The sequence below is a fragment of the Rhinatrema bivittatum genome, chromosome 11 (assembly GCF_901001135.1).
Source record: "Rhinatrema bivittatum chromosome 11, aRhiBiv1.1, whole genome shotgun sequence".
Lineage (NCBI taxonomy): Eukaryota > Metazoa > Chordata > Amphibia > Gymnophiona > Rhinatrematidae > Rhinatrema > Rhinatrema bivittatum.
In genome coordinates this window covers 83,015,485-83,461,991 of record NC_042625.1, presented here as the reverse complement: position 1 = coordinate 83,461,991, position 446,507 = coordinate 83,015,485, and the positions used below count along the sequence as shown (strand labels likewise).

The 446,507-nt window shown below is 46.1% G+C and overlaps 5 protein-coding genes and 1 long non-coding RNA gene across 10 annotated transcripts; 3 read left to right on the top strand and 3 right to left on the bottom strand.

Annotated features, from left to right (window-relative positions):
* Window positions 1-31,958: 31,958 nt before the first annotated feature.
* On the bottom strand, window positions 31,959-224,348 carry NKAIN1 (sodium/potassium transporting ATPase interacting 1). Its single transcript, XM_029620108.1, has 7 exons — window positions 223,937-224,348; window positions 74,782-74,919; window positions 69,526-69,606; window positions 54,616-54,813; window positions 53,751-53,811; window positions 51,142-51,223; window positions 31,959-32,486 (listed from the first exon to the last, which is right to left on the bottom strand). Exons 1-7 carry the CDS (start codon window positions 223,988-223,990, stop codon window positions 32,477-32,479), a joined length of 624 nt encoding a protein of 207 aa, XP_029475968.1. The 5' UTR covers window positions 223,991-224,348; the 3' UTR covers window positions 31,959-32,476.
* Window positions 224,349-224,642: 294 nt separating this feature from the next.
* Window positions 224,643-233,067, top strand: LOC115100528. 2 transcript variants are annotated; one of them, XR_003859130.1, is made up of 4 exons: window positions 224,643-224,760; window positions 226,010-226,120; window positions 231,878-231,997; window positions 232,921-233,067. It is a non-coding gene; the product is annotated as an uncharacterized LOC115100528 (long non-coding RNA). The 2 variants fall into 2 exon arrangements; XR_003859129.1 differs by lacking the exon at window positions 224,643-224,760 and adding an exon at window positions 225,228-225,319.
* An 11,101-nt stretch (window positions 233,068-244,168) lies between these two features.
* On the bottom strand, window positions 244,169-268,741 carry SNRNP40 (small nuclear ribonucleoprotein U5 subunit 40). The gene is made up of 10 exons (XM_029571184.1): window positions 268,487-268,741; window positions 265,261-265,390; window positions 264,643-264,736; window positions 262,841-263,006; window positions 261,473-261,595; window positions 260,987-261,107; window positions 249,847-249,929; window positions 249,381-249,442; window positions 245,949-246,052; window positions 244,169-244,560 (listed from the first exon to the last, which is right to left on the bottom strand). The coding sequence occupies exons 1-10, from the start codon at window positions 268,589-268,591 to the stop codon at window positions 244,511-244,513; spliced, it is 1,038 nt and encodes a 345-aa protein (XP_029427044.1). The 5' UTR covers window positions 268,592-268,741; the 3' UTR covers window positions 244,169-244,510.
* Window positions 268,742-268,959: 218 nt separating this feature from the next.
* Window positions 268,960-284,861, top strand: ZCCHC17 (zinc finger CCHC-type containing 17). 4 transcript variants are annotated; one of them, XM_029571743.1, is made up of 8 exons: window positions 268,960-269,074; window positions 270,105-270,263; window positions 276,160-276,217; window positions 277,228-277,328; window positions 279,694-279,785; window positions 280,956-281,056; window positions 282,347-282,456; window positions 283,486-283,803. In XM_029571743.1, the coding sequence occupies exons 2-8, from the start codon at window positions 270,186-270,188 to the stop codon at window positions 283,654-283,656; spliced, it is 711 nt and encodes a 236-aa protein (XP_029427603.1). In that variant the 5' UTR covers window positions 268,960-269,074; window positions 270,105-270,185; the 3' UTR covers window positions 283,657-283,803. The 4 variants fall into 4 exon arrangements, with proteins under 4 accessions (XP_029427603.1, XP_029427600.1, XP_029427602.1 ...); XM_029571740.1 differs by lacking the exon at window positions 279,694-279,785 and having other exon boundaries at window positions 283,486-284,861; XM_029571742.1 differs by lacking the exons at window positions 268,960-269,074; window positions 279,694-279,785 and adding an exon at window positions 269,103-269,185 and having other exon boundaries at window positions 283,486-284,861.
* Window positions 284,862-296,591: 11,730 nt separating this feature from the next.
* FABP3 (fatty acid binding protein 3) lies at window positions 296,592-306,463 on the bottom strand. The gene is made up of 4 exons (XM_029571715.1): window positions 306,310-306,463; window positions 298,738-298,910; window positions 297,862-297,963; window positions 296,592-297,038 (listed from the first exon to the last, which is right to left on the bottom strand). Exons 1-4 carry the CDS (start codon window positions 306,377-306,379, stop codon window positions 296,985-296,987), a joined length of 399 nt encoding a protein of 132 aa, XP_029427575.1. The 5' UTR covers window positions 306,380-306,463; the 3' UTR covers window positions 296,592-296,984.
* A 111,526-nt stretch (window positions 306,464-417,989) lies between these two features.
* Window positions 417,990-445,770, top strand: SERINC2 (serine incorporator 2). Its single transcript, XM_029571373.1, has 10 exons — window positions 417,990-418,375; window positions 426,955-427,116; window positions 428,987-429,165; window positions 430,071-430,150; window positions 432,890-433,027; window positions 433,789-433,958; window positions 434,742-434,832; window positions 435,478-435,616; window positions 437,201-437,413; window positions 443,834-445,770. Exons 1-10 carry the CDS (start codon window positions 418,337-418,339, stop codon window positions 443,970-443,972), a joined length of 1,350 nt encoding a protein of 449 aa, XP_029427233.1. The 5' UTR covers window positions 417,990-418,336; the 3' UTR covers window positions 443,973-445,770.
* Window positions 445,771-446,507: the final 737 nt, after the last annotated feature.

The following is a 446,507-nucleotide window of genomic DNA, read 5'->3' as shown; positions in this document are numbered from 1 at the left end:
TACTGGGTCAGACCAAGGGTCCATCAAGCCCCGCATCCTGTTTCCAACAGTGGCCAATCCAGGCCACAAGAACCTGGCAAGTACCCAAAAACTAAGTCTATTCCATGTAACCATTGCTAATGGCAGTGGCTATTCTCTAAGTGAACTTAATAGCAGGTAATGGACTTCTCCTCCAAGAACTTATCCAATCCTTTTTTAAACACAGCTATACTAACTGCACTAACCACATCCTCTGGCAACAAATTCCAGAGTTTAATTGTGCGTTGAGTAAAAAAGAACTTTCTCCGATTAGTTTTAAATGTGCCCCATGCTAACTTCATGGAGTAGATAATTTTCCACCGATTCTAATCTACGTGCTAATATAGACTGTTCCCGCATTATAATAGCATTAGAGTCGGTTATTCCTTTCATATCTTTTTTCATCTCCATTATGGCTTGGTTTTGTTCTTCTGTTTTCATATTTTTCTCAAGAGAGGCAATTTTCTGGGAGTTTTCTTCGACCCTATAGGCCTGTTCATTGTGTCCAGCGGCAAGCCCCACAATTAGGTCCCATAGGGACTCCAGCATTATAACAGCTGTTTTTTTAATTTCAAAGGGCTTCAAAAAGGTTTTAGCTACCTCCACTCCTTCGGAACTTGATGTTAAAACTGTTCCTCCTACTGCTCCTCTCTCTTCTATCACGGCGGAGGCACCATCAAACCTCTCCCGTTCCCCAAATACGCCGAGCAGCCCATCTTCCTGGGTCTGACCTGGGGACTCCTTCCCCTGTAGCACCAGCTGGTCGACGGCATCAGGGTGAAATGCTTCCGGCTGCAACCGCGGCTCTGGACGCCGGAGAGAGCGGCATGAAGACGCGGCAGCAGCCATCTTCCCAAGGCTTGAGGAGAGAGAAGGAAGAAAGGTGAGGCATAGAGGTCGAAGCCGTCTGAGACCGACGGACGCACCACTTTAATCATAGCACCAAAAGTATAAACATTTTTCCACAGACATTCTTATCTGAACTTCTAAGAAATCCGTGGGGGAAAAAAAGAAAATAAGCAGTAATTTTAAATTATTACAAAAAATTTTTTCAAACTATAACTTGATCGCCATGTGATTTGCAGGTAACATAACATGACTGCACAATTCACACAACAGGATTTTCAGGGGCTAAAGGTTCCAAAAACCTTTGCAGCTGTAATGGATCAAAGAATATGTATTTTGAATTTTGGTGCCTTATAATACACCTACTAGGATATCTAAGATTACAACTAGCTCCTCTGGATAACACTTCAGGTCGCATAGATAAAAAATGTTTCCGTCTTTCTTGAGTTGGTCTTGAGATGTCCGAATATATCCACACTTTACTACCATAAAACAGCTCTAAACGGTTTCGCAAAAATCTTCTCATTATAAATTCTCTGTCTGCAACGAGTGCACATGAGACAAAAAGTGTCATTCTATCTAATATTTCTGTTTCAGTAGACATTTCTAGTATTTGAGTCAGATTTAAATCTTTTTTCACTTCCTGATCTTCTTCCTTTTTTTCTCTCTTTAGATGGCAAATAGTAGATTTTTTAGAGTACCGGTAGGCCTTCTTCTGGTATCTTTAGTATTTTTAACAAATAAGTCTTAAACATCTCGTATGCAGAGATCTCTCTCACATAAGGAAAGTTGAGAATTTTTTTCAATAACTAGAAATTTCTGATTTGACTCAGCCATTACTCTCGTTAGATTTAATATTGCATTTTCCAAGCTTTTATAGCATGCCACAAAGTGTCCATGTTAATAACTTTGGGTCTTTCCATTGGAGTTAAAGTATCTAACAAGATTTCCTTCCCTTTAGCTTCCCTTCCTGGTGTGCTCCCCCTCACAATCTCCTCGATGGTTTCCAATTCCCCCCTCCTCCCAGCATCTAGGTGAGTCTCCCTTCAATATGCCAATACTTGGGTTAGAGGAAAGTCCAGTCATAACTTTAATTCTTCGGGAGCTCACCTCTATTAACGCTGTATCCGGAGGGATAGGAGACGGGGGGGGGTCGATGGTGCACCAGGGCTCAGGGTGATCTCATCAGCCAACAACGCCGCGGCCCACTCTGCTTCGGCAGTTGTAGCGGCTGCTTCCTCCAGTTTCGTTCCTGCTGCGGCGGCAAAAAGAGCCTCAATCCTCATCTGCTGACTTTCAGATACCAGCGAAGAAGAAGCTGCCTCTCTCAACTTGGCTTTTCTTTTAGAATGTGGTATTTTCCACAAGTAAGGATAGATTTACAAGAAAACTTGGAGAGAGCGTTTTTGCCTGCCTGTTCACACAGCGGCCATCTTGCTTTTTCACCTTTTAAACAGGCCAAAGTGTGATGGGAACAAGAGCGAGCAACAAATATTTATTTATAAATTAAATTTATACATCGTAATTAACTAAAATGCTCATTGCAATTTACAATACATAAAATAAAAATCATACAAATATTGCAATGTACTATAACATCAAAAACAATACTCCAAAAATTGAGCCCCATGACTTCAAAAATTGCCTCCACACTGGTAATAGTAATTCCAGAGTGTTTTCAGCTGTTCTGGGGTCTTGCACCCCTTCCCCCCCTCCATTTCACTGTATTCTGGAACTTGTAGTTCTGTGTTTTAGTAGGAAAAATCCAAGCAGTTAGAAAACTAGGGGCCTGAATTTCTTACAAAGTTATGCATGAGCACTTAAGGAGATGAAAATTCTTGGTGAAGTAACCCCGAAGACTGGCTCATTTTACCCAAGTTGTGCATGCTGGGTGGTGCATTTAATATTACATGCAAGCCCAGGATACAAGAAAACAATTTTACTGGAAATGCATTGAATAAATTACAGTCATACTCAAAATTGTACAGATATTTATCAGAGGGTTTTATGCCAGTGCTCAATTGATTTCCTTATCTGATTTCTATCTAAAATGGCTTTTGCTCTCAATGGACAGGATTTCATGGGGAGAAAGAAGTCCAATAAAGTGGAGGCATGGAGGGCACATGCATGCACGGACAGGAGAATCCCACTGTGGCACTCCTTTGGCTAAAAACCTGGGGTCTGAAGGCCCCTTGGGCAGAGGGAAGGCTGGTCATGTGCGCAGGGGTAAATCTCAGCAGAGTAAGTCCAGATGTATACAAAATAACGAAGGTAAAATGGGAGCCTGTAAAAGAAAAAGAAAGAAAAAACAAATCTAACAGTGGAAATAGTTTTCAAGTATTGGCAACTCTGTTCCGGGATAGCCTGAGAGCAGTGAACTGCCCCAGTTCATTTTAGGGAAATGTGCTGGCTCATAGGACCTTGCCTGATTTCCCCCTCCTTAATCTCCTGCCCAGCACAGGAGTCTTGATGGATGGGAGGATGGGAGCTGTTGTGGCTTGCAAAAAAAAAAAGAGGTAATATGCCTGGAAGAGAGGTTTTATTTATTTGTTTAATCAATTTAATACAATGCCCACTTGACAAACAGACCCTCTAGGCTAGACAGAGTGCAATACCAACAGCAAAACAGGAAAAACAAACGTTAAGCCAGCAAAGAAATGAAACAAAAAATGTCTGGCAACCAGACAAGCACCCTGAGGTCCCTACTCAGATAACTCGGAAGTAGACAGGTAAGTGTACATGGGACAGGCAGGCCCTCTGGAGAGCGGGGGGGGGGGGGGGGGGGGGGGGGGGGGGGGGGGGGGGGGGGGGGGGGGGGGGGGGGGGGGTCCTGTCCGGCTTCATCAATTTTATCTCCCCCCCCTTTCCTGTTTCTCCTGTGCTCCCCTGGCCACACCCTCCTTCTCTCTGGTGGGAGGAAGCCCCCCTTTGCAGCCCGTTCAACTTTCTGTTCTGGTTCCTCCCCCCCCCCCCCCCCCCCCCGCCTCCTATCTGCAGTCCTGTCTTTCTTTATTTTCTCCTGTCCCCCCCCCCTTGCATAGTATTTCCGGGAAGGTAGGCCATGGTCATCCACCAGATTCCCCCCTTCCACAGCTTTAAGCCCCCCTCCCCCCTAATTTTATTATATTTATTTGTTTCATTTTGTTTTCTCTTCTATCCCCCAGTTCAGCACCCTCCCTCCCCCACCCCCATTGTTTGGCTATCTCATTCCCTCCCCCATTTTTGTTTTGTTTCATCCTCCTTTTCCTCTCCTGGGGCAGGCGGTGTTGGGAGTTGAAAAGAGGAAAGGATGGGATGGGATTATTAACCTGTTTTCCTGTTCACACAGCGTGTGTCTGCCTTCCCTCTCCCCCAGTCCTTCTGGGGCGCAGCAAGCACCTCTAAATCCCGCTCCGGTTAGCAAAAGAGCGAAGAAGCAGCAGCAGACCCCCCCCCCCCCCCCCCCCAAAGCACTGGAGAACGTTGCAGCTGCCCCGGAGGGAGGCTGCCGAGTCCAAAAAAAAACCAAAAAACCGCAAGCCCAGGCCCCCGCCGAGAAACAAGACTTGGAAAGCGAGGGCCAAGCTTCACGCGCCCCCTCATCAGCTACGTGGGCTGCTACGTGCCAAAGGCATCGCCTGATTCCCGGCTCGCTTGAAGGCGTGGCCCCCCCTACGATCACATCCCCCGCCGCAGCAGGTTCCCGCAGCAACGACCACCGCGGGGTGCGTGACACCGTCCCATAATGGGCTGAGCTTCCTCAGGGGAGCAGGGGATGGCGGCAGCAGCGGCGGCCCACGGCACGGACAGAGTAATCTCGCTGCTCGTGGGGGGGGTGTGTGTCACTGCAGAGTGACAGCCGGGTCCTCCCACATAATTCTGCAGCAGCAGGTGGCCAGAGTCCACCACATCAAATCAGCGGCGCCAGAGCCAGCTCTGCACACAGGTCAAGGACAGAACCGCGAGTGCACTAATCTAAATGTGGGCCAGGTTAATGCGCAGGTTCCCCAAGGACAAGTTATTTGCTCACCGCAACTGCCACCTAACTTAAACAACAGAGGCAATGAGGTATGGCTGGGGTCGCAATGGGTGGCACCAGATATGTTTGCCATCAGGAAGGGCTATCTATGAGAGCCTTGCCGGGTAAGGAAGGACCCTAGCTAGGCCGCACCCTCACCCCCGGCCCGCCGGGGGCACCCATGTAGGTTCCACAGCGTGGGAAGGGCTCAACAGAGAAAACGACTGGAGGGGCTTCCTGCCTGGCAGCATCATAAGGTGAGGCAGACTTGGGCGTCTGCCTCACCTTATGATGCTGCCAGGCAGGAAGCCTGTTGCCGTGGCAGCGGGGGCATCGGAGAAACAGATGGGGCTCGCAGGGCATGAGCCCGCAGCTGGATCCTCAGCTACAGTGACCACGCCAGGCAATGTCCCGGCTCTTAATGCGGCACGTTATATATGTACGGGGGCGCTCGCTCACCGCGCATATTTCAGAAGCTGTAAAAGTTAACATTTGTCATAATGAGAATGTTGACGTGTTTGACTTGCTTAGGAGGGATGGGGAAAGAGCAGAACCGAAATGACATGAGTCTTGCAAGCTGGCAGCTAAAGGCAAACCTATCAAAGCAAGGACCTTAGCAAATGAGTCGGCTGCCTTTAGAATCCTTTCAAGCATAATTGGGGAAAATCATCTGGAGTAATGCTGTGCCCGGTTCAAATACCAAGATGAGATCTGTGGTACGCACCGCACATAGGGGTAGATTTTCAAAAACGGCACGTACTTTTGTTGGCGCTCCAGGCGCCAACAAAAGTACGCAGGATTTTAGTAGATACGCGCGTAGCCGCGCGTATCCGCTAAAATCCTGGATCGGCGCACGCAAGGCTACCGATTTCGTGTAGCCGGCGCGCGCCGAGCCGCGCAGCCTACCTCCATTCCCTCCAAGGCCGCTCCGAAATTGGAGCGGCCTCGGAGGGAATTCGCTAACGCCCTCCCCTCACCTTCCCCTCCCTTCCTCTACCTAACCCACCCCCCCCTGCCCTGTCTAAACCCCCCCCCCTACCTTTGTTGGGGGATTTACGCCTCCTAGAGGGAGAAGTAAATCCCCACGTGCCAGCGGGCCGCTGGCGCGCCTAGACATAACCTGGGGGCGGTTCCGGAGGGCGCGGCCACGCCCCCGGACCGCCCCGGGCCGAAACCATGCCCCCGGGCCCGCCCCTGAAACGCCGCATCCCGCCCTGAAAACGGCGCACCGCTTGGCCCCGCCCCCAACACGCCCCCCCCTCGGAAAACCCCGGGACTTACGCGAGTCCCGGGGCTCTGCGCGCACCGGTGCGCCTATTGAACATAGGCGCATCGGCGAGCAGGGCTCTTAAAATCCGCCCCATATGGTGGTACTGCTAGTTTGGTGAATTTTATACCGTACTGCTTAGCCTGTAATTGCTTCCTGTGCTTTAAAGCTTCAAAACCCAATAAAAAACAAACAAACCGGAAACACAGGCTTGGGCTTAAAAAGCAATTAGGTTAATAATACTAATGGCCGCATATGTTGACTGTCAAATAGGGAAAAGATTTCAAAGAAATTTATTACCCATTGTATCAGTTTCCTAATAAACAGTTTGATTTTCTTGGACTGGGTATTCATTTTCCAGCGATCTAGTCATATGATCAGAAATGCATCATGATCATGAAGTTTCAGAGAGCTAAGCCTGCAACTGTTGAATTATAAACATCTGAAAGGCAGTATTTCTGGCATGTGATCAACATGCTCTACTCAAAATACGCGTTCCCCCCTGGCTAACAGCTGGATAATATTTGGCAGCTGAGCTCAATAGCTTTTTATAGCTTTCAAGTATCCATGACCAGAGCTGGGACTAGCATTGATGTTTTACCGCTAGGGGGATAAATAAAGGCTGTATAGGAGTGTTTATTAAATGAAGAATTTTGTTTCATTGGTCTTGAGTAATGGGGGAAGGGAGGGAGAGAGAAGGATAATATTCTTATAACTCAGAGTGCCAAGTCCCTGTGTCAGTCAGGGAAGCTTTTCCCCTCATAGGCAAATGGAGAAAAGAAACCGTGCATCTAGAAAAGGGCAATCATTAGGAGTTTCTGTCTGTGCCACATGAAGGACATTTGTTTCAAATATGGTTCATTCAATGCCTACCCTTGATTTTGGTGTGACTGTTGGCTTGCCCTCGCTGTGGCAGGATCACACGATGAAGCTAGGTCATTAGGGACTGTTCTGGTTTAGCGGTGTTTGGGTGGATTCCTGGGTACTGTGGCAAATGACCACGCCCACAGGGAGGAGCCCTGTGGGGAGCCACAGTACTGGGCTAGGCTCGGGACGCACAAAACACAGAGTTAGATCTTTTATTGTACAGCTGATGTAAACCACCAGAGGTGGCAGTAGTGAGGTGATCCAGAGGTAGCAGTCCAGGGACCCTCGGCAGAGGGAACCCGTCTCATCAAGTTGGTATAGGGAGATCCAGGTGTAGGCTTCCCAGCACGGCAGAGCTGTGGGTGAGACAGACTGAGAATGAGATTACTCACTAGATGGTAGCTGTAAGGTTGGCGATTCCACTAGGCTGAAGTAGATGGTTACAGGCACCGATGCAGGGAGAGCAGGCCCTCGAGGAGCGAGTATCTGATCCCAGTAAGGCACCTGAAAGGAAAGCAGAGGGCCCCCGAGGAGTGGGTACCCAGGTTAGAGAATACCCCGAAGGGCAGAGAGAGCTTCCAGCGGCAGCAGGAAGTGGCAGAGTACCGTAGACCGGACAAATCAATCCTTGCTAACTCAATGAGCTAGCAAACAAGCGTAGGCTAAATACCCGGATGGCGTGACGTCACTTGAGGGGAACGCCCCCGAGGTTCGCGCCATAGCTGGAATAAAGACGTGGGTAGCGCGGGCGCGTGCACCCTAGGAGGCCCTTCGGAGGAACATGGCGGGAGGCAACGCCATAGCTGTTCCGGGGACGCCGGAAAGGGCGGCTTGCAGCCGCGGCGGTAGCCATTTTCCCAAGGTAAGCGGGAGGAGCAGAGAACAAGGTGAGGCATACGGGGCGAAGCCGCCTGAGACCGACGGACGCAACAGGGACGGGCTGAATTTATCCTGACCTTCTCCCTCTGCATGTAATGACTTGCAGAACTACTATTCTGAACCAGGAATACTCTTTACTAATGCAAGGGAAAAGCTTGACTGAAAGTCCCTTCCAAGTGTGCATTGGGAGGGGGCAGGAGGACAAAACCAAACTATTTTACATGGCCTAGGCTAGAGTCAGCGGATATCCCTTACTTTGTAACCTGAAAGGCTGTGAAAGTTGCTGCAGTCAGTAGCACAGTCACATCTGGTCTGTTGCATCATCATTTATCTCCGGTACTCACTGAGAAGGTAACTTTCAAAAGGACTTACGTGTGTAAAAGTAACATTTTCAAAAGCCGATTTACGTGCAAAGTGCACTTACATCTGTAAAACCTATTGACTATTCAATAGCATAGATTGAAGACATTTTCAAAATCCCACTTAGGCATATAAACTGCATTTACGCATGTAAAGCCCAGTTTTAAGCACGTAAATCCTTTTGAAAATGATCCCCTTAATTGAAAGCTCTGTCGGACAGGGACTTATTATACCTGAAAATGGATCGCCATTATACAGCACTGCGTGTGTCCATTGGCGCTATAAAATAAGTGTTATTATTATAATGATCTGAATGAGAATTGCTTTTCTCAAATGTGACTAAAAGTACACACAGTTTCTGTCACGGGCGGGATTACAGCCACATGAAAAAGAGACGTTCCAGTGGCTGTGATTGGGAAAGGGAATTAGTGTGCGTGCTACACACAGGATTTCCCAAACGTGTATGTGTGCTATTTTGCTCCTCCCCCCTGTTGTACACAACGTCCAGGCTATGGAAAACCTGCCCCTCCGTCTGTTTTGTAAGCTCACAAACACGACGTGAGCAGTTCCGTGCTCTTTGGTAGGGTCACGGTGGAACCCAGCTTTTGTCTTGCGGTGAGCTTTTCCCAAAATCCAGGTAGATATCAGTGTGTTCCAGGGGAGCGAGGTCTCCTGGCATAGGAGTCAGTTCAAAGCTTTGGATGTATCCATTTTTCCTACGCATTCTTTCCCAGGGTTCAGAAAAGAGTTTTACCTTTTTAAGACTCACGAAACTGCGGCGTTTTCATTTAGAACCGATGGGTTTATTACTCATGGGGTTTTCCGACATTTTCTCACTTCATAAGAAGAAAAGCGCAATCCCATCAATTAGGTGTGATTTATTACTGTATGAAATCATGTTTATTGTCCTATATTTATTCTCTAATAAAAGTATTTAAATGAAAAAAAAAAAAACGTATCGGAAAGGCCATTTGTCTTCAGATTATAAGTGACTGAATAGCAAGTTGCACCGAGTACAGATCAGTGGAAACTCTTCCGAGTGGTGTGGAGTGATAAGCAATGTGCCTGAAGGGTCAGTGCCTATTTGGTGTGTGGAGATGAGGGAAGGCACCAGCCTATACTGGACAAGCTGCGTTACTGACCGTATACCTCGGAAGAAGCTTATCTCCAGGCCTGAGGCCCACAAAGGTTTCCTAAGCCGTCCAGGCCAAGGCCATCTGGGCAAGAGTGGGAGCAGCACAGACGACTGAGGGCAAGAGAATACAGAGGATACAGACTGCGTGAGTCAGTCTTTTTTGCTATCACATACTTAAAAGAACTTGGGACTTTGGGGGCTATTGTGGGCAACAAACTAAGGGGCCGATGCAATGCGTGCGCTCAGCCGAGCGCACTGTTTAACCCTCAGTTGTACGCGGGTTGTGTAGGCGCATCCACAGCCCCTTATGCTATAAGGGGATTAGCGCCTCTACAACCCGCGTCCAATGAGCTGGGAAACTAATAGCGCTCATCGCATGCACCTGCATGTGAAAGAGGCTATTAGTTATTCCCGCCAAATGCAAAAAAAAAAAAAAAAAAAGTGCATCCAATATGCACATTTTTGCGCTCAGAAATTAACGCCTGCCCAGAGCAGGCATTCATTTCTAAGCACCCCAAAACGTTGTACAGAAAAGGAGAAAATACTGCTTTTTTTCTGTACATCCTATGACTTAATGTCTTGGCGATACTAAGTTGCAGGAATGAAAGATTAAAACATTTTTTTTTTTTAAAGTACCAGTGGTCTGGTTCGGGAAATGGATGCTCAGTTAAACAGCGTCCATTTTCCGAGCCCTTGGCTGTGCGCTGATTAGGAAAACGGACGCCGATAAATTCCGCATCCATTTTCTAAACCGGTGGAGAGCTGAGGACAGCTGTCAAGGAGGCGCTAGGGGTGCACAATCGAGGAGGCGCTAGGGGTGCACAATCGAGGAGGTGCTAGGGGTGCACAATCGACCCTAGCGCCTCCTTGATAGCACGACCCCCTAATTAAAATATTGCATGGCACCCCCAGGAGAGGTGCTTGGGGGTGCGTTAGGAAAGCAGGTGCTGAACACTCAGCGCCTGCTTTCAGCGTATTTTTTTTTTTGCATCGGCCCCAATGTGTGAGTATTCAAAACTCAGGCTGTAGTCACTAAGGCTGGACAAGTATTGGCATTTGTTGAGGAACTGAATTAGTTTCCAATTCCTGTGTTAAGTTAGATTAACTTAACACAGACGCTGCATTCAATACGACTTCATATTCAAAGTTTAAAGCACACAACTCTTAATTGAAACTTTTTTTTTTTTTTACTTTGAGATTGAGCAGGTCCAGTCCAGTGGCACTGCTACACGGAAAACCTAGATTCAATCCTAGGCTAGGTTTTCTGTTCCCCGGGCTGGCTAGGTTTGAGGATGCTGCGATGGGAGCATTCACAACTGCTGTGGGGAGGGAATCCCAGTCATCGCACAAGAGCGACTCCTGGTGGCCAGATGTAGACTCCATGATTGCAGTGTTACGGAAGAAGCTTTGGTATGCGGACCCTGGCTGAATACTGCAACCCTAAACAGCACTGGTACGACTGCACCATGTTTCCAAGAGGACACTGGGTAACCTGCAAGGAGCTGTGGTCATAATCCTAAACAGCAGAGATGTAGCTGCCTCGGGCTTCCAGGGAGGCTGGGATAACTTGCACAGAGTGACCCTGGATGAAACCTAAACATGAATGAGTATGGGGAGGCCAAATGTTTTGGACAACAGCCTCACTAATTTTGGTGGTTATATGGTTTATTACAAAACTTGATTAAGACGACATGAAAGGGGAAAAAGGTGTTAGAGTAAGTATTAGTCTTATAAGAATCAAAGAGGAAGAAGACAAGGCCTAAAATGGGCCCAGCCAAACTACTCGCAGACAATTACGCCTGCTGTTTCATGCGGCCAGCGCTGCCTTGAAAATGTATGCTCATAGCTTTAAAATAAAAAGCTGTGCAGGTAAACGAAAATCCCCACAGGCCCCACTGCCCGGAGTGCCTCTCCCAAATACAGGTTACCATGCATGCAACCAGGTCTTATAAGCACACTGTCAGGTGGGAGGGATCTATAAAAGGACAGCTCTGCCAGTAAAGCAGCCCTTTCCTTGCAAAAATGCTTTTTAAAACTGCGCTCGCTGGCGTTTATAAGCAAATGCTAGAAATCTAAAAAAAAAAAAAGTTGGAAAATTATAATGTACGGTACTAAACGAAGACAGAGACCTACTTGTAAGAGGCATCTTAGAAACCTGCTGTGGAAAAAAAAGACAACCAACAGAATACTGTGATATCAGGGGTACAAAATATATCGAAATGACAGAGCAGATGGAAGCACTGGTGAGGTTGGCAGCATAAGTTAAGGATGGCATAGAGTTATGTAGGATGCAAAGTTCTGCAGGAAATCAAACGGCTCTCTGGAATCTCTATGGACGGAAATTCCATGCGTGATGGGGGAAGAGCAAAGCTGTGAGGTCACCTGACCTGGGTGATGAAACAGACTGTGGAGCGCGAACAGAGATTAGACAAGCTCCTAAAATGGGCAACACAGTAATAAGGGGAGATTCCTGCCACCCGTGTATCGACTGGGTGAATGTCTCATCAGGACGTACTAAGGAGGTGCCTTCACTGAGTGCACCATGGAGCAGCCAGTCCTGGAACTGACCAGAGGGGCAGCCACCTTAGATCTGTTCTCAGTGGAATGCAGGACCTGGCGCAAGGGGGTAACAGCTAGCGGAGCTGCTTTGCAACAGTGGGGTGAATTTTCAAAATGTTACGCGCGTATACACACGTAAGTAAACTCTACTCACGATTTCCAGATTCTATAAAGCTCCAAAATACACACACATTTCCTCTTTCGCATGCACATATTTCCATTAATAAGGGGTGGTCTAGGAATGTTGCAGGGCATGTTAAAAAAAACACGCATGCAGATTTTCTAATTTATTTGCATAATTTTACACCTGATTATCTGGCGTAAATGATATTAAATGTGTTTATTGTGTATACTGACTGGGTGGGAGGACTGGGTGAACTGGTGAAATGACTGCTAAAACTGGTAATTTTCTTGACACATACATGTTATAAAATAGACTATTTTCACACATAAAATATACACATGCATAGTTTTAAAATAGGTAGAAAAAGTATGTGCATTCAATGCATTGATATGTTTTATGTATTCGTGCGTAAGCCTAGGTACGTGAATATGATGTGGGTGTATTTTTATAGAAAGAGATTGGGTGTATTTTTATAGAAAGTATATATATCATATGTGTAAGTTACATAATACTAGCATAGATCTGCTCACAGCCATACATGTGCACATTTGCCACTGCATGCATTTGTTTGAAAGTTATCCTCCGTGAGCATAACATAATCAAATTTGATATTATGACTGAAGGGAGATTAATAAATAAAACTACAGTAATAGCATTTAACTTAAAAAAGGTAGACTACAATAAGATGAAGAAATTAGATATAAGACAATTAAAATGAGCAGCTGTAAGGTAGATTGTTTAAAAATACTGTCTTTGATGCCCAGATAAAATGTATTCCATAAGTTAAAAAAAAAAAGGTCGAATGAAAACAGAACGACTGCCAACATGGTTATATGCTGCCGTGAAAAAGACTATTAAAGCCAGAAAGGCAACCTTTAAAAAATGGAAACAGGTCCTAACGAGGACAATTGGAGAGAGCCTGCCTAAGCACTGGATAATTAGATGTAAATCATTAATAAGTCATGCTCCGAGAGATTTTAAGAAGAAACTTGTCAAAAATGCAAAATCTAATAATAAAATCTTTTTCAAGTACATCAAAAGCAAGAAGCTCGCAAGGGATTTCGTCAAAATATGGGGGTGGACAGTTTTCAAGAAGTTGTATCTGGGTAACTAACAGTTGAAAATTGCACCCCACCCCCCCCATAGGTAATAGTAATTATGCTGTGAAACCGTAGTTACCTTTACTTGTTTCATAAAGGGGTGGAGCTGGGGCTGGACGGAGCCAGCAAACAATCTCAGGGATTTCATTTAAAAAGTTTCCTCTCCACCCGCCACATGCTTTCTGGTGCAAAGTCCACAGGCATGGAAGTACCACGTTGCCCACTGGCCCCAAATTTTCAAAGGAAAATTCTGAGGGCGTTCCCTGTGAAAGTTTGCTTGTAAGTGCACAGCTGGAATTAAGCTGAATAATTGGATTTAAAAAGATTTGGACTAGTTTCTGGAGGACAGGTCCATTAACAACTATTAGGTAGACCTGGGGATTGTTACTTCTGGGAATGCATGATAGGAAATGGATCTCTCCAAGTGTGTATGTGTGTGAGACAGAGGGAGCATATTTTGTTTGTGTCTGTGTGTGTGTACCCCCAGATCATGAGAATCTCAGGGTGACAGGTATGGAGAGTGGGGGATTTTTAAAATCCTTATTAGTTTTAATTACTGGGTGTTATTTGATGTCTGCTGTTTTGAAATACTTTATTGATGTTTAGGAAGTTTAAAAAAATGTGTACAGGAGCTTCTAATTATTGAATATTCTATTCATCAGCTATTTTGAAATGTATATTTTTTTAGTATGGTTTTACTATTCTGAATGATCTAAATTTCTTGATTGTATTGTTTTGAGGAATAATGATTTCCTGCTTTTCCATTGTTGCACTGCATACAGAATCTGGCTTGTGGTTTCCAGTTCAGTTTTTGTCTGCATGTGTGCATGTGAGTGAGAGATAGAGAGAAAGATAGAGGAAGCATGTGTGTGTGTGTGTATGTGTGTGTGTGAGAGAGAGAGATGGAGGTCTATTTGTGAGAGAGACACAGAGGAAGTGTGTGTGTGAGAAAAGTACAGAGAAAGTGTGTGTGTGTTTCTCTTTCACACACAAGCTCTGTCTCTCACCAAGCATGTATGTATGTGATGAGAGAGAAGGAGCATATTGTATGTGGTGTGTGTGTGTGCTCCCAGTCTGCAACAATTTTAGGATGACAGATATGGAGAGCAGGAGATTTTTAAAATCCTTATTAGTTTTAATTATTGGGTGTTATTTAATGTGTCTTCTGTTTTGAAATATTTTATTGATGTTTAGGAAATTTTACAATTATATAATGGGGGTGGTGGTGCCCAATACTCTAGGTACGCCTCTGCCCCGTCACAGTCTCTGTGTGACCTTATGCAAGTTAGAAGACAAGTTTCAAAGCCATTTACCTCAATTGGCCTGGTTGAGATTGTCCAGGAAGACGTGGACTTCTGTAGTGCAGCAGCTTTAGTCAGGTCATTCTCAGGGCTGCATTTACATTAGGGAAGTAAATGGTCCCCATACCTTTGCATTTTCAAATATATGTGCACTATTTTCTCCCCAGTCGCCCCTCCCCCCCCCCCCCTCCAGTAACAGAAGGTGCAAAATATAGACACCTTTGTACCTGCTTACCCAAGTAGTTTCCCTCTGAAAGGGAACAAAGCAGGCCGATACAGTACAGTGTGCTCCGGCACTGTTAACCCGCGTTTGGACGTGCGTTTTCAACGCGCTAGCTTTACCCTTTATTAAGTAAGGGGTAATAGCGCATCGAAAATGCACATCCAACCCCGAAACTAATAGCGCCCGCAACATGCAAATGCATGTTGATGAGCCTATTAGTTATTCCCACGCAATACAGAAAGCAAAATGTGCAGCCAAGTCGCACATTTTATTTTCAGAAATTAACGCCTATCCAAAGGCAGGCGTTCATTTCTCTCAGCACCGGGAAAGTGTACAGAAAAGCAGTAAAAACTACTTTTCTGTACACCCTCCGACTTAATATCATGGCGATATTAAGTTGGAGGTCCCAAAAGTTAAAAATAATCAAAAATAAAAAAAAAATAAAAATTTAAAATCTGCCCGCGGCTTGAAAACCGGACGCTCAATTTTGCCGGCGTCCGGTTTCTGAACCCGTGGCTGTCAGCAGGTTTGAGAACCGACGCCGGCAAAATTGAGCGTCGACTGTCAAACTCGCTGACAGCCGCCGCTCCTGTCCAAAAAGAGGCGCTAGGGACGCGCTAGTGTCCCTAGCACCTCTTTTTACTGCAGGCCCTAATTTGAATACATTTTTTTTTTTTGAATCACGCGCACAGGAGAGCGCACAGCACAGTGCATCTTCAGGTGCCTCAGTACATCTGATCTGTAACTGTGAGCTTCTGAATCTAAAGCAACAAGGGGATCCTGCGCACAGGGAAGGTGCAGCATGAGTAGCGCTATTTCTATGATAAAAAAAAACAAAAAACAAAGAGCTCACTTAAGAAGGCCCCCAGGTGTTTTTGGGCCCTGCTAGGAGGTAACAGATTATTAAACTGAAAAACATTAAACAAGTCGAAAACAGACCAAATGGGGCGTTTTCCTATGGAAAGCACAAAGCAGTAACTGGAACAATATCATTACTGCACCACTTACCTTCATAAACGGGACCTTAGTGCTGTAAAATATTACAAAGGTAAGGCTCATTCGATGGAAGCAGCTGTTGTGTTTGTCAGGTTTATTGTGCGGTATTTGTGGCTATAAAAGCCACGACAATCCCCACCCCCACCCTCACTCCTCCCCAGGGTATAATTGATGGCTTTTGAGGAATACTGCTCACTGCAAGGTGCAATTTAAGAGTTTAGAATATATTATATCTCCAGAGGGAGCCATCCAAAGTGAAGCGATTCAAAAAATATTGTAGAGGAGTGAGTTAAGAGCCGCACTGGAGCACTTATTAAAACGGAGGCGAATTTAAATACAATTTGCCTAAGATCTGATGAGAATAAAAGACAGGAGGCCTCAATTTGCACAAATTCTCTTTTTGGCCTCCTCAGGGCAAACAGTGGGAAATGTTCAGGTTTGACTGAATGGCAACGCCTTGGTTAAGGAAATATTCATGAGACACTTGTAAGTCAACATATTTGTCACAGCGTGGAGCAAGGTATAAGTGCACAAGCGGAGGTGCCATGATAAAAACGCTCCATTAATATCCCGACAGGCTGACACCCCATTCTCTTTTTGCCCCAGTGCATCCAGGGACTTGTAGTGCCTGCCTTTCAGAGAGAAGTTGGAACTACAAGTCCATAGAGGCAATAGGGCAAAACCAGAAATGGAGCAACCCACCCGGGTTGACCTGCATTAGAAGGCAATTCTACCACTCACAGACAGCTCCACAAACGCCTGACTATATCTTCTCCTGCCCGAGGCTGGTATAAGTCCGGGTCAGAGTGCTGTTGCATGGTTGTGCCCCATTACTCACTGACAGGCCAATACAATAAAGTGCGGCCGCGGTTAACCTGCTTCTAACCCCCGGTTACCCTGCTTCTAACCCGCGTTAGCCCAACCTGCGATTCACTATCCCCTTTAACCCATCCTTACCGCCTCTTTAACTCAACGGTTAACCCTTTCTGCCCACGGCATGTATATGAGATGTAAACGATTGGATTAGCTATTCCCTCCCATACAGTAACGCGCGCCCCGATTATCGCTTTTTAAACCTGCACTTTTCCTGCGCGTTTAACCTGCTAACTTACCGCCTACCCTTACCCCTGCATTAGAGGCAGGGGTAAGGATATGCGGCAAACTTTCCCCCAGCCTCCGCTCACCTGCCCTGGCCGCGTCCATGGGTGCCAGTCTCCGGGGCAGCCCCAGTCCTCTCAAATTGACGGGCCAATCCCCCCGGGCTCTCCGGAGCTGCAACCCAGCTCTGCCCCAGTCTTGCAAAAAAAAAGTTTCCTTTCTTCTTGCCGGCGGGCACATTCTTCGAGGCGGCAGGGAGCCAGCGGGCGCGCAATCTTCGAGGCGGCGGGAGCCGGCGGGCGCGCATTCACCGAGGCGGAGGGAGCCGGCGGCGAAAGCGGCCTCCAACAGCCCCCGCCGGCGGTGAATGAATGCATGCCTGTGCAATTCAGGCGCTCAAGGCGTGACATTACGAACGCCGACGTCGCAAACATCGTGACGTCACGCCTTGAGCGCCCGACTTGCACAGGCATGCATTCATTCACCGCTGGCGGGGGCTGTTGGAGGCCGCTTTCGCCGCTGGCTCGGCTCCCACCGCCTCAAAGAATGCGCGCCCGCCAGCTCCCGCCGCCTCGAAGAATGCGCGCCCGCCGGCTCCCGCCACCTCAAAGAATGCTCGCCCGCCAGCTCCCTCCGCCTCGGTAAATACATGCCCGCCGGCTCCCGCTGCCTAGAAGAATGAGCGCCCGCCAGCTCCCTCCGCCTCGGTAAATACACGCCCGCCGGCTCCCGCCGCCTCGAAGATTGCGCGCCCGCCGGCTCCCACCACCTCGGTAAATACACGCCCGCCGGCTCCCACCACCTAGAAGAATGCGCGCCTGCCGGCTCCCACCGCCTCGAAGAATGCGCGCCCGCCGGCTCCCACCACTTCGGTAAATACACGCCCGCCGGCTCCCACCACCTAGAAGAATGCGCGCCCGCCGGCTCCCACCACTTCGGTAAATACACGCCCGCCGGCTCCCACCACCTAGAAGAATGCGCGCCCGCCGGCTCCCACCGCCTCGAAGAATGCGCGCCCGCCGGCTCCCACCACTTCGGTAAAGTGGCAGCAAAAATACCCAGGCTTTGCACCTGCTATTTTGTGCAGGCAGCCAAGAAAGGACAAAATAGCACTCTAACTTTTGAAAATGCCAAGAAGGCACGCTTTTGTAGGCCCCTGACCTAAACCCGCCCAGGGGAACACATTTTTTCTCCCCTGTAACTAAAAGTATGTGCGCTGCGAACGCCCATGTGTACTTTTAGCAGGCTGGAGAGCAGTTTTCAGACAGGGCAATCTAGGCACATTAATGCATTTTAACGTAGCTTGATTGCTTTCAAACTTGTCCTCTATCTCTTGTTCAGAGGCCCGGATGTAGGTGCAGCAAAATGTGCACTGAAAACGGGCGCTAGTATTGAGTGCTCGTTGTCTTAACGTGTGCACAGCCACAGCCCCTGGGTGCCCGATGCAATATTCAAATGAGGCAGCGTTAAAAAGAATGTGCTAAAGGAGAATTGTGCATTCCTGGCACTCAATGGTTTATTGCATCGGGCACCCAATTGCAACAGCTGCTCAATACGAGTGTCCGTTTTCATTCTGCTTCTTTTCTTGTTATAATTCACTTCAGCCACCTCAGCAAAATATTAGGCGCCCCTTCGATATGGACGTTTAAATTGTGCGACCATAAGAAAAGTGGGTTCTTTTAATCAAGTGAAAATATGCATTAATTTTTCTCCATGGCAAGCGGTAAATTAAATTGTCATAACGATAACGAGGAGGAGGACACGCTTACTGCAACACAGAGAGTCTGTTTTTTAAAATGTTTTTCATGGCCCTTGACTGCAAGTTGACTTTACTCCACCTTCGAGGCTGGAGTTAAATTTCTGCATTAAAAAGTGTGGGATGGGTGCCCAGCGTTTTCCTGCAGAGGGGAGAAATAGCTAATGCCCTCATTTACATGGAATTTATATCTGACGGGCGCCATCGGGTGCGCATTGGTTAGGGCTCGCGTTTTTGGACGCGCTAATCTCCTTACTGCATCGGGCGCTAGTCTACCAACGTCCAAAACGTGCGCCCAGTCACTCGTAAACCCGTGCACTAGGCTGGATGCACTTAATTGCATTGGCCCTAATGTAGGCAATTGCTCCCGGTGCCAAATTTTGATTGGTGCCATAGCTTCACCGCCGCTGCCATGGCATCAACCTGGTCTATGACAGCGGCACCGACCCCCGAAGCAGCAGCAGCAACTCCAAAATAAATATTCAGCATGGGGGCCTCCTGCAGCTGCCACACGCCGACTGGCACTGCTATGACCCTGCTCCCTCGCATGGATTTCCATGGCATCAGGAAGGGGCATGATGGCTGCAGGAGGCCTCACGCTGAATTTTTATTTTGGAGTTGTTGCTACTGCGGAGTCAGGGCTACCACCATCCCCCATTTACAGGACAAATGATGGGGCAGCTCGGAGGTGAGAGGGAATGGCTGGAATAGGGAGGGAGGATCCGGGCAGGACCAATTCAGTGGGTGGGGGGAAGTAGGGGAATAGTCAATTCCCCCCCACCATACTCTCTTATCATTTTTGGGTGGAAGGGGGAGTCCCCCTCCATATGGCGCCCATGGTCTTAACAAAGAGATTGATTGGGCTCTGTGTCGAGTCTAATGTGAATGCTTATATATACGTTTGTTTGCAGACAGGTGGCAGTTGTATTCTATGGCGATTTCATCTCGCAGTTTAATGGCATGTTGAGGGATGCTGAATGTTGGTTTAAACTGGCTGATAACTTTTCCAAATGGGCGGGCAGTGTTTGTCTATTTAATTTTCATCAGCGGCAGCGACTTTGTAGAGCTGGCGGCCATTTTAAATGCCCTTTGAGGTGGCGATTTTGCAGCAACTCTACATCGTTGTTCAATAATGTTTTGAGGGATGCTGAATGTTGATTTTGATTGGTTGAAAACTTTCCCTGAGGGGCAGGTATATCTATTTAATTTCTGTCAGCAGCGCCTTTTCTGTAGAGCTGGCGGCCGTTTTTAATGCTCTTTGAGGCAGTGTTGGTAATTTGCTGCTTGTATTGAGTTTAGTTAGATTGGTTTTCTGTTTGGTGGGTTGCATTTTTGTTTTATAAGTGAGCTATGATTTTTCTTTTATTTTCTAGGTAACTCAGTTCCCTGATACAGGCGTTCTTATGCCAAAACATGGGCCCATGTCGGTGGTCAGGTTTTCTGCATTAAACACAGCGGTTTACATGATCTTGGTGTCCTACAGCTAAATATTTTCAATTTTTATGTTTTCTATATCATTAGTAGATGAATTAGGTTTGTACAGTGACCAACAGATGAATGAAAACAGTGAGCATCTTATTTCTGACACCGTTTGCAGCCAATTGCACGACAAGAGATGGTAGACTGCACTTTGGTGCTTTCAAATGATCTGATGCTGTGTTCGATTAGATATTGATAAGAAACGCTGATTATGTGCTTTTATACATGTAAAAGATGGAAGGTAAGATATTTTGAACCTGATTTTTTTGTGGTGATTATTATTGAGGTTCTTGCTTGTTTTGTTTTTTTGATTACCCATAATTTAAATCCATTCCTGCTCTTTCAGCTGGCCTAGTCACAATCATCATCAGATTCGTTATCATCTAGTGCTGTCTTTGATACAATGGTTGACAACACTGGTGTGCCAGTTTTCTCTGTGCTCAACTTTCCTCTTTATTTTGCCTAAGTTTCCACATCTTGACCATTGTACACCATCATCATCACCCCGCACTGCTCTACTCTCTCTCTTTTGCCCTCTATCATGCACCAATCAAACTCCAAGAAGCAGGTGACCAAGATTTCATAAAGCAACTATTCATGCAGAAACATGCCTTACTTTCTCAGTGATGGACTGACCCCTTATTTCTGCACTACAACATGCCATTGTTGATTGGCTGCATTGTTGCCATAGAGACCCAGCTGGGGGGGGGGGTGGGTGAGTGAAGGGGGTTGGTCCCTTGGCTCTTTTAGTCACTTCCTTACATCAATAAGGCTGGATAATGCAGCACCATGCAGGGATCATCCCCAGGGTTCTATGCCACCAGCTGCTGCTAGTAAACCAGATTATTTCATTCACAAGGACTGAGCGAGTGTGATTCCATGCCTGGCCTGTCAAGAGAGGAGGCATTAAAAAAAAAAAAAAAAAAAAAAAGGAGTCAAAGAGCAGGGATGGAAAAAACCCAAAACGCACATTTCCAAGAAAATATTTGCCCAATCAATCATGCCAAGCTTCTGAGTCACTAATGAGGACACTTTGGTGGGACTACTACTCTTTTTACTGTTAAAATATAATATTTTGTATGGAAGGGTTTACTCAAGGTGCATTTTCAAAAGAGTGCCCTACCTGCAAAGGTGCGCACGTATGGGGGTTGTTGCTGGCTGTGGTTATTTTATTATTGTCTTACATTTGTTTTATGCATTTATGCATGGTTCTTTTGTAACCCGCTTATGGTTAATACACAATGCGAGCTAGAAATGCTTTTTAATTAAATGTAATCAAAATTAAATGACTTTTAAGCCCACAGCAAACAAGTTGATATTCAAAGCACAATTTACCCGCGTTGCACTGTGCGTGAATGTGCTGTGTATGCGCATACCTTGCCGTGTTTCAAAACAATGACATTTTAAGTTAGGTGCTTTTAGTGACCCTGTCCTATGGAGATGTAGGCCCTGTGCTTAATTTTTGTTCACCCCTCCCACGTTCACAGAATTCAGATCAATGCTGGAACAGAAAGATGCAGAACAGCACAAAGTAGCACTGGTTTCTTCTGTCCTTGGGGCCTCTGCCCCTAACCTTAGAAATCCCATTCAGTAGTATCAGGATACATTTCTCAGACAAGGGGGCCGATGAAAAAAAAAAACCCCAAACCGTGCTTTCCTAACGTGTTCCCAGGCACCTCTCCTGAGGGGTCGTGCTGTCAGGAGGTGCTAGGGTCGATTGTGTGCCCCTAGTGTCTCCTTGACAGCTACCACCAGTTAAGAAAATGGGCGCTGAATTCATCAGCGTCCGCTTCCCTAATCGGCGCACAGCTCGGGTTCAGAAAACGGATGCTGGTTAACTGAGCGTCCATGTCCCAAACCTGACTACCGGCATTTAAAAAAATTTTTTTTTTAGTCTTTCATTCTTCCGACTTAATATCGCCACGATATTAAGTCAGAGGATGTACAGAAAAGCAGTATTTTCTGCTTTTCTGTACAACTTTTCGGGGTGCTCAGAAATTAACGCCTGCTCCGGGCAGACGTTAATTTCTGAGCGCAAAAATGTGTTTATTGGACGCACATTTTTTTTACTGCATGTGGAGTGAATAACTAATAGCCTCATTCACATGCATTGTTGGACTGGTGTTGGACGTGCGTTGTGGAGGCTCTAATTCTCTTATAGCATAAGGGGCTGTGGACGCACCTACACAACTCACATCCAACTGCAGGTTAAACAGTGCGCTCGGCTGAGCCCACTGTATTGCATCGGCCCCAAGAGGAGGTGAAAAAAATTGTGCTACCTGAAGGGACATTATTACATTTTGTTAACCTTTAGGAATCACTGGGCATTATAATAGATTCATTTAGGAATCACTGGGCATTATAATAGATTCATTTAATCTCCAGGTTGTAAATTAATTTTGAAATGTCTAAAACATGCTTCCTGCATTCTAGTGCTAGAAGGGTTTGAAGTGGATCGTTAGTAACCCAGAAAACCGCATTAAATACCTTAGTTTGATCAGGTGCTGTGGGTATATAGCGTAAATATTTAAAAAATGGAAGATATTAGAAATTGAGGGACTCAGAGCAATGGCAAATATTTCCTTTCTACCTGTTTGCTAAGGTTAGGTACAAAAAAAAAGGGAGCGATCCTCCCCAAATTATTTTACCAGCCTGAGCAGAGAGCAGCTCCCTATTAAAGTAAACCTTCCCATAGAAAGGCGATTAATCTGTCAGCTGCAAGCTTGGTGCCAAGTTTAAATTGTTGGTTTCTACGTCAGTTTGTTGAAAACTGCTCTGTCCTCACATGCAGCATCTGGTTTTGTTTTGGCCTTTTTTTTTTTTTCTTCAATTTTTTGATAAATTGTATTTGCTGTTCCATGTAAAGCTTAAGAAAACATCAGTATTGCTTAATTTACTTAACCCAGTGCAGAATCGATTTGGAACTCCACACGCGACACTCAAGAGGCTGCGCTGCTCTGCATTTGGAAATCCAGGCAAGAGATGAGGGGGTTTGGAGAGAGAAATAGGAAAAAAACAAAACAACCCAAGTCACACCTTAGCCAGTACCGCAGGTGAAGGCTGAGAGTGCCGGACGTGTAAGGAACCCCGCCTGCCGCAAGCCGTGAGTCCCGAGCCTCCATGTGCCACTCTGTCAGCCCCGCACCGGGCAGGACTGGGCCTGGCACTGCTGAAATGCTGTTTGCTGCTTGCTCCACAGCCCCGTTTGCCCCCTCTTACAAGGAGAGAAGAATTTCCCAGTTAAGGATCGTTTTTCCGGAGATCTGGGGCTTGGGGTGTGCAGGGAGCTCTTGTTCCCTTGCCGGTGGCACTGACCAGCTCGGCTCCTCCTGTCTGACACAGAGCTCTTTGGGTCACCCCCAAGTCACAAGGGGAAACAGGCCTTAGGCAAACAAGAAGTACCAACCACTTTTTTAATAAATTTAAGATGTACAAAACTCAAGACATTACAAAAAAAAAAAAAAAAATTTGCACACAATTTTTAGATGAAAATGTTCCCACTTTTATAATACAGAATAGAAAACAAAATTCACATTTACAAAGACAATCTTATCTTTAAAAAAATCAGGGGTTTCAAGAGCACTGGTGGCTAACCTGTCATTAAAAAGAGGGAAGGGAAAATATTCTTTCCCCAGTGGATTTCCTTCCATCAGCTTCATAAGCAGGGATTCCCTTCTCCCAAAACATCTCATCACCTGCACAGTGAACCTGCTTGACTGCCACTCAGTGCTGTTCACCTGACTCCGGGTGCTGGTGCAGTCAGGCCCAAACTCCTGCATTCCTAGTCCCGGCTCCGCGGCTTTGCGCGGCTTCCCCCCTTTTTCTCCCCGACTCCAGGCTGTGCCGTTGCCCCCCCTCCCCCTCTGCACCGCTAACACTAGCCATCCCCTTTCTCACCCCACTTGTGCAGTGCCTTTCATCAGAAACAAGCAAGAAATGGCATCCGTACACCGGGAACGTGTTGGACCCCACTGCGAGTTTAAATCAATGCTGCAAATCTGTCTGCATGAGAAATGTAAATTCCAGTAACAACCCGAATGGTACCAGCTAGCGGTGTGCATGAGAACGTTTTTAGTTTCGGCGTTGGAGGTACGGGAGGTCTGTTTCGGGGGGGGGGGGGGTGGTGTTTGCATTTTAATGCAGATTAGAATGCAAACCAAAACAAAATTAAAATTTGGAGGAGCTTGGAGGGGGGGGGGGGGTAGAGGTGTTCTGTCATTTTAGATTAGAAACACACAAAACGAATTCAGATATCATCAGTGTTTTTTCCATGTACCGGATGTTTGGATGGAAAGAAGGCTCCAATTTCATGAGAACTGGGCCCAGCCTGTACCCTCCTCATTCTCCAAAGCACAGACCCCGTCTTCTCACCACCATCCCTGGTCTGATCAGGGAACTGTTCATCTTCACCCTGAATTTTGTGAACCAGTAAAGTCTGATCGGGTTAGAGGACTCCCAAAAAGGACCTAGATCCTTGAAAACAGCCATGTCGGATCCCACTTTTCTGTATCGAACCCCCCATACCGGTTTTATTCTTGCCCCTCTGCTCTCCACTTATGCTGCCTTGCTTTGGTTCCAAAATACAATGGGGAGGATCAAAACCCAAGACTGGACCATGACAAGGAGCCAGGCTGGAAGCACCACATGGCCAGCCCTTATCTTACAAGTCCCATTCCTTTAATCCATTTCGCATGCAGGCGATGAAAACGAAGGTGGATTGGCACTTGCGGGTGGTCCGATTATCCAAGATCTGTTGGGCTATGAAATGTTTCTACAAAGTCTTTGAAGGCATCTGTGCGAATGGCAGCACCACAGTTGGGTTCAGCTTGGCTGGAGACATTCCAGGGAACCAAGCCCCGTCCTTTCCTGGCCATAAAGAAATTCCAGAATAATTTCCCCTTATGTAAAGGTCACGTTCAGTTAATTTGGGGGGGGGGAGGAAGAGGGCCCATAGAGAGACCTCTCCATTGTGGTCCCTGGGATCCTCTCAGCACTGTCTTTTAAGAGGGCTCTCTTCCCAGCCCTATCATTCGAGGATAAGACGTGCATGCTTTGGTTTCATGCGTATGTCAGACGAGCAGAGAGCCCAGAGGAAAGTCTGAGACCCTACCACATGTCTGCATGGGCAGTTCTGCTTTTCCTGGAGGAAACTGCAAGAAGTCCAGAGATGCCATGGGATCCAACTCGGCCTCTCCCATATGGGAGTCTCTTCCAGTTATTTTGTTTGTTTGGTGAGGCAATTTCCTTCTGCTGCTTTGGGCTTCCAGCTCAATCAGAGCTGTTCTCCGTTGGGCAACAGCACCATGAGCCCTCATTTGCAACTTCCTGGGGGGGGGGGGGTGTTATATTTTCTCCACCTCCTGGCAACTCAGCCCAGCCATTTGCAGCAAGATTCTTTGGCACATATGCTTCATTTATATGCACGAACGTCTGCTAACTCATAGCCTGTAATTCCCCAATAATGCCACCTTACGAGGGAAGAATACCTGCAATCATCCTCCCATCTTATTAATTCACACTGCTTATTGCTCATAAAATCATAGCCTCTCTGCTTTGGGAAAGATACTGAAAAATGCAAAACAGCATAAAATAACTTAATATTCTATCTTATAATTAGATACAGTTCATGTTAATTACTGTAGGTAATGATGTTTAATATTGGACCAGTGTAAAACGATGCAGCACTGGGGCTGGCCCAGTGGCTTGGGCCATAGCACCGTGGCATGGGGGAGTCCGATTCTGATCCCTTACCCGGCAGCAGCGGGCTTAGGCCCAGGGAGGGGAGGAAAGATGGTACCGCGACAGCAGTAATCCCTGTTGGCCAACAAGAGGCGCAGAGAGCAAGCCCTGGAGCCAGTAAAGGATACCAGTGCCACCCCGACAATGCCATCTGTGGCCTGGGAGCAGCAGAAGCTGCAAGGGAAGAAAACCACAACACAAAAAAGCTAATGGAATGCAAAAGCTTTCAGGACCGTTTATGCCTAATGCGGCCTTCCTTTGGCCCTGCAGTCACAACTGAAGGAGGGACCCACGTGGGCTGCAGAAGTTCATGCCCTCAAACATTTATTTTTTTTTTATTGGCGCAAAAATAGCGTCAGAACCTACAAAGAGTCCACTTTTCTCTAGGAAGAAATATGCCTACTAGATCTCTGCATTACTTAAATGTCAAAACCTGCACCATCCTCATGGAACACACTCTCGCCTCACGATGACCTCATCGTCAACTGGCTCATCTTACAACAGCCCAACAGCGAAAAGCAGGGATGATCTCTTAATGCAGAAAGCAACGAAGGCGAGATGAGACCAGCAGTGTATAGTAAGGGAAAATATTTATTTAATTACAAGATCATAAAACCCTTGCCCGACTTGTAATTAGTCCCTTGATCTTGTAATTAAATAAATATTGTCCCTTACTCTGCACTGTTGATCTCACCTCGCTTCCGTTGCTTTCATCTTACAACACACCTTCTTCTTATCAGAAGGCCCCTCCTCCCCCACCCCAAAAATACATTTTGTACAACAAACCCTCTTTATAATGGAAAAAGTGGAGCATATTCAGTTCATCGATTGGAAGGGAAAATCCCCCTGAAACTGAAGGGGGTAAGGGGGAGAGGGAGGGAGCATTGCATTTTGGCAGCATGGTTTTATTATTGTTTTCAAACTAAGTCTTGAATTGACAGCGCTATGGCGAGGCAGAAAGAGCTCCAGCCTCCACTCAGGCCCGGACGACCATGCCCTCTGTGAACATTATGGAGAGATGCATCAGTTTTGCACACAAGGCTCCAGCTTTGTGCACACAAGAGAAAGTAATTGCTTTTAAATGGGAATAGGCTTGCTTACAAAAATCCTGGAACAATAACAACAGGCACTAACTCTAACACTCTTCCATGATTAGGTATTTTGGTGGAAGGGGGGGGAAAGCCCATTGTTACCAGCAATACCTCTCTCCCCCCCCCCCCCCCCACCATGGGCTGTGTTTGTGCAAACACTATGGGACCGATGTAAGAAGACCCGTGGTGAAATCGGCGCTAGTTGCGCGTATTTCTTTAGCGTCTGTGGCAAAAGCAGGTGCCTCCAGGGGATGTGATAAAGGACGCATATACAAGTGAGATGTACGCAGAAGTAAAATATGCATGAAAACACACACAAATACATGCCGTCACAGCCCCTGTGTAATAGACTGAGCAGAAACCCGCGCTGATACCTGCATTATTGTGACGACCCACAACTCACAAGGCGAAAGCCTTCCCCTTTCATAAAACAGCGAAGAAGGGAGTGGGACTGAAGGTGGGAAGAGCAATGTCTAGCCCCTTTCATGTTCCGTCTCTGATCGCGTGGCAGCTGTACCGGCTGATGCCAGTAAGCATGGGAAATGCAGCAGAGATTTCTTCAGCCAACCCACAAAATGTGCCCTAGCATCTGGAAAAAGTAGAAGGTAATCCTCGATTATGCCAGAGCTCCACAGACGCACCACCACACCAATGCCCGCAATGAAGTAAAACCGGCTTCCAGGGGGCCTGCCCTGACCCAGCTGCTAAAAAACCCCACACTAACCGGTGTGCGGACCTCTGCATAGCCCATGAATAGTTAATTTCCTCCTCTGCATGCTATTTGCATGCACTCGTGCAAAACCAGCCTCGGGTTTTTAAGCAGGTTTATATGTGCGTTTTCCCCCACGCGGAACACGTTATCTCATATACGCGTAAGACTAGTGCGGGAAAAATGTGGACATAAACCCATGCAAGCACCCACGGCAGCTCTAGTATTACCTTAGCCCCCCTCCACCAGTTGAATGCAGGGCAGGAAGACAGCGCCGACTGCTCTTACAATGGCGCTGTCAGTCCTTTAAGCCTTCTGGTCATGCCAAGGATATTCAAGGTCGAGTCACCATTAGCTTCGATGGTGAAATTCAGGTCACACCTTTATCTCCCTGTGCCTCAGTTTTAATCCCAGCTCTGACACTGACTCTGACCCTTGTCAAGTCACGTCATCTCCCCCCCCCCCCCCCCAGTGCCTCTGGTTAATCCTGGGCTGGTCACTCTCTGAGCCTGTAAATGACTAATAGCAATAACATGGTCCATCTCTTCTTTAGGAATGTGTGTCTGCCAGATCATCCCCCAGAGGTGGCTGCTGCATGTATCATTCTGAAATATAAGACTTTAAAAATGTGTTAGGATCTAATTAGGGCAATGTGGGGTGCATAAATATATTCCTGCAGCAGTTGACCCTTCCCATGCTGGTGCAATCTTACAGAAGTGTTGAAAAAAATGACCAAGGACATGCAAATAGTAATGGTTCAATTACAAAAGGAAAGAACAGATTACAGGTAACGAAACATGCGACTCCTTCGTTTTTGGTTGGTGCTTTTGTGTATGGTGGCAGTTTTGCAGGGGCTGCTCATTTCCTGAACAGCAAAGGGTGACTTTTTTTGTTCACAAGCACTGGTCTCTCCCTCTTACACCCTGTGTAGCCCCTCGAGGAGAAGTCTGCAAGTGCTCTCCAGCTCTGTCCCTAATCAAGCATTCCTCTTGCACTGCACATCTCTGCAGGCGTCATCATTTGTAAATTTGTCTCTAGGGTGCAACTTAAAAAAATGTTTTAATAGTCCACCCCAAACAAACTAAAAAAAACTAGTCAGGTCTAAAACGAGTTACGCTGCTTTTCGACGCATGGCTGTGACTATCACGGGTTTGGGGGTGCTGACCATGCTAACATTTCTTCTGCTACCCAGTCTCCCCTTAACATCTCCTCTAAACTGCGGTGGGAATTTCTGGCCCTAACACTCTCAGCCACATCTGAAGAAGGACGGAGAAGCTCAGGTATTACAACGGAGTTCCCCCCCCATCCACCACCAGCCAGTCTGGTTTTCAAGAACTGATCGTGCATAGGTCAGCATTGCATGTCATGGAGGCAGTGACTAAGCACTGTGGGTATCCTGAAAACCAGAGCGTCTAGGGGGATAACTCCAGGACTGGCTTGAGCAGACACTGCAAGGCTGCCCAAAAATCTGCCCTGGGGGACTCCACAGCCAGTGGCGTTTTCAGGACATCCAGAATGAATATGCATGAGATAGATTAGCAGCCACTGGATGGCCAATGTGTGCAAATGTATCTCATGCACGTGTAAAGCTTCAGCGCCTGTGCAGAAAGAATGTGGAAACTTCCATGGGGGTGGGAGTCGTTCTTTTTGAGTGGAAAGGTCCGTGCTCCTCAGGGCGAGTCTGATCCCGACTGCTCTGAGCGTGACTGCACGAGCAGAGCGCTGTGCTCCCCAGGGAAGGGAAGAGGTCCAGGAAGGGCTCTACCCAGCCTGAGAAACTGTATTTTGGTGTAACTCTGCAAACTATGCACAGCCTCTCAGTAAGAGAAGTCCATGCAGGGGGGGTGGACTTCCAAAACAAAACTTAAAAGTTTATGGATGGCAAAAAAAACGGTACAGGATGTACCATAAATACAATAAACGGTTTGCGGTTACACAGTCCAAAAATCAGCAAAAGAGCAGAAAACTGGAAGCTGAGCCAGGGGACTTACATGGGGGGGTTCACTGAGGAGACCCTGACTAGCTGTGGGGGACCCCCAGGACAGGTACGGGGAGCCCTCCAGGATCAACGCAGTAACTTGTAAAGTAGTCGCTTTGCTGTCTGGCCAGTAACTTTCCAGAGACCATTAAGGCAGGGCGATATTAACGTCAGGAAGTTTTGCATCAGCTCTGCAGACAGCTCGGCGAATGTTTTGGCTACGTACGACACAAGATCTCACTTGATTCTGCCACAGCACGGGGCCTGCGTGAGAAACATCTGGCTCCCATTATCTCCTCCGCCGCATGCGAGGAAAGCCCGAGCACAGCTTTGATTTCCTGGTGGGGTTGGTTTTTTTTTTTTTAACTAGAAGTTTCTTGCAGAGACGTTTCAAGAGAAGAGCAGCAGACTTTCTGTATCCCTCATCTCATGGAGGCCCTGGCATCAGCAATCGAGGTCAGCACAGCAGTTTCTCAGCCACCGTTAGCTTCCCTGATGGATGCAGCCTGCTTCAGCCTCCCCTGTTTCATTTTTATTTTTTTTTTCCAGGGAGACACAAGTTTTACTTTCGGCCGTGCCGATTCAGACCGCAGGGCTTTCTGGGACTTGCTCTCCTGTTTTCGGGCCCCCGCTGCGGTACTGCTAAACCCGCCTTCGTTCCCATCCTGCTGGTGGTAAGACTTTTTAAAGCCAGGATTTGTGTGAAACGAAATCGCCTTTTCCTAGCCAGAATAGGACACAGGGCTACAAGCAAGGATCCAGCCCGGGACAAGGCGAGAAAAGTCTACGGAAGCGTACGGGGGCAGACTTACAGTGATCTGGGCCTGCGGGCAGTAGGGGTCCTTGGCCCCTCACCACCCATCCTATGGTTCGGAATAGCTGATGTTTCTTTCCAAAATGTCGGACTGGGGTGGGATGGGAGACAGTCAAGAAGCCTAAAAGGTTCGGTGAGGGGGACTGCACAGTGCAGCTAAAGCGTGTGAGCCCGACATGCATAAGCTCCTTCCGGGCAGATGTCAGATGGTTAAAAGAGAGGGAAGTGTTAATCTCTTATTAATATGCACAGAATAAGGCAAATTGCAGGAAGAGTGGGAAAAATGTTTGGATTGTCTGCTGGGAGAGAGGGGGTTTAATCACTGCTTTTTTCCCCCAGGAGAAAATACAGGACTCCAACCACTATTCAAAATCTAGACCTGCCGCACACACTGTGCCCATATTATATGCCTGCCTGCCCCCTGCAGAGGTTACATCTGCCACACACACGGGCCGGCGCGTCCCAATAGGCAAACTAGGCGGTCGCCCAGGGTGCCAGCCATTAGGGGGCGGCAAAGAGCAGCCAAGTGAGGGCTGCAAGCGGAACCCCTCCCACTTACATGCGAGAGAAGCAGAGTCTCGGCAGGACACAAGCAGTACCTGTTTGTGTGTGTGTGAGTGAGAGGGACTGTGTGTGTATGAGAGAGCAATGGTGTTAGTGAGAGAGCCCGCGTAAGGGTGCGTGTGTGAATGACAAAGAACCTAAGCGTGTGTGTGTCTGAGTGAATGAGGTCGGAGTTGGAACCAGGGCCTGGACCGGGAGGGGGGGGGGGGGGTGGGGCAAGCTTCGCCTGGGGTGCCTATTACCCTGCACACACACACACCTTGCAAAAGTTGCTCAACTAATGTCCATTTACCACACACCCCTGCGGCACACTCCCTGCACAGGTCACATACCTGCTGCGCATACCCAGGTGATATCTGTGCTGAGGGAACAGCTTGGACATTTAAGCTTTTCTTCATGAAATCCTAAGCCAGACTCCTACCGCACCCCTGCAGCAGTGACCAGAGTCTAAGCGCCAACTGTATTTTCACCACAAGGTTGGGAGAGTGTTTATCTCCTTCCACCATGACAGCGCTGACACTACAGCCCAGGAGAAGCAAAGGTTGTCAATGGTCAAAGCCTCAGTCCGAACCAACACCCCACCCCCATCCTGAGCCAGATTTGTGATTTGAAAGTAAAGCTGCAGGGAGAGGATTTTTTCCCTCTCCTGGCATTCACTTAGCACTGAACGTGGCAAAAGCCCTCACATCTCACACTGCAGCCCCCTCTTCCCACCCGCCCACCCCCACGTATACGTCCTGCCATCTCCACCACTGAGGCTTTGCTGGGTGACCTCTCATTTCCTTCTGCTTTCCACACTTTTGAACTCTATCCTTCAAATCGTCCCCCTGATAAACCATCCCTGCACCTCACAAAGGGAACCTACAGGAGTCTGTGTCTAATAAGGCAGCTGCATGGACTTAGAAGAGGCAGGAGACACAAACCTACCTTATTTTTTCTTCAACCATTTACCTTTTTTTTTTTTTTTTTTTAATCTGGATTCTGACTAGTCTTGCCATGCACCAACCCTAAATCGGTACTTTGGCACTTCTGCCTAACCCTCCCCCGCCCATCCCCAATATCCCTCTTCCCCAACCCCACTACTTCTAGCATACAGGACTGTTGGCAACAACAGTGCACAGACAACTTTTAAGCTGTACTAAAATATAAAATCATAAGGTAATATAAACTGAACAAAGTCCTTTCCAGACTGGATTGCTTCAGCAGGCTGGCCCGTCCCATGACTACAGTAGCACAGGGTGCAATTCGCACATGGACCAGCAGGTGGAGGTGTTGCACTTCTCTAGCAAAAAGGGTTCTCTCGTTTTCTTCTGCGCGATCTCTCCAGCCAGGGCCCGAAAACTGCGAGGACAGTCCCTTCGCTGGACAAAAAAAAACGAAAGAAGCGGGAAAGGAAAAAATAAAAAGAAGCAGGGGTGCTTCTGGGCCATCCTCCGGCTGCCTCCATCTCCGCAAGGAGCCTGCGCCCGCTGTCGGTTATTTGGCTAAGAGTTCAGGGGTGTTCACCACTTCCAGCTGGGGCCTCGTGTCACCAAGCGGCTTCATCCGCAGAGCCGAGGTTCGGAGCCCAGGGGGCTTATCCAGACCTAAATGGGCGAGACAAAAAGGCAATAATTCAAATTGTTGCCTCTGTTTTATAGAAACCTGGGGTGGCCAACTCCGGTCCTCGAGAGCCACAAACTGGCAAGGTTTTCAGGATATCCACAATGCATAAGCATGAGATAGATTTGCAGGACCGGAGTTGGCCACAATTATATTGTTATAAGCAGGCTATAAGAATTTTAAATAAAATAACATCAATCAATCATTGTTCTGTCCTGAAAAGTGCAGGGCCTGAGGTTTTGGGCAGAGTGAGAGGAGCTGTTCTCTTCCTGAACAGAAATGCAGGTGTAACTTGCACGTTTCCTGCTTTTTATAGCATGCATGCATGTATGTGACGTGCAGGACTTTGTGCAGGGCAAGAGAAGAGCAAAGAGAGGTGGGGGGGGAGGGAGGGGGCAGAAATGGAGGTTCAGGGCTGATGAAATAAAGCCCATGGTTTCTCATATCCTAAATATTCTCCACATGAGCAGCTGGACCCTGGTAACAAACATGGGCCTAGCCTAACAAGCTCCTTGCATGATTTTTAAGTCCCTTTGTATTCCCCTCCCCATGCACCTGTATAAAAGAGAAGGCCGGAGCCTGGAACCAGATAACAGATCTGGGACTGCGGGCCGCATGTTCCCGGATTCCGGGAGGCGTCCCCAGATGAAGCTACGTGACTGAAATGAGTAGAAATACCAATCCCAGCAGGCTTGAAGGCAGGAGGCGGGAAAAAGAAACAGGATTGGCTGAAAGTGTCCTTGATGGTGGAGCATTAAGTTAGAGAGAAAAAAAAAACTGGTTTGGTTAAAAGAACACCAAAGGTCCACCAAGTCCATCCCTTCCTCTCACTCTATGGCAGCTGTGTGCTCTCATTTGAATATACTAGAACAAGCGTGGGCAAACATTTTGTCCTGAGGGCCACACTGGGGGCCAATGGTTGTTCAGTGGGCAGAGGGTTCCCCTACGGAGCTTGATAGGGGGCCGGTGGCATCTTCCCACCTTGGTACTAGGCCACACATGAGGTATGCGGTCCCCCTGCTTAACCTCCAATGGTAGGATCTCATTCTGGTTTTTTTTTGCAGTTTGTCCCTGCCCCCCACAACCTCCACTCCTGCTACCCCAGTGCAAGGACCTTGCTTATAACCTCCACCCATGCAAACCCTTCCACCGCTGGACTTCACTCCCTGTTCCATTCACACTCACAGTTTTCAGTTTGCCTTCAGAGGTCAGACTGGAGTAGACTCCAAAGCTCAGCTGATAATGCACACTAAATCCCTCATGAGCTACTCCTGCAATAACTAATCCAGGAGTAAAACCATTGCCCTGAGTGGGCCTAGCTTTAGGAAGACGTGGAATATCAAATGGTTAAATACACGCGTGAGGATTACTGTGGAATGCGCTCTCAGAATCTGGAGTAATTATGCATTAGAGGCCCCGGGGACCACAATAGAACTGGCACAAAAACAATGAGCTCCTGGACCTCATCAGTATTGAGACAGGCACTTATGGTATTGTATTACCCTCCTGAATTTTTAAAATACAAACACTGAAGTCGTATTAAACAGAAAATTTTAGACTCTTCCTCTCAAAGGAAGCAAGCATTGTTAATAAAATACCCCTCTTCATTCCGTACCCTCCCACACCAGCCCTGGGCAAACTTGTTCCGGTCCACTGCAGCGAGATGGGTCCTGGCTTGCGGTAGCAAGAGCGGGTCACGCGTGCCTGGAAGTGCAAAGGGCTTCAGTCTGCTCAAGTATCACAAGATGGCATCTCTTGTGCCATCGTAACTATCACTCGGAGGAACTTATAATTTATGCTAAAAGCACTTTTCATAAGGTTTCCCCACCTGTGCCCTTCCCTCAGCTCCAGTGCAACATTGTAACACACGATTACCTCCGACTGCAATGGAGCATTCCATTACACCGTTATTCCCACTCCTGGCTGCAGTGGAGAATTCCATTACACGATTATCCGGGCTGCAGTGAAACACTGTTGCATATACTTACATTCCCTCCTCCGGCTGGCAGTGGAACATTCCCTTATGTCTCCCTCCCTCCCCCCACCCCAATAGTCTCAAAAAACTTACATCTAAGCCTGGTGAGACGTTAGTTGGGATTAATATCACCTTGATTCATTTCTTTGTTTTGCTTTAACATATTTACATTTTTGGTGGCCAATCCTGGAAATCACCTCTACACCCGCATGGTATACGATGTCCTCTCTTGCTGAATGGTCAAATGAAAGGATTATGCAGAGGAGCAGACGGCCCCAACCAGCAGGAGGCAACACTCTTGGAGAAGGGCGAACATTAGATGCATGCTTCAATAAATTGGTTAGTCCATAAGGTGGCACCTGACTCCTGTCATTTTTATTTCTCATTGGTGGATGCCTACAACTTTGTTAAAAGAAAATAATAACAACAACTGGGGAAACAGACTACTCCACTTTAGTGCAATGCAAGAGTCCGCTGGCACTCCCATGCATGACAGCACAACCGCGTGTGTAAAATACGAGAAGGTAGTGACCTGCTGGCAGCGCTCTACAACAGCAAAGCTCTGCGTGAGAGCTGCCGGCAGGGAATCTGCCGGGTGCCTGACACCGCAGACACCTGGTCTGAGCCACGGGCAAGCAGCCCACCCTTGGCGACCTGTACACACTCACCCTAGACCCCCCCCCCCCCCCTCACCCCAAATTTAAAAGAGACCAGGCAGGGGAAAGAAAACAAGATTACTCTCATCTCCATAATTTCCTAGAACTACTTCAGTTTGAAACAGCTCACACTCTGGGCTTTAATTCAATTAGATTTAATTGGTAGCTACATAAGCAGGATTCATTTCACAAGCTATTAAGGTGCCACTGCAAGGCTCTCCCCGGCTTCAGTGCGCCTTAATGCTCCGCTGGGACTGGGTTTTCCCCACCTTGCGCACCTGAGAGCCAATTACGTGCCCCCGAGAGCTTGAGCGCGGGACGAGCTGGCAACAAGCGGGGTCTCTACCGGGGAGGCATCACGCCAAAGACGGAAGAAAATTGTCCACGAGAAGAGAAACCAGAGAGTATGGGAAGCGGTAGGTTACGTACGGGGCTATTTCTGACACACGGCTTTGCTAGGAGCGCGTGAAGCCAATAATCTCAGACCTCCTTTCGAAGGAAGGAAGCCAAGGCGCTAGTGCACTGACACCAGATGCTAATGAAAGGAGCTTAGCTCTCCCACCGTCTCAACCGCCAGAAAGCGAGGAGCAGCAGCTCCCTTTTCCACCAGGGCTTAATGCAGCGCGTGGCCCGCTCCATGGTTTCCTGCCAGTTTTCCGAGGCAGGGACCACCGGGGATGGACCATATTGCCCCACCTGTACCCGCTGCGCCATACCTATGCTTTCCTGTGAAGGCTGAGCAATGGCGACCAGGTTTAGGAGCACCTGAAACATGTGACCCCCATAATGGCTTTACTTACCTCTTTTGTTTTTAAACTGTACTTGACCTGCCCAGTGAAAAAGACAGGACGGGCTTGTGTTGCTTGGCGTACGTGCCTCCCTACCCATCCATAATAGTCTGACTGCATGCCAGAATAGTAGCCAGGATTTATGTCACATTTTTCCATAAATTAAGTGCAGTTTGTGTGTTTACATGATTTATCAAACACCTCATTAGCACACAAGCCTGATACACTTTCCATTCACAATACTTCAGATTAAACTACAATTCAGATGATGGATGAGCAGAAAAGGTTCTGAGAGAGAGAGGCAGGTAGGCACGCACAACGCATACATTATTGGAATTAAGGGGAGAAAAAGCTGACCAAGCCAGAAGCCTCTGGCAACCAAAGCAGCAACGAGCCTGCAACCACAGAGATGCAGTGACCCAGGTTGTGAGCAACCTGTCCCTTTCAAGACCTTCAAACTCAGAGAGATACAGTGACCCGGGGGTCTAACCAGCCTGTCCCGCCCCCAGGACTACAACTACAGACATAGTGACCCAGGTTCTGACCAGCCTGTCCCTGCCAGGCCTGCAACCAATTCCCCCAGCTAGCTGGGTCTGAGGATGCTATGAAGGCCTAGGGGGAAAGTCAGTCAAGGATCTTGCATGGCCATCCTAATAGCTAGAAATCCTAGTGGAAATGCAGGAGAGCCAGGTCTGTCTGTCAGGCTACACAGGGAAACTTAGGGGGTCAGATGTTTGGGAAACGGCCACGCTAGTATTTATAGCTATTGAGAACATTATAAAGCTTTCTGATTAGACTCGGGAAGGGAGTGGTGGTGGGTGTGAACTAAGTGGGGAATTGGCAGGCTCATCTGCCCAAGAGGCTGGTGTACAAATGAGAGATGACAAAAACTGCCCTCTGTAAGGGGCGATACCTTACAAACAGCTATGCTCTGTGGCTGGCAGCTGGAGTATATTCTTTCACGGCAAACAGGAATAACCGGGCAGACAGGACGGGCTGGCTGATCTTTTATCTGCTACCATCTACTGTGTTATCGTGGCTCGATGGTGACATCTACTGACCGGACTCAGGATGCACACGTACAAGGCTGTGCAGAGTCTGCGTCCCCCATGCCAAGGAACGTTACTGCAAGGGCTGGGCTAGGTAGGGTGAAGGTTATAAAATAAGGGGGGATGGGGGGGGGGTGAAGAAACTCCGGCTAGCCGTGAATGAAGGTTTATGGCACTGCCGCAGCCCGACCGATTGAGCTGGAAGCCCAAAAGAGCAGCAGAAAAATTGCAGGGCCCCCCAAAAAACTCCAAAGATTAAAAAAACCCAACAACAATAAGAGTGAACCTAAAACATTCAGTATGAAAGAAATGGAAGATATGAGTAAAGAAACTGAGAAGTAAATGTTTTAACGATAGTAAGAAATCACCTCGTAAACATCCTGGCTAGATAATGAAAAGGGTATTTTGTAACTCAGGCTACTGAGAAATTCCAGGGTATAATACCGAAGACATGAAGGTTATTACTGTCTCCAACCCCAAGGAAAGGAAAGGAAATGTGAGCCCTGGGACAAGATAAGGAAAGGAGAAAACAGGGATCACACCGAGGGGATTAAACCGCTACCATCAGAGGTCGCCGTCTCCACTGAAGGGAAAGGAACAGACGCAGCCAAGTTCAAGGGGACGCAGCTATCCGGGCAGGTAGGGTCCAGCCAACGTTTCTCGAGGGGTGGGTGAAGGCAGCAGGAAGGGTCACGCTGGAGAGCGAAAGGCTGAGGGTGTGAGCGGCGGAGAGGATGGGCTGCAGGGGAGAATGAGGAGAATGGGTGGGAATGGGGGTCACAGGAACAGGTTAAGTCCAATTCGAAGGAGCGTAGATGGGCAGTTTCCTTCTCTGTATTTTTAAGTCATAATCCACAACTGATCATGATTCGTCTACCTTTCCCTAAGGCCAAGGCAGGACAAGGCAAATTTATGGTAACTCTGGTCTCTGTTTCTTCTGGTGGAATTTCCTGGCCCTCCTGCAGCGTCTTCCCCCCCTCTGAACAGCGATAAATTGGATGTACAAGGCACAGGGGTCTGTGGAAGCTCCGTAAACACAGAGCCCTTTAGGAGGATCTTCAAACCTGGGCCAGGTATCTAATCTTCCATGATCCTGTTGCGTGGGGCAGCAAAGTTGACTAGTAAGGAGAAATATGATAGCCACCGGTGGCTCCTTTAGAGCTGGGGGTCGTGGGGTCCAGAGCAAGGGTTTCAGTCATCAGACCCCCTGTGAAAGATCAGCAGCAGCGTGGTTTTTAACCTCTAAAGTCAGTTATTCTGGGTTAAGCTGTTAAGATTTCGGTTTTCTTTTCGCCTCCTCCAATCTGTCTGGGAATTGCAAAGGTAGAATAAAAAATAATTACTGGTCTGCGGCTTTGCCGGCACCTTCAGGTGAGGCAGAGATGGAAACAATTAAAGCTTTGGAATGGGTCCTGGATTTGGCTGAACATAAAACTGTGGGGTTGGTTTTTTTTTTGTTTTTAAAGGACATTCATTCATGTTCCTTTCCTGGAAACATCTGAACTGAAATCCAGTGGCCCAGGTATCCCCAAGAGAAGCCCTGTTACTGCACGATAATCCTATTTCTCCAGCAGCTCCTGCTATTCTAGAAGTCGTGCTGTTTCCTGAGAAGTTTTGTCCATTAACACCCTGACTGAAGTGAAGACAGACTACTGCCTTGGCCAGACCACTGCATTTTATAAATGTTTGTGGATGTCTTTATTAGCTGGAGACCTAATGCAGATGTTTAATGACAAACTGGCAGAAAGTAGTCTCTCCAGATTGCAGCACAAATCCATCCTGGTTCTAATTTATACACAAGGGAAGGGAAGAGACACTGCAGCCTGGTGTCCGGTCTCTTCCCTTAGATAGATCTGTAGATTTAAGAACATGAATACTTTAGAAACGATTCAAGCTTTGACTTTGCCTGGTTTCCAGCAATGTTACATGCATGGAGCCGGGGGGCACAGCAGACCACGTCTGTCGCTGGGATAATGCCAGTAAGTAGGCCTGGCACATGTCTGATGGAAGGCGAGAGAAATGCCCTTGCCCCTCTCCCCAGTCTGTGTGTCAGAGATGTCACAAAGGGGCATCACGGGTTTTCTGGCCAGCATTAGGCTGACGCAGGGTGGCAAGGAGGAGAGAAAAGCTCCAGAAGGAGCCGCCCAAGAGAAGGCTGCAGAGTCAGAAGTCCATAGGAAAAGAAAATATGAACTATCCCTTCTAAAATCATCATACAGCCTATATGCGGTTACCCTTGGTGCTTCTTATGTCTTTCCTAAAATAGCAGCACCATAGAAAACAGATTTATATTTTTGTTGAAAAAGCAGTATTTGAGCTTTGCTAACATGCACAGCCTGCATTAAACCGGTTTCAGGAGCTTCTGTTTAGGTCTTGACTCTACATCTCCACTATCTGTTTTATTATCTGTAGATTATTTCCTTCTGCTGAGGAGATGGACTTAACTCTCTGACTTGTTACTGTACTTTGCTTTTATAAGTGACCAGTAACTAGGCTCCTTACTTTTTGAGTGATGAGTGGTTGTAGGTCGTAAACCTTTAAAACACTGACCCCAGAGTAGTATAGAAACAAAGAGACATAAAAATGTGATGGCAGAAAGAGATTCGATCGACCTATCTAGTCTGCCCAACTAATTTAGCTTTACAATTCCCATCCCTTCCTCAGAGATCCCCTAGCCCATGTTTTCCTGAATTCAGATACTGGTTTTGTCTCCCCCACCCCCCAAAAGGAGGCTTTTCCCATGCATCCACCTCCCTCTCTGTAAAGAAACACTTCCTAAGATTACTCCTGAGCCTGTCCCCTTTCATTCTCATTCCATGACCCCCTCAATTCTAGAACCTCCTGTCCATTGAAAGAGGCTCCCCTCAGGTGCATGGAAACCTTGGAGATATTTGAATGTCTCCTCTCCCTTGCCTTTCCTCTAGGGTGTACATATTTAGATCTTTACGTCTGTCCTCTTATGCTTTAGAACAATGATCACTGATCATTTTATTAGGCACCCACTGAACTGACTCCAACCAGTTTATATCCTTTTGAAGGTGAAGTTCCCAGAACTGCACACAGTATCCCAAGTGAGGTTTCACAGGGACCCATACGGGGCAGTATCACCTCCCTTGTTCTGCTGACCATTCCTCTCTCCCTAAGCAGCCAAGCACCTTTCTGGCTTTTGCTTCACTTTATCTACCTGTTTACCCACCTTAAGATCCTGCTCTTCTTTTGTGCTTAGATGAATTTCACCCCCAATATTGTATCTCTTCCTTGGGCTTTTTCCTAAATGTATAACTCTGCATTATTTAGTATTAAACATTAGCTGCATTACCCTAGATCATTCCTCAAGCTTCGCTAGATTCCTCCTATTTTCCGCACCTTCCTGGCTGTCTACCCTGTTTCAAATTTTAGTATCATCAACAAAAATACAAACTTTTCCTGCAATGTCACGCACGAAAATGTTGAAAAGACCCACTCAAGCACCGATCCCTGAGGCACATCACTAGTAATGCCCCCTTCTCCTTGGAGTAAACTCCATTTACCACTATCGTCTGTCACCTCACACTCAACCAGTTTCTAACCCAGTCAGTTACTCTAGGGCCCATACCAAGGGTACTCAGTTTATTTATAAGTCGCCTATGTGGAACCGTGTCAAGGGCCTTACTGAAATCCAAGTACACCATGTCTAGCACTCTCCTTTGATCCAACTCTCAGGTCACCCAATCAAAGAAACTGCTCAAATTAGTCTGACAAGATCTCCCTCTGGTAAAAGCAATCCCCAAAATTGCACCATCCTCTGTCTGAGCAGCCATTCCATTAATTTGCTCACCACAGAGGTCAGATTAACTGATCTGCAGTTCCCAGCCTCCTTTTTACTTCCACCTTTATGACCAAGAACCACACCCACCTGTCTGCAGGCTTCCGGAACTACTCCTGATTCTAAAGGGGCACTGGAAAGGTCAGCTAGGTCAGCTACTTCTCTCCCCTTAGTACCCGCAGGTGTATCCCATCTCTTTTAAGTTTAGTTAGCTTCTCACACACACACTTTTCTGAAAATTGATTTGAGGATCACTTCGCTTCCAATCTTGTTTGTTTTATGTGGTCCTGCTCCAGGCCCTCCCACACTGAACGCGGCATGGGCATTCTGTTCCTTAATGTTTGTGGGGTATTTCGGGGTCCTGAAGAAACGGAAGCGTTCTTCGCTTCCTGGGCTCTTGCAGACCTCTTACTGTGGGAATTCCCACCCCCCAACCCCAAAAAAAAAAAAGAATTGCCAGCAGTCAGGCTAGGAAAACGGATGCTCGTAAAATTGGGCGTGCGTTTTCCTACCCCGCGCACAGCCACGTCTCCTGGGCACCCCCATGCTGAGGATGCACTAGGGACACACAGTTTCCCCTAGCGCCTCCTTTTTAACGCAGAGGCTCATTTGCCTATTGCATCGCGTGCCCAGGCGAGGAGGATGAGTGCGCGTTAGGAAAGCGGACGCTCAATCGTGCGCGCCCGTTTTTTCGCACGCCGATATTGCATCAGCCTTTGTGATTGTGAGCCCTTTGGGGACAGGGAAACGCCTACAATACCCGAATGTGATCCACTTTGAAGGGCCTGAAAAAGCAGCAAATAAATAAGGGACTTGCATGGTCCCAAAAACACAAATCCTGCCACATCTTTTTTTTTTTGTTGGGCCAATTAAAGTTATTGCAGTCTACAGAGACTCCATGGCACATAAATATCCTCTACAGCTGGATCATCCTGCTCCAAAGAAAAACCTTCTGAAAAGCAGAAAAAAATCATCTCTTTTATTTCTCAATGGCTTGACTTTTCAGGAAGATATCTGTCCGTCAAAATTCCTGTCAATGTGCAAAAAAAAAAACCAAAAAACCAGCCATGTTCAGGCCCAGCTCAGGGGACCATTTAGCTCCATCCTAAGGAGATTCAACTCCGCCAGCATGTGGGTTTTGGGGTTTTTTTTATATAACTTCTGAATTCTGAGGAACAGAGGCCATAGGCTGAGGAAGCCTTGCACCTACCTCGTTCAGCCTTGTTTTGATTGCGGATTGCTATCAATACTACTCATAAATCGATCATCACACTCTGTCCTTATCCGATAATCCTCCACTAACACTGAGCGTGCGCACACACACCCGCACACACCCACGCGCACACACCCACACACGTGCACACACCCACACCCACACCCACGTGCACACACCCACGCGCACACACCCACACACCCACGTGCACACCCCCACGCGCACACCCCCACACACGTGCACACACCCACGTGCACACACCCACACACGTGCACACACCCACACCCACGTGCACACACCCACGCGCACACACCCACGCGCACACAGCCCCTTTAGGAAGAGGATTCTATAATCCGACCAACCCTCACAGTAAAACAGTCCAGCTTCAAATCTAATTAGCTTTTTCTTTCATTATGAACAAAGAGGACAATTTTCAAAGCCTTTTATGCGAGTTAAAAGTGTTTGAGTTATGTTCATCAGTCGTCTGGAAATTGTCCCTCCTCAACATGGCCGTTCCACAATGCATGCACTTTAGCCTTCACCGAGGCGTCCCGGGAGTGTGTTTAGGTTGGGGGGGGGGGCGGGGGGAGGAATCGCACACACGCAGGTGTGGTTTTCAAATCTTTGCACATACTTTTCCAGCAAAAAAGCTACCCGCAGAAAAAATATCAGGAGCAAGCGACCGCACGTATGTGGTACCCATGGTGAGTTTCACAGCTGCTTCCTCTCTGAGAACTGGTGCAAATCCACCAGCAAAATGTGTGTACAGACTTTGCACCGATACAGTTTGGAAAACTCTTCCCTTAAAGCACTGTGATTTCCAAAGGATGTTTCTGGAAAACAAACAAAGGTAAGTCTGGTTTTTGCTTCCATGAAACACATTTGTTTCTGGAAGTTTATAGGTAAAAGAAAACCCCAATAAAAATACAGATGCTGTGGCTCCCTATGTGCCCTGAGAGAGCACTGTGCACTGAAAGCCTTGTGTTACAAGCTCACCTTCTGCATACAGAGCAGGTGTTGCTGGCTCACTGATGAGCTGTACGAGCACAGAGATGCCCTTGATCAGACTCTGGTTTGATGCAGAGTGACAGCCTGCAGGGGTGGTGAGAGCAGGGAGTCACTCTGCTGAACGGATAACTTGCCTCTTTGCTCAGACCAGATAACACGCCATTGATTGGAAGAATCAGTTCCTACCTGTGCATCCAGCTCATTAATAATCCCCTCTAGAGACAGCAGGGCTGCCTTAGTCAACACAAGCAACCCTGACTCTATCAGAAAGCACTTGACCAAGATTTCGCTCAACAAAAATGCTTCTTTGTCCTGCCAATGGTGCGAATATGGTTATGTGATGCAGTATAGGAAACCCTCATATGAGTCTCAAGTCAGGAGAGGGGGACATGAAGGCAGACCTGGTCTACTAGGTTTTGGAGAGGCATAGCCTCCTCTAGCTTTGTCTTATACTAGCACCTATGCTCACCGCTGCTGTCCTGCCCACCAGCTGACCAGTCCAATGAGAGAAGCTGGTAGAGCCTAAGTCATCCTTCATCTCAGGTAACCACCCAGCTCACTCTACCCAAAAGCCAGCCCTGCTGCCAGGTGCTGGGCCATGACCATTGGGGGATCCCATCTTGCCCAGCAGCCCAGCTAAACAGCAGGCCTTGTGGCTACTAGGGGAATGAAGAAGCTGGCTAAAAAGAGACCCACTATTCATGTTAGGAAGAGGCCCCATGGTCACCAGAGAATCCCATCCCAGCCAACGGCCCAACTGAAGGAAGCCTATGGCCATCTGGGGATCCCATCCCATTTGGAGGCACAACTGCAAGAGGACTCATGGCTGCTAAAGAGGAAGCGCGCACGCTTCTGTGTGTGTGTGTGTGTGTGTGTATGGGTGCGCGTGTGCATTTACCTAGGAAGGAGCCAGCCTGTGTGTGTGTGTGTGTGTGTGCCTGAGGGAAGCCAGTCTGTGTGAGTGTGTGTGTAGTATGTAAGCATGTCTGCCTGAGAAAGGGAGCCAGCGTATGTGTGCATGTGTGCACGTGTTTGAGAGAGAGAGTGTGCTAGGGTGTTTGTGTGTGTGTGTGTGCTTGAGAGAGAGGGATCCAGCGCGTGCGTGTGTTTATGGAAGTATGTTTGCCTGAGAGAAAGGGAGCATGTATTCAGTTTGCTCAAGACTTTTTGAGGATCAAGCCCACACCCAACATGTGTTACCATAGGCCTAATATTACCTTGTATTAAATTTAACTTTGTGATTTTATGTACGGTATGTTATATTGTAAGCCATTTTGATTACATATAGTAATAAAAAAAGGCATATACAATATTTTAAATAAATAAATAATACCATATAGGTTCCAAGTATCTTTTTGGCTTTTTTTTGCAAGGTTTTCTGGTCGACCTCATAGCAGTGCATGAAAATACAATATGCATGCTGTTGTGATATTTTTAGCTCAAAAGACTGTACTTTTGAGTGTCCTTTTTCACATAAAATCTTTTATTACAAACACATAATTTTAAATTACATAGAGCTGGCCATGGTGTACGGAGGGCTGGACACAAAGCTCTACGGTTCACTTAGGGTGGCTTAATACCCTTGCACTGGCCCTGATTGGAAAAAGAATACTAATTAAAAGCTAATTAAAAAAAAACCAAACAGAATGAGGAGGAGGCAGCCCAAAAGCTAGCACCGGTCCTCTTTCACCTTATTCCTCTCCAGCCCTCTCCCCTGCTCCCTCTGCCTCAATCAACAATCTGATTCCTGGCAGGTTTCTGTGTCGCGCCTTCCTCTGGAAGGGGCTGGACCAACTCTTTCTTCCTCTCTCCAACCCATTTCAGGTTTTGTCTATCAGCACTAGACTCATCTGGATTTTCTCAAAGCACAGGATCACACATTTTTTTCCTCCTGCTCCTTCAAGGCTTCTAGGTCGGTTGAAACCAGGGCCGGGATCTGGCACCAGTAGCTTCTGCTATGAGTTTTATCCCGTGTCACACACCCCCCCCCCCCAGTTAACTTTAGTCCGGTCATTAAGGTGACAGTCTTGGGCCAGGGGCCACACACTAGGGGCTCCTTTCAGAACCCTGCAACCACGAGCCCTAAATCTGACCACTAGGTGTCGCCATTGCAATGATAACTGGGGGCTATGAACACTATCTACGAGTTTTATCCCATGTCACCCCTCCCCCCCCCCCCAAAGTTAACTTTAGTCCGGTCATTAAGGTGACAGTCTTGGGCCAGGGGCCACACACTAGGGGCTCCTTTCAGAACCCTGCAACCACGAGCCCTAAATCTGACCACTAGGTGTCGCCATTGCAATGATAACCGGGATACTCTCTCCCCGGGTGCTATGAACACTATCTCCGCAAGATGCCCAGGTCCAGCCAGCCCAGGTAGCAAAAGACAAGCTGGGAGTGAAATGCCAGCTTTTCGATGGAGTGCACGACACCACCACTAAGGCAGCAGGCTAGCCCAGTACGGTATATTTTACTGTATCTTTATTTCTCTTAAAAATAAAGGGGGCAACTTAAAATGTGGTGCTGGCCGGCTTGTACCTACGGATTTTACATCTGCTTTATAAGAGCTACTAAGTTGGCCTTGCAAAGCAGGCTGGGGACTTCAAAATGAAATCCCCACAACGTTGTCTGCTGGCTTCGTCCTTTCCCTGCCCCTTTGCGGCAGGCATTCAAAAAACAGTGGGGATGCAGGAAGACCACTTTAAAGCTATGAATTCAACCCGGACAGCCGCAGAGCTACCCCGATAAAATAATGTGCCAACTGTCCTCAAAGAGCATCTCCTCCCTGTCCTCACTGCACGCTCCCCCCACTGGGCAGGTGAACGGACTTCACCAGTGAGGTGCCAACGCAGGATCGGAGGTGGTTGGATTTGGTTGCAGGCTGCTAGAATGGAGTCCGAGCTGCAAATTTCATGGGTTTTGGCTTTCGTGCCAGACCCTCGTCATTAGTTTCCAGTAAAACGAACCCATCCACTGTGTGCACATCCACAAAACCACTCGACCTTATGTTCTGGTCCATCCTGCATGTCCAGACTTCTGGATCAGAGCTTAACTACTTTTAACTTGATAACACTAATTGTCATAATTCTTTATTTTTTTCCATAATAAAATTTTAAATGAGAGGTTGGTGATTGTTTTTTAATTCAGCGTTTCTGCCTGCTCCCTTGATCTGCCGGGTCTTGTTTATATAGTAAGTAAGGTAATTATCGGAGATTCCCATTTACACTGGGGATAGGATAATTCTCCATCCACAAAACTGCGTCGGGAACTCTCCATTTTACCTACAGTGTTAATTTAAGATAATTAATTGCTTTTGAGATTAGTTTTAGCAAACTGAAATTGCACTATTAAAAGCACTGGCTCGCTTCCGCCTGCGGAAAGGACGCTGTGATTGAGCTGCACTTGGGACAAAGTTCCCCGCAGGGCGAACGCTGAAAACGGAAACACGGGGAAGGCGTGCGGCGAGGGCATTCACGTCATCTTTTGCGACACTGCTCGCGCTGCGCCCGTGGTGGGGGAAAAAAACCCACCAGGCTCGCGTCTTAGGTTGAGAAAGGGCACGGACCGCAGGGCTTTCTCTCTCCCCCGTATGCCCCTCAGATTTACGGGCGTGCTGGTGACAGGGGCGCCTTCTCCAAACCAGACAGCAGAAGATTTCTTACTGTTCAATAAAGGATTCTGTTCTTTGCTGTGGCTTCTGCACCCAGAAGGAATGTAAATCAACAGGGCCCTCTCCGACTAAAATGGCAAGGAACAAGTCATCAGGGGGCCGAGGCTGAGAACAGGAGACGCGTTTGTGAAAGGTGGGAGCAGGGCTCTATGAGTATAGCTGAATCTGTCTGCACAAAAGTGACAGAGTGATGCGACAGGTCGCAGAGGAAAGCCCTCTATAATTATTTTTGGATCCTACTGCAAACAAAGAGTCAGAATATGATAAGCACATTTTCTTTGCAAGCCGTCTGTCTAAGCACTTTGTGGCGGGATTGAGAGATAGACAAATGGAAATTTGGTCCTGGGGGGGTCCACAGACAGGTCTGTTTCCTCGGGATACCTTCAATGGATGTGCAGGTCAGTTGTCAGATTTATGTTACCCTGTCAGCTAGTCCCGATGAGGATCTGGATGCCAGTAGATTTTTGCCCTGGAGACATGGACCCAAGGGCTCCAAAAGGAAAGACTTTAGCAGGCATAAATCTATTTCCTAAGTGGACTTTTGCCTCGGCTTGGAGGAATTGTCAATCTGACGAGGCAACGGCCGGTGCAATTCAGGGCGGTAGTGAAGAGCATCGGCAGAACCATGGCAGGGCCCTGCCAAAGAGGGGACACATCCGCAAAAGAGTTGCGGGGTTACCATGTTGGAAAAGCAAAGAGGGGACAGAATTCTCGCCCGATGGGTCAGACTGGAGTAAAGGCAGGCGCTGACTCTCTCTCTAACTCCTGTCTGCTTTCTTACCTCGCACAGGATACACACATCTCATGAGATGACAAGGTTCACTCCCATTCCATCTCTGGAAAACTAATTAGCCATTTATGACGACAGGAATTAACAAGGCCTGAGGAAGGTTAAACTCTTAGAAATAAGAATGGTTCATGTAAACAGTCCTACAACAATTGGACTATTTAAGAAAAGTTTCTCTCTTAGGCAGGGAGCAAGGATACTGGCTGAGGCAGATCTGTGGCAGGGCCTTTGTGTAATCTTGGAAGCTCCTGCACAACATTATCTCTGGATAATTCTTATGCTGAGTCAATAAACGGTATGCTAGCCAGGAAAACTGTTGTCTGGGCCACTGGTGGGTCTTGAACGGGGAGCTGATCAGCTGGGAGGCTGGTGCTTTGGCCTCTGAGCTACTGGAGAGCAATGATGAATGTAAACTGATACAAATGAGGAGGCTTTACACTGAGCCTGCTGGCAGAAGCAGTAGTCCCGCCCCTGAGGAACCAGACTTGTCCTGAGCATTAGAAAAAGCGATTGCTGGGAACAAGGAATTTGTTCCCAGGAACTTGAGGGTGGTTGAGCCTGAACACAGAAAAGTCAGTGATCCCTCAAGTTGTAATTGGAGTTGACCTGCTTGGGAATAGCTTTTTCTATATGTGTATTACTTAAGAGTAGAACTAAAGATACCTTGAACAGCAATTAGATTTGTGAGTGGTTATAACCTACGCTCAAGGAGAGCTGACATCTAAGCTGAATCCTTGTGGTGAACCAGAACCTGTACACTTAGTATTATGCCTGTGTTTAAATAAAGTCAAGCTTGAAACCCAAAAGGGATTGCATTCTAATATCTTTGTTCACAATGGACCCAAAAGTGGGAGTATGCACAGTATAAACAGGGAGAGAATTGTTTCATGTGATGTCCTGCTAGATTGAAGGTAAAAGGCTTGAGATTAGATGACAGAGTATATCCACTTCTGCATTACCTGGAGTTGGGGGAGGGAGGTAGCAGGATGACCAAGGAGGGATTCTGGATATTATAGTGCAAAATACTACTGTAGCTGATTTTTTTTAAACCTGTTTTTCCCAGGCAACACATGGCTTACCCAGCCTGTACAGATATGAGTAACAAACTTGTTTTCCAGCTGCAAGCCACCCACCACCCCATCTCTTCCTCCTACATGCATGGAACTGTTTATCTGCTATGAGTTTTGTACATCATGTTTCATTTACATATGCAGCGATCCAGCAGGCCAGGTAGGGGGGAACTCCCACAAGATTGAACAGTAAAGATTTCATATTATGTTTGCTCACAGGCTGTCAGGCATGAGATTGGGTGCACCCACATAATTTTTAGGGTACAGAAGTGGGTACAGGGGGTATGCCCAAAAGGAGTTAGCTTTTTTTTTGGGGGGGGGGGGGGTAGCAAGAATGTACCCTAGAAGATTTGTGAAGTGGAGATGTGTGTCCCGCAGAAGTCTGTGGGGAGCAGGTAGATCCCAAAAGGACATGAGTGGGTCCAGAGTCTCTCCAAGAGAACCTGGAGGGAAGATGCACTGCATGAAAGAAGTTTTTGAGGAAACAGCATGTCCCAGAAAACATTCTATAACCATGTCCAAAAGATTTCTAGGGGTCAGAGCTGTTTGCAAAAGAACTTGAGGAAAGGGGGGGGGGTGTGCCCGAGGGTATTGTGAGGGAGGAAGTTAACATCCAAAAATAACCTGAGGCAGGGAGCGGTAAATGGGCGGCAAGAGTGCGTGGGCAAAATCCTTTAGGCGAGAGGAAAGATCTTCGGGCACCAAGAAAAGGTCTAAAAGAAAGGGGCAAAAACAATAACAGAATCAAAGAAGGCACGGGGTAAGCAGAGAGGACCCCGGTCTTGGTTTTACTCCTGCCTGCATGCACGGACTTGTAACTCTGATTGTTCCATTTATTCCACTAAGCAAATCAGAACTCCAAATCCATGCATGCACTGGGGCAAAACCTGGACTGGATCAGCCTGTAAACCCTGGCAACAAGACTCTACGACAGGAAGCACTGGGTATGTGGCCTTCAAAGCAGAGGGAGGCTACACTGGGCCACCATCTTATTTATATCTGGAATAAACCTTAATTAAAAAACTGGAGAAAAGTGCACAATACAGTACTTAGCCCGACTCTAATTTCCTTCCCTGTGGTTTTCTGACAATAATACATTGCTAGACCGGCAAACATCTCATTTATTTAGTGCTTCCCCTGAGCCCTGTTAATTCATTTAAGCATTAGTGACTTCCAGTGAGGAAGTGTAATCATGATGAGCACATGTTATCACACTATCCCTAAGTCAGAGAAAAATCCAAGGCTCCTAATCACCTAACAGCGTCTCCGGCAAGACTCCCAGAGAGGACAATCTTAAAATGACTTCTGTGGATAAAAATCATTTTGGCAGTCGCCTGTCTGAATGTTGCCCTCTCTCAATGCAGTTAAGAGCCTGCAGGCAGGGATTAAGCAGGCTGCGGGGAGGCGCTCTCGGGGGTGTGCGCAGGAAGGGAAGGGGAAAGGTGCACGAGGCAATGGGCATTTCCAAGTCTTCGCCTGCACTTTTATACCCTCGGAAAGAAAAAGGCAAGGGCAAATGGTCGGGGCTACTCTGTACCCGGGGCAAATACCAGAGCCAGATTCGGTGCCTGCCTTCCCCTTTGAGAACTGGTGCAAAGCCCGTGGCCAAAAGGTACCCGTGGATTTTGTCTCCAAGTAGACTTGAGGACAGTTCGAAAACCACCTTCGGGATGACCAGTTAGATACTAATAATGAAGTCATCCTGTTTGTGAAAACACTCTGTTACAGCATTTCCTGTTGCCCCCACATATATGTGGCTGTGGTGTCTTTAGAAAATGTTAAGCAGGCAAATTTCAAAGGCAGGTATGTGGATAAAAACCTCCCACTATTTTACATGGCTGGAATGCCAGTTTTCGGAAACTATGCCCCCATACCCCTCCCCAAAGCACCTAAAAATACACACTCTGTTCCATAATGCACACATTTTCAGTCACATTTAAGGGAAGCATTCCCGAAGCGGCAGAGGGAGTGGGGAGAAGGGAAGTGGTAGAGATTCAGGAGGAGAATTTGGGGCAGAATAGGAAAATAACCCCTCCCCCCTCTTGCAGTGTCATAGAAATTTTACCTACATATAAAGCAGGTGCAGAGTCCCCCCCCCCCCCCCCCGAGGGAAAGCATTGCTGAGGCCAGTGAAGAAAGGAGGAGATCTCGCTTGAAACAAGCAAAAAATTCCACCCAGCACGAGGCGCAGTGCCATCTATTCTCACGCATACGCACAGTCACGACGACGAAGGCTTCCCACGTGCCACACACCCCTGCATTCTGTAACTGACCATCTGGCATGCTGTAGAAATTCATTCAGTCTGAGAAAAGCTACCAAAATTAGGCATGCAGGGTGGTAAGCAGCTTGCTGATGTGCTCCGTAAACAGGTGTGTGTAGGAGATCTTACACAACTTTTTTCACTAATGTGTGCAGTACTAATAATTTGGTGCCCCTTCACACTGATATCTAGCTCCTGGCTTGCCCGCTCCTTAATCTAGGCATTGGTACTTTGATTCGGGCTCATTGTCGTCTGCAGCTGAAGGTCCTCTCAAGGGGAACGCAGTGATCCATGCCTTCTAAACATGGCTTTTCACATGCATGATAGCACACATGCTAGCTCTCCCTCTCTACTCACGTGTACAAAGGCTGCAACTGTAGGTGAGACGTCTTCTGTGGGGCTTGGTAGCCATATGAATCAAAACCTCCAATGAAGTCAACTGGGAGAGAGAGAGCAAGAAATATCATCAGAAGCCTGAATGGAATGAAGCCGCACAGAGACCCAGAGTTTGCTGCTTTGCGCTGCCTAGCAGGAGACCTGGGCAAGAGATGGGTTAAATAATTATAAAATTGCTGTTAATGCAGGACACGAGTGAGGAGTAGGGGGTGTGCCGCAAACATTTATTTTTTTCATTTAATTTCATTTCATTCACCTGTCACTCCTGCCTGGCCGGTCCTGTTTTTCAGAATGGTGCTAGCCCACCCGAGGCAGGCACCATTGTGAATTTTTACTGTACATGAAAATGGCACCGGCTAACCAAGAAGCTATTTTCTTGGTTACACCAAAAATTCACAATGGTACTTGCCTCAGGTCAGCTGACACCATCTTAAAAATACAGGACCAGCGGGGCAGGAGTGACTGTGAATTGCTCTTGCCCCTGAGGACCCACAGATGGAGGGTAAAGGGGTGGTGGGAGGAAGATGGGAGCTGGCCAGAAGCATAGGACCTTTTTTTTTGGCAGAAGCCTGGGGCTCCAACTTACTTATTTTGAAAATGAAACATATGAGAAGGGACAAAATTTCATTCATTTTTTGTCTTTCATTTCATTTTCAAAATAAACTGAAATGAATGCACATCTCTAATAGGGCGTCGAGCACACCTGCTCAGATACTAGCCATCTGGCATAAAGGTCTTGCAAGACCTCCGTTGTTTGCCCTTCTCTCCTCAGGATAAGCGTGGCATGAGCAATATTTCAGCAGATAGCTGTAAAGCCAGGGGTTTAACTTGCCAGCCAGGTACAACCCAATTATGAAGCATTTTCTTCCATCTTGTGCATATAGGGGAAATACAAACTTTACAAAAATTGGACCTGGGCTTAATGCAGGGCAAGCCACTTTTAATCTAAACTGCACTGGGGTTGAGGAAAATGCATTTTGGATAATCCAAGCCCCATCTTTCCTCTCCCCTTCCTGCATCTCCGGTTACCTTACCCACCCTTTTGTATAAATCCTGGTACATGCCATTCAGGTGCCTCCAGGGAGATCACTACACATGGGTAACGTCACAAGTGTGACTTTTCATCCATCACTATCCACGGCCATATTATAAAGAGAACCCATACCCCATGTTACATTAGCATCCTGGAAATCGGAAAGCGCTTCCAGCCATTTCTCTGGACCTCCTCTAGCTTAATATTCTGCATCCTGTCAAGCATTTCCAAGGCTAATAGGATATTCCAGTAAAAGATGCATTTCAATTTCAATTACAGCAACATTAATAGTAGCAACTGTATTGAATGCCTGAGTTTATTTGAATGTCACGTGCTGTCTGGAATGCAAACCAAGCACAGACAGACAGACCAGGGCACAAATAAATCGAGGTACAGATGCCACTTGAAGGAAGCCTAGCCACATGGGCTGTGCACCTCTACAGGACACCTCCTGGTGAAATATTCCTGGATTTATTCCGATTCATAACCACCGGGTAGGTGTGTGGAAGGAGTTTACAGAAATCTTTAAACGCTATCTACCCAAAAACTAAATACACATCAGAACAAATAACGGGGAATCGTGGTGGTTTTATTCTAGCTGAATTAGGTTAAAATCGTATGGCGATACTGCTGGTTTTAAGGGGAGGTACTTCTTATGGAGTGTCCCTGAAAATAGCAGTTCACAGCTTTCTTGGACAAATGTCCGGAGAAAGTGATAGTCCAAGTAAAACAGCCTGTCTAAACCAGGAGATGACATTTAAATGTGAGACTGGCAGTAAGAACGTCAGGCAGCCTAAACTCAATTTACTGCAGGGCGGAAGGACGCTGCCGCTGACCAGGGTGCTGAAATCCAGCCACGGCCCCCGACACCAACTCGCCGGCTACAAAGGCAGGCACGGCGCTCAGCGTCTCGGAAAACTAATTCCAGCAGATTGTTAGAAATGTTAATTATAATGAACCACGCTTCGCTCATTAGTTTAATCTCACAATGCCATATATTAGCTAAGCAGTGAAGCAGGACCAATAAACTCTATGGTACACAACATTTGCATCAATGTAAACTCAATAAAGCTATAGCAATGTTTGCATAGTAATACCACATTAATGAACATTGTTAAATTGGTGCCACTGATATACGGTATCTCCTCTTAGATATTTGAAACCCCCTCTCCCTCTCCACACACAAATGCCTGCAGTTAACTGGATCTTCAGGAAGTCAGTTTGCCTAATGTAAGGAATTTATTATGGTAAAAAAAAAGAGTATTATCGTCACCAAAGACATGAGATGACTAAAGCAATTAAATATTCTCTCGGCCTAGCGTTATGAAAGTTACACATTTATATCATTAGAGGAAATGCTTGTATTAACTAAGCTTCTGTTATAACCCAGGTCTGGGATGCAGCTCCTCAATCACATTTACCCCCTTATAAGCTCCAACAGCACTGGTGCAGCCCATGCTATGAGCAACATAGCCTATGTAACCCTTTACCCCTGGTCATCCCACAGGACTGCCACGGTATGGACTCTGTGACTTACAACTGTCTTCTTCCTCCAGAAAGACTTTGCTGACATAGCAGGCATAGACAAATCCAAACAGCTTTAAAAAGAGAGAGAGAGAGAAGAAAATAATAACATCATTTGAAAATTATGGACAGAGAATGCAAACAAAACAAAAAAAGTTGCATATAATCCCAAGTCTGGGCATAAAAGTGACAAAGCAACATGTGAATTCATTTTTGTTCTCTGATCCCAAGCCTCCTGGAATCCTACAGTAAATTATTTGCTACCAAACACCTATTTTTAATTTTTGGACAAGGCCATTTCCTCCTGCTCCTTTGGGCTTCCAGCTCAATCAGAACAAGGTCTGGGATTTGGTGTCACGAGACTTCATTTGCAACTCTCCAGGGATTCCCCCCTCCCCCATTATTTATAGCATAAGAAGAACTGCTTGTTATAACCAGGTCTAGGATGCAGCCCTGCCTCCTTCCACCGATGATCCATGACTGTGGCTCTAGTGCTCCCCGGACAAAATGCAGCCTCACACTCACACTTCCCTGGCCCAACTCACCTAAGTCCAGTCACTGCAGCAATAATCCACAATTAGGGGGAAAGCATCAGGACTCCTTCTGGAACCCTGAAATCACAGGCCCTAAATCCGACCACTAGGTGTCACCAATGCACAATGACTAAGATTACCTGCCCCCATGGGGCTCGGGATGTTCTCATGTACTTTCCCTATGGACACTGCCATGGGTACACAGTTTCTGCACCTGCTATTTAGGTGGGTAAAAAATCCTCTATGGAAAATAGTGCACCCAGGTTAAAAAATACACAGAGGGGTCACAGTTATGTTGGGTAATGCCATGATCATGGAGTGATCTTGCGCTTTTCCTACACTTACAGCAAGGAATATCTGGAGGGCACTGCTGACCACTTCAATGTACTGGTAATCCAGCAAGCAACCAGTCACTGTGATCACATGATGGTCCTCCAGAGCCAGGTTAGAGTTCATTACTGGGGTCACCAAGCAGCCGGGCCCGTTCTCCATCCACCATGAACGGTGCAGCGAGGTGTTAAAGGTCATAACGAAGTCACGTTCCTGTGAAGGAAGTAAAAAAAATGAGAAAATCACAGTTAGAGGTTAGACAGGACGCCAACCTCTGGTTTAATGTGTAGAAATAGCTGTCAGACAGTTTTGAGACCCACAGCTTTACCTCCAGGAAACGGTGCTCCCCAAGGGATGGGCAGTTGTCCTAGATTGGGCAGGACATTGCCACAATTTCTTTTTTTTTTTTTTTTTTAAATATGACCAATTTCTATGCATCATCTTGCAAACATTATTTGTCCAGGTGGGTTCACATCAGTGTAGCCTTGTAACATCTTCCTCATTCCTGCCACATTTCAAAAATTGTTCCATTATGGGCCAGAATGAGCTTCTCTGAGGACATAAAGTACCCATGGGACTGCAAGCTCATTCTTGAAGGGAAACTTTTCATGGAATTTCTCTTTGAAAATCTTGTCACACAAAACATGGGTACAAAGTTACATATGGGGATTTAAAAATGTAATCTCCATGCACGCTCTGCCTCCCCTGATCTGTCTCCACCCACTGTTTTGTGCTGGTAAAAATATAAACATAAATCAAATAAATAAATAGATTCACATTGTTCACAGTGCAAATACTTTTACCTGCACAAAGTGGACCTAGTTTAAGACACAACACCCACACTCCCTAAATCAATTATACTTTGAACGGACAGACACGTTTAAAGTCCAGGTGATAGTGTCTGAAGCAGGCTATTGCCATATTTACTTGCAGCAACGTTGCTAGAGTTATTTGAGATTAGCCTGGACATACTATGGTGATGTTAGAGAAGGGCAAGACAGAGAGGCCGCCAGGAGACTTGAGCAAGAGTCGTCATGCAGCCTGGCCAGTCTCTAGAAGCTAAAACACGAATCAAGCCAAGTTATTTAGCACAGGAAAAAAACCCCACACAACTGTAATCAGAAACAAAGTAAATCAATCCTTTTCTAACCTATGAGCCTGATTCTCAAAAGCATTTATGCGTGTAAAACTGGGTTTTAGGAATGTAAATGCACTTTACCCATGTAAAGTTGCTACAACGTATGCCATTGAATTATCCATAGGTTTTACCTGCACTTAATGGGGGTAAATGGCTTTTGAAAATTGCTAAGATAGTTTGTTACATTTACCTGCACAGCTCCTTTGAAAATTCCCCTGTTTCTGTCAAGATATATTTATCCGCGCTCTGCTTATCCTTTTTTTTTTTCTGTTTTCCATCTTGGCGCCTCCGCTCATTCCTTCTCCTCTTTCCCAACTTCTCTCGTCTTTCTGCCCTCCTTGCATTTGCCTTCTTCAGTCCCTGTTCTTTTTCCTTTTCTAGCCCAATAAAGGTCTGAACTGGGTCCTCGTGTTATTCTGAAGACCCCCCTGGAAAGCAGCCGAGCAGGGAGACGAGTGAGGGGCCAGGGTCCTGTTTCTTCTGGCCACTTGTGCGCCACCGCTTGACGCTTTGAGGAGAAAGCCGGCGCTAGAAATGCTAAGGAAAAAACTTCTCTTCAGCAGGCACTGGGCAAGGCCCCCGAAGTGCAGAAAGCAGGCGGCAACAGGCATCCCCCGCCCCGCATGAAATGAAAATGCACGAGGTCGGAATTCAAAGGCTTTCTCCGGGTAACTCTTTAGAGAGTTTACAGGGCAAAAACTGAGACGCGAAAATTCCACCCCCCCTGCTGCCTGGCTAAAGAGTTTCCTGGACAAGATTAATCAGGTTAAAACGAAGCAGTAGTGGGGTCGTTGCCGGGATATTCAGTGCTACTCGGACAAAGTCTGGTCGGAAACAAATCCTTCTCTAAGGTTAGCGGATCGCTCATTCAGGGATTGTTTAACTGAATATCCGGGGAAAGCTGTCCGGGTAACAAAACCCAGGAAATCTTCCTGCTCAAAGGCCTCGGCGTGCCCTCCGACCCCCCCCCCCCCCCCCCGGGCACTGCTGTCTGTAGGAGCCACAGGCTCTACCTCGCACACTCAATCCGACTGCTCCACATTAAGCACGGGGTCGCAGGTGACACGGGGAGAGCAATTTTCAAAGCCATTTCCTCAGGCGGGGGGATGGACGGACGGACCTTGACCTGGGGAAATGGCTTTCTGAAACTTGCCCACCCAATGCATGCAGGGAAAAGCACAGACACAGTTTGACCGGCAGTAAGGGGGGGCGGGGGAGGTATTCCTGGGGGCAGGGTTAGGCTGGGGTTTGAACTACACCTGGAAAATCCAAGCGCACGTGTGCATCTTTAGTCGGGAAAAGTACCCACACAGAAAAAGTCCAAAAAGCACGAGTAGAGAGTGCAGGTACTTCATCCTTCAGTAGTTTTGAAAGTGAAAGCACAAGCCCGCTTTTACTTTGAAAATCAGTGCAAATCACGTGGGTGAAAAATATCAGCGGACTTTGCAGATAAGCAGGCAGCTTGAAAAGTTGCCTTCTGAGGGGTAAATTTATTAAAAGTTGCTTGTGTTAAAAGACCCATGCACGTGAGTAACTGGGTTCAGCGTGAGCAACTCTTGTTTTAAAACTGGCAAATTACGCACACGTATGCACAGGCGTGCAACAGAACGAGAGAAAAAAAGGGGCGGAGCAGGGGCAATCCAGGGCGGAGCCAACATTGCCACATATAAATCCCTATTTCTGCGCAGGTCGGGCTGTTACCTGCATATATTTAATTCTTCTCTTTATCAGGTGTAAGTCAGAATAAAACTCTTTATAGCCAAAAACTGACAGGATGAGAGGTCTGGGTAAACTGGGCGAGTGCAAGTTGAAGAACCAGAGGGGTCTCTATGAACTAGAGATAGACTGGGCAAACTGGTCATTTCCTTCACCCACGCATGTTTTAAAATCTGCTCGCTTGTGCGCGTAAAAGCCAAGTCCCAAGGAAACCTATGATAATAACGTTTCCTTGTGTAATTGCTTAAAATTAGGAGCACACATATGCGCTCTAGGCTTATTTTAAATAGTATGCATGCATCTGCACAGACGATTTAAAATTCCAGTGAATATAACATAGTAACTTAATAATGACAGCAGAAAAGGTCCAAGTGGCCCATCCAGTCAGCCCAGCAAGCTTCTTACGGTAGCATCTTCCACTCCATGCAGTTACCCCCAAGTCTTATAATAAGGGTAGTAATATCTGCAATCAATCAAAAATCAATTACCTGTCAAACCCATAGATTTCTGCCAGCAACATTTTTACTGGGTGAGGAGCCTTCTTGATAATTCAGACAATGCTGCTTGATGTTCTTTGCTTTGGGACTTGGCCATAGAAGCCAGCCTGTCCTTTTTCCCTTATGTCTGCGTGTCAGTACCGAAGACCGTAAAAGTCAGGGCCCATGTAGGTTATTGTCTGTATCCAGTTCCCCTTTCCCCTACCGTCAAAGCAGGGAACGACGTTGCAGGTGTTAAAATCATCAAGGTTACTGATTGAGGGTAGTAATCCCTATGCCTTCTGTTAAGGGTGGTAATTGCCGCTCCGTGCAGGTTACCCCCATGCACCCTCTTCTCGAGTCTTTAGGGATCCACAGTATTTATCCCATGCCCCTTTGAATTTGTTGACTGTTTTCATCTTCACCACCTCCTCCGGAAGGGCATCCCAAGCACCCATCACTCTCTCTGTGAAGAAATATTTCCTGACGTTGGTTCTGAGTCGTCCCCCCCTGGAGTTTCATCTCTGACCCCTAATTCTACTGTTTCCTATCTGACAGAAAAGGTTAGAAGATCGTGCATCATGAGGACCTCTCGAATATCTGAAGGTCTGTATCCTATCTCCCCCAGCACTTGTTCTCTTCCTGGGTATGGGGGCGCGCACGTGTGCTCGTTTTAAAGTTACCGTCCCTGTGCATCACACGAGGGCCGACTCCATGCCTCAGGCCGCAGTGCCGGAGACCAACGGGGCATGCGGCAGATGCAAAGCAATGCTCGAGGGGAGAAGGCTGCTGTTATCATGGGAGCTATGCAGCGGCCAGGTAGGAGACATCAGTGAGACTTCCTAGTGCCACCTGGGCCTGCCGTCTTTTTTTTTTTTTTTTTTTGGGGGGGGGTGGGGTGGACGGGACTATAAAAACTGAGGCAAGTGGAGGGAAACCCCCTTTCCATCAATCAGCCACCGGGATGCAATCTGCAGCTTCCTCCGACAGGCGGCTGCTGCCCGAGATACAGCACAAGCAGAAAGGACTGAACATCATGAGATCATATTTAAAAGGTTGCGGTGTGCATTATTAGTTCTCATTAGGTGCACGCTCTGGAAAAATTAGCATACACCACAGCGAGTAGAGATTTCTTTGGATGTTGACATTCCCTGCCTCTGTGGCATGAAACCATTAGCGGGGAGGAAAAGAAGAAGAGAATCTAATTACCGACTGCTCTTTTGTTGCACCGAGTTTGCCCCGCGGACAAGGGGGAGCCGTGCTGATTTGGCTGCCACGCGCTTTTCGGTTGCTCGGGAGCCCGACGGCGAGCTGCCGCTCGGATTAAATCCGCGGCTCCAGGCCTCGCCACCCCCGCTATCAGGCCTGCCCAGGCGGCCGGCCGGCAGGATTAGTGCTCCGTTTTATCTCCCTCCCTCGCTTGACGTCTCGGAGCCCGTGCCTGAGTGGAGGGAGGCGGCAAGAGATCAAAACCTGCCCTACACCCTGGGGTAAAGGGGCTTAAAAGAAAAGGGAACACGCAGGAACATGGGCTCTGGGTGGGGTGCGCTTCTCTGATTAAACAATGCCCGCTGGTTTTAATTAGCCCTTCAGGTCCAGCTTCTGTTTCCCGGGCCCCAGCGACATCAGGAGGGTTATAGGTCAGCGTTCCGTGTTGCCTATCAATAAAACAGTGGTAGGGGGAAAACGGGCAGGCAGACGGAGCTGAGGGCAGGGGAGGGATTCAGGTGCCCTGTCCCTGGGCCCTTAGGGAATTTCATCTCTGAACGGGTGGGGCATTAACCCATGCCCTGCTGTCAGACGAGAGGACGGGAACTTTGCCCCTGAAGCATCGCACTTTGATGGCCACCCTCCAGAATACGTCCGGGTGCATGAGAGGCGTCATTATTAAGAAATAAAGACGCAGGGCTGCACTTGTACAAAATACTGATGTAACCACATCTTCAGGTAATAGCGAAGTCATTCTTGTTCTCTTGGGGCCAAAGGCTAGCTTGAACTCTTTCACACAGTCTCCTTCCCCAGGTTCTGGTTCTTTTAATGACCGGGGGGAGGGGTGGGAGGGCTCCTCCAGGGCCCCAGCTGGCAGGGGTGACGCCTATTTCTTCTTTTCCCTGGGAGAGGTAAACTTTGTTTGCCACTGTGGATGTAGAAGGTGCCAAGAACAGCACTGGAGACTCTGGGCGAGGGTCCAAAATTAAACTTTACTGAAGGCGATTTCTGAACCGTGCATGACACGGCTCACGTCACTTATTTTCACCCAGATGGCCGCTACAGTTCTTACTCTCTGTGTTCGTGCACGGGCCTCTGTATCTTTCCCAGGGCAAGGGACACCCTCGCCATCCGGGGTTTGGATAAATGACGATCCCAACTGGGCAGGGGTATCCTGGTTTGGCTGGAACCCCCCCCCCCAAGTCTGGAGAGAAAAAAATTGGAGTAATGCGGTCTCTTCACAGAGTCCCTGATTTCTCTCTTCCAGGGATGAAAGCTCCACGTGGGGGTCCTCGGTTGTACAGTAAACTCGATACTCATTCCGCTCACAGTTCATGATCTCCTTTACTTTCTCGAATCCCGCGATGGGGGAGGGGATCCACTTGGAACGCGCAGCTCTAGATGTCCCTCCGGAGGGCCAGGAAGAGGGGGGCAGCAAAACTCTTCCTCCTAGTTCTTCTGTCTTTTTCACCACCATACCTCACCTCTGGTCCTCCAGGAGATTGCGGAGGGGCCAGGTCTTCCCTGTCCTGGGCCCCCCCCCAGGTAGAGCTTTCCCCGTGACCTCCCTCTGGGCTCCTCCTGTTCCTGCTTCCAGGTCCTGCTCCGAGTTCCGGTCCCAGTTTGAAGGTCCACTCGCTCCCAGCCAGGTCCCGGGACTTTAAAAATGGCACAGTCTGCCTGGAGGACGGCCCCGATGTGACATCAGCCCGGGTTTCACCCGCTGCACTGCACGGTGCTGCAACTGGGCTGCCAGGAACCGATCCGCTCTCAAACTAACATCACCGGCCTGGCGCACGAACCCTCCAGCTCACCGCTGAAGACCTGTGGGCACCCCTGGCATTCTTAATTCTTTGCCCCTAAAGATGCAAAAGGCATGGCAAAATTCCTGTGCGCATTTATACTGCATGCAATGTTTTTAAATTACACTTAAATTGGTTGGTAGAACGCGTTATTCACGCACAGAATTCTTCAGCTTTCCCAAACATTTTTTCAAGGTCTACAGATTTCTAGGAATTCGGGATTCATTTCCCAGTAGAATCATCCCTTCTGGAAGAAAGAATTAATTTCCACATAAATTAACTACAATGAGGCCCATATTTAGTGCCGTCTGTCCAGCTAAGTTGAAAATATGCCACTGCCCTGAGCGCCCCTCGAGATAGCTAAATAAACGTTTTTCTGGGTAAAATGTTACCTGGCTAGCACAGGGGTGGGGTGCTCTGGGGCGGAGCCAGCAGCCCCGCTGAGTTAGCCCGATAAACGTATCCAGCCGACGTTGATATATATAGCGGGGATATTCAGTGGCACGGGTGCTGCTTTAGAAAAAAACTTGCGTCTTTGGGGGTCTTAGCACTTCTTGCTTAGAACTGTCAATACTTAAAAGACTCGGAAGAGCTGGAAGACAAACCTGCAACAGACGATGTCAGGATTCCCAGAAATTCTGGATTCCAACGCTAGAGCTTAAAATAATTCTCTCTACTCCCTCCAGCCCAGCATCCTCTTAACAGGCACCGATACAGGGGGTGCATTTTAAGAGGATGCTGGGCCCTGAAAAAGATCCCCACCCAGACCATGCCTCCCATACTGCGCTTCTCGTCAATCAGGCACCGAAGGATCCTTAGCAGGAGAACACCAGAGATCAAAACAGGACCTGCGGTAGCGCAGCAGGCAAGCAGGCTGGACCTGGAGGTTTTTGTCTGCCATTAGCCTGGCTGCCCGCGCCCCGCACGCTCACAATGATGGTCGAGGTTGCGTCTCTGTGCACGGGAGCGGGATGCGTACACCGGACGCAGGGCCAGAGAGAACCTTTCCCGAGCAAAGCCGGGCAGCCGAAACAAGTGAAGTTCTGAGTGACCACGGTGCAACTGTACTGGGAGCTTTAGGGACCAAATATTCCTCTCATGCCCCAAAGCCAGCTGCGAGTGAGCAGGATGGAACTGTACCCTCCACGAGCAGTCTTTTAATAAAACCTACTAATTGATTCCCAGTGGCTGGCCAAATCTGGCATTAACATTTCCCCTCGGCAAGAGAATTCAGTGCAGTGAATGCGAGCAGGGGGTTTATTATTGATGGCCATTACAGCGGGACCACAGGCCAGGCGGCTGGAATTCATTTGATTTTACTTAACTTAAGGCATTGATTTTTTATTTTTTTTTTAAGTCCCAGGTTTCTGGTGCAGGAGGGAACTGAAGAGGGGGATGAATGACTGATAGCTGATGGGACTCTCACGTCTTCTGGCTCAGAAGATGGAGGGGCTATTAAGAGACCAGAGTTAGAACTGTGCGAGCTAGGAGGAGAAATAAAAAGGTCAATGAACAAGTTGAAGGTGAAACCTTTTTATTGGGCGAACTTAATACATTTGTGATTAGCTTTCGAGGGCGACTTGGATGGAACCCCCGGGGTTATAGAGCACATCGCCGAATTCCCTCTCCTAGAAATGGCGCGAGAAATTTAAAGGCATGCCGCCTAATCCTGGCCTTCTCCGAGAGTTTCGGATCCCTCTTATGCCCCGAGGTTCATTCTTCTTGCAGGGAGTTTTCTACAGATCTCTAGGAATTTAACCAAATAGTATAATTATTATAGCTGGCAGAACAAAAATCTCTCCAGTTTGATGAAATTAAAATAATGTATCCTTAAGGTTTTATCTATTAAACATAATTGATTAGGTATTACATATGCACAGCAATTGCTTCAGTAATTCAAGACAGTCATGTTTAGAGATGATATATAAATCCAAAATAAACAAAATATCCAGTTATTTCACAGTGTCTGAGATGGCACAACAGATCAATGGACTAGAACCTTGCAGAGATTTGTTAGTTCACAATATTACAGGCTATCTAACCCCTGATTAATTGAGAGTAACAGCAGATCTAAGCTATATTAAGAAGAAGTTAAAGTCTGTTTCTTACCATGCTGATAAGCAATGAGCAGTATCTGTGTGCTGGTCAGCCATGCAGGAGGTCCATGGCTCAATGCAAGAATCCCAGCTCAGTGTCCACAGGCAGAGAGGCAGGCAGGCTCTGGGATGGAAGGCATCAGCTGTTGGTGATGGCATGGCATTGCAAATGGCGGGCTGGCTGGCTCCTGTGTCTGCTCTGGCTTATCTAGTAGCCAAATTGGCACAGTCAACGCATATGGATGAGGGCCAAGCAAGGCTTTTTGATGGAAGAGACTCTCTTTTTTTTTTTTATACAAGTGAAGAGTTTGTCTTTGCATAGATGACTGTATAGTCTCAAGAATGTTTTAGAGACCCGCAGTACACCCAGGCCAGTGTCCAACCTCTTTGCTTCAGGCACCTTACGACAGTTTACTGCAGCATAGGCAGGTCTTGTAAGAAGGCACGGAGCAGTAGTATCTCAGAATACCCCAGAGTCTTCCATCTACAGAGAGAACAGGCTCCTTTAAGACCTGGCCTGAGAACTGTGTCCTGAACTGTGCCTATACTCTCCAGGGAGAATTATAATGGGCGTTCAATTTTCTTAGTGCATGTGTGTGTGTGTGTGTGTGTGTGTGTGTAGAGGGAAAATTGCCTTTACCACTCAGAATTTCACATCGCCTCCCGACGGGACATCTCTCAAAGGAGGAGGATCCATAATCCTCCCAGGAGCTCATGGCTTCATCAGAAGCCCGGCGGGTTTTTTTGTTCTTTTTTCCTGCCGTGCTTCCAGGAGATTGTCTCGACTTCAGTTGCTTCCCGCTCTGGCTCCTCTCAGAACACTGAACCCAAATGTAGCATAACCTTAGGGCATTACCGCTATGGACTTAAAATACGGGAGCTCAAAGCAGGTGGCTGAAGAGCAACATAAATACATTTCTAATTATTTCCCTGTTCAGTTACATTAAAAATTATTAAAAAAAAAAATAATAATAATAGTCTGCATCACCCTCCCCCCCCCTCTCCTAAGGAAACCAACTGTCAGATAGCGGTATCACGACTTTTGTTCTGACTGTATGAAAATCTTAGGGATAAAATAGGAGACTGGAGCTCTAATGATGTGACTGGCTCAGAGATCACTCAGTGGCCATCCCTGATTTGGTTGGCAGCGACATAATCCAGAGGGGCAAGTGATCAGTTGCGATAGGGATAAGCTAAGCAGTCAGCGGGTTAACTCTCTGCAGAATAGGCAGAGTTAAAAAAAAACAAACCAGTAATCAAGGGCTAGGCCCGCCCAGCGGTTCAGCACTATGCAGAGGGACCTGGGTTCATTTCTCAGGCCTGGCCGGGGATGCTGCCAAGGCAGCACTCACAGCCTCTCATGGGGGGCGGGGGGGAGACTCGGCCATCACTCGGTGGTGACACCTAGTGCCTGCACTAGCCAACTGCGCCACATCTTGGAGCCCCTGGCTGAGGAACGTCGCTGCGAATGGGAAAAATCTCTGTGTAGCCGCGAATGAAAGCTCATGGCACTGTAGCCTAACAGACCCCGGATCCAACTGAGTTGGAAGCCCAGAAAAGCAGTAAAAAAAAAAAAATGTTAGACAAAAAAAAAATCACAACTTATTAGTTCAGCTCTGTGTATTCTGAGATGGGGATAAATCAGGTGATCACTTTACTGTCACAACTAACATTTTTATTTTTATTTGTTATATTTTTCCCCAGGGGATCTTAATGAATACAATTTTTAACTGAGGTCCAAGATGGCCACCGAGTGTGTCATCACGCACGATGCACTAGTAAAAGCATGAGCTGGAATGCAAGCACTTTTATTTATATAGGATGAAAGCCAAGGCAGAGGAACAAACCACTGACCAGCGTTACTGGGGAACTTCCTTTGTTTTGTGTCAATGCAAAACAAAAATGCTTAGTACATCTGGACCTATGAGGTCATCGGCTTTCCGGCAGTCTGTTCCCTTATCACAGTACAAGAGCTCGGCCTAAAGTGCCATTTTCCAACTCAGTTACAAGTTTCAGGCAATCCTGGCCTTGCTTTTGGCTATGGATCAAACGCTGTTGCAACGGTAGTCATATCTGCCACAAAACAACACAATAAACACTCATTTAAGCATTCGGGTTCTAAGAACATCAAGAAATTCAGGGCAAAATGTTGGCTGAACATAGCCCTTGGACTATCAGTCAGCATGGCGGTAGACCAAGGATGCATTTAATAGGGAAAGGAGTGAGGGAACCATTAAGCTCTGAAGTGTTTAATAATAAATGCGGGGCATTAAAGCACAGCCGCAGTGGCAGGAAATCTGGAGGTCCGGCCTCATGCTTGGCTATAAAGTTGCAACTTGAAATGCCAGAGGATCGACATATCCAGTGCCCTGTGATTAATGGGCAGCTTAGATTTCCCAGTTAATCAGTCTCATTAATCTTGTGATTCTGCACTTCAAATATGAATCCATCTTCACAAGCCACCACCTCACTGTCTTCCACTTGCACTCCTCATTCCCCACTCCTAACATCTTCCGCCCGTCCCCTTCAAGTGCTGATAGATCATTTAAGCAACAGGAGTGAAAGCTGGCAATGCCATACATCTCCGTCTGGCTGGGTAAATGAAGCTTGCGTTCCACTGGCTGGTCTCACTGTTTGTCCCAAAATGCACACAATCCTTCACGTTTAAAGGACAGCCTCACTTGTCAAGTGCAGGGATGCAGGGCAGGAGAGTGCGGCTCCGAAGGGCCGGGACCCGCCCCCCCCCCGGTGAAGTCCTTCCTCCAAACGACAGAAGTCACTTTGTGACATGAGACTGCCGGGGTTGCTCTGTCGCTCCCAGCTCGGTTTCTGCTCAGCCCCTTTCGTTTGCCTGGCTCTAGGGCTCAGGAACGGGGGGGGAATCTAAATTCAGATCCTCTGTCGGTCAAGGCTGGCCAGGCCTGAGCGCACTACAGACGTGGCGCGCTCAGGCCCGGGGGGCCCGGTGAGGGAGGGGACATGGCTGGTCGGCACTGTGGCAGCCTCTGCCCTCCAAGAAGTGACGATGAGGGTGGATTCCTGGAGAAGGCCTCCTCCAGCGCTTGGACTGGCAAGGGATTCCGTAGATCCATTCAGACGAGCCAACTGGGGGTAAGAGATCCAGCTGCTCCTCTTAGGAAATAGAGATATTCTCTTCTCCACCCCAAACCAAAGATTATTTGCCCCCTCACTTACTGCAGTGAAGTCCATTGGAGATGAAGACATTCTCCTATTGTAGCAACAATAATTTAGCTTTATGCAATGTCTTTCATCCAAATAGGATCCTAAGATGCTTAATAATTTAATATTTCTGAGAGATGCATACAGGCAGATTTGGGGTAGAAAGTCCGGCTACTCATTTTGGTGCCCGCTCTGTGCAACTTAATAATCAAGGGTAAAGCTGCAAAGACTCCAGGAGGTATAAACCGTCCAGCGCACATAAGCACACAGGCAGCTACTGCAGCAGACAAACACTCAAGGGTCCTTTGGGAGTTTAACCACATGAATATTTGTGAGATATTTGTCCCCTGTGCTTGACCTGAGAGAAATGACTGCTTTCAAAATTTCCCACCCGGTGTGGGTGCAAATTTAAATGCATAGATGGACTGTGCAGGTAAACTTACGCCTGCACGGGAAGAGGCATTCTAGGGGCGGTCGGGGGTTTGCATGCTTATTTTTCATTTTCAAAAGGGATGCACAGAAGTTCTGCACCTGGACAAATGGCAGGGGTAAGTCTGCAGGGGGACTTTTTCCCAGTTCAGTTTTCAAAACGGAAACGTTTTGTTCTCTGTTAAGCCTGCGGGTAAAAAGTCCCCGCACAGCCTTTCCCGGAGCCAGTCTTAAAATTGAACCCCTTTGTGCTGAATTTGCTATTGGCGTGACCCAAACACGAAGCTGGGATTAGAAGTGAAGGCACCAGGCCAGGGGAGGGCACGGTGAATCCTAGCTCAGGTCTTCTGCTCCCCAAACTGGCTGAAAGTGGGGGATGCTGCAGAGGCTGCACTCGGAGCCCCTCTGGAGAGAGGGAGACATAGCCCTCACGCAACGGCGACACACGGTGGTCGGACTTAGGTTCACGATTCCAGAGTTCCAAGAAGGATCCTTGGTGCATGGTCCTTGGCCAAGGGCCATCGCTACAATGACTTGGGGGGTAGGGAGAGTTGTGAGGGGATAGGAAATAAAATCACTGGACAGCTGTGAATGAAGGATAATGGCACTGGATCCCAAAGGAGCAGGCGTAACCTGTCCAAGTCCACAAAGTAAACAAAAACTGGTGCACAGGCTGATCCAGTCCTGGTTTTACCTTATTCCCTGCATGGACTTTTCTCAGGAAAATCAATAGGGACATCAGAGCTACAAGTCCATGCGGGACTGGATCAATCCATCCTGAAAATCTGGAGCCAGTCTTCTCCCAATGTTCATATCCTGCTAAGGTTTCTATTTCTTTCTCTGTGAAGGCATCACAGTGTTATAAAGAAAAGAAAACTAAACTGCAGAGTGTGAGTGTGTGTGTGTGTGTGTGTGTGTTACTGAGGGACAATTAATGCTCCCAGGGGTTATATGAAGATGACTTGACAAATCCACCACATGCCCCTACAAACATTTTCTACTGATTCTACACAACCGGATGCAACACTGTAGAAATTACAGAGCTGTACTGAAATGCTACTGGGGTATTCAAACCAATTCAGAGAATCTGTAGAGACTGTTGTTCAGTTTCCACTCTAAATGTCTAGGGTTTAGGCAATAAATACCCAGGACTGGTAGAGTCCCCCTTTTAAAACTTGCTATCAATCAATTAAAGCTCCTCCAAGTCTCATTGCATCTCTTTAGCAAAACAACCAGCCGTAGCTCCAAGGAGCTAAAGCAATGGAGTTGCTGAGTAGACGGCTAGGGGACCTGCCTTTTTCCCCAACCCTAGTGGTTCCTGATGTGAGGGAGCAAGAAAGCGTTGCCTGGCAACAGGGTCCTTCCAGCTCCGACAAATGCTTGAGCTGGGGGGGATCGAGATTATTAAGAGCTAGCAAGTGACAACCAGCTTTGCCTTGGTGAACTCAGTTGTATGTACAGCTGTCACCGTAAACCGGAACAGACCGTGTACTCTTTCCATGAAATATGCATTACAAAAGAATGGCTGCAGACAGTCTGACTGATGTATGGGGCACCATATACAACCCAAACCATATGTGTGCTATTAAGGTTAATTTTACGTAAACATCTGCAGGTGACTGGGAGTGAAGGGAAGAGAGTGACAGGAAAGAGGATATTGCGAAGGATGTCGCCTCGCCCTCAACGGGCCCCATAGAGTTCAGAGGACCAGTGATAAGCAAATCAGACATTTGGCTGACTCTGAGGGAAATGCTACAGGAGCTATATTCTGACAGCTCACCCTGAAAACAAGCTTCTGCATCCACTGTGAAATGTGACACAGCAGAGATTGGCAGGTAATGGCACACCTCCCCCCCACCCCAGTTGTCTCTGCCTACACCACCGTGCCTGAAGATTAACTCCCAGCTGTCGGCTGCAAAAGCTCGGACCATCTGCACCACTCGAGCTCTAGCCATGACCATCCTTTGTCCCTCCCCTTCCCCCACAACCTACAGCCATCGTTTTTAAGTAAGCTCCTGAAATGCCACCAATATTTAAAACCTGCACTAAATATAACTCCATTAAAAAAAATTCACCAAAACTAAAATAAATAGTGAATTATTTTATACGGCGCAAGGGAAATCGCTGGAGGACAGACTGAAGCAACAGCTTATGCGCCGCCGTAAGATTTTAGTTTTGCTTTCCACAGCTATTAGCAGAAACCAGTTTTATCTCTGGATATTTAATGGAGTAGCTCGTCTCAGGGCTTTGATGGCCTCCCGAGTATCGAGTCTGTGTTAATGGCCTAACCCAAGCAAGCACTCCCAGGTGACATAAAATTGGAGACCATAAAACAAAGGATTCATTTGTACGCCTGATTAAGTGCTTCTTTATTTAGTCAAGGGTCATCAAAACTAGACCACGCTAATGTCTTCCACCATGGTTTGCTTCAGTTTTGCCTCATAACCAAAGCATATCTGACATATCTCGCGTCTGTATTTTTATGAACTATTTTACATTGCTAATTTCTCAAGAAACTGGCCATTCCAAAAGGTCACCTGAGTCTCATGGTTTGGGTGAAATTTGTCACCCAGGCAGCAAATCTCACCATTTTCAATGAACGTCTTGCTGAACTTTGTCTGAAATTTGACTTTGGGCCAAATTTTTAGCCACGAAAACTCAAAAAAAGTTTCCCCAAGGATTGATTAAGAGAGGCCATCAGGCAGCGTCACAGAACAACAAGTGATGCATTGCTGCTGCTTTTCGGCCGTCACATGCCAATGCTGCACAGCAGCTGCAGACGTGCAGTTAATGGGCTTGGCCCCAGGGCGCCATTAAATGCCAGCTGATGGATAGGTCCCAAGAGGCCCAGCCCGTGCTGCCATTACACAGCTCATTACCTGAGACAGGTGTCCGACTTCCAGGTAAAAGCAGATGATGAATGCGTTCCAGCCAACCCAGAGCATCAACCACACGGCGTACTGCAGGAGAAAACACAGAGCAAAAAACTCAAGAGATGTGCAAAGACAAGAAAACTGGACTGAGAACTGCATGGGACTTTCTTCTCCACTATGTTACAAACAAAAACAAAAAAAAAAATGGGGGAGAAGCAAGGGATCCTATGCAGATCGTGATACCTTCTGAAAAGGGGAGAAATGTGGTTTCAGAAGCTCCTATACATCCTCATCTTTGGGTAAATTCTTAATGCTGGGCCGATAAAGGTTTCACGATCTGCACAGTCTCTGTTGTCCCTTCTCAGTGGATCATGCAGGCTTAAAGAGCAGCATCGTGCTGCACAAACTTGCCGCCTGGCTCCCATGTCGTATGGAACAGGCTCACCCAGTCCCGCCTTTGCCCCAGTGCACAAATGGATTTGTAAGGGACAATCAGAACTACAAGTCCATCCTCATTTGTTTCACGCTTTTCCAACTGAGGAATTCAAAGCGTGTTAGAGGAGTTGAGGGATTACATTTTAAGTCTTACATGTGCAGATAAAGGCCATGAGCCTATTATCAAGCAGATTGTTGTACACAGGTACAGAGCTGTAGTAGCACAGCAGTAACAATTATACACATTTTCAGTTTTTCCAATGGGTGGTTTTTGGTTTTTTTTTTAGGGAGCTGGGAGGGGGGGGGGGGGGGTGGTGGTAAATTCCATGCATGTAATGGGGCCCAAAACTCAGGATGGGATCAGCCTGTTCCTTACAATATGGAATCAATCACAAATAATACCCCAAACAACACAACAAGTGTATTCCAGTCACCTAAATTGTATACAACTCTAAAATTGTGGTTCAACTGGTCTGTATTGACTTGACACAATAGCATAGCCATCAAATTTTGTAGGCCCCTTACTCATAGAGTATGTGATCCACAACAGATTCTGGTGTGGTATAAGGTCACCTTAATTTATTTAAACAACTTTTATGCATTTTTTTAATTTTTATAAACTCAATAAAATTAATGTCCCAAAAATGCTGATGAACTCCAGATTTATAGCGCCAACTTTGGCTCCTAATCTGCTATATTTCAAATCGTAAGACGCAAAGGTAAAGTCACGAATGATTTCAGCGAGAATACTCATCCATTAGGGATTAGGACATTTAATGGATGAGTATTCTCGCTGAAATCATTCGTGACTTTACCTTTGCGTCTTACAATTTGAAATATAGCAGATTAGGAGCCAAAGTTGGCGCTATAATCTGGAGTTCATCAGCATTTTTGGGACATTAATTTTATTGAGTTTATAAAAATTTAAAAAATGCATAAAAGTTGTTTAAATAAATTAAGGTGACCCTATACCACACCAGAATCTGTTGTGGATCACAGACTCTATGAGTAAGGGGCCTACAAAATTTGATGGCTATGCTATTGTGTTAAGTCAATACAGACCAGTTGAACCACAATTTTAGAGTTGTTCCTTACAATATGGAACCAGCTGACAACTCTAGGTGCTACATAGGTGCTCCTTAACTGTCCTGGCCAGACAGAAGCAGTTTATAGCAGAGAAAAAGAGCAAATTGATCCTCAATAAAACTGCTGCGTGCCTCCCATTTCCCACTACATTAAAGATGCATACAGTGGGACCCCTCCACAGCAGAGGAAAGGTCGCTCTCGTCTTCATTGTCCCCTCACCCACAAAGGTTCACCTAGTATTACCACCCTCCTAGAACCATGTTCAGTAAAAAAAAAAAATATGGAAAGGTGGGAATTTAGTACATATTTCAGTAATGTTCTGGTGGAAAGCTTACTATACTCATCGTCTACTATGAAATTTGAGTCTGTAGAAGAGTTGAGCATTTCTGCAATATGTCTACTAGGCAGTAACTGAGACTCTGCACCACCTCTGGCATGCAGGGACTCTCTAGGAGAGTTTTCCTTTACATCATTAAAACCAGTTGAGCAAAAAAAAAACCAAAAAAACAAACCCCTCACTATTATCCATATCCAACACTCAAAGCATAAAGTTGGCAAGACAAACTGATTTTACCTTAATGGGATCATACGTTATAAACGATCCATTTTATTAGGTTTACAGAATTGTACTTTGTAGATGCTGGAAGTCGTCCAAACATAGGCCCGGTGGAACAGTTAAGGCTTTCACTGAGGAAATCACATTTCACAAACTAAGTAGCTTACACAGAATGAGAGCTTCAGCCATGAGCCTTTTATTTCCTGGAAGCTTTGACCATTCAGCCAGGTGCGAAGCAGCCCTTGTGCCTCAAACCTAGCAGGCCCTCACCCCTCAACTATGAGGGCTTAACTTAAGGCCGGGTTTTAAAAGGCCTGCACACGTAAAACCCGGGGTTTACACACAAGTGCCAGCCCCCTTCAAAGGGGAGGGGGAGGCGGGGTCTGGGCGGGCCAGGACAGCGTACAATGGTGCCGCCGGCAGCCGGCTGGTGCGCACAACTTACGTCAGCTCCGGCCTCGAAGTAAGTTGCGAAACAAAAAAATAAAAAGACAGATCGGTGGAGTTTAGGGGGTGAGGAAGAGGGAGGGAGTTTAGGTAGGGGGGTAGGGAAGTTCCCTCCCTGTCCGCTCCTTAATTGGAGTGGACTGGGAGGGAACTGGGGAAGGCCCAATTGTGGTGCCACGTGGAAATTGCAAAAGCTCACCTCCCCTTGCGCGCGCCGCCCAACACCCTCGGATTGTAAAACCTGGCGCACATGTGCACGCGGCCACCCGATTTTATAACATGTGCGTGCAAACATGGACGTGCGCGCTTCTTTTAAAATCTACCTCCTAGACCTTGGATCACTACAGCACCAACATCTTCCTTCCTCACCCACCCCTGCCTTCAGTGGACCTGAGAAAAGGCAGAGAGACACCGCCGCCAGAAGAAAAGCAGCAGGAGCCATTCAGGGAGGCTGCAGCAGCAGCTGCTCTACCAGAGGTCAAAGGCAGCACAGAGCTAAGCCGCAGAGCAGAGGAGGTAACCCATGGGCGGTCAGTTCCTCACTTCAGACCGAGCAGATCCCCTCAGGAAACAGCAGCACCAAGGGGACTGGCACAGACCCACAGCACCTTCTCACATCCAGGCTACTGGTCCTGATGTGGCTCAGGGCAGCAGCGACTGCCTGAAAGCTGTCAGGTGTCCCACAGGAAACAAATCGGGGGCTTTGGTTTAATTCCCAGTGAACAACAGTTCACCAAACCATCATCATAATTTTGGCACTAATTTAGCATAAGAACATAGGGACTGCCATGCTGGGTCAGAGCAAAGTCCACCGAGCCCAGCATCTGTCTCAGACAAGGCCCTGGTCCAGGTCACTGATAGCCGGCACATCCCAAAGTAGATTTCTTTCTTATGACTCGCTCCCTGAGATGGCAGTGACTTTCTCTAGTTTTCCTGGCTAATAACTTGTTTTGGGCTTTCCCAGATTCCACTACAGCTTGACGGTGCGCTGAGTGAAAACCTTCTTCCTACGGTCTGTTATGAATCTGCTGGTCGATAGTTTCACGGACTGTCCCCTTGTTTTAGCATTATTTAAGAGGGGGTAAATATAACCATCCGCTATTTACCCGTTCCACCCCATTCATGATTTTAGAAACGTCTCTTTCCCAAGCTGAAGAGCCCCGATCCCTGCAGCCTCTCATCCTAGGGGAGCCATCCCATCCCCTTTATCGTTTTTGGCACCCTCCTCTGCACCTCTACTAGTCCCGCTTATGGCTTTTTTTGAGACGAAACAACCAGAACTGCACGCAATAGTCCGCACCCTGGATTGATTCCGAGACAACGCGATATCCTCCTTTTTTGAGACTCCATTCCTTTTTGGATCATTCCTTTTTTGACTGCCGCCACGATACTAAGCGGAAGATTTCAACGTGTTGCCTACAAAAGGTCCTTTTTCCTGGGTGGTTCCACCCAGAACCCAGCGCTGTGTGCCGGAGGCTGGGAATATTTTTTCTTTATGTCCATCACTGCACTTTTCCACATGAAATTTTATCTGCCATTCGGATGCCCAATTGGCATGATGGCTCGCAGACCTTTACATAACGGTTGCACACATAGGACTGTGAAAGATCATTAAGCAGTGCTCCAGTGTCAGAGGATCTTTAGTGCTTTTCATTAAGCAGCAGCAAAGGTCTTGTACTCAGATGCTGGAGCGCTGCCGGTGCGTCAGTAAATACCAATAATTTCATTTAAGGGGACTGTGGCATCCGGTGACATAGTGTGTATGGGGGGGGGGGGGGGAGGGTATACAGCGAGGGCTGCAAGCAACACTGGTACTCAAAATATCCACGCTGAATATTCAAGCAGATGTAGATGATAACTGGGATCGAAGGACAAGGCTAATTTCCGTAGCTTGGTTACCCTGAAGGCCAGATGAGTTTGCCGTCCTCAAGGACCCGGGTTGAGAAACCCAAGGCATAGCAGAGAGCCTGTAAAATGGGGGATGGGAAGGGAAATGGGACGAGCTTAGGATGGCCCACGATGCCATGGGTAGCCTAGGCACATGCAAGCAGAGAGGAGGCTAGGCCTCAAATGGCTCAGGGTCGACCTGCAGGATCTGAGGGGGACGCTTCAGATTGGACCAACTTAACACATTCTGGACTGGCTTTCGAGCGCCACACTCCCTTCATCAGGTCAGGGCAGAACGAGCTCGTAAATGGCAGGTTGCACGGTGGTGGTGGTGGGAGTGGCGTTTGCTTTATAAGCTGTAAAGTAAAAGAACGAGGGAGGAGTGCTTGATGTGGGAAAGCTAAGAAACAAACAGCTGAATTCGCAGCAGGGCTGCCTCTGGTAACAGCTGAAGGGAACGCGTGCTATGACCAGCTCTGCCCGTGCTGCAGCCTTGAAAAGCTGATCCAGTCCAAGTTGTTCCGCCACCCCCTCCCCCGCGGTTACCCACCCTCTAAGTTCTCCGTACAACGTTGGGCAAGTCACCTTATTTCTCTACATCTCTGCTCTGAACCAAGCTCTGACCTATACCTGGGCGATGACAACAATAGAATCGCTGCAGTCATAGAGCGGCTTGGAGTCCTGTTTGCGTAGGTGGCATTAGCAGACGTTCACACACACACACACACACAGTGTTACTCACACAGCTGTGGGTATTGATGGATTTCTCCTCTGTAAGGTCATCCTGGTAAGTGCAGCCCTAGACTGGAAGCAAGATGTTTGCAGGAAGAGAACACATTTTCTTTACCTACCATGATGAGGTACCGTGATCTGTACTGGATGGTTCCAAAGATGCCCAGGATGACAGCCATTATGTGCAAAAAGTTGGCCAGAATGGGTGCCCACTGATAGCCCAAGAAATCAAAGATCTGCCTCTCCAGGGCTGCTATCTGGAAACGAATAAAAAAAAGGGACAAAGTAGAGAATTATTTATTCAACAGCCGCTCACAGGACATTAGGGTAAAAGCGTACGAAGTAATTAATGATAAATCCCACGGACAATTAGTTACAATAGACTAAAATGTCTGCATGATTCATTGGCTGGAAAGCAGCAGATACATCACACCGGGAAGGGACTTAATGGAAACAATCTCCAAAGGAATTGAGCTTTGCAGAATGTTATCGGGGGAGAGAGATGGTCACTGCAGGGGCAACCTCCACCTTCTGGCAAATCCATTGGGTATTTAGGTTTAGAGAAAAGTCACACACTCACAGTGCTGCAGCACAAAATCTCTGGTTTATTCTGTGCAAGTTTTATCTCCCGGGAGACCCGTGCTGGCTATAATTAGATTCTCCCTATGGCAGGGAAGGTCTACGGAGGATGTTCTGGGTCAGGAGTTGCTGCCCCCATGTTCTCTTCATTATTTACTCTCCTACCATTGCTTACCTTCCTCACAAAGTGCCCTCCAGCCTCTTGAGAGAAGACAGGTATGCTGAATAGGGAGCTCCTATTGGGACATTACCTTATGAGCTAAGAACATAAGAAATTGCCATGCTGGGTCAGACCAAGGGTCAATCAAGCCCAGCATCCTGTTTCCAACAGAGGCCAAACCAGGCCACAAGAACCTGGCAATTACCCAAACATTAAGAAGATCCCATGCTACTGATGCAATTACGGTAATAGCAGTGGCTATTCCCTAAGTAAACTTGATTAATAGCAGTTAATGAACTTCTCCTCCAAGAACTTATCCAAACCTTTTTTGAACCCAGCTACACTAACTGCACTAACCACATCCTCTGGCAACAAATTCCAGAGCTTTATTGTGGATTGAAAAAATAATTTTCTCCGATTACTCTTAAATGTGCTACTTACTAACTTCATTGAGTGCCCCCTAGTCCTTCTATTATTCGAAAGTGTAAATAACCGATTCACATCTACTCATTCAAGACCTCTCATGATCTTAAAGACCTCTATCATATCCCCCCCTCAGCTGAACAGCCCTAACCTCTTCAGCCTTTCCTCATAGGGGAGCTGTTCCATCCCCTTTATCATTTGGTTGCCCTTCTCTGTACCTTCTCCATCGCAACTATATCTTTTTTGAGGTGCGGGACCAGAATTGTACACAGTATTCCAGGTGCGGTCTCACCATGGAGCGATACAGAGGCATTATGACATTTTCTGTTTTATTATCCATTCCTTTCCTAATATTTCCTAATATTGTTTGCTTTTTTGACTGCCGCAGCACACTGAGCCAACGATTTTAAAGTATTATCCACTATGATGCCTAGATCTTTTTCATGGGTGGTAGTTCCTAATATGGAACCTAATATCGTGTAACTACAGCAAGGGTTATTTGTCCCTATATGCAACACCTTGCACTTGTCCACATTAAATTTCATCTGCCATTTGGATGTCCAATCTTCCAGTTTTGCAAGGTCCTCCTGTAATGTATCACAATCCGCTTGTGATTTAACTACTCTGAATAATTTTTATCATCCGCAAATTTGATAACCTCACTCGTCATATTCCTTTCCAGATCATTTTTATATATATTGAAAAGCACTGGTCCAAATACAGATTCCTGAGGCACTCCACTGTTTACCCTTTTCCACTGAGAAAATTGACCATTTAATCCTACTCTCTGTTTCCTGTCTTTTAAGCAGTTTGTAATCCACGAAAGGCCATCACCTCCTATCCCATGAATTTTTAGTTTTCTTAGAAGCCTCTCATGAGGGAATTTGTCAAACGCCTTCTGAAAATCCAAATACACTACATCTACCGGTTCACCTTTATCCACATGTTTATTAACCCCTTCAAAAAAATGAAGCAGATTTGTTAGGCAAGACTTCTCTTGGGTAAATCCATGTTGACTGTGTTCCATTAAACCATGTCTTTCTATATGCTCTACGATTTTGATCTTGAGAATAGTTTCCACTATTTTTCCCGGCACTGAAGTCAGGCTCACTGGTCTATAGTTACCCGGATCGCCCCTGGTGCCTTTTTTAAATATTGGGTTTACATTGGCCACCCTCCAGGCTTCAGGTACAATGGATGATTTTAATGATAGGTTACAAATTTTAACTAATAGATCAGAAATTTCATTTTTTAGTTCCTTCAGTACCCTAGGATGCATACCATCCGATCCAGGTGATTTGCCACTCTTTAGTTTGTCAATCTGGCCTACTATATCTTCCAGGTTCACACTGATTTTGTTCAGTTCGTCTGATTCATCACCCCTGAAAACCACCTCAGGAACTGGTATCTCCCCAACATCCTCATTAGTAAACACGGAAGCAAAGAATTCATTTAGTCTTTCTGCAATGGCCTTATCTTACCTAAGAGCCCCTTTAACCCCTCGGTCATCTAATGGTCCAATCGACTCCCTCACAGAGTTTCTTGCTTATGATGTATTTAAAAAAGTTTTTATTATGAGTTTTTGCCTCTATGGCCAACTTCATTTCGAATTCTCTCTTCGCCTGTCTTATCAATGTTTTACACTTAACTTGGCAATGCTTATGTTTTATCCTATTTTCTTCAGATAGATCCTTCTTCCAATTTTTGAAGGATGTTTTTTTTTAGCTAAAATAGCCTCCTTCACTTCACCTTTTAACCATGATGGTAATCGTTTTGCCATCCTTCCACCTTTCTTAATGTGTGGAATACATATGAACTGCGCCTCTAGGATTGTATTTTTCAGCAATGTCCATGCCTGTTGAACACTTTTAACCTTTGCAGCTGCACCTTTCAGTTTTTTTCTAACTATTTTCCTCATTTTATCAAAGTTTCCCTTTTGAAAGTTTAGTGTTAGAGCTGCAGATTTATTTATTGTCCCCCTTCCAGTTATTAGTTTAAATTTGATCATGTTATGATCACTGTTGCCAAGTGGCCCCACCTCCATTACCTCTCTCACCAAATCCTGCGTTCCACTAAGAATTAAATCTAAAATAGCTCCCTCTCTTGTTGGTTCCTGAACCAACTGCTCCATGAACAACATCCCATTTTCTGACAGTAACATCATGGTCTGTCAGATCTTCTGTAACTCTATTCGTGGTCTCCTTCAGATGGAGACCACAAATAAAACTATGGAAGACCCTACCGACAGCTCCTGGGATGGAAAGGTAGCACCTTGCTCATGGCCACACAGTAAGGGGTGGAACCCGGGTCTTTACAAATCTAAGCACCAGACAAAACATGTTGAGCCTAGTGACTACTTTTTTTTTTCTATTTCCATCCAATTTTCTACCTTCTTCTGATGGTTCTATGAAACAAGACATTCTATTGGCTCTAAGCTGCAAGCCTCCTCTGAAGGTAAACTCTGCAGTTTCTGGAAAATCATGTGTACAAATGCTTGTAATCTAACAAACTCATTGACCTAGAATTGGACAAAGGCATTGATGTGATGGCAGTAGCTAAATCATGGGTCAGTGATAATCAGAAATGAGAAGTGAACATAGAATATACTTTTCATAAAGAACAGGATAGGTAAAAGAAAAAATTAAAGGGGGAGGAGTAGCTTTATACATTAGGGACAAAATAAAATCCATTGAGATACCAGGTGGGAAAGAAGCAGCTGAATTGCTAAGAAAACCTAATGGGTCTAATATTTATGTAGGTGTAATTTATAGGCCACCATCACAAGGGAAAAACGGTAGATGCAGTCACAGTAGAAGTCATCAAAAGGAGAGCATGCAAAGGTAAGGTGCAAGGACCTAAATCCACTAGATGTATCTCGGAGTATGCCAGTTGCTGAATCAACTACAAGACGGGGGTGTTATTGTTTGTGAGGTTTTGGGTGGAACCTTGGACACTGTGGCAGATGACCATGCCCACGGGGGGAAGTCCCGTGAGGGCCACAGGTCAGGCTCAGCTTTGGGACACACAACACAGAGTTATATCTTTTATTAGACAGAGTTGAGAAGCCACCAGAGGTGGTGGTAGTGAGTAGAGATGAAGCCCGGCTGGGCTTAGGGTTCCTCAGGATACTGAACAGCGATTCCCTCTATGGCTGTGCTGTAGTGGAGAAAACTGATAAAGTGAGTACAGTGGAGCATACACAGGGTTCTGGTATAGAGCCTCGTTGGTATAGTTACTCACACAGCGGTTTCTCCCGGAAGGTGACACAGAAGCTGGAATAGAGGCAGGCCCTCGAGGAGCGAGTACCTGGTTCCAGGGAACAGCTCTGAGGAAATAAAGTTGGTAACTCACTGATGATGTAGGCAGCGGTTTCTTCCAAGCAGAAGCGATAAGTTCAGGCAGCGAGTCAGGGAACATGGCCCCTCGAGGAGCGAGTACTGGTTCCTGATAGCGACCTGCAAGAAATGAGAGAGGCCCCCGAGGAGCGGGTACCCCGTTCGGATAAAGTCCAAAAGTTGGAGAGGCAGAGTAGCTAGGTACAGAGATCGAATCCCATCCGTAAGAAGTTCCCTTGCTAACGCGATTAGCTAGCAAAAAGTGTAGGCTTTTGTATCCGGGATGCGTGACATCATCACAGGGGGACGCCCCTGAGGTTCGCGCCAAAGAGAGAATAAGAAGCAGGGCCACGCAGCACACGCGCCCTATGGTACCTGGACAACATGGCGGGATGCAGCGCCCAAGCCAGACCGGGGACGCCGGAGGGACGACAAGCAGACGCTGCGGCAGCCAGACGTCCATCAACCGCGGTCGGAGTCGCAAAAAAGGTAAGGTGGGTGGAATGGAGACGTCGGGCAGCGACAGTCGTAACAGGGGGTACAGCAGAATCCTTACAAGCACAACTACAATTTTACATGGGGTAATCCCGTTGTTTACCCATGTAAAAGCATCTGAACATTGGATCTCATCAATTCTATAGCACTTCTAGATAGACCCAGCATTGTATACCTACATGTAAGAGAGAGTCCCTGGCTCTATGGAACTTACAATCTAGTCAAGACGCACAGACAAGATAAATAAGAGGTTTCAGGAAACGCGTTTATTACATAAACATGGGTAAAAACAAGGCTGTGATCAGGAAGCTCCGGGGCATAAGAAGGAAAAGCAACCTCAAGAAGGTGGGTTCTCGGTAGACCTTGAATACGGACAAAAACTTCTGTTCTAAGAACTTTCCATGGGAGGGGGACAGAAATTCAGTGTGGTTTCTGCCCAGAGAAGTGCTTTATGTTTCAGTGTGCTGGATATTCTTGCTTAAGAGACATCGTCAGCTGGTGCCAAGAGTGTCCTTCAGAAAGGAGGATGCTGAAAGGTGAATAGTTAAATCCCATTAGTAAAAGATTTTGTGTAATTACAGAGCATTACTGGCAGGACAGCGGGAAAAGGGAAGAGGGAATGATCCCAGACTACAAAAAACAGCAGAACTTCTAAGACTTGGAGATTTCATTCAAGATGTGCCACTTAACCTCTGTGCCGCTCACCTGTAGGGGATTGACTAACCCATTTTTATCTTCTTTTAATATACTCCCATCTCAAACCATTCTGAGAATGGTAAGACTGGTTTCATCATCATCATCATCATCAAGAAGTACTATATTCAATACGACGGTTGGCAACTATAGTGCACCTATAAATAAAGAGACTGCCTTGAGAAAGCAGTTTTATTTTAATAGACACATGGAACAGGACTATATCTCTGACAAGAAATGGGGGAGGGGGGAGTCTGTTACAGATAGGAGTAGTCACCATTATTATGTACAATATTTGGGTTACAAAGACACAACGTTGGACTTAGCATTGCAAGGAACTTGTTGGTTTCTAACAGCACATCAAGGGCAGAGAAAGGCATCTTGAGTGTCTCATTCTTGTAAGGCTTTTCTGCAGCTCTTTTCTTCAAGTCTGTACATGCTAACTAAAGTAAAGAATACAGCACCTCCAGCAGACAGAGGCAGAGATTTCCTGAGCCTAGTGGCATCCTTTCTACCCACGGTTGTTTGGCAGGACACTGGGTGCATGCTCTACCGAAATCTAGCCATCACGACATGACTAACATTCCTACCCTTCCAAGTGATAGCAAGATGCTTCAAAGTAAAGACTGGCCTGCCTCTTCTTGTCTTATTTTGAAATCCCCTTTCTTTTTTGTCCTAATGCAATTTATTTCTTCTATTTTTACACTTTTTTTTGGAATAGATTCCCTGCAACATTATGGCCACCTCAGCCTTGTGTCCCCCTTCAGTTGGTTGTCCTGTAACCACTTCTACATTTATTCTTCTGAGTCAACCTATTCACATCTTCTTTATGCCAATGATACCCAGCGCATTTTCCTTCCCCCCCACTTATTCCTTTTATCATCTCCCTAATCTACTCTATCCTCTCAATTATTTTTCATTGCACTTTCTACCATCAATTTAAAACTTAAATTCAAGACGACTAAACTCTTCCACTTTTCTCACCTTGCTTTCCTCAGTCTGGTTGCCCTTCCTTCCTTTAACCACAGCTGCCTCTTCTTCTCCCATTCCATAGCCCAGGCTTAATCTTAGGCCACTCTCTTCTCTTTTCTACTTGGCGTTTCTTATACTGAGGCTTATCACATCCGCCTTCTCATTCATCAGCTCTGTCCTTTTCTCATCTCTCAGGTTACTGGGATCCTTATCCATTTTCTAGCCCTTTCCCATCTTGACTACTTTAACTCTCCTATCTCTCTTATCTCCATCCTTTGTAACTCATTCTGAACTTCACCATTTGTCTCCTCTTATCTACGCCTTTCATTTCTTCTATCTCTTCCTTTTCATTTAGTGTTGGATGGAAACTCAGACTAACTTTTGCTGCTTATCATCACACTGCTCCCTTCTGTATGGAATGTCCCATTTCCCCTTATATTGATTTTATTTAATTCCTTCTCTTTGATAACTAGGGACCTTCATTTTCAGTTTTTATTTTATTTGGCCTGGGAATTTATCAGTTTGCTATAACAAGAACAAAAAACAAAAAAAAGATATTTACCTGGAAAAATGAGTCTTTTTTTTGACTGATTTTTCCTGTTTTTGTCGTAATACACACTGATAAATTCCCAGGACAAACAACATAAAAGCTGAAAACGAAGATCCTTGTCGACAATCCGCCTTTATAAGATCAGCCTCAAGGTGCTAAATATTCAAACATTTCAAATTCAACATTAATAAAAACATGCAACCCACATGACAATCACATAAATAAAACATACTTTCTCGCTCTCTTTGCTCATGGTCTAAGGACCAGATTGAAGGGGAAAACCTCTTGCAAGCCCATTTTCTTGTATAATTTTTTCAGACCAAAAGGAATATGGTAGATGCAACACAACTGTTTCTTCCTCCATTGGTTATCATTTGGAGAAAATTGTGCAAGTTTATGTATGTGTCTATCTTTCATTCCCCATTTACCCATTATCAGCTCAGTGGTTTGACAGAGACATGGGGCAGGGCTTTTGGGGATCCCCTGGGGTCATTATGCAGTCCCTCTTGTTTGGACAAAGTTTTGATAAAGGAAAATTTTTGGTGAGAGATGACTTCAGTTACTTTGTTGGGGCAGCAAATTTCCCACTTTCAGTATTTTCAGCTAAGATATTTCACAACAGCTCATGAGAAGGTTTCACACTTTACTCGCCCACAAAAGGGTTTTGAGAGAACGCTGTTTGGAAAAGGGGGATTTCAGGGGTCAATCTCCCGCTTGTATAGATCCACTCAAGTAGAGGCACCAGGCTCTGAGCATACCTATATCAACAGAAGGGAAGACATATTGGGTCCTCAGGATGATGAAGACTTTTAGCCTGAGTTGGTTAGCACCCAAGTACAGATTGTGTTAAGATGCTAAACGATCCTTAATAATATGAGCAGGTGGGATATTTCTAGTTCTCCTTAGTGCTGGAGAAATTGTGACTCTGTGGGTTCCTTCATCCATCTATTTTGTAATAGCCGCTTGGAATGACATTGTTAAACATTAAGTGGAATGTAAGTATTTTAAATAAATAAAATAAAATCAATAAAATAAAAAATATCCTCTGATCCAAGTCTTTGGGAAGGATGTGCATTGTAGTATTTCCAGACTTGTTAAGGTGGATATTGTATTCACTATTTCTAGTTCTTTATTAAGGGAGGGCTTCTGAGATACCCGCCCTAAGAAACTTTGTAGCTTAATTCAAAATCTGTTTCTAGCGGCAGGAAGAGTTTTGGCTGGGCAGGGAGAGAGATCATCCCCTCCCACCAAACTAGAATGGGTGCAAAAGGTTTGGGAAAGAGCGAGTATGGAAAAGATGGGAACTGTGAGATAAGCCGGGTAGGTTTATCGAGGTTTGGGTTCCATTTTTGTCTTGTGATGGTTTATAGTTTTTTCCCTTCTTTCTTTTGTGGACTTGCTTCCAGGGTTTGCAGTCTGGATTGCTTGTACACTTTTCTGCTATTGCTGTGTCATTCTTGTATTTTCTCATTATTTTTATTCTGCATGTGTCGACTCCAAGGGTGAGGTGGGATTTTTTTTTTTTTAATCTTATTGGGAAAGTGATCTTATTATATTCTGGTTTTGCTATTTTTTTTATACCAGATATTGTATGCTGTTGTATTTTGGCATGCTTTTATGATGTTTGTATTCCTGTATATTTTTAATCTCAGTTTCCTCCCACTGTGAGGAGGACTGATCTGATTCTGAATTATTCAGGGTTTCTGCTAAACATTTGTTCAGTTTTCTGGCTAGCTTGGAGCTGGTCAGCACAGCAGGATTTTCAAATCCTGCCATTTGTTTGGATAAATCCAAATTTAGCCGGACAAATGGGACTGAATATTGACTTCCTAATGTATACCAGAGGTCTAGATTTAGTTTGAATAGTTGAATATTCAAATGTGTAATGCAATGCGTTGATTTTGGTCTGATAGGTTATTTTCAGATAGTGGCAGTCTTCTCTGATGTGTTGTACTGGTCATAGCTGGGATACATCCTTATGCTAGCTGTCCTCGGGCCACTTGACTCTTGCTGCTGAAGACCAGTAAAGTGACCCTATTCTCAAATAAAATCAGTTAAAACAACCTGGCTAGACTCTCACATCCTTCTTCCAAAAATCTAAAGAAAGCATGTTACCTCACTGGGCCAGATACTTTAGTAAAACTAGATTTTAGCTAAGAAAACAAACAGAAGCATTGCTCTATTTCTATTTTACATTTTTCCAGCAAGGTGAATTAATGCTCGGAGGCACATTTTCCTGTCTTTGGCATACCCTCTCTCCCCCTCACTGTGCAAAATTTAGAATTAGATTTCAGCCAGCACTGTGAACGTAACTGAGTTTTACAGCAAAGCTCTCACAAGAGCTTCAGAGTAGTACGTTTTCTCCTTCGGTCCCCATATCACATATGGCATGATAATCTTAATTCAGATTCACAGGCACAGGCTTACAGAACAATGTCTTTTATCTCCACAAATTTCTCACTCTTCTGCTTCCTCTTAAAGAATGCAGCATGAATACATTTTCACTGTAATTTATCATGATAACTTTAAAACAAGTCTGTGTGCGCTCACGTACACTGGAATTTTGAATCGTCCAGGCAAGTGTGCGTATGCTATTTAATATAAGCCTATTGCACATGTGCGCTCCTAATTTTAAGCGGTTATGTGAAGAAACGTTATTAGCATATCTTTCCTTAGGACGTCGGCTTTTATATGTGCAAGAGAGCACATTTTAAAATGTGCACAAGGAGGAAATAACCAGTCTGACCATCAGTCCACCGGTTACCAGTTTGCCCAATCTATTTCTAGGTCATCAAGACCCCTCCAAGTCTTCAGCCTGCACGCCCTCCCCCCCCCCCCCCATTTACCCAGACCCCTCACTCAGTCAATTTTGGGCTATAACAAGTATTTTTTTCAGACTTACTGCTGATAAAGATCAGAAGTAAATATGCGTAGGTAACAGCCTGACGCACGTTGCATTTGCCAGATTTAAAATTGGGATTTATGCATGCAAATATTGGTCCCATCCGGTCATACCAGCTCCCTCTACAGAGGCTCAGTCAGCAGCCGCAGCAGCAGGAGAAAGAGGGTTGAAAGTCATCAGTAACCCCAGACTACACTAACTTATGCACTCTCGGGCCGATACGTTTGGACGCGTGTTTGACGCGCTAGCTTTACCCCTTATTCAGTAAGGGTTAATAGCACGCCGAAAACACGCGTCCAACCCCCCCAAAACTAATAGCGCCCACAGCATGCAAATGCATGTTGATGGCCAAGCCACACATTTTACTTTCAGAAACTAGCGCCTACCCAAAGGTAGGCGTTAATTTCTCTCGGCACCGGGAAAATGCACAGAAAAGCAGTAAAAACTGCTTTTCTGTCACCCTCCGACTTAATATCATGGCGATATTAAGTTGGAGGTCCCAAAAGTTACAAATAGTTAAAAATTTAAAAAAAATAAATTTAAATGGGCTCGCGGGTTGAAAGCCGGACGCTCAATTTTGCCAGCATCCAGTTTCCGAACCCGTGGGCTGTCAGCGGGTTTGAGAACAGACGCCGGCAAAATTGAGCGTCGGCTGTCAAACTCACTGACAGCCACCACTCCTGTCCAAAAAGAGGCGCTAGGGACGCGCTAGTGTCCCTAGCGCCTCTTTTTACCGCGGGCCCTAATTTAAATAAATTAATTTACTGAATCGCGCGCACAGGAGAGTGGCCTGTGCACGCGCCGGGAGAGCGGGCGCTCGTCCGCTCTCCCGCGATTTTTACTGTATCGGCCTGAACGTTATAAAATGATCCCCATAAAGGCAATCACAAAAAGAAAACATCCTGGGCTTCACGAGCCTTTTCTCTGTGCAGTAACTGTGACTTTATGAAGTAAGCAGAAAGGAGCTGGGAGTCAGGGAGCTGTCACTGTCAGGTAACCTTAAAAAAGCCTCATTCCTGTCCATTGACATCATCAGTGGGGACACCGTATTAACCCGCACGGGCCTTGAATTATCACAGAAAACAAAGGTAGCGAGTGCCTTGCAGCGGGCTGAGGTTCCTGGAACTCCATTTAATGAAGGGCCGAGCAATGCCACCTAATACATTTCTCTCCAACTCTACAATCTGATCCAGGGTCACTGATCGCCGACTCTAATTTTGTTGTGAAGCAGAATTTGATCTCTTATCCAGCTTACTGATGGCGGAGTGCTTCTCCTGTGTGCTTTTATTCATCATCAGAAGTCAAGGCAGACCCTGTCAACACATACAAATATCACAAGCTCCCGGCCTTTGGCCTCTGCTCAAGCAATGACGCTGGTTTCCCACCTTTTTCCCTTCCCTGCCGCTGTCACCTTGAGACCTTCAGCCTTTTACCTGCGCCCAGCCATTGTAAGTAATTCTTTATGAAATAAAGTCAATCTTTTATTTCAGAGGCAGGCAATAAGAGATACAGTGAATGAAAACTCAGGAGAAAAAGCCAGACATGTCTAGAAGGGAAAACCTCCCATAATTTTTATCTAAGCGATGAAGAGAATAAAGGAAGATAAATAAAAGCTTGGCATGCTGTAGGCATGGAAGTAGAGAGAGAGAAAGGGGCGGGGGGAGGTCAAAAGACTAGAAAGGTTAGATTAGGAAGTAGGGCCAGCCTTGGGAGGGGGGAGAGGTACAAATCAAGGCAACTGGCCTGGAGCCCATGCTTTGGGTGGGGGCACCGGCAAAAAAGAAGGGATGTCCTTAGCCGTGGGGACCCACGTCTCGGAAGAGGCAGTGACGTTAGCCTCCAGTGTCATCAGCCAGTGCCATGCCTTACCCCTTCCCCGCCATGGCCATTGGCCAAGAAGAGGTGGCCATCAGTTGGCGCCATGCAATGGCTCCCTGGTGCCTTCTGCCCTGTTTCGACCCACTAGAGTCTCCAGTTCCTGAAGCAAACTCTCAACAGGCAGAGGATTCGAGGGGGGGGGGGGTCGGTGTTATCGGGCCCTCACGGGCCATGAGCGAGGAAGCACTGAGAGGTGAATTTTACAAGCCTGGCGCGCACATCAACCGGGGGGGGTGGGGGGGGTGCATGATCAAGTCGGGCTTACACGCGCCAACCCTGTTTTAAAAAGCGCCCAGATATGCGCGTAGAACCCGCTGCGCCCACATCTGAAAAGTTTCCAAAAAGGGGCGGGGCGTTGGCGTGGTCTGCGCCGGGCATGGGTGTTTCGGGGCTGACCAAGAAATGTGCATAAAAATACTTATGCGCCCGGGGCACACTGAGGTCCCTGCGTGTAACTTTACTTCTGCTATGGAGGATGAGCTAAATAATAAAATAAAATGATCAGGCCATTTCTGAGGGGTTTAAAGGTTCTGGGGTAACTGGGGAGAGCACATGCTATCAAACCGGCGAGCGAACCGACGAAAGAACTGGTGAAACGGGCAATGGCGTGGGAGCTCGCCCCTTTTAAAATCCCCCGGGCTTACGTGGTAGAAGTGGGATTTGTGCGCCCACGTGAGCGTTCACTTAAAATTCGGCACACGTGTGTGCGTGCACCAGTTTGGAAGCTGCCATCTGAGAATACTTGCCAGGGTCAGGCAGCAAGAGGAGTGCCTTGGAGGGGATGGGGGATGGGGGATGGGGGGGGATTAAGATTGCTTTATGGGACCTGGGAGGAGAGTGCACGTCTCATGTGAAGTACAGAGCGACAGCGGGCCAATATCAGATGGCTGGGATAAGCTTCCTCTACCCACCGCTATTCAATCTCAAGGGGACACCCCCCCCCACACACACACACACCTCACACCTCCTCCTCTCCCCCCACCCCGGTCAGCCCAGGAAGGAAGGGATGAGCAAGGGAAGGAAAAGTAGTGAGTGATTCTCGGTAGCACAGAAAAAGCAGGTTTAGCGGACTCTGTAGAGATGGGGGAAATCTATCAAAGCAAAAATATACTTTTTTTTTTTTTTTTTTAAATTTCTCGTGAAGTTCTTCCTATGCCTCTCACTCTTTAGCCCTGCGTGCGTTACCCACCAGTGCCAGATTAAGACATAAACTATAACAGTTCCAGTTTATGAGCTTCTCAAGATGGGGGGGGGGGGGGGTTCCTCTAGTAAGAAGAAAAAACTCCTCCATTTCAGACTTCAGCATTAATGGGAATGTGATATGCAAAGAGACAGACTGCAGCTTGTAATGCTTGCATCAAGTGAGCTGGGTGGTGTAACTGCTTTGGCATTGCTGCAGACATAATATCTACTAATTAAGAAATATAGACAAAAATGTTAATTTCAAACTATTTTATAGTGCAAACAGGCATATTGCAAGACATGTTTTACTTCATTCTATTTTTCCAACTTCGCCTTTGTATACAGTACATGCAAATATAAAGCTTTCTATTTATATAGTCAACATCCTCTCTGTGAAAATAATAAATTATTTGTTTTTAAAGATATCTCTTACACTTGACCTAGTTTAGGGCCTTAAGATGTCAAAATCTTGCCCTAGTCACTGCTGTCCACTAGGGATGTGCAGGAGAAAAAAAAATCGCTTTCGTTTTCGGTTCATTTTCAGGAGATTTTTTTTCTCATAAATTTCGGTTCGTGGATTGTTCGATTCGTTTCATTCATGAGAAAAAAAGTGAATCAAGCAATAATCCCCCCCCCCCCCCCCCCCACCAAACAAACCCAAAGTCTGAAAATTGCAAACGAGACCTCCTGGGGCCTCCCGCCCTCCCGTAAAAATGCCGGACCAGGATTTCCCCGGCCCCCACTTACCCAGTTGGGCAGGGATCCGTTGAGGTTGAAGCCTCGGCCTTGCGTAGGCCAAGGGAGCCATAAGTTGCTGCAACCTCGGCCTATGCAAGGCCAATGCCTCAGCCAAACTCAGGTCTGAAGCATGGGCCTTGACAAAGTCCGGAGCCCAGACTCGGGCCCGACACCTCAACCCAGCCCAGACCCAGGCCGATTGCCACGAGCCAACCTGGAGGCTGGGTCCCGGACCCCAGACTGACACCCTGATGCTGGGGCCTGGGCTCAGACCCAGGTCAAATGTTGCAACCCAACCCGGAGGCCAGGTCCCAATGCCTGGGCTTCGGCCAGCCTGGACCCAGGCCTGACGCAGCAACCCAGACCAGAGGCCAGGTCCAATGCTGGGTCCTATGCTGGGGCCTCAGCCGGGATCCAGACCCGATGTTGGGGCCTAAACTGGCCTAGGCCGAGGCCCAGGCCCCGGGTCAGGTTGCAGCATTGGGCCTGGGTCTGGCCCAGCCTTGCCATTGGATAACCCAATAGATGAAATAAGACCTTTATCAAGTATTAGCTGAGGCCCCAGCATTGGGCTGGGCCTAGACCGAGACCCCAGCGTGGCACTCGGGCCTAGGCCACTGCCCCTTCTTTGGGCCTTGGCTTATGCCATAGGCGAAGCCCTGGCCTCCAGTCTAGGCTTAGCCTCGATGAATCTTGTTTTCAAACAAATTCAACAAATATGGTTCGTTTCAGTCAGGGGACCCTGATTCGTTTCAGCCCCCCCCCCCCCCTCCCCGAATGAAATGAATTTGCCTTATTCGTCGTGTTTCTGAATTCATTTTTAAACGAATGCACATCCCTGCTGTCCACTAATTTGCTCGGTAGAACAACCTACTTTCTACTGCATTGCATTTCGGTTGCCTACTGAACCCCGGTCTGTAACATTTATCAACGCGTTTCCAACACAGTTACAAAACCAATCACTGGGAATTTAGCAGACAGAATGAAGTCCATGCACTGCTCATACACATCCCCCTCCCCCCACCTGCCCCACCTTTCTTCTGTTGGCAGGAACAGAAAATTGATATCAATTTGAAAATGAATTAAAAGCATATATCAAAAAGTTATAAAATATTAAAGAAAAGAGGTGCCAACTCTGATTAGAGGGAAACTAGAAGCAAGGTAATCACCAGGTAAGGCAATAAGATATATTCCACTAAAACACAAACTGATTCCAGCACCTGGGAACCTTTTTAACTTGTTTCAATTGGGTATAATGTAGCCATATACAAGGCAGAAAGCAGAACCTCCAAGTGGCTCAGTTCTAGGAGGGTGGATTTTAGGTAAGTCTTGGATTTCTGACAACCTCACCTTGATGTGTGTCGGTACCTGCAGCACTGATTACAAATGCTAGAAGCAGAGACTACAAACCCCACAATGCATCAGGATGTAAGCTCAGAAAACCCAGACTGGCCAAAAGTTTCCGTACGTGAACTGGGTTACTTGACAGCTCTGAGAACCTCAGCAGTAGCAATGTTTTGGAGTTTTTGGGTTGTTTTTTCTTCCAGAAGAAATTTTCTGAGGATGATTTTCCAGGCATGTTCTCACAGTGCTTTTCTAAAGCATTTGAGAAAGCCCGGGGAAGCACAGCGCCGGCAATTAATGAAGATAATCGCGCGAAGATCAATGTGGGTCTTAAGTCTTAATTAAATGGGTCTTGCGCAGGTCGTTCAGCCCAAAAGTTCTCCTTGGAGCAAATTCAGATCAATTAGCCCTTGTTAGACAGGAGAAGCCCTGTTAATTGAAGTGCTTTTGACCGCAGTGATTTTCTTTTAATGAAAATTAAAAAAAAAAAAAAAAAAAAAAAAGAGTTGAATCTGAGCAGAAGACTCTCTCAGTGGGGTCCAGGAAAGATGTGGGAGGTTTGCCACGGGTGGGACAGCTCATGTGTCTGGGGTTGGGTGTCCAGTCCTATCGGCACTCAGCCGATCAGATCACTGGCATCTTCCAGCAAGTTCATATCAGCTAGGGGTAAACATGGAAACATTTTTTTTATTATGTTTTATGTTGGTTTTTTTCGGTTTATTTTAGCGTGTGCTAAATGGTTGTAGTGTGCAACTAAAATGATTTAGCGCGCTCTGACAACAGAAACAAAACCTTTTTTATTGTTTTGTTTTTTAGCGGTGTTTCAGCTGGGAAACATCACAAAACAAAAACGGAACAGACTGTTATTTCCCTGCATACATTTTGGAAATACTGCACAGTAGACCATGGGTACCGCTTGCTTTCATATGATTAAACTGAAATCCTACAGCCTGACTACTTAAGAACACAAGAATTGCCCTGTCGGGGTCAGAGCAAAGGTCCCTGGAGCCCAGCATCCTGTCTCCCACAGAGGCCAATCTGGTCACGAGCCTCCATCAGATCCCAAAGAGTAGATCCATAACTTGTGGCTCCTTCCAGGGATAAGCAGAGGCTTCCTAAGTTTACCTGACTAACAGGGACCTTCATTTTCTTTTTTCTTTTTCCTGGGAATTTCAATGTTAGAACAAAAAAGAAATCAGTAGGAGAAAAAAATTACTTTTCCACTGATTTTTCTCCTGCATGTTATATCCACTGACATCTTTTGTTACAACATTGAAATTCCCAGGCAAAATAAAATCAAAACTGAAAGTGAGGTCTCTACTGACTAATAATGGTTTATGGACTTTTCCTCCTGGAATTTGTCCAATCTCATTTTAAATCCAGCTATGCTAGATGCCTTGACCGCGTCCCCTAGCAATAAATTCCACAGCTTGGTTGTGCGCTGAATGAAAAATACTTTCTCCAGTTTGTTTTAAATCTGCTACCTGTTAGCTTCATGGAGTGTCCCTAGTGCTGGTACTATTTGAAAGGGTAAATAACTGTTCCCTGTTTACCTGTTCTGCGCCCCAGCCCTCTATCTCAGCCCTTCTCGGTTTTCTCTTCTTCAAGCTGAAGACGAGCCCTAACCACTACGGGGCGGATTTTCAGAGCCCTGCTCGCGTAAATCCGCCCAAAACCGGGCGGATTTACGCGAGCAGGGCCCTGCGCGCCGGGAAGCCTATTTTACATAGGCCTCCCGGCGCGCGCAGAGCCCCGGGACTCGCGTAAGTCCCGGGGTTCTCGGAGGGGGGCGTGTCGGGGGCGGGCCCGGTCGTCGCGGCGTTCCGGGGGCGTGTCGGCAGCGTTTTGGGGGCGGGTACGGGGGCGTGGCTACGGCCCGGGGGCGTGGCCGCGCCCTCCGTACCCGCCCCCAGGTCGCGGCCCGGCGCGCAGCAGGCCCGCTGGCACGCGGGGATTTACGTCTCCCTCCGGGAGGCGTAAATCCCCCGACAAAGGTAAGGGGGGGGGGTGTAGACAGGGCCGGGGGGGGGGGTTAGGTAGGGGAAGGGAGGGTAAGGTGAGGGGAGGGCAAAGGAAAGTTCCCTCCGAGGCCGCTCCGATTTCGGAGCGGCCTTGGAGGGAACGGGGGGAGGCAGCGCGGCTCGGCGCGCGCAGGCTATACAAAATCGATAGCCTTGCGCGCGCCGATCCAGGATTTTAGTGGATACGCGCGGCTCCGCGCGTATCTACTAAAATCCAGCGTACTTTTGCTTGAGTCTGATGCGCAAGCAAAAGTAGGCTGATCGCGCTTCTTTTAAAATCTACCCCTACGTGCACAAATTTACCCGCACACAGGCAGGACCAGTTTTTCAAAAACCCCTCTCTTGTGGGTAAATCGCTGCTTTATTGCAGAAATGGCTTTGAAATTACCCTCTAATTTTCAGTGAATAGTCCAGTTTCCAAAACGCTCTACAGGTTGCTAATACACTTAAAGGTAGGTTTTAAAAAGTCCGCGCGCGCATCCACGTGCGTGCGGTTCCCGGCGTGCGCAGATGGACGCGATCATTTTATAACACTCGCGTGTCGGTGCGCGCATGTTATAAAAATAGGTTCCCTTGCGCGCATGCTCGCCGGATTTTAAAAATCTGCGCGCGCCGGTCGGCACTCGCGCGCACGGCGGGGGATTTTCTAAACCAATGCACGGCAACGCAAGTAGGGCCTTCCCTAGTTCCTTTCACCTCTACCTAACCTTCCTAGCTTTTCCCCTCTCCTCCCCGACCCCTAATCCCCCCCTTTTAGTTAGTTTTTTGTTTTAATACTTACTTCAAACTTCTGAGTTGAAGTAACCTCCACGCGCCGGCCGGCTCCCGGCGCGCGCTTCCCCGGGACAGTGGCTGACTCTGTCCCGACCCGCCAAGACCCCGCCCCTTTTGAGAGGCCCAGGACTTCAGCGCATACACCCCTCCCCTCCCCCCCCCCCCTGTTTTTCTGCAGATGGCCCTTTTAAAATCGGGCCTTACATAAGCATTATCCCTGGAATATCAGTTTTTAGATTTAGAAGCCCTCCCCCAAGGGATACAAAGCAGGATATGACAAATCAGTCATCAACACTGTAATAATTTACTTCAAAAATGTAACAGACACCACATTCAAAGTAAGAAAAAAGTGCATTAAAAAAATCATTGCAAAATGCAAATAGGGGTTCATGGAACACACAAATTGCTAAAAAATAAATAAATAAATAAAAATCCTCTTAATAAATGAAATAAATGTGATTCCCAATTTTGCCCTGTTTGTCTTTTTTAGACTGTAAGTTCTAAAGCAGGGACTGTCTCTTATGTGTTTTTGTACGGTGCCCTGTACATCAAGTAGAGCTACATGCGACATCATAAACCATGATGGCAAGATAGATGAAGTTCATCAGGAAATCACATAAACACACATGGTCTTAATGTAGATTCGGAAACTGACTACTGGAACACAGAGTCTGATCTAATCTTGCCATCCCCAGGATTTTGTATGTTTTTCAAAAAGTAATAAAAAATATTTAAACATAATCTTGGTATCCTACAGATTATGTAGTTAACAAAGGTGGCCTCTAACAGCCATTCTTTGACACATAACTGATATAACCACTGTTAGAAAGCTATCAATTTAGGATCCTGTGGGATGGAATTCCATGAAGAAGGACCTGCACATGAAAATGTCCTTCTACTTTTCACTAGATTTGCCTTATCTTATATTTCAATTGAATTGAAAGTTGGGATGAACCCAATATTGCACTAATTCCAATATGCAGTGCTAGTTTACTCAGGACTTCATAATTCTTGAATTCTAATCTATGGGCAATTGGAAGTCAATGAAAGGCTTGAAGGATAGGTGAAATATGATCGTAAGTGCAAGCCCCTGAAATGAGATGAAATATGGTATTATGGACTACTTGGGAGTCTTCTCAACAGAATTTTGGAAAGGCAGATGTAGAGAGAATTACATTAGTCAAGGCACGAAGTATTTAGCACATGGACTATCTAAAAAGGGTGAATTTTTAGTCAGTTGCTTAGCAGTAAGATAGTCACATTATAGCTGGCTAGATTTAAGTGACTTTTGAACGTTTACCTAAACTTAGCCAGCTATAAGATGCTAAAGTTACACTTGCTCTTTGTGCTCTCAGAATTAGTCAACTAAAAACTTTGCTGGCTAGCAATGAGACTTCTAGTTAGCCAGCTAAATGTATCCCCCTCTCCCTGCCCCAAACACAGCCTTGGTAACTCCTGCTTACAAAACATTTAAATATAGCCAGGTAGTAAAACTAGGCAATTATCACTTAGCTGTGCTATGGGGGAAAATGTTTAGTCAGATGTAGCTAACTCCCTAGTTAGTGTCTAGATCCTAGGTACAAGGTGTACAAAGAGAGGTGTATATGCACACAATACATGTATCTATGATGTTAATAGCAAACATGTCCTGTTTATGTGCATACTTACGGCACTTCCACTTGCTCTTAACACATGGTTGAGGTGTCTTCGAAAAGAGTACAAAGCTTTAATTTTGTCCAAAAACAAACAGTTTTTAGAGGCAAACAGCGACACCCAAGGAACAACAAAAAAGAAAAGATAAAAATGACCAACAAGTGGTGCTTTTCGGTTCCCCTGTCATGTGGTCAACATGGGGCCAGGGAATCCCTTACCCAGGTCTAGGAGCAGAAAGCAGAGGGAATGCGAGGTCAGGGATCCTGGAAGGTGAGCAGAGTCAGCGCGGGCCGGAAGATGTCCTCAGACTCAATTCTGCAAAACGGCCCAGATTTATTCCCCATTAACCTATTTTGGGGGTTACTTTAAAAATCAGGCTCATCTGCCACATTCAGGGATCATATTTTCCATCTCTGGCCTAGGCACCTCCGTGGGATACAGACAATTGTCTAGGATGCACAGCATAACTCATTTGGTCTGTTCTGTAAGCGATTTTAACGTTTTTGAAGCCAGTGACCATCACATGCCAAACCCCTGGTGCTAAGCTAAACCGACGGGAGAAACTGAAGAGACTTTTAAAGAACCTGCAGGATGACCAACTCCCATCAACTTTACATTCCCTTTGCTATAATTGTGCATGAGCAATTAACAGCCCTTTATCAACAAACAAGACTTTTTAATAGTCTCTCCAGTACCCGGGAAGGAAGCCTGCAGAGAGGAGTGCTCTGCTGATCAATCCTTTCACAGTTCAGTGGGAACTAGAAGAAGGCCACTTTACACAATCTCTCTATACAGTAAACATAGCTGCTAATGAACACTGAGTCACGTGGCCTTGGAGGCTAACAGATGGAAGGTACTGCCCAATTGATTGAAGGAAGTGAGGTTTTTTCTTTTTTTTTTGGGGGGGGGGGGGGGGAGGGATTTCGTGCTGTGTAATAAACAAATCTTAAAATAATAATAATAAAAAAAAAATTGAGAAAAAGGAACCTTGTCTTAACAGCAAGAAGAAACTCTGATTTGCAGGCTCTTACACTTCTTGCAAAGTAAAATATTTCCAAAATGTGGAAGTGTTTTCTCCTTTTGCAGGTGGGCGAATAGCGGTAATGAAAATGTCCTGATTTTACAGGAAAATTTGCCAGTGTTTACAAGTCACACCTGCCTGCCTTCCATCTGGAATATTTACACAGGGCTTTGTTCTGGGCCAGCAGTTCCCCTCCTTTCAACTCCAGCTCAATCACAACCGGCTTCTCCTAGATAGAGCTAGGGTGCCGGGAACCTTCATTTGCAAATATCTCGAGTTTTCTATTTTTAAGCTGTCTCCGCCTTCCATCCAGCTCAGATTCCTGACCTACATCGAAATCTCCCCGCGAGACTTTCTGGCCAAGCTCTTCCATGAGATGCAATGAAGAAGACCAGGTGTCGGGAGCGGAGTTGATAAACAGATGGCAATGTTGGATGCAGCCTCGCCTACACCAACAATTTGGAAATTCTCTTTAACCCCCACCCCTATCCGTGCTACTCCACGCTCAAAACTATTAACCTGATTTTACATGCAGATTGGTTTTCCCCGTACCAGGCAAGCCTTTATTTAAAGTTAACAAATCAAGCACTCAGATGCTAAGGAATTTACAACCTGCTGGATACCAGAAACGTGTTATATAAGGAAGGATCCATTTCCCCTAAGGCCCTGCTGGATGTGGACCGCTGACTGGGGCGGCCAGCAAACTCCTTTTAAAGGAACACTGCATTTCAGTGTCTACCTCATTCTGGACACACAGGATCTGCTGACACCTGAAAAGAAAAGGTTTCTCCCTTGACATCTGCAGAGCCAAATTTAAAACAAGGGAATAATTCACACCCCCCCCCCCCCCCCCAGACCCCCTGTAGGATGGATGTTTTACTGCATAAATTGCAGACTGTGAAAATTGCAGGTTGTGAGCACAGGCAGCAAGGCTGGCAGAGTCCTAATGCGGGAATGTAGGGCACCTTGGCTAAGGGATAAATCCAGGCACTTGCAGCACAGAATTAATCTTGCAGATTTTCCCCAAGGTGCGTTATTTGTATTCCGGTTTGGTACTTTGCAGAACAGAGTCTGAAGGTCTTACAGTGGGACAGGTTAAAGGTCAACAACATACTGCACAAGGCAACCAGTGGGATGCAAGATGCAGACAAAGAGAAGCTGCAAGACATACTTGCACTCAAATCTCCAAATGTCATAATTTTTAGGCCCAGAGGATGGGGCTGAGTAAGGAGACAGGAGACAGAGTACGAAGACCCCCCAATGTCTCCCGTGACTCATGCAGGGTCTTTCAATCTCTCATTTAATCGTTCATTGAAACTCTCTACACGACACTCTCCCCAGTCTAATCGTTCGAGAGGGAAAGGGATATCCTAGTAGAACAACAAACTTAATTTCTTTTAAGCAAGATAAAATGTATTAAAGTGGGCACAGGCCCAAATTTAGATGCAGACAGCATAGGCAACTGCCTAAGGCAGCAAATAGCCAGCCAGAAGAGGAGCCTGTCTGAAAGGGCCACTGTCCTCCGCTCCCTTCTAGTTCTTGTTCTGCCTATGGGTCACAAATCCAGCCCTGGATGGGCTTTAAAAATCCAAGAACACACCCCCCCCCCCCCCCCCCCCCCCCCGAGAAAAATTCAAAGTAATACAAGGAGCACAATAAAGAATGCAAAAGAACCAGCCAAAAAAACAGGGTTTATTTGTGAAAAATTAGTCATATCACAGACTCATCTGTCCATGCTCTACATTTCTTCCTCTCTCTGCCTCGTGTTTGTAGGATATGAAGCTCAGATGCCAATTGCCCCTCTGAATCTTTGCTCTCAACCTTAAATCATTGCAAGTTTTACAAAACTGCCTGCCTCCTTGCATTGGCTGCCAGTCCACCTGTGTGTACGTTTTAAAATTTTGGTCTTAATATTTAAAGTTTTAAAAAAAGGTGGTCCCTCTTATTTGACCAGTTTGCTGCCTTGTTACAAGCCCTCCCGACCTCCGCATTCATTGGCTAAATCCTTGCTGGTTGTGCTGTCCGTCAAAGTTGCTCATTCAATGGAAACTAGGTGATGGGCATTTTTTTGTGTTGGTCAAACCTTATGGAATTCCCTGCCAGTTACCCTGTGGGGAGAGGAAGACATTACCAAGTTCCACAAATGTCTGAAGGCTCTTGAGGAACTTAATGTCTTATTAAGCTCTTGTTACTCTGCTCCCTTTTTAGTTTAAGTTTTATTTTGGGACTTGTATGAAGATTTTTATTATTGTTTGTATGAAGATGTTTTATTGTTTGTTTGATGATGTACTGTTTAATGATGTATGAAGATTTTTATTATTGTTCATATGAAAATGTTTTATTATTGTTTGAACTTCACCTAGCAGGTTATCTTTGCTTATAGACAAAGCATAAATACTTGTAATAAATAAATAATAATGATTGCTCACACCCGACCCCCCCCCCCCCCCCCCCCAGGGCTACTCACAATCTGTTGACCTTATGCATTTTCTCTCCCAATGTCCTGGGCCTTCCCCCCCAGTTTCCTCCACACTCCAGCTTTTGCTGGGATTCCCTTCGTCTCAGGGCACTCCTTCATCTTCCCTAAGGGGATGGTATCACCTCTTCTCCACTTCCTAGCCTCAGGCCTCACTTCCTTCTGGGAGGATCCTCTGGCCCACCAGTCCACAGGCTGGCTACTCCAGGCTTCCTACATCCTGGAGGTCCCTCTCTATTCAAGCTCTAACCCAGAAAGGGCCACTCCTGCAAGTTTGCTTCAGAATTTCTACCTTCCTGGGACACGTACTAATTAATCAAAACCTCCCATAAACTTAAGGGAACATTACATCACGCAAAATACTAACCATGATCCAGTATCACACCAAGTGCCATCCAGTAGTCACTGTGCAATAGTGCAGTTACAACATTACTACATACAAACAAGATCCTGAGAGATGGTTGCCTTTCTCGCTGTTCTGGTTTGGTAGAATCTCAACGATAAAGATGAACATTTTACCACAGGTACTTTTCTTATTTGAGATGTTGCCTATTAAGTTGACCCCTTCCTTTATATCTGATCTCAAGTCACATAGATCTGCCTTTGTATGGAAGAAAAAAAGAGCTAGAATAGCAGGCAAAGTTATGAAGAGGCTACAAGAAAAGGGAGGCCTTGGACTTCCTGACTTTGGAGCTTACCGTTGGGCAATTCATCTAAAATGTGTTTTAATGTTATGCAAAGCCCTGGATGAAAGGCACTGGGTTTATCTTGGAAAGAGCACCACCTCCTTTCAAGTTCTTTTGGGATGACATACACAAAGCAGAAACGTTTATTGGGAGGATCATCTCTTCCTATCTGGGATTTTCCAGTCCTGGAATTCTTTACCCTCACGTGGAAGAATATCTACCCGTTTATCTCCATTAACGCCCTTATGGGATAACAGCTATTTCCCTCAACCCATGAATAGATCCCATTTCTCTTGGCTCTGTGAGGAGGAATAAGTCGTACAGGTCAATTATTCCACAGGGGGAAATTTCCTTCTCACCGGCAATTGGAAGAGAAATTAGAGGGCTACACAATCCCAGTTTTTAGTTATCTGCAGTTACAGGGGACCCTCTGGTCTGACAATGGCATATCTGCCTTTAGTCGTTGTTTAAGGCCTTTCAAGGAGCTATTCCTTAGGAAGGTTAAGAACAAAGGATTCATTTAAAAAATGTATCGGTTAATACTCGAAGAGGGGTAATAGCGCGTCAAAAATGCGCGGCCAATCCTCCCCCCCCCCCTAAACTAATAACACCCACAACATGCAAATGCATGTTGACGGCTCTATTAGTTATTCCCGCACGATACAGAAAGTAAAATGTGCAGCCAAGCCGCACATTTTACTTTCAGAAATTAGCGCCTGCCAAAGGTAGGCGTTAATTTCTGCCGGTGTCAGAGAAGTGTACAAAAAAGCAGAAAAAAATGCTTTTCTGTGCATCCTCCGACTTAATATCATGGCGATATTAAGTCAGAGGCCCCAAAAATAAAAAAAAATAAATTTTAAATTGGCCAGCGGCCCGCAGGCTGGAAGACGGACGCTCAATTATGCTGGCGTCTGTTTTCCGAACCCGTAGCTGTCAGCGGGTTTGAGAACAGACGCCGGCAAAATTGAGCGTTGGCTGTCAAACTCGCTGACAGCCACCGCTCCTGTCCAAAAAGAGGCGCTAGGGGCGCACTAGTGTCCCTAGTGCCTCTTTTTACCGCGGGCCCTAATTTGCATAGGCCACCCTCCTGAATCGCGCGCCCAGGAGAGTGGCCTGTGTGCGCGCCGGGACAGCGGGCGCTCGCTGGCTCTCCCACGCATTTTTCTGTATCGGCCAGTTTGCAAGTTAGATTGAAGCAGGTCTTTCCTCCCTAATTATATCTGACCGGACCAGTTTTATAAAATGGGAGCTCTTCCAAAGTGAAGGAGCCTGTTCAGATTGAATAGGAAACACTGACTGTATACAAACCGTATTTTGCCTTTGATATATCTATCAATTTCTACCTAAAAAGTAAATGCAAGTCCTCGGGAATAGCAGCCTGGTGTGTGGAGTGCATTATTGCAACACTTGTGCTCATCATCAACAAGGAATCTATCTCAGCATGGACACGACTCACATGCCCTCTGCCTCTGTAACCTGGACAGGGGGTGGCCACATTAGCTCTCGTCTTTGCTAGCTGCCTAACGCATTCCCAGTGAGCCCGACAGGTGCCTAACCTGAACGCGCTCCATTAGGTCAGGGTTTTGTAGCGTTATATCTACGGTAGTTTGCAGCTGTTCAAAAACTAAGTGCTCATCCATTGTACTATAAATTAGGAAGCCAAAACCTATTGATTGCAGGTCAGGCATCACCTTAGGGTGCTGGGAGAAGGCGGCCAGCTGAGTGCCTTCCTTCCGTTCAAAGGCCATGCTGTTGGCCAGGAGTAAGGCGGAAGGGAGAAGGACCAAATAACCAGGACAAGCCATCTTCCCTCCCCAAAGCCTCGGTGAGGCTGTCATGGCTACATCAGTATGCGTTATGCAAGGCTAACCTGTGCTTCTGTGCACATGCTTCTCTGCTTAATTGGCCAATTACTAGGGATGAATCCGTATGAGCCTCACGTCCGCACTGTTCTATTTGAAAACAAACAAAGAAAAGATAGGAGTGACCTTAGTGCTTTCCCCTCCACTGGCGCTGCTGAGCATCTGCCAGAACTGGGCGAGGAGGGCGCTCAGCCAAACCCGTGCTCTCCCCTCCTCACACACAGCTTTGTTATCCTTGGAAACCTGTAGCAGCTCCAATGACTTGCACCGTCAGGGAGCCTCTCATCCCCCCCCCCCCCCCCTCCCACTCACCCTGCCTTTTTGCTAAGGTGCTGGGTGCAGCGGCCGAATGTACACAGAGCGGAAGCTTTTAAATGAAAACCACCTCGAAAGGAACAGCCAGCAGCCCTGGGCATCTTTGCACTTTCCATATTTGTTGTTGAAAGCTTTCACCGACTTGGATTTGCATTGGATTTAAATATGAAATTTGAACTGCGAAGCAGTGTAGGATGAATCCTGAATTTGGGAGGGGGAGGGGGGGGGGTGAGTAGGGGTGCAGCTTTCACTTTTTTCTCTTTGCCTAAGGACAGAGGAAGAGCACACTCAGGCCTGGGTGTGTCAGGAAGGCACACTGGGTCTGTGCCTAGGGCAGCAAACACTCCCGGGCAGCAGACATCTCACTAAGCAGAAAATAATCCTCTTTTTCCTCCTCCACCCTCTCTCTCTCCCCTCCCAGACACCCTGAACAGAACAGGAGGGGTAAGCCTGGAACAGATAAAACAGGGCTAACCCAGACCCTCCCCTCCTGTTATTCAGGGATAGGAGGGGAGGGTGAGCCTAGAGCAGACAGAGAAAACGGGGATCATTTTAGGGATGCTAAGAGGGGGAGGGGGGCATGGGCTGAAACATAAGGTCCTGCTGAAACGCAGTAGATTAACTGAATTATGTTGCAGGAGAGAGTGCTAAAGCAATTGGTCGTTGGTCCCAAAAATGAGAGACCAGGTCTCCAACCTTAGGAGAGCTGATCATCTTACTTACAAGGCTGGAAGTTAGTTGTAAAACAGTCCTGAAGACTGGAAGGTGGCCAACATGATCCGGGAAACTATAGACCAGTGAGCCCAATATCAGTGCTGGAAAAAATGGTAAAAGCCATTCTTAAAACCAAAATCACTCGCCATATAGATAGACATGGCTTAATGGAGAAGAGTCAACAGGGTTTAAGCAAGGGGAACTCTTGTCTTACAACATTTTAGAATTTTTTGAAGATGTAAATAAAATTGTGGTAAAAGTGAATGGGTTGATATAGTGTGTTTGGATTTTCAGAAGGCATTTGACAAAGTCCCCCATGAGATGATACTCGGGGAAATTACAAAGTCATGGGATAGGCAGCGCAGCTCTATTGCTGGGTTGGTAACTGGTTAAAAGGCAGGAAACAGGGTAGGACTAAACGGAGAAAGGTCGTTAATGGCGTACCACAGGGATTGGTGCTAGGACCTGGGTTTAAACATATCCATAAAGGATCTGGAAAAGGGAATGACAAGTGAGGTGATCAGATTTGCAGATGATACAAAATTATTCAAAATTGTTAAAACAGCAATGGATTATGAGGAACTGCAGAAGGACCATGTGAGACTGGAGACCGGGCAACCGAATGGCAGATGAAATTTAATGTGGAAAAGTGCAAAGCGATGCACATAAGGAAAAATAAGCCCCAGGTACACAATGCTGAGTTATGTGTTGGAAATCAGTACCCAGGAAAAGGACCTTGGAGTTTGTGTGGACCATAGGTTGAAATCCTCTGCTCTGTGTGCATCGGTGGTCGAAAAAAGCAAATAGAATGTTAGGAATGATGCAAACAGGAATGGAGAACAAACCAGAAATGATCATATTGCCTCTGTGTCGAACCATGGTGCGACCGCACCTTGAGTACTGTGTGCACTTCTGGTAGCCCCCATCTCAAGGAGGACATAGCAGCAGGACCGGTGCTTCCATTAGGCAAACTAGGCCGTTACCTACAGCGCCAAAACCCTACCAGTATGAAGCTCAAAGTGATGCTGTGCTAGAGCCAGTGCTGGCAAAGAAGGGAGTGCTGAGCTGGAGCTACCGCTGAGGATAGGAGGAAGCGCGGTGCTGGAGATAAGTTGGGGGAGGGGCTGCATGACCAAAGGTTCGCCTGGGTGCAAGGCTCTTTCACCAGCCCTGCACAGCAGAACTAGAAAAGGTGCAGAAGGGGGCAACAAAAATGATAAAGGGGCTGGAACATTTTTCCTATGAAGAAAGGTCATGCAGGCTAGGGCTCTCCAGCTTGGAAAAGGGACATGACAGAAGTTTATAAAATCATGAGTGGGATGGAACGGGTAACCAAAGGATGGTTATTTACCCTTTCAAATAATACTAAAACCAGGGGACAATCCATGAAACTAAGAAGCTATGGAATCTGTTGCCAGAGGATGTGGTCAGGTCTAAAAGAGGTTTAGATACATTTCCTGGAGGAAAACTCCATAGCCCATTGATAGCGATTGCCATCCCTGGGAGCGAGTAACAGGAATAGGTCTACTTTATGGGATCTGTCAGGTACTTGTGATCTGGATCGGCCACACGGCTCGACGGACCTTGGCCTGACCCAGCCTGGCAACTCTTATGTTCTTAAGATAATGTTTTTTTATCTTCAGAGCCAGCAATAATAAAACTGAACAAATCCCGCACAGCACGCAGCCTGCCCAGAGCTTCAGTCAAAAGAAAAGGAAATAAAAATTGCAGACCCCAGTAATGAGAGAGAAAGGCAAGAAGGGGAGAAAATTATAAATATACAAAATAAGAAATGTACCAGATCTTCAACAATCAACACCATGTGTAATAAATCATCCAAAAGGATTGGGCAGGTGCAGGGGAAACCCCTTCACGGTTAAGGAGGGGAAGAATCAGATTCCTTCAAACCAGGACAAGATCGGAAGGAATAAAATATCACTCCAGATGTTCAGCGTCAGATAAAGCACAGCTAAGGCCCTTGCAGACATGTGGCCAGGTACAGTGAAGAGCAGGAAAAGCCCCTCCATTAATCGAATCAGCTCTCTGAGAAAGGAACCCCACCAGGGTACGTCTGCACCTCCAGGGTCAGAAAAAACCCAACAACTTTTCTTCTGCTGCTTAAAGTATGGTTTTAAGATTAATTCTTTATGGGCTTGAAAAGCAAATTCAACTGCCAGAGTAGCTCTGGAAGGTGGTAATATAGGAAGGCTCCCAGATAAGATTAGAAAGATCAAAACTAGGAGCCTTCTGATATTTTTAACGCCTCCATCAAATAGCAATGAAAGAGATCACAAGGGGTAATAGGTTCCAGTTTAGGGAAGGTAATACATCTCATGCTCTTATACCTAATTCTGTTTTCCAGAGTCCTAGATTGCCTCCTCAGGGCTGAGTTACCTTTCTTTCAAAAATCAGACATTTTTAGTTTTGTCTCTCACTTTCCCAAGCAGATAACGTGGAATTAAATGAGTTAATTTCTGGTCCCAAGGTGTTTAGGTCAGCCACCAAAATATCCTTCGAGCAAGAAACTGCTATGCAACGAGCCTGAAGAGAAATCTCCTTAGGGAGCTACCTATCCCCTACAGATGTAGGCACAGTCATAGATGGCAAAGAACCAGTGGTGATTTCTCTGCAAGGTCACCAAACTGGAACCTTTTTAAACTCGCTTCGTTCTCCCTACTGGGGAAAAAGTGGAAGATGGAGGTCACCAGTGGAGCTGATTCAGTACTTTTTTTTTTTTTTTTTTTTTTTAATTACAGCTGCAAAGAACTATCAACCAAAGACAGTAAAGAAACAAAACAACAGGATCAAACTTGCCGCTGTCCCTTGAGGAGGAAGACTTCATCAACTTAAATCAGCAGAAACCTCCCGATGGCGAATGCCAGTCATCAGCATTAGCCCCTCTGCCAACCCTCTGAGATCCCCCACAGCGAACTGGAAGGCACCGCAAGGCCTCTTCCTGGTGCTTTTAGGACCCCATCCTGGCTGCAGCTTGCTGGTCGATTTCCTCAGCTGCTGCAAGAAAGACATCAGAGGGCAGGAAGCAGCAATGTCTGGGATTCAGGACTCAGGGGCACCAGGCAGTTCTACTGTCATCAAAGCAGCCAGCAGGGCTTCACTGCCTCGATTGCAGAGAGTACAACTATTCATCAAGCCACCTCAGAGGTAAGTCGGCGTTTTACCCTTCTGCTTCCCCATAGATAACTCCAAAGGGTAAAAAAGAAAACAGGACAATTTGAAGCAACCGGCAAGCATCCAGAGTGGCACCGCCATCTTGCTGTCCCCTCTCAGTCTAACCAGATATAGTCCTTAATAATTTTCCTGTTGGTACTTTCGTGCCTGTCCCAGCGATAAAACCAGAATGCATAAATTCATAATGTAAATCTATGGAAACCACAGATCTATGTTGTGAAAAGCCGCCTTGCAATATACCTCCACCTTCAAATCATAGTTCGGTGCCGTTTATAATAAAATCCATTCATAAAAAAATACATAAACAAAATCAAAACAATGTCATCCCACAAACTATAGTCCCAATAAAGTAACTGCTTAAATGTCTCCTTAAAACTCAGGGCCTTTACCCTTTTCCTAAAATTCTTTACATCTTTCTCTTCCCTCATCTCAGCTGGCAAAGCTTTCCAAGGATTGGGACCAACACAAGAAAAAGCTCTCAATCTCGTTTGTTGCAATCTGTTAATCCCTTGCTGCAGGCAGTGCCAAAAAATTGGATTCAGATGAGCGAGGCATGCAAACTGGAGCCTATTTTTTTTTTAACTTATTAGCTAAGGAGCGTGCACCTTCGGAGTAAAGCTATTTTGAGTCTTATTACCCAAATTTTAAACTCGGTATGCCACTTAATTGGCAGCCGACGTAGGCTGCACAAGAGTGGAGTTAACGTGATCAACAGGCCTAGCCCCAAATAACAGTCTGGCAGCTTCCTGCAGCACCAACAGCTGTTGCTGTTCCACTGAACCGCTATAAACATCTGGGAGGTTTTCTCCTTTTAATAAAGAGGGTTTGAGGGATTTGCTCGCCCTTTCATCAGTTGCATTCCCCTCCCTGCAGATGTTTAATGCAGTGATTTATTTTTACATTTTGGAAACTTGGCATCAGCTCCGCTCAGCTCTCCCCCATTTTTGATCCGCTCATTGTGGGAATGTGTAACTGCTCTCTTTGTTGTCTTTAGGTTGGGTTTTTTTTTGTATTTTACCAGCTCTTCCCCCCCACCCACTGCTTTATGGTCCTGAAATCCCAGTGCAGGATCTGAAATTGTAATCATCTTACCCTACTTGTTCTGTCCCAGACGGATCTGGATGGTTTAAGAATTATTTAAAATGCACTGCTTTCTCTCTGTGAACTCTGAGTCCCACTATCAATCCAGGGTTATGGGAAAGGCTCATGATTCAGTGAAATAAAAAAAAAAAAAGATTTTAAATAAATAAATAGCTCCTCAGTAGAGGAGTCAGGCAGTGGCTATTTCTTCTAAGGGATTGGGAAACCCTGCGTGTGAGCCGCCCAGGGATAGGGAAGATACCCCCCCTGAAGCGGTGGTGACCTGCTGGGAGGAGGGGACTCCACTGTTAGTGTCTGTTCCTTTTTGGGGAACAACACTTTTGTTAGAAGATCCAGGAGGAAGGATTTTGGTTGCCCCTTCCTTCCTGCTAGAAGCAAGAGAAAAGTGAGTCCTGCACAGATTGAAAAAAAAAAAACCTGTAAAGAACATATTTATGGTGCTGAGAACCAGTATTGTGCCATTTTTCAACTATCTGAAATGGTAAAGATTTATTTGGACACTAACACAGTGGCTCCTCTGACGTTTTGGCTCACAGCACACAAGAGTATCAGAGAGTTAGTCATCCTGCACTGGGAATGGAGAGGGCTCCCTTCTTCCTCCAGTCCAGCAAATCCACACCTTGAGAAGTAAAGGAGGTACAAGAGCTCCGTCAGGGTTCCTGCCCCAAAGAGCATAAATAGCTTTATGGCCTGGCCCGCAGACCGGGCTGGGAGTACATTTCCTTCATGTTTTTGCACACATGCCATCACCTCAGAGAGAAAAGGCAAGAAAGATAGAGAGGAACAAAAGCAAAAAGGAAAAAACGTAGCACATCCCCAGAGGAAAAACAAATATCAGAGAGGGTGCCTTCAGGACAATAAAAATTCACGAAGATGCCAGACAGACACATTTGCTAGGCTTGTTCATTTTCCATCAGCATCACCACCACCTGTTTCTCACATGAGAAACAGGTGGTGGTGATGCTGATGGACCATCTGGCTCCCTTTTTTAAGCACTGGATGACCCAGCCGCACCCGTGGACTTGCAGTGGGGAAGCAGAGGTCCATGCATCCCATGCAGGCAGGACTAATCGAGCTGTCTTGCAAAACGGGTCCCATTTGGCAATCCTGCCAGGGGGAAAGGAAAGGGGAAGGCAGCACACAGCTCCTATTTATCATCAGATTTGTTAACATCCTTGCAGTGTCCCAGCCATGCACAGCCAAAAGATTGAGGACAGGTAATATCATCGTCGTCTTCTTGGGTGCTCCAAAACACTTTAAGCCAAATGACTGAATCCCCCGAGTCCTGCGGTTGAATAGCCCCTGCTTGGCAAGCTTTCTCCAGCAGGAATCCAAGAGGCCCGGCTTCATTTTACGTAATCTGGCCGGCATAACGAGCAAGCCACACACAGTTCTATACTGCCCTTCAAAATGCTCAGTAACATGGGAAAGAAAGTCCAACCACTTCCCCAAACCTCTAGCCCGGTCAAAAAGGAGCTGCTGCTTCAGCTTTCCATCGCTCAATGCAATGAAACAGCTCAACCGTAATTCTCCATCTCAAATCAGAATAGCATTGTATCCTACCTGCTATGCCTAGAGGGAAGTTAATCAGGTGGGGTCAAGGGCTGAAATGGTGTTTGAGTGGGGTGGTTTGTTGGGTTTTTTTTTTTTTTTTTTAACAGATACCCACAGAATGCCAGAGATAAAACCAGTGCTAGAAGGGGAAATCATCAACCTTGTATCATCTCTTCGGCTTCTCCAAGGCCAACATCAAATTCTGAGTGTGCACATCCCTAGCCCAAGCAATGGTTGTTGGAGCCCCACTGTTCAATTTAGAAAGGTGGTGGGATGGTGGGAAGGGAGGACATGCTGAAAAAAAAGATGGTTCCAGCTGGAACTCATTTCAGAGGACCTACTTCCGGGGGAACCAAGAAGAGCAGCTTGGAGAGCAATCTGCTGGTTAAATTTACATTTGCTGTGTGGGATGAGCGATGCACATCTCTTTCCCCTCTACCAATTTTCCTCCAGGTGTACACAACTTGAGGTAAAGGGAGTCAAATAGGGTCCCTTATTTAACATTCACCCAAAGCTTTAACAGACGAGGCGGAGGAGATTAGTTTTAGTGGAATGATCTTCTGAAGAGTTGCTTCCAGTATGTACACAAGATTTAGTTAAAAATGGAACCTGTGGCTTGGTTTTTCCCCTGTGATAGTGTCCTAGTATCGGAGTGGAGGACTATCCTAGTGGTTAGAGCAGCAGGTCCTGCTGATGCTTCTTGTGACCTCGGGTACAGGTCACTTTTATCCTCTATTGCCTCAGGTAAAAAACTTAGGGGGTCATTTACTAGGCCGTGGTATTTTACCGCAGGAGGGAAAATACCGCAGGCCACGGAAAAACATTGTGGAAGCGTTCCCGGGCAATCCCCTCCCCCCCCCCCCATGTTAAAATACAGTGGTGGCTTCCCTGTGGTATATTTTCTCGTGAAAAATATAGCAGGGAAAGGAAAAAAACCCTCTTTGTCTGGGTCCACCACCTTCTTAAAGGGCCACTATGGCTCTAATGATCTGCCCCCCCCCCCCCCCCCAATTTGTAGAACTGCCCTCGGGGGGGCCTGGTTAGATCCCACCCACTCCCCCACTGCCTGCAGAGGTGGCCCAGCAGGAAAAGTATTAAAATAAAAATACAATTTAGAGTCACATGGCTATGCCCCACCTCCTTTCCAAACCCCTCCCCTGTCCGATATTTCACTCCCCCATCCAAACCTCCAGCCTCAGGTATCCTTGGTAGCCTAGTGGGGTTCCTTGAAGTCTAGTGGGACCTGGAGCACCCCCTAGGCTCTGGGCCAGCTGTCGCCATTTTCCGAATTGGTACCGGTCAGGAAAATGGTAGTGGCTGGCCCAGAGAATGGGGGTGCTCTGGGCCCTACTAGACTACCAGGACCCCATTAGGCTAAAAAGGATCGCCTGAAAGGGGGAGGGGGACTAGGGTGGGTAGGAGTCAGCAGAGCTATTGGTACGGGAGGGGGCTGGATGCTTCTGGAACTGGAAATTACTTCATTTTTTTTTTTTTTTTTAAAGGGAAAGGTTGGCAAGGGGATATGGGGCATCACCGTGCAATGGTAAATTTATTTAATTTTTAACTTTTTTCCCCTGCTGGGCTGCCTTAACAGGCAGCATGGGGTTGGTGGTAGGCGAGGGGCTAGCTAGACCCCTATGGGGGAATTTTACACATTGGGAGGCCGGGTCACTAAGGCCATCGTGGCCCTTTATGCTGGGAGCTTCGGGTCATGTGTTAATGTCCTGATGCTCCTGGAAAAAGTTAGCTACAGCTCCTGAGTTCTGGAAGATAACGCAGCTTGCAATTTTTCAGGCAAGCCACATTACTCTAATTTCATGCAAATCAGTATGCATGAGCTGCTTTGTACATGCATGCAAAGTGGCTCATTTAGATAAGCGCAGTTTTTGAGGGAAAATATTGCGCAAGATTGTCACATTAAATGCTGTCTTTCACGTGCTAAACGCTTGTCACGGCTTAGTAAATATACCCCTTAGACTGTAGGCCTTTTGGAGAGAGGGAAAATACCTACAGTACCTGAATGTAGCTCACCTTGAGGTAACGATGAAAAAGCGCGAGCTAAAGAAATAGTAATAATACCATGAAAGGACTGAACCTCACATGATCTCAGTCTCACAAATTTACTGCTAGCTCTCTCCTCAATAAGGCCATTGTGCCACAGAGAGCTTCCCTATAGTGCTCAGAGGCTGTAATATGTATGGGCAACATATCAAGGTGTGCTGGAAAGCTCTTTTCAATCAGGCCAGTGGTGCCCAGTGCAACTGGCAGGAATAACTGGCTTGACTATTTTAGAGGATAAAATAGTGCATTTGATAGGTTAGTTCAGTTGGATGCTTAAAAATAAAAGTCAACTAAATAAAAAAAAATGATAAATGATACCTTTTATTGGACTAACAATGCAGTTTTGCGAAGCCTTCCAGACCGTCACTCCTTTTGGGTCCAAGGTACTGCAGAGGAAACCTGGGCCGGTGTTGAGGAGAGCACGGCCCAATCTTTCATTGCACTCACACTAAGGAGAACCTTTATAACCCGATCTTTAGATTGTACCCAGTGCTTTCTGTTCTCTCATGTTAGAGGGGTCACAATGGCACACATCTGGGGGCAGTGCGCTCTTGACATTCCCTTTGTGGGAATGACAATTAACGGATTCATTTGTGAAGTATCCAGCAAAAAGTGTGGATTATGTTATTTATTTACTGATTTGAGTATTTAAATGTAATAGTTGCCTGATTTTGGAGAAAGTCTAAGCGGCCTACACAATAAAAGCATAATTAACAATCTGAGTCACAGGACCATACAATACAAACCACACACACACACACACACAAATCAGAGGTTAACCACCATAAAAAAACAAAACCCAGAGAGGTCATCATAAAACTCAGTTCTGCCAGAAATCATTTGAAACCTTCATTAGCAAAGTGGCCTTATAAACACAGGTCATCCTCATCTCCAGGAGGGGTGCTAGGTAAAGAAGGCTCTAGTCCGTGCACAGGCACGTTTTGCTTCAGATGGAGCAGGCAGGGTTAACCAAAACATCCTAGGATGAGCAGAGAGCCCCTGCTAGGGCTTTTATATAACTTAGCTTATCTCGTAAAAAATTGTGGGCCTGAGCCATAAATCACTTTGTGAACCACTGACAGAGTCTTGAAAGAGACCCCAGAGGCTACAGGCAGCCAAGGGGTTTCCTCCGAGGCAGGTGTCACGGAGTCGAGGACCTTCTTCTCCATGCCTGCAAAATTAAAGCATGAACAATCCTGGTCAAATACCGTCTAGACAAACACATGGCAGGAAGTGCAAACCATGCAAAAATGACACTTTGACAAGGAGACTGACGTGGGATTGCACGGATGTCACTTCCAGAATCTTTTCACCTGATTTGGCCTGTAACTAATGTCCAAAGGTAAAGACAGGTGCAGCATAATTCATTGAGGACTTCCTAGCCTACAACAGCTCCATCTTTTGTGGACTCAGGGATAGTTTGTTCCTAGCCATCCATTTCTGAACCATCACATGACGATTGGCGAACTGCAACAATTTCTCTGTACCCTTAGACCTCCGTGAACAAAAAAAAAATAAAAATCTGAATATTTTGCGCATAGAGCAGACACTTTAGGTCTAATGTGCTAATTAAGAACCCCGATGGCTGGACATAGGCTCCTTACTGCAGTAAGGAGCGGAGGGAGCCCTGGCCAAGTCCTCTAGTTAGATCCCATCGCTCTTGAGATGTCATCACCTAGTTGAACTCGGAGCCCTGGGACTCAGAGTCCTCATGGGGGATATAAGAGGGTGGTTAATAATAGAAAAAGATAGTGCTTAGTCTCCCACTTGCTTGTGTCTCCCATTGAATATGAACCCCATAGTGACAAGCGTCATGCTCTGTTCATGTAGCACATTATATCGTTTTTGTCTATTGACCTCATTTTCCATGTATTTACATTTATATTCATTTGGACATATTCACGTGCACCCACATGGCAGCACCACTACTTTATCCATGTTGTCTACGGTAAGCAACAGCCCTCATTCACGCAGCTTAATTAATACTTAGACAAATGCTGTCCAGCCAGTTTTTGCCAGCGAGCCTGCTTTGCTGCAAGTGGTCAATTAAAAGCCCAGCCTTTTATGTGAGCCCCGCTGCAAAATACAAGAGCTTACGCATTGTGTGGGGGGAAAAAAAAAAGGTCTTCTGTTGCTTTTTGTGATTCTAAAGTCCTAAGGGGGTTTTGTTTTTAAACAGTCTGACCGGCTGCAAATGGCAGGGGGTCCCGGCACAGAGGCAAGCAGCTCTCTCGCTCACTCATCTTCTGGGCCACCTGACCCCAAGCTGCTCCGGCTCAGATTCAGCAGCCATCTGTCCCCAGAAGAAGAAGGAGAAAAAAACCCAAAAACCCCAGCTCTTGTTGAGAGCCACTCAAGTGTCTTCCGACTGTGGTAGGCAATGGTTTGGGGGTCTCAGCAGTCATTTCCGTGGCTACTGCAGCCCAATATTCCAGACCTGCTTCATGTGGTTTCCCCTCCCTCGCTTCTCCTAACTCATCTACAAGTGCCTTCACTCTTCAGCTCCTCACTACCTCTCTTCCTGACTTCCGTTCATCGGGCAAGCCAAGCTACTGGCATGGGTGCCCTTCTCCTTGATCTCCAGCTCCAGATTCGGCGCTTTCCACCTTGCCGTGTCAGATGCTCCAGACAGTTTTCCCAAGCCGCATGTTCCCTTCCTTGGCTTTGAAATGTTAAACCCTGATTCTTCCAGATCTTAGCTACCTTGGTTTTAACCACACTCACGGTAACAAATGCATTTTTTGTTTTTAAAGTTTCTCATTAGTCACCCGTGTGCCTTGACTAGATCGTATGCTGCGAGGAGCAGGGATGACAGTGCTGTGCGCATCTAGTAGCACCATAGAAATAAACAGTCATGCCAGGGGCAGCAAGGGGTCGAATCTGCAGCGCTGGATCTACAGGGCCAGGGGATTTTGGAGTGGAGCCAAAAGGGCCTCAATCACCAAGAATCCTGTGGAAAATAATAATTGAAGCAAAATTAGGGCGACCCATCCCCAAAGATTCCCAGTTTGATCAGCATTAGGTAGGTGAGGGTTGTATCTAAGAAGCCCTAACCTGCCCTTCCTTTGCTGGTCCAACAGCCCATGATGTCCTCTTGCCTATTCTTGTTCCTGCGTCTCTTCCTTGCCGGTTCCTGCTGCACTCCTGGTCCTCGGCTACTCTTCCGGTCCTGGTCTTCAGCCTCCAGCCCCATTCCTGGATCTCACTGTGCTTCAGGGCAGAAGTATGCTCGCCCCCAGATGCCCGGCCTCTCCAAGGTATGCCCCCTTGCCCAGGCACTGTACTTCCTCTCTGTCCTGTGTCAGGGAACTGCAGCACCTCACAATCCGCGCCTTTACAAGAAAGCAACTTAATCACAGTACTTCTGTTAAATCAAAGTACGCACACAGAATATCAGGTACAGGACCTTATTGTACGTACAATAATTATAATCAAGTCCTCCCTAGCACTTTCTTTCTAGGGTCAAACACATTCAGGGCACACAAGGAACACACATCAATACAGTCCCACTAAGTATAGTGCACGTACATTGACTACAGACAGTATCACACATGCCCCGCTATCCTCTCCTTCTCAGAATGTGCAAACCAGGGGCTTATTATATACACAATAACTATAATCATCTGGTTTCTTTAAAACCCAAGTGTACACACAAAGGATATCGGGAGCCTGTAATTATACACCACGTTTATCGCCACTTGTTCAGAGGCAGAGCAAAGCCCATTGAGTAAAGTGGCCACTGGCGTGAATGAAAGCAGACGACACTGCGTTCTCTACGGAGAAAGCGATTTCAGAGACTCTCGAGTCTTCAGAATGTGCAAAGCCCGGGATAGTGAGTCCGGAGGGCCCTGGTGCAACTCCTTCTCTGCCAAGCTCTGCGCGACCCTGAAAGTCGCACAACCTCCCCTGTGTTTAAACTCTCAGTCTGCCGCCTCTTCAGCCAAAGACACCACAACCAGATCACCTTGTACCGCCACGGAATCTGGATCACTTGCAAAGCTCCATGTGGGTTTCTAGATACATAACATGATCATTTATTTCAGGCTCTGTAGTCATTATATGACTTTTTAAAATCGATAGCACTGATATAAAAAATGTATCAAGCAGCACAATTCTGTACCATACATGGCAGATTAGAAATGCACAAGTTAAAAAAAAAGAAAGTTAAAATCCAATTCAATGATCTCATGCACAATCCGCATACCTTGAATCAGTTTGTGAACTATTTTTTTGTTAAATGAAGCGGCTCTCTGCTGCAATATCCCCAGATTCACTGCAAAAAAAGCCCAACAAAAAACCCAGCAATATTTGTCCTGGACTCTTGCAGAACTGAGCCAGTCGGAAATCCACCTGCTTTGATTTTGCTTCAAATGTAAAGAAATGTGCACTTTCCTCATGTAGCTAGGTCAAGATCCATCCTAAAATACAAAACAAGTCTCCAATCTTCCCCCTACAAAAGTTGGTAGACCTTATGAAAAAGCAGCATAAACCAAAGAGGGAACCCTCAACAAAACTGACTTTCCAACTCTTTTATAGCTTTTTTTTCACCTTCAGGCAACCTCCTAATTTTTAAGCCCTTCCCCTTGACTGAGAGACCGGAGCTGCAGCTCGCTCCGGAACCAGTACATGCATCCTCTAACGCAACCAACAGATATCACTGTGGCACTAGGGCTGGAGCTTCCTCCTTTGTTGATGGCAAAGGGGGTGGGAAGGCCAGGGTCTCTGAATGCTGGGGAGGAAAACATAGGTTCGGGACTCAACCCTAGGGTCTCCCACAGAGCAGCAAGCAGCACTGCCACTGAGCCAACCCTTTAAAAAAAAAAATTTTTTTCAGTCGCTTTCCCGAGATAGACTTGAAGTGCATCGATCATCCCTTGCTGATGGCTGACTTCCAAGCAGTCAGAAAAATCCATAGGCAATTTCCCCCGATGGCGCACACAGCGGGCGTGTGGCTTTCATGTCATCGGTGACATGGATGAGACCATATGACGGTGCTACTGTGGTATAATTCACATAGCAAATGCCTTAATTCCTGTAAGAGCAGAACATCTTCTCGGCACAGTGCAGCACGACCCATGTGCAACACATCGTCGCGTCGTTGATTAACCCAGGTTTGTTCTTTGGGTTGCGTGATGGGGCTATAGGGTTGCGTGATGGGGCTATAGGCTATACCTGCTTGAAGTGATCTGAACATTTTGCAGAAACTTATCCCTGCTCATTTCCCATACATTCAAGCGCTGTACAAATGTATATAAAAGTCTGAATAACAATCTACCCGCCGTCCATATTCCCAGGCACTGAGTGCAAGCAAACTAAGATGAGCCTGTAAATTAATAGCCCCCTGATGGGTCATTATCTTTCAACTGGATTATTTCATTTCATACACCATATGCCTTTGGCCCACCAGGGATTGGCTTTCATTTAACAGCATTTGAATAGATTTTCACACAGTAAATCCTGGAGGCTCTTCCCTCCCCTCCCCCCCCCCCCGAAGAACCTGGTCTGCAGACTCTGCAAATGATGCCTCAGCAAAAAATAAAGGAAGCAGCTGCGAGCAGGAGAAACGGGAGCTCAGGACCCAGAGGGCGGTGCGTTGCTGAGAAATGAATCTCAGCGTGTGTCCCTTGCCTAACCCTCTCTGAAACAAGGCAGTTAAAGCCGTAGCCAAAGAAAACCTTTGGGCGTCCTACTAAGTCTCCCCTTTGGATACTGGGGAAAGCTGAGCTCTCCCGGCTGCTCGTGCTCCCCTTCCACACCCTCCACCCCGCGGCCTCTGACCAAAAGAAGACTCAGCCATCTGAAGTGTCATCCCAAGCAACTATTCCGTGCAATGCAAGGCGAGACAGGAGACCCTCAAGTACCAAGAGATGCAATCAGAGAGCAAGAAAACGTGACACAGAACTAGGCCCACACCGGCCTGATTAAAAAGAGCTTCCAGGCATGTATGTATTACACCCTATGTGCGCCAGAAGGAAGCTCTCTTTGCACAGTGCGAGTATTAAATAGAGCACTAGCAGTAAAATTTGAGAGAGACAGAGAGCTTGTGATACATTACAGGAGGACCTTGCAAGACTGGAAGATTGAGCATCCAAATGGCAGATGAAATTTAATGTGGACAAGGTGTTGCACCTAGGGAAAAATAACCCTTGCTGTAGTTACATGATATTAGGTTCCATATTAGGAGCTACCACCCAGGAAAAAGATCTAGGCATTATAGTGGATAATACTTTAAAATCGTCAGCTCGGTGTGCTGCAGCAGTCAAAAAAGCAAACAATGTTAGGAATTGTTAGGAAGGGAATGGTTAATAAAACGGAAAATGTCATAATGCCTCTGTATCGCTCCATGGTGAGACCGCACCTAGAATACTGTGTACAATTCTGGTCGCCGCATCTCAATAAAGATATAGTTGCGATGGAGAAGGTACAGAGAAGGCAACCAAAATGATAAAGGGGATGGAACAGCTCCCCTATGAGGAACAGATGAAGAGGTTAGGGCTGTTCAGCTTGGAGAAGAGACGGCTGAGGGGCGATATGATAGAGGTCTTTAAGATCATGAGAGGAACGAGTAGATGTGAATTGGTTATTTACACTTTAGAATAATAGAAGGCTTGGAGAAGAGGGGGGATATGATAGAGGTCTTTAAGATCAACAGACCAACAGAGATACTCTCAAAGGCACCCTGAAATTTCCCCCTACTAAAGCTTCACGCCTCTCGATGACCAAAGACAGAGCTTTTTCGATAGCTGGCCCATCTATCTGGAATAGCATCCCTTCAAGTCTCAGAGTGGAGCCTTGCCTGTTAACTTTTAGAAAAAGACTTAAAACCTGGCTCTTTCACCAAGCCTTCACCGACCCACCAGACAATCACTAGTTGTCCTTCACGCTTACCCGTTATGATGATTATACTCACGAATGGACTCTGACTCTCCCAGGTTAAAGCACCATTAAGCTTTAAACCCGTACACCCTATGGCATCACTTCATATTTATTTCCTGCCTTATCTTCTTTCCAGCTTGTTGCAAGCTTCCAAGTTCTTTTCCCTGTTGATTGTAACTTTGACTCATTCCTACTTACTGTTTATCTTTCGTTTACTTGAATAGTTACCCAAGTTTTTGGTTTTTTTTTGCAATTGAATGTTTTTATTGTGATGCAATAAAACAATACAGAAAAAACATACAGTGAGTGGTACCATTATTGTATAAACGAAAAACACATATAATAGGCAAACAAACTAGTTACCACTGTCATCAAAGACAAACCTGTGTCCCCATTACAACATACATAACTATAGACATGATAATCACCTATTATATATAGGGACATGCATCACCTTTACATAATAATCCCCAAAACCTCCCCAAACCCCTTCCCCAGCTCAGATAGACAAAAATCACATGGCAAAAATGGTAAAATAGTTCAGCAATAACTAGGCTACAAAGGTTATCCTCGTTATATACAAGTATCACATGTCAGGTATAAGATTCTGTATCATTTGCCAGCAGATGACATTTAACTAACATGGCGCTGATACTCCCAGTCCCCCTCGTGTTTTCCAGGTTTCGTATGGTTCCCACACCGTGTGAAAGGCTCGGACCTTTTTGTTTTTACATGCAGTAATTTTGCTCAATCTATATATTAAAGAGACTTTGGCTTGTACCTCAGACAACTTAGGAATAGTGGAGGATCCCCAATATTTAGCTATAGTTACCCCAGTTTTTTATTCTTGTTAATTGTAAACCGATCCGATATGGTTATTTACTATGAAGGTCGGTATATAAAACTGTTAAATAAATAAAATAAATAAATAAATCATGAGAGATCTTGAACAGGTAGATGTGAAGTGGTTATTTACACTTTCGGATAATAGAAGGACTAGGGGGCACTCCGTGAAGTTAACAAGTAGCACATTTAAGACTAATCAGAGAAAATTCTTTTTCACTCAACGCACAATAAAGCTCTGGAATTTGTTGCCAGAGGATGTGGTTTGTGCAGTTAGTGTAGCTGGGTTAAAAAACGGTTTGGATAAGTTCTTGGAGAAGTCCATTAACTGCTATTAATCAAGTTTACTTAGGGAATAGCCACTGCTATTAATTGCATCAGTGGCATGGGATCTTCTTAGTGTTTGGGTAATTGCCAGGTTCTTGTGGCCTGGATTGGCCTCTGTTGGAAACAGGATGCTGGGCTTGATGGACCCTTGGTCTGACCCAGCATGGCAATTTCTTATGGCTTAGGAGTGAGGTTCATTGCTGTCATAGTTTGTGCAAAACAAGGCAAGTAACAAAATAATTTTATTATTGCAAGAAGCCGTATAATCCATACGGCATTCGAGTCCTAATCCTGCTGTCACTACTTAAAGATTCCGGGTGTGAATTTGATTTGTCCCTCCCGATGCAGCCTTTGGGCGAGGGGGACTCGAATGCCGTATGAATTATACTATTTTGAACATTTGGAGCTTCTTGCAATAATAAAAGAATTTTGTTACTTACGTTATCAGTACTTACTGAAAGGACGGATAGTCTTTCTCTGGGCAACCCCATTTAGAGACACCACCTTCTTTGACTGCCTGAACATGCCACAAGCAACTGGCACATGCACTAACGACACAAGATGGTTTATCTTAGAGTTAAGTAGTAATGACCTAAGGCCTCATAGCAAGGATTGGTGGATGGACTCAGAGAGGAACCTACGGAGGGGGCAAGTTGACGGTTCTTCCTGTGGGCATGAGGACATGGGGTAAGGAATGAATGCAGGAGGCAAGCTGATGGTCCTTAGTAAGGAATGCTAGGAGAGGGCTGGTTAATGGATAGCTCTCTGTATGCTGAGTATGCAGGCTGGAGAATGTTTGGGGGTGGGAGTTGGTTGATAATCATTTTGTTCACACATCAAGCATCTCCCACATTTTGGATATGTAGTGCAACGGTTTATATTACTCTTTCGATCTCCTTATTCTTGGGTCCATGATTATACCACCTCTAAAATATGCCTCTACTTTCTGTAAAATATTCTTTTAAAAAGATCTACTGTATGAAAAATAATTTTTTGCATGCTATTTTGACAAACATATTATACTGAGAAACTTCCAAAAATGTTAAAATTTTGGAGAAGTCCAAACTGCTTCAAAAGTTCCCCCTACCGAGTCCTGGAAACAAAAACCTGCTCCTGAAATTAAAAAAAAAAAAAAAAAAAAAAGAGTGATCAACGCACTGGCCACACCCTCAGCTCCCACCGCCAATCCCTTCTCATGCTCCTCTCAGAATCTGGTGAAAAACCAAGGGCGTGGACTAAACCGTGCCCTAGGTACTCACCTGCCAGAGACCTCGCTCAGGAAGGTCCATGCCAGCTCTCTCTCGTCTCAGGCTGAGCAGACAGCAGCACTCTAAAAGCAGGGCTCCCCAAACCTGTCCCGGGGATCCCCTCTGCCAGTCGGGCTTTCAGAATATCCACTATGAATATGCATGAGAAATTTGCATACACTGAGTCCCCATGATGTGCTGATGTATCTCATGCATTCGTTGTTCCCAGGGGCGTGGCCAGGTCACGGGAGGAAAGTAATGCACGCAAGATTGCACTTCCAAAGGGCTGCTCGCTATTTTCCTTTCCGAAAAGCACCCACAGAAAGAAAAAAAAAAAAAGCAGATGAAAACGTAATTTGTACCTGTGGCGATTTTTACAGCACTGGAGGATTTTTCCTTTGAACGCTGCTGCAAAATTTGTGGGTAAAAAGTCGCCGCAGACACTGCAGCAGTGCACGCAGTTTCAAATATTACCCCTTGAAGATTAAAACTTTTTTTTTTGAATATATTTTTAGCTAATTTCATAAAAAGCAGAGGTCAGGTTTATAAAGGGTTTGGGCCCAATGTTATTCCCCATTGAAAATTCTGAAATCAGTTTCACTGATCAAACCCCCCCTCCCCCCAGTGAAATCTGCCCTTCACCACCATCCCCCCTCCCCCCTGATTTTTTTTAATTCACACGAGAATGCAGAAGAAAAATCTCGTTCAGCTTCTGCCTATCTTCTTTAGGGTTTTCTGCAAGAAATGGACTTGACTGAAGATTTATCAGAGTATTTTCTTAGCATGGCAATTTTTTTTTTTTATTATTATTATTCTAGGACATGCGACATCTATTCCCCTTGCAATGTGATGACTATAGCATTGGCTCGGCTGCTGTTGGGTTACCTCTTCTCTTCCTTCCAGAGCTGTTGTGACAGGGTAGGCCAGGCCAGACTGCTATAAGTCCCTCCATCTTAATGCTCACCTTCCCTCCCCCCCACCACCCCCAAGAGGACAACCAAACTCTCTCCATTGCTACGATTTGCTGAGTTGGCACGTAGAAAGAAATTGATGTCTCCTGTGCTTCCCAGGTCACTTGCTTATCGCTCTGATATCTGTGTGTACCCTGCAGAGTCAGCAAAGGCTTACCCTGTTTCAGTTATCCGCTTCCTTCATTAACATATCCTCCAGGGGCTCAGCGCTAAGGATTTTAGGCATTTTGCTGGCGACTCAGAGCGATTACATGGATTCTCAAGTGGGGAGGAGACCGGCAAAGAGCAGAATGAAAGGGCGAAAAGCACTGGAGACCGCCACAGGAATTCAGATAGACTTATTTCAAGTCGTGATGCCTGGTGCACAATCGTGATGAAGGCAGCCAACTCCAGGGCAAACAGCCTAGCAAGCGTGGGTCAACAGAACTTCCACGGGGGATCTGATCCATTTTCTGCACAGACTTGTTGGCATCCCCCTTCCTGATGCATTCTGCTACTTGGCAGTGACAATGCCAAATGGAAGAGGCCAGGTCTACAAATCCCAGAGTGTACTGGGACAGAACTTTAAAAAAAAACAAAAAAACCCCAAACAAATCAAGACTGATCAAATGTCTGTCTCCAGAAAATGAATCACAATATATCTCCGTTTCCAAATGGGAACTGTTTCTACCCAATAAAGATGTGCATTTGTTACATTCGTTTAGGCAGTACCCGCGTACTTCATGACTTTATATTTCATGGGTAAGAACGTACAGTATGTGCATAACTCGTTATTAAAACTCCATCATACTATCCATTTTTGTGTGAACTATATAGTAGGCGAGGTACGCGTGTACTGTTGAAATGAATGCACATCCCTGCTACCCAAGTATAACTGAGCCTGTATCTCAGAGAATCTATGGTAGCATCTCAACAAATCTACTGTCCACATTGTCAAGTTCATGGGATGATATCTCACCAAGTTCCACAGTACCAGAAAATTCAGCTGAGGCATTCCTTCTCCTCATTCAAAGCCATTTAGCTGCATAACTCACAAGTTATTAATCTAAATGGCAGGATTTAAATAATCCCCTTGTTTATCCAGCTGTGGAGCTTGGCGAGATCTCATCCCATGAACCTGGTGATGTGGACAGTAGATTTGTTGAGATGCTACCACAGCTTCTCTGAGATACAGGCTCAGCTATTCTTGGGTAGTAGGGATGTGCATTTGTTTCGATGGTACACATGTGCCTCATCCACTTATAGTATACATGAAAAAATGGATAGTATGCGTGTATTTTTAATAACGAGTTATGCGCATGCTATACGTTTTTACCCATGTAATATAAAGTCGTGAGATACGTGGGTACCACTGAAACGAATGTAACAAATACACATCTTTATTGGGTGGTAACAGTTCCCATTTGGAAATGGGAATATATTATGATTCATTTTCTGGAGACAGACATTTGATCAGTCCTGGTTAGGTTTTTTTTTTAAGTTTTGTCCCAGTATACTCTGGGATTTGCCATGCCACCATTTTTAGTTGATCTGTGAATCTGGAAGGTGGGGGCTGGGGGAACAGGTGGCAGGGCTTCAAAAGCAGCCTCCTTCCTGAGGTGTATTTTGGTCAACAACTGCCCTAAGCGGGGCCGTCTGTTTTCTCCCCTAGTGATGGGATAAGAAGACTGGTGCTTGCTATGGGATCTTTATGCAGTAGCTTTCTCCCAGTAACACTATTGTTAATGCAAATTTAATTTTGTGCATACTCACAAAACAACGCATCTGTCTCTCCTGGAGCGATGAGGTCTCCGTTTCTCCACTGCAACTATTTTCATTCATCAGATGCTGGAGGGTGGGACTTTATAAGCAGGTGGTGGTCTAGGGGAGGGCCACTATCTCTCTATAGTGACTTCACAGGTTGGGGCCTGTTACAACGAAGCTTAACTTCACTGCAGACTGCAGGAGACAGGTCAGCCTGGTCACGAAAAGGGAGGGCTCTTAATTCCGAAAGCGGTGACGGGGGGACGGGGGGGGGGGGACGACACAGAAATAATTAGAAGCCAGGCAAGTTCCTCTTCATTGGTAATATTCTCCGGTTTCAGTCTGGCTTTCCCCGGTGGCTCAAGCCCTTCCACACCCCCATTCCCACCTGTTCTCGGGTTTTCTTTTTGCATTAGGCCACCGCTGCTAGCAAATCAATCCATCAATCCTCCTCTCCCCCGCCTCGGTCAGCAGCAGTGGTACAGAATTAGTGCAACCTATTAGTACTCACTCAGTGTGAACAGCAGATGCAAGCAAAGGTTGCAAGCGCACGCCACGAGCGCCGTACTGACCACCGAAAAAACAAAGCTACTCTTGGCATGACCGCGACCTAGGAACACCGTAAGTCATCACTTTTGATTCCTTTTTTTTTTTTTTAAACAGTACTTTTTCTCCCGCTGGCAGCGCTCTCTCTGCCTTGCTGTCTGGCCCAAGGATGGATGGTGCCTGAGTTGAAAGCAAACCCATGGGCCAATGTTTTCATGGGGGGGAAAAAAAAAAAAAAAAAGATTCACCCCAATAATACACTGTGGGAGGATGGGGGCGGAGGTGGCTTCCCTCGCCACAGCCATCGGGCCCTTGCCAGACAAGGACAGACCCAACCATCCCTGGAGAACGGGAACATCCGCAGGACCCATAAACAATATTTAAACAAAAAAGCTTAACAGAACAGAGCCCCCCTCCCATCATCACCATCGCCCTCACCCTTTTTGTTTAAGCCGCTGGGTTTATGTGCCAGAGCGGGGGAGAGAACCAGAGGCCGCAGAGATCCCAAAAAGGTTATCTCGGCCCCCCCCCCCCTCCCCACCTTAGCTGAAAAAACAAACCCAAGGTTCCCCAAGCCGCGGGCAGAGAGCGTTTGACCTCGGCTGGAGTCCTCGCAATCAGCCCAGCTCTGGGGCAGGTGCCTCGCTCGCTCGCTCGACGTGTGCATGACCATCGATTGGTTTTTCTTATTTAATCTCTCCAGCTTGATTTATTGACATGGGAGGTAATGTAATTACTTGCGGTACTATACGGTTTATGGATCTTTAAGCTGGGCCTCCGTGAAGGGAACATCCTAAATCATAGCCTTATTGCAGGTGGTAACCCAGCAAGGGCCGAGGCTCCGGGCAACGTTTGTGGCCGCGTTGAAGGCTGGTGGGAATCGGCGGTACCTCCTCCACTTCTACTGCCCGTACGGACTCAGACATAAAACCTTCAACACCTAACCCGCGACATTCAAACACAGCCGACCAGGTTTCAAAGTTATCCGCCGACGTACACCCGAACAACTCTATCCCAGGATATTCAGCGAGACATTTCTCTCACTGAATATCCCCGCTATTAATTTAGCCGGATAAGTAATCCATTTTCTGATTTTTCTCAATATTGGCCTAAAAGTGTCCACGCACAAGGAGCCCCAGCCCCTTTTTGATCTTCCGGGGGAATCCACAAACCACTAGACCCTTGGTGACGTGGAGAGCTGGGCCCACCCCCCTCACCGCAGAGGCGGCAGCCAGAGCTGCTGACGTTTCCATGCAGGCGTGCGGAAAGCCCGGGGGAGCAAGATCTGCACGGAGGTCCATGGGTCCAGTATATCACCACCCTAACACAATACCACTTATTTTATATGGGATCAGCCAGAAAAATGTATCCCCAAGCAAGACTCCCAAATAGCATAATCTATAACCCAGAAAACCCAGCCAAGCAGTCCATTTGATAAAGACCATCGACTGCCACACTTCAATTGCAAGGAACCTGTATGGGTTTTGGGAGCAGAAGGATCAGAGAAGTAATTTTCCCGTTTAAGTGCTCAGCATGTGGTTAAGAGCAGCCATCGACCACTGCAACGCGTTCACGTGGTCAGCGGATGAGCGACCCAGCTCTTAACAAGTCAAGTCTACCCACGCTGGGCTCTCCTAGTAGCTCTGCGGTTCTGCTGTGCACAGCGAATCAGGGGCTTTGGTTCAGTTTCTGGGTGTGGCTTGTACGCCGAGAGGAGGTGTTCCTGGACCGGGGGAGGGGGGGTGCATGTTTATGTTTGGGGTGAATTTTCATATCTGTGCAGGTTATTTTCAATGAAAAGTGGGTGCAGCTATCTGCAGGTGCTTTGTACCCCAGGGCACGATTCAAAGTGAAAACTATACATGTACTTCTGCCTTGAAAAGTGGTGCAAAGTCTGCAGGTTAAAAGACTGTCTCAAAACAGACAGACAGTTTGAAAATTGAGCCCAAAATTGGAAAACCCCCCCCCCCCAAAACTTTAGTACACAGGCTCTACTATATTCTGCACCTCAGACAACCCGGGTAGGATTTACTAAGAACAGTGAATATAACATTGCTCCTCCTCCCCTTTAAAGAACCTTATGTGTATTAGACACTACCATTTGGTAGCCAAACCTTCTACCTTAGAGGGGGTAGTGTGGATATTTACGTATTGCATTGGAGAGTGCATACAAACTAGACCTGGTAGAAGGCATGGCATATAACCAAATTATTATTAGAACTCAGAGGGGGAACAGCGCCTGTAACAGAGAATTTTCCAGACACAACTCCTATTATTACTAACAGACCACAGGAGTTTCACATATTCTATTAATTTGTAGCTGAAGAGAGAGACTGCACGCCCACAACTAAAAACAGAGTCTGCCTCTCTCTCCAGGCCTCCCAATTAGTTATTAAACAAAGAACAACCAAGAAAATCTCTTCTAGACAAAAAGGAAGAAAGCCACAAGGGAAATGCAGTTGATTTACACAGTCCTACTTCATGGAAAGCCAAGGGTGTGCTATGAATGCGATATCAGAAGGGCAGACCTTGCCCTTCACGGCCCCATATGGCCTTCTCCTGGCCCTTATGGCTCTTGATGGAAGAATTAGCTGAGAATCAAAATGCAAATAGGAAAAAGAGTGCTTGGTGGCAGCAGCACTGCCTATGAGTCAAGACAACGTCAACCATCCAGAAAGCTGCCAATCCTGCTGGTCAATTAGCATTAGTAAGTGAGGGATGTTAATAAAATTAAGGGACAGGACACACACACTTAAATATCCTGGAAAGCTGCCCAGAATCAATTACTGGACAGGCTGGGAGCCCTGCAACTTGCTTTCTCTTTGCCATCTTCTTGCTTAAATATTTAGTAGGGATGAGAGAGCTGCCGGGCGGCTAGTACAGTTAAGCTAGATAATGAGAACCTCACGCAGGGTAGATCCAACTGGTTGATACCTTCTTTGCATCCTGTGTGCATGGGATATTTGGGAGTGGGGTGGCTGACAGGGGACTCATTAAGGTGCTTGCCCCGAGGGGGGGGGGGGGGTTACCTCATTCATATGTCCTGGCTGATTATTAAATAGACAAGTGGGGAACGCATACAGAGGCTTCCTAACCCAGCCTTGTAGACATGAGTGATGTGGTTCCTATATACAGTATACAGAGTACAGGCTGTGCTTCACTGTAGTTTTTCCCATTTGCTCCAATCATGGGAGAAGGGGAGGGAGAGCAAGCGGCTTGGAAATTACCTTTGTGTGGGTGTGTGTATGTATCTGTGGACTTACGAGAGGATTTATGGGAGGCATTTAGAGAGGCTGTGGACTGTTGGCAAGAGCTCCATTTCAAAAGCTATCCCCCAACTACCAAAGCATGGCCCAGAGCAAAACCAAAGCAGTACCCCAATTACCAGCAAACATTAGAAAACAGGCAAGGAAGAGTGAATGTTATACACAGACACATGAGCGGCGAGTTTGTATTGTTCAGAAAGTGTCTTATACGTGTTTCTGTTTGTTAAAATTCGAATTCCTGCTCCATCAGAAAAGCTCTGGTGGGTTATAATAAATAAAACTTTAAAAATGTAAATACCGTATAAAAAAAACACATCAAAATACCATCCATAAAAAAAAACAAAACAAAAACCAACCCTCTCCATACAAAAACATTTTGTAAGCTGCAGAAACATCCATAAAATGTACATCAGGCTAAAGATGAGAAATAAGTAAAGCATTCACCCAAAAGATTGAGTATAAAACCAGGCCTTTACCTTCCCCCCCGCCCCCGAAAATCGGCCACGCCTGCCATAATTCAAGGGGGGGGGGGGGTCCATTCCAAATTAGAGGCCTGGAATGAGAGCAAGCCCTTTGCCTAGCAGAAGCCCGGCAGGTATAAATCTGCTATGCCTGTGTGTGTGTGTGTGGGGGGGGGGGGGGCACGGGTGGTGTTATGTGGGTGTATGGGTAGGAGCGCCTGCACGCACGGAGGGGATAGGAGTATGCTGCGTATTTTGAGGAGGGTGTGCCAGCCTTCACCAGCCGCTTCAGTTTCCCCCCACCTCAGTCCGTCCCTGGCTGCCAGTGTTGCTCTGGACCAAAACTGCTGGAGGGGGCTGGAGGGGGCTGGAGAGGGGCCACAAACATTCCACAGTCTCTACCTGCTTCCCATTGTAAAGCAACTAGGGATTCATCCTCTAAAGACACCGACTCTCAGACTTCTCTGAAATATCCCCCATTTTCTTCCAGAGCCAAATTTTGGTGACTTTGTTTCCTGTCTGGAGCACTAAATTACCCTGGACGGACAAACCACACAGATCATGTCCACATAATTCTTTCCAACACTCCTTATGTTGCAAAGCCTAAGAAGGAATGGATTTAAATTCTGATTTTGTGTGGGGGCTGCAGGTTTACACAGGATGTGCAGCAGGAACCAGCGGGGGACACAGTGGGAAAACACAGGGTGCTAGGGGATGTTATCAACAGGGAATATTTTAAAGACTCCTATTCACAGTATTTGGAGCCATTCCAGGATTTTTTGTTTTTTTTACTTTGAGATTAATAAATTCAGGCTCGTAGGGGGCCTGTGACTCTCTGAAGAGAGCCGGTTAGCTCCCTTTCTCTATAGGACCTCTGCTGGGATGTGAATTCTGGCTCTCATCAGGAATCATTTTACCAGGTGAACAGCCTGCACACTACAGCTGGGGGACTCTGCTAGGGCAATGGGTGGTTCACCAAGCTGTTTAAGAGAGCCGGCTGCTGTTTCATCTGCGACTTGAGATTTATCTGAGGCTGCATCCTCGTTTTATTTATATATTTATATATTATGCTGAATACTAAGTTGTAAGTTGCACTGAGTGTTAATTTGGGAAGGTGTCTGATGACTAAAATGATGAGATGATGATGATGCAACGCGGCTCCTAAGTAACAGAACTAACGTGCCACGTATAGTAACATAACGTAGGGACTCTTAGTTCCCATAACACAACGAGCTCTCTACTCTCAGGCAAAGGGAAGCTGGGTAATACAGCGGAAAGTGCTAGGCACGGGTCATATGGAAGACATGGGTTTCATTGCCGGGCCTCTACTTTCACGCCCTGGGCCAGCTGGGGCTGGGTGTGCGGTGGAAGTAGCATTCACAACCCCCAGAGTGTGGGGGAGGAGGGGAGAGGTTCTCAACGACCCAGCTGGTTATCAATGAATGTTCATGGCGCTGTTGCTCAATAAGAGGCCATTTCCAGTGGAGCTGAAAAGTCCAAAAAGAGCGAAAGGAATGTGCTGGGCCAACAACAGAATTAAAGAAAAAAAAAAGGTTTCACCCTCTGAGACTCTTTCATCCCCCAGAGTTGCGATTTACTGCATCCACGCCATCACGCCTTCACCTCCGTAAGTTAAGTCCAATATGACATCCCTTCCACCAAGAGTTTGTGCTGCCCCACTAATTCATGACATTTTCAGGGTGACTGGAAGAGAAAAAGGGTTTTATATATGGAGAGTGGTGAATTTTCCATCTGTCATTTTGAAATTTTGTATGAGCTCTTACTTATTGGATGTTATTCTATGCATCAGCTTGTTGGAAATATTCTTTTTATTAGTATGGTTTTACTAACATAATTGATTTACAATATATTCCTCTATTGAATTGTTTGATGAATGATTTATGAGGACTGGTGATGTTGGTTTCTCCATTGCTGCATTGCATACAGAATCTGGCTTGTTGCAGTTTCCAGTTCAGTTTCTGTTTATGCTTTTAGGTCTCTTCATTCTGTACTTGGTGAAGGTAAGTCTGTGTTCTGCATATTTAACTGAGGTGGGGCTAGCTTGTAGTTTCTCTCTAGGGATTTATAGCAGCCTGGTTTGTTCTGTTTATTGGTGTTTTAAGGCCTGGTGTAATATTTGCAGTGTTGCCTTTTCAGAGATAGGGTTGTTCCTGTTTGAGTGCCGTCTTACTATGGGAAGTTTACTATATCATTATTGTCATTTAGTTATTCAAGACTTTCAGAGTGCCAAACCCACACCCAATACGTGTTACAACAGACCTAATACCATATGGGTTTACTAGGTGACACCACAGCAATGCATGCATTTCTGTACAACAAAATGGTGCCCACCACAGGGTCAGCCAGCACCATTGTTACATCCTGGTTGGTGGATGACTCTTGCCCAGTTTTGACATTGAGGTTCGGGGGGGGGGGGGGGGGGGGGTGAGTCAATTTTAAATCGCCGGAGGGAGCACAGCAATTTTTGGTGGGGAAGGGGGCCTGCAACAGAGTGTAAGACTGACAGTTTCTACTTATGTCTTGGCCACTGAGAAAAAGAACGCTCTGCGTTAAAAAAGAACAAGGCGACAGCAAGATAATTGTTCTCACAGGGCAGCAAAAAATGCTAGCGCTGGCCCAAAACTTATGCCCGATGCAACAAGGCGATCTGTGCGCAGAAAATGTGTGTCCCTAAAACGGGAGTCCTGCTTAGCACCCTTACATGGCAATCCCCTGAAAATGGGGGCATTAAGCAGTACTCCCCGATGTCAGCGCACCTTTCTTACGGCTGGAAACTTAACTCCTGGGTCAGAGCTGGAGTCTCCAGTGCTACTGCGCTGGCACTAAAACTCTTTACAAAAGGAAGGGGGGGAGGGAAGTGAAAAAAAAAAAAAGTCTGGAACACTTATCCGGATATGTGCCTGCGCACCTCACCGACTTTATAGTACACGGGTAAAATGGATACCATGTGTGTATTTTTAATATCGGGTTATGCGCATACTAGCCATTTTTACCCGTGAACTGTAAAGTCGGCGAGGTACGCGGCTACCGCCAAAACGGATGTAACAAACGCACATCCCTACTAATTTATCCGGCTATCTAGCACGGTTCTCCACTGGGCACGTGGCAGCTGCCGGTCAGGGACGCCTCCTCCTACTTTCCTGAGTTAAAACGTGCATTCGGCCTGTGCCAAACACACATTTTACACAAAACATGCTTTTTTTTTTTTTTTTAACTCCCGATGCATTTGCATAGCATTAGCTTACTGCATTGGGAGTTTTGAAAAAAAAAAAAATTAACCTGGGCATTAAAAATGTGCACTGAAAACCAGCACGCATTTTCTTAAGGCCCAGGTTACCGCATTGGCCTGTGTGTGTGTGTGTGTGTATAACAAACAGCCCACAATTTATGCTCTTTAAGAAGACCGATATAATTTCATGGGTGCACCACATTTCTATCCTCAGCCAACGACGAGTTTATCTGGCACGGAGTGTATCTGCAAAGACCATCAGAATGAAGATGCAGAATGTTCCACCTTCCTTATTTAACATCTCGTATCCCCCTGTATGGCTGCGCGCCAGGACAGCTTAACCTGCTTTCGAGATCCTTGAGCCGTAAGATATAAAGCAACGGCCTATCATTTCCACTTCATCTTCCTTCATTTCGCCTGGAAATAGAGACAAAAAAGGCAGAGAGCAGCCCATCTGACAGGTTTAAAGGATGCTGTCGACGCCGTGCTCGATTAGAAATATACTTGAGGAGGCACACGATGGACAGAGGCAAGACTTCAGCCTGCAAAGCAGGCAGTGAGGCCTTGAATTTTACAAATTCTTGAACCTATTCCTCCATGGTCCCGCTGGGGTGTAGCCATGTTTGAGGGTGGCACAGTGACATCACCCCTACCCAGGGGTAATTAATTATGCCATGGGGCAGTGCTCCTCCACCCCAGTCCTCACGGCTCCCAGACAGGATAACCTCCATTGGACATAGGTGGTCAACTTGTATATTTTTGATGATGTTGAAAACCAGGCCTGTTTGTGGAAGGGGGGGGGGGGGGGGGTGTGGACTGAGGATGAGTGGCAACCACCGCCGTGGAGGGCATGTGCCCGAGGTCATTTTCAAAACAGCCATCAACGTCTTAGAGGGGACTGCAGCAGAGCAGGGTTTAAGATTATGGCGCCCCTAGGCAGAGGTTCAAAGATGGAAGGCTTTTCGCCCCCGCCCCCCCCCTCAAATCAGACGGTAGCTTGAGGAGTCCTAGTTTTCTGGGCGCCTTTAGAACTCGGAGCCCTAGGCTCGTGCCTCTGCCCAGATCTGGCTCTGCATTGCAGGGCAGCTGCTTAAAACAGTTTCAGCCACAACAACTTGAAAGTACAATTCCTGGAGGGCCGGAGCAGGCCTGGTAGGTTCGGCATTCTTTAAATAAAACATCCTTCTTCCTCCACCCCCCCTCCCCCCCAGTGAATACTGGACATACTTTTGCTGTCGCTGTTGCCACAGCTATGACTGCCTGGTACCAAGCCGGCTATCTTGAGCCATCGAAAGCCTCCCTCGTGGCAGAACTCAGCCAGCAGACCACAATCGCTCGCCAAGTAAAGCAGAGCACAACAGAGACCACAGACAGCCCCAATCCTCGTTGCTGATTGCAAGGCAACAGAGGCAGGAGGGAAGGGTAGGAAGAAAACACTAAGCCGGATAAGAAACCCCCCCCATCATCTCCTGGGAAAATAAACTAATAGCCAAAGGTAGTATCTGACGTATTTTAGATGTGTGCACAAAATACAGAAGATCAAGCTAAAATACAGAACTAGCCATTCTGAGGCAAGGAATTTTTTTCAATTACATTTAAAATATGGACTGTATACATAATTTACCAATTTTAATATCTAACTGGGAAAAAAAATGTTTTCTCTCTTTATCCTCCAAGTTTTTTCTTCACACGGTCTCTCCTCTGCTTTCATCTTCTCTCTTTTCCTGGTACTCTCTCTTCTTCTACCACCCAACATCCACTTTCATCCATTTTTTTTCTCTTCATCCAACATCTGTTGTTCTCTTCTCTCACTTCTCTCCAGCCATCCTTTCCTCGCTCCATCAACATTTCTCTACCTCCTTTCCCTTCATCTTCCACTTTTCAACCCCTCCTGATCGTTCACCCTCCACTGTGAGGGCCAGGAAAATTCAGCCGCAGTCGGTTAAAACAAAAAAAAAAAAGTGTCCGTGTAAATATTCTCATGTTAGTAAAAAAAAAAAAACCATGGCGAGCGACGGCGCCTGTCTCCAGGCTCAAGCTCCGCGAGGCTGCTGTACCTGAGGACTGCGATTCGGCGCGTGAAAGGAAGGATCTCAGCGCAGCAAGTCCAGCTGTGCACAAAATGGTGACGCTACAAGAGGCGGAAGTAAGAGGAATTAGGCTGCCAGTATAAAGAAAAAAAAAAAAAGGTTTTCCTGAGTTGCAACCCTCCATGATTGTGTCTGTGTTATGAGTGGGGTGCATGTGTATATTCTGAGAGAGGTGTGCCATCTTTTGCCGGCTCCTTCCATTTGTTTTTATTTACCCCCGTGTTTGTCTGCTTGTGTTGCCCTTGGTCAAGCTGCTGGCAGGAAAGATGGGGGGGAGGGGGAAGGGCTTGTGGAATGGTCTCCCACATTCTGCAGCCTGGACCTGCTTCCCGTAATAAAGCAATGGTGATTTCCTTGGAAGGGCTCATTCCCTGAATATACTGAACCCATGCTCCCGGCTTCCAAATTTGTCTGAGATATTTTCCATTCTTTCCCAACAATGAAAACGTGGTGCCTTTCGGTCCCTTCTTTGGAGAGTTATTTTGCCCCCAGACGGATACACAATTCCTCCCCACATTCCAGATAGTGAAAAAGCATAAAGCTGCCGGACCTTTTCCTGCACGTGACTGCTCTATGAAAAAGCTTGGATCACTAAAGTTACAAATCCCCTTTTGTACACCATGGGACACCGAACACTGAAAAGAGTACAAAAGGTCAGCGTGTGTTCTTCCAGAATCTGAGGTAGCAAGACAAAGAGGCACTGTGGACTGAGCTCAGCTAATTATCTCTGGACACTGCCTCCAGAATAAAACGCATCTTTATTTTTTAATTCCACTCTTCCCCCAGCAGCAGTGACCATGCCTTTGCAAGATTTAAAAAAAAAAAAAAAAAAAAAAAGTGATTATAAACCATTTAATTGAGCAGATAAGAGCTAGCCATACATAGCCCCTCCCTTTGCCCCACCTACACCCAATTGTTCACCCTGGCATTTACCACAGCAAGGCAATTCTTTCATAGGCCAATGCAGAAAGCCAAGCGGTAGGGAACTGTGCTCTGAATTTCAGTGCACAGTCTTAACGCACTAGCTACATTTGTTATTTAATTGCCAAGGAATAAGTTAATGTCATGCTAATGCATGGGGAGTGAATACCTGTGCATACTGAGTTACAACGTGCACTCTGCACAGGCTGAGCACACATTTAAATTCGGTGGGAAGGGAGTGTAGGGTCTCAGAAAAACATGGCTGCAGCTGAGCCGTGGAAGGGTGGGCGAGCGACAAAGCAGGGTCTCTGACCCCTCCCCACCCCCCTTTTCCCAAAATAAGAGGCCAGGTAGTGGTACCAGAGACTAGGGTATCAACGCGATGGTTCCGACCAACTCTCAGACCTATCACATAAGAAATTGCCATACTGGGTGAGACCAAGGGTCCATTAAGCCCAGCATCCTGTTTACAACAGAAGCCAATCCAGGCTACAAGTACCTGGTAAGTACCCAAACACTAAGAAGATCCCATGCTACTGATGCAATTAATAGCAGTGGCTATTTTCTACGTCAACTTGATTAATAGCAGGTAATAGACTTCTCCTCCAAGAACTTATCGAAAACTTGTTTAAACCCAGCTAACTGAACTAACCATACCCCCTAGCAACAAATTCCAGAATTTAATTGTGCACTGAGTGAAAAAATATTTTCTCCGATTAGTTTTAAATGTGCTACATGCTAACTTCATGGAGTTCCCCCTAGTCATTATATTATCTGAAAGAGTAAATAACCGATTCACATTTACCCATTCTAGACCTCTCATGATCTTAAAGACCTCTATCATATCCCCCCCTCAGTCGTCTCTTCTCCAAGCTGAACAGTCCTACCTCTTTAGTATTTCCTCATAGGGGAGCAATTCCATCCCCTTTATCATTTTGGTCATCCTTCTCTGTACCTTCTCCATCGCAACTACGTATATCTTTGAGATGCGGCGACCAGAATTGTACACAATATTCAAGGTGCGGTCTCACCATGGAGCGATACAGAGGCATTATGACATCCTCCATTTTATTAACCATTCCCTTCCTAATAATTCCTAACATTCTGTTTGCTTTCTTGACTGCCACAGCACACTGAGCTGACAATTTCAAAGTATTATCCACTATGATGCCTAGATCTCTTTCCAGGGCAGTAGCTCCTAATTCAGAACGCAACCGTGTAACTACAGCAAGGGTTATTTTTCCCTATGTGCATCACCTTGCACTTATCCACATTAAATTTAATCTGCCATTTGAAGCCCAATCTTCCAGTTTTGCAAGGTCTTCCTGCAATTCATCACAACCCACTTGAGATTTAACTACTCTGCATAATTTAATGTCATCCAAAAATTTGATCATCTCACTCGTCGATACTTAGTCAGTTAAGTCTGAAAAGGTCTTTTCAGACTGTTCTGGGTATTTAAGATAGTGGGATAATTTAAAAAAAAAATTGCTACTTCTCTGGATATGTTTGAATTTGTCTATGTAGCGATAAAATCATCACTTAGCCAAATAAGTTGTAATATAGCCATATAATTGTACACAAATGATATAACTGTGTTTTTGTATGTCCAATTTTAAAGGGATATACTAGTAGATTTTACTTGAATTATTTGGATGCATTTATCCACCATGTCTGCATGTACACGTGTAAGTCAGGGGATTTTCTAATATGTGCATGACAATGAAATAACCAGTTTTACCAATTAGTCTACCAGTTCACCCAGTTCATCTACAGCTCATGGAGACCCATAGAATCATATAAATAAACAGAGAAATGACAGCAGAAAAGGACCAATGGTCTACCCAGTCAGCTCTATACAAGTCATTGTCCATTACCTCTTGCTGTTAGAGCAGAGAGCACCCCATACACGCACAAAATATAATGAAGCAGTTAAGGTGGCACAGAGTGGACCAAAGGAAACATTTCTAAATGCTTCCTCCTGGCAGGCAGCACAAAACAGGAAGGGGAAGGAGGCTGGACTGGACAAGGTGCACGGGCAGAACATGTACGCTGGGTTAGAAATGTGACTTAAGCGCGTTGAGATGGAGCGCGCAAGGCTTTCATTTCAGTCATAAATCGAGAGAAGTACAGAGCCGTTTCCGGTTCCTCTGAGCCTGGGGCGGGGACAGCATCTAGCAAGAAAACCCAGCACAGAAACAGCCGGCTTGCTATGGTGACCGGCACTAAGAAAAACCCAGGTTAGGCCAAGCGCAACCCTCTGCACAGGGGGGGATTGCTCAGTGCCCACGTCTGCACGGGATTTCCACGGGAGGGCACCAAGCAGGATGCACAGTTTTACCGGCACATTTTGTGCATGAAACTCCTTCCTGCATCGGCAGTAAATGTTTCCATGCACAAATTGTGCATTCAAGTGCCGGTAAAACTGTGAGTTCAGCTGAATGCACTTTATTGCATTGGCCTGTCTGCTAATCAGGAAGACACACGGCTCTTCTACACAGAACAGCCCTGTTTTCGTCTTTCATAGGGTCATATAAGAGAGAAGGTTACAAAATCATTTCCCCCTCCCTAATTTCAGATTTCCTGGGAAGATGGGGGGGAAGGGAAGGCCTTGTTTGCTCCCACAGCTTTCCACTATTCACTTCCAGGCAGTGCCTGGATGGGGAGCTCAGGGTGAGGGACTGCTGTCTAGACATCCAGCCTGGGTCCCGCTGAGAGAGGTAGGTCTCGCTCTTCCACTGGCTGGCTTGCCAGGCTGGAGCTGTCGTCATAGCAACAGCATCCCTGATCAGGCAGACTGCTTGCAGGATGGGAAGGGAAGCAATTCTCAGATTTGCTAATTCTCTGCAGACCCAGGAGTCCCGTTTGATGGGCGAATCGAAAGCCATCTGAGGTCAGGCAAGCACACATCGGGGTCGTGAAACGCCAGGGCTGACCCATGGCAGGAACTATGGGCACTTTGTGCTGGGATGACTTTCTGGCCTAAATAAGCCTCATGGTTTCCTTGCTGAGCTGCAAAGGATGTGGACCCTTAACCCCTACGACAGGACACAAAAATCTATAGTACTCATTAGGAGAAGAGTGAGGGGGATGGTGAGCTGTTTGGAAGCGGAAGGCTTAATGTGAAGCTCCGGGCATCTGTTTTTGGGGTTTTTTTCATTTATTTATTTTTGAATGCTCGCATAGGCGCTGGACTCAGGTTGGAGAGATATATTAAACACATTAAAAACAAAACAGAAGCTGGTGGCACCTTACCAACTAACAGATTTATTATGGCATGAGCTTTCAAGGACAGGAGTGCACTTTGTCAGATGCATTAAAAGCCCAGGGCGCTGTAATCAAAGCAAGACATGGAGCTGTTTGCATGGCTTGTGGCCACTCTACAAGACTGAGCTCTTGAAGGGCCTGAGTCAAGGATGGACGCGGTCTCATCCCGCTCCTACTTAAAACCAGCTCAAGCACTACTTGCCCCTCCATCCAGAGGCATTGACTAAGTAATGGGAAACAGAGGACTACGTTTCCTCTGTCGTGTCCAGTTGCCCTAACAAGTGCAATGGTCCACATTTTCAGAGACGCGTCTAACTGCAACATTACGTGTATGTTTTTACGCAGGCTTAAACGTAATCGATTTTTAAACAGAAGTGGGTAAATGCATGCATCAGCATTTACATGAAGTAAAATAGGGGCATACAGTTAGGTGTATTAGCAATATGCCCTCTATATGGGTACCTTCTGAAACGATAAGGTATGTGTGTGTGCATCTACTGCACATCCTTGGAACACCTCTATTTTACACGGCTGTTTGTGCACATTATAAAAGTCCACATATACTTTCAGTTGGCTGAAAATCCCCTTACCTGCCTATGGCTTACTTATGCACGTTAACACTATTTTACTTTTCGCTCACGTAAAAGGCGACAGAGTCTTTGAAAATGTACCACTCCTCTGTGTCCAACCCATTGCTGAATGTACTCCAAGGTGGTAAATCAGTATATGGTTACCCTTTGGCTGGATTCTGCTGTCCCTGGCTGCTGGGGGTGTAGTCCTGGAACCCCTCTGTGAGTAGACAGTCACCCCTTGCAGAGAGACTGGGCTGTCTCTTCTCAGCCAAGCCCACAGGCAGGTGTGACTCTGCTGTAACAGAAAAGTCTTCTCCTTTGAGGTGCTAATTGGGTTGGCTCACATCTTCTAATCAAGATGGAGATATTCTAACACCTCTTATCCCCACACAAGGACAAACTTTTTCACACTGCCCCATCTGGCCAAGTGGATTTCTCTTACAGCATGAGCCCAAGGCAGGGTCCCCCGCCTGCAAAGACAACTTTCCCTCAGATTCAGGAACATTTACTGGCTTGACAATGTGTTCATGTGTTGCCAAAATACTACATGAAGAGGTCAAAAAATAAAAGACAACAGCAGTACCTTAAGATTACAAAGTACAGGACACTGCCATGATTCTGATAATGTTCAGTAATTGTCGCTGGTCGCTCCTGTTTCCCCCTAGGAATATGCAGAGTCCTTCCGGGTCACTCTCCCTGCTCAGCTTGGACCAGTTAGCTGAAGCACAAGCAAAGACAGGAACATAGCTACGCAAACCCAAAATATCACTAGGCCCGAAAGTAACGCCTTCCGACTCTATGAAGGATATGGAATTTCCATAAGGATTCTTTCCCTGGGCAGAGAAAGGGAAAAAGTCCCTTTTGAGTAGAGTCCTCTGTGTCTGATCATTATAGCTTTAAATGTCTTGCATTCCTCATCTGGCCTTGAAAATATCCCCCTTCCCTCTCCACCTTCTTTGCAGGAGGGTCCTTCTGGTCTTTAGTTTCTGACCTGTATCACCAGTACACAAATCCTTCCTGAACTGGATAACCTAGGAAACAGGGGGATTCTTGCAGCGATTGACATCCTAACAAGTGTAGGGAGGCGATTAAGGTGCATAGGAGGAGGAGGAGGACCGTCACAGCCCCTGCTGTACCTCTTCTCTGGTGGGGCAGTAAAAGTGCGTGCGCGTGTGAAGGACGCTTGCACGGCTGCTGAATTCTAAATGTAGACAATTGCAAAGTGATGCACATCGAGAGAAAAGAATCCTAACTATAGGTCAGACAACGCTGGGTCCCGTGTGAAGAGGTCACCATCCAAGAAAAGGGTCTCGGAGTCATGGCACATAATACATTCAAATTCTCAATTTGGTAGGTGGTGGCAGTTATATTTGGGGGAAAAAAAAAAAAAAGCAAATAGAAGCTTAGGAATTGTTCAGAAAAGAATGAATAAAACTGAAAATATCACGATGCCACTGTATGGATCCATGGAGTGAACGCTTTTGAAAAAGGTTCAGAGAAGGGCAACAAAAATGATAAAAGGGATGGAACTGCTCCCGCTAAACAGGTTGGGGATTCTTCAGCTGGAAAAGAGATGACGAAGGGGGAAATAATAAGAACCTAAGAACTGCCATACAAGGCCCATCAGGTCCAGTATCCAGTTTCCAGTAGTGGCCAATCCACATCACAAGTATCTGCCAAGATCCAAAATAGTAAACAGATCCCATGCTGCTATCGTGCAGTGACAAGTAGCGGCTTTCCCCAAGTCTGCTTGGTTTCTCCTCCACAAGCTTGTCCAAAACCTTTTTTTTTAAACCCAGCTATTCCAACTGCCTTTACCATATCCTCTGGCAATGAATTCAGAAATTAATTGTGTGTTGAATGAAAAAAAATCTTCTAAGATTTGTTTTGAATGTGCTACTAACATCATGGAGTGTTCCTTAGTTTTTGTAATTTTTCAAAGCGTAAATAACCAATTTACATTTACCTGTTCTTTTCCACTCATGATTCTATAGATCTCAATCCTATCCCCCCTCAGCCTTCTTTTCTCCAAGCTGAAGAGCCCTAATCTTCAGCCTTTCCTCGTAGGGGAATCATTCCATCCTCTCATAGGGGAATTCTTTCATCCCTGTACCTTTGCTAATACAAATCATGAGTGGTGCGGAACAGATAAATAAGGAACAAACAGTACTAAGATTAGGGGACACTTCATGAAAGCAGCAGCAGCAGCAGCAGATTTACAACAAATCAGAGAAAGTGCTTTTTCACTCAAACGCACAATCTGTAGAATTTGCTTCCAGAAGATGTGGTAAAGGCATTTTGTACAGCAGCGTTTAAAAAGGGTTTGGACAAGATCCTTAAAAGAAAAATCTATAAACAATTTTGAGCCAAGCCCACTTGGGGAAAACCATTGCTTACCCCTGGTAGTGAGCCACAAAGAATAGATTTACTCTTTTGGCTCTACCTACAGTTCCTGAACACAATCTGCTTTGATGTTATCTGATAGGCGGGATATAAATCAAAATTAAAATAGTGCAGACTTCCCAAGTGCCATGGACTGGCCACCCTCAGAGACAGGATGCTGGGCTCAATGGCCCTTCTAGATGACCCAACACGGTGCATCTCGTGTTCGTTTGCTGCCCGTTCTGAGGTGGGGGCAGCGTGGGTGTGTGAGCGAAGCTTTGCGCGGCTGCTGCCCGTGTGGATGGCCCGTTGCATCCCAATGCCAGTTGCTTCCAGTTGGCCGCTACGTCTGATAAAGTAAAGTCTTAAGAAAGGGATAAAAACGCGTTTTCTGAAGGCTTCTCCTGTTGGCATGCTCCCTCACCTCCTCCCCCAGCAGAGCAGCAACCTTGCAGCACAACGGACGGGGGCACAGCTGCTCCGGTTAATAAAAGCGAACGACGACCGCCCGGAGGCATGCACTCCCCGGGGCAGCCGCAGCTGCCTTCTCTCCCGCACCACTAGATTTATGGCGCCAACTTCTCGGGCTCCGTTTTACTGCCTTTATCGTCCCCCCGACAAATAAAAGCAAAATCCACAACCCTAATGCAAAGCAGACGGCATGACGCCAGCAGATAAAAAAAATGGGACAATCCTGTAACACCCCCCCCCCATCAGACCTGCTCAGCACCTCCATCCATCAAAGCACAACGCAGGCCGTCCGTCCGTCATGGCCGCATCCTCTTCTTGCTTTAATAAAACCGAAAGGTATGATCCCTGGTGGAGCCGTTTCCAGCCCTGCCCTACTGCAATACAGATGTGTAGCTCAACTTGTAGGGCTGACAGCTCTTTAATGACCAATATAATTTTGTCTGGGATGGGCTTCGAGCAGCTGCTCCCAGGGGTGGCCTGCAAGGCCTCCACTACAGGTGCAAAGCTGGCCTTAGTGGGTGGACAGCCTCCGCCCCTCCCCTGCTAGACTGACCGACCTGCAAAGCCTCATTGGGACAGCTTTCTGGAACACATGTGGAGGAGCACAAGCAAATGTGTCTTAAAGCGACACTGAAGGCATTTGGCTGGCCAAATCGTTTTTCCAAGGCCGCCCCCCCCCCTCCCCCGACTGAGACAGCAGCCCAGACATAGCCATCCACTTCCATCTTGCTCCCCAATGCTAAAACGCTCCTCCAGGTGCAGATTTTCCACTTACTTACTTATTTAGAATTTTTATATACCGACATTCTCGATACACATATCAAATCAGGTCGGTTTCCATAGAACAAGACAGTCGCTGTTAAGGCGTTACATAGAACAAAGATTTTTAGAACATGAGAACGTAAATATTAAACACTTCCAGCCCTCCCCCATACTGAGACGCTCCCCCCACCCCTGACAAACTCTCCCCCAATATGGAAAAACACTCCCCTCAAGCACCGCTCCCTGCTGTTTCCAAAGCCAGATTTAGGCAATGGGCAACACAGAGGGGGGTCATGTCCAGGACACCAAATTCTGAAGGCAATCAAGAAGTGGGACACCCCCTGCCACTCTGACTTCCAGGGGCAAAAACCCCTTCCCCCCATCCCCAGTCCCTTACCTACAGGAGCCCTGACTGCTTCCACCCCTCTCTACTGAGCCTCTCTCTCACACCAGAATTGTCTGCTTTTGCCCACCTCCCCTCCCCCACACTGAGACCCTTGCCCAGGCGTTTGGATTCTCCCCCTCTCCCCCCCAGCACAGTCTAATGATATAAAGCTCTCTCTGTTATAAAGAGGGCACTTTTTCACCTCTGAAGCCATGCAGTACAGTGCTGTTCACTCACGCCTTGGCATTTCACTTCAGCCAGTTTGAATCATGAAAAAGTGGCAACAATAAGGCTTCAGTTACGGGTTTCACCTCGTTTTCTGCTGCGGGGCACAAGAGCATCTTTTTTCAGAACTGAGGACTGGCATTGCCTATTCCGAGTACTGCCAACAGCTCTGGACATTCTGCAGAACCCTACTGGATCTCTACTAAGAAGAATATACTCTCAGTGTAGATAGAGGAGACGTATCCAAGCTCTGCCAGGTGGGCTGCTGTGCTGGTTGCGTCCTGTTTCTATAAAAGGGGGAAACATCTACAGAAGCTGTGGAATGTTAGTTCATAAGATCGTAAGAACATAAAACTTGCTATACTGGCTCAGACTGAGGGCCCATCAAGACCAGTATCCTTATTTCCAATAGTGGCCAATCTAGGTCACAAGTACTTGGCCAAGATACCAAACAGATCCCATGCTGCTACCGTGCAGTGAGAAGAAGTGGTGGCTATTCCCCAAGTCTACTTGGTTAATAACAGTTTATAGACTTCTCCAGGAACTTGTCCAAACCTTTAACTGCCTTAATCACATCCTCCGGCAATGAATTCCACAGCTCAATTCTGTACTGAGTGGAAAATAATTTTCTGTGATTTGTTTCATGTGTGCTACTTGCTAAAGTCAGAGACAGCCCTCTAGTCTTTGTATTTTTTGAAAGAGTAAATAACTGACTCACATCTACCCGTTCTAGACCTCTCATGATTTTAAAGACCTCTATCATATCCCCCCTCAGCCGTCTCTTCTCCAAGCTGAAGAGCCCTAACCTCTTCAGCCTTTCCTCATAGGGGAGCTGTTCCATTCCCTTTATCATTTTGGTCGCCCTTCTCTGTACCTTCTCCAGTGCATCTATATCTTTTTCGCGATATACGTTTCCAAGGTAAAGGACTTTGTGTTTTACAATTCTTTTTTGGAAACAGTAGAGTTTTGTCTTCAGTTCGTATTTTCTTTTAGTGAAGGAAGTTCCCCATCTCTCTTTCCTTCTATTTTTGTTAGAGGAGAAAGCTGAAAGTTCTCACCTACAGATATCCATCAAGCAAGAGGATGGGCGTGGATGCCCATCAATTTCCTGGGAGGAGGGAGGAGAAGCGTGGCATCCCAGCAGTGATGATATATAATCGTTCGGATATTCAAGAAGGAGGAGCAGAGAGATACCCCATCAGTTCCACAGGGGCCGAATATCATCAGAGAGGAGTGAAGTTAAATTTCAAGACCATCCGATTCAAGGCATGGACGGCGGGGAAAGTAGTTGGGTCTAAACAGCACCACTATGATCACCAGTTAGAGGAAGCTTCACAGCTGCCCCAGACCGAGAGGGAAAAGTCTAGCTGGGACCATTAAGTAAAAGAGCAAGCACTGGAATCTCAGGTTTATCCAGTTTAAAGGTCTGCAATCAATGGATCTTCTACAGGAACTCATACTGAATTATTTACCTGCCAGTAAATTAAGTAAAGTAATGTTGGAACCTTTTTCTAGGACCCCCCCCCCCCCTCCGAGATGATTATTACTTTATTTGAAATGGATTTCAGTAACCGCCAAGAGTCTTGGAAAATAACCCCCCAGGGAATTATGGAAAATCTTAGGACTCTTGAACAACAAGAAGAAAGAAATGAGGTACAGGCCCCAGGATCTTCGACCGGGTGCCTTTGGATGCCTCATTGGAGGACCTCGGCCCAGTGGTTACATTTACGGAGAGCACATTACCATAGGTTTGCTCTAAGAATTATTATTCTGTACATTTTTGACACCCTGTAAGCCAGACTGGCTTATAGCTCTCTCGGGCCACAATTAAACAGCCCTGTCTTCAGGAGGGTTTAAAAAATAAAAAGAAGGCAAACTAAGGGAGACTGGTAAGAAGTGGATGATCTCAGGCAGCTGTAGCAGCTTCCACTGACAGGAGACATACTTGAAATGGAGAGGCAAGAGTTAAATGTGTGCTCTGAATTCCAAAGCTCTCTTGTCAGGAAGCCTTGGCTATCTTGCTGCATCTCACCAGTAGATATGGGCCTCAAAATGAACTCAGAATCTGCCCTAGTAGGGAACAGCATCTAAAGATCACAGTACTATTGTAAATCAGTAAAGTCTCATATTTCTTCCTTTCATGTGGATTGCACTCATGCAAGTTTTAAGATGTCGGATTAATGGCATCAGAGACTCAAGATTTCCAGGTACCGCACAGGCCAACTGCAGTGCAAGCTTCTCTCCCACGTTTCCCAATCAGTGAACTTTAATCCTGCTCCCAGCCAGGGCTGCCCCAAGTCCTGGTAGTGTCCTGTGCGGCTGGAGGAGGGCTGCTCCGCCCTGGAAATCCGAAAGGTAACAAGGAAATCCCTGAGCACAGCGACTCCCTATGGGGCTGCACAGTCCTGAGGCCAGCGCTGTTCTGCTCAGAACGGACCATCTTTTAGGTTAAGAGACTAGTTCATTTCCCATCTCCAATTCCAGCCCATAGAAGCCAACTTTTCAGTATGACTGGGAGTGCTAAACTCAATGAAAGTTACCCCTCTCTGGACACAATGAAGGCGATTGAGCGTCCCCAACATTGATCAATCACCCAGATAACTAGCATCTATTTCCTGGACTTCTTTACTGGGACCAGTAGGGATTAAATTGTGATAGCCCAAATCTGACCCATCACTCTGTGGCTCAGGACTAGTCTATCAAGGTACTGCATTCCATACTGGCTGCGCCCTACAGCCTTCGGACACCAACGACCATTTACACGCTCGTGGGACTCGCGCAGGCCAATTCAAGAAACGGAGAAACAAGCAGAGTTCTCCACAAGTGAAAAAAAACCAAAACAAAACACCGTCGTCATGTTTTGTTCCGTTAAACACAACTCAGGAACTCAACAGGTTACCTGTCACAGGCAGAGTAATCAGAGACGCAAATCAGCACAATTTCCAAAGTAGTTTCAGTAAAATATTGCCATAACCCTACTTGCACTGAGGAATAAGTAGCGAGCCTGCATGTTCCCTCTCTCGCATGTGATGGCAGGATCAGTAAAGTGTGCACACCCTAAGCCACACCGGCATGGGCAAATCTGCGCAGGGCCAGCCAGTGCAAGGGTCTGAGGCACCCTTGGTGACCTTTCAGTCCTGAACCCTCGTCCCTGCACACCTATCAGCGGCAGCTCCAGCACAGCATCCATCTCTCTCTTGCCTCACTACTCTCCTCTCACCCTCTTCCGCTGCCCCCCCCCCCCCCCCGGGTCCAGTACTTATTTATTCCCTTCTCCAACCTCTCTTCCCTTCTTCCCCGTGCCAGCATCCTCTTCACACTCTGCTCAGCACAGCATTACCCTTTTGCAGCGCCCACTGCCCAGCATCATCTCCACTCTTCACCTGACCAGAATCCTCATTCTCTCTCCACTCATCCCACCTCATCTACCCGGCATCCATTCCCTTCTTTCTTGAAGTGGCATGACTTAAAAGTGGGTAGATGCCCCCCCCCCCCCCCCCCCAAAACTTTAGCTGTCCTGAGTGACTGCCTAAGTTCACTTAATGGAAGAACGGGCCCCGATTCTGTGATCAGAGGCAGCATGGCAAACGAGGACAATAAGAAATATAGCACAGAGAGAGATATGTTTTACAGCTTTTCCGACTAACCCTGCTCTATCCTACTTTCTGTCTCTCTCTTTTGTATGTACCTAGCATGAATATTATGATTAATACCGAAAGCAGCGGGGGGGAAAGCAGGTTGTCCGTGGCAATCTAACCATCCTGGATGTGGTGTGCAGAGGCACTGGGCTGCTCCCACTGACTTTGTCTTCCCTACAGATCAAAGACGGGATTTGATCAACGGGATACCGCTAGCTACAATGTGCTGATTGAAATGCTGACCTACAATTCCCTGGTTGGGGGAAAACTATGGACAGTAAGTTCTTTTCTTCCATCTGATGATGCTTTCACTCAAACATTTGGACTCGTGCTTTCATCTTTGAATTAACCCCTGGCTTGCTTTCTGGAACGGTGTCGGTTGAAAGTGTACATTAAAGTGCAGAGCGCAAAAAACAAAACCCCATACCCTCAGACTGGGAAATCTCGAGTATTTTGATAATTTTTTTTTCTTGATCTGTTTAACAAAACAAAACTTCAACCAAATGAAACAAACAAAAAAAAACAAACAAACATTTCAAGAGCAATTAAATGGTGACAGGAGGGTGGCCATTTTAGTTTCTCACAGCCCCATAATGCACTGCAGGTGGCATCACACCACTCAGAAGGGAAGGAGGTGCACACAGCGGGAGTGCAGACACAATTACTGGGAAGAGACAAGAGGCATTCTCTGCCCAGGAAGGAAATAGTCTGCCTAGCTGAGCAATACTGTGGCACTGCCCAAGATTATGCTATCAGTATTTTCCAAGACTCCATGTCCTCATGAAATGTTAATCCAGTCCTGTATTTTGCTGTTTGTTCGTTTTTTTCTTTTTACTCTGGCACAATCAGAACTGGATCCTAATCTTCTGATGACACGGAATTTAGGTGAAAGGTAATGAGTTTGGTAGCTATCAGAAGCCCCTGACTGACCAACCAACTGAACAAATGTTACGAGTGATAGCTGAACCTTGTTTTACCTTCCTGAGGGGCAGATGCAAAAAAGTGAGCATTAAAACCGTGCTGAAATTCAGCGCAATAAGATATTACGCTAATATATCGAGAGATAAAAAATGCACACAAACTGGAAAATGTATGCAAAAAGAAGGCTTAGCCACAGCAAAACATGATTCGTGCGCATAACTCATATTTTATGCACAGAATACACCGGTTATGCGCACAAATCATGTTTTCCGCTTATTAAGCTTGAGTTATATGCCCCCCCCCCAAAAAAAATGTTTTTTCAGCTCGGAAGGCATTTTGTGCACGCATAAATCATATTTAATGTGTGGAAAACACCCTTTGTATGCTCAAAGCATATTTTCTGCGCATAAAATATTGACTACATGTCCTGGCCTTGGAACTTCAGTTTCTGCCCAGAGACTAACATTAGGCCTGGAAGCTTTAGAAGTAAAATTTCCAGCGCTAAGAAAACATGAGGTAAGCCAGCGGCTTCATCAGCATGGAGTTTCCATGCGAGGCTGCTAACGTAAACACGCATCGTTGCACGCACATTTTTTTAGTGAGCAGAACTCCTTGCTGCGTTGGCAGTAAAGTTTATGTACAAAAAACGTGTAGACCACTCCGGGTTAAACTGTGCATGCCGCCGAACGCACCTTACTGCATCAGCCTTTCAAAAAGGGATCAAAACAGAGCTGGCCATAACGGCTGGGATTCCCAAACCCATGCAAGATATCCCAGGAATTTATTCATTTACTTATATTATTTTGTATACTGATATTCTGGACTCAAATCATAACTCAGAAGCAAAAGCATCTTCTCTGAACGCTAGACAGAGTGCTGCGCTTCCTGCAGAGGCCCATTTTTAATGGCATTGTGAATTTTTTCACCCAGACTGAAAATCCTCTGTTATGTAACCAGAGTTTCCAGTGGCTGTACCCTGAATTGATGCTTTATCATAATTAGGAGTTTCCATCGACTGTTTCATGAGTCAGCATTTCTGAGGGCAATCAATTTGCGGAAAGTGAAATGGAAGGCGGCAGCAGGACGCGAGAGAGGGGCTGTGGAGATGCTGTCACACCCAGCGTCCCTCACCGTCACCTGTGTACCATACAGGAGCCCACGGGCAATGCCCGTGTTGGGTCTCTCACTGATGTGACACGAGACCAGAATTTTTCCTTCATATTTTGGGTAAAAATGCATCTGGGTAGCAATATATAGTGGGCGGGGTTTGGCTGTTTAACAGCTGCTCTGAACTTGAATGGCATAGGCAGCCTTCCCAACCTGGGGCTTTGCCTTTAGGATTCAGCGTTTAATATCGGACAAGCTGCAATTTCCTTTTCAGCACAGGAAGCACAACACGCTCTTCATTCGCTGAGCTGTCTCTCGGCGCACACGCCAGCTCTGAAAGAATGCGCTGTGCGTGTGCCTTCTCTCTGCATGGATATCCGGAGGGTCTCTGTGTACTCACTGCACTGTGTGTGCACTTTCTTTCTGCAAAAGATTTGTCTCCAGGGGGGACTCTCAGTGTGCACGGTCTCTCTGTATGGATGTCTCTGAGGAGTCTCAATATACCACTGCGTCATGGGTGCTGTCTCTCTACGGATAGGCCTCCAAGTGTTTCTTTTTCCTCATTGTGTGTGCTCTCTTTTAAATTAAAGTTTCTCTCCCCCCCCCCCTTCAATAGGACATTATTGCTTTAACAAAATAAAGACCATAGGAAAAGCCCCCAAAAATCTTTCTAAGTTTTAATTTCCTTGACTGTCCATGACCGCTCTGATCCAGAGGCAGGGTTATCAGTATATCATTAGACGAGGTAGCACGCAAGGATCAATCTATTCCCTCACCCACTTGTTTTTGGGGGAGGGAATAGTCTGAAGCCTGCAGGGCCGTCAGCCATAGGCTCGGCCCAGCCGATCAAGTCTTGTGCGCTCCCTCCTGCAGCCGAGACAGGAAGGGGCCAGGAGACTGATGAGACGGGACAATTCAACCCAAGTTTGTGAGATGAACGTCTCCGATCACGTGGAGCAAAAAGATGGAGCCTTGATGGATAAAACTGGGAACAGCTCGCACTTACCACTGCCCAACCATGGATATGAATCACTGAGGCATGAGAGGCGCATTCTTGTGACTGGACAGAAAAATACAGTAAATTGCATAAGAAAATGAGGAAGGGTCTGCCTTTAAAACCGATTCTGAAGACAGGCAACGCTGGGTCCCGACATTTACAGTCCGGGGTACTGATAAGCTAACATTTGGATTAAAGCGTCTATGGCCAAGTCCAAAAGCAAAAAACATTAAAGCAGCATTGTCTGAATTATCAGGAAGGCTGCTCACCAAGTAAAAATGTTGTACTAATTTATCATGGGTTTGACAGTTGCTTGGTCTTGCTTGTAAGTATTATTACCCTTAACAGAAGGCATGGGGGTAACCTGCACGGAGCAGCAGCAGACTGGACGTTAAAATAAAAATAAAATAAAATACATTTTTTTTAAGAAATTTGCCCGTGGGTTAGAAAACGGACTCTCAACTTTGCCGGCGTCCGTTTTCCGAACCCGTGGCTGTCAGCGGGTTAGACAACCGATGCCGGTAAAATTAAGCCTTGGCTGTCAGACCCGCTGACAGCTACCGCTTCCGCCAATAAGGAGGCATTAGGGATGCGCTGGTGGCCCTAGCGCCTCCTTATTAGCACGGGCCCCAATTTAAATAAAGAGTCGCGCGCCCAGGAAAGGTGCCTGGGCGCGCGGACGATCGCCTCGGAGAGCCGGCTCTCCCGCGGACTTTATTGAATGGGCCTGACTGTAAAGGGGTTTAGCGTGTCAAACGCACGGCCAAACCCCCTGGAAACCGGGATTCTGAAAGTAAAATGCGCGGCTGGGTGCACATTGGGAGAGCGGGCGCGTAACACGGAGTGCCCGTTCTCCCGCGATCCTTACTGAATTGGCCTGTGTAGACAAAGAAGGCTGCAGATCAGGGTTGCCAGCTGTCGACACATTTTCTGACAGGCAGTTTAAAAAAAAATGATTAAAAATAATGACATGCCCATAATTTAATGCATTAGAAAGATCAGGAGATACGGGGCTTGTGTCCGGTGCCCTGGGCTCAGGCTTTGCCGATGCAGTATTCGTGAGTTGGGAAATGCGTCCTGGTGCCCAGAGGGCTGAATCTCAGCACAGGGAGTCCAGCGCAGGTCAAACCCCCAGGGGCCGCCTGCCAGTGAATTTTCAAAAGGAAACTCCCCTTTCCCCCAGGCAAAGGTAAAAAGTGAAACCCTCGCACTAAAGGGGGAGGAGGGCAGTATTGAAACCGGGGTTTTACCGGGCTAAACACGGGTTTACCCGCAGCAAATCTTTCAGTAAAATGCTTGTCAGTAAAATTAAAAATAATGTTCGAGAGTTGGGCAATCCTGCTGGAGGAAGAGAGAGACAAAGAGGAAGAGAGAGACAAGGACAGAATGTGGGAGGAAAGTTAGAGACAACGAGAAGCCCGAAGAGAGCGAGGACAAAGAGAAAGGGAGAGAAGGGCGAGTTTAAAAGAGACAGAAGGCAAAAAGAAGGAGCAAGAAAGGGAAAGAGGTTACAGTAAAAGACAAAACATAAATCAAAGGGAGAAAAAAATAAGAAATGGCAGAGGAGAAAGGAAGAGAGAAAACAGCCACTAGAAAAGAAAGATAAAATGGGATAAAGGGCAGTGAAGAGAGCAGAATAGAAAAGCTGCGGGCGCTGACACAGAAGAGACAAAGGAAGCGAGGCAGCTGGAAAGAGGGAGCAGAGGGGAGATCCTGGGCGGGAGAGCGCGAGGCGGCGCGCGCGGGCCGGGGCCGGACGCCCTCGTGCATCACAGGGAAAGTGCAATCCGATTCGGGTGGACGAAAAGCCGCCGTCGGGGAGATAATTGCTTTTGCCTCACCGAAAACCCCTCCCCCCCCCTTCCTCGCGCCGCTCTGATTATTACATTTCCTGCCGTATTCGTGCCCCCGTCAGGGCTCCTCATTAGTGAAACCTCCCGAGGTCAGCGTGATTGACGGTTTCCCAGGGAAACCAGAGGCGCGGAGGCTTTCCAGGGCTCGGCGCGCCCAGGCTGCAGGTGGGAGGAGAGGGCTAGGGAAATGGACAGCCCCGGCCCTGTTTTCAAATGGGTGGCAGAAAAAAAGAAAAAGAAGACTAGAAAGGTTTTTCTTCTATCACTGCGAGCGCCACAAAGTTAAATGGGGGAGGGGCCGCTATGTACCAAACTGCATTAGCACTGGGCATTGACATGGGGAGGTTCCCGCGTTATTCCAGATACATTTAAACCAGCGGGCGTTCAGCAGCCCAGGGACATGGCTATAACCGGAGCGCACTGTACTGTATCGGCCCGGATATGTAGGATGCTGGTGAACCCTACATATATGCGTGCATGTTATAAAATAGCCTGGCTGTGCACACGGGTCTGCACACGAATCCACTTCTATCATGTAAGTAGGGGATTTTAAAAGGGACACGCCCTTGCATTTCCCAGTTTTACCAGTTCATTCTCAGTTTACAGATAGGTCCTCTGCCCCCCAGTTACCCCAGACCTTCCAAAATGTTGGTTTTTTTTTTTCATTTTTACTTGCACAGCATCCATAGCAGAAATAAAGTTACGCAGCAGGGGGGCCTTAGCACGCGCTGGATCGTGTAAGTATTTACGTGCAAATTTCTGGTTAAAGTCCCGAAGCGCCCATGCTCCATCCAAGCCACACCCACCCCTCGCCCCTTTTTGAGAAGGTCCAAGATGGGCACGCAGCGGCATTTACGTGCGTATCCAGACGGCTTTGAAAATCCGCTCGGTGCGCGTGTGCCCGACGTAGTCGCGCATCCCCTAATTTTGGCACACGCCGGGCTTTTAAAATTCACCGTTTAGCGCATAGAACACGATTTATGCGCTGAATTTATGAAAGCATGGTTTCCCACAAATCAGGAGAGCAATGCCGCATGGCAAAAAAGGATTCACCAGCATCCTACATGTCATAAGGAAGCCGATAACTGATCTGGACTCTTCTGGGCCAAGACTAATGTGAAAAGGTGCACGCAGGAGGGCCTCCCAGATACTCCCCCCCCCAACTCCCCATGGGTGGAATGCAATTTTTTTTGGATCTGGCAGTATGTTCCTGCTCCTTTGTGCTTCCAGCTCAGTTGGAACGGGGCCGGGATCTCATATCAGGAGCCTTCATAAGCAGCTACGCGGGGATGCTTTATATCCCTCCCAACTTCCTTTAGTTCTGGCCGAGGATTGTCACTGCAAGGACTTGAGTTATTCCCCAGGGCCCTTTCGGGAACCCTACAAGCCTGAATCCTAATTTTGGCTATTAGGTGTTGTCACTGCCTGACGACCAACTCTCTCTCTTTCCCCTCCAGGGCTATGAGTGCAGCCTCTGCTGTATCCCAAAACCCCACCAACACTGGAAGACGTGGCCTGGGAATCGAACCTAGCTCCCTCCTCCAGCCCAGAATATGATTATTGATTTTATTTGCTGAATGCAAATAACGTTTAGCGAAAACATTTTCCGAGACCTTAATTTGGGTGACTGAGCCCAAATGTTCCTATTAATATCAGTATCACTGCCGTTAGGTAAACTAATGCTAAAGTGACTTCTGTTGCAGAAAGTGGAGGGATTAGAATTCACATCCCAGGACATCCTTTAGGTAGTAGCATATACTCCAATGGCTAGATCACCCTTCTCGGCACTGCAAAATAAAATGGCAAGAAGGGTTTACCGACGGATTACAATCACTTTCCTCACCCAGATGCACAGGCAGGCAGGCTAGGAAACCTGGAAAGAAAACTCAGGGGACAAACCCTCTAATTTCTAGGGTACAGTGCACCACTGAAGAATGAACAGCCACGGAAATAAATATATGTAATTAGTCAAGCAATTCAATTACATACAGAGGAACAAAGGTGTATAATTAAACAACAACAACAAAAGTAAATAAATAAAAACTTCAAACTCAATCGGAAAGGAAATTAGCAGCCTGAGCAGTTAAGTCCAGGAATTAAAATCTTGTTTCAAAAGAGCCACACCTGTAAAAAGCAGTAGAATAATTTATAGGTGCAGCAGCGCTGCCTGCAGGAGAAACGTTCAGTAGGATGAGTAACGGAGGTACTGCGACCGGGGCACCTTGTCAGGTACCGTGGGAACCTCTTCCTTCCTAAATCACCATCTGTCTCACCAGCGCTTCCCAAACGTGTGCTGGCGATAAGGCAGCTAAGGTTAGCAGTTGCCTTCAGGTTTTCAGGGACAGGGTGAGCCAGGCCTGGGGTCCCCCAATGACCCTTGTGAGAGCCCCGGTCCCCCCCTGTAAAGAGGTCCCTTCAGTTTTTGATTCTTGATAATGGTCCAGTATAAATGCCAGCAACATGTCACGCAGCACGGGCAGCCAATGCTGCAGCAGGCCCTCCGGTTCCTCCCATTAGCCCATGGCTTTTCCAGGGTAGCCATACACCTTCCAGGGGGTACTTACTTCTTTTATTCTCCCCCGTTAAAGACAGAAAATGTTAACCAGTTTCTCTGATGCCAACACCGGCTTAAAAGTTTCCCTTTCCAAAGAATTCAATGGATGAGGACGGTGGAAGGCCATGGGTGACTTGGTAATGGATCCCAGAGCTCAGGGGGGCTATTGGGAGGCAGGACCGAACCTAAGCCATATCCTAGGCACTGCCTTCCTGCGGCTGAACTAAACCTCAGGCTGCAGCTCCACCTTCCCTTCACCCCGGGCAGGCACAAGCAGGAGCGGAGTTTGTTGGAAGGTGGTCAATCGCATGCAGGACAGTGAAAGGGGAACATCTGGACAGACCCTGCCACCTGGTAGCTCAGTAAATCTGAAACAGTGGCGTAGCCATGGGGGGAGGGGGGGGCACCTCCAGAGTCTGTGCTCAGGCCCCCAACCTCCACCTCTTACCCCCTTCTCCACTGCATTTCCTAATGGGGCAGGAACAAACCAAAATAAAATAACAAACAACCACGCACGGAAAATACCAGCGATTTACCCATCTGCAGCCTCACCGGTGCTTCCCTAAAAACTGCTTCTCCAAGCCGGGAGCAGGACCCCTTGCGATCAAGCGTTCGGGGGTGTCCCGTGCTCTCCAGAGCCCGTCTCCTGCCACTGATGAAAAATGATAGATGCTGCTGCTGCTTGGGGGGATTACAGCGCGCGTGCACACACCCACACCCCAGATTGATTTTTCCAGAGAGAAGCCGTAAGCGGACCAGCGACAAGCAGAGCAGACAACTAAACAAATGATGGAGACTCGGGGCCATTTCTCCTTGGAGTCCCCTTACTCCCGAGCCCTGTTTTCATTTTTAGTCTCTCAGCCAAAGGGGTTACACAGCCCGCTACTGACAAGGAACCAGGGCACGCCCCATCTAACAATCTGCCACACACACACACACACTTGCACTGTCACCCCCCTCCCCTCTTCTCACACACACAGGTATACACACAGGTCTCATCCAGACACAGTGAGTCCTGCTCTCGCACACAGAAGCTGCTTTCATGCACACATGCAGCCCCGCTCTCATACGCACTACACATACTGCTCCCACCCTGCTCTCACTCGCACATGTGTACACACTCAGCCCTGCTCACTTATGCAGGTCACACGCATGAGACTACAAACCAACACAGATGAAGCAGAAGAAATTACACATCTTGCTGAGTTTTATTCCAGCATGAACTGCCGTCATCTGTAAGCACAGGTGTCGGAATGGGGTGGGCCACAGGGGCCATAATCTGGCCCTTCCTGCATAACAGCAGTGGGAGATCCAGGGCAGAGTTGGGCTGGCAGGAGGAGGAGGAGAGCAGCAGTGGAGGCGGGCTGCATCCTCCAACCTCTGCACCCAACTGCTGCTTTGGACCGCACGGGCTTCTGTAGAGCTGTGCGATTCAAAGTCCAGCCAGGTGGTGATGGTGACATCACTTTGGCGCCATGCTCCAGGCGGACAGTGCCATTTTTAAAGGACCGAAACACAGGCAGGAGAGAGTGGACTTCTCTCCTGCTCTTTACCAGGCAGGACCCGGGACGGGGGTAAGCGAGAACTTCCTGCCCCTGGCACATTTAAACAGAGGGGTCCAGTCAGGCCTGGATTAGTTTTTTTTTTGGGCTGGGAGTGGGCGTCAAAGGGACCCAGGAAGGTCTGGTCCCAAGGTTCACGTTTTACTGGGCAGGAGGGGGTTTCCAGGGCTGTGGAAGGCCCTTCTTTAGTTTTTCCAAATTGCCACAAATACAAAAATACCTGAAAATTTTGGGGCATTTTCATAGGAGGCCATTTTTGGTTCGTTCCATTCAGAACGAACTGAAAAATGGCCTCGATCACTGCATTTTTTGGGAAGGCCCGAGAAGGCAGAATGTCTTCCCCAAGAGCTGACCCTGTTTGGGAGGTAATGTGGAATCTGAGCTTTGTTTTATGCTTTTGGATTTAACTGCTGTTTGGTGCAATATCGACTAGTGTCCTCTTCGAGATTTTATTTTCCTGCCACTCATTTGCAATAAATACTTCTATTTTGAACAGCAGTTTGGAATGGATTGTGGGGGGTTTTTTTGTGCGACTGAACTGGTGTGCAGAAGAGCCCCAGAGAGAACAAAATCCTAAGGACTTCGAAAAGAAATGTGTTTTCCCACCGGCAAGAAAACCGGGAGGTCATGGGGGTCTTGCATGGTCCATGACCCTCCTCCATGTGTCCTCGTTCCCAAGATCTGAGGGGGGGGTTTACATATACTTTAGGTGTTTCAGGGTGTGGCCTTCCCCCAAGATACAGCTTTGGGCCGTTTATGCTTCATTAATGCTTGGGATGGTCTGTGTTCAGGCTTACGCCCGTTAATCAGGATTGGGACATAACATTTTCTTAGATTTGTAACAGCAGAAATAGCTGCATGAGTGCTTTCATCTCCTTCTGCTTTCCCTGGCGTTAGATTAATAAAGCAGCAGCTTGCTGGTCTAGTTTTGCTTTTGCTTTTTAACTGCAATAGTAACAGTGCAGCCGCGGTGCGCGAATCTAACACCGGAGAAGAGAGTGGGAGGTGAGAGACAATACGGTCATTAGCTGAGGATTAATGGTGCTCCGCCATCCTGAGGGGCACCTTAAGCCGTGTCCCTACCTAGGCTTGGCAGGCGGGTGGGGAGGGGGGGGGGGGGGAGAGAGGACGGTTTTGTGTTTCTGGAAAGCCATCCATTTATCACAGCGTGATGAAGCTGTGCGCGGCGTAGAGAACAGGTATACAAACAGCCTGTCGGGGCCATTAACCCGACCGCTAGAATGAAGTAATAACCGTCGGGCTTTTGGGTGAAGCGGTGACGTTGCGACTCTGGGGAAGAAGGGCAGAGCGCCTTTGGGTGCCGTCTCCCTCCCCCACCCCCGAACACCGCCATTAACAAAGTCAGATGGGATATGCTGCCTCCTGCTGGAAGCCCCTCAACCACCTAGGAGAGAGGTCACTTGGCTCCCAGCTTAAAGTACTCCACAGGGCCCCAGAGGTAAAAAAGCAAAACAAAAGAAAACTTGGGTCCATTTCCCTACTGCTGCGCTGACCGCAGAGTCCCGGCTTGCGGGCTGATTTGCGTCTGTCCCGCTCTTATTTCCAGTTTGAGGTCTTGCCTGCCCTTCGCACCTCTCATTAATACAAGGGTGAAGGCGTTCGCTCTGCCGGAGTCCATTAAAGCAGCTCCCAGTACTTGAAAGCCAGAGAGGTGGGAGGGGCGCAACATTTCCCCCATTGCTTTACTTTTCCCGTGCATTTCTAAAAATCACTTCCTAAAATTCATTAGTAACAATCAATGGATGCCAATGCAATATTAGGCAAGCATGGAAAATTCAACCTTTTTTCTTTGTTTGTTTTTTTCTTTCAGTATAGTATTTAAATCACATTAATCGCCCTTATTGATTTTCCCCCAAGCAAAGATTTCAATTCAGTGACTTGAAAAACCCTGAAATTCAATTTAAAAAAATAATGCGTTCGTTTTGTGGTTGGTTTGTTTACTAAACATATACGTCAAAACAACATGCCAAATCAGATCACACATCTATTTGCAGCATCAGGAAAATTTGCATAGTAATATTTTCTGAGGAAAAGGCACATGCAAATTTATGCAAATGAAAAAAACAAATTTGCATTGGAAAAATTTGCAATTTTAGCATTTTCTGGAAAACCCACATTTTTCTTGAGAACACCACTCATCTTCTACCCCAAAAGTAGCAATATGTATGATTCCTGAGTATAACCATGTAGCGTATTGAGATCTGGACAGCACAATATTTTATCTCAAGCATGTTTTTGGTTGGGGAATGGGGGAGAGGGGGGTTGGGAAACACAGCAACCTCCACTCCTGGCCCCCCCTCCCCCGCCCCAAGCTTCCTAGTTGCAGATGCTGTGTGGGTCTTTCTGCCGTCATTCATTTCGTTTCAGTTTGTGCACACGAATATTTTTAGCGTGCACTGAATGAAATATGCACGAACGCCACAGATTATGTGCATGCGCGGTAAAACCATGCACAGGGGGAAAAAAAGCATTTAGTAAAATGAGTTTTTATGCTCACTAATAAAAACTGAATGCATACAAAACAAACATAAAAACAAAGACCACCAGCAAATACCCTAAGGTGGGGGAAAAAAGTTAACCAGACCCGGGCCCCGGTGGCACACCCCGTTCCGCTGCCCAGGTTTCATTCACACGGACGAGTTCAGAAACAGCCGGACATAGATCTGTGCAAGACAAGCTTATGCCATTATGCCCTCACGTCTAGGGCACAGGTTCATTATCCAGCAGCCAGGAAGCTCCCTTCCCTCGTCTCTTGCATGAAGCGGGACACCACCGTCCCTGCTCAGTGGCCGACAGATCCTGCAACCCAGCTCTGCTCGATTACAGAACATGGCCCAAGGGAACAAGAACGCTTGTATCAAACACCTTTATTACTACAAAAAAGACAGCCCCCCCCCCCCACCTCAAGGATCGCTGTCTAAACAGGCAAAGGCACAAATATATCCTGGGGGGGGGGGGGGGGGAGATCATTTCGTTTTGTTAAATTTGGACATGGCCACTGCTTGCTGCTCCTTTGGATCTATAGCTCAATCCGAATCTGCCTCTGTGGATGATCCTATGACTACCTATGGCTGTTGCCCTTAATTTTTATATTCCTACCTCTGCCCAGACATCACAGTGACCGTTCTCAAGCAATGGCCAAGCTACAACTCCCTCCAGAACTCAGCTAGTGTAGATAACTAGGTGTCGCTGTCACACAACGTTTGAGACGCCCTTCCCCTAGGGTCTCCGGACACCACCTCCACAGCAAATCCCTAGTATTTTTAATCAAACTTCTCTTTTTGTAGGATGCCCCAGTTCTAGGACCCAGGTGCCAAAGCTCTCTCACTACATCATTTCCGAGCTGGCTCAATCCCATCCCCCCCACCTCCAATCTGTCCGGGTGACTTCGGGCTTTAGCTCACATCGTCGGCTGAAGGTAAAGTCTCCTAGGAGACTTTCCCTTCCGTGCACTCCTTGCACCGACAAGGCCCAGTGCCATCTTCCCACCCACCCAAGAGCCCCAGTGCCTCGGCTCTGAGATGTACACTCTCCCCAGCCAGGACAGAAGGATGAAAGATGTCCCCCGCCTCCCATCCCCACGGCAGAGTACGGAGCTCCCGGATCCCATTCATCACTCTCCAAGGCATGGCTTCTCCCCTCAGGCTCCTCCCCTGCTGGCACAGAATCCTCCCTTTCAGTTTCCACTTTAAAATATAACAGAGAGGGAAAAGAGGAGGAAAAAAAAATTCTCTAGTTTCTGGTGGCCATTGCTGCAATATTAATCATCAGCGACAGAGCTCCTATGGAGGATTATGAAAAATAATTTATCTTTAAGTGTCGGGATTGCTGAGCCTTTTCTGGCTGAAAAAAATTCCTGCAATTACGCATCATATACCCGTATTTCCTTGTTAAATCAGCTAAATTCTTTATTACAACGTTCATTAAAAAAATACATTACATTCCCTAAATTACCATTCACCTCACACTCATTCCTCTAAACAATACATAATAAATACATGCTAAAACTTCCCATAAACCTCATATATATATAAAAAGTGCATTAAATACTGTTATTTTAATACAATTTTACTCAATGATACAATTTGCAACTTGTTCTTCACATAATATTCTCCCAATGTACTTTCTCCCCTTTGCTTAATATTCTTTCAGTTGTTCTCCCTCTTTCATTTATAGTCCCCGACAGGAAGCTCCTGTTTCACCCTTCGGTTTCTTCAGGGGATTGACCTTATGATCATTCTTCAGACCGGCATCACATGGAGAACGTTCAACAATTCTGTCTCGCCAATCACCTTATTCATAAAATCGTTTGTTGCCAATCCTGTTATATTCAAAAATACCTTAAATATAACTCAACCCTTTATCGTAAATAATTCCAATATTACCTCCACCATATATCAATTTAAATTAACATATAACACTCCCTACAATAATACACTCCACATGTTATCAAACTCTCAAATAATTTAAGCCTTTAAGAAAACACAAATCTCCTAGTCACCTTTTTCTCATCACCACACTCACCTTCCTTGGTGAGGTATTGGCCAGAGTTCTGCCCAATACCTCTACGTCATCTTTCTTGCTTAGTTGAAAGCTCTCTCTCTCTGTTGTCCTGGCAAATCTTTGAAAATACGCAAGTACGTTCTAGCAACCCTTTATCTGAATAGGCTATACTGCGCCTTTCCTTCCAGGCGTGCTGTTCAGATCTTCTCCCTCGCCCCCTCTGCTCTCTTAGCACCTGTCCTCTCTCAGGACATCTGAGCAGTGTGAGAGAGGAACACAGAGCGGTTTGGCTTCTGCCTTCATCCTTAGAGAGATAAGACTGAAATTATAGGACTCTGCTCCTGTCTCACCCCTGTACTGGAACACTAGAGGAGTTCCCATGTACCCCTGAAACCTCCTATCCCTTAACACTAAAAGTTCCTATGTCCCTGTAACCACTTGGGCTCTGTTCTCTCTCACACACACAACCCCCCCCCCCCCCTCTCTATACTGTAATACTAGAGGAGTTCTCCTGGGTCTCTCCAGGACAAGAGTTGCATGCTCTTGACATAAGCCAAGGCTCAATAGAGGCAGATGGTCTGCAGACTCAGCCAAGCTTGGATTGAAGGTAGCACAGTTAGAGGATGCTGCCAGCAGCTGCAACACTTTATTATTTCCTTTGTGAGCAAAGGTAAGGTAATGAGTCTGCTTAGCCAAAAGTTCAGAAGACGACGACCAGTAATGGACAGTAAAGAAGAAAATACAGCACACGACCAAGTGTTCATTTCACTCACTCCCACCCAGAGGCAGAGAAGCGGCCATCATGGCCAGAAACGACAGAAGAGAAGAGATGGTCCCCGATACAGCTTTCTGCTACAGCAGGTGAAGGATCAACTCTCAAGTGCTGCTCCCAGTATCCAAGTCCATCCAAGTGGCTCCAGCTGAAAAAGGAACAGCATCCAGAGCTCCTGCTTTCCCAGGTCAGTCACCACTAATCCTAGATCTCTACTTCTACACTGCTCCACATGGATTGTTGGGTTTAATCAGAAAAAAAAGGATAGAATCAGGAGTATGCTACACATTCCCAGGACCGAAGGGACAGAGGTTACCTTCTAACCTAGCAATGTTTCAGGGTGGCACCTGCCCCCGCGTTCCCCCGCCCTCCAGTATCTCCATAGGCTCAAATCTGAATCCTGTTCTGCCTTAGGAGGTTATTTACTAAAAGCTTTCTCCCATTTCTTCACACCCAGGCATTCTCTGAGCTTCTCCCAAGCTTTCTTGGTTCAGTTACTGCTTTTGTCTCCACTCGCTGCCCTGGGAGGCCGTTCCACTTATCCAACGCCCTTTTCGGTTACTTCTGGGTCTACCGCCATTGGAGCTTCATGCTGTGGCCTCTTCTAGATTAGAGCATTCTTAATGCTGAAAAAAGTTTGCCTCTAGTGCATTATTTATATGTCAGAAGTATATAAAAGGTTATCAATAAAATTAATGTACCCAGAGCGTTGAGCTTGTAATGTTTGGTTATGTGCAAAGACATCGAGTTAGAGGCACTTCACTAGTTTGAAGATTTTTGCTACCCTGATGCAGACCCTGATGCAGGGGGCATCCTCATCATGTCACCTCGTTGCTACAATCTACTCACGGCCTAATGACCCAAACCACAGCCATTTCGGGGTTTCAGGATATCCCTGACAAATATGCATAAGATGAATTTGCTTGTAATGGATCTCCAGTGCATGCAGATTTGTCTCATGCACATTCATCGTGCATATCCTGAAAACCCGACTGACTGGAGTCACCAGAACCGGTCTGGGAAGCTCTGCTTTAAGCCCCCCCAGAGAAAGAGAGGCAGACAAAGAAAGCTACACTCAAGCGCCATGGAAAGGTTACGATGTTCAGTTTGTTTCCTCATAAACAGATGTAACCTGAGGTGCATTTACGAGTCCGTTTCCATGGCTGTGCTTAACCTCAGCAGGCAGATCAAAACAAGAGTAGCACATGTACAGCACCTTTCTGCGTCCAGGTCTTTGGAGGACAATCACAACGGGTGTACAGTAGCCCCCCAAGAACAGTAAACCCTGGATGTCTCACAGCCGTTATTTCTCTAACCTGCATACAGAGCCAACTCACATTCCTCAACATGAGACTTAAAGTAACACAGCAGATGACAATGGAATCCATCCAGTTGTCTTCCTCTCAGATTTTTTTTTAAACTATTTTGGGTAAATGAGCATATGAAGTCCCATACAAACCTACACCTGCACCCCCCCCCCCCAAACAATGCTTTTTTCTGTTTTTATCTGCCCTCTCAACCTTATTCCCACCACGCCAAGCATGCTCATTGCTGGTCAAGCCATGAAGGTTGAAACCAGCCTTCTTGGAAGCCACCCCGTCTCTCTACATGACCATGTTCTCAACCCACCACAGAAATTCCCAGGAACTGATGAAGGCAGAGTATAATTAGGAACCTTCGTTTCAGTTTTCCTGGGAATTTCAATGTTGTAATAAAAAACATTAACACATTATGACATTGAAATTCCCAGAAAAAATAAAACAAACACTGAAAAAGAAGGTACCCAAGTATATTCTAAAGCTTATATTGTGTTATAATTTTGCAGATTATACATATCATCCCGTACTGGACCTTTGGATTAAGTAAGACAAAAACAGTTGGGAAGATATGGATAAACCCTTGCAGAAGGGAAGATCACGAATAAATAAAAGACAGAAAGAAAGAAAGAGTTTCTTCGCAGGTGTAGTCTATGGCATCCAAGAATGGAGTGCAGATTTTACAGAATAGCAGCTGCAAATTTAAAGCTGCTCTCCAACTTAGGAATTCAAGAGCAATCCAATTCACCGTGACGTGGTTTTCCTGCCGACGCGCTGCAGGCGCAGTATGTGCTGCACAGGAACATATGAAATTGCCATGCTGGGTCAGAACAAGGGGCCATCAAGCCCAGCATCCTGTTTCCAATGCAGGCCACAGCCTGAAGACTCACTTTATTTCTCCCTTTCACAGATTGTTCAAGCTCTCTGTATTCTGCTCGTTCAGGGTTTTAAGACCAGGCTTCCGTGCTAGAACCAATTGGAAATGTGTCTCTCTGGTGACAAAGGTCAAGTTGTTAAAAGCAAACCTTCAGGTTAGCCTTGTGTGTGACTTTAAGCACGAATCCGCTCAGGTTGCCGCAGAGAGAAAACTGAATTCATAGCCCAGCATGTGTCCCCCTAAATTAATGACAGACAAGGGGATAATTATTAATCAAGAATGTCGAATTGTCTGATCAGCTCCATAAGCAGCATACGCCGGAGTTTAGGAGTCTCAGTGCACCAGCTATGTGAAGAAACCATTTTACACAGTAAACTCAGTGGTTACCGCCTACAGGGGAAGGACATAGGTTTATGGAGCCTTTCACCTGTAGGTTACCCAACCACTCAGTTACAGCAGATAAAAGACCAAAAGGCCCATCCAATCTACCCAGCAGCAATTTTATTTGATGCACTACCTCCAATATAAGCAAATCCGTGCACATTCATTAGGGATATCCTGTAAACCCAACTGAGGACCAGTTTCAGCACCACTGGCTTAAGAAGGGGCAAGCACAGTGCAAAAGATGCCAGAGTTCTGGCTTTCCTCTGGAATATTAGGCCCTGCACTGCCAGAGTTTAGATGATCATCTGCTAGAATTGTTAGAGACATTCCTGAATGGTTGCCACAACAAAACTGTCAGCCGTTACTGGTACATTGATGGCATCTTCGTGGCCCGAACAGGAGGAGAAGAAAACTGTCAGCAATTGTACATCCCACGGGGAAGAGTGGCGTAGGAGCGAGCCCTTGTTGCTGTGGCACAGCCGACGCAGCCTCATAGGCGAAATCTACGAGGCCTATGCACAGCGGGCGAACGCGCCTTGAAGCAGGACAGGCTGGAGCTTCGCCTACCTTCAGCCACCTCCCCGCAGGTTGAGCCCTTGGGTTCTGGCAAACTTAGGTGAGTCCCAAGAACAATAAGAGCTCAAGGGCACGCTGAGGTCAGGACAGGCAGCAGGCTGGAGAGACCGGAAATAGGCTAAGGGACGGGGCAGGCGACAGACAAGCGTAGACAGGGTACAAAGCAAGAGGTCAGCTCCAAAGCAAGAGGTCAGTACAAGGAGATCAGGCCAAAGATGGACAAAGACACACACGAGGCACTGGATGCAACAGCTGGGCAGGACAAGACTGGGCAACAGGAAAGCAGGAACACCACGCACTCCTCTAGGCAGGCGAGCCATTACTGAGGAATCTGAAGGAGTCTTAAGTAGGGGTCGCCGGTGATGTGAACATAGGGCGCCGTGGTTGCCTTCCCATCACGGGCCCTTTAAGATCAGTGAGGTCAGGCGCACACATACCTAGAGGAATCTGGGTGGCAGTCAGGCGGCATGTGAGCCACGCTGAGCGACTTTAGAAGTCCGAAGCAGTGGCCCAGCTGTGGGAGGCCTCAGGCGGCATCAGGAGGTGAGTGAGGCGGCTCACAGGGCCATCCCATGAGCCACCAATTGTAACACAAATTGGCACGCTCTATGGAAAAAAGTTCACTTATTCTTTTTTTTTAGACACTACAGTCTCAATCAACAACGGACACCTACCAACATCTGTCTACAGAAAACTGACAGGCAGATGCAGCCACCTTCACAGTTCCAGTTTCCATCCTTCACACACAGCCAAGCTGCACGACATCACCATATTTACTCCCGTCCACACGTTTAAAGCTCAGAGTGAATCCTTGAAACAAAATGGCTATCATTCCATAATCATCTCCAAGAAAACTGCATCCTCACTCAAAACCCCCAGAGAAAACCTAATACGCCATAAGGAAAGAAGAACCATGGAGCAGTTGCCACGTGCAACAGCATACAAATTAAAAACGGAAGGAAAATCATAAGACCTACAACCACCTAACCTAAAGGAGCGAGCTCCAAATACAACAAAAATGGCACAAAATCCTACAAGACTTAACGATGCAATGCGCGCCAGCAAATATTACAGGATCCTGCAGCTACCCGTAGGGGGAAGATGTTTAGAATGAAAGGTTCCCATTCCTGTTTCTGGATGAACGTTGTGAATATGATCCCAGTGCAGCAAATGGAGGAGGAAGCCATTTTGGTGAAAAACGCCAAAAACGAAGAACAACAATCTTCACAGACATAACAGGAGAGATCACAGAGAAAGATGGAATGATGGCCCGGCAGGTGAATGCTTCTCAAAGGAAGATCTTTCCCCTAATGACCTCACAATCGGGACACTTCAAGGGAAATTTTAGGAGCACACGAGAATGGGAAAACATCTGGAGAGCCAGTGCCTTTCCGTTTACCGCAGTGGAGAGAGTCCAGCTGCTAGTGACAGATAATGAGAAAGCTTTCCACTGGCAAGCACTGGAGAGCTTTATCGCAGGAGGATGGCCCAGCAAGGCTGAGGAATAATTTTATCTGTTTGATGCCGCAATTTCATTAAATGACGTGGAAATAACAGTTCAGTCCAGAAAGTGTTACTATACTAGAGGGCTGAGCAAGCGTGTTTGACAGAGTCTGCGTTATGTGCACTAGCAAGCATTAGGCATTCCAGGCCATGTGTAATTCCAGTGGGCAGGGGTAGAATTCACATCTGGTTAAAAAATGAATAATAACGGAATCTTATATGGCAACTCCAAAAGGGTGGTACAAATCAAGAGCTTCCTAATATCCCGGTTCTACATATATTGGGAATCCACAAATAAATATTAAAGTGTGATTTCCACTTAGTATGAAATATCAGCTTATAGGGATAAGTTCTCAAGACTACTCAGCTGCTTTTTACATGAGTAAAAACTGAAAGCCAACTCCTATGAGTGAGCCCTGTGCAGGGAAGACCAGGCCTGAAATGGCCCTGCCAGCAGAGATGGCGGAAAACACTGAAGGAATTTTGGGCATGGAGGGCAGAGGTGGGTAAAGGGTTAAGAGGGCAGGTAAAAAGGCAAGACAGGGGATGGGTGGAGGAGGGAATTGGTATTGGGTTGTCTATGGGGAATTTATATGCTCTTCTACCCAAAGCAGAATCTCAATTGGGCAGGCCAAATTGGTCTTTATATGCCCTCATCTCCTATGTTACTATGCAAGTGGATTTTCAGCCACCTGAAACTGTTCGCACAAAGCACTTTGTCATGTAAAGGAGATGTTCCGAGACTGTGTATTAGATGTAGGCATGGGCCTTACGTTTTCAACTGGTATGGGCATAAATGCATGGCATTACAGCTCCCAACATGACATCCATTTTACTTTGCCTAAATTGTAAGCATCTACATTTACCAACCCAACCATCTGCCTTTCAGTCTCGCCGTACGTGAATACGCCTTGATCTGTGTGAACATGCCAACACACACATCTCTCTGCCAGTCAGGCATCTTAATGTACACTTCCACCATCATTTCTTGGGTCAAGTATGTTGCGTTCGTGCCTCTTCTCGCCCCTCGCTCCACCCTCTCTACCTTGGGAGCGACTCCCTTTGGCTCCGATGGACAGCTGCAGCCGCGGCTTCTCTCTGCCTCTTGGTCCCAGTGTCCCCAGGCTGGCTTGACGCTACGGATCCGCCTTGTTCCTGATGACGTAAGAGCACGCGCTCCAGACTTTGTACCAGCAAGGGCGCGAACCTCGGGGGCGTCCCCCCCCCCAGAGTGACGGCATCTATTTGCACTTTAAAAGGTCTTTGTTTGCTAATCTCTAACAAGTTAGCAAGGAACTCCAACAGGACTTGCTTCGGCAGTCCACGATACTTGCAACAACGATCCGAGTCAGCGAGGGGAAGCCTTCCCCACTGCTCGGCCTTTTCAAACTTACCAGGAGTACCCACTCCATGAGGGCTCCGCTCTCTGTTCTTGGTTTCAGATTGCCAAGACGGGATCCGGTACTCGCTCGAGGGCCTACGTCCCTGAATACTCAGAAGACTCCTCATTGCCTGGAGGCGATCGCGGACGTGAACACAGTGAGTTGTATTGTACATAGGAATCGGTACTCGCTCCACGAAGGCCTACATTCCTATAGCTCTGAAGACTCCCTTCCATCCAAGATGTTATCGCAGGTACGGAGATCGTGAGTTACATTGGCAAGATTGCAGATAGGAAACGGTACTCGCTCCACGAGGGCCCATGTTCCTAGAATCTTTTACAGACTCTCTTCTACTCCAGAAGCCATTTCTTATACAGCTATTGTGAGTTCTTATTACAGACTGTTAGTGGGAACCAGTGCTTGCCTACGGCTCCTGTTCCTGCATGTACTGAAGACTCTCTGTGGCATAGAGACCATTGCAAACATCTACTATTGTGAGTGTACCATCTTATATCCAGTATACCCTGTCTACTCACTACTTCTAGTCTCTCTACAACTCAGCAACCCAGAGATTATATTCTAGTATTAGAAGGACTTCAGCCCTGCCGGACACATCGACTCACTACTGCCACCAATGATGGTCCAGCTTCCAGCCTAATAAAGAACTATTGTGTTTATTTCATATTCTAGCCTAGCCGGTGGTTCCTCTCAGGATCTCCTCCTGGGGGCGCTGTCATCTGCCATCGGCCCAGGGATTCACCATTTCCTCCTAGTGGTCATTCTTTACACTATTGTCACTCTGTGGGAGCCAACCACTACCGACCACTACCACCGCTTATGGAAGTATTATATAGACAGCTACTTCTCTTCTATGGGACTTGCCAGCAGCTTATATATATACAGATTGCTACTCCGTAGCGGAAGCATGATAGATTGCTATCTCAGTAGCGAAGTACAATATATCTATTGTTAGCTCCTCTCCTCAAAAGAGTATCATTGTACAGATTGCCAACTCCTCTTCCTTGGATAGTTGATCCATAACACATTGCTACCTCCTTTCCTTATAGGAGCATCTAACAGCAGTTCACTAACAGATCTACAGATAGCTAACTCCTCCCCTCTGGAGGAGCAGATCATGACAGATTGCTACTCCTCCCCCTTTCAGGAGAAAAGCAGAACATATTGCTAACTCCACCCTCCTGGCGGGGTGAGCGATAACAGATTGCTAACGCCTCCCCTCTGGAGGAGGAGGGCGTAACAAAGTAGAAGCAGTTTACAAAAGGGCAGAGGATAGGCCCTTCAATACTTATGCGATCGCCAGGAGAGGCCTATTAAAAACGCTCCTCAGCCACATAAAAGGAAGGAACAGTATCTCTCAGCACTCTTCTGGAAACAGAGACTCCATTGTTGAGGATTTCTAAGTAAAACCTTATATGTTACCTAATAAAAGTGGGTGCCTTCCCCCCGGGAGGGAACAATCACTGGTATCAACCATAACGGCAAGGGAGCTACACACCCACAGCTTTCTCTGGACCTTGTATCTGCACACCCTACATCTGGCCAGTAGGTGGAGGTTGAGCTGGGACCGGGACTGGGACTCTCTCCTTCCATCCCGAGGCTGTGAACAGTGGTGATTTTATGCAAGATCATGCCGGGGTCACCGACCCAAGGAACATGTCCACAGTCTCACACCATGCTTGGCCTGGTCTTTCCCCCACATCACATCTGTAGACTTACAGTTACTCCTTTTCTTTGACAACTGGAACTATAAATCTATGCATGCAATGGATGAGGGTGGGGTGGAGGAGGTACAAACAGGGCAAGCTCAGTTCTTCCAGCTGACCTAAAAGCGGCCAGCGATCACCGGCTTCTGCCAGGATTCATCTGCAGGCAAATTCCCAGGCTAGATTTCTGCCCCTGGTTCTCCAGTGCAGGCATCTGAAAGTCAGGAACTAATTCTGCAGCCCTCCCCCCTCCTTCCACCCAAGACCCTGACGGTCATCTCAAATACAATTTTTAATATAATACTAAGGCAGGGAGAAAAAAAAAATCTAATTTACCGTCACCTTCGGAATCGATTCTCCCAGGAAAGAGGTACGGATTAGCATTAACCTTATCGCCATGGAAACATCAAATGCCACTCCTTCCACAAATAAAGGCCCTTCACAAAAAAAAAAAAATGGTGGTGGTGGGGGGGGGGGGGGGGGGGGGGGGGGGGAACGGACGGGACTCCGTCCTGAACAAGATTATAAAAGTCTGCCTAGCAACAACACGCTGAATTGTGTGTCAGTGAAAAGGCATTGAGAGCTGTGTAGTGGAAACAATCCCCAAATCAGCCCCTGGTAACCAGGGCCTTAATTGGAATAGTAAATCCCAGGTCTAAGCTAAGTTTTCTTTTTTCAAATATTCTGTCTGTTCTGGTCAGAAGGCAATAAAGTGCATTAAAGGGAGAATCAATAGAGACAGCCGTGGCTTTCCTTTCGCTCAGACTCTCTTTGCAATTTGCAAAGTCAAATTCGGCCTATAAATAACACGGAGAGCGGAGACGGGCCTATTCAGAGCTCACTCAAGGCTGACTGGCCGCTCTCTGCTGCCGGCGAATGCGCCGAACTGCTCCACTGTTCCCAAGGCTCCTGTGGGTCCTGCTGATAGGAAAAAAATATTTTTAAAAAAAGGCAAATCAATCCATCAGGGACACAAGAAAGCAGGTCCATGAATGAAGCCAAAAAAAAAAACGAGAGAGGAAGGGAGACCACCAAGAAACGGGTAAACAGATGTTTTCAGCCAGCTGTTTTAGGTTTTGCTCCATACGTTCTCGGTGGCATCACAACATGCATGGCCTTCGTTATCCGTATTTAGATAACACTGGGGGACAGAGGGCGCTCTCGCTGTCACCGGCGTCTGGGATGGAGAAATCACGCCGCTCGCGCCGTCTCGTCAGCTGCCCTCTGCTGTCACAGGGGGGCCTTCTGCGTCTTGAAAGGCTTTGGCACCAGATGCCGCGCAGTAGGACCAGCGCTGCAAGCCTCCCCCCATGCTACCCTGTCAGGTCTTCCCCAACTCTGCTCCAGAGGGGCCGCCTCTAGGAGTGAAGGCCTACTCAGCCTCCTTCCCTGTGTAACTCTCTGGCCTCTCTGCTGAGACCGCCAAGAGTGGTGCCAATCAGTGCCAAAAATGCGATTAGGGGATTTGGATGCAGACCCGAATTCACTGGGGACTGAACAGATACAGGCAAATCATGCCACACAGGGCCTCCAAACTGCTGGCAATGGCTTTCGGTCAGTACGGACCTGAGCAGGATTTGTACTGGTCAGCTAGAGGTGAAAGGTGACACTGTAATCCAGTGTCAGTCCTTCCTTGTGCCGTCCAATTCTCTCCCCCTCTTCCCCATATCCCCCTGCTGTTTTGGGAAACATCTGAAATTTTACACAACATTCAAGGGGTTTTTGCAAAGTCCACTAGATGTCTTTTCCTCACGCTTTAGAATGATTATATATTAACTGGTGCAGTGCCCTAAGAGTTAGGATTTCTAGGTGACAACCACAGACCAACATGAACAGAAAACACCAAAGTCAAGTCCTTCCCCGCCCAAGCTGCCCCACCCCCAAAGAGATGTGGGGGTGAGGTATGAGAGTGGAGCCCCCCCCCCGATGCCAGCTGCTGCTGTAACTCTCAGGAAATCCTGCTCTCTATCCAACAGGAAAGATGCGCTGCCGAGATTGGGTCAGTCAGGGACAGAACTCTGGTTCGGTCCGAGATATGAACCAGCTGGACTGGGCTCCTCCAAGCCTCCTCTTCGATGCCAAGGGACTGATTGTTTTGCTTGTATCTTCACCAACGGTGGCACCTCTGGGCTTCACTCTGGGGTATTCTGTGCCAGGGGACCCCCTGGCTAACTGGGCACATTTTATTTCACGGCAAGATTTTACTTTGATTTTTTTTTGTTTTACGTTTCGGTCTACATACACTGCAGTACCTTCCAGGTCCCCTGGCATTTACCATGCCCACATCTTAGGGTTGCTGCCAGGCTGGGCCGGCCTCCTCCAGCCCCCATATTCTGTGGGAGCACAGTTGCTGATAGTAAGTACATTTCTTATAGTCTGTAAAAACTCGACTCCCCACCCCCGTGATATATCCATACAAATAATTTCATGTCAGTAAAAAGACCATGAGTGACAGGGCCAGTGTCTCTGCTGCTGTAGGCTCAGGTCTGAATCTCAGCAAAATAAGTCCTTTTAAGGTGGGGACAGATTAACTCACCAATCTTGCAGATGGTACAGGAATTTATTCACAAACCTTTTGCATGGGATAAGAGAGGCCAGGGGTGCAGAATTACTTCCTGACCTTCAGATACCTGTAGTGGAGAACTAAGTCAGAAATCTAGAGAGGCTCCAAAAAGCAGTGATGCAGTAAAGGAGAGATCCCGTCAGCTCCCGCTGCCATGCATTAAAAGCATTTTAGTAAGCAGAAACGCTTTGGTTATAGGATTCTCCATCCTAAAAAAAACATACAGTTGAGGGGGGACTCTTGGGTAAATCTAAGATGCACTTCCAGAAGTGAAAAAACGGCAGTCACTTGCTCCTGCAAGGAGAGGATGGAGGGACGCAGATAGATAGTCCTGCCCTCCCCTACTCTACCCCAAAATGAGCCCAAGCACCTTTCTAGTTACCCTGGGCCACAATTCAGCATAAGAGTCTGATACAAGAACTCAAGGCTGCTCAGTCTGCCTCCCATATAAGCCAAAATGGCACGCCTATAAAAATCCTGCTCCATTAAAATGCAATCTAAAAGTCAAAATGCCCATTTAGCAATTATGTTTTTAACATCATTTGCATATGCATTTCAGCAAGGTGCATATGGAAGGCTTCAGTGCGCTGGGTAACTGCAGAGGACATGTGAGTAATGTTTTCCACCATCAAGGAAATGTTTGCTAATTAACTCTGAAGTCTGGAAGATCTGATTTTTTTTTTTTTTTTTTAAGGGATTTAGATGTCTCCAGAGATATGAAGTAATGCCAAAGGATGTCATCTTTAAACTGAGCTTCATGAACAACTGGTAATTACAGGTCTCCCGGGGAGCATTTCCAGCCAGTGCCAGGGGTCATGTGCATGTCACCGGGAAGGGGGGCTGTGTCCCCCGAGCACTTTACCAGAAGAGGACAGAGAGGGGGGGGGACCCCGTGCAGCCACCTCTGGGTTAGAAACCAGGCCGCCTCCGCTCCTGCTTTGGGGGCTGTTCTTTTTCTGCAATTACCTTGGCAAATATAAGGTTAATTACCAACATAATTCATTTGTTTTCTTTCAAACTGAAAAGCAGGCTGAAGTTTTGAAGAACTAGCATTCAAATTATAGGAGGACTGAATCTCTGTCATCACTGGAAGATCGACAATTATTTCTTATCTGATTGGCTATACTGGCATTTGCTGTTTGTTTTTCCTTTCTAGCTTGGATCCTTTATGGTGGACTTAGTACAAGAAACTGCACACCAATCTTTGTAATTCTTTTTTTGCTACTGTATCTTCTATTCAAACTTATACATATATTCATTTAAATTGAAATTGAAAAAAAAAAAAAGAAACCAGGTAGCAGCTGCTTATTATATTGTAAGCCCTCTGGGGATAGGGAAATACTCACAGTACCTGAATGTAATCCGCTTTGATGTACACTATGAAGTTCCGAAAAGAGGAATATAAAAATCTAAATAAATATTCCCCAAGAGATATGCCATGCACAAAATATTACACGAATGGCAGCCTGGCTAGGGTTCTCAAAACTAAGGTGATGAATCCACTTTGCCCCCTTTACGAAGCGTATCACATCTGGATGGGCTGCCACCAACTTGCCTCTCAGGCTTCCTCAAAGCATGATATCGATGAAGACTGGACTTTCAGTGTATTTACTGCCAGGCCTTTGACCAGTCCCTCCTGTAGGACCTGCAGGATCTCTGGGGCTTCCGCCTTCCTCGGATCTAGGCTTCTAGCTTTGCACCATCTTTCAAATACCTTCCAGATGATTCGCCCATATGTTAATGACATGGTTTTCCTTCTGGCCTTGAGCAATGTGGTGATTACTTGACTCGAGTAACCCTTTTGTCTGAATCTTCTCCTTTCAATACCCAGGCCATAAACAAGAACTTATATGGGCTCTCCATGACTACCGGTCCCCTGTCTGAAAGTGCTGGGACTGCCCTGACGTTGATGGGCTCTGCCAGCTTTCTTCTTACTAGGTCCTCATACCAGGGCCTCCTTGGCCAGTCTGGTGCCACCAGGGTCACTAGGCCTGGGTGTCGTGCTATTTTTCTGATCACCCTGCCTAAACATTGGCCAGGGCAGAAACACATATAGCAACTTGTTCTCTGGCCACCTTTGTGCGAGGGCATCTCTGCCCCTGGAGCCTACTTCCTTCCGATGACTGAAGAACTTTTTCACCTTGGCATTTTTTTCGTGCCCATCAAGTCCCGGTGGGCTTCCCCCACTACCTCCCATTCTCCTGGAGCTAGCGTCCGGCGGCTGAGAAAGTTGTCTTTTCCTGCTGTATGGGCTGTTAAATTCTCCAGGAATTCCACTTTAGCCATTGCCATCACTAGGGCTGTCTCCTTTGCTAGGGCCTCGCTTTTCGTTCCCCCTTGCTTGTTCACGTAGGCCGCTGCTGTTGCATTGTCTGAGTGCACCTGCACTGCCTTGCCTCGCAGCTATGACCGGAAGTGCTCTCAGCTGCAACTAATTCGTGGCATATACTGTTTCCTGCAAGACCAGGGTCCCCTAAGCCAACTCTCCCTGACAATGTGCTCCCCACATCTATTGTCCTTTCAGGTCACTCCCCCCTTCCTTCGTGGTCTTTTTGGCAACTGCTGATATGGCTGCATCCACTTTAGGGAGGTTCAAGAACCCATCCCTTTCTTGCTGGTCTACCAGATATAATTTCTGCATAATTTCTGCGTATGCATAATTTCTGCATACGCAGACGATGTACAGATTCTAATCCCCATCACCGAATCTCTCCAAAAAACTCTGGATTTCTGGAACACATGTCAACAAGCCATCAATAACTTACTCACAAGCCTAAATCTTATCCTCAATCAAAACAAAACAGAATACCTACTCATTTCTCAAGATGGAACCTACTCACTTCCCAGCACCAACTTATCCACCCAAATAACTTTGTCACCACAAGTCAGAAATCTAGGAGTTATACTTGATCACCAAATGAATTACAGAGCGCTCATCAATAACATAGTAAAGGACGGATTCTTCAAATTACAAGTCTTAAAAAGACTCAGACCACTACTCCATTTTCAAGATTTCCGATTGGTTCTACAAGCGATCATACTCACGAAAATAGATTACTGCAACTCTCTTCTAGTAGGCCTACCAGCAAACGCCTTAAGACCATTACAGATGTTGCAAAACGCTTCGGCAAGGATCCTAACCAAGACCAACAAAAGAGACCACATCTCACCCATTTTAAAAAGCCTACACTGGCTGCCCGTCAATTTCAGAATACGCTTCAAAGTGCTCTCATCAATACACAAAGCACTACACAACCTAGCCCCACTCATGCTCAAAACCCCTCTCCAACTCCACACCTCTACTAGACCAGTGAGACATGCCTACCGAAACAATCTCCAGATACCACCAATGAAATCAGCTTTAAGCAAAAGAGCATTCTCCACAGCTGGTCCTAAACTCTGGAATACGCTCCCGCCGGAACTCAAATCAGTGCAATGCCCCATTATTTTCAAAAAAAGACTTAAAACTTGGCTCTTCCACCAAGCTTTTCCATAACATCAGACAGCACAAGCTTCTCTGCCAAGGTCCCCCTTTAAATCATTTTTAATCAAACCATAAGAGAACTATATAAGAACATCAGTTGTTGTCAACAACATATAAGAGAACTATACAAGATCTAGACAAGTTCAATTCTAAAAACTCTTTGAACTCCTATTCAATACCCCATAGAACAACACAAAGAATTCCATAGAACATCACAAAGAATTCCCCAAAGAATTCTTCAACTTTAACTCCTTGGCAGCCCAAAAGTACAAAATGCAATTCCCAACCTCCTGACAGTCTTAAAAGCTATACACAACCCCACACAGAAGTTATCTGCCTCTGCCTATATTAGGCTATGTATATTGTATTTCTTTGTTTAACCCCATATATTCATTTCCAAGTTATTCTTCCTGTTCTCTGTAAGACATTTGCTTGTCACTGTTATTGTTCAAAATGTAAACCGAATTGATCAGTAATTCTGTTATTGGAAAGTCGGTATAGAAAAGTTCTAAATAAATAAATAAATAGTCCTATTACTCCTGAGCCTGGACTCCAGGATTTCCCACTCTGCTGAGTGGCTCAGGAAGGCTTTAGCTGGCCCCTTTATTCCTATAAGGATCGGGTTTCCCTTCATTCTGACCTCCCTGGTGTGCTCCTCCTTTAGGCTCAATACCTGTGATACTCTCGCTATCACCCAGGAAAGATCTAGGCGTATAGTGGATAATACATTGAAATCGTTGGCTCAGTGGGCTGTGGCCAGTGGCGGAGCCAGAAATATCTATTTTGGGGGGGGGCCCAAGGTTAACATTGGTGGGCCATACAGCTCTAGGCCCTACTAGTTGTGCTCTTATCGATAAATAATGCCTTAGAGTGCATCTGACAATGAATTTCTAAGTAGTTTTATCATGAGTGATGCTTTAAAATATTGTAATTCTATTTCAAGCACTTACCAGCATTAAAAATGCCTTATTAATCACATTCATTTATTTTAGATTTATTGCAGTTTCTAAATACACATCATGTAAAAAGTAAACAAGGAACACTTAACAGAAACACCAGATCCAATCATGTAATAAAACAAATATCAAAGTATTCTTTTATGAATCCTCTTTCCAAAAATGCAGAGAATACCATAACTACAATAAAAATCATAAGAATTTAAGATTTGGAACAGATGCAGAACAGGACTAGGACATGCAAAAAAAACAAAACAAAAACATTCTAGAACCTTGCCTCAAAACAGCAGCAACCTTCTCTACAAAAAGGCAGCAAGGCAAACACTACACCAAGCCCTAGAACACTAATACACTACCTAGTGGGCAAACAGAAAGCCAAACTGCTATAAATCCCTACAGAGAAACTACACGCTAGCCAAAATACTGCAGCTCTGTCACACGTGTGCAACACAGACAGACCCCTACCCAATACAAAATAAGGGATTACAAATTAGAAACAAACATGCAGACAAAACGGAAATGAAAAGCCTGAGAAACCAGACTCTGTGAACACCGGAATACTGAAGAAACAGCAAAATGCAAATATATAAGGAATGTATTATCAAAGATGGAATATTTCAATCACTGAAAGTCAAAATATATATATATTTTTAACTTTGTTGTCTGATCTTATTTTCTAATCGGTTGGTCCGAGTCTTTGCTCCCCTTGTCTGTCTTTTCCTAATTCCTTTTTCAGGGTCTCTTTTATTCTTTGTTTCTTCTCTCTCCTCTTGGCTTCTTTCCTTCCTCTTTCATAAACACACACAAAGCTTTCTCATATTCGCTCTCTCACATACATGCTTTCTGTCACACAGTTGTTTCCCTCTCTTGCATGCTCTCTCTCAAACATACACATGCTTCCTCACACACACAGGGTCTCGCTCCCAAATGCTCTCTCTCTCAAACATACATGTTCTTGCTCTCACACACACAGGATCTCACACCCATATGCTCTCTCTCCCTCACACACACACCTTCTCCACTCCCACATGTTGTCTCTCATACACACACACACACACACACACACACAAACACCCCTCCTCAGGCAGGCTCCTATTCCCACCTCTCCCTCCAGGCAGCCTCCCATTTCATACCCCCAACCCAACCACAGCAGGCTCCCATTCACACATACACCCGTCAGGCTCCCATTCACATACCCCTCCTTCCCCCACAGGCAGGTTTCCATTCACACAAACACACAACCAGGGAGTCTCCCCATTGGGAGCATAAGGGGAAGCCCGTGTGCCGGCCCCTGAGCTATTCAAAAAATCTTGCGGCTAGCACTTCCTCTATGCTGATCTCATGCATTGCGAGATCAGCATACAGCACGCACAAGCCACAAGAATTTTGAATTTTGTAGCATCTGCACAAGTGGTGGAGTAGGCGAACGGGCTCTCTCCTGGCTGCATTCTCTTCTCAGCTGCCGGTGGGGATGAGGGTCCACCGGCAGCCTCTTGGGCCTCTTCTTTCTTTGACTGCTGGTGGGACAGGATCCGCCGGTGGCCTCCCAAACCTTTTTTTCTCCCTCCAGACTCTGGAAAGGGTGGAAGCTGCTAGCAGCCTCATGGGCCGCCTCCTCTTTTTGGCAACTGCTCTGCTGGCTGTGCATGTCTGGCAGCGCCGGGCCTGCTCACAGGGCCCTGTGACAGGGCCTCTCTTCTCAGGCCGCCGGGCAACACAAAGTGGGTGGGCCATTGCCCAGCCATGGCTATGCCACTGGCTATGGCGGTCAAAGAAGCAAACAGAATGTTAGGAATTATTAAGAAGGAAATGGCAAATAAAACGCTGCATGTCATAATGCCTCTGTATCGCTCCATGGTAAGACTGCACCTTGAATACTGTGTGCAAGTCTGGTCACTGCATCTCAAAAAACATAGTTGCACTGGAGAAAGTGCGAAGAAGGGCAACCAACATAATGGGATGGAACAGCTCCCCTATGAGGAAAAGCTAAAGGAGTTAGGTTTGATCAATTTGGAGAAGAGACGACAGAGGGGGGATATGATAAGTCTACAAAATCATGAAAGGACTTGAACAGGTTAATGTAAATCGGTTCTTTACTCTCTCAGATAATAGAAGGACTGGGGGCACCCCAGAAAGTTAGCAAGTAGCACATTTAAAACAAATCGAATAAATTTCTTTCACTCAGCGCACACTTAAGCTCTGGAATTCATTCCCGGAGGATGTGGTTACAGCAGTTAGTGTAACTGGATTGGATAAGTTCCTAGAGGATAAATCCATAAACTGCTATTACGGTAATTAATAAGCAATAGTAGCTTGCATCTATCTAATGTCTGGTTGCTTGCCAGGTACTTGTGGCTTGGATTGGCCACTGTTGGAAACAGGTAACTGGGCTTGATGGACCCTTGGTCTGACCCAGTATGGCATTTTCTTATGTATCCAGCTCCTTGGCCCTAAACAGCGAACCACTGAGTCTTTTGGCTCCCTTCCTCCTGCAATGAAGCCTCCCGTAGGGAGTTCTCTCTCTGGCCTCCATCCTCCCCATGAGGCCTGGGCTTTCTCCCCTAGGCGAGGTCCCTGCCTGTTCTTCATCTAATACACCTGGTGCACTGCCAGAGTGAAGTCAATGGAAAATTACCCCTCTTCCCACCTGCTGCAGGGACCCCGGCCTTCTGCCGCTGCTTCAGCGGGCCTGCGCCTCCCTCTGACGCAGCCGAGGAATTCCGCGAGTGTCCCGACGCCAGCTCGAACAATGGCGGGCGGGATGCGCGAGACACGGCGTGCTCTTCATTGCCGGTGGCCCCCACCTCCCTCCTCCTCCTCCGCGGCTTGTTTCTCTCCATTGCAGTAGTGACGGAAGGAGCCGGTGATGCTCGGCGCGCGCATCTGGCTCCGCAGCTCGCACGCTTCCTCCCTTTGTCCGTGAGGGGGAATGCGCTTCGGGCCGGGCTGCTCTCTCCCCCTCCCCTTTTTTTTTTTTCTACTTATGTCGCACAGGGAAGGTCAGAGTACCTCGACGACTGGCTGCCTCGGAGAGGTAAAAGCAGACCGAAGGAAGCTGTCATCCTGCAGGTGCTCCCCCACCCAGCCTAGGCTGCAAAGGAAAATAGACCTTTAGGCAGGCCGATGCCCTGGAGCCCTCTCCCCGCTGCTCGACCAGCCCCTCACCGTCTGCTGGAGGCAGAGACTGACAGTTCCCCGGCTGGGCCAGCTTATATACTGCTGACATCACAGGAAGAAGCCATGCACTCTGCCCCCGTCGCCCGGTTAGAGGGAGAATCCCGCAAGTCTGGCACGACAATCAAGAAATGGTGAATTTTACAGCTGGCGCTGCCATTTGATGCAACTCTACTCCAACGGGCTGATCCAGTTCTAGTTTGGACCACTCCGTCTTGTAGCTCCGACTCCTCTAGGAAAGGCAGGAATCTACCAGTCAGAGTCACACTAGGGGGAAAAGCCCTAACTGGATCGTGTCAGGGTTGACCTAGACCTGGGGGTGACCCTATCTACAGCGTAACTCTCCATTTATTTAAAAAAAAAAAAAAAAAAATTTAAATTGTGTAGTTGAAAAAAGGTCGCCACAAATCTTGTTGCCTCCCTCTGCTGCATGGATGATACTTGCCCCAGCCGTGCACACAGCAGAGTTAGCCCAGACAGTGACAGCATCCAGGGAGCCGGCAGACTGGTTTTACATTGGTCTTTTTCAGAGCTTAGTCTCCAGCGATACATAATTCTGGGTCCAAGTTCTTGAGGCTGCTCACCATTTCTTCCCAAGTAAGGACCATCCTCGTTTATTTGTTCCATGTAGCTGTAATTTAAGTTTGGGTTGGTTTTTTTTTTTTTTGGGGGGGGGGGGGGGGAGCAGCTTCCTCTGGATCATCAGTTGGGGATGGCCACCAAGCAGCTGATGGACACTTAGGTCTTCTTTTGACTTAATCAGTTGTGTAACAATGACTGCATTGCCATAAATAAACTATACTGACGTGTCCACCATACAGGACACGTGAAGAAGGGGGCTCGGGGGCTCTTGGGAGAGTTTTTGCATTGTTCTCGTGGAAGGTCTCTCAGCCTGCAAGGAATTCCCTGGTCTCCTGGATCACTAGAGCTTCCATTAGAAGGATCTAGGTCTGTCTTGGGTTCCAACGCCCAATGCCTTCACGGCTTTTAAAAAAAAACCCAAAACAAAACCACATGGAAGCCATTTTCAAAGCCATTTAACTGGGTACAAACTGATAACTGCCTCCCGTCTGGAGGGGTTCGCGCCGCTCGTCTTTATAGCCACCTTAAGAAAGGACGCTCCTGGAGGCATGTTCAGCTCAGGGTGGGGAAGGGTGAGGGGAGTAAAGAACAAGTGCAGAACGACAGCTTCAGGTCTGCAGGAGTAACCCCCTGCCCCTCTCCTCCACCCGCAGTAAGAGGAGACGCAAACAAAAAAACGAAAAAATGCCTCCACGGTTTCCTTTTCAAAAAAATTGCTATCGGGTCTTTGGAATTACGTCATCACATCGCTAATTTCTCAGCACTGGAAAGATCGCAAGCGGAAAATATTAACCAAAGCAAAAGATGAGATTGGTAAGGAATCTCCCAAAGAAAGAAACAAAAAAAAAACACAGAACTGGAAAAGCTAACTTTAACCTTTTTGAATATTATAAAATCAGGCTTGAGTCTGGCTCTTCCCATCCCAAGAAGCCACTAATATCCCCACCCTCGTGCTGTCAGCACGGCCATGGAGCTTCAAGAGATACAGGATGGCCGTCCCTCGTGGCTTCCATCGAAAACCCACCCTAACTCTGCGCATTAATAGACATGGAAAAGGAACTAAACAAATACCGTTTACATTTCATTAAGTGTTTTGAGTGCTAGAGGTTGATTAACCAGAGCATGAAGCATCCTTCATAACTGCTGCCTTGCAGCCGGCCATAAATAATCAGCTCTAACCCAGGAAGATCCATTTCATTTCCCAGAAACTATAAATCAAGAGTGACTTCTGCAATGTGTGGGAAGAACAAATTGGTAATAGCAGATGGATATCGCTAAAAGGATCTTGAAGGCAAAGATTATGAGCTGTGTTGTACTGGAGTCTGTTTGCAACAGGCTTATCTGAGCACGGACGATAAGGGAGAGACTTAAGAGTAAGAATGCATCGGAGGGCGGAGCGCAAGCCGGGCAGGGAGAGTCAGAGATGCCAGGGGACCCTTTTGTCTCTGTAAGCCCACAACTGGAAATTACGTGCCCCCCGTCCCCGTTCATCAATTTATGGCTGGGGGTGCCCTTGGGTTAAGGCTTGAGTTGAAAGTTGAAAGCAAACCATGGCCATGATAGGTAGACCAGCAGCAGATCATTATAATCACTTTTTTTTTCCCCAGTATACTTGGGTCCACTGGCTGTCTTATGGACATTTCCATTCAGATTGATAAAAACTTGATACTAGAGAACCGGACATCATGGTAAAGAAGAAAAAAAAATCACAAGAATGATATTGCTAATACAAGGGGGCCCTCTGGGAATGCCTGCTAAGGAGCGTGGCCTAGTAACAAAAGGAATTACCATCTTTGCTCCCCGCTGGAGGCTGCTGCAGGAGTTTATTCCTATATAAAAAAAGAGTCGGGGTGGATTTTGTTTTTGTGGAGCTTTTCCTTTCATTTCCCTTAAGTTTGCATAGCACAGGCTCAAAGCATTGGCTGAAGAAGCTTGGTCAGTTAAGAGATCCATGTCCAACTCACAGCCGTTTACTCATTGCGTGATTTTTGTTGGGAAGACGTTTCATCCATGCTTCCTATCCCCGAGAGGGGTGAAGCGTTGAGTTTGGTTTTCAGTCAGAACAGTTTCCCCTCAGTCCAAGAGACTCGGTTTCCCATCTGGCAAAGAGCCGGGAGGACAAAGCACTATGCCTGTGCTCCCTTAGAGCAAACGTGCGGCGGAGGTGCCCATAAAAAAGGAACAGGCGAGATCCCAGGTATTTCAAGGGAGTTGCTGAGGGGATAAGAGGAACCTGTCCAGTTTGCCCAGGGCAGCTTCACAGTCCATCCAAGAAGAAAGAAGTTAAGGGGCCACAGATTCACTGCTGTCAGTTGCTTTTATGGATATTATCAGAGAAACTTGTACCAAGCCATGGTATCACTGCTGAACAACTACGTCATCGTAGGGTCCGGCCTCTTTAGTGGCAATGAGAAGGATCAGAGAATACGTAACGCTCTAGCCTCTCTCCACAACTCATTCCAACAGAGGACCTGCATCAGGATTTTGCGACAGTGAGTCCGGGACTTAAGCCCTGGTACTGGGTGAGAGCCCCCTCCTCTCTCGGCACAGGCCTGAGAGGAGGATACAGAGCCAAGTAGCTATTCTGGACTACAAATAGAGAGACAGAAGATCATCAGGCACCAAGAGGTGCAATCGGAGAGCACAAGGCAAAAAAAGATACAGAAATTGTCTCCGTTGCACTGGTGGCCATCAGCTCGATTACAAAGAACCTCCAGGCGCACATGGATGCGTTGCCTGTACATACTACACCGTATGAGGAAGGACGTGCTCTTTGGCACAATGCAAAAAAAAAAAAAAAGCACCAGCAGTAAATGTGAGAGACTGAGATTGTGCCCAACATATCCTGGCTTGCGAGTGAGGTTCATTCTTGCCATGGCATGTGTCAAACTAACCCACTGGAGACACACTGAACTCCCAAGAGAGAGGCTTGGAGGGTAGGAGCCTCACTACTTAAAATTCACCAGCTCCCTGGGCCCAGCGCCTTGTCACAGATATCCTTTATCTGGAAAAGGGAGATGTGACAAGTAAACAGAGAATGAATCCCTGTATCTCACGGATACAAGGGGGAAGGGAGAGGCACCAACCTAAGGAAGGACTTCTCCACAGCTCAGCAAACATGTGAGGTTCACTGGCCACAGGACACTGCCAAAGCAGACTTGGAAAAGCGCAGAAATGTTTATAGAAGGTAGGTCAATCACAGCCTATTTAACAGAACAGTCAGGGACATCAATACATCCTTCAACCATGACTTAGGGGAAAGTAGGAAGGTCCAATGGGCATCCAGCAGTCAACCTTTCTCATGCTTCCTGACAAACAATTATAGAAAAGGGGTCAATGTTTGACCGTCTACAGGCACAATAACTCTCCCCCCCCAAAAAAAAATGGAAATTCACCAAATTTGGCATGCAGAAAGACAATGTAAATACTTCAGATGAGTCTGAAAACCAAAAACATTAGGTTCAGTGTTTTCAGAGAGTAGAATCCCCTCAAAAATATAAATACTCATTGCTTTCAGTGGGAAAGTATTAGAAGCTGTTTAAACTGTTAAAATGCTGACCCCCTTCCTACTCCTACATCCTACCAGTTCTTTGGCCCATAGCAACAGCGACACGGAATAGCAAACAGCTGATACCTGCTATTAATTAAGTTGACTTAGATAATAACCACTGCTATTAGTAGCAACGGTAACATGGAATAGACTTAGTTTTTGGGTACTTGCCAGGTTCTTGTGGCCTGGATTGGCCACTGTGCCAGGCTTGATGGACCCTTGGTCTGACCCAGTATGGCATGTTCTTATGATAAAAGGTAGCACCCAAAGGTGCTTTCAAAGTCACCCCATGCCCTGCCAAACCCCCACCACCCTCTACACTCATCCCAATCCTAAACACTCACACACATCTGCCACACTGTCCCTCCCCTCCACACACACTGCCTTGACACTCGCACTCCACCCGCCATACACCCCCACCCCCCCTTAGTCCCTCCATGGATATATAAACACTCCCCCCACCAGACACACACCCCAGCCTCCCTCCACATATTCCTGCACCTCAACTGATAAGGCACATCCCTATGTCTCCCTCATACATCCACATCTTACATCCCCTTCACCACAGTTTACAAGTCTATGCTAGAAAGCATTCCTGAAGCCATGCCATGACAGAATACTGGACTGGGTCAACTCTGGTATAGTGCTGCACATAAGGAGACGGTCCTTACAAATAATAAATAGAAAAAAAAAAAAAAAAAAGACTGCATAACGTAACCACAAAAAGCTTATACTAATAGTACAAAATCCAGAATCTTATCCACAGCAATTTTGAATTAAGTACACACAGCAACACTCACGTTAACATAACTCAAACACAAAGACAACCATTCACACTATATTTCATGGAACTCTACGTGGAAGCCCATCATTTAGAAAAATCCCATATTTTTAAAATGTTCTTGTAATGAAGAGGGAAATAAATAAATAAATAAATAAGTAAGTAAGTAAGTAAGTAAGGTAACCCATGCTTGGATATAATTCAATGCACAAAAATGACACCTGAACATTCAATACACATCTACTCCAACATCAAATTTTGCCAAAAAGAAGAAAGGAGGCGGGTCAAATCGTAACCAAAATTTAAAAATGGAAAAGTTAACCATCAGTGCCACCACACTGACAAATTAGAAATAGGCAATCAAAATTTTGAGGATCGCAATAGCAGCAACGGTCCGTCAAAGGAGGGATGAGCATGGGGGTCACAGCTTAATAGTGGAAAGGACGCTGTCCTAAAAGGGAAATGACATATGGCATAAAAGAAGCTTGAAAAGGAAGGATCCTCTCTCTGCTTACATCTAGGACAAGAGCCTGACGCAGCTATACCAGACTTATGTGCTTTTACGGTATCAACAGAACTATGGCGTTGAAGTTTGAGAAACATTTCTTGAGATTGAGCATCCAATGAGCATTTCTTAACATGGTCAAAGCAATGACCAATATCCAATGCAGATACTTCCATCCCTAAAGATGGAGTCCGTCAAGGAACCGCGGGTAATTTTTAATAAACAAAGTTTATACCAACTGGATAATCCATTCTTTTTTTCTTCCCACAGAGCGAAGATTAGCAGCCAAAGACTCAAGATGAAACAAATCACCAGATTCTTTTAGCAAACCCATAACAATGTCTGGCTTGAAGATAAACAAAAAAAAAAAGAGATTGTGGAAAATGATATTGATCTTGAAATTGTTGAAATGAAAGAAGAGTTTGTGTTTCTGAGCAATAAAAAAAAAAGAAATATCCAAAATGCCTCTGGTGTGCCAATCTTTAAAAAATACCACTAGGAATTCCGGGAACAAAAAATAGATTTCTGGACAAACGTTTAATATCTTCTTCTAAGATGATCCCAAACCATTTATGTGGCACTGACATTCCAGTCAAGACAGACAGGCAAGTTACACAGACAGAAAACAAGTAAGAGGACTGTAGTTAAAACAGCAAGTTCCCGACATGGGAAGAATTGAACCAGGTGGGTTGTGAGAGGGATTATTTGAGGAAAGGTGACTAATTGAGTAAAGCTGCAAAGAATAAAGCCTCAGGCTCTGAAGCCTCTATGGGGCTGATGCAATAAAACATGAGCCAAAAAATGTGGGCTAAAATTACGGCACACGTTTTCTTGACTCGCACAAAAGAAAAAAAAAAAGAGTTAACTCTCGATGCAGTAAGGTGAATACATTGGGAGTTTAAAGACAGACATATAAAGCACATGCATACAAAAATATACACAGAGTGCATCCAATATGATTCGTGCATTTAAGTCATGTTTTACTGTATGTACTGAAACCATGGAGGCTGAAGACCCGGGGCACCATCGTTCAGCCAGACCCAGTCAAGCAGGGGCGAGTTAAGCCGGCTTTTATCTATCCCCGAGGGCTCCTCCTCCCAGCAGCTTCCGCCAAGTCCAGGGCACTGCTCACTCCACCCCAAGCCTGATGCTAGGAACCAGCGACACGGGAGGGCGTGCGCCTTTATGCACATGGAATAAAGCTCACTCTAATGACAAATGGCCCCACCTCTTGTCTCTATGGCCCCTCTTCTTCTGTCCTGTCTGGAGTCAGTGGATCAAGAGGCCTCTGGGACGCGGGTGTGCGGCAGAGGGAACAGTGGTGTTCTCCGACCACAAAGAGGCCAAAACACCAAGCTGACAGACACCCACCTCCAAACTCTCACAGTTAGACCACCACATACAGGATCGGAGGCCTGGAGATGCCCAAACTGGTAAATAAGAAACTCCCTCTCATTCCCATTAAGCAAACAGCGCCTAGATATCTCGGGGATAAATGGGACCTGGTTTTAGGATGCCCAACAGGTTTCACCCTCCAACATCCACCCAGGCTAGGGAAGCGAGGAGGGGTGCAGAATCCTCCACTTCCCCAGATATCAGAATTCTTGTTAGCCAAGCTTGAGGGTCTCACAGTCCACCAAGAGCCTTGCAACGCCACATCTGCATGAGAGCTCCTCGAGCTAATCCCATAGGTGCCTTCAGCCGTATTCATGTGTTAGGTGTATGGCCATGATACAGGCAGAGGTTTGGGAGGAGGATGGCGTGGTCGCTCGGGGGCAGCAACAGGTTGGGGAAACAGCCGGGAGTACAAAGTGAGGCCAAGCTCTGGCTGGTTCCAAACAAAAAGGCTTTGTTTACGGGCAGAACCAAAAAGTACAGCATAAAAGGAGGCTTACCCCAACAGACGATCAAATGTGATGCAATTCTGGCATAGGCCGGCCTCCTGCCTTCTCCCCAGGGCCTCACCTGCCTTCCTATGCCAGGCTGAAGGGATCCTCCCTGGGCCCAGAATCCCTTGCTGGGTTGGGATTTAAGGAGGACCGGACAGGTGGCTGTGGCCGGTCCCTTAAGGTGGTCTGAGGGAGTTTCTTTCATGCTCCCCCCCCCCCCTCAGCTCAGGCTTACGAGACTGAGCGCTTGCCCGGCCTCCACTCAAGCACCTCAAATGAGATCTGCTCTCCAGGCCAACGGTCGGACAACAATGATAAAGCAAAAGATTAAACATCCAGTCAAATCAGGGAGCAGGCTGGCTCGCCCACTATTGCTTTTCCCATTCCATTTTCATAAGTGCCTGTGCCTCTGCGACGAGGCCATCGCTCGGGTGGATGGGGAGCGAGGTCCAACGTTTGCCACGGTGGTGGAAACTGAAAGACGGCAGATGGGTGCGTGACCCTGGCTAGGGTTACCGGAAAGATCCGGAGAGTTGGATTTCCTCTTCCCCTAGAGGCAGGTCAGTTAGAGGGCAGGGAGCTCTGGGTACACATACAGATGAATTTTCTAAGCAGTTACCTGCATAAATGTTACATTATCGTAGCAATTTTCAAAAGCCAGTTACTCAAGTAAAGCCCAGTTTTACGCATGTAAATGCTTTTTTTTTTTTTTTTTTTTTTTTAAATCAGGCCCGTAGCGCTTTGCGGGGTGCAAGTTTTCTCCTGTGAAGGATGGGGTTCACATGGGCACGTTCTTATGTTCACTATTCAAAGCCATTTAGATGGATAATTCACGAGTTATCAGTTAGGCTCATGGACTAGAATTATTATTTTTTTTGTCTTGCACTTGACACTGTAACTCCAAGTTATCCATTTCAATGTTTAGCTTTGAATACTGACCCTCCTGCTGTTTACAAAACGCATGTGCTAAAACACTTTAATGCGTGCTATCTGTAAACAGTGCGAGTTAAAAATGAAAAATGTACCACAACAGAAGAATATTTTATGTCCCTCGTGGGCATCTCTGCTTTTCAGTGCCGCGGTCACGCCGGGAACCCTCTTTTCTTTGAAGGAATTTCTTCACCTTAATGGAGTAGGACGTCTCCGATATTGGGTGGGTGCACGCTCCTACGCACTGTTACCGTGAATAAGGATAGGGCAAGGTCACGGCCGCTTATTGCTACATATCGCGCCAAATTCCTCTTTTCACACTGCAGTCAGAACTGTCAACTATCTACTTTTTTTTGGTTCGATGCCAACTTTAGTTAAAAAAAAAAAAAGAACCTCTAGCAAAATCCACACCAACCTCTAGCTTTTTAGAACATTTAACCTTTGATTTCAGGCTCTGACTCTCTTTTCTTTTTCTTTTTTTTTTGGCTGTAGCCAGTGTCAGAATTGTGACTTGATCCCACAGCGCACAAAATCATCAATTACTTTCGGTCAAATGTACTCTCTGCCCCCAACACAATGAGAACAGCAGGACCAAAAAGTCACAGACTTCACCGGATGGCCCTGGAGACTCGAGAAGGTCCAGTACTGCGGCCATAAAACAAAAATTTTAGCCAACACTCATGACCCTGGCCCTAGGGTTAGCAGAAAATGGAAGAGCAAGCCAGGAGATGCCTGCAGTTCATGAAGCCTGCCAAAAAACGTACCCCTCCCTATTGCTCCCCCCTCAGAAATACAAGAGCAAATGTGCCACATGCCATGCAGCATGCGCCATGCACACGCAGAGAGTCTACGTCATACGCATGCATCAGGTACACTGCATTACCTGTGGGGGGACCCTTGTATTTCTGTCTTGGTGGTGGTGACCTGTGATCTACTGACAAATTTGCAGAAACACCCTGGATTACTCCAGCCTTGTAATGAAGTGCTAATCAGATAGGCTTATGGATGGACTAGAATTTTTATTTTATTTTTTTTTTATCTTGCACTTGACACTATTACTGAAACCCTGAGGGATCCTCAGTTATTGAGGCCCACAGCACATACTGCTGTGATCCTGACACCATGACACTGAAAAACGGGTCAGAGCTACACACATAAGAGATCTGCAGATCTACACTAAGTAGCGCCTTCCATTCCTGGATTAGGCTACTACTTCTACAGAGCTAAAAGGCTGCAGGAATCTTAAGTCACTGTGGATAGCTCACCAAAACCCTCAGACTTAACATGGCCACCCTCCTTATGTAGCACTGAGCTACACAGTGGCGACCACTAGGGGTGTGCATTCGTTTCTAACGTATTGGTAATCCACAACGTATAGGGCCATATTCGTTGTATTCGTGGGGAAGCGAAACGTATCATGATTCCCCACGAATACAACAAATCTTTGCCGAATTATTCGGCCATCTAAAGGAGCGAATTTAAACAAACCCCCACCCTCCTGACTCCCCCCAAGACATACCAAAACTCCCTGGTGGTCCAGCAGGGGTCCGGAAGCGACCTCCTGCACTCGGGCTGTCGGCTGCCAGTAATCAAAATGGCGCCGATAGCCTTTGCCCTTACTATGTCACAGGGGCTACCGGTGCCATTGGTCGGCCCCTGTCACATGGTAGAAGAAATGGATGGCGCTATTGCTCCTATCATGTGACAGGGGCCGACCAATGGCACCGGTAGCCCCTGTGACATAGTAAGGTCAAAAGCTATCGGCGCCATTTTGAATACCGGCAGCCAAGGGCATAAGTGCAGGAGATGGCTCCCGGACCCCCCCCGCTGGACCACCAGAGAGTTTTGGTAAGTCTTGGGGGGGTTAGGAGGGTGGGGGGTTGTAGTTAATTCAATTTTAGCCGGGAAACGAATATGAATGAACGCATTAACGTATCGGGGGGCCCCCCTTGCCGAATGCATCGTATCTGCTCCCCCCGACGAGTACAAATTCCGAATACAACGTATGGCGTCCCCTCTGCACATCCCTAGCAACCAGCAAACAAACTTCACCACCCTGGTCATACTTGACCAACCTTCACCTGGCACCTGTAGGTGGTTTTGTGCAGGGAGATGAAGCATGTGCCATGCAGCACATGGACCTTTTGTTAATATCAGAGACCAACATGAACCACTGTCCCCACCAACCTGAAGTTGCGGACAACACTCTTCTGGATTTCTCTAGTTCAAATGGTACCGCACAAAGCGAAAAGCTTTGACGCCTTTGTGTTGGCAACTCAAATCATAGTTACAGCGTGCCTGGTGAGAGCGTTTGCAGTAGCTTTAATTACTAAAATCAAAAGAGGTATCGGGGCCTGCCCTAGGAGAATCAGGCCACAGCACACTGTTTGGGCCTCCTGGCCCATATGGAAGCAGCGTGCGCCATCTCAAGGAAGGGAGAGTGGGAGGGAAAGGAGGGAAAGGAAGTGCCTCAGGCGGCTGACAGGGTGGCACCAAGTCTCGCCATGGAAGAGGCCACCTTTAGCTCTCCTGGCAGGCGAGGACACACACTGGCTAGACATGCCATCAGAGGTCGAGGGGGGGGGGGGGGGGGGGAGGAGAGTACAAAATAGGAGGGAAAGATGAAAGCCGAAAAAAAATATATCAAAAGGCACCCAAGAACACCCAGACAGGGACAACCAACAAATCTGCACATTTACACAGAAAAAAACCCCCAAACTAATGATTTTTATAGCTCTACTGGCCTTATGCAGCACTGTACAATGGTGATAAGTATTCAGGTAGGTAAGAACCTTCCCCAAAGAGCTTACAATCTAAGCAGGTATCTGTTAATGTGACCTCTCAAATACCACAGATCCAATGCCATTTCAATTGATTTTTTTTTTTATATATATACAGATTATTCTCTATAATCCTGTACACAGTATACACCCAAGGTCTTAAAATGTTTTCCAAGAGTAAACGCTTATATTAGGTAGCTACCTTTTGATAATGCCAGAACTACGTCACTTATCATTCCGTTTTATGTAATAATCAATACATCTATTACAAGAACCTCTCTCTATAATGTGGATAGAGCAGGTGCTGTTAAGTAAGACCAGGAACTGTTATAAAAATGTCACCAAAGAGAATTCAATTCAAGGATTAATGTGTTTTGAACCCAATGCTTCTGCGCTCACTTTCTGTAAGCTCCAACAGGCACTCAGAAGAAAAATGTTACGTTACAGACGTTTGGGAGAACCTGAGAAGCCGGCCTGGCTGCAAACAAGGTCCCCTCAAGTTTCTGAAAGGCTACGCGCGCAAAAATGTTTTGGGCAACTTTTTATGAGCAATGTTCATAAGTAATAAGTAATGTTCATAATAACTCAAGTAGGCGTGGACCTAAGCACGCCAAAAAGGCAGGCACTGTGCCTTGTGGCTAATAGGGCGCACGTTGCAAACTCCGCACTGACTTTTGAGTCCCTTGGGGGGAGCAATTTTTAAAGCAGGTCAATTTATCCGGGGCAACGGCTTTGTAAACTGTCCTTCCAATGCCCCCCTGCTCCCCTTTTCCAAGTCTCCATTCCTGCTCAATCCGCTCGCCACAGCATCAAGGGATCGTGGAGGAGTGCCGCAGCAAATTTAAGGGGCATGAACATGTTCTGCGTGAGCTTTCATTCTCCGGGGCATGGATCGGATGCATTATCTCCCTCTTCAGTAGGGACACGTGGAAAATGAATGAGCTCGCTACCCAGCTCCACAGTTGGCTAGCTTGGGAGGCCCACGCAGCCTCCAGCCTTCTTCTGGCCGCCTACGAGGTTTATGGTAAGCTGTTACCCTGTTCGGTTCCGCAGCAATGAAAACCAATTCCTTCCCAATCTCCCCCCATACCTCAGATAGGGTGATCAGTTTAGAATTGCTGGATTTATGCTTTTCCCTATCGATAATAAATCATTTTACAAGGATATTACTGGACAGTGTTAATGAAGGGTTCCCTCTGCTAACAGGTCTAAACCTGTTGTGCGGCTGCTAAGGTAATTTCCAGCTCGTATTTGTTCTGTTTCACAGCTATAATGAAAAATTCAAATGTTGCACTTGGGCACTGCAGAGAGAAAATGGATTTCAACACACAGGATGTGTTCTTTCTGCCTCTGAATGTATCAGGTCGCTTTCACTCTCAGGTTTAGCCTCTGCAGTCACTGTATTTTTTTTTTTTTTAACAAATGATTTACTGTAACTGAAATCTAATAATACTGCAAGCCACCCTGAGCATCATTTGGAAAGGCAGGCTGAATATCCAAAAAAAATTATTATTATTTAGAGCCCAGAGTCTGAAAGGGTAAGAGCTGCAGGGCACAGCAAGGAGCAGAGAGACAAGACAACTGTCTCCGTCGCAGAGCATCCTCCCCGGGCGGCAGACGTTCCTCCTAGCAAGCCTCATCCTCACTTAGTTTAGCAACAGTGGGCTCACTTGTTTGCCTCCCCCGGTCTGGTTCTCGTGACAACAGGCCCTCATTACACCAGTCCCCCCCCCTGAGCTCTCCCCCCCCTCTCCACCTTGCCAGCGGTCAGAACTTGCAAAACGCCACCTCGTTACTGCTTCTGAACGCAGGGGCCCGGCAATTTATAACGATGTCTTGGGACCCGCCGTCAGGTGTCCAAGTGGAAGCGGCGGCTCGGCCCCATCGATCTTCGCCAGCTCGTTTATTAAAAAGGAGCGAACGGTGGGGGGCAGGGATCGACGCACAGAAGAGTACTGCGGATTCCTGGATGCACAAGGACGGAGGATTAAGACTCTGGACTTGATAACATTTACTGAAAATACGCAAATGAACACAATTAATCTTGGCCATCCGTGCACATGAATGGCTCCCAGTGATGAGATTTCCTGTGCCTTCGGGACCTCCGTGGTCTGTACGGGCTTCCTCTTACTCAGGGCTTGCAGTTCTCTCATGCTGTGTATTTGTCTCATTAGTGAAGTGGACATGGTTTGCCTCTGACAAACTCTGGCCATCCTGCGGAAAGCACCAGGTTTTCCTTTTTTTTTTTTTTTCCTTTCACCTGGCAGTGTCCCCCCTGCTGAAATTGGAATGAGGGCTAGGACCCACCACCACCATGAACCTTCACTTGTAATTATATCCCCTCCCAGCTCGCTTTAATCCGGTCATTGCAGGGCCGGCCCTGGATCGGTGACGGTGGAGCAGGGCTCCTTATAGCAACCCTGGCATCAGGGGGGGGCCCTCGAACCAGCCACTAGCTGTCGCCCTTAGGCAGAAAGCGCCAGATTCTGAAGGATGATGGGATGGGCCGCTTGCTCGCTGCAGGAGAAGTCATCCGTCATGCGAGCCAGAGGTCACAATTCTCCTCTGGGACACAGTGCTTTTTCTGAGTGGGTCGAAGAGAAATTGCTGATGGGGAAAAGAAATATCCCAGGGCTTCTGTGCAAGGAAGAGGAGAGCACATCTTACATTAATAAAGGAATCCAGCACTTCAAGATACACCAAGACCTTTACTACAGCAGCACCAACCTTGTCACTATAAGGCGAGCCTTGGCTTTTTCTGTTTGGTGATACAGTTACTTGTCGTCCCTTTTTTGGGCTTGATCTGGCCTCCTTTTCACTTTGCTGTTCAGTACTGTTCCACTGAAAGGGCTTCCTGTCCTGACAGAGTTAATTTGATTCCTTGGATGGCTCCCTACTTAGCAGGCGTATTGTCCCATGGGATACACAGTCATTCCTTCCTGGCATGAAGACAAAACATATAGAGAGGAACCTTTATTTTACTGGCGTTTCACAGTACTTCTCAGCAGACAGCTGGTCATTGATTTACATGCGAAGAGAGAATTTGAAATGAAGTTGGCCATAGAGGCAAAAATTTGAAATGAAGTTGGCTATAGAGGCAAAAACTCATAATAAAAACTTTTTTAAATATATCCACAGCAAGAAACCTGTGAGGGAGTCGGTTGGACCATTAGATGACCGAGGGGTTAAAGGGGCTCTTAGGGAAGATAAGGCCATTGCAGAAAGACTAAATGAATTCTTTGCTTCCGTGTTTACTAGTGAGGATGTTGGGGAGATACCAGTTCCGGAGTTGGTTTTCAGGGGTGATGAGTCAGACGAACTGAACGAAATCACTGTCAACCTGGAAGATGTAGTAGGCCAGATTGACAAACTAAAGAGTAGCAAGTCACCTGGACCGGATGGTATGCATCCCAGGGTACTAAAGGAACTCAAAAATGAAATTTCTGACCTATTAGTTAAAATTTGTAACCTATCATTAAAATCATCCATTGTACCTGAAGACTGGAGGGTGGCCAATGTAACCCCAATATTTAAAAAAGGCTCCAGGGGTGATCTGGGTAACTATAGACCAGTGAGCCTAACTTCAGTGCCGGGAAAAATAGTGGAAACTATCCTCAAGATCAAAATTGTAGAGCATATAGAAAGACATGATTTAATGGGACACAGTCAACATGGATTTACCCAAGGGAAGTCTTGCCTAACAAACCTGCTTCATTTTTTTGAAGGGGTTAATAAACATGTGGATAAAGGTGAACCGGTAGATGTAGTGTATTTGGATTTTCAGAAGGCGTTTGACAAAGTCCCTCATGAGAGGCTTCTATGAAAACTAAAAAGTCATGGGATAGGAGGCGATGTCCTTTCGTGGATTACAAACTGGTTAAAAGACAGGAAACAGAGAGTAGGACTAAATGGTCAATTTTCTCAGTGGAAAAGGGTAAACAGTGGAGTGCCTCAGGGATCTGTACTTGGACCGGTGCTTTTCAATATATATATCAATGATCTGGAAAGGAATACGATGAGTGATGTTATCAAATTTGCAGATGATACAAAATTATTCAGAGTAGTTAAATCACAAGCAGACTGTGATACATTACAGGAGGACCTTGCAAGACTGGAAGATTGGGCATCCAAATGGCAGATGAAATTTAATGTGGACAAGTGCAAGGTGTTGCATATAGGGAAAAATAACCCTAGCTGTAGTTACACGATGTTAGGTTCCATATTAGGAGCTACCACCCAAGAAAGAGATCTAGGCGTCATAGTAGATAATACATTGAAATAGTCAGCTCAGTGTGCTGCAGCAGTCAAAAAAGCAAATAAAATGTTAGGAATTATTAGGAAGGGAATGGTTAATAAAACGGAAAATGTCATAATGCCTCTATATCGCTCCATGGTGAGACCACACCTTGAATACTGTGTACAATTCTGGTCGCCGTATCTCAAAAAAGATATAGTTGCAATGGAGAAGGTACAGAGAAGGGCAACCAAAATGATAAAGGGGATGGAACAGCTCCCCTATGAGGAAAGGCTGAAGAGGTTAGGGCTGTTCAGCTTGGAGAAGAGACGGCTGAGGGGGGATATCATAGAGGTCTTTAAGATCATGAGAGGTCTTGAACGAGTAGATGTGACTCGGTTATTTACACTTTCGAATAATAGAAGGACTAGGGGGCATTCCATGAAGTTAGCAAGTAGCACATTTAAGACTAATCGGAGAAAATTCTTTTTCACTCAACGCACAATAAATCTCTGGAATTTGTTGCCAGAGGATGTGGTTAGTGGTTAGTGTAGCTGGGTTCAAAAAAGGTTTGGATAAGTTCTTGGAAGAGAAGTCCATTAACTGCTATTAATCAAGTTTACTTAGGGAATAGTCACTGCTATTAATTGCATCAGTAGCATGGGATCTTCTAGGTGTTTGGGTAATTGCCAGGTTCTTGTGGCCTGGTTTGGCCTCTGTTGGAAACAGGATGCTGGGCTTGATGGACCCTTGGTCTGACCCAGCATGGCAATTTCTTATGTTCTTATGTTCTTATGTTCTTATGTTCTTATGCTAAGTTTGCTGTCTCCACTGATATGCCAGTGCCCCCTCTCTGGGCGCTCGACATCCAGAGATGCCTCCCACGGTGCCGTCTCTGAGAAATCCAGGGCCAGTGGGAGGCACTAGGTGGCCCGCCTAGAGCACCAGAGCTTCGCTTCCGGAGCCTGTGGCAGCGCTGAAAGCACCGGCCACGCTACCAGGACCCCCTCCTATCCGTGCTGGCAGGAGCTGGCAAAAGTGCTGCCTGCCACCTCCTCAGCACCCCCTGGGTGCTAGGACTGGGAGAGGGAGGTGGATGGAGGAGAGACAGAGGAAGTGTTCTTGGGGCTGGAGAGGGGAGGGTGGCTGAAGTTTTGCCTAGGGTGCTTATTACCCTTGGCACCAGCCCTGGGAAGCTCTGGGGCACCGAGATGGAGACAGGACATCACTTGTTTCATTGCCCTTTATAATTAACTTTTGCCAAAACAAGGCACTATGCTCTTACTGGTCAATAGAGCGGAGGTGTTTTTTTATTATTTGGACTTGGTGCCTGTCTTATTGGTGTGTGACTTTTTTGGATATTTAATGTATTATGTATTTATTTAGCTGGAACTTTCAAAGCGTTGCAGAATCTAAGGAGTTGTGATAAATCTAGTTAATGACATTTTAAAATAAATAGGTAAGCAAATAGGACAGTGGACCTAAACTTAGGCACCTAAGTGCAGCTGAAAATTCTCCTAACTTTAATATATAAAATTGAGGTACCTAGGTCACCTGTCCAGCTTTCCTTGAATATCAACCCCCCAAGCATGCGGATAATGTTAACTTTTATATATCGCCTTTTGGCCAAAAGACCAATCAAAGCAGTGTATAGTCCTTTTAAAACATGTAGCTGTCCCATCAATAATTTTACATATAGGCACCTAAGTTAGGCATCTAAGTGCCTATCTTACTTCCCACACCCAGGTTTTAGTTGGCTCGTGACAAAAGAGATGCCTAACTGTAGGTGTTCAGCGGAGCAGAGGAGGCATTTTCATTCAGGAAGATCTAGGAGATTAACTCCTTAAATTAGGCACCTACGTCTTTTGAATATCAGCCTCTAAGAGACCTAAAACAGAAAATAAGGAATTTTTTGCACTTTGCAGAAAATGTAATATAAAAGATCTCTGGCAAGATGCAAGTCTGCAGGGAAAAGTCACAGACAGGAAATTTGCTTCCTCAAAAGTTCTGCAGCAGGGTTCCACAGCAGAGACACGAACAGGCTCGACGGCCTCCAGAGGCGCTCCACCAAGCTGCATCCCTACCACCCTATATCCCACCTGCCTACCCGGAGCTGCCAAGGTCATCGCCTGCTCGGCTGACACTCAGAATGAGGAGCAGGAGTGGCCTAGTGCATAGAGCAATGGGCTGGGAACCAGGGTGCAAATCCCAGTTCTCACTGGACAAGCCAGTTTAAAACGCCTGTTACCTCAGCTACTCCCTTAACTTGTAAGTTCTTTGGGGCAGGGACTCATCACCAGCACTGGGTACATCCAACAGTGCTATAAAAATAAGAACTAGTATTATTATTAGAACATAAGGAAAGAGCTCACAGGCAAATGCTCTGATACCGCAGATTTAAAAAAAAAAAAATGGGACAAAAAACATCTAGTCAAGGGGGGAAAAAATCAAAACACATCCATGGGCCTTCTTTAGCTAGAAAGAGCCCCATTATCATTAAGGGAATGCAATACGTAGATTCTCCCCCGAACAGCAGCATGCGTCCGAGTGACGCCAATGCCCACTGCGGGTGGAGGGACGGGCTTTCTGTGCGTGTGCGTTTGTGCTCTACCGACACGTCTCATCCTACAGCTCATTCCGGCTTCACATCTGGGAAATGTATTCTCTCTTACTCCTGCTGTGGTTATTGGGTTAGGAGCGAAGTGCTGGAAAGGGATAATAATCACAGTTAAAGAGCTGTCTGCACCGGGAAAACCCATCGGACTTCGGGAAATCAATAAACCCTGCTGAACAGATACAAAAACCTTTTGTGTGGAATAATGAAACGCTGTCAGACGACTTTTCTAATGTGATACCTACACGAAATGCACATTTATTTAAAAAAGCACATTCTGTATAGTATCATAGGAGCTATGGGCTAAAGGGTTTTTCCTATTTTGTGTTTATGGGGAAAAAAAACGCTCAGGTCATTGAGCCCATTGGTTACCAGATAAGGAACTTTTGACCCTCCAAGTCTGCCCAGTTGACTCTCCCTGTGTCACGACATGGCTCGATCTCTGGTCAGCTACCTTCCCCTTAAGCTTACCATCGGCTTCTAGCTGTCCCAAGTAAGTTTCAATTCTGCCACAGTTTTGGTTACTATCAACTCTTCTGGTAGGCGATTCCAAGGGGAGCCTAAGGTTCCTGGTCACCAGCTCTCCAGTGGTGAAGGCTGGCAAGTGATTCGTTGGATGTACAGGGTGACTGGGTCACAGGGGTAGGAGGGCTCATAACCAAATAAAGCTGCAAACGGTGGCAGCGGTGCCCTCCCACTCCCCACCCATGCCCTGCTCGCACTGCACTGCCAACAGAAGGCTGCATTATTTGTACAGCGTGAGAAAGATCAAAGGGCAGAAAGGGAGAGCAAGAGAACAGGAAGGAAAGCCTTTTTCTCCTGCTTTTCCCCTTGAATTGAGCCATTTCATGCAGGGTGCTACCCAGGAACAACGCAACACCCGCAATTTTAAGTCCCCGTGGATGTCAATCCAAGTTGCAAGAATCTTCCTATTTCAACGGCAGGAATATTAGCGCTAGTCTATTATATTTTATTTCATAAAAAGGAGTACCATGCATCTGCAAACCTATGCAAAAAGCATAACCTTACTATAGCATCATCCATGCCAAAAATAGAGTGAACTTTTTATAGCAAATCCTTTGCTAAAATAATCAAATTGTCCCGTCCTTCCAATGACAGGTAATTCTCTCACTTCTGGGGTACCCCAGGACGGTGAGAAAACACAACAGCATTTGGAGGAGACAGACAGACCTATTGTGTTTCTTACCACTCCAGGCTGAAGGTGACCAAGCGGCTCCATGTCAAAAGAATATATGGAGCCAGTCTTGGCTGTACCGCCTTGCATGCATGGAGTGATTTCTTTACAAAAGCAGGACTAAAAAAACTCCAGACACGCAATGGGGTAAAGTCAGGATATGGCAGCACTCGGTCACCTTAATCGTGATGCCAAAGATAAAAGCTTCATGAAACGAGAACATGCCAGACTGTCCCTACCCAATCCCAATCCACAGTCATCCTGCCCTATAATACCAGAATATTAGATATTGGCATAAATTGGTGTTTGCCAAGGCAATGCTATGACTTCCATAGAAATCCCCACCTACAAACACCTTCCCAACATAACACCCCCGACAAGTCTGTTCTCTGATCACCCTGCAGCTGAGAATACTTGTGATATTTCAAAGCAAATCCTCAATGTACAAATTATGATCAACAGTCCTTGAACGCTACCAGCTGAAATCCTGTCCCCCAGAGTAAACTGTTGGCAGTGTGTCACAGCAGCCAAAGCTGGTATTAACACAAACTTAATGGCCACCAGCCTGCTCGTTCTAAAGTGACTGAGTGGGAGTGGGTGTGGATGGGGGGGGGGGGGGGAATTATCATATTTGCCATGTTGTTTGTACTTTAGTAAAAGTAAACAGACGAACCAGTCTGACTGTGGTGATAGGAAAATGAAATGGGGAGACTTCTGAAGGCTTGCATAGGGAACCATCTTGAAACCGGTGGGTTGCGGGATCTGTGATAAAATGGTTTTACCAGAGGGAGATTGGGTGACCAGAGAATTAAGGATCTCAACATGCATATTCTAGAGAAGAGAAATAGTGGATATATGATAGAAACATAGAAATGACGGCAGAAAAGGACCAAATGGTTCATCCTGCCTGCCCAGAAAGCTTTTTAAAGGTAGTAACGGCCACTCCCATGTTTCTCTTAAGGGTAGGAACTGACGCTCTGTGCAGTCATTCCCAAGCTGTATGGTATCCATAATAATTGCAGCTAGCAACCTTTTTTTTTTTTTACTGGGTGATGATCTTTCTTGAAAATTCAGACAGGGTTGCTTGATGTGCTTTGCTTGTGGACCTGGCTATAGAACCAGTCCTGTCTTTTTCACTTGTCTGCATATCAATATCCCAGACCATAGAAGTCAGAGCCCTCTTGGTTGTTTTCTGTGTCCTATTCCCCCTTTCCCCTGCTGCCGAAGTGGGGAGCAATGTTACAATTGCAATAGAATCATCGAGGCATATTGGTTAAGGGTAGTGATGATCTCCGTGCTTTCTGTTAAAGGTAGTAACTGCCGCACAGCAAGTTACCCCCCTGTACGCTTATCTCATTTCTGTCCTCTAGTCTTTAGAGATCCACAGTGTTTATCCCATGCTCCTTTGAATTCTTTGACTGTTCTAGTCTTCTCCACCTCCTCCGGTAGGGTATTCCAGGCGTCCACCACCCTCGCTGTGAAGAAATATTTCCTGATGTTTGTTCAATTCATGACCCCTAGTTCGAACCTTTTCCATTGGAAAGAAAACATTAGAAGTCATACATCATTAAAACCTTGCTGAAGGTCTGTATCATATTACCCCTGCACCTCCTCTCTTCCAGGATATAAATATTTATATCCTTCAGCTTCTCCTCATAGGTCTTCTGATACAGACCCCACACCATTTTGTGGTCACTCTTCTCTGGACCACCTCCATTCTATCTCTATCCTTTTTGAGATAAGGACTCCAGAACCAAGGACCTGTAACAAGGGCATTATCACTTTTTTTTTTTTTTTTACTGGTTATTCATCTCGATGCATCCCAGTAGTCTTCTAGCTTTAGCTTCACCATCTTTAGATCTCCAGACACTATTACCCCAAGATCCCTCTCTTGGTCCGTGCACATCAGTCTTTCACACACCCCCCCCCCCCCATCACATACAGTTCTTTTGGATTACCACACCCCGAATTCATGACTACACTTTTTGGCACTGAATCCTAGCTGCTAAATCTTCGACCACTCTTCAAGCTTTCTTAAATCTCTTTTCATTCACTCTACTCCTTCAGGCATGTTTACTCTGTTGCAGATTTTAGCATCATCCACAAATAGATAAACTTTACCTTCTATCCCTTCCATAATGTCGCTCAAAATGATATTAAACAGAACTGGTCTCAATATCGATCCCTGTGGCAGTCCACTTAACATAGTTTTCTCTTCAGAGCAGGTTCCATTTCCATCACACGCTGTCTTCTATCCATCAACCATTTTGTAATCCACGCCACCTTGGCGCTCACTCCCAAGCTTCTCATTTTATTCACAAGCCTTCTATGTGGGACCAAATCAAAAGCTTTTCTGAAATCCAAGTAGATAATATCGAGTGCTCTTCCTCGATCCAATTATCTAGTCACCCAATCAAAAAAAATCAACCAGATTTGTCTGACAGGACCTTCCCCTAGTGAATCCATGCTGCCTTGGGTCCAGCAACCAACCTGAATGTAGATAGTTCTCTATCCTTTCCTTCAGTAGAGTCTCCATTAAATTTTCCAACCATCAAGGTAAGGCTAACTGGCCTGTAGTTTCCAGCCTCCTCTCTGCTACCACTCTTGTAAGCGGGACCACCACTGCTCTTCTCCAATCCTGCGGCATCACTCCCGTTTCCAGGAACCTATTCGTCAGGTCCATCAGCAGACCAACCAGCACGTCTCTGAGCTCCCTCAGTATTCTGGGATGTACCTCAACTGGCCCCATGACCTCTTTCAGTTTTTCCTAGCTCTTCCCATACATTCTCTTCTGTAAACAGAGTTTCGTCTACTCCATCCCCCATCTATGAGTTATTATGTGTGTTTTAGTGGATCCTTGGGTGCTGTGGAGATGACCACGCCCACGGGGAGGAGCCCCGTGAGCAGCCACAGTACTGGGCTAGACTCTATACACAAAACACCGGAATTGAACTCTTATTATACAGCTTGAAGTAGCCACCAGGTGGCAGTGGTGAGTTGTAGTCTCAAGGACCTCGGCAGAGGGAGCCCTTCTCTCCCGGATTACGTCAGGAGGTTCCGCAGCAAGGAGTACTGTGGATGAGACAGATGAGAGATATTAGAGTACTCACTCGGTGTTAGCTGTTATGGATGCGATTCCACCAGATAGTTAGCAGTAGGTACAGGCACTGAGGCAGAGAGAGCAGGCCCTCGAGGAGCGAGTACCTGTTCCCTGAATGGCACCTGAAAATAGAACAGAGGGCCACTGAGGAGTGGGTACCCAAGTTAATAGTAAACCCCAAAGAGCAAAAGGAAAGCTTCCCGCAGGCAGCAGAGAAGCGGCAGAGTAGCGCAGACAGGAACAGTTTGTGTCCATTCGAGCCTATTCGAGCCTTTGCCAACTCAATGAGCTAGCAATCTTGAGAAGTAGATTATACCCGGAGTGGCGTGATGTCAGATGAGGGAACGCCCTTGAGGTTCGCGCCACTGGGCGTACTTAGACGTGGGTTACACGCGCACCCTTGCAGGTACCTGGGAGGAGCAATGGCGTACGGCTGCACCATAGCCGTACTGGGGACGCCAGAGAAGTCAGTTTGACGACTCTGCGGTAGCCATCTTGCCCAGGTAAGCGGGAGGAGCCGAGATAGAGGTGCAACAAGCAGGGCGAAGCCGAAGACCGACAGACGCAACACTACGGTCTTGTTAATAACCAATGTCCTCCTCCAGGGTCTTTTTTAGGGAAGATATAACTCTGATATATCTGAAAAATGTTTTGTCTCCTTGCTTTACCTCTTTGGCCATCCTTTCTTCTGCTTGACCTTTTGCTTTCCTGATTTCTTTCTTCATCTCCCTCAGTTTCACCAGATAGTCTTCTCAGAGTTCCTTTTTTTGGGATCCTTTGTACTTCATGAATGCTGTTTTTTGCCTTTATTTTTTCAGCCACCTCCTTAGAGAACCAGATCGGTTTCTTATTCCTCTTACTCCTTTCCTAGCACATAGATTTGTTGCCTAACAGCTCCTTTTAATTTGGCCCACTGTTGTTCCACATCACCCATCACACCATCTTCCTCCAGGAATGTCCCCATTTTGACAAGGTCTGTATTTTTGAAATTTAAAACTCGGGTCTTCATGTGACTTCTTTGTATCCTATTCACATAATCAAACCACACCATCTGATGATCACTGGCGCTCAGGTGAGCCCCTATCCAAACATTAGAGACATTACCACCATTAGTGAGTACCAGATCAAGTATCACTCCCTCCCTGGTGGGTTTCATTACCATTTGTTTGAGCAGAGCGCCTTGAAGGCCATCCACTATCTCTCTACGTCTCGTAGATTTCGCAGAAGGGATATTCCAGTCCAGTCAGCAGATTAAAATCTCCAACTAGCAACACTACACCCTTCTTTCCTACCTTTTGAATGTCTTAAATGAGTTCTCTTGTACAGTTCATCTGTTTGAGTCAGTGGCCTGTGCATCACACCAGTAGTAATGGAAGCATCTTCTTCCGTTTTTTAGAATGGTCCACAATGCTTCTTCTCTACCCCACATCCCGTTTTTGACATAAAGAACTCCTCCTCCCCCTTTTCTGTCCTCTCTGTCCTTCCTTAGCAAGTTATAGCCCAGTATGGCTATATCCCAATCTTGAGAATTTGTGACCCATGTCGCTGTAACAGCAACAAATGTCCAAGTCCGCCTCCACCATTAGGGCCTGCAGGTCTGGGGTTTTGCTGCCTAGACTATGAGCTTTGTAGTCATAGCTTTCCAGTTGCTTTTCTTCTCTTTTTGAACTCATTGATTTTGTTACTCTCTCTTCCCACTTCCTGTATTTCTTGGGGGTGACCTGCCAATTTCGCTGGCCATCTCCTGCCACCCCTGCTCCCTAGTTTAAGTGCCTAATAATCTAGGATTTGAATTTCTCGCTTATCCTCCTCTTTCCTGCCATTGGCAAACATAGGCCATCCCTACCATACAATCTTTTACTGCTGCATACATGGCCCCAGCCTCCAATGTATCCAAATTCACATTCCTTACACCAGGCATTGAAGTTACCTATATGGCATGACCTTTCCTTTCCATGAACAGGTAACACTTCTGAAAAGGTAATAGTCATTGCCCAGTGTCTAATCTTTGTTCCATAGATTTGGAAATCTTTCTGTACTTTGTGGACACAGTTTCTAGCGAGCTCATTGGTCCCCAGATGGATGATAACATTGATATTAGAATTCTTACTTTCTTCTATAATTGCCTTTGTTGCGTCCGTTGGTCTCAGACGGCTTCGACCTTTGTGCCTCACCTTTCTCTCTGCTCTCTCCGCTAGCCTTGGGAAGATGACTACCGCCGTGTCTGCATGCCGCTCTCTCTGGCGTCCTCAGAACGGCAATGGCAAAGCCTCACGCCATGTTTCTCCTGAAGGCCTCCTAGGGTGCGCGTGCACACGCCACCCACGTCTTTATCCACGTCATGGCGGGAACCTCAGGGGCATCTCCCTCGAGTGACGTCACGCCATCCGGGTATATAACTTGTACTTGTTTGCTAGCTCATTCAGTTAGCAAGGATTGGACTCGTCCGGTCTAAGCTACTCTACCGCTTCCTTGCTGCCGCTGGAAGCTCTCTCTGCCCTTCGGGGTATTTCTCTAACTTGGGTACCCGCTCCTCGGGGTCCCTTTGCTTTCTTTCAGGTGCCTATCTGGGATCAGGTACTCGCTCCTCGAGGGCCTGCTCTCCCTGACTCGGTGCCTGTAATCCAACTACTTCTGCCTGCTGGGATCTCCACCTACACAGCTACCAACTTGGTGAGTAATCTAACATTGTCAGCCTGTCTCATCTACAGCTCTGCTGCACGGGGAACCTGCATCCGGATCTCCCTATACTATCTCTGTGAGACGGGTCTCCTCTGCCGAGGGCCCCTGGACTGCTACCTCTGGATCACCTCACTACTGCCACCTCTGGTGGTATAGCTCAGCTGTATAATAAAAGACAAATCTCCGTGTTTGCGTGCCTCGAGTCTAGCCCAGTACTGTGGTTCCTCACGGTGCTCCTCCCTCTGGGCGTGGTCATCTCCACAGTACCCAAGAATCCACTCAAACACCTCAAAACCATAACAGCCTTGACCACCTCGTTTGCATTTCTGTTAGCTGAGGATCCTGAAAGGCATTTAACTGCTGTGTCCCCATCAAAATGGGTCCTCAGACTGGTTCCTCTGATGATTGAATCTCCCAGCAGATGCAGCTTCCTTTTATGACATTTGATCCTGCTGAAGGGTTTCTGGGCACATTGGGTGACTACTACTCTTTCAGATATCAGTATCAGATACCTGTTACTTGGACTTCTTCATTTTCCAATGCAGAAAACGCATTATGTACGGGTAACAGCGAGGAAGAGTGGCTGTCTCTTCATCACAGGCCTTATTCTGCCAGAGCCCACTGTAATCCAGATATTCCTGGGATTCTGAATCCTGGATGTCTGACTTCTCTGTGGGAATGGGGGCAGATACTCAGGATGCTTCGCAGATAGGCAAACTGGGTGTCTCACAGGTCACTGTACACCATTTGTATGTGGGATTGTGACTCCTCCGTGGGAGCTGGGAGAGATATTCTGGATGCTGCAAGGAAGGAGAGGATATTTGAATCCTGTATAATATCTCTTTCGGGTGCATTAGCTCCTTATTCATGGCAGACAGCTGAAGGCAAATTAGACAACTCCTAAATCTCCAAAAGATAGGTCTTGGGACATAAGCACTACAATTGTTGCTCTGAATAAAGGACATTTTGTAATAGTGACTAATAAGCTAGTTGACAGATTAGTACTTCAGGCCTATATTATTCAATTATCCTAGGTCTTTGGGAGAAAGCTTTAAGAAGGAAACTCTAGGGGTGGGAAGGACTAAACAGCACAAATAAGCACAATATATTGTTGTAAATGCAGAATAAAGTTATATTAAATAGACGGTTAAAACTCAGCTAAAACAGGAACCAGGTTAGCTGTGTGGGATCCAGGTTTGCTTTGCTTACAATAGTACTTGGCTTGATTACCTAGTAGACGTTCTGGGTGTGGTATAATCAGTTGCAGCAGAAGGTAGAGTCCTATGACCTTCCCTTTAAATCACACAGGGATTTAAAAGTAATAACTAGCAAAACAGTACCACAACACACCAGACAGAGTAAGAACCTGCAAAAAGAAGATTACTATCTATTGGAGAATTTTTTTTTTGTAAGATTCTTCAGTCCCACACAAGACAGAAGCAGAACAGGAGAATTAAGGAATATCTATTGGAAGACAATAACCCCGCCCACCAAAATAACAGAGTTTAAACAGCACAAACAAGCACAATATGTAGGGATAAATGCAGAGTAAAATTATATTAAATAGACGGTTAAAGCTCAGCTAAAACAGGAACCAGGTGAGTTGTGCGGGATCCAGGAAGCAGGTTAGGTTTGCGGACAACAGACAGACATTCAGTACCTGGAAGGTATCAATGATGCAGAGGAGATCAATGAAAGGGGAGGTCTAGGGCCGGCCGGAACCACTGTTAAAGGGAAATCGATGGGGTAGGAGCGACTGGGGATTCCTCCTCCTCCCCCGCGTTCTCTGCTCAAGAAACCCATGGAAGGGATAAGTGGAGGCTGGGGAGGCCCCGTTTTCTTTGCAGGGGCCGAGGACCAGAGTGGCCCAGGCAGGCCCTGGCTCCACGTTATTGGCCCGAAGGGGTGGGGGCCGGATTTAGTCATAGGCAACATAGGCACGTGCCTTGGGTGCCAAATTCTGAAGGTGGCCAAAACCCTGGATCCCCCCTGCCGCTCTGATTTGCGAGGGGAGGAGGAGGAGGAGGGAACCGCTCACCCCACGTCCTCTGCCTATGGGTACCATCACCTTCAATCCAGCCTTGGAGGGGGCGCAGAAGGACGCAGGGAGGCCTCAGGAACTGAGGAAGCATTGGGGCGGCACAGAGGCCCTTTTGTTACATTTTGTATTTATTTTAATAACCAACTGAAAATGTTTGGATAAGTCTATATTGGGTCGTTCTATTTAGAACAAACCAAAAATAGATTTTTCTGGTTATTCTCTCAAAAAGAAAAAACGCACATCCCTGACAATCACAGAGAATTCTCAGTTGCAGGCTGACGAGGTGGCAGAAACACCCCACAGCAGGATGGGGTTAAGTTTTTAAGCGTGCCCTACTGGAACAATTTAAACGCAGCAGTCACTGTCGGAGCTCCCTAAATGAATGGCATAAGTGGTTAATACGAAATGCCGAAATTCTAGCAGAAATGCATGCAGCCGCGGAGCTGGGTCCATCTGTCAGGCTGCGACCACACAGCTCTGCAGCTGTGGTCTGTCTGTCTGGCAGGCTGCAAGTAAAGTAATATCCAGCAGAAACTCAAGCACTCACGTAAATCGGGTCTCTCTGGCAGGCTACACAGCAGACTCAGGAGGCCAGATATTCACGTGTCAGCCAGGCCAGTAATGCTAGCTATTTAAATTACTGCAACTCCTTTGTGGGAAGGGAGGGGTGCTGGGTGTGAAATCTTGTGCGCTCTTCTGCCCAAGATGGTACAGTACAAGTCAGGAAGATGATAAACACTATCCTGGATAAGGAGCGATCTATCCTTGCAATGTGGACAGGAATAACTTGACAGTCTGGATGGGTCAGGCTGAGTCTTTTTTTGCTGTCATCTACTATGAAAACTGCATCCAAAACTTAAGGCAACGAAGTTAGAGAAAAACTTCCTTTTTGCTTTTCTAGGCGTATCAGGACATGTTTGCACCAGCCTTTTCATAGTCCACCGTGAAGGATTTCCCCTTTTCCTTGTATGCAACCACATCAACCACATTAGCCTTGTTTAATATGTAAAGCCTTGTTTAATATGTTTCTTGTAAAGCCAAGGGCACTGTTTCCCGTCCCGAGGCATTTTTGCTGTTACCTGTAAACCGGATTGATTTGTTTCCTAACAGGAAATTCGGTATATAAAAATTCTAAATAAATCAAAATAAATCAAAAGTTCTCTATGCTGCAGTCAGCTCGACTAGATCTTTGCTGCTTTGCAATCGGTTTCCCCTTTCTTCTGCCCATCCAGCTTTTTTGTTTGCATGCAGGTGCAGACTGGATCCTGGCCGCACTGAAAGACTGTGGGAATGCTTTCCTTACAAGCAGTTAAAAAACAAACCCACCCACATATGGAGTAACTTGGTTCCAAACCTAAGGCAAAGTCCAAAAAATATGTACAAGAACCCCCCCCCCCCCCCACCCATGCACAAACCCCCCACTTTCCCAGTATCTTCTCCAGCATTTGAAAGAAAACCTAATACCTATACAAGGGTGGTCAACTCCGGTCCTGAAAAGCCACAAATAGGCCAGAGTTTCAGGATTTCCATAGCGAATATGCACGAGAAACATTTGCATACAATGGAGGCAGAGCGTGCAGATCTCTTTCATGAATATTTATTGTGGGTAGCCCGAAAACCAGACCTGTTGGCGGCTCTTGAGGACCGGAGTTGGCCGCCCCTGACTCTACGGAGTACGTAGCATGTAGCGTTTTGGGACTCCGGGTACATCCTGTGGCGGATTCCGTACTACGTTTCTTTAACTGAACCGAACACCAAAGTATTCTGCAGCGTAACCGCGGATATCACGGTGCTGTCCCTCCGATGGCGGGGTAAATCCACATTCTGTCTCTCAACATGGCCAACAATCTATTGGCACATGAGACCAGCACCTTCTAAATTCCTGTTACTAATTCTGTTCCCTCCCCCTCCCCCACCTTTCCTCCCAGAGGGTACATTTCAATTGTTTCTGCTCTGTGCACAAACTGTTTATCGATTCCTTACTCACACACAGGCTCCACTCTGTAAATACTAAGGAGGATGTCATTCCCCCTACCAGCCACTTCTTTCAGCTGAGAATACAGCAGACAAACCTATCTGTCAAATAATTGGGAAAATGTATCAGAGCGTATCTTTTGCAAGCCGAGGCATAAATCCCTAAATTCTCCTGCTGAAAATGGGTCATGCTAATTTGAGTGTATGCAGCAACATCTCAAATGCCTTTCAGACGGGAGGGCGGGAGGAGGGTTCACAGATTGGGGGCCAAACCTGCGAGTGCCCTCTCAAAATGAATAGGATCCGCTTTGAACCATTTTATCTGGAAATAGCAGGAGAACAAGATAAAGGAACGACCTGGTGGGGGGATAGCTCAGTACTTCTCCTCCTTCCTGCTCAGCTGACGGATACTTTCTTTTTACCTGCTGTTCTCGTGCAACCTTCCACATTAAGGGTGGAAGACGCTCTGCAAATTAGCCAGATCAGATGATGCCATGTTCGGCTCCGAACACTACAAAGATCCCTTGGCTTCTGATGCTAACGGAAGCAGGCTGACAGAAGAGGCACGTGATTCTGCTTGCCACCGTTCCCAAGTTATGATCAGGGTGTCAAGGAAACCCAAACAAGGAATCGCAACTTCCAAGAACAGCAGGGCAGAAATAACAGGCTTCCCAAGAACTAACCCGTCAGAAGGTCCATCTCTTAAGGGAAGCCATGGTGGCGTGGCAGCGTGGCCTTGTGGTCAGAGCACTGGACTATGAACAGGACAGGTCCTGGGGCACGAGGTCCAAGACTCTTCCCACCCCCGCCAAATCACTGAAGAATGAGACCTGGGTCTTAATCTGGCTTCCCCCGCCTCCAAATCTACATGGTTTTCATTTTGATTTCCTATAAGCCATAAAACTTCCACAAAAAAAAAAAAGGTTGTATACATGCGTTATAGTTAGATTTGTTTTTGAGAGTGGGTTAGAGAATTTCAGATCTTCAGAGGCTACAAAAGCCAGTTGTTTCTTCAGGATATCCATCATGAATATTAATGAACTTAATTTGCATGCAATGACGTTAGTTATTGGTTAATCAAGATGCAGTATGTAAGCTATCCAGAAACTCATGTCCATCCGTGGCACTCTGTGACCAGTGTGTGGCATCTTTGCTCTAGCATATTTATTGTTTATGATTACAAGTACGACTGGCCTGGGAACTAAAGTTTGCAAGTTATCTGAAGAACGGACACAGTACAGGCAGTGTCACTGCAAGCTTCCCACAAACAGTTTTAGCCCAGTACTTGCCCCATATCGTTTTCATTAATCAATCTGGAGCGAAATGATGTATCTGCCCCCGGGTCATCTCGGGACCATCTCCAAGGGAAGGCAAGAGGGCAATTCAGTTTCCATTGTCTACTCATCCCTTGACCTTGCTGCCAAGACTGCCTACGCTTGGGACGGTTTTCGGCCAGTACTCACCTGAGACTACCAGCTTATTCCACATTGGCCAGTGAAAGTGTTTCAAATGGCAGCACATTTTGTTTTGTGCATTTTTCTTCACTGTCCTGATGGGAAGAGGCTCAGCTGGGTCCCCCAAGGTGCATGGCGAGAACACTGCATGCCCAGAATCACACATAGATTTAATAGTCAAAGAGAGCACTGGAAAATATGTCCTAGGACACCTGAATCGTCCGACTCCTAGTCTCACCACTAGCCCACTCCTATCCCCATTTACTCTGCTGGGTTTTTGGCTCGGCAGTTTCCTGGTGTTTCTTTAGACTTTCAGCTCAAATCAGAATTGGCTTCTAATGGGCTCCATTACAGCCCCATGAGCCTTCATGTGTAACTACCTAAGGTCCCCCCCCCAACCCATTTGTACATCCCTCTCCCAATTCTGCTCAGCCATTGTGGTGATGGCCTTCAGCCAGGGGCCGCAAACTGTGGCTCCCTCTGGGACCCGGCTCATGCAGACTCTATGCCTGGCCACTAGGTGTCACTGTTGTGTACTGGCCCAGATTCCTGAGAGCTATGAATGCTGCCTCTGCAGCCCTGCCCAATCCGGGGAGCAAAGGCTGGGCCTGGGAGAAAATCGAGCCAATCGAGCCAGGTCTTCTGCATGGCAGCGTGCCGTGCACCACCTGCCACTGAGCCTTTCACTCCGCGGTTTATAAAAAAAAAAAACGGAGATGATGGTTTACCCTAATCTTCAGTAAATACCAAACTGAAAGGTTATATTTTATTTCACTGTTCCCCCAAAAGAAAGATAAACGGCGTGCAGCACGTCACCTGTTTGACAAAGCGAGGCTCTCTCACTTTCTGTCCTTGCATAGCCGTGTTGGCAATGTTTTCTGCTACATTTGAGAATGCCAGCGTCAATACAATTCGTCTTGGAGGGTACGGCTGGATGGAAGCGCGACGCACAATACAGCAAGCCAAAACGCAGGAAGGAGACTGGGAGGGGCAGGGGAAAAGGAACGCGACTGTTTAAACAGATTCTGACAGCTCAAACTAGCACTGCGACAAGGGAACAGATCTCACTGTCAGCCAGAAGACCGACTGGCATGCCCGTCAGAGAGGCATCGCACCGGGTTCCTGCCGGCAGCCAGCTCTTTATTCACTACCTCCCGTCCAGGCACAGCAGCAGCTGGATGATCTTGGCCCTCTGCAGCCAGCAGAAGGTCGTGCGCAAGGCATTCCTTAATGGAATGGTACCCAGATTTCCTCTTCGGCAGGGGCTCCCCAAAACAGCTGCGTTGTCAGAATATCTGCAATAAATAGGCCTCAGATAAATCTGCAAGCACTAATTTACCTTGTGCATATCCTGAAAACCCAAATGGATGTGGAGGGTCCCCAGGACAGGGCTGGGAAGCCGCTGATCTCTGGGACCCACTCAAGACCAGGGAATCGGGTCACAACTCCGGGACTGTTTCATGAGACACGCTCAGTCCGTCCTCAGAACTCCCATTCCAGTGAATTCTGGGACTTGGACTCCTGTTTTTGAAGCAGAAGGCGCCAGCATACACAAGAGAAAAACCTACAGTTAAAGCCCCATGCAAACATCTCAGTAAGGAGGGCTACGAATTGAATACTGAAGTGCAGGGCTGAGCTGTAGCTCAAGGCATAGGAAGCTACTGGGACATGGGAGAACTTCTCTTGTGTTACAGTATAGGGGTGAGGGTGGGGCAAACAGCATCCAGGGAGTTCAAGGGACACGGAGAACGTCTGTGCGTGCGCACACACACACAGTACTTAAATTTATGCACAGTAACTATACAGATATGAGACAGATTACAGATGAGGTACATTGGTATAAATGCTGCTTGCTATAGATAGGAAATGCCAAAAGGTGTGAGATATATTGGGTTTCAGATAGATAGAAAAAGCAGCCCAAATGTTGAGCAAACCTTGGTCCTAAGAAAAGGAAAAGTTCCACTATGGAGCCTAGAAGGAAGGCCTGATGGAAGGGCCAAGCTTTTTCACCGTACAGGAATAACCAGGAGAATGGAGGGAACAGAACTCAGGAGGTCACAGGGATACAAAGAAATCCCTGGGTGAGCGGGGAGCAGAGCTCAAGCAGAGTCGACCCTAAGAGGGCATGGAGTCCCTTTCCTGGCACGACCCCTTCTTCCTACTGACAGGAGGAGATCAGGGCTTCTGCCCTGCACCTAACAACTTCAATCTGAGGCCTGGAAAACACAGGCCCTGCGACTCTCTACGGGGCCTCTGTCCAGGCAGACTTCAGACTGAAGCCGACAGAGGGGGCGACAGATGCAGTAAGAATTGCTGCTCCCCTTCTGCTGCTAGGAGATGGGGGAAGGTGAAGTAATTCACCCCATTCTCACTTTGCTTCCAGCTGAAAGAGAACAGCTGCTGCCTGCAGCCAGTCTGGGTCAGGAAGAACCACTGCGGCCTGGAGTTGCTCCCTGCCTCATAGAAGAGAGGCTAGAGGAAGCGGGGGCGGGGCGAGAGAGAGAGAGAAAAAAAAACAGAAAAAAGAAAAAAAAAAACTGCAAATAGACATAAAAATCCAAAAATGACAAAACCCAAAAAACAGAAAAAAAAGGTAGAGAGGAAAAAAAACAAAAAAACCCCCAAAGTTTATAAGGAAAAATACATTTTTAGTCCTGGCTCCTGAAATTTGTGGCTGGCATTTAAATTCTGTAGATACTTTATCACCCCTGAAGCAAGTCTGGTCTGAGAAGTTCCTGCTTGCGATGTGTCTACGTCCCTGCCACCGTAGGTCGAATTCAGTACCTTCATGACCCCTTCAACAGTATTCATGCCCCACTCTGCCCCTGTAACTGGGACAGGGGTGGATGCACTCGCTTCCATAATAAATACATTTAGTTTATGAATTTCTCATTCTGATATCACTAACTTCAGACCCCAAACCCCTCTATTCAGGGCAAAAATCCCTGTTCCAACAGCAGGGTTCCAAAAAGCCAGAATCTTAGCAATAGAAGCTTAATTTCCATCCCCTCTCCCCTGCATGGCCTCTCGCCTCCCTTCATGCAGGTGCATTCTTCAGCCCCCTGTCCCAATAGTCTCCAGCTTCCTCTCCCATGTGTGGCCCAGGGCTGCAGCCACCTCTTGGATATCAGAAGCCAAGATGCAGCTCGCTCCAGAGCAACATCCAGTGCTTCTCCTTCCCCCAACCACCAGGTGTCGCTACAGCGGCAGAACACAGACACGCAGAGCACTAACCCTTTGGAAGAGTATCATCAGGCTCTTCCCTGCACTGCAAAGTTTACATTTTTCTTTTAATGAAGGAAAACATGGTGAAATCCCCCCCGCCATTGCTGGAAAGCTCCATTTCGAGGAAGACAGCATTCTCCACAGAGATACCTCCCAGACAGGCAATTTCGCTCCTTTTTAATTACTTCTTGTGATTGAGTTTTCTCCTGAACTGCAGAGCGTTGCTCATTCTGTTGCTGGCAATTAGAACCAGCCACGATAGCTCCTGTGTGAAAAGAGCTTGCAAAGGAAGCCGGCTCTCTCTAGGAATGGATATTGTTCGTGAACTAAAGGTGCTGGGGTGGCGAGCGGAAGGACCCGCCGAGACTGGCCTGATACGCCAGAGATCGCGGAGAACTGGTAAAAATGGGGAGCAGAGCTGTCTGCCCGAGTAACTTAGCGGCCTGAATACATCCCCCTCTCTAAATGCCACCTAAAAGGCATGCATGGTCTTCCATAGCCGGACTGGAAGGCGGAGTTCCCAGGATGAGGAAAGCCACACTCCTGGATGGTATTTTCAAATCTATGCACATTATTTTCCACTGAAATTTCATCCAGATGCAGAGTCCATGGCTCCCTTCAAGCCGTGGATGATTTCCCATGCATGTACAGTACTTCCCTTCTGAAAATGAATTACAAAGTGCCTGAATCAGACTTTGTACCAAGGATATGAAGTCATTATCTACAGGAAAGTCTTCCTTGTGCATTTTATAACAAATAATTGCACCTGTGTGGTTATGTCGGAAGACCCAGAAGCAATGACGGTGCCTAACACAGGCAAAAATGAACCAGTCAAGATCAAGGATGGGGAATCTCTGCTGTGGCAGAAATCCCGGACCGGACCAAGCCAAACCGGAGTCATTGAGGAGGATGCTGGCCGAAACAGATAAAGCCCAAGCTCTCGGCTCTGCTGTTTCTGAGGAGAGCGGTCAAAAAGCAGCTTCTCATTCTACAACAAACTTTATCCAGGTTGGCCAAACATTTTACGGATGGGAAGCAATGCTAAATTCCATAGCTCCAGATAAAATCCAGTCTGAGGTCAGAAAGGAGCCCTGGGGGGGGTTCAGGAATCCAGAGTCAAACTGGTTCACAGGATTCTAAGTCACGCTCAGCTGCATCTCCACCAGGTCCGGGACATAAATAATGGCGTGTTTTATACAACTCGACACAGCATCAGACACTGCTGGAAACCAAGTTCTGGCCCATTCGTCTTCCTATGGTTAATTGGAGCTGATACTTTATCAAATTGGTCAGATCATGTTATTGCATTTTTTTTTTTTATTTTAATTGAGTGATAATTGTTTTCTGCAAGGGAGTTTGAGGAGCGAAGAGTTCATGAATAAATGAAAAGCTAAGGAAACGGGCCAAGCCCGTCTCATTGATCCCTTTTGCCTTGTGCTTTCCGGCAGCACACAGCAGAGAGACACTTGAGGAAATGTAAGACAATGGACACAATCCTTCCTTTATCATCCCCTGCACTCCCTCCCGTCCAGTTCTCCTCGAGGAACCACTGGGAATGGTCTCACTCCCTCCTGGCTCTTATCAGGGAATCATTACGAGTGGCTCTCTTCTTGCTCCCCCCTGTCCAGCACTCATCTCCTAAACACGGTCAGGGGTAAAGTATATGCGGGGACCTAAGCATGAATATCCTAGAGGAAAGGTGAGATATGAGTCTGTCATTGAAATACCTGCAAGGTATCAACGCACAGGAGGTGGATCTCTTTCATCAGAAAAGAGGGGGTCACGGGATGAGGGTGAAAGGGTGGTGGCTGCATGGAGCAATCCCCAGGTAGATGGTGGAGTCCAGGGCAGTGTCTGAATTCAAGCCAGCATGGGATAGACACAGGGGATTTCTAAGAGCGTGGTAGGGGTCGTAAAGCTGAGCCTTGGGCGATCGGTCAGACTAGGTAGGCCTTATATGATCTCTTTCTGCTGTCACGTTTCTATGTTATTGGGGAGCTATTATGAACGGCCTCACTCCTTCCCTTTCAGCTATCAACCAGGAGTCAACATGTAGTGTCTCTTTCCTCATGCCCTCCAGTCCAGGTGACCTTTCCACCCCCATCCATTTCTCATCAGGGAACCATTAGGCATGGACTCTCCCTTCCCATCGTCTTTGATATTCCTAACTTTCAGCTCTGCCGAGGCTCCTCAATCCTGCCCTGCAGCACCCCTTGCTGGGGAAGGGCCAAATCCTCTTGAGGGTCCTGCAGCCGCCTCGGAAATCTCCTACCCCCGAAACTTCACCCAGCCTGAGAGGAGGAGAGAGAGAGAGAGAAATCACATTGGGGGGGGGGGGCGGGGAGCGGCTAGGCGTTTGATAGCAAGGCCACTGCTCACGCCTTAATGCCATTTGTCAGCCTGAAACACCATTTCCATGGCAACCATGCAAATGTGCAGAGCATTCTGGAATCATTAGGCGAAGGAGCCGAGCGGTACAGAAACAAGGAATGCCACACATTTACACGCCTGTTAGGGAAAGCCTTGGGTTCTGAGCACTGGCGAATGCATCTGATTGTAGGACTGAAAACCCACAAACAAAACCGTGCTGGAAGCAGATTTCCTTCCTCGGACATCCACGTAAAAAAGGCAGGAATCCCCGAAAGCTGGGCCTAGAATTTCCCTGCCCCAGGTTACAAGTTAATAGAAGCCAGAGTTGGGTATCGTGGCAGCAGAAGACGCCCCCACCCCCCCACTAACCCCGTGCAAGGGGACAGGTTTTGGGAAGGGGCTGTCACACCTCACCCCAGCCAACCCAACGGACCGACCCAATCCTGGCTTTCCCCCATGGTTCGCATGGAGTTGTAGTTTCTGATTAAAACCTCAGGAACTACAACTCCATCCCTGCCGTGGGGCAAAAAAAAAAAAAAAAACCAGGACTGGCTCGACCTGTTCAATGGGCCAGGGGCGAGAGGCAAACCCTAGTTTTTGGCGTTCCTGAACAGTTAAGGCTGGTCAGGGCCCTGCAGAAATGGATCTTGGGGCCGGATGTTCTAACTGCTCTCCCCCCTAGACACTAAATGGGAGGAAACCTTTAGGACGCAGAGCTTTGAGAGATGACGGTACCACACAAAGGGGGGGAAAAAAAAAAACAATTCAATAAGGATTGGTGGATCAAACGAACGATGCTGCAAAGCCAACCAGGTCCAGTGCACATTCTGTTGGATGCAATATTTTCATCAGACACGGAGATCTGGTGCTTCAGCAGAGAGGTCCTCAGTCCTGCGATCTTGAATCTTCCCTTGTACAATTCATAGTGCAAAGCTGTAATCGCGATACGGTGCTTCTGTTAGCGCCCAGTTGAAGATGGGAGAATGCTGCCCGCTTCCCCCGGCTCCTCCGGAAGGGCCTGGTGTCGACCGCTCAGAGGAGCGCACTGTACACAGAATAAGGAGGACCTGGCAGCTTTGGGAGGCCGGGCAGCCAAATACTCTGTGCATTGTGTCCCAGATCTGCAGGTGGGGGAAATTGCCACAACCCTGGCACTGGATTGCCACCTTCCGATCGGTGACAGAGTGTTTCAGGAAATATACAGTGGCCTAGGTGGTAAGAGAAGGGACATATTGATTCCTTTTTTAAAGAAAAACAAACAACCCCCCCCCCCCCCCACACAGCCAAATTCACACAAATGTTCCTCTTGACATCTTATCTAGGACTCCCCATATGCTCTGGACAAGCTGGTCCAATTCTTGTTTTACCACAATGCTTTTCTTTGGCAAACCAGGACTGGATTAGCCTTTTCTAAAAACTAAAACATTGCTTCTCCTGGGGAAAATGAACAATTTTCTTTGCAGGAGGTAGACCAACGGCCATCATTACATTCCCCAAATAGCTTTTCACTCATGACAAGATGGTGTGCGTGTGTGCTGCTGGCAGGACCTTCTTACTGTGTAAGAGCGTCCCTGGGCTCGTGTCTAGTTTGCCCAAACCATTCACCTGATCCTCCTCGCTATCCCCGCACATGCAGCAGTGTTCTTTTAGAGTAAGAGGTACTGCCAGCAGCACATCACGGTGCTTCTGGACAGACTGACTGACAAAGTGCATGATCGCACAACTATCAAAAAGTGGGACTTCTAACCCGATGTGTCCCAAATTGTGCAAGAAGCTATCCTCTAAACAGGACACTGGGACATAAAGGGTTAAAACTTGTATTAATAACTGAGACATGAGAGAAGTGCAACAGCTTGATGACCTTACTGATTGGTTAGTGCAAAGTGGCATTGTCTATTCTGGAGAGCTCATTGTAACATTATGGAAATGACTGGGAGGGGGGAAAATCCCTCAATGGGAAATGAACCCTGCTTTTACTGGGACCATACAGCTCCAAAATGCAAAACGTACAAGAAAAATAATTTAAATTGCAATAAGACAGTCAAGGATGTAGCTATTTACTGGGCAGCTGAAGGAACAAGGCTGAAAACCCAACAGTGGGTCTTATTGGTTGTATAGGTGCACGCTGATTAATCAGTAAGAATGTTAGCTTCCCTGGTTCTGTTCGCCTTCGTAATTACATGACTCCTCTCCCCCCCCCCCCTCGTCCCCCACTCACCACCACCCAGAGAGTCAACGTGGCATTCAGGGCTCAATCAAGAAAGCTGTCACTTTGCCTCCAGCAAACGTGTTCTCAGTTTCAGAAAAACTGGTCCTTTCACAAGCTGGCTCGGAAACCATGGCCCGGACAAAAGACTTGCTTTGGCTAGCAGGTGGCCTCCTTTCCCCCAGTCCTGGGGCTTCGGCCACAATTAGATTCTGAGCCCTTGCTGGGGAAAAGGCAGACGAAATTCCTTGGAATGGCTGGCAACAGTCAACTATCAATGCATCGCACAAGAGGGATGGAGGCGGATCCGGGGCAAAAAAAGTGTAATTATAATAAACTGGGTGGAGAGGCCTTCAAACACTAATTAGGCGCAGGAGGAGGAGGGAGGGAGGGTGACAGAGCCAGCTCTTGGGAAGTGGACCCGACAGCTGTAGTGCACAATGAGCCTCAAAAAGGGCGCTGGAGGAGAAGTTAAAAACCTGCTCTCCAAAGGCTGTGCAGCCTTGACATCAGATCAGTGCCATCTGTTTAGAGATGCCAGGGTATCTCCAGGTACTGGGCACACAGGGTCTGTGCCACCATTCTGACAGTGTCCCCAATCTTTGGGGTACTGCTAGGGTAGGCAAATCGCTTTGACAGCATGTTGGCAGGTGTTCCCTGTGCCCTCCACTCCAACATGAGCCTCCCCCTAACCCTCTTGCTGGCGGCAGCAGCGCTTCTTACGTGCGTCTGCTTCAGCCCGAACGTGCAGGGGGCCCTCTAGCCTCACTGGACCCACCAGTGAGGATCCCTGCCAGAGGGGGGGGATAGTAGGGTCCTACGGCCTCAAGCCCCCCGATCTTAAATACCTAGTGATGCCTCTGCAGGGTGAATTTCACAAGAGGAAAAAAAAAAAAAAACCAAGGGAGGGGGGTGGGGGAACTGAAGCAATGGAATGTCGTTTTCAGATAACGCCGAGGACAGCTCAACGATTAAACATTAAAGCCAGGCTACAATTTAAACAAGTGTTACAAATTCCAACAGAGTCACATAGAACAATATCAACAACAAGCACAAATCTGCAGACCACACCAACAACTAATGACGTCAAACAAATACATTAACAATAGCCCTTTACTGCCCATATCTCTTCCATTAGGTTTATTCAAAGTTTCCCTGAACCAAGTATGTTTTCAGCTTGTGCCTAAATGTAAATGAATCCTCCGATAACCATATACCCAGAGACTCTGTCTGGTCCTAACCAGCTGTAATCTGCTTCACCCAAGATTAAACTAGTGAAGCTCCCCGGGAAGAATGAAATGACAGCATTGAGGGGGGCCACTGTAATCGTTCCTTCAACTACCCCGTGCCCAGACTGATCAGGGGTCTAAAACGCTAGAGAAAAGAAGCTTACAGAGTGTGCCCCGTTCTCCACTGGCAGCCAGTGAAGTTCCACTAACAGAGGAGTCATTCTCTGCCTAGGACCATCCAGACTCCTCTGGTCTGCACCAGCTCTAGACTAGGTGCCCACTGCCTAGGAAGGCTGATCAGCAGTGCACTGTAATAGTATAACTCTCAAGTTACGAATACATTAAGGATAAAATGCATCCTGACCCAAGCCAGCCTCAACAGATTGCCCCACTGTGACTAAGGACCCGACACCCTGCCTCTTGTCAGAGAACAAGTCCAGAGATGCCATGGGGCAAAGCCAGAACTGGATCAGCCTATAAAGGCTGATAAGGGTCCAGAGGTGACCCTACCTAAGGAACCATTAGGATGCCTAATCCACTTTAACCGAGGAGTGTGTGCAAGGTATAACCATGCAGGTGAAACCCCTCCCTCCCAAGGGAGAGAAGGTAAAGAGCATGCTACCATTTAAGTGAACTGCAGCAAAGCAAAAAAAGAGGTGTTGCGTCCGTCACTGCTCAATGCCCTCACTCCGCCCTCTTTACCTCTGTGGCAACTCCCTCCAGGTTTGATGGATGGTTAGCTGCCGCGGTGTCTTCTTGCCGTCTCCCTCCGGCGTTCCCGGACCGGCACGACGCTGCGAATCCGCCATGTTCCTGATGACGTAGGGCGCGCGCGTGCTCCGATTGATGTACCAGCAAGGGTGCAAACTTCGGGGGCATCCCCCTGAGATGACATCATCCGCTTCCAATATAAAAGGTCTCAGAGTTTGCTAACACATCGAGTTAGCAAGGGTTACTCTACCTAAGCAACTCTGCCTCCTCAGACTTACCAGGGGTACCCGTTCCTCGGGGGCCTCGCTCTCTTTTCTTTATTTCAGATTGCCGATAGGAACTGGTACTCGCTCCTCGAGGGCCCATGTTCCTGAACACTCTGAAGATTCTCTACTGCCTGGAAGCTATCGCAGATACCGATATTTGTGAGTTACCACCACTCTCTCAGAGCTTTCCCTGGAACCAGGTACTCGCTCCTCGAGGGCCTAACCCTTTCCAGCTACTGAGCTTCCTAAAGACCTTATGTGAGTTTTGTCATCTAGTTCTGGCTATGAACACAGCATACCCTGTCTTCTCACTATCTATAGTTTCTCTACAGCTCAGCAACCCTGGGATCGCTATTCCAGTACCTGAGGGACTTCTGCCCTGCAGGGCATATCTGCTCATTACTGCCACCTCTGGTGGTTCTACTAACCTGTCTAATAAAAGAATTATCTGTGTCTGTCTCCATACCCAAGCCTAGCCGGTGGTCCCTCTCAGGGGGCGCAATCATCTGCCATCGGCCCAAGGAGCCACCTATCTACATTCCTCTATTTATTTATTTATTTAGTGATTTTTTTTTTTATATACCGCGGCACGTTAATAACATCACCTCGGTTTACAATAAAAAATAACATTAGCAACATGCTTTACAGACAATATGAAATAGTGCGAACGTATTATATATCAATTAAGAACAATCATAGTAACAGAGAACGATAAAACTAATGATAATAATATTCCAATGTTCAATGTCATTTTAGTAGTAGATGGGAGGTAAGAAGTCGTAAAGTAAAGTTTAGCAGCGGGATAAAATAAATAGTCGAGTGATAAAATAAAATAAACTCTACAGCTGAGTGTACTCTCCAAGCACTCTGCTGGTAACAGATTGCTTACTACTTCCTCTACAGGAGTTGAACATATCAGATTGCTACTCCTCTTTCAACAGGGGCAGATTCATTACAGATTGCTAACTCCTCCCTTCTTGAGGAGTAGATCATACAGTTTGCTAACTCCTCCCTCCACAGGAGCCAAAACTTAACAGATTGCTAACTCCTCCTTCCTCAGGAGTCGAAGCATAACAAGATTGCTAACTCCTCCTCCCTCAGGAGTCGAAATCTAACAAGAGGACAATGCAGCTATGTAACATGAGTCGCTAGCCCAAGAAACCCAGATTGAGATTGAAAAGGTTGCCAAACCTCTTACTGTGAAGGTGCTTAAATGACCATTGAATAGATGAGTCAGAGACTCAGGTAGGGGATTTGTATGTCACAGCCCCCTGGACTATTGTTGGTAACCTGCAGTGAAATATCACTTTAAATCATACAGAACTATGACTGGAAAAGTGCTACACTGGACAATTCTGAATGAGAGAGGGATTTATGAGAAAAATGTACTAAAGAACAGTCCTAGGAAGCAAACAGATTTTCACCCTGATTAGCAAGGAAAGTCAGACCCTTGGGTATCCATTTCTCAGATAACAGAAAAAAAAAAAGCCAGGCAGGATGGAAGGGTGTGCACACATTCTCTTCCTATGATCCTACCTGGAACTTGGCCTGTTGGCTGAAGGAAGGTGACCCATCCAGGCTGGGTAACAGGAATGACTGGCCATGAGCTTAGCGGAGCTAAAAATCACTAAACGCTGAGACTGTAGAGGGCCTGAATCACTGAATGCTAAACAAGCCATGTGCCTAGTTGAGCTGTAAACTCAAGCTAAGAAAAGCCCTCCTACCAAGGGAGAGGAACCAAAGGACAGCAGCAGATCTGGAGGTGGAGCAGTCCCCCAGGAGGAAGGGGACCCCAGTGGCAGATCGAGTGGTTCCCCCAGGAGGGCATGGCCTCCAGAGACAGACCGGGAGGCAGAGTCAGGTCCCCAGGACAGCGTGGACGCCAGGTTGGCACGGACCTTTCAGCGGAGCAGAAGCAGCACCAAGGAAATGGCAGCAGTTTAGATACAACGGATGCCCCAGGCCAATACTGCCCACCAGCCCAGTTGCATCTTTTCACATGGGTAAGACTTGGGGGGAAAAAAAAGGGGGAGAGGGGAGAGGATAATAATAATACTTGACTGAATGGGAACTCAAGAGGTCCCTTCTATTCCATATGGTGGTATACTGAGGGGGCCAACAACCCCAACTTGCTAAATATTAAATGTTCTTGCTACCTTGTAGAAATGTATACAGTTGTGTGGGCTGAAACTATTAACCACGAGTAGATAAGTGTGATGCTTGACATCCTATTAGCGATGTACATAGTCATGTAGAAATGTATATACTTATATAGTCTAATAAACCTGTATATATTTGTACCTACTGCCAGCCTTGTTCAGAGTCCCATTTATTTTCCTGGGGTGAAGAGAGGGAAATCCCACCCATTAACATCTTCTTCCCCAGGTAGAGGCACCAAGTGCCAAGGACATGAGGCCCTACGAAGTCTGCCTTGGGGGGAGGGGGGAGGTAAGCGGTCAAGGGGGCGTTACACAGGCAACCTGGCAGTTTGGTTCCACCCAGAGACTGAGCACCAGAGCCATCTTTTCAGTCTCGTGGTTAGAGCAGTGGGCTCCGAACGAGGGAGAGCAGGGTTCAAACCCCACTACCACTCCTTGTGACCTTGGGTGAGCTACTTCACCCTCTATCAGGTACAAACTTAAGATTGTGAGCTCCCTGGAGACAGGGAAACCACTACAGTACCTGAATGTAATTTTTATGTAAAAAAAATAAATCAGACATGGCAACATCTTCAGGCCCAGAACCCCCCCCTCCCCTCCCCCCAGGGCTTTCCTCTCACATCGGTGTGACCCAGTAGGAAGCTGATGAATGCCTACAAGTCCTGTCATCGCCATGGAAACTGCAGCGTTTCACCAGAGGAAGGATGGGGGTTGGGGGGGGGGGGGGGGACTTTCAAGGTTGCTTAACATCACAGCCAGACAAGACACCTGAAAGCAGAGGTTCAACCAGGGCTTTTTTTTTTTTTTTGGCAGGGGGTACTGAGTACCCAGCAGCTTTTACCTCCCTCCTATTTGATTTGCCCAGTGGTTCTTAAAAAAAAAAAAATCCAACCATCATGCGAGTGCTGGCATCTTTTCTTCCAGAAAGAAAACACTGGTTTCCACCAGGGCAAAGCATGTGCACGAAGCAAACTAACATGAAAAGCCAAGGGAAATTATCTTTTTTTTTTTAAAGAAAAATAATGGTCCAGTTTGAGGAGGAAGCATGTTCCTTGAAGCCTCAAGTTCACCCCTAGCAGCTCTGCAAGGCCCCATGGGGCTTCAGTAAGAACATAAGAGGTTGCCGTACTGGGTCAGACCAAGGGTCCCATCAAGCCCAGCATCCTGTTTCCAACAGTGGCCAATCCAGGCTACAAGTACTTGGCAATTACCCAAACACTAAGTCTATCCCATGCTACTGATGCCAGTAATAGCAGTGGCTATTTTCTAAGTCAACTTAATTAATAGCAGGGCATCTGCAGCTCAGCAGAGGGTTTGGAAGCAGAGCAGAGCACGGCACATGGAAGGAGCCATCAAAATTTCCCCAAATCCGTTCTCTCCCTTTTCATGGTAGGTATAGCAATAGAGTTTTACAGCAAAAAAAAAAAGAACATTTTGGAAGCCACCCAGCTCCCATCAGGCTGCTTTTACAGGTTGTGGCGCTGTACAGTCACAGAGCAAACACCATAAAGAGAACAGCAGAATGAAAAGCATGGTCGACAAACCACTCAACCCTTCAACAAAGTCCCTGCTACTTCCCAGCAGAGACGGTGCAGAAACACATGACCCTAAGTGCGCCCCGAACTAAAAAGGTCACTGATTGGCTCCTTTATCTATCAGATGCTTTTGGTGGTGCAGTAAGCACAGGTAGTAGGGGCAAGGCATAACATTCTTATCTAGAGATCAGAATCTGGCTCTGGACTCAGCTGAGGATTTCTTTGCAAATCACAGCCAAGCACAGGCAGCACATGTTAACACAGCACAGGAGAACATGAGTCGGCACACGAGGGAAGGGCTGAAAGTTTATTTCAGAGTGGCAACTCTTCGAGCATCAAGGCACTGCAAAGAGCGCACTGCTTACTAGCACCGGCCGAGGACGCATGCCACGCCTGTACGCGGCACACATGCAAGGAAACCCTGAACCCATGACACACAGGCAGTGAACATAAGCAAGGAACAGACAGAACTTCAAACTAAAATCAACAGCTACCACCCACTGAAGTACGTAGAAGTTGGCACTGCAAAAACTGGCTTAAAAGAATCTAGGAGCTGCATTTCTCAGATACCCACAAAGGGAGGAGCAAACAGATAGTGGTTAGGGATCAAAGCCTTTGACGATTGGCGCTACTGCCTGCTCATTTCAAACCTGGCCTAATTCGACCCCTTTGTGTCTCTGTCACAGTGTCCAATCTATGCACACACATTTTGTGGTTCCCCTTGATCAAACCCAGTCTCTGGGGCTGAGGAGTAGGTGTGTGTGTGTGTGTGTACGCACAAGATGGCTGATAATTAGTCATTATCAATTACTGGCTCTTTGTGCAGGATTGCAGCCTGTATATTCCTTGCATGTGTTTGCTATTTTGTGTGTCTCACAAACATAGCACGTGTGTGTGTATAAATATACATATATATATATATGCAGTATGGCAGCTCATTCCTGTGTATTTCACGTAAATCTTTTTGTTATTGTGTGTGTTTGTGCATTATCTCCGTTATTAATGGCTGAGTGTATAGGATGTACATTTTTCTGTGTGAAAACACACGCAGTGCATCAGTTATTACCAGCTAATTGTAATGGCTGGAATCCTGCATAATTTATGTAGATGTTTTTACTTGCGTGTTTCTCAGTGTTTGTGTGTACAGCATCTAATTACTTGGCCACCAGGTCTGGAGGTGCATATTTTGCTGGGTTTCTGTACAGCGTGTCCTTACTGGCATATTTGACAGGCTGAGGACCTTCACTTCGGTTGTGTTCTTTTTCATTTTTTTTCAGCATAGGGGGTCTTCGTGCCAGATCTCTAAGTGCCTCTAGGTCATGTTTACAAATTCTCTCTCGCCCTTCCCCACCCCACCTCCAACACTTCCTGCATCTTTCAGAGTGAATATTTTCCAGTGAATAAGCGACCCTAGCTCCATCCTCCTTTTGATGCAGCCCTGGGATGCTCTCTCCATGCTGGGATGGGGAGAAGAATGGGGGAGGGGGGGGGGGAGACAGGGCCTCACAAATCCTTCAGGAGCAGAGTAGCAGCCCTAGTGGAAGAGCGGCAGAGCCGAGAATATGGGAAGCCATGGTTCAAATCCCAGCCACGCTCCTTGTAAGGTTGGGCCTTCTCCTCAGGTACCAGCTGAGATTATAAACCCCCCCTGGGGACAGTGTAATACCTGCACGGTACCTGAATGTAACTCACCTTGAACTGCCAGTGAAAGCGCCTGAGCTCAAGCCAAACACATAAAATAAATCCCACTTCTGAATTCCTTTGTCTTCCCAAAAGCAGAAACGAGAGTGGTGTCTGAATGAGATTAGACATCTTCCTTCAAGCGTCTCACACCAGGCTTACTGCCAGAACAAAGCCCGATTACAGACCTTCAAAGGCAGCGCTGCAGACAGAGAGCAACCAGAGCGCCTCGGAACCGGATCTTCCCGACAGGGTGGCTGCGGAGCCTGGCCCCTGCGAAGCTTTCTGGAGCCCTCGCCCATATGTCCGGTTCACATCAAGGACCGAACCCTCATTCTGCTGACTAACTCCAGGACCTGGCTCAGGCCAGCATTGTTCCCAGCACTACCACTGACGGCCATGGGTCATCGACTCACTAGAACAGGGTCAATATCAACGTGAAAGCTTCAGTCCTGTTCCCTGGCCTAATCACAGTACACCACTGTTGCCATTAAGATAGTCAGCGAACATTGGCACACTGGCCATGAAATCCTTGGCTCCTCTCCCCCTGTGTTTTAATGCACCGATGGCAGAATTATTGTGCAATGATTTCTATACATTCGTCTGGAATAAATGCCTTTAAAAAGGTGCCAACTGTTTTACTGCCAAGCGCCAAGTGTCCCTTCGGCTCATTCTCTTTACATAAACTGCCAGCGGTAGACTGGCGCAGAAGGGAGCGAGTTTTGGAGCAGAAGGCATTTGTTCAGTTTTCACGCCATGTGAATCGGAGTTGGGTACGTCTAGAACTCAAAACAGCAGAGCATGAGGGGCTGACCCTGAGCTGTACGGCCAAGCACCAGGCCAAAAGCCACATTTCTCAAAATCCTTCACTATGCACCCTTCCCTGATTCACTGTGCTTAGAAATGCCCTGGGACAACCCCAGCTCCGCCCACCCACTAAGATAGTCTTTCAAAATTAATAAAAATGCAAATTAACCTTAAAAACAAATCATAATGTACAATATCAGACCTAGATGAAATTTCAATAGAGGTGGAGTGCATTATGAGGTCATCAAGCCTGATTCAAGTTGTGTTGCCATTGGTTGGTGCCTCATGACATCTTGCATTAGAGGAGGTTGGCGCAGGATCATGTGATGCTGGCCAACAAATCACAACCCTGAATTTTTCTGAACTCTCTTACGTCTATAGACACCAGTTTTATTGCTGTTATTTAAATGTATTCCTTTTATTTTATTTAACACTTTTTTTTTTTTATTATTATTATTATTTTTTTTTTATACCGACCTTCATAGTAATAACCATATCGGATTTTAAATGTATTATTTGGACTATTTATACTATTATTGTTGAAATTGTCATTCCTTGCTTGAAGCACAGTCTGTGATCAAACCAGTTATAAATTTAAATAAATAAAACATAGCAACAGCAGAGATAAGTGAATTTCCTTAATAATTCTGAGTGTCTTTTCTGCTTGTAGAAAATGCTTGTCCCTGCTGCAGAGCTCATACTGTCTGCCTAAAATATATTTCACATTTAGGGTCGGTTGTACTAAAGGATTCCCTCCCCCTCCCATGTTGTGCCTATATAGATAGAAAGCACTTGACTCTTATTGGTGCTAAATGAAAATACAGCTCACAACTGGGCTAAATATCAAACATTACCGATAAACATTTATTAAAAGTGTTCTTCGGTCAGCACATAACAGTTATGGAAAAGCACTTGTTTTGTAACGAATATATTTGGCAGACATAATTACCTGCGAAAGGGTCAACAGGGGGGAGAGTGACCGACCGGCCAGTGTTACTGGGTGACAAGAAGGAAGCGCGTTATATTGCCGGGGGGGGGGGGGAGGGGGGAGGGCGAGAAGGCCATCGTGTCCTCTCCGGTTCTTTTACCCCTTTGGGTGTTCCCAGCACCCCGTTAGTGACACCTGCTCTTACCTTGCTGCCGAGACCGATGCTAAGCAATAGGCAGCGTGCACGGAAGTCTCGCGCTCCAGCATCTGAATAACCCACCCTGAGGTTTGCACTGTCCCAATGCCCCGCGGCAAGCGGGGGCAAAGGCTCTCAGAAAGTAGGAGCTGACCCCCAACTTCGCGTTATCAGTTAGGACAAGGATCAAATGACAATTGCCCCTGCTGTTTCCCCTCCCTCACAACCCTACCCCAGACACCGGGTTATTTTTCCGCCGGTAGATTTGGAGCAAATCAAAGGTGAGGCAAAAAAAAAAAAAAAAAGCCACAAGAAAAGAAAAAAAAAAAGGCGATAGAGGCATCTGCTCCTTTGTCTTTGGAAGACCGGGAAGGGAAGTTTGATGGGAGCGATCCTCGGACAGACGATGCAACTCCGCCCCAGCCCAGAGCTCCGCAGCGGGCCGGGACAGACCCGGACGGACGACCCCCCCGGAAAGAGCACAGCAACAGCGCTACTCACCAGCTGCAGGCAGCAGAAGCCCACCAGGGTGCATCTGCCGTTGCACCTCCCCATGGCGCCCCGACCTCCTCCTTCTCCTCCGCCGTGCTCTTGCTTCACTGGGGTGCCAGGTACCCCCCACCGATCGTCGAGGGCGGGGGGCAGGGCAGGAGCGAGCTCCGACCCCCCTGCCCCGGCTCCTGCGCCTCCGCCCTTTCAAGCCCCTGCCGATTGCAGTCCTGCTCCGATCCCCTGCCCCCCCCGGCTGGCTGTCAGAGCCCCGGCGCGCCCCGCATGCTGCCGGCTGAGCAGAGCAGGGGAAGCGGCATGTCTCCGGGGCTCGGAGCCGGGGGGCTGCGCGGAGCGCACGCTGCAGCCACAGCCGGCCGCCGGGAGGGGGGAGCGCTGGAGATGGGCTCCTCCCCTGCACACCCTCCCGCGAAAGGGGAAAGAGGCGGCGCAAGTCCCTCAACTCCACCTGGTGGGCGGGGTTAGGAGCCCCGCCCTCCTCCTCCAGCCGAACCCCCGCGCGCCTCCGGGGAAACTTCCCCGCCCCCATCGCAGGGATCCTTAGGGATTCTGTCGCCTCCGTCCCGGGGATCCTTAGTGGGGTGGGGGAGGGTTACTTCCCCCCCCCGCATATCGTGGGTCCTTGGATGAAGGGAAGAGCGGGGGGTGGGGAGGTGCAGAGAGTGCTCCCCCCATCTCCTGGGTCTCAGAAGCACTCCTCCTCTCTTGGGTTCCCTATCTGCGGGGGCGTATGTTCTCCTCTCTCTCCCCCGGTCATCATATGTTGTGACCTTGCAGTGGGGGCAGCACTGTCCACAGCTGCACATCTGGTCCAGGTGAGTTACCCCGCGGGAGCGGCTCCCACCTTTGCCACGTTCTTCCTCCCAGACGATCAACCCGGCCTGAGGCACCTGTTCCCTCTCCCTGCTGCTTAGCCGGGGGGGGGAGTACAGACTTAGTGCCGCCTCCTGGCACGCTCAGGCACTGCCCCCCCCCCCCTCCTTCCCACTCAGCATCAAAGGCAAACACGGACTTTTGTTAATCTGAATTTCTCCCTCCTAGCAACTAACATTTTTCTATCATAAAACACGGAGAATCCCTCGCAGGCTGAGTCAGCAGAAACCTTGACAAATTAGCGCCTGTCTGCATCCAAAAGCCTGCCCTTTTCCTTCCAAAGTTCACAAAATATTGCAGCAAACTTTAAGGGGTGACGTAGCCTTTAATCACGCCTTTTGGGAGGGGGAGGGGGCTTGCTTAAAACGAGATGGGGGCGTCTTCTCTCCCGCCTCCCCTGCGCCTTCTTGTCTTTCTCGCCCGGTGTTCAGCTCTAAGCGGGGTTCTCCAGGGCGTGCAATCGTTGGAATAAGGAGGGGGGGAAAGCCTGCTGGAAATACAGTAAGACTGGAGGGGGGGAAAACTGTTTTGATAAAGCAGCTTGTTTGAAAAGAGATGTAAATGTAATTGTTTTCTCTGGTAACAGAGTTAGGCGCTTTGTATGCTTTTCTTCAGGGAAATCGCTGGGTCTGGCAGCAGCAGCTAGTGGGAAATAAAAATGTAGCTCAGACAATGAAATGGAAAAACAGGGATAAAGCCAGAACCAAGGACACCAAAATCCCATCAGTGTTGTATCCAGACTCCGATTCATGTCCTACTTAATCGAATCGGCAGTTGATGCAGCAGGGAATTTACTTTTTAAGAGTGCTAGGACATTTTTTTTTCCCTGAAAGGGATCAGAAACGGATTTATCCTGGGTTGCAGAGTTAGTTTTTGAAAGCTGATGTCCCTTTTTTTTTTTTTTTTTTTTAAAGCCAGATGTGGGCAGTTTGGGAACTGAGGTGAAGTGAGGCCCCCCTTGTCTGGACTGGTCTAGCAGCACTCAGGGAAAGGACATTATGACTAAATTTCTCCATTGAAGAACACAATTACTGGCCTTCTGGATAGACCTAGATTAATGGGGCAGAGGCCTCATGGATTTAGCAAAGAAATCTCCTCTTACAAATCAGTTAGAATTTTTTTGGGGGACTTAAATGTGTGAATCAGGGTGTCTGATACCTTTTGAAAATCCAAATAGTGTGTATTTGACAGGTCTTTATGAAAGGCTCATCAAGAAGTTACAGAGTCATGGGATAGGAGACAATGTCCTCTTGCAGACTGGTAGCAGGCCAAAAGATAGGAGACAGAGAGTAGGACTGAATGGTAAGTAATGGACTGTCTCAGGGATTTGTACTGGGACGGTGCTTTTTTAATATATTCATGAATGATCTGGAAAAGCGAGTGATCAAATTTGCCGATGACACAAAATTACTCAAAGTAGTTAAATCACAAGGCAATTGTGAAGAATTGCAAGAGGATCTTGAGACGCTGGGGAATTAGACATCTAAATGTCAAATGAAATTTAATATGGACAAATTCACAGTGATGCTTGTAAGGGAAGAATAATCCAGATTATAATTACACAATACCGGCTTTTGTATTAGGTGTCACCATCTAATTCAAAAGCAGGTATTGTATAATTAAAGTCCGTAGAACTGGGGGGGGGGGGAGGTGTCACAAAATTAAACTCCAGGGGGGACGACTCAGAACCAAGGAAATATTTCTTCACAGAGAGGGTGCTGAATGCCTGGAATGCCCTGCCGGAAGAGGTGGTGAAGACAAAACCAGTAAATGAATTCAAAAGGGCATGGGATAAACACTGCAGATCCCTAGAGGCTAGAGATTGCACGTGAAGGAAAGTGTGCATGGGGATAACTTGCACAGGGGCCGATTCAGTATGGTGCGCTCAGCCGAGCGCACCGTTAGCCCCGTTTGGCCGTGCGTTTTTGCCATGCTATTTTTACCCCTTATACGGTAAGGGGTAATAGCACGTGGAAAATGCGTGGCCAAACACCCCCCCCCCCCCTGAAACTAATAGCGCCCGCAACATGCAAATGCATGTTGATGAGCCTATTAGTTATTCCCGCGTGATACAGAAAGTAAAATGTGCAGCGAAGCACGCACTATTACCCCTTACTGTATAAGGGGTAATAGTGCGTGGAAAACGTGCGTCCAAACGGGGGCTAATGATGCGCTCGGTCTGAGCGCACTTTACTGCATCGGCCGAATGTTACGTATTATAAGGAAAGGAACAATAAAACAGAAGCTAAAATGCCTCTGTACTGATCCATAATGCGACCACATCTTGAGTAATGCATGCAGTTCTGGTTGCCCCATCTCAACAAAGATACAGTGGAACTAGAAAAGGTACAGAGAAGGGTGAGCAAACTGCTCTAGGGGACGGTCTGGCTCCCCTATGAGGAAAGGCTCAAGAGGTTGGCTAAGGGGAGATATGACAGAGGTCTATGAAATCATGAGTGGGGTGGATCAGGTAAATAGGAACCTGTAATTGTACCCATTCTGGGATGAAAGGTCCATCTGCTAACACCTCCTCCCAACACCTTTGGCGATTCACTTGCAATTTCAGCTACCGTTAACCTCTCCTTGACCTCAGGCCCGGATGTAGGGTAGGCAACTGCCTAGAAAGGTGGCAAATATCCAGGCCCCGAGTGGAACCTGCTTCAGATTGCTGTAGGGCCATGCGTCAGCACAGCTTCAAAGCCGTGCTGGACTGGCATCCTGCCTGTGGTCACCAAAATCTTAAATCCAGCCCTGCTTGACCTATGTTATATTGAGTGTATATATTTTGCTGTAATAGATACTGTAAGAAAGATGCTGAGCAATTCTTTGGATGCTAGAAGTAAAAATTTAATAGAAATAAAGGTTTTATTGCTAAGACCAAAACACCTGCACTCTTATCATTATCAATTAAAAAAAAATAATTAAATTAAAATTTGTCTGATTACATTGAAAAGACATGAAATTGGGAGCCAACCTCTGACCACGTGATAAGCAATTTTGCATTCTATTGAGCCACGTTATATTGGGTCTAGACAGTGTATTTTATTTTCTGTTCATGCTACAAGAAACTGAGCTTTATTTTCAAACTGGAGGCCATTCAATATTTTGTCTTCCCAGACCTGAAAGATGGATCCCCCGATGACATGTGCTGCTAGTGGGAAATCTTACCTGCACATTGCTCTTCCTACCTCTGCCCTCCGGCCAGTCCTGTTTTCTGGATATCCACAGTAAAGAGGCAGGAGACATTTTGTCTAAACTTGGGTCCATAAAGCATGCGCATGTAGCTCATGCATATTCATTGTGGATATCCTGAAACCCTGACCTAGCTCTGGGGGGAAGGGAGGGGGGATCCGGACAGGTCTGGGAAGCCCTGCTTTTAAGGAGTTTTTCTAATTAGAAGGAAAGCATAGGTGAAAGTTATTACTATTACAGAAGTTGTCAATGAACATTAATAGCATGCAATGTGATTCTTCCTAAATGCAATAGTAATTTTCACCAATTCTTCTTCTATTTTGAAAATTAGGTGAGAATAATATTTTTACCCTGCGTATGTGGAAATGTTGATTATTTCTTCAGTTAATCCTCCCTTGCCAGGCCTCGTCCCTCAGTCTTTCCCACTCTGCTCTCAGGAGACAGATCATTAGGACGGCGCCTGCTTTCTTCCATGTAGTCCCACTCAAACCAAGTGCTGCAGGGTCTCTTGCGATCAAGAGGATGGGATGCAGTTCCTTTTTTAGATCTGCCCCTGCTTGGGCCAGCCTGGTGGTTCAAGAGGAGCGTGCTGAACACTGCCGTGCAGAAGACAGGGTTGTGATTCTCAAATGGGACTCTCCTTCCCCAGGCCAGCCAGGGCCAGGGATGCTGCTAAGGCAGCTTTCACTGCCCCATGAAGGGAGGGAGTCTCTCAACCATTGCTCAACGGCGACACCTAGTGGCCAGACTCTGGGTGCACACTAGGCAGGATCTGGAGAGAGCCGCCATTGCTACCCTTGGCTCAAATCTGTTGCCGCAATGGATCGGGCTGAGGGCGATATAAAAAAAAATTCAGTGGTGAATAAGTGACTGGTTCCAGTTGAGCTGAAAGCTCAAATAAACAGAAGGAAACAACTGACCACAGCGATCAATTAAATGCAGCCTATGAGTGGAGCTGAAGAGACTAGCAGGTAGATCTGGGTTTTAAAAAAAAAACCCCAAAGAAATATATTTTAATTTACCACTTCCCATGCTCCCTCTGCCACCTGAAACACTCCCTGATTAAGTGGAAATTCTGAATAATGCATGATGAGTAAATGAAAAAAAAAGAAAGAAAGAAAAATGAGTGCTGCTCCATTTAATTTTGCACTAAAGTTGATGGACTCGATTTTAAAGAGTAAAACACCAGCCTAGATATTTAGTTAGGAATGAAATAGCCGCGGTTTGAGGGCCTGGGCTCCGCTCGCGCCTCCTACGCACGAGATTGCACAATGGCGTGTGCAAGAGACACCGGGCACTGTTGGATACCTTTTCAGGGGTTAGCGGGCTTCTTCCACACGCGAACCTGCGCATCACCGGTGAATCTGGAAAGGGAAAACAGAATCCAGTTTGAGAGGATCTGGTTTGACATTTGTCCGTCTGTCTGCGAGATGAGTCTTGTTCACTGTAGCAGCGGTTGTTCTGACAAAATTCCAAAATGCATGGAAAAAATGTTTGGGCTTGGATCTACGGTAACAGACACCAAGGGGACGGGCAGGAGAGGGAGGCAGTTTTTGAAACTCCCTGCCCAAGTTGCAAGATCGACCTCCTTTTCAAAAGGGAAGTTCATGCATTCTTTCCCTTTGAAAAGTGGCCCCCAGGTATGAAGGGCTCCAGAACCTTACAGCTGCTTTCCATGTGGGTGAAAGATCGGTGGGAAACACCGTGCCACGTTTTCCTCCTCCCCATCTAAACCCAACCCCTGGAAATGCCTCCTCGCAGTCCGGACAAGGTGAACGCATGCCTGTGAAGCCACACAGACTTTTAGCAGGACTGGGGGAGGGGTGGGGGGCGAGTTTAAGCCAGGCAGGTTTGTCCAGGTAAATCACTGTTTTCCCAGGTAAAGGGCTTTGAAAATTGCCCTGAACGTGGAGCTGAATTAGCATCACTTGTGCTAATCCAACTCCCTTTTTTTTTTTTTTTTAAAGCGTATGGAAGGGGGAGGGGGGTCCCATAAAGGTCTCTCTTTACAGTAGCAGGTCTCAGGGTGAGGTCAGAGTAGAGCAGGAGTAGTAGACGAGGTCTGACGCTCCCCAGTGGGAGGTGTCCTGTGGCCTCGTGGTTCTGGGTTCTGCAAGCCTCTCTCTTTTCAAAAGCAAGGTTCTTCAGGTCTCACCCCGCCAAGGACCAAACTCTCTCCTTGGGTGTGGCACAATGAGTGGTCTTAGAATAGCCAGAGGACAGATTCAGGCTGGACTCTGGCACAAACCTTGCATAAACGTATTGGTGGGGATATCTTGAGAGAGATACTGGAGGTTCAGTCTCTCTAAGGGAAGAAACTACCAGCCCTGCCTGTTCTGGGAAGGTAGTTAGGGCTCAAGGAAGGGGTAGCCCAGGTCTGCAGGACTCGGGCGGTCTTGTCTTGAGGTCCAAAAGCAGTTTCTGAGATTCTGGGAGGGGGGGGTGTGAAGCTCAATGCACCTCATTCTGTATAAGAAGAGATTTGTTTTCAGAGGTCGGAGAAAGAGCAGTTTGCCTGACAGGGGAAAGGTCCCAAGAGTTGGTGTCTGAAACAAGGAATCCGCCAGAGACCACCCTGTTTTTGTCTATTGGAGGGGAGAGAGATTGCTGTGTGGGAGGGAGAGTGTGCCAGGCTAAGAGTATTTACCAGCCAGGGTGTTGCAACCGTCGCGGCCCCATGGCTTCACTCCGCCTACCTTTCTTTTTCTGCGACTTCCTCCTGCTCCCTGTGGACGTCTGGCTGCCGCGGTGTCTGCCCGCCGTCCTCTCCGGTGTCCCCAGACCGGCTTGGGCGCTGCCTCCCGCCATGCTCCTCAGGTACCTTAGGGTGCGCGCGCCGTGCGGCCCTCATTCTTATTTCCTCATTGGCGCGTTCCTCAGGGGCGTCCCCCTTGTGATGACGTCACGCTGCCCGGATATTTAAGCCTGTTGTTTATTGCTAGCGTTGAGTTAGCAAGGGATTTCCTACGGATGGGATTTGCTCTCCATACCCAGCTACTCTGCCATCCAACTTCTATTGGACTCTTTCTGCTAACGGGGTACCCGCTCCTCGGGGGCCTCTCTGCTTCTTTCAGGGCGTTATCAGGAACAGGTACTCGCTCCTCGAGGGCCCATGTTCCCTGACCCGCTGCCTGCATCTATCTCTTCTTCTACTTGGAAGAATTCGCTACAGACACCATCAGTGAGTACAACTACCATCTACTCCTCAGAGCTGTCTCCCTGGAACCAGGTACTCGCTCCTCGAGGGCCTGCCTCCATTCCAGCACCAGTGCCATCTTCTACGGAGAACTGCTGCGTGAGTACTTTGCCAACAAGTCTCTGTGCCTAGGGATCTGGTACTCTCTCCTCGAGGGCCAGCTCTCCTTATCTCGGGGCTTCTCCATACTGGGGACTGTGAATATCTCAGTGTACTCATTTTCTCAGTTCTCTCCATTACAGCACTGCTACCGGAGAAGCCGCTGTTCCAGCGCCCTGAGGAACCCTAGCCCAGCCGGGCTCCATCTTCTGCTCACTACCGCCACCTCTGGTGGCTTCATAAACTGTCTAATAAAAGATATAATCTGTGTTTGTGTGTCCGGAGCTGAGCCTGACCTGTGGCTCCTCACGGGACCTCCCCCCTTGGGCGTGGTCAGCTGCCACAGTGTCCAAGGGTCCACCCAAACCTTATAAAACATAACACAGGGTGTGCAACCTTGTTATTGACTAAGGCTGTGATTTAATGGACTTTTATTTTTCAGTACTGATTGTGCACTAAACCATAGTCTCCCAACTGTGATATGTTTCCTTCCATCGAGTTCACCAATCCAGGATTTTATTACTGAACAACTAAAACTGGTGGTGAGTGTTTTCTTACTGGACTGTTTGCAGAGGAGGTCCAGGAAGAAAAGTCCTGGTGCGGGGTGATCCCTGGAGCATGGGTACTGCTCCAGCCCATGACCTTCCACGTGAGCCCCCGTGTGCAAGGAGAAGTTGGGGCAAGCGCTACAGGTATGTAAATAATGGATTTCCTTTTTTTTTTCAGGTAAATCACCTGTGATCACCAGTAATAATGTATGACTATGTCTGTGACTTTTAAAAATTCACATTATGTTATAGATTATCTGGGAAATTATACACTGACTTCTTTGGGCTATTTTGTTGTTTTTTTATTACTATAATTATTATATAAAGTAATATAAACAATACTTAAAACTAAATCTCAAGGCAGCAAAAATCCTGCTTAGAGAGGAAGTTTTGGCACATTTCAATATTTTATTGTATTATCTAATACTGCCCGGCTGCACTCGCATAAGTCACAGGACTGTTGTTGACCTTCACTCAAGGTTTAAAAGCAATCAGTCATTTTTTTGCCAAAGTTATCATGGCCCCCCCCAGAGAATTGGATAGATTGAATCACTGATATATTGCTTTTAGCTCTGGTTGAAAAGCACTGAAAATCCATTGGCTGGGTCTAGAAATACTTTCATAGGGAAGGCTCTGCTCAGCCAGGTTAGAAACCCACGTTTGCTCTGTGGCTTTGCTTCTAGGGGCGTGCTAGCTTCTGGTCTTAGAGTGACACCTAGTGGAGGATGAAAGAGTAGCAGTTGGAAGTAGCTCTAGGGCAGGGGCAGCTAACGTGACCAGTGCAGAAAATGGCTGCAAGTTTTCAGGACAGCCGTAAGGAATGCTGGATCCATCTGCCCGCAGCAGCTCTAGTTCATGTTTAATTTGCATCCGGCTTGCATTCTGCTTTCAGCCAGAGCGATACCCATCCTGGTGGATATCCAAAGTGACAATGGAAAAGAATGAGCCACAGAAACACAAAACATGATGACAGATAAGGAGTTCAAGATGCCATCCAATCTGTCCAGCTTACTTCCTGGTGCAATGTCACAGGCCACAACTGATCTCTGGTTTTCCTTTCCCTGCAGGCCTCCACGTGATGGCACCTCGATGAGAGCCAGAATGGAGGGAGAACATTCATGATGGCACCCCACTGAGAGCTGCAAGGAAAGTCATTTTGTGTTTTGTAGTGCTGGTTCTGTGGGGTTTTTTTTAATGTTCATTTTGAAGTGGAAGGTGGCATAAAAATATTTTAAATAAATAACAAGTATAGAGGCCAGGCCTGAAAGCTTTCTGATGGGGGTGGGGAGGGAAGAAGGAATGCTGTACATGATGGTTCCCTGAGGAGAGCTGAAAGGAAAAATTAGAAACAGAATATGACAGCAGATAAAGATGAAGAGGTGCCCTCTAGCGGGCATAATTGTATTCCTGGTGCAGTGCCATAGACTCTGCATGGGCTCTGGCTCTCCCCTCTGTCACTTCTCCCCAGCTAAGGGTCCTATGTGCCTATCCCAGGCTTTCCAGAATTCGGTTACTGTTTTTGCTTCCAGCACCTCCCCTGGGAGGCCGTTCCATTCATCCACCACCCTTTCCTAATATTTGTTACTACTGAGTCTACTCCCCTTGAGCCTCAAAGGAAGGGGGCAGGAGGCCATCCAAGCAAGGATGGACAGAAGGAAACAAACACTCATATCACCCGAACTGCCTTTAACAGGAACAGAGAGACCTTTATTTCTCACCAGGGAGAAAGACAGATATTTGGGCACCTTTCATCGCAGCAGACGGTTCTGGCTAGTCATTCGGGCAGCAGTGCTGCTAGACTCTTTTTATTTATCTCCATCCTGGGTGACAACTTTTGGTTAGCCTTGGCACACAGAGAGCCTGGAGGGGTCTGGTACACTTATGGCATCGTGCCAGCCGCACAGGGAGCAAACCCATAAATGGAGCATGTGGGAAAGTGGGGGGAGCCCCCCACCACGTGAATGCCACGCAGCCGGAGAACAGACCCAAACCCAAGAAGGGAAAAGCAACAACAACAATAAGAAGAATAAAGCCCCCGCCTCCTGCATTCCCTTTCATCTGATCTGTTTGGTGTTGCAGACAAAGGAAGATGCCTCTGAGCAGGGGAATAACAGAGAAGGTACAAAGAGATCGTGGCTTAAGGCTGGAGATGGCAGGGTGCGCTCCTGAACCCCTTTTGTCTTTGAGATCAGAGGCTACGCCTGCTCTTACTGATAATGCAGAGGCTGCAAAGGGAGACAGGAGCAGGAGGCTGAGGCAATAGGGTGCGCTCAGCAGAACGCAGTTTCACCCCTGGTTGCAAATGTATTTTATGAGCGTAAACTTTACTGCTGATGCAGGAAGTAGTTTTACTCCCATAAAATGTGAGTGTAAAACTGTGCGTCCCACTTAGTGCCCTCGCATGGAACTCCCATGCAAATGAAGGCATTAAGCATTCCCTCCCCCAAATCGGAGACCTGCACCTGCTTAACTCGCATTTTCTTAGCACTGGAAAGGTTACTCCTGGGCTGAGGTGGAGTAAAGTTCCCAGTGCTGGTTAAGCCTGTGCTAGGGGTAGGCTGCAGGAAGGAGTGACAGCAGCCCTCTGTCTCACTCTGCCCAGAAATCTCGCCTGCTCTGCTGCAGCCTGTACCAGCTAAACCCCTGTTTAAAAAAGAAAAGTTTCACTTCCTGACTTGAGCAGGACACGTTGTCTGTGCTTCTTGTTTTAAGCATCGACCTGATCTCTTGTCTGTAGGGTGAACGTGAGAGGAAAAACTCCCCCACCCCAGCCCAGATGACGGCAGCCATGTGCCCTGGGATGGTGGCCTCCACCCCCTCTGAGAACTCCATCACAGGGGTCCTCGCTGCCCCTCTGTTACCCTCACTCTGGCCTCCTCCATCTACGACCAGACCTGGGCGTAAAGTGCCAGACATGTTTAAAATGTGCATTCAGCCTGTGCTGAGCGCATGTTTTTACTTCCGATGTATTAGTACAACTTTAGCTTACTGCATGGGTAATTAAATACAAAATTTAACATTCAGCTTTCTGCATCAGCATCTAGGAGTCCAACTTCCAAGCATGGGAGCTGTATCTAGGCACTTTAGCACACAGGTCAAGTCAGCATATGAAACACCCCCCCAATGCCTGATCCCCACTCCTCTCCTTTTCCACCCCTTCCACTCTGATCCCTGCTCCTCTTTCCCTCTCTCCCACAACCCGGACGGTAGGAGGAGAGCTGAACTCTTTCTGGCTTTTCATCCACTGCTGCCCCTGCCTACATTTTGGTCATTTTTTCCCCTTTGGCTTTGTGAACTGGGCCACTGCCCCTCTCACCCACTCCTAATTAAAGCCTGCTAAATGTGTCTAGCGACACAAAGATGGTTTGACCATAGGACTGGGCAATGTTTATGGAGTTTAATTTTATCTTTTGTGATGATGTTAATGTATGAGTGGTGAATATTTTATGTTTAGGAGTGATGATTCTGTATTTTATTGCATGTAATTTATTTATAAATATGTTGAGGCATTGTACATTATTGCACGTATGTATAGTAACAATTAATAAGAGCAATTATTATCATCATGTGGGACAAACCCTTTAGTAGCTCAGGCTGTAGGTGCAGGCAGGGATAGGTCCCTCTTCCTTCCAGATAAAAGCTTTCCTAGCTAAGATTCAACTTGCATCAGACTGTAGGCTTTCTAACTGACAGGGTCTTAATTCATATTTTCTTCCTCTACTGAAAGCAAAGATGGACCCTCCCTCTCTCTGCACTGTAGGTTTAATCAATTCATTTATGTACATGACAGGGTTGGTGAACATGCAGCACCACCCAGGATAACTAACAAATTGTCTGTTTAATGCGAGAACGGCTGAATAACTATAGGAGGCATTGTGCTTATCAACATAGCATCATCTGACTGAGTGCCACTTCTGTTCAACCCCGTGAGCAAAACCACAAACACACCCTGAAGAATCCTTAGTCCTCTTTCTAACGGAGATGAAGCTTCCATTCTGGCCCTCTGCCGCTACACTGGCCCCAGTACCGAGCTGGAGGGGAGCAGTAGCGACCTCTAGTGGCCGGAGAGGGGAACTTCTGTCACACACTGACTGATCATTGATCTTGATTGCTCTCCTCACCCCACTGCCCGTGGAGCAGGAATAGCTCAGGCATTAAGGCGGGAGCTGCAGCCTGATCAAGACTTGCAGTCCAAAATTCTCTCATCAGTGAAGGCAGGGCTACCAATACCCAAATGTTTGAGATGGGGAAGGTGAGTGTAAGACACAGGTTCAGGCCTGACTCAATGAGTCCAGTGGCTTGGCAATACTGGCAAATGACCCCCTACTTTGGCACTGCACCCAGTGGAGCTGAATGGCAGAGCTGCACCTCTGCAGCAACTAGCTTCCGCCCCAGCCGTGAGAAACATTTTGTATGCTCAGTCTTGATTCCTGCTCCTGCCTCTCACCCTGCAGCGCTGCCACGTGATCCAGATCCCTGAAGGCAGACTCTGGAATGAGGGGCTGGCCCAACTATGAGGACACTGCATGGCACATGGAAGATTCCAGAGGGAAGAGCGCGGGGCTCTCTGTCACTTTCGGGAATCGGTGATGCAGTCCAAGTCCTGGAATCAAGACGATTCATAAACGTGACAAGTGTGAGCGTAAATTAAACGCTGCATTGGCAGCAGAAAACTCTCTACTAGGCTGGCTTTCCTTCCCCAGGCTGCAGGGACCACCTGAGCCCAGCACATTTGCCTAGGGTTGGAGAGAGTGGAGGCTTGAGCGCTCCCAGCGCATTTCCTGGCTTGCACGCTGGTGGAGGGGGCTTGACTAGTGCCACTCACTTCAGGTTTGAGGGTCTCTTCTGGCATGGCAAGTGAGGGGTGTGAATGCAGTGGGATTTGGGCACCTCCGTTGTGCCCTCTCCTCCATTGAAGCCCATGCCAGGTGATGTCAGAGACAGATTGCATGAGGGTGCTGGCAAGTTCCCTCTCGTCAGGGATTGGCTGAACCAGTCCTGGTTTTCCTCCCACTGCCTCTACGGAGTTGTAGTCCTACTGTTAAGGCAACTGGAACCTGCTCATAATGGCAAGGAGCTTATTGGCAGCCTTAGCACAGGCTTCTCCCTCTGTCGTACTTTGTTTTCTCTTCTCTTCTTTTTTTTGGCCAGACAGTACCAGTTTTTCTACTGTTTCCTCATGCAAGCTCCCCCAGAGTGGCAGACAAGCCAGGGCTTTTCCCTTCACTTTTGTCTGTTTGCCTGCACAAGAAGACTTGGAAAACGCACAATTCTTAGTTCAGAGCTTCCAAACGTGGAGGGCAGGACCTCAATTGGGGGATCACAAAACCTTCATTTGGAGGTCACAAGTGCCATACAGGGCAGCTCTCCTTTAGTACCAGCACCATTAGAGAAGGGGGAGGGGGGGGGGAACATCAGAGAAGGGGATGCTGAGGGGTGAGAGGGGATAGGATGAACAGAAGGTGATATGAAAAGCACTGGGGCTAGGGAGGTGAGGAGCAGAGATTGAGAAAGGGGCTCTGCTGGGGAGAGAGGAAGTGCTCTGACAGTGTTGGAGGTTGAGAGAGGGGAGCAGCTGGAGTGTGGGGAATATGACTGTTGAAGGGGACCCTGCCTTTGCTAATTCATTTTTGTTGTCCTTCTGGGGTCTGGTGAACTTTTAAAAGGTTGGGGAACCCTTTGCTTCCCCCTCACTCTCCTCCAGATGCTGGGGGGGGGGATGTGGTTAGTGACTGACAATATCTGCTGCAAAGGTTAGAAGGGATAATTGGGACAGACAGGAAATAACCAGGAGCTGGCCTGGAGCAGAGCAGGAAGCCAGCAGAGGGCTTCAGCAGTGTGTCATGCCTCCACCGGGGATTACTTAAAAATCTAGACAGCGCTTGGCAGTCATTAAGCAGGCCCTGCACACCAATATTGATTCATGCTCCAGGTCTACCACGAGACTTATTAGTAATATTGGTGACACACAGTCCTCTGTTCACAGCCAGGCAGAATCTATGGGCTGGAAGAAGACGACTGCAGCTGCCCTTCCTGGGCAGAATTTTGCTTTGCTGACCGTGCTCCCGGCAGGATTTATAATCACAGACAGACATCCACTACATGAAGGCAAGGGAACCCTGTGCTTTATCCCTCTACCTCCCCTTTGTATGTAAGAAAGCACAAGCATGAAGAAGCCGACGCTCCCACCGTTCCCTAGCACCTGCAGCTTACAGCCAGGAATTCAGAAACACATTTTCTGCCACAACTTAGCCAAGCTGTAAAGTCAGGTTTTTCCCGTGGGTCACAGCTAGGCAAGTGAGTAACAAAAGCAGGTTCTGGCTTGTTCAAAGGAGCCAGGGAGTCCCTGCAGAGAGACAGTTTCCAGTCCCCCAAAAAACTGCTTTAGTTACAGCTAGGCTATAAAGCCAGGCCAAACCCCAAATCAGCACCTGTTATAGCCGGATATTTTCAAGATACGATAATCTACGCTTAAGAAAAGTGAGCAGGAAGAACAGCATGGGGAGGGAGAAAAGCTGGGAAACTATGAGCCCTAATGCTGGTAGTCTAGGCCAGTGGCACTCACCCAATAGCAATAGCCCTACCCATGAAAAGGCGGCAGATCACCACCAGTGCAAAATCACATGGAGAAAATACAACAAATAAGGCTGATAAACCTCTAGTAAAGTACCTCATCTCAGTCACGTACACACAGAACACAGACCTGCCTTCACCAAATATAGAATAAAAGAGCACAGATTACAAATGTGCAAAACAACAAAAATATATTTCCTCTTACACTAAGCAAAGAAAGAAGAAATGCATATTCTCAAAACTGACATAGTATGGCCCTTGTACCCAGGCACCCCTCACACATCTCCCGACTACTCAGTCATCCTTGCACATGCTCATATCCCTATCCAACATTCGACACCCCCCCCCCCCACACACACACACACCCTCTTCTGTGCTCCCTCTCACCCTTGCTCAACTCTTCCTGCCCTTCCCTACCCAGAATACCTCTGACCACCTCTTTTCTACCGTTCCTGCTCAGCATCCCACACTCCCTGCTCCCCTCTCCTCCAGCCCCACCCCAACCTCCTTCCCCCCCCCCCACCCCTTCCTATCCCATAGATTCCTGACTCCCTATCGCCCCACACCTTCCTACCCAGTACATTTCCCCCTCCTCATGGCTCCCCGCCAGCAGAAAAGACTTCAGTCCATTCCATAGTCTCCCTTCCTCTATCAGCAGCAGATGAGGGCAAGAAGCATTGAGATGAGAAGATGAGGCAGCAGCAACGGATCTACAGCGCACGCACCTTTCTCCCTTATGCTCCTGCTTTCACATCCAGGCCTCACTGCCAGGCCAGGCAGAGGAAGATAAAGTTGGTGTCCTGCCAGGTCCATATGAACAGGAGTTGGTGATATCACGCTCTGATCTGGGTGAAGGAGGGAAGAACCTCACACTGGGCAGGAAGAGAAGAAAGCAAGAGCAGCTTCCTGTCATATTCAATAAAAGAGAAGTCAGCCAACTCCTGCCCAGCCTGATGACAAAAGATCACAGTCTTCTGCTGACTTTGCGACACACATTAGCGTATCCTGACACAGCTGTTGAGAACCACTGGTCCAGGCCAGGAATGCTGTGCTCAAGGGCTCAATCAAAAAAACAAAAATCCTGCTTTCTGTGGTTCCTCCTATTAGTATCGTTGTGACACAAAGCAGGAGGAACCACCGAAAGCAGCATCGTGCAAAAAATGAATCTTGGGAAAACGAATTCTGGGAGCCCAATATACACACACACAATATATGTGGTGCAGGCTGGTAGTGTGAGAAAATGGATGCCCTAACCTGCACCGACAGCCACGGCTCCTGGGTGCCTACAGCCGCTGGCGAGACCTCATTTGGAATATTGTGTACAATTTTGGAAACTACACCTTCAAAGGGATATAAATCGGATGGAGTCAGTCCAGAGGGTGGCTACTAAAATATGAACAGCCTTCATTTCTCACCCGCTGATGATTGGGCTGGTTACTGAAAAAGCATTTGACAGGGTCCAGTTTTTTTTTTTTCCCACCTTGCAGAAAATGGGATTTCATGGCAATATATTAGATTCCTTTCCTGCTCTTTATGCTAATCCTCCTGCTCGTGTTTTGGTTAATGTGTGTCTTTCGGAAACCATTTGTTCTTCAACCTGGCACCCGACAGCGTTGCCCATTGGCACGTTTTCTTTTTGGGTTCTCTTAAACCTTTGGCAGCATTTACTGAAAATGACCCTACTTTAGAGGACATACAAACTGGGGCAAGACCGGTTAAAACTGCGTTGTTTGCAGATGATATTTTGGTATTACGCTCCAATACTAAAACTCTTTACCTGTTGCTCTTGAAACGTTTGGTTTATATGGTTCCTTTTCTGATTTCAGGCTTAACTTACTTATGCCTGAGGGCTTAGATGGAGCAGGGAATTTGGCCCCAAAGTGGGATTTTTTCCACCTAGATGGGCAAGTGATCAGATTAAGTATCTAGGAGTGTGGATATCTTTGGGTTCCTTCTCTTTTGTACACAATGAATATTAAGCCACTGTGGAGTTTTTTTTGGCCATTGTCCTTCTGGGGAAGGGCCGCATTGGTTAAGATGATCTTAATAAATAAAACAATTTGGAAAATAAATAGCTTACCTACTGCGCTTCATTCTTCGGATCTTGCTGGACTTAGCTGAATGTGCTCTCAATATTTAAGGAACGGTATGAAACGGAGGTTGCAACTGCAACATTTAATGCTTGATATTGGTGGGTGGGCTACATTTCCTAACTTTAGATATGGCAGCCTTGCTTGGTTCAGTGTGACTGCGTGCTGGGTACAAACAGATTTCTAGGTATGAAGGTGGAGAAGTAGATGTTTGATTCTTTATATCCCTTTGAAGTATATATTCCATGTGGACAGAGGCCAGCTGCATGCTGCAGCTGCATTTCACCTTCTGGTCATGTCGTTGAGGGCTGCCCCAACGTTTTTGAGGCAAATTACTGGAGTTTCGACGTGAGAACCTCATTTTTAGCAATATTGAGGACTCAGTCATTCCCCATCAGCTTCATTATATGCTAAATTCCTTAGCACAGAATCCCTTCTAATTTCTCTCACGGACTCCGACAAAGGACAATCATACTTACAAGCACTTCTCAATATCTAATCTGCATTTGACACAGTTAATCACTCCATCCTCCTAAACCGCCTCACTGACATAGGCATCTCAGGAACCGTCCTCAGATGGTTTGAGTCCTTCCTGAGCAATAGATTCTATAAGGTCAGAATAAGCAATAAAGAATCCCCCCCCCCCCCCAATCAGCTCAACCTTTGGCATCCCGCAGGGCTCTTCCCTCTCCCCTCCTCAATATCTCTCTCTTACCCCTTTGCCATCTCCTCACAAACCTAAAACTAACCCATTTTATATATGCCGCAGACATTCAGATACTTAACCCCATAACAGAATCCTTCCCCAAATCCCTCAAATTCTGGGGCAAATGCCCCCACGCCAACAACCTCCTCCTCACCAGTCTTAACCTCATCCTCAACACGGCCAAGACCAAACTCCTTCTCATCTCCCCGGACCACAACAACCTTCCCCCTCCCCAACCCATCACCCACCACAGCCGCACAAGTGAGAGACCTCGACCTTGTACTCGACAACCAACTGAACTTAAAATTCGTTAACACAACAAAAGACTGCTTCTACAAACTCCAAATACTAAAAAATAAAAAAAACCTTAGACCCCCTCCTCCACTTCTACGATTTCCACACAGTCCTCCAAGCTACCCTTTTCTCTAAAATTGACTACTGCAACTCCCTTCTTCTAGGCCTCCCCGCAACCACCATCAAACCCTTACAGATGCTCCAAAATGCGGCAGCCAGAATCCTTACCAACTCCATCCGAAAAGACCACATCACGCCCATCCTCAAGAATCTCCTTTGGCTCCCTGTCAGCTTCAGAATCCTTCATAAGTCACTCGCTATTATTCATAAAACCATCCACAATCAGCACTTCCTGGATTTAATAAACCCTCTACGCCTACACACCTCAAAAAGACAGATTAGAGCTGCTTATAAAGGAACCCTCCACTCGTCTATTAGGGAACGTGCCTTCTCCTCAGCCGGGCCATCTCTTTGGAACACCTTGCCCCCAGATCTAAGCCAGGAACACTGCCCCTTGACCTTTTAAAAAAACCCCAAAACTAAAGACCTGGTTGTTCAAACAAGCCTTTCCTTAACCCTCCCCCCACCCTTAACCCTTCCACATCCCCCCTCCCCCTGCCTCTCTAGACTATTCCTTCCTATCTTTATGTTAATACAGGATCCCCCCCTATCTTCGTCCCCAACTGCGCAGCAGATATTTATGCTATACATTCATCTAAACTGCATCTATGTACAATATATTTGTTATACAATGTTAACTGTCTCCTCCTACCCTATATTAGATGTGCTACATATTTGTCATCTTATTATTATATCTATCATATTTCATTCAACTGTTCCTCTTACCATGGTTTACCCCATATATTATATATCTTATATAGTGTCTCTCATATATATCATTAAGCATTTTCTCATATATATATTATGCAACTGTTCCCCTCCCCTTTTCTCTTCCAGTAACCCCCTCCAGTACCCTCCTAGCTACGATTAATGTTAAAGCTCTCTCTACCCTTGTTGGATGTAAACCGATATGATATCCATCATGAATGTCTGCATAGAAAAGGTTTAAATAAAGGCTTGTGGCAGTGATTAGAGACAATGATAGCAAATGCTGTGGTCATGGATTCTTTTGATAATTTACTGAAAAGGATTTTTTCATGCATTGGCAAATGAGGCATTAATTCTGCTGTTTCTTCATCTCCTTTGCTTGTTATCTCAGGGAAATCTGAGCCATTTATCTGGCTGTTTAAAAAAGAAAATGTTTCATTTCCTCATCTTTACAAGTGGCTGAATTCACTTTTAAATCCCTCTACTCTACTTGGGCTAGAACAGAGATTGTCAAACTCCCTTTACAGTTGAACATTTAGGAGCCTCAGTCCTGTTTACTCAAACCATTACTGTCAATGTTGATTTATGGGAAATGCAATTTCAAATTTCTCAGAGTTATTATATCCCTCACGCTAGCGAAGCAGATAACACATTTAAGCCACTTGTCAGTAAATGTTATTTCACTGTTTATGGGAATGTCTGCAAATTCAGCTATTTCTGAAGGTAGTTATTCCTTATATGACAATGAGCAGATGTAAATCTGTACTCAACAAGCTGGATAAATATATCTTAATTGGGAGATCTCAAACGTCTGTTGGCTAAAGCTTAACTGCTGGCCACGAAATGTATATTAACTGGTTAATTAAAAAAAAAGAAAGAGTCTCCTCCGATCCGTTCGGACTGGACAGCATGCATGATGAAGATGGTTTATGTGGAATTTCAAATTGCTCTCTCCACATCATCAAAATGTGGCTGGCTTTCATCAGATTTGGTCTCCTTTCATTGACAAACTTCAAGCAGACTTGCAAAATTTGTTGAGCCTCCTTGGGCTCTATTGTAACGCGCAACAGGTTTTGGGTGCAGAGGACTGCTCTCCTGATTTGATCAGATAATTAGGGTAGCTGAGGCATAGTTGTTGGGTATATAATTGTAAATATTTTGGCATGGTTTTCTCCATCGTTGCAGATTAAGCCAATAAAAAAAATTTAACCCCAAAATGGTCAGTCTTTGCTATAAAGTATACATGAGGCAGACTTAAAGATCTAAACATGGAGATATTTAAATCTCTCCAAGCAATAAATATAGAAGATGTGATCCTCTTAGACAAGTGGTCATGGGCTGAGAGTGAAATGAGTAGATGCTGGAATAATCTAAGGATACATTTCTTTATAACAGCCTCACTGGAGAGGTGGTAGAGAACTCAAGAAAGCATGGGACAAGCACAGAGGATCTCTGAAGAAGAGAGAGAGACTATAAACCTGAGCAGGAGATGGGGATGTTCTATAGTTTTAGATACACAGATCACAAAGCACCATGCTTCATGGGGAAGATTAAGAATAACTGGAATATACAAGTCTCTCTCCTTGATACCAAAGTGCAGAAATTAAGCCATCATGGAACAATTCTTGCCCAATTAGTTCTAGCACTTTTACTACTGTAAGAGTGGGTGGGGCATACGTAGGCCCCAGTGTTCCCAACTGATGCACCGCAAAAAATACAGTCTTCACCCATTCTTGGACAAACTTTCCATGTATTTCTCATAGCAAAAAATAAATAAAGGGAAAGAGAAAAAAAAAACTTCAGTTGAAAAGAAAAGCAAACCAGTTATAGAAATTAAAAATGTTTTGTTCTTTTGTTTTGTTTTTATACAAATTCAAAATACATGAGCTCATGACTGAACAGCCAGACAAGCAGCTTTCCACACCTACCCACAGGGACTAAAAATCAATATTACATAAACGGCATCTGGCAAGCTTCCAGAACAGAAGGCTCCCTTTCCATGGTCCGATGAAGTTCAGGTTCTCAGCCGTCAATGGCAGCGTAGCCTGGCTCCACAACTGGGCACTGGCTGCTCCTTTTCTTTAAGAAGCACTCTGAACCACTTTCTCCCTGTCGACTGGGGTCTGCAGGCCAAAGCTTCCAGCTTGATCGTGAGGCTGCCGCTTCTTACTGTATCTCCCCCATGTACAACCGTTTGTCGCTAGATGCTGAGAGAACTGGGAGAGCAAAGTAAAAGGTCATCCTTAGAGAGTTGCTTGCTGGTAAAACTGCTGTCACTAACAGTGGATCTGCACAGGAAATGTTCAAGAAAATCAAAATGAGAACTAGAAACTTTATAATAAACTGGTATCCATTCTGGGTCATTAATAAGGCTTTTTAGGCAACAGATCTCAATCTAACACAGGAATCCACTGGCATCTTTTTAAATATGAAAATGCAAGTACTGGTTCAATTTTCTGTACTGTTTGCAAAAGTCTGGTCTAGAAAAAAACCCGACAGAGGCCCCCCTGAGGCTCCCAAGCACAGAGAGACCAAGCTTAATGTTAGAGTAACCTCCTTTCCCTACTGGATTTAGTGTTTACCAAAAGGTTTATGAGCTGGAACCCAGAGTCCTCAGGGTACCCAGAGAAAGCACAGCTTCCCCGTAGTGCGCCTCAGCCCAGCACCAGAGGGAACACACCTCTAAAGGAGGACAGCGTGGTTCACTCCCCACCGTCCATCAGCTCATGAACGGAAACTCTCGTCCATGAGGAATTCAACCAATGCCAAACTCATTTCCCTATAGCTCCCCACAGGACTGAGATAGTCAAAGGTTCTGAGGCCCAGATTTAGTCTCAGAGTAAGGTCATGGGATAGCATTTGCCACCCAACTGTGGAGCGTAGTACAAGACAGAAAGAAAGCCTCCGACAGAGTGGGAAGCTCCGGGCCAGAGCCTCTTACAACCACTGCTCTGTTTAAGAGAAGGATTATTGGTGCCCGAGATGGCTACAGTTCCTGGGATGTAGGCAAGTCTTCTAGACGCTCCCCACCACACTTTGCAAAGTCTGCAGGGTTTAAATGTGGCATCGCCACGTAGTGAACATTTAACTGTGGCTCAATGTTAAAAAGATTCAAACTGAAAACATAGTATCCACAATAAACTACACCAAAAAAGTTGCAATTACTACCAGTAGTCAAATGTCAGATGTGCTCGAGTTCCACCCTGCCACGGCCTTTACTTCCCACAGGAGTGCAGCGGCATTCTGATACAGTAATGGTTCCCAAACCTGTCTTGGAAGACCTCAGCCAGTTGGGTTTTCAGGATATTCACCATGAATACGCATTAGGTAGGTGTACAGGCAATGGAGACAATGCATGGGCTCCATGTAGGATTTGATCTACTTTGGGTAGATGCACAGAACATCCCTGCTGGGGCAGACTGGATGGGCCTTTCTGGTCCTTTACTATATTTACATATTCACTGCGGATGTCCTGAAAACCAGACTGGACAGGCCACATTTGGGACTCACGAAGAGAATACTCTTGGTTTGGTCTTTAAATTAAAAAAAGCCAAGTTCATCAGCATGGACCGTGAATTGTGATCCAGGATGCAGGGGGACTTACTGATTGGTTCGTCGGGATGGAAAGACACTTCATTGACCGAGCCAGCGTGTCCTGGGAGCTTGTAGAGAATTTTCCTGGACGTTGTGTCCCACACGTATACAAACCTGTAAAACAAAGGATTTTTATCCTTAATAATTTTTCTTGGTACATTTTATTTAGGTAACTTTAACTTCATCGTGTAGCTTTTCATCCCACCAGGACTGACCTTGGGGGGTTACAGGGCCTGGGATGAATTAGCTGTGGTGGGGCCCCAGAATGTTGGACGTGCATTATTATTATTCTGCCCCCTCCCCCAAGCCGACAGGAAACCACAGTGCCGGGGCTACCTCGGTGGCACGGATCCCCCCAAAATTCAGAGCAATTGCTCTTATTCATATCCCCCCCACCCAAGGGCAGCCTTGAGCCCCCCCTTATGCCAAGGGTACCCGATTCGCTTTCCCCAGTAACCATTATTCACCCAGATATCCTCAATTTTTAGCTACTGATGGGATTTCCACCATCTCTTTAAACTTAACTTTTTCAAACTAAACTGTTCCATCTTCCTTCCCCCTCCCCATGTTTGCAACCTTCAACTGTTCACAGCCCTCACATTGCTAAATCTTTTTCCTTCCTGTTCTGTTCACTCTATTTCTATTCTATCAAATCCCAATTTGTGTTCCTTTTAACTCGTCTCTTACAGAATTTCAGTCCAGGCCTTAAGGTTTTAAATGTACTTTTTGTGTCAGATTTAGGACAAAAGTGCAATATAAGTGAATGAAATAAATTAAACCTAGCTGACCTTTAAACTGAGGGAGAGCTGTAGTAACTTGAACTCCCTGATCTATTAGATGCTTGCATTGGATTAGGAGGGAGCAGCAGCTCAGTAGAGTCGGATCAAAAGGTCCAATGCAAACTACTTTGTAAAAGAAGAGTCCCATTCCCCAAATCAGTTCCCCGATAGACCCGTGGAGGGGAAAAGCTTTAAGCAGCTTCACAAACCCGTCAATCTGGTGCACCGCTCAAGTGTCATAATCTCCCCCCTTCTCATCAAGCTACATTTAAAATCCGCAGAGACTGTGAAATAAGGGAAGTAAGTTTCTCTCTGTGAAACAGGCGCCTCACAGGAGATTTGCCCTGCTTTCCCGTCATCCTCTTGGTCCTCCTTCAATCCCCTTCTGTACCTCTTGCGCCCAGGGGGGTAAACTTGTGCAAGGTACCTGTCCCAAAGGAGGAGGTCCCAGAGCCTAACTCTGCCCCATGCAGGCACTGGAGGAATTCTGCAGATAGCCCTGACCATGGAGCAGCAGGCATCAACTCCTGTCCCACACAAACCTCCAGTGGCTTCAGCTGAAGCAGCCCCTGACCATACCCGGGATGGCCACCTCGCCCGCTTACAGCAGCTAATCTGCTGGCAGAACAGGCTGGCTCGATGACCATGTGATGTAGCCCCCCCGAGCCAGAACATGCTGCATCCAGCCTCTCCCCCTCTCAGTTCTGACAAACACCACCGTGCGTCAGATGCGGCACATAATGGGAGCTTCTTCCTGCCCTCCTGCAACACCGACCTAATTAAAGAAAACTTGCCACCGAGCCCACTGAGAAAACTCTAAACTGTTTCCTGCTGCAGGCCGGCACAGCCTCCACAACCACTCTGACCAGCAGCTGACTGCCTGCACGAGGACTGTGCTTTTCACTAACCTTTTTATTATTTTAAACTTTACATAAAAGCAGCCAACAGCAAAGGAAGAGAGGGAAAAACAGCCCAATATATACAAAGTACAGGAGGAGAACCCATGGAATTAGAACTGGAGGTGGGGGCTAAGAGGGTTATTCACAGCCCAAAAACAGGCAAAGATCCTCACGGAAGCCCCTCCCTGACTGTAAGACTAAGGCTCAGCTGAGGGTGTCACCAGCCACCCCATGAGCAGGTCCACTGAGGGAGGGTACTCAGACTAATCACTTCGGGAGTCAGCCCAAGCCAGAAAATTCCCACTTCACCCAGCCGAAAACCAGGACTCAGTCACAGAACAGGATGCTCATCTACTGCCTGCTGGAGACAGCAAAGGCAGCGGTGGCAAACGCCAATCCTCAAGAGCCACAAACAGGCTTGGTGTTCAGAATATCCATAATGAATATGCTTGAGAGAGACTTACATACAATGGAGGCAGTACAAGCAAATCTCTCATGAATATTCATTGTGGATATCCTGAAAACAAGCCTGTTTGCGGCTCTTGAGGACTGGACTTGGCCAACACTACCATAAGGGGTAATAGCAAACCTTTTGGTCTCTGTCTCCATCTGCTGGCTGGGGAGTAAAACTCATGTGTCTGGACAAAGAGGAAGGAGATTTTATTTATGAACATTTGGTATTCTGCTTTTCGTCAGGTTTGGTCTGAAAATGGATTACAGAAATTAAGACTTAAACAGGTAAGAACATGCCATACTGGGTCAGACCAAGGGTCCATCAAGCCCAGCATCCTGTTTCCAAAGTGGCCAATCCAGGTCATAAGAACCTGGCAAGTACCCAAAAACTAAGTCTATTCCATGTAACCATTGCTAGTAATAGCAGTGGCTATTTTCTAAGTCAACTTGATTAAGAGCAGGTAATGGACTTCTCCTCCAAGAACTTATCCGATCCTTTTTTAAACCCAGCTACACTAACTGCACTGACCACATCCTCTGGCAACAAATTCCAGAGTTTAATTGTGCGTTGAGTGAAAAAGAACTTTCTCCGATTAGTTTTAAATGTGCCCCACGCTAACTTCATGGATTACCCCCTAGTCCTATCGCCACCTACATGTCAGATGTAGTTAATACTGAGTGCCAATATGCCTAATGAGCCGGCTGGGGAAAGGACGGCTGAATAGCCATGCCTTGGCTTTTATCTGTTACAAAAGGAAAGCGGGGACATCCCTGTCTGGTTCCCCTTCCCAAGGGGTAGGGTCTAAGAAACCAAACCTTTTACCCTTGCCTCCAGGCTATTGGACAGCAAGTTCATCCAATCTGTGAACCCTGGATCGAATTTCATTTGTTTGTTTTAAAATATTTCTTAACCACTTTCCTTACCCCCATACAGTCATGATCATAGCCTCAATATAAAAACATGTGAATATTTAAAACCAACATACCCAAATAGATTTCATGCTGTGATTTATGTTAAGTACAGTAAGCAAGAAGTTCTACTCCGCTGACCAAGTATTCGTGCGTATTACTCCTCTGTGGGATGACACCTGCTTGATCCGAGTGCACCACAGCCTGCACCACTTTATCACAATCGGTTACCTCTAACTTGGTTAGGTACAAGCTGGGGACGTAGAGACCAAAGACACAAGTGCCCTGTGCCAATCCCCTCTGCTGCCCCGAGGGTGAAAGGCCCTGTATCCCTGGGTCAGACCCCCGAACCATTAACCCCCCCAATCTCAAAACTAAAAAAAAAAAAAAAATCATTCTTACCTGTCTGCTGATCCTGCAACTATTTTACTCCCATCTGGCGACCAGGAGCATCTCATAAGATTCTGCGAACAAGGGAGATTTGGATGTTATTTTCTTTTGTTTCTATTTGACCCGAGATGAAATCATTATGCAAGAACTTAAATCTTGTATCGTTGTAATGGTTCTCCCCAGAAATATAAACCAGCGATTACACCTTGTGCTGTTCAGTCTGAAACCTAAATGCCTCGTTATCCCCTACACAGTAGATACTAAATGTAGACAACAAGTATAATTTACAGCCAATTACAGCTGCACCTAACAAAGAAAATCTTGTTATTTAGGCTGTAATTGGAATTCTCCTTTGCACATTCATCTTTGTCCTTATTAAAATCCTTCCAACAGAAAACAATTTACGGACTTAAATTAAGTGAAGCCAACACTGTTACATGCTGTAAGAAGAAGAGCAGCTTAACGATATCCAACTCACCTTCTCAAAATTATGCAGGTTGCCTACGAATATCTTCACACATCTCTCTTTAGGGGCAAAGGGCCGGACATCCCACACACGAACTGCAAAGGAAACGGATCCCTCAGTAATTAAAGAGCTCCCAAAAGGGTGGTGGACTAGCATCCACTCCTCTGGTCACATCTGGTGGTCTTCCAAATAAAAGCACTGGAGAGAAAGCTGAAGAGGCTGCAGCTTAGCTAAGCTACAGGAGATCTCCAGGTAAAAAATGGAGAGTATGCGCATAACTCGTTATTAAAAATGGAGAAATTACTACTTTACCTGATCATTTCCTTTTCTCTAATGAGGGCAGGCCAATCCCCACCAGTGGTTTATGCACCTCTACCAGCAGATGGAGCTGGAGTAAAAGCTGATGTCACGGATATATAGCTCTTTCCCCAACATCAGTCCGCCAGTATTTTATGGAAAAGCCAAACTGCAGACAAACTGATTATACATGACAGTGATTATTAACAATCAACAACTCAGGCTTCCAAACCAATGGGAACACTGAGCTCACACAAAAGTAACAACACTCACTAAGCTAAAGGGCTAGATATGCCACTTACCAGTCTTCAATGAACAGCAGGAACACTTTGCAACGTCCTTCCCGAAAAAGCAAACCAAAGTTAAACATTGGCAGCCAAGGGCAGGTCGGGGACTGGCCTGCCCTCAGAGGAAAAAAAATTAATAAGGTAAGTAGCAATTTATCCTTCCTATGCATTCAGGCAGGCCAAGTCCCACCAGTGGGATGTACCAAAGCTACACCTGAAGAGGGCGGGAAGCTGCCAGTGGTCCAGTCAACACTGCCTGCACGAACACAGCGTCCTCCCTAACCCGAACATCCAAGCGGTAATGCTTGGAAAAGGTGTGCAAAGATGACCATGTTAGCCCTCTGCAATCTAGAAGTTCCATCCACAATACTGCCCGAGCCCTCGTGGAATGCAGTCTAATCTGTTTCAGCAAAGGATTCTCAGCAGCCACCTAGGTGGCCATAAAGACTTCCTTAACTCAACGGGCTATAGTTGCCTGTGTAGCTGATGCCCTGTTTACCACCACCATGGAGCACAAACAGGTGATCAGACTTCCGGACAGATTTAGTAATCTCCAAGTACTGCAGCAAATGCCGCTTGACGTCCAAGGAACGCATCTTACTCTCTAGATTGCACTCCCTTGGGATAACCAGCTCTGTACTGTCCTGGTTCTCTTCATATCTCACTAACGTCACCCAAGTCCATATCGATTCTTATACCTCCTCCGTGATTTCAAGGCTCGCTCTGCTCTCTGCCATCCTATTTAATGTCTACTTAACACCTTTATGCCACACCTTTGCTGGCCTTGTAGTTCAGTATAAGATCTATGCTGATATCCAATTCTTTTTCCCTCTGAAACATGGGCCCTTACAGCATTATTCCTTACCCACCATCTTACAACCATCCAAAAATGGCTTCACTGCAATTAGCTCTTGACATCTCTAAAACAGAAATCATTGTCCTATCACACCCAACAATTTCTCTCTCCATCACTATTTCCCAAACTGTATATAACTTGGGAGTCACCATTAACCCCTCTCTCTAGACGCAACCATATAAGAACCATTACCGACTCATCTTTTCACAAACTTCGCCTATGTCACCTCAAGCCCCTTCATGAACACCGATTTCTGTCTGTCCTTCAAGCTTTATTGTTCTCCAGTATACAGACTACACTACTGTAACTCTCAACAGGTTTATGGTTTATTTGGTTTTTATAAACCGTCACACCAGTAATAAAACCATCACAACGGTGTACAATTGGTAAGAAACAGAAATACAAATAGTAATAGCTTAATATCTACTAAAATAGAAGTATCTTAAATGGGCCTAAAATAGCTCTAAAACATTAATAAAGATACAAATATTAAATAAATAAGGTAAAATGAAATTAAAATAATATAATTCAGAGTTTGGAACTTGCTGAGTAGATTAGCGTGACTCCGCACAGGCGCACGTAAATAGCCATGTCTTGAGATCGCTTTTGAACTTCTTTATGTCTGTTTGTTTGCAATCGTAAATGAGTTGGCAAGGTATTCCAAAGCTTGGGGCCTGCGATGGAGATTGCCCTCTCACGAACCTCACCAAGTCTTGCTGATTTAATTGTTGGAATTGAAAGGAGACCCTTTTTACTAGAGCGAATGTCTCTTTGTGGTATATGTAGCCGTACGGCACGGTTTAGCCATTCTGTTTTATTTCCATGTATTATTTTGTGGAGGATACACGCTACTTTGTATTGCACCCGAAAAATTATGGGCAGCCGGTGTAATGAAATTAAGATGGGAGTGACAGGATCACATTTTTTTGTTCCAGATAATACTCTTGCTGCCGCATCCTGTAAAACTTGCAACGGTCTTATGGTGCTGAGAGGAACACCAAGCAATAATGCATTGCAATAATCTATGTTCGAAAAAATCAAGGATTGGAGAACTGTTCTGAACTCTTTTACATCCAGAAGGGGTTTCAGTTTTCTCAGAGTGAGAAGCTCCTATTATACTCTATAAGTCCATTGCAAATTATACAAAACGCAGCAGCAAGACTTCTAACTGGCACCCCCATCCATGAACATATTACTCCAGTCCTAAAAACATTACACTGGCTCCCAATTTCATAGCCATATACAATCCAAACTCGCCATGCTCATACACTCAACTATTCACAACCTACACTCCCCCTGGATTTCCTTGGTTCTAAAAATCCATACTCTCTCCCGGTCCCTCAGGTCGGCAAACCTAATATTAGATGTCCCTTCTCCCAGCGGTGGATTCATGATGTCGGACCGGCCCAGGACACATCACGTGGTCTGCCATGCGCGGCCGTGACAGAACCGCACTCGGCAGACCACATGACTGGAGCGATCGGCCCACAGGGGGATGCCTGATCCCCCGATAGGCCAATCCGTCCCTGCCTTCTCCTAAGCTTGCCCACCTTGACGAAACCAGAGAGCATACTCTCTTTTCTGCTGGTCCTCGCCTATGGAACAGCCTACCAAAGGAAGTAAGAAGCCTCCGGGAAAGAGTATTCTTTAAAAAAACAAAACAAAACAAAAAAAAACCCAAAACACTAAAAACCTACCTCTTCAAAAAAGCATTTCCAATCCTAAGCGATAATACATAATCCCCGGCACCACTCTCCTTCAGCAAGTCTACTGTAACCTATTAGCCTATGAAACTCAGTTCTTGATGGAATAAAACCTAGGTTTTTACTATGTCTGTTATCTGATATGCAACGCTCTACATTTTATAGAATTATGTAATGTAGTATTATATTTTAATTATGTATGTTCACAATGTACCCTGCCCTGAACCTAGGAAGGGTGGGTAATAAATGCTTTTAAATAAAATAAATAAAAGACGATACTCATTTTCTTCTCTGTCCGAGGTGGGCAGGGAAATGGGCTGATTCAAATGAAACTCCAAAAACGAAGGCACAGACTGAAGCTCCAGCACTCCCGGAATCATATGCAGAAAAGGCTCATGGCAAGAATGGGTTTCTGAACTGCAGGCCCTATGTGCCGAACAGATTGCCACCAGAAAAAAAAATATGTCTTCAAGGTAAGCAGCCACAAGGAAAGACCATGCAGCGGCCAAAAGGTTGGACCTACTAAGAATTCCAGGACCAGAGTAAGATCCCACACAAAGGCACCAGAAGCCGCAAAGGAGAATCAAGATACTCAACTCCCTTTAAGAACTGGGACACATCGGAATGGGAAGACAAAATCCCACCATTAACTTGCCACCTTATAACAACAAGCGAGGGCTGCAACTTGAACCTTCGAGGGGTTAAGGGCCAAGCCTTTACATAATCCATCCTGTAAGAATTCCAAAATTAAGGGAATATCCACCTTGAGAGGTTGATAACCTCACTCAGAACACCAGATCTCAGAAAAACTCTCCAAACCCTAACATAGGCCAGAGAAGTAGAAAATTTACTGGCCCCGCCTGCAACTGCTGGAGACAGACAAATACTGAAGGGATGCAGGGTAGGCTCTGTCCTGATATAGGATACCCTTTCAGTTTTGGTCTGTCCCCATCTGCTGGACAGGAGGCTCAACCCACGGTCTGGACTGATCTGGGTACGAACAGGGAAAGTGGAGACTATGGCAGGCAAGCAACCACACTTCAAAAATCAAGCCCTTTCAATGACCAAACCATAAGACTAAACCGACCAAGATTGTTGTGGAGAATGGGTGCCTGCCCACAAACAGATCCTTCCAAGGTGTTAGCCTGAGGGGAATTCCATCAGCAGTCTCTGCAGATCGGCATACCACAGCCTCCGGGCGGAGAGATGTGAGTGGAGAAGCAGAAGCCGAGGAGGAAGACCTGTAGAAAGAATCTTCACTAAAACAGTTCCTCTTTTTTTTTTTTTTTTTTTCAATTTGAAGTAAAAACTTATCTGAGCTCAGCCCTCCCTGGCTGACAGCAGGAACAGTTCCCAGCTACGGGGGGGAGGGGGGTGAAAGTCTTCACCGCTGAGCCTCTCTCGGCCTGCAACCTCTAATTTTTATTTTTTTTTAAGTCTACGCCAGCCAAGGCTAACGGACTGAAGGCGGGACCAAACGGTGTTATATATAATAGTCTCATCTTCTAGTTTTCTTCCTCCCATCTGCTAGAGACAGATGTTGAGGCAGGACTATATATCCATGGCGTCAGCTTCTTACTCCATCTGCAGGCAGAGGTGCATAACCCACTGGTGGGGACTGGCCTGCCTGAATGCAGAGGAAACACGCATAGTATATGGTTTTTACCCATATACTAGAGAGTCTACGAGATATGTGGGTACTGCAGAAACAGATGTAACTAATGCACATCCCTAATATTTATGGCCTTAAGTTTTTCTCAGAGCTTGGGTAACATTCATGTCACATCACTTAGCAGCAAATGGAAAGCTTAATGTTGTGGCCGACCCCATATTGAGCTGTTCATTAACTGGGGAAACTTACACATGGAAAGAGCAGGGTTTGATTGTGTCATGGAACAACTTGCCTATCGATGTATGGAAGATTTGGCATCTGACAAGGATTTCACTCCCCCCTCCTCCCAAACTGTGCTCGTTCAAGGCTGGAACATGTTTTGCTGGGTCAGAGTTGATCTGCTAGGGTGGTCTTGACTAGATGAGGAGGAGGAGTGCTCATCTAAGATCAGGCAGCTCTTTGGGTGAGTGTGGAATGCCCACAAAATGCCTTTGCTCCATTTAACTGGAAGCTAAAAAGGTATCTCTGTACAATGACACAGAATGTTTCACATTTGCAAGAGGAAGGAAGAATTTCTTCCAAAATAATGGGAATGACACTCTTCAAATGGTTCGGTAAACACTTAAGGCAGTTCTAAGAGGCAATATAAATTTTACGCTGAAAAAAAAAAATCCAGATCAGCAGAAGCCAATAAAATAAGTCAATAACAACTTTAAAAATGTCATATCATCCATTCAGCATCAGGTTATAGATTTCAGTTTGGGAACTAATCAGAAAATTAGTGATTTTAGTAAGAAACTAGAGGAAGAATAACTGAGATTTGACAATATTACAGCAGGGGGGGGGGGTTTACATTACTTTATGAATGTGTATTTTTTAATTTTTACATTCTGACTATATTGGAGAATAATCATTCTCAACAGCATACAACAAAACAAACAAATGCACAGCAAAAATACAAAGTAAAATCAGCAAATCTAAGTTATGCCCATAATACACATAGTTAATCTTATTTTTGTTTGATGGTTTTTAATTTTAGTGTTCATCTTTGCATTTTGTTTGTGTTTTGTAAGCCACCTCAATGATTTGGAGCATGCAGTATAGAAATAAGTTTTAAATAAATATTAACTTTCAAGGAAATACCGGGTCAGCTCAAAAGGTCCATCAAGCCCCACACCCTGTCTCCAACAGAGGCCAATCCAGGTCATGAGTACCTGGCAGGATTCCCAGAGAAAAGATCCAAGCTTTCTTGCTCATTAACAGAGGTAAAACAGTGGCTTTCCCAAGTCTACTTGGCTAATGGTTTATGACCTTTTTCAACCCAGCTATGCTAACTGCTTTCACCACATCCTCTGGCAACATATTCCACAGTTTGTGTGCTGGGTGAAAAAAATACACAAACTGCTAATAGGACATTTAGTACCATAGAAATCTAAAGAGAATTCGTCTTTCGTTATTCTCTAGTACAGTGGTTTTAAATCCCAGAGACAACTAAGGCTAATATGTTGATTAAGAAAACAGAAACTGCAATAACATGGTTGTGCCAACTTTGGAAAACAAGATGTGGGTAGCTCTGCCCCTTTTCTTAGTGGGAAATACGGATTTTAAGCCAGGAATGAATAATCCTATATTCTCTGAATGGTATAAAACCAGTATTTGAAGAGTTAATGATCAACTTGGAAGATGCAAACATAGTTCCATTTGCCCATCACAGGAATGTTTTCAAACTCCACACTCTGATCTGTTTATTTGCAGATCAAACATTATGTACATGCATTGGTTTGCCGAGATCAACATTTTTCAAAAAGGCCTGCTGGACAGCATGTAAACATTTATAAGAAGCAAAGGCAACAGTCTAAGAATCAGGCAGGTAGAACTGCTCCATAATAGACTGAAACCTTCTTGTTATGTCATGTGCTAAATAGCCAGGTGCTTTAAACACTCCCTTGGCACAGAACGATATTAAGTTGTTGTTGTTGATTCAGACTGGAGAAATGTCACTTAATATTAAGGTTGATAGGAATGCAAGTTAAAATCATTTATGACAGCATTATTGATTAAGTGCAGAGGTATACGATGGGATGGCTGCAGTCAGATGTATTAAATGTAAAGCACCTTAATTCAGAACTTCACTAAATCTGAGAAAAATCAAGGGTTTTTGCCAAGAAGTGTTTTCCATAGCATAGAGCTGTTTGACATTGCTAGGAAGTATTAAAAAGGGAAAGAACTTGGCAGGAATGTTTGAAATTTTACATTCCTAGTCTTCTTGTCTGCTAGAAGAGCCAATTTGGTTAAATGGATCGAGTTACATCCTCCGAAGAGTTCACACAGCATATCACTTAGTCTTAATTTTATGGACATGGACTGGATTGATTCATGCTCTACCAAGGAAACGAAACAGGACTATTGGTGCGGCGGTGGGGGGGGGGGGGGGGGGGAATTTGTTGACAGGTTGGGAAAATAAGTTAAACACGTGAAGCTGATTTCCATTCCACTAGGACTGAGCAGCATGGGATTATATTGGAAAGGGGAAAAGTTTCTTGTTTGCTTCGGTTACATTTTATATTTCTGTGCATTATATTGAAAACTGTTTGGCTACAGATTAAGTAAATCCTTATGTGGCTGGGATGGCATCAGGCTGGAAGAGTCAATCGTATGATGCCATAATTCATCATACTATATGGATTGTGGAATGGTTGTAATGACTGTCAAAGTCAATAAAAAAACACATTAAAAAAAAAAAAAAAGAACGAATGGAAAACAATACAGGCTTGTAGGGACAGAAAAAAAAAATAGAACCACATTTTTTTGGGGTTTGTTTTTTTTTTTAAGTGGTTAAATAAAAATGGACAAGAGTGACATATCTGAATTTTAAGAAGACATTTGACAAAGTCCTTCATGAAAGGCTCATCAGGAAATTAAAGTCATGGGAACCAGGATTGGTAACTGGCATCAAGATAGGAAATGGGATGGGACTGAATTATCATCATTTCTCTCACTAGAGAAAGGTAAATAGTAGAGTGCCCTAGGGATTTATACTGGGACTGGTGCTTTTTAATATATTTATATAAATGATCTAAAAAAAAAATGGAGTGATGAGTGAAGTTATCAAGTTTGCAGATGATACTAAATTATTCAAAGTTGTTAAATCAAAACCTGATTGAGGAATTGCAAGAGGATAGCGCTTCTAAATGTCAGATGAATTTTAATGTAGACAAGTGCAAAGTGATGCATACAAGGGAACATAACCTAAACTATAGTTACACAATGCTGGGTTCTGTATTAGGTGTCGCCACCCAGGAAAAGGATCTTAGAGTCACTGTTGACAATAATTTGAAATCCTCGACTCAGTGTGCAGCAGCAGTCAAAAAAAGCAAACAATGTTAGGTACTAAGGAAAGAAAGGTAAAATAAAAGGAGAAATTACTACTTACTTGATAATTTTGTTTTCCTTATTCCCAGATGGACTCAGGAATTGTCATGCTGGGTCAGACCAAGGGTCCATCAAGCCCAGCATCCTGTTTCCAACAGTGACCAAACCAGGCCACAAGAACCAGGCAAGTACCCAAACAGCAAGAAGATCCCATGCTACTGATGCAATTAATAGCAGTGGCTATTCCCTAACTAAACTTGATTAATAGCCGTTAATGGACTTCCAAGAACTTATCCAAACCTTTAAAACCATCTTCACTAACTGCACTAACCACATCCTCTGGCAGCAAATTCCAGAGCTTTGTTGAGTGAAAAAGAATTTTCTCTGATTAGTCTTAAAATGTGCAGACAGAGACTGAGCAAGATAACGCCACAGTCTATATTTACCCCTGCAAGGGCACCAGCCTGCCAGTATTCTCTTCAAAGCAACTGGACAGACTAGCAAAAGACTTGATTAAATACAGTCAACCATTACAGTACTTAAGAAACACTGAACTCAAGCAATGAATGAACGTACCCCAATCTAGGGACTGGATGAACACTTGCCAGTAATCCCCTGGAACACGTAGCCCCACAGGAGGACCACAGACACAATCATTTGGTAGCCGAGGGTGGGAAGCCGAGTCCATCTGTCTACACTAAGGAAAATGAAATTCAGGCAAGTAATTTCTCCTTTTCTCACGTGCAGACAGACTGACTCAGGACCAGTGGGATGTACCAAAGCTACTCCTGAATAGGGTGGGAGGCTGCCCACGGTCCGGTCAACACTGCATGTACAAGGCTGCATCTTCCCGGGCCTGCACTTCCAGACGGTAAAACCCGGAAAAAGTGTGTAAGGAGGACCACGTCACAGCTCAAAGAATATCGATGAGACAAAAAAAAACCTAACCTCTGCCCATGACACTGCTTGAGCCTTAGAATGAGCCTTCAGCTGAGTAGGCAACGGCTTTTCAGCCTCCACATACGCAGCAGTGATTACCTCCTTAATCCAGCGAGCAATCGTAGTCTGCAAAGCTGATTCGCCCTACTTCCTTCCACCATGAAGGACAAACAGGCGATCCAACCTTTTGGAAAGGTTCAGAAACCTCCAGATCCCGCACGACATGTCTCACGACATCCAAGGGATGCAAGAGGCAAAACTCAGCCATAGCTCTGACCCCACCTAATAACAGCAAGGAAGTGGACCGATTTAAGTGAAACTTAGGTAAGAACGAGCGAACCGTATGCAGCTGTAATGCACAAACTGTGTGCCAAAATCTGGGCACAGCACGATGAAGTAAAACATGCGCGCACAAGACTCGCACTCAAAAGGAGTGAAAAACGCGTGCGCAGAGCCGACGCACTGCACGCACCTATGTTCCTGTAGAAGGCAGTGGAGCACACAGACGCACACGAATACACTGCTAAGGCCTACCACATGGTGCACAGGAAAAAGCCTAGCTGCGGGGCATAGCCCATCAGGGCTGCTCTACCTGCCAGGATGCCCAGTTCCCCTAACCCCTGGGGGTGGGAACGAACGTCGGTACGGCGTGCCGAGCCTGGAGACAGGAAGAAGTACTCGACACTCTGTCTCTTAACAAAATTCTTTTATTTTTTTTTAAACTTCCCCGAGTTCAGCTCTTACTGGCAGATTACGGAGAGGGTCTCCGGCTGCTGGGGGGGGGGGGGGGGGAGGGCATCTGCCGTCACCGCCGCGCTCAGCCTCCTGCACCAGCTGCCTTTAAGCCGTATAACCAGCTAAGTCCCTAAGTCCACGCTGGATTAAACCAGCAGCCGGACCAAGGCCCACATCTGAGGGACCACGGAAATCACCTCAGGAATTCTCAACTGGGGGAGGGACCATTTGGTATCACCACAGGAAAGCAGGGCTTTACTTTTCCATATAAAATTCTCCTTCTAAAATCTGAAGCAATCCCCAGCAGGGAAATGCACGTCCACCATCTGCTGGAAACAGAGAATACTGGCAGGCTGGGGTCACTGCAGGGTTATATATACTGTGACCTCAATTTACTCCGTCTCCATCTGCTGGCAGGGGAGCATAACCTACTGGTCCTGAGTCCATCTGTCTACACGTTAGGAAACAGAAGCTATAGTGCCTCTGCATCAATCCATGGAGTGGCTGCACCTTGAGTACTGTGTGCAGTGCAGTTCTGGTCAACCCCCCCCACCCAGTGGAACTAGAAAAGGTGCAGGGAAGGGTGACCAAAATAATAAAGGGGATGGAGTGGCTCCCATATGGGGAAAGGCTACCCAGGTTAGGGCTCTTCTGCCTGAAGAGATGGCAGAGAGGAGGTGAGGTGGCTATAAAACCATGACTGTAGTGGAACAGGTAAATAAGGATCAACTATTTATCCTTTCCTATACTACTAGGAGACACTCCATGAAACTAACAGATAGCACTTTCAAAACAGATTGCAGAAAGTATTTTTTCCCACTCTGCACACAGTTAAACTGAGGAATTTGTTGCCAGTAGCATAGCTGGGTTTAAAAAGGCTCAACAAGTTCCTGGAGGAAGAGTCCATAAGCCATTATTAGCCATGTAGATTTGGGAAAGCCACTGCTTATATCCCTGGTTATGAGCAAGGAGGTTTGGCTCCATTCTTTGGGATTCTGCTGGGTTCTTGCAGCCTGGATCGGTCACTATTGGAAGCAGGATGCTGGGCTTGGACCTTTGGTTCTGTCCCAGTGTGGCATTTCTTAAGTTCTTACAAGTGCAATATTAACATGAGTTACAATGTAGAAATCTGGGATTAAAAACAAAACAAAAAAAAGCTTAAGACGATTCAGTCTATCTACAAGAATCCAAGCCACCAAGCATCAGTACATCCATCACAATACCAGTCATCTCTATAAGATGCAGTCCTTAAAAACCATATGACAGAATAAGTACGTCGGTCTGGCTGCTTTTTACGGAGTATCTACTGCTGGACCAGTTTTGTTTCTCAGGACGGGAAGTGTCACCTTACCCGAATTATCCATAGAGTTAGACAGCAAGTAGGAGCCCTCAGAGCTCAAGCTCAAGCCAGTTATGGAGTCCGCATGGCCTCGCATGGTGTACATCAGCTTGTTCTGCCGGAGATCCCACACCTTCAAATAAAACCACAGTCCCCAATTTTATTTTATCCATGTCCTAGATAAACCTTCATATTTAAAAACAGAGCTCCCGTGACGTTATAAAGTAAATGGACATTTTCAACACTATACATTGTTTGTCAAACTTAAAATAAAAAGCCAGAATCCAATTAACAAAAGCTTCCTCACTTCCCACCCAACTACAAGATTTTTACTTTCAGATCTAGTTATACTGTAAATCATATGTCCAACAATTTATTCTGATAGCATGCAATTATAGGGAACTGTCCAGAAGCAATGACATATCTGCGTAACCAGCTTTCTATTTCAAAAGCAATCAAGACAAAACGTTACCTGGGACTAGAAAACCTTGTACGTACCTTGATATCGTTGTCAATACCTCCAGAAATAATCTGGTCACTGGTGTCGTTGAATGTGACAGCTAACACCTGGTAAGTGTTCTGGAAGGTCTGTATAGCAGCTTTCTTGCGGATGTCCCACAGCTGAAAGGCACAAGCACAAAGAACACAGCACATGACGGCGTGTCAGCCACTTCTCCAATCCCAAACTTGCCACCCACACAACAGCACCTTTCTATGCACTGATCTCGTCTGTGCTTAAGTCATAAAAGCACACCTAACAGCTAGCAGTACTGGTTCCAGTTTGTAAGCTTCTGTATCTGAATTATATAGTGTCACATGTCCACCTGGAACTCCCAAATAGTTGTCACAATAACACTTGCTGGCACTGCAAGCAGAGAGCAGTTTTAATATCCAAAATTCACTATGGAAACTTGTCATACAGATACCAACACCAAGATCCAAGTGTACATTATAAGGCTAGGAATAACCTATTTGACAGCTTTCACTCAGTAAAGCACATGTTCTTAGTTTCTTTTGCTCTGGGTAGACAGAGTATAAAGACATGATTTCCAGCAGTAAGCTCAGTCATCAACTAAAACTAACAGAACAGCCAAAAACAGAAACCAAGTTAAATTCTCTCATTTGCTCCTCAAATTATCTGCAGGAATGTATTTATTTTAGTGGATTATTTAATGCTAAGCTTGGCTTTCATTAATATTTCTTTAAAATCTTTCATATACCACTTCTACAATGGAAGATAAATTTAAACAAAGTGCAAATAAAAACAAAACAGAGCAAACCTCCTGATAAGAACTGTTAGGACTCAGACCTTTGTAACCTCTTCAAATGCGAACGAGCATAAGTATGTTGAAGTTTTTCTTAAATTCCTTAATGTTTGTTAATTGCTTGAGGGAACCAGGGATGGGATAAGAGACATTCAAAATCCCATCTCTCATATGACTCACTAACACCCAAAAGCCAGCATATTCTAGTACAAAAGATCATGACAACAGGATAAAACGGAGTAATCGCAGGAAGATCATACAGCTACACAGGAAGTCGTGGACGTATGGAACAGCCTCTCAGTGGATGGAAGGGTACGGCTACCTCAAGACCCATCTTGCCACAAGTTTTTTGCTTAATGGCATAAAAAATGAAATACTTTTGTTATTTTTTTGTCCTGGAAGGTACTGGAAGGAAGTAAAAAAAAGTAACAGAATTCAAGAAATCCTGGGCTAAGCAGAAGACCCTCAGTAAAGCCTGACATTGGGTAGGGTCTGAAGTTCAACTGAATTAAAAAAAAAAAAATGGGCCTCGAGTTCCTTGCATACTATTTTTTCTAGGTTGAGGTTTCTAAAACTCGTTACACAGCCACTAGTCACCGACCTTCACTGTCCCATCGTCGCTACCCGTACACACGAGCTGGGGGCCTCTTCTGGCTGGGTAACAGGAATTAACAAACGACGTGTGGCCTTTTAGCCTTTTCACTCTTTCCCCTGTCTCGCTGTCCCACACTGCCACAGTTTTGTCCGTGGAGGCTGAAAAAAGCATGCTGGAAAATAAGTGAATAAGCGTGTCAGGACTGTGCAAGGGAAAATAAAAACAAGCACTTCATTCTAATGCTGCAAGGCTAAACTCTTGGGAAAGGAGGGGGACCCCTCTATGCAGTAATAGCTCCATCCCATAATCTAGCAAATATTTCATTAGGCCCTCATTGGTCACCACATTTTATTTTTCAACAAGGTGTAATCATTGTCTCTCAATATTCATCACAGCAGCACTAAATTACAGAAATCCCCAATGACCAAAACAATGGTTGAATATTACATATATACACCTGAAAGCCTTAATTACTGCTAGCGACATTTTAATTGGGGGATGAGCCTCCTAGAAAATTCAGACAATACTGCTGGACATGCTTTGCAAATGGACTTGGCCACAGAAGCAGTTCTGTGGTTGTCATCTGAATGCAATTCCCCTTTTCCCTCTGCACCATTGAAGCGGGGAGTGATTATAGTGTGTAGAGCTTGATAATGTAATTGTGAATTGCTTGTTTTTGTTATGATACTATAACAGAGCTCCGATATGGGCAGCATATAAGAACCTGTAACTAAATAAACAGAAATGGTCATGTATCACAATCTAATTTCATAAACCCCTATAACTCCTTTCTAACCTCCGTGGCTTATACATTCCACCATCATTTCTCAGCTCCCCACAGGTCCTATGTAATAAACGTCTTCCCCAAAAACACAAATTGGAAGTTCCTTTGGTACAACTGGCCCCATTCTGGCTGTTAAGATTTATTATAAATTATAAAGGTTGCCCATACCCTACTCACATGTTTGCTGCCATTCAGCTCATCTCTTCTACTAGCGGACCAGATTTAAACATAAATATCCCTCTGAACTAATCTTCCAAAATCTGTCCCACCCTTATTTATTTATAGGTTCTTACATACCACCCATATCAGAGCTCCATGCTGGGGGGTTTACAGTATCCTAACAAAAATAAGCAATTCATGTTTATATTATCAAACTCTACATGCTATAATTGCTCTCCACGTCGATAGCAGGGGGGGAAAAAGGGGAATTGGATTCAGATGACAACCACCACGGACCCTGACTTTAATGGTCTGGGGTATGGATATGCAGACAAAAGGGATAAAGCACAGGACTGCTTCTACGGCCAAGTCCATAAGCAAAGCATGTCAAGCAGCTCTATCTGAATCTTCAAGAAAGCTCATCATCCAGTAAAAATGCTGCTATCTGTAATTAATTTTTTTTTTAATATATGTTATCATAAGGCTTGGGTATAACTGCATGGAGTGAAAGTTACTACCCTTAAGAGAAACATGGGAGTAACCTGCAGAGTGGCAGTTACCTTAAAAAATCAATAAATAAATAATAGGCAAAAAGCTACAGAAGTCCAAGCCTGGGACTTGATAACTAGTTCTTAAATTCTCAATGCTGCTTGTGGCTACTACTTTTGCTGACAGGTTTTTTTTTTTGTTTTTTTTCACACATAAAAAAAAAAATAAACCCAGAAAAGCAGAGACCTGCAGAGCTGTCAGTTCATGGTAATTTGCAGCCAGTTTCGTCTAGTGAGAAGACTGTCCCTAAATGTTGACCAAAAAACGGCTTTAGTTTTCAAGTGGGTCGCAAACCAACATTTTGGTACATATTCACCTGCCATCTGTATTGTAATGGAGTTCCATAACTGCACCGCTGTGCCCCTTAAGGGTAGCATAGTTCTCACAGTCGCCATACACATTCCACAACACTGGAATAGAGAAGAAAGCAATACATCAGCAGCTATTACACAGTAAAAAAATAAAGACACCTCAATATAGCCTCTCCACTTACCAACTAAGGGAAGGGTGAGGGGTACGAAGCCACAATCACTGCTGACATGCATGAAATTAATGTACCCCCAATAAAAATGACACGTGTCCTTTAATTAAGAGTGTGTGCAGACTAATCTGTTTAAAAAAAACATAGGATGTAGTCAGCTGGCCACAATCCCCTGGTAAGATAATGGTAATTCCTTAACAAGCTTTAGAAACTCTCCTTTTTAAAGCAAGTCTCTGCCCAAGTAGCCCCACCTCTTACATCAACCCCTAAAATTTTCAAAAGGGGCATTTGAAAAGCACTTTGTGACTTCAAAACCATTAGATTTTAGTGCTTCTCCTGTTCCAAGCTGTCCTCTGTCTGCCTCTACCCTCTGGCAATCTTCCTACAATCTGACAGGTGGAAGGAGCACTGAATTAGTTTAGACATGGCATCTCCTGACAGTGCTGAACTTACATATTAGTCTATCAAATCCTGCAGATGCTAAGGCTGCTCCGTTTGGGTGAAATTTGCAACAGTAAACTTCCCCTTCATGCCCAGAGAGCAGCATTATTGGCGCTTGCAAGCTGGAAGTTCTAGGAGGGCCCTTAAACACAAAACAGGAAAAGAAGATCATGATGGATGCAAAAGAATAAAACTGTTTCCTAATGGTCAAATTTCTTGAGAACATTATTCAATTTTATAAAAGCTATGTAGAATATCAAAACACACTTTGGTTCTGTAGAAAGGCAACAAAGTTCTTAAATAACCATACATGAAGTGTAGAATAATCATAAGACCAGATGGTATGCTGGGTTAGACCAATGGTCCATTAAGCCCATCATCCTGTCTCTTGACAGTGGCCAATCTGGGTCACTTATATGAATCTGGCAGATCTTAATGGGAAGATCCCTTTCCCCTGATGTTCACTCCCAGACTAGTAGGAGGCAAACCCCATGCCTGCCTGGCTAATAAGCATTAATAGCACTGATCTCCAGAACTTTTTTTTTTAACCCAGCTTTGCTATTAACTTTGACCACATCCTCATTACAAAGTTTAATTGTGCATTGACTGAAAGAATACTTTCTTAAATTTTGTTTTAAAATGTGATACAAGTCAGTTTCATGGAATGTCCCCTAGTTCTGCTACCCGTTAGTTTCATGGTATGTCCCCTTAAGAACTCTACTAGGGGACATGAGATGAAATTAACTGGTAGCAAATTTAAAACAGTTTAAGAAAGTATTTCTTCAGTCAATGCACAATTAAGCTGCGGAATTTGTTGCTGGAGTATATGGTCCAAGTTAATAGCACATAAAACTTAAATACCAGTGTACATTCTTAACAGCTTTCACACCAAGTACAGTTTGCACACAGAACAGGAGTGCGCCAGGTCAACTGTGCACAGGAAACACTCTCCTCCTACCAGTTCAGAACAAACTATAAAGTTATGAAGGGCCTACATTTGTGAAATTTGAATGTGCTTCAAAATAGGCTACATCTTAGGCAAAGCACCCCACTGCATAACTATTTCTTTACTGAAGTTTGGGTTACAAAATTACTTGATCCACCACACTGCTTTCCCTAGATTTTCACGACATAACATATGGGCTGATATAGTACAGTGCGCTCTGGTGGAGCACACTGTTAGCCCGCATTTGGATGCGCGTTTGACGCGCTAGCTTTACCCCTTATACAGTAAGGGGTAATAACGTGTCGAAAACGCACATCCAACACCCCCCCCCCCCCCCGAAACTAATAGCACCCGCAACATGCAAATGCATGTTGATGGCCCTATTAGTTATTCCCGCACGATACAGAAAGTAAATGCCTGCCCAAAGGCTGGCATTAATTTCTGCCAGCACCGGGGAAGTGTACAGAAAAGCAGAAAAAACTGCTTTTCTGTACACCCTCGGACTTAACGCTATGTTACTATGAGGCCGATTCAGTAAAAGTTGCAGGCGAGCGCCCAGGCCACTCTCCTGTGCGCACGATTCAGGGGGGAAGAATATGCTAATGAGGGCCTGTGGTAAAAAGAGGCACCGCATCTCAAAACAGATATAGTTGCAATGGAGAAGGTACAGAGAAGGGCAACCAAAATGATAAAGGGGATGGAACAGCTTCCCTATGAGGAAAGGCTGAAGAGATTAGGGCTGTTCAGCTTGGAGAAGAGACAGCTGAGGGGGGATATTATAGAGGTCTTTAAGATCATGAGAGGTCTTGAACGAGTAGATGAGAATCGGTTATTTTCACTTTCGGATAATAGAATGACTAGGGGGCATTCCATGAAGTTAGCAAGTAGCACATTTAAGACTAATCGGAGAAAATTCTTTTTCACTCAACGCACAATAAAGCTCTGGAATTTGTTGCCAGAGGATGTGGTTAGTGCAGTTAGTGTAGCTGGGTTCAAAAAAGGTTTGGATAAGTTCTTGGAAGAGAAGTCCATTAATGGCTATTAATCAATTTTACTTAGGGAATAGCCACTACTATTAATTGCATCAGTAGCATGGGATCTTCTTAGTATTTGGGTAATTGCCAGGTTCTTGTGGCCTGGTTTTGGCCTCTGTTGGAAACAGGATGCTGGGCTTGATGGACCCTTGGTCTGACCCAGCATGGCAATTTATGTTCTTATGGACCCTAGCGCGTCCCTAGCTCCTTCTTTTTGAAAGGAGCGGTGGCTGTCAGTGGGTTTGACAGCTGACGCTCAATTTTGCCAGTCGGTTCTCAGACCCGCTGACAGCTACGGGTTCAAAAAACAAATTAAAAAAAAAATTTAAAATCGGCCAGCATCCCGCGGGTCGGAAGACAGACGCTCAATTATGCCGTGTCCGTTTTCCGAACCCGTAGCTGTCAGCGGGTCCGAGAACAGACACCGGCAAAATTGAGCGTCGGCTGTCAAACCTGCTGACAGCCGCTGCTCCTGTCAAAAAGGAGGAGCTAGGGACACACTAGTGTCCCTAGTGCCTCTTTCTACCACAGGCCCTCATTAGCATATTCTTTCCCCCTGAATCATGCGAACAGGAGAGTGGCCTGGGCGCTCGCCTGCAACTTTTACTGAATCGGCCTGATAGTAACATAGCAATAATGGCAGATAAATACCAAAATGGCCCATCCAGTCTGCCCAGCAACACTGTTGCTAACTGAACAGTCAACTAAGATAAGACTGAATGACCTAAAACAAAAAAATGAAAAATAGGTTCATAGACTCCAAAGGCTCCCAAATGAACTAGAAGACTGACTGCCCGTGCAGTTTCCTCTCTGCAAAGTGGCTACCTCGCTCCAGGAAATAAGGAATAGCAAAAGTCAGTCCCGGCTCTTCAAAACCTGGAGCCAAATAGTGACACTTCAGACCACCAATGATTCAAGGGAACCCCCAAACTCAGCATCTTTCCTCCCGTCTTCCTGCCTAAAGAAGCCCCTGCCCATCCGACACTCGGAGCTTGCAACTTACCGGAGCCTCCCAGTGAAACGGGTCTGTGCAGTGTGAGAAGTTGCGGAGAAAGGGGGTTTCATTATTATTACTTCTAGGTGGCTGTCTGTGAAATTCTTTAAGCGGTGTTGCCTACAGGTCCCTTACACCTCTGGGAGCAGGCGCATCATAACTTTACGGCATGCCCCAGGCACATCCCTCACCCCTACTGCATCAGCCCCATATCCCTTCCTTGTGCCCTGCACCAGACCGGGATCCCCTCCTCTCCCCTCTCACCGCCTGCAGCAGCGCCTGCTGACTCGCCGCCAGCAACTCATGTCGGGCTTTCTTGGTCGGCACCAGCACCAGCTCCTGCCCCTTCCTCTTGTTCTGCTCGATCATGGCTGACAAGCCCCACTCCTACCGCAGGCTTCCTTCCCTTCGGCACCTGCGAGCAGGCCGCGACGTACGCGCCTGTGACCTCAGCGGAACCCGCCAGCACGCGGGCTGTCTCTCTGACAACGGACGGAATTACGTCAGCGGAAGCCGCCCATGTTTCACGCCTCTCTTTGGCACGTGTAAAGTTTCCGACCCTCGGATTGGTTGCTGAAGTAGTTCAATCCGATTGAAAATTGTTTTTATTTTTTTTAGACATGCTCATTACAATAGCTCCTATGCTGATTTGCTATTGCTGTATAGGCTGTTATGATTGGTTGGTACATGCGATACACCTATTGGTTCGTTTTATTGATGCTGCTATGATTGGCTAGTGTAGATGCTGCATGAATTAGGTGCTGTTTGTAGCGTTGTTCTGATTGGCTGCTGTAGTTGTCGCCCGGTCGTGCCTGGGTGCTGCGGTGGCTCTGGGAAGCTGTTGCTTTCAGGGTGAGTGTTAGTTTGCAATTGCTACCGGTTGTTGAAGGTCTAGCAGTAATTCAGGAGCTTTCCGTTTAAGAAATGTTGTCTTCTTGAATATTGCACAGCACTTCGGAATTGGTTATATGAGAAATTCTTTAAGCACTTACTGGTCGATATTCACCGTCACTTAGTCGGTTAAGATGCGATTTAGCCGGCTAAGTGGCATTGTGTTCATATGAAGCCACGCTATGGTCGCCGCTTAGCTGAGTGTTTATCTGGCTAAACAGATAGCTGGATAAGTGAGGGGAACGGGGCATTTCCGGATGAAGCTTCTTATCCGGCTACCTTGGCTGGATACATACTGATTTTTCAGCCTTATCCAGCTGAGTTAGCTGATCAGGTATTTGTCTGTCCTATACTTAGTAGGATAAACTGATAGTTGAGATATTCAGCGGTAGGACCATGCCACTGACTATGTTGGCCAAATTAGCCAGATAAACTTATCCAGCTAACTTGCTTGTCTTGTTATTTTCTCATGTTATGTTTTTTTGGGGGTTTTTTGTTTTTTTTTTTTTTTTTACTATATCTCCATGCTGCACGCATGGAGATATAGTAAAAAAAAAACCCCCAAAAAAATGCACCGGAATTGCATCAGCTTTTCTAAGTTGACCGGGGTGGGGTGGCAACCCTAGCTGCGGTGCTAGAAAATAGGAGGACTAGAACCCTTCGCTTCCCAATGAAGTTTGGAAGGAGTGAACCTTTTGGTAGGACAGAGTAGAAGAATGATCATGTTTAACTTTCTTATAGACTATATTGAAGGCATTGGTCAGATTAAGTCACTGCCTTGGATATGACGAGCTGTTTCTGGGCAAAGTTGGACATGATTTTACTGTTCATTTACTTGAGTAGAGGATTCAAGTCTACAGATCCCTTACTGAAGAATTTTTCAGGCTGTCAGCATTCCAGAGGCTACATGGTGTCATTAAGTTGTTCATTAAGGATACAATTCATTAATAAAGAATTGTTTAGTAAGTATGCAACTCTTACTTTATTCCAGAAAAATGCTTTATACAATAGAGAATACTATTTAGCGAGCAGATAAATTACTCAAGGATTGAATGGGCTGACTGTCTCTGCAATGGATCCAGTTATGAGTTATGGCAGATCGGACAGTGTGGAGGGATTACCAGCACTCTATGACATCTTCAAAGGAGAGGTAAAAAAAAAAAGAGTAAAACTGGTATTTTGGTAGCACTGTTCACTTATAGCTTTTGTGGGTGTTTGGATTAAGTATAGTCATCTATCTAGGATGGTAGAGAATCAGTAAGGAAGGAAAAAAACTACTTGTTTGGCAACTTGTATCTGGCTGGGCAGTTGGGATATAAGAACATGCCATACTGGGTCAGACCAAGGGTCCATCAAGCCCAGCATCCTGTTTCCAACAGTGCCCAATCCAGGCCATAAGAACCTGGCAAGTACCCAAAAACTAAGGATATATCCTGGTAGTATAGGAATAACTGGGAAGCCTGGATGAAGCAATAGGCCTTTTTCTGCATCATCTACTGTGTTGTAGGTCTGCCTTGTTTCTTTCTTTCTTTGTTTGGTTTTATTTATTTGTTTTTCTATACCAATGTTCAATTAGACATATCACACCGGTTTACAGAGTAACAGAGGATTCTATAAGAATTAGGCTTCTTATTTTACATTTTAACTTCGTAACATATGTAACAATATAACTTGTGGAGTAAAAATAGGCAGCAATATAAATTATAATAGGGATATAATAAGACATATCACACCGACATATGGGGAAACAGAGGATTCTATAAGAATTAGGTTTCTTATTTTACATTGTAGTTTAGTAACATCTGTAACAACAAACTTATGTGAGAAGATGGGCATCGATATAGATTATAATAAGAGAGGAACAACTTTGATTTAACTGTGTAACAATTGTTGAGTAGTAAATCGTAGGATACAGGAGATGTATAAACCAGGATAACATAATGTGGGATAGTCAATTGAGGTTGAAGGTTTTTCGGGAGATGTGGTGAGTGATATGGTTGGAACTGAAACAGGATCAACATTGATTTAAATGTGGAACAATAGATGAGTAGAATAGGGTTATTGATTTCAATGAGTAATGTTGGTGGACTGGTAAGGTGTTGATTATGCAGATGGGAGAGGAGGATTCATCTTAGTGTTATTGGCGGTGGGCATTAGGTGGTTGTTGGGTAGACTTTTTTAAGGATTGAGTTGTGGGGTCCAGCCTGATTTGTGGTGGTAAGCTGTTCCAGAGCGATGGTCCTGCTACCGTTAATGAGCGGTCCCTTGTTGAGGTTAGGTGAGCCATTTTTGGTGAGGGAATTGGAATGAGACCAGTGTTAGTGGAGCGGAGTGTTCTTTGGGTGATATGAACATGCAGGGCAGAGCTCAGCCAGTCGAACTTTTCTTTGTATAGGGCTTTGTGGATGAGCGTTAGGACTTTGTATTGTATTCTGTGTGGGATAGGAAGCCAATGAAGGTTTTTGAGAATTGGTGAGATGTAATCGGATCTTTTGGTGTTTGAGAGTGATCTTGCTGCTGCATTTTGAAGTAATTGCAGTGGTCTAAGGGAATTGGATGGAAGGCCCAGGAGGCGGGCATTGCAATAGTCGAGTTTGGAAAATAGTAGTGCTTGGAAGACTGCTCTGTAGTCTTGGGTGTGTAGAGAAGTGGTTTGACTTTTTTGAGAATTTGAAGTTTGAAGAATCCACCTTTTATTATTAAATTGATTATTATCAAGGGCTCTGCTCACATTGTTAAAGAAAATGTCAAGATTTGGTTTTTTTCTTTTTTTTTATCTTTTTCTTTTTTTGTGTGAGATGTTACACTGATCTCATGTTGATTGTTGTTAATTCTTGTTTTTTTGTCAAGATACTTAACCATCTCTCCCTTAGTGGTTGTGTTCATGATTGTTCGTGGAAGTTAAGCTCATTGGTCTACAGTTACCTGGTTCTGTTTCTTATAAAGAGAGAACCACATGAACTCTATGATCAAGTTTCAGCCAGAAAGGAGAGACAGTAGGTGCTATTGTGGCAGCTCCTGCTGCCCATAAATAACAGTACTGAAGGGTTGTCGGAGAGAAGACATCCCTTCTGCCCTACAGGCTGATGAGGGTACCCTGTGCCACCTGGGGAGGGAGTTAGAAAATGGGAAAAACAATATAAGTGGTTCTTTCTGTTTTGAAGTTTGAGCAAGTTAATTTTTATGTGAACAGTGTACCAGCATGTAAGCACAAAGCCTCCAACTTGGGGGACCTATGCTCCACTCTTGTCTGACTTTTTTCTTTTGAGACCTGGATCTTGTGCTCCGCTGATACAGCTCTCACAAGCTTCCTCACAAAGACCAAGGTGATGGTCCTAAGAGGAGGATGTATTTATTTCAGCTTGATAAACCTCTTTATCAGAAAACATCTGAGTGGTTACAATTAAAAGACTTTGGTCATAAAATTGAAGACCCATTCAGATCCCATCCAACCCAACCTTGTCCTAAAAAATCATAAGTCAAATAAAATAAAATCCATAAAAACCCCTTTCTCCTAGAAACTCTTCAAATGACCCTTTCTGCAGCCTGTATACCCATTTAACCCTAAGCAGCAAAGGTATCTATAACGTTGGCCTCAGTGTTTGGCTAAAGCCTGGTCAAAGAGCCAAGATTTAATCTGTTTCCTGTAATGCAAGTAGGAGGTTTGCAGTCAGGTATCAAGAGGGGAGTGAGTTCCAAAGACTAGAACCAGACTAACCAAAAGCAATTTTATGAGTAGTTTCTAAATCTGAGAAGGAGGGGGTTCTTGAAGTAAAGCATATCGGGAAGAATTTGTTTATTTGTTGGAATAGTAGTAGTAGACAGCAAATCCTGAAGACATAACGGACCAAACTGTTTTCAGCATTTATTTACAAATTGAAGGATCTTAAATTTTGCTCAAGAAGCAACCAGAAGCCAGGATAGTCCTCTCAGCAAAGGAGAAACATGATCCCTAGCTCGAGCATCTGCTAAAATTCAGCATGCAGAAGTAGCATTTGGCACAACAGTCTTTGAGGCAGGCCATAATAAACAGAATTTTATTTATTTATTTATTTAACGTGTTTTGTATACCTTCGTTCGGTTTCGCCATCAGGAATAGTTTACAGTAGTAGAGACATAATATTGTTTACAAACATCATTGCAGCAAACTGTCATATGGAAATATCGTTTGGGGTTTAAAGGTTAGGTAAATACAAATAAAATTATTATTACATATTAACAATCTTATGTAGCAGCAGAGTTACTACATACATTAATGTTGATATATACATATAATAAAAATTGTTGTTACATATAGACTAGGGAGGCTAGGGGTAATAAGTGAGGTCAGTTGCACATTATCTTAAGTGTTCACATGGTGGGCGTTATTTAATTGTTAGAGGGATGGAGCGTTTTTCTTGGTGTTGGGTTGTGTGGTTGATTGGTGGTCTGGTTGATTGAGTGAGTTTGAATAGGCTCTGGTGAAAAGCCAGGTTTTCAGGTCTTTTTTGAAAGTTTTGATATCTGGTTGATTTCTTATTTCGATTGGTATTGAGTTCCATAGAGTGGGGCTGGCAATGGATATGGCTCTCTCACGTGTTGAGTTCAGTTGTGTGGTTCTGGCGTGAGGAATTTTGAGGAGGCCTTTGTTTATTGAGCGTAGGTTCCTTTTAGGAGCGTGGATTACGATGAATCTGCTTAACCAGTTGTTTTGCTGTCCTTGGATTATTTTATGCAGGATTGTAAGTACTTTGTATTCTATACGGTATTTTATTGCAGTATTTTATTTATTTTATTTTATTGCAGTAGTTAAGTTTGCTTGTAACTACTGCATGAATGGCTGTCGCCAGTTTCCTCTTAGAAAGATATTGGCATAAATGTCTTGTTACAGTCACTAATGTGACTAGCAGGAAGTGCATGTAGGATACAGTAGAGACCAACCAGTGATAATATAATATTTATTATACCCTAGTATATAAACAAAGCACAAAATTAGGACCTACAGTAAGCCAGCTCCATACAGAAATGTCTTCCTATGCCTGGCTGCCAAAATAAAAAGGAGTTCCCTTTCAGTCAAGACACTCTGTTCCCCACTTTGGCCAGAAATAATGGAAACAGGAATGCCGATGTCCGATCAGTAGTTTGCTGTTGCTGCTATTACTGTTTGTTGTTTTTCACACACACAGATTATTGTAGCCCTTTCTTTCACGGGCTGCGCTATGTCCCAGGTTGGAATGAATACAAATACAGCCTGGTCTCCTGTACATTACAAAAAGCGGCTTGTGTCACAGATTAAACCCGTGGCTCCATGGAGAACTTATCATCTAATAGAATCCCAAGGTTGCTTACCACCTTTTTTGGAAACCATTCTACCCCTTTAATCATTAAATGGCTAATCCACTCTCAGTCTAACCTGCTAACCCATAACATCAATCCATAACATTTTTTGGATTGAGCTTCAAGCTGTGACTTTTCAGCCAGCTATCTACTTTTACTAGACAAGCATTCAGCCAGCCTGGTCTGACAACAAAAACTTAGAGTTGAATGTCATCGGCACAGAGATTCGATATATCAGTAAGTGGAATTATGTAGAGACTGAAAAGACTTATTGACAAAATAGAACCTTGTGGTACACCAGATTAGAAGTGAAACTATAAGAAAATAACTAAATATTTATTCAATTAATGAGAAATTCCAATATCATAAAGAATGATGGAAAAAAGTAAAAAGAAATGTAAAATGAGATTCCTGAAAGAAGCTCTTCAGTATCGACCTACAGGGGAAAAAAAGATCCAGACAGACCTAGGAAAAGATGGCGAATCAGTGATTTATAATGAAGCTGGAGCAGGACTGTGCCTAACCTGAGATAGTGGAGGAGCAGGGTAATATTTCATAACATAAACATTTCAGGATTACTGTGTTTGGGCTATAAAGAGGATTTCAGGATTTGTATGTTTGAGGATTGAAGGGGATGTCGGGGTTTGTTTGCTGGGAGCCAGGGAGAAGCTGCTTGGTCAGGACTTTAGCGATCAAGAGGCCTGCTGCTGCTTGATAGCTGTAATGACTGTCGCTTCTTACAGGCTCCAAAAGCAAAAGGGCAAGCTTGGATTTCCACACAGGCCTACCAGGACCGTGCCTAAGGCAACACCGTTCCAGGGGTGGCATAATTCCAAGGGTCCTAAAATGCTGCAACAGATCTGTCTCGCGGCACTCCCGTTACCTGTCTCCTTGATGCTAGAGTTGCGTATCCCATTGAGGAAAGCAGAGTTTGACAATGCTAGTGGTCAGAACAGGGCCCTGGAGGTTTTTGGCAGCGTCGGACCACCCACTGCCACCTCTGCTGTTTTTACTGTGCTTCTAAGGCTGCAGTACAAAGACCAGACCACAGGGTGGTAACATGGGCTTGCACAACAGGCCATGTTTGACTTTTTAAAAATTAATTAATTGAGCTGTTTCTTTTTTTTGTTTAATTTTATTAAAATCAAGGATAGTCATTTTTATGATACATACAGTTATTTGCTTTCTTAATTACTTAGTTTTACTAGCTGTGTTTTAGGTGGTTATAGATGATATCTTTTTTTTATGCTGTTTTGGATGTTTGATATAATATGTTTTTGAGCAATTTACACAGGAAGCATGTAAGCAATAAAACCAATGTAATGTTTCCTAGGAAATGTCCAGGTATGGCAAAACCCCAGATTGTTCTGTAGAATTTATTTTGTTTGCTTAAAATATTTGATTACTCGCTTTCTCATTTTTTCCTACCAAAACAGTAAAGTAAATTGAATTAAAACAATAAATATAACACAAGCAATACAAGAGATGCACAAAACATAAGAATCTAAGAGAAATAAACATAGCACAGGCTACATACAATACATGCAATACTCCGCAACAGATGGATGAGGATCTATCACTTGGAACATATAAACTGCGCATGAATCCCCTGCAGAAAATAATGTGGAACCAGATCTGTGGAGAAAAGAGTTAGCAAAGGGAATGGACAGACTCTTCACACCTAAAACAGAAAATAGGTTTTCTAACCACACTGAATTTTTTTTTCCCAGGTGGCTAGCATCACGGAGTATGGGGCATTTATCAAAATTCCAGGCTGCAGGAAGCAAGGTCTGTTGCTATGAATTGGTAATGGTCTTACCGGTTTTGTTTGATTAAAGATGCCGTTGTCTTGGGGGTCGGTCCTCTAGACTGCCAAACAGCCCTGGATCCTCTTCTCAGCTCAGGCTGGCTGGGTCCTATCTTGGTGCCCCGCATTCCTTCCAGCTGTGGGCAGGGGAGGGGAAGGGACCCCAAGTGAGCAGCCAGGGGCAGGGCTGCTGCCGTCCCAGCCAGAGGAGGCCTCGTTGGCTTTCCTTTCACGTATGGAGGAGACACGGGCAGGATGTGCCAAGGTGAGCTCTGGGGCAAGGAGGTGAAAGATGCTTTGATTGGGAAGATTAAAAAATGCACATCATATCCGTTCAGCTAACCCACCGTTCTCAGGTTCAAACAGCAAAAGAGGACACTGCCAGAAGACACAAGTGATTCATAGATTACGTCACAATGGTTCTGCAAAGGGGGTTTTGAGGTGTTAGAGTGTTAAGAAGTTGACAGAGAATTTTGTCTGGTAGTGAGTTAAAAACCCCCAAGTCTTCTCTGTCATTGCTGACATGTTTGATCATTTTAACCTTAAGAGGGTAATTTTCAAAATATTTTACCCAGGCAACTGTGTATTACCTCGGGTAAAAGCAGGAGCTGGAACTTGCCTTCCCTGGCCAGGGGTAAAAGCACCCATGCCGTTTCTCAGCGCGGGCACTGTTACCCACTCCAGAAAGGGGGGAGAGGCAGAGCCGGCAGACGGAGCATGTGATCTGTGGCGCAGACTTTGCAGCCACTGCAAAGCAAAGTCTGCAAGCACCTAAAGTGCCTGTGGTGCCGGCCCCACATTTTCAAAGGCACAAGCTCCCCACGGGTTTAAAAATGTGTTCTGAATTTCTTTAGTGTCCTGGTTTGTAAGATCTTGGGTTATAAAGCTGAATGTGCCACTGAAGTTTCCTTCCTCTTCTCCTAGCATAAGATATTGAGTCATCCTTTTTTCCCCCTCGAGCCCTGGCTGATGCATTTCTTATTTTGTTCAGGCCTTGTCCATAGAACTCATATGTCGTCCTGTCGGGTGGAAAATCCTTCCGAAATAGTAGATATCGGAGAAAAGGTTTGGGTGAAAGTTACTGGCATAGAGGTAAGGTTTTAGGTTTCATGTGAAATATTATTTTTCCCTTTTCTTATTATTAACACCCCTGACTGGGCTGATTTTTATTCACCCACTTTCTGAAGGAAAACAAGGCTTGTGAGATCGCTATGTCTGCAGGTGTTTCTGTGTGTCTTCCTGACATGTCCATATGTCAGGAAGGTACATGAAGATTCTGACAGGTGTGTTTTTGTTTTTTTCCAAATCCATACATATGTGTGTCTCCAGGACCACTTTTATCTATGGGCAAAAGCGTCGACTGCCTTGGGCCCTGCATAACAGGAGCCCATAAGTAAAAGTGGCCCTGCTGCTGCTCTCCCTGATTTCCAGAGCTCCTTCCTTCCTCTGTGCCTTGGACAATTGCTTTTAACCCACCTGCTCCTCCATGTGGCTCCTCTCCTTTTAATTTGCTGAGCACCTGTTTGAACTGCGAGGTGCTCCGTAGATACAGAGCATCACACGGTTCAAACAGCTGATCAGAGGAAATCTGCACCTGAAGATACACAGTTAGCCATTGTGAGGACTTTCAGGGAAGGGAGGTTGAGAAATTGGAGATTTCATAGGGAGAGAGCAGGTATTTGAGAGAGGGAGAGCAGAGGTTTGGAGACGGGGTCATTGAGGAGGGGAGATAACGTTTGGGTGGTCAGCGTTAGATTGGCTGGGAATCTGAGTGGGCAGTGAGATGGGGGAGGGAAAATGTAGAAAAGTAAAAGGGGATCCATCCACAGAAGTTTGCCCAGTGCCCCCAAAATGGTTAAAGTGGCCATGCACAGACCGTGGGGGTCCCGTTAAGTAGGCTTCTTTAGTTCTGGTTTTCTCTGTATTTGTCACTCCGTGTTATTTCTCTTTTTTTTCCCATTTTCCACTTAGCTCTGAAACCTGTTGTCCAGGCTGAAGTATTTTCATTAACCGTCTTGTATTTGGAGTATGTGTGTTCTGGTTTGTTTTTTTTCCCCCCCAATTCATAGTTTTTCAAAATTAGTTCCTGCTGGGGGTTTATTTGGGGGGGGGGGGGGAGGTTCCCTATTATTAACCCTCTCCTCTTCATACTGTTTCGTCAGAAGGCCACACACTGCAGGCCTCTACAGAACCTGCTCCCGTGTACCCAAGGCTGGCCTCCTGGCGTTCCGGCTGTGCGGTGGCTTAGATTCCTGCCCCAAGGGCTAGGAGCCTGGTTTCCACAGTATGCTCAGGTAGCCCAAAGAGCAGAGCTGAACTCTGGACTCAAACCTGCATTTTCTGCCGAGCAGCGTTCAGCAGTGTCCCTGAGCTGGTGAGCTTCCCTTTTAGCCTTCACTCTGCCAGGGAAGCAAACCTGAGGTATTTAATCAGACTGGCATTGCTGTTCTTTTAAAACCAGGGTGAGGAAAACACCTAATAAAGATATTTTCTGTGATGTGATGTACTGAGGTACTAAGACTGAGACAGGCGATCCTGCAGATGAGAGCGTCATCTGATCGGGGACCTAAAGGCGTATATCTCAGGAAGTAACTGATCTAACACCAGCAGAAACCCTCTCCCTTGTGCCGAGCTGAATGGCTTGCATTTGCTGCACTAGTGAAGTGGCTCAGAGCTATGGTAATCGTATCAGGAGTCGTCCTGCAGAGAAGAGTCTGTTCCGTGCTTCATTCCCACTGGCAATGTGTAAATAAGATAGGGAAAGTGAGACATGCAAAAAAGATTGTATGTTTAAAAAAAAACCAAAAAACTGAGCTGGGGCCCATTCATTTGTTCCAGGGCTCTGCCTATTTTCTCTTTAGAGAAAGGGGAAGGGGCAAGAAAACCTGTCCATACTCGGCTGTGCTTTAAAATTCTCCTGCTAGTTGTCAGGTTGATTTTAGCGGTTTCTCAATTTTCAGTGTTGAGGAAGGGTCACAGATTTGCTGAGAAGTGTCCTTTTGTAAAACAGGGGAGACTGGGAAAGTGTGAGAGCAAACTGAGAGAATGTCCATCTCCCGGAAAGGGGAAGCCCTGACCTGCCGTCTGTCCCTTCTAATGGTGCTGTCTGCCACGCTACATGGAGTCAGTCACAGTCTGCCGTTTTATTACTGCTTAATTACAGCTGGGCAAACGGAGAGCAGAGATTAGAACCCACAGGCTCCTAGTGGAGGAATAGCCTAGCGGTTAGAGCAGTGGACTATGAATCAGGAGACCAGGGTTCGAGTCCTGCTGTCGCTCCTTGTGACCTTGGGCAAGTCACTTTACCCTCCATTACCTCAGGTACAAACTTAGATTGTGAGCCCTCTGGGGCCAGGGAAATCCCTACAGTACCTGAATGTAAACTATCCGTATATAAAAATAAATAAATACATCCAGCTGCTGTGATTCCATTTTGGTTTGTTTTTATCCCCTTTAGACCAAGGATGGGAAGGTCAAAGTGTCACTTTCCATGAAGGCTGTGAATCAGGGAACTGGGAAGGACCTGGACCCCAACAATGTGATTCTTGAGTAGGTGGATCCGCTCGGCGCAGCCATGGAGCCTAATTCCCATTTTCTTTCCACGTGGGAGGTGGTAAACTGGCTGAGGAAGAGTCCCACCAGGGTGGCTGTCCTTTTGGCAGAAGCCTGGGCGTGTGGCATGCTTAACGCGCGCTTTAAAAGCTCTCTGCATGGTTCTGTTTGAGGGAAAAGAGAAGAGGTGGTGAGGAAAATGCTCGCCAGACCACTCGGCAGGGTTTGAGGTCCGGAGTCCCTAAAACAAGGGTGGGCCAGCATCGGCCCTTCTGCAGCTGCTTTCCGGCCCACCTACCTGCCCCAGATTCTGCGTTATATCCCACCCACGGTGGGAGAAGAAGATAAGGGCCAGCAGGGTGGGAGCCAGTAACATGGGCCCTGCCCATCCCTGATCTAAAAAGCAACTCATTTCGAGTTTGCTTTTAGTTTGGGTTCTAGCTTTACAGAAGTTTTGTTTTCACTTTTTGCGTCAAGGAAATCTGGGGGAAATTAGATTCAGATGGTTAGTTCTGATTGGTTTTGGGGGTCGGGGAGAGAACAGAACCTGATACCTCCTTGGCACAGATTGCAACGTCCACCGTGGAGTTAAACATAGTCCAAGCCGATTAACAATTCCATTGATTATCCCGCAGTTCGAAGAGATGAATGTTGGGGTGGATTTCCCTGCACTGTTAGTACTTTCGCTGCTTCAGAGGCTCATTCCTCTCGCCAGCCTCCCAGGGATCATTGATTCTGAACCCTCACTATGCCCGACCCCAGCTCTCCTGGATAGTGCTACTCATAATGAATTGGGCTATTCCCAGGATTTGTTTAGGTTATTGGTCAGCAGGAGGCAGAGTGAGGACTTGGTTTTCATTTGCTAGTTTTCATTAAGTTTACGAACCCTTGGAGTTTTTTGTGTCCAAAGGAAGAGATGTTTTACTATTTCTGGCCCTTGTGGAAGCTACTGGATAGTATTGGTCATGTAAACAAGTAGCCAGCGTGCAGAACTAAGAAACCTGGAGACCCAGATTCCAATCTTGCCTGCATCACTCATATTGAATCCTTGGCCTGGCCTCTGAGCTCTCTAGAGTGGGAAGCTTGCACTCCTGTGAGCGTTCCTGTGTACCTTAACACTATTACAGCGTCCCTGACTAAGAGAAACACTTCTTGCCCCTATCTCAGTCAGGACCAGCGCAAGAAACGCCAGTTCCAGGATTACAGCAAGCAGAAGATTACCCTGGAGGCCGTCCTGAACACCGTCTGCAAGAAATGCGGCTGCAAAGGTACAGTAAGGGTTCCTCTGCCCCCACCCCTCTCTCTCACTCTGGGCGGTTTATCCAGCACAGACTGGACAAGGTGAAAGGGCAGATTACTGCAGCCTGGGCTACCACCAGCTGGGAGAATTATCTGATCAGCAAGTGCAGTTTATTAGCAGATGGTTACTGTGGGAAGGGGCCATGAACTTTACTACATAAATATATTTTTTTCCGGGTTTTGTTTTACCCGTGAGGTGGAAGCCTCTGCCAGTTATGGGCTGAAATAAACTGCGGTGGCCCCCACCACAGTACACAATCAGAGATGTGAAAATGCTTCAGACTAAACCAGTGAAAGCCACCTTTGTGGAGAAGCTTGTGAGACCGAGCCAGTGTTGGGTGGGATTACAGGAACAAGCTTTTTATTAGCATGCATAATTATTTTAAAAATCATATATTTTGGACTTTGAGACATTTTATGACCAATGATTAGAATGTTATACTCAAGAAATGACATCAGACACATGATTATATGTGACTTTAATATCAGCTTATATCCAGTTTGTGAGGAGAATCGATTTGGATAGATTCAGTGGATTTTCTCCTCTGAGGTCTGTTTAGTATGACCAAAAGAGCCTGACATAACCAGTATAAACCATCCCCTTTTCTAGTCCCCATTGAGATGCCTTGGGTACTAAGAAGAATAAAATTACTTAAATTTGATTTGTCAGTCACTTTTTCACTAAAACAGTCCAGGGCTGTGTACAGAATATAAAACCGTTCTGACGCTTGGCCATGTCCTGCCCACAGCCCTGTAGCTGTTCCCTTATAAATCAAGATAAAAAAAAAAGGCTTAAAGGGTGGCAGGAAGTGCAAATCTGGGAAACAGTTCCCTATTACAGGGTAACTAACTTTTGTATTTAAACATTATTTCTTGCAAAAAGAAAACCTTTATACCCACTGGGGAGCCATATGTCAGGTTGACGGAGCTGGTTTATAGTGTTTTTTGTAAGAGGTGAACAGTACCCGCTGAAGATTGCATCACGTTCTTAATGCACAGTGTTTCCCAAATCTGATCCTTGAGAACCCCCCCAGACATCGTGTGTTCAGGCTGGCCACACTAGTCTGGGAAGTCTGCACGTAACATCCGTGCAACCTTGGAATTCCCAGCTTTAAATCCCCCGAAAGGTCAATTCAGGTCTCGAGTGTAGCAGTAATTCAGTCGTAATGTTTTATTATGGTGCGAAATTTGCTGCCGATGCTAGAAAACCGCACATAACGCAGCATGGGGAATTTTTCTTCTGGTTCTCTGATTTATAGGTCACTTTGCCAAGGAATGTTTTATGCAGCCAGGAGGAACAAAATACAGTTTGGTTCCAGAGGAAGAGGAGGAAACACAGCCAGAAGATCTGGCAAAGAAAAGAAAAAAGGTAAGGGGGGGAGGTCTTTTGGTGAATAGCAGCTCCCAACTTAAGATGACCTGCAGTCTGGGCTTGGCAGAGAGAGTGGGAAAGGTCTTGTGGTGTGGTCGTGCCAGTAGTGACCGGTCCGGTGTGGAATTCCTTTGAGGCTGTGTGAAAATAATTGGTTGGAGCCACGTTGGTCTCTAGAGAAGAGGCCTGTATGACCTTGAAGGCTAAACATACAATGATGGTCTATACACTATTTTCCACATTTAGGGAAAATGTTAGCAAAATGTCCCAGTCCTCAGTACTGAGCTTCAGAAGAAATAATTCTCCGTTTCACATTGCTCCCGGATTGCTTGCCCAGGTTATGAAGCCAGACTCTGGACCCAGAACTGCATGGCTTCGGGAAAGTAATTACATTCAGACAGCAGCTTCTTCTCAAAATGAAAGCAACCGTGTGTTAGCGTAACCACGTCCCTGTCCCCCAGGACCTGCCCCCGTTCAGAAAAAGCAGCTCCATTTAGCTCGGGCTTGAGGCTGGCGGGGCCAGGAGCATCTCGAGGGCCTGATCTTGGAATGGGAACTGGGAGGCAGCATCCAACGTACCCCCTTTCCTTGAGAAGATAGTGTTGATTTGTACAGGGAACTCTCTTTCCATCCCTTGCTTCTCAAAAAATCTTTTCATTATGGATCGTCTACAGTCGCACATATTTGGACCTTCTCTACCAACATGTGCTGTAGCTCTTCATGCACATGCTAACAAGTCATTTGTGAGGGGGGGGGGGGGGAAGCTTTTACTGACCTCCTCCCGTAGTCATTTTGTGCAATTTCAAAAGCTAGACTTGGCAAGAGGTAGCCGACTTGTTCAGACCTTTCTGCCTTGTAGGACTACGGGACTCCCTCTTTAATTTTGCTGGGGGAAAGAACTATTTTCATACAGATGCCCCATTTCCTTTAACAGATACAGTATATTTGCATATGGCTCTAGGGCTTTAAAAAAAATTGTGACCTTTTATAAGGGATTTATTTCTTTTTCTTTCTGCCATTGAAAAGGAGAAGAAGAAGAAGAGGAAGAAATCCAAAGGGAAAGACACATCCTCCGAAGCAGAGGAGGTGGAGAGCTCAGACTCCGAAAGCAAGGCAAGCCACTCTGCAGCCACACACAGGAAGCACTCCTCAAAACCCAAGAAAAAGAAGCACAAGAAATCCAGACCCAAGGAGTGAAGTACAGGGGGGAGCAGAGAACCAGCACTTGCCAGCAAGGAGGAAGTGGGAGCGTCTTCTGCACGGCCACCTGCCTGTGCAATTCCTTCCTTCAGCTCGGGCTGGCATTATTCCTTCAGCTTAGGGTGTGATTTCCCCCCCCCCCCCCCTCCACCTTGGCAATCAAATCCCCTGCTAGCTTTCCTTCACCTCAGTTTTTAAGGGAAGCAGGCCCATGCAAACCTTTTTAATAAATACCCTCCCCCTCATTAAATAAGCAGCAATTAGAACTTCTTAAAGTCAAACAGAAGGCTACCGCAGAGGTGGTCCACTCTGATCCTCACAAGCCCCAAAGGCTTGGTTTTCAGGATAGCCAGAATGAAAATGCATTCAATAGTTGCATGCACGGCATCCATTGTATGCACATCTATCTCATGCATATTCTGAAAACCAGGCCTGTTTGTGGTTTTGGAGGACAGGAGTTGACCAACTTGGCTAGGAAACTCTGATTTTTAAGTGCCACAAGCTATTCACGTTTTCAGACTGTCCACACTGAGTGTGCATGAAATGTAGTGCATGTCATGAATCTTCATGGTGGAGATCCTGAAAATGGGATTGGCTTGTGGCAGGTGAGGACTAGCGTTGCCCACCCCTGCTTCCTCAGAAAGTAGGACTGCTTCCTCAATTTTTCTGGAAGAGAAGTGTGCCTTGACAAGATTCTTGCACGACCTTTTAATACATTTCCCTTATTTTTATTTTCCTAGCGTGTAGCAGAGGACTCAGGACCAATGGGTATAGTGTACTCCTGATAGCAGTTGGAGATGGATCAGATTTCAATCTGACGTCAGCCCCTAGTACATATACCCCTGCAGGAAGTGCAGCTCTTCAGTATTTTCCGTCTCCATTGCAGTTAGGGACTATCTGCACGCTCTCGTAGCATTTGAACCAAATTCATAGAAGAAAACCCAAAATTAAAGGAGAAACCTACCTGAAGACGAGCCCCCGCTCTCCTGCGGTGATACCCTCGGGTCCCTCCCCCAGTTGAGATTGCCGAGGTGATTTCCGTGGTCCCTTGAAGGTGAGTCTCGGTCTGGCGGCCGAATTGCGGCGAGGACCTAGCCCCCGATCCTAGCGGGTACACCAAAACCTCAAGCGCGGCGGTGAAGGTATTTGCCCTCTCCCCCCGCAGCCGGAGACCACCCGGGACGAAACCGGGAAACACTGAAGACAAGGTAAGGTAAAAATCTTCTGTTTGAATCCGGTCTCCGAGGATCAAGGAGGAGCACAGGTCACTGATCGAGACCAGTGCCACTGGGTTGATCCGCCCTAACAGGGCCAGGCCCCGGCTATTTTCCAAGGGTCTACCCACGTGGAGGCGCTCCAAGGAGGTCGCCATATTGCCCGCGTGCTCGCCATCGCCATCTTGGCCCTATTTGCCGCGCCACCCGCCGTTCGACCCAAGCGCATAAAGTCGAACTAGGCGCACAAAACACTTGTGCACGTAGACTTACGCACACATAAAACCTTGCGCGCATAAGTTGCACGCACAAAGCCGGGTGCATATCTACAGCTAGGCGCACATCTCAAGCGCGCAAGAGCTTACGAGTCGACAGATATGGCACCCCCAGAAACTGGGATAAAAGCTCAAGGCCTCTGCCCAGCATGCCACAACAGAGCCGCACAAAGCGAGGAGGCAGACGCCCTGTGCACACACTGTGAGGAGGCCCTGGGAGATCCAGGTCAGGACCAGACCCACTCAGGACTAGCTCCTCAGGGGGTACCCCGGACCTAGCAGGTCCCAGTGGGACATCCTCACAGACGGGGGACCCCCAGGGAACCAGCGCCTCTCAGCTTGGACCCAGCGTCGATCTCATGGGTGGAGTTATTCAAGGGGATTCACGCCTTTGTTAAAATGCAAACTGAACCTCTGGCTGATCAGCCACATGCTCCGCCGGAGGACCCTCATGCCCCAGGACCTTCGAGGCATAGGCACAGGCACAGGCTCCCACTTCCCAGAAGCCCCACCTATGGGGACACGGATATTTCCGAGGAGGGGGAGCTCCCCTCGGGGACAGCCGCACCGAACCATGAGATGCTTCTTCACAAAAGATGAGCTCACGGACCTAGTCTCCCACTGTCTAACGGAGCTTGCTATCCCGGGCCCAGGCACCTCGGGGGAACCTAGAACGAACCCCCTGCTGGAGGGCTTTCACCAGACTTCTCGCCATTTTCCTCTCTTACAGGCGGCACAACAGCTAATTGACCTGGAATGGAATGCTCTGGAGTCCACATTCAAAGGGGCACGAGCCTTGGCAGCCTTGTACCCCCTGGACCCAGCGACCAAAGAGCTTCTGGCATGCCCTAGAGTGGATGCCATAGTCTGCACGGTCGCTAAGCGCACTACTATTCCAGTGGAGGGAGGAGCGGCGCTCAAGGATACACATGACCGGCGCCTGGAATCCATCCTCAAAACAGTCATTTGACGTTGCAGCCATGTCCCTACAAATTGCGGCCTGCTGCACCGTGGTGATGCGTGCTTGCTTATCACAAACCAGGAACAACACCCCGGTAGAAGACATGGAACCAGCAGTATCATTCCTCACTGACGCTGCCTCTGATCTAGTGCGCACAGCAGCTAGAGGAGTGTCATCCGCAGTGGCAGTCAGGAGACAACTCTGGCTTCAAAGTTGGTTGGCCGACGCATCTTCCAAGACGTGCCTCACAAGGATGCCCTTGAAAGGATCCCTCCTGTTCGGCAGCGAACTAGAGAAACTGGCCAACAAATGGGGCGACTCTCCATTACCGTGCCTGCCGGAAGACAAGACGAAGAGAAACCAGCACCCTTCCCCAGGTTCTCCAGGGGCAGAAGTTCACAGCACTTCAACCCTTACAGGAGCAACTTTCAAGCGCCCCACTCTACGGGCAGGAACCAGTCCTTTCGGAACAATCTCAACAAAAGGGGAGCCAGCTCGGGTACAGGCCCCAGCCACACCCCACAATGAGATTCAGCCGACCCATCCAAGGGAGGAAGCCATAGGGGGCAGACTAGCCCTATTCTACCGCAGATGGGTCGAACTTCAGACAAGTGGGTCCTAGCCATCATTCGGGAGGGGGTACTACCTGGATTTCCTACAAACCCCTCTGGACAAGTTTGTGGAGTCTCCCTGCCACGATCCCCTCAAGAGGGCGGCTGTGGAAGCTACACTGTCCAGACATCTGGCCCTCAAGGCCATAACCCCGGTGCCTCCACAAGAAATAAATATTGGACATTATTCCATTTACTTTATCGTACCCAAGAAAGAGGGTACATTCAGGCCCATCCTGGACTTCAAGTCTGTCAACCGCCACCTAAGGATTCCCTGCTTCCGCATGGAAACCCTACGATCTGTTATACGTGCAATACAACCAGGAGAGTTCCTCACATCCCTGGATCTTTCGGAAGCCTACCTACACATCCCAATTCATCAGGAACACCAGTGCTACCTACACTTCAAGGTCCTGAATCGTCACTATCAGTTCTGGGCACTACCCTTTGGGTTAGCCACAGCACCCTGGACGTTCACCAAGGTAATAGTAGTGGTGGCGGCAACACTGAGGAAGGAAGGAATCCTCGTTCACCCTTACCTGGATGATTGCCTGATCATGGCAAAGTCACCGAAGGAAAGCCACCAAGCAACCAGCAGAGTCATAACGCTACTGGAAAGCCTAGGATGGGTCGTCAACACAAACAAAAGCTCCCTACAGCCCTCACAGTTGCTGGAATACGTAGGAGTCCGACACCAAGGAAGACTAGGTCAGTGTGACCCCCCCCACAAGGAGATCAAAACTGTGAAACCGTTTGCAGACCTTACTGAATGATCCTCATCCCACAGCATGGGATTACCTGCAAGTCCTCGGGCTGATGGCATCCACACTGGAAGTTGTGCCATGGGCACGAGCTCACATGAGGCCCCTACAGTGCTCACTTCTATCACGGTGGAGCCCATGGTCCCAGAACTACACCGTACACCTATCACTCCCAGGCAGAGTCTGGACCCAGCTACAGTGGTGGCTGCAGACCAGCCGCATGAGCCGGGGATCAAGATTATCCTCCCCAACCTGGACCCTGCTCACCACAGATGCAAGTCTACGCGGATGGGGAGCACACTGCGAGGAGTTAACCGCACAAGAGCAGTGGAACGCAAAAGAGGCAGGATGGAACATCAACCGCCTAGAAGCGCGGGCACTCAGACTAGCCTGCCTGCGGTTCACCCACAGACTTCGAGACAAAGCAGTCAGAGTGATGTTGGACAACACCATGACAGTGGCCTACATCAACCGACAGGGTGGAACCAGAAGCCAACAGGTGTCCCTAGAAATAGACCTCCTGATGGTGTGGGCGGAGGCAAACCTCCAGGAGATCGCCGCCGTCCATATCGCCGGGAAAGACAACATCACGGCAGACTTCCTCAGCAGGGAAAGTCTAGACCCAGGAGAAGGGAAGCTGTCGTCCACAGCCTTCAAGATGATAGTGAATCGGTGGGGGACACCAGACATGGACCTTCTGGCAAACAGATCCAACGCTCAAGTATCCAGATACTTCAGCCGCAGGCGGGAAGCGCAGTCCCAAGGGATCGATGCCCTGATACAGACCTGGCCACCGGGACCCTGCTATACGCCTTCCCGCCATGGCCCTTATTGGGCACAATCATTCACAAGATACAACGCCACAGGGGACTAGTTCTCCTGGTGGCGCCGGATTGGCCAAGAAGACCCTGGTACGCAGACATGAGAAGATTACTGGCAGGGAACCCACTAACCCTGCCTCCACACAGGGACCTGCTACAACAAGGTCCGATCCTCCACGAGGACCCAGCTCAATTCTCGCTTACAGTCTGGCCATTGAGAGGGCCCACCTGAGAGAGCGGATACGCGGGAGCAGTAATAGACACTCTCCTCCGAGCATGCAAGTTTTCCACATCGCTAACGTACATAAGGATCTGGAGAGTTTTTGAGGCCTGGTGCGAAGTTCACAACATTAAACCACACTCCTCTAAAGTTCCCGGGATCCTGGAATTCTTACAGAATGGACTGCAGAAGGGTCTGTCCCTCAACTCCGTCAAGGTACAGATGGCCGCATTGTCATGCTACGGCTCCAGGAGCGAGGGCGACAGCATAGCCTCTCACCCAGACGTATCACGCTTCCTGAAAGGAGTCAAACACATTCGTCCACCACTAAAGTGGCCGGTACCTCTGTGGAACCTCAATCTCGTCTTGGAGTTCCTAGCGGGAACCGCCTTCAGACCCCTCCGAAGCCTGTCTCTCCACCTGTTAGCCTTAAAGACTGTGTTCTTGCTGGCCATGTGCTCGTCCTGCCATGAGCCGTTCCTCAGACTCACCCCAGGGTCCATCCAACTACGCACGGTGCCCTCCTTCCTCCCCAAAGTGGTCTCACACTTCCACCTTAACCAAACCATCTCATTACCAACGACGGATGGCCTGAAGAATTCGGATGAAGCCCGTAGTCTACGCCACCTCAACATCGGCAGACTCCTATCCAGATACCTGGAAATGTCTAAACCCGTACAAAAAACGGACCGCCTCTTCGTCCTTCACAGCAGAAAGAGACAAGGGGAAGCAGCCTCGCGAGCAACCATTGCCCGCTGGATCAAGGAAGTTGTCAAGACTGCCTATGTAGAAGCTGGCAAACCACCACCTCTACAGGTCAAGGCCCATTCTACCAGAGCCCAGGCAGTATCCTGGGCAGAAACTAGAATGCTGTCACCTGCCGAGATCTGCAGGGCAGCAACATGGTCCTCCATCCATACCTTCTCCAGATTCTACCGTCTGGATGTTCAGGCTCAAGAGGACAGGGCATTTGCAAGGGCAATACTAAGTGGGTCATGGGCAGCCTCCCACCCGGTTCGGGAGTAGCTTTTATACATCCCATTGGTCCTGAGGCCACCTGCTACATGCTAGGAAATGGAGAAATTACTTACCTGATAATTTCGTTTTCCTTAGTGTAGACAGATGGACTCAGCATCCCACCCTTGGCTGCTGTTACGCTTGGAATTTCAAATGATTCAAGGGTAAGCCATGTTTGCATTCACCTAAGGCATCCACCCTGCCGGGTGTCGACACTTTCCGGTTGAGTACACTGGCGGTCTCCAGCTATAGTCAATCAACCAGTTCAAGTTAATCAAGTTTAACGTTTTAACCAAGTTATTCAAGTTAACCCTATTAAGTTAATCAGTCAGTCAGTCACACATATATCCACAATGCTTTTCGAGGAGAATATTGAAGAGCTGCACTTCCTGCAGGGGTATATGTGCTAGGGGCTGACGTCAGATTGAAATCTGATCAGTCTCCAACTGCTAAAAGGAGTACACTATACCCATTGGTCCTGAGTCCATCTGTCTACACTAAGGAAAACGAAATTATCAGGTAAATAATTTCTCCAATTTCCCCCACCTACCTCAGCCCAGCCACTGTAGTGATGGTCTTTGGCCACAAGCTAACAGCTCCTTCTAGAATCTGGCAATCATGGGGACCCCCACACATGTGGCCACTGCTTATGGCTGAGACTTCCTCTACAGTAACCCACAAAGAGCAAGGTCCATGCCTGGGAATCAAACTCCTCTCCTTCCTCTGACAATGTACAGGGTTGGCCCAAGAAACACTCTTGTAGAGAACTGCATGGTGAAAGCTTTGATGCACTTGAAATATGATTTAAAAAATATCAGAAAATGGGTTTTGGGCTATTACATTCTGTTGTCACTTCCATTTAATCTCCTTACAATCCCTCTTCCACATGTCAGTTTACTGCACAGAAAATAACACAAAGCTTATCAGAGCTTTAGCTGTCATCATTGGACAATACCTTGTATTTTCTGTTGGTATTCCAATAAAACACAGCTGGAGATTTATATTCGGTGTAGTTGCTGAAGGAATGCTTTAACCTATAATTTGAGCAGCCTCCACCTCTATATATTTTAAAAACAATGACCCATGAAGAGGTTAGTGGCCTGGAAGGTTTGCCCTCAGATGCAGTTTTTCATCCTGCTCTGTGTGCAGCTCATTTTCTGCTTGTTTCAGCTCGACGCTGCTTGCAGATGTAGGCTTTACACAGCTGTTATCAGGTATAAGAATGGAAATGTATTGGAAGGGACCATTTGTATTATTAGTTGGTACAGAGGTTCTTAAACCTGTCCTCGAGGACCTGCAAGCCAGTCAAGTTTTCAGGATATCCACAATGAATATGCATGAGAATTTGCATGCCATGGAGGCAATACATATTCATTATGGAGATCCTGAAAACCTGACTGGCTGGGGCTCATCCAGGACAGATGTCAGAACCACTCATTTAGTAGAGAAGATCATGGAGCAAAGCACAAACCTGTTTTTAACTTGGATTGTCCTTAGTGCAAAGAATTTTCTTGGGTAAAAGTTGTTTTTTTTTATTCATTCTGTATATCTTGGAGGTAGCTCAAAGTTTTATTTATACAGATATCCAGTCTCATTGTAAAGTTACTTTCAAAATTAGTTCGATGGTGTGGTTTGTCTAGTGATAATACTTAAATGCTGCTACAGTGACAAGTGAAAACTCAAATTGCACACAATTTGAAGGCATGTCAAAAATTGTGATGTAGATTCACTCATGTGGCTTGTTAACTAATGGCTGACTAAATTCAAGCTGTAAACACAGATCCTGAATTCCAATCATAATCTTCTGCCTAGGGCTTAAAATTAAAGTTATTATCAAAAATGAAGGTGCAGTTAAGTTTTTACTATTTTTCTAGTGTCACACTAGGCTTTAAGGAGCAGGAAAGGCAAAAAACACAAGCCTCAATCTTCCTGCCCTATCTGGAATCTGCCCTGCAGTATACATGGTTGGACTGGGCACAGTAGGGGATACCCAGGAAGAGCATCAGCTAAGTACACTCCAAGTACTGCTGCCCAACCAATCCAGGATGGTGAAGCTGATGCAGCTCCTGCCTGGAAGAACAGAACTGTAATTATTGGGCTATGTCACTTCTGGCTCCTTCCCCTCCCAAATACTAGTTCATAAAATAAAAAAGTGTTAATCACTTTACTGCAAAAAGTACTTTTTGGGCATCTGTATACTATACTAATGGTACAGTGCAACCCTTTTAAAGCTTAAGTGTTTGGTGTGACTTGGTGTTTGGTTTGTTGTTTTGAGTTAAACCTTTGAAATTCAGAGGTTAATTGCTGGTTTAATCCTAAAACTGAATGCCCAAACAAAGGCACAGCTGTAAAACTGCTGCTGCTGCAAAAAAAGCCTGATCTATCTATGGCAACTTCAGGCATGTAATCGAGTGCATTGTTGACGACAATCCATAATATAACTGGCTTGGTAGTGTGTCCGTCGGTGCTCACGCATGTTCCCCAGCCCACCGATGGTGCAGGTGGCTCCCTGGCCACCTTGGAGGATCAAACACGCCGTACATCGGCCATGTCACAACACCAGTTACAAGAGGTACGCCTGGGGGAATTCAGCGCTACTGCCGAATGCAGATTTTGCACAGAATTCCTCCTTCCCGCAGATTTCCTCCCTCAGCGGAAGACTATTCAAAACGGGAAGGGCAGCCATAGTGGGACAAGGCGAAAATGGAAGGCCCCCCCCCCCCCCCGTGTGCTGCGAACTGCCCGCCGGGCCTTCATCTTTGCTGCAAACAGCGTGCTGGGCCTTCATCTTTGCCGCAAACAGAGCAGGTCCCACGGCATGCAGGTGAGAGAATGTCGGGGGAATGCCAGTGAGAGAGAATGTGTGTGTGTGTGAGGGAGGTGACAGAGCATGGTTGGTAAGAGAGGGTGGGAAGGGTGTGAGAGCATGGGAGGTAAGAGAGGGTGGGTGGGGGGATGCTTGAGTGTGGGTCTCAGAGAGAAGAAGCCTATATGAGAGGAGGGGGATGCTGGTGAGAGATAGGTGAGGGGGTGTGGGGGGGAGTGCGAGAGACAGCTTGGTAAATTGCTAAAGCCAGGGCTGGCAAAGTTTAATGTGCCTCCACGTTCCTTTTCAGCTACTGCTTCCATACAAGAGCGTATGTGCCAATAAAAAGGCTCACCGCCTGGGCGTAGAATGGGTACAGTTGCTAGTAGCACCATAACTGGATGATGGTTTTCCCTTTATCAAAATTATATAGAAGAGCATTTGAGTGGGGGGCAGTGGATACTCTACTGGTTTGTGATAGCATCAGAGACTAGGGGCTGCATTGGAGCAGACATTCTGCTTTGCTATTCTAGTGCCCCAAGGACCCACACTGTACTGCATCTCTGGCTTTAGGTCTGTATCCCCAGGCCCAAGGAATATCCTTGCCTCTCCCACTTGTGACTGCAGCCCTAGCCCATCTTGGCCATAACTTTTTACTGACAGCTCAGGTTTAAATGTGATGAGTCCATGCAGGGCCCAGGCGAGGCTGTCTGCTTGCTTGCTTGCAGGCCTGCAGTCAGTTATATACGACTACTACTTCCAAACCAGCTTTGCAGCAATAAAATAGAAGTAGTAATAGATCATCAGAATATTTCTAACATCAAACTGCATCGGGATAAACATGCAGTAACCTAATCCCCCTCCACCCCCGTTTGTTAACTTCTGATATTGGCCATCTTCCTGTGGTTGCATACTTGACTTGTGACTCTCACCCAGATGAGCATTCAGCTAGCCCTTTTGTACATTTCTATTATTAGAATCTAACTAGGGCACAAGTACATGGAAGACAAAGTCAGCCTCTTCTGATTGACAGCACCAGTGGTAAATAAGTTATGGGAAGGTGAAAATAGTGTGCCAAGTGCATGCACAGCTTTCTACAAAGTAATTCATATATTTGCATATCCCACAAAGTGAGCCAGATGACTTCCTGAAGATGGTACAGTTGAAAGAGAGCCAAGATGGCCACGTGAAGATGCATGGCCCTGTGATGACTCCTTGAATCTCTTATCCTAAGGTTCTATTGGGGGGGGGGGGGGGGGGGGGGGGGGGGGAACAAGAGGAGAGTACATTTGTGCCCCCCCAAGGCCTCCATGCTAGTAATGGGCCCCCTGGACAAGTTTGTTCTTACTTGGAGATGTTAACATGATCAACATTGCCTGAAAAGGATTCCAACCCCACCAAAGGTTCACCAAACTCCTCCCTTAGGTAGTAACTTTCAAAGTGATGCACATGCACACCACTTTTATAATGTGTGCACATAAATGCGTGCTATAGTCTGCTACCTGCGTGCATAAGTAGGGGGGGAGGATTTTAGTAGCTGCGTCTGCTCATTTCCCAGTTCACCCTACTAAGATGACTTCCTAAACCCCCCCCTAATTAGCCCTCCTTTTACTCTAACTACCTCTTAAAAAAAAAAATCTACTTGCCTATAGCAGAAGGTATGCAGTTGTGGGATCCCAGCACATGTTAGTGTGTGTAGCTGCAGGCCCAGCCCACCCCACCCTTTTTTCAAGCAAACCTTTGTCTGCAGGCCAGGAGAAACTTGAATGGCTGCAGGTCTTTTAAAATCCACAGGGCATGAGTCACACGTCTCCTAGTTTTGCCATGGGCAACCCTTTTAAAAGTCTACCTGCTAGTAGGCAGAGCCCCTGGTGGGCCCTATGCCTTTAAAACATTGGGAGCTGTGATGAAGTAGCTGTGCTACACAGCAGTGTCTGTGGCTTTGAGACAGAGGCACAAGGAGAATACCACCTAGCAATCATGACTGGGGTTGATGGGACTTAGACACAATTTCCTGCTCCTAAACTACCTAAGATTTGTTTTGGCAGAACTGTCAAATGTAAGACAACATGGGAAGCCTTCCCAAACTCTTCCCATGTATGTGGCAGTAACTGCATTAGTACAGAGCAGACGCACACCATAATTCTGCTTAGAGATTAAGGATTTAGAATTGAAGAATACTGTACTTCAGCAGTTAAAGCCTTTGAAAAAGAAATAAGAACAGTTCTAACTTTCCTAGGAAAATAGCAATATCGCCTTGAGAAAGGTTTTGAAAACTCATGAGACTGGCATCCATTGCTAACGCTTATGCACCATCTATGAGTCTCTTAAAAAAAAAAAAAAAAAAGGAACCCCCTGTTATTGAGAGCTGGGGGCCCCCTTTTGGTTGGACTTCATGTCATTAGAAGGCAAGAGTTCCTTCATGGCAGGCACACCATGAAGAGAAGGGGTCTATTGAAGTTGTGTTGCTCTCTGGTTTCATGGCCATTAGATTCACATAGTGTGGGTTCTTAGAAAGTAGAATACTGAATATAAGAGAATAAGGATTTGTTGCTTGTTGTTTCTCTAGTGTTAGTCTGTACAAGATTGAAACTACCAACAAAGTTCCATAAATAGAAAAAAAACCACAAGTGTTTTACATAAATGGGAAGTCTGTACTTTGCATTTGTCCTCTGACCACTACATGCACAGATCAAAACTAATATAGAAGCCAGTTTGTGTAGGTTGTGTCTAAGGCCTGTGGCCTGGAAGTTTTTATGGGAACCTCTCCCACAGCACTGATGACTGCCAGGTTACCAACTTAAAAGGTTCTAGCCCTAGTGGGAGATTATGGAGGTTGCTACATTAAGATTAGAACTGGTGTACAAAAAAAAAAAAAAAAAAAAGCTGCCACTGTCATCTCACACCATTAAAACAACCCCTTTAGGGAAGTTATGGTCATGAAAGCTTTGGTTATTAACATTCATTCTCCAGTCAATACCTTGTAAAGCAATAGAGCAAGAAGTCAAGCAAAGCTATTGGCCAGGTACAATCCCAGGAGTCCTGGAAGTAGATCAAGGTTATTTATTGGAGCATAATGTGCCAAGTTTCTAAGGGCATTAACCTTCTCTGGACAAAATAAAAATCCAGGGGTTACCTAACCTATAGAATCTATTCTGTACAGTGAAGGCAGCCAATGTTTTACTAAGTTTGTAGAGGGTGATGTATTTTAGCCTACACTAAAGAGACTTAAAATCTCATTGAGGCTAGTGACTTGGTCCTTGCCAAGAGCATGGCTTATGAGAATGACTTAACTGGTCTGACTTGATTACCCAGTTGATTTTTTTTTCAGCCTATAAGGTTTAGGGATCTAGTATGTTGATAGCTTAACTCACACTTGCTGGTAACAAAATAGGGCAGCTACCAGCATGAACACTTGAGCTGTTCCATGCCTGATAATGCTAAGCATTTGGATTGTGTCCCAATTGGAACCACCACTATCCAGTCCTAGTATTGCTTCTGCACACAACTGCTGATGTCTGTGCTTGATACAACTATCATGTGTCTCAGTCACTGAATCAAGCTCATGAAGGAATCCCAGTTGTCAGTTCTGGGTCCTCTCCCTATTGTTCTAGCACTCATGTAAACAGGGGTAGCCATTCACTGTCAGATTTGAACTGTAGACAAATCTGATGTTAGAGGCTCAGAAGGACTGTGTCCAGCTCCACTGAGATTTAGAGAACTAATTTGAAGGCTTTATGGTCAGAGCAAGCCAGGCTGGGATGTCAGAGTAGCACTTCTACTCTTAGTACTAGGGAAAAAGTGTGTACTGTTAACTGCATTAGACAACCAAGAGCCATTAACAGTATTAGAAATAATGGTCAGAGAGTAAGGTCCTCTGCTTAGTTTGAGACATTTGGAGATAACAGATACAGAGGCTGTAATGGCTGGAAGAATGAGAGGGCTTGTATTGGACAATAGATAACATGTTTGGTTAGTGCCCTATGTTGCATCCGTTGTTTGTGCAGAGCTGGCCGGAGTTCTTAATCAGTTTCATGCTTAGCCAGCAGAGGACTGAAGCAGGGTTGGGGGCCTTAATGATTTAGTTTTTGCTTTCATGTGATGCATGCATGGCAAGCTAAAATATTCTTAGTTTGGGTATATTTTAAATATGCATGTGACCTTTGACAGATCTGAAAGGGTTAATGGTCCTCCATTTTCAGACAGTATACACATTTATAAATTTAAGATTTAAAACCAGAGAGAATTTTCTGCTGACAATAACTTTTATTAAGTTTGTGGTTAATGACAAAGGAACTCCAATGAATAAGTGGGAGTTCTCTGGAGTGCAAATATTCACAAGGTCAGTAACACCATTACTGGTACAGTTTGTAAGAAGGTTGGGTAGCATTATTTCTAACCCTAGATCCAAGTCATTGTGTACATGCTTCCAGTCTATACCAGGAAAAGGAGTGGCCATAGCAGAGTTACTCACATTATGACCAAACAAGTCCAAAGTTAGGAAGGATTACTGAACAGACACCAGGACAGAGAAAGATTTGGATGCATTCAGGCAGGATTGCCTTAGCTATCAGTTCCATGGTATCTTAACTCATTAATGAGGCTGGACAGTGCTGGATGAGTTGAGCAGGACTGCGGTCTATGTGGCCTTTTCGTAAGTACGTGTGCTGACAACGTCACCCATGGTCAAAGTCTGAAATGGTACAAGAAAAAAAAAAGAAGTTACATGCACAGAGAATTTGTAGAGAGCAATCTTAAAAATCAAACTGCAATGAGGTATTACAGGAATAGTTTTAATAGCATTTTGGGGGGCAGGCAAGGGAAGTATTTCATATTCTCTTGTGGGCAGAGTATATGGCAGTCAAAAACCCATGGATCAAGAAAAAAAAAAACTGGCTTTGAGGGATGAGCAGACTCCTTTGGGAACAGTTATGTCAAACATTCCTAGTTGATGACAGGCTGCCATTTCTGCTGTTCAGACTACTCTATCCTGCATTTACCTCCAATGAGCTTCTTCAGGGGTGGCCAGTTTGAGATGTATTGTGGATATCCTGAAGACCCTGAGCTAGCCACAGGAGCTGATTGGCCTAGCGGGAGAATCTGTTATCCCCCAGTGGGCAGATTGCTCCAGTCATGTGGTCTGCTGTGTGCTGGGCAGTGAATACCCAGGCTGGTCTGACGTTGTGAGGCCACTGCTGGCTAGCCACCACAAGTGTGTACAAGCCTGTAAGATGTCAATGTTTTATATAGTTTGTGTGTAGGCTCCCCCCCCCCCCAATAAAAACTTAAGACATACATAGTTCTACTATTGTTGCCCTACAGCCTTATTCCAAGTATCCTTAGTGACCTCTTGCCTCATTCTTATGAGGCCTGAATTTGTATATTCCCCATCATGTATAAGGCATTTAAATAGGGTTACAAGACAAGTTGTCTTATCTTGCCAGCTAGTAAGGCATGGAACAAGTGTTTTACGCCTCATCTGCTGCATGATCCACACATTGAGCACCAGCCCTTACCAGAATAAGTTTGCCATCTTCGATTTCTCTCACCAGTGATGTCTCGTTGTCATCCCATTTCTGAATGTGGTTGAGCTTCTTCCCATCCAGAGTCACAATGGACTGTGAAGAGATCAGAATTAGGGACTTAGCGAGTGTTACCTTGGCATAAAATGTGCCACATGGTGGCTTTAGTTCGTTCTATTCAGAGAGATGTGGCCTTTGGCACAGACTAAAGTTATACCATATTTGGGGGCTGCATTCTTTTGAGCCCCAGAATATTTGGCTTGAATGCCTGCACTGGTCTCCTGGGGCATATAGAAGTGTGGGGCTGATCTATGGATGCAAGATGGCTGTTGTAGGGCCTCGTTATTCCTGGCAGTTCATCATAAGAAAATGCCATACTGGGTCAGACCAAGGGTCCATCAAGCCCAGCATCCTGTTTCCAACAGTGGCCAATCTGAATTGATAAGTGTTTTGTCAACACTAAGTTTTACCCTTTGTGTGGTCTTAAAGCAGTTTATAGTTTCTAAATACAAAGAAATCATATTCATTGCTAAAATGTTTTAGTTCATGTGTTATATTTAATTTCTGTTACCAAACAGATTCCAGCAAATTAAAAGTTGAGGAAGAATATTGTTTATAGAGCATACAAAGTTTCACAATTCCAGGATTGTTTTGCTTGCTACTTTGAGCTTTTCCCCCTGTCAGCCTTAGGGTCTGCCATCTAACTTTTTTTGTTTCAGCATTCCATGAAGGCTATCCTGGGGGTTTTTTTTTAGTTTTGTAAGTTCCTTGGTAAGAGAAAAAAAAAATTACCATATAAATGAAGGAATCAAGCCTTGCAGTGTATGGCATAGATACCTTTTCTAGTCTTACTGGTGGTAAGCACTTTACCTTGACTTTTCTGTCATCAGCAGTTGTCTCAGCAAACTCCTCTCCCAATTTAAAGCTGATCTCTGTGTTCTTAAAGGTGCTCTGAGTTTTCATGGTTATTGTATCCCCCTCCATGCTGATAGTGGTGGTAGGTTTGGTCAGGTTAGCCACCTGCCTCACTGTAAAACTGACACCTGTAAGGAAAGAACCTGTATGTAAACTGCTTTACAGTGGTACAAAAAAGCAGAATATAAATACAGAACACTGTGGTGTAACTTTAACCTCAACATTAGAGTTCAAACTCAATTGGTGGGTCCCAGCCTTAAAGACTTGAGATAACAGATCCTCACTGGCTTTGTCCACCAAGCGCATTGAGTGACCCTTAACCCCCACCCCCTAGGATTGTATTATACTGCTTTCCATGGTTACTTGGCTAGTGGCACAGACCAGTCAGAGCAGGGGTCCCCAAGCTATGGCCTAAGGGCCAGATGAGGCCCCTGGCAGCAACAGCTCTATTCAGCAGCACTGGCAGGAGCGCATTCTGCCATTACTGCTAGCTCAGAGAGGCAAGGGCAGGGCATGCCAGTGCAAGGCCACCATGGATTGTGGCATTTGTGCTGCCTAGACAGGAGAGAGGCTGAAGTGCAGCCATGGGTTCTGCAGAAAAAGCCAGATAAGGATGATGGTCCCTGGTATGCCCCAACTATCATCTCTTCAGATTTGGCAAGGCATGGACTTATCCCCCACTCCCCAGGATGCAGAAGTCAAAGCTCATACCAAAGCCAAAATGTTTTGCCTGGAGAGGCTTGTTTACCTATGCCAAAAGGTCTGGCATGTAGTCTGCATGCAAATGAGTACCAGCCATGAATATTCCAGGTCACCCTCCCTGCCCCACAGTGGAAGGGGAAGAGACAGCAAGGTTGCTAGAAGTGTGACAGGTTTGCCAGCTTAGAGAAGCCTAGAATTGTAGGCCTCTACTACCCTTATACTATCAGGAATCATGCCTTACTGCTTTTCAGAGTACTAAAACAACATGTGCCCCCTCCCCCCCCCCAAAAAAAAGCAGCTCAAGAGGGGGCTCTTTCCTCCCATTCCCCTGGCCCAGCAAAATCCAAAAGGACCTATGTTCTCCATGAGCCTCCTCATAGAAAGGTGTTGGGACCCCTTGAGTTAGCACTGACCACCACCATTGTCATGGCTGAACACAAAGGATCAAAAACCTGAAAAGCAGGAATGCTTCCGTTGTATGGCAGCCATGAGCTGTACGATCATAGAGAAAGATTAAACAGCCTTATAACATCCTGCAGAATAAGGCGAGTGGAGAGAACCAAAGCCTGCTGATGTATCAACAGCAGGAGCCCAAGCCTGGCTCAACACCAGATGTTTTAACTTTCTTAAAAATGTAATTCAATGTTAGAATGTCTTGGCTCTTATCTTTCCTCCACTATTCTCACTTGCAATACCTAGAAAATATGCTATTTTTATTTATTATTATCAGACACTTGGTTTACATTCAGGTACTGTTAGGTATTTCCTTATCCTCCTCCTCTTATTAGAAGGATAGAAGATTAACATCATTCTATACCTGTATTACACAGCTTTTACTAGCATGCTTGGGAGTTTTGCAGGCTGTGTTATCTTGTTGCACACATAAGTCATCCAAAGGCTGTTACCAAGGAAGGCCCGAGTAACAGATCTGTGGTCTAAAGTTTTGTCCAACATCTTACAGTACACTCAAAAGGGGCCTGAGAACTAAACCTGTCCTTTATCCCTCCCTGCAGTGTAAGATTAGGCTACATGCCCAGAATCTCTCCCCATATGGTGAGGGGCACTAGGAACAAACTTTTTGCCATGAGGAATGAGACATTATGTGCACTGACAAGCGTTTGCTTGTATGCAACTGTATTATGGCCAGAGGAAGTAAAGTGACCAATTGACTCCAGGTCATTAGTGACAGCTGTACTGGCACAGTGACCCTCCAGGAATTCTAGTGGACTGGTTGAGGACAACTGTTGCCACCACCCCTCCCCCAGTGCATATTGTCCTTCATTCTATGGGGAGCTGTGCCACATTCCATGCAGAAGACAGCTTTAACCACCCCCCCCCCCCCCCAAAAAAAAAAAACAAAAAAAAAACAAACTACACATTACAGCACCATCAGCCTTCATGCACAGCCTGGAGGTTTTGCCACATTCCCAAACACTTACCCAAGGGCTGGTGCTAAAACACTTTTGCTAACCTGTGCTGACCCCTCCCCCCAGCAATTTATATTTTAACTGACACCCTCCACCCCAGGGAAGGGTATTAGGTACCCTAGACAAGGGTTACAGCCTTGCACACCACCCCCTGCCCTCTATAGCAGAATTATGTACGAAGCATTCATGATTTCAGGAGAAGACTGCCAAACAGCCAATATCAAAAGCTTGCATGCATTTGGCCTAATATTCCAGAGCAGCAGAAGCTTGAAGTTCTACCCAATATTCTCCTGCTCTCCATACCTGGGATCATTTGATTTCCAGTCATGGGATTGGGAGCTGTAGGACCAGACTGCCCGCTCATATGCATGAGAGAGCCTGTATGTGACACGGGCTCCCACACAGCGGCATGATGTCTACCATAGCCCTATTGGCTTTCCTGTGTTGGGCCCATGGGGAGAGAGAGTTGTGTGCAGCTTAAGGTTGCCTTAGTCTTGTTTTCAGCTGCTGATAGGTTGGGCTCTCCCAGCAGCCTGTGGCTCTCCTGCTGCTCCCCCCCTCCTCGTGTGCCACTCCATGCATGGTATGTATACCCAGTTGTACAAGGCCTGCCTCCCCCCCCAAAAAAAAGTGGCTAACATGAGTTTTTAAATCTGGTAAATGGATGCTGCTGGTACAACGACTCCTGCCCCAGACTGAGGCTGTGAGTGCCACCTCCACAGCATCCCTAACTGGGGAAAGGAGCAGAAGCCCAGCACTGGGAATCTGAATGCCACATGATAGTGCTTCTCACCTCTTCCAAGTCACACAGATTGTCCCAAGAGTCAGAAGTTCACTGCTGGGGGGAGGGAATGCATTAGAAGCTGCAGAATTCAGTGGCCCCCCATGTCCATTTTCTGATGAGCACAAGTCAAGAAGCCCAGACTAGAAGAGGGTATTTCTTGCAAATACGAGTCATACTACATCAAAGTTGCACCATTTGCTTGGTTAGCACATTGCTAAATGTCACAAATGGAGTGGAGCTGCAGTTTACACCGCAATGTTTTTAGATGATTCAGGTGGCTGGCGAGATTCTTCCTTTTCACACTGATTTCTATAATGCTTCCCACTTTAAGTCCTGCCTACCCTAATTGACTGGAAATCTGCTGGGCTTCTTAGAGCCCCCACACTGATGCATGGAAAGTACGATTACAGCACAGACAGCTGAAGACCAGTGCTGTTATATTTATATTTTTCTGCCTCACTTCCCAGCCCCCCCCCCCCCCATTTAGAGCTGGTGGGCAGTGTGTGTGTGAGGGGGGGGGGGTGATGCGAAGGCACCACAAAGGCATTTCCAGTCTCCTTTTAAAGCCAGGCAGCTATTATAGCCAGGGCCGGTGGAACCGCTATGCCAGCTAGGCCTTGTGGGGGGGAGGAGCTGCTTGTGATCCAGCGTGATCAGGGTGGCGGGCACCTAATCCCCTTGCACCAGCCCCGATTATGGCTAGTGGTCAGTAGGAGCCCAGACCCCGTACATCTGGTACACTTGTCACCCCTCCCCCTATTGTGCAATGGGTGGAAACCTCAAGCCTACTGCTTGCTCTCCCCAGCCCCTGTCAGCCTGATGAGCTTGGTCTGTAAGTGAACCCCGGACTAACGAGGACGCAGCCCAAGAGATTGTGGTTAATCTCACGCCTTCTGTTTTATTTAAGAGCTTTTATATACCGATAACTGTTTGCACCTCGTATTGGTTTACAAGAAACAGTGATTATGTATCTTAACAATGTTTACATAGAATTGGTAGAATATATCCTTAAATTTAGCAGGTTTGCTTCCCATTTGTGCCCTCCCCACAGGGGAAGGACAGTAGGACTTTTGGGGGTCCTGTCTCAAGTCCAATACTAGATAACAAAAGTGGAGTAGAATTGGGCGTTTTACACCATTGCTTTGTCAATGAAAATACTGCAGTAATTCCAAGGGGGGTTATAGGGAGATCTTGTGTTTTGCCACTGAATCACCAAATTTGAGTCATAATAACCAAGAAACATACAGGCCAGTGTGCCGACACCCAAATGCACTATCACAGCTCAGTGGGGGGGGGGGGGGGAACCAAACCAGACAGCTTGCCCGGATACATTACCAAGTGCCTGGTTAAATAAAAGAGCAGACAGGACAATACAAGCTACAGCTCATAAGCCAGGAGGTAGGGATCAGCCAAGGAGAGTCCAGAAGTCAGAAAGACCCAGACCCTTGAGGGTCAGTTGGAGAAAGACATTGACCGCTTGGCATACAGACATGGCAGTTCTTCCCCAAAGAAACTAAGAGGAACAAAATCTGCAACATGGAAGGACCCTCCCCCCAGTAATGGGGAGAGGGAAAGACCCTCCACATGATTATAACTATTTGTCAGCTGGAAAGTATAAGACAGGGGGACCAAAAAAAACCCCAGAAAGCAGAGAACCCCCTGGTGAGTCTTGAAGCAAAGCAGCAGCCCTGCTATTGAGAAGGGAGAAGATTAGGTGTGGTCAAGAGACCAGGGCAGGAGACACCCCCCCCCCCCCCCTGCTCAGGTGCAGAGAGAGTCCTAGAGGGCGAGGGGCAAGAGCAAATCCAGATAGCCCAGCAAGTCTCCTTCCTGGACCACCTGTCCACTCTGCCAGTATCCAAGCCTCCCCCTGTCCACATTCTCCAGACAGCATCTGCTTCAGAGATGTAACAGAGGGATATCGCCTGAAGCTGGGGTCCGGGGTAAGTATGTTACCCATAAGTATTAATAAATTAAGCAGGCTAAGGTTTATGGCATGTGTGATGCAACCCAGGGTACAGAAACTTCAGGGAAGACTGGTGCTTAGTGGCCAAGATGTTAGAAACAGCAATTGTGTTTAAGTGCTATAGCCTGCTAGAGTATTTGAGAAGAATAGACTGTCTTTTCCTGACTTAGGATCATGAAGTAAGGTAGGAGGGCAACTGGAAATGTCCTGTAGCAGACAGGTCCCTGCACCCCTAAACTTGCTTATGAGGAGGGGGGGGGGGGGGGAAGACAGGTAATCAAAACTGGATAAGCTCCCTTCTGTATTTCTAAGTCTCCAAGTGGTATACAGGAGATCAGGCCTGACAGTTTCTGAACCTAATATTGACCAGCAATTTTGTTTTATAAGGCCATTACGTTGGACTTCATACGCTAGAGTTAACTGGCCTCCCCAAGTACTGCAGCCTGGCAGCACTAGAGCCCAAGGCGCCAAACTCAGGACCTGCTTTATTATTTTTTTTTTGCTACTATACAATCAGTGCCAAGGCATTTGTCGTTTACTAGCTGCCAGGACATTTCCTGAGTCTGCAACCATGCACAGATAAGCACCAAGGATCTGGCTGGGAAACTGGCTCTTCAGCCTCCTCTTCCTAGAAGAGAGAGTCTGGATCCTCACCGCCTCTGGTTCTTAATGGCCAGAAGAGTGGCCCAGAAGGTGCAGCACGTGCTGTAATGATTAAGCGTGTGCACCAGGACAGAGCGTCCTTATGGGCTGCCCCCAGCTCAAGGTCAGACGCCGTACCCTTCCTAGGCAGCTGTATTTTTCCAGGACTTCAGAAGAGTGCTTGTTCCCAGTGAGCAAGCCGTATCTAATCTTTTTGCAGAAGTGGGGCCCCTAACTAGCACTTGTTCCAGGACAAAAGTCATCTATGCTCTAGTGAAATTCTAGACGCGTTTCTATCATTTTTTTTGTTGATCCACTAGCCACACATGTCAGAGTCATGTTTTCTCAGCCAATTCCCACTGAAAACAGCCCAGCCTACTTCAGAGAATGTTATAGCCAATTCTTTTTATAATAGAAAAAAAAAGTCAACTGCATTAGAATTAGGTCACTACTTCACACATTTCTACAGTTCTGGGTTGGTCCCTGCTCCATAGATCATACAGACTAGAGAAACAAACTTCATTTAGCTTAAAAAAAGCTAAAGTTGCAATGGAGACGGTACAAAGAAGGGCAACCAAAATGATAAAGGGGATGGGACAGCTTCTGTAGGAGGAAAGACTAAAGAGGTTTAAGACTGTTCAGCTTGGAGAAGGGATGGGCACACTGGGCCTTTACCGTCACTGCAAACGGAGCGTGTCCCACAGCACAGGGGGACCTTCCCTTTTCACTGCCCACGGAGCATTTGCCACGGGACATGTTCAGTTCGTGGGATGCCAGGGTCTCCTCTACTATTTTCTGCAGAACTCCCCCCGGAGTATAAGATGTTCATTGCAAACTTTGAAGCACCATTTATTGTTTTTCTATACTGACGTTCATTTGCACATCACATCAGATGTGCAAATGTTAAACATGTTCGATGTAAAGCACCACCACAGGCATTCATGTTACACTGTGAACCGATGTGATATCATTGATGAATGTCGGTATATAAAACTTTTAAACAACAACAATAATAATAATCAGATTACAGAGAAATAAATAGAAGCATAAGAAGTTACTGCCAGTTAGGTAGCCCCTTAAAACAAGTTATGATATATATATAAATATATTAGATAGTAGGTTTAGGATTTACCCCCCCCCCCTCCCATTATACGGGAGAGCAGGATGTTAAACTGTTGTTTGGTTTTTTTTTACGTGTTGCCAATGTAGTAGCTACTCGTGTTTTCCCCTTAATAGAAAAGGCAGCAACACGATGCAGGTCTTAGGAAGGGCGCTTTTCGGTCGCCAGAGTTCTGTGCATCGTGACGAGGAGCCAGGCTCCCCATCACTAATCCAGTTTGGGGGGGGGGGGGGGCACACATCTGGGATATTAGGAATGCCCTGGGTGGAGCAAGCTGTGCCTAGCGCTTCGATGGAGCGTCAGCATCCTCCCCACGCGGCGGGGCCCTGGAACCTGCATAACCTTGGAAAGCCACGTAACTCGCTGTAGCGCTATGCCAGCTAAGGAATTAGTACGAGATTTTTACACCTCATCACTGAAAGAGACAAAAAAAGCGTTCATGGCAACGGGAGACTTGCTTTCTACACCTGGAAGTTGCCAATAGTGTGGGGGAAAAAAAAAAAAAAAAAAGTCTTCGGTCGTTTTGGGAGGCTCATCAGCTTCAATAGCTAAACAAGTCACACTAGTAATGCTGCTATGCGTTTGTTCCCCCACCCCCCTCCGTTGCCAGTTTTAATTAAATCCAGCACATCTTTGTAGAAAAGCCAGTATAGTTATGTCTAGAAGAGGATAGGAGGTCAGTTCCTCTGCTACATGATAGTAACTAGTTTTCAATAAGGCCCTGCTTTTGTAGAAAGTTTCTCGTCTATACTAGTTCTTATAGTTTTGTTCGTGATAATCCCTAGGTCCTCCGATTCTTTTACAGCTGCCCCCTAACCCCTGAAAGCTAACAATTGAGTCTTTTCCCTCTGAGGCACTTTAACGCGGAATACACTTTGTCACTCACCAATTTTCTTCATGTAGCCATCAAAGTTATTGCTGTCTACCAGTTTCCAGGTGCCTAGGAAAGCCTCCATGGTGGGTGTCTGTCCGGCCGTGCGCGTTACAGAAGGCAGAGAGGAGGAGGGAGACTGATCTGCCCAGCCGGGGCGGTCCCTTTAAATAGCCCTGCGGGTCACGTGACGGAAAAGCAGCCGGGCTCCAGAAATGCCTCGGGCACAGCTGAATGGTCCCGCTGGCTTCAGGCTGAGGCTGCAGGAGCTTTGGTGTTTATGGTGTGTGTGGGTTGGGTTTTTGTGTGTTTGTTTTCACTGCAGAGTTCTGGTAATTGTATTGGGCCCTGGAGAAATCCGGATTCTTTGTTTGCTGAGTGTGTCTGACTGACCTTTCCATGCACCAAGGTGCATAATTATCTAAAGATGGTGTACAACTGTGACAGGTCTCAGGAAAAAAAAAAATCTCATCTCTGTGGTCTTAAAAGCGCCTGCACACCTGCATCTTGGGGTAGGCCTTGTGCCGGCCCACACAGGACACAAAACTTTTTTTTTTTCTTTATGGCGAGCATCCAGGCGTCTGTGCAGCATGTGTGCTGTCAAGGCAATTTAAGATCCTGCTGGCTCTGTGAGCCTCGATTCACTAAACATACTGAATTTGACCCTTAATCTCCCTGAGTCTAGTTGTTTTTTTTTTTTGTGGGTTTTTTTTTTGGCATGGTAGTGCCTCCTGTCTCCTCTCCTTCAATTGGAACCAAGGCAGGGAACCTTCATTCACAACTATGTAGGTATTCGAATTTTCCCCTGTTATAATAAACTCTTCTGCCCTCATTTGGGCATTGCAGCAACATTGCTGAGGCTTGGTGCCATGGATTAGGGTTCTGTTTGGGCTGTCAGTCTGGCCAGCCTTAAGGATAACCATGATTTTCCCCTGCCCTTCCTCTTTCCTCCCCCCCCCCGGCAGTCAAGTTGGGTCTTTCACAATTCACACCCCTAGCCAAGCCAGGGTGTGAATTGTGAAAGACCCAACTTGAGGATCAAATTGGGGATCCTGTACATGGGGAGTACCCAGCACTGCCCGCTGATCCAGTTCCTCAGTCTCCATTTTGATCCTGCCTCTGTCACAGACTTTCTGTATGACCCTACTGGCTCAATATGTGTGAGTATTTTTAATAAAAACAACCCGGCATTGTCATCCTTCTGTAAACTGGGGGAGGAAGGAGTATGGGGAGATTATTGATTGTATATTTAACTTACATCCTTTTATTGAGCACTCAGGGCAAGTTACAATCAGGGATAGTAAGTATTGTACCTGTCCTCAGAGGGCTCACAGTCAAGTGCCTGATTCATCAAGGTATTTTCCCATAGACCCAGAATGGGAGAAAAGCCTTAGAGGGCCCTTGCAATACAGTGCACTCAGCTGTATAACCCGCAGTTGGACGAGGGTTGAATCGGCGCTAACTAATCCCCTCTACAACGGGCGTCCAACACGGAGTGAAACTAATAGCGCTCATCACATGCAAATGCATGTGAATAAGCCTATTATTTATTTATTTATTTATTTATTTATTTAACATCTCTTTTATACCGATATCCGTTCGCACATCGCATCGGTTCACAATGAACAAAAACTTTTGGGCGGTGCCCTTACATATAACAGATAACTTAGTGAAATAGGAATAATATAATAAACTTTTGGGAGGAGCCCTTACATATAAAACATCAATGGGTAGATGCAATGAAATCGAACTGCAGGAAAAATATGTGTGTCTAGGCGTTAATTGCCGAGCCCTCCTTAAACTAGTGTTGCGCTGGAGGTGGACCCTTGGGCCGAGGTGGGGTTGATGCAACCTGTAGGTAGGGACTTACAGGTCCCCACCATCGGCAGGAAGAGTGGGCTGATGAATGAGGGTTGAATAGGCGCTAACTAATCCCCTTATGCAATAAGGGGATTGGCGCCTCTACAACGTGCGTCCAACGCGGAGTGAAACTATAAGCGCTCATCACTTGCAAATGCATGTGAATGAGCCTATTAGCTATTTACTCCCTATGCAAGAAAAAAGTGTGTCTAGGACGCACATTTTTGCCATCAGAAATAAACGCCTGCTCAGAGCGGGCATTAATTGCTGAGCACTCCTTAAACTAGCGTTGTGCCGGAGGTGGAACATTGGGCCGAGGTGGGGTTGACGCAGCCCATAGGTAGGGACCTACAGGTCCCAACCGTAGGCAGGTGGCGTGGGCTAATGAACAGAGGCCGCTGGAGCGTCACCACTACCAGACCTCATTCCCCACGGGTTGAGCCTTTGGGTCTGGAGATAGGCAATAGCGTAGTCAGGTGAAGCAGAGTCAAAGTCCGTGTAAGCAATCCAAGGGATGGAACGAAGGCAGGAACGAGGAGACAGGAACCGTGAACAACGGGGAGCAGGAACGCAGAGACAAATCTCTAGGAGGCAACGAGTTCTCGACCAGCGAGGGGACTTGTTGCAAAGGCAAAGCTAGGGAGCGGAGCCTGCGCTTAAAGACTGTAGCTCCGTTGACATCAACATCAGGGGCCGTGGCTAGGCTCCCGCCGCGGTCCCTACTTAAGCAACACTGAAGCGTGCTCGCCTAGGGAGGGGCGAGGCACCGAGAGGAAGCGTCTCTCAGAGCTGACGGCCCACTGCCGCCAGCGAGGAGGAACCAGGGGCTGGAGACACTGTAGCAAGGTGAGGGGGGGGGGGGGGGGGGGGGGCGTGCCGCGGGTCTGCCGCGGACAGCACGCGTAACTAGTACAGAAAAGCAGAAAAAACTGCTTTTCTGCACTGCCTCTCCTAACCGGCGGATGCTCTCGGGCTCCCGTTAATAACGTGTCCCTTAATTTAAATATTACATGGCACCCCAGGAGGGGTGCCTGGGGGCGCATTAGGAAAGCACCCGCTTTCTGGGCATAAATATTGCATCGGCCCCTTAGTGAATCAGGCAGTAAGTTTGCATCTGAGGTAATGGAGGGTGACCTGGCTTGCTCAAGGTCGCAAGGATTTGATCCCTGGCTTTCTGGGGTTCTCAGGCTTCTGCTCTAACCCCTACGCTAGGGAAGAATGAGAGAGAGAGAGGGTAAGGAGTAAAGCAGAGAACATGTATCATTATTCTTGTAATTACATATTTTGCTTGTACAAGTTTTTATTGTTCATCACCTCAAGTGTCATAAACGAAACCAAGAGGGAGCAGTAGAGCAAGACGGGGATGGAGGAATGAGAAGGTGAGAGGGATGGAACAGAGGCTCAGGATGGGTTGTGGAGGGAGGAGGGAAGAGGGAGAGAGGATGGATTATGGGCCTGAGGGCTTGCATGATGTTACACGGCTGGGTATTTAACAAACAAATGTGTTACACATCGGTTCCTTTAATGCTTTCTGCTGCGCAGCAGCTCCGAGAGGAACACATTGGGTTGGTAGCAGAACCCCTCAGCAGACCAGAAGAGGAGTTGTTGTCGGGCTGCGGGTCTGCACTTTCCACTGCCTTGCTTGCTTTAATGCTCGCCTCCATGAGAAATGTTGTACTAGGCGTGCACAGCCACCTGTTAGCCTTGTACCTCTTACAAGGAAATTACAGTAGTTAACACCTTGTTCTTCTGAATTTCTAATCAGCTCCTTGCAGTTCAAGCACTAGCTGAGCTGACGGGCTGGGTAAAGCCTTGAGCTTTGTGCTCCGTTAGCTGTGGGACAAAGAATGAGCAGGCAAGATGTCCATCCACATAATACAGACAAATTCTAAATTCTCAAATAAATCATGCAGTCCTCTCACAGCGCAACATCTGGTCACACTCCTCAGTTCAATATGGCTTCAGGCCTCTGAGACCTCAATACATAGAGAATGGTCTGGTCAAATGAGTGAATGAAGAGAGCATGTGCCCTGGGTAAATTAAGCATAATCGCATACATTTTAGAAATCCATTTTAAGTAGCTTGACAGGTGCACTGGGAAGGATCCCATTGGAGGTGAAGAGTAAAAGAATATTGGTTGCCCCAGGTAGGCTCAACACATTTTTTTTTTTTTAATTGAAAATCAAGTTCTTGTGAGCTGTAGTGCTTGCATAACATTTTGGCTTGACAAGACTGGAAACCAAAGGCCTCCGTGGCAGAGGATGGGCAGTGGTGATGAAAGCTTCTTCGATACTAGCCTGCTAAGGGACTGCCTCTAAGGATCATCATTTCGCATCCATCATGCCACCTTAGGTGCTGGGCATTTTTTCACCAACTGTTGACGTTGGTATTGCTGGAACAGCCAATTATGAGTAATTGGATGGGTCCTACCTCTAAGGGCAAGAGAATACGACAGTCTTTCTGGAAATTCAGTCTTGGCTTCACCTGCTGACACTGCCAACAAAGGTCCCAAATCTCCCCAAATTATGATGGAGGTTTTGATTGTCATCTAAGTCTCAAGTAATCAAGTAGCAGGTTGAAGACTAAAATCCGAGAGCATGACGCAAGAAAACATGCCATTCACCAAGCAGTTCAGAAGGTGGCATGGACCAATTCATATACTGATATGAATTTGCATGCAAATCTCTCATGCACAATTTATCACTGATAGCCTGAAAACATGACTAGATCCCACGGGGCAGTAACATCATCATGACCACGGTCCTCTTTTTCCCCCAGTACTGGCTTAGTGCTTTAAGTAAATTAACATGGCAGCCATGACACGCTCCATGGACAAATGTGTTCATAATTTATCACTTTTTGGGTGGCAGGTCCCGTTCTCTGAAGGGGTAATGCAGTCTGCCCCTTTAGCTGGAAAGGATGACCCCCATGCTTTGCCCTTTTCCTCCAGAGGTAAAAAAAAAATCACTTGCAACGTCCCTGTTCATATATTTGTACATTGTAATTAAAAAAATAAAGAGAGAGATAAATGGGAGAAGTTTTAAAAGTAAATAGTCCCACCTTAGACAGTCTTTCAGGTTCTGAAACCCCTTCTATTCGATTGATTAGCTCTGCTGTCCTTTTTCCAACACTTAATGCTGATCCCTCGTGGTCTCTCTTTACCCGTAGATACAGAATGGAAGAAAAGTCTTCACCACTTAGACCCTTAAACATTGCTTTTGAGGACTGGATGTCCAAAATTGACCAACCATCTCCACACAAGTCCCGAGGAAAGCCTTATAAAGTGACCCTCCCTCCTCCTCCTTTTTCTCTCTGGTGCCAAATCCAGCTTCACCGGCAACTGGCTCAGCTGCGCCTGCTTCCATTTTGCCACCAACAAGATGGCATCTGCAAGTTGCTACTGGTCTGATGTCTCCTCTTGGTGCAGTGTGGGTGGCCAGAGGGGTGGGCTTCATTTGTTGTACTCTCCCTCTAGCATCTCCTCCCTCCTTCAGTGAATGGGCCTGGCAGATTTTGAGTAGGCAGAGCCCACTCCAGTATGACCCCGTCTAAGCCCCTTGCCAGAATGCATCAATATGACTAGCTCGGCGCCTGGAGTAAAGGAGGCATCATCTGTAGTTGGTAAGAAAGAGGGCAACTGGCTCCATGGCTGCTGGTTAGGCAGCCCCAGTCCTGTTTTTACCACATGGTTCACGTGGAATTGCAGTCCAGCTTTTCTTAGGTAAATAAGAATTACGAGGACATGCACGTGGTGGAGGTAAAACCAGGCCAGGATTAGCCTGACCAGCAGCCACAGACCCAGACGGTAGCCCTAATACCAGCTGACTTCCTGAACACTGGGGCAGTGTTGTTGACTTTTATTTGTTAGAACTCTTTGGGGATGAGAGTTTAAACACAAAGGGGCAGATTTTCAAAGCCTTACGCGCGTAGGGGGGTTACGAGCACTGGGCCTATTTTCATAAGGGCCAGCGGCGCGTGTAAAGCCCCGGGATGCGCGTAGGTCCTGGGGCTTTTGTGAATGGGCGGGCAGGGGGTGGGACGGGAGGCATGGCCGAGGACTCCGGCACAGCAGCCCTTTGCCACTGTGCCGGGGGATCGCGCACCGGCACTTGGCAGGCATAACTTCCACAACAAAGGTACGAGGGTTTGTTTTTTTTTGGGCTGGGGGTGGGACAGGGAGGGGAAGGTGGGGGGGGGGAAAGGAAAGTTCCTTCTGAGGCTGCTCCAATTTCAGAGCAGCCTCAGAATGGGGAAAGCCAGCTGGTCTCCCCGAGGGCTCGACCTGTGCAAGGTGCACTAGTGTGCACCCCCTTACGCGCGCAGACCCCTGATTTTATAACATGCGCGCAGCTGCACGCGCACGATATAAAATCAGGTGTACAATTGTGCACATTAGGTTGCATATGTTTTAAAATCTGCCCCAAAGTCTGTTCTCGGAGTTGTCTGACCACAGCATTGGGTTGCGTATGCAGAAGTTGCTTGCTTGTGGGTATGAGGCTTGTTGTCCTTCCTCCTCCATCCAATTAACACTTGTGCTCCTGCTGAGCCATGAATCATAGCCCATCTGCTTCCAGCAGCTATGACAAGCAGAAGAGGATTTACATCTCCATCAAAAATGCACAGCGCGGCATCCGGAGAAAGAAAAGTGCACTTGCAACTTGGCCCTAGGCCAGCAGTATGCAGGGAGATTCAAAGGAAGGCCAGAAAGGACAATGGGAAACAGGAGGACACCAGAAGGTAGGACACAAGGGCAAGGAAAAGGATATGTAGAGAAGGATGAAAGGACATGGGTAGGGATTCCCATGGGAGTGGTGGGAGCAGGAACAACTTGGGAAAATAAAGATACAGCGAATGTAAGGAAAAAGGATACTCGGGAAGTTAAAAACATGGGGCGTGGGTAAAGGAAAGGTTGCAGGGAGTAAGAACAAATTGAGAAGGATGCAAAAGAGTTACTGACATGGAAGGAAGCAAGGGGTTATGGACATGGAAGAAGGAAGGATATGATAAGGTTAAAGACATGGGGCAAGGCAAAGGTAGGATGCAAGGGGTTAAAGACACAGGGGAGCGGGAACGTAGGACGTGATGAGGTTAAGGACATGAAGAAGGTAGGATGCAAGGGGTTAAAGAACCAGGGGAGAGGGAAGGTAGGATGTGATGAGGTTAAGGACATGAAGAAGGTAGGATGCAAGGGGTTAAATACACAGGGGAGAGGGAAGATAGGATGTGATGAGATTAAGGACATGAAGAAGGTAGGATGCAAAGGGGTTAAAGATGGGAGAGGGAAGGTAGGATGTGATGAGGTTAAGGGCATGAAGAAGGTAGGATGCAAGGGGTTAAAGAACCAGGGGAGAGGGAAGGTAGGATGTTATGAGGTTAAGGACATGAAGAAGGTAGGTTGCAAGGGGTTAAAGACACAGGGGAGAGGGAAGGTAGGATGTGATGAGGTTAAGGGCATGAAGAAGGTAAGATGCAAGGGGTTAAAGACACAGGGGCGAGGGAAGGTAGGGTGTGATGAGGTTAAGGGCATGAAGAAGGTAGGATGCAAGGGGTTAAAGGGATAGGGGACAGGGAAGGTAGGATGTGATGAGGTTAAGGGCATGAAGAAGGTAGGATGCAAGGGGTTAAAGACACAGGGGAGAGGGAAGGTAGGCTGTGATGAAGTTAAGGGCATGAAGAAGGTAGGATGCAAGGGGTTAAAGGGACAGGGGAGAGGGAAGGTAGGATGTGATGAGGTTAAGGACATGGCAAAGAGGAAAGTGAAATGCAAGTGAGTGGAAGAATGGGAGAAAAGGAAAGATTAGAGGGGAGGTTAGGGTTATAGGAGAAAAGACAGAAAGGATACAGGGACTAGAGGGGCAGCAGCACTCGTTTTCCAGGCACCAGCTTTACAACAGTTCAAGCATTGGTGGTCCCTGATGCTGCCGTTAGTACTCCCCATTTCAATAATATTTTCATTTTCTTCTTTATCTGATTTAATTTTTTTTAGCAAGCAGCTGAAACCACCGGACCACTGTTCTAGCTGGGGCTCTGATGAATGAAACAGCGGCGACTGCAAAAGGGAAGTTAGAAGCCCAAACACTGTGCTAGCGCGTGAGTATGTGGTGGTTTCACTGGGGTAATCGTTGTGACATCTGACATTGACCGAGGGGGCTGCTGCAGCAGATCTGTCCGGCAAGCATGCAGCTAGTACAATTCAAGTGGCTGCTTGCTAATAAACTTTCTTCTTGATTTAATGACTTTTCAGAGGCTTTTGCTTTTCCCTATTGATGAGTTTCTGTTCTATCGGTTTCCAATGTCCCATTCTGCATGCAGGAGAGATGAATATTTGAGCGTTATACAACGTTCCATAATTGTTCATTCTGGCAGCATACCAATGCAGTGGATAGGCTGTCACCTTAAACCATCCTATGGTGCTCTCTGCATTTGAGATGATTTGAACTGATTTATATTTTGTGTAATTTTAGTTAATAATATGTTTTAATTAACTTCAATCATGGTTTATGTTTAATTGTATTTGTTGCACTGAACTCTTGATATATATATATTACCAATTGTGCGCGCCGAGTGACGAACAGCCATCTGCCTCTAACATCTTGTCTCAAGCTGCCGGTTTTCCAGTCTCCAACGGCTTCCCAATCCCAACAGTTTTATATCAGGGTAAATATAGGGATCTTGGTAGCGTGAAGCATCACCAAGGCCTTCGGCCACCATCTTGTTTAGTAACTATTAATCGGTTACCTAGTGTTCCTAATTCTCCTCCGCCCTCATCTCATTTTACTATTTGATTAATGCTCAAGCAATTAAAAAGAAAATTCATTTAGTTGCTGATTTGATTTGTGAAGTTAAACCCAAATTTTTTTCTTGTATCACTGGATCATGGCTTCTCTCTTCTGATTACATTTTGCTTAACACTGTGTCTGCTTCTGGTTATACAGCCATCTCCCAGCCTTGGAAAAAAGGTAAGGGAGGTCTTTTAATCTTCTTCCAAGACGTCGTATGAAGACCTTGGTGGTGACTCTCCTTGTGAGTGTATGGTTCTTTAAGAACCTAAGAAATTGCCATGCTGGGTCAGACCAAGGGTCCATCAAGCCCAGCATCCTGTTTCCAACAGAGGCCAAAACCAGGCCACAAGAACCTGGCAATTACCCAAACACTAAGAAGATCCCATGCTACTGATGCAATTAATAACAGTGGCTATTCCCTAAGGAAACTTGATTAATAGCAGTTAATGGACTTCTCCTGCAAGAACTTATCCAAACCTTTTTTGAACCCAGCTACACTAACTGCACTAACCAGTGGAAGAAGGAAGCCAGCTAGATACTGAAACGAATGAGGCTGAAAAAGTCGCAACTTTATTGGTGAAATAGTTCAGAAAATCATTACTGTGCAATCCGCTGGACAAGGCTATAGACTTGGGTGATTACCCCACGGTAATATTAGTAAGAGATTTGGCTGTATTAAATAGCTTTTTAGAATTATAGCCGGCCTCATCTATCCCTTTGGAATAAAAGGCACATTGTGAATCCTGAATTAGCAGTTACTGTAAGCGTTCAAGATGGAGTGAAAGTGTGATGGAGAGGCATTGGAATGACATTTTTGCCAGCTTTGCACAGCACACCACAATTGAGTTTTAATGCTGTTGGGGGTTACTTATAAAAATTTGAAGGTTCATTTACCTGAAGTGCAATAATCTCAATTGCATGGACCAATCTTTTCTTTCTTTCTGCAGTCATTTACTATGTGACTTTGTGTGGGGTTTTTTATTTTCTCTTTGTCTGCCTGACATTGACTCACTTGGCCAACAAGAGCTTCCTAGGGTGACTTACCCTCACTTTAGGAATATGAACCCTGGCAGTTTCTGTTTAGGATTTCTGGCTTTTTAGGAGATTAAAAAAAAAAAGTTATGTGACACTGCAACCCATAAAGACTAAAGCAATGGCCACACAGCTCAGCAAGGTCAACAGCACATGGGGATGGAAAATGAATTAAAGCAACTGGAGGATCAGTGGTTGCCTGGGATCAACCCAGTGGTCATGGTGACATGTTCCAGTGTTTGTCGTCTTTCTATGAAATGACTCCTCTCAGCCCCGCAGGTCAGGGTGGTATAGCACTGACATGAAACACGTCACTCACCATAGTACAATGACGTCATTCTCAAACCAAGACTTTCTAGGATGATTTGGTTGGGTGCAGGCTTTTTTTGTTTTGTTTCATTTTAAATACTCTGCACCCTTGTTTTAGAATGTCTGAAAAGCCGTCATTACGTGTACCCTTCATTTACGCTGATTCAGGATCCTCGTTTCAGCCATGATGAGTTTAGATTGTCTACCCTCGTGTAGCTAATTCTACTCATATGATTACATGTACAAATGGCTCCTGCTGGAATGGTTTGAGGTAATTAGCTTTACCATTATCACTTCCTACACCTGGAATTTTGATTCAACAATTCTTCTATAGGAAGTTCTGTTCATTCGTAAGCCGTCCCTCCTGACGCAGCCTATGCGAAACAATGGGACACCCATTGTTGAATAAATGTTTGCTATGTAACGTGCACACTGTGAAGGCATTTATTATTTATTTAAAACATCCACTGCGTTGCTATTTTACCATCCTATATCTTTAATTAAATAACCAAAGGACAAGTGTGTTGCAATCTCGTGTGCTTGCTCATCGTTCCACAATGTGTGTGTGTGTGTGGCTTTACTCCTTCTACAACCCCTACGAGCTTTGAAAGCTGCAGCATCCCTGGCCCCAGCCAACGTGGAGAGCAGAACACCTGAGCCCTGTATATCAGTGCCCAGCGCTGCGACTGAGAGTGAGACACACACCCACCCATCATAGTTTTTTTGTTTCTTTTTTTTTTTTTTGGAACATATTGGCATCCCCCAGACTTTTCTGGTTCATTTCTCAAGCTTTCAGCCTGTGTGCACTTCTGCATAAATCGGATTTATGTATGTATCATACAAGAATGGGGTGGAAACCCAGGAGCTATAAGCAATGCACGGTTATAAAAAGGTTCCTGAACAGCCTTCACGTCTGAAACACCTATAAGGCATACTGAAACATAACCAATCAAAAAAACACAACCGTGATTGCTACAGCAATAGTTAAGCTGTTTATTAAAATCTTTTAAATTATCTAGACAGCACAGATTTAATCATGGACATATAAATGTCAAATATTTCTTGCATGTATATCTATATATATGTATTTTGTGAATGCAAAAAGTTCAAGGCAGCAAAATGGCTTAAAAGCAAAATGTCAAAAAAGCACAAGTGCAGAATTAAATGTCAACATGCCCCCGTTTCACTGTCGTAGGCACCTGTTTCAAGCGGCTCTAACATTCAGAGATATATTTAGCCACACACGTCTACCAGAGGTGGCATTCTAAGATGAACTGGCCATCTCACCTTTGCCTCCTTTCTCTGTTACGCCTCCTCTACCCACTGTAACTGAAAAAGAAAAAAAGACGACCCATAGTCATTTATTTATTTTTTTATAAAACCACCCAGGACTGGAGCTGGGAGAGGAGGCGGAGAGGGGGGTTTGGGAGGAAGGGAGTAGGAAGTCCCTGCTGCTGGAGACTGGTGGAGAGTGGATGGGTGGGTGAGAGGGGACCAGAATGCCACGGTGGTGCCTCTTTGAAACAGCATTGGGGCGTGGCCTAAAAGCAAGCGGCAACAGGCTCCTGTTCGGCCTAGTTCTTTGATGCCTAAATACAGGCCTGACAGCCTCACTCCACGGCCTTGATCTTTCAGTTGTGAAAACATTTCAGGAACTTTTTCTTTTTTTTACTCACACTAAGCTTTAGAGCTGGGCATTTACATAAGGGAAAAAGCACAGGGCTGTTTCTAAGGGTCAAGTCCATAAGCAAAGCACGTCAAGCAGCACTGTCCAAGAAAGGTCATCACCAGTAAAAAGGTTGCTAGCAGAAAGTTTTATAGGTTACCATAAGGCTTGGGGATAACTGCACAGAGCGACTGTTACTGCCCTTAAAAGAAACTGAAAAAATTAACTAGCTTGATGTGGTAACAAGTGGTACGGACAAATTTAATTAAAAACCAATCTTTATTCTACTATGGTCAAAATTTGGAACAATATTTTTTATATATAGAGACAGAAACCTCAGAACTGGTAAACCTTGTTATTTCATACAATGTTTTTTTTAAAAACCAGTAGGTTCAATCACAGGTTTCTTGTTGTCTCTTTTTTTATATTTTTTTAAAAAGATTTCTGATTTGTAACAAGGTTTACCAGTTCTGAGGTTTCTGTCTCTATATATAAAAAATATTGTTCCAAATTTTGACCATAGTAGAATAAAGATTGGTTTTTAATTAAATTTGTCCGTACCACTTGTTACCACATCAAGCTAGTTAATTTTCTCAGTTGCTTTAATAGAGACTAGCTGGTTCCAAATAACTGCCCTTAAAAGAAACAGGGGAGTGGCCTGAACAGAGTGGCATTTACTACCTTGGGAAGCTTGGTGAGCAGTCTGGATCATTTGGTCTTTTTCTGCTATCATAAGAACATAAGAAAATGCCATACTGGGTCAGACCAAGGGACCAGCAAGTCCAGCATTTTGTTTCCAACAGTGGCCAATCCAAGCCATAAGAACCTGGCAAGTACCCAAAAACTAAGTAGATCCCACGCTACTGTTGCTAGTAATAGCAGTGGCTATTTTCTAAGTCAACTTAATTAATAGCAGGTAATGGACTTCTTGTCCAAGAACTTATCTAAACCTTTTTTAAACCCAGCTACACTAACTGCCCTAACCACATCCTCTGGCAACAAATTCCAGAGCTTAATTGTGCGCCGAGTGAAAAATATTTTTCTTTGATTAGTTTTAAATGTGCCACTTGCTAACTTCTTGGAGTGCCCTCTAGTCATTACTATGTTATTTTTTAAATTTTGTTTCCATTTTTTGGGTTTCTTTTATGATTTATTTAGTTTAATTTCAGTTACTTGGAACAAAATAAATGGGCCCCTCTTCCCTTCCGAAAGACCCCCACAGCACCTATAAAATTCAAAGCCTCCCCCAGCCTCCCAAAATGCCTTTTACCCCTTCATTGGACTTTTAAAGTCCAAACTGGGGCAAGAGATCCTCAGTCGCTTCTGCCCTGCTGGGTATTTCAAAAGGGTGGCAGTCCTGAGGTTGGCACCACTATTTGTTGTACGTCCATACAAGAAAATGGAGCTGGCCTCCGGTCCAGCCAACAACGTTTTAAAATAACAAAGCAGCAAGGTAGGAGGGACTGGGGATTCTTCCTGCCCCATTTAGACTTTAAAGGCCAATGATGGGATAACAGCCATTCGATGTAGGGGCAAGCCCAGGGGGCTTAGAATTTCTTACATTTTTACAGCAGGGGCAAGGATTGACAGGGGTCCCAGGAGAGGGCTGGTGGCTGCCCAGTGAGGAAAACAAAACCAAAAACAAATTAAATTCTGTTCATTTTTCTTCATTTTGTTTTCCAAATGAAATGAAACGAACTGGAATTAAAATGTCCTGTTTCGTTTCAAACAAAAAGCCAATGTCGTTGCAGTATTTCTTCACTGGCACGATCGCAGGAGCTTTAGTTCTCAAAAGTTAGTCACAGAGGTATTGATTTGGAGCAATAAAAAAGGGATCACCTACGACTTATTCGCTGACCATCTTATTTCTACATAATCAAATGGACTAACATTTCAACCACAATCCCTTACTGTGAATCTGAATTTCTTAGCGCCTGGTTGTGTGGTCGTCCTAGGCTGGTTAGGCAGAATTCCTTCCCCGACAGCCTGATGCAATTCATTTCTCTTGACTTAGCAGCAAGATGAGGTGCCAAACGCCATCTGGAAAAGTGAGACACTAAAAGTCCAGGGCACTTGGGGGCGAGCCAGAAACAGATCTATTGAAGAGATTCATATCTTAGGCTTTCTGTGGCAAGGAAGAGCTTGCTTTCCTCAGCCTGTGGCACTATAGATCATGAATGCAGCAGTAAGGCGCTTTTAACAGGTAAGACTCCTCTTATTTTTATTGAAGAGGGCTCCTCACAAAGAATTGAGGTAGGAAGAGGACATTCGTTTTCATGTATTCAGAATGTTTTACTGTCTCCCTTTCTAAAACACCCCCTCCCCCCCAAAAAGATACCCAAACAAACACAACATAGCAATATCAATTTCTAGACAAATGTTATTACTCTGTTCCAACGGAATTCATTTTCTTTAGCTTGCAAGGCTGACTTATGCATACCAGAATTTGAATCTGGAAAATCTAAATTTGCACCAGTGTTAAAGGCTGATCCCTAGATAATAGAGATATTGCTGGTAATCTGTGAGACACTGTGAAACTAGAATAGCCTGGCTTGAATTTTTTCATGGCACAAGCCACAATAACGTTGTTAGTCAAGTCTGGTTAAAGAGCACAGTGCATTGCATCATCATCATTAATATGTCCAAAGCATGCTCAATGAGCCAAGCATCATAGAAGATGCAAGTCAGAAAGATGCGTAGACCCAGGGGTGGATTTACCAGTAGGTAGAGTAGGCAAATGGCAATGGAGAGCTGCCTTGCCGTGCGAGTTTCTTATGTTACGTCATCGCTCATAGCCGTGCACCATCTTGTGGGGAGCAGGGAAGGGGAACACGATGAAAAGTGCTCATCCCCATCACCGTGCCTCTCTGTTCCCATGCATAAAATGGTGGCCTTTTCAGTGGGTGGATTTGGCTGAAATTTGGTAGGGGCCATCACTTACTGAGGCTCCAGCTTGCCAACCAAATTTCATTCAGCTACAGCGATCGCCCTCAGACCGAGGCGGCAGGAGACTGAGCCATGCTTGAATTTGCAGGAGTGGAAACAGAGCGTTGTACCAGGTTAGGGTGGCCAACTTTCAACCACCAGTTTTCCAAACCGGTGGCGATGCAGTGTTAGATCTTTGCCGACAGGGTTTTTGCACCTGCATTTTTATTGACACTTTTCACCACTGGAGAAAGAAACAGAGAATGTAACAGGAGATAAGACCCCCACCCCCCTCCAGTTGGACCAGTTTACTCCCTGCTACCGTGCCACGGACTCAGTTGATCTCTGGCTTTCCTCTCTCTTCTTTGCAATTAATGATTTTCTGTACTTGCCCCATGCTTTCTTGAGCTGTTATTGTTTTTACCTCTACCATTTCCCTTAGGAGATTGCTCTATGCGTCCACCCAAGTCCATGCTTGGGAGGATGGGGGAATTGCCCTAACAGGAGCAACTGCCAAGGGCCATGCACTTTGGAGCATCCCCTGAGGTCACGGTAGCCTCACTCCCAGTGCTACAATTTCCTGTCAGGTTGGAGTCGGGGGCCCTGTAGATCAGCATTCCAGGGCCTCGGCGTGGTTGATTTGTCCCAGGGCCAGCAGTGTCCTAAGGTCATCCCCGCATTCCCCACCCTTTCTACGAAGAAATATTTCCTGATGTTACTCCCGTGTCTACGACCTTAGAGCCTCATATCATCACTGCTAGCTATAGAATTTATTTATGCCACAAAACATTTGCTTTTAGCAGCCCAGTTGCAAAACTACTGTTCTGGAAAATATTTTAAGCCTCTGATTAAATTGTGGGCTGAAGTTCATGGATGCAACATGTGATGAATATAGAGACACATACTGTTTTGTAGACTTGCAGGGGAAGATTGGCAATGTCCTGGTTTTAGCTTAATATCCAAACGTTTTAGCCCTCCCTCTTTTTTTTCTGTATTGTACCCCAAAAAAAATCAGTACAGCCTGGAAAAAACAAATCAGGAACATTGGCAACTCTAGCTACGAGTCTGCACTTTTGCATCTTGTTAAAAACCTGACGAGGAGAGAGAGATAGAGGCAATATGATAGAAGGATGCAAGTTTCTCTCACTATCTTACAGGAATAGATAATACACAAGGAGAGAGCCTTTTACAATGGAAAAGTTCAAGGAGAAAAGCTCATGACTTGAGGGAATAGTCTCAGGAGGAAATATTTCTTAACGAAGGAGAGTATTTCAGCAAAAACTGTTTCAGAGTTCAAGAAGGCAAGGGATAAATACAGACATTCCTTATTAGTGGGGAACTGAAAATGGAGGTCAAGCGGGCTCCACGCTACAGTGGCAGGATGGAAAAATAGAATATGACAGGAGACAGAGGCCTACGGATCTAACTTATATAACTACAGAGTACTATCTGAGGGACGAAGAACACTTTGATACCTTACAGATGAGGAAAAGCACCAGAGGCTGCCTCCTGCTGATTACCAGGAGATTTCTGGTTAGAGGATCTGTCCTCTGCTTTCCCAGCAATCTCCAACATTACCTCTGTTGGAAAGGACGTCTCCCGTGGGAAACCCCCTCTGCCTCTGATCAGCTTTAGCACGGATCTGTAGAGCTGCAGTGCTTTACTTCATAGAGTGAGCACTGTCCTAAATGGGGAGAGCAAATCTTTAAAAAAAAACGAGCTCAATTCATTGTTCGAACGGTTTTGCTCAATGTCACCAAACTCTCAAGTGAAGATGAAGAGGCTTGTGCTAAACATTCTCTGGCCACGTTCTGGGCTTGGTGCTGTTGGAAGGGTTGAGCTCTTCTGATTATGTTGGGGCCAGGCTGTCATGGTTTTCCACTCCCGGCGCAGTACGATCTGCTTGTTGTGAGTGCCCCTGACCCGGTGAGGCATTCCTCATTACTGCTCCAAGGTGTAGCAGCCTATTACAGTAATGGTGCTGCCCATGCGTTAGGTGGCTACTTATTGACTTCTGTTGCTGATGGTGCAGGACCAGTGCCCTGAGCTGAAGTTCTGACAGGGCTGGACTATAATTGGATGAAGCTCCACAGGGTTGGGGTTTGTTTTTTTTTTTTTAATTTTCCTGGATCATCACAAGCCATGAAGTCCGTGAAGACGACAGACTTTTTTTCAGAACCCAAATCCACGCTATTGTTTGTGAGGCTGGAAAATGACACGCTGCATCCCCTTTAGAGAATCACATCCTCCTAATAGGCTTCAGATGGTTCAGATAAGTTCAGGAAGCTTTAGGACCATGTGCCGCGCCCCCTAGCCAAAGCTAGCCTAACAGGAATTCAAAGAAAAGCTCGCTCGCTCCTGCATCGCTCCTAGGTTGTAGGATGCTCTTCCTAGGAATATTTAATTACTGTGCTTATAGGCATTTGATATTCCACCTTTCACCAAGAATCCCAGTCTAAAACAGGACTACGGTAAATGAAAGGTGGAAATTTAGTGGGCATTTACACTGGCTTTTTAATACTTTCATCTTAGCACAAATTTGTTATAGGCAAATAATAAATATTTTAATAAATGGTGTATTGTATTAGCTCTCCGAGTTTTGATGGTTGCGATTTTCAATTGTTTTCTTCCGGTTTGACATTCCGGAGTCTTAGTATCGATCAATGGTGGGAGGTTGGAGAAGATTTGATGAAAGATTGGTAAATTTGTACTCACTCAAATGAAGATGCAATGCGCTATTTTAGCTCGAAAGCGGAGTTTATTTGTTGGATTAGTGTGGCTTTCATGATCATCATTTTGTGATGTTTGTGTGCTATTTATGTGTTTCATGTTTGGTAAATTTTGTTTGTAGTTTAGTGGTTTAAACTTTTGTAGTTTACGATATGGGGTTGCAGTCTGCCTTGAACATTTTAATGGTATCGCAAGATTTGTGACTGAAGGACAACGTTCTCTGCATGAAACCAGACATCTTCCTCCTCTAACTTCAGTCCTATTCTCCACCAACCAGAGTAATGACCCTTTTTTTCCTCTCCCTCCACATCCCCTGCCGCTCATCTCTTCCCCATTCCCAGCGAGCAGGTTGGATAGTGGCCGTCTTTCCCTCCTTTACCGGGCCGGAGTTGCACCACGTCCTCGGCAGATGCAGGGTCACAGCAGCACACGCTGCCAGCTCCAAAGGAATGGCATTTTTAAAGCTTACCCCATGTGCACTGCCGCTCCCTGCCCCCTCACCCAGTCTTTCCATCTCTTGCAGTTTAAGATCTTTCCTTAATCCATGATCCCATGCCAGAGGCTCTTTTTGTAATCAATATACTCTGGCCCTGGTGGTATAAATTACCCCCAACAGTGTGGGGGAGGGGTGCATGGTTCTCCTCTTGCAGCGGTTCCCAGATCTTGCAAGGTGAGGACCCTTAGTTTAATCTTATGCCACTAGGTGATACCCTTCATTACTCAAGCATTCATGATTGTCTTATTTAATTTGTATTTTTCTGGAGGGGTGGAATCAGTTTCTGTTTCACACTGCATACATTTTGAGAGTTCATGTTCTATTTACACCATCCAGAGGGAAAAGCAGGCCTATGGAGGAAGTCTCAGAAAACATAATCAAAAGACGGGGGAAAAATGAACAGGATCAGAGAAAAATGAGCCTGCATTTGCAGGGTCACCTGCTCATCCGACCTTCTTCTGTATACCAACGATTGCCAGGTGGCTTCAGAGTTTCAGGACAGGATGGTCCCATCCTGGATTTATGCCACTGCATGCAGGGACTTGTAGTCTTGCCTTTTTTTTTTTTTTTAAGGATTGCAATAATCGGTGTCAGAACTACAAAATCCCTGCATACGAAGAGGGTAAAACCAGGACTGGATCAACGTGTCCCGAAAATATGGAATCGGCTGACAACTCTGGGCAAACTGGAAGGGTGGAAAGGACTGAATGTGAGGGGAAAACTTTCCCGATGGACAAGCACACAACCAAAGTCACCGCACCAGCGGACACGGTTAAGACGCTGCAAAATTGACTCCAAAAGCTTCAGTCATTTTTTTTTTTTTTCACAGAAAATGAGTGCAACTGCAAACACTATGTGAGTATTTTACAGTATTATTGCAAACAAGAAAACATGTAGATGTTTTATGCTCACACATATTTTTACAATTACAGATTTCTATATCGACATTAAAGCCATTGAGCCTTAGAGGCAAAGGAATGGTAAACCCAGTAATCTTCTAACACCTGTTTTCTTCCTTTGTAACATTTTGGTCATTGGACAAGTTGCAAATTCTGTACACTATTATTATTTATATAAATATATACACACATATATATAAAAAAACATAATTGCAGAGAAACAGCCACGTTTGTGGATACAATTCATACAGTGCCATCTGACTCCTTCACAATTCAAACCCTCATGCCTGGTTCAGGACAAGCTCCAGTTCAGGCTCCTCGTTCCCTGGGACAACCTGCACTTTTATTTCATTTATATATTTATTTATTTAGCTAGCCCAGCTGACAGGCTCCTGGGTTTTGTATTCCTCCTTTCATAGTAGGTCGAGTCAGATGGTTCTTGTAGTGACCTGGCAACAAGGCTCCTGTCCTGGCCACCAACAACGTACAAACTTCAGTTTCTGCCCAGGGAGGAGAAGTGAGGGTCGCACGGCGAGAGATGCATGTGAGTCGTGCTGCAGTCTGCTTATCTGACCGCTCCACGCATTAATCATAGCTCACACTATCAATGACAATTTTAAACTGATTGGGTGCCATCTTCACTCTACCATTAGTGGTCTTGTCCTGAGCTGCTGGGGACAGATAAGCTACACGTTTCCATATTTTATTTTTTTTTAAATAAGTGCTTCCTTTTTTACCTAACTTTCCAATAGAAATGGTGGTATAGGAAACACATACGTTAACGTTTCCTCCTAATAACCTTGTGTCTAGCAGGGACGACCTGAGGACTCGGGGGGGGGGGGGGGGGGGTTTGTTTGATTTTTTCGGATCCACGGACCTGCCCATAGCTTCCTTTAGTTCTGGGTGCAACGTCGCCTTGCACTGTGGGAACGCTCGTCCCAGATCCCTTGAGTAAAGCCGGATTCTCGAAGCCCCTGAATTGCACAGGGAAGCTAAAATCCTAGGATCTAGCTCATCTGCCCTCGGTAAGCCAAAGGCATCGGCCTGGTGCTATGAAACCACTGCCCTGCCATGCAGGCGGAGACTTCGCATGTCTGCACCGTTGCCAGCAGCCAGTGCTGCGGCTTGCCCGTCGAGCAGCGGTACGGGACTCCTCCTTGCCCACCAACGCCATAGTGATTCCGCCAGACTAGGCCCGATCCCTCCCATCTTGGGCATCTTGAATTCACTGCGTGCAAACAAGGCCCCCTGCACATGAGATTAACACCACAATCACAGATGTGGTCTTAACAAGCAATGACACGAAGATTCCTTTAAAACTGCTACAAAACAGACTTCTATTCTGAGCAAAAATAAGGCAAAAAAAACCCCCAAACCATAAAGAGCCTGCAAGTCAGGTTTGCTTGCTTGGCACTGACACTTAAAGAGTTACACTATTTCACGAGGAAAAGTGTCACAAACTTGGATATTCCCCCTGGAGTGTGTGTTATTGCATTTATAAACTTTCCGGGCATTGAAATAAACAGTTACAAGTTAAAAAAAAAAAAAAGATGCTTTTTGCCAATTTTTTTTTTAAACTGTACATTCAGTCATCCCAGTGAGGAGAGAGAGTCCAATGGGATGTTAGCAAGCACCGTTAAGCCTGCTGGTCACTAGTGCTTAATAAGCATTGTGTTAACCGATTAATAGCTTTTGAAGCACGGTCAGATGACTCTGACAAATCACAAAGCTTGATTTTTCTTGGTCATTTTATAAGCGTTACAAATGTGCAAATCAGATGTGGAGAGGGCTGGTGCAGGGGTGGTGTGAAGCCGGTCCTGGAGGCCCGCAAACCAGTCTGGCTTTTGGGATATCCGGCGTGAACGTTCTGTGCAGACATTGGGTGGTCCAAGCACCAGGTTACCCTGCATACCACTAGTGATCCTGAAAGCCACACCAGTTCGTGGCCTCCGAAGCTTGGGACCAGGGTGCCAACTGGCTCCATTATTTTTCCCTGAGCGGCAGGTCCTGCCCTGGCTTTTCCCCTCCCATCCCTACTGCATGCACGGAGATTGTGGCCCTGGCTCTTCCCAATAAGAACTGTAAGTCTATGCGCGTATCAGAGCTGCCTAGTGATCCGCTTCCTGCAGGGAAGATCTTTGGCCAGCCCCTGGGTTTTGAACTTCCTTTGTGGTACTAGAAGTACCGCGTCTTCAAAATGAAAATCAGCATTACAGCATATTTATAAAAAAAAAAACCAAACCCCAAAACCCTGCATCCTAAGAAAGCGTCTGCCAGGACGACCTCTAAAAACTGGGTCGCACGACAGCTGCACAGCAGCCAGAATTTGATACTAAAAAGTCAGGAATCGGGAACTCCTGGCCATTACCCTAAACTGTCACACAGAGCTTTGAGCACTATGCAGGGAAAAGGCCCGACCTCTGCAGTTTCCCCAGCCACATATACAGCTGAACATCTGGAAAGCCATATATTGGTATTCAGCCCCTGGCATTTTGGCAAGCATGGGGATGTAAATGAGATAGGACAGCGTTCATATCTCAGTCCCCCTCAGATTTGGGTTTTTTTTTCCCTGCCCCTCTCTTTTTCACAGAATAGAGGCCACAGCGTGTCGAAAGAGCGAGGACCAGCTTCAGCTTTCCTTTGGCTGTTCTGTGGTCCCTGCTGCTCAGAGCATCTTTTAACAGCCAAAGCTTTATGCCACGATTCTATTTTTCGAGTATTTGGCTAAATTATGCAGCAAACTGCATTCTTATTTTGTGCATGAACAAAAACGATATCTTTGTAGACTCGGAACTATGGAGGAGTAGCCAAGTGGCTAGAGCAATGGGCCAGGAAGCAGGGAAACCAGGGTTCAAATCCCCATTTCTCCCACTTTATCTTCCGCTGCCTCGGGTACTCACTTACAGTGTAAGCTCTTTGGGGAAGGGACTTCTTGTACCTGAACTCTATCATATGCTGGAAGCCACCTTGAGCATCATTTGGACAGGTCAGCACAAAAGCTGATTAAATTACCCGTCCTTCTATAAATAGTGCATAAGGCGTGCTCTCCTCCTCTCCCTCGCTATTCATTTCTGCACTAATTCTAGAATCGCAGTTGTAAACGCTGCTAACCAGACACAGGGCAGGTGCATACTCAGAGGCCCCCTCGTCCCGGAAAGGCAGAAGTAAGATTAAGGAAAGCGCATGGACCAGACCAAGGTTGCACGGTGAAAGGAGAGTTGACGAGAATCAGACCGGAGGGTGTTTGCAGCTCTCAACTGTGATCCTATCTTCACTGCTAGCCCCTAATGATAAGAATAAGAAAAGTCCTTTATTTTCCTTTCAAAACCTGTTGGGAATTCTATGGCAATAATTTAACAAGCTGGGGGCTCGTGGGGATGTGCAGTGCCTGAGAACGCGCCAAACCAGCGTTTGGCGCATTCAAGGCTCAAATATACATTACATACCTTGTGCTATAATTAGGATCATTTTGCATAATTACTGAGACTTTTTCCATGTCTCAAAGGAGATATGGCTCTTCCCAGTGCATGCTGTTACTTCTTCGTGACCTTTCTGAAAGTATTTTTATTTTTTGATCATAATTGGCCAGGCTAAAAGCCTCAATGGTGTTGGGTAGGCTTTAGTAATTTATGTACATCCAAAATGGGGAACAGAGCAAAATGCCTGGTAATTTAAGATTCTCCCTAAATACGCTGTCTTTTTAACCCTTTTGCACGGGGGGGGGGGGGGGTTCTTACCCAGAATGCCATAGCACCCTATTAGAATTCAAATTCGCCACATCAGAACCAAAGTTTGCATTAGGCAGCGAAGACAGGGGCCTAGGAGGTGACTGCGCCATGCACAGTATTCTGCGTTTTCACATCGCATCTGCGCTGTCCTCAACCCCTCCCCCCCCCCCCGGTGCGATCCTCTCCCTGCGCACAGGGCAGCGCATGAGATGTAAATCCAGCGTAGAGAGAGTCTGGCCTTCAGGACATCCCCCCCCCCTCTCCTCATCCTGCACACAAACTCTCTTTGCTAAGTCCTGGATGTGGGCATGAAAACGAGAGGCGAATCAGCGGACAGGCGCTAATGCTGGTGAGCTGGTTCGGTTCCACCCGCTTTCCCCTGCTTTAACCAGGCGTCTAATGCAACCTGTGGGAGGCTTACAAGTCGAAGCTCCCTGTGACACACAAAGCTTACGCCAGAGGGCAGTGCTTTCCAGGCAGAGGAGAGAGAGCCGGTGGCTACCAGCTACCGTCAGGCAACGACAGCTTGCATCACTCCGGCCCGTACGTACTAAAGGTTTCTCTCTCCTACCTAGGACACCTGGCCCACAGTACCGAGCACTCTTCTGCGGAGTCACTCTTATTCTTAAAGAGGCTCACTGCCTGCTGCTGGAAAAGCCACCTTCTCTCTAGGTTTCCATCTATTTTTATCACAACCACTGTGGCTCTATCGCATTGCCATTCTTCCTCTTTATTTCTAATTTGCATATGTAAAAGGAAACGTGGTGGGTAGGACTCGCAGACGAGCATAACGGTCTCATTTTGAGGAGAGTGATCACCATCCCCTGTTAACGGAGACAAGGTGAGCCTCGGGACGTGCAGCCACGTAGTCTTAATTTTCTTAGGCGGGTGCAAAAACGAGACCAGATTAGCTCTACGATCCCCCTACTTCTCTCTCCAGACTTCCCCCACTCCTCCCACCTCTGAAATCACGATCTGGTTTCCTAATTTGAATTTCTGAGTTTATGGTACCAAAGAAACAGGACAAGGCCCAGAGGAACCAGGACTCACTGGGTGACCCTGCACAAAACAACTTTTATCTCCCTGCAACTGGGCAACCACCCTAGCGCAAACGGGCGCTCTCCTGGCCTCCTTGGAAGCCCGTTCAGATTCCGGGCACCAGCACGGTGCTGCCAGCTCACTCGCCCCACGGAGGATGCTGGGGGGGGGGGGGGGGGTTTCATGTCTGCACATCACTTCTGGTCCGGCGGTTATGACGCCATGATAAAGACGCCGAGATGAAAGGCAATAAGAATTGACCATCCCCCTGAGGAAGAACGTGGAGACCAATTCGAAAACACGGCATGCTGAGCGTGGACATTAGGTGCCGACAGAAGCACTTATCCACTAAAACGCATCCTCCTTTGAAAGAACAGTACAAAGATAAGTGCTGCTGCTACTACTACATTTGGGATTTTATTTGCATAAAAATGAACTCGAAAATTTAATTTTGTGTAATGGATATGTGGGCAGTGTTGACCTGTGATTATAGAAAAGGTAGATGGCATGTAAAGGCAACAGCCATTCTGATTATGCCTATTATGATGGTCAGTCATCTGCTATCATTAAGGATGAAGTTACTTGAAGTAAACCCAGCAGTTTGGGATATTTATATTGTTTGCTATTGATTTTCCCTTTCTGTGGCACATCCAAGTGGATTTAAGTTTAGAGTAGATGAAAGGCGCGCCATAATCTGATGACTACTACTGCCAGGAAATAGGAATGGGCCACATCAAGGTGGCCACTCCAAACCTTGTCCTTTTGCACATGGACGACTCAGGCCTACAATTCCCAAGGCTGCAACGGGACATCCATTTGAAAACTGAAAAAACGGCATTGGTTGAACTGGAGCCATCCACAGCCCTGCTGGTCAGAGGCAGCGAACACATTGCCTGTCCGCTCTAACGTGGCATGGTTTGGCATTCCTGCATAGTCAGCGAGGTACCAGCCAGACCTTCGCCCTAGATTCTTAATTTTTTTTAAATCTGCTGCCTGGTTTTCCAGTCTTTAAAGCACCATAATTAAACTAAATGGCAGAAGCTGTCATGACTGATATACTTGTACCACTTTTATCTTTTTTTGTTGAATATTTTTAACCATATTTTCAGCACAATTCGAGCAAGCTGCTGCTGTACCAAGAAACACATCCATTCAGCTGGCAAAGGGCTTAACCGAAACCTCCTTTCTGTACCTCATTCAGCTTTCATGGCAGTCGGCTTGCCTGCTCTCCCCCTCCTCAGGAGGGAAGCGGCTCGTTTGATCCATGAGGTTGCCGTGCTCCCTCCGCCAGCACCGTTCCAACGGCAGATGACAGCACCGTCCTCTCTTCTCTCCCAAACTCTGAGCTTTCAAACCTTGGTGGATACAGAAGAGGGTCACAGACAAAACACGTTTCGGGTTTAGGTCAGTAAGTGCACAGACAAGAAATACAAGGTTCATAGAACAGATTCTTTTTTTTTTTTTTTTTAAATAAACAGGTTAATCATTTGATAATTAATACTCCCTCAACGCCACCCTGGGAGGCTGAGGTGAGAGAAAGGGTGCAGTTCAACTCTGGATTATAGGTAGGAATACTAATTTGCCACAGAGGTTTCTCTGGTTAAATAGTAGGAAGGACGATTTAAAAACCAGGGGTCACCCTAGGGCCCAGAATTCCCAGTGCCTCCTCCTTGCTAGAATCATTTTTTTTTTTTTTATGGGTCTTCCCTCCTAAAAGATCCATGTGCTCACTCCATTTCACCAAGAAGCACAGAGAGCACTCTGCTCTCTCAAGAGCTTTCACGTGCAAGGGTCCACTCTGTTTTTCTCTCTGCTCCCTCCTCAGCCCTGGTGGCTTTGCTTTCTCTGGGACTCTAGGGGGGGGGGGGGGGGGTGTCTCTATTTCCCGTTGCTCCGAACCTGCTGCCCTTCCTCACCTCCCCAACCAAGCCTTCTCTTCCTCAGCCGCTGAAACATGTGGACCCACTGGCAACCAATTGCTGGGGCTGCCATGCAAGAAACGCCAGGTCAAAGAAATCGCAGGAATTTAAATCCCCTGGGCCACGTTTGTCTATTTTTCTTAACCTATTCCGTATCAGTGTGGGGCTGGGTAGATTAACTTTATTTCTCAGCAAAATATTAGCTTTCCGTGGGGATAATTTAACAAGTCTCAGCTAGCGCAAGCACCATGACAAACTTGTATTCCTACAGAGGCCTAAAAAGGCACCTGGCTGGCTACCAGTCTATGGCGAACAAAAAAAAAAATGTTAAAAGGACAAAGACATTGTACTGAAACATCACAGTGAGTGCACACTCCCAGTTACAAAAACTTTTATGGTGCCTATTTGGCCTGTTCTGAGAGAGCAGAGAAACAACTTGCGGTGATAACTGTGTTTCAACCGCAGGTTTTAAGAAGATAAACATTCCTTTTTTTTTTTTTTTTTTTTTTTTTAAACACGAAAGAATTGTTCTTCGAAGTTTCTAAATCCATTTTTCCCCTTTCCAAGTTCCAGGGTTGATGGATTCCCCTCTGTATACGCCTCACAATCCCCCCCTTCCGGGGACGTCCGATGTCTGGCTGCATCCAGCACCAAGGAAAACCCAGTATCCGACGTTCAGTGAAAGGTGCGCCGACACGTCACATTCTCCTCCCGAGGTGGTCCAAAATGCATTCCGGGTATGCGATTACGATGCGTCCTTCAGCTCTGGGCTTTGGGGGGTCGGAGGAGGTACCTCTGCTGAGGGGGACTGCGGGTCTTGCCCCCGGTCTGTGGACACAAAACAAAAAGTGTAAAATATAAAATCTGGATCCTGGGCCAAGGAGGTCAATTTATAGTCTTGGAGTAATGTGCAATAATTTCTAAAAGTCCACCCGTACATCATTTACTGGGCTTTTTGTCCAAGCTGCCAATTTTAAAATTCAACAGAAAGAAGCCGTACACAGAGTCTTCTGCAGTTTTTCAAATGTGCACTAGTTCTCTTGCTAATTTGTCTACTCCCCCAAACTTTTTTGGGGGGGGGGTTAGACAAATTTATCTGACCGTCGTTGGCTCTCCTTAGCCCAGATAGGTTGTGATGTCATAAATTAAGTTGCCCATTACCTTGACCCAATCGGGTCCCTTTCCAAGGGAAGAAATCTGCGACAGTCCTGAGCATAAGATTTGGGGGCGGGGGAACAACTTAAAAGAATTTCAAACATAACACTGGATGTACTACAGGATTTGTTTTCCCCATTTTGGGAGAAAGCCTTTAGTGAATCTGGCCCTTTGTGTTCATGGGAAAAAAAATGGTTAGCAACATCTGGTCCGTAATGACTTATCAGCGACATTTCTAATTAATGCCGGTGGCCGAGCCACGCGGTAAGCTGTGGTATCAAGCATCCTGTAGGGCAGACATCTAGCACCTATACTGGGTCCTGGAGAAAACTAGATTTGGGGAGGGTTGCAACACCACCTGTTTTATTGGAGCAACAAGAGATTTATACCAAGATGTTGACGTACACGACCAGACTGGCTTGGTCTTTACCCACAGTCATCTTGCACGTACTCTCGAGACCACACAAGTCCCTTCTGCCAGTGTCAGAACAGAGCTCTGACGCATACTGGATGCCAGCCTGTTGTTGTAGGTTATGCCCAGGAGGTTTAAACACAACATACAAAGGGACCTTGAATGTCTGAGCAATAGAATGAACAATAAGCCTCAAAAACTCAGAAACCTTAATGTGACGGACAAATGCTTTGTTTAATCTAAATACCATGAAACCTGATTTTACTGAATCATATCCCCATGAAACTCCAGTGAGCGCAGAATCCTGTATCCAGGCTTCTGGTTTTCAGGCGTTTATTTCTAGCATTTTCTTCTGATTTTATGGAGATACATTTTTGGGATTTTCATTTTTAAAGTTCAAATTTAAAACCTCAACAATCCTGATTTTAAGTCTTCCTCCCTGCTCATTCTGTAGGCCTGCCCAATTCACCACTTGCTGCTGCACCTGGTACAGCTTTCCCCTTCGATCTCCTCCTCCTCACCCCCCTGCACGGCTCCCTTTGCCCGCCGGCTCCGTGAGTTTGAGCCGCACAGGCACGCCTGCCCCCTGCGTGGTTCCATTCTCGTGACACTGCAGGCACGCCTGCGGCTCAAACTCCCAGACCTGCGCAGGGCCGCAGTAGTGGTGGAGCAGAAGAGCCAGTGCACAGTGACATCTGGTGAGGCTCTGGAAGGAGAAGGAGAAGAGAAGGAGGGTGGTTTTTGGTGTGTAACTGATAAACATTTAAATCAGCATTTTTTTTTTTTTTTTGCATCAGGTGGGTTTTAATCAGCATTTACCAATTGAAAAACAGAAGCTCTACCTTTATCCTACATAGGGCTTCTATTTTTAAGTGTAAAAATTTAGGAGATCTATATTCAGACACAGTTTGGATAGCAAAGTTAGCCGGATAAACTTATCTGGCTACCTTTGGAGGTAGATTCAGTAGTGCAGCAAAACAACTGAATACAGCCAGCTATCTTAAGTAGTTAGTTGGCTAACTACAGCTGGCTAACTCTGAATAATGGTGCTAGCCAGTTAACTTAGTTGGCTAACTCAACTCCTTCCAGTTATTTCCCTGGAACGCCGCTGACTAAGCACTAAATATACCTGGATAAGCCATTTAGACAGATAACTTTTCAGTTATCCATCTAAACGGCTTTTGAATATCGACCTCTAGGTGTTTATTTCACAACTAATTAGGGGTGCATTGAGAATACTGAAAACTGTCTTTCATGTCTCTAGTGCTCTCTACCTCTTCTGGTGAATTCAAAATACTCTCCTTGTAATGCTGTAAATGTACACCGATTTCCTTTTCTGTTTTTTTCATTTCACCACAGGCTGTTTTATCGGTGTTGATATCGGTATAAAGTTAAAAACAGAAGCGCGCACACACATATACACACACACACACCCACACACCCAGTAGTTCTGTTTCAGGTCTCCTTCTGCCTACCTGCATTTAGAGACATTTCTGCTAGTTTTAAAGGCAGGTCCGATGGGCTGACCCCAGAGGGCGAGCCTAAGATATCCGGCAGGGCGTTTCTTCGGCCTGTTCTCCCCGATGATGCAAAATCCAGCACAGGTTCCACCTCCGTCATAGTTCACCTGAAAAGAGAACACGTGCAGCGGGGTCACCGTGGCGATTTCTTTTTCAGTACGGGAAGGGAACAGGAAAAAGAGACCAGCGGGGGGGAAAAACCGCCGCTACATAATTATCACCACTGCGTGACCATGAGTGGATCTCTCTCTGTCCCTGTGCCAGTGCCACTGATTCTCTAGGTAAGTCCCTTTCTCTCTCTAGGGGGGGGGGAGATACGGAGCTGAGCAGCGGTGGTGTCGAGAGGACGGAAGAGCGAGCAGATGTGGATCTGAGCATCGACGGCATGAGGACGGCAAGATGGAGACTGGAAGAAAGCAGAGTCGAAGGGCAGGGGTAGGAGATGGGGGCCGACTGGTGGTGGAACAGGAAAGTGCGGGTGGGTGAAAAGACAGAACGGAGGAGCAGCAACATCAGGTGACGATCCTAATTGTGAATATGAAAAATAAATGGATTTCAAAATAATCTCATGGGCAGATCTCACTCTTACACAGGGTCCAAAGGCCTGCACGACATGATAAAAAAAAAAAAAGTTTAAATGCTCGTCTACCCAGGCTGGTGGAGAAGATGGGATGCTCTACAAGCAGTGAGGCTGAGATATGTCCTTGCAGTGTGGACAGGAGAATCGGGGCAGACTGGATGGGCTATGGGACTTCATGTCCAGAAGAAAGGTGCGACATATTTACAGGCTCTCAACCAAATGAGAAGCAGTATCTGCCAGGAGTGGACTAGGGTTTGCTTCATGCCAGCCACAACGCCGAGTTTAAGGATCTGAAAAATCCAGTCCAACAATAAACGGAAAACGTCTGGTTTCAATTCTGCAACCAACCGTTTGGACCCCATAAAGAGGATGACGGAGCACTACTGAAAAATAAATGGGACAATTCCAAAACTCGCCCCTGAAGAAAGTACCCAGCTCTGACCCCTTCCTCAAAGTGCCCCAAAAATCAGGGACAACTTTACAATGTTCTTTATAATTTGTAAGTAGGCCTAAGGATGCAATTTTCAGTTCTCTCCCCCCCTCCACACACAATTTCACCCAGCTAAAATATTTTAATCCACAATAGCGTTATTTATTCTTCCATCATGTGTACCTAAGCAAACTGTAAATGTTATTTCTTATTTTTTAAGAAATGGAAAATTTGTTTGGAGGTTCATGTTTTCCCTGAATCCAGTTTAAACTGGAATGAATGCGTACAACTTCAGGGTTGTTTTGTTTTAAATAATAGTGCTTTGGGTCAAGTGGTGCTTACGAGTTCCACAACGTTGCGGGTGAAGGAACTGGAAACCTCGCTTTGACTGGTTTTCAGAAAACGTGGCTTGTAGCGGGACGCGGAACTGTGCGGACACCGCTTCCACCGCTCGCTGGCAACCGGACGGCCTTGACGCAACCTAGGACCCTTTCACCCCCCACTACCACTTTCCCCTGTAAATTCCGTGCCTGAAGAGTCCAAGCCTGACGTGTAGGACCTCAACGGGCACAAAATGCTAACTTCTGTAGCTGCTCCTGGAAATCCAGCCGAGAGGTTCTGATGATGCTTGTAGCCTACAGGGAAGGAGACCATCATAAACGGTTCAAGAGAACGCTCCCAGCTTGAGCTCTCCCGTACCAGAAGAACAGTCTGCTTCAAAATGAGCGTCAGCATCAGAAGCTTCAGTGTGCACAAGTCTCAGCTTCCTAGTTTTGGGGAAGGGGGTAGGAGGGCAATCTCCTCCTGCTCCTTAGCTGGGATCTGGAGCCATAAGATTTTATTTGCAACCTCTCTCTCAGCCCAGTGATGATGCTCGGCCAGAGACCATGCAGCCAGGGCTCCTTCCAGAACCCTGCAATAGAGGGTCCTGAATCCAGCCACTAGGTGCTGCTATTGTGCAACGACCGCAAGGCCCATCCCCATAAGAGCTGCAAAGGCCAAGGATCGGGAATCGAAGCCAGGTCCCTCCCCATGGCATTCTGCAGCACCTGCCCCTGAACCAGCCCCAATAAACACAACCTAGCTTCTTGTCAAGCCCACATAAGGGGTAAACCTAGTCTTAGCTCTCCCCCCCCCCTACCTCCAGTTTGTTTTTGTTTTGTTTTTTTTTTTTTTTTTTTATATAGAGCAACATTTTCAGAGCAGGAAGAAAAGGAGAAGCATTTGACCTGGGACTACCCGGTTACAGGTCAGAACCTTCTCCTGGAGCACTCTGGCACCAAAAGAAATTTCACCAAAGTCCTGTCTTGATCTTATGGGGGACAGTCTGAATATTTTGGATGAAAACTGAAAGAACACAAGATGGTGCTGCCTATCCCTGGGCAACTCAGGCCTCTGTAGTGGTATGCACAGGGATGGCCAGAAGGGGTCATGTCATAAAGGACAGGCTGAGCCAGTCCTGGGTTCTAGCCCATTGCACATGTATGGAATTTGTAGTGCCAGTTTCTGAGGGAAAATCCAGGGACTACAAAGACCATAGTGCACTGGGGTAAACCGAGGAATGGCTCAGCCTGGCCAGTGTGACACAGAGCTATCGGGTCACCTTAGGCATACAGAACGCAAGATGAAAAGAGAGATGATTCTTTCTAAGGGAGTCAAATCAACCTTTAAGGCAAAACAGAATAGTACGACGTGAAAATCAGGAGCTGAAGGAATATTTAATACTGTACCGTGGCCTGCGCTTTGAGCCTCTCCTGATTCCCAGGACACAGCTGGATGAAGACAAGTTTTCTATAACTCAGGCCAGGTGTGGACAACAACTTCAGGGGAAACTTCCTGGAATCTGACAAAGAAATCAAGAGACAAAAGCCCATCAGTCAATATCTATACTGTATCTGCCATCAATGAGGCCAAAACAATTTTTAGTCAAACTGAAATATTCCAGAAAAATATAACATTAGGGGGGGTAAAAAAAAAAGTATGCAGTTCTCCTTCCACACCTTGCCTTTTGGGTGGGTGTTGTGATACCCTGCACCCTTTAACCACATGGGCTCAGCCATGAGAGAGCACAGGCAACCCCCGCCCCCCCCCCCAGAGAGAGAGAGCAAAGCACTTATGTGGGAGGAGAAGGGACAGGGCCACGAGAATGCAGGAAGCCGAAAAGAAGAAGTAACAGAAAAGGGAGCGAGTCATCCTCCCCAGTTTAGTGTCCTCAAAGGAATGAGATCATGGTCTAGCAAGTGTAGATATGACCCCCTTCTAGAGTAATCAGGGCAGCCCACCAGCCTGCGACTCGGGAGAAGGGGGCAGGACTGGGTTATCTGCTTAGCAAAAACAAAACCAAAAAAATCTTCCCTGCTCCAACACATTGCAATGAGGCTTCAGGATGTGCACCTTAATCTCAAACATTTTAAACTTATCCCCAAAATACCTCTTGCAGGTGAAGCATCCTGCTGTGAAATACTCCTCGGTGTTTTCCACAGATCAACAGTCTTGATTCAAGAGATGTCCCCTTACTGTCTCTTTGGGGATTTTTAATGAGAACCTATTACAAATATTTGATATTCGTCTGGCCTGGTGGCTCAGAGGTGGTGCTGTGCGTTGCCAGGCGGAGGGACACAGGTGCAGCCGTAGAATTTATAGTCCCAGGGTGGAGGGCATACAACTCATTGCATAGTGGCCAGATTTAGAGCCGATAATTTGCAGTGCTCCAGAAGCAGCTTTGGTGCATGACCCTCCCCCCAATTGAGATCTGTTCCTGCAATGACTAGGAGGGGATATAAAATAGAGAAAAATATCCCAGGGGAGGTTGTGAACAAGGGCTCACAACACTGGATCTTGATGCTGATTCTGATTTGGTTGGAAGCCCAAAGGGAGCAATAGGTACTTTATTAGGTCAAAAAACAAAGATTACATATTTTCTGGATACCAACATCTGATAATACAGATTGAGTAGTGAGCACCCCAGATTTCTTTCTATTAGGTTTGCTTTTTAATCTTGGCCTGCGCCAGTGATGGTTCTGGCTTGCCCGGTGGGCTGAGCTTCTTTGTTTCTGAGTTCTCTCTCCCCAAAAACATGAGGAATGATGTTGGCAGTTTTGGGAGCGCCCATGTAAAGTTCAGCGACATCACCAAGTGGGTATTGCTGCACGTCGGCATCAACGATTTTGATGGATGTGATGGAGGGGAAGCGGATAATGTAGCTCTGGTAATTAAAGCTGAAGGTCACCGTTTATTTGCATACAGCACTACTCAGGATGCGTTGCTCTTGCTTGGGCACAGTTTACATAGTGGATGACGGCAGATAAAAGGCGACTTGGCCAATCCAGTTTGCCCAAACTATTCCTCTCCACATTTCCAACTTGATTTATCTTCTTGGACCTTTGTGGATTAAATACAGTTTTATCATAACCTGTATATCTGGCCACTTGCAGGGCCCAGAAGTCTTGCACGTCTCTGGTGTGCTGCGTACAGAGCCAGAGTCATTCCGTGCATGTGATGGGAATCCAATTTGATTACAAAAGTGATTGGTCATGGGGACTTTCTGTTAATGTGGCAAGATATGCTTATTTTAACTGTTTTATTACTTTATTGATTATGATTTTTTATAGCACAATTTTGATGATGTCTGTTACATGTTGTTATACGCCATGGGGGTCATTTTCAAAGGAGTTACGCATGTAAATGTGACATACTATCGTAGCAATTTTCAAAAGCTATTTACTCGAGTAAAGTGCACTTACTTGAGTAAATCCTATGGACAATTCAATGGCATATATTGTAGCAATTTTGAAAAGCCCACTTACTTGAGTAAAGTGTATTTACTCGAGCAAAAACCAGTTTTGCTCGAGTAAATGCTTTTTAAAATCTACCCCCGTGAGCGGATGGTAAGGTGTGTAAAAAGTATAGGTTTACTTTAAATTGCTACGGCTGTATCCCAGTTGCCAGCCATAAAGCATGACCCCCTTGCAGAATATTGCTCCTTATCCAAGTCAGTTTGTATTGTCCTCCTCTTTGGTTCCATACCATTCCCAGGGCAAATGAGCACGCAAGTTCCTACACGCCATCCAACATCCATCAGTTCCCCTGCCCCATAATAATCCAAGCAGTCAACAAATTCAGCGAGGGCGCTGCTCAAATATCAAGCCACGTTGGTCCCCATGGTCTTGCCTGGACTGTATCCATCCATTTCCAACCTATCAGAACAGACTGGTTGGTTTCTGGGAAGTTGTAGCTTCCTGGCACTAGCCTGGCTTCTCCTATGATCTGTGGTGTTGATCACTCATACTTTTTTCTATTCTATGTCTGCAATTATATTTGCTTAGTTTATAGACTGAGAAAAAGACTTGTACATGTTGACTTTGGTCTTCTGCATCACCCTACCAGAAATACTATGCACACTCATGGAAGTGTCCTTTTTCCTAGCAAAAATATCACAATGATGGTGTGTACTGAATGCTGACACCATAGCCTGCTCACCATAAACAGGAAAATAGTGTTCTCTTGGAATCAAATTTGACTCTTTTTAGCTTTAAAGATATATATTTTTTTGCTGGCTGGCCATCTGCAGTAGGTACTACAAGCCAGGGTAATGGCTGGACAAAATGGAGGTCCTAGTGAGGGTTACTTTCAGCTTTTGGGCTTCCAAGCTCACAGACTCAAACTAAATTAAAAGGGTGGCCTGACACACCCCTTCTTGACCACCCCCTGTAAGGGTCCCGTGCAGGCTGTTAACAAGGGATGAGTGGTGATATCACGCCAACAGTATGGAAGATGCTCTGGTCTATAGGGTTGACCCCAGCCACTAGCTGGGTGCTCTAGCTGAGAACTGCAACCGACATGCCTACAGGTGTAGGATGGATGCTTGCCCTCAGTATCTTGTGTTTGTATAAGGAGCACATGCAAGCTGAATAAACCCTGTGCTTCCATATCTTTCTGCCCCTCCTCACGCACGCCTGGGGAGATGGACCCAGTGGGAAAAGCTTCAGCGTCAGATGGGAGGGAGTACAGTTGCTCTATATTAATGAGAGGCGGGCACAGTTAGAGAATGGTTTAGAATATGGAAAGCTTAACCAAAAGCAATATCTGCGGTATTTCAGCACTAGAAGCCATCTAATCCATACTAAGCCTTCCCCTTATACCTTTCAATTTGGACCATGATCTTCTGAAAACTTCAAATGGAAGGAAGGTTCACTGTTTTTTTTTTTTTTTTTTTTTTTTAAGAAAAACCACATCCATCCTCTAGTGCTCTTATGATGCTGGCACAGTAAATTACATATTCATTTGCAAAACCTTTAAGGGTATCCATGTAATGCAATCTAACAAACGCCCTCCCCCTGTGCGTTGAAACCAGGAGCCAGTAAAATGACCGAAATCCTCAGTGATGCAGGCCTCCTGGACCTCGGTAACCCAAGGTGTTTTTCCATGGCAACCATTCAGGAGCAGGCCCGGGGAGACTCACGTTTTAATATAATCAGCTCCATACACACCAGCACCGCTCTTAGACAATCGGCTCCACAAGGCCAAGAGGAAAGCTGTGGGGGCAAACTGCTGACTTTGCAATTTTATGTGGCCTCCCAAAGGAGCCTGGCAGCAATGTGAAAAAGAACAGGGGGAGGAGAAAAAAAACCCTCTCAGAAAAGAAAGCTATTTTTACCAGGCACCGAGGGAGAGAAATTCATTCCTTTTCGTGAGCAACACGTTCCGGTTCCAGCCACGCAGACCAATTCAAACCATAATTAGGAATCTTTTCTTGTTTTTTTTTTTAAGCAGGTTTAATCTTGCTGCTTTGGAAACACTTTTTACGTCATCGTATCCCCAATGGGGGGGGGGGGGGGGGGATGGCAGGCGGTGGCGTTCATGCCGCCTAAACAGCCCTTGCAGTACGGAGGGAGGGGCAGCCAAAAAAGGAGGCCCCCCACCCCCGGCTACAGCTGCTCAGCCCCCACCTCACACTGCTCGGGGGGGGCCCTTAATTTGAATTTATGCCACTGGTGGCAGTGCGGTAACCCCGTGCGCCCCCCACCTCCCATCCCCAAACGTTGCCGCAGGTTCTCGGGTAAGAACCAGAAGGGACCCCTCCCTCAGCGCACAGCTTAGCCATGAAAAGGCCGACAGCAGCGCTGCGGTGCATTCACGCGGAAGAGAAGCCACGTGCAGCATTTCATTTCCTGCCGGAGGGAAGCCTGGCCAGTCTTCCCTTTTGCATAGGTGCAGGGATCTTCTAATAACTCTCAGCCTCCCCGTTTTGCTGTTTGTCACTGCTACTTCCCGACCCACGTCACTAAGGGGGGGGGGGCTCGGATCTCGGTTTTCCGAAAACCGTGGCCTGATTTTCCTTGCAAACATACAGGCCGAGCGCACCGTTAGCCCCCGTTTGGACGTGCTATTATTACCGCTTATACAGTAAGGGGTAATAGCGCGTGGAAAACGCGCAGCCAATCCCCCCCCCCCCCAAAAAAAAAAACCTAATAGCCCTCATCACATGCAAATGCATGCTGATGATCCTATTAGGTATTCATCTGCAATACAGAAAGCAAAAAGTGCGACCATTTCAGACGGCACCGGGCAAGTGTAGAGAAAAGCAGAACAAACTGCTTTTCTGTACACTCTCTGACTTAATATCATAGCGATATTAAGTCGGAGGCCCCAAAAATTAAAACAAAAAAACAAAAAAAAAACGTATTTTAAAAAAAAAAAAAAAAATCTGCCCGCGGGTTGGAAGACGGACGCTCAATTTTGCCGGTGTCTGTGTTCCAAACCTGTGGTTGTCAGCGGGTTTGACAACCGACGCCGGTAAAATCAAGCGGCGGCTGTCACACCTGCTGACAGCCGCCGCTTCCGCCAATACGGAGGCTCCAGGGACAGGCGCTAGTGACCCTAGCGCCTCCTTATTAGTGTGGGCCCCAATTTAAATACCGAATCGCGTGCCCAGGAGAGGTGCCTGGGCGCGCGTTGGGAGAGCGGGCGCTCGCAGCGCCAGCTCTCCCGCGCAGTTTACTGTATGGGCCTGATAGGAAGAGAAAGCCAGGAAGCAGCATCAGCACCCGCCATCTTCCTTACAAAAGTCAGTGGCCCCCCCGTACCTCTCCCTCCCCTTCACTCTTAAGAGGAAGGGCTCCACAAATCCTTCTTCCCCTTCCATCCCCTTCCGCCCTCCCCCTCAATCAATGCGATACAGCACCGAGAACTCCCGCCTCACGTGACCACCTCCACATACAGTTCCCATCAATGGCCACATGGCTAGGCATCCCGCGGTTATTCCCCGAACTGGCGGCTGCGTGAAATAATTTCTGGCATGTCTGTTATCTTTAGGATATCGAGGACAAGCTTATGAACCTGCTTTCTGTTTTTACTGTGTCTCTCTGAATAACCTGTATTCCTTAGCATTTAAGCCCCTGAAAACGTGTGGCTACACCTTCATTGTGAATAAGAGATCCCTCCACCGCCCACCCTTACATCTGGAGGGATTCTCTTTATTACAAGCAGTTGGGTCCGGACACGCTAAGAGGATCCTGGACGCCCCAGCACGCACTAATCAGGTGGCGCTGCTAGATTAATAAGAGAGCATCTGCCCGCAGGGGACACTGGCCTCCTCTCTTATCAGCAGAGGCGGTTAATAATGACTGGCTGGGCCTCCCTTTAGGAGCCGGGTCAAGTGCCATACTTGCACCAGTCAAGCTATTAATTCGCAGCTTGTAATTGATGTTACTGCTCCCGTCTTAACTCTTCTTACAAGGGAAAGGCCATCGCTCAGCACTCGCAAATCCTGACTCGCGTTGCACAGCGGAAGCCTTGCCAACACAGCAGGGAGCAGCTTCATTGCTAGGACTAGAATAAAAGCCATTACGGAAAGCCACATCTCGCTTAAAAAAAAAACAAAAAAACCACCCAAAAACCACCCCAGACGGTCCGAGTCTCCTGGATGTTGTGGGAGACTCCTGGGCTGTCTGCCCTTGCTTCCATGTCCTGGATTGCCTGCCTGAAGCAAAGCAGCTACCTGGGACAGATCTGCAACTGGAAATACAGCGGGGGGTGGGGGGGACGATAGCGAGAGCAGCACAGGAGACAAGACGTCTTCAGTGGCTGCCCCCCCCCCCTCACAATTGCAGCTTCACCTCTCTGCCCCAGGCATGCAACGAGCAGGAAGGGTCTAGGGATGTACATGGAAAACAATTTTGCTTTCATGTTCCATTTCTTTAGTTAGATTTCTTTTTTCCCCCTGTTTGGTTTCATTTTTGTGTTATTGCGCAAAAAAACAGCACAACACGTGTATTTTTGCAGATACTGTAGCATGCGCTACAATGGTTTAGCACACACTGGGGTGACAAAACAGCATTTTAGAATTTAAATTTTTTGTCGTTTCAGATGGGAGGCGACACAGAACGATAGAGAAAATATTGCTGATGTTTCCCTGTCACAATCTGAAAATGACGGCACACGTCTAGAAGGACCTGCTGAGGGGGAGGGGAGGGCGTGAGGAGCTGCAGTCATAGCTCTTTCACCTCCCTCGCCAGTGGTGACGTTAGGAGCACTGAGCAAGGAAATCATTCGGGGGGGGGACGGACGACCACTCCCTAATTTTAATGACTTGCATGAGTAACAAGGATTGGATCTCCTCTTCGCTCGTGAATCGGATTGGCCGCTGTCGGAGATGGGACGCGAGGCTCGATGGACCTTTGGTCTGACCCCAGCACGGCGCACACCTTAGGTTCTAAGCAAGGGGGACATTTTTAATTCCAACTTCACGTAGTAATGATGGACATAAGGTAACAATGATAAATATTTACCAGAGAACCTCAAAAGCTCACCGAACCCCTCGGGGGTAGAGGGGATTTGGATGGGAGATGTTCCAGTAATGTTCTCTCTTGCCGTGACATCTGCATACATTTAAACAGAAGTGAAAGTGTTTCTACAAAAAAGGTTTACATCCTAATGTTTTAAGGGACATTTGCAGAGAATATCATAAAATATTGAGAAAGCCTACCCACACAGTAACTATTAGAAACGTGGGGGCAGATTTTCAAAGGGATACACGCGTACCCCCTGAAAACCTGCCCCAAGTTCCCCCTGCGAGTGCCGAGCCTATGTTGAATAGGCTCGGCGGCGTGCACAAGCCCCGGTCCTGGGGGGGGCGTGTCAGGGGCGGGGCCGAGGCCTCCGAAACAGCTCCCGGGCCAGGGGTAGGGGAAGGGAGGGGAACGGAGGCAGGCTGCGCGGCTCGGCGTGTGCAGGCTGCCGATTTTGGGCAGCCTTGCGCGCGCCGACCCCAGATTTTAAAGGCTACGCGCGTTATCTATTAAAATCCGGCGTACTTTTTTTTATTTATTTATTTATTTATTTATTTAACATTTTTCTATACCGACCTTCAAGGTTGAATACCATATCAGGTCGGTTTACATCGAACAGGGGTAGATCAGTATAACATAACATAACATAAGGAACAACTTTTATGGTTAGAGACGAAAGCAGAGAAGCAAAAAGTTACATAATAACAAGGACCTTGAACTTGGAAGCTGGTTCAGCTGGAAAAAGAGAAGCCTTAAGAGGGTATTAAATTAAGTACATTGTGATATGTCCAAACTAGTAAATGAGGTGAATATTGGAGGGGCGAAGTTCCATATTCAAAAGCTGAGTAGTTATCTAGTGAAAGTTTGATGGATCAGGGAAGGCTTGTAAGAAGAGCCAAGTTTTGAATTTTTTTTTAAATGTTGTTAGGCACGGTTCCATTCTGAGTTCTGAGGGGAGGTTGTTCCAGATGGTTGGACCTGCTGTAGAAAAAGCTCGGTTGCTGGTAGAGATGAGTCGTGTGGCTTTAGATGGCGGGGCTTGTAGTGCTGCTTTGTAGGTTTCCCTCATTGGTCTGTTGGAAGTGTGGAGTTTGACTGGGAATTTGAGGTCGAGATGGAGGAGGTTATGAATTGATTTGTGGATTAAAATCTACCCCATGGTTTATGCACTCAAGTAAATATTCAGCCACCATGGGGCTCTTTTTCATATTCTTTGGGGGGAAGAGATAAATAGTGGAGTCTTAAAAGGCAAGTGAAACCACTTCCTTGCAAAAAATCTCTTCACCCCTCCCCTCTGCCTGCAAACTGTTGCGGTCTCGGCGCAATGGCCTAGCGTCCCCTCCATGAGAAGAGGCGTTGGTAAGGGCCGAAGCTGGCTGGGGAGCCAGAGAAGAGGTGGCTTCAGAAGGGCGAGAGGTGAGAGAGACAGTGTGGGGGTGAAAAAGAGAAAATGGGTAGAACTGAGCTGAAAACAAGAGAGAGAAAGATGGTAGGGGAGAAATGGTTGGAGAATACAAAGCAAATGAACAGGAGAACCAGGAGGAAGGACTGAAAATGGAAAGTAAAAGCAGAGGAGAGAATGAAACAAAGGACACTAGAGTAATAAGGGGTCTAAGAAAGAAAAAAAAACACAATTTTCAGTTTGGATATTGGTTTGTGGTGTTTTGTATTAAATTAATACACTGAAGGAACCAGCTCAGGTCACCATTACAAGAGCTTCGTGTTAGCGAACGAAACAACACGGAGTCTGAACGAGACCAGATGGATGTTGTAAACTGTATTGAGAAAAACTACTATTGCTCAGTAAGCAGGACATTGTTTTCCGCAGCTGAAATCAGCTATCAAACTAGACACTTGTTGAAGCTTCTATAGCCTTGACAGACGTATCAAACTGAGAAGCATATTCTGGTTATCAAGGCGGCGTCTCTGCTAGCCCACGCTCCTCGTCATGGGAGCTATGCTAGGATTACGGCCATGAAGAGGAAAACAGCTTCTAACTCACCAAATCACACACCGGTGGTCATGATCTAGCCAATCGCATTCTCTTACTTTTGGATCCTAAGCAGTCACATAAAGGAGCCAATAAGGCCCATGAAAATCTATTAAAAAAAAAAAAAGGGAGGGCCCCCAAGACAGAGGACTCTGCCTGTAACTCCTCTTAGCTTGCTGTCTCTGGCCGTCATGAGACAATTCTGGACTACATGGATGTCGGGAATCTGATTTCTACCTAGGCTGTGGGTGCAGCTGGACTGCCTGCACGTCAACGGCTCCCCAAGCCCAGACAACAGCGGCTGCTTCAAGGAGCGACCCCCCCCTGGACGTCTGCACCCTCCTGCAGGACAAGCGTTCAGACTCGGCAGGCTTCGTTTTCTATGCTGGGTATTCAGACAGCGACGTGTCTGTAAAATGCAAGCTGAGATTTAAGTTGACACGAGGTGATTTTTAAGGCTTTTGGACCTAGAATGATTTATGTGCGTCAAACCACAAATGTGAAACAACGCCTAATGGGATCTGCAACTGCTGTGAGCTTCTAATGCCACAACAAAACTCGAACCACGACGAGCTTAAAAAAGCTCCGAATAACGAGACGCACTGCTTCTGGAGATCTCAGCATTTCGGATAAAACAGCTGGCCAACTTAACCTATGAGATGAGAACAATTTAAAAAAAAAAAAAAAAAAAGGATTTATCCAGATACCCCAGCCTGTTTGAAATTTGCCCTCACTCTGGCTATGCAACATACGCGGGCTTCCACAGCATGCGTGCAATTAGCCGGATGCAAGAGAAGCATTGCAGGGGCAGAGAAAGCATGGGGCAGGCAAACAATATGCTTGGATTCGAAAATTCAGTCTCATTATGGTTGTGCATGCAGAAAAACACAGATAATACCCACTGGGAATTATGAAAAGGGAAGCTATTCTGCAAAGTTTCCTTTAGAAAACCAGCTACAGGGTACCTAGGTACAAAGCACTTATGGACTCTGCAGCTACCCGGGCCACCTGAAATTGATCCCGTTATGTATATAACAATATATTCACAGTTTACTCTTATTTTTTAGATACTAAAAAGTGGCCCTGCTCTAGTTTTGTTCACCTTATATTCTACATTTAGAATTTATAATCTAAATTGTACAACTTAAACATGTTTGGTATGTTGCTGGGTTGGAGAATCCCTGCTCCAGTCTCCTTTAAGTCACTGGAGCTTCCTTGTACAACCTCCTTGCCTTGTAAATTTAACCAAGGCTGCTAAGTTGTTATGGGAGTTCATCTTTAAACCCCGCAGCTAGATCTCAGGCAATCATTCAAGCAATCATTCAAGGACAAGCCCTGCAGAGTTTGACGTTGGAAATTCGGGCTGGACTGCACCACTTGACCGTGGCTGCCCCTGAGCTCTGCCCACTGCTTGGAAGCAGGTGATAAGGTCGGGGGTCATAAGGCGTGCACAAAGATTTCAAAACGAATTCCCCGGAGTATCGCCTGCCGCCCCGCCCCCTCTGCCGTGACAAGCCAGCTTAATTTAATCACCCGGGTAAAACTGATTGAAAACCCGGGTACGTTGGCCAGGCTGAAGATGATCCTCCTCCGCGCAGCTGAAAGCGCGTGCGAGCTGCCACCACAGAGGCGCTTGTAGCCAGATCGCCATGAGGCGTTATCGGAGCTACGTGTAGGTGAAAAGGGGAGGAAACGGCAGGTGTAGATTTGATTCCCACAACTACGCACGTTGTTTTGCAGCTCACGGACAGGCCGATGCAATGAAGTGCGCGTAAAAAAACGCACGTCCAAACGGGGTGCCCGTATTTTCTGCTTTTCTGTTCAGGGCTTGGGCTGCTTCCAGACTTAAACCCCAGCTCCGGAGCTGGTGTTAATTTTTTAGGGTTAAAATGTGCACGTTGGGCACACGGTTAATTTTTTTTTGCATTGGGAGCACCAGCTACTGGCCTCATCGACACGGCGTTTGCATGTGATGAGCGCTATTAGCTACGCGCTGGTTTGGGACTCGCGTTTTGGACGCACTGATCCCCTTATCGCATCAGGGGTTATGGAGGCGCCACCAAAATGCTCGTCCAACCGCAGGTTAACCTGCTCCTTGGCCTGGGCGCACAGCATTGCACAGGCCTGGGAGAAAGGGAGCACCAAGACTTACCAGTACTTTTAACCTACCGTGCCTTGTGGGCAGTTGTCAAAAGAGAAACTCTCCTAGAAGTCCTCTGATTCTTAAAGTGCCTGTTTGCTGTGACATAAAAGTATTTATTGATGTGTAATCAGTAAAGCAAGAGGGGCAGACTACGATCTGTGAGTGAGTGGGGCAGTGGTGGTGAGAGGGGTCCCCGGGCTGGAAGCGATATCTCAGCCGCACACCTCTCGAGTCTACAACTCCAAGGAGGTGGGACCGCACGGACTCCACCCTCACCCACCGGCTGGGCCAGATCCACCGCTACATTATCCGCCCCCGGAGGTTTGGGTCACCAGAAAGTGAAGAGTGAACACGCACTGGGTTTTCCTGAATGTCTGTCACATTAGGTGCTATTCTGTCCCTATCTGGTGTGATTTGAAGCCCTCCAAATATGATTCTAAGTGGCCCAAACAAAGGGCTTAGGAGCCCTTCGGAGATGGGGACTCTCTGTACTTTCCTTTTGCTTGTGCTGCTGGCCACCTAGACACAAGGCTTTTATTCACTTCCTCCAGGCCCATATACATTTACTTCTGCTTGGTACATCTGGGCCAGATGTGCCACAATGGGCATGAACTTGGCTTCTGCCTAGTGGCCAGAATAAGCAGACAGACACAGACACAGACACAAACCCAGCTGGGGAATCCCAGCAATGCAGCTCTAGTAAACAGCAGAAGGAGCACTATGCTAATCTCTTTTTAAGAATCGAGACGTGTATAAGATGCACCTTTCAAGCTCTCTCCCTCTCATAAAAACCTCTTCACCCGAAGTGCCACAGCGATTTAGGAAAAACGTTCATTAGGAAATAAAAGAGTTCTATGCCCACGCAGTTTTGCAGTTGGTTCCATAAGTAGAGAAGGCGAGAGAATATTTTAGAAGCGCTGGAGAATGGGTTTGAATATTTTGCATCTTAAAAAAAAGATTGCATGCAGGCATTTAAAGTCTTTAGAAAAAATGCAACAGAAAGCACTGATCATCTCGACTGGGGATGCTGCAGAGTTCATCTTTCTGTTTATCTGCTCCTGTGACCTCTAATGTTTTTGCGTTTGTTTTCTTTTGTACTTTATTCTCATTTTGGATATTCCTTTTGGATCTTAAGGCTGGGGGGGGGGGGGGGGCATTTGCTCATTATCTGTTATTGTGTTTTTGTATTGAAAATTGATTTAAAAAACCCATCAATCGGAAGATTGGGGGGTCAGCCTTACAGTTAGCGTAATAGGCGAACTGGCACCTTGTGATATGAGACTTGCCATATATGAGGGCAGATTTGAGGATTGGGTAAAAAAAAAAAAAAAAAAAGGCCACAGGTCTGTGTGCTGGGTTGGAGATCAGAGTTATCAATACAGGGATGGGATGAAGAGAGGATCTTCGGGATGAGGAAAGTGGAGCGCTCAGGGATAAGGAGGAGGATTGGAGATAGGGAATAGAAGAGAGAGAGAGAGAGAGAGAACTCTCTCCCCCCTGCATCACATCTAGGCTCCCTCTCTCTTTCCCAATCCCGGGTACAGATACACACACACACTCAGGTCAAGCTCTCCAATCCCTCTTTCATACATGTGCACAACCTCTGAGGCACTCAGCATCTCTGTTCACACCTTCCCCTCGATCCTTCAGCCCCCTCTTTCACACCTTCTCACTCCCCCTTCTCCTGCCAATCTCACCTTTTCATCCGTACCTGTTCAGCACTGCTCACGTCTAATAGTGCTTTAGAAATAAGCAGTGCCGAATTTGAGGATGGCGTTGGATGTCTGTGTGGTATGGAAGGTGTATTGGGAGGGTTAGGTGGCATTTCTTGGGGGGGAAAAAATGAAACTGGAGAAGTTAGCTGTTCTTGAAATGTACCTCAGGGAGTTCCTAGTCTTTACATGTTGTGCATTCATGGCGATATTTTCTTGCAGTCTCCGTGTACTCTCTTGGTCGCCTTGACATGCCTGTCTGATTTGCTGGTTTCTATGTTTTCATGAGTTTTATGTGGACCTCCGTGAGGTCTCATGTTACTGTTAATATGCTTTCTCTTCAATAAAAATTATTTTGAAAAAAAAAAAAAAGAAAGAAGTAGTGCAGTTAGAATGAGAACTTAAGATGTGCCATGCTGAGTCAGGCCAAAGGCTCATGGAGCCCAGCATCCTGTTGGACAGTGGCCAATCCAAGTCACTACCCAAGGTACCTAAATGTAATCTGCTTTGAAGAGCCAAAAAGTGGAATATAAATCAGAGTCACACGTACTCAGCCGATCCCAAAGAGTAGATCTATATCTTATTGCTAACTCCCAGGGCTTTGCTAAATCTACCCAGCTAAAAATCGTTTATGGAATTTTCCTCCAGGTAATTGTCCAAATTCAGCTCGGCTAGATGCTTTGACCATGTCCACCAGGGACAGATTCCATAGCTTGATTGTGCATCAAGTGAAGAAAATAAACACTCTCTCTCTGATTTGTTTTAAACCTGCTACTTGGTAGCTTCATGGAGTGTCCTGTAGTCTTAGTACAATTTGAAAGGGCAAATAACCATCCCCTATTGATGTGCTGCACCCCACTCATGATTTTATAGACCTCTATCATATCCCCTTCTCAGTAGTCTCTTCTCCAAGCTGTTTAAACTCTCTTCATTCATAACGCTTTATCATTGCTGTTGTCTTTCCTCTTTCCTTTTCTTCCTCCATTTTATCTTTTTTTTCATCTGGAATGACCAGAATTGCACACAAACGTCAAGGTACAGTTGCACCATGGATTGAAAGAAGCATTATGCTATCCTCTATTTTATTCTCCAAACCAAATATTTTATTTGCTTTTGCAGAGCTAAGGATTTCAACGTATTATCCAAAGACTCCAAGGTCATTTTCCTGGCGGTGACTCCTAACAAGGAACCCATATGCATTTCTTTGCACTTGTCATCGTTAAATTGTATCTGCCATTTCGATGCCCAGTCTCACACGGTTCTTCTACAATTCCTTACAGTTTGCTCATGTTTTAACCTCTTTGAATAATTTTGTATCATCTGTAAATCTGATCACCTCACTCATCACTCCTTTTTCCAGATCATTCAAGAGTATGCTAAACAGCATGGGGCTCAATGCTGATCCCTGGGGCACTCCCCTGTTTACCTTTTTGCCATTGGGAAAACTGACCATTTTGTCTTACTCCATTTTCTGCCTTTTAACCAGTTTCCAAGCCACAACAGGACATCACCTCCTACCCTAAAGGAGTTTGTCAAGTACACTGGATCTGGATATTCCAAAGGCATCAACCAGCTCACCCCTATCCACATGTTTATTAACAACTTTGAAAAATTCCAGTAGACTGGTATGGCAAGACCTCCCTTTCCTAAATCCATGTTGGCTCCTCTCTAATAGGCCATGTCTATCCATATGGCTAGTAATTTGATTTTCAGATTTAAAACAAATCATAGAAAGTACTTTTTCACTCAGTGGAATCTGTTGCCAGAGGATGTGGTCAAGATGACGAGCATAGTGAGGTTTAAAAGAGTTTTGGACAAGTTCCTGGAGGAAACGTCCATTAAAACTTTATGAGCCAGGTAGACTAGGGAAAGCCATTGCTATCCCTGACAGTAACAAGAGATAGATCTACTTTTTGGGTTCTGCTGTGTATTTGAGACCTGGATGGGCTACAGTCAGATATAGGTTGCTGGCCTCGATGGACCCATGGTCTCAAATTCTTATGGTTCTACCATTTTGCCCAGCACAGATATCAAACTCACTGATCTATAACTTCTTCTATCACCCCCAAAGCCCTTTTTAAAAACTGGTGCTACACTGGCCACCCTCCAATCTTCAGGTTGTTCTTTATCTGTAATCTATTATTAAAAAGTTGCTATACTGGTCAGACCATGGGTCCATCAAGTCCAGCATCGTTTCCAACAGTGGCCAATCCAGGATACAAGTACCTGGCAAGTATCCAAACATTAAATAGATCCCATGCTACTGATGCCAGTAATAATCAGTGGCTATTCCCTAAGTCAAAATTAATAGCAGTATATGAACTTCTCCTCCAGGAACTTGTCCAAACCATTTTAAACCCATCTTCACTAACTGCCACATCGTCTGGCAATGAATTTCAGAGCTTAATCGTGCACTGAGTGAAAAATAAATTGGTGCCAATTTGTTTTAAATATGCTACTTCCCAACACTTATTTTTAGATGTTTTTTTTTTTTATATTCCGCTTTTAGGCACTTCAAGGTGTACATCAGAGCAAATTACATTCAGGTACTGTGGGTATTCCCTATCCCTACACAGCTTTCAATCTAATTTGTACCTGAGGCAACAGAGGGTAAAGTGATTTGCCCATGGTCACAAGGAGTGACAGTGGGGATCTGAACCCTGGTTTCCCTGGAACATAGCCCGCTACTCTAGCCACTAAGCTACTGCGTCATGGAGTGCCCCCTAGTCTTTGTATTACTGAAAAGTAAATAACTGATTCACATTTACCCATGCTAGACCTCTCATGATCTTAAAGACCTCTATCATATCCCCCCCTCAGCAGTCTCTTCTCCAAGCTGAACAGCCCTAACCTCTTCAGCCTTTCCTCATAGGGGAGCTGTTCCATCCCCTTTATCATTTTGGTTGCCCTTCTCTGTACCTTCTCCATCGCAATTATATCTTTTTTGAGATGCGGCGACCAGAATTGTACACAGTACTCGAGGTGCGGTCTCACCATGGAGCGATACAGAGGCATTATGACATTTTCCATTTTATTCACCATTCCCTTACATTCTGTTGCTCGTTTGACTGCCGCAGCACACTGAGCCAACGATTTCAATGTATTATCCACTATGATGCCTAGATCTTTTTCCTGGGTGGTAACACCTAATATGAAACCTAACATTACTAGTAGGAGGCCTGCAATTTCATATTTGAGTTCTTTCAGAACTCTGGGGTGAGTGTCATCTGGTACCAAAAGATTTGTTACTCTTTCGTTTGTCAAATTGCTTTATTACTTCTTTCATTTTCAGAGGGATTTGCTTCAGTTCCTCTGAATCATCACCAAAGAATGCATTCGGAGTGAGTATCTGTCCAACATCCTCTTCGGTAAAGACCGAAGGAAAGAAATGATTTAGTTTTTATGCTCAGTACAGGATTCCTTAAACTCTCTATGGCTCTTCTCCTACTGAGTAAGTGAATTCCTTTCACCCCGTACCTCTGCACGCAACAATCCTCTCTCTCTCTTTAGCACCCTTTTCGCAAAACTCCTCTCAATATATAATCCTGTGCTGGCACCGGGTGACAATGATTGGACAGGATTCACCTCCTCCCCTTCTGCAAGATCTTCTCCCCTCAGAGAGAGAGACGCTGCTTCTTCCTCTGCCCTAGAGAAATACTTTGTTGTGGCACATTCACAAAGGGGTGAGCCATAAAATTTTAATATAAATGGAACTTCCAACAATAATTTGTCCGAAGAACGTAGCTGTCTTTGAAACTGAAACTATGTTTTCCCCCAAACTTAAATAATCATCTGGAGCCAAATCATATAAAGATTTAAAAGGTCACCAAAAGAATTCTGAATGCAATCCAAAACTAACAGGAAACCAATTCAAAGACTTCAGAGCAGTAGTAATGTGATCAAAATGCTTCAGGTGCAGTAATAATCGAGCTGCTGTGCTCGGAATTAACTGAAGAGGAGATGATTGGTTAGGTGGAAGACCAACATTACAGTAATCCACCCTAGTCAGAATTAAAGCATGAACCAGAGTCATCATATCATCCTTATTCAGATTAGGGATGTGCATTCGTTTTGGCGGTACCCACGTACCTCGCCAACTTTATAGTAACAAGGGGGGAAAACGGATACTATGTGTGTATTTTTAATAATGAGTTATGCGCATACTATCTGGGTTTTTTTTGCGTGTACTATAAAGTTGGTGAGATATGCGGGTACTGCCAAAACTGATGTAACTAATGCACATCCCTAAGCGAAATACAGATGAAGATCCCCGTAGTCTATAGCTTGAAAAAAAACCACAAAAAAAAAAACCCCCCAAGCCTTCAATACATTGCCAATTTGGGTATGAAAAGTTAAATGAGAATCCTGGACAAAACCTAATGTTCTTACTTCATCCCTAAGAATAATATAATTATTGTTAATAGCTATCTGGGGGGACCTAGACATCTAAAGAGGGACTTCTGATCCAGAGAACTTCAGATTTTAAGTGATTAAATCTTGGCATTTAGCTCTAAGCCAGTCCTTAATCACTCTGAGACCCATAGTCATTCTTTCTACTTGAGTTATCTGGCTTTCACCCATAGAACAGAAAATCTGTAGGTTGTTGGCATACATTACATAATCTAAGACAGAATTTATCATCATCACTTTGCCTATATATAACTATTAAAAAGCAAGGAGGAAAATAAGGAGCCCTAAAGGACACCAAACCGCATACTCTAAGAACTTGAAGTTCAGGATTCAGCTGCACTGTTTGGACTCTTTTAGAAAGATATGACTGAAACCAACCCAGTACTGTCTCTCCAGCACCTAAAGATGCCAACCACAGCAGTAATATAGAATGAGCCACCATGTCAAATTTTGAGCTGAGTTCCAAAAGGACAGCCAAGAACTGTATTGAAAGCCTTGTCAATGTCCCTCTGTATGGTATCTAAGGTTTCTGTACTATACATTGACCTAAAACTTGATTGACTCAAATCCAGATTACAATCTTCTAGAAATTGGCCAAGTTGGATCCCACCTGCTTTCTCAATTAACTTCCCCAGATAGGGGAGATTGGAGATAGGTCTAAAATTGCTTCCTTTAACTGAGTTGAGTTGATATTTCTTAAGAATAGGTCTTACTATCGATTGTTTGATAGAATCAGGGAAGTAGCCTTCAGTCAGAGAAGAATTAATGATCTTCTGAATCAAGATCACTAACCCTTAGTCAACAAGGGATCAGATGAAAAACCACTAGGGTTCATGCTCAGCGTACTATTTTCCAACTCATCCTAACACTGGAATTGAAAAGGCGGTATATTACGTGTGAAACAGAAAGAGATAATGAAAGAAAAGCTAATGTAATATATTGTAAGTAGATGGAATTGAAAGTACAGCCAGATTAAAAAAAAAAAATTGGAAGAGTTCAAATTCACCAAGGAGCTTTCTTATAGCTATTACTTTTTGTTCCAAGAATCGAGGAAATACATCTGGCACTGATAAGCCCTCTAACTTTGAGTCCTTTGGTAACATTTTATTTGGGGACATTTATAACAGGAAAGTTAAATAATAAATAAAAAAAAATAAAGCTCCTTAGGTCTATTCCTTGCCTTCATTAGTTTTGTTTTGTTTTTTAAAGAGATAAATCTCTTCTTTACCTCTTCAATCACTGATTGTCAAATTGTTCCTTATAGAAAGGAGATCTACATTGCTGGGAGTCCCTATACTCCATTTAGCTGTGTTACCAACTGAGAAGAGTAGAGCGTGTTGCACAGATAGGGCTGCCCTTTGAGGTATCAGTCTATAAACGTTTTTGTAAACCTAAGGTTCAAATGTGGACGGGTCTGCCTTATATCTTGAGCCAGATAACGTGAGATCCAAGGAGGAAGAGCATGCTTGCTTGCAGGCACTCTTGTATAAAGTTTCCATATAGCTCCTTCCCAGTAAGGAGAGGCTGAGGCAACCTTGGTTTGACTCTCAATGCATGCATGAGTTTTACGAGTACTTAAGAAACAGGAGGAGGGGTGTCCTAGTGGTTACAGTAATTGACAGATTCAGAAGAGAAGGGTTCACATCTTGCTTCTTCCACTGACCCTCCTTGAGACTTTATGCAAGTTGATTTATCTCAATTACCCCTAAAACTGTAAGTGCACTGGAGCAAGGGTGTCTACTCTTCTGTAATGAGCTGTGAAATGCCCAGGGTAGAAAACCACAACTGACTAGGCCTCTCCCAGCTGACATGCAGCTATATGGTAACTCTATTCTTGTATAACTGTTCCTTTCCAGATATATTTGCATGTACTGTTTCATTTCTATGCAAACATATATCACACATATTCATTGTACATATCCTTGAGACTTGACTGGTTAGAAGTCTTTGAGGGCAAGTTTGAGAACCATTGTATTACACACTTCTCAGGTGATACCTCTCTACAAAGATGCCATAGCATAGTGTTGCGTCCGTTGCTGCTCGACGCCCTCACTCCACCCTCTTTACCTCTGGGAGACTCCCTCCGGGTCTGGACGGTTACCTACCGCGGCATCTTCTTGCCGTCTCCCTCCAGCGTCCCCGGACCGGCACGACGCTGTGGATCCGCCATGTTGCCTGATGACGTAGGGCGGGCACTCCGATTGATGTACCAACAAGAGCACAAACCTCGGGGGCGTCCCCCTGAGATGACGTCATCTGCTTCCAATATAAAAGGTCTCAGTATTCGCTAACGAATCGAGTTAGCAAGGGGATTGCTTCAGCTTTACTCCCAAGCTACTCTGCCTCCTCGGATTTACCAGGGGTACCCGCTCCTCGGGGGCCTCGCTTTCTTTTCTTTATTTCAGATTGCAGATAGGAACCGGTACTCGCTCCTCGAGGGCCCATGTTCCTGAACACTCTGAATATTCTCTGCCTGGAAGCTATCGAAGATACAGACATTTGTGAGTTACCATCGCTTTCTCAGAGCTTTCCCTGGAACCAGGTACTCACTCCTCGAGGGCCTAACCCTTTCCAGCTACTGAGCTTCCTTAAGACCTTATGTGAGTTTTGTCATCCAGTTCTGGCTATGAACACAGCATACTCTGTCTACTCACTATCTATAGTTTCTCTACAGCTCAGCAACCCTGGGATCGCTGTTCCAGTACCTGAAGGACTTCAGCCCTGCCGGGCATATCAGCTCACTACTGCCACCTCTGGTGGTTCTACTAACCTGTCTAATAAAAGAGCTATCTGTGTCTGTCTCCGTACTCAAGCCTAGCTGGTGGTCCCTCTCAGGATATTCTCCTGGGGGCGCAGTCATATGCCATCGGCCCAAGGATCCACCTATCTACATTCCTCTACAGCTGAGTGCCCTCTCCAAGCACCCCGCTGGTAACAGATTGCTACTCCTTCTCCATCAGGAGCCTTCAACAACAGATTCATAACAGATTGCAACTCCGCAGTCTATACCTTAATGGATTGTTAACTACTCCCTCTACAGGAGCAGAGCATATCAATTTGCTAACTTCCACAGGAGCAGATTCATTGCAGATTGCTAACTCCTCCCTTCTTGAGGAGTAGAGCATAACAGATTGCTAACTCCTCCTTCCACAGGAGCTAGTTCCATAACAGATTGCTAACTCCTCCTTCCACAGGAGCCGATTCATAACACATAGTTGCTTCTTAGAGGTTTTAATCAGGTGGTTCTAGGTCAGTAGTAACACGTAAGCCAGTCATTGCATCTAAGGACAGATTGCTCAACTGGCCCTACTGACTTGGAACAGTCTAGAAACCTTGTCTTTAGCTATATTTATTATAGCTATGACTTAATATTCTATAAAGTGGATCTCTCATAACAAAAGAGGGGAAATTAATTAAAAAAAAACAAACAAACCCCAACAACCACCCAACTGTATTATTAACTAGTAATGCTAAGAAAAAGAGCCCAGCAGTATATCGGAAGATAGGAAAATCCATGAAGAGAATTGACCTTACCACAGGCTTCTATGGGAAACAGAACTTCATTTCGGCAACTTTCCCCACAATGAGGCTTCTCTCCAGGGAGGAGTTTTGGGAGATGGGGGCATTCATCTCTCCTACTGCCATTGTTTTGTAAATACCATGACAAGAATGACCCTAGGTCTTAAGCTGGAATCTGCAACAGACAATGATCTCATTTTTATCCTCATGAATCCATGTGTCTGCGTCTAGCCCTCTTGAAAGTTTCTGCCACTACCTGCCATGGGGGGGGCTCTGTGAACAGATTTGCTGTGGCGCCCCCTCTACAACATGGGATTGCTATCTTCGCCAGAGGATTCTGCACTTTGGCTACCACCTGCACCAACCCTAGTGCAAAGGCTAAGGACATGCATCACTTTATCTGGACAGCCACTAGAGAACAGTGTTTCTGCTTATTTTCGTACCCTGATGGGTAACATACATAGTAAAACAGTAGATGATGGCAGATAAAGACCCATTTTTCCCATCCACTCTGCACAGTTATTCTAGTCTACACTGCTAAGAATATATCCCAGATGCCAGCCACAGAAGCATGAACATTTGTAGGATAACGCTTCTTATTCAAGTTCGTTTTCCCATTGTCTTCCTCACTGGTTCTCTACTATCCTGGCTAGAGGAGCGTATAGGTTGCCATATTTAATCCAACACCCAGGGGGTAGCGGTTTTCTACCTTACTGAGAATCTGTACAGATATTACACAATGCCACTGAGCAGAGGTACTCACAAGATGTGGGAGGTGAACCTGTTTCAGTTATTTCTCATTCCTCCTATAGCTCCGGGGTGAAATAAAAATGTTGTCCCAGAGAAGAAAGCAGAAAAAATTAATCCTTACTATAAGATTTTCCTCTCTTTAGATGCTGTGGTCTTTCCCCTACATGTACTTAAAAAAATAATAACAACCCTCTGGTCCATTTGCTCACTTTCCTGCATTAAATCCTGCCCTCCCCCAAGAGAAAGACATTTATATTGCAAGAGCATTCCAGTTACAATATTTGATTAGGATAGGCTTTTTTGCCCAGTTGTAATGGTTTCAATATAAATTCTGCAGAGACTTCAATTAACAAATGTACATACGTCAAGCGACAAGGCCGCTGCAGTCAGGCAGCGTCTCACACTGCTGCATACATCTAGCAGTGCTATAAGGAAGAAGAAAAGCTCCAGTCGCAAATCGGATTTTAAAAAAATATAGTCTGGGTGGAAAAGAGGGACTTGGACTAATCAATCCTTTTGCACTCCCCCCCCTAAGCCTTCATCTTCTTAATGGAACAAGAAGCTTGGTCATGAGGGATGTATGCATTTAGGACTGACAACCAATTGCATTCCTGCTAGTCAGGCTGATACCATGGAGGTAAAACCAGAACTGTATCTATGGATTTATATTTGCAGTTTATCTAAGAACAGCCAGAGCAACAAGTCTATAAACGCAATGGTGGGGGGGAGGGGGACCCAAACGGGCTCAGATTTGCCTGTCCCCCTATGTCACGGAAGCTCTCTGGCCACCTCGTGTTCTTAGCCGTTTCCATGGCACTAACACTCAGTCGATCTGCCATCACCAAGAAACAGAGAATAGAGCTGGGATATATAATAGAAAAAATAATATTCAGTCTTTGATCACACATTCATCCAGCTCCTAAAAAAAAGTTCTTAAAACAGCTGTCTACTTGACTGATTAGCACAGCTTCCGTCTGCATTTCCAAGACTGGTTGTTACAGACAGTAAAATCCAAAACTCCTAATCCATGACTAAATGACATCTGTCTTTTTCACATGCACACATTCCACGAACCAATCAATTCTTATTCTAGGTGAAGTAATAATGTGAGACCATTCTCAGCATGGTTGTACCGCTGAAGTGGAAAGCCAGTTCCCCATGGAAACAGCAATAGCAGACAGAGGTTTACACCATGTCTGTCGATCACTGTCTCTCCCAACGGGACCAGCAGTAAGATACAAGTGTCCATCTGTATTTGTTTTAGTGAACCATCCCGAATAATGTCCAAAAGAAGACACTGGATGGCACTATCATCTTAACCGTTGTCTACTGTATGCCCTATTTTCCACACGTTGGCCAAAAGTCAAGACATCAACTCCAGAAAAGAGCAAAGGCTATTTTCATTCATGCAACATGGAACCTGTCAATCAAATTGCTCATTAGATGCAGTACCTAAGCCTATCTTCCACCATCACTGTACCAAATATAATTTGCATTCATAAAACAAATCTTCACGTTCTACACAGTTGCTGCAGCAATCTAGCAGTTTACCTTGCTTGAACTTATATCGGCAGCCTCTCTTCCCCTGTACTTCTGGTTGTGGTTCCCACCATAGCAAAACATTTCAGATTTCTCTAGCCTGTTTTGAGATGAAAAAATGCAAGGCTATCGCATGCCCCAAGGGAAAGATCCAGTAAAAGACTCTACTCTGTGTGCACACCAGGCAGTCCCGTAAGCCTGTGCTCGCTCTCCCCTTTCTCTGCTGCATTAAATATATTCTCAGTAGGCTGGCCGATACCAGCTTCAGAGAAATGTTTTGGATTATGGGTATAAATGCCTTGTTATTGCCTGGTGAGAATAAAAGGCAGCTCAGATGAATGAAAATAAAGGGCAGCTAGCACCCAAACCCATCTTCCCATGTCTGTAGTCAACATGGAAATTATGGTCGCAAAGATCATGATTTGTAGAGCTACCAACACACTGCCATTAGGAGATCTCCTCTCTTATCCAAGCAAGAAACCTGCACATTTTCCCATCATCTCCCTACTAAATATGCCCTTATTTGTTTGTGGGATGGGGGTGGGGGGCCCACACTCTCTTTTGCTCCAGCTTCCAGGTCAATCAGAGCATACCTTTGTGAGGGCTACAAAGCTCCATAAGCCTTCATTTACAAAACATGCAGGTAGCCCCTTCCTGCGTAGCACAGGCATTGCAGACACAGTCCTCGCTCAGGAGCTCCCTATGCAAACTGATACCCGGACACCCCAAATCTGGTCAGTAGATGCTGCTATTGAGCCATGGCTGGGACTCCCAGCCCCGACAACTGGGAGCTGTAAATGCTGCCTCTCCAACTTGTCCAGCCCCTGCTGGAGAATCGGAAGCAGAGCATGGGAAATGAGCTTGGATGACTTGCATGACAACAGTCAGTGCTATCGCTAAGCTATCAGGTCATCCCTTATTTTAATTCATTTTTCATGCAAAACAGAAGGCATCTAGATCCAGGATTAGAATGCATTGGTTTCTGACAAATGCAGATTGCAGTCTTCTAACATTTGAGACCCCAGGGTAAGCACAGATTAAGGAGCGCAAGCATTATACGGCCCTATTCATCCTCATGCCCTTGAACCAGTTTAAATTGGATTCTTTGAAAGCTGCAGTACTGTTAACTGGACCAACATAGGACTAATTCCAAGATGTTATAGTGCATGAGTTTCGGAGTCCCCACAGGTCCCTTCTTCAGATGCTACTGCAAGGCTGAAGGAAGGAAGGAAGGAAGCATTTATAATCTTGAAAGGATTTCACAAAACTGCAGAAGTATTCTGGCGTCACGAGGCTGACTGGACTAGCATCGGTTAGCAAGTTAGGTCAATTTCTGCCTGTAGCACCCAAGGTTCCTTCCACCTGAGTCATGGAAAGCATCCCTACTTCTTTTAAATCAAACCTCTTATTCCGTGCTTTTAACTTCACATTGCAGAAAGCAATACAGTTGCTGTGATAGTCCATCTGGGCACGTGCAAATGAAGGCTGGCCTCAAACAAGTTATTTATTTTCCACTTTTCAGCACTTCAAAAGCGGATTGCATTCAGTTACTGTAGGTATTTCCCTATCCCCAGAGGGCTCACAATATAAGTTTGTACCTGAGGCAACGGAGGCGAAAGTGACTTGCCCAAGGTCACAAGGAGCGACAGTGGGATTTGAACCCTGGTCTCCCTGGTTCAAAGCCTGCTGCTCTAAGCACTAAGCTACTCCTTTCCATTGGACTGATGCAATAATCTCCAAGTTTAATGCCCCCTGTGCATTTACTGTCACCTTATGCAACATATAATCTAGTTACATCTGCAATGTTCCTATCTTACTATTCTTTCCCCCTCCCAGTTTTATTGCACCCTGTTCTATGTACTACTGTTTGCAAGTTCCATATAAACCGATATGATGTTCTCACGAATACCGGTCTATAAAAGATTTTAAATACATAAATAAATACATTTGTGACTAGCTTTCAAGAGCAATGCTTTCTTCATCTGCATTGCAATGGAGCATAACGCCAAAACTACTTACAAGTTAGTCCAATGAGAAGGTACCACCTACTAGTTTGTTGAAGTTTTATTTCACTCTGATTGGGAAATCCATCACCTAAAAGTGATCATCATCTTGTAAGAGCAAGCTCGCGGAGCTGAAATATATTCCTACTCCGTTCCAAAATAATTCCTTCCCAAATTACTTTGTGGACATCCGCATTTGGCTACAACTGTTGGTATTTGCCAAATACCTTGCTGACATCCCAAACAGCGCAGCCATGTGAAAGCTGGAAAAGCACTGCTCCATCAATTCTGCCTTTCCACGACTGCCTGCGACTAAACTATACCTTACAAACGGCTCTTCTTTCAAATTCTTATCCAGTTTTACTTTACAGGCACCTCCGTGGTGTGCCTGTGCTCTCTGTTTTGTGTTTGGTTGCTTTTGACTACAGTCTGTAGAGGGGAATCTCATGCCTGGGCCAGCACCAGAGTCCAACCAACACAGACTGGCTGTAAATTGAACTGAATAAAGGGATCCAACCATCATGTTCTCCTCTTTCTATGTGACCTCGTAACTACTTGCTAACTCATTCATAATTAACCGGACAATGCAGTTAAATCCATCCCAGAAGTTATATGTGATCCTTCAACAACATTTATGATGCCCAATAACATAAACCCAATAAAGCAGTGCATCTCGGGCTGACACGCCACTCAGTAGAAGTGCCACATTTTCTAATTGAGAGGTCCATCTTTGAAATCTGAATGCACTGTTTCCCCTTTGGTCTAGCTTACAATGCCTGGGAGCAAATAGAGGTATAATGCAGCTAGAGAGTAACCCCTTACTGGGCATCTCTAGAAAACCATGCCCCTACCACTCTACAGGACATGCTCTCAGGGATGGTTTTTCCACTAGGCAAACCAGACGGTCACCTACAACTCGGGGAGCATCAGCGAAAAACTCTTGGAAGCCTCCCACTCATTTTTAAGGAAGACCCGGTACTTCTGGCTCTGCCTTGCCACTTGTCAATATTGGCAGCTAAGCCAAAGCTCTCCACCCTCTCTCTCGTCTCTTTTGATTGAACAGGAGCTGTCAAGATGTGCTCCCGCCCATTCCTCCTGTCTCAGCTGGAGGGGGAGGGACCCCAAAGATAAAAGTTTGCCTAGGGTACCTGATACCCTTCTACCGGCTAAGCATGCTCTTGTGTCTGCTGTTGAGTTTTGATGTCACAATCATGAATGAGTCTTTTCTACCCAAGTCAGTAGTGCGAGACTGGGATGGGTACAGAGTAGATTGAAAAAAAACAAAACAAAAAACCTAACAGCAAGAGAGGAAGCAGCTCCAAAAGACAAAACAATAAAAATACAAAACAAAAATGAGAGAGATGATGATAAACAGACCAATAATAGAAAGTACTTCAGAGGCAGATTTAGTGGGTGAAATGAGAAAAAAAAAAACAGTTCAAAGCAGCAATAAAAGAAAATTATATTGAGAGAGTTTGAGTCATTAAAACCAAACTATATCATCCAGATTTTTTATTTCATTCCTGGGGACATATTAGTCTTTACAATGGTTTTTTTTTTTCAAAGCAACTCCTAATTAGCTGCTTCCACCGGCATGAATGCAAGCAAGTTGTGGCACTCCGTCTTTCGAAAAGAGGTTCAACCGAAAATCTGCGGCTTTCTCGTAGGACTTGGTCAGTCCGGAAATCTCATTAACCATGAACAGACTGCAAATTTGCCAGCAAGCTTTTTGTAGTTTGGTGCCAAATCCAGCATGGTCACAAATACCCAGCGGATCCCGTAGAATGTTTCTGGGAAACAAGAGATAACGGTTTGTAGGCAGACACGTGCGAACGAATCTGAAATGCATGCCATTTCAGCTTCAACTATAGGTGGAGGAGAAAATTACTGCAATGTAAATCTCAACAGTTTATCAAGATCTCATTCAGTTAAAGAGGAAGAGCAATGCCGATAATCTAGCTAGAGAGTTTTACAGTACATTCCCGTTTAACTTTCATGCAAATCAATTTGGAATTACTTTAATTAAGTTACTGTGTATAGACGAGAGAGATGTGGCCTTTCTGTGAGGGACTCGGGTCTTGGAAAGGGCTAGGTATAGGTCGGAGGGGCACTGCTATTAATCTTTGTTCAATATGTGTCCCTGGATGCGTGGGACATTTGCTCTGTGTCATCGTACGCGTGTGTGAAAGAGAGTGAGCGAGCTCTGGTTGCAAATCCTTGCCTTTAAGGAAAAAGGTGCCCTTCAGCGATGTTATGTCGGCTCTGGTACTCTGTCCACGTCACCGTGCTGCCGATGCAATAATTGTGCGCAGAAAACGGGCGCTCCGAAAGACAAAACAATAAAAATACAAAACAAAAATGAGAGAGACGATGATAAACAGACCAATAATGGAAAGTATTTCAGAGGCAGATTTAGTGGGTGAAATGAGAAAAAACAAAACAGTTAAGCTGTGCGCAGCAGCTGGCGCACAGTATTGGACTGGTCCCCCATGTGAAAGGCCCATTCATTGAACACAGATACTCAAGGCTTTTAGTCTACTTTGCAGCATTTTTCTAATGCACCTGCCAGCTCACCTTGGGCCAAATGTACCAAGTACATCCTCCTTTTCTTCCTCCACCCCCCCAGAAGACAAAAAAAATGGAAGAAAACTTTTAATATATCTAAGCCCAATCATTGGAGTGCAGCAAGCAAGTTCTGCCATCTCCATCCATTAATAAAGTGGAAAGGACATCCCTGCCCCTTCTGCCCCTCTCGGCCTGCTGTCATGCTGTTGGGATGCTGCCGATAGGAACCCAGAACAGGGCAAGGCGGGGCGGATGATTAAATTCCCCCGACAACGTAGGATGACAGGCAACAGAATTATGCACGGGAGGAATCGCGTTGCACTTTACTCCATCCTACAAAAGGAAAAAAAAAAAAATCAAGCGTGCGTCTTGGATGCGATAGTGTTTTATTTTTGGTTTGTTTGTTTTAAATGGAGCAAACAGAGGAACAGCTGCTGATTACACCATGGTTTGCTTTTCTGCATTCATTTTCTGACATTTAAACAAACAGCGATGCTGCCGGCTGTACGAGGCGTCTGCTGCTCTTCTGCAGGTAAGTGACCATGGAAGCATTCGTGCAAAGGGAGCCCCGTCTGGCGCCTGCATTCCTGTAGGATGGGCGGGTTTGCCAGCTCTGAACTTGGAAATCGTGGATCCTGGATCTTCCTGTTGGCACTCTGGCCCATCACGCTACGCGAACTGCGTATGTGCCTGCTGTGTTTTCCCACCTGGCTGCACCCGTAAGGATGCGCTCTGTGTGTCTATACAAACAACTCCGCCCTACCCTTTCTCGCTGCCACCTCATGGCACGAGAGAGCAGGAAAGCCTTAGAGGTTTAAAAAAAAAAAAGAGGAGGAGCACGATACAAATATTCTTCTGTATCTGTGGAATTCTTTATTACTTTTGGGGTCCAGCAGTATCTGATTTCTCCTTTTTCTTCCAGCTTCAATTAAACCAGGGCTCGGATTCTCGAACCATAAACCTTCATTCACAACTGCTCAGGGATATTTCCCCTGTTTTAATAGACTCCCCCTCCCATTGTTCCCAGACTCGTCATCACGCCATGTGTCCTTCCCCCCCAGCCTGGTCACAAGCCCATCTATGTCTAAAGAACCAAGCTTCACTGCTCAGTTGAAACCTGTGGCACTGTGAGCAGGTCTTAGAGTAGCCAGAGGACAGATTCAGGCTGGACTCTGGCAAAAATCTTGCATAAACTTATTAGTTACAAGAAACAAACAAAAAACAGCACTGCTATTCTTCACAGTTCAACAACACAAACGTAGTGTTACAACTGACAGTTCAGCAGCACTCTCTTTCTCTAGGCTTCCTTCTCTCCCCTGGGTCTCCTGTTCTCTCCCGGGCCTGGCTAGTTATAAACCTTCCCAGGGACCTCTGCCCAGACCAGGATTCTCTGCTGTCTTAGGCTTAAGGTGGGCTGGGCCAGACCTCTGGATTCAGTCTGTTTTGGGGTTTCCTTCTGTATATTCCTTCACAGGAACCTCTGCTTCCATCCCAGCCCTTTCGAAAGCTTTACCACCCAGTGTTAGACTGGTCCTTAATCTAGAGGCGAACAGGAAAACCTGGCTCTTCGAGATGGCTTTTGGGCCAGAAACTTAAGTGAGATAAACACAAAAATAGATGCCTTGATCTTTTTCAATCGTTTATTAAAACAGAGACGTGTTCACAAATTGCCCGACTCAGGCCGAGTTTCGCGGTTCAAAAACCGCTGCCTCAGGGGCTTAAACACTCCACAGTCGTGAAAAAAATCTCAGTATTGCATTTCTCTTCCAATATACAGTCAGTGATTGTCAGCAATGCTTAAAATCACTTCTGCAAACAGCGCATCACTCCAGGTCTCTGCTAAACTCGGCCTGAGTCGGGCAATTTGTGAACACGTCTCTGTTTTAATAAACGATTGAAAAAGATCAAGGCATCTATTTTTGTGTTTATCCTGACGGCTATCATAGATCGCCTACCTCTCTGTTTTCTCAGAAACTTAAGTGGGCCCACTTCTCAAGCCATGGTCCTGGATCCTTTAAAATACTGCGGGATACTGGATTCTTAAAAGTCCACTGGAGACCCACAAAACCAGTCCTTCTATCCTGCTAAGACTGTAAGCATGATTCCCTTAACAGCTGTAACTTAGCACCCTGTAGTGCCTTAGCACCTCCCCTGTCTATTCTATGTGCTTCTCTGAACCATTCCCCCTCGCCTGTTTATTTTTGGTGTTCTCTTTGATGTACCGCTGATTTCTGTACCTTTTTTTTTTTTTTATGTTTACTGAGATGATTTCTGCGGTTTTTTTTTATTTTGTTGAAATATTGGAATGGTTAATATTTGGCCTGCTGTGACATGGTGCCTTTTCCTTTATTTATCGAGATGCCAGGTACGTAAATGCTGATCTGCCATGACAAGCCTTGAGCTCAAATGTGAGATAAGCAGGAGCGACTGCAGTGGTGGTCCTGAGGCTGGAAGCCATGCACTAGTGCTCCTTCTGAAACACCGTATCGTGCAATCTAAATTCCTTCCCCTCCCCCGCCCGGACCGCAAAGCTGGTGGTGCAGAAGACCCAATCCAGGAACTGAACTGAGGATTTTGCACATGGAAATGTGCAGTAGGGATGCGCATTTGTTTCCTTGATTCTGCAGGTATGCGCATACCTCACCGACTTTTTAGTACACGAGGGAAAATGGAGAGGGCCTGTATCTCATTACTAAAAATTAGAGATGTGAATCAGAACCGGAATCTGATCAGTTCCGGTTCTGATCCAAATCTTAAAATTTTTAATCGCCCACCCCGATTTGAGTTCTGATTATCGGCTGCGCCTGATCCGATAATTAAAACACCCTCCCAAACCCCCAAAAAAGGTTTTAAAATTACCTGGTGGTCCAGCGGGAGCGCGGGGAGCGATCTCCTGCTCTCAGGCCATCGGCTGCGTTAATAAAAATGGCGCAGATGGCCCTTTGCCCTTACCATCTGACAGGGCAAAGGTAGCGCCGGCGCCATTTTGAATATTGGCAATACAGCCTGAGTGCAGGAGATTGCTCCCGGACCCCCGCTGGACCCCCAGGGACTTTTGGCCATGCCAAAAGTCCAATGGGGGTCCGAGAGTGACCTCCTGCACTCGGGCCGTATTGCCAGTATTCAAAATGGCGCCGGCGCTACCTTTGCCCTCACTATGTCATAGGGGCCGACGGTCCAGCAGGTAAAATCATCCGTCTAAAAATCACTCTCCCTCACACGGCTTAGACTGCGAGCACTGACCTACGACGTGCATATTTTCAGCTGCACGCGTTCAGAGGAAGCGTTCCCGGGTGGGGCGGTTAGAACGTGTTTTAGGAGGGAGAGGGAGGAAAATAACAACATGCCTAGGTTCCATTTTTAAATCTGTGCCAAGCCCTTTCTATTCATAAAGCCCTCCCTCCCCTGCACAGGAAGCGACTGGAAACGTATGCGGGCGCATTGCAGAATGGTGAGTTTCAGAACAAAGAGTCCTCGCGCGCTCTTCTCTTTGAAAACTGGTGCAGAGTCTGCGTGTTTATCCGCGGATGCCTCTCTGTCCCCATGGGCGCGGTTGTGGGAACGGCATTTTCTATTGGAATAAACGTGTACCGCGGAACATCTTGCAATGAGATTCTAAGCGTCGGCTCCTCTGGCAAGCTGGTTAATGAATGTCGCCTCACCTTTCAGCAGGCTGTTCTCTCTTTATTTGTTCACATAAGTGTAAACAGAACAACTTGTTTGATAATCACAGATTAGAAAAAAAAAAAAAAAAATTTAATGCCTAACCCTGCCTTAGGAGTCAAGCAGCCTGTAGGTTATTGTTTTTTCATATTTCTCATGCAAATCTCTTGTATTAAAAGAGACTTCCTACCACCATCCCAATTTATCGATTAATCTCCCCCTACTGCCCCAGACGGTATCGGTTACTGGCCGAGGGGGCACCTCCTCGCTCAGCGATAGACTTAGGCCAGCGCTGTTTCTTGCACTAGTGCCACGGGTCAGCTTCCCCCTCCCTCCTGGAACTCACGCCTCTCACCTCCACGAGGCAGCCAAGCCCTGCTCGAGCCACTGCGTAGAGCTACAGCTTGTGCCACAGGGCCAGCCCCTAGAATTAAAGTGCAATCTTTACAGGCACCGATAGCTCCACAGGGAGCGTTGGTTGTGGGGGGGGGGGGGGGTCCTGAGACTGAGCCACCTGCAGATCCATGGGAAGGGCTTGGGCTGCAGCCGAGAGGTCTGCAAATTCCTTGCAGGAGCTTGGGCTGCAGCTATGCTTACTGTATGGGGCATGAGACAGCTGAAACTCTCCAAACGCTTATTGCAAATACTCTGCAGTTATAGAGCAATGACTCATATGGCAGCATATCATGAAATGATTGATTAACCTTAGGCTCCAACAAACTATATCATTGATGTTCTCTCTGCCTCTGTTCTCTTTGGAGGTTTATTAAGACACAGGAATTAAACTCACAGGCTCTTATCTAACCTTTTGTATTTAAGCTATTAGTAATCAGTGACACGCTGTTAATTTCTTATCAGGTGCTTGCATATAAAATAGTCATAAATCATAATGAAACAATTAGTGCAGCTAGATAGGGGTGTGGGTGTGTCAACCTCCCTGGATTTCCAAAGAGGCATTTTCCTCTGCTGTTCTTGGGCCCTGAAAGTTCAGCCTTCCCCCTCCCCCCAATCTGGAGAATCCATGTCTTAATAATAACTGTCCTGAACAAAACAACTGTCCTGAACAAAACGGATCCACTTGGCAACTCTGTGTGTGTATACATGTAGGTATATATATATATATATATATATATATATATATATATATATATATATATATATATATATATATATATATATATATAGACACACACAGAGTTGCCAAGTGGATCCATTTTGTTCAGGACAGTTTTGAGCCACTTGTGGCTTTACACCATTGCATGCTGGGACTTGTAGTTCTAATTTCCCTAAGAAAAGGAAATGTATTTAAGACTATATGGATTGATCCCACCTATGGTGAGACCATTCATGAATACAAACTTAGTTCCTCCTTCAAAAGGAAATAAAAGAAAAAAAAAATCAATCTAAAAAAATATCAGTTGGAAACAACATTCTTTAATATCATTCTTTAATATCAGTTGGAAACAACGCTCTTTAATATCTACCTTCTCCCTCTTTGCCAACTTCTAAACAAGTTAAACCTTAAACACTATCTATATGCAGATGACGTCCAGATAGTCATCCCCATCAAAGAATCCTATACTAAAACTCTTGAATTCTGGGAATCTTGTCTTCAAAAAATTGACGGACTCTTCTCCAACCTAAATCTAATACTAAACTCTTCAAAAAGCGAACTCCTCCTAATTTCCACCGAAAACAGTAATACAGACACAAATCCACCACCGAATTTACAAACCCCACAAGTAAGAAACCTAGGAGCTATCTTTGATAATAAGCTTAACCTTAAATCATTCATAAATCAAACTACTAAGGACTGTTTCTATAAACTCCAAGTCTTAAAAAGAATAAGACCTCTGTTTCACTTTCAAGACTACAGATCAATTCTTCAATCAATAATATTCGCAAAACTAGATTACTGCAACTCTTTACTATTAGGTCTTCCCTCTTCTCACACTAAACCCCTTCAGATGGCTCAAAATACGGCTGCAAGAATATTAACAAACACCCAGAGAAGAGATCACATATCACCAATTCTCAAAGACTTACATTGGCTGCCAATTCACTACAGAATTATTTATAAGTCCATAACCATTATTTACAAAACCATACATCAACACTCTCAGCTCAACCTTCAAATTCCTCTCAAAAAATTAACTTCCAATAGACCAATCAGAGAGTCCTACAAAGAATCCTTACAAATTCCACATTCCAAAACCATGCGACACATAACAGCCAGAGACAGGGCTTTCTCCACCGCAGGACCAACACTGTGGAACTCCATCCCACCAGATTTGCAACAGGAACCCTGCCTCCCCACATTCAGGAAAAGACTCAAAACATGGCTTTTTATGAAAGCATTTCCTGACGTAAACTGAACCTTAATCAGTCTTTGACTAATCACTAACTCCACAGCATTAGGGCAATTCGTTATTACCTCAAATGCATTGATAGGCATATATGTATCATATGTATCTAGTTAAAAACCCCTGCTTCTTTTCTCTGTTCCAAGTTATATTACTACCTTGTTTTATTGTAACTGCAACCCTTAACTTTCACTTGTATATTGTTACTATTACTACTACCTTTTTAATTTGTTATTTATTGTTATTTATGACCTCTTGTTACCTTTTCACTTGTTAATTGTAAACCGACATGATGCGATACCCATCGCGAATGCCGGTATAGAAAAACTTAAAATAAATAAATAAAATAAATTCTTGTAAATCAGAACCAGGGAAAGAAAAAGAAACAAACATTCTACAGGGGAAAACTTAGATATTGAACAGAAGAACAAATTATTCCTGGAGTTGGTTGGTGAAGGCGTCCGCCAAGAGAGCAGACACTGCAGAAGAGCGAGTGCACCATTCCGGCGAGCGGGAACCCCCGCAGTCCAGCAGGGTCTTCCCAACCAAATGCTGCCTCCTGCTCTTGTCCAGGGCCATTTTTGCAAGAGACAGGACGGCATTAACCAGGAACTCCCTTGCCCCGTGCTCACTGGCTCTGGTCAAGATGGGCACCAAAATCAAGCGGCGGGGGGAAGGGAGGAGGAGGAGGTGAAGGAAGCAGCGACGGCAGAAGTGCAGCAATGGCTTTTTACATAAAAGAATAAAAGGGGCTGCAGAGTGGCTTAACCCCCCCCCCCTGTGAAACTTGGATTCCATCCCCACCTCCCCCCCATGGGCAGGAAGCCCGAGGCATCCGAAGGCTTGTTGCTAGAAACTTGCGCGTGGATTTCAGCGATGCGACGTGGCTGTCTGGCACAACCGTTCTGTGGCTTCTGACTTCCGACTGGTTTAGCTCTTTAATGTTAATGTACAAGAGGAGCCTCACTATTTAAGTTGCCTGCAGCAATTTCTGCTTTACAGAAATCCTTAGGATAGAGTTTGGGCACAGAGGGAATAAGCAGCAGAGCTGCCACTTCTCTACACGAGAGCTTTCCCTATGAATCAAGCAGGTTGTACCAGAATAAGAGTCTGTATCAGGGCAAGGACATCTTTGGAAGTCACAAGAGAAACATAACTGGGAAGTACTTTTTAAAAAAAAAAATGATTTATTAGAATAATCTCCAAGGCTGAGGAATCTTTTCTATGATTATAGCTTTTGGACACGGAATTTTTTTTTTTTTAATATGACTTGTGTCTTTATGGAGGTACAAGAGCCCCTTCGTAAAACATTAGCATATTGGGGTAATTTTGAAAAGGATTTACATGCATAAAAGTAATATATATCATAGCAATTTTCAAAAGCCTATTTATGTGCCTAAAACCCAGTTTTAAGTGTATAAATCCTTTTGAAAATTACCCCCATTGTGTTGCTCAACATAATAACAGCACTTTCCAGTCAATTTATGTGATATTTTGAATTGCACAGTTAATTCTTTTTCCCTTGTATTTACATTACACTTTATACCACCTTTCTTCATAAATCTAAACTCAAAATGATTCACCTCATATATAAAAATACAATAATAAAAAAGAACAATGATAACTTTTTAAAATGTATATTCCACCCTTTGTGACACTTCAAAGTGGATTACATTCAGGTACGTCTCTATCCCCAGAGGGCTTACAATCAATATATATAGTCCCATCCCCTACTCTCATTGGGGAATAGGGTCCCAGTTGAACACAAAATCAGAGGTTTGCTGCTGGGTATCCCTGAAAACCAGACTGGCTGAGGGGACTCCTCCAGAGCCAGCTTGAGAAACACTCCCCCAATGCATGAGTGGAGGACTAGCCTAGTGGTCAGAGCACTGGGCTCTGAACCAGGGTTCAAATCCCAGTGCTGCTCCTTCTGACCTCTGGCAAGTCACTTTACCTTCCATTGCCTCAGGTACAAAACTTAGACTGTGAGCCCTCTGGAGACAGGGAAATAACTACAGTCCCGAATGTAATCCGTGCTAAAAAGCGGAATATAAATAAAATGTAAAATAAATAAATTCAAAAATGACAGAAGCAGCCAGCTAGTTTAGTCACAGCCCCAGCTTCTGGGCCTGTGGAATATCTGCCCCAGGGGGACATGAAGTAAGTTTTTCCCAAAGGAGTGAGCAGACTGCAGGAGCTGTTGGAAAATGTTACTTCTTAAGGATAGAGGGAAAAAACGTCAGGAAGCCAAAGTGGTGTCTTTTGTACTTGTGTATTCTGTGTTTGAAACAGGGCTAGGAGTACAAAAGTAACCACCTACTTTGCACCCTCTATTTGTGAAGCTGAGGTTCTGAGGGAGAAACGAATCAACATCAGGGGCGGACTGGCCTATCGGGGGATCGGGCATCCCCCGGTGGGCCGATCGCTCCAGTCACGTGGTCTGCCGTGCCCGGCCGTGACAGAGCCGCGCTCGGCAGACCACGCGACGTGTCCTGGGCCGGTCCGACATCGTGAGTCCGCCGCTGATCAACATAACATGGAAAATTCAACTGTACCCATGCCATTCTCAGCCTCAACCCAAACACGCCGCCGGGAACGTCTGCTTTAACAGAGGCTGAAAATATAGCCACGTGGTGAACTAAACGTGGCCTTCTTCATCCACTCTGCTCAAGAATCAACTAATCATCGCCGCCCTCCATTACAACCTCATGATTAAATGAATATCAGCACAGCTATACTTTTCTAAGATAAGAATGAACTCGTTTCGATCTTAAGCATGAATTTGCTTACTACTAAGCCTAATAATATGTTATGTTTTTACACCCCTCGTTAACCCCTTTATCCCTATAACCTTATTTTGTAAACCGTTATGATGGCGTTATTTTGGCGTTTCCGAATGACGGTATATAAAACTTGTTAAATAAATAAAATAAAAGGCAACTTTCAAACTCGGGGATGAAGGTGCCTCAAAGGGTACAGGCAACCACATCCGCATACCCTAGTGGACAAGAAGTCCTCCCAGAGCTACTGGGGTAGATCAAGAGGTTGACCTGCCCAGGCGTGAGCTAGAAGGGAATCCCCTACTTTAGCATTTAGTGCCAGATGTGCTAAAAGGTTTTTTCACATTTCATGCCTATAGGAAGATACTTAGTACATCTGGCCCTTTTAATTCACTAATTAGGGCAAATGCTTGCGGCATAAAAACCTGAGGAGAAAGGCAGTGATGAAGTGCCTGCCCTCATGGGACCCACTAGAAGCACAGGGCCCTACTGTGTTTCTTGGATCTCAAAGTATACCACAGGTCTGCCATGTATGCACACACAACGGCTCTTCCGCTGCCCACCTGTCACAGCTACGTTGTAGTGAATATTCTGGGGGGCTGCTGCCTATGAGCTCTGGGTATTTCTGCTCCTTTACTACCCTGACTTTTCCCCCAGGAGGCAACTTCTGTTATACTTCTGTCTATGCACACAGCTGTCCTGGGTAGAGGCTCCACCAATCGCCATCTCAAAATCTACTCCTTCTAATCAAAGAGAGACACTCAAATTTTAATTTGTGCACAAGAACGTGAAAATTGAGGCCCTTTTCTGCTGGAAGGAATATTTGCCAGTCAAGAGGAGGGAGAAAATGTGCCCAGTGACCACCTGGCACATTAAGGGGAAGCGCTAACCGAATTCCACACATGCAACAGAACAATACTGGGACTAGCTCAGGAAAAGGATCCGGGCTTCATAGCTTTGTAATCCTCAGCTGTCAAAAAAAAAAAAGCATCCAGAATGTTCGGAATTATTAGGAAAAGAATGGAGAATAAAACAGAGAATGCCTCTGTATCACTCCATGGTGAGGATGTATCTGGAGTATTGTGCGCAGGTCTGGTCATTGCAACTCGAGAAAAGATAAGGAACAGCGCACCTATGAGGCAAGGCTAAAGAGGTTAGGGTTGTTTATCTTGGACAAGAGACAACTGAGGGGGGATATGATAGAGGTCTATAAAATCATGAGTGGAATAGAAATGGCAAATGTAAATTGGTCATTTACTTTTTCAAAAAAAAACAAAGACATCTTGTCACTTCATGAAGTTAGTAAGTAGCACATTCAAAACAAAATCGGAGAAAATTATTTTTCACTCAACACAAAATTAAGCTTTGGAAATCATTACCAGAGGATATAGTTAAATCAATTGGCGTTGCTGGATGTAAAAAAAGGTTTTGACAAATTCCTGGAGGAAAAGCCTGCAAACTGTTATTAACCAAGTAGATTTAGGGAATAGCCACTACTTATCACTGTGCAATAGCAGCATAGGATCTATTTATTGTATTGGATCTTGCCAGATACTTGTGACCTGGATTGGCCACTGTTGGAAATAGGATACTGAGCTTAATGGACCCTCGGACTGACCCAGTATGGCAGTTCTTATGTCCCCCTAAGAGTCTGGATGAAACTGGTGAACGAAGGTTTGGTACTCTCAGAGCTTGCAGGGACTGACGGCATCCCCCACATGAATAATGTATAACTGCTTTACACCTATCCATGCTTTTGACATATGTTAGGAGGTGTAATGGACTGGCATCCATGCATGTCTGTTCTCTAGGAATGATTTCTGTCACCATGACTACCAAGTGCAGTCGCTCCAGCAAGAAAAAAGCCGAAGTAATGGCAAGGGCGTCCAGCATGTCCCAGCAGCCCAGGAAATCAGGGGTTTGGGTACACACAGCAAATTTCTGGCAGGCAGAATCGCAGACGTGTTGGTGGATAATGACCTGAAGGTCCCTCTAATCTTCCCATTTCCACTTCAATCTTAACCCTTTGCTTACCCCTAAAACTAAGGGGTGTCTGTTCCATATTTCCTTGAATTCCGATACAACTGTGACCTAAACCATCTTCAATTATGGGTTGCCAACTGCACAGTATTTTGCTGGTTTTAGTTAAGAGTGTATGGTGGCAGACAGGGCCTACAAACCATATAACTGCCAGCAATTCATGGACTGCCTGCCTCCCTTCCTCCCACACCCATGCTCTTCCAGCTATTTGTCCCTGAAATGGGAGGGGGGAGGGGGAAGAGTTCTTGGGGGCTGGTCCTGGGCATTGCAATAGTGACAACAGTTTGCCCGAACGTGAGCACTGAGTTACTGAGCACTCACAGTCCCCGCAGGGGCCACGTCTGCCACTCATATGCAGGCTTTGTTTGGAGAGGAAAACCTTCCTGAGAGGCGGGGCTCTAACAGGACTCTGAGAATGTGATGGCTCAGCCCCCCCCCCCAATATTAACTACTGCCAGACCCAGGACCGGACCAAAATAGCTTCCCCTACTTCATGATCAATGAGGTGTGGGTAGGGTTGAAGTTCCACAGTGGGGGGGAGAGCAGGCCTACGGGGAGGCGGAATGAATTGGAAGCCATGCATCCACCATCTTATCTTTGAAGAAATGCTCCTTACATAACTCCTAAATCCGCCCCTTCCGGTCTCATGCCATGACTGCCTGCTTTAGACTTTCTTTCCTCCAAAATAGCCCTGCATCTTATTATTTATCCTCTTGGAGTATTTCATATGCCCTCTCCTTCCTGTCGCTTCAGGACTTTCATGTCCTTAAGAGGTCAATTTTTAAATGGATTTTAGCAGTTACTGGGATAAAATTGACGACTGAAAGATTTCCCTCCTCGTGTGAACTGTTCTAGGCTTCGACATGCCACAGAGGGGCACAGCCAGCAGACAACGCACTTTGAAAATACCTGCATGCAATTTATGGGATGGACTTTGCACCTGTCATCCCAAAAGTTTCAAAGGGACACCCCTCCCCCGCAAAGTCCATGTGATAACTCAAAGAGCTCGTGGTAGAGACTTTGAACCATTTCAGTAGTCCTACATGGTTAAAAGGGGAGGTGAAAGAAGCTATTTTAGCCAAAAGATCTTCATTCAAAAATTGGAAGAAGGATCCAACAGAAGAAAATAGGATAAAGCATAAACGTTGGCACGATAAATGTAAGACATTGATAAGACAGCCTAAGAGAGAATTTGAAAAGAAGTTGGCCGTAGAGGCAAAAACTCACAGTAAAAACTTTTTAAAATATATCCAAAGCAGAAAGCCTGTGAGGGAGTCAGTTGGACCGTTAGATGATCGAGGGGTTAAAGGTGCACTTAGAGATTAAATGATTTCTTTGCTTCGGTGTTTACTGAAGAGGATGTTGGGGAGGTACACGTACCGGAGAAGATTTGCATGGGTAATGATTCAGATGGACTGAATCAAATCACGGTGAACCTAGAAGATGTGGTAGACCTGATTGACAAACTGAAGAGTAGTAAATCACCTGGACCGGATGGTATACACCCCAGAGTTCTGAAGGAACTAAAAAATGAAATTTCAGACCTATTAGTAAAAATGTGTAACCTATCATTAAAATCATCCATTGTACCTGAAGACTGGAGGATAGCCAATGTAACCCCAATATTTAAAAAGGGCTCCAGGGGTGATCCGGGAAACTACAGACCGGTTAGCCTGACTTCAGTGCCAGGAAAAATAGTGGAAAGTGTTCTAAACATCAAAATCACAGAACATATAGAAAGATATGGTTTAATGGCATGGCTTTACCCAAGGCAAGTCTTGCCTCACAAATCTGCTTCACTTTTTTGAAGGAGTTAATAAACATGTGGATAAAGGTGAACTGGTAGATGTAGTATACTTGGATTTTCAGAAGGCGTTTTGACAAAGTTCCTCATGAAAGGCTTCTAGGAAAAGTAAAGTCATGGGATAGGTGGTGATGTCCTTTCGTGGATTGCAAACTGGCTAAAAGACAGGAAACAGAGAGTAGGATTAAATGGACAATTTTCTCAGTGGAAGGGAGTGGGCAGTGGGGTGCCTCAGGGATCTGTATTGGAAAGAAATACGACAAGTGAGAATCAAATTTGCAGATGATACAAAATTGTTCAGAGTAGTTAAATCACAAGCAGATTGTGATAAATTGCAGGAAGACCTTGTGAGACTGGAAAATTGGGCATCAAAATGGCAGATGAAATTTAAATGTGGATAAGTGCAAAGTGATGCATATAGGGAAAAGAAGAGACAGCTGAGGGGGATATGATAGAGGTGTTTAAAACCATGAGAGGTTTAGAACTGGTAGATGTGAATTGGTTATTTACGCTTTCGGATAATAGACTAGGGGGCACTCCATGAAGTTAGCATGGGGCACATATTAAACTAATCGGAGAAAGTTCTTTTTTACTCAACGCACAATTAAACTCTGGAATTTGTTGCCAGAGGATGTGGTTAGTGCAGTTAGTGTAGCTGTGTTTAAAAAAGGATTGGATAAGCTCTTGGAGGAGAAGTCCATTACCTGCTATTAATTAAATTGACTTAGAAAATAGCCACTGCTATTACTAGCAACGGTAACATGGAATAGACTTAGTTTTTGGGTACTTGCCAGGTTCTTATGGCCTGGATTGGCCACTGTTGGAAACAGGATGCTGGGCCTGATGGACCCTTGGTCTGACCCAGTATGGCATGTTCTTATGTTTATACTGCCACTACTCTATGCCCTTGTGGATGCACAGCCTCCATAAATGAACACAGATCTCGCGGATGATGTGCAGACAGGCATTACTAGTCTATTCTTCCTCCATCTAGCACTTCACCAACTCCTAACACTACCATGTCCCACGGTTTAGGGACCTTGAGGTCATTAGATACGATCACACCCAGATCTCTCTCTCTTCTCTCTGACGTTCGACAGTCTCATAGGCTTCTGCACCTCAAATGCACAATTCTGCACTTTTGTTTTGCTATAAATCTGCATTCAATCTCAGCTTCCAACATGCCTCAGTTTTTCCATGTCCTCTGGAGTGTCACGCTGGTTGCTGATTTTAATATTCCTCTGCATTCCTTCCTTACTGGCTTTTCTGTAATACTGCTTATGAAAATATCGAACAGAGCCAGCCTAGGACTGATCGCTCTCCTCCTCAGAATGTATTCTGTTTATTGCTACCCTCTCTGCTCCTCATCACACAACCAGTTCCTAATGTAACCCAGCTAAACAGCGAAGCATCCCATGTGAAAGTGTCAAAGGCCGTATATTGCAGAGCTTCCCAAATTTGTAGCTGTGATCCCGTTCTAGCACTTGAAAATTCACATGACCCCAGAGATGACCAAAACAAATTACAATCACTCCACTCTCAGCCTCCCCACACTCCTCTCTAATTGATCCTCCCCCTCAAGCAGGCCCCTCTTACATTCCCAGAACCTCCCACCTCCCCAGCTGATCCCGTCTTTCACCCCCTCCAGTCCCTGTTGCATCCCCACAGCTGATCCTCTCTCACCCCCAATAGATCATCTGCCGTTTCCTTCCTCTCGCCTCATCCCCCATTCCCTCTCTCTCACCTCCCAGCCTTCTTCCCCTCCAACCCTCCTTTCCCATTCCCCCAGCTGATCCCCTCTCATGCTCAGCTCCTCTTACCTCTCCCGTTTCACCATCCTCAGCTAATCCCACTTCACCTGATCTAACCCTCAGAACCCTCCTGCACATGATCCCTCCCTTCAAACAGCCTCTCCTCCAAATCTCTGGGCCAATGGTGGATGGCGAGTGAGAAGAGAAGGCGAACTGATGACAAGGGCAACATTTTTCTCACGTGGCTTCAGTGGTGGACGAGGAGAGATGAGAAATGGCGATCTCCACTAACCCACGCAACACTGCGACCTCCCCCAAGCCCGACAGCGATCTGCAAGAGGCAGCTGCATTAGTAATTAAAGTCAGCACGGAGCCTCCGTACCCTTGCAAGCTCACAGACGCTGCAATAGCCTTAGTCCCTCCCTCGCACAGGGATTCCTGTTACCACAATAGCTCGTGTGAGGGCAGGACCACTGCAGGACCTGCCAGCGCCCGCCGGCTCAAAAGGTCCCAAGCCGATTTCCACACCAAGGCTGGTGCTGGAAGAGCACTGCTGTCTGAGGCACCTGTGACCCTCTCCCCCACATGAATGTTTTCCGATCCACGGTTTGGGATGCCTTGCTTTACTGAAATCGCTTACAGAGCTCTCTCCCTCTTCTAATTCCTCGGTCATCCGGTCGGACTCCTATCATCTGAAACCAGCCTGCTTCAAAGTCTGCAATGCACTGAATTCAGGGTGCTCTACTGTTCCATTACATTTCACCACTGCTCAGCTTCCTCTCTGCATCCCACAGGAGGGACCACATCTCCCCTGGCTCAGGTGGCCTAAAGTCATCCCCATCTCCGGAGAACGGCTGCACAGGATAATCCGGATCCAGGCTCGGTTCAGGTTCTTTACCACACTGTGCTAGAACATTCTTCCAAAGGACCCAGCATCCCCCCCCATCGGAGCAAAGCACCGGTTTACTGTCAATTTTGATACTTTCTAGAATATTACCAGTCCACAAAGGTTAATCAAATAAAATTGAATACGACACCCTGCACGGTTCCTTCACGTCACTAGGACGCATCTCTGGGTAAAACACTTTCCAGTCGTACAAGAGCCCAAGCTGTTGCCTGCACGTCCGAGGAGATGGAAGCTCATTCTCGGGGCTCTGTGTCTTCCAGATACCGAAGACATGCGTGAGACAGCAGCAGCCTTCTATTCCTTTCAATTTCCATCTGCTACTCTTGCCCAAAAGTCCCCTTGCAAGTTGCAACAGCTAAAAAAAAAAAAAATCCAGAAGTGTTAGCGACCCCGAGCAACCAATGAGGAAGAGGAATGCTCATAGTTGGAACAGGGCTAGAGGAAGCAAAGCTTTTTCTTTGTCTCAGTTGTAGTTTCTTCCTGATCTTCTGGGCTTCCAGCTCAAATTGGAACTGCTCTCTACTGGGCTAAAGTGCCACGAGCCTTCACTCATTAGCCGGGGTACTGCCCCTGCTTTTACCTGGCCCAGCAGTGGAACTCCTCGGCCGAGAGCCACGCAGCAAGGCTCCCTGGAGAAGCTGCCATGCGTGCCCTCTAGTTCCAGCCTGGTGGATGTCCCCCCATCGAGCAACAGCTGAGACTCCCTCCCCACTCAGGGTCCATTTACGAGGCCTTCCACTGCATCCCCAGCCCCGGAGCGCAGAAGGGCGGCTCAGGAATGAAACCCAGGTCTTCCGCACAGCACCACCATTCAGCCACTGGGACGGCCACGAATGCTTATTTTAAATTCGCACTGGCCCCGTCCTGCCTTGTCTCTTCAAACAAGCTCTTGGACGTTTGTAATTCTAAAATGTGAATAATTAGGGGGGGGGGGGGTTGTGCAAACAGTTTTGAGTTGCCTAGCGGAAGAGTAGGTTAGTGGTTAGAGCAGCCCTATCGAGAACTATGGAAGCCAGAGTTCAAATCTCCTGAGGCTCCTTTTAATTTTGGGCAGGTCACAAGCTTAGAGCTTTATTTACTAACGTTTTCTCCCCCAGTCTATATCTATGGAAAAAATGCTTAATAAGTAAGGGCCTTAGACTGTAAGCCCTCTGGGGCAGGGAAATGTCTACTGTTACTTGAATATTACTCGCGTTGAGCTACCAATGACCAGGCATGAGCCAAATAATATTGGATTATGAAACTATTAATCTGTTACTAATAGTAAATAATACATTTGCTCAGGGCACCTAAGTTTCCCTAGGAGAGAGGCTGTAGCGCTCCCCCAGGGATCTGTCCGAATTCAGCACTGCCTTTGTTTTCAGGTTAAAGATGAGGTGTGTAAGGCTTGACAGTCCTAGCACTGAAAAGCAATGCCTCATGTCACTAAATATTACGGGAAAACCAATCCAATACTAGGCTTGCAGTGCCACGTACAAGACATTGGCTAAACCGGCGAGAGCTTCGCTATGATTGTCTATGCCTCGGGCTCAGTGATAGGATCTATGCTTTCATCCTTAGCATGCCTGGATTTAAAAGCAACACTACAAGTTAGCTTTTTTTTTATCTTAAATGCGTGCTCTCGCTCAGATGCAGCCAGCAGGGAAACATAGGGAAGCTCTAAAATGCATAGAACATGGCCCCTTCCACCCAAAAAATACTTACTAAATCAGCCTTTATCTGGGGGTCCTCTGAACTCCTGCTGAGCCCCACCAGGGCGCCAACATTCTATGAGCAGATCTCTGGTGGCAGAACTCAGCAAGGAAGTTATTTCTCTTACCTGTAAAGAGTATATGATGATATATATATATGTAATGCCAGCATAGCTGCCTTTCAGGCATGCTGTTGAGCTAATGCCTTAAATAAAAGCATCAACAACATTTTTTTTAATGCAAGTAATTTACTGCTGTCTTAGCTGGAATCTACTTTGTATTTTTGGTTTCCTAGTATTGCTAGGCACCCCTTCCCTGCCTCATTTCTGCAGTGCCAACCCCAGTAGGCTGATTTTAAATTTCCAGAGCTTCAGTTTTAGTCAAGTCATTCTGCTTCTAGTATTGCTCTCTCAAGTTTGCTTGTTGATGGAATCTCAATAGCTTTTTCAAACAGAAGAAGTTTGTCTTGATAAGACTCCCAACTCCACAATGAAAACTCAACTAAGGAGTGGAGGAATAGCCTGGTGGTTAGAGCAGCAGGTTACAAACCAGGGATCGAATCCCACTGCTGCTGCTCGTGACCTTGGGCAGGTCAATTCATCCTCCATTCTCTCAGAGCCCCCTAGAAATACCTGCCATGCCTGAATGCAACCTGTTTTAAAATCTGCCTTTTTTTTTTTTTTTTTTAAAGCTGTGGCTAGTTAGGCATTTAAGATGTATTTTACTGATCAAGACTTTGGAACAATCGTGCAGGCTTTTGTTATCACTTCTCTTGACTATTGTAATACTACTTACGAAGGTCTTCCTAAAGCCACATAGAAGTGCTTGAGCTTTTGCAAAATGCAGAGGCTTTGCTTCTTATTCTGATCACTTCTCCCCAATTTTACAGCAATTACATTAGCTGCTCCTGTCTTTTAGAGTTGACTGTAAAATTTATTTATTTTTTTTTTTTTTAGGTTTCAAGGCTTTAATCAGAGAAGGCCCACAGTACTTGAGAGACCCTACTGCAGCCCTGTGTTCTCAGACGGTCATTACTATCCGCAGAGAAGCTGTTGCTTGTGGTGCCTTTGTTAAAAGGAAGCCCGCCTGCAGACCACACGTAGGCACTGCCCTCTGTAATGCCTTGCCAACTGAGCTTCAGGAGAGGACAGGTTTTTAAATCCTTTTCGTAAGGAATTAAAAGCCTATTCATCTTTTGCAAGCTTTTACTGGATTATTAGGATTTTGCTTTGGGATGTTTCTCTCAGTCTTCATGTATATGCTGTACTTCACTCTGAATGCTTTTTAGGTGCGGTAAGCGAGTTTCAAGAAGTCTGAAATAAATACGATTTCTGCAGCAGTAAACTGCCAATGTGTCAGGTCTCCGGGCATGAAGGAGGAGGAAGAGGTGCTGCTGTCTGTGGTGGGATCGCCGGGTGCACGCTAAAATCCAGGCGCAACGCGTGCCGAACAGCGGCGATATCAGGGCCATGGAAGAGCTGCACGTTCTGTCTCGTGCGTCCGCTTACTGCCAAGCTTCTTCTTTCCAAGGGCCAGAGGCTGACTTCAGAGCCTCTGGCCCTTGGCCCCACGTGCCTACATGAAGATGGGGTCAGAGGGCAAGCCTGCCAGAGGCACAGCCGTTACCTTTCGGTTCAGCAGCTTCACCCTCCACGTGCGTTTCCTTCCTCGGGTACCCTGCACACTCATTGACTTCCAGATTTTACCTGTAAAAAGGTGCGGCGCACAAGTACCGAGAACGCGTCCAATAATACAGATGTTCAAAAGTAAGCCCCAGAAGCAGGATCGCAAGTGAAGGACCAAATAATTTTAGAGCCGGCTTTAGACCAGAGAAGTTTCCCCGCAGTGGTGCGGCTTTGCCACCAGGAAAGAGGGAATCAGCTAATCGGACTATGCAAATCCCCTAGAGGTCAGAGGGCCAGAAAAGGCACCGAAGCGGCCCCTCTGCGTGGAGGCGGAAAGCAGTTTCACTGGGACTGGATAAGCGTGCTGCGTGAACTTGTTAGCCACAATTCTGAAGATTGCATTGCAGAAATTCCAAAATGATGCAAAGCTCCCAATATAAACGGGTAGAGACCTCTAAAGTACAATTTCTTTTTTTTATAGTTAAATGTGTATGCTGAGTTCAAAAAAGATGGTACAAGTAAGAAATGAAGAAAAGCATCAGAGAAACAGGACTGGAGTCAGCTTTCCAGTGCCCGGAGCCATTCCACATCCTCAACAAAGCATGTACCCCCTCCCCCTATCCCAGCAGCCTGAAAACCCACTCCAATACCAAAATACAACTATATTATTTTTAATGCAATGGAGGGATTTGATTTCCAGAAAGAAGAACATATCTAAGGAAACGTGGAACTCTTTGACAAAAGAAAAACCTGTAAATGTCACCTGCCCCTGCTCAATGGTCAAGTTTTGGAACCTGTGTTTATCTGCAACCCAAGGTGAGCAGGGGACTTCCTGAACCCTGGGCTCATTGTCTCCTATCCAAAGCATTTTGGGATTTGCAGGCCTCCATTTTCCACTGAAGGAGCAGCTCTGGAGTTAAAAAATAAAAAAACAAAACACAAAAACAGAGGCACAGATCAAGGAGTGCAAAACTACACCAGCCTGAATGCTGATCCGGTTGGACAGATCCTGACTTGAAGCCTTTTTCAAGCTACATCAAGGATCAGCTCGATCAGCCAGCAGGATGCCACACTCACAAGCCTTCGTGAGATTGACCTTCAGCAAAATTTCTATGACGTTCCACAACGATGTGAGAACCTGGTTTGCTGAAAAGTGAGGGAGTCGTCTCTTTAAAAAAAAAAAAAAAAAAAAGCTTTGTCCCTTCTATCTGCTGAGCCCTGCCTGTCGCTGCCGTTGCTGGAATTGGTACTTTCAATTCTCCCGACCCCTCCCATAGTAACATAGGAAACATCAGCAGAAAAAGACCCAAGTGGTCCATCCAGTCTGCCTGGCAAGCTTTTTTTTTTGTTTTGTCAGAGTTAAAACTGCTGCTCCCTGCGGGCTACCCCCAGGCCTTCTGTTAAGGGTAGTAACTGCTGCTCCCTGCACGTTATTCCCATGCCTTCATCTCTGACCCCCACCCACTCCCCCCCTTTCTGGTTACTCAGTCCTTGCCACTTGCCCACTCACGTTCTGACTGGAGCACCATCATGTGCTGGGAGCGAACCCCCCCCCCCCCCCCCCGCCTACAGACAGGCTCCAGCATGTGGAGGAAGGAGCAGGAGAGAGGGCTTGCAGGGGGAGAATTAATAAACAAGAGCAAACAGAAGTTCAGGGTACAGCACTCATTCAAGTTTGGAATAAACAAGTGCAAACCTGAGAGTTACGTTTCGTGGCGTGCGTTTACTCTGCAAGGGCACATCCTGCTTTGAAGTCGTTTCTTCTGAAAGCAGGGCAAGCGGGGGCAGCTTCAGCTCCCTGGTGTTTATATTTTGGAGGACCTGTCAGGATTTACACACTCTGTCAAGGCCCACTCCTAATTTTCTTAATTGAAGAAGGAGTTCAACTTCTCTTACAAAACCCAGAGAGATAAAAATCGCTTCACAGCAGTAACTACTCCAGGTAGGTCCAGTGTAAGAATAAGGTGCTCAGCTCCCGTAGCGTGAGAAGAAGTTACAAAAAGCACATGGTGTGCTCTTCACGTCGGGACATAAATCATCTCATCGTGAGAGCACATCCTGAGCGACGCTGCCATTTTTTCCCCCCACAGACGACTTCTGCTGCACCCTCTCAGCTGCCCACCAGTCTGCAGAGAGAGAGAGAGCTCTCCCCCAAGGCGGACAACTCTGGTCCACGAGAACCTCAAACAGGTCTGCTTCTAAAACCAGAGGCCATGACACCAGAGTCAAGCGCAGTGCAACATAAGGAAAGGGCAGCGGATGCGTGTGGAACTGCCTCCCGGTAGACGTGATAAGAGGCAAAAAAAAAAAAGCATGGAGTAGGATACGCACTCAGCGTTCACAAAACGATGGCTCTTTCCGTTGCTGCAGTGAGCTCCCTCCTGCGGTACCGGTCGTCTCTCCGAGGAGCCAGCCGACAAGCAGGTGGCTCCACCGCCTGAATTCACCGCGCACAAATCTTCTGAATATTATGAAGACGTGGATGCCTCCATCAGCGGATAAATGATCTAAGAATCCATTAAAAACTTCCTGATGGTCATCCTGACAATCCATTAAAAACTTCCTAATGGTCATCCTGATAATCTGACCTGACCTTTCTGTTGGCAGAGTTTCAGAGTTGCCTACCCCCGAATCCCATCTAACCTTTCTTGTGCCTGGCTGAGTTCACAGCAACACCCGAAGTACCTTATGCAGCTGGAGGGCTAAAATACCCTCTCATAGGGGACGCATGAAAGATGTAACATGATTGGCTGAGGAGGCCGCTATGGACGGCCAGGTCTGTGGCCCTGTCCCCCTTGTGCAGTGGCTTTCAAGCTTAGGAGGATGGTGGACAGCAGGGCCATTCCAAAAGCGAGGCAAGAGAGGCACTCGCGCTAGGCACTTCTTGGGGAAAGTCAAATATTTTTTTTTAAAAAGTCTCTGTGTAATGTGGGGGGAGGTGGGGAAGTAACCAGCATGCTGCCCTGGGAGATAACACGTCTTGCTATGGCCCTGGGGATGATGTACTTGGGTAAGGAATCAGCTGGAGTAGTGCACCAGAAATGCTCGTCTGCGAGAGCTACCAATTAATCTTCCTTCTGTCCAAAATTCTCTGCTCCAGGAGAGCGCTCCTCCGACAGCCCCAAACCAGAGCACTATACACAGTGAATCAAAAATAGTATCATCGCCTTAAACCGCCAACCCCGATGGCACAAATCTAACTTCATAAAAGCAAGGATCAGTAATGATATAGCAACGCCCGCCAGCAAAGATGGATTTCCTTTCCATACATAGACTACTGTAGTGGCAAAAGGCAGAGCCTGGCTCGAAATAAAGAACCATCAGTTTGCTATCATTGGTTTACAGTGATCCAGGGGAAGGGGAGAAACAGTCCTGCAGAAATTATGCTAATTAAGTTGACAAAGAGGATTCGGAGGTGATTGGAGTCACTCTTGCATTACTCCCCCCTCCAATTTACCCAAAACGCCAGAGTAAAGTCCCGGATCAATGCCTAAAAACTGGAATCGCATCACTTCTGCACACCCAGTTCCTTAACTTTGCACTAAGCCCTCCAACCACAACTGCATCCTCCTTCCAGGGCAGGCTTAAACATAGCCATGAAAGATGTATACCAGGCCCGTGACTGCATGCATCTACCAGAGGCTCTTCCAGCCCATCATAGGACCAGAATCCTTTGAAGAACACAAAGGGGGAGGGGGGGGGAGAGACTTAACCCCTCATGGGGTGTACGGTGCCCCGACTTGGCCCTCTGAGGACAGCTACCCTCAATTTCCAGTTCGCACCTCAAACAATGGTTCCTTCTGTAAACACTATACAAAAACATTTTTTTTAAATAGCCTCAGTTCTCCTTCCCATTGCAGTTTTGTTTGTCTTCTCAAATCCCAAAGACATCCAGCTGGATTATCACTCAGTTTATTGTACACTGCCTCTCCGTCCTCCCACCGTGCATTCCCTGCCTGATACAGCCCATTCTTTACTGCCGCTAATAACAGCCTGGGGGAGACATTTAAATCAGGGAAAAGAAAAGGGACGAGGGGGCGCGAGCCACAAACACTGCTGAAGGTTCACGGAGCTTTAGCTGCTCTCGCTTATTTATAGAGGTCGCTCTCTCTCCCTCTCCTTAAGACAGGCGGGCCGAAAGCCAATTTGTGCATTACAAACTCTGAATTCATCACCGCCCAATGTGACTCCTGCGAAAATACTGTACACTAGGACTTACTTTGATGGAGCAGACACCAGCTGGGGATTGTCAGCCTCAGCTCTCGAGAGGGAGCACCGTCTGCATGTTTTTAAATTATTGCTGTTCCTCACTCAGGTTTCTCCGATGAAATGGAGCGTGCAAATAATAATAATAATTTTAAAAAAGTGTGAATATGTTTTTTTTCTAAGAGGCTGATCAGGCTCCTTTAAGCCATTCCAACATCAAAGCTGCCGCTCCTTTCCTTAAGATCTCAATCCTCCAGCCTCGTTCAGCTCTGGCCTGCACACAAATTCGGCAAACGAGCCTCAGTGGGTGTCCTTTCCCGCTTCTCCAGCAGGATCGATAGCTTTCAGCAGACAACCCCCCACCCCCTTCCCCCAAACCCAAGGCACGAGCTCCCTGTCCTATAAGCCTAAAGCAACAAGGTGCGAATCCGCCTTCCCACAAAGACTGAGCAGACTTTGAAGGAGCTTAGCCTTTGATGCTCAATTATGAACCCAAAAAAAAGAAAAACATTATATTCATCCAGTACGATCGCTGTTTTCTCATTTTCATTCAAATACGGCACTTGCAAAGAACCTCCGCAGGTAATGGCCACACTGCCCACCGTTGCATTTCGGAACCGAAAGCTACAGCTGGATCCCAGCACGAAGCTCTCAGCTGTTGCAGGCAAACAAAGAAATAAATAAAGCACCTGCTTACCTGGCCCAGGGAGGACAGAGCGTCCGCGAGCCTGCAGCACCAGGTGCACGGAAAGGACTCCCCACCCCAGGTGAGGGCGCAACAAATCAAGTGGCTCAGGCACGATCCAGCATCCTGGTACCGGGAAAGCTTGGCAGGAGCCTACCATCTGATGGGGGGGGGAGGGGGGATCGGGCTTCTCGCGCGCTCTCCGTCGGGCCGGATTAGCAAACGATCGGGGTTGTCACGCTCGCGGACGACGATTTCCCTTCGCCGTGAAGCCCGCTGGCGCGCCTGCCGCTGTGTGCACGGGTGCGCTCGCGCCCTCCCCGTGCCGGGCGGAGGGGGGGAGGAGCCCCGGCCGCCGCGCGACAGCTGGAGGGTTCCTGCCGGTCCCCGCACTGGACGGAGGCCGGCGTCTCACCGCAGAGCCCGGGAGAGCAAACTTACTGCTGCCGCTGCGGCTCGGATTTCGTCCTTTCTCGGGAAGCTCATCGCGTGGCGGCGTTATCGTATCGTATCGTGTCGTGTCGTTTCGCCTTCTTCCGTGGCTGGCAGCCTTCACCCGCACGTGCAAGAAAGGTGAGGCCCTGCCCTCGGGCTGGAGATCACGAGTTACTGAAAAACGAAAACTCGGATTTAAAAAAAAAAAAAAAAAGTGAAATGATTTGAACGGGGAGCGTGCATCGAGCGGATCGTTTCCGGTTCTAGCTGAAACCGAAATAGCAGGGCCATCGTCGTTTCTGAGAGGAAGGATTCCTCTGCAGCCCGCACGCTGGGAGGGGAAGACCCCCGGGAAAATAGAGGGCAGGAGGGAGCCTGGGAGACCTTAAAAAACCGATCGGATTCTATCACCTTCTAAGGTGACACCGTCTTCTTCCAAGTGAGCGCTTACCGATGAGTGATTTTTATGTATTTATTTCTTTTCCTGTCTCTGGCACTGACTGCCCAGCACATGCTGGCAGGGCACCGGCCTACCCAAGGCACTGACAGCAAGAAGGCCGCCAGGGGTCGCAACACTGAAGTGTCCCCTCGGTATATCAAATGCAAAATCTTCGCTTTTCCCCTGTGCCTGAGGTCCAGGGGGGGGGGGCTGTCCGTAGCCGGTAATGATGGGGAGGTCTGAAGGTGAGAAGAGTCCATGGGCCTTTCAGGTCACAGCCCAGTGGCCTTTCCCCCTCTCCTCGCTCTACAGCCGAGGCCGTCACTGCAGCAGCCCTCACAGAGGGACCAGGCACAGACAACTGCGCTCTCTTCAAACCCAACTTCTCGCTGAGAGCAAAGCGGAGCTGAAAAGAACTCACTGCTGCTAACATTTCATCTTCTGCATAATCAGCAGCAGCAGAGCTACCTCTGCCAACGTTTATTTTCTTATGCGGTGAAAGAGGAAATATTCTCGGGTTATTGTTAGCAATTTTTGTGGATAACGCAACCATCCTGCCGGTTCCTCTTCTATTCATATCCAAACCTCTGCTAAAACGAGGCCTTCCTTTCTCCGTAACCTCACCCAAATCCCTCTCTTTCTTTCTGAACACACTACCAGAACCCTTATCCACTCTTTTTCATCTCCTCCCACTTAGGGGCCAATGCAATATTTGTGTGCAGAAAATGTGGGCCCGGCCACCTCTCCTGGGCGCGTGATGCAATACTTAAATTAGGGGTTGCGCAAAAAAAGGAGGCGCTAGGGAAAATGCATGCATCCCTAGCGCCGCCTCTGCAACAGGCGCGCAGGAGAGAGGTGGCTGTCAAGTGGGATGGGAAAACGGATGCTTGATCTATGAGCATCCATTTTCTCCTGCTACCGGAATAGACACGCACATGATACACGGCCCGGATAGGGCATCTTGGGTGTGTATTGGGCATCTAGAATTTTTTTTTTTTTTAACTAAATCCTGCTTTATTTGATTCCATCTGTTGTAGTATTGTTGCGATACTATTAGCAGGAATCAAAGAAAGCAGAATTTTTTTCTTTTTTTTTTTCAGTGCTCCCTTGGGCTGATGTAAAATTTGCCGCGTTGCAATGGGCGCTTCGGCCACACGAGACATTTTTATGCATCGCAGGGATTAGCTGATAGCCTCATCTACATGGAATTTGCATGTGATGAGCGCTATTAGCTTACGCGGTGATTTGAATACGCGTTTTGGATGCGCTAATCCCCCCCTATTATTTATTTATTTATGTATGTAAAAGTTTTTATATACCGCGCAAATGAGGCACATGTATGCCCGTGCAGGCGGTTTGCAATGTTACGTTCATAATATCAATTGTCAAAACATTCACAGAAAAATAACAAGTAAAATCATTAAAAAGCAGATTATTAATTTTGTCTTGATTGGCAATATTAGTGGACGTACTCTCATTACTACTATATTTGTACATTGTATGCACTGTTAAACAGGTGAGTTTTCAGTTTTCTTCTTAAAATCTCCCTATTGCATCGGGAGTTACGGAGGCGCATCTAAAACGCGGGTTATTGCCGGTTATTGCATCGGCCCCTTAGATTATTGCAACCTGCTCCTCCCAGGTCTCCCGGCAATCTGTCCTAAATTCAGCTGCACGACTTATCTTTTGCCAAAGTCACTATGCTCACATAACCCCTCTTCTGAAGTCACTGCATAGGCTCCCTATCTGCTCCTCTTTCTCACCTACAAATGCCTTCACTCTGCAACACCTCACTACCTCTCCTCTCTTATCTCTCTCTACAACCCTCCTCTTGCACACTCTGCTGGTGGGATGAGTCACTCCTATCTGTTCCTGGGATGAGTCACTCCTATCTGTGCTCTTCTCCTCTACTGTCAGTTCCCTACTCCGTGCTTTCCACCTGGCTGTGCATTGTGCTTGGAGCAGTCTTCCTGAACTGGTGCGTCCTGCTCCCTCTCTCGCCGTGTTTAAATCCCATCTAAAGACCCACCTTTTGAAGCTGCTTTTAAATCTTAGGCCCGATTGTCTGCTTTTAGCCTGATTAACTTTCTTTTTTAACCATTGTCTTGCTTTATGAGATGCCCCAAGTCTCTTCTCCTGCATGTTTGTCTTATTAGATTGTAAGCTCTAATGAGCAGGGACTGTCTTCTTTTGTGCGTTTGTACAGCGCTGCATAGGTCGTGTAGCGCTATAGAAATGTTCGATAGTAGTAGTAATTGTGCTGCTGCTGGTGTTGAATATCATTTTCCCTCTCACCTACTAATATTGCAGCTTATTTTCTGTTGAAAAATATTTGGATTTAAAATAGAGCGGTATTGCTGGCAATGATTTTGTAACTACAGTCAGAAAATGAGTACTAAGATACCCAGACAGGCAGTATCAGTAATGTGGCCCTCAGGGTGATAGGATTTAAAATAGAGCGGTATTGCTGGCAATGATTTTGTAACTGCAGTCAGAAAATGAGTTCTAAGATACTCAGACAGGCAGTATCAGTAATGTGGCCCTCAGGGTGATAGTCCCAGAGAGACTGGTGGTAATTTTGGAGGACTTTTATTTAGTGGACTAGTTCTGTGAGGTGCAGCATCAAGACGAGAAGATAGCCACAGCAATTCAAGTAGTGTACTCTGGAGGTGTGTATGGAGAAAAGAATTTTCATTTCATTTTGCTTTTTTGTGTTTACTATTTTTTTCTTTTTGTTTTGTTTTTGCATTTTTAGTATATGCTAAAGCTTTAGTCCACACTACATGTATTTACTTCATTATTTAAAAGAGGTTTATATACCACTTTTACAACAAATGTCAGTCAATACGGTTTACATTTGTCAATATACACAATTAAAATAACATAAATGCATACCATAAAACATTAAAATAAAAAATAAAACATGAAGACCAAGATAGAGGGCGTTACAGTAATCTATACCTGTGAGAATAAGAGATTGTAGGATGATACGGAATTCATTAGCAAATAGTAAAGGATGGAAGTGTTTTAACATATGAAGTTTGAAAAAAGAATTTCTGACGGTAGTGGAGATGTGAGGAGACGTGGATAAGCTTGAGCCTAAGATTACACCAAGGTTAAGGCTTTAGAAACAATTGGGATATGTAAATCATCTAGAAGTAGATAAGATGGGGGACTACAAGCGGAGTGTGGTATGGTTGAGAGGTGAAGAATTTCTGGTTTTGAAGCATTAAAGATGGTTATGGGATAGCCATACATTAATAGTTTTAGTATATAGACATACAGTGGAATGTGTGGTAGACCATGACGAAGAGCAAGGTGCAAAAAACTGAATGTCCTCAGCATAGATTTTAAGTTGAATGCTAAGACTGTTAAGGAGTTGGCATAGTGGTATTAGATAGATATTAAATAGGATAGCAGAAAGTGATGAACCTTGAGGAACACCAGGTAGGGGAGAGTACCATTCAGATGTGTGTGGACCAATATTGATCTGATGTATGAAACCAGTTTAAAACAGTATCCGTCGAGCCAATGGACTGCAGTTGGTGGAGGAGAATTTGATGGCCTAGGGTATCAAAGGCAGCTGAGATGTCTAAAAGCACTAGAATATAATCAGTGTTGGCGTGGAATTCTCTAATTAAGGTGTCAGAAGTGGAAAGTAATAAAGTCTCTGTGCTGTGGCCTTTATTAAATCCATGTTGGTTTGGATGAAGGAGAGCATTTTCTGATAGATAATCAGAGCGTTGGTGTAGAACTACGGATTCAAGTATTTTTGCCAGGGAGGTGAGAGATGCAATGGGGCGAAGATTAGCAACATTTGTAATGCTTTTGGGTTTTTTTTTTTCCTTCGGGATAGGGCGAACAGAGGTTTTCTTAAGCGAATCTGGGAAAATGCCAGAATCCAGTGATTGATTAACAAGTTGACATAAGAAAGGACTTGCGAGGTTATACAAGGCTTTTAATAGTTGACCGGAACAAGGATTGAACGCAAACTAAAATGCAGAAGCAGTGAAACGGTTTTGAGTGTTGTCTTGGAGGGGAAATGACTTGATTTCCCCGTTTTAAAAAAGCGAATGCCTATTGCTCCCTTTGAACTGCCGGCAGCAGCTATGCCCAGTGATGATGCAAGAGAGATGGAATGTATGGGCATTGAAAATGATCAAAACGACCAAAGACTTTCTTCATGTCAGACAGAATCCCGATGAAAGCCGAGCATCAATCCCTGCAACATGAAAGACGACTTTAGTTTTTTGTGTGCTTTTGTACTATTATTGTCTGAGCACAATGTAGTTCTTCTGAAATTTGTGGACAGACGGTAAAGACTGCAAACAATCTCCCTAGAATGGATCGAAACAGTTTGTATGGTAGAAGCCTTGCCAAGCCCTGCGTACAGCACATGCCAGCATCTGAAAGTTAAGATGAGAGGTCTGAAGAAGAAAAATGGATGTCCTGCTGGGATACAGAGGAAGTTCGAGGAGGGAGACCAGAAAAAAAAAAAAGTTCACGTTTCTGGTCAAAGTCGCTGAATTTCTAATCTTGGTTTTCAAATGTTTCTCAATCCAAGGGGAAAAGACAAAATATCAAAAAGCTCAGTTTTATAAGGTAAAACATGCTGCTGTGGTTTTCGAAAAGATACCAGTCAGTTTACAGCGTGGACATCCTGCGGTACTGCTCTGAAAGCAGCACCAAACCGAAATGGGGAGAGAATATAATTCAGCAGGGTAGCGTTCTCGCACAGTATCCCGGTAACGGGCTGGCCTGTGGCGCGGGGGGGAGCAGCCTGTGTGTTTGATTTCCAGCTGTGGTCTGCCCTCAGGTCAGCCAGGGCTGGGAATGCTGTACTGTCCCTGGGGTGGGGGGGGGAGACTCATCGTGGCTGGATAATAGGGCCCATGAATGCAGGATTCTGGAAGAAGCCGCAGTCGTGGCCTGCAGCTGATCATTGTTACTACAGTGTCAGGAGCGAAGTAGATTGGAAGGGGGAGCTAAAGTAGTGGTTAAAAATGTCCCAAGTAGTTGCAAATGAAGGCTCATGGGCACCAGATCCCAGCCTCATTTTCAACTGAGCTGGAAGCTCAAAAGAGCAGGAGGAAAGTTGGAATCAACATGATTTTATGTTTTTATCGCTTTTATAGTTTGATGTTTTTGATGATGAAGCTGATTTGATGTATTGTTTGTTGACTTGTCTTGTTTTGATTTGTATGTACTACTCTGCTTAGCAGGATCCATTATAAGTCCTCTAAATAAATAAATGAGGAGAACTGGTGGGAGGCAGCCACTGCTATTACTAGCAACGGTAACATGGAATAGACTTAGTTTTTGGGTACTTGCCAGGTTCTTATGGCCTGGATTGGCCACTGCTGGAAACAGGATGCTGGGCTTGATGGACCCTTGGTCTGACCCAGTATGGCATGTTCTTATGAGCTCTGGAAGGGAGAGGGGAGTTTTCTCTTTTTTTTGTTTCTATTCTAAGGTTGTAGTGGATTCAGTAAGAAATCCAGCTGTGTCCAAAACCAGGAGAATTTCTTATCCTAGGGTTGAAGGGATCAAGGAGATTTCTGGGGGACCGGGTCACCAGCCAGTGATAGTGCTATTTTGTGTCTGGACCTCACACTGGCAGGATTTTTCCAGCCCCTGCAAGCTTGGCACTCGAGGTGACCACCTAGCTTGCCTGATGGAAGCACCGGCCCTGGGTTTACCACATTCCTAGCAAGGACTCTTAGTACAAAGCAAGGCTGTAAGTCCACGCATGCCATGGAGGTGAACTTTGGGCTTCTAGTGTGTCCTGAAAGAGTGAAGCCAGTTGGCAATGCTGCAGAATGCGAGTTGATATCCCTGCCTACATAATATTTCAGGCTGCACTTGTAGCTTTCTCAAAAATCGATGTCCACAAATTAAAGCCCTGAATTCGACGCATTTGCCCTCTCCAGCCCGCGTTCAGCCCTATCTTATTGTAGACATTCACTTGTACTGAAAGCCCTTTTTTTCCCTCTCCTGTTGCTGCTACATAGATTTCTTTCGTTGCTTTGCCAGCTTGAGTGCTGCCAACCCCTCCTAAAGCAAGCTAAATATAGAATCAGCAACAGCAAAACAGAATTCTAGTCTGGGCAAAAAAGCCATATTGAAAAATTGAACTGTTCCCAGAAACAGCTGAGCGAGAGAGAGGATGTTGAACTGCATGAAACCATGACATGCAGGCGGGGTGAGGAAACGCTCCAGAGGCTGTGAACCTCCTCTACCTATGAATTATCTCGGGATATTTGCTTTTGCTGTTTTGTGTTCTGGTGGAAGAGGGCACAGGCTGGAAGGGAAGGCTTACTCGTCTGTTTTGATATATTTTCCAGAATGGGTTACGCCACGTGGACCTCTTCCCCCCCCCCCCCCCACCGTTTACCTTTCTGCTGTGATGGAGGAGGGGTGTCGGGTGAGAGAAGCTCCTATCTTCCACACGTTGCCAGCACTTCCTGGTCATCGTGGGTGACATCATCAGCCCGCAATGGCGTTTTCCAGGGTAGGAGACTCTTAAGGGTACTGGAGCTTGCAGTCACTGCGCCCCCACATGGAATGGGGGAGGGGATCCCTCGCCCACCTTGTTCCTCAGTGTGGGGGGGGGGGGGCGTCATTGCTCATTCATAGCAGTTTGTTTGGGGGTGGGGGTCCTGAAGGGAGGATGAAAGGAACAGGCGCGGTCAGCGTGGCCTCGTTGTCCTTCCTCCTGAGGGGTGAGCTGGGCTGATAAATGTTGCACCCACCCATCCTCCCACTGTTTGGATGGGGAGTTCCTATTGTATTAGTTAGGCTTTATCATTCTCAAGTTCCAGTAAGTTCTTACAGCGAGTTTAATTTGTTTGGCGTTATTTGTTCTATATTTATATTGTTGCACTTGGGTGGGATACCTGAGCCTAAAGTGGGGATGGGAGAGAATATTTTCATTGTGGGCACTCTTTTTTTTTTTTTACCGCAAGACTCCATAAATTGGCTGGAGTCGTCCGATGCGTAGAGGACAGAAGACGGTTTGGCAGCAGGCCAGTGACTGCTCTTCCAGCCAAGTTGCAGGCCGGAGGGCCGACAGCTTTGCTAGCACAGGGTGGGCTGTCCGGATGGCCTGGACCTACTACATACTCGCTGCTACAAACCGGCCTTGCTTGCTTAGGACAGGCTGGGGGTGGGAGATGGGTTGGTTTTTTTTGGGGGTGGGGGGGGAGCAGACACCCACCCCACCCCTGTGTAGGTCAGCACCATCTCTTAGTACAAGACTCAAGGTTTAGACTTTTAGTGTAAGGGTTTAGACTGCACAATAAAGCTGCGGCCTATTTATTTCCACTCAAACCCTGGCGCCAGGTATTTATAATCTGTTTGAGTGGTGGTTTTGTTCAGGGAGGACCTGACATGGCCGCCCCAGTTATTTCAAGACATAGGGCTTCATATACTAAGCTTTTTTTTTTTTTTTTTTCCTTCCCCAGTAGACACAAAATGTGAAGAAAAGCTTTAGTAAATCAGGCCCATAGTGCTATTGATTTGTAGGGTGGGTTAGTTGCCAGCGAGTATAGTGAATGAGCACTGCTGAACAGGGCTGGATTTAAGATTAGAGCGCCTTAAGGCAGAAGCCAGGGAGTGGAGGGGGAAAGGCCTGGCAGATTGGAGAGCAGGGGGAAGGGGAGCCTTGCATTTTGGCACCTTAGGCATATGTCTAGCTGGCCCTGCTGCTGAGCAGCCAGCGAGGTGAAAGACAGACTTAAGTTATCAGCTTCCCAGGGACTCTTTAAGAAGTCCTCTGGACATGAACTGAAGAAAATGTGGATCCCAAAATTCAAACTGACCTGAACTAGAATGGGGCAGACCAGGGCTTAATCTGGTGGCTTTATGATTATGATGGACTTGGTACGCACATATGTTCACTTAACTCGGTGGAGTGGGGGTCCCAGCCCTGCAGCACTGGCACCCCTCCTCTCTCTAGCATGCCACCTTCCTAGCAGGCCTCTGTCTCCCAGGCTCGGTCTGCTCTGGGCACGCGGCCTGAACATATCCCACGCCCCAAACCAGACGGACGGCGGCAGAATTCCAGAGAACCCTTGCTCAGAGCAAACCTCATTGCCACCAGCCTCTGCTCGACGGCAGCTGTTCCTGGGTGCCACAAGGGGATGGAACTCATAGGCAGACTTTATTTATTTAAAAAAACCCAGCTTGTATCAACAAGCATTTTTACCAAAAGGCATCGGCACGCTCTTCCGAAGTATTCCATCATAAATTGGGCCCTTGGCATAGATGATTTCAAACTGGGGGTTTCCAGTTTGGTTAAATCCAAACCTATAAAATAGCTGGAGGCTGTTAATCTGCAGCCATACCATTTTAGGCACTGTTCTTAGAAGCTAAGGGGCCGATGTAATAAGGTGCGCACTTGGACACACTTTATTTTTTTTGTGTGCATACATTTTACTGCTGATGCTGCAAGGAATCTCCTTCACAAAAATTCTGTCCACGACAATGCCCGTATGGCTTAACAGCCTTTCATGTCACTTCTTATTTATATTCTGCACCAATCAGACTAACATGTTTGCAGCAAATTAAAAAATGCACAACTATGAAAAAAAAAAAAGTATAAAAATGTTTTTAAAACATCTAATTTACAACCAAATCCTGCCCCCTATCCCTTTCTCCCAAAGCAAAGAAAGAGAAAAGACCTGTAATTTCTTCAAAACCCCTCGTTCCACTTATTACATCGCAACATTTGGGAAAAGCCAAGTTTTTACTTTCTTTCTGAAAGCCAGATAATTCTCAAATCTCTCCTGGAGCTAAATTCTGGAGTTCTGCATCATTTACTGAAAATATTCTACGACTAGTTTCCTTGCGCACTTCCCACATAGATGGAATCTGTAAAAAAAATAATAAATTGCTGACCTTAAACTCCTCTTATGAACATAACTTTTCAACTGCTTTAGCTATTCATCTCCTTCACCTCCTTCAGACATCTCACTGGAAGCCAGTGTAACTGGCACGAAGGTGGAATCACGCTTGGACAGCTAAACACCAGCCTGGCCGCCATATTCTGAACTACTTGCAGACGGTGTATAGATTTATCAGGCAAACCTATAAACAATGCATTACAGCAGCCCAATAAAGGGGTAAAGTAAGCTTGAATCACTGTCTACATAAAGGACACACTTGACAAAGTGTGTAGTCTGCGTAGTTGGTGCAACTTCACAAAAGCTCTCTGTGACACTCCCATAATATGCGAGTCTAGGTCAAACTTAAAAGAGTCGAGTAGGACACCTAAATCTCGTACCTTCTCTACCGCTCTGACTTACTTATTAGCTTTCACAGACAAGGAGGGTAGGATCCCCCACCACATTCATGCGAATCCCATGCTAATGATATCACCGGAGAATTCCCTGTAGAGAGGTGCTAGTCTATAGGCAGAAGCTGGAGTCTGGGTGCCAGGACCTCTACTCCAGAATTGTATGTGCACGAAACATGCTTTGTGCAATAAAAAATCCGGTTTTCTGCACATAAAATATGATTCAGGTGCGGAAAATATTTTTTGTGTACATAAATAATACAGTAGTACGGTGTTTCTGTGCGTCTCCGAAGGGAGAGAGTGAAGCTCGTGTTAGTTCATCCGTTAAATGCTTGAATGAGCGTGTTAACACCTCTCCTAAATCTAACTAATTGAAGGCTGCTGATTGCCAGATGCAAATAGCTGGGAAAGTGACCATGACTGATGGACCAGCTCTAAGTGAGTCTCATGCTCTTTCCCTGCTCCTAAGATAAACTGATGCATTGATTCCTAGGCCTTGCTATTTTTCTTTCTACACAAAAACCAAGCCACTCAGCTGGGCTGTAACTGGGCACAGAATGAAGACTGTATTCCTTTCTTAATTTATTATGCTGCAGCTGCACTAGCTGAATGCAAAAAAAAAAATAAAAAATTTGTTACTGAAATTTTCTTGCTCTCTTACAGCTTCAACTGATCAGATCTCATGAAATACTGATTCTCAGTCTAATAGAGCGCTGTTGATCTCTTGACAGTATTGCCTGTTTTCCCTTTGTCCCGACTGCTTCCAGCTGCTTCTGAACCTCTGCATACCCCACATGCCGATTATCAGTCATTATGATCATATATACCATACCTCATAGGATCAGAAAAACAGTCTCCGACATGTGACATTGCTTTAACCTTTTGGCGCCATCTAGTGTTTACTAAGTAACTTGCAAATACTAATGAACTAATACGGTTATAGAGGGCGATTTATTGATTTATATAAATTTTGTTGAACTCTACCATAAGGTATTATGGTACAATTTAGGAAAATTATACATTTGATAAATAAATAAAGTATATACCTGAAGAACTTTGGCCTGGCTGAAAATGTGTTCTGAACGCTGCTAAAAATGAGCACCAGCTTTCACAGCCCACCTATTTTTATTGCGTATTTGGAGTGGGGGGCAGATTTTTAGGTCAGAGGGCGTGAGACAGCAGCGTGCATTTGATTTTTAAATGCACGTCTTATTTCACCCTTAGTCGGCAGCCCCCTATTCCCGTGCACAAGCAGCAGGCGCAAAAATATGTGAGTGATTTTAGTGTGTGTACATTGTGCACAGCTTTTAAAGGGAAACGGTGCAGATTATTTTCTTTTGAAATTTGCCTACTAAGTACACATGCTAAAAGCACAGCCCTTGGTTTCCTGCCGCAAGTTTCGCAAGAATCTACAGCAAGAGTTAGCAAATTCTGTGGCAGATTTTTTTTCAAAATTCTGTGGCAAATTTGCATAATTATGCATAAAGATTCACACCTCTGACCATGCAAAAGTGTCAATTGTTTAAATAGAAAACTATTAATATTGTGTTTAAACAATATTTAAACTATATAGAAATAAATGTACCAAATAACTTGATAAATTGTTGATTTTTGTAAGACATATGTTACAAATCTTTAACTGACATATCACTTTTAGATTGTAGTAGTGCAACCATCCTTATATTTTCTTGAGAAAATTCATGTCATCTTTCCAAGTATATGAGCCTATGTATACTTAAAATGCCTTCAACAGGAGCAGTTTTTCCTGCTGTTCATTACACAGAAAGACATGTGCACATATATTGGACACGTGGTAACAGATACAAAAAGTATGAAACTTGTCAGCAGTAGTGCCAGTCATCAAGGCTTCTATGAATATACATTTTTTAAATGCCCTCTCTGCCAGCTGTGGGACAGCAGCAGCCGCAGACTTCCAAAATACATCCGGGTCTTTGCAAATGGTCTATAACTGGCCACATATGTAGATGCAAGAACTTTGTACAAAGATGAAACTCTTATGGGGATGGCATCACTCCATCCAGAAATTATATCAAAATCATCTTTGGTTTGATAAAGATTTAAGTGATCTTAGAGGGACCAAGCATTCTGACTGCTTTCTCTGACCACTCCAACTTCACCTCCCCCATCCCATTCACTTCAGGAGAGGTGGGGGGCAACAGAAGAAGATTCCCTGTAGGCTGTTTTGGGAGGGGGGGGGGCTGGAGCAGGGATGCAATATCGGGGTGCCTTAAATAGGTGCTCATGATTGAGCGCCCGCTCTCTTAATGCGTGCCGAACCACCTCTCCTGGGCACCCCGTTTAACGTTTAAATGGGCTGCCGTGGTAAAAAAGAGGCGCTAGGGAAAATTGTGCTTCCCTAGTGCCTCCTTGGCATCGGGCGCCCAGGAGAGGTGGCTGTTGGCTGGTTAGGAAAATGGATACTTGTTAATTGAGCATCCGTTTTCTTAATCTGACGGCCAGTGACTTTTTTTTTTTTTTTTGCCAGTTCTTTTTTCAGTTCCTCTGACTTAATATTGCCATGATATTAAGTCAGAGGAAGTACAGAAAAGTAGTATTTTACTTTTGGGGTTCCTCAAGAATTAACGCCTGCTCTGAGGCAGGTATTTAATTTTTTAGAGTAAAAATTGAGCATTGGACGCACTTTTTTTTTTTTGGTATGGGGGTTATAGGTAATAGCTTCATCAACATGAATTTACATGTAATGAGTGCTATTAGCTATGCAGTGGTTTGGACGTGCTAATCCCCTTATTGCATGAGTGGTTTTGGACGCATGTCCAAAATACGTGTCCAAACACATGTAAAGCCATGTGCTCAGCTGAGCGCACTATGTTGCATCGACCTGAGAGAACACAGAGATTGAAGGCAGGCAAGTATTCTGCAGCTTTATTCAAAAGATTGAATTAGGAGGTGCAAAAGCTTTCAGGAATGTTGATTATGTGGCAAATTGTAAAATATGCGGGCAATGAGTTAGTTATGTAGTTTATCCCCTGGCTTCACAATTGCGGGAGACTAGGAGCACTGACTAAAAGTGTTCGCATAGGGAAAGCTGCCCTGAAAAAGTGTCACCTGTTTATATGCAGCCGTCATTCAGAAACCACCTTTTTCTTATTAAAAAAAAAAAATAGAATTGGCTTCACTGGGCTTTTGTAGCAATGCCCAATTAATGTATCAAAGAATGGCCCTATCATGTCAAAATATTGGGGTAGATTTTCAGACGAGCGCGAATAGCCTACTTTTGTTTGCGCTCCAGGCGCAAACAAAAGTACGCTGGATTTTAGTAGATACGCGCGTAGTCGCGCGTATCGGCTAAAATCCTGGATCGGCGCGCACAAGGCTATCGATTTCGTATAGCCTGCGTGCGCCGAGCCGCGCAGCCTACCCCCGTTCCCTCCTAGGCCGCTCCGAAATCGGAGCGGCCTAGAAGGGAACTTTCCTTTGCCCTCCCCTCACCTTCCCCTCCCTTCCCCTACCTAACCCACCCGCCCGGCCCTGTCTAAACCCCCATCCTACCTTTGTCGGGGGATTTACGCCTCCCGGAGGGAGGCGTAAATCCCCGCGCGCGAGCGGGACTCCTGCGCGCCGGGCCGCGACCTGGGGGCGGGTACGGAGGGCGCGGCCACGCTCCCGGGCCGTAGCCACGCCCCCGTACCCGCCCCCAAAACGCTGCCGACACGCCCCCGAAACGCCGCGACGACCGGGCCCGCCCCCGACACGCCCCCGACACGCCCCCCTCCGAGAACCCCGGGACTTACGCGAGTCCCGGGGCTCTGCGCGCGCCGGGAGGCCTATGTAAAATAGGCTTCCCGGCGCGCAGGGCCCTGCTCGCCTAAATCCGCCCGGTTTTGGGCGGATTTAGGCGAGCAGGGTTCTGAAAATCTACCCCATTATTTCCTCCTCCTTGGTTATATTGCTCAGGGATGTAAATAGGGTGACTAACTGGCCCTATTGCTTCAAGGCAAGCTTATACTGTACAAATTTTATTGCATTGCATTGTATGTGTATGGAACCGTAATTCTAATTTCTTTTAGAAAATCAAGCATACAGTTCCCTGCATGCACTGGGGCAAAACCAGGTGTGATTCAGCCGAACTTGAAGAAACAAAAAGGAAGAATGTAACCGTACATCTGTGGAATATTGTGATTAAAATATTTCTTGGGAAAAAATAGAGAGAAATAGGCTTCATACAAACTGCTTTATAACAAATCATTGAAATAAAAAATTCCACAGCCACAACCGCTTATCACCAGCCTGTCCAAAACTGAGTGTTGTCAAAAACATTAAGCAAAATATTAATCTCAACAAACTACTAAATTAAAAAAAAAAAAGCCATAGTTTTCCCAATTCATAGCGATCAAAAGTGAGTCATGATATTTATTCCAAAAAGGCAAAATTATCCTTATTCTCTCAAAATGTCCTATGGCCCTCAGCTATGTTTCCCAGTGTTCATAACTTTGCAACCCAATAGGTCTGAAGAAACAAAAGAATATTTTAATACAACAAACCTCATGGTCGCTGTGGACAAGCTCAGGAGACATACGGGGTAGTTTGCAAAGCCATTTACATGCATAAAATACATGTTTGTGTGTAAATGGCTCATTATAAAATCTGTGGAGGTTGTGTGCTTAAAAATAACCTGATTGTGTGCACACAAATAATAGGTGTGTGGCGGGGAGGAAGGAGAGGGCAGAGCTGAAATTTTAAAAAGAAAGCGGGAAGTTAACCTGCACAAGCTACACTACACACCGGCCGATACAGTAAGGGGTAATAGCGCGTCCAAAACGCGCGTCCAACCCCCCCCACCCCCGAAACTAATAGCGCCCGCAACATGCAAATGCGTGTTGATGGCCCTATTAGTTATTCCCGCGCAATACAGAAAGTAAAATGTGCAGCCGGCACCGGAGAAGTGTACAGAAAAGCAGAAAAAACTGCTTTTCTGTACACCCTCAGACTTAATATCATAGCGATATTAAGTTGGAGGCCTCAAAATTAAAAAAAAAATTAATTAATTAAATTGGCCGGGGGCCCACGGGTTGGAAGACGGACGCTCAATTTAGCTGGCGTCCGTTTTCCGAACCTGTAGCTGTTAGCGGGCTCGAGAACCGACGCAGGAAAAATTGCGCATCTGCTGTCAAACCCGCAGACGGCCGCCGCTCCTGTCAAAAAGAAGGTGCTAGGGACGCGCTAGTGTCCCTAGCGCCTCTTTTTACTGTGGCCCCTAATTTGCATGCTCTTCTCCCCCCCCCGAATCACGCGCACAGGAGAACGGGTGCTCGCCCGCTCTCCCGCGACTTTTACTGAACCGGCCTGACAGAGAGCAAGTGAGTTTGTGTGCATTCCTAGAGAGAATCTGCAGACAAACTTATGCACATAGCTTTGCTTTGAAAATTGGAATAAGTTACACAGGTTGTTATAGAATTATCCTCGGGATGGGTTAAATGCCCTACTGACCCCATCAACCCCCAGTAGTCTGAGGCTTTGGGTCAAAAAATCTTGAGGCCAGCGCCATTTTGAAAATGGGACCCGGCAGGGCAGGAGCAACTGGGGATTACTCTTTACCCCCCCCCCCCTCTTTTGATTTCAGAGACTCCCTTCATTTCGTTTATCAGAAGTGAAATAAACAGCAACCACAATGAAAAACACATTAAAAAAAAAAAGAAATGAAAATGTTTTCCTTGTGCCCCTCTACACTTCAAGAGGCTCGGGCATGCGTGGCACCGACAGGGAGGGCAGTGCTAGGAAAGAGGGTGGAAAGTTCCAGTTAAAGGGCAAGAGAGTGGGGATGAGAATGGGAATTTATGTAAAGTGAAGGAATCGCGACTGGGCAGACTGGATGGGACAACTTGGTCTTTTTCTGCCGTCATGGACGATGTTACTCTATTTCCCTTCCCTGACCTAAACGCTCCCAACACTGCCTCCGCTAAATGAAGCTAAAGTCTGCGCCTCATGCAACAGCGCATGGCCATGTTGGGACCGCTAAGTTACACTGTTTACCTGCATTATATGTTGAGAATTGGCCGCCCCAGAATTGCACAATGAGCTCAAACTCCCTGCAAAATTGCAAGTGTTCTGCACATGTAACACATTTTGCATTTCTGCCAAATTTAAGGTTGGGTGGGGAAAATACATACAAGATGTAGTTTCTAACACTGGCACAGGGAATTGTGCATATACACCCCCCCCCCCCCCATCAAAATGTCGCAAATCATTTAACATGCACATATTTATAAATAGCACAAAATGTGCCCAAATCATAAATTTGGTCCTAGACTTAAAAAAAAAACAAGAAAAACAAGAAAACGAAAGAACTGTGCCAACTCTAAGATAGTCCTTTCAAAATAGCCCTAAGTCATAGACAGACTGCAGGTTTTCTGGGAAGTGCTTACAGATGTAGGTGGATTTCTATGTATAATAAGCAATTAAAAAAAAAAAAAAAAAAAAAAGTCATGGTTATGTGGCAAACTAGTTGACCACAAGAACAACATGTAAATAAGAGCACACATGCTCACATGTTTAAAGCATTAAACATTAATCAAAGTGTGACCTATAACTGGTATTAGTCATTCTTACTGAGTAACCAAGCCGGCTGAACCAGCACTGATCTCCTTCCAGCGGTTACTGGAGCCTCCCTTAAAGCAACATTCCCCCACCAGTCTGGTTTTCATTAGCTCCACGATGCATATTCATGAGGTGCGCTCGTATACTGCTTGATCCGCGAATCTGGTGAATCTGCACGGGTTGGTTATCTTGAAAACCGGGATCTGTTGATGGCTCCTGAAGACGGGAGTTGCAGGACCACTGCTTTATAGTTAGGGGGCGATGACAAAGCTGAGCCCGTCCTGGGTTTTACTCCCGTTGCATGCATGGCCTCCTAAGTCCTCCTGCACTTGTTAGGGAAATCCGAATTACATTTCAGGATCTGTCTGCCCTGCTGGCTGCTCTGTTTACAACAGCCGGCCAACCAGTGACAGCAGTAGCCCGGGGCCGGCTGGGCCCCTTTAATGTTACATCACAGGTCTGAGTAGCCCCCTCTGGGTCTGCAGGTGAAATCTGAGGAGTGCCACATGTTCAAACTGTAGACATTACTCCTCTGCTTCCACTCACTTTGTTCCAGAAGCTTAGGTTTTTGCAGTGCACCTTTTTTTAACCTGTGTTCATGGTGTACTTTACAAAAGCACGTGTGTGTTTTCTAAAATTGATTTTAACTCTCTTAATTCTGCAAACATCCCACTGAGATGGAAATCCAATTGCACTAAACTAGTCATGTCCATGCTGGACACCGACCCTCAGTGACGAAGGGATGAAAAGACGATTTGTGGAGAGTGGGTTAATTTACCCCATTCCTAGAGTTTGAATCATTCCCCGTCTGCACAGAGCATCTCTCATGCAAGGCCCAAAATATTTTGGGCCGGATTTTAAAAGGTACGCGCGGGCGTAGATTTGTGCGCGCAACCCGGCGCTCACAAATGTACGCCTGATTTTATAACATGCGCCCGCAGCCACGCGGCTTGCGTGCGTCACCGGGAATATGCAAAATAGGATTGGCGCGCGCAGGAGGGTTTTAAAAGGTTTTAAAATCCGCCCCTTTGCTTCTTGCTGAGAGAAAGTTAATTGAAGTCATCCCTATTATTCCAGCAAGAAAGAAATCCGTTTTCTTTTCCCAAGTCCGCAGCAAATGTGTCTGTTTTTAAGTGATTTAACATTTATTGGAAGATGGTTGGGATTTGGACCACAGAAAAGGTAGGTGCTGGTATTGCAGCTTACTTTGAGCACTGACCTGAAGGAAAGATTTCCCAAGTAAAGATTTTCCTCAAGTTAAGGCCTTGATGGAAGGCACAACTGCTGACAAGTTTCCAACTTGTGCTATACATTTAACTTTTTGTGTTATGTTACGATGTGTTCCAGTATACGATGTTTGTATTTTTCTATTTATTCAGAGATGAGGAAGGGTCCGATTCTGGTCTTGAAAGATTGTGTGTCATCATCTATAGATAAATGGTTATGTTAGACCAAAAAAACAGTATCACACCCCATGTGTCTGGTTTTTTTTTTCCCAGGAATGATAATAGCCATTAGATGCGCACTCCATTCATTTCGAAACGGTGATTCCCTGGTGCAAATCCAGACCTTGACAGCTTCACGTTTGGCTTTTGGAGTAACCAAGCTATGCAAATTAGCTTGTCTCTTAGACTATAGGTTTGCAGCTGCATCTGTTACATATTCATTGTGGATATCGTAAAAACCAGGCCTGTGTGAGGCCCTCTCCGAGAATCCCTGATCCAGCACCTGTTGTGCTTTCTTGCAGCTCCTGTAATTGTAAACACCATGGGGTAAATTTTAAAAGATACGGGCGGGCGACCATGTGCATGTGCTACCCGGCGCGCACACATGGACGCCCGATTTTATAACATGCGCGCGCATGTTATAAAATTGGGGGTCGGCGCGCGCAAGGGGGGTGCACACTAGTGCATCTTGCGTGTGCCGACACCTGCGGCCTTCACCCGTTCCCTCCCAGGCCGCTCCAATTTAGGAGCGGCCTGGGAGGGAACTTTCTTCCCCCTACTCTATCCTTCCTGCCCCTTCCCCTAGCCCTATTCTAACCCCCCTCCCCCATTTCTTTAACTTGCCTCTTGCGCCTGCCAGCACGCGATCCTCCGCCACAGCGGCCTCTGGCCCCGCCCCTTTTTTGAAGCCCCGGGACTTTACATGCATCACTGGGCCTTTATAAAATAGGCCCGGAGCATGTAACCCCCACCCTACGTGCGTAAGGCTTTGAAAATCTGGCCCCATATGTCATTAAGTACCAGAAGATGATTATCTGTCACAGAGGTAATGAACACCAGGTCCAGGGCCGCAACATCAGTCAGTCCAAGCGAAGGGATGCAGGGGGCTTAGGAATCCCTGAAAAGGTAGCATATGTGCCCCTGATTTGTACATGTCAGAATACAGAACACAGCTAATAAAAGGCACTAAGTACAGTGAAAACACTCTCACTGCTAGTTCACGTGACCAGGCCATCATAAATGAATCAGAGAGCCAGAACAACATTGCATGAAGTAGATATCGCTCGTACAAAGACTTCTGGTGGAAGGGCTCTGCAACAGAAAGTCGTCTTTCATCATCGCTTTTATATTTTAGGTCACAGTTTTTAAAAAAAAATTTTTTAAATTGCATTTAAAAACATATCCTTTTCTTTGCTGCATGCGATGGAATTGAAATAATTCCCACATTGCATTTAAAAACTTCTCTTCATCAATCGCCTTTTTTCTTGGTTGCACTGCGGTGGAAGTCCGAACAATACCCAACACTACAGCTAACTCACAGAAAAAGCACCTGGATTGGCAGAAGTTTGAATATTTGTGAGCAGTAACATCATCGGCTTCAGCTCCTCTGCCTTCCCATTCATGCACTTTCATGAGTATTCCCAAAATATAATTCAATCATTGGACATAGGCAAAAAATGACCTCAGATTGTATAAGTTCCAGACATTCTGCCAAAAGTCTCTACAAAGACCCCATTGTCCATGCAGCTGGCATCTCGGAGGGGAGGGGCTCAGGTCAATAGCAGTAGGAACGAAACCTAGGAATTCTTGTCAAGGAAACAGCGGCGTGGAAGTCTTAACTTTAGTGAGGAATGGAAATGAAATAGACTAAGCAAATAACAGAGAAGCAGATGCACTGATTATAAACCAATAATAATATGAAAGCAGGCCTTGGTGTTAATCAACGAAAAGTGGGGAATCACATTTTAATCAATGCAAATCTGATTTGAGCAGGGAGCTCCCCAGCCAATACCATGACAAGTGTATCCTTTGACAAACAATTAATGAACAGTGACATATAATGTGAGAAAGGCACCTTGCAGGCAGCACTGGGTCAAGTGCATCAGGCTGTAGCCCAACATTAAGGTGTAACGAGGAAACTAAGGAAAGAAAATGGGATGGAGATCAACATTGATCTGAAACCAGAAACCCAGCATCGGAACTAAAAGACCAGCTGTTGAATATTTCCTTTTATGACCTATAGTGGGTATTTCCCCCCCCCAAAATTGTGTCTTCTGGCCTAGCATTCATGTTATTGCCTCTCCAGGTCAGTTCCCAGGACCATTTACAGCAATTATGAGAAGATAATTCATTCTTGGTCTCAGCAGGTGGTAAGCAGATTATAAACACCATGAGCCCGATACGCAAAAAAGGCCAAGCTTCTAAATTTAGGGAGCTAAGTTCAGCCAAACCTAGGATCCTAAGTTTTCAGCTGAACACAGGTTCCTAAATTTAGGCCTGCTATTCATTTGTCTAGCTTAAAGCTTCGAAGTTAGGTGCCTAATGCTGAAAATCAGTGTTACACTAAGCACCTAACACCCCCCACCCTAAATACAAAGTGAAACTAGGTCCCAGTAAATTTTCCAAAGGGCCAATTTAAGAGCCTAAATCCTTTCAAAATCGGCCTTCATGCTTTTAAATCTCATGTGCAATACTCTAACGCAGTTTAAAAGCTGTGCTGATGATGATTTGCATTGTGTTAAGCATTTCACGATAACCATTATCTCAGGGTGTGGAAGGGCAGGAGTCCAGAATTAGCTTTCCTCGGAGCAAGAGTATCCCATATGAATGTGGTGGTGTTGATTTTTTCTTTTTAACAAAAGCACGCTACAGCCAAAGCATTTAGCTAGAAAAAAAGAATATAAATTATTTTATCCGCCAGATCCATTGTAAAGTTCAGAATATACATCATCTTTTTCCAACCTTTTTCCCTTTTCCACCCACAACCTCAACCCACCCTTTTCCCTCACCCCCGCCACTCCTCCCATTTGACATACCATGTATATTCCAGCTGTATATATTCCATATATATATATTTCCATGTATATTTCCGCTGATTATAATCCATGTTTCTGTATTATTAATTTATTGTTTTATGTTAATTTATAGTTTGTAATTTTGTTAACTTATTGTTCAATTACTTAATTCTGTCCTATCTTCCGACATCCATGTTTTTACTCTCCCTGTTTTAATGTAACTTCTCTTTTCCACTTATACGTTAATTGGTTTTTCCCCTTGTTCTAATGTAAACCGGTACGATAAGACCTGGTCTTGAGTGTCGGTATAGTAAAAGAAGTTAAATAAATAAATAAATCTTTGTCCAAAGCATTACACAGTCTAATACTGGACTGAACCCTCTGTAAGCTATGATACCTAAAGGACCAACACAACAGAGAGATTGCAATATATATGTTTTTCTGGGAGTGATTTAAAAGGTGTCACTACCTCCAAAGACTTCGTTTTCTACAGGAGCAATATGGGTGTTAGAATGCTACATTACAGGCGGGCATAACATGCAATTCTCAGCTACCGAGGGATCCAATTAATATCAATGTATTTGTAACTCGCCTTTCCAAAGCTCAAAGCATGGTACAAATTTAGCATAAATCAAAACCATCACGTTAAAATGATACAATCAAATTAACCAGAAAGGATTAAATAACATCAGTGAAATGAGATTCATTGTGAGAAGAGTTAAGTTAAATTCAGCAAAGGATAAAATATCAATAAAAACCAAAATGTAAATACTAAATAGACACAAAATACAAAAAAGAGGCCATAAAACATGAACCCTAACTGTAAAGAGGCCAGTTTCCGGAACATCACTATTGACCAGTCCTGCATTTTTACCTTGCACCCCCCAATCCACTCTGGCATTGAAATTATAACCGTAGATGCAAAAATTCATTAGGAGCGTCTGGTGTCAAAAGACCGGGATTGATGCAGACTCTCCCTCTAGAAGTTATGTCACCTGGTAACTCTGACAATTATTGTTACGCGGCTACAATTAGTAATTACAGTATCTGTCTGAGATGAATGAAATATTGAATTAATCACACCAAGACGTGAGACTAAACCTCAGGTTTCCAAAGCAGAAAGGTGGGGATCTCTCTCCCTACACAACCTGGGAAGGGCCTCAGCAGATTAAATAATAATACATCATTTAAGCAAATGGGGACAAGAGTTCCCCAAATATTGCCATCGGCCCTGAAGCTGATTCCTCAAGAGGACTCAGTATTTTGTTTGTAATTTTTTTATTTGTATGAAAGGGTATCGGGAACAACACGTGCCATATCATATCATCAGTTTTAATCCAGAAAATACAAATGTTATAGGAGAAATTCAAATTTAAAAAAGGATACTTGTCAAAGAAAAAAAACTACCACAGGAAGAATAATAACAGCGAGAAATATGAGAAGAAAGCCGCAGCTCACACATTGTGCAGATGAATGGTTTGATGTAAGAGGAGAGGGTCACCAGTCATTGGATAGTTACAGTAACTGCAATGAAAGAAGGTCTCTATTGGCGGTAAACATTTGTCCAAAAAGAGGGCAGGCTTAAGTCTTTCTCTCTCAGAAGAAGGGAAACCATTCTGCTAAAAACGATACTCACAGTGGTGATGCAATGGTGCAGTGATCTTTTCTGTCTTAGGATTTTAGTAGAAGCTGGCAGAGAGAGCGTGTATGAGAGTGAGCATCTGAGAATGAGTGTGTATGAGCGTGATATTGAGTGTGTGTGTGTGTGTGTATGAGAGAGAAGTTGTGCATCCCCCCCCCTGCTAATCCATGACAATTTCAGGGTGATCTGAAATCAACAATTCCCAGGTATTCTTATAAAGTCATTTGGAGAATTTTTGCTCTAGGTTTTCCTTGCTGCAAAAGTTAATTTCCACAGTTTTCAGATAAGTGCAGTTACCAACTGATTCTGTTTGTTTATTTTCGGAACAACTTCTGATTTCTCCACTGAACCCTGCGAGTTCAGTGGAGAAAATCCAGACCTGGATTAACCTGTTCTGGAGAAAAATGGAGCCAGCTGGTATCCTGAATTATGTGTCCAAGCACAAATAATATGTCAGGGCTTCCCAGACGTGACCCGGTGTCCTCGCAGCTAGTCAAGCTTTCAGGATATCCACAATGAGTATGCATGAGATGAATCTGCATATGTTACAGAACCAATATATATACAAATGTTTTACATTGTGGATATCCTGACAATGTGAGGTCACCAGCATGGGTTTGGCAAGCCTTGCATTGTGTTACGGTAACACAAGGAAATGTGCTAATACTTCTTACACCTAGGTTAGCCCGATTTTTTTTCTGTGCTCTCCTCTCTCTTGGCATGTTATTTATCAATGTCTCCTGCACTACAGCTGCTGAGGGAACAGCAGGCTTTTATAGCTGCAATTAATAATTCACATATGCACAGCACCCTGGACCAAGTTTCAGGAAATCCTTCATGCATGCCAGCCAGTCTCACAAGCTCTGCCGGCTTTGGGAGTGCAGTGTCGGGTGTGCCTCCAGGTTGAGGCCCTGGTCGAGGACAGCTACTCCATCCTGATTTCCAGGAATAAACAGAGAGAACTGACTCTTCCCACAAGCGTTTCGGTATTTTGAAATTCTGGAAACAAAACATGCAGAGCGGTTTATTTGTTCTTAGGAATCTCATTTCCGGCGGCGTGGGGCCATGATAGGAATGTCGTCCAGAGGAGAGCTGTGGACATCTAGTTCAGAGGGTTCAGTTTACCACAAAGCTTCTTATACAATGGTAACATTCCTTTAGAGGAGTAACACAGTAAATAGCAGCAGAAAAAGACACAAATGGCCCATCCAGTCTGCCCAGCAAGATTTTTCAGGGTTGTACCTGTTGCCCTGTGCAGGTTACTCCCATGCCTGCTTTTTAGGGGTGTAATTGTTACTAGTTACTCAATTAAGCTGTTATACTGTATCATGTCATTATAAGGCCAGCTTTAGACATCCTGTTATATGTAAACCGATGTGATATATCAAATCGAATGTCGGTATAGAAACATAAATAAATAAATAATTGCTGCTCCGTGCAAATCATCCCAGTGCTTCATTACCATTCTAGGGATCTTTTGTGCTTTACCTATGCCTTCTTGAATTCCAGTACTGTTTGCTTTTTTCTCCATCACTTCTGCTGGGTGGGCATTCCAGGTATCTACTACCCTTTCCATGAAAAACATATTCTCTGATAATGGTCGTGAGTCGTCCCTGGGACCTTCTTATCATGCCCCCTAGTTCCCAAATTGTACATTACTAATACCTTTCAAAGTCTGTACCATATCCCCCCCCCCCCCCCTTGTCTTTCCTCTTCTCTAGGGCATACGTTTTTAGATCCTCGTGTCGTATGGCTTCTGATATTTACCCTGCAACATTTTTGTTGCCTTTCTCTGGACTGCCTCAAGCCTCTCTCTAACCTTTCTGCGGTCTCCAGAACTGAACAGGGAATTGCATGTGACTTGCAGAGTGGCACGATCACTTCATTTTCCTCTCTCTATGCATCGTAGCATTCTGCTGGCTCTAGCCACCACCTTGTCTCACACTGTTTCACTACCTTGAGATCACTGGACACTATCACCCCCAGCTTCTCTCCCACCATATTATAAAGCTCTTCTGGATTTCTGCACCCTAAATGCAGGGATGTTGAGGATCTCTCAGTAGAGTAGAGGTTTCCAAACCTGTCCCGTAGGACCCCCCCCCCCCCCCCAGCCAGCCAGGGTTTCAGGATATCCACAATATGAATATTCATGGGATCAAATTTGCAAGCACTGCCTCCATTGCATGCAGATTTGATCTCATGCATATTCATTGTGGATATCCTGCAAACCTGACTGGCTGGAGTTCTCCCAGGACAGGTTTGGAAACCTCTACTCTACTGAGAGATCCTCAACATCCCTGCGACCCTATTTTTAAACTCCGTGTGAATATTTTTACTGACATGGTAGTTGCTTCCCAGCAGATTGATCCGGGCCTGATTTAGTCTGATTGCATCTATGGACCTAGAGGCATTGCTTCTTTATGAGGGAAATTTGAACAAGAAGTCCAGAAACTGTGGTTGCTCTGGTCCTGGTAGGAACCTTATCACATGAACACCTGAATATCTTACTAAATATCCTTTTGCTTCCAGTGAATATTTCGCAAAATAGTCATGATTTTCCAGACTGATAAAAAAAATCCAAACATAGCTTAAATTACATCCAAGTACCTAAAACAGAGAAGCTTCCAGGGGCCTAAGCGGTCCCCCAGTTCCTTAATCAAATGTATTGTTTCCTTCAAATGCAGACTTCTGGAGCTGAACCACACAGCCAGAGGAATACTGATTCAGAAAGGTGAACAAACCCTTCTTCTTTTAATTGCATAAAATGCTAAGTACTGAGTTCCTACAACAGGGGGGCATTTGAGGTGGCAGAGTTTGGTTAGTTCAGAGAAATCTAATTTGTTGTGAAAAATTAACGGGTATGCCAGCTACTCTATTACACAGTCCAAACTCCCACTGAATTTAAATAGCAGTTTTGATACCTTGCTAAAACTAGCACTTACGTTTCTGTGGGGCTCAGTGGCAGTGCAATTCTACACATACTGAAACTAGTATTTAGATCCCTGATGTTTGAAAATAGCAATTTGTCCCCCTTTTTTTGTTTAGCAAGTCAGCACACTGTGAATGTTAAATGCAGGGGTTATCTTGAAACCAGTATTACAGATCTGCCATTTGTGTGCTCGTGCTATCAAATGATGTAAAAGATTGGCTTGCACACTGCGACCAACATGCTGTTGCACTATACCTGACCCCAGAAGTATGACAGGTAGTGGATTCTGGGACGGCAGTCTCTCACTGGATTGTATAAACAAGTTAGCAGGCACTGTTACATTTTGAACAAACTCATCTCCCTGTGAGTGCATCCTTCTGTCTTCCTAGCAGTCACAGATGTTCCAGTGCTACAATCTGCTCTGTCTGCTGGAATCTGCAAAGTGCTAGCAGGCAGCAGGGAGCAGGGCTGGTGTATTTGGCGTTCTAGACGAACCTTTGGTTGTGCACCCCCCATCTCCTAACTTACCTATTGGAGACAGCTCCGGCACTGCTCTCCTTTCTTTGACTCTAGGTGACCACCTAATTTGCCTAATGCACCTTTCCTAGCAGAGAGAGTATGCACATGATCACAATTTTAATGTCTGTGTGTTATTATGCCACTGTAGCATCTTCATAGTCCTAGCTCTATGAGCCAGGGATGTTTAAACCAGTTCCAATTAAAACCCATCTGACTTTTCTGCATAATGTACCTCTAACAATGTTTCTTGATATAAACATCTGATTGCTTTGTGTTTACAATGCAGCAGGCTCTGGAGAGGCTGATCTGCTAGTATGCTTCTGGCACCTTGACTGTATAATGGTGTCCAAAGAGGTGAGAGCAGAATGAACCTATTTTACAAATGTTCAGTTGGCAATTTGAGGTACAGGGAGAAAAGTGGCGTCCCCAGGGTCACACAGAGCCAGTAAGAGTCAGGCATAAGGAAGTAAAGTGATTTGCCTTAAGGTCACGATCACACAGTTGGTTACAGATTTAAGGATTTGAACTGACCCATAGGGAGAAAGATGGTGCATCTCTTCTCACCCTCTTTTCAGTTAAAATCCAATCGTAGGATAGTCTTTTTTTAATCTTTCGGCTGACACTGAGAACTTGTATGTTGGAGGGGGAAACTTTAACACCCTGCCACACAATCCCATCCGGGGCCACGATTAAGTTACAATCAATGACGAAAGGGAAGGATTACATTTCCTGCTAAGAAAAGGGGCATAGTTTGTTTTGTAAAAAGATTTTAAAAGAAAGGCACGGTCAGCGAGTGCTGGGATTTTGACTGAGACACAGGGAGATGAAGTGGCCTGCTCAAGGACAGACTCCACAGACAGCTAGTGTCAGAGAGGATGTGATTTGAACTCGTATGTCCAGAGATCTACTAAGACGTAAGGCAGGAGTATTCATTGTAAAGCGTGGGAGGCAAAGGTGGCTCCCATCAACACTAACAGGCCAATATGACACTGTGCACCGCGGCCAGTGCAGGGCTTAACACACCACTGGACGTGCGTTTTGTACACGCGTCGATAACCCCCAATGCAATACAGAGATTAGCCCATGCCCAAACCGCGTGTCCCATCGTAGCTAATAGCGCTCATCGCATGTAAAGTACACATAGATGAGGCTATCAGCTAATCCCCGTGATTCAAAAAATTTCCCATGCGGCCAATGCGCTCATTGCAGCGCCGCAAATTTTACACCAGCCCGGGGCTGACGTAAAGATCTACCGCGCTCGAGGGCTCGTTGGAAAAACTAAAAATCCTGCTTTCTGTGATTCCTCCTACTCGTATCATCACCATACTAACAGCCCGATCCAGTAAAGTCCGTGGGAGAGCGGACTAACGCCCGCTCTCCCGGCGCGCGCACCGGCCCCTCGCCGGTGCGCGCGATCCAGTATTTAAATTAGGCGACGCGGTGCAAACGAGGAAAAGGAGGCGCTAGGGACACTAGCGCGTCCCTAGCGCCTCCTTTTGGCCTGGAGCGGCGGCTGTCAGCGGGTTTGACAGCCGACGCTCAATTTTGCCGGTGTCGGTTCTCGAGCCCGCTGACAGCCACGGGCTCGGAAACCGGACGCCGGCAAAATTGAGCGTCCGGTTTTCGGCCCGACAGCCGCGGGCCGAATTCAAATTTTATTTTATTTTATTTTACTTTTTTTTACTTTTGGGGACCTCCGACTTAATATCGCTATGATATTAAGTCGGAGGGTGCACAGAAAAGCAGTTTTTACTGCTTTTCTGTGCACTTCCCTGGCGCCGGAAGAAATTAGCGCCGACCTTTGGGCGGCGCTAATTTCTTAGAGTAAAATGTGCGGCTTGGCTGCACATTTTACTTACTGGATCGCTCGGGAATACCTAATAGGGCCATCAACATGCATTTGCATGTTGAGGGCGCTATTAGGTGCCGCGGGTGGGCCGCGTGTTTTCCTCCCCTTACTGAATAAGGGGTAAGGGAAAACACGCGTCCAGAGCAGGGTGACAGTGCGCTCCAACGGAGCACACTTTACTGGATCGACCTGTAAGTAAGAGGAACCACAGAAAGCAGAATCATATAAAAAAAAAAATGTCATGGAAAAAATCCATATCTGGGCGCCCAATATACGCAGTCCAAGCCGTGTAGAGTGAGCAAACACACTCATATTGAGTGTCCGTTTCCCAACCCGCACCGACGGCCACATTTCCTGGGCACCAGATGCCGAGGAGGTGCTGTGGGCATACAATGTCCCCTAGTGCCTCCTTTTTACCACAATAGCTCAGTTTAATATTAAATCGCAGGCCCAGGAGAGGTGGATCAGCACGCGTTAGGAGAGCGGGTGCTCAATCGCGAGGGCCCGTTTTACGCCCACCGATATTGCATCGGCCTGTAAGCGTGGCTCCCTGCTGCTTTCCACAATACACACCTGCCCTCCACCTTCAGCGGAAGGTGGAGGGCATTGTCTGCTTTCCTCTGGCCCAGTGAAGCTCTCTGAGTTTGAGCAGTGGGAGTTCGGGCACGGTGCAGCTCAAATTTACCGAGAGCTGCTGCTCAGTGCCCGAAGGAATCAGAACCACTGTTCTAAGGCAGACCTGGCAACAAAGCATCCAGAGTAAGGGAGAGGGGACTAACAAACGAGGGGAAGAGAGTCAGCTTGGAGCGGAGGGCAGGTGCGTTAGAAGTTGACTGTGGTAGGAGTGATGGGTAGGAGTCAAGACTGCCTAAAGTGGGGCTGGGGGACAGGGTGTGTAGGGGTGAGAACTACAGAGGATTGGGGGGGGGGGGGGGAGATGAACTGAAGGAAGGGGAGCACATATGGTGGAGAAGAGATAGCTGGGGGTGGAGAGGTGCAGCTTTAAGTGTAATTACAGGTGTCACTGGAGGGGACCCTCTCCTCCCCACACGGTCTTTTTTTGCTGCTGCTTTGTTTGGCCACGGTCTTTTCTCTCAGATTGAAGTGGCCCCCGCTTGAAAAATGATAAAAGATCATTGCCGTGACGTGCACTACGGATAGTGTGCGCCCCTCCCGCCCGCGCACCCGGACAGGGCTCGGGCGCAGCTGAAAGGCGCGGTGCTCAGTTTCACTCGTGCAACAGTTCAGCGAGTTCACCCCTCGCCTACAGAACAGGTTTTAGCGCGGCACAGGAGGGCGGCGGAAAAGGCGAGTCCTGAACCCGCAGGGGAACGAGTCACCGCCCACCGCCAGGGCGGGAAGCGCCGCTGGGAGACGGAACTGCCCGAGGAGCCGCAGGCAGCCGAAGGGAGACGGAGCTCCCCGAAGAGTTACGAGCGGGCGGAGCCGAAGCCCGTAGGGGCGCCGGAATCCACCCAAGACATCCGAGTGGGCGGAGCCGGTGCCTCGAGGAGCTCCTCCCCACAAGAGGGGTCGGATTAGCCGAGGATAACTGTGTGGGCGGAGCCAGGCGTCCCCCTCCCACTTTCCGAAGAGCTCCGAGCGGGCTCGGGCAGTGGAGCTACCTTGTAGCACTTGTGAATAGCCGGAGCGAAGCCCGCAAGCCGCCGAGTCTGGAGCCCGGAGATCAGCCGCCGCCAGCATGGGAGCCTGCCTGGGAATCTGCTCCCTTCTCAGCTGCGTGAGTGCCCACTCTCCCCCCCCACCCCAACCCGGTGTGACGCCGCTCTCCCGGGGCTCACTCCCGTCCGCGGAGCTCCATACAAAGCGCCCCACGGGGGGCACCTTTGCAAAACTGCTCTTTTGTACCTTTTATAGTTTACATTTCAACGTAACGCTGCAGCGATTACAAGTAGGAATATTTCAGGCTACGATTTAAATCCCAGCTTGCAAACCACTGAACTCTTTTTCCCAACTTTTGGCTTGAGGAAACGAATTCTTTCTTCTCCCTACTCCCAAATAAAGCACTCGATTTTTTTTTTTTTATCCACTTAAGAAGGTTGTTCCTCTTCCCCCATGAAACCACCTATCTTTAAAAGACATTCTTTAATAATTTCGTTTTAGAAAATAAGTTTAAAAATTGGAAGTAAACGTAGTATCTTTTAAAAAGATTCCATTAACTGCTTTATGTAATTATTTCGTCTAGAAACCCCAGAATCGGGAAATGTTTTGTTGTAAATTAGTTTATGCTGGAGTTGTGTGTGTTCTTAAAAACAATTATTTTTTTTGGTCGAGGTATGGGGGGAAATGTTTGGATGAAACTGGGTGTTCAGATAAAATACTGATCAATACGGTGTTTGTATTGAAAAGCATGGAGCCAGTTAAGCAGCCTTTACCCCCTTCTCATGCTAGGCTGCCGTTTGCTCCCATTCATTTTGAAAGAGTCATTGTTCCTTGTAAAGAATTGCCTGTACTGGACTCAAAATATTTTTTACTACTTTAAATAATTTTCACTTATTTTCTTCCATGGCTGCCATAGCCATTCCTTCTGCTCTCCCCCCAAACACACTCAGATTTTCTTTTTAAAAATATTTTTTATATATATATTTGAACATAGCACCATCCTGTCCACTGGTGACTTTTTTTGCCAGGTCACTGACCTGTGTCTTGTTGGAATTTTTCCCCCTTTACAAATAGCATGGAAGGTGGATGTCATCGCTGCCCCTGACTTGGTACTTTTTTTTATTAAAGGAAATCACTGCTACTCTTGCTCCAAAGGAATCAGAAACGAGCCAGAGAACCTGTAACAGGGTTTCTTTGGCTCCAAAATCAGTAGCCAGCCTGGTCCCTTGGTTTCTGCTCGATGAGGCGCTCTGTTATAATTTGAAATACTTATAACAGGTATCCCAGTCTGGTGCACTGGTTTTTACCCTAGCTGTGTCCACAAAATGCATTTTTGAATAGCAGAGCAGTCCAGGAGAGTTTAGCCCAGTACCGATTTTCTGATACAGTGTGGTACATATGGGATGGCTTTCAATTGCCAGAAGTAAGACTGAAAATGCATGGAAGCCATTGGGTTATCAGGCAGCTCTGTGGATAACAAACATGTTCTGCCTCTTTTTTTTTTTTTTTTCTGCCTGTGTAAAAGGTGGTCTGCCTTAGTCATTTGATATTAATGCATGCAGCTAGATGGTAGTAATTAAAAAAATGTAATATTTATCATTCTTTATTACCAGCCATGACTGGTGTTTCAGTTTGCACTAACTTTCTTCAGGGATGGGGGCTTTGGCAGCCCCTGCCTTTATCCAGTGATAATACTGAGTGTGCTCTCCAGATACAGCTCAGGTGCATTGCAACCTGTTTTGTACATATTGGGATAAGGGCAACCTGGATGCACCTGTCTACAGAGCTCACCTGAACCATGGTTTGATTGCAAACTATTAAAGAATGGTTTGAGCACCGTCTTCTGCGGCCTCCAAAGCAGTTTGTCTGAATTTCACCGGGAGAGAGCATGTGTATCTCTGCATCTGTAATGCATAACAGAAATGTGATGGCCACGTTTTCAGATTTCCATAAAACCTAGCAGAATCTCTTCGTAAGCCATGGACTGGGACCTGTCGCGTAGCATTCAAATTCTGCTTTTAACTAGGTGTTGCCAAAAATTAGTAACTAGGGAGCCTCTCTGCACCTAGGACTTTCATGTTGCTGTCCTTCCTTTTCTTTATAATTACCAGAGACAATTAATGTGGCCAGTGGTAGCAGGAACCACATCTTCTTCAACCTGTTTTATTATTTTATTGTTAATTCATATTCTTCTGAAATCTCACTGGACATGTAGGTATTTCTTCTACTATCTGTACCAGTTTCCATACCGTCCTGCTTAAAAATGAACAATTTTGTTCCTTTTCAGGTTCCTCCTTTATTCTTCTGGCGGATTGAAATTCTTAGCAGTCTAGGTCATAGGAACCAGCTCACCCAATATTGAACGAACTCCTTCGCTGTGTCTAGGGAGGGGATAAACATATGTTGAGTTTAGCAGCCCCAATTGTCTGGAAAATTTGGCACCTATGATCAAAGTATAATGATTTGGGTTTTGTCAGATAGATTGACCTATATATAGTATATAGTCCCACCTCACAGGAGATGTAGGATCACGATGGCAGGGTGTGTTTGTCATCTCCTTCCTCATTCAGGTCACATGCGTCTTCCTTGCCCATGAGATCATTAATTCTCAATTCCCAACGTCTTCCGCAAGCATCCCTGCCAGCAAAGAGACTTGTTGCCTGGTTAGGGAAAGGGACCAGCGGCTTGGTCATTAGCCTTATTTTTGGGCTGCAATGATTAGTATGTTTGTGTGTGTTAGACATCTGTAATTTAGTTGGAGTTGAAGAACAGGTATAACAGATCACCTTGTTACGCTTGGTCATTGTTACAGTACGTAGGTGGGTGTACCTTAGATCAGTGTCAAATTACCAAGCTAGGGCTGGTTTCAGATCTTGATAAACCCTAGCAGAGTAGTTCTTGATTGCTTTCTCCTGCAGCTTGTTGTGCAAATATTTGCATATTACTAGGGAACCGCATTTCTATTTTTATTTTTCCTGGGAATTTCAGTGTTTGTTACAACAAAAAAACATACATTTTCTGGAAAAATGAATGTTTGTTTCCACTGATTTCTCTGTTTTTGTTCTTCCTGTAATAAACACTGAAATCTTGGAAAACATAAAATAAAAACTGAAAACGAATGTCCCTAAATATAACACACAAGCAATTGCTCGCAAGAAGAGAAGGCATTTTGGTAGGTTTTCTGAGGTAAAGGCTGTGAAGTGGCCAGTGTCTCTCTTCTCCCATCTTCTATCTGCTTTCTTTTTAGGTTAAGGAGTCTCGTGGGGGTTGCACATGTAAGATTAGCATGTGCACACACATGATTTTATAAACTGCGAGTATGCACGTACTTGCAGTGTTGCGCACAAATGTTAACGAGAAAAAGGGGCGTGGTATGGGGGCATTTTGGGGTGAGGTTCAGAAGTAGGTGAGCAGGTCGCTGTTTTGTAAGATACATGCATACGTTACCGGTAATTGAAATCCCGCTTGCCTTTTTGGGAGGTCAGGGTGAGGTTTGGGGTGGGGGGTTCTGCATGAAGTGCTGGAGGGGTCTAGGTGAAGTAGCAAAGGTCTGGGTGAACTGGCAGAGAGATCGGCCAGCAGGCAATTGCGAGTAGGCGCCTAGATCTGCATTTTAATTCCAGGTTATTGTGCACAAATTAGTTAACGCATGTAAAATACGTGCACATATTTTTATGAAATGGGTAGTGAAAGTGTTCCTGCATTTCCAACATCTGCGTGCGCTTTTGGGGCAGAAATACGCGGTATCGTATGGACCGTGCGGCTCCTGCCACGCACGTCATAAAATACTGGCGTAAAACTCTGCGTGCCCGCTTACACATGGACCGCGGACAGGTCTGAAAGCTGCGTTCTAAGGGAACAGGGACCCCTTAGTGCGGTAAGAGAGAATTGCAAAGAACACTTCTTTTTTTTTTTTTTTCTTTGTTTTTCTGAAGCCCTCCATGGTTAAAAAGAAGTAGTTTAAAACGTACGGTAATTGTTAGTGTCTGTGGCCGTATCATGGTTAAAGGCACTCTCACGATCATGCCCCTTGCCTAGGGCACTGCCGCTCTTACAAGATTAACCTTAAGGGGGGCATTTTTTCAAACTGCTCACATCAGGACCAAGACCATGCGCACTTCTTATCTGTGGCCTTTATGCCAATTTTCAAAGTGAAAGTTTATGCCCAGTTACTTAGCGGGCAGATTTGTGCTGGAAAAATACATGGACGGATTGGTTCTTCCGATCGAGGGGAGGGCAGTGGTGGCGAAGCAACTGCTTCATAGACCTTGCAGATCAAGATCACAAGCCAAGAAATAACGTCTCCACACATCCTGATGCAAAAACGTGGTTGGAATGAAAAAGCTGAAAGCACAGTAATCTCAACAGATGCTTCTCCTGGGCCACTAGACCCGCAGACCCTGATCTCCTGGAGCAAGAAGGCCCAACCCCCTTCTCATCAACCTCCTCCTCTCTCTTTGCAGAGCACAGGCCAGTCATGAACGGTTCCTCTCTTCTCATACTTCCCCTAGGGATCCTACCTTGGACCCTTTTAGATAACATTGAAAGACCCTGGCATTTAGGGATGGATTATAAGGATTAAATCTTAAACACTTCTCTGTCGTAAACATGCTTTCATTTGTCATAACTAAATTATCAAGCTCCATGGAGCAAGGATTGTCCTATGTGCATCTGTCTAGTAGTGCGTTAGAGATAATTAGTGGTAGCAGAGAGAAACTGACTTTCTTTCATATATTTATACTCTATGAAGGCCCTGGGGTTGCTTTCACTAGGGACACTGAATATGCAAATTTAGCTTGTGCATATTCAGAGTTGGAGGAATCCCTGGGCACCTAAAATTTGGTATCTGGTGCTTAAAATGCAGAAAAGGAAAGAAAATAAAAGCGAAAATCTTTTTTTTTTTTTTTTTTTTTTATAAAAACGCTAAACTAAAAAAGAGAACACTTTTTTAAAAAGCCATGAAAAATAGAAGAACAATAAAGCAAAAATAGGAAAAAATAATGAGAAATGTTTGACCAGTATCTTAAGTTTTTTTTTTCTTTTCTGAATATATTTCCAGCCTGTGCACATTCATTAGGGCATCCTGAAAACCCAACTGGCTGTAGGGCTGCCAGGACAGGCCTGGGAAGGCCTAGGTTAAAGCATTCCCCTAGACTGAAATAAGCAACTTTAGAAAAACTGAACCATCTCGGTAAAGGGTTTTGCTTTGCTTAAAAAATCCGCAGCGAGGAGTCAAGTTTTGAAACGCTGGTAAAATGTGCATTTCAAATCTGCAGATGGTGCACTAAGTGAGACACCTGTCTCTTATCCATGCCCTCCCATGTGTACATTTGAATTAATGTCAACAATTTTTTTGTGTGTGTAACTGACTTATGATTGGAACTTGGCACTGATTTTTCTCCCATCTGGACATTTGAGGCTGCAACTTCCAAAGTGAACTAAACAAACGTGAAAGGAAATGGCAGAGGCGAGCACGTCACGCAATGGCTGCTACGAGCACGGGAGTCTCTCTGAGTTTAGGAGTTGTATATTTAGCAGTAGATTAATGCTGGAGCGCCTAGTAAGAGCACATCTTGGCCGGCTGCTGGAACCTTGGTTTTGCTCTGTTGAAAACGACCTCCTCGGTGTCCTGCTTGCTTTAGTCTTTCTATAAGCAGGAGGCTTTTTCCTGAAAATGTTCGGAGACGCTGTCGGAAACGTTGCATGGCGACGAAGGCCTTCTTTCACTTGGATGAGTTCCAGGGGACGGGAGCCTGATTAGTGCAGCTGGGCTTCATTAGAGTGTTTTTGCTTGCAGCGGTCTGGCTACGTTTTTGGCACTTTCTTGGTTTAGACAAGTGTTGCCTGCTTTTTGTTAGATTGAGAGGATTCACCCATCAAGAGCCTGGCCCAGCTGAATCATGGGCAGCCCTACAGAACTACTTTTGATACTCTTGTGGGGCTGCGAAGGCTACGAAAGTGTTTCTAAGACACTAACCGTGTGAAGCCAAAAAGCTCAGCCTTGATATTGGTGATTTTGCTGAAAGAATGAGAGATTTCTTTGGCAGTGCAAGAGCTACCTGATTGGCCTTTGGGGTGTTTTTCATGTGTCTCTTAGCAGTAGTATTACAATTTGCGTTGAAAGCGGATAGAATTGTCTTGCTGCTTCCTCTCACTGCCTCTTGTACTAGACTTACCCGTTCTCTTGTCTTGCTGCCATGTCGTATATTACCCTGCTGGTATGAGGGCCTGGTGGGCATCTTAGAACGATGCCTGACTTCTGGGGTGTCCCTGGAGGGTGTAGGTGCAGACCAGTGTGCCCTGATAAATTCACGGTTCAGAGATCCTTCCTTACTCCTGTCTCTCAGTTCTCTTCTGACATGAGTAAATAGAGGCGCAGAAACAGTCGCGTCGGCAGGTTGCACCACTTGGTCATAGGTTGCTCTTAATTCTGTGTATACAGGCTCCGAGATGGTGAATGTTTGTCTTCCATTCTGTGGTTCAGAATCCTAGTAGCTGAGAAAACGGGGTTATTCGTGGCCTGCAATAGCTTTTAATCAACTGACATCAGAATTATCGAAAGATCAATGTTATCTTTGCAGCAGAAGAGACCCGTGTGGCCTTCAGAGCTGACGAACAGCATAATCTTTGGATAATTTCACACGAAGCTCCAAAAGTGATATCAAAATACTTCCTGTGGATGCTGTAGTAACTTTATGTAAAGAACTTGAGGCTTTTCATGGCTTCCTGGTGCATGATTGTCGCCGCCTTCAGGAATTATAGCCGGGAAGGCCTTTTCCACATCTGAGGGCAGGTGTATTGCTTAAAGCGGTGATTAGGCCTCTCAGACATTAGGTATTTGTTGCCGTTTTGCAGGTGGCCATTCAGGCTTTGGTGCTAAGCAAATTAGATTACTATAACTCCCTATATTTGGGTTACCTAAAGTAGTATTGAGTGCTGCAGGATTGCATTGGGCCGCTGGTTCAGCAGAGTTTTATCCAAACTTTTAAGCCTGCTGCATAAAGCCCAGCATAGTGTGTCATCAGATTGTCCAGTGACTGTATAATTAAACCGTAGGCTGGAATGCACCAGCTCCGAATTTGCTGGTAGCGTCATCTTTTAAAGATTATAAACTGCAGGAAACGCAGTGCAGAGTCTTAGGTTCCTGTCCCAGCACTGTGGAATTCCATTGGAAATGAGTTATGAAGTGAAACACAAGTTTAAAAAGTGTGAAAACGGTTTATTTTCAGCAAACATCCAGATAATAGAGTTTTATAGTTTTCAGATTTTTATCTTTCATTGTAGTTGCAAATCATTGAATGTGTGTTATGGAAGTAAAGGTGTAATCTGTGCAAAACGAGAGCTGTTGAACTTTTTTATAGATTTATTAGTAGTTTAATAAAATCTTTAAGGTCACTTGTGTTTTGCTATGGCGGTAAGATTGAATGTTTTTAAAAGCGAATAACTTTGAGGAATGGCTGTGCTGGCTTTCCTCTGAAACGGAGGCATCCGTCATGGCGATAAATAGAATTGACATTTTGGCATTTTATAAAGCACCTCGGAATATAAGGGCGCTTTCCCACAAGTTGCATAGGGGGTACCATGAGTCCCTAAACCAGGGGAACCTTATATCCAAAATAGGAGCCTCAGGGGAGAGTGACTTGCCCAAGATCACAAGCAGTGGAAGAAGTGAGATTTGAACCCATCCATGCTGGCCCTTAGCCATTACACCCTACTCATTAGCCAACTTTTCTAGCAAAAGAAAATTTAAACTCTGGGAAGTTGTTTTTGTTTAATTGTGCATGGCTGTAATAAGACTCATAGCTTTTCTTAAAGTGAAAAGCAAATATATAAATACAATATGATAGGGGTGGAAAAAATGTCCCTGTGAGAGGGCTGGATGGGTGGGTCCCAGCCCTGTTCCCTGGAGAGCTTTCATGCATGCTCGAAATGTGAGTTTTGGGCTCCACGGTTCCGGTTCTAGCTGAGCAGGAGAGGTGGATGGGCCCGCATGATCTTCCTCTGCCATCATGGTTCTGTTTCTGTGTTTCACAATATCCACAATGAATATTCATGAAGCATGTTTGTTTGCATGCATTGGGGGGGAGGGGCGGGGTGATTTTTCCCGGGGGACGTCTACAGATAAAGTAGTGTTACCCGCAGAGCTGGCCTTTTTAGAAAATTGCAAAACTGATACATGCATAAAACTAAGCACACGCACGCTGCGTGTATGTGGCTTTATGTGCATATGGGTGTGGAGTCTGGGAAGGGTTGGGACTATTTGCACACATTTCTTAATCACACCTGCTATTTGGGGTGTATAGTTTTGCGGAGAATTTACACGCCATGCTGTTTAAAAATCTTGCATATGGTTTTGCTGGGATAATTTTTCAAAGTGGACTTGGGCGTGTAAGTCTGCTTTGACAGTTGATGTAGCTTAGGCACATATTTGCGCATAAGTCAGCCGACAGTGTTACAAAATTACCCCCTTAGTTGGAGGACCCAACCGATTCGCGTATCGATTGGGACCCACTTCCGAGGGCCTTGAATGCTGAACTGGATCACTGTGGGCGCTGACCGGTAACCCTGCCAAGATCAAACGGTTTCCTTGACTTGTGCACTTTGCAGGGCTGAGCATGATATCACATCGATGACTTCTCCCCGGGGGGTTTTGGGGGTGCAGTCACGTTATGTTTGCCCTGTGCCTCTGTCTTCCAGGTGTCCTGCCTGTGTGGCAGTGCTCCCTGCCTCCTGTGCGGCTGCTGCCCTTCCACGAAGAACTCCACGGTGTCGCGGCTCATCTTCACGTTCTTCTTGCTCCTGGGAACGCTGGTAGCCTGCATCATGATCATTCCGGGGGTGGAGGATGGACTTAAAAAGGTAATGTTCTCTGCGAATGCCGCTTTTAATAGAAAGTCGAAGTTTACGTTTTTATTTGTTGCATGAGTTTTGCTAGGATGCGTTCATTTTAACGCACTAGGCTGTGGTCAGGAGAGGTGACGGCCTTTGCACCAGCAGTGGACGGCTATTGTTAAATTACGTTGTTTAAGTGTACTTGGGGAGGTTTTTTGGGATGGGGGTGAGGTGGATTGGGTGAAGGTTTCCTCCTGCTTTTTTTGGACTTCTAGCTCAGTTGGAACCAGCCTCTTTTGGGTTACTGCACCATATCTCCCTCCCAACTTGCTTAACCCAGTCATTGCAGCAAGAGTCCTTGGACAGGGGCAGACATACCCGGGGGCCTTGCAGAGCCCCACAGTCATGGGCTCTGTGTCCAGCCCCTAGGCGTGGTGATGACCAGGACTCTGGTCAGCTTGGGGGATGAAAGGCCAGCCCTGAATTTGGCCATATTTCTGCTCGTTGTGGCATGGAACACTTGGGTTGGGTCTCCGGTCCACAGGGGCTCGGGTACATCTTGGAGGTGAGGCCCTTGAGCTCTGGGAGGAAGCGTAGGTGGCTGGGGTACACCCTTGCTGGTAGAAGAGTGAGGGTAAGGGGTTAATGTTGCAAATTCTGCCCCTTTGAGTCAAGTAAGGGAAAGAACCATCTCTTTAGCCGGACCCAAGCTGTGGAATACTCTCCCAACAGCATGAAGACTACAATTAGATATTAAAGCTTTTAAAAGAGGTCTGAAGACCTGGCTTTTGGGTAATGCCTAGAAGGATAACGAATGAGAGCAGCTCAAGCAGACAACTTTCATCAAGCACTACATCTATTTATAATTATTTTACTAGCTTATTTGATACATTTTTAGAGTGATAAATATTGAATTTGTATTTTAATTAAAGTAATTTCTTTATATTTTATAGTATGTATAATATTTGTATTTTTAGATTTAAATATGTTTGTTTAATTTTATGATTTGAATGTTACCGTTTTTATATCAAGTTTGTAAACAGTTATGAAGGCAAGTTTAAATGACGGTATATAAAAACCAATAAATAAATAAATAAAATGCACCTGGTGACATTTCCTGGGGAAGGGGGGGGGGGGCTGTAAATGGGTAACACTAGGGGGCGTGGGGTATTTTTCACGAGTATATGTAATGAAATCTTAAAGGCGAAATGCTATTTATGTAAGTATATGAAGGTTTTTATTTTTAATGTTGGTAGTATTACAGCCTCTGCATTGCGGATCAGTCACACAATAACCGACTTGCCTACGGACCCTGCCGATAAGGCTGCTTTACTGGTCCTTGCTGCCTAAGTTTAAGATGAGGGAGCTGTCTGACAGACAGTGCTTATCTCTTGGGAGGAAGAAAAGGATGCCCACAGGATTAGGTGTGCCAGATTCATGCTCTGCAGGCTATTGAGGCAGAGCTGCCAGTTACAAGCCATAAGGAGGACAGTTGGTATAATACAGGGGTCTTAACTTTTGTCTCTCTTCTTAAATGGCTCAAATGTCCATAGAGTTTAGGCTGCAGTGCTCTCTCATGCTGCAAGAAAGGTATTTGTAATGACTTGGGGTGGGTGGGAGCATTTTTGGCTCTGTTAGCCAGTTTGGGGGCGACTTGTTCTATTCAGATCTGCTGGTTCAGGGATTACATTGTGTAGGATCATCCTTTTTGATTAGCATTGGATTTCTCAGAATAAAGAGGTCTCCTGGACTTGCCTGCTTTTTCTCAGATGTGTGCATCTATGCACCTCTGATTTTATATTTTACCACACACTTGCTGTTGGGTCATCCCAGTTCCCTCCTTGGTAATGTGACTCTTTTTTTTTTTTTAATATTTTGTCTCTTGTCCTTATGCTAGATCCCTTGGTTCTGTGAGACATCCACCACCATCCATGGTTCCGTGAACTGTGACGTCGTCGTTGGTTATAAAGCGGTGTATCGCATGTGCTTCGCCATGTCTGCCTTCTTCTTTCTATTTGCCCTGATCATGATCTGGGTTAAGAGCAGCAAAGATCCCAGAGCCGCCATACAGAACGGGTGAGTTCCGCGCGCCCCCCCCCCCCCTCCTCATCTCGCCTTTCTAAATCATGAGGTCCTTGAGGTCTGCAGCCAGGTCCTTGTTTTCCAGGTGTGACCAAAAGATGCAAATCCAGTTTGATTCCTGGTCCAAGCATGTGTAACATGTGATTATATACATGGAACGACTGGGTATACAATGTCTAAATAAGCATTTTAATCGGATATCAATTTAACTGTGGATATCGAGAGAACCAGATTTTGTGGCTCTCTAGCACCGATGTCTGGTGCTGGACAGAGTAGCAGCAGCTGCCGCCGATGTGGCTCTCCAGTACACTGAAACCTCAATCTGGGGGGGGGATCCCAGCATCATACTAGATAATGCATGTTGGTAGTAGCTTAAGTTAGCCCAGTACACTTTATTTGGTCCTTCACTCACTGCCAGTTTTGTTTTAAATACAGAATAGCAGGTTTACAAGTCCACAGGTTCAGTTCTGCTCCATGTGGTAGCCCTTTAGGTCTTGCACATAGAGACAAACTCTGCCTGGTTAGAGCTCTTCTTAGGGGGGACCCTTGTCTTCATGCTAACGCAGGCCAAACTCAGTGTTTTTGTGACCGGATTATAAACGTTTACCCCTATTCCTCTGTTTGTGGAGTGGGGGAGGGTAGGGGAAAACCCAAAGACTTTGAAATCGATGAGTTACGAGCTGTGCTGGACCTATTTTGGGGTGAAGAAGAGTGCGGCCGCACCCTGTTGTGATGACATCACAGCTCTCTGAAAACTGCCTTGCCATTGGTCGAACAGATTTAGAGTTGTCCAATAAGCGCATTGGCCATGCAGCATCTAGTTGACTGGGCAGCTCTTTTTATGACTCCTCCCCTCCCTCCCCCACAACCTGACTCTCCTTTCTGATTTTTTTGTCCAGGTTTTGGTTCTTTAAATTCTTGATTTTAATCGGCATCACGGTGGGAGCCTTCTTTATCCCTAATGAACCCTTCACAACAGGTAAGTGCCGCACGGCTTGCATATCCCCTGAAAATTGTTTAGGAAGCCAAGCACAGAGCTGCCGAGCCACCTGGTTTCTGGAAGGAGACATTAGGCCGACCCGGACGCTGTCCCTGATGTGTTCTGGCAGCCCAAGCTGCCCATCTTACATCGCAGCAAAAAGGCAGATCTTAGAGGCCAAATGATGCCAAGAAACAAGCTGATTTTTTTTTTTTTTTGGTGGGTTTTTTTTTTCTTTTTTTTTTTTTGTAACGGTGCCAAGTTACACATTAGCAAAGAGTAATACAGTCTAATTCACATACTCTGAGCTAATTACACGGTTGAATTGGATCAGCACACTGTGCTTCTAAGGTTGCTTGGCACAAAATGACAGAGTAAGATTATAAAATGGTACATCTTAGAGTTAGAAAAGGAAGAGCAAGATCGTTAAATGAGCTGCTGCATCAATAGCAGTAAAAGCCTACACATGCGCATGTACAAGGAAGGCCCCTTGGGCTGGCAGAATATGCAGGTTCCCTTTCAGAACGGGGAACTTGAGAAACACTGGGGAGGAAAAGCTTCAGCAGGCATTTGCCCGAGTAGTAGGGCTTTCTGAAAATTGCCCGCCCTTAACCTAGTAATAGATTTTATCTGCTGTCGCGTACTAAAGGGTCAATCCAGTTTGCCCAGCAAGTTGCCACAGAAGTACACTAAGAGGTTCCACAGCGCATGTACTTTTAATCTGGTGAAGGGGAGGCATCCCCAGGACACAGTTTGGTTTGGTTTTGGGTTTTTTTGGGGGGGGGGGGGGGGTGGAATTAGGAAATGGCGCACACATGTTGGATTGTCAAGTGTACGTACGGATTTTACCTTTCCAAAATTTGTAGGGAGTCTGCTGGTCGACGTTCCCGTGGGCTGTTCGGTGGAACGTTGCTCCCGTTCCCTCTGTCCTGCGAAGGTTGCTGAGCCATGTGTCAGTTTTTCCACAGCAGCTGTAAGCCACGTTCCGGCCTCTCCGGGTGATGTCTGGACAGCAGCATGTCCAGGACGTGCCCAGGTTCTGCAACCATTTTAAATTTTGTGCCTCTTCTCTAGATCCAGTCGGTCCTGCAGTTCTCCATGCAAGGTGCAGCAAGAAGGACCCATTTGATCTTGGGTGAAGCCCTTACTGGTCCTTCTCTGAGCCCCTAAGCTTTGTTTAAAAAAAAAAAAAAAAAAAAAAAAAAAAAGTCACTATCACATCCATTGTAGTAGAAAAATGCTAATTCAGTGTTGGTCATAACATTTTGGTAGTGGGTTCTTTTCAGCTTGCCCACTAAAATACCAAAACCACCATTCACTGTTGCGCTGCACAGTTAAGTTACTTTTACTTGTTTGCTGATTTTTGGAATGAGCATGATTAATATTCCATGGGTTTTCCACCGGTGTGGAATTTTTAATTGTGGCACAACAGTAAAACTAAGAGGTAGGCCAGCACGATCTTTGTATCCCTGCACTGTGCTGTTTCTTTGCCTGGCAGCCTCTCTCTGTATCGTTGCACTATGTATGTTTGCTGTCTCTGAGGGACCTAGAGAAGCATCCATGCACACTCTGTGTGCCCTGTCTTACTGGAAGGGTGTCTTGGTGTGTCATTTCATACTTTGGTCTCTCCCTCTCCCTGAAAGTGTCTGAGTATATCTGCTGTTAATGCAAAGCTCCCTCCATGCATTATTGCACTGTTTATGCTCTGTGTTTCTCTCTGCGTGAATGCATCACTGCACTCTGTGCATCCACTGTTAATGGAAAGGTCCCTCCATGCATCATTGTACTGTTTGTGCTCTGTGTTTCTCTCTGCCTGAATGCGTCTGAGAGAGTGAATGCATCACTGCTCACTGTGCATCTCCTGTTAATGCAAAGTCCCTCCATGCATTATTGCACTGTTTATGCTCTGTGTTTCTCTCTGCGTGAATGCATCACTGCACTCTGTGCATCCACTGTTAATGGAAAGGTCCCTCCATGCATCATTGTACTGTTTGTGCTCTGTGTTTCTCTCTGCCTGAATGCGTCTGAGAGAGTGAATGCATCACTGCACACTGCATCTTCTGTTAATGCAAAGGTCCTTCTATGCATCATTGCACTGTTTGTGCTCTGTCTTTTCTCTCTACCTGAATGAGTCTGAGAGAGTGAGTGCATCACTGCACTCTGTGCATCCACTGTTAATGGAAAGGTCCCTCCATGCATCATTGTACTATTTGTGCTCTGTGTTTCTCTCTGCCTGAATGTGTCTGAGAGTGTGAATGCATCACTGCACACTGCATCTTCTGTTAATGCAAAGGTCTCTCCATGCATTATTGCACTGTTTATGCTTTCTGTGTTTCTCTCTGCCTGATTGCATCACTGCACACTGTACATCTGCTGTTAATGCAAAGATCCCTCCATGCATCATTGTAATGTTTGTGCTCTCTCTCTGTATGAATGCTGGCTCTCTTGCATTACCGCTGTTGGCCAGCCTATTCTGCTAATCACTGTATACCCTAATGCTCCTTCCTGGCTTTAAAACAGTGACCCTCTGGCTTGTGTAACATTAATCGGGTAACTTGCAAAGCGAGTAGATTGGGGATTATTATGGACAGGATGAGGGGGGTGGTGGTTCTGTCCTACTGTATGAATGAGTGGAAGAGAACTGAGTTGGTGCTGTGGGAGGATAGAGAGAAGTCTGTAGTTCGTTCCCAGTAACGTTCTCTTTTTTTTTTTTCTCTCTCTCTCTTCTCCCCTATCCAGTCTGGTTCTACTTTGGGGTGGTGGGGGGCTTCCTTTTCATCCTCATTCAGCTCATCCTGCTGATAGACTTCGCCCACTCGTGGAGCCAGGCCTGGCTGGAGAAGGCAGAGGAAGGCAACACCAAGTGCTGGTATGCGGGTACGTAGGAAGCTGAGCAGGCCGCCTGCTCGGGCATCAATCTCACCGCCAGGTCATAAAAGTAATCAAAGTAAAAGCGCAATGTGCTTAACCTTGAAAGTGGCTTCTGTCGGTGACTCTCAAGTAGGAGAAGAACAATTTAATGCACTTCGTGGCGTAGGCTCTGAGGAGAGCGTGGCTGCCCTTCCTCGTGCACAGGCTGGATGTGCACATTAGCTTGATTTGCTGTGGGCATATTTTGTTTCCTCTGTTGTGACTGCATTGCTGTAACATTAAATATGTGACTTTGCTTTGGAAGGCGCAGAACCGTGAAACATACACGTAGGCACTAAGCTCACCACCACAAGGTGCTATTGGTGGTTCTCTGCCCTCAGAGAGCCCCTTTGCGTCCTGACTGTCAGGCGGGGTATCTACGTCTGTGCTGTTCCAGATGGGAGGGTCTTCCTAAAGTAGCAGTCCCCTCTTACCCCCGCCCCCAACTCAAGTCTCACGATTGCTGCTCGTGTATCAGCCCCTGCTGGCACGATGACCACTGAAACCAGGTGTCCTGCATGGCAGTGCGTGGCATCTCGATGTAACACCCCCCTCCCCTGGCACTGGGATGCATGTCTGCCTCACATCTTGTGCGACCCTTGCCACTTGGACCTAAGCGATAAGCTCTTAGGAGCTGGCACTGGGTAACTCGGAGACTTTGCTCGTATCGCACCATGCACGGTGTCAGTACTTTTTATATAAATAATTATCACCTTGTCTTTTCGTAGCCCTCATGATTTGCACGGTCCTCCTCTATGCTGCTTCCATCGCGGCTGTGGTGGTGCTGTACATCTATTACACCAAACCCGCTGACTGCACCGAAAACAAAGTGTTTATCAGCCTGAATCTGATCTTCTGCATCATTGTGTCCGTGGTTTCCATCCTGCCCAAAATCCAGGTAAGCAGGATGGACATTTACAGGGCCTTTTAAGGTTTATCAGGTGCCTAAGAGAGGGTATTGCAAGATTTGCCTGGCAGCATCACGTGACTGTTAAAATCCTTTGTGATCAGTGCTTCATGCGGTACCGACCAACGGCGAGAGACTTAACCATGGCTAACGACATCACTGTGTGCTGCATCTCCATTGAAATTTCAACCTAGGCAATTGACCATACAGACAGATTGAAATGTTGACAATTTTTACCTTTTAAAGCCAAAATGTTTGCTATTTGTTGGTCCTGGGGCTTTCTGGACATGCAGTAGCACAAGGATTTCCAGGTAGCGAGGCAGCTCAGCTTTTTAACATTCAGCTCCATAGTGGCATCCCGTTGTATGATGTTTAGGCCAAAAATCACTTCTTGCAACCAGTGTGGCAGAAATGCTGTGGCTTGTTGCGAACATAAAAATGTATTTGACCACTAGTTTTCCTCCGTAAGTGACCAGATGGACTCCTGATCTTCAGAGGTGCTGATGCGGAAATTCCGTCACTAGTTGTTGACCACAAAAAACGATTTGGCCACCAGTTTTTTCACACTAGGTAGCAAAATGACCAGAGTTCATTAAATACCATAAGAAACATCTCCGGTGGCTCTGGTTTAATTTCTGTTAATGACGAGGGCATCGCGCTTGATTACAAACTTCCATATCATTAAACATTGCTTTTTAGCTCTCATTAACGTTTATTCCTTCTGCAGTGTGTGGCAAGTATTCACATTTTTTTTGCTCAATTTTGTTTCTCTAGGATGCCCAACCTCACTCAGGACTGCTGCAGGCCTCTGTGATCACCCTCTATACGTTCTTTGTTACCTGGTCTGCCATGGCTAACGTGCCGAGTAAGTGAAATCACCGTATGTGTGTTTGGGGGTGGGGACAGTGTCTTGCTGTATTTTACTGTTTGATTACCAAACCTCGGCAAGGTCCTGCTGTCTCGGTTCTTGTGGAGGAGGTTGGTGCTTTTCAGTGTACAGATACGTTTTATTGAATTATGCCTGCCTGCTCCCTAACTTTATTATTGAAGCGGCATAAGAAAAGGTATAGTTTAGTGCATGAGTCTTCAAAACTCTCCTCCTTCAGTTGTGACCACAAATAATGCGTGGACCTCAGAACGGATGCGACTCGCACCCGAAGACGACCCCCTAGGTGGTGTCAAAAGTTCACGTCTCTCGCCCTGCAAAGAATCCAGCTTTGTCCCGGGCCGTACGTGGCTACTAGACCTCTGCGCTACTTTTAATTATGCTCTTCATCGGTGCAAGTAGATTTCACTTGGGAATATGCAAAGCTAAAATTACAGTATTTGTCAAATAACTCTTCTTAGAGAGGAGTAATTAGGATTTTACGACCGTATGAGCCCTAGGAAGTGTTATGTCTGACTCACGGCTGGGACGGAGGGGAACAGGCATTCACTTTTGCAGTAGCGCTGTTAGATTTTCTCTCTTGATTTCCTTTTTTAATTGGTATTTTCTTTGTTTAAATCTCAGATAAAATCTGTAACCCCAGCCTGCTGGCCATAGCATCCAACACCACTACGTCTGCATCCGGCACACCGGTGGTGCAGTGGTGGGATGCCCCCAGCATTGTGGGACTGGTCATTTACATTCTCTGTACTCTCTTCATAAGGTGAGTGTCTCCGATTGCTGGGAACAAGCCAAGGCTTTCCTGGCAGCTGGGCCAGAAACTTGCCTAAGTGCTGTTGCTTGCCTAGGATTTGGGCAGTCCCCCCCTTCGTGTTTGGGTTCTTATTTTTCTCATGGCGGCAAGGAGTAATTTAAACTTGCAATGACACTTTTTTGTCCCAACAGGATCCAGTCTGCTCTGCGGGTTAGAGCGCTTCACGCTCGCATTCGTGCATTTGCCTTGGGGGTGGGCCAGCAAGACTTGCATGATAACTACTGCCTTTCTGGCTTTGAAAGCTATCACTGTTGCACAAATATATTCAGCTAAACTGAGGCCCACGGAGATAGCACATTGCCATAGATCGCACAGCAAGTTGATGGTGGAACTGGGATTAAAACGGAGGGGCAGGGAATGGCCAGGTCCACAGAGTCCATGACAGATACAAGAATACTTTGTAATATTATAGCAATGCAGGTATCCGTATAATTGTTGTAAAGGGCTGCTGGGATTAGGACTGAGGCAGGAGTAGCAGCTAGATCAGGACCATGCCACCTCCCACAGTGCTATCTTGGAATAAGGTACAAGCAGTAGCCATGCAATGTAAAGCTAATTTCCGGCATTTAATTTTAATTTGAAATGTAAACATTTTGGGGGAAGTCTTCCATTTTGTTACAACTTAGTTACTAGTAATAGAAAAGATATTAATTTTGCAAATTTTAAAGTGCCCTAGCAGTCCAAAATATCTTTCTTCTGGCTTGTTTTGGATTTACTCTCTTAGCTTGACTTTTGCATGGGTCACCCTTGCTTTTGCTAAGGTAAAATTAGTCTCCTGCGGAAGCTGAAGGGAGGGGACTGATGTCCATGTAACCATTTTCACAACTGACCCTGAGGGGTGGTTGAAAATGCACTGTCTGGGATATGCTCTTTTGCTAAAGGATGAGGACATTTTGGGGGAATGCCCAGATAAGTGCCAGATGGGTTTCAATGTGGAATGATGCACTGAAGTCATAAGTTGAGGACGGAGGATGCAAACGGAATGGGTGCAGTAGGTTGGCACATATTAAATGTGAGATGGATTGGAGAGATAAGAACATTATCAATTTGAATTGAATATGGGATGGGGGGGATAAGGAAGCTGTCACAGAGTGTGGAGGGTAGAGAATGAAAGTACAGAGTAATGCAGATGAGAATGAATTTACTCAATCCTACATTTAAGAAGTAATATCTCAAACAGTAACTCAATAATATACCTCGACTTGACCAACATTACTCAAATAATGATTTTATTTATGAAATGGTAACCGAACTTTATTGGCACCTGTTAGAATGTACGATAACCTACATTTAACTTACCTTAGTATATGTGCCTATTTGTAAACCGTTGCAATGGTAAATAACTTAGCGACGGTATAGGAAAGTTTTTAAATAAATAAATCACTTGTCAGATGCATGAATCTTGTATTTAAAAAAACATTCATTGGAGTTTTCAAGAGATCCAAAATATCAGACCCCCCTTTTTATTTATTTTTTTTGTCTCCAGAGTTCATGAATGCTAACACTGACTGACATCTTTCCTGTTTTGCCCAGTATTCGTTCCTCAAACAATACCCAAGTGAATAAGTTGATGCAGACAGAGGAGAGCCCAGCCATGCTGGGTGAGGGAAGCAGTGGCCCTGAGGACGGCGTTCATCGAGCCTATGATAACGAGGAGGCGGCAGTGTCCTACAGCTACACTTTCTTCCATTTTTGCCTGCTGCTCGCATCCCTCTATATTATGATGACTCTTACGAACTGGTACAAGTGAGTATCTCAGAAAGCTGGGCTTCCTAAAATCCTCTGCATGTGAGCTCTGTGAGACTGTGCCTCTGTAAAAGTGATTTTATGTGTATTCTGAGCTGAATCAACCTGGCATAAAATACGAGGTAGATCTACTCTTTATTTTATTTTTTTTAAGAGAAGACCTCATGGAGCCCAAATAGTACATTGATTGTGGGAATCAGAAAACAGGGTTTCACTATGGTGTTTCTACTACTATACCTTGCACATATGATCCCCCTAGGATATTTGCAAAATAACACGGGCACTGGATTGGCTAATACCTCCTCATGATCTATAACAAGATTTATCGATTTGATGAGTGCTTGGTGATCTCAACAGTAGACTGATCCAGATGGTGAGAGGCTTATAGCCTGTCAGGTTCAGTATTACCATGCTAGGTCTGTTAGGTGATTAGAAGGTGACCTCTGGTCGTCTTTCAGCCTTATCAAACTATATAGCTTGGCACCAATCTCCTGGAAACCTGTTTGCTGATAGAAATTTTATTCATGTTTTTTAAAGCAGCCAACTGACCCTACAATGACCACATCTTCTTTCAGCTGCTAATTACCTTTTGAGTGAAGATGTATCTTAAGTGTTTTTGTGTTTGTTTTGTTTTAAAGTTGGAGAGTAGCCTAGTGGTTAATGGCAGGCTGGGAGCCAGGGAAGGCAGAGTTCAAATCCCCTTTATCCCACAGATACTCCTTATAGGAACTTGAGTAAGTTACTTAACCCTCCATTGCCTCAAGTACAGACTTTTGCTGGCAAGCTCTCTGGGGCAGGGAAGATCCTGAATTATCATTGTCAGAGTCCGAAACTATAATTTATGTATGTGAAAGATGTAACCCGCTTAGAACAACTTTGTATAACGCGGGATATACATGTTTTTGGGTTGGTTTTATTTTTTGTATAAAAATACTTTTAAAACGTCAAGCTGTGGAATTCTGTTGGTCATAGCATTTAGTGTAGTGGGGTTCCCAAGGGATTTTGGACCCAGATCCTGGAGGAAAAAAGTCCATCAACTGTTAACCGTGTGGACTTGGGGACACTTACGATTTCTCTTTGCTCCCTCCCAGGAGTAAGTGGTATCAGGTCTGCTGGGTACTTCCTGGAGATCTGGGTTGGTCGCTGTTGGACAGAATTTTGGGCTCAATGGAGCTTTGCTCTAACCCAATTTTAATAGCCTTGATTGATTTTTTTAGTGGTCAAGCAAATGAAATAAATATTGGCACATCTTATGTTCTTATGTGTCATTGTATTCAGCAGTGGATTCCCGATGACGACCGACCCAGGAGATACCACGTGGTCTGCAGAGCGCGGCTCTGTCATGGCCGCACTCGGCAGACCACGTGACTAGCGCGACCGGCCCACTGGGGGATGCCCGATCCCCCTGATAAGCCAATCTGCCCCTGATTGTATTAAAGTTTGCTGAAGTCTAGGAGAGATGTCTCTTGATTTTTTTTTTTCCCATTCCTCAGATTTTGAAGGTTTTCATAGAAAGCCATTAAGTTCTATCGGAATCGCCTTCTTTCTCCATGACCCTGTGATCATGAATTGGGCTAGGACTTTGTCATCGGTGGCAGTTGGGGGAGGGTCACGGTATCTGTAACTTTGACTCTACCATTATTCTCAATGATTCTCCCAGTGCTCTTCGGAAGAGCGAGCATTCAGCAGCCGTGCCAGGACTCTGGGAGCAGGATTGTGGGTGACTGCTGGTGCTTTTGGAAGGGGCCTAGGCCTTTAGAAGGGAATTGTGGGCAGCTGCTGCCAGTACCCCTGGGAGAGGCCCATCCTGAGGTGGCTTCAGAATTACCACCACCCCCAGGGCAGCTCTGGCATCTCTTTGGGTGGATAGTCGGCGAGTTTAGAGTGGGGGCTATCAGTAACTGATGGTGCTGTTATGGAAGCATAGAGAGAACGTCTGATGCTTTTGGGAGGACACTGGCGACTCTTGCACCCTTCCGCTCTTCCAATTATGGTCAAACCTTTTTGAATGTAATGTTTCCTCCTGTTATCCTGGAACACAGAACAAACCTTCAGGCTGGCTGGGATGGAGTTCTTCTTTAATCTTCTTTCAGTGTGATGGGGGGAAAAGGGTAATAGACTGCAGAGAAGGATGAGCCAGAATGAAAACCCTACAAATCCCATTGCTAATGGACTACAGTCCATCAAAGAGAGAGGCGATTTATTTAGGTTTATCGCAGGGGGTAAGGGATGAGGAAGATCCACTTATAAAAAGTACAGTGATCCCCGCCCTGGATAGCAAACTTCTTTATCCCAAGTCTTGGTATTAAGAAACTGAAGTTCTGACCTCCAAAACATCTCGTACAACATTTGCAACGATCCCCGACCCCCAAACTATTTGTCATAAATGGATACCAGAGCAGCGTGGAAGCTGAGATTCCCTTACCGCTGAGGCGTGCGTATTACAGATGTAGCAGGTTTGGGGCGTCTGCACCCAGTAGTACAAGTTTCGGGTGCTGTTGGAGAGCAGAAGAAAGCGTCCATGCTGACCTCGGTGGCCTCCCCGCCCCCCCCCCCCCCCCTTGGTGAGATACATTGAATGATCTGTCTGGAAGGTTTCTCAGGTGACACCTGTGAAGCGCTTTGGTGTGAAACTCCGTGGCAGTCGCGTTGTTAGGACGAAGCGTGCTCTCCCAGCTGTGCTTTCTGTTCTCGTGAAGCTGATTCTGATGGGCCCGCTGACAGATCGGAGCAGGCTTATTTTATTTGTTTGGGTTTTTTTTTCCACTTTTCCCATTGGTGGTGTGAATGGGGTTTCCAAGGTAACCGATGAGTGTGAACCGCAGAGGAGAGACGCTGCTTTAAGTCCACAGAATCCATCTCTCTGGTTTGAAGTGTCCTTGGCTGAACCCCAGACAGCATGCCAGAGGGGGGAGCAAGCGTGTGCACGAGAGAGGGGCCAGCCCGTGCTTCACGTCTTATTTTGGGTTTGTGTTTAAGATGGGGAAAACGATATTGGTTTGAAACAGATGGTTTTTTTGCGACGGGAGCGTCTTCCCTCCCCCTGGGAGGAGCGTGCTGACGCTTTGAAGATGCGTTTCGGTTAATACTGACGCCAGTGTCTAGGGAAATTGCACGGTGCCGTCCGTTCCCCCCTCAAAGAGCTTCGTGCCGTCGTGGGGCGTGATGCGTGCTGGCTCAGCTGGCAGATGGAGAAGATATGGCGGCAGGAGAAGTCTCTCGTCGTCGGGCTTCCTCTCCCCCAAACCTTCCGAACCCTGTGCCGAGACCTCAGAGCGACTGGAGACCGCCCGCCCTTCCTGCAAAAGAGGCTAGCAGGTCGTGGTACCAGCCTGTGGGTTCTGGGTTTCCAACCTGGCCTCACGGAGCCAAAGCCCAGGTCGCCCCAATACAAGGCTTTCGGGCTGGTGCGCACGCTCCGTGTCTTCTCATCCCATATTTAGCAGATCCAAGAGGGATCTAGGTACCGGGGGGCGGGGGTGATGAGCCATTTACCTGCATAAACTGCGCGTGTGCAAATTGCCAGCTCTCGGTATGAGTAAAGCGCCACCTTTAGAAAGAGTGTATTTAGGCTGAGGGGGGAGAGGAACACCTTTCAGGTCATGTTTTCAAATCTAGGCTCATTTTCCGTAGCGGGGGGGGGGAAGCACCTGCAGCAAAAGCAGACGCAAAGGTCCATGGGTACTTGGCAACCACCACTTTGAAACTTGGGGTAATCTCTACAGATTAAAATGTACCTGTGGATTTTGTTCCAAAACAGAGCTTGAAAATTGAGTCGTCGTCCTCCCCCCCCCCCCCCGGGAAGAGCGGAAGGAGGGAAAGGATGATTTGTGGAGGGTTGGTGGGAGAGGGGTTCAGTGCTGCTCGGGGAGGGGGGGAACCAAGGAGGTGGAATGTGTCCTTCTGGGACAGGAAGGAGACAGAGAAAAGACGAGAGGGGGACCACACTCTGCCTGTGTAAACTTTGTTCCACTACCAGAAATAGCTTGCTCTAAAGTGCCTCTAAAACCTGAAGTCAGCACAGGCCCTGCCTCTCTGTCCACTGTGGCGACTGCTGCTCCCTGGCATGGCCCCCCCCCCACCCTGGCAGATAGGGTTCCCCTGAATGCAGATCTTATCTCTCGCTGCTTATCCCACTGTCAGAAGACGAGCAGGCCAATGAGATGATGCAGTGTGTATGCGGGTCCCTAATATTTCTGTGGGCTGGCGTTCCACATCAAAATGTTAGTGCATGTCAGGGGGGTCATGGGTATCCTGACGAATACCTTTTTTTTTTTTTTTTTTTTTTTCCCCACCCATGGAAAGGCTGCATTAGTTTGCATGGAACTGCAGGAAACCTAATCACTTCATTTTGGTCTCCAGAGACTGAATAGCGGAAGATTTAGGTTTTGGGGGGGAGGGAATGTTGAAAGGGGGTAAGTCGTCAAAATACCGTACTCACAAATATTCAGCTGAAAAAAAAAAAGAAAAATTGGGCAAAGTCTCTAAGAAAGATATTAGGGCCACATTGGGGGAAGACTGATAAATATCTCTATATAGTTTACAAAAATACTCCTTGTCCATAAGAGAGAGCCATGGAGCTGGGTGGTTCTGAGCCTGGATTCCTTGCTGGCTTGACATTTTTATTATTTTTTAATTTGGACCAGCTTTAGAATTATCCAAAGCCAGTGGTGCACACGACCTTCCGAGTCCAAATCCCTTCTTCAGGTCTTCATTTCCCTCTTCAGCTTCCTCAGCAATCTTGTTATAGCTCCACCTGCAATGGTGCTGTCCAGTTAAAAGGAACTGGGCTTCTCCTGCTCTGACCCGGTGGGGTGAGAGCGTTGATTGGTGGTCTTTACAGACGAGCCACATCTACCAGCTGAGGTGGGAACCAGCCAGCCAGCTCGGCAGTCTAAATCTGTGTTTCCCCAACCTTTTCAAGCCCAAGGCACACCTATATTAACAAAAATGTGGAGTGGCACATCAACCTCCACGGAGCAGACGTGTAGACATGGAGAGGACTCATTCTGGCCCAAAGGAGAGCTAGGGGAGCACCGAAAGACCCGCCAGTCTCTCTTCCAAATTGTAAAATAGAGGGGGGAGAGGCCAAGGCGCACATGATCCCGTCACCCAAGGACCAGTTTTCTCTACATACAAGTGCACGAGAAGGGAAACGTCAGTGTGATACAGGCAGCCAGCTCAGTTAGTTACCGTGGCTGCCAGGTCTCCTCCCAGCACTCAGAATAAGTCAGATCTAGTGCTCGGTGCATGTTCTGCCTGTCGCCTTATGCCTAGGGATAAGGCAGAGGCTGGAAGGACTCTGAGGAGGAAGATGTGTGTGCCGAACAAAGCAGGGCTCGGCTATCCATACTCTGACTGGTGCTTATTAATTTCCATGCTCCAGGGCTCGTGCTATAGCCAGGAAGGGGAGGCCTATGGGACAATACACCTTCTAAGAAAGGAGCTTCTGCATGTTTAAGAACCATTGCTGGTGTCCTCTTGTCACTGTGAGGTGCTGAGAGCAGAGCCCAGGTGCTGGCTTGGATCTGAGAATCAGGCAGTGGTGACTTTTATCAGTGGCACACCTGAGCAGGGTTGAAGGCACTCTGGGGAACCCTGGTCTAAAAGATCAAAATTTTGCAGCAGATCAGTTTTTATTCTCCTCCCCCCCCCCCCCCCCCCCCCTTGTACCTAGTGCTCGCGAATAATTCAAAAGCTGAATTGACTTCCAACAGAATATTAAGGGTACATTCTCATCTTAAGCAAGGATATTGGATGCTTCCAGGGCACTCAGGACACATTTAACTACGCTTGATTTTTCTCCATTGCGTGCGTATATTTTAGATTTCTAAACTGCCTTTCCATATAGATGGTAAAGGTGGGTAACAAAATATAAAACACAACATCATATAACAAAACATATACTATAGCCTACTGCAATCACAAAAGTAATAAAGGCCAATAGAAATAAAATAGCAGAAGAGTAGGCCCCATCCAGTCTGAGCAACAAGTAATAAACCAAAATATAGACACAAAATCATATAAAACCTGTTAAAGACACAAATTATACCAGGAAACAAAATACAGTGAATTCAAATGAATATGCCTTAGATTTGCATGCACTACCTTCACTGTATGCAAATAGCATGTGGAAATCCTGAAAACCAGGCCTGTGGTTGTCAGGATATCTTGAGGACTGGAGTTGACCACTCCTGCCCTGCAGTGACTGAGCTATGTGAAACAGATATAAAATGGGGGTGGGGGCGAGTCACCATGTAGTCGTGAACGAAGGCTTCTGTCACTGGATCCCAGCCCCAGTAGTGATGGAGCTGGACAGACAAAATTATGTTAAAATGCAGAATGTCTCCCAACAGGCCCAACCCTCGAGATCTTTCAGTCTTTGCTAATTAACCTCCTCTTTTTTGTTTTTTGTTTTAGGCCTGATGCCAACTACCAGGCGATGACTAGTGCCTGGTCTGCCGTCTGGGTAAAGATCTCTTCCAGTTGGGTGGGGCTCCTGCTCTACCTCTGGACCCTGGTGGCCCCCATCTTCCTCAAGAACAGAGACTTCAACTAAAGTGGATGACTGTGCGGCCCTGCCACTTCCCCTGCCGCGTGTGGCTCCTTAACCAAAGACATGGATGTGCCAGTCTGCTTTCACATGGTCGCCATGACTGCTGGTGCTAAAAGGGATGAGCCCCTGTGTCCTGACTCTGCCACCACTCTGCTACTTCAGTCCTCCATAAGAAAGCTAAATGTGGTCTCTGGGCTAGTGCCTGACTGACCACTGCCATTCATAAGCACGTTATTCTATACCGTTTCACCTTATGCTCCACCCCTTCTTCCCCTTATGATGTCAGCAAGCTTCTTATTGGTGGCTGACCTCTAAATGGAGCATTGGGGGTGGAGCTACCGTCCTAGTTGCCTTGGTCAGAGCTCCTCTCCTTATTTGACAGAAGCCAAAAGTGGTAATCTCACTTCTAACTAAAATTTGGTCTTTGCCCATTGCTGTTCTTCATGTTAGCAGTTGTCTAATTTCTGGTAAAGAAATTTTAGCCCTTAATGTTTTCAAAAAGGTAAAAAGGAGCAATACTGAGAGTATTTTAAAGGAAGGAAGCTTAAGCTGTAGAAAATAGTGCCTGCATATTTTTGTTTTGTTTTTTAATTATCCTCCTGTATAAAGTGCCATAGTTCTTTTCCATGCTGCTCTTGTCTTGGGACGTGTTATGCATGGCCTCTAGTCTGCCTTTGCCCCTTCCTTGTTATGAAAGGAGGCCGCTGTTTGATATGTCACCCTACAGGAGTGACCATGAAACCACAAATGCTGTACCCATCTCTGTGTGATTTATGCTTCAGGAGTTCTGGTGAGCTCCTGCCTTCTCCCTGTTGCCAAAAGGGCATGGTGCACTCAACTCAAACCTTAAACTGGAGGACTGTGTGTACCACCGGTCTGGTGAGCTGCTCGGTGGCTTGAACTGTGAGATGGAAGTTAAGTCGTGTGCTTCTTTGTGGGATCTACAATTTTTAATCATCTTGGCTGGAATGATGTACAAAAACTGACCTGCTTTGGAAACCTTCAGACAGTTTGGGTGCCAGGTACATGCTGCCGGCTCATCCACCGTGGAGGTGGCTGCAGGCAGACGTCTCACAAAACATTTGGGATCCCATTTGATGGATAATGTATACATTCAAGAGGAGTTTTTTATTCTTCTGCTGTTTCTTCTAATAGGGTTCTATTCACTCTGTCTCAGTAATCATGGATTTGGCATCTTTAAACGTAAGCCAGATGATACTTACCAGGCACAATGTCCCAAAGTGCCTTTTGCCTGCTGTGAAACTTTGGCAGTGAGACTGCAGCACCCCCAGATGTGGCTGGAACTAGAGAAGATGCATCTGGATTTGCAGAATTCACCAGAAGTGCCTGATGGATTGTTAAATATGGAAGCAGCTTCCAAACACACAAGTTGTCTTTAAATAGTGTGTATTTGGGGGTTTTTTCCTAAGCTTTTAATGTTTCAGTTCTTAGTCTATTAAAATAAAACCATCCAAATGTTGTCTTAATCTGGCTGACTGGGGGAACAAAACAATAGAAATACATGTAAGTTATTTTCATATTTAATTTTAGCTTTTGATGAGACTTCAGCAGAGAGGAAACATTAACCGGTTGTGCGTGTCTGGGAGTGAGTGCATTTGTGTGACATTTCACTCTTCTGTCCTAGAGGATAGGGTTTATGGCCACCTTGGACAGAGGGTGTGTGTTTTCTTGATTTATCCACAGCATTATGTACTCGTTTGTTCTGTTTTTATTTTAATGGGCCTGGTTATCTGTTTTCAAATGGACTTCTTTGATGAATAAAAAGGATGTTTTATCTGTATTCTGACTGTTGCCTCGTTACCTTTCGTACTGGCATTGTTTTACTCTGCCATGGTTGCAGCACCTTTGACTTTTGCCAGATTTTCTTAAGAGGGCATGTTTGCGACACCACGGCAGGTATTCACAGAAGCGGAGTTTGCTGCTGTATGATGGCGGAGACCAGGCTGTGCTGCTGTGACCTTTAATAATTAAAAAAAAAAAAAGCCATGATTATACAGCAGAAATTCAAATTCACAGGAGGGTGTGTTTTTTTTTTTTTTTTTTTAATGGAACAAATGACCAAGAAATCACAAGACAGATGGGCATCCAGGCATGTAATTTTTAGCAGTGCTTCCCTATCAGGACTAAAAATATTACATTGCTTAACTAAGAAATAACTCCTCTTACAGGGAACGGGGCAGCTTCCAGCTGGGTCTGAGCAAGAGGCAGGACAGTACAGGAGCAAAACAAAACTGACATGGGGGTGGGATTATTATTTCAGAGTTGGCTTCATAGCCAACGCTTGTCTCTTAAAAAGTTTTACAGCGAGTTGCAGCTGATTTGTTTTCCATGCAGATCACCTGCCTTTGCCATAACGTAGAAAAAGCTTTCCAATGACTTCTAATCTCTCTCCTTTTGCTGGATAGTAAATTTTAACAAGTGGCCTAATGCAGCAGTGCTGTTACTTGTATCCGGTGCGTTTTGAAGCAAGATGCTTGTCTTGTTTTTTTTGCCAGTAGAGGGAGATCTCATCCAGGA

Bases quoted from the DNA above. Each gene is read 5' to 3' on its own strand.
- NKAIN1 (XM_029620108.1), bottom strand. From the start codon at position 223,990: ATGGGGAGGTGCAACGGCAGATGCACCCTGGTGGGCTTCTGCTGCCTG. The intron at 74,920-223,936 runs GTGAGTAGCGCT...ATTCGTTTCCAG, and splicing joins GCTTCTGCTGCCTGCAGCTG to ATAGCAGCCCTGGAGAGGCA. The intron at 53,812-54,615 runs GTAAGTGTAGGA...CTCTTTTTAAAG, and splicing joins CCCTCCAGATATTCCTTGCT to CTGTTTGGATTTGTCTATGC.
- SNRNP40 (XM_029571184.1), bottom strand. From the start codon at position 268,591: ATGATCGAGCAGAACAAGAGGAAGGGGCAGGAGCTGGTGCTGGTGCCG. The intron at 261,596-262,840 runs GTCGGTGACTAG...TGTGCCTTTCAG, and splicing joins GCGACGATGGGACAGTGAAG to CTGTGGGACATCCGCAAGAA. The intron at 249,930-260,986 runs GTAAGGTGACAC...TTTCCTTTGCAG, and splicing joins TAACTCTATGGATAATTCGG to TTCGTGTGTGGGATGTCCGG.
- ZCCHC17 (XM_029571740.1), top strand. From the start codon at position 270,186: ATGGATCCAGTTATGAGTTATGGCAGATCGGACAGTGTGGAGGGATTA. The intron at 270,264-276,159 runs GTAAAAAAAAAA...TTTTTTTCCCAG, and splicing joins ATGACATCTTCAAAGGAGAG to GTGGCTAGCATCACGGAGTA. The intron at 281,057-282,346 runs GTACAGTAAGGG...TCTGATTTATAG, and splicing joins CAAGAAATGCGGCTGCAAAG to GTCACTTTGCCAAGGAATGT.
- FABP3 (XM_029571715.1), bottom strand. From the start codon at position 306,379: ATGGAGGCTTTCCTAGGCACCTGGAAACTGGTAGACAGCAATAACTTT. The intron at 297,964-298,737 runs GTAAAGTGCTTA...ATCTCTTCACAG, and splicing joins CTGATGACAGAAAAGTCAAG to TCCATTGTGACTCTGGATGG. The intron at 297,039-297,861 runs GTAAGGGCTGGT...GTACCATTTCAG, and splicing joins AAGATGGCAAACTTATTCTG to ACTTTGACCATGGGTGACGT.
- SERINC2 (XM_029571373.1), top strand. From the start codon at position 418,337: ATGGGAGCCTGCCTGGGAATCTGCTCCCTTCTCAGCTGC. The intron at 430,151-432,889 runs GTAAGTGCCGCA...TCCCCTATCCAG, and splicing joins TAATGAACCCTTCACAACAG to TCTGGTTCTACTTTGGGGTG. The intron at 433,959-434,741 runs GTAAGCAGGATG...TTGTTTCTCTAG, and splicing joins CCATCCTGCCCAAAATCCAG to GATGCCCAACCTCACTCAGG.